Genomic DNA, 576,716 nt, shown 5'->3' with positions numbered 1-576,716 from the left:
TGCACAAACCAAAGTAGTCATGCCCCCCAAATACACAAAACACAAACACATGAAAAGGAAAAATGCCTACAATTCCCAGGACAACCCCCACAACATACCTGACAGCACAATCCCATGTGGATACACCCACACAGCTGTGTATAAAACCAGCCCCTTCACTGACCTCAATCCTTTCCAACACTCCAGAAGAGAAGGGCATACATCAGATCTGACAGGAGAGGAAAGAGAACACAGCACACTCACCACCACCACCATCACACCAGCACCAAAAATCCCCCAGCACATAACACACCTCACACAAAAACACCACACAAACCACCCACACCCCTGCACCCACAAACACGTCAAACACCACACACCATGGCATCACAGAAAATGCCCAAATTCACAGAGAGTGAGTTGACAGTTATGGTAAATGAGATAGTCAGAGTGGAACCACAACTGTTTGGTAGCCTAGTCCAACAGACACCATTAGCCACAATGACTCAAATGTGGGAAAGGATAGTACAAAGGGCCAATGCAGTAGGATCCAAGAAGGAGATCATGAAGCAGTGGCATGATCTCAAGAGGGTTGTCAAGAGAGGAGGAGCAAGAACTGGGAGCTGGCTAACCGTTACTGGCAGTGGCCCTCCCATCCCACAGAAAACATTCACAGCATGGGAGGAGAAGGTGCTTGCCATACTGCATCCTGAGAGTCTCACAGGAGTATCCGGGGGAGTGGAGGCTGGTAAGTCCAAACAAATGTCAACCAACACACTGATATGTACTGTTTTGCACATCCAAAAACACACACCACACCAGACAAATCACATCCATCTGCACCACACACCCACAAAAACATGTCTCACAGATCTATCAGACACCCACTCCCATGTACCCTAAGCGTAGCTAGCAATATACCCAAGGGGGCAAGAGCAGAGTCATCCTGCACTCCTACTCCCACCATGCCCCCTGTCCCACACCTCAGCAGCATGGAGCACTCCCTCCCTCCCACAAGCATTGTGAAGCCATTTCAGTACACCAAACAAACTTACAGGTAGGTAGCCATCTTCCCTGGGAGACATGTATGTGGGAGGGAGGCCTGTACACCTACTCCCACCATGCCCCCTGTCCCACACCTCAGCAAGATGGAACCCTCTCCCCACACCACCCAGGAGCACATGGAAGCCATTGCGTTCTTTACCCTCACCTTACAGGTAGGTAGCCATCTTGTGTGTGAGTTCTGTATGTGGGAGGGAGGCCAGCATCACTACACATACCACCAATTGCATTCAATGCATCGATACCTGAGATGTACGAGTAATTTATGTACCTCTGCATCATGTAATAAGGCAGAGTTTGCACTTACTAACAGTTTTGATGAGCTGTCAATTGTGTAGTGTACAGACAGTGGATGACACACAGCTAACAGAGTACTTGCACAGTGCACAACACTGACCATTCCCCATGTAATCCACAGGTGACCAAGAACTCACTGCTGAGGATGACAACAGCGACTAGCAGAGCCAGTCTCCACCCCCGGTCCATGGACTCTCTGATGTAGACTCCCAGGATTCTTCTGACGATGAGCTCCAGGCCGGCCCATCTGGTGTGCCAGGGAGCACCAGATCCCAGGCCCCCATCCTCCCCACCACCATGTCTGCTGCAATAACAACTGCACAGCAGACCCCTACAGTTACGGCCTGTGCCTCCACCACCGCCACCACCACCACAACCACCAGTGTCACCTGCAGCACCCTCTCTGTCCTAGTGGCTGACCAGCCCACACCAACTACTGTGGATGACAGCGAGAGTGTGCGTGGATCCACAGTGGTGAGGCAACAGGTCTGTGGCAGCAGGGCAGGTGGGAGGGCCAGGGTTACCCCCAGACCTCAGGAGGTTGGCGCACCATCCCTGGAACACTTCACCTGAGTCATCGGTGCCTACAAACAGGGCCAGGGACAAAGTGGTCGGTCTGAAGAACTATTACGAGAGCTCATCCTGCTGATGAGGTCCATCGACACACGCATGGGACAAATGGTGGACCTCATGGGCCAACAAGTGGTGTTACTGAGGGACAGGCCTGCGTCCCAAACAACACCTCCACCCCCCTCTGTTGTGCTGCAGGATGACAGTGCACCATCCTCCCCTGTGGCCACAGAGAGGGGTGAGTCCTCTGACGCCGCTGGCCATGCAGCACCCTCCACCCAATCGATCAAGGGGGCATCCAAAGAAGAGCCTGGGAGTCTCTGAAGGCAAAGCACCAGCCAAACGCCAGTCACGGAGCCAGCCCTGATAGCAACCCTCTTCCCCACTGCATTGCCTGTTTGGACAGTCCTTCCCCAAATTGCCTTGTGAATGGCACCTGTCTGTTGGACTGGGTCACCACATCGATGTGGTGTCTACTCTTACATCTTATTTACCATGACTGTCAACTCACTACTACATCACCACCTTCATGTAAATCTACCCACACCCCTCACATGTCAACTATGTAAAAAAAATACCTTACACAATTCAATTGGTTCAGCTTCGTCTTTAGTTCAATATTTACAGTGTTCAAAATGTCCATTATGTATCCAAAAGATGTACAGTATGTAGGCATGGATAATTTCAAGGCACCTAGGGAGACACAACAGAACAACAGTCACAGGTGTGATTGTGGCATCACAGACAGTACACTACACCAACCATCTACATGAGTCAACAGGCAGGCAACACAATGTGCAACAAGTGTAAAAAAAGAGGCCCGTATATGTTCACAGATGACACGCCACAGCCACATTTCCACACCCAGGTGACTTTACATGTGCCTGTCTGTACCATCCGCACATAGCCCTTCACGACCACAGCAATCACACTATACATAGTACAAGTTGTACCTCGTCACCCACCTTCAAGTGAAGTAGCGGGTGATGAGCTGTTGACTCATGTCAACTCCATCCTCCTCTCCACTGTCCTCATCACTGGGCTCAGGTCTTTGGGAAGGTGGGGGCCTTGGGTTCTCATCATCATCAAGGAGCAGGGAAATCCCCTTGTGATTGGCCATGTTGTGGAGCATATAGCATGCCACAACAATCTTACAGACCTTCCCAGGTGAGTATGACAGTGCACCTCCAGTCCTGTCAAGGCAGCGGAATCTTGACTTGAGCAGGCCAAAAGTCCGCTCATTGTACCTCCTATCAGCCGGGGTCCTGGGATTACGTAGTGGGCTCAGAAGCCATGGATGGCTGGGATATGCAGAGTCACCTAGGAATGACAAACACACATTGCAATGTTGCACAGGCAGAGGGCAGCAGGTCACACACACAGCACGCCATATTATTAGGCATACTCGCCCACAATCCAAGCACGCTCTGGAAGCAGATTTGCCATCATACGGGGCTCAATGCTGTTCCTCAGGATGTACGAGTCATGGGCCCAGTCGGGGAATCTGGCACACAAATGCAAAATGGTCATGTCTGCAAGGCACACCACCTTCACATTGATCGAGTGATAATGTTTTCGATTGCGAAACATTTGCTCACTCGCCTGTGGTGGCACCAGAACAACACGTGTGCAATCAATGGCACCAACAACATGGGGGATGTTCCCAAGCGGAAGTCTCCCTTCACAATGGCCAATTCTGCTCCCCATGGGAAATGTATGTATCTGTACTTATAGATCATCATGGCTGCAAGTACATCCCTCAGCACTAGGCTGAAAATGGATTGAGACATCCCTGCAGCACTGGCCACGGCCTCCTGGAAGGAACCAGTTGCAAAACAATGGAGGGCTGCCATCACTTTGTGTGTTGGTGTGAAAGCTGTTGGGTAGTGGCGACGAGGCTGCAGGTGGGGCTCCATCAGATCACTAAGGGTCTTCAGGTTGTGAATGATCGCAGCATCCTCCATATCCTCCAGCAGTGTCAAGTGACGTAGGAGATTAGGCCTCCTCCTAGTTGAGATGAAAATGGACACATGTCAATGACAACCGTCATGAGTTGGCCATAGCACATCCCATTAAGGATGTCAGGGAAAAACAAACACTGCCCTGCGAAATGCGTAACACTCCAGGTTACATGGGTGGACGTTTGAGCCACACAGAGGGCACACCTCTCCATTTACCTTACACAAGTGTCTCAAACAACACATAGGTCAATGTGAATGCACACATACTAAACCCCACATTTCACGTATGCACGCCTTGCAGTGTACCATCCAGCCAATGTGTGTAAAATGAACATGACTGTCTCATACTCATCTGCTGTACCTGTCACATCTCAATGCATCATGTAAACTGGGCACACATCCACAACACAATGAATGCAGTAGCCTGCAAACTATCAATTGTGTGTATGAGCAGATAATAAGCACAAGTAAGTAACAACATCATACAGTGAGACATGCCTTGTCACGGTCAGCACTGACCCACAACACATTGATTAGTGCACACATTGTTGAGTCCACTTCAACACTGTCATGCACCATCAACCATCAAATGCACAATTGACATAGCAGGGACTAATGACCAATGTACGTCACACATATCCAACCATGACACGTGCGGGCACCTGTGGAATCAATGGAATAATGGCATTGTGTGGACGATGATGTGTCCTTCACCATGTTGCCACTGTGTACGTTTTCAAAAGTTCCTGATGGGCATTCCCATTGCATGCCACTTTATTCACAGTAGCTACCTCCTGGCCACGGCGGTGTGTCATCAGCACCACCCCATACACAACTGCGGTAGTTATTGGCATGTAGACATGCCCAAATGGTGGTGGGCATGCTTTGCCACCCTACTTGCGGTAGCTATCACCTGGCCCCGGCGGAGTGTCACCAGCATCACCCCATACACAACTGCGGTGGTTTTTGGCATGAGACATGGGAGGATGGCGGTGGGCATGCTCCGCCACTCTATTCGCGGTAGCCAGCGCCTGGCCCCGGCGGTGTGTCACCACCATGGAGCATTGCCTACAGCCAATGGGAGTGATGATTGCGGTGGCATGATGCAGTTTTGAAAATCACGGAAGGCGTGCTCCGCCACAGTGGAAGCGCTCATTGGATGCTTTTGAATGATGCACCATCCCTGCAGCGCACCTCGGGCCCCTGCAGTGCATCACCACCATGGAGCATTGCCTACAGCCAATGGGAGCGATGATTGCGGTGGTATGATGCAGTTTTGAAAATCAGGTAGGCGTGCGGAGGCGGTCATTGGATGCTTTTGAAAGAGGCAAAGCTGGACAACCAATTGTTGCAGCTTGGCACCTAAGAAATGACCCCAGGGGGCTATAAACCTGTGGGAGTGAGCCTCACATTTTGACTGCTCACAGAGCCTGCTGCCAGAGACCCTCTCCTGCTGCTGCCTCCAGAGCCTGCTGCCAGAGACCCTCATCTACTGCTGCCTCCAGAGTCTGCTGCCAGAGTCCCTCTCCTACTGCTGCCTACAGAACCTGCTGCCTGGGACCCTCATCTGCTGCTGCCTTCAGAGCCTGCTGCCTGGGACCCCTCACCACCCATTTCCACCACAGGTGTTCCATGTCCACAGGGATGGCAAGAACAGGGAAGATCCGTGCCAGTCCATTCACAAGTGAGGAGCTGGAGGTCCTGGTGGATGAGGTGCTCACACAGTACCCAAGGCTGTATGGTGCCCCCAATGTTGTGGTAATTCATCGTAAAGGGAGGTGTAGGGCGGTGGGGGGCAGACATGTGGTTGTACTGCTGCAGTATATGCCTGAGGGTGTGGGGTTGTGTCATACACTGACAAACATGCTGTCTCCAGGGCGAAGGAGTGTGTGTGTCCCAATATCACGGGTTTCCCTGTCTGCAGTTGTATGTCTGAGTGGAGTGTGTTACATTGTCTGCCATACAGAGTCACAGGATGTTGAACATGCAGGTGCCAGGACAATAATTGCTCGGCTGATTGTGTCTGTGTGCCCCTGTTGTCCAACTCAGTGTGAACCCAGAGACTATGCCCAGTGCCCGTACACCAAGATGAGATCACATCACTGCACTCACTATGCCCTTACTCTTGTTCATTCACACTGAAATAGGATTATGCACCATCTCAGCCCTGTATGATTGCACACGACCACACTTGTGTAGATGGATATTTTGTTGGTGAGTCCATGTACCCAGATGCCACACACATAACATGCACATATGTACACAGGACATGCTCATTGAATGCTGCCCAGTCATACACACAGTCATTCTACGCACAGACACAGCTCGATATGTGATGTATGTAGTGGCCAGACATGCATGGGACTGGGGGATGTGTGCAAGCCACAGAGGGGGTTCAGTACAGTCATCCTGCATGTGTGTGAGATTATCTGGGACCCTGTACACCCTCATAAATGCATGCAATCACATCTGCTTGGCCCATGCAGAGTGCCCTTGTGAAGTGTAGCCCAGTTTGGGATGAAGGGAGACTACATTTGGTAATGAACCTGTGTCTTGCAACTGTACTGATAGATGTTGGTACATGACACTGTGTCACTGATCATTTACCCTTGTTTTCTCCCATGCCTGTAGCTCAAGGTACACCAGTGTAAGGCCCTGTGGCAGGCCATTGTAGCTAAGGTGCGAGCCCTGGGGGTATCTAACCGACGATGCACCCACTGTCACAAGAGGTGGGACGACATCAGCCGGCTGGCAAAGAACGTGGCAGAGATGACCTTGGGGCTTCTACCACGCACTGAGCGTTTGGCACGGCGCAGCATGACACCACTGATAGGCCGCATCTTGGCTGTGACTCATCCTGAGCTGGAGGCACGTCTGAAGGAGCATCGGCAGCAAGGCAGGGGTGAGTATTTGGGGAGGGTGACTTTGGCTGGGAGCAGATGCATGTGTACAGGGCCTGTGGCTGTGGTGGCCCATGTGATGTTCGTGGGGTGGAGCAGTGCTGTGTCATGTGTGTGGCTGCTGGGATGGGTGCCAGTGTCATGCATTGGCCCAAACTGGCCTTACAAAGCTGATCCTACCTGCTGTGCATTCCCATAGCCAGATGTGTTAGTATCTACATGGTCATTCAGCATTGGGATAGTGTGGGCAATGTATCAGGGGGTGAACAGCAGTGTCCACTATCTGAGTGTGACTTCATGTATGCCTACTTTGCATGCACCATGATCGTTGAGGCCCACACTTCTGACAACAATGTGCCCCAGAGTACCACATGGTGTTTGTTATTGGCTACTTGCCATTGTGGACTGTCAGGTCCTAATAGGTGTGTGTGTTGTCCCCTCCTGTTCCTTCAAGGTCTGTCAGTGGTAATAAGTGGTGTCCTCACATCATGTCCCTAGGTATGGGCAGAGCAAGCTGTGTGTCTGGTAGACTTCATCCACACGCAGGGTGTTGTGCTGTGTGGCCTTAACATGGCTCAGTCATGGCAGATATTCAGGGTTACAGGCACAGTTGTGATCTATGTATTGTGTTGCTGCAATGTGATTGCAGGGTGTGGTGGTCACCATGTCGATTTGGGCATCTCCTGTACTGCATTGATTGAATTGCTTTGTCCTGCTGATGACACTAACACAACCGTGCATCTCTCTCTCATGCAGAATCGCCAGTGTACAGGGTGGAACATGAGTCGGTAATCAGTGGTGGCGAGAGTAGCACTACAGCTACACTGGAGCCCAGTGACACAGAGCTCACCAGCGCATCTGAGGGGGACCGTAGTATGCAGCTGGAATCGGTGCTTGAAACACGGAGTACAACATCATTTGATGTCAGCGGGGATGCATCCATGTTGGAAGGCACAGGGAATGTGGATTCTGCATCATCTACTACCACACAGCGGCCAGTGCCCACTCTCCCATCCAGTTCCTCTGGTGCTGCCCGTGTTCATGTCAGTAAGAGGGGATGAGTTAGATTCACACCTGGTACCGCTGAGCCTACACCTGTTATGTTATGTTATGTTAATGTTTTTTATTAGGCACACAGCTGCTCCAGCTAAGGAGCGTCCTGGCGCCCGACAAGGAGAAACATAACACTACCAACAGAAAGCAGGGAAAAAACACCTACAGGCGAATTAGAATAAAAAAGTTTTAATGGCTTTCCGAAAGTGTAGGAGATCCTCCATCATACGGATCTCAGCCGGAAGAGAATTCCAAATGGCCCCAGCCTTCACACGGAAGGATCGACCGCCGGCACGACACAACTTAAAACGGGGGACCACGGCAAAGGCCTGGCCCAAAGATCGAAGAGAGCGTGCCGGGACATACAGAGACAAGAGATCGGACAGGATCTGAGGGGCAGTACCTTTCAGAATTTTAAAAGCCAGACACAACACCTTGAAGTGGATCCTCATCTTCACCGGCAACCAGTGCAGGGAACGAAGAACATTGGAGACAGAGCACCATCTTGGCAGACCTACAATAGCTCTAGCAGCAGCGTTTTGCACCCGCTGCAAACGGGTAATTTCTGCCTGGTTAGCCCCAACCAGGAGAGAGCTGGCGTAATCAAGCCGGGAAATTACCGTTGCCTGAATCACCAGCTGCTTGGTCGGGGCATCGAAAAATTTAAGGACTGGTCTTAGGCCCCGGAGCACGCCAAAACAGCAGGCCGCGTTTTTTTTGGTGTGGGCCACAAAGTTAAGGCTACTATCCAGCCAGACTCCCAGGTTTTTTAATTCTGAGACCGGGGTAGGAGATGGTCCCAGTTCCGAGGGCCACCAGCTGTCCCCCCAGAGCTCCTTTCTCTTTCCGACGATCATAACCTCGGTCTTAGATGCGTTGAGCTGGAGACAGTGCACCGTCATCCAGCTGGCCACCGCCTTCAGTCCATTCTGAAACCTGGGGGCATCAACCTCCGCATCCCCGCTGAGAGTAACCGCCAGCTGAGTATCATCGGCATACGAGACCATAGTAAGGCCCCACTGCCTTACGACATCAGCCAGCGGTCTCACGTATAGATTAAATAACGTGGGGCTCAGCGAGGATCCCTGCGGAACCCCCATGACCAGAGGATGGAATTTGGACTGAAAGGGAGGGATGGCCACGCAAAAGGAACGATCGTCGAGAAAGGAGCGGAACCACTGCAGGGCCTGTCCCCCAACACCAATCTCCTCCAACCGGCGCAACAGAATACTGTGAGACACCGTGTCAAAGGCGGCGCTGAGGTCTAATAATACCAGCGCCGCCGTCTGACCAGCATCCAGCACCGTCCGCAGATGTTCCACCATCGCAAGAAGAGCCGTTTCCGTGCTGTGCCCAGCACGGAAGCCATTCTGCGTGGGCTCGAGGGCATCGGCCCGGGCGAGATGATCTGTCAGGGCCAAGTTAACATGAGCCTCTGCCACCTTCGCCGCCCAAGGGAGTAATGAAATCGGCCGGTAGCTCTCGGGTTTCACGGGATCCAGCGAAGGCTCCTTCAAAATTGGAGAAACCACCGCCTGCTTCCATTTAACCGGCACCACTCCCGAGGTCAACGACAGGTTAATCAAGGAACACACTGCGGATCGCCCCAGAAAAGACTGGTCTCTAAAAAGAGCTGATCTTACTGGATCCGAGGGTGAACCTGACTTGATCTGCACGGCAAGTTTGTTAAATCCCTCCGAAAGTAGCGGAGGAAAGGAGTGCAATGTAGTGTCTCCTTGAGTACCATCTCGTGTACCCTGGTCGAGCCCACTGGCTGGGAAAGCCTGATAAATAGCTCGAACCTTCTCCAAAAAGAAGGAAGCCAGTGCCTCACAATGAAAAATGGAGCCAACTGCCGGGGAGGTAGTTCTTTTTGCCAAAAGATCTTTAACGGCTTTAAAAATAGTCTTGGACGGGTTCGAGCTATTGCGGAATTCCAATGCATAAAACGCCGCACGAGTTTTACAAATAGCTCGATGATAGATCCTGACGGAGGCAACGTACGCGGCTTTCATATCAGCATCATACGTCTTCCGCCAGGCTCTCTCCGCCCGCCTACAGCTCCCCTTCAGGGCCCGCAGTGCCCCGTCATACCAGGGGCTCGGATCTCTAGTGCTCAGTTTACAAGAGACGATGGGTATCAGAGAATCCAGCGCCCCAGTGATCCAACTACAAAACTGGTCGTAACCAGCTTCCACCTCAACCAGCGGGCTCAACGGTACTTCCTGCAGAAGCCGATGCAGATCGTCCATCTTGAGTCTATTCCAATGACGCTTGGCAGCCCGCCTAAGCGATGGAATAGAAGGGGTCTCCGGCAAGGGACACTGGATAGACACCAGAAAATGATCCGACCACCCTAATGGAGAGATGGATGCAATGCTGGCCTCAGTCAGGTTAGTGAAAAAGGGGTCCAAAATATGGCCTGCTACATGGGTGGGTTGTGATACCTGTTGGAAGAGCTGTAAGGCCTCTAAATCAGCTAAGATACTTTTCACCCCCGGGGTAGTGTGAGTGTCGAAATGAAGCTTCAGGTCGCCCATGATGGAGAAATTAGCACAGCCCAAAGCTAATGTGCTAACAGCGTCTGAAAAGGAGCCTCTGAACACTGCATCACTCCCCGGGGGGCGGTAAACCACCATCCCAGAAAAGGTGAACTGGGGGCTGATTTGGATCTTAAAAGAGGCACTTTCACAGCCAGCGATGTTAAGGCCATTCCAATTGCAGGTAAAGCAGGACCTAACCACAATAGCAATACCACCGCCTCTAGTTGGCCTGTTCAGAGTGTAGATAGAATACTCAGGGGGGCAGGCTAAGTTGATAATAGCCACATCCGCATCCTGAAGCCAAGTTTCAGTGATGGCAAATATGTCCGGAGACTCATCCTTAATAAGATCATGAATGGCCAGAAAATGTTTTACCATGGATCTGGCGTTAATATTCAACACCCTAAGGGTACGTGGCGGGCCCTTACTCCTGGGGACAGATGGAATGACCCTTTTGCCAATAGACTGAGGAGGGTCAAGCGCCCACCTCTTACAGGCACATTGGTAGGGGCCAAGAAGAGGGTGAATTGGCGCTAACGTACACCTCGGGGTGGCAAGGCCGATGATCCGGAGACTCTCGCCAGAGTAGCTAAGCATCACAGTACAAGAGGGAGAACTTACCTCATGTGGCTTACTAGCCCATAGCGCCCCGCGCGACCTTAGCGCGGACGGGCGCAGACGGGCAGGACTCTGGCACGACTCCGGCCACGCGAAGGCACGCCCGCTGCGAGATCCCGCTGCGCTAAGCAGGGAGCTTTAAATAGGCGTCACACCCAGGATTCTGCGCAGTCAGGCGCTCGCTGGAGATGGCGGTCAGCACCTACCCCACTCCAAGATGGCGACCAGTGAGGGAGCCTACCCCAGGACCCGGACCCGCTCGAGCAGCGGTGGTCTACAATTATAGTGCAGGTGAGGGAGCTACTAAAAGCAGGGGAACCTCTAAAGTAAAAATTAAATAAATACCCAACGGCTGCTGCCCCTGCTGCCCTCAGTGCTGAGTCTGTAGAGCTCCTGCGCCAGCTTTGTGTGGGCCAGCCAGCCCTGCTCAATGCCTTCAGTGACCATGATAAAAAATTAGGCCAGGTGGTTGCCTACATGGAGGGCATACACTCTGACATTGGTGGGCTACACCGTACAGTCCAGGCTTTGTCGTCCACAGTGACGTCTTCCCTTCAACCGGCTCATACTTCCATTCCTGCTCCAGTGCCATTGTCCACCCCCCAGTCAGTGACCACATCGGATGATAGTGACCACGGTTCCCATGCGTCACAGTCACGATACAGCACAAGAAGCACCCAGCAGAAACAACCCAAGCGGGCCCGCCCACAGACACCATCCCCACAGAAGAGCAGAGTCACCCCAGAATGCAAAGACAAGAGCCTGTCAGGGAAGAGCAAGGCCGAAAAAGCAATGAAGCAGACATCAGGCTCACATGCCTCAGAGGCATCATCAGCAAAGGACTCTCCTGTCCCTGAGACTTCACGCAGAGCTAGGTGTGCAGTGCCTGTGCCTACTGAGGAGGTGTTGTATGGCAAGGGTACACCTAGGAAGGGCTCAGGACCACATTCCCCCGCAACATCAACTCCAATTCCAAGCCCAGTGAAGCAGGTGAAGAGGGCCCTGTACGGGGGTACACCTGGCAAACAGGGGAAGGTGTTGCAGAGGCGTAGCCAGACCAAGCGTTATGCAGGACCCAGCACGTCACCAGAGGGAGTGCCAGTGTCTGCACCTGAAGCAGCTCTGTTGGTGTGTGTGCCTGTTGTGTCCACACCAGTTTCCATTAACCCCAGTACAGGAAAGCCATTTCGAATTCCCAAGAAGTGGAAAGGCATCCCTCAAACCTCTCCCATCCACACTGTGTCACAGGTCTGCATGACTCCACCTCCACGTGCCACTACACCACCTGGCCCAAACAGCCCTCCAGCTTGCCAAGCCACTGATATCCCTACATCACCTGGGCCACTGTCTCCCCAGTCAAGTGGTCTTGCTGTCTCTGACACACAGCCAGCTCCAAGTCCACCTCACAGCCAAGAGTGAGTGGTAGTCCCCCTCATACACCTGTCTCTCATACAGGTGTGCTAGTCCTGCCCATTGTTTACCACCTTGGTGTGTTGCTGGCCATGGTAGGATACAGTCAAACACACTCACTGTGCAGCTTCTCATGTCCTGACTCTGCACTTTGCCATGCCCACTGTCCCTGTTGCTCTGCTGTGTTGTTCTCTCACCTGTGCCCTGGACACTGGCCCTGTTGCTCTGCTGTGTTGGAGCCTCCCTGTGCCCTGGACACTGGCCCTGTTGCTCTGCTGTGTTGTACTCTCACCTGTGCCCTGGACACTGGCCCTGTTGCTCAGCTGTGTTGTACTCTCACCTGTGCCATGGACACTGGCCCTGTTGCTCTGCCGTGTTGGAGTCTCCCCTGTGCAGCCTCTCATGGACTTGCTGTGCTACCTGGCATGGACACTGGCCCTGTTGCTCTGCTGTGTTGTTCTCTCACCTGTGCCCTGGGCACTGGCCCTGTTGCTCTGCTGTGTTGTACTCACACCTGTGCCATGGACCCTGGCGTTCCTGTTGGGAGTTTGCCTGTGCAGATTATCTTGCATATGATCAGCAGTTTGTGCCTTGCTCTTGTCTACTGTTGTTTTACTGTCACATCTATGCATTACTGTCACATCTATGCAATTTGTGAATAAAGACAGTTACTCCTGTTGTCTGTTTTGTCAGTGTCCTTGCTGATTAAAGTTCTTTTGGAGTGTGTATTTGGTTGCCTGTGCCCCATGCTCTATGTGAAAGGGTAAGAGTGCCTTCAAGGGAATTCGTTTAAACAGATTTTTACACTTTCAATGTGACTTACAAGGATCAGTTAATAATCCCCATCAGAATTCAATTCAACTGAATAAAATTTAGATCAAACAAACGTAACTACATAAATGACAAACATAAACACAAGCCAGGTGTATAGAGAAAGAAATTTATCAAAAGTTTAAAACAAATCATCTGATATACAGAAAATGAAATAGAACTGCAGGTTGACACTCAGTATATTCACAAACAACTCAACAGAACCTATTAACGCCTATCCCAAAAGCATAATGAAAAAACAAAAAGGATGAGGCGGAGGTCGACGTTTCGGTCTCCTACAGGATGCTTAGCGAGACCATCTTCAGGACTGATAACAATTTGAATCTGTATATTAAAAAGAGTGTAATCTGAAACAGAAATGTTTACAGTTACCAATCTTATCTAATTAGTCTTTTTCATAACACCTTAGCATGCAAAGCTACATTTATAACAAAACAACACACAAAAAAACAATTTACAAAAAACATATTCGACGTCCAAAAGGAGAATTGATATTTCAATTGTAGACATTATTTTAATCACATTCTTGATAGCAGTCTCAATTTGTATAGCGTGCAAGAACCTGTCTATACACTCATCACTTTAACACAAATAACTACTGTGTTGAATTATAACATCAACTCAAATGCATTGTATAAGTAGATATAATGCTGTTATGTACAAAGTTAGTCAACATTATGCCTCATAATTTGAAATTTATGGCAGCAATATACAATCGTTATCAATGCATTTGAGTTGATGTTATAATTCAACACAGTAGTTATTTGTGTTAAAGTGATGAGTGTATAGACAGGTTCTTGCACGCTATACAAATTGAGACTGCTATCAAGAATGTGATTAAAATAATGTCTACAATTGAAATATCAATTCTCCTTTTGGACGTCGAATATGTTTTTTGTAAATTGTTTTTTTGTGTGTTGTTTTGTTATAAATGTAGCTTTGCATGCTAAGGTGTTATGAAAAAGACTAATTAGATAAGATTGGTAACTGTAAACATTTCTGTTTCAGATTACACTCTTTTTAATATACAGATTCAAATTGTTATCAGTCCTGAAGATGGTCTCGCTAAGCATCCTGTAGGAGACCGAAACGTCGACCTCCGCCTCATCCTTTTGTTTTTTCATTATGCTTTTGGGATAGGCGTTAATAGGTTCTGTTGAGTTGTTTGTGAATATACTGAGTGTCAACCTGCAGTCTTATTTCATTTTCTGTATATCAGATGATTTGTTTTAAACTTTTGATAAATTTCTTTCTCTATACACCTGGCTTGTGTTTATGTTTGTCATTTATGTAGTTACGTTTGTTTGATCTAAATTTTATTCAGTTGAATTGAATTCTGATGGGGATTATTAACTGATCCTTGTAAGTCACATTGAAAGTGTAAAAATCTGTTTAAACGAATTCCCTTGAAGGCACTCTTACCCTTTCACTTAATTACCCAAGCCCTCAAGGGTAATCTGGGTCGCTCACTTTTTGTATACCATGCTCTATGTGTCACTTAAACATTGGCAAGTTCTTTGGCCGCATCACATTTTTATACAGGGGTGACAGGGTCTTCAGTACATTCAGACACTGATACTGGTGTAATCTGTGATGGCTATTTTACCTGTCATGCAGTTCTCTTTTTAGTAGTTTGCTATTGTTGGCTACATTGTTCAGATGTCAGGTTGGGGTACACTGCCAGCACAGGGTGTGGTCCTGTGCACAGGTTTGCATGCAGGCTGGGCAATGTCATGATGTATGTGTGTTATTCCTTTATGTGTGCCCAGCTATGTATGTTGTTGGTCATCTTGTGTTGGCCCCTAGGCCTGGCCCCATGGCCTACATGAGCTGTGTGCTCTTGGGTAGTCAGGAGGTGTGCAGTGTGAAGGGTGTGACTTTGTAGGGGGTGTGGATGTGTGTGTGCCCCTGGATAGTGAAAGACACACATGTGTCACCCAGGAGTTGTGTGCCTGTTGTTTGGATTGTTCTGCCCTGTGGATATGGTAGTATGCACATGTGTGAGTTGTCTGTTGTGCACTGTGCAGTGTGTTGGTGTGTCCGTGCTGTTCTGTATGACTCCTCCTTGTAGTTTTAGTCGCATATGTGTGTGCAAAGTGTGTGACTTGCACATCAGTGTTGTGTTTGTTTGGTCATCCATGTGTCTTGAGTGTGTTTATGTAGACTGTGTAGCCCTGCTGCTCCACACTGCCATTGTGGTTGTGCTTCTCATGCATTGCCGGCACATGGTGCCTTTATGCCTTTATCCTCCTATATGGCATGGTATGTGTGGTGTAATGCCATCCCCTATGTGTGCCACTTATGCCTACCCATTGTGGGTCTGCACTCTCTCTATTTGTGTATGGTGCACCCCTTCCATGTCTACTACTGACAAGCAAGTCAGTTAACTTTGATGTCAGCTGTCCCCTTGGTTTACATGTGTGTTTGTGTCACCCCATCACTTCATTTGTGACACTGTGCTTTGTGGTGCAGTTCTTGGGCCAGGGCAAATGTTCAACTCTGGTCATTGCCCCAATGGTTTATGTGTGGTGTTCTTGTGCTATTAATTAGTGAGGATTGCTCATGTGCACTTCAGCTGTGTGTGCTGCCCAGTGCTCTGGTCAAGAGGGTTCTGCTCTTGTGTCCCAGAGTGGTGTATCTGTTGTTGTTGTGTTGGATGTATTTGTGTTGACTGTGGTATTGCTTCACTTCCTGGGTGTGCTGTGCTGATTTGTGTTGTGTGTGTTGATGTTGTGTCAGTCATGTCTGTGTGTGACTTCTGCTTGGTGTGCACACACTGCTTGTTGTGCATACAGTGCTGTGTGTATGTGGCCTTGGCATTGCCTGAGGTGCATCCCCTGATGTCCTGTAGTGTTTGTTCATTTTTGGTTTCATGTGCATCTGTGGTTGGTTTCATGTGGCAGTGTAGTTCTGAGATGGTGCGCTTCTTGTGTGATTTGTGGTATATTGTGCGTGTTTTGTTCCTGAGTGATTGGGTTGTACACTCCTGTCGTGTCTGTGCTCCCATTGCCTTTCCACAGTTTGGCTGACAGGGTATGTCTGTTTCTGATGGGGTTCTGTGTGTGTTTCTGTAGTGTTTGTGTGTTGCTTTTGGGCAGGCATCTGTTCAGGCATCCCTGTGTGTGTGTTATTTTTGTGGCTAGACCCAGGGTGTGTGTTTGTTTGTGTGTGTATGTACTGGCAAGTATTTGCAGTCTTCAGTGTGTGTGGCACTGGTGTTGTGAGTTCCTGTGCAGCCACTCCTGCAGTGGCTGTCTCCCTGGTTGTTTGTTGTGTGGTGCAGGGTGTGGATTGTGCTTGCTTGTTGCTGCGCTTGTTGCTTGTTGCTGTGCATGGGGGTGCACAGGATGGGCACCTGGCCTGTGACTTGATGGGGTGTGTTGATGTGTGGTTGGGGAAGGTGCGTCCCTGTGATCTTTGTGCCCTACCCATGCCTTGGACTGGCCCTGCCTTCTGCATTGTGCGCATATGTTGACCTCTGCGGTGACGTGACCGGGACCGGGACATTGCTGCAAGTTCGCGGTCGATGTGTGTCCAGGATGCAGTGGGGTGACTTGGTGGCAGGTGGGTCATGTGTGGGTGCCCTTGTGGATGTGTTGTTGCCCCCAGCATGGTGTCTGTTGTGGAATTGGACCCTGTGTCAGCTAGTGTGTTGTGTGTTGTATTTGTGTAGTTGCGTACCTGCGGCGGCGTCCGCGGCAGCCCATTTATTGATAGTGGTGTGGCAGGAACAGCACCGGATACAAATGTAGAGCTGGGTCCATGGTGGTCGTTTCCGCCGTCTCTGGTTGGGCGGTTTCTCTGCTGCGGTGTGTCGGCCTGTTTGGGCCATCCTAATTTGTGGAGAGGGGCACACGTCATTCCGCACGGCGGTGAGTCTCCATTGGCTCCCACCGCTGCGGTGGCGGGCGCACTATGATGGCGGTCCGCGTCACTCCGCGGCTGACGGGATTTGACCTATGTTTTACTATACTAATATGGTGGACGTGTTTCCCACTGCTCGTGTGCGGGAAAAGGCGTTTTTCCGCCCTGCCAGCACCGCGGTGGTGCCACCGCCCGACATCCTAATGGACCCCTTAGTGTGGCATCAGGTCCTTACATGGTTATGTGAAGGTAAAGTCTGATGATAAGTAGACATACCTATTTGATCGTTGTGTGCTGGTACTTCCTCTGCCTGCATAGAGAGAAGCTTTGCAGAAACACAAACAGCAGAACAACCCATACCATTCCCAGCACTGTTCCAGATCACCCAAAATCATGCAGCGTGGCACGCAGGATTTTAAGTTTCTGAGCACTCTGAAAGATACAGCAGCATTTTTTCCATCTCCTTGGCAAGGTTAGCCTACCTTTAGTTTCAACAATCTTTATTAGGAACAACTAGATGAACAGTTACTGGACACATCAGGTGAGCCATCCTAGGGGGCTACCCAAATAAGGGGTCAGTTGATGACCCCGTCGTTTGTTCTTAAGATATGTTCAATATTATGCTCCGCTGGTTCGGGCAAGGAACTTCATATCACTTGAAACAGACTATGCAGGGCTACAACTATATCTTCGCTATGTGCAAGTGAAATCGTCAACTTTGATTTCCTGTTGTCCAACTCTTATAAACGTGTTCCGTTTCTGGTCTAAAATGTTCTTTTGAAAGCCCTATGTAATGTTCCGAGTAAAGCAGCCGGAAGATGTTTTGTCTGAAACTGTGACACTCACTATAGCTGCAGTTAAGACACATTTTTTCTATTTATCATCTTCAGAGTTTCTCATTAAACTAAGTGAGGTGTTTATTTTGCCCTTTTCTGCTACAGAAATCATAATATTTTTTTAAGATAATCGACAGGTTCACATTGACCGTGACTGGGAGATTCCTGTACAGGGCATTTTCTTAACAATACAACACAGACTGGTAATCGGTTTGGTTTCACATGAGCATATACATTTTTAAATTGATATAAACTTCACATTTTATTTTGAACTATAACCTTCGCAGTGCAGGTCTGTCTCATTTTCCAGTTCCATGCAGTAGTAGCGTATATAATCCAGGGTTTTGCTCTGCACCTGCATCTGTAGCTTCTACTCCTGCTTTTATAATTGGGTACAGAGGACTATATGTCCTATTATGCAAAGTATAAGCCTGACCTAGATGCGCTGCTCACATACAGATGTGGAAAACTTTATAGCCGCATTTGGCTGTTTCTGTGTTACAATTGAAAGATACTCCTTTGCAGACATTTCTATATTTTTTTTACCGACGTCTAGCATTTTTTCTTCAACGTTTAGCTCTCAACTCATCTGTCAAGGCACCTGAAAGGTGTCTGTCCCCTCTCTCACTCCAAGCCCATTCCCTTTTACCAAACACAGTGACAACTGTAGGAAGAGCTTCCATTTATGCCTGGGCAACAGGCACCCGAGACACATAGCTTACACCATTTATCTCCCCAGATAAGCAATTCTCTAACTTTCTGCACACAGTGGTGACCCCAGCATTCTCCACTGCCGGTGCCTCAATCCACCAACACCCCGAGTCTGCTCCCAATAACTAGCTCAAGTATAACAGCATTAGTCTGTACCTCTCTCATACTACCTTCTAAAGACGGCTCTGGAAACACTTTCCCACCTTCCCTAAAGGGATCTTGCCTCCTGTCCAACCAAGACACAATGCCTTCCACCACGTCAGCCCACACCATCCCCTCTTCTGTGAACCACTTAAAGCCCATGGCCCGGACTCCTTCTCGATCAGTTTCCCGCCTAACCTCTCACCCAAAGCGAAAAAAAAAGTTTCAGCAAAAACTGATCAGAAAACATCCTGAATCACAATTCACAGATATCTACCACTGTTCCTCCAGAGGATAGTCTAAAAATGGATCTCATTTTCCACACTGAAAAACCTGAAATATGGAACTTCATCCTCAAATCGCAGCTAAATATCTCCAAAACAACCAACACCTCACATAGCTGCAAACTGACACTATCAGCTTCAAACCGTAAAGGCGTACTGGTAATACCACTGTGACCATCTACTCCAACAGCACAGTTCTAATACAAGCCACCAACGACAATCTAGAGTCCTTTTACGCCCTCTTCAAATCTCTATGGACTGCTCCCTCTCACGCCTTCCACCCCTCCCTAACCCCTAATCCTCCCTCTGAAGAACCGGACCCGCCATCAGAAAACCCCGACCTTTCCGATGATTACTAGTAACCACAACTGCTCTTCGCCACGTGACATCACCCTTACAATCCCAAAAGAGAACAAGACCCCCTTACTTCCTCCTTCTGGTCTTCACCCCCACCCACCTCCTGCCCTCCATCCTCCCCAATCCACCTCTAACAACTTTAACACTCAATCTCTGACTCCCAACCACCACCCCAAACCCACATGCATTAAATCACCTACACCCCAAAACGACCCCCACCACTTTGCACTCACAATGGGAGACAGCGTTAGCAACACTGTCAGTGCCACGCACATTGGTAACAACGCGGACATTACATCGTCCATGTTTTTACCACACCTGGCATTACATCGCAAGTCGTTTCAACAACTTGTGCTAGATGGCGTACAACACCAGGAAATGTGTTGGATTTTAAGTCGAACACATTCCCTGCTGTTGCGCTAACTGGAGTACAAATAGTAATTTATACTATTCCTAGGTCCTACGCGCCATCTAGGACAAGTCGTAGAAATGACTTGCATTGTAATGCCATGCGTGGTAACAACGGGGACGATGTAACGTCCGCGTTGTTACCTACAGCGATGCAATATGTGGCGTTGTAATGTCACGCATTTCTCACAATCACACCTTGTACCCGCACAGACAACACAATCGCAACAAGGCAACCTGACAATGTGAGACTCTCCCCACCCCAGGTCTAACATACCCGCCCGTTCCCGCCCCGGTACCTCACTGACTTAGAGACTGAACAGCGACTCTCCCTGCTGGAAACCCAGATAGCAACTATAATCCAGGGTTTTAGCGAAATCTTATCTAACCTCGCTGTGCCTCATCAGCCTCTGCGTACCCGCTCCTTCGCCACCCATACACCACAAAGGCCTTCCAAAGCTCCCCATCAGCGACAGATCTCTACCCCCTCTCAAATCATACACAGAGACCAAAAGGAACTAGAGATGCATTGTCTGAGAGTGAAACAGCAGACCTCGCCTCCTCGTACGACAATCCTATAACTGTCACCCTCCAATCCAAAATCCAGGTGATCACCGGACTAGGAAGAGACCAGGCCCTTCCAAAATCCCCCAGACCCCCAGCCACCCGCACTATCATCCCCATGGCCCCCCATATGAAGAAATCCAAAACAGAGACAACCCGCACCAACCACATGCTCATAAACTACAGATCAGCCACCAAGCATGCCTCAGAGCTAGCAGAATCCATCCTCACTCACGACATAGCATTCATCACCGAAACTTGGCTAAATGATTCCTCCCTACCACTCCTGGACACTCCTGGACACTCTCGTCCCCCCAGGCTTTGCAATCAAAGAGGAGGAGGCATATCAATCATCCACAGGGACAATATTTCTGTGATGGAAACAGACTCCTTCAACTGTAACACCTCTGAATGTCTTACTGTCAACATCAATGCTAGCAATAACAAAACACTAATCTGCCACCTTATCTACCTAGGGGTGGGCGTAGTACGCGTAATCGCAGTACGCGAAGCTACGCGAAGACGTTCTCGCACTATGCGAGCTTCGCGTAGTTTCGCAAGCATGCGTAGTTGCTTGTTGGACCCGTTCGCGAGGCGTTTTTCTTGCTTGGGAGCATGTTGTGCGTGTTCGGGGCGCTGTCTGCGTGCTCGGGGGATCGTAGCTTGCAAACTTATCCATGCAGTGGGCTAAGGGCGCCGCCATCTTGTTTTTTCAATTGTCCCGCCTGCTTGCGTTGCCTTATTTCCTGTTCCGGGTCGCGTATAACGTGTTCGCGTTGTGCATGTCATGTTCAGGAGCCCTATCTACTTGTTCGCGACGACAAGTGCGTGTTCGCTAGAAATATCGCGCAAACTTACCCACGTGGTCCCGACGGGCGTGGCCATCTTGTGTTTCACTCTATGCTATGGTTCTGGGCCTAGTTTTCCATCTACCTTTAATCTTTGCAATCCTTACTTATTTTCACTGTTCTTCTCACTTTTTTTTATTTATCATCTCTGTCTCTCTGTCCCTAAGTTTATATTTTGTGATTTTATTTCTACTTTCACTGTGTTTTTGTTACTTTTCTACAGTTTTTTTTACTTCTTTCTTAAAGCTCCTACTTCTTCCCCCTAACTTTATTTTTTCCTTCTTTTCTTTTCTGCCTCCACCCCAGAACCATGGCCAAGGGCAGCAGTACCGGCTCGAAGGGCAAGGTGCCTGCGCCCAAGAGCCGGCAGCCTTGCGGCAGAATGCGCCCTGCAGGGGTGCAGGCCCGCCAACTTTTTGGAGGCGGAGGTGGCCGCCCTGGTTTTCTTCATCCAGCGCCACCTCCACTTGACCTTGGCAGTAGGCGGCAGGCCAGGCTCCGATTACCTTACAGAGGAGCTTCACCGCCGGTGGTCGAAGGTGCGCCGGGCAGTCTTTCGCTGCTCGGGTATCTGGCGCACCCACCAGCAGCTAACCCACCGGTGGGCAGACATTCTGGACCGGGAGCAGGACCTGTTGGACCTGCTAGGTGTCGAGGTCGTGGGGCTTGGTGAGTAGCTAGTAATATATATATATATATAGTAGTATAAGTATTGTGTATAATTCTTGGACGAATAAGTAACACAATTACTGGTGCGCTTAGTTACATTGGAGATCAATTCTGTTTCAAAATCTTCTGAGATTGTATGACACAGGTGCTGCTTGGCACTCCTATTACTTGTTTGTAACTTTGCACTTGCTTGGGCTGATTATTGATGTTAGAGTTTACTTTAGAGGACTGAAGTTAGTTAATGCTATTTCTAGAGACTAGTCCTTCCATTGTCCTTCAGTGAAATAGTGGCGGATGGATATAGGTTTACTTAGTATTAGTTCATATTTTTTTTACGGTCTGCCTGACGCCTCCTCTGTCACTGAATGCTATTGCTTAGTTCTTACCCCAGTCCTCCATAGAACCTTTTTGTAGTTTGTTTAGTGAGTGGTAGGCTTAGCAGCAATAGCATTGTCAGTCAGTAGCAGAACAACATATGAACAACATAAGACGCAACCAACCAACAATTTGGAGTATGCACAAATTTATGCATGTGTCCTCCATCTCATGGATTTGATTAGTGTTCATATAAGTAGATGGTCCGTGAATCCTGCATGCCAGTAGTAGTTTAGATAGGTCCATTTTATTGCAATTGTTGTTTCCTAAAATGTTTGAGTGGGTTTTTTTGTTGTTTTTTTTTTCACAGCACTCAATGTTTCTCTCTTTCTTCATTTTTTCTTACATGATCAGCACCCAGGGGCAAGCAGACGTGGTCCCAGTCGGCGGGACAACAACCACCAGAGAAGCGCTCCCCCACCGAGGATCCTGCTGCTGGCCCCAGTAAGTCCTACAGTGCTTATATTTATTAACAATTATATTTCCCTAACTTTTAACACACCTTATTTTTTCCAAACTATTAACTAAGCTTTCTCCTAATTCCATTTTTAACAAAAGCTTCTTTGATCTTCATTATCTGGTTTCCAACTTTTGGGTATCCCTGCCTTTCAGATCCTTCCAACTGCCTCTGCTCTGACTCTCTGTACTACTACTATTAGACTGTCTGTAGCTAAGCTTGCCCTGTTGGCCACTCTTTAGTTAAGGTATTATTTTGAATAAAGCTGTGATAGAATAGCTGTAGCCACTGGGTCCACTCCTGTCCTTTGCGTTGTCCTCTTTAAACTCTAGGCTTTGACAATTCCCACCAACAAAATGCACAACCAGATGTTTGTCTAGTATTTTTTGTTAGGGTACATACTACTACTGCTGTTGTGGGTATTCTGCACAGCCACATACAGAACTATGCACAAGAAGATAGGATGTTGGTGATGGGAGGTTGGACCTTACTTACACCTCAGTCACAGAACTCAGAACCCACAATTCACTGACCGACTAGCTTTAGTGTCTCAGTCATTAGTCATTTGTCCCGACCCCCCACAGGAAGAAACCCAATGATTTTATCACACAACCCAGAACATAACACCCTTTCGTTCACTCACTCGTGTAAGTCCACAACACCACAGACACTCCAAATATACCACAGAGTATATGTGCAAGTTCAAAAGCTTTATTTTTTTCAAACAATAACAAGCTTTGTAAGTTGTTCCATGAAATACATCCAGCTCCACCATGCAAAATAAAGAAGATTAAAACTAAACATTTACAACTAGTGCACGATAGAGAACTGTGCGAATTGTGGGAGATCTCACCGTTGAACGTATACTGGTTACACATGCATCTTTCGTAAGCTCTGCAAATCTCTGGTTCACAGAAGGCAATCTTCTCATCTCCCTATTATGAGAAAAATGGGGCACGTTAGACAGTATAAAATACAATTATGCAAGCTTTTTGCAGTCATGCCAAAAAAATGTAACATTATTGCTAGGCAATAGGGACTAACCAAACTCCATAAAAAAAAGTGCGATGTTTTTCAACCTCTTCACTTGTATGCAACACTCATGTGGCCTCAAAGGCATCTTACTTCGCAACAAGCTGCGAGGTAACATGCGCAAAACAGTAGACATGAATCTAAAATGGTTACATGTCTCAGACTAACTTTGCAAAGACTAGAGTAGGAGTAGAGATGAGATGACCCTAGGGACCATATAATAAATTAATACTACTAATGTCTGTCTACTGACTCTACTGTAGTACACAATTTGGACTAGTGATGATTTACGTTGTACTTTAACTGTTTTTTCAATCTTCCTTCCTGCTGAAAAAACGAGTAAAATAGGGGTAGGTATGCAGGCATCTAAAAAGGTGTACTTGTTTTTATAGGTGCACAACCACTACCAACCACCAGTGCCGACGCGGCCAGCGGCGATGCTAATGCTGCCATCCAGGAGGGGGCAGGAGATGCGACACCTGCAGGAGCACCAGTGGGGGAGGAAACAGCAGCGGTGGGCGGTGGTAAGTTATATTCATTACTTATTGGCATTACTAGCTGGAAGGGGAACATTTCCCTCACTGTATTATGAGGCTTATTAAGTAAGTATGAACTTGAAGTTGTACTGGACACAATACAACGGTTGAAGAAGACACACTTTACTTAGCATTACCAATGCATTAGTAATAGCATTACCAGCGTGAGTTGAGTAAACAAAGGCCTCTTCTATCAGACTCCAATTCAGCTGTGAAAGTTATGGAGAAGACTATAATTCAGATCAGATGACCTTGATGGATGTGTTGAACAAAAAGGGAAAGAATTGAACTAGGGTGGAAGGAGGAAAGAGATGTAATACGACTAGCATTGAAGGATATTTTGCAGCATGCAGGTGGCCGATAGGAATCAGATGCATGAGTTATTGAAGGATGGGTGGAAGTTGAAAGAAGATGCCTGCCTGGGTGGGCAAACACAATATGGGTGGATAGTGGATAGCAAGAATCATCAGCGGTGTTTGTGTCAAACACAAAGCCAAGGCAAGGAAAGAAGGAGTGGACGCATGGGTTGTTGTTGGTGAAAGTGAAACCAGCTAAGGTTTGTTAAGCGATACCTAATAAATAATGATAGACATTTACTTTTAATGGATGGATGCTCCCTGGATGGATTGTATTCATCATAGGTGGAGAGAGTCTTACTTTTAAGATAATATAAAAGACACTGTGCCAGAGTAGCAAAGCAGAGGGTCATCATATATTATATAAAAGTAGGATTTCATTTCAGAATACAGTTGATGACTCAGTAGTTTGCAAGCACATCATATATATTATCAAGCGCCTTCCTCTGAATCCCAGGACCACTTCCTACCTATGTTATATTGTTTTCGATTTTTATATGTTTGCTTACCAGTAATTGTCCACAATCCATAGTTTGCTCCCACCCACCCTGCCCCTCTCCACATCACCACCTGGCAGCACTCCCACCTCTGACCGCTACTGGACAGATATGTCGTTCCATATAAGTAATGATCATTGGATCAATTCATAAGTATATTAATTCTGCCTTTTTGTAGTCACCAGACGCCAGGGCCCAGTGAAAGTGAAATTGAGCAATTGCCCTTCATGTAACAGAGAGAGTATGACCAGTGCCACGCGTAATCGAAAAATATAAGAGCTTCCACACCTGCAGCTTAGTTAAAAAAGTAACAGGCGTCTGCGTATCCTGTATGTTGCTGTTGGATGCAAGCTTAGCTGACTTGCCGGCTACAGCCTACAACAAGGTTATTTAATTTATGTAACCTAGAAATACGAAAAAGACTGGTGTTCTTCTGTGTACTGGAGTCCATCCATAGTACTACTAGGGCAAGTATAATGCCGGAAAAAAACTCCAACAAATGTTAGAGGCCGGGAAGCAGGAGGATAGATACTTAAAGTTACCACAAATGTTATGTACTGCGCTAGTGGCACTGTGCCACTATGTGTTGAATTAATTTTGTGTTACTGTTTTGCTAAGAGTTTTGGTTACAATTCTGTTTCTTTCTTTATAGATACTCCTTCCAAAAAACCGTCACGGAAGGAGTTGCCAGCCAGGTCCTGGCAAAAGAAACTGCAGGCCATCGTGGAGGAATACCGCCGGCTGGTGGCTCAGGCCGAGGAGGAGGAGGCGGCGGCAGCAGCTGCTGCCTCTTCCAATGCCCCGGGCCCCAGCCAGGCCCCGCCTGCAGGAGTACAGCGCCGTGGTCAGGCAGCCGCCCACCGCCGCCATTTGTCAACATCTGCCGCCCCCCACATGGATGCAAATGTAGGTGCCGTGCATTTTGGCAACAACTTCTCCTCCGGATGGCAAAGCTGGAGGGTCAATTAGATGAGCGTGTGAAAATCCTGGTTTATAAACATCTTAAAGCCTGCGGATTATGAATGGACCCTGTTTATATTTGCCCCTTTTTAATACTTTTGTTGGTGGGTCGGAATTGGGTTTTGGGGTTTCTCTTGGACATTCGTTGGACTTGGACATTAGTTGGGGTTAGGGAGAGGGGTGGGTGAGGTGTGAGATAGGCTATTTTTTTATGAGAATAAATGTTATTTATTTAAAATTACACATATGATGTTAATGTTTTGTGGTGGGGTTACTGTTTCACAAATTAATGTACGTAACACAAGGTTTACTTGCAGATGCAGGGCTACTAGTACTACCAGTCGCTCTTCCTACTCCATTATACCTCCCAGCAAACTTATCTTACCTGTGATTGTTGATGATTAAGTTCAGCACAGCAATGGCTGCATGGTTTCCCAAGACAATGGAGAATATGCTGTGGTTGTGGTGGTAGTAGTAGACACTGGCACTAACATTTGCAAACAAAAACAAAGAGACAGTCACTTGCCTGAGAGAGACTGTGGGAGTGGTAGAAAAGTACAGTACATAAGAAGACTGACAAACAAACAATATTGCAACTGCTAAACTAAAAGAAAACAATGGTGTTGGGGACAAGAAGATAAGAAGTTAAACTGTAGTTGTGTTGAAGGAGTCACTTAAACACAATCCTAATTCGTAAACTTTAATGCTGTAAAATGACATCCAAACAATGGCGGCAATTAATTAGATGTATTCGTGGGTCCCTTTGGAAAATTAATTGGCTTGTACATACACTGAGCATGTGTGGGCAAGCAGAAGAAGCTCATCGCCCTGCCTCGTTGACATTTAATTAGTGTTGCTTTCACCACATCTGCCCCAGCAAGCGTGTGATCAATTGTTGGTGTAGATTTAATGTAGTCACATCACACCTCAATATATAACCACACAGCCCGGGGAAAGAGGGTTAGGGTTTGATGAATGGATGGGAAGGGGGGGTTTGGGGAAAGGTTTGACAAAGAAAAACAGTACGCATGGAGATAACAAATGCAAAACAATGAAGACGATGATTGGTGATCCACTACCCAATAAATCTATAAACTAAAGGTAGAAAAAGGATGCATGCATGATGAAGATAACTTGATGGTTAATAATGAGTAGTACTTAACTACTACTACACAATTCGACAGTACAGGGAAGTATTTATTATATATGACATTTGCCTTGGCTGTATGCCCTCAGAGAAACCCTAATTAAATGCTGTACCGGCTTAAAAGCTAGCAAAGAAATGTATACAATAGTTTTAGGGAGCAATTACCAAACAAAGTCACACAGTTGTAAAAGGAATGAAGATAAAAAAGGAATCCAATTATTAAAAATACGAAAATGATACTAAAGTTACTGTATTATCCAGGTCCAAATGTGTAGTTGTACCTTCTCATCATATATCTTGGTCCTCCCTTCCATGGACACTCTGAACATCATTCTTGGGTGCCACTGGCTGGCTGATGAGGGTAAGGTAAGTGTGAGTTGTTGCTCCAAGTATAATAGCACTGGGTTAAGGCCGGCCTGTAAGTTATGATGGAAAAACAAAAGGGGTATTGAAAAATAAATGAACGAAAAAATAAAAATCAATTACGGTGTAGTGCAAAAAGACAAGACTCGTGAGCGAGAAGACTTTCAGACTGAGGCGGTTTGGATACATTGTGTCTACTCTACTAGTTACAAAGCATTAACCTAGAAGAACAACAAGATCGGAGCCAGCACAAAACAGGCCCACGGCACCGGGCTGCCGGTGAGTCTGTGACCCAAACTCCATTTACCTTAATTTTTGACAGAGCCAGACAAAAGGCATATACATACAGCAACCTAGCATTTTCCAAATCAAGTGACTAAATCAATGCGCCACTGTCAGTCATCATACCACTATTCGACTCCACCACTGCACAGACATGTAGCCTAAGTCTGCTGTGGTTCTTGTTGATTGGTTGTGTTTACCTTTTATTCCACTTCCTGAAACGTATTCCATCAATCATCTCAGATCCTACTGACTGACTGCGTGCAAAGATAGGATGGTCATCATCATCATCATCAGGTGTGGTATGTGTACGTGTTGTCCAACAGACCAACAGCAACTCAGTCTGTGAGTGACTCCGATTAAGTAAGTCCAGACTGCACCTGTAGTAGTAGGAGTACAATTGGCTAATGTAATATTATTAAACAACATGGAAACATGGACTATCACTTGAGTCACAAGTAGTTTGTTATTATTTAAACTACTAGTATAGTTCTACTTCATGCACATTTGCTCAGAGTCAGCAAGCATCCAATGCAATGCATGGCATCATTCATTTCATATACCTGTCTTGCTCTTCTCTTTGGCTGTCGGATCAGCGATGCCGAGCCTTCTGAATGTGATGACGAGTTTACTTTAGTTTTGGATGCCTGCTCAAGTTCGGCCAGTGAAGAGTTGTGTATGCCTGAAGACAGAGGTGGTAGCGTTAAGACAGTGATGAGTTTCAGATTGGAAACAAAACAGAAGATGGCTATAGTCACGTATGTTGCACTTGTTATGGAGGGACTGTTAGAGGCTACATTATTGTACTATTCTCCATCCCCATCCAATGTCTGGCAAGTTGGAAATGTATCTAGGGCAAGTCAGGAAGATGGAGCAGGACTCTGAGGAGTGGAGTGGACAGTTAAATGCACAGACGTGCAACTCCAATAGGTAAATAAAAATAAGAGACGGTGGTGATGGATTTCAACAAGAAAGACAGATATACACACAAATAAAGGAAGGGAGAAAGTAACAATTTGAAAGCCTAGTTGTCAGGTAAGAGGAGCTCGTCATCAAACCCTGGTGGTTCGGACAGAAGTAGATCATGTAACCCTCTACTTATGTCTTCGGAGTTGCTCTCCTCTTCCTGCTGTGTTACTGGTATTTTGTAATCCGGTGGTATGAAGTGCTGATTCATTTCGATCATGGTTAACCTCTCCATGCTTTTGGGCAAGAGACTGGTCCTTTTTATAGTGACAATGGCACCAGCAGCACTGAAAACACGCTCAGAAGAGACACTTGCCACAGGGCAAGCCAGATACTTTATCGCAAGCCTGCTGAGCACTGGCCATTGGCTTCTTTTTCCATACCAATACACCAATGGGCTTTGCTCCATGAACACCTCTGTTGTGTCATCCAGATAGGCCTGGACCATTCGCTCAATAGTCAATGGTGCTCCGATTTGCTTGGCCTCTTTTGACTTAGCACCAGCAACGGACTTACCCATCCATTTCTGTGGAAACCAAGCATCTATTTTTTTTGCTGTGTCTGATGAATCAGATCCTGTTGGTGCTGTTGTTGATGTTATTGGTAGTGTCGGTGACTTGCGGGAAGCAAACACACTGCTCTGTTGCTCTGAAGAAGAACTTGATTCTGGGAACTGCCCTGTAGTACTTGCACTGTCCTGGCCTGGCACTGGCAGGCCTCTAATTGAGAGCCATTCATTTTCTAAATCAGTGGCTTCCTCAGCTATTAAAGTTTTGTACTTGGCAACATCCCCTTTGGAAAAAGGAATTACTGCATTACTGTTCAGAAATAATTTGTACCGTGTATCCAAAATTGTGGCAGTAATGTAATGTGACACAATGTTATTTTGAATCCTTGTATTGTCAGATAAGCGGACAGCTAAGGCGTTTGCCAAATAACATGCGTCTACTTTGTCTCCCACACCTTCGTATGCTTCAGACACCTCCTTCAGCTCTTGCTCTAGCATGTACAACAATGGGATAGCTTGGCCCATAGTACAGTCCTCCCTGCTGACTGCACGTGTGAAAACCTCAAAAGGAAGTAGCATCTCTGTCAGGCATTTAATGAGGTCCCATTGCCACATCTCAACGGTCATTGCTTTCACAGTAGGATCCCCTAATCTTCTTGTCATGACATAAGCATTAAGTGGTATGTACTGCTCAAACAGACGATCAAGCATGTAATAAGTTGAGTTCCAACGTGTTGGCACCTCCTGGATGAGTGCTTTGACTGGCATTTTATGCTCACGTTGAATAACCCTTAGCTGCTTCCGGGCTTTAAAAGAATGGTTGAAATGTGTGCATATTCTTCTGTAGGTGGTCAGTAAGTTGCTGACTTTGCTTTCATGTTTCAGAAAGTCTTGAACAACAATGTTAATACATTGTGCCAAACATGGGACCCTGAAATAGCCACCATCTTTCATTGCCTTAACTACATTACTGCCATTGTCCGTGGCAACAAAACCATTGTTAAGCCCTCTTGGTCGCAGCCATTCAAGGACCTTGCTGTTAAGCTCAGTTAAAATGTTTGCAGCAGTATGAGATTTCCCCATAGCAAACATGGCTACAGTTGCATGTCTGCGAGTCTCATTAAAAATCTCAACAGTGTCAACGCCTGCAGATAGCTTGTCTCTAACACCTGAAAAAGAGATCCAGTGTGCAGTGATGCACATGTAATCAGTGGCTTGGCAACTGGTCCACACGTCTTTTGTCAGGTGGATACTATGAACAGCACTCTGATGTAAGGCTTTTCCAAGCAATTCCAGCACGTCGTGATGTAGTGCTTCAACAGCAACTCTGGCAAAATAGTAGCGGCTGGGAACCTTCCATTTTGGGCAGATGGTTGACACAAATTCCAGAAAACCCACCCCTTTAACAAAAGAAAAAGGGAGAAGGTCCGGTGCTAACATTTTAGCAAGCTTAGCGTGCTATTGGGTGGTTGCGTTTGTACTTTCCCTCCTGCCTAGTAAACATGCTAAGAATGGTACGCTGCGTGGTAATTCTTTCGGGTCGGCTCGATGCAGCACTTTGCATCACAGACTTTGCAGTACTCCTTGGTGTCTCCGGCTGATTCTTACTCTTTTGCCACTGAGATGTTGCTGATGCGGAGGATGTGGGCTGTACCACTGCAGTGCTGGGGACAGGGCTACTTTGTGTGCCACTACCAGATAGAATGTTTCCCTCTTCTTCTTCTTCCTGTTCGACCGTGAGAGGACCTTGTACTAGTTTATCCCCACCAACATCAATGGTTCCAGTTTTTATGCTACGAAGGTGGTCCTCCCACTTGATTGCGTGGTGCTTTTTCAAATGGGTCATTTGGCCTCCGGTACCATAGTTTGTACCAAGCTTACCACGACTAACAGAGGAATGACAAATGGAGCATATAGCAATGTTCTCCTCCTTTATGTTAAGTGTAAAGAAGTCCCACACTGGGGAACAACTTTTATCTCCTGCTAGAGGTGCCACTTCCAATGCCGGATGAACTGGAGGGTGTGTGTTGAATTTGACTATGTGGCTGCGCAGTAGTACCTCTACCTACTTCTGCTGAGGTGGTGCTTGTGCTGGGTGAAGGACGCTGCCGGCCCTTTGCTAATGTAAATATGGAAGCTGGACGTCATGTTGGTGTTGCCTGTGTTGGAGGTATGCGTGCTACATCTCTTCTAGTCGCAGCCATTTTGGATAGGGTAAAACTGTTAGTCTCCATGTCCTCGGGGCCAGGAGTGATGCTTGTGATGACTGGGTCAGATTCATCATCATCATCATTATCCTGCTATTCTACATCGACCTCCATAAGTGTAAGGCTTTCTGGAACCTTCCTTTTCCCTAGCCTGTCTTGGGATGTGTCTGCCTCTCATGCTCAGGTTGTTGTGGCTCCCAAGTGAGATCTAGATCATCAGAAGGGATGCTTGGCGAAGACCTCGATGGACTAACCCTCCTTTTCTTTGGTGGGGACTTGGAAGACAATAGATCTGCATGAGTGGCTTCTTCTTCTTCTTGCTCTGCATGAGGCTCAATTTCCTGAACTGCCCCTACTTCGGGAGGAACAACAACTACTAGTGCGGGCGGTGGTTGCGGTTGTTGTTGTTGTTCACCACTTATCTGCTGTGTTCCCTCATGCGTTGATTGTGTACTACTTTTAGATAGCGATATGTTTAGGTCAGGCTCAGTATCACTGCATTCCACCATTAGGTTGGCTACCTCTTCCACACTCATCTGCTTGGGCTTGGTTTGGTGGGTTAGGCGCACTGATGCGGAGGTGCTGGCCCCAGCTTGCACCCCGGACACTGCTGCTGCAGGCGTACTTTTTGGTTTCCCAAAAAAGGTTTTGGGGTCAACACCAGACTTAAGTGTCACTTCCTTCTTCTGTTCTTCCTTCTTCTTCTCAGCAACTTTCTTAGTCTTGGAGGACCTGGTACCTGCTTTCTTTGGGCCCATCTTCTTCTGATGTCAGCAGCTCTCAGTTGCACAAGTTGCAGAGATGTCTGGTCAGGTCACACCACACGTCACGTACAAAAGAAGGACGCCCGTCTGGCAGTACAACGGGCGATGAATGATGACAGACACCTCCTCCTCAGTTTTTTGTCCACCTACAAGCAAAGAAGGCAGAAGAACATCAGTCAAATAATGTGGAATTTGTTGAGCTTTAATTTTAATTACTACTGTTAGTACACTCAGTAAGAGTAAGAATAGCAAAGAACTAAAATACAAATGTAGTGTTAATGTTAATGTTAATTGGTTCTTATATAGCGCTGGTTCACCATCAGGTCTCTTCGCGCTTCTAGAGGAAAAGAAATTACAACAGACAGTGCGTGTGGGCCGGTGTGGGCAGGCTTATTTTGTGGTCAATGCCTCCAGAAACAAGATAGTCTTAAGTTTTTTCCTGAACCGAAGGAGGCCCGGTTCTTTGCGCAGATTTCCGGGGAGATTGTTCCAGAGCTGTGGAATCAAAGTGGAAAAAGCTATCCCACCTTTGCGAGCCGAATGAAACCGTGGGATGACCAGATGGCAGGCTGCAGAGGAACGAAGAGTCCGGGCAGGAGTATAACTCATCAGGCGATCCCTGATGTATGCTGGGGTCTGACCATAGATGGCCTTGTGGGCAATGCGGAGGCCCTTAAAAAATGCTCGCTGCCTGATAGGTAGCCAGTGTAGTTTGGAAAGCAATGGGGAGGCATGAGACCGTCTAGGTAGATCGAAAATGAGGCACGCCGCATCGTTCTGCACAACCTGTAGTCTTCTTATTAATTTCCAGGGGAGGCCGATGTAGAGGGCGTTCCCGTAGTCCAACCTGGACAATATTGTGGCAGAAACAATGACCTGGAGGGAGATAGTAGTGAGAAGAGGGACAAGCTTCCACAAACACCTCAGTATCCCTGTACAGGTACAAACCACTGCCGACACTTGGTTGTTCATAGAGAGGTCGGCGTCGATTTTGATGCCCAAACTTCTAACCACTGGGACTGGGGTGGGAATAACTCCTAGTTTCCGCGGCCAAAACAGGTCACACCAGGGGCTGTTAATGTATGGAACAGCCAAGATTTCCGTCTTGTCTGGATTTATTTTATGTGACTTGTCAGTCATCCAGCTTGCTGTAAAACGCAGTGGAAAGTGGAAGTGGAACTTTGTTATCCTTAATTTGTGCAACATGTCGGATAGATGCAGCATCAGTGACCTGCAGCAGATAGCAATGGGGATGGAAACAGTAAGCCAACAGGAACAATGGAAAGACACACAGGCCTATGTGGCAAAAACAAAGCGGCACACTACTAATACCACCACCAAGGCTCCCATCCACATGGTCACTCATGACAGGCACATGGGTAAAGCCCAGAAAACAATAAACTCAAGCAGGCTTATATCCCTGTATGTCCAGACAAAGGAGGATGCCTGTTACACATTACAGCTTAATGCAAAAAAGGAAATCCCCATTGCTAAAAAGGTTGGAAAGTCACACAACAACAACACATACAACAAAGGCATTTATTAACACACATCCAAAAAGTTAACTACACCCCAAGCACCACATTTGGAAATTCAATCCAATGCCAGCCATGCCCTAAATGATGTTAAATTCAACAGAAAACATAGAAATAGCTACATAAAGCACCCCCGATAACTACCTCTGGGACTCTAGGCGTACTGGCAGAATAGGCCACAAGTTTGGAGGCCTATGGCAAAAGCACAGTGGAAGGTCACACAAAATGGCCGCCACCACATGGCCTGGCCACCCACAACAACATGAAAAGAAAGAGAAGACAGACAATGCATGCCTATGGCAAAAGCACAATGCTTGGCTTCACAAAATGTCCGCCACCCACATGGTCAGCCAGCCCACCCTGAAACAACCAAGTACATACAAAGGACAGGAACAGGAAGTTGCGGTCTCTGTGGAACTTCCTTCCTCTTTTAAAAAAAAATAATAAATGAACAGAAAAATGACTCCATCCTCCAAAAACTACAACCAAATGACAACCTGAGGAGTTTTTTTTAGCAAAATGAACAAAATCATCATTTTTGAGAAGGTTTTATGCAACTCGAGACATATTGCTCGCGAGATTGTAAATTCCTGTTCGGAGGTGCGAACTGTAAAAAAAGTCGTTATCACGTGTGCGAGCACACCGATTGAACGCGCGAACAAGACAAAAAATGTAAGGTCGCGTTGTCGCACTGTGCAAAGTTACCAAAACTACGCAAGCTGAAGTCCTAGGGTTACCTACTGGCAGAAAAAGCCCTATCATTTAACACACATCCAAAAACTGAAATTGCACCCTAAAACCCACATTTTGCAAATCAATCCAAAGCCATCCATGCCATACATGATGTTACAAATTAAACAAATACTACAAAAACAGTTGATTAACTTTCATGCACCCATGATGATGACTCGAGTAGTACCTCTGGCTCTACTGGCATAGTGGGGCACAAGCTTGGAGGCCTATGGCAAAAGCACAGTGGCTGGTCCCACAAAATGACCGCCACCACATGGTCAGGCCACCCACAGAAAGTATATACAATGAACTCAAGCAGGCCTACACTAACTATATGAATTCCTAGGGCTGAAAAGTCAATATTTAATTAACACACACACAAAAACTGAAATTCCACTCCAAAAAACACAGTTTGCAATTGAATTCAATGCCATCCATGATGTTTAAAAACTTGAAATTCAACAGACACCACAGAAACATGGTTGGACCCATGGGCACCTCTGGGCCTGCTGGATGAAATTTCAGAGAAATACAACTTGACCCCTCATGAAAGTACAGGCCACCCTCAACAATAATTTTTAACAAGGATTGAAAAGCCCAGAAAACTGTAGGTAAAAAAAAGCCTAAATCAAACACACATGTACACCAATTCTCCAACTTACTTGCAAATAAAATTTCAAATCCAAAAGTCCTCAATAAATCCAATCCAATGATGATATGATGCAGCAGACATACGCAAAAAGTGATCCTTCCAGCTCCAAATCCAAATGAAAGTGAACAGCACATGGACAAAGCACTGGAAGGAGCCAGCTGGACAAGAACAGGAAGTTGGAGACTCAGGGGCACTTCCTTACTCTTGAGCAGAAAAAAAAGAGGACTCCTTGCACAAAAGACTACAGCCAAATCACAATCTGAGGGGTTTTTCTGAGCAAAATGATCATTTTCGAGAAGGTTTCATAATGCTCGAGAGATATTCTGTGCCAGATTGTAGTTTCTGCGTGTTCGGAAACGCGATCTTACCAACACTGCACCGGAAGGAAGATCGCGCGTCATAATGACGTGATCGCGCGTGCAAATGACGCGATTGCGTTTGCACAGTCTCGCGGGGTTGTGTGGCCGGATTCCAAACCTCATGGCACACGTGACCGGGAGAGAAAAGCGAGAAGGCGAACGCAGAACCACTGTAAGTCGTTAACGCACATGCAAGAACGCTATCGAGCGTGCGAGGAAGAAAGCAACTACGCTACGCTGTAGATTGCGAAGTATTCGACAACTATGCGTTCACTGCAAAGCGTGAAGTTGCCGTTACTTGGCAAACTCCGTAAACAGAGCGTAGTTCACTGCCAGGGGTATCTACCACCCCCCAGGCAACTCAACCACATTCACTGAACACCTGTCAGACCTGACTGCCCACTGCACTGCTCTCTCAGAGATGCGAATAACTTAATTCTGGGCAACCTCAACCTACACTGGAATGAAGAAAACAACCTGCTAATCCAGAACCTGAATGAGCTGCTACACAATAACAACCTTATCCAACACTGCACAGAGGAAACTCACGACAAAGGAGCAAGCCCAGATGCCATTATCGCCAAACGCGATACAGTCACGATAAACCGCACCCTGCTCGTTGATTGGTCAGATCATCACTTAATCCTCTTCCACTTCACTCAACCGATCACACTCCAACCCCCCACCCCAAACCATCCCAAATGGACCAGAAACTTCACTCAGATCAACTTGTCTGACTTGGAGGAAAGGGTTAACTCCCTCTTCACTACTTCGGGGGATGATCTATCCACTACAGAACTCACTGCCCACTACAACACCACCTTGACATCCATTCTAGACCAAGTATCCCCCCTTAAACAAAAAAACAAAAAAACAGGAACATCCCATCAAGATCCTGGTTCAACAGGACATTAACAACGAAAGGAGACAACTTAGAGCTACAGAAAGGCTATGGAAAAAGACCCCCCCACAAGCCTACTCGCACAACTTAAAGTAGCTTGAAGGAAGTACAAAAAACAAATCTGTAATGAAAAAACCACCGTTTTCTGCTCCGCCCTGGACAACGCAAATAAAACAGACCCAACAAACTGTTTAAAATCATCAAGCAACAAACCTACAAGCACTCCGAATCCTTTATGGAGGCCTCTAAGTAATTGTGCGAAAAAGTTGCCAACTTCTTCGAAGAAAAAGTCATCAAGATTGAGCTCTCACTAGACATCAACATCAACCCACCTGCAAAAACCTGCCTGTAGTGACAATAGAAAGCACGTGCTTGCACCCCACGAAAACATGGAAGTCCTTCAATCCCATTCCGGAAGCCGAGATCCTCAAGCTAATATCCAACAAAGAAGAGAACCCTCAAATTGCAGAATGGCTTAAAGCGTTGGATGCTCTCAATGGTAATCTTACTCTGGCAAACTCCGTAAAATTACTAGGAATCACCCTAGACCCAAAACACGACATGGCCAATCACATAAAAAAACTCCACAAAGAGTGCCTTCCTCAATTTGAAGCTACTGCACAAAATTAAACCATTCATCCCTGCCAAAGATCTCAAACAAGCCACCCAATATCTGGTGCTATCCAGACTTGACTATGGGAACACAACCGTCACTGGTACATCAAAATATCCAGCTAGCTCCCCTCAAAACAACCCTCAATGCAGCAGCCAGAATTGTTACTGGAATCTGGAAATACAATCACATTTCACCAACACTTAAAGAACTAAAATGGCTCCCAGTCAAACAGCGTGCTAGCTTCAGAACTGCCTGCCTCACGCACAAAGCCATACCCACAGGAAAACTGGACTATCTGGCCGCCAAACTCAAGGGGGCTAGTCAGACAAGAAACCTCAGGAGCTCCAACACCCTATAAAAACACGCAAACAAAAAACGGCTGCATGGTCCTTCGCCGGAAACGTGCCGAAAATCTGGTACTCCATCCCAGCAGATATCAGAACTATCTTGTCCTTCACAAAATTCAAAAAACGCCTAAAAGTTCTCATCCTCAACCGCTCCCTCCCAAATGGATAGCCGCCGCCTTAATGCAAGCCCTGACTCTGTTGCTCTATGACTCTGTATCACAAAGACTGCCTAAGTTCAACCAATGACAATGTGCAATCAACGAGGCTACCTCAGGACTCAGTTCTACCTCAATACTGCACAACACACTTGGACTTCCGAACCATGATGTAACACTGCTCTATTATATAACTCTGGCGGAAAACTGTTGTAAAGCGCTCCCATACCCCTGGTCTGGCCAGCGCTATATAAAACTCCGTAAATAAATAATTAAAAAAAAACTCTCTGGTAGTGTGGCACTGATCACTCGGGTTTAACTTAGAGGCAATGTGTAAAGTATATGTGCAACACTTCAAACAGCAATAACGTGAAAAACATCACCCAAAAAGAATCCCACACCAAGTTCTGGAAATAGAGTGATTTTTAATAAAGAAAACAGGAACAAAATGACAAAAAATCAGTAGATACGCATTTTTAAAGATTTTAGTTTAAATAGCACCAAAAAACACAACTGTGGATATAGGGTAGTGCCGGATCAAGATAAAACCACAAGTTCAGACCGACTGTGATGGAGCGCAGGCCTGCTACAGGGACTTAGTTAGGCCCGCTGAACAAAGTACCCTAAATCTTGGTTTGTGGAAAATTGCGAGGGTCCATGTCAAAGATGTGTTGCACAGCAGAGGTGATGTGTCAGTTCAAAGATGCTGCAAGGCTGCAGTGCAAGGTCCTGCGTCATCGTCGAAGATCCAGACGATGAGGCCTTGCAATGGCTGCATTGCAGTGTCGGGTGTCTTCTTAGATGCTGTTGTCGACTAGAAATATGAGGGTCTGTGTCAAGGATGCGTTGCATATCAACGGTTCTGCTGGATCTATAGAACCTGGCAGAGCACCTTAGGCCCACTAGTGTCCAGGACTGTTGCGGCACCACTTGGCAGGGTGGGCTCACAAATGGCAGAGTCCAGTTGCTGGGGTCGAGGTCGTTGAAGCCTGCTGTCCCTGTGGCCAAATTAAGATGGCCAGCCAACTAGCCCTTGATGTCTCTTTTGGGTCCTGGATCCAGCAGATGCAGGTCAATTCCTCTCAATCAGGCAGGAGGGCAGCAGGTCATCACAAGAGAGCAGCAGTCCTTTGGAGGAGTAGTCCAGCAGAATGGCAGTCTTTCCAGCAGCACAACAGTCCTTCTTCTTGAGAGAGTATCCACAGGTCTAAAAGTGTACTAGAGAGTTGGTGTCCGAGGTCCAGTATTCATTCCTAGTTGTGCCTTTGAAGTGAGGAGAAGCTTCTAGAGGTATGTATTTGACGTGTACATGTGCCCTGCCTTCCCTGCCCTGGCTCCAGACTAACTATAGGGGTATTCAGCCCTTTGTGTGGAGGCAGGGCACAACATATTCAAGTGTATGGGGGGATCTACCCAGCTCCTCCCTCCCATCCTGCCATTGATGGTCCATTCAGGCACTCCCTATTGTGTTTGGTCGGAGGAATACACAATGCCCAAATGTCAAATATACCCACTCCTCTGACCCAGAGACTGTATGCAGGCACCAAATGGCTAAGGCAGAAAAATGACAACTTTCCTAAAAGTGGCATATTCAGAAGTTTTGTTTTTCATTACAATCCCAAGGACACCAAAGATTAACAGATGATCTCCTTCTATTTGAAAATTACAACTTATTGAATGTAATAAGATTACTCCAATGTTGTCCTATAGGAGAGATAGTTCTTGCAGTAGATAAAAAGAACATTTTAGTTTTTCACTATCAGGATATGTAAAACTAGAAAATGGATGTCCACATTTTTTTAACACACTGCAACCAACCGTTGGGCTGTCCAGGGCCTACCTTAGGTATATGTATTGAAAGGAAGGTTTAGTCCTGGCAAAAGGTTTATTTCACTAGGTCGAAACTGCCAATCCAATCTGCAATGGTAGGCCTGCAACATGTTTAAAGTGCTACTTCAGTGGGTGGTACAGTCAGTAACATTTAATTTACATGCCATGGCCACAGGTAGTGCTAACTTAGTAGGGACTTACAAGTAAATTAAATATGCCAATTGGTTATAAGCCAATCATACCAGGTGTTAAGAAGAGAGCGCAAACAATTTATAGCACTGGTTAGCAGTGGTAAATTGTGCAGGGTCCTAAAGCCAGGTAAAACGAAGTCAGCAATACAGGATGTTTGGAGGCAAAAAGGTATGGATGATAGGTGTAACATGTTCCTATGAACATAAATGTCATTGTTTCCACCGATGCAGACCAGAATACAAGCAACCCAGCACTGGTTTCCAGATGTATGTCTCATGCTCTCTGTGTCACTGGAACCAAACTGTAACTGGCTGATGACCCCATAACTAGGGTAAAGCCAGTCCAGGGTTCCTTGGCAGTTCAGGCTGGACTGTTCCCATTGGAGCAGGTCAAGACTTATTTCCATAAGGTTGGTTCCAAACTGAGGTGGTATGGTGAGCAAAAGAATGAGGGGTTGCAGTGCTACCCTGAGATATTTCTGGTGTTTAGACTTATTGCAAGCAGTTTTACATTATATTTTGTGTGTGAGTTGTATACCTTCTACAAACAGAAGTATAAAAGTGACTAAAGGTATGTATGTGTGACTATTAGACATGGGATTCCTAGGTGGTTGAGGTGGGTAACCAGGCCAGGCAAGGACAAACACTCTTGTCAGGGTAAGCTAGAGTTACACTAAAAGATAACCTGTGCTAACCCTCTGGTAGCTTGGAACAGAGCTGCCAGACTAATCTAGACAGACAATGTGTAAAGTATTTATGCAACACAAACACACAGTAACACAATGAATATACCACAAAAGACTCCACATATGTTTAGAAACATAGAGTATTATATTCTGAACAAAACAAGACCAAAACAACAGAAATTCAATGTTTAGAAGTTGAGATATTGAATTTTAGAAGAATGAATGCAGTCAAGTGCTTAGAAGCAAGCAGAGCTAAAAACTATTTTTAGTTTGCTCTGTCCTGGAACAAAATCAATGTTCAAGCTGACTGTAATGGAGCACCGGCAGGATCAGGACCCATGCAGGCCCTGGTGAATAAAGATACCTTTCCTGGTTCCAAACAGCGATACACATTGATGTCAAAGCCCATAAGTGCAGGATGTGTCGATCATCTCAAAGCAATGAAGGCAATGGGCTCGATTCCGATCCGTTAAAATCACCGTCCGTACGACTCGCATCCGGAGCCATTTCCGTACGACTCGTACGGACGCCGTACGACTGGACGATTCCGATCCCGATCGGGCGACCCGGACGCGATTCGTACGGTCCACGTCGATTCGTACGGAAAAGCGTACGATCACCTACACACCGTACGGCGCGTACCCCCCATGATCGCAGGGGTACGTGCCGTACCCCTGCGATCATGGGGGTACGTGTCGTACACTCAGCGTACATGGGGGGTACGTGCCGTACACCCAGCGTACATGGGATACCCCATGTACGCTGGGTGTACGGCACATACCCCCATGATCGCAGGGGTATGGCGCGTACCCCTGCGATCATGTGGGGTAGGCGCCGTACCTGGGGGGGGCCATTCTGTACCTGTTTCGGGGCGAACTCTTACTGTACGACAGTTTCCAGCTCCCGTAGAAAAAGGGTCGTACGGAGCATACACAACACGGATCGTACTTGCCGGGTCGTAAAAAGCAGCCACGAAACGTATGAACGTCGTGTACAGCGGCTTCCGAGGGCGATTCGTACGGTCCCTGGTACGATTCAGACGGATAGCTGCATCGGGTGTGGATCGTACTATGTCGTTCGTACGGGGACGGTTACGGGTACGATTTGTACGGACAAAAATGCTCCGTACAACGAGTCGGAGCGCTTTTTACGGGATCGGAATCGACCCCAATGTGTCAATGCTACGCAGTTAAGGGGATACATCAATCTCACAAAGCTGCAGTGGCGGCGATCTGTGTCCACTGCATCGATCTCTAACGGCAAAGAGCCGTTTCTATTGCGATGCACCAATTTTTTTTTCGCAACCGGGTTGATGCACCGGTTCTGCTACACGCAAACAGGAAATGTATCGAAATCCAAGTTGCAAGTATCTGGCCACTTCCAGTGAGCCACACACAGACGCAAGGGTAAAGACTTTGATATCCCTGAGTCTCAAGCAACAGGAGGCAAGCCAACAAGCCCTTGGAGATCACTTGGAGTGAAGGCAGCATTCAACTCTCCTTCAGAAAAGCCAGAGAGCAGCAGGCAACAAACAGAAAACCAGGCCTTCCAGATCAGCAGTCCAGTTGAGTCCTTTAAGCAGCACAGTTCTTCTGGCTGATATTAGTTACAAGTCCAGTCGTTTGCGGTTTTATGGGTCAGAGACTCTGGGGCAGATTTACAACTTCTGGCGCATCTCTGCTAATCAGCAGGCATGCGCCAGAACAGTTGCAACACGCCAAACCACCCGTGTGCCACCACTGATGCGCTGCATTTACAATGTATCTGTGTGTGCAGTTTTAAACTGCCATTTTTAAAATGCAAGTGCGCCCATTTGCCAGGCCCTAACCTTCCCTTTTAGACCATGTAAGTCACCCCTAAGGTAGGCCTGAGGTATCCCTATCAGCAGGGTGCAGGGTATTTAAAATATTGTTTATGTTCTGTTGTGTTTACATGTCCTGGTAGTGAAATACTGCTAAATTAGTTTTTCGCTGCCGCAAGGTCTATTTATCCCTGAGGTTAGCATTGGGGCTGCCTTGTAACATCTTACAAGTGTATCTTCCAATTGGGAGCTGATAGAAAATTGCAGTTTGGGGTCTCTGACTCACAATTTAAAAATACATCAAAATACATACAAGTTAGGTTTTAAATTGCATAACTAAAACGAATTTCATTGCGTGCACTGCATTGCATTTGGAGATGCAGCGCACGCAACGAAATTTGTTTTATTTATTTATATATTTACTTACCTGTAATCCTCCTTAAACCATAGAATACTACTCCTCACCCTGTACCTCCCCCTACCCACGTCACCGCCCAGCTGCTGCTCTCACCACCGAACGCTACTGCTTTGCGCCAACATGCAGAAAAAGAACAGCAACTTTTCAACCAAAACACTGTGCAGAACCAGTCAAAGTGAAGATCATGTTTTTTTTAATTTCCTTCCACAAAAAACAGAGATTACCCTGAAATCACATTAATTTATGGTAATAATGACTGAGAAAGAACAGTAAAGAAATGAAAACGTACTTGCTCACATAAAATGTCTAGTATCTGACAGTCAAGCTCTAAATAAGAACAATCCTTTGTGTGGAATGTTCATTCTTACTTGAGTCCACAAGATGGTTACAGACTTGATATGGAAATAAAGGCCTCCTGGAAATGGTTTAATCACATCCCCTTATAGTGGAAGAGATTGTAGTGAATGAGCCTGACCTTCCGCATTGTGGCTTGAGGAACTCGGGCTCCAATAACGTTTTTAAAAATGAGGTAAATTGATCACCAAGGCTTGCCACATATAATGCCTAAATAGCCTCGGGTTTCACATGTAATACCATAGGGTTAGTTCTGAAATATTTCAATAAACACCTCATAGACTGGTACAGTACCCAGGAGTGATATCTCTCCACAGCAGCAAATAATAGACACACCTTTAACTACATTTTGTGAAACTCAACGAGGGCTACTTTTGAAGTTTGTGGACTGAGGATCCCTCAGCCCCGTCATACCTGCAAGAAGTCCCAGTGTTTCAGCCGTCCAGTGGTATTCTCTTTGATATTTGTGGTGAGACGAGCGCTGATAGGCTACAAGTATAAATAGCAATCAGTGTCTTTTTCTTCTTGTTTATAGACTTGTTGTGTGCTTTTCTGTAATTTGCAGGTAGAATTGGAATTAATGTAATGCTTGTTCCTTTACTATTCTGGCACTCCCCTCCGATTGCGTCTCAAAGCAGCCGGACTTAATTATTGTAAAAGCAGTAAAATTGTTCCTTAACTAACCCAACAGTTACATAAATGTCCCTTTTACCAATGTACTAACTCAGCAAAACAAAACTGAAAGTTGCACTTCTTGGACAGTAGTAAAACAATGTGCATGTCCTGGGAATATGACTACATGTTGCTATGAAATGAAACAACCACTAAAGCCAGGTATCTTTATGAATGTGCTCTGCAGAAACACTGACATGCGAAACACGAAGAGATGCATCTCCTTTAAAGTGATGATGGAGGTGGCGTCCTGCTTTACTCTCCGCCGTTTTAGCATGAAGTCCTGGTGCTCTTCATTTTTCTCACAAGTCTTTCTCTCCAGGCTTCTGTCCAGGCACGGGCAGGCCACGCACAGGGGAAGTGCACTTCACCACCCCTACATCATGTGCTCTATGAAACCCTTCTCTGTGGGCTCCTTTTTTTTTATCACATCTCCTGCTGGCAAGAGTGACAGAACCTGCCATCCAATTAGTGCCAGGTCGCATGTGAAGTTCTGGGAGGATCTCGCCACAACTGAGTAGCCCACAGGGCCACACTGGCTGGGCCATCTAGTCTTGCTCTTTTCCATTGTCCTATTTTTTGTGGACATTGTGCTTTTCCTTTCAGTCCCATCTCTCACCTAACTTCCCAGGAGACTCACTAGACTGCTTCAATGGAGGGCTATCCAAATACTGGCTACACCACAATATTACTTTCAGAGATTATAAAGTTATGTGACAGCATACTGGAGAATCCCTTTTATAGTGCATGCACTGTGCACTTCTGCAATACTTTTGCACTGCCTTATGCTGGCATTTGGTTGATGTAAGTGACCCATGAGTGCATTCATGTATCTTTTTAAGTTTAGAAAGCTTTATTAAATCAGATAAACCATGTAAAACATCATTACAATACAACGAGCGATGAAAATAGGTCAAAAAGGTTACACAATATAATGGTAGAACCAAAAATCAAAAAAGGGAGTAATAGGAATTTTACTACGGGAAAATGCTTTTTAAAGGTATTTTGTGATGAGGAAAAGAGGGGGGAGAGAAAGAAAAAGAGAGAGAGAGGGAAGGGAAGGAAACAGAAAGTGAAAATGCAAACAATTTATAAACTTTAAATGAGAATTAGGGAACATGTCAAGAAAGGAAATCAGTTAAAGGTAGCCATAACATATCTTTTTTGATCAGAAGGGGAGTAGAAGTACCAAAAGCACGATCAAGTCTATGGCGATGACACAATAGATTCCACCAAGTGCTGTAAGAAATGTTTGAGGTATCTTTCCGGCTATTTGTGATTACCTGCAAAGAAATAGCTATGAACAAGTCTATAAATTTACGCACATTGCATGGAACATTCCAAATGGGGGAAGAACCACCCAGAAAAATATGAACAATATCAAAGGGGTGATTAGAACGTAGAATATCATTTAGCTTAAACCATATTTGAGACCAGAGGGATTTGACCAATGGACATTGAAAAAACATATGAAAAAGATCACTGTCAGCACAAGAACAGAACCAACATTTCTTAGACTCTGATGTTTTAAATTTAAATAGATCAGAAGGGATGAGAAAGAGCCGATTGTAAAAAAAAATTAAAGTCTGTGTGGTACTAGCTGAGCGAGAGACAGTGTGAATTTTAGACCAAATGGAGTCCCAAATTGGAAAGGAGAATTCCTCCAATAAATCCCTTTCCCAAATAAGCTCAAGGTTAGATTTGAACCGGTCTAGAGCGGAACATGAAAATAATTTATAAATAACAGCAGCTTTGAGAGGGATAGTGAAATCTGGTGGGGGGGAATCTGATGGGTCAATAGTGGATAGGGAGCTATGTTGAGATAGGAAGGTGGTTAGGGCAAGTTTAAGCAAGTGATATTGGAGGCGCTAGGGGGTGCACAGTGGAATGGCTGGGTGAGACCGCAGCTCCGCCGGATGACCGAAGCAAACGCGGACTGTGCTCGCCCCGAGGCCTTCAAAGTCACCGACGGAATATGGCCCCGACATGTGAATACATCAGGAGGGTGAAAAAGCGAGTTTGAACGTCAATATCACGAGCGGAGGAGAGAAAACTGCGGGCAACAGAGAGCGGGACTGCATGGCGATTCAAGATGGCGGTCGCCACGTCTGCCGACTCGTACAAGCCCAGAACTCTGAAGTGAGCAGCGCGGAGACCAGCGACACCATCAGCGCTGTACGTGTGGGCTGTGACATGCGGACTGAGACGAGCACCGGAAGTATGAATTCAGCGCCGGACTATGATGGCTGGGGTGCGGCTCCTTTAAGCGCCCGGGACGGCACTGAGGCAAAATGGCGGCTTCCGTGTAACTTGTGATCGGCAGGCGAGCATTGCGCTTAATATACGACCAACGTGATATGTGGGACTGGGGGAAGGCTGCTCACTGTAACCAACCCTTGGATGTGTAGGCGGCTGTGGCGTCCAGAGCACGTGCAGTGCTTCATGACCCAGGAGGCGATTCTTCGCCAGGCGCTATGGCAATGAAAGGGCGCGAAAACGCACGGACTGGTCAACCCTGTATGCAAGCGAAGCCTACGAATTAGGACGATTCGCTGTGGAGCCATTGAGAGGATACGGACTTGCAGTGGCTACTGTGTCGCTCCATTCGTGCACCTGATAAAGCCAACACTGTACTCAGCGTCCAATAAATCATCGGGGCTGAAGGCTGCTCGCCCTTAAACAAACATCGTGGGGATCAACCATCCTGTTGGGTACCGCAGTGGTGCCCCCCTCGGCCCCATTACAAGATAACGCTTGGCACGCCACCAGACAGCTCAAATCACGCCTCGGTTGGACATCGGGAGCGGCAGCGCTGGGGACCCTGCTTTGCACGCGGCGCACATAGTTAAATATCGCTTGGCAGCAATGACGGCGGCATCAACCAGGGTCACCAGGTCCTCGCTTCAGGCTGTGGAACCAAGACCGCCACTGCCAGTGAAGATGGTTAAGCAAGACAAACAGCAGCAAAAGATTTCATTTGAAAGCAAAAAAGCACCTAAACCCACAGAGCAGATGGCGGACGGCGAGGTGTCGACCGACCTGGCGCCGAGTAACAATATGGAGAAGATACTGCTTTCCATTCAGGCGAACTTACAAGACAATAACGGCAAATTGGACAACTTGACATGTAGGATGGAGGTGATAAAGGCGAAGGAGGACGAATTGGAAGCGCGTTCTAGACGCAATAATGTGCGTATCACGGGCCTTCCGGAAACAACAAACACCGGTCGCATGGAGGTATACGTAGAACAGTTGTGCAAAGATCTCTTCGGTGCAGACGCGCTATCTCCGATCTTCATAGTTGAGAGGGCTCACAGATCCCTAGCATCTCGTCCACCGCCGGGAGCTCCACCACGGCCCATAGTGGCGAGAATTCTTAATTATCGTGACAGGGACACCATCTTAAGGCTCGCACGTGAGAAGGGAAAGATCACCCATCAAGGTAACACTTTAGAATTCTACCCGGACCACACTGTAGTGGTACAGCAAGCAAGAAAAGAATTTGCGTCTGTGAAGGCCAAGCTATGAGATCTCAACATCAGTTACTCCATGTTATACCCGGCCAGATTACGTGTGTCTTGGGAAGGTAAAGGTGTACTGTTGTTGACTCCTAAGGCCGCGCAAGAATTTGTGAAAAAGGTGATGAAACAGAATAAACTTAATGTACGAACAGCAACCGGATTCGGATTGAGGGTGATGGTACAGATGGGCAGTACTCCCTCGATAACTGTGGTAAGGCGATCTCTGATAATTTGTGGTTTGATGTTCTCAATAACTGGCACGAACATGTTCATGGCGTGCGGACCCCGGGTTGCATCGACTGCCAATTTCCGCGGCCCGCACTAACTGTTTCAAAGGGCTGTCAGATATGCAAACTGTTGCTTTGGGTGTAAACGTTGATGGCCACTGGGTGTGACAGGACTAGAGACTGGCCCACTGTGTGACCATGAGAACTGTATCATTGCTACGCTCATGAAAACGGCGTTGTTATGCATTAATCCTAGCCTCCAGAGGGCCCTTTATTGCTATGGGTTGCACATAACTGGCATATCTGCATTACGTCCCTAACTTACTTCTGTTGTAATGAGGAAATGCCTTGCTGGCTGATGGTTAGTGATGGCCAATGGGTCTGCACACGCCCTCTATACTGTCACGTTCCACTTGGGACTCTGTCACTTTGCATGCTGATGTTTCACGCTACTATGCGTCCTGTAGACCACTGCCCGTTTGACAAAAGGACCAGGGTGAACAATGGCAAAGGAGCACATGACCTGTGATTTGTGGTGCGGCCATTAAGGCCTCACGCAGTGTCATAATACGGAAGGTCCGATTTGACCAGGTGAGATATATGTGCACACTGTATACCTTGATATCAGCCTTACACAAAGCCCGCTAAAATGCTGACATCTTCATGCTGGACTGTCATGCTCTACGAGGTTACTGATGTTACTACTCACAGAATGTATCCGGGTTCCTGTTGGCGGTGGGAGGGGTAGGGGCAGCCAGCCATACCACACATGTGTAAATCGATCGATAAGTGAGTCGTCCGCATCCATTAAGTTGGGTGTCGAGTTGTGCCCCAAGCGGACCTCCACAAGGGTATCCCCCACGTCAGTTCAGTTAAAATGGGAATTGTTCTGAAGTTCTCTAGGTTGAAGGATATGTTTCAGAAGGACACATGGCTTCGGCAGATTTGGGTTGCTGGAGTGGGTGGGGGGAGGAGGGGTAGGGGTACTGTTCATGTTGAGAGACCAAGAAATCTGGAAAAGGTCAAGTTCCTGTGTTTTGTATGGAAGGGGGCTAATAGGTCACACGTGACCGCACACATTGCAGTGTGTATGGATTCTGATCATGATTGTAAGTTGTTGCTAGCTTGGACTCAATGGCCTTATCGATGACTCAGGAAGGTAGAGGTACAGGTAGAACACATTTAAATTTCCTCACGTGGAATATCAGAGGCTTTACACAACCAAAGAAAATAAGACAGGTGTTTGCCTACCTAAATAGATGGGACATAGATGTGGCTGTGCTGCAAGAGACACACATCGCACCTAACACACATCAGCACATAGGCAAACGCTGGGCGGAGTCGGCTTACACTGCTACTTACTCCTCTTATTCAAGAGGGGTGATCACACTGATCCGGAGGGGCGTGAACTTCACAGTACACCGGGTGATACAGGATACCAATGGGAGATATGTTATTGTGTCCGGCACATTACGTGGGCAATGACTAACGCTCCTTAATGTGTACGGCCCGAATGTGGATGCACCCAAATTCTTCCAAGAAGTGTGGGGGCATTTACAGACACTCACAAACACACACATCATATGCGGGGGTGACTGGAATGGGGCTATGGTGGATGGTGTAAACCGTTCCTTGCACTCCTCGGAACAGCACAAGCAGGCAAGGACGAAACTCGTTCATATGCTGACGGACCTGTCGTTAACAGATCTTTGGAGACACAGACACCCTGACACACCGGGGGCCACACACATTTCTGCGATCCACAATAGTTGGTCACGTTTGGACTACTGGCTGGGCACGGATAGCATTACTTTGTGGGCACAGGACTTGCGCGTCCTACCTAGAACACTGTCAGACCATAACCCTGTATTGTTAAAAATCACGATACCGAATTACGCACCACCCCCGTTTCACTGGAGGTTCAACTCACGTGCTCTAGCTGACAATGTTTACGCTGACACCATCAATAAAGCGATTAAGGAATATTTTCAGATAAATGCACCAGTGGTGGAGGATCCAGGGCTGTTATGGGAGGCATTTAAGGCCACAATACGGGGCGTGTGCATGAGCACCACAATAGGCATATTAAAGGACATTAGGCAACAGATAAAGCGCTGCGAGACACGCATGAAGGAGCTAGAAATGGCCTTTGAGACCACTGACAATGTCACCCTACTGGGGGAACTGCGTCTAATACACACAGAACATCAAACATTTGTTGACGATGAAATAAAGTATATAGATCGGAAACACACGGCTAGATCTTTCGGTGAAGGCGGTAGACCTGGCGGCGTACTGGCAACCAAAATATGTGAGGGCAAGGGACACACGGCAATACTGCGCATCAAGTCTGGGGATGGTACATTACAGACACAAGCCATGGACATTCTGAATAGCTTTGTTGACACTTATGGGGCACTATACAAATCACAACCGACAGCGTCGGCGGAGGAGATTTTTACCTATTTGGTGGATGTGGCAATAGGTTGGCTATAGGACGGCCATAGGGAATATTTGGCGTTATCCATTACGGTAGAGGAAGTGACTGACGTGATCAAATCACTTCCGAACGGGAAGGCACCTGGCCCCGACGGGTACACAAATGAATTTTATAAACAATACGTGGATGTGCTTGCGCCTTATATGGTAGAAATGTACGGTGCAGCTTTCGACCAGGGAGATTACCCCGCACACCTCGAGAAGCTGTGATAATCGCCCTTTTAAAACCCTCCAAAGACCCAGAATTGTGCGACTCTTACAGACCGCTATCGCTTATCAATGCTGATTCCAAAATACTCGCGAAATTACTGGCGGTTCGGTTGACTCCACTGATGTCGAAATTGGTCCTCCCGGACCAGACAGGGTTTATCCCTACGTGGGCAACATCCCATAACACTAGGTCACTGTTTGCCCTCTCGCACTATCTTCAGCCTTCCACGAAGGCAGTGGCAGTCATGCTCGATGCCGCCAAGGCTTTCGATTCTATTGAATGGAGCTATCTGATTGCTATTCTGCAGAGAATGGGCTTCCCCAAACGTTTCGTACAATGGGTATCGTTGATATACACCAATCCGTGCACCCGTGTTCGAGTGAATGGTTACGTCTCTGACATCTTAAAATAGAGCGAGGTACCAGGCAAGGGTGCCCGCTTTCACCCTTGCTCTTCGCGCTAGCACTTGAGCCATTGGCCTGCCTGATCAGACAAAAATACAAATCGTCGGCCCTGCAGTTCCCTTCCAGACCACTTCATATCTCGCTGTACGCAGACGATATGTTGTTATACGTTCGCGATCCCAACACACATTTAAATCGGCTGCTGCGAGAGTAAATCAAATTCGGGGGACACTCGTGATTGGCCATAAACTGGTCCAAATCCTCCATTATCCCGCTAACAGATACGATGACTCCCTTTGACACTGAATATCCACTAGAATGGCAGAAGGATCCCATACGGTATCTGGGTGTGATGTATCATAGAGACCCTGAGGTGGTTATCAGGTCGAACTATGGGTCAGCAATCTCCAAATTGGAAGACGAGGTACAGCGCTGGATACAATTGCCACTATCTTTGGCGGATCGCATAGCGATCGTGAAAATGAATGTGTTACCTAAACTATTATACCTTTTTAATAACATCCCTATCACACCCCCTAGAGAGGTTTTCCGCCGCAAAAAATCACTCATATTAAAGCTCATATGGGCAGGCAAACAGGATCGCCTGGATATTCAAACGCTAACTCTTCCATATATCCGGGGAGGTTTCGGGGTGCCGGACTTTCTATTGTATTACTTATGTGCCCAGGCACAATATGCTGCTTATTGGTACCATGAGTTACCCTACGTCACTCATACTGCCATCGAGGAAGGGGACGCGAAACCAATCCCATTGGCAGCAATCCTGTCTCATGTCAGACGACCCCTTCATGCTCAAGACATCAACACTATCGACACCACAGTCAAGGCCTGGTGGAAACTGGGGCAACTGGCACATAAGATCCCGCTATATGCACCTGCAATGCCATTACATCACCATCAGGCGTTGTCGGTCACAGGTGAAAAAGTGGGCATGTTACTATTGCAACGAGCGGGCATAGAAAGAATGGGCGACCTGTTTCATGAGGGCACATTTCTAGACATTGAGGACCTAACATATATTCAAAACAAGTCGCCCATGTTCCACTTCACGCACTACAGATTGAAACGCGCACTGAAAGAACTGTATCCTACATTCCCCAACGATCCAGATAGTCTAGACACGCTACAGCTGCTCATTGAAACCCAAGACTTATCGCACCTAGTATCGAGACTATACTCCACAGCACAGGCTGAGATACAACACACCACTGAGAAGGCTAAAGCGCAATGGGACATGGTATTAGAGGATTCACTGACAGACCAAGAATGGCAGCAAACTTGCGCATTAACACAAATTCTCACTCCAAATGGCAACCTCAGAATTATCCATTACAAGTGTGTACATAAGGCATACTACACACCTGCGCGTATGTGTAAATTTGGCCTACAAGAAGAAGACAGGTGTAAGAGATGTGGGGTGGAGGGCGCAGATTTCGCACACTTGGCTTGGTCCTGCCTAAAGGTCCAAGACTACTGGGCGGAGGTAACCACAACACTCTCTACTATGATAGGGGTAGAGGTAGAATGCACAATACAGTCCTGCCTGCTAGGGATCGTACCACATCTTAAAGCCACCAAACGCAAATTTTGTGTGATTTCCCTACTGTTGGCCAAAAGACAGATTGCACAATGCTGGCACAGTAGGAAAGTGCCAAAAGCATCCAGATGGCTACACAACATGTCCAGCTGTAGAGATAAGCTGTTAACATACGAGGAAGAGCTACCGGCAAAATCTAGGCCCAAGAACTTTTGGGACTACTTCACGGAATATATGGGTACACTGGATGTGGACGCGGGTGAGTGAGCCATATACACAAGCTACAATGTAAGGGTCGATGTTGTGATGGTTGTGTACCGTACTGCCCCGTGGGATTGAACACGTCATGTATCATACAGATTACACTGTTGTGACAGCTGGATTGTAATGGTCTCATTTTCAGGTTTCTAAGTTATTGTTTTCCGTTTGTCGTTGGACAACTACATGAAAGACCATAAAACTGTAAGACTTCATGTAATGCATTACGCCGCCAGACCTAGAGTTGTCGGCTGAAGGGCTGTGTAACTCCTTCATTTGCCTGTCCTATTTTTTACCTCGCAGCCGGCCCCAGGGTTGTAGGCTCCTGACTGTGTACGATTATCAAATGACAATAAAGGTCTTGCAAAAAAAAAAAATGATTCAGAAAAGGGGGTGGCGATGAACAGAGTGCCTGAATTAAGCAGACCACTCTTACCCAGTCCAAAGATCAGGGCTTGATCCATCACCGTTTTTTAGCTCACTGCACCATCCCAGCTCAGAACTTGGCTATATGCAAATTAGTCTGTTCCTGTCCCAGTGCATGATGGGAACAGGGCAAACCAAACTACCAAGCCAATTCTTGTACTGGGAAGGAAACAAGCTTTCGGGGACCGGTTTCTGCCATTTCAGGCGTCTTCGACCCGGCTTGCTTGAATCCTGATGGTGCAATGAGCTAAATAACGGTGATGGATCAAGCCCTGATCTTTGGACTGGGTAAGAGTGGTCTGCTTAATTCAGACACTCTGTTCATCACCACCCCCTTTTCTGAATCGTTTTTGGCCACTATAGGTGTGGCAGGGTATACTCAGACATGAGTCCCTTGCTCACTGCTCCATCAGGATTCAAGCAAGCCGGGCCGACGAGGCTGAAATGCCAGAAACCGGTCCCCGGAAGCTTGTATCCTTTCTGGTGAAGAATTGGCTTGGTAGTTTGGTCTGCCCTGTTCCCATGACGCACTGGGCCAGGGACAGACTAATTTGCATATAGCCAGGTTCTGAGCTGGGATGGGGCAGTGAGCTAAATAACGGTGATGGATCAAGCCCTGATCTTTGGACTGGGTAAGAGTGGTCTGCTTAATTCAGACACTCTGTTCATCACCACCCCCTTTTCTGAATCGAAAAAAAAAAAAAAGCAAGGGATATTGAGAAGAGTATGTGTTGGACAGGTTAAAGGAGGTACGAATATCAGAAAAGTCCCTCAAGGAATTGTCAATGAGAAGACTATCAGGAAGGATAATTCCTTTATCTATCCATTCTTTCCAAAAGAGTACTTTATTATTAATCTTTAAAGATTGATTATACTAAATCGTAGTAAGAGAATGGGATCGCGCTTGTGAGACAAAAGAGCGAAATATTGATAGGGCAAGTGCTTTTGAATGTTTGAAAATGTGTGTGAGATATCGTTTGGGGGGTTGAGATAAGCGGGTGGCTGTGAGAAAGCAGAAAGGTGAAAGTTGAGCCAGTTCAATTGTACTCCAGGCTGTCACAGGAAGAGAGGAAGAGTCTGCTAAGAAAGCCCAAATTTGTTTTAATGTAAATGCAGAGTGAAAGCGAGTAAGATTGGGAAAGTTAACCCCACCCAATTCCTTTGGTTGCTCGAGGCGAGAAAGAGAAATCCTGGATTTGCGATTGTTCCATAAGAACTTAATAAGAATGCGATTTATAAGTGTGAACAAGTAAATGGGAAGAGGAATGGGAAGCATTGAAAATAAAAATTAACAATAGGGAGATCCATCATTTTAATAGTTGCCAATCTTCCTCACCAAGATAAAAATAATGAAGACAAATGATCTATAAGTGAAGAGAGCTTTGTAAGAATATCTTTGTGGTTAATTTGAATAGTCTCTTTGATATTATTAGTATAAAGAATACCCAAACATTTGATACTTTTAGGATTCTATTCAAAACCGGAACCATAAAACATATGAGGGAGACAATATTTATTGAGGGGTAATACTTCAGATTTGTCTATATTCAATTTATATCCGGAGACTAAGGAATATTCTTTTAATAAAGAGAAGAGAGCAGGTAGGGAAGTGACTGGATCAGAGATATAGAGCAAGATGTCATCTGCGTATGCAGTGAATTTGATATCATTTTTCTTGTATAAAAAACAGTATAAGACGTTGAGTATCGAATTTTTTCAAGAAAAGGTTCTAAAGCTAAAATAAAAAAAAGGGGAGATAGGGGACAACCTTGTCTGGTGCCTCTATGCAAGGGAAAGTAAGAACATTGAACTCCATTAACCCAAATAGAGGTAGAGGGGGCTGAGTATAACAAGTGAATACATTTAATAATAGGGGGACTGAAGCCATGTCACCTAAGTGCACCGAAAATCCCAACTAACTCTATCAAATGCATTTTCAGCATCGAGGGTGATAGCAGCAAGTGGGGAATCCATCTTTGAAGCAAGTTGAATAATATTAAGGAGAGTCCTCGAATTATCTGTTATAGATCTGCCTTTGACAAATCCAGATTGATAGATATTAATGAGGTCAGGAATAACAATATTTATTCAATAGCTACAATTTTTGCATATATTTTACAATCTGTGTTAATTAATGAAATGGGCCGATAATTTGTACAAAGAAATGGATCCTTATCTTTCTTAGGGAGTAAACATAACATTGCTTGTGTAAAAGAACCCTTAGACTCCCCCATGGCAAGAAAATTAGTAATCAATGAGAATGAGTGTGGTAATAAAATAGTCTTAAAATGAAGGTAGAAGCGAACGGTAAAGCCATCTGGACCGGGTGATTTAGCTTTAGGTAAGAGAGTAATGGCATGGAGTATCTCTTTTTAGGAGATAGGTGCATCAAGGAAGGAGAGATCTATATGAGTATCTGGAGATTTTGGAATAGATTTAAAAAAAGAATCAATTTGAGCAGAAGAAGGTGTTGATTCCGGGGTATATAAAGAGGAGAAATATTGGACAAAACAGTCAAGAATCGTGTCATTAGTAGAATACCGATTCCCATGGACATCAGTAATAACAGTGATTTTTTATTTTAGTTTTTTGATTTTGAGATAATTCACAAGAGATTTACCAGCTTTATTACGCCCACCATACATGTTTGCATTGAATTTAAGGAGAATATTACATGCAGCATCCCATGAGTGCTTATTGTATTGCATATTTGCTTTAATAAGGCAAGAAAGTGCATCCGCAGAGTTAGTGGTGAAAAAAAGATGTTCAAGCTCCTTTATTTGTTTGAGAATAAGTGAAGATTGTGAGAGAGCTTTTTTATTATTAAGAGAGACGAATTTGATAATATAACCTCTGGCAGCTGTTGGAAAGCATCCCAAATGAAGTGAAATTGAGATGTGGAATGAAGATTATTGTGAAAAAATTCCTCCATGAAAAGAGTAAATTGCTCATTAAATTGGGGATCAAGAAGAAGGAGTTACTGAAGTGCCAACATTGAGTGGTGGCAATGGATGAGGGGTATTCGATGTCAAGGGCAACAGGAGCATGATCTGAAATAAGGATAGAGACAATTTCAGAGTTAGTCATGAATTGGAAAGTGTGTTGAGTGAGAAAAATATAGTCTATGCGAGAGTGTGATGCATGTACAGGAGAAAAAAAGGAGAATTCTAATGTATCAGGATGGGAGATCCTCCAAGAATCAATTAGGCCTCTGGAAGATATAGCTTTATATAAAGATTTTTGCATCTTATTGGGGACATATCTGGTTTGAGGTTTGCGGTCCAAAAAGGGATCCATGAGTTGATTACAGTCGCCACCAACAATTAAATCATCAGTTGCATGTGAGGAGAGAAGCATAGAGAAATCATTCCAAAAGGTTAAGTCTACAACAGTGGAACCATAAACATTGCAAAAGGATACATTTGTATTATTAACCACTACATCCAAAAACAACCACCTACCATTAGTATCATACAACTCATTTTTTAACTGGATAGATAGCGATTTATTAAACAAAATAATAACACAATTATTGTTGTTCACTGACGGGGAACAAAAGGCTTCACCCACCCATTGTTTGCGCAGTGAAGGCAAATCCTTGAGCGTAAGGTGGGTTTCTTGCAATAAAGCAGCTTGACATTTTAATCTTGCTAAGTGAGATAAAACCTGCTGTTTCTTAACAGGATTGCGGAGACCTTTAATATTCCAAGAAATGACGCAGAGACCATTCATCTCTGGAAGTCACAGGAAAGTAGGCGAACAGGTAGGAGAGAGGAATTGAAGAATGGTAGAGTTATACAAAGAATAGATAAAAGTAGGAAAGGTAAGAAAACAATTAGAAAAAAGCTAGCTAATGAGACATTGAACCCCATAACCACCATAGAAAAAGGAATAAAAGTGAATGGAATAAAGGTGAATTGAGAAAACAATAGAGAATCAGGAAATGAATTGAAAAAGGAAAAAAGTGTGGAGTAAACTGGATAGGAAGAAGATTGCCTGAAAGAAAGAGAAGAGAATGATAAGAAGAAGGACATCCCGGGAGAATAAAGAAAAGGAAAAGAAGGGGAAAAAGAGGAGATGAAGTATAGAAGAGAGGAGAGGATAGGGAGACAAAATCCCCCAATTGGTAAAATCAAAAGAAAGATGACAGAAAGCCAAGTGGCTCTAGTCATAAAGGACACTTGACCAGAAGGCATTAGAGTGGGAGGGGGGGGGCAGCGAAGAACCAGACAACTGCACAAGCAGGAGACAAAGACAAAGATTAGGTCACATATACAATAATTATGACAAAAGAAATGAAGTAGAAAGAAGTCCGAAGACTAACTGTAACAAAGTAAGACAAATAAAGGGGGCTTACCAAACAGTTAGGAAGGGATAGCAGCAAAATGGGTTGCACATTACAGACATCAGGGCGACACGAAAAGAGGTATATACAACAAAACTGCAAGGAGGGGACCTGTGAAACAAGAAGAGAAGAACAGAGAGATTGTTACATCGATACACAAAATATGGAGGAAATAATGTCAACAATACAAAACATCAAAGAAGAAACAGAAGAACTAAGGTTTGCTGAGTTCCATGAGTTCTCCCTTGTAGGCATGGATGAACTTCCGAAGGTCAGCAGGATCGTCGAAGCTAAAAGTTCTTTCTTTATAAGTCACTTTGAAAAAACAAGGGTGAATTAGGCCATATCGAGCATTCTTCGATTGAAGCGCAGGTCTCAGGTCTAGGAATTCTTTCCGTCGAGCAGCAGTTGGTTTGGAAACATCTTGAGTAAGAAATACTTTATGACCAGACCAGAGCATCTGCTTATGTTGTTTGACGGAATGGAGAATCATCATAAGGTCTGAATAGAGGAGGAACTAGGCAATAATACCTCTGGGTTTAGAAGTAGAAAATGAATTCTTTGGTCCAAGGTGATGTGCTCTTTGAATATTAACATCCATGTGTTTAGGGAGACCAGTAATTGGAAGGACTTGAGTCTTCAGAAATTGGATAAAGTCAGACCCTTCAGAGCCCTCCGGAATACCATAAATGCGCAGGTTATTGCGCCTATTGCGGTTTTCCAAATCTTCTGAAGTTTTCTTGAGCTGATCGACCTCTTTGGTAAGACTTGCAACCTTAGCTACAACATCCTGAGCATCACTAACCTGTCTGTCAGTCTCATATCCAAACTAGACAATTTGTCATCCAGCCTCTGAAGAGTTGTGGTTGTATCTGTGATGAATGGACGAATGAGACGCAGTTCCTCCATAATATCCTCCAACGTAACAGGAAGTGGAGAATTTGATGGAGATGGGGGATCTTTTTTAAGACACTTACCAGTTGCTGCAGGGTCTTTACGAGTGCCAGAAGTGGTGCCATAACCTTAGTGGTGTGTGAGGATTCCATTATGACGGTGTGAACCAGAGGAGCAAAAATAAAGACAAAATGGGGGCCAATTGCCAGCAGCACCAAACAGTATTGACAGAGAAAGAGTTAATGCAGAACAGCAGACGGCTGGACCATATCTTGACAGAAAATGGAAGCAAAAGATGTTGAGTTGAGGAGCCAAAAGAAGCAGATTAAATTGACGATATAAGTTCAATGGAATGGAGTGCCAAACAAGGAATAATGAAAGTCAGCTGCCAAACTATCAAATGAGTATGCAAAAATATTTAAAATACAGCACAGATGGAGTTTGAACCCCTGTAGCAAAGGCGTACCTGAGGTAATTTAAGAGCATCAAAACAGAGGTACATTTAGCGCTTCACTGTCCAATATAACAAGTCCAAAGAAGAAACATGAGATCCACTCTGAATTGTAGCAAAAAAAGGAGCCATGAAATTGGAGCGGATACAGCAGCGAGGAAAAAGGAAGAAAAACGCTGCGTAGGAAAAAAAATGGCGGTCACTAGTCAGGGGGAGACAGTTTAGCTTATAAATCACTCAAAAAACCGCATTTTGAGTAGTAAGCGTGCCCATAGGTGGTGGGATGCTTCGAACGGCAAAATCAGCCTTATTTGCCGGCGCGGAATCTGCCCTTCCTTCACGAGCGCTGCTCGTCGATACGGAGCTTCTCAAGGTGCGGCCATGTTGGATCGCTGCGCCGCGCGCCTGCCATTCATGTATCTTTTAGATGGCAATGACTGATCCTGCCCCACCACTGCCAGTTTGTCACTTCAATAACATATGGGATAAAGTACCCTGTACCGTACATTATAAGGATATTGCAAGTCACCAAAGGCCTTGTTCCTTAATATGGTTATGGGACTCTAAGGTGCCTAGCAATACCCTTATCACGTATGGCAGGGGATACTTTAGTACTTATAACACATAGTCACACAATCACATTTCCCACAAACCACTTAAATACTTGGGGCATAGCGCTTTCCAAAGAACAAGAGTGCATGTTTGCAAACAATAGAATCTCTAGTGCAAAATGAAACACAAAATTAATATTAGATATGTGTTGCAAAAAGATATGAGAATCAGTTTGATACATGTCATTTCCCTAAAAAGTAGCAGTAGCTCAGAATGTGTAAACACATGCAGAAAGATTGAACTTTTCTATAATTACCTAAGGGAAGCAAAAAATAAACATTTTGTCATAAACGTCTCCTTTCAGTTTGTCTCTGTTTCTGCATGATCTTGTACTGCTAGCAAAACAGAGCAGAAAAAAAGAAAAGTAGCGAGTCGTAACACAGGCTGGAATCTAAGCAAGGGGGGCTAAATACTGGTATTTGCAATGGCACTCTGCTGATGGGGCTGTCAGCCCTTTGCCAATTCTTATTTTGTTTTGTCATGGTTTTTGTAAAACTTTATTTTTGGGGGATATGCCAGGCCATTACCAACATAAACAAGCATTGGCATAGCCAATAGGTCTCGCCTTTGGGACCTTACAAGTGTTTAGTTATCCAGGACAATATCCTTGGTGCAACAACATCAACTGTTGCATGGCTGAACACTTATAAGGTCCCAAAGGCAAGAACTATTGGCTATGCCAATGCTTTTTTTTTACATATTTATATAGCACAAACTCGACCCGAAGGTATTGGAGCGCTTTACACCAGTAACGTTGCACAAGAACACTTTCTTTTTTTTTTTTAAATCCAGAGCCAAGATAAGAGAGGCTCTGTTCAGTAAAACTTTTGTATTGAATATGTCTCTATTAGTGCATGCTGTAGAGGCCTAGCAGTTTAGGAATCCTGTCAAGTTTATGTAAAAGATCCACAGTATAATGACGAAGACAACACGTTTGGTGGAACCGGGCTGATGTAATTCGCTGTAGTAGAGTCTTTTACCTTGCTTTTGTTTGGTTGCTTAAAGCGAGGCTGGGACGGGCATGTCAGAGTTTACTTTGAGCCCTGGGCCCGTATAACGTGATCTATAATTATTAGTTATTAAATGCAGAGAATTGTAATACTTTTTTGATATGCATCCCTACTTGGGTCTGATTGATACAGCGCTCCATGAGTGCAAGTCATCATCGCGCCCCTTTTGGATCATCAAATAATGAACCTCTCTGCACTGGGAGATATTAGTTGGGGCCACAGTTCTAAATTGTCCTCTGCAAATGGCCTATATGATTTAAAGTGCAAACTCGAGTTCAAGAGTCTAAAGTCAGTATGATGGCTTTACCTGTTCAAGCCATGTGCCAGTTAATTTTGTGGTAGTTCCAAACAAATATGATTGACTGAAACTAAGTCAGTCATGTCTGAACACACTACTGTGGCATGTCTAGTTGATTGTATGACGTCCATTACATGACACACACTTAAAATTTAGTTTATTAATAACCATAAACATACACCATACAATCAATCATTATCATGTCAATGTAAAGGTAATAACAAACACAAACTTTAGTACACATACAATCAAGTTCACCGTGACCCGGTTGGGGAGCCTAGAACAGCACCATACTGAAATCGTTCTATAAAGCGCCTAATGCAAGGAGCCACAAAGGATGATAGATGCATGGATGTAAGCAAATATAAAATCAATATAGCCATAGCATCAAAAGAGCAGCATATTTTTAAAACTTCACATAGTGACTCCAAACGAACATTTTTACAAGCGCCTATAGGTTTTATCCTTCACAGTAGCAGCAAGTTTTAAAGTCTAGAAGATAGCCAAAAATATATCATACTGTAACGCGCGAAGAGCCACAAAACTTGATATAGGGACAGGCATCGGCATATATAAATCAGTGTGTCAATAACAACCTGTGGAAAGCGCAGCGCACTGGGCTCACCAGGTTCGAGAGATTCTATAATGGCATAGACACTGCACATAAGATTGAACAAATCTCATGCGGATGCCTCCCCCCAGAATACAACACGTTCTAATGTGAAATACAGCCACATCGACTCCTAGTGAATAGAAAAGTGTGAAGTGCAACCGTGTCCCCGCCTGACTCTGATCTACTTATGTCAGACGAAATAGTGCTCTGTCGGGGTGAATACTCATTTCCATAACACTGCCTTTACGATCTGATACGTGAAGGGTACGTGAGATGCCATTATCAGGAATGATTTCTTTTTATTTACAAAAAAGCACAACACCCAAGTATAGTTGAATATATTGTCGAAATACATATTATTTCAGGCTTCTGGGCAGGAACATCATTAAGCACTTAAAAGTGCATTACCAATAGAAAGTTACAATGTTTGTGTGTTAAAGTGACGTCTGCTTTGAAAAACATCTCGCCTCGGTATGAGGTAATCTACTTTGGCTAGTGGTTCATCTTGTGTTCTGATCCAAATGAAGCCATCTATCTGGCTCGCACAGCAAGCAAAAATTTTTTAAAACTGCAGAAAAAATAACAGAAAATTAAACGAACTGAATGTAAGGTCTAACGTGATTTCCACAAGTTATCTTGTCAGGAGCGGGGGGAAATGACACCGCCTCCAGTATGCAAAAGTGAAAGCGTTTCACTTGCGAGAGCGAGCAGCGCTAGGAGAGATAATTGCTACCAAATGGCGCTGCACGCTCCCACAAGTGACTCGTCAAATGTGCACGTGTTGTCATTGAAGACAATGAAACGCGTGCACGTTTTTGGCTGAAAAGCCAAAGCGATGGCTAAAGGTCTTTTTGCCATGCAACGTGCATGGCGAGACCTAAAAACGGCTAAAATAAAAAAATATTTTTGGTCTAAAAAAGTCACACTTTGTCGTTATAGTTCATTGCAGGGAAGAGAATTAATTTGTGTGAGGTTATTCTTCTTGTAAAGAGCAGAATGCCAACCCTCACAGTAATGTTAGCCATTGACTGAAGTCAGCTGAGCCACTGCCACATTCTATATGCTGCAGTGGGCAAAGAAAAATGTGAATGACACAACTAAAGGACGAATGAAGAGAGCTGGCTGCAAGCCACTATAAGTAAATACAGTTTATATCATGTTAGTAAAAATCAAATGTTCTTGGCTAACACCGGGCCGAAAAATGAGACAGCACCTTTTGTGTCACATTTAATATTTGTACACCTTTTACTTATATCCTTATTGAAGTCAATATATGTGTGCGGATGATCAGTTCATAATAACAGGAGAAGCTTTTTAGGGTCGGGCATTATTAGACCTTAATGCCTTACCTTATGGTTTCATTGTTTATATTGAAACGTTATTTTAGAATTATAGAAAATCCATGCAGAGCAGTACAGCTTTAAGGAAGTGGCACTCCTGAGCCAAAATGTTCAATGCTCCAACAATTATTAAAGGTTTTAAATCAACTCAACTTCAATTTGTTTTTACTTCTCTTGGTGAATTTTACCTTTTGTAGCTCAATGCTTCAACAATTTTGCTTCTTGACTTTTAGAACTGCGTGGCTCTGTACCTTTTTGGTTCCCTCCAAATGTCTTGATCTTCTATTTATGGGAGCATTCGAAAACAAAATCTAGCATATATTCTGTGACCCACAGCTTAAATCTGGTCAGAAGTCATGGCGTTAACACGTGAAAACACATCTCAGTAGACTATCTTGTCACAGAAAATATAAACGACACCCTGTGATAAAATACCAATCCTAACAAGCATTGGTAAAGACAGAAAGTTTCACCTATGCAGGATCTATTGGCTTTGTCAATATTTTTTAGACATGCTGCACAGCAACACATACCTGCTGTGCAACATAGCTGAAAGTAAAGAAAATAATAGCCCTATACTGCAGCCAGGTGATCCATTAGACGATAACACCCAAGCAAGGTAAGGTTATATAATAAAGCTCCTCTGAACTATGACCTGTTTTCTGCCAACCTGCATCATATTCTCTTGTGTCAGAAGCACATTACCCAAAAGAAATGACTGCACAGCAGAAGGGCAATGTGATGTGTCTGCCTGGCAAACGACCTCGCCTCTTCTCCAACAGATTTAACCCATGCTACAGAAAAACTTGTAAAGATCCACCAGTGCCACCCAGAAAACTGCTCAGTTTTAGACCAGCAAGGAAATGGTCTTATATTGGGTGGTGTTCTCCTTTCCCTGGTCCACGAAATAATAAATGTGTAATAAATGCACACATAGCACACAAATCCTAATTTAATGATTTGTGTCAAGATCTGGTGAAATGTTCTAGAGCGGGCCTATCAAAAATTAAAATATAGTTACTGGCGTGAGGAAGGCATTGGAGGATGTGACGGAGACTATTCCAAACAGGCACTGGCAAAGTCAATAGATCTAACCTTTGGGACCTATTGACTTTGTCAGTGGTTTCAGCCATGCTGCATTGTAATGTTAATGCTGTGCAGCATGGTTAATAAAGAGGAAGAAAAAACATATGCAGCTGGCTAGGTCATTTTGTAGGCACATGCAAAAAGCATGCACGCGCCTACAGAATGACACAACAGTTTTTTGTTTTTGTTTACCTATCTGAGTTGGATCAGTAAGCAAAATAAAGTAACACATGTAGAATGAAGGAGCGCTAGTGGGAAAACCAAAACAGAGGGTGTAATCGCGGATGGTGGGGAAACAACAGGAAAGCGGGGGAATCAATGGTATACAACGGTAACCATGCATTTTTTACAACGCGGTACCGTTACCACGCTACTTTCACCACGCAAGTCGTTACCACGACTTGCGCTGGGGGGCGCTCCAGGATAGTAAATAGTTTAATTTACTATCCAACTCCTTTCCCTAGAGTCCACGGGGACTGGAGTTGGAATAGTAAATTAAAAAATTTACTATCCAGCGCCCCTCCACGCAAGTCGTTGTAACGACTTGCGTGGTAAAAGTAGCGTTGTAACGGTACGCGTTGTAAAAGTACGCGTGGTACGTCATACATCCGGAATCAATACCGAGGGTAGGAAGAAAAACCACAGCGGTCTGCGGGTGGAACAACACTGAGGCCAAAGTTTGAGGGAAGCAACAATAAAAGCAAATAGAGGGAAGCAAGCAGAGACAGAGTAGCAGGGGGCGGAAGTGAACTTGCAAGAAAAAATGCAACATGGAGTTACACGCACAGGAAAACAGCTCAAAGGGCTAATCTGCATAAAAGTGGAAGGATACGAAAAAATGGCTCGAAGGGCACAGTTGTGGAGATGAAATGTGTATGATATTAAGAGAAGAAATGTGCTGAGCAAAATATAGAGAACGGAGGAAGGCCATGCACTTTCATGGAATGCCTTCAGAAAAAATAAGTTCTGAAAATCATACACTTGTGAAAGGATAAAAGGAGCCAATCAGAGAGATGGTAAACAGGCTCTACTCCACAGGATGCATAAAGGCTATATGGATGGGCTAAAATGAAAAAAATATCAACTACAAGGCAAGAAAATAAGAGTGAAAAAACATAAAGCCAATGGATGGCAATAGGCAGAATTGCTTTCCAGGTCTGCTAACAAAAGGTCTTCATTAAGGGGGTCCTTACGATGGTTGTCGAACTTTTGTCCGGCCACCATCGTTGCGTTAGTGGGACCGGCCGCCTACTGCATTACTATGCGACCACCAACGCTGCAGTCGCAGGCCCTATCCCTAACATTGTGGCGGGGATGCAGTCAGCAACCCCCGCCTCAATGCCCAGAGAAAAAGGCACTTGCATATCCCGGCACTACGTGGTAGGCACTAGGCCATGCCTGCCACATGGTGCTGGGATATGTAGGGGGGCACCATATGAGCCCCCCAGTGCCCTTGCCCCACGCCCAGACATGAAGGGGGGCCAATACGGGCCCCCACATCCTTTTCCGCCATTCGTTTTGTTGCGGATTGTCCGCCGCAAAACGAATGGTGGAAAGGTATATCATAATCTCTACGGGGTGCCTGAAAGGCATCACCGCAATGTTGAGCAATGTTTTGGTGCCGACAGGTGGTCGGAAAAAGACTACCTGTCGGAACCGTGGTGGGCGGTCTTTGCGACCGCTGCGCTGAACCAACGATTCCCGCGCCATCATAATTTGGCGGGGAAAACAGCAGCACGAAGGCGGAGGGCCGACCACCGACAGGCTGTCAGTGTAGGGCCTTCCGCCATCGTAATCAGGACCTAAGTCTTTCACAACAAGACAGATGTGCTCTCTGGAAGACTTTGACCTAAAAAGAATGAACAACGAGTCAGATTTGGCTTTTAACTGGAGGATACCCACAGAACCAGAGGCCACTATAAGAAATTGAAAAGGGTTGTCAATAGCAACATTAGAAATGTCTTAAATGCGCTTCCCTATTTAATAAAAACAAATTGTCACTTATTGTAAAGTGGACTACTGTCCATCATGGGTGGAAAGTGCTGCATAAGCACGTTATTATGGTAGGACACTAGAAAGTTGCATAGCATTAGATGCCACTTGTGAAAGCTCCATAAGGCACTTTTTGTGTGCATGGGGCTCACAAGATCAACAATCAGGTTTGGGTTTTTTTTGCAAATAGAGAACCTCATTTGAAATGATGACCGCACAGTGTGTTTCCTTCAGATTTCTTGTTGAACTGGATTCGTGAACGTCTACCGCTGATGCCCGAGCTAAAAAAGAGAATAGCCCGGCAGGGGAAAAATTCTTCTTGGGGAAAGCATTCTTTTCGGGTGAGACCTTTTGGACACTCTTGCTGCTTTTTATGGAACGTTTGTCTGGATGTCTATAAGCTCCTCATGTCCTTCTGCAATACATCTCAGAATCACTTGGCAAAACTGGCCACTTGGTGCAAAGAGCCCATCCAGTCCCCTCTTGCAAACACAGGGCTCAGGTGGACATTACTTTGCCTACTAAAATCATGTAACATATCATGCACTACACAGTCACAGTTCTTAAAGTCACACAACACTTCGACCCCAGAGCACTTCTTCCGACCATCTATAACTGCTTCTGGATGTGTGCAACATCACTGTTACAGTGACAAATACTGGCCCACAAAAGTCAACAGAGATTAGGGAGCTTGGTTTCCTTTGGGTGTCATGAAAGCAAATGGCAACACATTCATTGAGTACAGCAGCACTATCTGCACCTCTAGTGGCATATTTACAAACAAATGTTGGAGCGCGAAGCTACGCCAATTTTGGCAGTGCCACGCTGACATTTTTAAAACGCAAGGATGCATTGTATTTACAAGAATACACATCTGTGTTTCCCCTAGCGTTGACGCAACAAAAAGCTGCCTAGCACCAGTGCAGGCACCTTGCTGCCATGTTGCACGGCTGTCTGTGCTGCAGGGACAAATCTTTACATAAGGGAGGGCCACTTCCGGCACATAAACAATCAATAATGGTGATTTGCTCTTTCTATGTGTGCTGCACACATAGAAAGAAAAGAGCAAAGAACAAGGAGAAATTAATAATTTCTCCTTTTATCGCCTTTCTAATGCCTGGTAGTCCATGGGTGCTGCTTCAGCTTTGTAATTCTGGAGCAGCATCAAAAAGCAATGTGTGTTTTGCGTTGGAACACCCACAGCTACACCCATTGCCCGCCCCTTTGCCGCAGAGGACTGCAACGGAAAGGGGCATATTTACAAGGCGGTGTTAAGCCACACTAAGTGGCTTAGTGCCACCTAAATGGGAAATGGCGCTACGCCACCGGAGTGTCAAAAAAGTGACGCTCTGGTGGCTATAGGGGCTGGTGCATATGCTCCTTAGTGTCGGCCAACCGCTTCTGTTTGCAAGCCCATGTCCGCCTGGAAGTTATTTGCAACTAATATATGTCCATTAAGGAAGAGGCAATCCGTTCATGTGCAAATAGCAAAATCCCCAGGGTCTGGCTATTGACAGCACCTTGTCAATACCCAATGCAATCCCATTCAGCCAAACAAGAAATTAAAGACTCGCCACAATCATTACCTTCTTAAGTCCCCGAGGCCTGCTCTAGGTGCCAGTGGCGGGAGACAACTTGTGGCAGTCTGTTAATTCTGCTATTGATTCAATAACAAAGAACATTAAGAACAGTGTCTCGGAGAAAGACCCCATTTGTTAGCTGTTATTAAAATTGTGTTTTTTTTATAGAATTAAGAACACTATTAATTGGTTTTTCCGTGTTTTTGCTTATTAACTCTGAAAACCGTGAAACTAGAAATGATTAACAAGAATATTTTATTAGCTTGATGTTAATTAATATTTCAGATCTGTGCGTTCCTTCTGTTTAACCAAAACTTTGGAATTATTTCATGTTTGCTTCATTTGCAGTCAAGCGGCCGCGCTTCAATATTAACCAATATTTCCATACCTATTTCATTTAAAAGTTCAACGGTTGAATCCGTAATTAAGATTGCAAATCGGTTTTCCGCTTTGCAGTGTAATCAGGGAAAAGTCACACAATTTGAAATTGGAGCCGCTGCTGTCCTTTTGAAATGAGCAAATGCTTGAATCACAGGCCGCGCCGCTGTAACATAACATGGCATCAAAGGCACGCGACCCCTTGCTACTATAATTCATTGAACAAATATGCCAGGGCTTTGTCTGCATAAAAATATGTCTTGGCCTGACACGGCCACCGCGTGTAAACAGAGTTTGCAAGAACCTGCGCTCCTCATTATCAGGATGCAGAACAGGGGGTGGAATGCGTGAGGAGGGAGGGTTTTTTTAATATGGAGAAAAGTAGTGATCTAAAAAAAATCTTACTTCTTGGTTCAACTTTCTTAGTCAACAAAGTAATACATGAATTCACACTAAAAGGGTACATGTTATTATAGGAGTTATCCCGTAAAGAAAAAAGACAGTTATTTTTGCCTAGTTCTGATTTGCTAACTATCGCAAACAATATGCAATCTAGAAAGTGTCATTGTTTGATGACATCAGCTTGGATTTTGAGACATATTGTGATATAATTCATATGATTGCCCTGTGGAAAAGTAAATTTTGCCATGTTCTGTGTCCCTACGCCCCATCCATCATATGTTATGTATGCATGACCAATATGCATATGTTATTCCCCATTTCTGATTAAAGACGCAATTACAGTTGTGTCCACCTCTAGTACGTTAGTTTCCAGTCCTCGTGAATACTACGAATATCAGGCCTATGTAAGTAATGTTGCCACGTTTCCCAGTGTGCACGTTATTCAATTATAAAGTCCCCGTTTCCAGGCCTCAAAAGGGCCCGGACCACAGATTCAGCTCCTGTCTCCTGAAAGCCTCGCTGAGGAGCGATACAGCCCCCACCTGTATCCTCGACCCTTCACTTACTTCCTGCCTCGCAGTGCCCGGTGCACCCCGGCTCTGCCTCTGAGTCTGCCAACAGTATGTTATAGTTCCAGCTATCAGTTCAGTCCTCCTCCTCTGCATTCCTAAGCTACTGAACTGCATCAATAGTTTCCGTCATTGTCTAGCCTTCTCGGCTCCACGTTAGAGAAATACTGTATTTAATGGTCATTTAATATTCTTCTTCACGCACTACATGTAGAATAATGCATGGTCCAGTCTTAGAGTCAAGTTAGCCTCTCCCCTCATAACTTCTAGTTTATATCAACATGTTCCCTAAACATTAGATACCAGATAGGGTTTAGGTACATGTCGCTCCGACCTTCCAGACTCTAGTCTCTGCTCCTAGCACAGAGTTCGTAGCCCCAGCTTCTCCTAGTAACACGTCATTGCCAGTTTTTGCGCACCATTAGGTTAGAGGTCCCGGCTCCTTAGGTAGCCCCCTCCTATGTGTCCGCCCATCCATGACATATTCTGTTACGTTTTACATCACATGTCTATGTATACTCCCAGTTACACCTCTTTTTTCTGTTATCTCTCGCGACTGCTACACGTCACGCCTTCTGCTCCACCCACTGTTACGCCTACTGCAATGTAATGCTATGTGTTTGCGCTATGTATATAAATCAATGTTATGTTATTAAATGTTAGCGCGCTCATCCCAGACCTAGCCCCAGCAGCTGCTGGGTCACCCTATGCAGGTTGTCCTGATCCTGTCCTTATGCTGTAATAAATCTGCAGAAACTCCTACTACCTCGAATCTTGACTCTTATTTATTGAGCTATCTGTTATTCATTTATTCATCCAAAAATAGGGTATTATTTATTTATTTACCACATAATGGCGCCCGAATAGGGACTTGCCCTTTCCCCACGCGTCGGTGAAGCCACGCCGACCCCCTGACCCTCTGCAGTCGTGACGGAACCATACTGGCCAAGTGCAGATATTTCTGCTTCAAGTATCCCTCAGGCCCACGGAGGAGACGGAGGAGGCGGTCCAGCATCCGAACGAGACGGTGGAGGAACGCGGCGAGTCCCGACCAGAGCCCAAGCCGAGAGTCCAAGGTCCGAGGTATCCGGAGGTCCACCCGTAACTGAAGTCCGAAGTCCGAAGTTCGTCGTCGTAGTCCAGTCCCGTCCGAGGCCTTCCGTTCCGTGCTGCCCGGTGAGTACCATTGCTGGGGTAGTGTCTAGACAGGGTCAGTCTAAATTGACTCCTGGTCCGTGGGTTGGTGGTACCCAAGCCCACAAACGAAGTATTCACCTAGGTGGATACGGGTCTTGATGTGTTCCTTTATGGGACCGGTATGTTCCGTACTGTTATAGCAGTGCATCCAGTAATTCTAGTCTGTTCCGTTCTCGAGAATTCTGTTCTGTTTCTGTTTTCAGTATTTTCAGGTAGTATTCTGTTCGAACTGTTATTTATAATGTTGTTTAATGTATTTCCAATGTCGTGGTATGCCTGAATTGTTTTCCCAATTGTTATTATTTTTCGTGTATTGTATTGTGTTCCGATTCAAGTTTAGAATGCCGCTCTTTTCCAAGCTACGTCAGTTAAAAACTAGAAAGGGTCTGCTGGAAGCAGCAGTTCCTGTTCCGCCTAGGGACAGTCCAGGTCACTTTATGTATCAGAAACATGGCATAAGCGCCATATTGTATCTAGATTTATGGGTAGAGTATACCAAACAGTTAGAAGAAAAGTATAGATGGCCCGTATCGGGTACATGGGATGCCGAATGTATCATGCGAGTAGAAGAAGCATTATGGAAAAAGAAAGCCAGACAGTCACAGAAAGATGCCATCGAGTTATGGCGTAAGGAAGCGCATAGAAGAACGGAAAAGGAAGTCAGAAAGTCAGAGTTAAGTAGAGAATCCCAAGAACGAGCCCAAGAAAGAGAATTAATCGAGATAGGCGAACAAGTCAAAGCCGAACAGTCAGACAGACAGAGGCATGCCCTTATTAAGGGTATGTATCCTCTCCTTGCCGAAGGCTTGCCAAAAGCGACCCCAGAGGCACCCAGTAATTTCCCGCCGCCATTAGTTCCGACCAAGCTGCGTCACAAACCGACCGCAGCTGATATTTTTATTTCGTCCTATTTGGACGACACAGTTCCAGAATATGCAAATCCAGTTCGCGCTCCACCTGTCCCTGTAAATCAGGCACTTCCAGTTTCTCCAGACACCGGAGTACCTGTTACGGTACCCCCGGGTCAGCCTGCCATACAAATTCAGCCCACGTTACAATTACCGACCCTGCAAGCACGAAGAATGTCAGTCGACGATTCTAGTCTAGGGGCCGCAGGAGGGGGTCCTCCTCAAACCCCACCGCCACACAAGCGTTTATCAGCACTCGAATTACATGCTCAAGCATCACAGCGTACTCCTAAAAGTAATAAGTCTGTTACAGAAATCAGACAAGCCCTTGCCGAATGTGTTTATGATCCAGTTCCAGGCGAATATAATATGGTTTTATATTCCGTACGCGTAAGAAGGGTGACCGAGTATCTAGTCACCTTACCAAATATGAAAGAAGATCTAGACAGAATATATCGTTTCATCCGTACAGGGGATGATCCAGAAAGTATTGGTGAGATTATGTCTCAAAGGAAAGCCGAGATTCAGCTGATGATATTAAAGTTCCTGATCAATTGTCTAATAAGAGAACAAGATTACCCGTCTAAAGATCCCGCCGAAATGAGAATCCTGACAAGGTGGAGTGATAATATAGCCGAGGGTAAGCACAAGACCATTAGTGCCATGGAAAGTATGTACAAGAAAATTCGTAAAGAAATAGTAAGGTTACACGAACAGCGTAAAGCAGCACAAGTAAGCGAGAAAGAAAGTATCTCTGATCCTGAAGAGGAAGACGAGAATCCGGCCAGAATAGCATATGTAGGAAAATCCAGATTTCCAGATCGCCATTTACGTCCAGAACCTAAGTCTATTTTTCATCATCCAGCACCAGAACGGGAGCCTTGTTCCCTAGAACAAGTATTTCAAGCTACCGATCACTTTCTGAAATCACGAGTCGGTTATAACGAGTTAAGCACCATGCATGAACAAGAACTAGCCCGATCAGCAGTCCGATGGATTACTGATTCTACCACTTTTCCAGACGAACTAGTGGCACAAATGTTTCTGAAACTGCCCCCAGCCGAGCAACGACTGGTGGGTATGTATATGATCCAGCACCTCATTACTCTGTATGAGGGTCAACACTCTGATCCAGGCCCGTTACACGATATCCTGAACGAGTTACTCCAGTACAGATGGAGAGGTCTAGGTACCGATTTAATTAGTGTCATTCTAGAACAGCGCCACAAGTATAGAACGTTCCTGAACCCGCATTTTGTTCATGTCTCACCCCCAGAAAATAAACCATTCTACATAGACAGACAGAATCCGTTACGAGAAGTCCACCCAGTCCAAGGGGCGGGTGGCGTAATGCAACGAGTGTTTGTATACACTCCAATTTCAAAGATGGAACTTCTCGAAATGAAAAAATTAATTCCCTGTCATGACAAAGATCCAGCAGGGTTCCATAGAGAATTAAAAGACATGCTCCGTATGGGAGAATACACTTATCCAGATATCATTAAAATGTTAAAGGTTCTGCTACCCGCAGGGGTGTATGAAAAGTTAAAGGAAAAAGAATGGGAGGTGGGAGAGAAAAAGATCGATTGGGCAGCTCTAGAAGCTGAAGACAAGGCACGAGTACCAGGTACCGGTCTTGGAGATAAATGTAAAGAATTACCAGAATTATTGATTCAAGTTTTACCCAGATTATTGACAACTAGGAAAGAAGACTGGGATGCAATCTCAGCCTGTAAACAGAAACAAGATGAAGACATTAGTGATTTTTATTCTAGATTCGAGAAATGTTTCAGTATTAACAGTGGTCTCAGGACAAGTAGTGAGTCATACCCTCATCTTTTCGTTACCAAATTAGTCGAGAATTCAAGCCCACAAATTAAAAATCGAGTTTTGAAAGTCGAAAGCACCTGGCAAGCAAATACTCCATCCCAGATGCTCCAGATGCTCCAGTATCACCAGAATAGAATCAGAGAAGAGCAAGAACACGAAAGAAAACGTATGAAAGACACGAAAATGAAAGTGCTAGTTGCACAATCTATTCCTCAAGATAGTCAGAAGAGGGGTCCGAATCAAGCCAGTCATCTTGCGGCTCCCGTTAAAGGGAACTGCAATTATTGTAAACAGCCAGGTCATTTTATAAACGAGTGTGCAGTCCTGAAACACAACATAGCTACCGGTAAGACTAAAGAAAGACCACGTCCGCCTAGACAAGAACAAGTTTCACAGACTCCTCAGTCACAGAATGCACCACAGACAGTTACCGTACCGCAGCCTATTGCTGCAACACAGCACGTTACTTCACAGATGTACCAGTATGCACAGTCCGAGTATCCAGAGTACCAGTCATATTCATGAAACAGCCTAGAGAGGGAGGTAGGCTTGCCTCTCATCGAGATACCTGTAGACCAAGAAGGTCCCTATGTTCACAGCCAAGTATTAGGGAAAGACAGAAAATTTTTGATCGATACAGGGGCAAGTAGGACCACAATTAGTCACGCCGAAGTTCCAGGGGCTCCGCTCTCAGGCTCAAGAAATGTTTCCCTTGGATTTTCAGGAAAACCCATAGTTAATGAGATTTCAAAGCCAGTTACTCTAGAAGTAGGTCCATTGTCCCGTACTACTGATCTGTTACTTACTAAGTCATGTCCAGAAAATCTATTAGGCATTAAGACACTGAAGGAATTAGGTGCAGTTATTTGCTGTTCCCCAGAGGGAATACGTCTGTTCCTACGTGACTTTAAGGGTCACTATGTATTGCGAGATTTTGATTCAAGATTGTCTAATGTTCCGCAGCATTTATGGGCGCAAGGTCCAACTGATGTAGGTTACATGCAAATCACACCCTATCGTGTGACTCTCAAGCCAGGTGTAGTGTTACCACGAATCAGACAGTACAGATTGCCACCTGAGGCTGTAGCAGCCTTATCCAAAATTATTGACGAGCTCATGGCTCAGGGAGTAGTTGTAGAAACTGACTCCAATGTATGCAATTCTCCAATCATTCCAGTCATGAAACGTACTGATCCAAATGCACCCCCAGTATATCGATTAGTGATTGATTTACGAGAGCTTAATAAATGTATTATTCCTCAGTACCCAGTTGTCCCAGACATTTCTTCCCTGTTAACAGCCATTGATTCCGAAGCCATGTTTTTCACTGTTATTGACCTTAAAAATGCATTTTTTAGTGTTCCAATTCATCCAGACAGCCAGTTTCTTTTCGGATTTTGTTTAAATGGAAGGAGCTATATGTTTACACGCGCTCCTCAAGGTTTCACAGAAAGCCCTAGTATTTACAGTCAAGCACTCAAGAGACAACTAGACAATATTCACATGCCAACTGACACTGCCCTACTCCAGTATGTCGATGATCTACTGATCACAGCCCGTTCTGAACGTGCTTGCGAGCGAGCATCACTTACAGTTCTGTATTTTCTAGCCGAGATGGGGCACAAGGTGTCACCTTCGAAGCTTCAATTCTGTGTCCAGCAAGTGGTATACTTAGGACACTTGCTGTCCAAGAGGGGTAGGCAGTTGACACCCGACCGTATCCAGTTAATAGCGAGTCTTCCCCAGCCCAGAACCCAGAAGGAGGTACGTGCCTTTATCGGCCTTACTTCTTATTGTAGACAATGGATTCCCCAGTATGCATTTCTAGCCAAGCCATTGATACAGTTAACGACACAGGAGGCAGCCGTATCGACTGTCCTCCCTTGGACATCTGACCATACACTTAGTTTCAACGAGTTAAAGAAAGCCCTATGTCAAGCTCCAGTTCTAGCTACACCGAACTACAGTAAGCCTTTTACACTTTTCGTTACTGAACGCGAAGGTACAGCATTATCTGTCCTCACACAAGATCAAGCAGGTCAATACAAGCCCTGTGCTTATTTTTCGAGCACATTAGATCCAGTCGCCCAGGCGTTGCCTGCGTGCCTCAAGTCAGTTGCAGCCACAGCACTAGCTATCAGACAAAGTGATTCTATAGTTTTAGGACATTCCCTGACAGTACAAGTTCCACATTCAGTAGAAGTTCTTTTAAACCGAACACAAACTCAGCACTTGACAATTGCACGTTTAACAGGTTATGAATTGACACTGTTCCAGCCACACATAGAAATTAGACGCTGCAACGTCCTGAATCCTGCTACACTGTTACCATCAGTTAGTTCAAATCCAGACCCACATGATTGTGTGGAATTAGTTAATATTACGACTAAGCCAAGACAAGACCTGACAGATATTCCGTTATCAGATCCTGACCTGACACTTTATGTGGACGGTTCATGTATGAGAACTAGTACAGGAGAACTAGTCGCCGCGTATGCAGTGACTACTGACATTGAAGTTATTGAAACACACCGTATTGATACCCTGTCCGCTCAAGCAGCAGAGCTAGTTGCTCTGACACAAGCCTGTGTACACGCCAAGAACCTGAAAGTTAATGTTTACACAGATTCACGTTACGCATTCGGAGTTGTACACGACTTCGGAGTGCTCTGGCAGGAGAGAGGTTTCATGACTTCTCATGGAACCAAGATTCAGCATGGTCTCCTTATTCAAGCCCTGTTAGATGCCATACATTTACCGACATCTATTGCTATCATGAAGTGCAAAGCACATACGAAAGTTACTGACATTATTTCCCAAGGTAATGATTTAGCAGACCGCACAGCCAAGCTTACAGCACAGACTCCAGACATTCCAGTTAATCAGACACAGACACATATTCCAGATCCGATTACATGCATGACAGTTAAGGACCCTACTCAAGATGTCATAGATATCCAGTTACATGCTACTCCCGATGAGATCAAGAAATGGTCTGTACAAGGAGGGGTCCAGACAGATCAAGGATGGTTAACGAAGGGTAGAGCCACATGGTTTCTCCCCGATTCTATGGTTCAAGTCATTATCAATACCGCACATAGTCCAGCACATTTAGGAGAAAAGGCTATGTTAGACAGTATCCAGAACATTTGGTTCAACAAACATTTACGAGCTGCAGCCAAGCAGAAAGTCCGTACCTGTATGATATGTTGTCAGTTTAATCCAGGTAAAAGTGTCCCGGTGGAACAAGGTGGTTTCCAGCCCCCTGACCACCCTTTTGAGGTCCTCCAGATGGATTATATTCAGATGGAGCGATGTCGAGGTTTCAAGTATGTCCTTGTAGTTGTATGCGCTTTGTCCAGGTGGACAGAAGCATATCCAGTCCCAGATTACACAGCCGCGACCACTGCCAAGCAGTTGGTTCGTGAATTCTTCCCTAGATATGGACTCCCTAGAGTCGTATATTCTGATAACGGCCAGCCATTCTCATCCGAACTCATGAGACACGTTTCCCTGTTGTTAGGGTACCAGTGGAAGTTCCATTGTGTACGCCATCCAGAAGCAGCTGGACTAGTCGAAAGACATAATCAGACTCTGAAAATCCGTATAGCAAAAGTCTGTAAAGACAAGGGTGTAGACTGGTTAGTAGCTTTGCCAGTCGCTCTGTTTTACATGCGTATGGTCGCACATTCCAGATCAGGTCTGTCCCCGTATGAGGTCGTTTTCGGCCGCCCCCCTAACATGTGGGGTACTCCTAGACCCCGAAGTATTACCGATGTTTCATGTAATATGCTGACAGATTACCTAGCTTCCTTGATGTCTGCCCTCAACTCATGTCGTTCACAGGTTGCCGCCGCATTTCCAGACAATACCGAGGTGGCACCGCACGAGATCGTTCCAGGATCCCTTGTGATGATCAGAAATTTTGACAGATCAAGTCCGCTGGAACCACGTTGGAAGGAGCCACGTCAGGTCCTCTTGACCACCCGAACTGCCGTCAAGTTGGAAGGCAGGAAGGGGTGGGTCCACCTTTCTCATGTAAAACTTTTCAAAGGACCAAAGCCAGACTTCAAAGACATTGCCAAGAACATTTCCCAGGATTCGAAGGATTGCCAGAACATTGTTTTAAAGGACTGTCCCACACCAGACTTTATTACAACCCCTCCCTTGTTAGAGAAAACTCCGCAACAGGAGTATAAGTTAAAGCTCAGGTCTAATAAGTCAGCCAGTTTGATTGTATAAGTCCTCCCCTAGGTGAAACGGTTAGATTGTTTCTGACATGTATAAAATAGACCCCCATAGTGAGAGAGTCAGTCGAAGTTCACTTCAATGCATCGTTTTTCTAAGTTTCATATTATTTCTTAGCATAATGATTTCCTGCACCAGTTATGCTTTCTATCTGTGTTTTTCAGTTCCTCATGTAAATATGTCTGCTCATACTACAGTAGAGCACACGTTTAGTGATCTGCCTCCTCACGAATATTCATACCGCCTCGCCATGCGTAATAACACATTTATCCGTATGTTACATTATTCACACCAGACCAGCAATGCCACTAATTGTTGGGTGTGTGGTCGACTCCCCCCTTTCCAGACACCGAAGGGAGTTCTGCCACTTTTTCCTTATCAGTTCTCACACAATGGTTCGTGTGGAGCATGGTCCACGTTAACGTCATCCTCAACAGATATGTCTTTTCTTAATAGTACATGTTTCCCAGACAAGCAAGGTTTCCCCCATAGAACAGGTTTAGATCTAGAAAATGAAGTATATAATTTAGGTAATTATTCGTCGAATTTCATGGTTCTGAATGTTCAGTCTGATACTACTCCAGACTCACCCGCTATTTCAGTACTACCAGTCAAAGGCGAATTATGTGTCCGTAGTTATGGTTCTGTACATATAGGACATAGTGAATGTACTACTGTTATCCAGTATAGTGACAGTGGGAAATCTATTTTTATAGCTTCACGTCATTCTTATTTTGTTTGTGGTCAAACTGCATATGTCCGTCTGCCCCTCGATTGGGAGGGAACCTGTTACATTGCCTTCCTACTGCCACCTGTTTTTCTAGCCCCACCTGATTATCATAGGAATTCTTTCTTAGTACACACTAGACACAAGAGAAATCTCCCGATTGTCGATTATACTGAAACCGCCGCAGAGCAATTCATTGATATAGATAAAGGTGTTTTCCCTTATTTAGGTACAGTTGTAAATAGTAAGCTAATTCGTAGGTTAACAAGAACCCTTGAAGCTGTAGTAGATGAGACTGCCTCTGCTCTAGGTAACTTAACTGAAGAGCAATCCTTTATGAGAATTGTCGTTTTACAGAATCGTCTCGTCCTTGACGTCATACTGGCCGATAGGGGCGGGGCCTGTAGAATTCTCGGATCCAGTTGTTGCATTTTCATTCCAAATAACGCGCCGTCTGTTTATTCAGCTATAACCAGACTCCATAAAATTGCCCATCTGTTACACCAAGATCCAGGCACCTGGACATGGTCCGGTTGGTTCTGGAATGTAATTTCCGCCTGGGGATGGAAAGTCCTGTCCTTTCTAGGTATTGCAGTAGCGATCATATTTAGCTGCTGCCTCTGTATACAATGTGGCCCTGCGATTTGCAGCATGTGTGCTACCTCTTGTATTCCCCGTCCCAAGCCCCGTTCTAAATCCCGTTCCAAGACAATTCGAGACGAGCAAATGGTACTGTATGAAATAATAGACGGTATCATGAATATTGATGTTTCCTGATGGAAACGTAGTGACAAGGAGGGAATGTGGAAAAGTAAATTTTGCCATGTTCTGTGTCCCTACGCCCCATCCATCATATGTTATGTATGCATGACCAATATGCATATGTTATTCCCCATTTCTGATTAAAGACGCAATTACAGTTGTGTCCACCTCTAGTACGTTAGTTTCCAGTCCTCGTGAATACTACGAATATCAGGCCTATGTAAGTAATGTTGCCACGTTTCCCAGTGTGCACGTTATTCAATTATAAAGTCCCCGTTTCCAGGCCTCAAAAGGGCCCGGACCACAGATTCAGCTCCTGTCTCCTGAAAGCCTCGCTGAGGAGCGATACAGCCCCCACCTGTATCCTCGACCCTTCACTTACTTCCTGCCTCGCAGTGCCCGGTGCACCCCGGCTCTGCCTCTGAGTCTGCCAACAGTATGTTATAGTTCCAGCTATCAGTTCAGTCCTCCTCCTCTGCATTCCTAAGCTACTGAACTGCATCAATAGTTTCCGTCATTGTCTAGCCTTCTCGGCTCCACGTTAGAGAAATACTGTATTTAATGGTCATTTAATATTCTTCTTCACGCACTACATGTAGAATAATGCATGGTCCAGTCTTAGAGTCAAGTTAGCCTCTCCCCTCATAACTTCTAGTTTATATCAACATGTTCCCTAAACATTAGATACCAGATAGGGTTTAGGTACATGTCGCTCCGACCTTCCAGACTCTAGTCTCTGCTCCTAGCACAGAGTTCGTAGCCCCAGCTTCTCCTAGTAACACGTCATTGCCAGTTTTTGCGCACCATTAGGTTAGAGGTCCCGGCTCCTTAGGTAGCCCCCTCCTATGTGTCCGCCCATCCATGACATATTCTGTTACGTTTTACATCACATGTCTATGTATACTCCCAGTTACACCTCTTTTTTCTGTTATCTCTCGCGACTGCTACACGTCACGCCTTCTGCTCCACCCACTGTTACGCCTACTGCAATGTAATGCTATGTGTTTGCGCTATGTATATAAATCAATGTTATGTTATTAAATGTTAGCGCGCTCATCCCAGACCTAGCCCCAGCAGCTGCTGGGTCACCCTATGCAGGTTGTCCTGATCCTGTCCTTATGCTGTAATAAATCTGCAGAAACTCCTACTACCTCGAATCTTGACTCTTATTTATTGAGCTATCTGTTATTCATTTATTCATCCAAAAATAGGGTATTATTTATTTATTTACCACAGCCCATACCTCTTTTTGTAATGTGTTGATTATTTTGGCCACTGCTAGAAATGGGGATCTTTTAGTTGGCAGTGGCTTGCACCCTGTCCAAGTAGGGACCCTTCCTTCTAGTCAAGATAAGGGAGTTACATTCCCAAGATAATCCATGCTCACACTTTTGGCAGCTTGGCACCAGCAGTCAGGCTTATCTGAGAGGCAATGTGAAAAGCATTTATATATAACACACAGAGTAACAAATGAAAACACTACATATGGACATCACACCAGTTGAGAAAAATAAACAATCTTTACCTAAACCAAACAAGACCAAAACGACAAAAATCCAACACACATAACTCAAGATATCACTTTTAAAATGTTTAAGCAATTCTGTCCATAGAACTCTATAGATGCATTGATTTTAGCACAAAGTACCTTTGATGCATCAAAATGAAAGACGAAAAACAGCCGCAGAGGAGGAAAGCATAAGAAAAGACAGCGATTTGTCGATTCTTGAGTCCCAGGGTAACGGAGGCGTTAGTTCTGCTGCACGCAGGAGAAGTGTTGATTCCTTACTGCAAGGAGAAGTGATGCGTCGATTTCCAGTTGCAACTCGCTTCAGTGAGGCAATATATTGGAAGCTTGGCACACAGGCGTGATGCCTGAGAAAATCCGGGCGCTGCGGCCCGATGCAGCGTCAAAACAGGTGCTGCGTTGATTTCCACAGCCGCAGACAGGTGATGTGTCAATTCCCTCTGCCGCAAACCAGGACCTGTGTCGAAGTCTGAGCAGGGGTCTTGGATGTCAGAGACTTGGTGCTCTGGGTGGTTCTTCAGGCCTCGAACAGGTGCTGCATCGAATTTTCAGCCGCTCCACTGCGATGCGTAAGATTTCCAACTACACAGCAAGCTTGCGAAAGTAAAAATGGTGCTGCAAGGACAATGCATGGATTGAAGCAGCAGAATCACCCCCAAGGGCCCAGAACTGGAATTGCCACCACTTGGCAGGTCAGAATTCCCAGCAGTGGAGTTCGGGGATGCTGCAGAAGAAGTCTTTGATGGAGCTTAATATTCCAACAGGAGGCAAGCACATTCAAGCCCTTGGAGAGCCTTAGAAAAGCAGGATACAAGAAAGCAAAGTCCGTTTTTTTCACTGTCTCAGACAGAAGCAGCAACTGCAGGCCAACCTAGCAAAGCAACTCACAGCAAAGAGGCAGTACTCCTCCTGACAGCTCTTCAACTCTTCTTATTGGCAGGATCCCCGGTCCAGAAGTGTTCTAAAAGTCTGGGGTTATAGTTGCAATACCTATACCCCTTTTGGCCTTTGAAGTATGCATACTTCAGAGGATAGTCTTCGTAGTGCACAGATCCTGCCTTGCCCTGTCTTTGCTCCAGATAGACAACAAGGGGGTGGAGACTGCATTGTGGGAGGCCAGGCACATCCTCACTAAGGTGTCAGTGACACCTTCTCCCACCACTCTAGCTCAGGAAGGCTCATCAGCCTGGTGATGGGCCTTCAGGATATACAGGGCACACCTCAGATCCCTTTGTGTGACTGTCTAGAGAGGATGCCCAAACAGCCTAACTGTTATTCTAAACCAGACGATAATTCCAAAGGCAGGCATAGGCACAGAATGGTAAAGCAAGAAAATGTTCACTTATTAAAAGTGGCATTTTCAAACACACAATTTTAAAAATCACCTTCACCAAAAGATGTATTTTCAAATTTTGAGTTCAGGGAGCCTACACTCCAAATCTCTATCTCTTCCCAATTGAAAGCTCTTACAAGGCAGCTCCAATGATAACCCTGGGAGAGATAATCCTTGCAATAGTGAAAAACTAAGTTGGCTGTATTTCACTATCAGGACATGTATTACACACCAACACTTGTCCTACCTTTCACATACATGGCACCCTACCCATGAGGCTGTCTTGGGCCTACCTTAGGGGTGCCTTACATGTAGGAAATTGGGAAGGTTTGGGCCTGGCGTGTGGGTGCATGTGCCAGGTCGACATGGCAGTTTAAAACTGCACTTGCAGACACTGCAGTGTGGCAAGCCCCTGATAAATGTTAGCAGGGCTACTCATGTCGGTGGCACAATCAGTGCTGTAGGTCCACTAGTAGCATTAGATTTACATTCCCTGGCACACACAGTGCACTTTACTAGGAACTTACCAGTAAATCAAATATGTCAATTATGAATAACCAATTACCAATACATTTTTAGACAGAGAGCATATGCACTTTAGCACTGATCAGCAGTGGTAAAGTGTCCAGAGTCCTAGAGCCAACAAAAGCAGGTCAGGAAAAATGGAAGAAGGCAAAATGTTTGGGGATAACCCTTCAAAAAGGGACCGGTCCGACAGCCACATAAAGAGGGAGGTTTGATACTTGAAACAACATCATACTGATGACATTGTAAAGCTGTTTTACATGTGATTTAATAGAATGAGATACAAGTGTACCCGTCTTCTTTTATTATGATAATCATATCTAGACTGGACTCTCCTGCAAGGACACAGGGGCATTACATTAAAATGGTGCTTTCATGGCAGGGTGGTCCTAGCTCTTTTTTCCTTGAAACCAATCCTAAGGGTTTAGCCTCCCTCTACCTTGGCCCGAAACCTGCACAGCCCCATGCTACTGGCAAGGTGAAGGGTGAATAATCTTCTAGGGCAGTCTACTACAGCAGGCTGCCAACGGTGCTCAGGGCTGAAATCTAGCTAGAGGAGTGGAGCAGGAAGCAACATCATCGGTTCTTGGGTGGTTTGGACATAAAAAAGGTACCTGTAAAAGATTGCTGTTTCCTGTACAGTACCTTTGTAGGTATAGTCCGTACGTCTATTGTTGAAGGGAACTAGGGTGAATACCTTCCCATTTCACAGCCTCCTGCTCGCTCTCCTCGAGGCTCTGTGCTGCAACACTGCTGCAGCAATAGCAGGAGAAGCCCAAGCTTTGCCACCAATGCCCCCAACAAAGAGCAATAAACAAGGCAGCAGGCCTTTTCCACCTATACACCCTGGATCTGAAACAACACCCCCGTATCCATTAGGAAAACCCAAAATGTGGTCCAATTCAAGAAAGAGTTGTAGACACGCTTCTTTAAAGAGCAGTATATCAGGATACAGTAGCGCGCCAAAATCAGCTACCTCTCAGACCACTTAAATGTATCATTGTCTTTGACTCTGTACGGTGCTCGCTGCCTTAGTCCAGGTGTGCATATACAAAAAAACATCCATACGAACAAAGATGCATACATGCATAACATGCTTGTAGGAGGAGTAATAGAAATAGTGCCTTACTTACTGGGATAAAAAAGGGATTTCCAGCATGGAAATTGGACTTTACATACCAGAGCAATAAAGATCACTGGTATGGTGATGAATCTTTACATAGGTGGAGGGGAAATAAGATTCATCAATAGCAATGGTGTCTTATAAAGTGTTACTTTTGAGCATTACTGGCGGAGTCATACGATTTACGTACTTTAGTGTATTCAGCATTAGAGTCATTGCAGTGGGAATTATAAACACTGGAATGTTAATTGTGCCTGACGTACACAGGAGATTAATAAACATTACCAGCATAGTAATGTTGCTGTTCATTCTATGGGGCATTCGTGCTAATTGGCAGAACTATGATACTTGATAAGGTGAAGACAGTGGGGCCAGCTATCTTGATTAAAAGCAGAGTAATTGTGTTATAGTGCTGTGGACAAGGGTAGATATTGGCATGGCATTGGTTCTTTGCACACTGAGGCAATATGTCTACCAAAATGACAATGTGTTTTATATGCAGGACAACATAGGCAGTGTTATCACAGGAGTGGCTTCAACATGATTAATATTATCTGAGGACTGAGCCTATAGGATCTGTAACCTAAAGGTGAAATAGAATCAGTTCTATTTCTAGTATCATAAGCAACTTCCATGGCTGCCGCTGGAGCACCAGTGCACAGGGAGTGGTCTTTTTGGGCTTTTTAATCATTAGCATCTTCCCATAACAAGGCTGGCAGATTAAGCAGAACTCAAATACTGTTAAGAACTGGCACAGTCAGTATCATGTAATAATTGTCTGCTGCCCATCCAGTGTATTAAGTAATTTTCTAATAAATGCAGACATAATTTGCTGTGGCAGAGATGTTTTTCTCTTTGTCTTGGTAACACGGCCTGAAGCGTTGGAATATTTCATTGATTGGCATTTATAACTGACTGTATAACCTATGACTTGCTATGTATTGTATTTGGTAACTGGAACGTAAAAAACCTCATTTGACCACAGTTTTACCAATGTGTTCCATCTACTAGGAATAGACCTTGCTCGCTCGCTACACTGACTAGCTCATTGCACGAGCCCTGCTAAAAACATTTCTATCAGGGCGTTTTTCTGATTCCCAATCCGGATGACAATAAATATGTATGAAGTTATCTATGTGTTTTTGATTGTGATACCTGAAAATTGCGGGATTTTTTTATTTGGATATTTCTTAAGTAGCAATGCCTGTCTCCAGCCTTCATGCCAGGGCCCCTCTCTGGAGGTCTAGTTGTGGTGAATACTCTTGGTTTGAAGGTGGGTTCAGCCAATGTGGCAAAGTGCCGTTGTTTGGTGCATGTTGTCCCTCGGTTTCAAGCAAATGCAGCCCCCCTACAGCTGAGCCCAGACAGTGCATATGTAACGTGATTCTGCAGCACGAGATCTCACAGAACTATGGAAAATATAGAGGAATGTAAGAAATTATGTGCGGTACCTTTCTTGGCCGAGTAGTTGCTGATGCGAGTAGCTGGGAGAAGCAGCCCTAAAGATGAGGGGGCTCCCCCTGGCTCCTTGAAAACTAATGAAATATTCAAGGTTAAGCCAAAGTGAGCATAGAGTGCATAGTCGAACGTCTAACTCCTCGAGGTCAATCTTCTCATGAAAGGCACTGAGGGGCTTATTTACGAGCTTCTTGCACCTGTTTTAAGTCACTTTTTACCATGTAAACAGTCACAGCCGGCATGTCTCGCGGGTGGGGGGCAGGGAGGATCGCACAGGAAGTGAGGGTCACTTGGGGAGGGGGGGGGGTTAATTTAATTAAAAAAATATACTTACCTTCCCGCTGGACGGGTCCTGCATCTTCTTGGCTCCTGCACCTGCTCGCCAGCCTCCAGCAGGAACAAGAAGCAGACAGCCAGGCTCCCTCTGGACCATCCCCATAGCCAATCACAATGCTGCAAGCAGCATTTTGATTGGTGGGGACGCCACCCAGCCAGGGGCTTACAGGGAGACCATGTTCTCCATGCAGGGGGAAGATCAGAGTGCGCATGACTGGTTTGGGCAGCCCCAGAGGGCTTGACAAACAGTCATTGCGCCCTCAGGAGTGGGCACACCACTCCTCCCCTGCCCTTACTGCTCACAGAGCAGCCCCGTGCCCGCCCGCGAGCGCACCGGCAACCAAACATGAAATAGTAATAACTAAAATTGATGACCATTTTATGTTTCTGCTTCTCGCACTGTGAGAAAGCAGTGGGGCTGAAGGAGCCGGGTTCCCTTTCTTGATTGTACTCCAGAATCCTCGTTGATGGACGTTTTTGTCTGCTTTAGAAGTGTAGAGGGGAAAAATAACTCATTTAGTGGGAACCACCAGATCAGAGAATCAGGACTCTGAAGAATCACAGACTCCCGGTTGTAAAGTTTAGGAATTTATTACAAAGCCAAGAATAGCTGGACATACAAACACCTCAAAACGAGGTTGTAGAAATACATTAGAACTAATACAAAGCTAAATCTACAACCAAAATTTAGTTTCTTGAACATGAAAAGAATGACAAATTCTAAAACCAGAGCACCGGCAATAAGTACCCCCACGTCTACTTCGGTCTTCATTGGAGGTCCCTAAGTAAAAAGCAATAGTCTGTCCCTACTCTATCACTAACGTGACATCCCTACTCAGCATTTCCCAGGCAAATCAGGAAAAAGGTGTCAGCGCGTAAAGACTTCCGAAGAATTACATTCACGATGTATGGGTCAAGTAGCCAGAGGCTACAGAGCTCACTCTAAGATGCTCCTACTCTCCCTCTTCCCCTCTCCTCTCTTGACTCATTGTCCAGAGCACTGTCCCTAATTGAAACACCAAAATCTCTTAGCCCGCCCACAACTCGTCTTCAGATCACCTCATCCAGCTGGGCACTCCTCATAGGTGATTTTACATTTTATTGCAATACTCCCAGCACCTGGCTTGATGACCTTGATTCCCAGGCCTTCTCCATTGAGGAAAAACTCAGTCTCACGTTATCAGTGCTTTCTTGTGTAACTGTATTCTTTCCTTCCCTGAGCCTAGCTCCTAAAACAAAAGCGTTATATTAACTAACAAAGATGGTTTCTCCACTCACAATGGAAACGTCAGAAAAGAACAAATCAAACATACACATGAAATTCAAATATTAACTCTATGACTATAGAGCACCAGGGAGACAACATTTCAGGCCTACAAACATCGGCCAACATAGAGATTAATACATAGGCCTTATGAATTTACATATAAATGTACTCTTGCACTGAGCGTCTCTGAAACAACATGTTACATAGTCACATCAAATGCATGAATAAGTGCAAGCATCTAGCACCAGTCTACACGTTAATGTTTTTAGCTGAACTTGCATATATTGCAAAATTTATTTGTTCACGTTTATATAATAATAATAATCTTTATTGCGTGATTAATTAAAATCTTTGCAATTACTCAATAAAAACAGGAAGGAAGCAGGTGTATAAATGTAACAATTTTGCAAAGCAATTAAAAACACATTTAAAAAAGTTAAAAAAGAAGCCGTGCAGCTAGTACAGTACTGTGCATTAGTAGAAAAGGTCCTTCGCGATCAGTAGTGTCTTTAGTTATCAGAAGAAAATGGTCTTAGGATGCAAAAACAAATCACAATAATTCAAGTTTAGTTACTGGCCTCTAGGTTTAGGGCCGTGTTGACTATTTTCATGAAGCGCACTAGCCTGCAGGCTAGTTGAATGTCTTCTCCCTTGAAGCTCATCAGCAGAGCTTGTCTGCAAGTGCGCACACGTCTTTGATTCTAGAGCTGTGTTAGTAGGTTTTTTCGGGCACTATCTAGAGCTTTACAGCTACACAGCAGGTGCAGGACGTCCTCCTTTGCGTTACCACAGAGCCTACACTTAGGATTACAGTCCAGTCGCATCCAAGGGGTGAGATGTACTTTGGATGGTATTACCCCCATCCTCAACCGTAAAAAGTCTTCCTTCGCCTTCCTTGAAAAGCCGGTGCTGAGATATGGCTGTGGTGAGGCGCTGGTGTAGCCTTGGATCACAAACCACCCATGGGACCTCTTGGTTAGTGCTGCTTTGTCCTCTTCCAATGAGATTGTTTTCACAGATTTGTTGACAAAGCGCTTGAAGCAATTGTGTGCACAACTTTTTCTGTTGTGCAGAACTGTGCACAACTATTTTCTGTTGGCGCCAGGATACCCGTAGGGTGACAGTTGCGCGTTATAAATAATAAAGACAATACAATTCAACTCGAGACCCAAAGATCTTTTAGCACAAGGGAGTTAATGGCTGCTTGGAGGTACACCATTGCGGGGGAGTCATTGTTTGTTTCCATCTCTTTCCAGAGATGTGCATTCAGGGAGTCTGTTTCAGCGTTCTCTACTTTGTACCAGCATTTTACGTAAGCGCCTTTATGTGCAATTTGCTGCTTCTGTAGGCCAAACTCGAGCCTTAGCTGTGCTGGGGAGGTGTATGGAGGGAGCGTGAATAGTATTCGCAATGTTTTGCTGACCACGTTGTCTAAGATGATCTCATCCTTCCCTCTCATACATTCACTGCCATATGTTATCGACGGCAGCAATTTCGCACGAAATAAGTCTAGCAAGGGGGTTAAGTTTGGGCCCGTTATTTTGTTTTTGATGCTTTTTAATGCTATGGCCAGTAAAATCCCTCTGTTCCTTATTGCTATTTCTTGTCGCTTGAAGGAGCCGTTTGAATAAAAAATTATGCCCAAATACTTGTATTCTTGAACTATTTCCATTTTTTTGTCCTGAAGAGACCATTGGAATACTTGTTTTTTTGATTTTTGATTTAGTGCCATCACCTTCGATTTTTCTGTGTTTACACATAACCCGTTCTTTCCGGCAAATTTGCTTGTGGTGTTGATGAGGTGTTGCAGGCCTACTGGTGTTTGACTGATTAGTATCAAGTCGTCTGCGTATAGCAGGTTGGACAGCGTAAAACCCCCTAGCTTTGGGGCATGATGGTTGCAGTTATCCAGATCTTTGGAGAGGTCAGACATAAAAAGGTTGAACAGGGTCGGTGCGAGAACGCACCCTTGTTTCAACCCTTTTGTAGTTGGTATTTCTTTGGACAGACGGTTGCCGGCCCCCAGTTTTACTTGGATCCAGGTATCTGTATGTAGTAACATCAGTAGTTTCAGCAATTTGGGATCCACTCCCCACCTTGAGAGTTTTGCCCATAGTTTTCCTCTGTCAACGCTGTCAAATGCAGCTGAAAAATCGATGTAACACACATATAGTGGCTTTTTCTGTTTGATAGTGGCATCTGTCAGCAGGGAAAGGGCTAAGATGTTTGTCGTGGTCCCTAGATTTTTTTGAAATCCGGTCTGATTGATGGGGATCCATTTTTTGCGTGACGCCCATGCTGTTAGTTCTTCCAAGAGAAGCCCCGAGAAGTATTTAGCGTCTATATCTATAAGGGCTATGAGCCTGTAATTCTTTGCCTCGTTCTTGTTGCCCTTTTTGTAGATTGGGGCAATTATTGTACCCCTCCAGGAGGATGGGAGTTGTTCGGTCCTCCAGGTTTCCACAAAAAGGGGGAGCAATTGTTCGGCCCAGTAAGTTGGATCTAGCTTATAGAGGATGGGAGGAATTCCATTTGGGCCTGGAGCTCCCTCCTTCCGACCTTTCGCGATTCGACCCTTCAACTGGGCAGTTGAGCCTGGGAAGTTGGGCTCTTCGACTAGAGGCTTTGGAGCCATCAGGTTCGCTTGGCAAAATTTAGGACTTTGTTGATTTTTGCATTGGCCTTCGTCGTTGAAGTGTTTAAACAGAAAATCTGCCCATGTGTCCTCAGTGATGTAGGAGTACACGCTGTGGGCGTTCGGATTCTCTATTTTGTTGATAGTTTTCCAGAATCTTGCGCTGTTATTTTTTTAATCATACAGCAGTTTGGCCGAAGTTTGTTCAGTGGACTTCTGCTTGATTCGCTACAGGATTTTGTTCTTTTGACACTTTAATGATCTCAGTTTGGTCACTAGGTTGGTATCACTCGTAGCTTTCCGCAGCTCGCGGAGTGTTCTGTTTATGGCCATTTTTATTACCCTTAAATTGGAGGATAGAAGAGTCTGAGGTTGTATTTTTGAGTCGCTACTGGTACGGGTGGATGTTTTTTGGCCTGTCCGTACGTCATTTTCTCGAGAGAAGTTGGGCTTGGCATTCAAAAGGCCGAAGGTTTTCAAGAAGGACTCCCAGGCATTAATGTTACCAACATTCAAACCTGCAATACTTTCCCAGCACAGCTTCGCTTCTTTAGCTAGTCGCTCCGGGTCATTGGTATTGCACTTGATTCTTTTACATTTTGTTGTGGTCAATAGCTTTGGGCCATTGGTGGGACATGTTAGAGCTGTCCCTTGTGCCCTCAGTGTCAGTTCTTGTGGGAGATGGTCGCTGCAGTCGAGTGTGCCTATTTTAAAGGCTTGAATTAATGTGAACATTGAAAAAGATAGGAAGGTGTAGTCGATCGCCGAGCTGGCGGAAGTGTTGTGAAAAGTTGCCGCTTGTGGTCTATTCCCCGGCGATCGGCCGTTTATCGAAATCAGGCCCAGGTTTGATAAGTCTTCCATTAATCTTTTTGATAGGTTTGTCAAACTGCCCCATGGACACACTTCCAGTGTGGGAATCCCCCTGGTCAGCAGATGGTCTTCAATTGGCGGATTCTTACCGGATGACTTCGTAAGGAACATATTAAAGTCTCCTGAGACAATAAGGTTAGAGTTTTCCGCTTCTGTTATTAATTTAGTCAATTCTGTCACCAGGTGTTTAGCCCCACTTTTTTTGCCTTTTGGGTGCAGGTAGATGTTAACCAGGGTTAGTTCCTGCCTAATGGTTCCCGGTATTTTTATTTCCAGCTGGACTGCAATAATCCCGTTTTCAATCCCCGAAGTGTTTTTATTGAGAAGTTCTTTCGCATTATTTATTGTTTGTATCGAGGTGAATATCATTAAGCCATCTTTCTCGTGGCCAAATTTTGAAGTTCTCCTTGCTGGGAGGTGAAATGTTTTATAGCCTTGAAGATGAAATGGTTCTGCTAACCAGGTTTCCTGTTACAAAATTAGATCATTTTTGATCCTAATCCGTTTATGTTCCAGGAACACCGTTTTAGTAACGGCTTTGTGTTTGGGATACTACTGTTTCTCTCGTCAAATTGTCATTGGCCGGACGGTCTGATGTTGATAGTTTTTGCAATCCAGCCCCATTCTTGATACGGGATCCTGTTTTTTTCCGGAGGGGTTGCTCCGGTTTTTCGTTCAGCTGAGCTTCCGCGCGCTCCTCTCAATATAGATTTTTTGAGTATGTCTGGCTGGCGTTTGCTCGTGGTTGAATTAACCTTTTCTTGGAGATTGCCGAGTAGTGGAACCGGATATCCCGGGTTGAGGTATGGTTTAATTCGAATCCCCCATACTTTTAGTTGGTTTTCTTCCTATAGGATTTTCTTCCCCAGTTCTCCTGTGTTCCAGATTGATTTTGTCATTTCCTGCTCAGGTAGATGTTTGAGAGTGGTAAAATCAACAGTTTCCAAGTTTTGGGTAGTTAGCGTGCTTAAGGATGCAATCGAGTTCAACACTCGAAGGATGTTGCTTCGGTTTAGAACATCCTCACGGCCTTTAGATCTATAGTCAGGAATGAAGAGTATTGTTTTATACTCATCGTCGGTGATAGCCTCCTGTCGTTGTTCATGGTTTATTGCACCTTCCATACTTTGATGTCTATCATAGGCTTGTGAACCCTGCTTTCCCTGGGCTTGTAAACCCTGCTCTCTCTCAGTTGATGGGCCCAAATTAGCTGTTAAATCGCAGGGATCATATTTGTTGTTCTCCGGCGATGGTCCAGGTTTTATCGTGAGGGCTATGTTTTTGACTGGTCCAGAGACTTGTGCTCTCTGGATCAGTGATTCCGGGTCAAACTTTACATTGGGTTCTTTTTTACTGACTGTTATAAAGATACAGGTAGCAGGATTCCAGGGGTTAGTGCCTCCAATTGGTTGGACGACCAAATTGTGAGCTGATAGTGGACCCACTATGTGGGGAAGTAAGGGGAATTTTGCCCTTTTATTAATCGCCCCCAAGTCATCGCATTTTCGACCTTCTTCATCTGACCCCTTTATGGTCTGTGCTTCTATATACATGGTCTTTGGAGAGGTTGCCTCTGGACCTATGAGAGCGGGAGCGGGCAGGGTATTCTCCCCAGCCCTGGGGCTTATATTGTCCTTCATGCTTCCTTGATCCTTCTCTAGTTCTGTTAACGATTTGTTTACTTCTAGGAAATAAGTTTTAATGGAGCCTATCTTGTTTCTCCCTTTTCTCTTCATTTTCCTTCTTTGTTTAGCCGTCAGTTGTCTGTTACCCGGTTGATCCTTGCTTTCGACGATTGTTGGTGGCTCTCTAGTCTTGACCTGCTGGTGTTCTTCATGCCGATGGGTGGGTGGGCATCCTGCTTGTTGAAGTCTCAGTTCATTCGAGTCCTTGGGTTGGCCATTTGATTTATTTAGGACCATACTTGAGTTGAGAGTGGTCACGACCTCTGTTTTTTACCTTGCTTCAAAGTCTGGATTTTTCCTCTCGTCGCTTGCTGTTACCCACGCTTCTCTTTGTAAGTTGTTTACGGACTTGAAGTCTGTTAAAAGTTCACTCATTACGTCTGGTAAAGTAGATACTTTATCGATAATAGAATAACATGTGCAGCTGGGTGGACTGATTGTGGTTTGTGATTGAACTCTTTTGATCAGCTCATTCAAATCTAATAACTTAGTGTCAATATTAATGACATGAGTGGTTAAGCGGGAGAGCAGGTTTAGTTGGATGTCCATTTTGTCCGAATGGTATTCCATTGCTTTTGTCACGAGATTCATGGTATTTAGAAGTGACGCCCAGAGACAGCTCTCTTCTGTCTTTTGAGCCTTTGGTAAGTAATCGGGATTGCTTTCTATGTTTTGAGGCGGTATAGCCCCTTTTCCCTGAGAGTATGTGTCCACCATTTTCTCCCATTCTTCAGTTGACAGGGAGAATGAGTTGGTTCCAAGTGTCCCCGGCGACCGAGCCTGCGGTTTGTTGACGGCATTGTTATCTGGAGAAACAATTTTGGTTTGTTGCCAATTTACATTTGTATTTGCAATTAAAGTTTGCTCTGTGTATTGATGGTGGTTCCAGCCCCCACCATTTTCTTGCTCACTGGTTGTGTTGACGCTCTCTTGTCTATTTGATAGGGGATGGCGTGTTGAGATTGGCTTGTTTGTAGCTGCTGGACCCAAGTGCAGGATTGTGATTGAGTCTGAGAGCCTAGCTTGCGTTAGGGTATTTGGTTTCAAAACATCGCTGGTTGCACTAATTAGTGGGGCCTGCTCAGTCCGGCTTGTGCCACGGAGGCTGGGTCGAGGTGAGGTCATTTGCTCCAGGGCTAACTCAAAGGGCACCAACTCCGATTTTTTGACTGGTGTGGAGTGGTGTGATTGATTTTGTGGTGAAAGTTGTTTTAAGTGCTCATAGTGCTCATAGAGAGATATCTCTTTGCCTTGGGCGTCGTGCTCGCCAGCTCCAAGGCCTCTTTTTACACTCGCATCCCTGTCGGCCTATGGTGAATTGATTTGCCGCGTGGGTTTTGCTCCGTCATTCTCAGTGCATTCGATGATGTTTGCTGCTGCAGTTGGTTTAAACGTAGAGTCCCGGTGGGACTGTGCTGGGCTTTCATTGTCCAGGAGAGTTGCCAATGTCGATACCGATGGAGAGTTACTTCCTGGTTCTATGCCATCATGTTTTGTCAAGACAATTATCTCCGGGTGCAGAGGGGAAGGAAGGCCCTTCTGCGTGGTGCTCATGTGGTTTAGCACTGCCCCAGCGTCTTTTACAAAGGCAAATTTGGAGTAGATTTTCGGTTGGAAGAAAGGTTTTTTGCGTTTTTGTATGATGTGAGTTTGTGGGTCGGTCTGATCTGGCACCGGACCCTCTACTTCGGTGTCCCTGGCCAAAGTGACTAGTATATCATCCTCAGGAGTTTTGCCAGGCCTCGAATGGCTTGTTAATTTCTCCAGGCTATCAGAGGGTACTTGAGTATCTTGTTTTTTTTTCTTTCGGTTGGTCACTACTGATGAAACGCTCCTTCTTTCTTTGCCCGATCTCATGGTGCCTGCTGGGCCTGCTGTAAGGGGGTTAGATTAGGCCTGCTGTGAGGGGGTTAGGTTAGGCTATGTTAGACTAGGTTAGTGACCCATGCACAGTCCTTTCAGTCTTTTTAGTCCTTTCAGCCTTTCAGGCCTTACAGTTATCGCCCGCAGCACCCCCTGTACCCCTCCTTTTCGCTTCTTGCCTCTCGCTAAGTGCTTCTCACTAATGGTTAATGGAGGGCATCGCGGGATGCTCACAAAATCATAGGGGAGTTAGCAAATCGCAGGCTCCTTGATGGTGCTGTAGTGCTATAGTGCTGAGATGCTAAGATGCAGACGCAGGCGCAGGCGCTTGTCTCCTTGTGGGGGTGTTCGTGCGAATTAATGGCTCCTTAACTTATATTGTATTACATTGAGTTGCATTGAGTTGCAATGTTGGCACTTAGCTGATTAAGCTGGTAGCTCATTGGTGCTAAGAAAGAGTTCAGAGTTCAGAGTGCTACACTGTAGGTCAGAGGCTCAGGTGACCTCGCAACTCTGAAAGAGGAGACTTTCCCTAGTTTCGGCTGCTTCAAACACCATGCAGCGCCAGTCGTCCGCCGAAACTCTGGGGCTCTGAGGCTCTCACAGCGCTCTCAAGGGTACCGCTGGAGCGCTTTCCGGCACTTTTTTAAAGGCGTAACGTTTTTCTCGGTGCGGTTGGAGTCACTCCCCCCCTCCCGCGCAATGTTCGCCAAACTCAGCAGTCCGGCCGCAACCGCAGCTCTCTCACCACGTTAGGTCAGCTCCCAGCTCCTTCGCTCCTCCAGCCCCTTCGCCGCGACCCCGCTTGACCGTTTCCGGCCCCACGGCCTCTCCTCACGGCTCCAGGCACTGTGTGGTGCGGTGTGTGGCTCTGCAACTCTTCAACTCTCAGAATACCGTCACCTCCGTCACCTCCGTGACCGAAGCTGCTGACGCTTCGCGGCCGCCTGTAGTTAGAAGCTAGAAGCTAGAAGCTCGGTGCTCCTCGCGGCTCGAGAGTTGTGGCGTTGTGGCGTCTTAGCTCTCTGCTGCACTCCAGTGGCCACACCAGGCAAAACACTACACGTTTATATGAAAAGTATACCTAGCACATAACATTTCACATTATTACATTACACATTCTACTGTGACAGGTGAACACGACAAAGAAATAAATGTAGGTGCGAACTACTCATATTTATTATTCACCCCGTGTGACGGGGCGGGTCATCCCTGTGGCGATGACATGGACACGGGAAGGACTACGCATGACTGGTGGTCTGCAGTACCCATGTTGCCCTTTTCTCACCCCCTCCAGCCTCCCGCCACGGTGCCTGAAGAGGAGTGGGCAAGCCCGGAGTTTGCATACCCCTGGGGTGAAGAGACAGTGCCGGGACTCTGTGCCTTTAAAGCCGACAGCTACGCAGCCGAAACTCCGCCCAGGGAAGAGCTCGTCACAACAAAAGAAGGAGGAACCCGGAAGACGCCGAAGATCGCTTCCCCGGAGATCGAGTGTGGTGAGGAGAGGAAACCGGAGACGGGTTGGAGAAGAGACGAGCCTACAGAAAACGACAAGCCAGGAGGCCACCGTTTCCACGTATCGCCCTGCCACGCACCCACGGGAGGGGCGTGGCTGACAAAGGTACGGGGCAAGGTAGCGGGCTGGGCGGGTTGGAGCGGGTGAACCGCTCACTGTATGCCGCCTTACGTTTCCCTGCACCCCTTCCTCACGGGCACTCCGTCACCACGAACTGTATATAGCACTGTTGCACGGAATCCCTCACTCCCTCTCCCTCTACGAGTGTGAGTCAAACACTCCTCCTGACTATTCTTTTCTCCTTTATTTTCCGGTGGTGCCTTCCTGACTCCCGGACTACGGCTGGAGGTCGACGGCGACCCCGACGTTCTGGCGGCAACAACACCTGCCCGTCACAGAGCCATCCTGGACATATCTGTATTCCCGAAAGGTGTCAGGACGGAGACTGATGAGTTTGCCCGTATAAGACAATTCAGCAGGAGAAAGAAAGCATACCTAAAAATAAAGCCTTCGTTAAAAGCACTTTTCCAGCATTCCGACTCACTTCCTTCCCCGGTGTCACCCACCCCGCAACAAGTGGTGTCAGAAGTGGGATCTCCACTGAAGTCCGTCTGTGATCCCAAGATGGACGCCGTTATCCAACACCTGATAAAGGGGCAGGAGAAATTAGAGTGGGCTGTGGAAAGGCAATGGAACGCAGCACAGGCCGACAGAGACTTGTTCAAAAACACTGTCACGGCCCAACTAGACAGCATCCAGAGAGCGGGACCGCCAACGACTGGGGTCGTGCAGGTGGAAACCCGAGGACATACGCCTCACCCTTCAGGTATAGCCCTCCAAAAATATGTTCCAGGGGACGACCCAGACGCCTTCCTGATGAACTTTGAAAGGGCGGCGAGAGCCCTAGGGTGGCCCGAAGAGAAGTGGCCTTGTTTCCTCGCTCCCCTGTTGACCGGTGAGGCTCAGTTCGCGTACCAGGTGGCCAATCCTGCAGGGAACGCCCCCTACCATCATGTCAAGGCTATCATCCTGGACCATTTGGGGTTGGACCCCGAAGCCTACAGGGTTCACTTCCGAAGGGAGAAGGGGACACCAGGGGAGAACCCAAAGACCCTGTTCTTCCGGCTCAAAATGATGGCGGACAAGTGGCTGAAATCGGAGTCCAGTACTAAGGAAGAGATACTTGCACGAATTTATCTGGAACAGTTTATGGAGGCCCTCCCCTACGGGTCCCAGCGGTGGTTAAGACAGCATTCGGGACTGACCATTGAACAAGCCATAGAGATGGCTGCCAACTATGCTAGAGCCCAACCCCGTGGGCTGTGTTGGGAACATGAGAGGCCACACAAACAGTCAACACCCATTAAGACTGAGAAGTCCGTCCTACCAAGCAAACCAGACAAGAAATCCTTCGTCCCGGTGGAGCACCACAAACCCAAACCATGGAGAACAGAAACGCCGATGACCCGAGGACCGCAATGTTTCGAGTGCGGTGAATGGGGCCACATCGCCCGACTGTGTCCCAGGAAGCACCAAACTGAGGAACCGATGGAAGTGGGCTATCTCCCGAGAACCGTTTTGTACTCCGCAGAGATGGGGCCCTCCTTCTATGTGAGTATACAACTGAATAACTTCATGGTAAGAGCGTTGCTGGACTCCGGGTGTCGGCAATCTGTGGTCCAAACCCGCCTGGTAAACCCTACTCAATACGTCCCTAAGACAAAGGTGCACATACGTTGCGTCCATGGAGACGTGAAGCCATACCCCCTTGCCCAGGTCACGATCCGCCCGAAAGACAAAACCGCCTGTGTAGTGAGAGTAGGGGTAGTCGACTCTCTTCCTGAGGACGTCATTTTGGGGGTCGACAACCCAGAGTTTCTCGCTTTGTTCCGAAAGGAGTTGTCCGTCAGGTCAGGGTCCGCTGATACCCCACAGCATGCTCTGATAACCTCAGACCCATGGATCATGGACCGCAACTTCAAATACGCCCAGACAGAAGACAGGTCGTTGTACAACGCCTGGGAGGCGGCTCACTCCGCTCACGAGAACGAGGACTCTCCGTATCCTAGGTTCGTGATTCACAAGGATCTACTGTTTCGAGAACCGAAGGCGGGAAGCGAGCCCCAACTTCTAGTCCCTATATCCTTCAGAGAACAGGTCATGTTCTTTGCCCATGCACACTTAACGGCAGGACACTCCGGTAAGGAAAAGACCACGGACTCCATCATTCGCCATTTTTATTGGCCTGGTATATATAGGGACGTGCAGGAGTACTGCAAGAAGTGTGATGTCTGCCAGAGAAAGAACACACACTGCCCTCCCGCGGCCCCGCTACAGCCCTTGCCCATCGTCGGGGTGCCCTTTTCGAGGATGGGTATGGACTTAATAGGACCCCTACCAAAAACCCCTAGGGGTCACCTGTATGCGCTGGTCCTCGTTGATTACGCCACCCGCTTCATCGAAGCGTTTCCCCTTCGATCCCCAACAACAGCCAACATCTCTGAAAGACTGATCAAACTGTTTTCACGGGTCGGATTCCCAAAGGAAATCCTTACAGACCAAGGGACCCCGTTCACTTCTCGCCTGATGAAGGAGGTTTGCAAAACTCTCGACATACAACACCTAAAGACATCGGTGTACCACCCACAGACCGACGATTTGGTGGAGCGCTACAACCAATCCCTGAAAGCAGCCCTGAAGAAAATGTTGACCACCGAAGGCCCCGCGTGGGACCGGTTGCTTCCCCTAGCGCTCTAAGTGTTGAGAGCGCAAAAACAGAGCAGTCTCGGGTGTTCCGCGTTCGAACTGGTGTACGGAAGGATACCCAGATCCCTGTTAGATATCACAAAAGAAGCATGGGAATCACAGGAGGCAGACGACCAGAGATCCCTCCTGGACTACACAACACAGCTAAAGGCCAGACTAGGGAAGCTGAGAGACTTGGCGGAAACAAACCTGGAAAAACAGCAAGGAAAACAAAAACAGGCGTACGATCGTGGTACCAAATTGAGGACTCTCAAGATCGGAGAGTGGGCCCTGGTTCTTCTGCCCACCCTGGCTCAAAAGAAAGAGTGGATGGGGCCCTATGAGGTAGTGGACACCATCGGTGCCACCACTTACAGACTGAAACTCTCCCCGTCAAAAAGACAGAGCTATCACATCAACCTATTAAAAAAATGGATCGGACCCTTACCTAGGACCGACTCTTTGACTCTCCCAGAAAGACCCAGGAGCCTTTCCTCCCTGCAGGACCTGGTGGTCAACCCGGAGCTGACTGAGGAACAAAAAGCGGACCTCAATAGGGTACTACTTCCTTTGTCGTTCGTCTTCTCAGACCTACCCGGAAAAACCGACTTGGTGGAACATTGTATAGACACCCCACCCGACAAGACGGTGAAAAAACGGCCCTATCGAATCCCCGCAGCCCGACGAAATGACGTTAGAAAAGAAGTCCAAGACATGCTGGACTTAGGGGTTATACGACCGTCGAGAAGCGAATGGTCTTCCCCGATCGTAATGGTCCCGAAGCCAGACGGGTCGAAACGATTTTGTATGGACTTCCGTGCCCTGAACTCCATCTCTACCTTCGATGCCTACCCCATACCGAGGGTCGACGAGTTGGTCGAAAAACTGGGCGATGCTACATACATCACCAACTTGGATCTCACTAAGGGCTACTGGCAGGTACCCTTGCGTGAAGCCGATCGGAAGAAGACGGCCTTCAGCACTGAGGAGGGCTTGTTTGAGTTCACGGTCCTACCGTTTGGATTGCACGGAGCCCCTGCCACTTTTCAGCGTCTTATGAACCGGGTTCTGAAACCGTATGGGTCGTTTAGCTCTGCTTATTTAGACGATATCGTGATCTATAGTACAACCTGGGAGGAACACTTGCAACATGTACACACCATCCTGTCCGCATTGCAGAAGGCGGGTTTACACGTCAACTCGAAGAAGTCACGAGTCGCTTTCACCAGGGTCAACTACCTGGGATACGTCCTGGGAAAAGGGACCATAGCCCCTCAATCCGAAAAGATCAAGGCCATAAAGCTAACCAACTTCCCAAGGGACAAAAGAGAGGTACGGGCCTTCCTCGGCCTAATCGGTTATTACCGACGTTTTATCCCCAACTTTGCTGCCGTCGCTGCGCCACTCACGGACCTGTTGAGGAAAAACGTGAGACCGAGGGAAATCCTATCCCCGTCCCAAGAGGCACAAGAGGCGTTTGTACGGCTGAAGCAAATCATAACCGGGGCCCCGGTTTTGGAATCTCCTGACTTCAACAAAACCTTCATCCTGGCTACAGACGCCTCGAACATAGGCATAGGAGCGGTGCTCTCCCAGAAAGGGGTAGACGGTGTTGAACATCCCATTCTCTATGTCAGCAGAAAGTTATTCCCTAGGGAGTGCCGCTATTCCACGGTCGAACGTGAGTGTTTGGCCATAAAGTGGGCCATTGAAAAGCTACACTACTATTTGGAGGGGAAACCTTTTTTCTTACTGACTGATCATGCTCCTTTGAAATGGATGCATCGCAACAGGGCCACGAACGCCAAGGTGTTACGCTGGTTCCTATCCCTTCAGCCCTATTCCTTTGAGGTCCTGCACAAGAGGGGCACTGAGCACGGCAAGGCGGACTACCTCTCCCGTGCTTTTCCTCTCCCCGAACGGGAGATGGCAGGGGGGGAGGCGTGTGACGGGGCGGGTCGTCCCTGTGGCGATGACATGGACACGGGAAGGACTACGCATGACTGGTGGTCTGCAGTACCCATGTTGCCCTTTTCTCACCCCCTCCAGCCTCCCGCCACGGTGCCTGAAGAGGAGTGGGCAAGCCCGGAGTTTGCATACCCATGGGGTGAAGAGACAGTGCCGGGACTCTGTGCCTTTAAAGCCGACAGCTACGCAGCCGAAACTCCGCCCAGGGAAGAGCTCGTCACAACAAAAGAAGGAGGAACCCGGAAGACGCCGAAGATCGCTTCCCCGGAGATCGAGTGTGGTGAGGAGAGGAAACTGGAGACGGGTTGGAGAAGAGACGAGCCTACAGAAAACGACAAGCCAGGAGGCCACCGTTTCCACGTATCGCCCTGCCACGCACCCACGGGAGGGGCATGGCTGACAAAGGTACGGGGCAAGGTAGCGGGCTGGGCGGGTTGGAGCGGGTGAACCGCTCACTGTATGCCGCCTTACGTTTCCCTGCACCCCTTCCTCACGGGCACTCCGTCACCACGAACTGTATATAGCACTGTTGCACGGAATCCCTCACTCCCTCTCCCTCTACGAGTGTGAGTCAAACACTCCTCCTGAATATTCTTTTCTCCTTTATTTTCCGGTGGTGCCTTCCTGACTCCCGGACTACGGCTGGAGGTCGACGGCGACCCCGACGTTCTGGCGGCAACAACACCTGCCCGTCACAGAGCCATCCTGGACATATCTGTATTCCCGAAAGGTGTCAGGACGGAGACTGATGAGTTTGCCCGTATAAGACAATTCAGCAGGAGAAAGAAAGCATACCTAAAAATAAAGCCTTCGTTAAAAGCACTTTTCCAGCATTCCGACTCACTTCCTTCCCCGGTGTCACCCACCCCGCAACACCCCTAAAAATGAAAGACCACCATCGCGCTCCACCAGTCCCCCCTCTGATGGCAAGTGTCATCACAACCATCTATAATCTATAACTCCCTGGAGAGAGAACTGACCTAAACAGAAGTTGTAGCCAGCTTTCCTTGCCAGAGCTTTTCTAGACTCTTGAGATTATCGTAGTGATTGTCCCGCAGTCTCTCAATCCTACTCTCTTGCTCTCTAAGAGACCTCTCAGCCTGTCCTGCCTTATGCTACTTATAGGCCTGTATCATTCTAACCAGAAGAATCACGCAAACCTCTACTAGGATGATTGCCTTCAAGATATAACCAGGAATTCCCTCACCAAGATTTGCAAACTAACTTCCAACCTTTCCAAGTCCTTTTCCAACCTTGACCTCATGATGAATCTCAGTGATGTTACTGATATGTTTCCTCAGATCCTTACTATGGTTTGGGATATAAGTACAGGACTGTTGGACCCTCGACATTCTACTGACTCCTCCCTCTTTTGCCAATAATAACCTAGAGCAAAGTGGAACTGCAACACCATAGCTCTTATTGACACCATCTCTCCATCTACAAGCAACAAGGACTGGGCTGTGTTTGCTGACAGCTTATTCACAATAGTTGACAACCTTCTAATCTTGATATCATTCAAAACCAGTCCCAAACTCAGTATCATTGCTCCACATACATTTCCAACAATCTCTCATGCACTTGCACTTCACTTCTCCCTATGATGTAATCCACCTTCTAACTGACCCAAATCCTCAACATGATAGATCTTGGGAAACACAAAAGCCACATAACATGTGCCATACCAAGTCAATGGCAACCGAACATATGCATTCTTTCCACACACAAAATGTACATTGGGTATCACTTGAACTGCGTCTTGCAAGAACTTCTTCGCAGGGCTTCAATCGTGAAGATGTGATCACACACACTTTGTCCAACAAAGATCTTATCATAGTAGGTTTGCACCTGTCTAATGCAAAGTTTCCCTCGCTGTTCAAAATCTAGAGCAATTGGACAGTAACTCCCCTTCACCTTATGGGCCAACTCCTCCTGGGTCCATGCAAACGTCCCTTCTCTACTATTCAGTTTGACAGCTAATTGTCTATGTCTATCTTCTACTTGATCTATGAATTTCTTTTCTATATCCGTTAGTGAGCATGTCAAATTATGACAAGGAGCATAAGCTGCAACTAGGGTAACAGTAGGTATGAAATACTTCACTACTTTCTCTTCATGCTTGTAATAATCATACTAATGCAGGTGCTTGTTAGCTGGAACTTTAGAAAGCACTGCATCATAGTTGGAAATGTAATATTCATAGTGACCCTTACCGTAAAACATTCTAAGCAATAAACTACATGAAATTCCATAAGTCAGGGGTAGGTGGTGATAACCAATACCCTCCTCCACTGACACAGGCAACTGCATACACACATAACAATCTTTCACATCCATTGTATTCAGGGATTCATATAGCAGCTTCGCATAAGCATTAAGAGTGTAATCACCTTTAGACAAATCTATGTGTAAAGAGCGACTAATTTGACCTAGTATAGCCTTTTCAGCTCCTACGATTGCCTCTTTTGCACTAGAAGTAACAGGTGTGGATGTTCCTTGTACACCCACCCACTCAACTCCTGCATCATGTGAAATTTTTACAGAAACTATAATGACTACTGCTATTACAAATATCACTCCCAATATGAGTGTGCTGATTACACACTTTGCTCTACGATCTGGATTTCCAGACTCCATTTTTAACTGAGTTTGTTTCAGCACAGCAAGAGGATTCAACGCAAAGTCTTTTTCTCTGTCTTTGATTGCTGCTCAACAAAGTTCATGCACAATTCATAGGAGTCCTGGAAACCAATTACCAGTTTGTTGGGCAGTTATTTACACAGTTCAAAAGACTTCCCTAGCCCTCTGTCTTCTTCTACTGGAAGTCCCTAATTTGATTCTTTTTCCACTCAGGCCTCGGTTATCTTCTTTAAAGCAAACATTATTCACAGTACACAATTGAATTAACAGTCTCTCACTAGCTCACAGCAAATTGCAGCAATGACACACTGCAGAATTTCAAAAGGAACTGCTGCAACCTCTTGAGCCGGCGGCTGATATCCAAAGGTGGGAAAAGACAGATCTCGCAAAACCAAAGCTCTCACACCACTCAGTATCAGAGGCCTTGGTATTTCCACCATCAACACTCCACGGCCTCTATTCCATGGACCAAGAGTTCGATTTCAATGATTAGTTTCGGAACCCTGCTGACCACTCATGATGACCCCTAGTCTCCCGGTCTCCACTGCTTCTTGCATCTGTAACAAGATAGGTGCACTCTGGGGCAGCGTACCTCTGGCAAGGTACCCTCACTCTTCATGATCTCCTCAGACCCTCTTGCTCTTGCCCTGTGTCACTAAGCTCTGATTCAGATTTTTCAGACACAGGCGCAAGATCTCTCTCTGATGCCAATCTCAGATTCTGCCTAATTTGTCTCACAGACCATGATTCTCTTGCAAACTCTGCTCTTTTTCTCTGCACCTGATCACCTTCCACACCAGCTCTTCCAGCTGAGTCTGACTCTGTACCACTTGCAAAGTTACCTTCTCCCTCAGAGTCAATATCTGGGCCTTGTGTAGCATGACCCCCCTGAGCTCGTTCGGTTGTGTGACCAGCCTAATCAGCAACCCCCACAGCTTGGCATGTCCTCTCCAGTGGCCCCGCAATCACGGCTGGATTTCCTTCAGGGTGAAGATCTGTTTCTTCCAGGGGTCCTGAAACTCTGCGGGTGTGTGAAGCATGAATCCAGTCTGCAAACCTCCACATTTCACAGCTGTGTTTGTCACCAGAATCAATTGATAGGGCCCTCTACAACGAGCATCAAGGCTGCTCTTTCACACATGCTTCAGAATTAGTATCCAGTCACCTGGCCACAAGTCATGGGAGAGATCTTTCAAGGTTGTATAGTTGGAGCTTCAACCTGGTGAGGCACATAATGGACCACGTCAGCCAATCCTTTTCAATATTCAAGGGACAAATTATCTGTGATGTTTATCAGTGCTGTAGCTGGCACTGCTAGCAAGCGCATCACCCTCCCCATTAGCATCTCATGGGGCAAGAGTCATGTGCTCCTATCGGGGGATGCTATGCACACTCATCAACACCAAAGGCAATGCATCAGGCCGTTTCAGGGACGTGGATGAACAGACCTTTGCCATTCACATCTTGAGAGTCCCGTTAATCTGTTCCACCAGGCCAGATGCTTCGGGCCTGTAGCTACAATGCAATCTCTGGTCAACTTGTAAGGCAGCACAAAGCAGCTTCATTATTTCACTATGGAAATGTGTTCCTCTATCTGACTCCAATGAGGTTGGAAACCTGAAGTGTGGTATAAGCTCTATAAGTAGCACTGTGAGACTATCACACCTTCTCATTGGATATGCTTCTACCCACCGTGAGAAAGCACGCTCCTCCACTAGAACGTACCTCAGTCCATTGCACCTGGGCATCTCTATGAAGTCAAGCTGGATCTTATTGAAGGGACCACTAGATCTCCCAATGTGACACAGTGCAACCCCAGTCTTCTTCCCAACATTGATTTGCTGACATGTAACACATCTATGACACACAGCCTCAGCAAACCCACGAAACCGTGGATTGAACCACGTCTGCCTTAACACTCGCATCATGGCATCCCTTCCAATATGATCTGCTCCATGAATCTGCCTCGTCATAGGGCTCAATTAATCATCTGGCAACACTGCTGGACCATCAGTTGAAACCCAAATGCCATCATCTCTCTTCTCACAACCTGCTTTAATCCAACCAGCTTCCTCCTGTTCTGACAGTGATCCCTGCAGACAGTTGACCTCATCCAAAGTGTCCTATGGCTAGCATCATGCTGAGCTTGGTTCTCTCTGTGCTCTCTCCAGTATACTCCCCGCAAAAATGCATCCTTGTTTGGCACAGAAACATGCAACCTCATAGGCGTACCTGTTGCCGAGAGTCACAAAGTCATTCCCCTTCTCATGAGCCCCACACTTTGCCACAGCTATTTCCTTTGGATACTGAAAAGCTTCCAACAGTATCTTACATATTCCCCATTTCTGATGGGAGATTCTGCTGACGTTAACAACCTTCTGTGAGACCATAGCTGTCCAAAGTCATGAATCACACCAAACCCATACTATCTGTCGGTATAGATGGTGGCTCGAATCTGATCAGAAACTAGGCATGCACATGTCAAAGCAATGATTTCAGCTACATGTGCGGAGTGTACTCCCTGTAAACAACCAGCTTCCACAACTCCAGAGATTGTACAGACAGCAAACACTGCTCTCAAATAACCCTCATTGTCTCTTAGGCATGAACCGTCTACAAAAAGGATTTCATCTGATTCAGGCAGAGGTTCATCAACAATGTTGGGTCTCGGTTTGGTGCATAGTTTAGTCACATAGAGACAGTCATGGTCTTCACAATCATCATCATCAACATTTGGAATAGGCATCAAAGTAGCAGGATTTAGTACAGAACATCTCTTCAGAGTCACATTCTCTGAGGCAAGTGTGACTTGCTCCCACGTTTGAGTCTGTTATTTGTCAAATGCTGTGTTTTGATTCTCATCATCAGAAGCTCAACTGAATGTGGAACATATACAGTAAGGGGATGACCCACCACAATGCTTTCACATCTTTCAATGCTGACACCCGTTGCAGCAACAGACTTGAGACATCCGGGCAACACTGAAGCCACTGGTCTAAGTTAGCTAAGAAATAGGTAACTGGTCGATAGACACCTTCATAAGTCTGTGTGAGTACTGACAGCGCACAGCCCTTATTCTCACAGCAAAATAATGAGAATGATTTGTTGCAATCAGGCATTCCTAGAGCCGGAGCACAACACAAGCTCTCTCTCAGCTCCAGGAAGGGAACCAAACAATCATTATCCCATGGTACCAGATCACTGATATCCTTGGGTGTCAACCGCTGCAGAGGTTTTGCTTTCAATGAGAATTTGGGGATCCACTGATGGCAGTCCCTAACCATTCCCCAAAACTTCCTGACTTCTTTTTGTGTGGTAGACCCATTCATAGTCATGAACGCCTCAATGCGGTCTGGTGACACCTACCTCTTGCCTTTCTCAATGCTATGACCTAAATACTGGACTTCAGGCACACAATACTGAGGTTTGCTTGGGGATACCTCATGTCCACTCTCTGCCAAATGATTCAACAATGCAACAGTATCTATCCTACAAGAGTCCTCTGTCTTTGATGCGATCAGGAGGTCATCAATTTACTTCACAAGAACAAAATTCTGCAGCAGCAGTACCAGACTCTCTAGATTATTTTTCAAGATCTGGTTGAAAATCTCTGGTCTCTCTGTCTACCCTTGTGGGATATGACACCACAAGGGATCTGAATCAAAATTACTGATGGATTCAGTACCACAGGATAACATGGAACTGCAATCGTGCTGACCTTTCAATGTTCTTGCACTATCCTGAACTTCCCACTTGGCTTCTGCAAATCTGCAGTCCCATTATATGGGAATTACATGGACTCCTCATTTTTTCCTTCAGAATGCCCTGTTCGATCATGGACTCAATTACAGGCTTGATTCCCTCCACCGTTTCTTGTACTGGGGAATTCTTGAGAATTCAGTATTCTGTTTGATCTGTATCTTAACAGGTTCAACCCCTCGGATCAGTCCTATGTCTTCCCCCATGAAATCCTACACTTCCAGAGGAACTGAGTCCCTCAGGTCATCTGGCAAGTCTTCAATCGTCAAGAGGGGAAACATCTCTATGCAGAGGTTCTGATACGCCAGTTTGAATACAATGTCATCATCATCATTCGTCTGCAACTCCACTCCCTTGGGTGTGCAATAAAGGGTACAGTTCAATTTTCACGGAAAGTCAAGACCCAACAAACAAACTGAACTTGAGTGGCACACCACAAATTGGTGTTGATCCTGAAAGGTTCATATTCTCACCAGTATCTCATCTGTCAAAGGATTAGTCATTCTCCTGTTAGCAACTGCTACAACTTGGATCGATTGTCCCGAGAGGGGTAGGTTAATTGGAACCACTGTGGATCTAGAATGTAATTGGATGACTGTCTACATCCGCCTCCACATATGGTCCTCTCTGTTCTACCTCCAAGACTACTCCAAGGGTACAGTCTTCCTCCCCCTCAGGCACCGTCATTGTAATGGGTCTACGTCAAATTCATCTAATGTTTCGATAAAGGGCATCTGCTGGTACACTCGATTTCCCTGTCGGATTCTCAGAGGCTGAGGAACTTGCACTTGTGGACTCAAGCCCCCTCCTTGCATGGACCTGGGCCTTGTCACAGTGTACTTGCACTACCTCCTCATCTTGGATCTGATGAGCTGGATTCTATCTACACTCGCACTTCCATGCCTGATTTTGTGACAATAATGACATGCAGTAGTTTTCTTTAGGGTACCAATGTCTATCCCTGTCTTGGGATCTATGGGCTTCCCTCTTCCCTGACCTGCATGAGCCGGCACATTCTGGGTCCCTTCATGATTGTTTCGCTGCCTTCGGCCCGGTGTTCCTCCACTCGACTGTACTTGGTCTACCCTATCTGTATTTCTCATCTGGATCAGCATTAGCTTGTACTTCAATTTCCTATGCTTCGAGTCCACCTCATCACTACAATATCTGGCATACGGTAGATTTGCGTCGATGGATTTGTTTTTTCCCAACAAATAAGATGCTGCTGGATCATAAAACTAATTTTGGATCTCAATCCTAACACAAATTTGGAAACAAACTGTCCCATATCCTTTGAATCTAATGTGTCCAGCCCACTGTACTGCTTAAATGCTTGCAAAAAGCTGTTCATAATAAGAGTGAACCAATTCCATGGGCACTTGGGTCGTTCGTTCGATTTTAACCCAATCAATATCTTGTGGCAAAATCTTGGACTTTAGCCATTTGATTGCCTGCTCAAACCTTTTCATAACTATGGGCGAAGGAACATGTATTATGGGGTATCAATTGGGATGAGAAGTTGGCCATTCAACAGCAATTTTGCACACAGACCACAAATCACTGGGTACTACAATATATTCAAATCGACCCACAGTACTTTTGAGATCTTGACAAAGTGATCAACCTGCTGGTACCACTCAACAGGCTTTTCCCTCAGCCAAGGAAAATTGTTTGTAAATGCTGCCAAATAACCTCTGCCCCAAGGCACATGCACATACCCTCCACTCTGTACCTTTTGCAATGGGTACGTCTCTACTCCTGTTTTGCGGCCATATAATGTGCTGGGGTATCCTCGGGTGGTGCTTCCTCCCATACTTGAGTCACTACTCCTCTATCTCTCCTACAAAGATCTCATAACACTCTAAAGCACTGCATGATGTTTTCATTTCCCCTTCCTGATGACAATCCACCAATCCCAGCGCAGCTTTACACCAACCGACCTATCGCAGCCCGGCACACTCCAGTGTCACTTCTCCTCCTTGCACAGCAGTTCACCCTCCTTCACAATCTCACTTTACACATTCACGCACTTCACTCATAGAATCTGGCAACTGTCTGTCCACCAAACGACCGGATAGTTACACCTCTGACTATCTCTCCACGAAATGGCTGGACAGTCTCAAGTAATTGTCTGCCTCACCTTTGGCAACTGTCTGTCCGCGAAACGACCAGACAGCTGCACCTCAGACTGTCTGCCCATGAAATGGCTGGACGGTCATAAATAAATCAATAGGATCCAATCGCACAAACTCATTCAGAGGACCGACCAGTCACTGCGCCCTCAGGAGTGAGCACACCACTCCTTCCCTGTCCTTGCTGCTTGCAAAGCAGTCCCGTGCCCGCCCACCAGCGCACCCGCAACCAAAAATGAAATGGTAATAACTGAAATTTATGACCATTTTATGTTTCTGCTTCTCGCACTGTGAGAAAGCAGTGGGGCTGAAGGAGCCGGATTCCGTTTCTTGATTGTACGTTCTTGTCAGTGTGCAGAGGGGAAAAAATAACTCATTCAGTTGGAACCACCAGATCTCAAAATCAGGACTCTGAAGAATCACAGACTCCAGGTTGTCAAGTTTAGCGGATTTATTACAAAGCCAAGAATAGCTGAACATACAAACACCTCAAGACGAGGTTGTAGAAATATATTGGAACTGATACAAAGCCAAACCTATGATCAAAATTTAGTTTCTGGAACATGAAGAGAATGACAAATTCTAAAACCAGAACGCAAGTAATAAAAAATCACCTCATCCAGCTGGGCACTCCTCATAGGTGATTTTACATTTTGTTGCGATACTCCCAGCTCCTGGCTTGATGACCTTGATTCCCAGGCCTTCTCCATTGAGGAAGAACTCAGTCTCACGTTATCAGTGCTTTCTTGTGTAACTGTATTCTTTCCTTCCCTGAGCTTAGCTCCTAAAACAAAAGCGTTATATTAACTAACAAAGATGGTTTCTCCACCTTCAACAGAAACGTGAAAAAGAACAAACCTAACATGCACATAAAATTCAAATATTAACTCCATGACTATAGAGCACCAGGGAGACCACATTTCAGGCCTATAAACATCGGCCAACATAAGAGAAAAATGCCTTATGAATTTACATCTAAATGTGCTCTTACACTGAGCATCTCTAAAACGACATGTTACATAGGCACATCAAATGCATGAGTAAGTGCAAGCGTCTAGCACAAGTCTAAACGTTAATATTTTCAGCTAAAAATGCATGTATTGCAAAATTAATTATTCCACGTTTAAATGAAAAGTATACCTAGCACATAACCTTTCACATTATTACAGTACACATTCTACTGTCACAGGTTAACAAGAAATAATGTAGTTGCAAACTACTCATGATTATAATGCTCCCCTACAAATGTTAGAGCACCATTGCGCTCCATCAGGGCAACACTTCTCTGCCCTAGTGGAGGAGCCGCCCCTGCTTGTAAAACGCCCCTGAGTTCTCAGGTGTTGGAATGTTAACAAGTTAGCATGATGCTTGGGAGAAGTGATAGAAGGGGACGGCTTTTAGTTGGGATGTTCCAAGACAGCTTAGACCTAATTTATTGCTTGAAAAGGGAGTGTGATCACAAAAAGCACTGGAGTTTTGTGGTTTCAATCGCGGTCAACAGTATTAACAGGCTGCTCTTTTAGTGACGCTGGCTTCCATGCTGGCTCATGAGGAGGACAACAGCTTTGGGTGTTCGAGTGTTCGCTTTATGATGATTCCAGAACCAGGATTACTCGTGTGTCAAGGAGCACCGCACCACCGAAGACCCCATTGAATCAGTTCTTGAGTTTGAGTGATGAGCATGGCCACCATTTCAGCAGGGTTGGATGTAAAATAGATTGTCTTGTGCCATTTACAGCCTCTCAACTACACAGCATTCTGGGTAAGGAGATGAATTCCCTATAGGAATACTCCTAGAAGGAGAAAAGGTGTAGATTAGCAAACCATGCGACATTCACAAAATGATTTTTATTAATTTTTAGATTCAATTTGTATAAATTTACAATTTCATGATAAATATGTTATCAGAGCGAAGTGGTGCAAGGAATGCGCCCTCAACTATTTAGTATATTGCAAGTGAGGGCCTTGGGGGGTGTCAGGACAGTCAGGAGTTGCTGGACAGCGTCCTACATGGAAACTATCTTTTACCACTGGTGTGCCAGGGCTCCCAATATGTTGCACTTCAATTGAATAACCAAGTTACTCCGTTTTGAATCTGACTTTCTTAGGTACCCGAGGCGAGCAGTGAAGGGTTCACCTTGAAAGCAGTAGGGGTTAGACCTCGGATAATAGAGTCAGCCCCAAAAGTTTTTTCATGGCTCCTATGCCCTAGTTAGATTTCAAGTGACTTTCATCGTATGTCTAATGTTATCCTATGTGGTTCTCTTCAGGTCCACTCCAACATTCGAAAATGATTTATTTCCATTAGAGAATGAAACTTGTATTAGAGGAAAAGGGTTCTCTATCGGAACCACGATTTCCCTAACCACACCTGCCTTAACAACTCGGTCTTAATAACGGCCACATCTTAACCACGCATACCTTTACCACACATGCTTTTACAATGAATTTAGTTGTATTGGCATAATTGGTAAAATCATATGCTTGGTTAAGATTATGCCCTAAAAAACCACCATGAGTCCTAAAACCCAGTCACCTGCCCCAAGTTCTACCCCGACCCCAGCACTAAAAATAGCCCAACACCCTGCCCTAACTCCTAAAAGCAGACCACAGCCCTAAAAACAAATCCCACACTAGCACTAAAATCACCCCAGCTCCCCTGTGCCCTGAGCCCTAAAGCCCCACCCTGAACCCTAAACCCACCCTGCACTGAGCCCTAAATCCTTGACCCATATTTTAAAACATCCCAGCCCTCCCGCCATGAGCCCTAAACTACCCCGACTCACCCACCAGACCAGAAAACTACCCCGACTCACCCCATCTGAGAAAACTACCCCTCCAGCCCAACCCCAACCCTAAAAGCAAAACACAGAAAACTATCCCGACCCACCCACCAGCCCACAAGACTACCATGACCCACCCTCCAGCCCACAAGACTACCACGACCCACCCTTCAGCCTGCAAAACTACCCACAAGCCCACCAGCCTCCCACCCTAAAAACAAAGCTCACTTCTGACCCTCCGCCCAACTCACTTCCAACTCGCAGACCGCAGACTAGAGCGCTAACTACCACGGAAGACTGAACCACACATATGCGTGGTAAAGTCATATGCATGGTTTAGACGTCTGTAGTTACGCCTGCGGTTTTCAGCCACGGGTAGTACAGACCGTGGTTTAGGGTGTTTCCCGGGGAAAAGAGGCCTAATCCTCAGACTGGCCCAACTTGAGGTATCAGGCTGGTCAACTAAGTGGACTGAATCCTTGGCATCCGTGTTCCCTGCACCATGAAATAGTATAAAAAAACTGTGAGTTCAAAAGGCTGACTCCCAAACAACAAACACTATCCCCCACCCCCAACAGTCTCAGTGGCGTATAAGGGCCTTCCTGAATTCTGGTGTTGTAGTCACTGCTGGCCAGGTGTTCAGTCATTGGTGTTTCATCTAAACAGTTAAGGAGACAACTAGTTGCCATGTTTTCACTGGCAGCTGATATAGTAGTGGGCCAGCACTCACTATGATGTTCCTTGGTGCACCTAAACATAAGGGCCGGTATCCTGAAATCAAGTTTGGGTTGAAATCTATTTCACGGGCCCCCATATGACTGGTGGTAGCGGCCAAACCCAATTGTTTCACTGGTTTTCATTTGGAACTGGTCGTAATGGTAGGATAGTGTATATTATTTTGCACTATTAATAGGTAATGAAGGATGGGTAGGCCTGTGTGGTGTGTCCTAGTTATTACCAATGATACTTTAGGCATATCATTTGGTAGAGAGAGGAAGGTTTGCCTCAGTAAATAACCATCTTGTGATCAGCTATAGAAGATGGAAGAAAGAATAGAAGCAGATTACTGTCATGGTAGTGGGCTGTCAGTATGAAGCCCCGAAATACTATACAGGTATAAGTATGTTCCTCTGATATGTTTTGGAAAGAGAAACATGACATCATATGACTTTGCTGTGTGAATGCCATCGGTGTGATGTCAGCAGGATGTTGTGGTTGGGAATACAAACACTGGACTGCTGTGCAGTACTACACAATTTACCCATTACAATTATTCTGACACAAAGTACGCTCATTCAAATGATTGTGTTTGAGATTGTATATTATTCATTTAGGAGGGGATACCCTACCAAATCAACAATGCAGATCAGGACTTAATCATTGGAACCTATGGCCAAAAGCAATACCCTTTTCCCAGAGATCTGACTGTTAAGTACTTAATCAGCATCAGAGCCTATTCATGTCAAAAAACTAGGTGCTACAGTTTCCAATCAAATAATACTAAAAGCTCTAGAGGTGTCACTTTAGGACAAATGTGATGGAGATGGATTTTTAGCTTGGGACTTCGCCATTTCTCAGGAAGGCAAACTCCTCCTGAGGTGTAAAACAGCATGCCGCAGAAGTGAGGATCCCTAAGAGCTGGCTCTGTTGAGTCAGGGTTCCCACTGAAGCTTTCAGTTTTTGCACTAAACGCTCAAAGCAGGACCATGATTCATTCTTTAGCTGCCAAGGTCGCTTCACTGCTGGGATGGTTTTCCTAACTTGTCGCAGTCTCAGTAATGTACCTTTAAACTCAGTCACTTTTTTGATTCTACGAATCTTCCAGCACAGCAAGGCTGGATGCAGTAACAGACGAAGGCTCCAGAAGGCCATATATTTATTTATTATTTCCTTCTGAAGCCTCTAACTTTGCTTAAAAAAGCTTTGAGCAAAACACACTGATAATTCATAGACAATGCTGTCTTTCTAGGGGAGCCGTGTCAATTTGTTTCACAAACCTCGAGGTCAATGACTAAGGCCCATTTTCTGTAGGTAGTAAACCTGGGAGTATGATCAAACTCACAGTGGTCCTTTCTGATCCCATCTGTGTTCCTGATCTTTCTGAAATCCCACATTCTAGGCCAGATGGCCCATGAGTACTGCTTCTAGACTTCATGTTTCATGAAGCATATACATACATACATACATACATACATACATACATACAAACATACATAAATGAATGTATGTATTTTATTTGACATGCTTGCAAATGCATAGTTGGGGAAGTATATTTACAATAATGTAACTCAACTGATTTTTTGGGAATTTCATATCCATAAAAAATCCCATCAACAGCTAATGACATCTTTTTTCTACGTTGCAGTGAAGCTAAAGTAGGAACTTTTTATCTAGGATTTTAAACAAACAGATAAAATATTAGGGTTCTCAATATATGACCTGTTTAGAGAGTTCCAGGAGTCCATCTTGCGGGAGGGGCTAACGCTGATTAACAATTCTCTTCAGTCAGCAGCCGTCCCCAAATCCTGGAAACATGCTGTGGCATCGTGGTTCACAGCTGCGCTGATGTCATGGAGCACTAGAACCTCATATGGAATGTTATGCTTTGACCTAGAAGCAGTTACTGTCATACCCTGATGCTGGCTGGATGCTCACCTGTGGCTGGGATCTTTCTTCTAATAAACCACTACTGTTTCATCTTCAAATTGTTGGTTCCTATTTTACACATGCTAAGGTAGTTCCCCTCCTAAAGAAGCCAACGTTAGACCCCGCTAGGCCGGATAGTTACCGACCGATTTCCCTACTCCCATACCTTGCTAAGATCACGGAAGCTCATGTGAATTCCATTCTGACCACTCACCTGGAATCCAATGGAATTCTGGATGAGTCTCAGAATGGTTTCCGTGCCAAACACAGTACGGAATCGGCCCTACTGTCGGTCACGGAACATCTAAGGGAGGTGCAGGACCAGGGCGAGACCTCGTTTGTGATTCTGCTGGACTTGAGTGCGGCCTTTGACACGGTCTCCCACAGGATCTTGTTAGAGCGACTGTGGGAGATCGGAGTCAGAGGGAGTGCCTTGGATTGGTTGGCGTCTTTTCTATCAGACCGTTCCTTCCAGGTGTATGCCCCGCCGTACTCGTCCAGTAGGCACTCTGTGGAGTGTGGGGTCCCGCAGGGCTCTGCGCTTAGCCCCACATTGTTTAATGTGTATGTCCGCCCCCTGGCAGTGCTGGCACAAGATCGTGGAATTAGGCTGGTATCGTATGCTGACGATACTCAGCTTATTTTCACTATCTCTAAGGACATTGAGTTAGACCAAATCAAATTCCAGGAAGACATCTTGGCCATCTCTAACTGGCTGTCCCAGAACTGTCTTCAGTTAAACTCCTTCAAAACAGATTTACTTGTCATAGGCAAGGAAACCCAGAGTTGGAACCATCATTGGTGGCCCTCCATATTAGGACCTCCACCTATTCCTAAGGAGGTAGTAAAAAATCTGGGTGTGATGTTGTACAACTCACTCTCTTTAGAGTCACATGCCACAAAAAGTGGCGGGCACCTGCTATGGCCGCTTGCGTGCTCTTAAATCCATTCTTGGCTTCTTTGAGCCTCCCACTCGTCAGGTCATAGTCCAGGCGGTAGTCTTATCACATCTAGACTACTGCAATGCTCTCATGCTGGGCTATAACCTGACAGTGATTAACAGACTACAGAGAGCTCAGAATGCGGCTGCCCGTACTTTGCCTTGCCTAAAACCTGCCACATCTCCCCGATTCTTAGACGCTTGCACTGGTTGCCTATAAAACAACGCATTCAATTTAAAACTCTATGTATTACTCATAGAATCTTGTATGGCTCCGGTCCACGAATTCTGCAGGGACTTTGTACCTTCTATGTCCCAACGCGCACCCTCCGCTCAGCGGATCTATCCCTTGCTGGCACAATCAAAATTCGGAGAAGTAGAGCTGGTGGCCGCTCTTTCAGGTACCTAGCCCCGAAGGTATGGAATTCGATCCCCCTAAAGGCTCGGGCCACCACGAATCACATGCTCTTCAGAAAACAGATTAAAACTTGGCTGTTCTCCTCTATCTAAGCTTTTCTCACTGGCCGTGTTTCTGCATCTCCTGCTATGTCCATAAGCGCTGAGACGCCCCGTTGCTGGGGTAGCCATGCGCTATACAAGCAAATTAACATAACATATATAAAGACTAGTCAGTACCAAAAACAATGCCAGGGTTTTCATTATGTGAAGAGTTGTAAGCACCACTAGAAATAAATCATGTTTTTATTTACAAATATACCGCCTACTACAGTACACCGCGATACAAAAGGGGATGATGGACGGAGCGTTTGTGCAAATCAAACACTCACCCCCAGTCAACTGATCTGGGTTTAATCCATCACCATTCTTTAGCCCACTCAGCCACCCCAGTTCAGACATGGCTATATGCAAATCAGTCTGACCCTGTGCCTCATGGGAACAGTTCAGCCGAACTGCCAAGCCATGTCTTCCCTGGACCGCAAACAAGCATCCTGGGACCGGTTTCGGATTCATAATCCTCATCAGCCAGGCTATCTTGAATCCAGTGGCCAAGTGAGCAAGGGACTCACGTCTGAGCATACCCTGCCAAACTTAGGACGAACAAAGCGATACAAAAGGGGATGATGGACGGAGCGTTTGAGCAAATCAAACACTCACCCCCAGTCAACTGATCTGGGTTTAATCCATCACCATTCTTTAGCCCACTCAGCCACCCCAGTTCAGACATGGCTATATGCAAATCAGTCTGACCCTGTGCCTCATGGGAACAGTTCAGAACGAACTGCCAAGCCATGTCTTCCCTGGACCGGAAACAAGCATCCTGGGACCGGTTTCGGATTCATAATCCTCATCAGCCAGGCTATCTTGAATCCAGTGGCCAAGTGAGCAAGGGACTCACGTCTGAGCATACCCTGCCAAACTTAGGGCGAAAAAAGCAATACAAAAGGGGATGATGGACGGAGCGTTTGAGCAAATCAAACACTCACCCCCAGTCAACTGATCTGAGTTTAATCCATCACCATTCTTTAGCCCACTCAGCCACCCCAGTTCAGACATGGCTATATGCAAATCAGTCTGACCCTGTGCCTCATGGGAACAGTTCAGCCCGAACTGCCAAGCCATGTCTTCCCTGGACCGGAAACAAGCATCCTGGGACCGGTTTCGGATTCATAATCCTCATCAGCCAGGCTATCTTGAATCCAGTGGCCAAGTGAGCAAGGGACTCACGTCTGAGCATACCCTGCCAAACTTAGGGCGAACAAAGCGATACAAAAGGGGATGATGGACGGAGCGTTTGAGCAAATCAAACACTCACCCCCAGTCAACTGATCTGGGTTTAATCCATCACCATTCTTTAGCCCACTCAGCCACCCCAGTTCAGACATGGCTATATGCAAATCAGTCTGACCCTGTGCCTCATGGGAACAGTTCAGCCCGAACTGCCAAGCCATGTCTTCCCTGGCCCGGAAACAAGCATCCTGGGACCGGTTTCGGATTCATAATCCTCATCAGCCAGGCTATCTTGAATCCAGTGGCCAAGTGAGCAAGGGACTCACGTCTGAGCATACCCTGCCAAACTTAGGGCGAACAAAGCGATACAAAAGGGGATGATGGACGGAGCGTTTGAGCAAATCAAACAGTCACCCCCAGTCAACTGATCTGGGTTTAATCCATCACCATTCTTTAGCCCACTCAGCCACCCCAGTTCAGACATGGCTATATGCAAATCAGTCTGACCCTGTGCCTCATGGGAACAGTTCAGCCCGAACTGCCAAGCCATGTCTTCCCTGGACCGGAAACAAGCATCCTGGGACCGGTTTCGGATTCATAATCCTCATCAGCCAGGCTATCTTGAATCCAGTGGCCAAGTGAGCAAGGGACTCACGTCTGAGCATACCCTGCCAAACTTAGGGCCAACAAAGCGATACAAACGGGGATGATGGACGGAGCGTTTGAGCAAATCAAACACTCACCACCAGTCAACTGATCTGGGTTTAATCCATCACCATTCTTTAGCCCACTCAGCCACCCAAGTTCAGACATGGCTATATGCAAATCAGTCTGACCCTGTGCCTCATGGGAACAGTTCTGCCCGAACTGCCAAGCCATGTCTTCCCTGGACCGGAAACAAGCATCCTGGGACCGGTTTCGGATTCATAATCCTCATCAGCCAGGCCATCTTGAATCCAGTGGCCAAGTGAGCAAGGGACTCACGTCTGAGCATACCCTGCCAAACTTAGGGCGAACAAAGCGATACAAAAGGGGATGATGGACGGAGCGTTTGAGAAAATCAAACACTCACCCCCAGTCAACTGATCTGGGTTTAATCCATCACCATTCTTTAGCCCACTCAGCCTCCCCACTTCAGACATGGCTATATGCAAATCAGTCTGACCCTGTGCCTCATGGGAACAGTTAAGCCCGAACTGCCAAGCCATGTCTTCCCTGGACCGGAAACAAGCATCCTGGGACCGGTTTCGGATTCATAATCCTCATCAGCCAGGCTATCTTGAATCCAGTGACCAAGTGAGTAAGAGACTCACGTCTGAGCATACCCTGCCAAACTTAGGGCGAACAAAGCGATACAAAAGGGGAAGATGGATGGAGCGTTTGAGCAAATCAAACACTCACCCCCAGTCAACTGATCTGGGTTTAATCCATCACCATTCTTTAGCCCACTCAGGCACCCCAGTTCAGACATGGCTATATGCAAATCAGTCTGACCCTATGCCTCATGGGAACAGTTCAGCCCGAACTGCCAAGCCATGTCTTCCCTGGACCGGAAACAAGCATCCTGGGACCGGTTTCGGATTCATAATCCTCATCAGCCAGGCTATCTTGAATCCAGTGGCCAAGTGAGCAAGGGACTCACGTCTGAGCATACCCTGCCAAACTTAGGGCGAACAAAGCGATACAAAAGGGGATGATGGACGGAGCGTTTGAGCAAATCAAACACTCACCCCCAGTCAACTGATCTGGGTTTAATTCATCACCATTCTTTAGCCCACTCAGCCACCCAAGTTCAGACATGGCTATATGCAAATCCATCTGACCCTGTGCCTCATGGGAACAGTTCTGCCCGAACTGCCAAGCCATGTCTTCCCTGGACCGGAAACAAGCATCCTGGGACCGGTTTCGGATTCATAATCCTCATCAGCCAGGCTATCTTAAATCCAGTGGCCAAGTGAGCAAGGGACTCACGTCTGAGCATACCCTGCCAAACTTAGGGCGAACAAAGCGATACAAAAGGGAATGATGGACGGAGCGTTTGAGCAAATCAAACACTCACCCCCAGTCAACTGATCTGGGTTTAATCCATCACCATTCTTTAGCCCACTCAGCAACCCCAGTTCAGACATGGCTACATGCAAATCAGTCTCACCCTGTGCCTCATGGGAACAGTTCAGCCTGAACTGCCAAGGCATGTCTTCCCTGGACCAGAAACAAGCATCCTGGGACCGGTTTCGGATTCATAATCCTCATCAGCCAGGCTATCTTGAATCCAGTGGCCAAGTGAGCAAGGGACTCACGTCTGAGCATACCCTGCCAAACTTAGGGCGAAAAAAGCGATACAAAAGGGGATGATGGACGGAGCGTTTGAGCAAATCAAACACTCACCCCCAGTCAACTGATCTGGGTTTAATCCATCACCATTCTTTAGCCCACTCAGCCACCCCAGGTCAGACATGGCTATATGCAAATCAGTCTGACCCTGTGCCTCATGGGAACAGTTCAGCCCGAACTGCCAATCCATGTCTTCCCTGGACTGGAAACAAGCATCCTGGGACCGGTTTCGGATTCATAATCCTCATCAGCCTGGCTATCTTGAATCCAGTGGCCAAGTGAGCAAGGGACTCACGTCTGAGCATACCCTGCCAAACTTAGGGCGAACAAAGCGATACAAAAGGGGATGATGGACGGAGCATTTGGGCAAATCAAACACTCACCCCCAGTCAACTGATCTGGGTTTAATCCATCACCATTCTTTAGCCCACTCAGCCACCCCAGTTCAGACATGGCTATATGCAAATCAGTCTGACCCTGTGCCTCATGGGAACAGATCAGCCCGAACTGCCAAGCCATGTCTTCCCTGGACCGGAAACAAGCATCCTGGGACCGGTTTCGGATTCATAATCCTCATCAGCCAGGCTATCTTGAATCCAGTGGCCAAGTGAGCAAGGGACTCATGTCTGAGCATACCCTGCCAAACTTAGGGCGAACAAAGCGATACAAAAGGGGATGATGGACGGAGCGTTTGAGCAAATCAAACACTCACCCCCAGTCAACTGATCTGGGTTTAATCCATCACCATTCTTTAGCCCACTCAGCCACCCCAGTTCAGACATGGCTATATGCAAATCAGTCTGACCCTGTGCCTCATGGGAACAGTTCAGCCCAAACTGCCAAGCCATGTCTTCCCTGGACCGGAAACAAGCATCCTGGGACCGGTTTCGGATTCATAATCCTCATCAGCCAGGCTATCTTGAATCCAGTGGTCGAGTGAGCAAGGGACTCACGTCTGAGCATACCCTGCCAAACTTAGGGCGAACAAAGCGATACAAAAGGGGATGATGGACGGAGCGTTTGAGCAAATCAAACACTCACCCCCAGTCAACTGATCTGGGTTTAATCCATCACCATTCTTTAGCCCACTCAGCCACCCCAGCTCAGACATGGCTATATGCAAATCAGTCTGACCCTGTGCCTCATGGGAACAGTTCAGCCCGAACTGCCAAGCCATGTCTTCCCTGGACTGGTTTCGGATTCATAATCCTTATCAGCCAGGCTATTTGAATCCAGTGACCAAGTGAGCAAGGGACTCACTTCTGAGCATACCCTGCCAAACGTAGGGCGAACAAAGCGATACAAAAGGGGATGATGGACGGAGGGTTTGAGCAAATCAAACACTCACCCCCAGTCAACTGATCTGGGTTTAATCCATCACCATTCTTTAGCCCACTCAGCCACCCCAGTTCAGACATGGCTATATGCAAATCAGTCTGACCCTGTGCCTCATGGGAACAGTTCAGCCCGAACTGCCAAGCCATGTCTTCCCTGGACAGGAAACAAGCATCCTGGGACCGGTTTCGGATTCATAATCCTCATCAGCCAGGCTATCTTGAATCCAGTGGCCAAGTGAGCAAGGGACTCACGTCTGAGCATACCCTGCCAAACTTAGGGCGAACAAAGCGATACAAAAGGGGATGATGGACGGAGCGTTTGAGCAAATCAAACACTCACCCCCAGTCAACTGATCTGGGTTTAATCCATCACCATTCTTTAGCCCACTCAGCCAGCCCAGTTCAGACATGGCTATATGCAAATCAGTCTGACCCTGTGCCTCATGGGAACAGTTCAGACCGAACTGCCAAGCCATGTCTTCCCTGGACTGGAAACAAGCATCCTGGGACCGGTTTCGGATTCATAATCCTCATCAGCCAGGCTATCTTGAATCCAGTGGCCAAGTGAGCAAGGGACTCACGTCTGAGCATACCCTGCCAAACTTAGGGCGAACAAAGCGATACAAAATGGGATGATGGACGGAGCGTTTGAGCAAATCAAACACTCACCCCCAGTCAACTGATCTGGGTTTAATCCATCACCATTCTTTAGCCCACTCAGCCACCCCAGTTCAGACATGGCTATATGCAAATCAGTCTGACCCTGTGCCTCATGGGAACAGTTCAGCCCGAACTGCCAATCCATGTCTTCCCTGGACTGAAAACAAGCATCCTGGGACCGGTTTCGGATTCATAATCCTCATCAGCCAGGCTGTCTTGAATCCAGTGGCCAAGTGAGCAAGGGACTCACGTCTGAGCATACCCTGCCAAACTTAGGGCGAACAAAGCGATACAAAAGGGGGTGATGGACGGAGCGTTTGGGCAAATCAAACACTCACCCCCAGTCAACTGATCTGGGTTTAATCCATCACCATTCTTTAGCCCACTCAGCCACCCCAGTTCAGACATGGCTATATGCAAATCAGTCTGACCCTGTGCCTCATGGGAACAGTTCAGCCCGAACTGCCAAGCCATGTCTTCCCTGGACCGGAAACAAGCATCCTGGGACCGGTTTCGGATTCATAATCCTCATCAGCCAGGCTATCTTGAATCCAGTGGTCGAGTGAGCAAGGGACTCACGTCTGAGCATACCCTGCCAAACTTAGGGCGAACAAAGCGATACAAAAGGGGATGATGGACGGAGCGTTTGAGCAAATCAAACACTCACCCCCAGTCAACTGATCTGGGTTTAATCCATCACCATTCTTTAGCCCACTCAGCCACCCCAGCTCAGACATGGCTATATGCAAATCAGTCTGACCCTGTGCCTCATGGGAACAGTTCAGCCCGAACTGCCAGGCCATGTCTTCCCTGGACCGGTTTCGGATTCATAATCCTCATCAGCCAGGCTATTTGAATCCAGTGGCCAAGTGAGCAAGGGACTCACGTCTGAGCATACCCTGCCAAACTTAGGGCGAACAAAGCGATACAAAAGGGGATGATGGACGGAGCGTTTGAGCAAATCAAACACTCACCCCCAGTCAACTGATCTGGGTTTAATCCATCACCATTCTTTAGCCCACTCAGCCACCCCAGTTCAGACATGGCTATATGCAAATCAGTCTGACCCTGTGCCTCATGGGAACAGTTCAGCCCGAACTGCCAAGCCATGTCTTCCCTGGACCGGAAACAAGCACCCTGGGACCGGTTTCGGATTCATAATCCTCATCAGCCAGGCTATCTTGAATCCAGTGGCCAAGTGAGCAAGGGACTCATGTCTGAGCATACCCTGCCAAACTTAGGGCGAACAAAGCGATACAAAAGGGGATGATGGACGGAGCGTTTGAGCAAATCAAACACTCACCCCCAGTCAACTGATCTGGGTTTAATCCATCACCATTCTTTAGCCCACTCAGCCACCCCAGTTCAGACATGGCCATATGCAAATCAGTCTGACCCTGTGCCTCATGGGAACAGTTCAGCCCGTACTGCCAAGCCATGTCTTCCCTGGACCGGAAGCAAGCATCCTGGGACCGGTTTCGGATTCATAATCCTCATCAGCCAGGCTATCTTGAATCCAGTGGTCGAGTGAGCAAGGGACTCACGTCTGAGCATACCCTGCCAAACTTAGGGCGAACAAAGCGATACAAAAGGGGATGATGGACGGAGCGTTTGAGCAAATCAAACACTCACCCCAGTCAACTGATCTGGGTTTAATCCATCACCATTCTTTAGCCCACTCAGCCACCCCAGCTCAGACATGGCTATATGCAAATCAGTCTGACCCTGTGCCTCATGGGAACAGTTCAGCCCGAACTGCCAAGCCATGTCTTCCCTGGACCGGTTTCGGATTCATAATCCTCATCAGCCAGGCTATTTGAATCCAGTGGCCAAGTGAGCAAGGGACTCACGTCTGAGCATACCCTGCCAAACTTAGGGCAAACAAAGCGATACAAAAGGGGATGATGGACGGAGCGTTTGAGCAAATCAAACACTCACCCCAGGTCAACTGATCTGGGTTTAATCCATCACCATTCTTTAGCCCACTCAGCCACCCCAGTTCAGACATGGCTATATGCAAATCAGTCTGACCCTGTGCCTCATGGGAGCAGTTCAGCCCGAACTGCCAAGCCATGTCTTCCCTGGACAGGAAACAAGCATCCTGGGACCGGTTTCGGATTCATAATCCTCATCAACCAGGCTATCTTGAATCCAGTGGCCAAATGAGCAAGGGACTCACGTCTGAGCATACCCTGCCAAACTTAGGGCGAACAAAGCGATACAAAAGGGGATGATGGACGGAGCGTTTGAGCAAATCAAACACTCACCCCCAGTCAACTGATCTGGGTTTAATCCATCACCATTCTTTAGCCCACTCAGCCACCCCAGTTGAGACATGGCTATATGCAAATCAGTCTAACCCTGTGCCTCATGGGAACAGTTCAGCCTGAACTGCCAAGCCATGTCTTCCCTGGACCGGAAACAAGCATCCTGGGACCGGTTTCGGATTCATAATCCTTATCAGCCAGGCTATCTTGAATCCAGTGGCCAAGTGAGCAAGGGACTCACGTCTGAGCATACCCTGCCAAACTTAGGGCGAACAAAGCGATACAAAAGGGGATGATGGACGGAGCGTTTGAGCAAATCAAACACTCACCCCCAGTCAACTGATCTGGGTTTAATCCATCACCATTCTTTAGCCCACTCAGCCACCCCAGTTCAGACATGGCTATATGCAAATCAGCCTGACCCTGTGCCTCATGGGAACAGTTCAGCCCGAACTGCCAAGCCATGTCTTCCCTGGACCGGAAACAAGCATCCTTGGACCGGTTTCGGATTCATAATCCTCATCAGCCAGGCTATCTTGAATCCAGTGGCCAAGTGAGCAAGGGACTCACGTCTGAGCATACCCTGCCAAACTTAGGGCGAACAAAGCGATACAAAAGGGGATGATGGACGGAGCGTTTGAGCAAATCAAACACTCACCCCCAGTCAACTGATCTGGGTTTATTCCATCACCATTCTTTAGCCCACTCAGCCACCCCAGTTCAGACATGGCTATATGCAAATCAGTCTGACCCTGTGCCTCATGGGAACAGTTCAGCCCGAACTGCCAAACCATGTCTTCTCTGGACCGGAAACAAGCAGTGGCAGGTGGTGTGTTTGGTGGGTAACAGTTTTTAAACTGGCAGAACACATCACCCATCACTGCCAGTGCACTAAGGTGGTGAAAAGATTAACCTGGGTGTTAAAGTCCGCTCCGCTCGTGTAGTTTATGGATTGTTTGCAACTCCGCGTTCCGTAGAACGCAGAGTTACTGAAAAACTCTTTTTTTCCTTATTTGCGATTTCAAAATGCATTTTTGCGCACGCTGTAGCGACTTACCGGGACCCCTGCATTCGCCGATGAGATTACCTGTCCATTTGTGTGCGTCACAAGATTTTGGTAGCCGGATACGCGATCTCGCGAGAGTGTGCAATCGCGAACATGTCATTCGGACGCACCATGGGACATCCGGCGGAAGTTCGGGGAAGCTCGCGCTGCCGAACATGCAGAAATTGCAATCTGGAGAAGAATATCTCTCGAGCAGCATAAACCCTTCTCGAAAATGATGATTTGAATGAAAAAGACTCCTCAGATTGACATTTGTCTGTACTTTTTTGTGCAAGGAGTCCTTTTTCTTTTTTTTAGTTATTTTTTTAAGGAGAAGGAAGTGCCCTAGAGTACTCCAACTTCCTGTTCTTGTCAAGCAGGCTACTCCCAGTGCTTTGTCCATGTCCTGTTCACTTTTCATTTGGATTTAGAGCTGGAAGGATCACTCTTTGTGTCTGCTGCATCATAACATTGGATTTGAGGACTTTTGGATTTGAGATTTTACAAGTAAGTTGGAGAATTGGTGTTGTTTCTTTGATTAGGGCATTGCAAGTTGCAACTACAATTTTTTGTACTTTTCATCCGTTTTTAAAAATGTATAGTCTGTAGCCAGTAGGCCCAGAGCAACTCATGGTGGGTGTATGAAACAACTGTCTCTGTGGTGTCTGTTGAATTTAAACATCATTTAGGGCATGGATGGCATTGGATTGAATTGCAAAATATGTTTTTGGGGGGTATTTAACTTTTTTTGTTGTGTGTTCAATAAATGCCTTTGTTGGATGTGTGTGTGTGATGTGGCTGCTGCTGTGTGACTTGCAAACCTTGTTTAGCCCTGTGGATTTTCGTTTTTGCATTTCTGCATTAAAGCTTTGTTGTTTAGCATGCCTCCTTTGCCTGGCCATTATATTGTTCTTCAGGCAGCCTGCTTGTTGTGACTGTGAGTGACCATATGACTGGTGGCCATTTTGTGGTGGTAGTTGAGTAGTGTGCTGCTTTTGCCATATATAGGTCTGCATGTCTTTCCTTGTTCCTCTTGGCCTATGCTTCTTGTTGTTGTGGCCTGGCCATGTGGCTAGTTTCCATGTGGTTAAGCCAGGCAGTGTGCATTTGCCATAGGACTGCATTGTCTGTCTTCCCTTTCTTGTTGTGGGTGGCCTGGCCATGTGGCTGGCGGGCATTTTGTTGAGGCAGCCAGTGTGCTTTTGCCATAGGCCTGCAAGCTTGTGACCTAGTCTGCCAATATAGGCCATTCTTTCAGCCAGTAGGCCCAGAGCTACTCATAGTGGGTGCATGAAACAACTGTCTCTGTGGTGTCTGTTGAATTTAAACATCATTTAGGTCATGGATGGCATTGGATTGAATTGAAAAATGTGTTTTTGTGGGGTATTTCACTTTTCTGTTGTGTGTTAAATAAATGCCTTTGTTGGATGCGCGTGTGTGTGGTGTGGATGTTGTTGTGTAACTTGTAAACCTTGCTTAGCCCTGTGGATTTTCATTTTTGCATTTCTGCATTAAAGCTGTGTTGTTTAGCATGCCTCCTTTGCCTGGCCATTATAGAACTGCTTGAGTTCATTGTTTTCCAGGCCTTCTTGTTGTGATTGTGAGTGACCATGTGGCTGGTGGCCATTTTGTGATGGTTGTTTAGTAGTGTGGTGCTTTGCCATATATAGGCCTGCATGTCTTTCCTTTGTTCCTCTTGGCCTATGCTTCTTGTTGTTGTGGCCTGGCCATGTGGCTAGTGGCCATGTTATGAAGCCAGGCAGTGTGCTTTTTCCATAGGCCTGCATTGTCTGTCTTCCCTTTCTTGTTGTTGTGGGTGGACTGGCCATGTGGCTGGATTGCCATTTTATGGAGCCAGCAGTGTGTGTTTACCATAGGCCTGCAAGCTTGTGGCCTAGTCTCTTAATATAGGCCTTTCTTTCAGCAGTAGGCCCAGAGCTACTCATGGTGGGTGCATGTAACAACTGTCTCTGTGGTGTCTGTTGAATTTAAACATCATTTAGGGCATGGATGGCATTGAATTGAATTGCAAAATGTGTTTTTGTGCGGGTATTTCACTTTTTTTGTTATGTGTTAAATAAATGCCTTTGTTGGATGTGGGTATGTGTGGTGTGGTGTGGTTGTTGTTGTGTAACATGCAGACCTTGTTTAGCCCTGTGGGTTTTCGATTTTGCATTTTTGCGTTAAAGCTGTGTTGTTTAGCATGCCCCCTTTGCCTGGCATTATAGGCCTGCTTGAGTTCATTTTTTTCCAGACCTCCTGCTTGTGAGTCTGTCAGAGCATGTGGCTGGTGACCACTTTGTGGTGATAGTTAGTGGTGTGCTGCTTTTGCCATATACAGGCCTGCATGTCTTTCCTTTGTTCCTCTTGGCTTACTGCTTCCACCCCCTTTGCCAACTGCAGCTCCCTGAATGACATGATGTAGAAATTAATGCCAAACAGGTTCCACTTTCATTACATTTGTATTTTTGTTTTTGTTCTTCTTCTTTCCTATCCTTCCTGAGTGTACACAGTAACATTATACCATGAAAGCCCGTGTTGTCAAAGTCTCACAAATGGATACAATGTTTTTTTTTTAATAACTGAGTTAATAAAATGTAATAATATAACACTAACAAGTGTGACCACCACACACTAAGTTAAATACTATATGTGTTTGTTTGTACTAGTAGTAATTGAACCACAACAACAAATGCAACATTTTACTGTTGTTCTTCTGGCTTTTTTGCTTTTAGGTGCACAAAAGACTGAGGAGGAGGTGTCATCATCACCTGCTGTGCTGCCAGACAGAAGTGTTGCTGAGCACGGGGTCACGTGACGTTTGACCACAAACATCTCTGCAACTTGTGCAACTGCGTCCAGCTGACATCTGAAGAAGATGGCCCCAAAGAAAGGTACCAGGTCCTCCAGTACCAAGAAAGTTGCCAGTGAGAAAAAGGAACAGAAGAAGGAAGTGGCACTTACCACGACTGGTGTGCCGGCCAAGATGTTTTTTGGGAAATAAAAAAATAACGCTTGCAGCAGCGGTGTCCAGGGACCAAGCTGGGAGCAGCACCTCCGCATCAGTGGGCCCACCCCACCAACCTAGGCCCAAGTCAATGAGTGTCGCAGAGGCAGCCAGTCTAAGTGCGCAAACGCCAACGAGCAGTGATGTTGAAATTGACTTATCATTATCGCAAAGTAGTACCCAATCAATGCAGGTGGAAACTCAGCAGATAAGTGGGCAACAACAGCCACAACAACAGCCGCAACCACTGTCCACAATAGTAGTTATTCCTCCCGAAGTAGGGGAAGTTCAGGAAATCGAGCTTCCTGCAGAGGAAGAAGAACAGCAAGCCACTCTTTCAGAATATCCATTGTCTTCCAGATCCCCAGCAAGGAAAAGGAGGGTTAGTCCAACTTCTTCTCCAAGCCCCCTTCTGATGATCTAGATGCCACTTGGAGGCCACCAGCACAGTCTGAGAGTGATGTACGCCACGCAACAAGGCTAGGAAAAATAAAGGTTCCAGAAAACCTTAAAGTTATGGAGGTAGATGTAGAAGAGGAGGATGATGACGAGCCAGTCATCATCCTCCTCCTGCAGAAGAATATGCACTCAATTCAGCCATTCTTTTAAAGCCCGGAAGCAGCTGAGGATCATTCAACATGAACATACAATGCCAGTCAAATCACTCATTCAGGAGGCGACACATTGGAACTCAGTTTATTACATGCTTGATCATTTGTTTGATTAGTACAGACCAATCACTGACTATGTCATGCAAAGACTAGGGGATGCTACTGTGAAAGGCATGACCATTGAGATGGACCAATGGGTCCTAGTTACATGCCTGACAGAGAGGCTACTACCTTTTGAGCTCTTTACTTGTGAAGTCAGCAAGGAGGCCTGTATTATGGGCCAAGCTATCCCATTTTTGCACATGCTAGAGCAACAGATGAAGGCGGTGTCTGAATCGTACAAAGGTGTGGAGGAAAAAAAAAGCATATGAGTTGGTGGAGAGTTTAGCCCTTCGCTTAGCTGAAAATAAAAGGGTGCAAACTACTAGTATTGTGTCAGACAAACTTTACATTTGTGCAACAAATTTGGATCCACAATACAAATCAGCAGTGAACACTAAGACATTAATTCCTTTTTCAGAAGTGGATGTTGTCCAGTACAAAACTTGGATAGCTAAGGCAGCCGGTAACTTGGAAAATGAACGGCTGTTAGTTAAAGGCCCGCTACTCCAACCCACAACAAGTACTGCAGCAGGGCATCCAGCGTCAAGTTCAACTACAGAGCCAGAGGGCAGTGCGATTGACTCACAGCTGTCACCAACAACAGCAAGAACAGGATCATCAGCCCCAGTATAATCGGCACAGGATTGGTATCTACACCAAGGGCTTGTTAGGTCCAGTGCTGATGCAAAGGCAAAAGAGGCCCAGCACAGCGGAGCACCCCTGAGCATTGAGCGGATGGTCCAGGCCTATCTGCATGACCCTACAGAGGTCTTCATTGATCAAAACCCATTGGTATATTAGTATGGGAAAATGCACCGCTGGCCAGTGCTCAGCAGACTGGCGATAAATTATCTGGCTTGCCCTGTCGCAAGTGTCTCTTCTAAGCGAGTTTTCAGTGCTGCTGGTGCCATTGTAACAGTGAAAAGGACCAGTCTCTCACCCAGAACGTGGAGAGGTTAACCATGATCAAAATGAATCAGCACTTTATACCACTGAATTACAAAATTCGTGAATCACAGCAGGAAGATGAGACCAGTGACTTAGGTGACAGAAGTAGTGTGTTAGATGATTACCTACTTCTGGTTGAACCACCAGAGTTTGAGGACGAGCTATAGTTCCCTGACAACTAGGCTTTCAATGTGTTACTTTCTTACTTCCTTATTTACTTTTATTATTTGTGTGTGTCTCTGTCTTTCTGTTTCTAATCACAACAAATCCATATCAACCGTCTTCTCTTTTTATTGCCATATTGGAGTTGCAGCTGTGTGCATTTAAGTCCACTCCTCCGAGTCCTGCTCCATCCTCCTCCTAACTCGCCCTAAATCCATTTCCCTCAAGCCTAATGATTGGATGGAGAATAGTACAAGAAATGTTGACTCGTCAAGTCCCTCCAAAAGAAGTGGAACATGATGACTATAGCTATCCTCCTTTCCAAGCCGAGAGAGACTTCCCCTTAACTCTAGATGAGAAGGAACAGGTAATGAATGGCATGCATTGGATGCTGGCTCTGAGTGATTGGTGTTTGTGTTGTTGTTTGTTGTGTATGAAGTAAAGTCAAATTGTACTAGTATTTAATCTACACACTAAAAGTGACTCAAGTCAATGTTTCCCTTCTTATTGTTTAATAACAAAATTGTACTTCTACTGCAAGCCGATCCATTGCATTTTTGAATATGGAATCTGGACTCACTCGGTACACTGTAGACTGAGTTGGACAACACCATCACGAAGACCACAGTGACATAGTATCTTCGCAGTCAGTCAGTAGGATCAGAGATGATTAATGGACTAACTCAGGGTGTTTTTCATGAGTGACATAAAAGTTAAACAAGTCAAGAACAACCACAGCAGACCTACATGTCTGTGTAGTCGAGTCACAAGTCTCACAACTGTAGTAGTGGTATGACTGACAGCTGTGCATTGATTTAGTTATTGCCTTTGGAAAATGCTATCTTGCTGTATATGTGTGCTCTGTCTGGCTCACTCAAAATCTAAGCTAAGTGGAGGTTGGGTGGGCACCGTGGACCTACTCTGTCCTGTTGCTGTTGTAGGTTAATGCTGGAAACAGACAACATAGTAGACATTATTTAGCCATGCCACCTCTGAAAGTGTTTGCACTCCTCCGTAATTTATGCTTTTTTTTCCTCCTTGATTTTTCAATATCCCTTTTGTTTTTCCATCTACACTTACAGGCCGGCCTTTACCCTGTGCTAAACAGAGAAAAACAACTCACACTCACCTACCAATCTGTATCCACCAGGCAGGCAGTGGCACCCATGATTGACGGACGCACCGTCCATGGAAGGGAAGACCAATAGAAATGCCGACATGCAACTCACCAATTTGACCAGGATCATACAGTAACTTTAGTATCATCATCTTTAAAATAATTTGATTCTTTTCTTCTCTTAAATCATTAAGACTGTATGTTGTTGTTATTGTTGCTCTTCGCTAATTGATCCCTACTGCTATTTTTCGATTTTCTTTGCTAGGTTTAAAAGAAAGTCTGGTACAACAGAATATAAAATATATGTGATTTGGGTCTCTCTCTATGAGGGCAGACAGTCAAAGCAACTAGCATTATGATAATTAATAATATACTGCTGCCATGAACTGTCTACTAGTCTAGTTAGTAAATACTCCTTATCATTACTCATCAAGTCATCATCATGCATGCATTTCCTTTTTCTCCCTTAACAGATTTATGAATATCATGGTCGTCTGCCATGATTGTGTGTGTGTGTTGTTGTCAACTTGTTGTCCATGTGTACAGTTTGTCTTTGTCAAACCTTTCCCTCCAAACCCCTTCCCAACCATTCATCAAATCCTAACCCTCTTTGCCCGGGCTGTGTGATTTATATTGAGGTGTGACTAAATTAAATGTACACCAATAATTGATCACACACTTGCTGGGGAGGATGTGGTGAAAGTAATACTAATTCAATTTGAAGGCAGGGCAAGGATCTTCTTCTTCTGCTTGCCGACCCATGCTCAGTATATTTGCAAGTCATTTTTTTTCTCCAAAGGAACATAATCCATCATAATTAATTCCGGCATTGATTGGATTCATCATCCTCCTTTTACAGCACTAAAAGTTACGCTTGTGACAAGTGACTCGACACAACTACAGTTTGTAACTTATTGTTGTACTAGGCTATCCCCACCACCATTATGTTTTATTTTACTTTAGCATTCCTAATCAACATTGTTAGGGTTTATTGTTTGGCAGTATTCTTGTTTACTGTACTGTACTTCGCTCTACTACTCCTTCCAGAGTTTCTTTCAGGCAACTGACTGTCTCATTTTCTTTTTTGCAAATGCTACTGCCAGTGTCTACTACTACCACCACAACCATGGCATCGTGGGAAACCATTCAGCCATGGCTGTGCCTAAGTTTAAACATCATCACAGTTAAGAGAAGAAATTTGGGGGAGGCATAATTAATAATGGGAATAAATTCATTAATTCATTAATTCACACACCCACACCCTTGAGTCCAGTTGCAGAATGCATAGACTAGGAGGAGAGACTGACAGTACTAGTAGGACAAGTCACTCAGTGAGGGTACCACATCTATCTGTTCGTGTGTTACAAAAAATCGGTAGATTATTTTAAATCAAACACTGGCTGTGGTCTTGCAGCAGCAAAGGAAATGTGTGACGTAAAAGAGTAACCCCCTCACAAAACATTTACATCATATGTGAAGTTTAAGTATACATATAATTTAGGGCCCGATGTAGGTCGGTCGGTAACGGCCGAAAATCGGTATTTTCGGCCGTTACCGATCGGAATAGAGACAACGGGATGTAGGAGGCCGAAATCCGGCGAAATCGGCGATTTTACCGATTCGGAAAGTCACCGAGTCGGTAGGATTCCGAATCGGAAAAAAGTAGGAATCGGAAAAAATCTCCGATTCGGTAGAATACCTAATCGGAGATTTTTCCGATTCCTACTTTTTTCCGAATCGGAATCCTACCGACTCGGTGACTTTCCGAATCGGTAAAATCGCCGAATTGGTATAAATTCCGAATCGGTGAAAATCCGATTCGATGCGAAAAGCTTAAGATTGAGATGTAGGTAAGCACTGAAATACCGATTTTGCTTCAAATTCGGTATTTCAGAGTCGGAAATTACCATGGATTGGAATCAGGTGGTAACCAGGTGCAACCTATAAAAAAGGACCCAAAATGCAGTTCTACTTGCAACATGGCAGCTTTCTATGTCATAGCAAGACGGCTACGGCTACAGCAGGAAGGAGAGAGGGAATGGCTGAGACAGGAGCAGGTCTACAGGCAGAGGGTGACCCTGTGCATGCTGACAGATCCAGAGATCCTACAGAGGTACAGGCTGGAGGCAGACACCATCAGAGACCTCATCAGGGACCTCCAACCCCTGTTGCAGCACCCCACCCCAAGGGCACACGCAATCCCTGTGCAGGTGCAGGTGCTATGCTGCCTACACCTGCTGGCGTCTGGCAGCTATCAAAGTGGCAGGAGGGGTGACCCAGAGCAGCCTGTCAAGGTTCTTCCACAAGTTCCTTGATGCCATGATCCAGAGGATGGACCACTACATTTCCTTCCCTTCCACCCATGCAGAACTGGCACAGACACAAGCTGAATTCTATCAGATGGCAAGATTCCCCCACATCATTGGCTGCATAGATGGCACACACATACCGATTTGCCCCCCTGCTGACACGGAATACGTATACCGCAATCGCAAGTCACGGCACACCATAAATGTGCAAGTGATATGCAATGCCAAGTGTGTGATCACTGACCTGGTTGCAAAGTTTCCGGGGAGTACCCACGACTCCTATATCTTCCAGAGTAGCGGAATTTATGCACGGCTGATGGCAGGGGAATTTGGCGAAGGATACCTCCTAGGTAAGACACAGTGTCAGACCCCCATAACCAAAATTGCAGTGTGAAGTACATGTATGCATGTGAGTAATGTTACCCCTTCTCCTTCTAGGCGACAGTGCATATGCCCTACGCTCGTTCATTCTCACCCCTTACCTCAACCCCTCAACACCCAGCCAAAGGAGGTACAACCGTGCCCACAAAAGCACGAGGAACGTAGTGGAAAGGACCTTTGGCATCTGGAAGAGCAGGTTCAGATGTCTGCACAAGAGCGGAGGTGCAAGGCAATATACCCCAATCACCTGCTGCAAGATTATTGCTGTCTGTGCAATGTTGCACAACCTTGCAGTCAGGAAAGGCACTGAGGTAGAGTTATCCGACTACGAGGACCCTGACGATGACAATGCTGTGCCACTACCACTACCTGCTGGAGTCTCTGCACCAACTGACGGCAGATACAGGCGTCAGGAGATCACAGACAACTATTTCTGAGTGAGTACAGATGCACAAACAGGTCAATGTATGTTTTCAGAAATTAAATTTAATAATGTTTCATCAACGTTACTGCACTGATGTGCAACAAAAGAAAAGTTAAACAAGAAGGGGTAGGAATGTCCAATGTCCGGGTTGCCTCACCCGCAGTGGCAGTCTTATTTTCTGCTGCGCTTAGCAGGCCCACTAGGATGAGCCTCACCCCCTTCTGAATGCCCTGCAGCCTCAGCTGAGCGCCTGCTGCTCCGGCGCGGCTCTGACGCAGCGCTGGCCGGGCTGCTGCGGCTGCTGCTGTCCCCAGCCTCGCCCAGGACGGGATTCACTATGGTGTTGGAGATCAGTAGTGTCTCCATGGCGGTGGTAATACGGCCCATGCCCCTAGTGACCTCGGACATGTTCTGTGTGAGGCTGACCTCCATGTTTGCCCCACGTTGGCATAGCTGGGCAGTCGCAGCTGCAAGGCGGTTGAGTGACCTGTTCTGAATTCGTGCATCCCTGCGACGACTCAGCTCATGGTCATCCAACCTGTTGCAGAGCTGGGTGATGGCAGTGGTCATTCGGCCAATAGATGTCGCTATTTCCTTGTTGCTGTCAATGAAGGTCTTGAAGCCCTGTGTCATTTCACCCATCTGCAGGTTGTGCAGGCGCAACTGGCGATGGCAGGCCAGGATGGATTTCGCCTGCATCCTCTGTATCGTGACCATGCTGGTCTCCAGCCCTGCGAAGACGCTGCCTCCCGGTGCTGGTATTGGGCTGCTGGTTGCACGTGGCCTACGTGGATTTCTGCTGCCCTGCTGTGTGTGCTCTGGTGACGCTGGTGTCACGGGGTCTTGTGCAGGAGCCTGACCCGCTGCCCCCTCCATGATGACTAATGGAGCTACTATTCTCCTCCGGGCCGGGGAAGTGGCAGGTGCAGGGTGGCTCTGTGGGGGGGTGTTCTCCGGGGAGAATAGCAATGAGGGCGACTGAGACTGAGACAGTCGGGGGGAGTGTGGAGTTGTGAGGGAATGTCCAGTGTCCTCCTCATTTGCCAGGGCACAGCTGTTGTCCTCCTCCTCCTGTGCTGCTGCACTGGTGCTTGCCACCGCCGCACTGGCTGTTGGTGCTGGAGCTGGTGCTGGAGCTGATGCTGCTCCCCCGCCTGATGGTGCCCCTAGGTATAAAGAAGCATTTGTCAAGCGGGTGCTAATGTGTTCCAGTCACTACTATTAAAGCATTGCACATCTCATTACAAACACGTTGATGCTGTATTACTGTTATTTATCTTATGCTTCTGCTGTGGCATTTTTGGTAACTTTTGCAGAGTACATTTAGCAAGATGCATTGCTCATGTCTGTTGCTAGCAGTACTGGCCTGGGGTTTGGCTGTGCATTGGGTCTGTAGGGGAGGTGTCTGGTATGGTGTGTCAAGTTGCGCATGCTTCTTACCTGTAGCTGTAGCTCGGAATGAGCTATCCAGGTCCCCAATTCCCACGACACTGGCCCTCTCGATGGTGGTCGCCACTAGTTCCTCCAGCTGAGTGAGGGGTGGCGCACGGTTTGTTCTTCCTCCAGTGAGTCCAGCCTGCTTGTGCAGGTCGGCCAGTTTGCGCTTGGTCACGCCACGGATGTCATAAAACCTCTTCTTGAGGTCGTCTAGGCTCCTGTGGGTGACACCAACTGCATTCACTTTCTCCCCGATGTCGATCCACAGCCTCCTCTTGGTGCTCTCCGGTGAGGGACTGCCTTCCATATAGCTGGGTGTGCACCCTCACCACCTCCTCCACCAAAGTTTGCAGCTCCATGGTGCTGAATTTAGGATTGCGCTTACGCGCTGCCTTCTGGCTCTCTGTGCTGGTATCCATGTCTCACAGGGATCCTGCTCACAATGCTGCTCTCTCTGTGTTTGCTCAGCTCATGCAGCTTTCCAGAAAGTTCTGATGAGTTGCACCTGCCTGGGTTGCCACTCCCTGTGGGGGAGGGTGCTTACAGCTCATTGGCTGATGTCTTCAGTGTCACTCAACCTGCTCGGCAAAACGGCATTCTCCGATTCGGTATTTTCCGATTCGGTATTTTCCGAACATGTTCGGTAAATACCGAATCGGAATGTATAATGCCTTCCTATTGGCCTTTCGGCCCATGGGGCGTATTTATATTTCCGAATCGGCGTTTACCGATTCGGTTGGTTCCGAATTTTTAATTACCGATTCGGACGTGTCCGACCCGGCCTATACCGAATCGGTACTTGGCGATTCGGTACGTACCGACTCTCGATACCGAATGCTACCGATTCGGTATTTTTCCGATGATTTTTTCCTCCATATCATTTTCCGATTTTGAAATACCGATTCGGTACGGATCGGTATTTTAAAATCGGTAAATGCGTTTTACCTACATCGGGCCCTTAATCCCGTAGCAAAAATAAACTATGTAAAAATAGTCCCATAGCACCTGACCCACCCCTCTCCCTAACCCCAACCAAAGTTCAAAAAGAATAGTTCAACCAAAAATAAAATTTTCCATATAACCCCAACTTTTCCCAAATGTGCGCCAAATGCCCACCCACCACAAAAGAGGAATACTAATCAGGCAATCCAACGGAATCTCTCTATCGGCGGGCTTGGGGTTGCTGGTTAACTGCCAGGAACTTCTGCTTTAGTTTCTTTACCTGCACCTCTAGGCGCGCCATTTGGAGGAGCATGTGGTGCTTAAAAGATCAACAATTGCATTCACAGGGGGCAGCAGTTTATGATGAAGTGCGGCGGGCAGCTGCCAGACCGCAGCACCGTACCACTTGAGGGGCCTGGCTGGGGCCCGGGGCACTGGAGGAGACTGCAGCTGCTGCCGTCTCCTCCTCCGCCAGAACCACCAGCTGCCGGTATTCTGTACGGATGGCCTCCTGCTTCCAGCACCGGGCCATGGCTGCCGACTCCTTCCTGTCTGGTTTAGAGGATTTTGGTTCAGAAGAAGTAGCTATATCAAGAATAAAAAAGAATATTGTAACCAATATGCTCTTAGCAAAACAGTAGGACAAATTCATTCTTTAAACATAGTGGCACAGTAATACTAGCAAGCACAGTACATAACATTTGTGGTATCTATCCTCCCACTTCCTCTAACATTTGTGGGAGTTTCAGGCATTATACTAGCACTATGGACTCACTCGAGTACACCAGTCTTCTTCTTCCCTCTTGTTTAGCTAATTTGAGTAACCTTGTTGTAGCCGGCATACCAGCTCGGTCAGCTTGCGCCCAAGACACATACTCGTCGTGACGCAGACTCAAGTTAGTTTTATTTACTAAAGTCTGCATGTGGGGAAGCTGACTACTACACAATCATCTTATTTTTCTATTATGGGTGGTACTGGCCATACTCTGTTACATCAAGGGCCACTTCTCAATTTCACTTTCACCCTGCCCTGACTACTATACTACAACAAGGCAGATGATATCTGATCCAAATGATCATTGCTTATATGTGGGACGACATGAGGTACTTTGTTTTGATTGATTGTGTAACCATGTAGCCTATAGGCCACCCATGGCAGGCTGACACATTCAAAAATAAATTTACATAGGTAGGGAGTGGGCCTCAGAGTCGGAGGGAGGCGCTTGATAACAACATACACATATACAATATATATGCTGTGCTTGTAAACTACTGTGAGTCAAGGGAGTATTCTGAAAATACAACGTCTATTCTCCTTGGCTTTGTTACTCTGGCGTGGTTTCTTTTTCTTTTACATTCTCTTCAAAGACTCTTCCATCCAGCCACAGTCTCCACTTATGCTATCTATGATTAATACCACCCAGGCATCCATTCATTCAAAGTAAACATGTCTATCATTCTTCTTAATCTCTCAACAAACCTTAGTTTGTTTCACCAACAACAAACATTTCTTTTTAACCCACCACCCATGCATCCTTCCTTCCATTTACACCTCCCCCTATTTTTCACTAGCAAGATTGAAAAAAAAGTTGAAATACATACATATACCACATACATCACTACAAATCGGGTACTAGAGTACAGTAGACACTACTAATAGTATTATGTCCTATCCTATCAAAAATAGTAAAATATCTGGTTGGGAATTTTGTTGGTGGGAATTGTCGAAAAGCCTCTCAAGATTAAGAAGTCTAGAAGAGGCCAACCAAAAGGACTAGACTCAGTGGCTAGAGCTATTCGTGTATCTGAGTTTTAATAAAACCTTTTAAATAAAGAGTGGCCAACTGGGCAAGCTTGGCTACAGACAGACTAATAATAGTAGTTTTACAGAGAATCATAGCAGAGGCAGTCTGAGGCAGGGATAGCAAGAATTTAGATACAGATAGTCTAGATCGAAGAAGATTTGGTAAACAATAGAATTAGGAAACGGAAATTATAGTTCAAAAAAAGTAAGGTGCAGTAAAAGTTAGGGAAATATAATTATTAATATTAACAACAGGAAGACTTACTTGGGCCAGCAGCAGAGGCCTCAGTAGAGGAGCAGTCCTGGTCCTGGCGTTCTCTAGCTGCTCCCGCCGACCCCGTCTTCTTGCCCCTGGGTGCTGATCATGTAAGAAATAATAAAGAAAGAGAAAAACATTGATGATTGGTGTGAAACAAATACAATATTTTTTAAAAAGCTCCCCCAAAAATGTTGGGAAACAACAATTGCAATAAAATTGACCTATCTAATCTGATTGACTGGTAGACTTGTCGTGGGATTCGCGGACCATCTAGTTATTATTTATGAACACTAATCCAGTGTTCCATTCTGATTCCAGAATACTACATCTAAGACGGGCCAATTGTTTACTAAGTCAGCATTTCCATTTATTTAGTGCTCAAAAATGCATAGATGGAGGAAGCATGCATACATTTTTGCATACACCAAATTGTTGGTTGGTTGCTTGCTGCTGATGTTCTGCTGAGCCTATGACTCCCTCACTAAACAAACTACAAAAGGTTCCACTAAGGACTGGAGTAAGCAGCACTCAACAGCACATGGCGTGACAGAGGATGCTTAAAAATTACCAACTAATACTAAGTAACTAAACTACCTATCCACCACTATCTTAGTGACAGGAGGACAAAGGAAGGACTACAGTCTCTCTAGTATTACCTAACTTAAGTTCTGTAAAGTAAACGGTTACATAATCAGCCCAAGCGAGCGCAAAGTTGCAAACAAGTAAGATTAGTAGCGCCAAGCACCTGTGTCTACAAGAATAACAATCAGGGAAGATTTTTAAACTTAATTTACCTGTAATGTAAGCAGCAGCATTCTTGCTATTCAGAAAAAAATGATATTCACAATAACAGTAACACAGCCCAGAGAACACACATTACTACTAGTATTAGCTATTCACCAAGCCCCACGACCTCGACACCTAGCAGGTCCAGCAGGTCCTGTCCCGGTCCAAGACGTCTGACCACCGGTGGGTCAGCTGGTTATGGGTGCGCCGGACCCTAGAGCAGCAAAACACTGCCCGGCGCACCCTCGCCCACCTGTGGTGACGCTCCTGGTTAGCATACCCGGAGCCAGGCCTGCCACCTGCTGCCAAGGTCAAGTCGAGGTGGCGCTGCACAAAAAAACAAGGGCCGCCGCCTCGCCGAAAAGGAACCGGGACTACACCCCTGGCAGGCACAGTCTGCCGCAAGGCAGGTGGCTCTTTGGCGCACGCGCCTTGCCCTTGGAGCCGGTCCCCTTTCCCTTAGCCATGGTTCTGGGGTGGGGGAGCGGAAAAGAAAATTTTGCAGGAACAAATAAAGTTGGGGAAGAAGTAGGAAGTAATATAACACAGTAGAAAAGTAAAAAAAATGCAGTTAAAGTAGAAATAATACTCAAAATATAGACTTAGGGACAGAGAGGGATAGATAATAAATAAAAAAGTGTAAAAAACAAAGGATTGAAAAGATTGGAGAGGGATTGAAAAACAGGTCCCAGAACCATGCAAAAGATAGGAAAACAAGATGGATGCGCGATATTTCCCCCAAGCACGTCATCCGCTTTGCCGAATTAAAAAAACATCTAGCGAGCATACACGAGCATGCGGAATCGAGCAACTCCACATGCCCGCGTAGCATAATTTTTGTGCAACTTCGCGTAGCCTCGCATTGCGCGGCTACGCGAACTTTGCGCAGGGTTAGAAAAGAGGTGTATGCACCATGTAAGGGGGTCGAGACCCTTATCTGAAGGGGTTGATTTATGAATTAGCATTATGTAGCCAACACTGATAAAGAGGACACCACCCAAAATTAAATCTGCATACAGGAGGTCTCATTATTAGAGGTCTGTGTGGGTCCATGGCTTTCAGGTTTTGCATTGGAAGTAGGGGTAAGTCCATGAATTTGGACACATTTCATACGTCACAAATTTGCTTAAGCTAAACTTATGTATTAGAAATTGAGGTTTCTGGTTGGCAGAGTATGCACCCTGTCCAAGCAGGAGCTGCAATCCTTTTCAGGGTAAGTAAGATACATCACCTAAATTAACCTGTGCTCACCCTCTGGTAGCTTGCACAGAACAGTCAGGCTTAACTTAAGAGGCAATGTGCACAGTATTTGTGCAACACTCAAGTTACAGCAACACAGTGAAAACACCAAAAAAGGATTCCAAACCAGTTTACAAAAATAGAATATTTATCTGAGTAAAAGAAGACCAAAACATAAAAAATCCAATAAGTAGAATTCGAGATGTGAATTAAATCCAAAACAGTGCTTGAAAGTATATAGCGCTAAAAGGTTACTTAAGGGCAAGCGGAACCGGAGTAAATTCAAAGTTGCAGGCCGACTGCGATGGAGGCCAGGCCGGCTCCATTGCACCCTGTCCTCTGTGCTGGCCAGGGTCTACCAAAAGGGTGAATAATATGAATTAAAAAGGAAGGTTTGGGCCCAGCAAAAAAATTATTTTGACATGCCGAAATGACAGTCTAAAACTGCTCACACAGGCTGCAGTGGCAGGCCTGAGGAATGGCTGCAGTGGCAGGCCTGAGGAATGTTTAAAATGCTACTTAAGTTGGTGGCAAAAAAAATACTACAGACCCACTAGTAGCATTCAATTTACAGGCCCCGGGTAGTGCCACTTTACTTGGGCCCTGCAAGTAAATTGAATATGCCAATTGGGTATAAGCCAATCACTGTAGCACTAGTTAGCAGTGGAAAAAAGCAGAGTCCTAATGCCAGCAGCAAAAATAGCAGTGGAAGGCAATAAGTTTGGCGGAAGACCACCCTAAGGCTGACAGTTCTGACACACAGCATTACCATATATTAAAGAGGTGTTAAGGCTGTGTAGTGTATTACTATAGAGTGGCAGAGAAGCATGGCAGTATGTCAATCGCCATAGTGGCTCTCTATTTTCACCTGGTAGACTAGAAGAGCTGTCTGGTAGACAAAGAGGCATCAGTGTTGGTCAACACTCCAGGTTCCCTCCACCCCTGAAAAACCAATCATGTCCTGTTCTACCATGCATGCACGAGAGTGCAGGTGGGATCAAGGGATTTCTTGAAGATCCTCGATGATTTCTCACATTCATTTTTACACATTATTCTCAGCAATACAGGAAGCCTGGGATCCTGATATTCCATCACCAGAACCACACTTGAATTAACATGTCCTGTTCTCATGAGAGATTCCATTGGACTCCACTTTTTCTTGGAGATCCTTGCATACTTCAGGGAAATGACTGAAATTTAATCTTTTGGATTACTGAGATGTGATTAGGTTGTGAGGGAGATGGAACACTTGTCTCACTTTGCAGTTTCCTCCTCAACCTGCCTCACATGCATGACATTACAAAGGAACCTATTTGGGGCATTTTGACCCTTTGGGACACCACGAGTCCATGACTGGAGAAATGAGGACCTTCGAATGTCAGAGGTGGTGCACTTCATTGCCATTTAGCTTAGGGATAAGAGCTCAGAGCAGGGGCAGGAGTATGGCTACCAACCCATCCTAGTCCAACCCACTACGCTTGGCGAGTCATCATAGCAGTAACACTGCTGTGAAGAAGAGTAGGATATATTTGCAAACTTTAAGATTTCCTGTATTGGGGGGCGTGGCCGGCCCGGCGACCATGATGGCCACCTGACTCAGGAGCTCTGGAGCCACTGGATAGCGATGTTCGCCACACCATGCGGTGCACTCCTGATGTGCCAGTGAACCTACTGGATTACGGATGGTGCCCCTGGACTGCTGGGAATGCCGGGATCGGAGACACAATGCGCCCAGGCATTATGCGGCCCTCGGAGGCCCCTTGTTGACAGGGGACTTGGGTGAGCCTGAGGGCGGGGCCCGGAGTGCGTGTGCTGGGCTCAATTCCTGCGACTGCCAGGATCGTATGAGAGACACATGAGAGACTGCCGGGAGCCCAGAAGATAAAAGCTCCCAAGGTATCAGCGTACCGGCTGAGGATCACTGAGCACTCCTGTTTGCTGTGGGGGTAGGCAGCGGCTCCCCTGTCTGGCGTTGGTTGTGCTGCGGCGCCTCGCTGTGCTGCACGTGGCTGCTCCTGCTCACTCTTTGCCACCAGCTGCGGTGTAGCTACATTGCCCATATACTCTTCACAATAGTGTGTTTTTTCAGCTGCCTGGACACTTGCTGGGTTCCAGCCACCCGTACTGTTGGCTGCCATTTTATTTACACTATGCAGTACTGCTAAAATAGCCTGCATTACTTGGGCAGCGTGGTGACTGGCAGCCCCTGACCTGGTGCCTCTGACCTGATAGTGCCCATACCCTGCTGAGGACCTGTGGCCCCCACATATTACCACTTGGCTGCCCTGGCTGTGATAACAGTTTGTCTTGACAACAGCTCGCTAATCTGGAGGTCCCCTCCTTGCGCTGGAAGCCATAAATGGGCTGTAATGACCCATAACAACGTCAGTTTAACTTCGAGAGGGGAAAGACACCTAGAAGGAAAGAGGCTGAAAGTGCCACCACTAACTGGATCATTGCTGATCTCCTGGCGGGCTTCTAATCCATGGAAACTCGCTCAGACACCTTAGCTACTTGATTGGATGATATCCATGGCCAGCTGGGAAACTCAAGACACACGGATCAGGGGTACGGAACAACGCATTTCCAATTTGGAAGATGCACAGCCCTTGCTCCAGAAGCGTTTGGAACAAACAGAAGTCCTTCTGTAACAGCTAGCTACTAAAGCCGAAGATTTGGAAGCGCGCTCTTGCAGAATTAATATTCGCATTGCCCGGAATCAATGAGTCCACGAATACCTGTCCCATGGCTAAATTTGTGGAGTCTGTTGTTGTGGACTTGTTCAGCAGAGATGTCTTTTCCACATTGGTTGCTGTTGAATGGGCCCACCGGTCTCTGGGCTCCCCCCCGCCCCCAATGGCTGGGACCCCTGCGAAGAAAATAATCGATAAAATCCTCAACTACAATGACCGCGATTAAGCCCTTCGGTTACCCAGAGAGCGAGTCACACTTAACTTCTAGGGCTCTAACACCTCCCTCTTACCCGACTTCACGTCGTTCTTACAAGAGGCGCAAAGCAAGTACGTGAACGTGAAGCGAACCTTTCAAAAGGCAAATGTTAAGTATGCTATGCTTTATCCAGCCAGACCCTGCATCCTACTTGGAAGTAAAGCCCATAAAGTATAGGCATATCTGGCTAGGCACTCTATACAAATTGCCTTTTTACAGGAAACTCACTATGCCCCCTTCCTACCCATCGCTTTGCATCCACTTGGGGTGAGAACCGCTTTTTCTCTTGCTACAGCTCATATTCACACAGAGTTGTGCATCTTAGTACACCGTTCCCTCCTCCTCCGATCTGTAGAGGTGATAGTGGATTCGGAGGGAAGGTGTGTCATGGTGAAGGGATTACTGGGGGGGGTGAATCAATACTGCTCATTAATATATATGCCCCTAAAATTGACTCCATAGACTTCTTTCCCACAATAACTGCGAGTGTTGATAGATTGGGCTCCGATATTATATTGATGGGAGGAGACTTTAACCTCACGGTTGATCCACTCGGGGTCTTTTAAATCTTTTACAGGCTTCACTTTTAGTCGACCCCTGGCGCATGCACAATCCAGGAAACCCGTACATATTCCTTCTATTCTGCCCCGCACAGTTCTTGGTCCCATGTAGACCACTGATATCTTACACCACAGTTACTGCTGAATGTCCGCAACATTGAAGATTTACCCCACCGATATCGGATCACCCTCCAGTTCCCCTCGTATTAGACTTGTCCTGGCTCCTCAAACTGTAACCATTATGGAGGTTTCCATCGTCTGCTCTCTTCGATCCGGTATTTCATAATGAGGATGGAGATGCTATTACAGAATTTTTTAACTCAATGAGGGCACGGTGGATTCACAGCTGACACTCTGGGATGCCTTCAAGGCTGTTGTTCGTGGGGTCAGCCTCTCCAAACACTCTGGTGTACTCCGATCTATTCTTGGTGAGCTTGGTAAAATAGAATATAAACTAAGCATGGGTGAATTTTGCGAATTCGCAATCCGTGAATTTGCAGATTTGCGAATTCGCAATCCGCAAAATTCGTGAATTCGTGCGAATTTGCGGATTTTTTATTTTTGCGTGTTCGTGGGGCGCTTTGCGTGTTCGCGGGGCAATTTGCGTGTTCGCGGGGCGCTTTGCGTGTTTGCGTGTTTTTTTGTGCAAGACCGCTCGTTGTTGTGCCCTTCTGCCCTCTTCCCCACTCATTTTTGTGCCATTCTGCCCTCTGCCCCACTCGTTTTTGTGCCCTTCTGCCCTCTGCCCCACTCGTTTTTGTGCCACTCTGCCCCACTTGTTGTTGTGCCCTTCTGCCCTCTGCCCCACTCCTGTTTTATTTTAGAATGGCGCCGGCAAGCTGCCAGCGCCATTCTAAAATAGTTACTAACTTAGCTTCATCAGGAAGCACTAATAGATAAAATAAAGCAGGTGCTCGAATTTAGTTAAACTCGAGCACCTGCTTCTATTAGTGCTTCCTGTTGAAGCTAACTTAGTAACTATTTTAGAATGGCGCTGGCAGCTTGCCGGCGCCATTCTAAAATAAATACAAGCTTGGAGCTTAAACTTTTGCCCCCCAGATCCGTTCCGCTCGTGGATTTGCGGATTTTCGGCAAATTCGCGGGAATTCGCGGATTGCGAATTTGCCAAAAATCCGCAAAATCCGCAAGCGGAACGGATTTTGCGCCCATGCTTAATATAAACTAAAGGATGCTGACACTGCGTCACTTACGGATCCCTCACCGGAGTCTTTCCGTGCCCGCTTGGCATTGATGGTGGAATTCACTGGTGCAGCCGTCGGGAGGTCAAGCATCTTAGTAAATATGCTATAGCCCGAGTGTATGGAGAAGGTGAGAGGCCCGGTAGGACACTCACCTGACTCCTCCATCCACAATATCAATCGACGTATATTACGCACTTAGACACAGACACAGGTTAATCTTTGACCACTAACGCTGATATTTATGAGGCTTTATTAGCCTACTATACGAGACTGTATAAAACTCGAGATCCTCCTGGTGGGTAAGCTGTAATGGAGTATTTGCAGGAAATAGCCATGGTTTGGCTTGAGGATGGGCAGCGTGAATTCCTAGCTTCTCTGATTGATGCCGATGAGGTTAAGCAGGCAACAAAAGATCTAGCCAGCAGTCGGGCCCCTGGCTCCGACGGTCTTACCGGTGATTTCTATAAAGTCTACCAAGATATACTCACTTCAGGGTTAGTTGAGGTTTATGCTGAAGCCCTAGAGTGTGGTTCCCTCTCCCCAACTATGCGGGAAGCCATAGTAACACTACTACTTAAACCAGGCAAAACACCCACTCAATGTCAGTCGTAGAGACCATTGTCATTGTTAAACCATGACTACAAAATTCTTGGTAAAATATTAGCCACCGCCTTTCGTTATTAGTTGATACATGCCCCTTCCAAGCTGGTTTTGTCCCTGGTAGGTCCACAATGCTCAATCTATGTGAGGTATTCTCAGTGATGAATCAGATGGAACAACCGCTCCCGGCGGCAGTCATGCTGTTTGATGCCGAGAAGGCATTTGATTCATTAGAATGGTCCTTTTTCTACACAGTAATGCAAAATCTAGGTATACCCATTGGTTATTTAAATTTGGTCTGGCTTTTGTACTCCAATCCACTTGCCCAGCTAAGGGTGAATGGGATAGTTATGACGCAGTTCTTTCTGTCTCGAGGCACTAGGCAGGGGTGCCCATTGTCCCCCCTATTATTCATTGTTGCTATGGATCCCCTTGCCCATCACATACAAGAGTGCCATCTTCACAGGGGCTTGCAACTACATACGGGCCCACTCACCGCTTCCTTTTATGCAGATGATGTAATGCTATTCGTTCGGCAACCGGCGGAGAACCTTCCCCCACTACTGAGGGAAGTGGTTCGCTTTGGGATACATTCAGGATTGGTTATCAACTGGACGAAGTCGGAGATTTTTCCGTTAACCCCTGCAACTACCCAGGTAGATATAGAATTCCCCTTGTGATGGTGTACCGATCCCACCATGTATCTTGGCATCTATCTGCATTGTAACGCTGCAGAAGTTATCCGCCTTAATTATGGGCCGGCGTTACATCAGCTTACAACACAGATTGATAGATGGACTAAGCTCCCTCTATCTGTAGCCGGCTGGATTGCCATAATTAAAAGGTTAGTTTTACCACAACTGTTATATTTATTTCTAAAAATACCCATTCATTTGACTGCGTCGTTTTTTGATACTTTACGACTCACGTGGGTGGGCAAGCAACCACGCATTGGCTGGACTACGCTTACGCTAACAATGCCATACGAACAGGGGGTTTCGGAGTTCCTGATTTTTACTTATATTACCTGGTAGCGCAGGTTCACTTCACATACTATTGGTACCATCCAGACGCTCGCATACAATATCTCATACCTGAGAGATCCCAGGTACATCTGAGTTCACTTCTGACGATTCTGCTGCAAGGTCTCCCACGCTGCTGCACTGAATTACAGATGATGTCTACAACTTCCTGGGTGTGGACCAAATTACGACGCTATTTACAGTATGACGCGCTATACTCCTCCCATACCCCATTGATGGACAATCTGTGGATACCCCCTGCCACCGAACTCTTACAAAAAAAACACTGGACAAATTAAGCCTCCACATATTAGGGGACGTGTTTAAAGACTCTCGTCCATGCACTGCCACTGACTTGGCATCACTTGGGGCTGCTACATACATGGACAGGTTTCTCCTTCACAGAGTGCGTGGCTCTTTGATGAGTGCTTTACCCAATGCAGCTGTAGAGCTGAAAGACTTTCCTCCTCTCACATTAGTAATTAGCTCCACAGATTACACTCATCTCATCTCCCGCCTATATCATTTATCTCAATCACTGCACCCTCCAGTGAGCCTTAAAGCAAGGGTGGCCTGGGAGCGAGATCTAGGTAAATCATTAACTGATGCAATTTGGTTATATTGTTGTGCACAGACACTGTACGTATCAAACAATTATAAGCATATCTTATTGCATTTTAAGTACATCCATAGAGCGTATGTTACACCAAAATTATTATCCAATATTAGTCCAACTATCACTAGTGCATGTGCCAGGTGTAAGGCGCTGGAGGCAGATTGTTTGCATCTCACTTGGAACTGCACGCCCATTAGGGCATATTCGGAGGAGGTATTTCGCCACCTGTCCCTTATGGTCGAGCACAATCTGCAGCCTTCACCACTGACAGCATTACTGGAGTATGTCAACCAGTTAAGAGGTGCATTAGGAGATTCTCAGCGATTGCTCTCCTCCTGGCAAAACGCCAAGTCTCGTTGCATTGGGGTAGAGCGCAATTACCAACACTAAAAGACTGGCTTCATGGCCTTCTTTAATTTAACGTAAATAACACAAAAGGGCAGAGAGAGTTTTGAGATGGATTTGTTCTCCCTAATGATATATGTATAAACAAGTAGAATCCACTAATATAATGGAGGGGTTTCCCTACAATGGTTGGGAGCACCCAGTGGTGGTAAAATACCCCTCACACACCAAAAGGACCCTTGGTGTCATGCTTCATCATTGGGGTCTTCGCACCCCTCTACGGGATGAGGCGTGCTGCGACCTATGATTACGCGGGAGCACTTTATAAAAGACTACGGGCCAGATGTAGGTAATCTCGATTTACCTACTCTTAAATACCAAATCATACCGATTCGGTATTTAAGAGTAGGTAAATGGGATGTAGGTAATTTCACTTTTGAAATTACCGAATCGGAATGATTCGGTAATTACCGAATCGGTATTTACCGATTCGGTAATTGCCATTGATTCGGAAACAATGCTAATTACTGAATCGGTAAATACCGATTCGATAAAATTACCGAATTTGCAAGGGGGACAGGGTGTCACTTTGACACTCTGTTGCACCCCTCAGTTGTGCATGGGTGCACATGTTGCTGACATACATGCCCTTAGGGCATGTATGTCTGCAACATGGCACATTTTTTAAAGCAAAAAAAATGCTTTTTGAAGGGTTTTAATTATTTACCACCAACTTCTAGTTGGTGGTAAATAACGAATTCTTAAACCCTTGTAGCACTGATTACAGTGCTACCTACATGTTAAATTACAGAATCGGTAATTTTACCGATTCTCTATTTTAACATGCCCCTACATCTCACTATCCAAATACCGGTCGGAAACGGCCGAAAATTGGTATTTTTGGCCGTTTCCGACCGGTATTTGCCTACCTACATCGGGCGCTATGTGTGGTGTGAGTGAGGGTTTATGTTTGTATGTGTGTGAGTGGTGAGGTTATCGACGGGTGATGTTTAAAAAGGGCCTGGCTCGTGGGGTAGACGCAAAAATAATTTTAATGGGCTCCCGGGCGGGCGCTGTTAAAAAGGTGAAAGAAGCGGAGGTGTGTTATGCAGGTCAATGTGCATCACCTCCTGTGTGTGTGTGTCAACATGTTTCGGAGTCCGAACTCCTTCTTCAGGACGGGGTACACAAATCCCCACCTTACTCACGTTTCTCTACTCTTTAAAAAATGTTTTATTTACAAAAGTGAGATATGGTGCAGGTTATGCAATGTACCTACAGATTCTGATTTCTTGTCGCTATTCAGCTGACCTGCAAAGGAAGGGGACAAAAAATATTTTGGGGTGGTCCACTCCTTAGCAACCCTAGGCACAGTGACCTGTGGGAAAAATGAGATCAATATGTGCGGGCTCCGATCTTTAGACATTGAATGTCATACTATTCGTGAAATCGTGCTTGGCGTGAAAAAAGAAAAGTACAGACAAGACACACAAACACTCAACATAAAGCACACACTCTAAATACTAGCACACTCCAAGGTTGGGTTGGTTGCTCATATGTTTGCCTTGTGGTGTCGTCATAAGGATCAAAGGTATAAGTTACTGCAGTGAAAAATACCAGAAAAAAGCATACTTTTATGAATCAATATCAGTGCCTCATGAGCCTCAGGTAACGTAGGGGTCCTCGTGCTGGTTCGCTACCTGTAAATGATGCATGGTTTTAGCATTTTCAAGTACTTACATTATCGCAGGATTCACAGTCTAGGTTCCGTTGTGTGTATACTCACAAAACCTGGGAGAGAATGCCTCCTGACTACCCCGTACGTGGCTCCGTTGAGAGTGCGTGGCCTTGAGGTCAGGTCCCATGTTATATACTCTGTGTAATTGCCAATTAGCCGTGCAATTGGTAGTTAGATAGTCGGAAATGTCCATACTTGGGTTTTACCGGTCTCCGTGGCCGCGCTGCATCTGTGTAGAGCAGCCCTGTTGTCTGCGCATTTTTGGAATACAGTAGAAATACGGTGTCCTGGGTGATTTTTGCATTAGGAACTCTGCTCCAGACTGCTGTATGACAAATGCAATTATAAAATCCTATCAGAGGACCCCACAGAATCACTGAGAATCACGATAGGCGGTATGGTGGAGGAAGCACTTGCCCATGATTGGCTGTCGAAAAAAGAAGCAGAGTTCCTAATGAAAAAATCACCCAGGACACCGTATTTCTACTGTATTCCAAAAATACACAAGAACCTGGAGAACCCTCCAGGGAGACAGATTGTCTCAGGTATTGGGTCCATCCTTGAACCACTGTCAAAATTTGCCTATGCCTTCCTCCGCCCTTTACTACAAGCAACATACACCTACCTTAGAGACACAAAGGCAGTCTTACAATTGCTAAAAGACCTTCCATTTGACCCCGATACCCAGCTACTACTAAGTCTCGACGTGGAGAGCCTCTATACCAGCCTCCCCCACGACGAAACACTAGCAATCATAGAGGAAGTCCTATACACCACGAATTGGAAATACCAGACACCTAGAGGAGTAGTGCTGGAGTGCATCGCACTAGCCCTCACAAAGAACTTCTTTGAATTCAATACTACCATCTATCGCCAGAGCCATGGGACCAGCATGGGGAGCACCTTTGCTCCAAGCCTGGCTGGGCTGTATGTCCACCATATGGAGACCAACAAGATTCTCCACACCCTCAACCCCTACAGACAGCGCATAATCAGTTGGAAAAGATACATCGATGATGTGCTTGTCATCTGGCAGGGGGATCTATTATCAGTCACGCAATTTATGGAGTGGTTGAATGCCCAAAATCGCTATCTGAAGTTTACACACTCAGTGTCCAACGAATCACTGGTTTTCCTAGACCTTGACATTTACCACGAGGACGGAATCTTAAAAACAAGGACCCATTTTAAGCCCACAGCGTGAACTTGCCTACTCAGGTATGATAGCTTCCACCCCGACACCTTCAGGCAAACTTACCTTATGGCCTGTTCCTTCGCCTGAGAAGAAACTGCACAGATGTGGCCGCTTATAAGTCCCAAGCATCTGACCTCAAAACAAAACTACAAAAGAGACAGTACCCAGACAGAATCATAAATGCAGCCATGAAAAGGGCCAGGAGTAACAACAGAGAAGCACTACTGGAAGACAAAGTACAACCCAGCACAGAGCAAAGAAGACCGGTTTGTGTAACTACATATAGTACACGCTCCAATGAGGTGTCCAAGACCGTTAACAGACATTGGTGCATCCTTACGTGTGGAACATTACATCTGGAGAAACCCATGTTCGCACACAGGAGAGGAAAAAATCTCAAGGACATACTTGTCCATGCCCGTCCTAAACAGGACCTGCAAGCGCCACTCGCCCAACACAGAATACAAGGCCACTACCCCTGTGGCAACTGTGGCAGCTGCCACCTGACTAAAAAGAGCAAACAACTGACGTTCAGCAATGGTACGAAATGGGGCCAACGCAAATTGACAAACTGCAATAGCAAAAATGTAGTTTACATGATTACCTGCCCCTGTGGCCTAGAATACATAGGCATGACCACCAGAGCAGTGAAAGTACGACTAAACGAACATAAAAGTAACATACGGTGCAAGAAAAGCACCACCAAAATGGCCTCCCATTTTCTCGAAACGCAACACTGTGTCAACGACATTGCATGGACAGTAATTGAGCAACTGCCGTCAGAGGCAGGGTTATTTGAGAAGGAACAACGGTGGGTGTTCCGACTGGGCGCCCACACCAGAGGCCTCAACGATGAAATACCTTGGGGCCAGCTCACATAAACCTTTTCTGAGGAGTTTAATTTCATGTACCCCCTCTGAAACGCGAGGATCCTGTCCCACCAATGTCTTAACGTATGAAACTACCTACCCTGGCACACTTAGCATTCAGAAAGCTGGTTTGAACGTTTCTCGTTTAGAGATGTGCTACCTGCAGATTCCTTTATCAGCCCAGTGAATAACGCGGCACTCCTGTCTTTATGAATATCTATCGATACACTGCAAGGTTGTATACATCCAACATCCCCTTTTCTTATATAGCCCAATCCATAACGTGACTCCTACCACCTATATAATCATAAATCACACTTTGTAGACATCGTATTTGACCAACGTGTGAAATACAATGACTTAGTCATCGCGCAAACTCCAGTACTGGCACACTGCAAATCCGCGAGACCTTCAAGACGTGCATGCGCGCAGACGCGTCCCGTCGATACACATGCGCTGACAACAGGGCTGCTCTACACAGATGCAGCGCGGCCACGGAGATCGGTAAAACCCAAGTATGGGAATTTCCGACTATCTAACTACCAATTGTGTGGCTAATTGGCAATTACACAGAGTATATAACATGGGACCCGACCTCAAGGCCACGCACTCTCAACGGAGCCATGTACGGGGTAGTCAGGAGGCATTCTCTCCCAGGCTTCGTGAGTATACAAACAACGGAACCTAGACTGTGAATCCTGCGATAATGTAAGTACTTGAAAATGCTAAAACCATGCATCATTTACAGGTAGCGAACCAGCACGAGGACCCCTACATTACCTGAGGCTGATGAGGCACTGATATTGATTCATAAAAGTATGCTTTTTTCTGGTATTTTTCACTGCAGTAACTTATACCTTTGATCCTTATGACGACACCACAAGGCAAACATATGAGCAACCTCCCAACCTTGGAGTGTGCTAGTATTTAGAGTGTGTGCTTTATGTTGAGTGTTTGTGTGTCTTGTCTGTACTTTTCTTTTTTCACGCCAGGCACGATTTCACGAATAGTATGACATTCAATGTCTAAAGATTGGAGCCCGCACATATTGATCTCATTTTTCCCACAGGTCACTGTGCCTAGGGTTGCTAAGGAGTGGACCACCCCAAAATAGATTTTGGCACCTTCCTTTGCAGGTCAGCTGAATAGCGACAAGAAATCAGAATCTGTAGGTACATTGCATAACCTGCACCATATCTCACTTTTGTAAATAAAACAATTTTTAAAGAGTAGAGAAACGTGAGTAAGGTGGGGATTTGTGTACACCGTCCTGAAGAAGGAGTTACGACTCCGAAACATGTTGACACACACACACAGGAGGTGGTGCACATTGACCTGCATAACACACCTCCGCTTCTTTCACCTTTTTAACAGCGCCAACCCGGGGGCCCATTAAAATTATTTTTGCGTCTACCCCACGAGCCAGGCCTTTTTTAAACATCACCCTTCGATAACCTCACCACTCACGCACATAAAAACATAAACCCTCACACACACCACAGTCTTTTATAAAGTGCTCCCGCGTAATCGTAGGTCACAGCACGCCGCATCCCGTAGAGGGGTGCTAAGACCCCAATGAAGAAGCATGACACCAAGGGTCCTTTTGGTGTGTGAGGGGTATTTTACCAACACTGGTTGCTCCCAACCATTGTAGGGAAACCCCTCCATTATATTAGTGGATTCTACTTGTTTATACTTATTTAATGTAATACAGCTAGTGACGTTTATGCAACACTACTGCCTATACCCTCACGTCCCTGTGACATTTGGCAACCACTCAAGGATTACCTGCAACTTCACCCTGTAGATGAGACACCAGGGGGAACTATGTAAAGTATGTTGTGATATTCAGGCCTGATGTGATTGACTCAGCAGATAATTAGAGACCTGATATGTGGCTACTACATACATTGAAATGAACCTTACAACTTCATTGATATCTTTTAGTCTGATGTGATTCAACAAATGTATTGTGATTCCTATTGTACAATTATTCTAAAAAGGCTCTTGTGTTAATGTTGTTTTGTTTTATAACATGAGAGTTACATACACTCAAAATGTATCACGACTGTACTATCTGCCCTTCCTTTGTGCACTCTCTTCATGTCTGTTTTGTTTAAAATGCAATGAAAATTTTTTTTTAAAAGACATTTCCTATAAATTGGTATATTTAGCGGCTAATGTATATGTTTTTGTACAGCAATGTACAAGACCCAGGGAGGATACCACAGAGCCCTGAGTAATATCAGGAGTCAAGAGTGGCTAAGACGGAGCTAAAGTCCAATCAAATAAGAAGTGAAGCAACCCAATTCAGTATTCATTTTTTGTTGCTCTTGTTGATATCTCTCACCAAGGACCCCCACACCGCCAAAACCAACCTTCACGAAGGAATGAAGGCCGTTGCTGAATGGATGAGGAACAGCCGACTAAAGCTGAACTCGGACAAGACGGAGGTCCTCATCCTCGGATCCAACCCTTGGGCCTGGGACGACTCCTGGTGGCCGACCGCACTGGGAACCGCTCCAACACCCACCGACCACGCACGCAACCTAGGGTTCATCCTCGACTCCACCCTCTCCATGACCAAACAGGTTAACGCCGTCTCCTCCTTTTACAAAGTGGAATCACAGGAACAAGTAGGTTTTTAAAGTAGTTTATTCGTAGGAAAACCCCCGAGATACTGCTGCATGTAACAGCTGCATGTAACAGCAAATTCCAACTGCTCACCGCAATTCCCACCTTCCAGCCCAGATAGAAATACAAACATTCCATAAGAATTAAAGGAACATCTTCTTAATAACATACATGGATGTAACACATCTCCCTGTCTAAAAATAAAAAAAACAATATAATTTAAAAAATGACAAAATTCATGCTATGTACATTTATGAATATAAAATATAGTCATTAAGCTTATTAGGTTTCTCTACAATCCGCCCAGATAATCTTCTCGTATTAGGAACAATTTTCTGTTGCAAGCTTCATTCACCGTAGCTACTGACCAATCTTCATCCTGATCCATTACAATGTCATCTTCACATACTGGAAGGCGAGATAAACAATCAGCATTGACATTCCTAATACCAGTTTTTTTTAATTTAAAAAATTTTTTTTTTAGGTTTTTAAAGTAGTTTATTCGTAGGAAAACCCCCGAGATACTGCTGCATGTAACAGCTGCATGTAACAGCAAATTCCAACTGCACTCCACAACACCGGAACAACGTACCTCAACAGACGACTCAGCTTCTACACCCCCACCCGCCAGCTCCGCTCCGCCGACCTCGCCCTCGCTACAGTCCCCCGCTTCCAAAGAGCGACCTCAGGCGGCATATCGTTCTCCCACCTCCCCGCCAAGACCTGGAACACCCTCCCCATCCATCTACAGCAGACCCAAGACCTGCTGACCTTCAGAAAACTCCTCAAGACCTGGCTTTTCGAGCAGTAGCAGCAATCCCCACCCCAGCACCTTGAGACCTTCACGGGTGAGTAGTGCGCTTTACAAATGATATGATTGATTGATTGATTGATTGATATCTGAGATCAGGAGAATGCTGTCTAAGGAGTTCGCTCTGCAGACAATTTCTGAAGAGGAGGGGGTTCAGCCCCACTCAGGCTGAAAGGTAGGCAATTGCATAACTTATGACCAGGGTCGCCCATGAATCTGTCTCCAAATTTGTATTATATGATTGTGTTGAATGAGATACAGATTAGTTGGCCAAAGCTTCCTTGTTGGAATGTAATGTTGGCTAGGTATTGATGATAACTATGGGGTTTGTTGCAGTGGGTGCTGTGAGTGTTGCTTACAAGGGCAGTTATAAATGGTCCAATTTTCAGTGGCTGAGTAGAATTTGGCAGTGTGGTTTTGTAGTCTACATAACACGTCCAGATGATTTCTCAGGAACCCAGTGTAAATAATGTTACAGTAGTACAGACAATCCATCACTAGGGCTAGGCCTTGTGTTAGTGCATCTTAATAGTCTATTGACATAATCTTCATGAGCAAAATCAGCTGTAAGTTATGACCAGTAACTTCAGCTTTAACTTGGGGGTCAAATAATCAATCTTCATGATTAATCCCAGATGTTTATACTTTGTGACATGCGTAAAAGAGAGGGCCAGGCTCTTGGACCAATTAAAGGCCAGCATGCCATTGTTTGGACTACTTAGTACCACACTCTCTACTTTGATATTTTTGAGCAAAGTTAATGTCCTTTAATCTTTATTTTATCTTATGTTTTATCTCAAAGAGCCAGTGATCTAGTCATTCCTTGATGTTATTTGGCTACCTAAGTAGATGTTAAGTTGGAATTGGATTTTAGTATCATCATTGTACATTTGGAAACGTATCTCATGATAATCTTAAATATATCACATGAGGCACTGCAGGCAATCTTTCCTTTCCTATTCACAATTGTTGACTTTTGTTTTGAAGGAAAGAAAAAATCATTGCAAAGCTATACCAGATACATTGACCCATTAATTGTAAAATAATGCAGTCAGAAAACTGGAGGACATTACAAGCACCTCTACTGTTAACCTCATGTAAATGATCAATTTGCTAAATTTTTCGCTGCAGATTATGTAATGAAATTGTTCTAACCTTTATGCTTTACTGTAAAGGAAATAACTGTTCTCATGAATATAGCTCATATTAAATTGTTGAACTTTACTCCCAGAATAGTGATAATGAAGCAGGACACAAATTGAGGTAGATGTTGAGGATTTGGAGGGGGTCCGAAAGCACAGCATTATGATATTTCTGTCTAGTCTCCCACTTTTCAGGAATTCTATAAATACACCAACAATCTGCCAAGACTAAGAAGTGGGATACATTGCAGTCTTTGGTACAGAAAACCCGAGTAGAGATCTTCCCTCTCATGTGATTGACAAAGGACCCCTGCTGACTACCTCAAAAGGTTACATGGAACTGACCAAGAGAGCAGTAGTCAAAAGTTATGAAACTTGTTGACATGATTGCACTCAATTTATAATATGAGAATGTTATGCAGCTGGCTAAGCAATATGGATCTTCTCAATCATTGGCCAATATTAAAGTTTATCTCAAATGATGGATTTCCATATGAATCATTCTCTTTAAGAATATGGCTGCATCTGGGATTGTACCACAGACATGTCATAGTTACTCAAGAGGGAGAGATGGAAAACCCAGTAATTATTTGGCCTGACCTGTAAAACTATTGCTAAAATACTGTGAGAGCAACTTGTAGCATGGGTTGAGGCACACCATATTGAGTGAATATATGGGCAGGTTTTCGCTTCGTTATGTCTAACATGTACAAAAAACACAATAAGATGATGGGCAGAGTGCTGAAACGTTTCAAACAATCACCCCCAGTCAAGAGATCTGGGTTAAATTAATTGTTCTGTTGCTCACCATGCCACTCCAGTTTGGACCTAGCCATATGCAAATCAGTCTTGACCCTGCTCCCCATGGGAACAGTCCAGACCGAATAGCCACGCCCGGTCCTCCACAGACTAGAAACAAGCATCCTGGGACAAGTTTCAGGGTTTCAACCCTCATCAGCCAGGCAAGCTTGAATACAGAGGCACAGCAAGCAAGTGACCCACATTTGGGCATACCCATCCCATCTAGGGTGAAAAATGCTGTGCAAACAAATGATGGATGGAATGCTGAGCAAATCAAACACTCACCCCCAGTCAAGAGATCAGAGGTGCCACCAGAATCATGAAGACCATTCAGAGGATTCCACTGGCCCCTGCCCTCACCACATCTTCAACTTGGGAAGGACACTAATCAGTGACAACCTCACAACCATAATCAACAACCCATCCTTAGTAGAAACTTCCCTGATAATTGGAAACATGCAGAGGTCACAGCTCTCCCGAAAAAAACCCTCAGCAGACCTGTAGGAACTCAACAACTAAAGACACATTTTGTCACGCCAGCCACTCACCTGTACTCCTTTTGCTCTTGTTGACGACGACTGAACCCCAGTCTCTCTAGGAGCTGACAAATAGGCAGAGGAAGTTCAACACTCTGTCCATCTGAAAGGCCCCAGAAGGAAAGGGGGTGCGTATTAGTGAAGAAAGAAAAACAATCCTGGTTCAGACATCTGGTTTACCTCGATTACACGTTATTTTGCACGTGCGGATTATATTTAACAAAGGAAAGCTTTTCTGACTCACTGATAGTCTTCTGACAACTTGTAAGGTCTTTAAAATGTTTAACTTATCTCTATCCTTTTTTGACAGGATCTGGAGGGCTGAACCGGAAGCAGAAAGGGAAGACCACGGAAGAAGAAGGAGTTCCGAGGAAGCCAATGATCCACGGAGAAATGCAGAAGATTTCAGCAGCTGGGATGCCGCGGTCACCCAATGGAGCAAGCACCGCAGGAATTTCGCGAATCGAAGGAGCAGGAAACAGGTAAGTGCTGGAGAAATGTGAGACTAAGCAATTTGTAGCCACACGCGAGCTGTTTAAATACCCTTCTGCCACTCGCGTAGATAATTAACAACTCGTGTTTCACATGTTGACTGTTAATATGTGAAATGCAAATCTCTCTTAGTTTGTTTAGCTTCTCTCCCTGATGTTACAGTTATTCCATGTGCGGGCCCCTCGTGTCAATATGACTCATCATTTTTCTGGAATACACTCTTCAGAGTTTTACATGTTAAATACAGAAGTAATAAAAGTATATATTTATATTTGTACACATACCTGTAGTAAATAAGCTAAATGATACCAGGTAAGACTACGATGGGCATGCATGAGTGAGAGCCCTAATACTCATAGCAGTTCTCCCCCCCCAAAGGTCTCTGTCCAGGGCAAGGTTTGTTGGGATGGAGAGCATGAAAACACATAATCAACCTAGGGGCATTTACATTCGAAGCTGGTTCCCAGGATCATTCAGAGGCATCATAACACTTCCAATCAATTAAGTAATACAGTTTTCCATTCATTCTTTTAGTATCAATAATTTGCTGAACTTCATACTCTAAATGATCATTCACAATAATTGGAGGAGGAGTATTATCTTTTCTGTTTGAGGGATGGTATTTTTTTTATCAAGGATACATGAAAACTGGATGTATTGCATAGTCATCTGGTAATTGCAATTGTAATGAGACTGGGTTCAAAATTCTTTTAATGGGAAATGGGCCAATATAACACAGTTGTACATTTTTTGGACCAACCAAACAAATATTTCGAGTGGACAACCAAACTAGATCTCCCACTTTATATGGGGGTTCTGGTGTTCGATGTTTATCAGCATGTAACTTGATTGCAATATTATTTTTTGCTAAATAATTTCTTGTCTTTTCTTGTATGGTTTGCGATTCTTTTAACCTTTTGGATTCAGAGGGCATTAAACTACTGTTGGTTGGTGTTTGTATCGGGATGGTGCGTGGATGAAACCCAGTAAGGAAATAAAACTGGGAACATCCTAGAGCAGTATGGACACTGTTGTTATAAGTGAACTCCGTTAAAGGGGGTGCTTGATGCCATTGAGAAGTCAAAGTGGACATTAAACAGCGCAGGGACTGTCCTAAATATTGATTAACCTTCTCTGTTTTCCCGTCCGTCTGTGGGTGGAAGGCAGATGATAATGTCACTTCTATTCCTGATTAAGTAAACAAAGGTTTCCAAAACTTGGAGATGAATTGCGGGTCTCGATCGGAAATAATTTTACTTGATAATCCATGAAGTTTAACAATATGTTAAAAAAGACGTCACGGAACTCAATTGCAGTTGGTACTTTTTGAATGGAATAAAATTACCCATTTTTGATAATAAATCTACAACAACTAGAATAGTAGTAAGGTTGTTGGATTTGGACAGATCTGTAACAAAGTCAATACTAATGGTGTACCATGGTAACGATGGAATTGGTAATGGATGTAACAACCCTGTAGCTTTGTGTTGAGATTTATTACAAGCACAAATGGGACATTTATTCACATATTCCTGGACATCTTTTCTGATATTATTCCACCAGAAATTTTGTGAACATAACTCTAAAGTTTTTTGTGTGCCTGGATGTCCTGCAATACTGGAATCATGATGCCAAGCTAAAACTTGTTGCCTTTATGACCGTTGTGGAATAAACAACATGCTTCTATGAAACAAATATCCATCATTTATGGAATTATACGCTTTTTGTAGCCATTCTTTTTTATTTATAGCTTGGGACGCTACTTTAACATCAATAGGAAAGGTATCTGTTTGAGTTAAGGCTACTATCCTGTTAACTATTATTATATTCTGAGTTAACATGTTTTTGTCTTTTAATTCTTTTTCATTTAGTCGGGATATGGTGTCTGATAACAATTGTTTCTGTCAAGGACATTATGTAATAATGAAGTGGAATCACTAAAGAAAGGCAACCACCTCATCTGTCTGGGGGTTAGAGCTTTTATTGAAGTGAAAAATTGTTAATTCTTGTGGTCCATAAATATAGTATGTTTAGATCCTAATAGATGATGTCTCCATTCAGAGAACACATCTTCTATGGCCAGAAGTTCACGTTCTGCAATTGTGCAATTTTGCTCTGCGTGTCTTAACTTTAGGCGAATAGTTTACTAAAGGATGTAAATGTCTTGTGTTTGGATCTTTCTGCATTAGAACTCCTCCCAAGGCAGTTTGGGGGGCATCTGCCCCCACAAAGAATGGTTGATCCGGATTTGGATGGGAAAGCAACAGGGCCGTAGTGAAGGCAGTTTTTAATTCCTGAAACGCCTCTTCTGTCTTTTTATTCCACTGGAATATTTATCCTTTTTTTAATAATTGTGTGATAGGTGTCACAATTCTGGAAAAAATTGCAATACTCTTTGAACCTCTTTTACTGAATTTGGCGATGGCCAATTCATTATTGCTTCTACCTTTTTGGGTCCATGGTGATGCCATTTGGAGAGAGAAAGTATCCTGAGAATGCCACAGAATGGGTATGGAAGACACATTTTTCAATTTTAGCATATAGGGAATGTTCTCTCAGTCTCTACAACATGGCTCCTACATGTAATACATGTTCTTGTTCGTTTTGGGAAAATATGAGTATATTGTCAATATAGACAATAACACAGATGTCAAGGAAGTCATGAACCACCTCATTTATGAAATACTGAAATCCCGCTGGTGCAATGCATAAACCAAACGACATAACAGTATATTAAAAAAAAAAAATGGTATGGAAGGCAGTTTTTCATTGGTCGCATTCCTTAACATGTATTAGGTGATATGCGCCTGAAGATCTAACTTGTTATAGATGGCAGAACCTTTTACCTGATCTAACAGAATGGAGATCAGCGGTAAAGGATAGCGATTTCTGATAGTAGCTTTGTTAACCCCTTCGATGCTCATGACGAGCTCAGCTCGTCATGAGGTATACCGCTAGGGTGCTCATGACGAGCTGAGCTCGTCATGACCACACCCATTATCATTATGGCCCAGCACAGCAGGAAAATATCTCAAGCAGCCAAGGTGTTAACTGCACGATAATTAATACATGCTCTGAGATCGCCTGACTTCTTGGCCACAAAGAAGAGTGGAGAGGAGATAGGTGAGGTAGAATGAAGTATGAATGCTATTTCTAACAACTCATCTAGATATTTTTTCAGGTACTGAGTTTCCGGGTCTGTAAGCACATGTATTCGACTACATGGCAATGTACCCACAGGTATTACATCGATTCTACAATCATTCACCCTATGGGGTGGAAGTTGTGTGGCTTGAACAGGGTCAGAAACATCAGCATAATCACTAGGGGCCCGATGTAGGTAAATCCCATTTACCGATTTTGAAATACCGAATCCTACCGAATCGGTATTCAAAAATCGGTAAATGGGATGTAGGTCCCAACATCTGGATTCGTTACCGAATCCTTAACAATTCTTTAATTACCGATTCGGTAAATACCGAATCGGTAATGCCCATTCATTCCTATGGGCTTTGAAGCCCATAGGAATGATTAGGCATTACCGATTCGGTATTTACCGAATCGGTAATTAAAGAATTCACAAGGGTGCAGGGGGTGTCACTTTGACACCCTCTAGCACCCCCAAAACGGGCATGTGTGCAATGTGGCACACAGACATGCCCTAAGGGCACGTCTGTCTGTCACATGGCACATGTGTACATGCACAGATGTGCATGTACACAGGAATCGGTTTTTTACCATGGATTTGTATTCCATGGTAAAATACCGATTCTGTAGGCCATGTGCTGATGGAACATTGGCTACCTACATTGCATTTTCGGTAGTTCTACCGAATCGTCATCATTACCGAATCAGTAAATATTACCGATTGGGTAACTTTACCGATTCGGAAATGATAACGATTCGGTAAAATTACCGAAAATGTGCCCCTACATCTCGATAGCCCTTTACCGATCGGAAACGGCCGAAAATCGGTATTTTCGGCCGATTCCGATCGGTAAAGGGCTACCTACATCGGGCCTTAGATTCTTTGGGCAACAATGAGGTTTGGTCTACATGTGTGCTGGCAAAGTGTAAGGGGTATATGTGATCTTGCGCTTCTTGATAGCAATGAGATAGCAATGAGATCTACAGAAGGCTGAATCTAAATTGATGGTTCTTTGACGGTTCTTTGAACCCATTCAATCTTTGGATTATTTTTTTCTAACCAGGGCATACCTAGTATTTCTCCAAAAGTTGGAGTATCAATAAGATCAAAGGTTATTTGCTCAGTATGACCATTTTCGCTTACTAAGGTCAATGGTACTGTGTGAAAGCGAATAAGGCCTGAGAACAAGGCAGAACCATTCACTGCTCTTACTGGTTCAGGTTCTGCTTTGGTTATTTGGGAAATTCCACATTTTATGGCCAGATTTAGATAAAAAAATTACTTGTTGGACCTGACTCCAAGAGAATAGATGACCTATGTCTTTGTTGAACTGACACAATAACTGTTATTCGAATCATCATGTGTCTAGGGATATTATTACTAATGTTTGGTATAGTTTTTGAGATCTCTGATCCGACTTTTCTCACAGAGACGATCTCTACTTTCCTTGAAATAATTAGTTTCTGATTCACATTAATCAATGTTTATGTTAGCAACTACTTTTTTCTTCTTGGGTTTAACAGTGCACTCTTTTGCAAAGTGTCCTGCTTTACCACAATATAAACACAAGTTCTCTTTGCGACGCCACTCTTTTTCCTCAAAAGATAGTGGTCCTTTTATTCCACCTATCTGCATGGGTTCAGATTCATTTGATTTTTCCTCTTTATCTTACTTTTCTGGTTTTACAAGACTAGGTCTATATTCTTCTTGAGGTCTTTCATTTTTTCTTTCACCTAAACAGCGATCTAGTTTTACTACTAAATCAACAAACTCTCCATAATCCTCGGGGAAATGCACAATATGTGCTAATAAATCCTTTAAATCCTCTGAGACCTCTGTAAAAAATGATGTAAATTCTCTTCTGGCCAATGTGTTTCAGATAAGAGACGATTAAATGTAGTAATGTATGTCAGTAAATGCATGGTTCCCTGACGCAAATTTAAAAGCTCATTGTCACTAGATTGTACGAAATTGTAATGCAAAAAGATGTGCCATGGACTCTTTGAATGCATCAAAATTAAATAGGAGAGGATCATTATTGTCAGTAGGAGGTATTGCTCAATTAGCAGTTACCCCACTTAGGTAAGAGATAATAAAAACCATTTTAGCTGAATCAGTGTTAAATACTTGAGGTTTACAAAGAAAGTGCAATTGGCACTGGATCATGAATGAGGCAAAACGGGAACTATCTCCTGTAAAGCTTTCGGGATTAGCTAAGGGGACAGGAGTAGGAGTAATTACTGTAACCTGGACGTTTTGATTAGGATGTTGAGCAACTGGGCTTTGTGTAGAAAAAGTGATAGGACCAAACTTGGGTGGTGTCAAAACTGGAGGATTCTCAGAAACTTTAGGGTCCCTCCAATGGGTAAAAAACGATCTGCTTTTAAGTAATTCTTCTCCCGGAATTTGATTTTCTTGTATTAATTGTTACATTTCCAATTGCAAATTCCTAATCACTTCAGGCAGTTGTTAGGATTACTCAGGAAAATCCATGTTCACTCCTTGTCAAGGAGAGCAAAAAATGCGTGGCTTAGTCTTCTGTCACGCCAGCCACTCATCTGTACTGCTTTTGCTCTTGTTGACGACGACTGCACCCCAGTATCTCTAGGAACTGACAAATAGGCAGAGGAAGTACAATACTCTGTCCATCTGAAAGGTCCCAGGGGGAAAGGGGGATGGGAAGAAAGAAAAAACAAACCTAGTTCGGACGTCTGGTTAATCTAGTCTTTTCTGGGGCAACGTTTCTGGATTTTTTTCTGTTTAGACCTGGAAGAGTCTCTCTGTCAGAGCTGGGGTGTTGAAGGAATAACACTCTAGTGAAGGCACTTAGGAATTATTCTATTAAGAAAAGCATAAACAGTATTACCTAACTGAATTATCAGCAACTAGACATATAATGACATGTTTATATTGGTTTCCCAAGTCATTTCTTGTTGAATCCACACAATTGCCATTAATATTTAACATGCACCTGATATGTCTGTTGACTTTTCCTATACCACTTTGTCACAAATGAATTGAGCCAAAATATATGTTTACACAAATGACATTAAAGAATATAAACATAAGTCTTATGTTTTCGAATAAAAAATTAACTTGTTCAAAGCTGTTCGATTATTCTTTTGAAGATTTTGCAGTCTGAGTTCTCTTTTCTGTCTTATATTCTGTCTTATATTCCTTCTCCGTCTATTTAAAAGAAAGTTACACGTTATTTTGTGTGTGCAGATTATAATTAACAAAGGAACGTTTTTTCTGACTGACCAATAGTCTTCTAACAACTTGTAAGGCCTTTAAAATGTTTAACTTATCTCTTTTCTTTTTTGACAGGATATGGAGCACCGAACCGGAAGCGGAAAGGGAAGGTCACGGAAGAAGAAGGAGTTCCGGGGAACCCAAGGAGTCACAGAGGGCTGCCAAAGATTTCAGCAGTGGGAATGCGAGATCACCGAATAGAGCAAGTACGGCAGGAATCTCACGAACCGAGGGAGCAGGAGACAGGTGAGTGCTGGAGAAATGTGAGACTAAGCGATTTGTCGCCACACGTGAGCGGTTTAAATATTTTCCTGCCAATCGCGTAGATAATTAACAATTTGTGTTTCACTTGTTGACTGTTAACACGTGAAATGCAAATCTCTGTTAGTTCATTTAGCTTCTATCCCTGATTTTACCATTATTCCACGTGCGGGCGCCTCGTGTCAATATGACTCATCATTTTTCTGGAATACACTCTTCAGAGTTTTACATGTTGAATACAGAAGTAATAAAATTATACATTTATAATGTACGCATACCTATACTATATTTCAAGATAAATTATACCAATTAAGACTACAAGGGGCATGCACGAGTGAGTGAGAGCCTTAACACCCATAACACATCTCGCTCTTACCATTATCATCCAAAATTATGAGGAAAGAGATCATTAGGCAACTATCCTCCCACCTCGAACAGTACCACCTCCTGGACATCACTCAGTCAGGATTCCTCAGGAACCACAGCAGGGAAACCGCTCTCTTGGCAGCAACATATGACATCTGGATCATCATGGACAGAGAGGATACCGCAGCCCTTGTCCTTATCAACCTCTCTGCAGCCTTCAACACAACATTCCACAGCACCTTTATCCCTACACTTCATAAATCAGGAATTCAAGGACTCGTCCTGAGATGGACTGCCTCCTACCGCTCCGACAGAAGGGTCAGAGTCTGCCCTTACACTTCCAAACCCAAAAAGCTTTTCTGTGGAGTCCCCCAAGAATCCTCACTCAGCCCAAACATGGCACCCCTCACCCACATCATAAGAGCCCACAACATCAACATTGTCTCCTGTGCCGAGATACACAGCTGATCCTCTGCCTCACTGATGAGAACAGCACCACCTTCACCTCCTACATAACCGACATGGCCAACTGGATAAGGGAGAATTGCCTGAAACTCAACCATGGCCAAAACAGAGATTCTGATCTTCAGAAACAGGAGCTCCCCATGGGACTCCTCCTGGTGGCCAGCAGAACTGAGACCCACTCCCACCCCTACAGACTATTCCAGAAACCTCAGTATCACCCTAAACGACAAACTCACAATTAATGAACAGGTGAATTCAGTGAACTCATCATCATAAAAGTTTCAAATGACTCCTCACGCACCCAAGATGCACTGTCACATAGGGCCTCATAACTAGCAGACTTGGGGGCGGAGCTAGCGCGCAACCAAGATGGCTGCTTGAGCTGAGAGCTCCACTGTCTCACTTACTATCCGGTCAGAATCCTGCGTGTTGCACGGTGCTTCACAGCCTTGCACCTAAGAAAAGTGCACCGAGACTTGTGGCCCGCAAACTGGCAAAGTGCGGCACTCTAGCCCCCCGTTAACTTGGGTCGCGACATCTGGGCCTGCTTGCTGGTGGCGGTGTGTGCTGCGGGACTGTGCAGACTGTTGGAGGCGGGGGCAGGGACCGGATATCTGCCCTAGCGCCTCGCCGACATCGGTAGCTGCACGAGTGATCTGCGGGGAGCAGCGAGCTGCGAGATCCCTGGACGCTGCCGGTACCCGGGAGAGGAGCAGACTGAAGGGCTGCCCGGGGGACCACGGAGCAGGGTGGTGAGGTGAGCGGGGCCCGGCTGGGCCTGAAGTGCGGCCGCTGACTGGGACTGGGCCCTGTGGCACGGGCCCCCCTCGCATCGTCTGCGGAGGGCGATGCGCGAGGTCGGGAGAGCCTGCCCCTGTTGCTGTGCTCTGGTGGCGGGCTGAATTGAACGCGGCTCGGGGGGAGCTCCCCGGGCCACCCCCTTCCCACAGCATCGGAAGAGTCCTGAGGTGGGGAGGCTCAGTGGTGGAAGTGGGCCTGGCCTGCCTTAGGGGAGGAGGAGGTCGGGGTTGCTGCGCCTGGAGGCCTGTCTGTTTTTGAGGCGCAGGGACTTCTACGGGCCCCCAGGGACCCCCCCCCACTGCCAGAGAGAATATTTGAAACGCGGCCAATAACGGTGAGGTGCGCAAGTGCTCTGCTGCTGGGGGCCACACGGGCTGTGACACCGGTCAATTGGCACCACGAGTTCGTAGGTCGCCAAGTGCACAGCAATACCACTACTGGGGCACACAAAGGGGCTCATCTGGATTCAGAGTGAGGAGGCTGGCTGGGGACAGGCTTGGAAGCCTGAAGGTCATATTGGGGTGATTGAAGACGAAGGAGACTTGCTGGCAGCCTTAGCGCCACGTTAATCATCAAGTGCCTTTCAGGGACACAGTCTGATATATGCGCGGGTTGTCTGCCGCTTGCAGTATTTGCCCCCCTTTAGCGGAGGGTTTGACCTCGAGACGGGATCCGCCACGACCACCGCAATTAGACACTGCCATCTTGCTCACATTCACTGAGATAGGGGAACTCACAGCGACAACACGATGGGTCGGACGGACAGGAGCCAGCCCAAGCTCTCGTTTGAGCCGAATAGGCCCAAACCTGGCTAATCCGCACCAGAAGGAGGTCCCGGGGAAACGGAGCCAACCATAGAACACCCGCAGCAAGATATACGCAGCATGTTACTCGCCATGGAGAAGAGCTTGCAGGCTGGGATTGCCTCCTTTGGGTCCAAGGTGGATGCGCTCACCTACCTTATGGACCGCATGGCTAAGAGGCTCGATAAGCAGGCAGAACACATCGATATGTCTGAACGCCGCCTCACCGAGGTGAAAGAGGCACATACATCCCTGGACTCGGAACACAAGCCGGTGGGCAAGGTGATGCAGACATTACAGGACAAAATGGATGATGTGGAGGCCCGCTCCCGAAGATGCAACCTACGTATTACGGGCCTTCCGGAAACCACACAAACCGGGAATATGGAGCTGTTTGTAGAACACCTACTAAAAAAACTGCTAGGGGACACAGCCTTCTCCGGAATGACGTGGTCGAGAGAGCGCACCGATCCCTAGGCCCGAGGCCGAAACCTGGGCCGCCTCTGCGGCCTATAATAGCGAAGCCCAGAGACCGGGATGTGGCACTCAAACTGGCCATGGAGAAGCAGCCGCTACAATACGAGGGGTCGGAGATCTCATTATTTCCGGATTTCACGGCTAAAGTGCAGGAAGCGAGGCGAAAATTCGTACCAATGAAGAGGCAGCTCTGTGAAATGGGAACTATGCGATGCTGTACCCCGCAAAACTGCGGGTCAACAGGCAAGGGAAGTCCATGATTTTCACTGACCCTAAGGTCCTGCAGAAGGCCCTTAGGGAATGGCGCAAGGACTTGCGCACCTCCCCGAACAGAGCTCTTCTGGATGAGGCGGCGGGAGGCAGCCTTGATGAACAGGATTAACCACAACGCATGGCTACGGATGGCTGAGTATATGTTTTGGCTGTTGTGTGCCACGGGCGGTTATATTGAAGTTTAATTATGTGCCGGGGCTATCCGCCCTGCTGTCCACAAAAGATTCAGTTCTTTCGGAGGGAGGGATGTAACCCGATTGGATTTGATTTTCCGTGACCTCCGGATCTAATGTTCATGTTGTTTTGAAATTATGGTATGCCACCGGCAGCAGGGTGCCACTATATGCGGTTATATCACTTGCAGTCCGGGGGGTGGGGCACCGGTTGAAGGGGCAGAAACGACAGTAGAATCAGAGACTATGTCGGGCGATGCTTCATATAGACTTAGGTTTGAGGTACACACAGGCACGGCACTGTTGCACACGATCTATAACTGTTGTGAGATGGGGGGGTGGGTGACCACGTGGAATAGGAACGTATTGAGTTTTTTGTGTCAGCTACTTCTGCCCCCACGTGAATCACGCCTTTCTTTCTTTTATGTTTGATGTTCTTGGAGAATGGGGAGGGGAGAGTTCAGGATGTTGCGGGGGAGAGGGGATTTCCGTGGCCGAGTTGGGGTTAGGCAGGCGTGGGAGGGAGTTGGGAGGGCGGGGTTGTGACCATTTCAAGAGGCAATTGAATTTTGATGGGAAAAACAAACTTTTGTTCTATGGGGGAATGTTTCTTTATTTATTTTGGTTGCATTAGTTGGCATTGTGGCACTACTATGGCAAGGCATGTAATGACCACCTATAACTACACTGCCACACTGTGACGCAGGTACACACTTCTGACCCTTCGGGGACCCCACACGGGAACACCTGGACTCGCTGGTTTTGTTAACATGGAATGTGCGGGGTCTCAACGATCATCGTAAGGCCAGGAAGGTTCTCCACTACCTTAACAGGCATAACGTTGACATTGCCCTCCTGCAGGAGACCCACCTTTGCCCGGGCAGTCCTATTCTACGCATTAGGGGTTTGTTGGGTAACGTTCACTTGGCAGGATTTACATCACATGCTAAGGGGGTAGTGACGTGGGTGAACCAGAGAGCCTCCTTGAAACTGACGCCTCTAGAGACGGATAGGGAGGGGCATTTCACGGTTTCTAAATGCTGCGGTAAAGGACTGTAGATCTGTATATAGAACATCTACGGCCCTAACTTTGATCACCCTGCTTTCTATACATCACTGGTGACTAAAACCCAGTTGTACTCACAGGGTTCTGTCCTTTGGGGGGGATTCTAATTTAACTAGACCACCAGAGATTGACAGATCGGATGGTCCCGACAGACGCCCCTCTGCCTTGGCCAGAGTGCTTGAGACGTCAAAGATGAGACTTGACTTGTGTGACGTGTGGAGACACAGACACCCAACTCAGGGAGACTATACACATTATTCTGCTCCACATGACATCCATACTAGAATTGACTATTGGCTGGCCTCTAGTCATTTAATGCACCATGTTCGTGCTTGCACGATATTGCCCCGAACTTACTCGGACCACTCCCCGATTTTACTACAGACTCGCCCAAGAAGCGTATCCCCCCGTTTCAGTGGCCCTTTCCACCTTATTCCCTGCTTGATAGTGCTTTTAGGGAGGAATTGGCCATGTCAATAGAATAGTTCTTTGAAACAAACGTGAGTTCCGTTGACTCATACCAGACCGTATGGGAAGTCTTCAAGGAGTATATTAGAGGGATCACCATTTCAAAACATGCTGGGGTGCTAAATCGATCCGAGGTTGGCTAGAGTCGCTGGAGGTAAAGCTTAAAGAGTTAGAGGTCCGGCGATTGACCGACCGGAGTGAAGCGACAACACAAGAGCTGGTGCAGACGCTGCGAGATTACCACGAGGAAGCGGATGCGGAAATAAAACATCTTGGTAAATACGCCACAGCCCGATCTTATGGGGAGGGGGAGCATCCGGGAACTATATTGGCTCAGTTGGTTCGGCAATGACGGAGCAGAATGACAAACCCGGACATGAGAGTCGTGCCGTCGGACCCACCGCTTACTGAGGCGCAGGTAGCTGAGAGGTTCCAGGAGTATTATGCTGCCTTGTACGCATCCCGTGGTCCAGCTCCTGAGGAACGCATCCTGGATTATCTGACCCATATTGAGTTACCATGGCTAACGAACCTGCATCGTGAATTCTTGGCTCGACCGTTTGAACGTGAGGAGATTGTTTTAGCCTTATCGGCTATGAAGGCTGGCAGCGCGCAGGGTAGTGATTGCCTTACTGTTGCCTTTCATAAGGCCTTTTTAGACCTGTTGATCTCGCAGTTACTTGCATTATTTGAGGACATCTGTTCTTCTGGGGTGATGCCGCCTACCAGGCACGAGGCAATATTGGTAGCGATTCTTAAACCTGGGGAACCCCCAGAGGACTGCACCTCATACAGGCCGCTATCGCTGATGATTGTCGACGCAAAGATACTGGCAAAACTTATTGCCAACCGCCTTAGCCCCTTGGTTACCACGCTGGCCGCTCCGGAACAGGCTGGCTTCGTGCCCAGTCGCAATCTCACCTACAACCTTAGGACGGTGTTTGCAGCCATGCAGCACACACCGCCGGAGGTTCCCGCGGTGGCTATATTCCTGGACATGGAAAGGCCTTCGACTCCGTTGAGTGGCCTTTCCTGCAGCAGGTTCTTGACTGTATGGGGGTTGAGCAGCTCTTTCTCCAACTCTTGGCAATGGATTGGAACTTTGGTTACAACCCTATTTCGATCTGTAGGGGTACGAGACAGGGCTGTCCTCTTTACCCCATGCTTTATGCATTGGCGGCGGAGCCCCTTGCTTGCGCCTTGTGTGAATACCATGGACATAGGGGCATACGGTTCCCGAACTACCGCCTCATTGTATCCACATATGCAGACTACACCCTCCTATATGTTCGGGACCCGGAGGTCCATCTCTCCCCAGTGCTACGTGAGGTGGTGCTGTTCAGCTCCCCCTCTGGCATTAATGTTAATTGGAATAAAGCCACCATGTTTCCACTCACGCCGGCTACGACACGGGTGGAACCGGAGTATCCATTACAATGGACTACAGATGCGGTCCGATACCTAGGGATCCGGTTACATACAGACTCAGAGGTAGTGCTGAAGGAGAACTACGGGGTTGCCATCTCCAGGATAGAGGACTACATTGAACGGTGGATTGCCCTACCATTGTCCTTGAAGGGGAGGGTTTCCCTTATGAAGATGATAGTACTGCCACGTCTCCTTTTTCTTTTTACAAATATACCCATGGTTCTATCCAAAACTTTCTTCCAGCAGTTACACTCGCTGATGATCCGATTAGCTTGGGCGGGCAAGCAGCTTAGGGTGGCATGCAAAACACTCACTCGTCTGTACGTGGCAGGAGGCCTGGGCGCTCCTGACCTGGATCTTTGTTATAGGGCGGCACAAAGTTCACTCGCCTATCATTGGATACATGGACCAGCGGAGGTTCCACATCTTCGTATCGAAACTATTGTTGCAGATCCGGTTCCTCGACCGGCACTTCCCCGAGATCAACGCACCCGCATAATAGACTCTTTAAATGCGGTCACGCACGCATGGCATTGTATGCTGGACGTACAAGTCGGTAGTTTACTATATGCTCCGTCACCTCCTATCCATGCAGGGACGGGGGGGTAATAACAGCGCTGAGAACGCTGGGAATACACAATACTGGGGATCTGTTTTCTGACGGCACTGCTCGCACCTGGGATCAGGTGGCGGTGGAGGGAGTGCCGCCATCGCTAATGTCGCAATTCCAGTTCCATAGGGTGCGACACGCAATTAGGGGCCTCTTGGGTGAGGACATGATGGAGCCACCGGAGGTTGAGACGTTAACCTACATCATTCAGGCTAAGTCGCTCGCTAAACTGGTTTCCCGGCTGTACCGTTTGGCCCTCTCTGAGAGACACGCTCATATACCATCATGGGGGGTGGTGCTCTGGAGACTCAGAGGGATGTGCCACTGGATGGGACACACCTTATACCTGGGTGCGGGTGGCTGTGGGGTGGAAGGATGTCACATAGTGGATTATTTTTTGAAGTATTGCTGCAGTGTTGTAGTGACCTATTCTTTTGAATGTAGCAATGAAACTGTGAAGCTGTATGTTACTTGCCTATGAACACATACTTTGTATGCATATGCCACTGCCTTGATTTGTTGATTCTTGTTTTTCTTTTGTCTTTTTTGTTTTTGTCCTATTTTCTGAAATGCCAATAAACAAATTAATTTTTTAAAAACTAGCAGACTTGACTAGGTCATTGTGCTCTACATCGGTATCTCCAACCAGCTCACTCTGGGAGTCCAGATCATCCAAAACACCTTGACCGGACTTATCCTACACATCCCCAGAAGTGATCACATAACTCCCTACCTCACTGAGATACACTGGCTTCCCATCCAGAAACTATGCCAAAGACCGCCCCTTCGCTACTCAAGTTCTGCAAGAAACTGAAGATCTGACTGTTCAACTAGGAGCTCTACCTGGCCTACATTCCTGCTCCAGCTCCTGGATATTCTCAAGGGTGATAAGTGAAGTCATAATAAGCGACCTAACATAATGTAACATATTAGTACCAGCTTAACAGCCAAATAAAGCAATATGCAACTTAAAGGTTAACACTCAACATTTGCGAAGTGCCTTCCTCTGCACAGCAACATGCATAGCCACTTTTTTAGTAACTTTTGATCCGTTTAAACTAGAAACAATTTTTTTTGTTAAAATCTGCAAACTATGCAGCACATGGCAGATTATGTAGCAAATCTATAACTATGTGAAAAGTGCTGTGGCAGCAGAAAAATTATTCTAGTGGCCTTGCTTATGGTATGGATTAATGTTTTACCACCAACTCAAAGGAGGTGGTAATGCATTTGTAAACTCATCTGCCCCTTAATGAATGTGGAATAAAAGTTTTTAGGAGCAGGCAGTGGTCAACCACTGCCTACTCCTAAAAACATTGTGTGTATCTTTTCATTTTTTAACGTGTTACAAAAAGGATTGTTTTATTAAAATCTGTCACAGATATGGAGGTCTGCTACCCCTGTGACTGTGGATAAACGTAGTTTGCGACCTACCTCATAACTATTGATTCTGCATTTAATGAACTGACCCATTAGAACATAAGTTGGTTCACTAAGTCAAAAACGATTTCGGTAGAATTTGGTGCAGAATTTGTGACCACTTTTACAGAGTATGGGCCATATGTAGGTAGGTCATTTGTGATCGCAAACCCCGAAATTCACAGAATTCTGGGTGTTTGCGATCGCTAAAGTGTGTGATGCGATGTAGGTAAGTAATGTGCAATGCAAAATTGCTAATCGCAAAATTTGCGATTACCAATTTTGCGTGTAATTGATTCTGCGAATAAAATTGCTAATTCACAAGCTGCGTCTCAATATTTGCAAAATTCGCAAATACCGTCACGCAAAATGAGAATTCGCAATTTGCTATGTAGGTAAAAATCGCGAAAAGCGATTTTACGAAATTCACAATTTTGCACTTCTCAAATACCACCAACTCAGACCAGGTGGTAATCAGGTGCAACCGATTTAAACTGGCCCATAATGCAACAGTGGCTTCTCACAATGGCTGGGCTTTATGTTATAGCCAGGAGGCTGCATATCCGAGAAGCTGAAGAGAGAAGGACACGCCAGGAGAGGATCTACAGGACATGCATCACCCTCTTCCAACGCACTGAGGAGGACATCCATGTACACTACAGGCTGCATCCAGAAAGTATCCTGGAGCTGATAGAGGAGCTGACACCCATGCTGGAGCACCCCGCATACAGGGCCCACACCATTCCTACACACATACAGGTGTTGTGCTCACTGCACCTCCTAGTGTCAGGGAGTTTTCAGTGGGTAATAGCCACAGTAGGAGGGGTGTCCCAGAGCGCACTTTCGCGATTTTTCCATGCTTTCCTCAATGCTATGATGCAGAGGATGCATCACCACATCAAATTCCCAGACACACAGCAGGAGCTGGACCAAACAAAACAGGATTATTACCAAATTGCTCAATTCCCCCATGTGATTGGCTGCGTAGACGGAACACATGTCGCACTGTCCCCCCCATCACACAATGAGTATGTTTTTAGAAACAGAAAATCATATCATTCATTAAACATCCAGGTTGTCTGCAATGCCAAACATGTAATCACAGACATAGTAGCAAAATTTCCAGGAAGCGCACATGATTCCTTCATTTTTAAACACTGTGGTTTACATCGCAGACTTACAAATGGCGAGTTCAGAGAGGAATACCTGCTAGGTAATTGTATGGCACACACAAACAGTAGTATGAAATGTCTGAACTTGCAGTATCTCACTAAACATCAACATACTTTATCCCAGCAGGAGACAGTGCGTATGCTGTGCGGGACTACATCCTCACACCCTACCTCAATCCAACCGCAGCTGCTGAGCGGAACTACAACACTTCCCACAGAGCCACAAAAGCCACCATTGAGAGGACCTTTGGAATCCTCAAAAGCCGTTTCCGGTGCCTCCATAAGAGTGGAGGTACCCTACAGTACAGCCCGGAGACGTGTTGCAAGATTGTGGTGGCCTGCACAATGCTACACAACATCGCTACCAAGAAGGGCACCCCAGTGAATCTGACAGATTCAGACACATCAGATGAGGAGGATCCAGCTACCCAATGCAGACGTGCAGGTGGAGCCGGGGCAGCTGCCATGCGCGTGAGACGTGATGACATCACACAGAACTACATCTAGGTGAGAAAATAGACCACAATGACCACTGTTGATGAAAAGAAAATAGGTTTAATCCCTTAAATGCAGGATGTGAAAAGTCAGACAGTGTGGCTGTAACTTTGTTGTTAGCACATGTTATTGTCCTCACAGTGCCATAATGTCAGTGAGTTAGGTAGTCCTCATGTCATGTGTTGCCTCACGGCATGCCATTTTGCATGCCGCCCCTTCACCTCCGGCGTGCACGCCCTGATGCACCTCCTTCAGTTTGTGCACTTGCCTTGCTGTTGTCATCCACAGCTCTGCCCTTACGGCCACTCCTACGCCTTTCAGCAGGAATAGGTGGAGTCTGTGTGCTCCTGCTGGATTGCCCATCTCTGTCTAGGCTCCCTGGTGTTACAATTCCCCCAGTGACAACAGCCTGCAGTTGGTCTAGTGCATGGGTCACCAGCACCAGGCCCTTGGCAACGTCCTGACAGCAGTGTGCCATCTCATGTTGCATGCTTACTGTTCTCCGTACTAGCATGGATATTGCTGTGGATTGCCGGCTGACAGCTCTTGTGAACTGGTCCAGGCGGGTGTGTAGCCGATGAGGTTCCCTGCTCCGGGCCTGCCTATCCCTTCTGTTTTCCCTCAGATTTGCCTCTGAAGCTTGTGCAATTGCTGTCACCCCAAGTCTCAGCTCCGACATGTGCCGGTTGTGTTGTGCTAGCTGGCGCTAAATTGATGTGATCCCTTTACTTGGCAGGCGCTGCACACGCAACATGTTGCCCTCCAGCCCTGAGAAGACTGAGTCTGTACCTGAGGAGGCATTGCTGGTGTTGGCCCGTGCCCTCTGTCTTGCACCACTGGGTGTTTTTTTTGATGCGCTGGATTGTGATCTGCCCAGCCTTGGGTTTTGAGTTGCTGCAGCCTGTGTGTCCTCTTCGGCATCCGTAGACTTGGATGCCATTGGTATCAGTGCAGGGACAATTCTGCGCCGTTTTGTTTGCGCTGATGGTGTGTCCCATGTGGAACCCTGGCTCTCCTGCCCTGCCTGGTCCTCTTCTGTTGCTGTCTCCCCCACTGCAGCCACAGTGTCCTGTGTTGTAGGTCCAGCTGCAAAAAAATAGAACACATGAGTTGTGTGTCATTTTATTTATTTTTTTCATTACAATAAAGCTCTTGATACTACAAATGACATGCCTAGTTGTCTATTTTGTCTATTTTACACATTGCTAGTGTGACTATTCCCTATGTTCCCTTTATATGTGTCACAGGGCCTACTTTCAGTGCATGGGACTACATCTCCCATAATGCAATACTGGGTGACCCTCAAAACATGGACCGGATTCCTATTCATGTATGGGTATTTTGGGGTATGAGTAGGATGGGGTTGTTTTGGGGATTTAGGCATGCATCTTACCTTCTGTGGTGTCTCAGACTTGACCCCACTCCTGAGGCGGAAGCCGGAAGAGCACATTTTGCACATTTTGATTTTAAAATTGTTATCTGTTTACTGCTACTTGATATATCTTTTAAAAACAACTCACCACTTACAGGGTACCTTTAGCAGAACACCAGGCACGGGGAGCGGACTCTAACGCTACCGCGTTGCCTGACATTGTTCACTCCCCTCCACGAGCACCGCGAGGACGCAGGCCACGCCCCCATTTTAAGCCACGCCCCCAACAAACCGGATAAAACGCTGATTAAGAGCGCCTGGCACTAGACTTGACCCCACTCCTGAGGCGGAAGCCGGGAGAGCACATTTTGCACATTTTGATTTTAAAATTGTTATCTGTTTACTGCTACTTGATTTATCTTTTAAAAACAACTCACCACTTACAGGGCACCTTGAGCAGAACACCAGGCACGGGGAGCGGACTCTAACGCTACCGCGTTGCCTGACATTGTTCACTCCCCTCCACGAGCACCGCGAGGACGCAGGCCACGCCCCCATTTTAAGCCACGCCCCCAACAAACCGGATAAAACGCTGATTACGAGCGCCTGGCACTAGACTTGACCCCACTCCTGAGGCGGAAGCCGGGAGAGCACATTTTGCACATTTTGATTTTAAAATTGTTATCTGTTTACTGCTACTTGATATATCTTTTAAAAACAACTCACCACTTACAGGGCACCTTGAGCAGAACACCAGGCACGGGGAGCGGACTCTAACGCTACCGCGTTGCCTGACATTGTTCACTCCCCTCCACGAGCACCGCGAGGACGCAGGCCACGCCCCCATTTTAGGCCACGCCCCCAACAAACCGGATAAAACGCTGATTACGAGCGCCTGGCACTAGACTTGACCCCACTCCTGAGGCGGAAGCCGGGAGAGCACATTTTGCACATTTTGATTTTAAAATTGTTATCTGTTTACTGCTACTTGATATATCTTTTAAAAACAACTCACCACTTACAGGGCACCTTGAGCAGAACACCAGGCACGGGGAGCGGACTCTAACGCTACCGCGTTGCCTGACATTGTTCACTCCCCTCCACGAGCACCGCGAGGATGCAGGCCATGCCCCCATTTTAGGCCACACCCCTTTCACCGTCAGCAAGCACCTATAAAATGTGCCTAGGACGGAAGCGCAGCGGACGAGCGCCGTTTGCGCGCCGAAGGCGCGCCTAAGGCAAGCCCGTCTGCGCCCGTCCCGCCAGACCAAGCCCAGAGCCCATATCCCCTGCCTCTCCCATTCAAACAAACATCAAATACTCTAATAATACCCTGCATAGACTAAGAGACCTACCAGCTACCCTATGTAACGGTTCTATTTCCCCAGAGGAAGGACCCTCTCGATGCTTAAATTGCCCCTACAAGCTCAGTCCCTACCCCCCCTCAAAACCTATCTGCCTCGACATGGCCCTGCTGAACTGCAGATCCCTCTCGAGGCACCACACTGAAATCAATCTACTCTTGAAGGACTCGGACATAGAAGCACTCTTCCTTACGGAAACCTGGCTCACGTCAGGTTCAGAACCAGACATTATCCAAACACTCCCACCGGGCTACCTCATAAAATATCAGAACAGACCTGTTGGTATTGGTGGGGGAATAGCGATCATATATCGAGACTACCTGCCCTGCCAATTCAAAGAAAGCCCTATTTTAGACTGCGAAAATGTTCTCTTCTCCATCCATCGGCCGCCCTCGACCACCCTTTCAGGGCTACTAGTGTATCGCCCCCCGGGGCCGGTACGACGTTTTAACGACTCCCTAATTGAATCCATATCCTCCCTCGCTTGCGTATCCCCTAACTTCACGGTACTGGGAGACTTAAATCTCCACTTTGACGACCCCTCTAGCAAACCAGCTGCGGATCTTAAAGCAGACTTGGGCTCCATTAGGCTTGAACTACTAAGCAACCTTCCTACTCATGTCAAAGGACATCTGCTGGACCCTGTATTCTCCAATCTCACGAGACTTACAATTCAACCCCCCATCCATCTTCCCTGGTCTGACCACTTCTTAGTCCCTTTCAAATTACAACTCGTGGTTAAGGCGATCGAAAGACATCCACCCCAACCTCCTTCTCGCCCATGGAAAAACCTGGACATAAACTCCTGGGCCCAAGTCTTATCCTCCACTATACCTATACTGGATCCAGATCCCTCCAGAGCTGATGTCCAACTACACAAGTGGATCAACCAATCCCTAGACTCCACTCTGCCACTCAAACCCCTCTCCAGTATCAAAAAAATGGCTAAATCACAATGGTTCACCCAGGAACTACGAAATCTAAAAAAAAGATGCAAAAAAATTGAGCGAGTATGGAGAAAAAACTGGACGACCGAATGCAAAAAAGAGTACAGAGCCGCCATCAAGCTCTATAAAAACTCCATAAAAAGTACACAGGCTACCTTCTTTGAAGGAAAGATAGCAGCAGCAGCCAACTCTGCAAAGGAAACGTACCGCATTGTTCGTCTCCTCACAAAAATTCAAGACCCCTTACCCCCGCCGGACCCAGAGGGCGCCAGATGCAACCAGATGGCCGAATTTTTCTCTTTAAAAATCGAGAAAATTCTGACCTCACTTCCAGCCCCCACTCCCCACCAACTGCTACTCCCTCACCCCCCTCACAGAGGGTACATGTCTACGATCCTTCCCCCAGATCACCACTGAGACTTTCCTATCCACCTTACAAACTGTAAAAAGTGGCTCCCCTTCAGACCCAGCTCCCATCAGCAAGTTAAAACTGGTCGCCCCCACGGTAGCCCCACTCATTACCAACCTCATTAATGCCTCCTTTAAAAATAGCACTGTCCCGGCCAACTGGGAGAAAGCCACTGTCAAAGCTCTCCTAAAAAAAAAACACCTAGATCCCTCGGATCCTACCAACTTTAGACCCATATCGCTCCTCCCCGGGATCAGCAAAGTGGCCGAACGTATCGCAAACCATCAATTGTCCAACTTCTTGGAGGCTAACCACCTACTACGTCACTCCCAGACCGGGTTCAGACCGGGACAGGGTACCGACACCGCCCTGCTTGCCGTGGTCGAAGAGGCTAGAAGCATCATAGACGCAGGAGGATCAGTGGCAGTGATCCTCCTTGACCTGAGTGCCGCCTTCGACACGGTGGACCACGCTATCCTTGTCCACCGGCTTAGTCAGATTGGAGTCGCCGACTCCGCCCTGGCCTGGATCAAATCCTTCCTCGAGGAAAGATCCTTCCAAGTGTCAGATGGCATCACCACGTCCAAGGCCCTCCCCCTACAGTGTGGGGTTCCTCAAGGCTCCTCCCTGAGCCCCACACTTTTTAACGTCTACATGTCCCCTCTTGAGGACATTGTTACCCCCTTCGGCATCAAAACAGTAACGTACGCTGACGACACCCAGCTGGTGGTCTCCATCAACCAGTCGAGTAACAGCTTAGACAACCTGGCCATGTGCCTAGATAGGGTCTTCCAATGGATGTGTGAATCTCGACTAAAACTTAATGGAGATAAATCGGAGATTCTCCTCCTGGGTAACCCTAACAAGCTTCCCACCAACCTCTCCTGGCCATCTTGTATGGGAACTCCCCTAACCCCCAAAACAGAGGTCAAAAGTCTTGGCATTTGGTTAGACCAGGACCTGAACTTTAAAACCCAGGCCAGAAAAACCTCAGGCACCTGTTTTGGCCTTATCCGCATGTTCCGAAAGATTCTCCACCTGATCCCCTTCCAGTCGAGGAAGCTACTGATGCAGGGGCTGGTCAACTCCAGATTGGACTATGGCAACATCTTGTACCTGGGGGCCCCCGCTTCAGTTGTTTATAGACTACAGGTGGCTCAGAACGCGGCGGCCAGAATCCTAACGGGAACCAAAGCAAGATGCTCGGCGAAACCAGCTCTCAAAAGCCTTCACTGGCTCCCAGTGAAGGAGCGAATTACCTTCAAGACCCTGTGCATCTCCCACAAGATAATGCACGATAAAGGCCCCCCAATTCTCAGACCTCTGATGAAACCCCATCAGTCCCATAGACAATTAAGATCTGACTCCCTCGCCCTTGCCAGCATCCCAAGGATAAGAAAGTCCAGATCCGGAGGCCGCTTGTTTTCCTACAATGCCCCAAGACTCTGGAACACCCTCCCACTGGCCATGAGGAGAGAACATAACCTCCTCACCTTTCGGAAACTAATGAAAACCTGGCTCTTCCCTTAAACATTCCATTTTACTTCTCTCTTCTTCTCTGGATATAAGGTCTTGTCAGCGCTGGGATGCCCGAGGGTAGCTACGCGCTTTACAAATCCCAACTCAAACTCAAACTCAAACTCAAACTCTGGTGTCGGAGCTGTCAAGATCAGCCACGCCCGTCACTGCCTCAGGAATGAGTGTGCCCTCCACCAACTCCTCCAGGGGCGTCGGATCTGGTGCAGTGGAGCTGCCACCTCCAGTTGCCTTTGCCTCTGCCAATCTGATGGTCACCCTCTCCTTCGATCTCTGCCTCATGTCGTACCACCTCTTCCTTAGTTCCTCGGTGGTACGATGGGTTACGCCTATGGCATTTACCTTTTCTTCGATATCAGTCCATATTTTTCTTTTCCTGGCCTCAGGAACACGAAGAGAGGCTTTCCCAAACAGGAGGTCATGTTGCCTCACTACCTCCTCAGGCAATACCTCAAGCTCCCTCTCTGAGAATTTTTGTTTTCTCTTCCTGCTGTGTTCCTCAGCCTGCTTATCCCCACCCTGCTTTTCCCCACCCTGGGATTCCTTTTCAGCTACTTTGGTTTCAGAGGCAAATCCACACTCCCTCCTCACTGTCTCTCAGGCGGCAACTAACTCAGGAACAGGTGCAGGCAATCAGGTGCAGCATGGGCAGTCACACTACCTGGTTGTGATGTCATCATTCTGCACCTGAATAGTTTTTTCCCGGTTTTGCGATTCTTTATTAGCGAATTCGCTATTAAAGAATAGCTATTTGGGTAATGTCACAATAATTCTGCAATTTTTTGGTAATCGCTATTTAATTGCGATTTTTTTACCTACATCCCGTTTTGCGATTCCGAAAGTGCGATTCACAGAAAATCGCTTTTTCAAAATCGCAAAATTGGATTTACCTACATATGCCCCTTTGTTCTTTATTCATGAGTCCCTTGGTCCTGTGTGGCCAAAGATGTATTCAAGTTGCAGAAGCCTTTGCCTACTCTGATTAATTATGTCAAAGAACATCTTGCAGTAAACATAAGCAAGACTCAGATGTCTGTGTTTGGTTGGAGCAGATATTGAAGCAGAGGATACGGTGGCACCACTTGATTATCAGTGTTACTGACTGTTGGTATTTGGCAATTGTTTTGATTATCATTTGTCCTTGAAATCAACGTACAGCGCAAAAGAAAAGTGGAATAAACCTTTTATTGAAAGTGCTGAAAAGAGTTAACGGAAAATCTTGTACTTAAAAGATGTTGATGGTAATGTTTATTTCTGTTCTTACTTATGTTAATTGAGGGGAATTCATTAATGCAGGACCTGTCTATGTCCCAAAATTTGGTCCAGCACCACTTGCAAAACCTATATGATCAGGTCATTTCATACAGAGTCCTTTATAGAACTTCTTCAGGGCATGTCTGTGTTATTCCAAAAATAATTTTTGGGAATAACACAGATATGCCCTGAAGAAGTTATGTTGCACAGAACGAAAGGCGTCGGCTGTGGTACAAAATTCTAAGAAAATATAAGAAATTTAAGTATGAAATGACCTGATCACATAAGTTTTGCAAGTTGTGCTGGACGAAATTTTGGGACATTCATAATTTACTCTGTTAACAAGGGTGGTGCCCTTGGGCAGGGGGAACCTTTGGAGCTGGCACACGGAACTAATGTTTGAATCACGATATAAATTGGTCTATACATTCCTTACGGTTGGTGTTGACTTTAGGTTAATTGGTCCACTGTCCGGTGTATGTGTATTAATGCAGGACCTGGCATTAGGACCCTCCAAAAATGACACTAATTTCTTCACAGCTCTCGGTCCCTCCCTCGGGTCCGATCTCTTGCACAATTTTCAACTGACACATACCTCATTGGATGCGCTGATGTATGTACTTTAATTGGCCTTAGAAAATTGAACCAAAGTTCACTTACCACAGATTTCCTATATTTTGTAATAGTTGACTAAGGTGTTTGAGCTTATTTTCTCGTGTTCTTGAATCATCTCATAACTATGAGTAGGAGAAGAGTTCGATACCACCCAGTAAAAAAACAGAATGGGAGAACCCCCTCTCATGGCAGGTCAAGGAAGCAAAAAGAATGAAGAGAGGGTAGAAGCCCAAGTAGAAGTACAGCCAGTGATAGGACTGCCGCAAGCTTCATGTCCATATGTTTACCCTCGCAGGTGTTCCTAGCCTAAGGAGGGGTCAAAAGGAGTCATATGAGCAGTTTTTTAATGAGATTGTGAACTGGTTGGGCCGCTGTAGAGGTTTTCTGCCTAGACTCGCTAATAAAATCTTGATGCTAAGGCAAGTGGGATCGATCGGGCATGGGAGGCCGAACAAACAAGGAGATTGCATCATTGTCAACTTCAATGCTCCTGATTTGGTCAAAAGTCTCTTACATGGGCATTTGAGTCCTCAGGTGGAATTCAGTAAGATTGGTTTATTGCCTTTGGGTTATTTTTATAGATCAAGAGATCAACAGAGCTGGCTATCTCTTAAGGCACCTAATGCAGTTAGGGAGGATACACATACAGATGCAACCTTGAAAGTAGGGGGCATGGTGAACTTGTCCAGTTTTTCTGGTATGCCTATATACAACTATTTTGATGCCCTAGCGGAGGGAGATTGACTTTCCAGAGAAGAGAACAGTCCCTGTCAGTCTGATCCCAGAGAGAATATGAATTTGTGTGCTAAAGATATAATAGGGAGGGAGATTGGGGAAGGAGCACCCTTAAACAATTCTAAAAGTAATTTGTCCATAATAATCTGGAATATTGCAGGGCTAAGTACACTTTTAGCTGATAAATGGGGGGTGGATCTATGTAAAACATTTGGGATAGTGGGCTTTCAAGAAACCTGGGGCATAGAGGGGAATCTATTTATGAATGGGTTTATTGCTTTTCAAGTTAAAGTCGAGGCCTCACAGTTTGGTAGAGCAAAAAGGGGCCTGGCAACATTTATACGTTTAAGATTAGATTTCAACAACAGAACTAATAACATTTGACTCTGGAATTATCTTGGGAGTAGTACTATAGTTTGCCCATTATATCAAGGTGTTGATAATCAATATTTATAATTCACCATCTACCAAGATAGCACTGGATATAGAGCTTAGAAGATTCTGCAAAAATACATTGTCTTAGTGGTCCTTCTCGCCAATAGTCCTGCTAGTTGGAGGTTCCAACCTACATCCTTGTGAGACATGTGCTGAGGAAAGGAGGGATCAGGGACATTTAGAGGGATTGGAGCAGATTCATTTTAAGCACTCAGGCCAGGGTGTTAATCTTAATCTTTTGGTCTCAGAGTTAAACCTTACTAATCTTTTATCTAAAGAAGAGTATGACTCACCCATGGCCGTCCCGGCTCTTAAGGGAAGAAGTAATAATACAACTATTGATTATATTTTGGTATTTGCATGCCTGTTTCAGTTTTTGGTAGATTTAAAAAAAGTACAGAGTAGTTTTAGTGATCACAACCCGATTATGGCAGAATTTGGTTGGTGTGATCCTGTGGCCAAGACTGTCATCATCTATAAAGACTAGCTAACACTTACATTTCAAGGGAGGCGTATTAGATGAGGGACAGTCATTCCGGAGAACTTTCTAAGGAACTTGGTCCAGAGGTGTAGACGTTAATTTCTAGGTGTGTCTAAATATTGATCATGCCATTTTAGATTATTTTTTTATTATCTGCATTGAGACCCTGGGAGCCCTGATTAGACATAACATCAAGACAATTAGCTCAGAACCTAAATGGTTTAATAAGACCTGCTCAGGGGCCTACAAAGATCTAAGGTTATCCCTGAAGTAAAAACCAAGGCAAATATGTAATGTAATGTATGTATACTTGTAAAGCGCACTGTTACCTCGTTACGTGGCGTTCTGGCGCTGTATACTACTGGGGAACCCGTCCTGGCTTTCCCTGTGAGAGGGCACCCCCAAGGTGAAGCCAGGCATCCCCGGCACTGCTAGGGCCGTTGTGGAGATTAAGCAAGCTATTGCCCAGAGTTGCAGAGTGGGACCCATGGTTAGCGTAGGCACCTAGGCGAGAATTATCGAGTCCGCGGACATTGACCCAAGACCCTGCCGCGTCGGGAATTGAACCTTGGTCCCGGGCCGACCTCTGTTTCAGGGTCTGCCGCTTCTAACCAGTGAGCCACACTTCTCCACAAATATGCACTGTTAAAGTGGCCAGTAGGGCGTATGCGTTAGCTTTCAGGAATAGATTAAGAGCCCTGAAAAGGGAAGCCTGGGACACGTTTAATGAGGTCTGTAAACACAAGGAATAGTGCAGACTTCTGGAGAGTAGTTACCCACCCATTATTCAATGAGGGCATACTACCAGACTTAAGTGTTACCATTTTGGTTGCATGTATGCAGGTGACAGTGATTTCATTAATATTGCCTGTCCTGCTAAAGGAGCCATTGTCTATTTTGAAATGGAAGAGGCAAAGTAAAGCATAATGGAACTGTCATGGGGAAGGAGTCGGGCCAAGATGGGTTCCAGGTGACTTTTTTAAATCGTGTATAGATCTGTGGGCCCCATTGATCACCCAACATCTGACTGTGGCAGCACAAGGTCACATCCCCTTTTCATAGAAGCAATCAGTCATATTACCCATTTTCAAAAAAGGAAATTGACCTGATCCAGCATGCTACCATACGATTTAGTTGATAGATGTGGAAGTAAAAGTGCTGGGTAGGGTCTTGTTGAAGCGCCTAACAGACTGGGCTAATAATAAAAATACCTTGTCAGAAATTCAATATGGGTTCAGGTTGGGACGAGGCACTATAGAACAGATTCAGAATTTATATCTTTTAGTTAATAAATACACTGTGGTTAAAAAAGAAATTATACATCAAGCCTTCATGGATCATCGCACAGCCTTTGACACAGTGGTGAGGTCTAAGCTATGGGCTGTGCTGAGGGACATGGGGGTGGATGAGGCCTTAGTGGCGTTTTTGCATTATTTGCACTCAGGACTTGAAGCCTGGGTAAGATATGGTCCATCAGGGGAATGCACTAAGCACTTTCAGTTAGGTCCGTCAGGGTTGTATTGTGGCTCCTTTCATTTTTATTTTATATGTAAGTCAATTAGATCTGTTTTTAAGGTAACATTGTAAAGCTCTCTCGAGAATAGTACATAAAACGGTCCTGCTTTGTTGTACGCTGATGATTCCGTTATTATCTCCAGCACAGCTAATGGCCTGCAACTTTTATTATGCCGATATTATGGAAAACCTGGGAATGAAAATCAATTATACAAAATCGTATACCATGACCACAGAACTCAGAGGTACCAAGACTAAAACCTATGTAATAAAGGACAACATCATAGGTAAGGTGGACAATTTCAGCTATTTAGGTGCCCCATTATTGAAATCACGTACTCAATCGTTTAATATGGTTGCCTTTATTATTGATGCCTTTTCCAGGCATTTTGGCTACAGTCATATAAAGTCTATATCACTCCTCTATAATGCTAAGGGTGTTCGAACTGTGGCCTTTGGAGCAGAGATTTGGGGTTACACATCTTCTACTTCTATTTAAATGGCAGGAAATAAATATTTAAGGAAATTGTTTCGAATCATGCAGAATGTCCCTGCAGAAATAGTACACGATGAGATAGGGGCAGGTTTTATCGCTGATTACACATGTTTGCACCCTATACTTTTATGATGTTCGATAGGGATCAAAAAAGAATTTGAATTTACCAAAATAATATTAAGAGACTGTTTGAACATGGACCATAGCATGCGTATACTATGGTTGAGTTACATCAAAAGTACCCTTACAAATTTGGGCTTACCACATCTCTTTAATTCTCCAGAGTTAATCTTCAAATCAGATATTGTAGGAGTTAAGAGAGCCTTCGAGGTGTATACCCAAGTAGCTAGAACTCTAGACTCACAGCACAAACATTGCTATACATGTCTTGCTGTGGTGAAATCTATAGAGAAAATAGAATTTTATATAACATTGGATATGCCGGTTACTCACAGAAGACTTTTAACATATTTTCATTTGAATATGTTCCCTCAACTGGTAGCAGGTTGGAATAAGCCACTTGACCCTCCTATCCGCACTTGTGTTTCGTTCTCTGTATTAGACACTTTACATATTGTTTTAATTTACCCCATATGGGCTAATCTGTGACATAAGTATATTCACCCACTACTTATACCTTTACATTTTAACCAAGCAAGACCAGCTCTCTTACAGCTTCAATTTTTAGACAATTTACTCTTTGCTGGTATTTATCCAGATTTTTATCAAGTGTTCATTATGCTTATTTTTTCTACTGAACCTTGATTGGATTTTATATTATGGAATGATACTTATTGATGTTTTTATTGTACTTTTATGAATGATGATGCTAATCAAATAAAGTAAATATTGATTTATTGAGTAAACCTTCTACCTTAAAGTAGTGAATATTCAAGAAGCGTTGCCCTGAGTTTGCCAAGGGCTACTTTCCCTTTACTAAACCTATTTCATGCAGCCAGATATTCCACCCAAGATGCAAGTTGGGTACGCCCACTTTTGAGGTGCTCAGAGCACTATTAAATGCCTCTTTACAGGAAGCTGAACTACCTAAAGAATGGAAACACGCTATGGTGGTCCCTTTACTAAAAAAGGTTAATAGTGACCCCGAGGTGTTTTCCAACATTCGCCCAGTGTCTCTATTGCCGATCCTGTCTAAAATCCTAGAGAAACATGTTAATAGGCAGCTCTCAGACTTCATCAATGATAATGATCTTTTGCACTTCTCTCAATCTGGCTTCAGGGTAGGTCACTCCATGGAGTCCACCCTACTTGGGGTCACAGAAATCATTCGCCAAGAACTCGATGGGGGAGGCACGGCGGCAATCATCCTTTTGGATTTGAGTGCAGCATTTGACACCATCTGCCACGTTACCCTCATCGAGCGCATGGAAGATATTGGAATCAAGGGGAAGGCACTGAAGTGGCTGGAGCAATTCCTCCAGCAACGAACCTACCAGGTCTTCTCCAACAGTAATCGATCAGAGATACACACATCTCCGCATGGAGTGCCCCAGGGCTCCATATTGAGTCCCCTTCTATTTAACGTATATGTCACACCCCTAGCCGAAATTGCCGAAGAAATGGGTCTCACCATTTATTCCTATGCGGACGACACGCAACTTGTGTTCTCCCTCTCGTCCCCAGATAAATCTGATGTCTCTCCTCTCCGTGCCGGTCTACTTAAAATGGCCACCTGGCTCCAGACAAATAAATTAAAAATGAACGGAGACAAAACAGAATTATTAATCTTTGGCACTCAAAAGAATCTCTGGGGCCCAGTCCATTGGCCCGAGGAGATGGGCGCGGTCCCAATTGCGGTACACTCGGCACGTAATCTGGGGATAATTATCGACGATAAAATGTCTATGCAGACACACATAGCTAAAACGGCTTCCACATGCCTCCTCATCCTTAAATGGCTGAGAAAAATCTTGTGGCAACTACCAGACAGGGCACAAAGGACCGTTATACAGGCCTTAATTATGTCACGATTAGACTACGGTAATGTCCTATTTTTGGGAGCTACGAATAGCACACTTAACCAACTGCAAGTTGTGCGGAATTCTGCAGCGAGAATGCTCCTCAATCTTCCAGGAAGAACAAGGATGACAGAACATCTTAAAAACTTACACTGGCTGAGGGTGACCAGCAGAGTAAAGTTTAAAGCACTGTGCTATATGTACAGGATCAATGCAGGAATAGCCCCGAAGTATTTATGTAAAATGGTTAAAAAATACTTGCCCACGCGGAATTTACGCTCAGCAAGTCAAGCAAAATTTATCGTGCCCAGGGTAAAGAGAGCTCGATTAGGAGGGCGCTCTTTCTCCTGTATAGCGCCGGCATTGTGGAACTCACTCCCTCTTCAACTAAGATTAGAACCTTGTTATCTACGCTTCCGCAAGGGAGGGAAAGCATGGCTGTTTGACCAATAACTGCTTCCTGTTCGCTTACAAGTAATGCTGATCCAGGGCGCCGGGAAACCCTCAGGGTAGCTGTAGCGCCATACAAATGCAATAAATAAAAATAAATAAATAAATAAGTAGGTTCTGGTTGTGGGAATTGTGTTTCCCTGCTTTCACTCATTTCTTCCTGATTGCTGAAAGGGAAAGAGAAACACAATAGATGCCACTTGACAACCTCGGTGTAAATGGAACCAAGATAGATGATCAGTGGCCAGGAGGAAAAGTGACGAGAGATATGGTTGATTACTTTGTTGGTTTAGAGTAATCGGGTGATCTTTTGGTAAGGGGCTTTAGATTTTTGTGCATCACCGGGAAAGCACATTGGCCCACTGCAATACTTGTGAGTTTATAGTGTCCAACAAAAAATCAGATCACAAAGGTGTGTGCACAATAGCTTTAAGTACTATGATTAAGTTAATTGTTCCAATGGATTAGCAAAAATAGAGAGTTTCACCAGTGGAAAAGAGAGGTCCTTTTTTGGAGATCTGCAGTCACCGCTCACCTCCTTGGTCTGGGGCAAGAACCACCGTCCAGTAGTGCTAAAGAAATTATATGCGCCTCCTGAGAGGGCTGTACTAAGTGTCCCTGATAATGAACTATATTATGTGGCTTTACAGCTACAATGGCCCAATGGCCCATGAGATGATTGGCAGAGATGGTTGGCAGTGACACACAACATAGAGACAATAGACAAAGCAGCGCAATTGGAGGGGTGTTCTGTATTGGACCGGTTGATGAGCATTTATGGACGGAAATAGGTGACCATGTTTTACTGAGTAGGAAAAGGGTGCTGGAGATCTTATTTAACGCCATCCCCCACTCCCACTGTATTAAATGAGGCTGGCATATGGTTCTGAGATGATGACTTGTTTATCTTTCGTTGACCTTCAAGAGGTGTATAATTTGGGCATAGGCCAATTTCTGATTTATAATTCCATAATACAACAGGCAATAGCCACCTGGGCTACCGAGCAAAACGTTCTGGATACCTTGCTAATTCTTCAGCCTATACTAACACATGGCACCGCGAGTGGGTGGTCACCTGTCTATAAGCCATTTAGATACAACCACTTGGGAACTAGTTGGAGGGCCTGAAGGTGTGGTAAAAGGTGGATATAGGCCACAAGCAGTTTTCCAGCAGTTGAACGCTGGGCCTCCAGATTGAGCTAAACACAATTTAACTATTTGTATCACGCACCCTCAGAATGTTCTGTAAGATTTCAGATGGATCCCAACAGACACCAGAAGAACCGTCACACAAGTCTCCATGACTAATCGACTTCAGTACGGAAACGTCCTCTACGCCAGTACCACCACCCCCCTCCTCCAGCACCTCCAAACCATACAGAACACAGCAGCAAGAACCATCCTAGACCTGCCCAGTCAATCCCACATCACCCCCACCTCCATAGCCTGCACTAGCACCCCATCAAGAAGAGATGCCACTTCAAACTGCTTACACGTGCCTACAAAGTCCTCCACAACAAGGGAGCAGCATACCTGAACAACCGCCTGACCTTCCACTGGCCAACTGAACATCTGCGGTCTGCCTCCCTGGCCCTCACCACTGTCCCTCGCATCCATTATACTCGATACAAAAGGGGGTGGTGATGGACGGAGCATCTGAATCAATCAAACACTCACACCCAGTCAAAAGATCTGGGTTTAATCCATCACCGTTCTTTAGCCCACTCTGCCACCCCAGTTCAGACATGGCTATATGCAAATCAGTCTGACCCTCTGCCTCATAGGAACAGTCCAGCCCGAACTGCCAAGCCATGTCTTCCCTGGACCGGAAACAAGCTTCCGAGGACCGGTTTCTGGCATTCCAGCCGTCTTCAGCCCGGCTTGCTTGAATCCAGTGGCAAAGTGAGCAAGGGACTCACGTCTGAGCATACCCTGACACACTCATGGCGGCAAAAAGCGGTACAAAAGGGGGTGGTGATGGACGGAGCATCTGAATTAATCAAACACTCACACCCAGTCAAAAGATCTGGGTTTAATCCATCACCGTTCTTTAGCCCACTCTGCCACCCCAGTTCAGACAGGCTATATGCAAATCAGTCTGACCCCGTGCCTCATGGGAACAGTCCAGCCCGAACTGCCAATCCATGTCTTCCCTGGACCGGAAGCAAGCTTCCGAGGACCGGTTTCTGGCATTCCAGCCGTCTTCAGCTAAGCTTGCTTGAATCCAGTGGCAAAGTGAGCAAGGGACTCACGTCTGAGCATACCCTGCCACACTCATGGCGGCCAAAACCGGTCCTCAGAAGCTTGTTTCCGGTCCAGGGAAGACATGGCTTGGCAGTTCAGGCTGGACTGTTCCCATGAGGCACAGGGTCAGACTGATTTGCATATAGCCATGTCTGAACTGGGGTGGCAGAGTGGGCTAAAGAACGGTGATGGATCAAACCCAGATCTTTTGACTGGGTGTGAGTGTTTGATTGGTTCAGATGATTTTGAGGCTGCCCCCTATTTACAAGTGTGGCGTAAATCGGAGGCAGTGCCAAATTTAAGAACAGAGAAAACATGTTATTAGAATGGCGAAAAGAGATTTAGTGCTGAATTTTTCCTGTGTTTGCAGTTTCTATGTGTGGTGCATTGTGCAGCACACATAGAAAGAACAAAGCACCATGCAAGTGCAGGAAGGTGTCCCTTCCTGCACATAAACGTTCATTTAAAAAAATGATGATTTACAACTTCTCTGTGTGCAAATTACAATTCGCAGTTCTGGATTGTTTATATGCAGGAGGGGACACCTTTCTGCACATAAACAATCATACCCCCAACGCAGACACGCTTGCACTATGGTGCAAGGGTGGCTGCGTTTGTGCTAGGCAGCTAGATTTAGGGCCAGCGCTAGCGGAAAAACAGGGGTGCACCACCTTCTTGTGAATACTGCTAATCCCTGCATTTTCAGAATGGCAGAGCATGGCGTCCCTTGTAAATATGCCCAGGTGAGACCAAAGAATACACACACTTCTGCCCCACTGTAGATTTATTCAGTAAAGCAATTAGTTTATACCCTTTAAGCAGGGAAAGGGGATGCTATTACGGTGTTGAGAGAGTGACAGTGCCAATAATTTGTCAACTCAATCACCAGTTCAGCCGCTGAGCATACCAACGTTGTGTGCCCTTCTTTGCACTGTGGCACTGCACCAGCAAGATAAGTTGTAGATTGGACAGATACTGAATCCCATGAAATACCAGAAGACTGAGTCAGGGAAGTGCTGAGGAGGGGAGTAAGAAGTTAGTGGAAAAAATCAGACTTTTACCTCGTAATTATACACCACCCCAGTTACCTCAAAAGTACTGAGCAGAGAGTACAATCTGCTGAAAGGTGCCTAAGCCACATGGTTCCTGATATGCATAGATTTTTTCCAGGTCCTTAATTGCAGTAGAGCGTGACTGTACCAAGTGTCAATAGATTTCCCTGCCCAGGAAATGCAAAACAACAAGGGGAGGTGCTAGGAAGAGAAATCAAATAATGATCCCGACTCACAGAGACAAAACTCCTTTATATCAAAGCCATTGCTTTTTTATGGTTTGGAAGGTTTTTTTTCAAAAACAAAAACTAAAATCTTAGCTAAGTGGGTGCATCAAACATGGCATCCACTTGAGAAAGGGCTCTATCTTCAGAGCAACTGCTACAGAGGCAGTTATTCTAGAGGCAGTGAGATCCCCTCAAACAGAAGACGGTCTCTTAACCCTTTCTGTGCTGGTGACGGAACCATTCCGTCACCAGCCACGGACGCGCTGTGCTGGTGACGGAGTGGTTTCGTCATGGCGCGGCCGCCCCGCCTACACGGCGTCAATTCCGTGCCTGCGTGGCCATTTTATTGAGCGGGCGGGACTGTGACGGAACCACTCCGTCACAAGCACAGCGCGCCCGTAGCTCGTGACGGAGTGGTTCCGTCATGAGCATGACGGCGCCGCGCGGCCCCCCCTCACTCCAGCCCCACGGCGGAATCACCACCGCGGCCAAGGGGTTAATATGGGGGCGGTTTTCAATCACGGGAGTAGAGATTAAAGCCTTAACTGCAGACTTGGCAGACTGGAGGACTGCTTCCAGGTTCTGAAGGACCCGGTATGTATATATATATATTTACTTTCTCTAAAAAATGTTATTCGATTAAAAAGCAACATCGAAACAAGATGACCAAATCAGAGCTCAAAAGCTCAGAGTACTAACACTGCGTCAACCTCTGACCTAAGTTCAGCCTTGGGGAGTAAAACCAAATCAGAAGATGGCAGAATAGAATCAAGCGCTTTGACAGGATTTACCGAATTATCTCTTGCGGAAGAATTAGATTTTTTATGGCAAGCTCAACGTCAAACCCCTGCGTCCATTTGGTCCAAACTTCAAAATAAACAAATACTGAATCAAAGCGGGGGACAAAGGCGAAAAGTCAGCAAGAGCAAACTCCAAAGAACAGCAAGGAGTGAAATGGAGATGCAAATACATTTTTCTACTAATACAGTGATCGATCTAGCAAATATCGTACTTAAAGAGGCTGAAATGTAGTTACTTTCTTTAGGCTTAACCTTCTGTCCGGAAAGTTATTTAAAATACAGCCAGACAATTTAGTTTATTTTACTTATTTTATTTATTTATAAAGTTTTGTATAGAACGAACATGACATAGGTGGGTGTCAGAGCGCTTTACAATTTGGAAGGGTAGGAAATAATAAAGGGGCGGACCAGCGTAATTTAAGTATGCAAGCAAGAACAATGACAGAGTGGGTATTAAAGAACATCACATTTAGCTGATACAATAGCGTACTGGGAGAAGAACAAACATTACTTATATTAGCATAGCAGACAACTCAAGGCTTCACATGGTGTTAGTCCAACACCATATGTGATCAAGGGGCAGTGAGTAAAGCAGACGAGCCATGGCCATTTGAGGCAAGAACTTGTTCATTAGGAATATTTTTGCTTCCTTTTTAGGGCTCGACCTACGTCACCACGAATTGGGGCGGAGCTCCGAGCTCCTATTGTTAAAGAAAAAAAAAAAGGTTTCTTTAGGGCTCGGGAAAGAAACATTCCTTAGTGCGCAAGCTTTTTTTATGGCATCTGCATAGTGATTCGTCTTCGCTGTGCTGTCTTTTTAGTAGCCTTGACACGATAGGCTATATGTAATTTTCGCTCGCCATTTTGGCATTTTCTGTGCGGTTACGCGCACAGCAGTCCATTAATTTCAATTAGGAGCTGTCAGGGTGCCGCGATAATGTAATGCAGATGTTGTGGGCGCGTTCACCAGTCTGCTGTGAATGGCGGCGTTCGTGCTTTTCCTGTGTTTTCTTTCCGTGTAGGGCAGACGTGAAAGGCATGGTCTTAAGAGCAGAAGGCCATATATCTTCAATTATCTCGCCATCACGGCGGAGATAATTGAAAACATATGCCTGCAGTGGTGCGCGCGTGAGGCCGAGAGCTGAGCAGGATGACTCCATGCCACAGTGTAAGAAAGCGTCCGCATCAAAGCAAAGTGTAAAACCTTTAAAAAAAAAAGTGAAAAAGCGAGAAGTTCCCTGTAGCTTCAAGGCCAGTCACTGCATAAGGCTGTTTGCAGCCCTCCGTCTCCTGGCAAAGTACCCTGAGACTTCAATAAAGCCTTGTTCCCCCCTGTTTCTAGTTTTGCTGGGCGGTGACTACATTCACGTCAGGCTTAAGAGGCAAAAAACGAGGCGCTGTAGTCCGTAGAACACACCGCCACGAGCGTTGGTCTTAATGTTTCCCATATAATTAAAGCAGAATAAATCTTACTGTCCAGGGGGTGTAAGCAGGTAAATGTTTTACCATCACTGTTCCAATAAATCGCCCCCAACTTTAGACTTTGAAGTGCTGAATGTTTTAGCACCCGCAGGCATGGAATGTCCCTGCGCGCCCACCGTCGAGCGGGCTGGTGTGACTAATATATTTGCACTCGAGCCGAGGGAAGGGGCAATGCTGAAATTACAGCCCCACGAAGAGGGAATTGATGAGTATTTTCCTTGTAACCGCTCCTTGAAAGTTAAGTGGCACAGCAGGTAAATACTGTTTGCAGTAAAGAATCGCGCACTGAAGGCAGGCGAGGGCTGGGCTCACATGGAGGGAGCCTGGGAAGAGCCGGCGGGCTTCGATGCGCTTCACGAGGGGCATAACGAACGGATTTTTGGGAGCCGTTTTCAGGGGGATAGCGTTACTCATTAGGCGGAATAATGAAGCCCTCGTTCTAACAGCTGCGCAGTGTTGGTTACCGCGTCGGCATTCCTTTGATAGGCCCGCATTTGTGTACATGCTTTTTGAAGCACAACATTTAATGATAGCAGGTGTGACTTTTCACCCCTCTTAACTGGAGAACCTTATTGTCAGAAAGCCCTTTTCCAAATATGTAAGCAGAACACAACAATTATTTGCTGTTATGTCTCGGAGCAGAGTGCAGCTTATGCAGGGGTGGGTGGGGGCAGGGGGCGCACACGTATGATTTTGCTGCCTTTGCTACGGTGGAGATAAGAGTTTAGCGTTATAGATTGACAGACGTGAATAACCGCACTATTATAATAGACCGTCAAGGAATTGGGACAGGGAATGTTAGAGTGATTTCTGGCGACACCAGAGCTTAAAGACGACCCAACAGCACTGCGTTAAATGTTAGCACTATTGCAAATACATCTTTTGTAACAGATAAAACGCCTAAAGTGCAGGACTGGGCCCCAGATTACCAGCGAGGGGTTAGTTCCCCGTTTGCACTGGTATGCTAGTTTGGGTCTGTGTGCCACATTACTGAACAAGATTCAACAAACAATGCCAGAGCAAAAGGGACCCCGAGGCACAGATATAGGCAGGGACTCTCGGGACAAACAGAAAAGAAGCACCACCCTCGCGTAACCACGTCTTCAAGATTCAGAGTGCAGATTCAGAGTGCAGTTTGATAGTGCAGTTTGATAGTGCAGTTTGAGAGTGCAGTTTGAGAGTGCAGTTTGAGAGTGCAGATTGAGCAGTTTGAGAGTGCAGTTTGAGAGTGCAGTTTGAGAGTGCAGTTTGAGAGTGCAGATTGAGAGTGCAGTTTGAGAGTGCAGATTGAGAGTGCAGTTTGAGAGTGCAGAGTGCAGTTTGAGAGTGCAGAGTGCAGATTGAGAGTGCAGAGTGCAGATTGAGAGTGCAGAGTGCAGATTGAGAGTGCAGAGTGCAGATTGAGAGTGCAGTTTGAGAATGCAGTTTGAGAGTGCAGATTGATCAGTTTCAGAGTGCAGTTTGAGAGTGCAGTTTGAGAGTGCAGTTTGAGAGTGCAGTTTGAGAGTGCAGATTGAGAGTGCAGTTTGAGAGTGCAGTTTGAGAGTGCAGAGTGCAGATTGAGAGTGCAGAGTGCAGATTGAGAGTGCAGAGTGCAGATTGAGAGTGCAGAGTGCACAGTGCAGATTGAGAGTGCAGATTGAGAGTGCAGAGTGCAGATTGAGAGTGCAGAGTGCAGAGTGCAGTTTGAGAGTGCAGAGTGCAGATTGAGAGTGCAGAGTGCAGATTGAGAGTGCAGAGTGCAGAGTGCAGTTTGAGAGTGCAGAGTGCAGATTGAGAGTGCAGAGTGCAGAGTGCAGATTGAGAGTGCAGAGTGCAGATTGAGAGTGCAGAGTGCAGAGTGCAGATTGAGAGTGCAGAGTGCAGAGTGCAGATTGAGAGTGCAGGGTGCAGAGTGCAGATTGAGAGTGCAGAGTGCAGATTGAGAGTGCAGAGTGCAGATTGAGAGTGCAGAGTGCAGAGTGCAGATTGAGAGTGCAGAGTGCAGATTGAGAGTGCAGAGTGCAGATTGAGAGTGCAGAGTGCAGATTGAGAGTGCAGAGTGCAGATTGAGAGTGCAGAGTGCAGATTGAGAGTGCAGAGTGCAGATTCAGAGTGCAGTTTGAGAGTGCAGATTCAGAGTGCAGAGTGCAGTTTCAGAGTGCAGTTTCAGAGTGCAGATTGAGAGTGCAGATTGCAGATTGAGAGTGCAGATTGCAGATTGAGAATGCAGATTGAGAGTGCAGATTGCAAATTGAGAGTGCAGAGTGCAGATTGAGAGTGCAGATTGCAGATTGAGAGTGCAGATTGCAGATTGAGAGTGCAGATTGCAGATTGAGAGTGCAGATTGCAGATTGAGAGTGCAGAGTGCAGATTGAGAGTGCAGATTGCAGATTAAGAGTGCAGATTGAGAGTGCAGAGTGCAGATTGAGAGTGCAGATTGAGAGTGCGGAGTGCAGATTGAGAGTGCAGAGTGCAGATTGAGAGTGCAGAGTGCAGATTGAGAGTGCAGAGTGCAGATTGAGAGTGCAGATTGAGAGTGCAGTTTCAGAGTGCTGTTTCAGAGTGCAGTTTGAGAGTGGAGTTTGAGAGTGCAGATTGAGAGTGCAGTTTCAGAGTGCAGTTTCAGAGTGCTGTTTGAGAGTGCAGTTTGAGAGTGCAGATTGAGAGTGCAGCTTGAGAGTGCAGTTTGAGAGTGCAGATTGAGCAGTTTGAGAGTGCAGTTTGAGAGTGCAGTTTGAGAGTGCAGATTGAGAGTGCAGATTGAGAGTGCAGATTGAGAGTGCAGATTGAGAGTGCAGTTTGAGAGTGCAGATTGAGAGTGCAGAGTGCAGATTGAGAGTGCAGAGTGCAGATTGAGAGTGCAGAGTGCAGATTGAGAGTGCAGAGTGCAGAGTGCAGTTTGAGAGTGCAGATTGAGAGTGCAGAGTGCAGATTGAGAGTGCAGATGCAGAGTGCAGATTCAGAGTGCAGATTGAGAGTGCAGAGTGCAGATTGAGAGTGCAGATTGAGAGTGCAGAGTGCAGATTGAGAGTGCAGATTGAGAGTGCAGATTGAGAGTGCAGATTGAGAGTGCAGAGTGCAGATTCAGAGTGCAGATTCAGAGTGCAGATTCAGAGTGCAGATTCAGAGTGCAGATTCAGAGTGCAGATTCAGAGTGCAAATTCAGAGTGCAGATTCAGAGTGCAGATTCAGAGTGCAGATTCAGAGTGCAGATTCAGAGTGCAGTTTCAGAGTGCAGATTCAGAGTGCAGATTCAGATTGCAGATTCAGAGTGCAGATTGGGAGTGCAGATTGAGAGTGCAGTTTGAGAGTGCAGTTTGAGAGTGCAGATTGAGCAGTTTGAGAGTGCAGTTTGAGAGTGCAGTTTGAGAGTGCAGTTTGAGAGTGCAGATTGAGAGTGCAGTTTGAGAGTGCAGATTGAGAGTGCAGTTTGAGAGTGCAGAGTGCAGTTTGAGAGTGCAGATTGAGAGCGCAGAGTGCAGATTGAGAGTGCAGAGTGCAGATTGAGAGTGCAGGGTGCAGATTGAGAGTGCAGTTTGAGAGTGCAGTTTGAGAGTGCAGATTGAGCAGTTTGAGAGTGCAGTTTGAGAGTGCAGATTGAGAGTGCAGTTTGAGAGTGCAGTTTGAGAGTACAGAGTGCAGATTGAGAGTGCAGAGTGCAGATTGAGAGTGCAGAGTGCAGATTGAGAGTGCAGAGTGCAGATTGAGAGTGCAGTTTGAGAGTGCAGATTGAGAGTGCAGATTGAGAGTGCAGATCGAGAGTGCAGAGTGCAGATTCAGAGTGCAGATTCAGAGTGCAGTTTCAGAGTGCAAATTCAGAGTGCAGATTCAGAGTGCAGAATCAGAGTGCAGATTCAGAGTGCAGTTTCAGAGTGCAGTTTCAGAGTGCAGTTTCAGAGTGCAGATTCAGAGTGCAGTTTCAGAGTGCAGTTTCAGAATGCAGATTGAGAGAGCAGATTGAGAGTGCAGATTGAGAGTGCAGTTTGAGAGTGCAGATTGAGAGTGCAGATTGAGAGTGCAGATTGAGAGTGCAGATTGAGAGTGCAGTTTGAGAGTGCAGATTGAGAGTGCAGATTGAGAGTGCAGATTGAGAGTGCAGTTTGAGAGTGCAGTTTGAGAGTGCAGATTGAGAGTGCAGAAAACTACACAGAAAAGAACACACACAACAACACCCCCCCAGCCGTCAATGATTGCTTTCACCAGGCACAAACACCAACAACCATCAATGTACGCTTTCACCAAAAACAAACACGACCATGCATCAGTGCCGCTAAACACCCACGCACACAACAAACAATGTCAGTGCAACTTTCACTAAACACACACACACAACAACAGCTGACAGTGCACCAGCCACTCTTTCAATTGGCACAATCATCAACAGCTGTCAGTGCACTCCAAAAAACACGGCTAAAACACATTACCATTTACAATGCCATTATATGAAACTCAAACAAACCCGAGCCCTAATGCATTCCTAATGCTTGTTGAAAGAAGCTGTGGAGAAGATCCTGCGGACTTCCGGTGGGAGAGAGTTCCAAATCTTTGGGGCAGAGCCTAAGAAAGCTCTGTAACTTGGGGCCATATGTATCAAGCTAATTAGCATTCGCAAAGGCCAAAATTCTGTGAATTTTGGCCTTTGCGAATGCTAATTTGACAAATGGTATGTATCAAACATGTTTGATGCAAAATAAGGAATAGCAAAATTTGCAATTCTTTATTTTGCGATTGCACTTAAGGAATCGCAAATTTTGCGATTCCTTAAATGCAATGTATCAAACAAAAAATATTCAAAAAAATGCCATTAAGGATTCGCAAATTACCACCAACTTCTAGTTGGTGGTAATTTGCTAATTCTTTTCAAAAATCTTTTCTCCAAAAACAAAAGGTGCCATACGACGCGCATACATGCCCTTAGGGCATGTATGTGCGCCATATGCCCCCAAATGTCTTTTTCAGGGGTGCAGCAGGGTGTTCTTGAGACACCCCTGCACCCTTGAAAAAATTCCTAATTTGCGATTAGCTAATTGCTAATCGCAAATTGCCCCTTCATTCCTATGGGCCTCCTGGCCCATAGAAATGAATGGGTAATTTGCGATTAGCAATTTGCTAATCGCAAATTAGGAATGGTAAGGAATCGCTATTAAATAGCGATTTTGTACATACATACCGTTTTGCGAATTCCAAATAGCGATTCCTTAAAATTCGCTATTTGGAATTTGCAAAACGGAAGTATGCTACATATGGCCCTAGTTCTCTTTTTGTGAAAAATCTTTGGTTTCAAGAGGAGTTTGCACTTCTTGATGGTCTACCCCCTCCAGGTAACAGGGGTTAGTGAAATAGAGGGCGTTGGGAGTCATGCAGGTGACCTTTAGATGAATTCTTGCTTCGTGGGGCAACCAGTTTAGGGATTTTAGGGCTGGGGATATGTGAGCATTTCTTTTTGTACCAGTAATCAATCTGGCAGCAGCATTCAAGAAGGCCTTAGTAGGGCCAAGGTATATGTGGTGAGGCTACAGAGCGTAGCAGTGCCATAGTCTAACCTCAGCAAGACAAGCGCTTGAACCACCTGCTTGAAGTCATCTTGTGGAAGGAATAGTTTGAGATTCCTTAGTATCCTGATCTGGTGATTAGCACCCTTGCTCACCTTACTAATATGATTGTTCATGTGCAAGTGCATGTCCAGGGTGATTCCAAGAGATTTAGCTGAATTTATAATGTGAGGAGAGCAGTTGAAGGCTATTAGGTCTTTCATTCAGAGGTCAATCTTGTGGCTGTGATTAGGTGGTGATATGAGAAGGAATTCCGTTTAGAGGTATTAAGCAGGAAGTTCTCGGTTAGCCCGTTTTGAGTATTCATGGTAGAGTTGGGTGATGTGAAGACTTCAGGGGAGGTGATTTTCAGGTAAAGTTAGGTGTCATCCGAATACATATGAAAAAGAATGTTTGAGGAGTTTAGTGCATTTGCTAACGGTTCCAAGAATATGTTGAAGAGTATGAGAGTTAAGGCTGGTCCTTGTGGGACCCCCATGGAGACTGTAGAGGGCTGGGAAAGAGATAGATTCACACTGACTCATTGGGATCTGGTATGAAGGAAGGACGAAAACCATTGCAATACCAGTCCGGAAAGGCCCATCCTGTGCTCAAGAATGGATAAGAGGTTGTCATGACAACAGTGTCAAACGCAGAGGAAATATCTAGGAGGATTAGGAGGCAAGATTCGTTTTGGTCTACAATTTTTATAATGTCATCCATAATGTGAGTGAACGCCAACCCCTTCCTGTGACCACTCTGAAAACCAGATTAATGTTGATCCAGGAGTTGGAAATTCTCTATGTGAGCGCAGAGTTGCGGTTGCCCACATTTTTCTAGAAGTTTAGCCAGAGTGGAGATGTTGGAGATAGGATGGAAGTTGTTAAGATCATTTATGTCTGCATTAGTTTTTTTCAGAATGGGTGAAACCTGAGCTGCCTTTAGGCATTCAGGGATTGTGCCTCGTGACAATGAAGTGTTGACAATCTTTGCCCAAAGGGGATGAATGAATTCCAAATTTCTGTGAAGATGGGCAGTGGCAGCGGGTCGCTGAAGTGATTAGATGGGTTGATACTACGAAGAGTGTTGTATATGTCTCTTTTCACTGAGGGGAGTAAAAATAAACCATTCCTTGCGCTAATGATCATGTACTGAAAATGCCAGATATTACCTCACTGTGTATGAGTATCAATCATCAGGATGGACTGAATGCAGTCAGACATTTTTTGAGAAGTAGGTCCATGGAATTCTACAATCATAGTACTATGATGCTTTCCATGATTAATTGGTGCCTGAATGATAATTTCTTCCATTTTAATAATGAGATATTCCAGCAGATAAGGGAAGCACCCAGCGGGCCTGCTTCTCCTCCAGCTATACGTCTTTACACATGGGCTGGTGGAAGGAGCAGGTCCTCAGGGTTTTGAAGCTTGGGATAACAATGTTGTTATTTACCCTGATACATCGATGACTTGTTTGCCATTTGGCAAGAGTCACTCACTAGTGCTCTAGCCTTTGTCGATATAATCAATGTTAGCAGTGTCAGCCTAGAATCATTCCTAATATTAGCATCTGTGAAATTGACTTTCTTAATGTACATATATTTGTGGAAAACAATAGAGTTGAATCCAAGTTATTCAGAAAAACAATGGCCGGCAACTCAATTTTGCATGCTAACAGCTTTCATCTTTACATTTGAAGGATAGTAACCCCTACAGTGAAATTCTTAGGCCACTGGATTCAAGCTAGCCTGGCTGATGAAGGGTGTTACCCAGAAACCTTTCCCAGGATGGTTGTTTCCGATTCAGAGAAGACCTGGCTTGGCAGTTCGGGCTGGACTGTTCCCATGAGGCACAGGATCAAGACTGATTTGCATATAGCTGGGTCTGAACTGAGGTGGCAAATTGAGTTAAAGAATGATGATGGCTTAAACCCAGATCTGTGACTGGGGGTGTCTGAAAAGTTTCAGCGCTCCATCCATCATCTCCTCATGTTTACGAAGAATCTGCGGCCAGACAAGTTCTCTTACCTCATGTCAAGATGAAGCCATAGTTATATTTTTAAAACTTGATTATTCAATGGCCACCATTACTCGTGCAATTGAGCGAGCCAATAACAACAGTAGGGAAACAATCCTTTTTAAGAACCACAATGGCAGTAAAACGCAAAATAACATACTTTTAAATAAACAATGGTTCATAATTGCAATAGATCCTATTTTAGGATCATCCCTACCTTCAAAGCCTGCATTTTCTTTCAGAAGAGCCCCTTATACGAGCAGTGGACTAGTGACCAACAGCCCTAAATTAATTAAAAGAAGCAGTTGGTTGTCTTGTCACATAGAAAAGGATTTTTCAAAGCAGGTTATGCAAAGCTTGTCAGTTTGGTATGAATATGACACATTACACTACAGCTTTTAGCAATAAACCTATTAAGTTCACAGGTTTCACACATGTAAAACCGACTACGCAGTATATGTTTTAGAGTGCACCTCCAAAATTAAATATGTTGGTAGCATCAAGCTGCAGGTACATGTTCGTATTTTACAACATTTACCAGCTATAAGCAATTCTTATCCCACCTATCTTGAAGCCTGCAATTTGAAACAAACCCACAGCAACGATTAGAGTTGCTTAAGATACTATGTTATTGACTTGATACCAAAGTAAGGACGGGGAAGTAATTGTGAGGCACTAGAAAGTTGTTATATACTTAATCTCGATATTAAGGTACAAAAACAAAATGAGTTAAACCTTGGGGAGGAGCTGCATATCTTTTTGTGAGTCAAAACGTGATTAACATAAGTTCAGTTATTGCATTAGCGATATTTAGACCTGTGCTTCTAAAATGCTGCCTTTTACTGTATCATATATATTTTTGCATGTGCTGCTATTTATTATTCCTTTTGGTAAATTCTGCTCCCTAGTTTGTGCTGCACTCTAACCCAAAAAGGCACTTTATAGATTTAATGTCAGATTTGCACAAACTATCTTGAAGTACTATACGGTAACATATGTTGGAAAGTATTGTGGTTAGGTACATTTCTTGTTAAGTAATTATTATAAATTGGTATATTAGATAGTATATGCAATTAGGATTGAGGAATAAGAGTGGACATTTCCCTCTTAATTTGTGACAGTCAGGGAATATTTGATGAGTTTTCTTTCTCTTTGGTTTAGAGTCTACATATTATTAGTATTAAAATTTGGACACTGCCGATTTAACAAGGAATTTATAGAGTATGTGCACCATATTGATCTTTTTATTCTACGTATATAGTTTTATTCATAAACATGTATATGTAGACAATGCTTTTATTGCCTTAGACATTTACAGTTTATTTATTTTATTTTAAAGGTTTTATATAGCGCTGGCTGGACCCTAGGGTATCAGAGTAAGGCGAGGTCAGGTCAGAGAGAAGACTTAGTGAAATAGGAGGGAAAGGAAGTTGGATAAGGGAGATTGTGAGGGGGAGGCTTGCCTTAGCTGTGTCCATATTAATGTATACTTATTTGTATTAGTATTTATTTCATTATCTATACATGGAAAAATTGTGAATTAACCACATTGAAATATGACAACTCACAGTATGCATTCTTGACAGTATGATCTATTCGATAGTCTGTCGTTCTGCTTTCAATCTATTCACCCTTGTATTGTCTGTTTTCAATGATGCTCTTTGTAGAGTATCACATGAGCATTTGACACAAAAAACGTATATAAAAAAGAAGCTTTGAGATTAACGATGTATGTGAACAAGGGCAGTATTGGCTGAAACGCATCATATCGTACGGACATGCTGTGATTCAAATAAACTATATATGAATATATCCCACTGAACATCACTCGTTATTTAGCATACCATTACTTTGCAACTTTTTACTACGAAGTTTTTACTTAGCAATTACCGTTACTACGCAAGTTTTTAGTTCGCATACCTTTACATTGCAAGTGTTAATGTATGCGAACTAAAAACTTGCCTAGTAATCAAAACAGACATTTACCCCAACACTACACTAAATACTAAATACAAATACACAATCCTACACATAACACATTCTGAAACACTACCCATACACTACACTACCCTACACTATACTACACAAACACCACAACACTACCCTAAACCACTACCCCCTGCATGACCTTCCCCCTTCCCCAGCCCGCACCCTACACTCAAACACTACCTTGCACGACCCCCCCAACACTACCCTAAACCCTAAAACACTACCCTACACTATACAACACCACAACACTACCCTAAACGATAAAACACTACCCCCTGCACAACCCTCTCACGACCCCCAGTCCTGTCCCTATACCCAAACATTACCTTGCACGACACCTCAACACCTCCCTAAACCCTAAAACACTATCATACACGACACAAACACAACTACACTACCCTAAAACCTAAAACACTACCCCCAGCACAACCCTGCCCCTACCCCCAATCCTGTCCCTACTCCCAAACTCTACCCTGCACGACCCCTCCGACACTACCCTAAACCCAAATACACTACTCTACACTACACAAACACAACTACACTACCCAAAAACCTAAAACACTACCCCCAGCACAATCAAGCCCCTACCCCCAGTCCTGTCCCTACTCCCTAACACTACCCTTCCCAACCCCGACACTACCCTAAACCCAAATACACTACTCTCCACTACTCAAACACAACTACACTACCTTAAAACCTAAAACACTACCCCCAGCACGACCAAGCCACTACCCCCAGTCCTGTCCCTGCTCCCAAACACTACCCTGCACGACCCCCCGACACTACCCTAATCCCAAGTACACTATTCTACACTATACAAAGTCAACTACACTACCCTAAAACCTAAAATACAACCCCAGCACGACCCTGCCCCTATCCCCATTCCTGTCCCTACTCCCAAACACTACCCTTCATGACCCCGACACTACACTCAACCCAAATACACTTCTCTAGACTACACAAACACAACCACACTACCCCAAAACCTAAAAAACTTCCCCCTGCACGACCCTCCCCCTAGGACAAGGCCCCCAGCTTACCTCTCCTGACATCCTCCTCGTAGGTGCGGAAACTTATGCATGTCTCCGTGGCCGTGGTGAGTCTACACAGCACCTCTTTCACTAGTGCCCTCACTTCTGGTGGTTGGCATGTCACGTGCTCTAGCAAACAGCAAGGGATGGCAGGACTGATATTGTGAAATGCGCCAAGCTCTCTTAAGAGGTTCTGTTATTCTGTGCACCATCCTCTCTTGCACAAGCAGGAGCTGTGCTGGTGACGGGACACATCTTGAACAAGATTGCACCAGTAGTTAGAGAAACGGGTGTTGCGGGAACACTGCAGCTGTCTGTCACCTCCCCCTGCCTGGGACGCTGCTCGCTACTCACACCTTCAGCGTCGCTTCCTGGGAGGAGTAAGTTGTCTGCAGTCATCACGCACCTTCCTGTGTCAGTGTCGCATCCTGATCCGCCATTGTTTACCCATGACGACGCATGCGTAATTACAATGCATTCGATGTAACAACTTTGCGTAGTAAAGGCTACGCGTTGTTACATCGCATGCGTTGTAACGCTTGCGAAGTAATGGTATGGGGAGTAAAGCCTCCGTAGTAATGGGTAATTACTTATCCCACTGGGTTGTTATAGTTAGGATGGTGTTTCCTTAGGAAATGCATTTCTTGTGTTGCTGGTAACTTTTCCGGTGTCTATTGAATCTCCTCGAAACTTTCCAAAAAAGTGCTCTTCTTCTGCAGGTTTGCAGGTGCAAGGTTTTGGGGTGATCTATCAAGTGAGAGCTGGGAAAAAGGGGTGTCCCAAAATGCACTTTCCACATTCATTCTCCTGTAGGAAATTTAGACACAGCTACAGCTTTAACCGCAGATCAAAATCACACCACATTTGGCAGAAAGCTAGATCTAGATCCAGAAAGAGTGCTTTTTGGCAAAAAGGTAGCTCTAGGTCCAGAAAGAGTGCTTTTTGTGTTTTGGTGTAAATCTGTTCAGTAGTTTTTGAGTAATTACTGAAAAATTAACTTTGTATATATAGGGACGCGGGGGTCCACTGATCCCGACAGATCTCAATCAATGAAGTGGTGGCAGCCATCTTAGGAATACCCTGACTCCCTAGGCCTGGTGGTGGGGACCCCCCTGGGCCCAAAATCGTTTTGCCATGAATTTGGGGGATCTGCAGCAAAATGTTTGAAAAAACAAGCGAAGTCTTGGTTTTTAAAGCACTTTGCATGGGGCAGAGCCCGGGGAATAAATATTTATGGTTTGGGAGAGGGGGGATGTGTGGTCCCTCTCCTCAGGCTATTTTGACGCGGGTGACCCCATCCCTCAGGGCCAGGCTGCAAAGTAAAGGGGGAAGGGGCACACAGCTCACCTCCAAGAGCAGTTTTCAGCCCCGGGGAATCCATCCCCCGGGGCCCGGCTGTTCAGTGAAAGGGAAGGATGGCACGCCCCCCCAGGACGATTTGAGGGCCTGGCATGGCCATGCAGTAAAGGGGGAGGTGACACTCTGCTTCCCTCCCCAAGTGTATTTTGCTCCCCAGAACCCATTCCCTGAGGCCCAGTCATATATGCAATTGGGAGTAGGGCCACATGCCCCCCCTTCCTGCCCAGATTTCAGCACCAGGGACCTCATTACCCGGGCCCGGCCGCATCTACAAATGGAAGGAATCAACCCCATCCCCCAGGGCATGCTCGTGCTATGTCCCCAGCTGCCAAATCCTGGGACATAGTGGGTTCCCTTGCCTACAACCTGTATTTGCTCCAGCTTGACAGGAGCCATTTCAAAACTCCTGCCAATTGGGAGCAAAAACCAGATCCGCTCACTGCGGGCAGCAGAATAAAAAATGCTCCTGCCTGCCAGGAGCAGACTTTTCATTTGTTTCCCTGCCTGCTGTGAAGCTGGCAGGGTAACAGGTGAAAAGATTGCATCCGCCCACTGGGAGCTGCATTTTTAGCTGCACCCAGTGGGCAAGATTAATTCCGGCACCCGCTGGATGCAGAGAGCTGGCTCAGGTGCTGGGTGCTTGGGGCCCCTGTGGCCTCAACCATAGTAAGGGCGGTCCCATGGGAGGGCACCAGGGCATCCACCCTTTGTTGGTCAGACTCTGGAGAATGGGGCCCCAGAGGTAAAAATCAGCCCAGGGAGCTATAGTCGAAATTTGCTGTAGGGAAAAAGGAAAGCCCTTAGGATAGAACTTCGATCATCTGGATGGGAGAGAGAGTTAGGACCCAATATGGCAAGTACTGTCACACTTTTTCTGTCTATTTCACTATTTATCTGCCATGCCGACAGCCGACAGCTTTTCGTAAATTACGATTTCCATGCGACACAGCTCTGGGTGCATATATTCTTGACATCCATTTGCAAAAACCATATATACTCAAGTTGTCTGTTTATCAATCTTGGGACATCGTTTTTCACCCCCTGCAACCTTTTATTACCTTTCCCTATCTCCTTTAACATGGCTGATATGCTTCTGTGGATTATATCACAGTCCACTTTCCATGTCGACAGCCTTTTACACAAACGGCATTTAGTCGACCGGAAAGGCCGGGCCACGGCAGCTTAATTTAAATCTTATATGCATAATAAGCTAGTGCATTCCGCGCTGCTGGGGCCATGGGTTAAGTCTTGCTGGCGGAGCCCGAATTCTGCACTTGTGGAATTTCTCCACATTGTCCGCATCGGTACCTGCATCTTGGGTCGGCTTTCAATTCTTTGGGACCTAGGCATCATGCACTGGGGACTCCTCCATGTGGTGCGCTGTGTATCCACCCGACACCGTTGGGACGACACGTAAATATCGCTTGCATCGCAGAACAACAACATATTCACTTGAGATTCCATCGGCCCGATACATGCGTGCGCAGTGCTTCAATAGCACAAAGGTAAGCGCTACCAATAATTGTGGCATTCCAGGGATGTAGCTACCCTGAATGGCAGTTTCTAATATATGTGTTTTATATTTCTCTGTAGTTTTTTTGTCCATTACAACAACACATCTTGCTCTGAATATTTATTGCCCACAATCTCAACATGTAAGTATATATTGAGGTCATGCTCTCATCGCTTTTCCAGAGTAGGGGAGGTTTCATTCCATTTTGTCTCCTTACCTTTCTTTATTTTTCATTTTCCTTTTTGTTCACTCCAGAACGCGTTCAGAGGAAGAGAGTGTTGGCATCTCCTGCCCACCCTGCTTAACTATATTGTGCTTAAATCACGGTAACTACTGTCTCTTCTGTGTACCACCTAGGGAGTTTCTAGGCAGCCACTGATAGCTATTTCTGCTTCCTCTTTATGCTGATTTCACCAAAAAGCTGTTTTTATGGTCTGTACGTTTTTCCTCTTCTTTCATTTGAGATATCCTTATCTCTCACACTTGAGATGCCCTCATTATTGGTTTTGGATGGGATTTCTTTCCATTTGTCTCCTCACTTTCTTGGTGAGGCCCCTTGGAATGTTTAGAATTATTTTGAGGATATTGTGCATGTGAGCACACTATCGCAATTGTTGGGCGGCCTTCAACCATGCACCCCTTTTTTCATGCACTAGGGGGCCGATTATGATAGAGGATTTTCCGCCTCCTCCGGGCCGGCGGAAGCCACCGCCGGCCTGGAGGAGGCGGAAAATCCTCTGCGGAGTCACCAAAGACCCACCGCCGCATTACGATGGCTGGTGGGTCTTGGATTCTGTCCGCTGCTTTTCTGCCGCGGTTGGATTACAACCGCGGCGGAAAAGCTCTCCTTTGGCTGGCAGTGTCTATCAGACACCGCCAGCCAAATTAGGAAGCATTAGTAAACATGCTTTTCCGCGGCGGTTTTTCCGCCGTGGAAAAGCATGTGTACTTTTGCTTTTGGGGGCCCGTTGCGGGCCCCCAGGGCATAGGCGGGTGGGGGGTTCACATGGGGGGTACCTATGGTACCCCCCAGCATTTACATGCACAAAGCGGCAGGCACCGCGCGGTGCCTGCCGCTTTGTGCATGTAAATGTTACACATGCACTTTTAACATTGCGGCGGGTGCTGCTTGAAGCAGCACCCGCCGCAATGTTAAATATCCAGGATGTGACCGCCAGGGTGGCGGTCACATCCTGATTTGCACGGAGGGACCTCCGCAGTCCATGCGGACGGTCCCTCCACCTCTGGGATGGCGGACGGATGCAAGTCCGTCCGCCATCCTAATCGGCCCCATGGTTTGGTCTATCTTTCTGTGTGTCACTCATATTTTCAGTTTCTAGGATACTTTTCCTAGCTCACAAGTCGTAACTTCCTAGTTCCACTTGTGTCACATTGACTAATTTACCTATTTTATTTTTACTTCACTACATAAGGCATTGTTACCCTAACCCAGATCTTTTTTTATAATTATTTTGTAGATGTCATTCATCATGGCTTCCTGATGAAGGCTGTAGAACCGAGACGCGTGTAGGTCACTATCGGTCAAATGTATTAGCCATGTTGTATTTGTACAAGGTTCAACCCAACTTGGCAAGCTGATTTGAATCTACTCCATCTCATTGTTGCAAGTCATGAAGAACTAGAATGTTTGGTCAGTGATATATAATGAAGTAAATGTGATCTCAACTGGGCCACTAAAATATAATCTATTAGAAAATGATTTGGCACATATCACTGTTTATTAAAAAATTTTGATGTATATGCACACTCCATAGGTTTGTTTTCTATACAAACTAACACACCCATTGTATCCATTTTTGAAGAATGAATGTGGAAGTGTGACAGAATACTAAGGCGAGTTCTATAATTTTTCAAATGGAAGAATACATTGCTCTCTTAAAATATTTATAACCATATAATCATTTTGGATTATGTAAATATCTAAGATACATTGATCATTTTTTTTTGTATAACTTGTCTTTTTGATACTAATAAATTGTTTTTTATATAGATCTTGATCTGGGTTTTTGTCTTTCTATTTGTTTTCCCATATTTTTATCTGTTGCCTAAGTAGTTATATTTATATTTATTGTTTAATCCCTGCTTTAATAACACATCCAGTTACTGGGGTACTCTCTTTTTTGTACTATTAAGTACTGTCAGGGAAGCCACACTTAGGGCCGTTACACACCGTTCGAGTGTCTTACCGTATAGCGAAATTGAACTTTACTTTGCTGCAGCACAAGATGCCTCACAAAATTAAATGCGGCAGATTGAGAATGGGGTTTGTTGGCCCACTTGGGCATGTTAGCTGCCTATTAAAATGTTGAGGGACACAACACAATGCATTGACACCAATGATGTTAGATAAGAGGAGGAAGTAAATCTCCAGTTGTTTGGGCCTTCTCTCTGAGATGTATTATGAGCCATAATGATGTTTATTTAATTTAATTGTATTTTATTTAACTCATTCTATCTTATTTTATATGGTTCAGGGTGGCCCAGTCCACTATTGTTTCTTTGAGATATTTAAAAGTGGCAATATTCCATATATTTCTTATGTATGAATGCCCCTTTCAAGATGGTGCCCGCACTTCTGCTTATTATTATACTGATTGTGGTCCCTCCTTTGTTTTTATTAACACTGGTAAATCTATATGTATGGTTTTTTCACACAACGAGGATTACACATAACCATGAGAACGTGTGTTGTCGAAACACATTGAGTGGTTCACTGCCTAGAAATTAAAATGTATAAAGATCACTATGTCTGGAGAGTACGTGTGTTTCTTTGGATATCTACAAAGTTCTGGATTTTGATGTTTGGAGTCTCTACACACCCAAACACCAGCGAGAAACAAAAGGGACGGAGGCACAGCTGGGATGTGATACCTTAAACAAATAAATAAATATAGACAGACAGACAGACAGACAGACAGACAGACAGACAGACAGACAGACAGACAGACAGACAGACAGACAGACAGACAGACAGACAGACAGACAGACAGATAACTTACTGCCAGTAGGTAGTCATAGTTAGGACTAGAGTTTTTTGTTTTGCCAATAACTTTGGCACCACTTGAGGAATCTCCACGAAATTTTCACAAAGCTTCCCCTTTCTGATTCTGATGCAACGTTGAACGTTTAGGGCTGACCTGTCAAGTGGGGGCCAAGGAAAAAAGGGTCCCAAACGCATATTCCACATGTCATGTCTATGAGGATTTTTCATGTTTGAACACAACTTCAGCCCGAACTGCTGAATGGTATGACACCAAATTTGGCATAAAGATAGATATTCGTCCAGAAAGCATGGTGTAAATCTGTTCCGTACTTTTAGAAAAATTAAAGTAAAAAAAAATGATATATTGAAGCCGAGTCCCAGAAAAAAAGTTTTTAAAAAAGAAAAGGAGGCAGTAGTAATACCCTGACCCCCACGATATGGTAGAGGGTCCCACAGGGACCCCGCAGGGGGGTTAAAAGCATTAATAAAAAAATTTGCTGTGGGCTTACGGGTGAATCGATGCACTGCTGGTGGGGGATGAGGTTCTCTTGCATCCTGGAGGCCTCAGGACTAAAGTGGACTTCTTCTCCCAAGCAACAGCGCACCAGGAGGCGCGGTTGAAGATTGGTGGAGAAAGAGGGCGTGGGCTCTGACCGCCTCTCAGCAATCCAGCTGTGTGGGTCCTACTGGAAGTAACAGGAGGGCTAGTTGAGCCCCCAATGACCCTCAAGAGCCAAGGGGACTTTTTCTCCTATCTAGTAGTGCACCAGGAGGAGCATTTGCAGAGTGGTGGAGAAAGGGGGCGTGGCCACCAAAAACTTCACAGCAAACACACTGTGTGGGACTTGCTGGATATAGCAGGAGGGGTAGTTGGCCCCCCAGGGACCATCAATAGCCAAGGGGACTTCACCCCCCTACTAGTAGCGCACCAGGAGGTGCATCTGTATCTAATATCAAAGTTGAGTGGTAGATAATTGTATGCTGATTGTGAGTAAATAGGTTTATTTTATGGTGTGGTTGTGTGACCTCACCATGTATTAAAATCTAAATTCCATTTAAGTTCCAGTCAGGTTTGTTTGTACAGCCTTAGCTCAGTCATGGGTAGCTGTGGCTCAGAGCAATCAGGCGTTATTAAAGGAACAAGTGTAAATCCTTTAGTTGTATCAGCACAATTGCATAAAAAGGCATTTTATCACAATAAAAATGTGACACCAATTTATAAAAACACTTAGCATTTTTCCTTTTAAATAGAAACATCCACAATAAAAATCCACTGAGGGTTCTGGAGTTATGAATTTTTAAATAAATAATAAATCACACTGTTTCACATAAATCATTGTAATCTACTCCAGCTTGCATTTTTGGGTTAGCCACGAAAAGTAACTCGAAAATGTCTATAGATTCACTCATGTGGCGACCAACACCAGAAAGGAGCCAGTCACTGGGAGCAACAAGGTCCAGTTGAACGGTTATCTTGCAGTCAAAGCAATCTCCAGTCTAGTTCCAGGCTCTACATGTGAACCACCATAGACATCAATGGAGTGGTCCTGAAGCAAGAGATGCAGGAATTTGAAGATGCTCTAGGTAGCTGAGGATGCTGGGCCGCCGGTGTCAGGAGCCATCTCTGTCTTTGAACACAATGGGGCATCTTTAAGCACAGGAGTCAATGTCCTTCAAAGTCAGGGTGAAGTCCAACCAAAAAACAGTTGTCACTGGTCTATTGGTCTCTGGTTACATTGAAACCAGTTGTTTCCTTTAACTGGCAGTCATTTGTTTGCTGGAAGACCACACTGCACTCTGACAACTCTCTCGGGTCCAGCATACTCAAGTGCAACTTTTGAGGGTTCCGACTCAATCTTTCAAACTGCACTTCGGCAGTCAGTGGCGAGCATGCATTCTTGGCTACCAACTCGTCAAGGCAGTTTTTTTCTGATTTTATGGCCCTGTGGCTGTACAGGGAGACAGTCAACTGACTTTTGAAGTCATCTTCTCTGCCTAGGCTCTGGAGTGACTTTTTCTCGAGCTGAACACTACAAACACAGTCCTTTCTTTGCTAGTCCAAGGGGCTGGAGGTGTAATCTAATCTTGGGTGCCGTCTCTCTCTGCTAGGTCCAGGGAACATCATGGCAGTCTGTATTTGGCTCTCTCCCCAGTACAGATGTGATCTGAGTTCTGGGTGCCAAGGGTGCCATTTTAATGCCTATGCTGCCCACTACCCACATGGGTGGCAGAACCCTTCTCTTTGTGTCTTCAGCTCCCTGGACCATCCTAGACGTGTTTCTAGTTGAGGCTACACACTGAGGGATAAAATTTATCTTTTACATTCATATTAATCTTTTGTGTTAGCATGCTGTATCTATATTCACATGACTATTATAAAATATGTTAATTAGTTATGTCAATGCAGGAATTTCCTTTCCGCTTTTGCTTTATATTTCTTTCGTACGCAGACAGAGAACCAAACAGACTCCATTTTGTCCATACCTGTATTAGACTCGTACGGTGGTCAGAGGTGATAATCACATTCCTGGAGGCGCCGTACTCGTGCTCCCAGGCACCGAGACGAAAGGGAGTCACCCCTCCTGACCCTCCCCAATAATAGCAGAAGCAGACTTCTAAATGAGCTTTGTGTGCCATATATGGTCTTTCCTTTCAACTACTGTGCCTACCAGTAATTTTCCATGTACGGTGATCTCATGTAACTCAATGAAAGTATATATGCCATGTATTGAGTGTGAATCGGCAGTCTTCTCCACGCACTGGCTGGGTGACGTTGGAGGGGCTCCTCTATAGAGTATTGGTTGTCTAATAAACAATTGACTTTTCTTCACTGCCAACTGATTGATTATTTGGTAAGACGATACGTGGGGGCTATTGGTAGGTACAGCTCAATTGATTATTTTTGTAATACGTCAGTTGCGACTCTGGTGGGACTCCTCGTTTGGGGTCGTCCTCCCGTAACACGGGGTGAGAAAGGACAAATGAAGGGTTATTCTAGTCGAGGGGGTGGACTGACTAACGATTCTGGCTGAACTCCGCTCTCACGATCAGAGAGCCCCAGCTGCTAGAGACCCCTCGCCGGAGTCCTACGGGCATAACCCAGGAGCTGACCGTGTTGGTCCTCAGGAGTGGACAGTGGAGAACACGCAATCATACCTGTGTGCACCAGGTGAGTGTATTAATTTGGTGTCTTCGGATCACGCTATTGAGCGGCGTTTTGGAAACAGTTAACTGTATTTGGCAGGTGGTCGGTGTACCACGGAGAACTTTGGAGGTCTGACGGGCTGGCATTGAGGCTGCACGGGCAGATGCTCCACGGACTTGTTTGGTGAATAATAGAGGTTTTCGATGCCTTGGTGTGGAGCGCATCCGGCCGGACTGTTCTCGGAAAGGCCCGTGGTTGCAACTGGGTAGCCTTTTGGACACATCTGAAGCGGCGCTAAGGCAGCGGCATCATTTAGAATAGTCCTGAAGGTGAACCAAGGAGACTACGGGATGGTCTGTAGGCCGGTCTGTGGTTAATTCCTGTCTGACGGCCTCTTGGTAGTCTCCGGACTGCCTGTTTCTGGTATCTGTTGGTCTGGTAATTAGAAATATGCGAGTTCTCCACGAACGGGAGTCGACGGTCTCTGTTCTTTGGTTGTATGGTTCTGAAAAAGACATGTCAATGTAACATATTGTATGTTTTGTTCATCTTTCTATGTGACAAATCCTGTTTGAGGAGAGATTGAACATGAGTGAACATGACCATGTTTGAGAGCTTGTGAGAGGGTGTATTGTTGATAAACAAAATGTCGTGCTTTAGTAAAATGTGTTTTGGATGTTGTTGCCGCCGTAAGAGCGGACAGTTGGATGAGAGCCAGCCTGCCCGGCCCGAGGGCAGCCCAAATTTGTATGTGAAACATGGCCTTACGCCTATTTTGTTTAATAATTTATGGCGCAAGTACACAAAGGATAATGTGGAATTACAATGGCCTTTAACCGGATCATTTGATGAGAAAAAGATACAGTATTTACAGGATCGATTGTTCGCCAAAAGAAGCCGGCAGGCAATGTTCGATTCTTTAAAGCTGTGGCAGAAAGAGGCGAAACGCCGTCGTATAAGGGAAGAGAAATTACTTAAAGTGAAAAATGGTCAGACTATAACCCAGAAGGCTGTAGCATATGATAGGGAACAAACTGAGAAAAATGTTGAATGTATACATAGGCAGTTTAGGTTACAGGTGGATAAAAGTTACACAGCTCGAACTGAGCCAGAGGATGAAATTGAGGACCTATTGGATGTGCGTCCCCCACCTCCTTATGCTCTGCAACGAGTTTACCCTGCGATACCACTTGTAAATGCCCCTGCCTCGTCCGTCCCACAAGCCACGGCCCCGGCCGTTGCGGTGGCCTCTACGCCTATGGAGCCAACGTTCACTCCAGCTTCCCTAGTCCCAGCCACGGCTACATTATTGACTAGTGGCCCGTCTACTCCCATTATGCCCTCTGTAACATTAGCTTCACCTGCCTCGGCCTGGCTTTCCTTGTCGGCCACGTCGACCCCCGCAATGATTGATTCGACCCCCTGCCATGCCTCTGGGACTTTGGGCGCCCGACGGCTGTATACCCGCAATACGGTGGGCTTAAGGGAAATCTTAAAAATAAGAGAGTTTCCCAGAAACCAGAAAGGACCGGGTATCAACAGATTAAACAAGAAAAGATTCCTTTCTGTGCTATTAGGCTTTCAAAGAGTGACTGAAGGGCCTACATAGAAATCATGGTTAACTTGTTATACCATAATTGTGACACAAATATTTAATATTCCACAACACAAGTAATTACTGTTTGTTTCTCAGATTTTTTATTTTCTTTACTTTAAAAACGTTTTCATTTTCAAAATTTAAAATTAAAAACATAAACTCATAACACATTCAATCTATATTGTGGTAAAGACCCAGTGCTCTGGTACATTAGAAAAAAACCTATCTAACAATTCCACTTTACTGTAACTTTCTCAGAGACACTGGTCCAGATGTTTTACACAAAACTTTACTCGAATCACAATTTAGCAGACAATCCCAAAATTACAATTAAAAAACATGGTACATAAACAGTCCTTAGTCGACGCGTTTCGGTGTTTGTGTGGTAATATTACACCTTCTTCAGGACAAACGGAGTTAAAAACAGGTATAGTCTTCTTTCTAAAAATGAATGCACATAATTAGTTTGAGTTTATTACTGAGAGCGTACAGTATTACAGGTTGCGTACTACTTGTGTCAGGGTTTTTTATAAAGAAAAAAGTGAAATTATTAGGCCATCTAACTTGCTTACTTTAGTTAGTTGGCTATTGGTCCTTCTTATGATTTAGGGCCAGATGAGATTCAATTTAAAACGGGAGCCACTCTATTGGATGCTCTCAGGGTTTCTGTAATTCAAAAAACCATGACATTTACACTGTGTTTTACTTTGCTCATAAGATGAAATGTAAAGTCAAATTAACTACCAACTTACTTAAAAGCAGGGATAATCGTATTTACGGTGTCTATATTATTGATGCGTCTTTCAATCTGCGCAGAACAGCTGATCCTTTTAATACACCTGTCACCTGTATGAGTTGATCAGACATTATTATCCAAAAATTTCTTTTAGTTTGATTCTAGCTATAATCCACCCGTAGCTTCTAATTATATCACTACATACCTATTGGTTGAAGGTATATCGCCTTCTCCAGTTGATTTTCTTCTCACTTGGAGTCGCTTTTTTTGTTTGGAGTATCACTTGTTTACTGTGCGTCCTAGACAGTAAAATGTATTTATTAGGCGTATTTGTGAATAGCTACTAGAACACATCGCGTTATTCCGTGCAATTCTATAGCTTAAGTTTCTAAAGTTTGTAATTACGCCACAAGTATAATTACACTGAATAATCAAGTTTAATTTCAATTGTATTCTTCGATGTTATTTAAAACCCTATTCTGACGCTCTGAAATTAAATGACTTCCCACAAATTAATTTCTTTGTGTAATTTTATAACTACCACTTAGGGCATGTGCTGTTCAACAAGGGTTAAGCTATACATCCTGTGGTGACAATTCTACACTGAACCCCAGGGGAAAATGACACTTTTATCCCGAGTTCGCAAAATCATTCCATAGAAGTCTATACTAGTGGGAATCATAGTGAGCCATTCAAAATCAAAAAATTCGATTTTAATTATGGCCCTACAGTCCCCCTCGTTTCTTCTGTATTATTACACAGATAGAACGTTGATACTGTTAAAAGCATGGGAGGGGCAGTCCCCAGCTTCTCGTGCCTAGATTCATTCTCTCTCCCCTCCTTACCGTGTTTACTCGGACAGCCGTATATTCGCACCTTCCTTCTCCCTGAATTTGGAACACAAAAGTGCTCCGCCGAGGCTGTATATATATCGCCCTCGTGTTCAATCAATTCCTTGATTAGAGTGCCCGCGAAAAAAGGAATGGATCGCACCTGTGCGTTTTTGTGATCGCCATGTTTGTAGTTTTCACATTGAGAATACGTCATATCCGCCTTCCATCTATCGGAACCTTCACGGCATTTTTGTAGTTTTTACCACGAAAATACTGAAAAACGACATATGTATTATCGAATCCGATGTATTAATTACAGTCCTCTTGTGCTGACTTGTAATGTTTTTATAATGCGTTCTATTGACGCATGGAATTTTATCTACAAGATTATTTAATCGTTCGGCATAAGATATGTTTTTTTATATATTATTATTCTCGTTATTTGATAAGGGTCTTGGGAAGGATATTATGTCCCAATTCTATCGCCCCAGTTATTTTTTATACTCTATAATCTCCCCGTGCAACAATCCTGCTGTCTATCAAGGTTAATATTAGAATATGTGGATTGCTGGAGTTACTGAGAGTACAAAGTCCTTCTTTATTTTCTCGTGTTCCCTTGAACTGTATACACCCCTTAGATGCCGATGCCTCCATCCAAGATAATGTCTTCCCGTATCTAACCAAGTTATAACAGGGCACAGAAAAGGCGGGGGAGGTTTTTTAGGGGGGTGTGAGTTCACACGATTTATACTTATTGCACTGGCATCAATACCAACAAAATTCTTTCTTTTACCCCCACTTTCATGTTCATCCTGTAATACAAGTGATCCAGATACAATTATATAAACATTACTACTCGTTTGTTCAAGAGACTATTGTTGCTACATGACATCGTGTTTAATCATTTTGTACAATTTTCTCATTGTTAAAGACCATATATAGAGACACAATTTATTCATTAATATATATGCATACACTGGATTAGCTTTGTGCCTTATGGGCGTGGAGAATACAGTCTATCATCGCCCGATCATTTTATTCATGGAAAAGTTTTATAGTTTGTATTGGTCTCTACACTCATCTATACATCAAATACACATAGGTACATCATTGTTTCTACAATTAATTTCACCTCTGGCTTACATGTGCTTTAGAGCCTCACCATCTATTAGTAGATGTGGCCCTGGATCTAAGAAGGCGATTACTTAATCATCCTGTCCCATTCTTCACATCCATTAAGTCCTAAATAATAAGACTTAAACTTCCACATAAAGAATTGTTCCCTCTGCTTGCGTTTTTTATTCAGATCACCTCCTCTGACAGAAACCCTAATTTTTTCTAAGATAAACCACTTTGTATCATCCAGACCATGTTTTTCCGATAACCAATGCTCTACCAAAGGTGCATTTCTTTTCTGGTTTTTTATAGCTGATCGGTGTTCGGTCAGGCGGAGGCGCATTTCGCGTCCAGTCTCGCCAATATAACACTTTTGGCATGGGCAAATGATAATATAAACTACATTGGAAGTACGACAGTTGACGTGGTCATTCATCCAATGCGAGATTCCATTTACTTCAAGCTTGTCTGTTTTTCAAATATTTTTGCAATGTGTACATGTCCCACATGGCAGATTTCCTCTGATCGGGATGTTGTTAAGGACATTTCTTTGTGCCCCTACTTTTGGTTCTCGGAATGTCTGCACAAGGTGATTTCTGATGGTTTTATTTCTCCTATATGCATAAATCGGTTTAGCCAAAGGTGCAGCTTCTGTTTTGTTAAGAGTAGACCAATTTTTATTGATCAAGTTTTTGACTTTATTGCTAAAGCCATTGAAATCAGATACCATGATGATCCCATCATTTGGTTCCCTGGCTCTCGTTTGATTTTCAAAAAGGCTGTCCCGGTTATAGTACTTTGCCCGTTTATAGGCTTCCTTTATTAAGCGCTTCGGGTAGCCTCGTTGAGTGAGTTTGAGTTTAAGTTTGTCTGCGTGTATTTCAAAACTCTTTCTGTCACTGCAGTTACGCCTAATGCGTAAGAACTGACTAAATGGTATCCCATCTTTTTGGCACTTGGGATGGTAGCTAGTGTGGTGTAGTAGGGTATTCCTATCTGATGGTTTTACATATAATTCCACATTAAGAGTGCCTCCATTATCATAAATCCGAATATCTAAGAAGTCTACTGTACATTGACTCTTGCTAGAAGTGAATCTTAGGTTTGAGTCGCCACTGTTCAACCACTCCAAGAATTTATTGAGATCATCTTCTGGTCCGTCCCAAATAAAAAAAGATGTCATCTATGAATCTAGACCAATTTTTCACATTGTCAAAAAACGGGCTCATCTCATTATATATGTGTTTAGTCTCAAATTTTCCAACGTAAAGGCATGCAAGGCTGGGAGCACATGTTGCTCCCATGCTTGTCCCTTTAATTTGACAATAATAGTCCTTTTGAGAGATCTCTTTAGAAAAATTTGTATAAAATTTTTTGGGGAGGGAAAGGAAAGGAAAGAAACTGAAAACAAGACAGGATTTAAACCACCATCAATATGGACACCAAACATAGGGATGGTGGGGCAAGAAGTAGACGTGGGACGGACCAGAAGATGATCTCAATAAATTCTTGGAGTGGTTGAACTGTGGCGACTCAAACCTAAGATTCACTTCTAGCAAGAGTCAATGTACAGTAGACTTCTTAGATATTCGGATTTATGATAATGGAGGCACTCTTAATGTGGAATTATATGTAAAACCATCAGATAGGAATACCCTACTACACCACACTAGCTACCATCCCAAGTGCCAAAAAGATGGGATACCATTTAGTCAGTTCTTATGCATTAGGCGTAACTGCAGTGACAGAAAGAGTTTTGAAATACACGCAGACAAACTTAAACTCAAACTCACTCAACGAGGCTACCCGAAGCGCTTAATAAAGGAAGCCTATAAACGGGCAAAGTACTATAACCGGGACAGCCTTTTTGAAAATCAAACGAGAGCCAGGGAACCAAATGATGGGATCATCATGGTATCTGATTTCAATGGCTTTAGCAATAAAGTCAAAAACTTGATCAATAAAAATTGGTCTACTCTTAACAAAACAGGAGCTGCACCTTTGGCTAAACCGATTTATGCATATAGGAGAAATAAAACCATCAGAAATCACCTTGTGCAGACATTCCGAGAACCAAAAGTAGGGGCACAAAGAAATGTCCTTAACAACATCCCGATCAGAGGAAATCTGCCATGTGGGACATGTACACATTGCAAAAATATTTTAAAAACAGACAAGCTTGAAGTAAATGGAATCTCGCTTTGGATGAATGACCACGTCAACTGTCGTACTTCCAATGTAGTTTATATTATCATTTTCCCATGCCAAAAGTGTTATATTGGCGAGACTGGACGCGAAATGCGCCTCCGCCTGACCGAACACCGATCAGCTATAAAAACCAGAAAAGAAATGCACCTTTGGTAGAGCATTGGTTATCGGAAAAACATGGTCTGGATGATACAAAGTGGTTTATCTTAGAAAAAATTAGGGTTTCTGTCAGAGGAGGTGATCTGAATAAAAAACGCAAGCAGAGGGAACAATTCTTTATGTCGAAGTTTAAGTCTTATTATTTAGGACTTAATGGATGTGAAGAATGGGACAGGATGATTAAGTAATCGCCTTCTTAGATCCAGGGCCACATCTACTAATAGATGGTGAGGCTCTAAAGCACATGTAAGCCAGAGGTGAAACTAATTGTAGAAACAATGATGTACCTATGTGTATTTGATGTATAGATGAGTGTAGAGACCAATACAAACTATAAAACTTATCCATGAATAAAATGATCGGGCGATGATAGACTGTATTCTCCACGCCCATAAGGAACAAAGCTATTCCAGTGTATGCATATATATTAATGAATAAATTGTGTCTCTATATATGGTCTTTAACAATGAGAAAATTGTACAAAATGATTAGACACGATGTCATGTAGCAACAATAGTCTCTTGAACAAACGAGTAGTAATGTTTATATAATTGTATCTAGATCACTTGTATTACAGGATGAACATGAAAGTGGGGGTAAAAGAAAGAATTTTGTTGGTATTGATGCCAGTGCAATAAGTATGAATCGTGTGAACTCACACCCCCCTAAAAAACCTCTCCCGCCTTTTTTGTGCCCTGTTATAACTTGGTTAGATACGGGAAGACATTATCTTGGATGGAGGCATAGGCATCTAAGGGGTGTATACAGTTCAAGGGAACACGAGAAAATAAAGAAGGACTTTGTACTCTCAGTAACTCCAGCAATCCACATATTCTAATATTAACCTTGATAGACAGCAGGATTGTTGCACGGGGAGATTATAGAGTATAAAAAATAACTGGGGCGATAGAATTGGGACATAATATCCTTCCCAAGACCCTTATCAAATAACAAGAATAATAATATATAAAAAAACATATCTTATGCCGAACGATTAAATAATCTTGTAGATAAAATTCCATGCGTCAATAGAACGCATTATAAAAACATTACAAGTCAGCACAAGAGGACTGTAATTAATACATCGGATTCGATAATACATATGTCGTTTTTCAGTATTTTCGTGGTAAAAATTACAAAAATGCCGTGAAGGTTCGATAGATGGAAGGCGGATATGACGTATTCTCAATGTGAAAACTACAAACATGGCGATCACAAAAACGCACAGGTGCGATCCATTCCTTTTTCCGCGAGCACTCTAATCAAGGAATTGATTGAACACGAGGGCGATATATATACAGCCTCGGCGGAGCACTTTTGTGTTCCAAATGCAGGGAGAAGGAAGGTGCGAATATATGGCTGTCCGAGTAAACACGGTAAGGAGGGGAGAGAGAATGAATCTAGGCACGAGAAGCTGGGGACTGCCCCTCCCATGCTTTTAACAGTATCAACGTTCTATCTGTGTAATAATACAGAAGAAACGAGGGGGACTGTAGGGCCATAATTAAAATCGAATTTTTTGATTTTGAATGGCTCACTATGATTCCCACTAGTATAGACTTCTATGGAATGATTTTGCGAACTCGGGATAAAAGTGTCATTTTCCCCTGGGGTTCAGTGTAGAATTGTCAACACAGGATGTATAGCTTAACCCTTGTTGAACAGCACATGCCCTAAGTGGTAGTTATAAAATTACACAAAGAAATGAATTTGTGGGAAGTCATTTAATTTCAGAGCGTCAGAATAGGGTTTTAAATAACATCGAAGAATACAATTGAAATTAAACGTGATTATTCAGTGTAATTATACTTGTGGCGTAATTACAAACTTTAGAAACTTAAGCTATAGAATTGCACGGAATAACGCGATGTGTTCTAGTAGCTATTCACAAATACGCCTAATAAATAAATTTTACTGTCTAGGACGCACAGTAAACAAGTGATACTCCAAACAAAGAAAGCGACTCCAAGTGAGAAGAAAATCAACTGGAGAAGGCGATATACCTTCAACCAATAGGTATGTAGTGATATAATTAGAAGCTACGGGTGGATTATAGCTAGAATCAAACTAAAAGAAATTTTTGGATAATAATGTCTGATCAACTCATACAGGTGACAGGTGTATTAAAAGGATCAGCTGTTCTGCGCAGATTGAAAGACGCATCAATAATATAGACACCGTAAATACGATTATCCCTGCTTTTAAGTAAGTTGGTAGTTAATTTGACTTTACATTTCATCTTATGAGCAAAGTAAAACACAGTGTAAATGTCATGGTTTTTTGAATTACAGAAACCCTGAGAGCATCCAATAGAGTGGCTCCCGTTTTAAATTGAATCTCATCTGGCCCTAAATCATAAGAAGGACCAATAGCCAACTAACTAAAGTAAGCAAGTTAGATGGCCTAATAATTTCACTTTTTTTCTTTATAAAAAACCCTGACACAAGTAGTACGCAACCTGTAATACTGTACGCTCTCAGTAATAAACTCAAACTAATTATGTGCATTCATTTTTAGAAAGAAGACTATACCTGTTTTTAACTCCGTTTGTCCTGAGGAAGGTGTAATATTACCACACAAACACCGAAACGCGTCTACTAAGGACTGTTTAGGTACCATGTTTTTTAATTGTAATTTTGGGATTGTCTGCTAAATTGTGATTCGAGTAAAGTTTTGTGTAAAACATCTGGACCAGTGTCTCTGAGAAAGTTACCGTAAAGTGGAATTGTTAGGTTTTTTCTAATGTACCAGAGCACTGGGTCTTTACCACAATATAGATTGAATGTGTTATGAGTTTATGTTTTTAATTTTTAATTTTGAAAATGAAAACGTTTTTAAAGTAAAGAAAATAAAAAATCTGAGAAACAAACAGTAATTACTTGTGTTGTGGAATATTAAATATTTGTGTCACAATTATGGTATAACAAGTTAACCATGATTTCTATGTAGGCCCTTCGGTCACTCTTTGAAAGCCTAATAGCACAGAAAGGAATCTTTTCTTGTTTAATCGGGCTTAAGGGAAAGACAGATGGTGATAGATCAAGCATCCCAAGAGGGGCGGAATGCCATTTACACGATCACAGATATATGGGGGAACATTAAGGATTATGAACCAGTTATGCAGCAATATGCTTTAGAACCTAAGGCCAATCGTTTAATTTCCCTATGGGAGCAATGTTTCGCAGATGGAAGAGCCCCACAGGTCCTATATGACATTGTGGATCGGGCACACACATTTGAATTAGGATTAGAAGATGTATATGGGAATCTGGTGACCATAATGAAGTATCGGAAAAGGTTGTTCACTAAATGCCCGAGTTGGGATACTCAACATCCCATGCGGGAAGTGCATACGATCTATCACCCCAAAATCCCCGAGGTCAGAGACAATGGTAATCAAATTATTCAAGCTCGCGTTGAAGCCCGATTCCAAGAACAATGGGTTTATACCCCGTGGAAAAGAAGTGAGGTTCTCGCCCTGAAGTCCCAGTTGCCTGACCCTCGGAAAAGTCCCACTGCTTATTATAAGGAACTCACTGAGGCCGCTTTGTCAGCTGTGATGACCTTAGCTGATATTGAATTATTTTTCGGGTAACTGGTCCCTGTCGACAGGTGCATGATCACCCTCATGTTAACGATTTGGGAGGAACTTGGGACCAAATTAAAGACTGGGACAGGGATCGGAAACCTGGAGATAAAACAAAACTGGAAATTTGAGCTTTGCCGGGTCGGATTATCACATATATGCATTCTTTAATTCCACCCCGAAAGGTGGATTGGGATAAACTAACCGCTTGCAAACAGAAGAAGGATGAGAGTGTATCAGATTTCTTTCCTCAATTCGAAGGGGTGTTTATCGATTTCATTGGGCAAGATTTGTCAGTGGAAGGTGGGGTACAATTATTTGTAAATCGGTTTGTGACTAATCTGTTGCCCAAAATATCTGCCCGGCTCCAGGCAGCCAAAAGCACTTGGACCACCTCTACTCCTTCTGTTATTTTGAGTATGGCCCAATATTACGAACATAGGGAAAACGAGAGTAAAGATAAGTCTGACAAGAAGACGAAGGACCTTAAGACTCGAGTGTTATTGTAAGTAGCCAGAGGACGGGGTAGAGATGCAGTAGAAAGAGGATTTGTTCCGAAAGGGGTGGGAGTAGGACGGGGAGGAGGCCTAGCTGTTACATTGGGAGCAAACCAATGTGCTTACTGTAAACAGGAAGGGCATTGGCGAGCTCAGTGTCCTTTCCTCTTAGCACAAAATGGATTTGTGAGAGGTAGAGGGAGAGGACAAGGAGGAGTTGATCGGGTGACATGAGAAGAGAAGAAGTGACACGAGGTGAGGCAGGGGGAAATTGTTTTGATAAGACAAAAGGGAGGCTGTACTATAATGAAGATTGTGGAACAGGAGGCCAGATGGGTATTACTATGCACAGGACAGCCACGGACAGAGCAGGGGCTGAGTGGCAGTACCCGTCGATCAGAGAGGGCCTTATGTTAAAGGGCAATTGATGGGAACTGTTAAGGATTTTCTAGTAGACACGGGTACAATGAATAGTTTGATTGCTCGTTCACTGGTCCCAGGGGCTGCTCTGTCAGGGCAAAATAATATTTCAGTCGGGTTTTCTGGAATCCCGGTAGTAAGCCCCATTTCTAAGCCTCTCCCGCTTACCATAGGTCCAGTCACGGTGGATTCCCCATTTTTGTTGACGTCACATTGTGAGGAGAATTTATTGGGATTGGACCTGCTGAAGAAATTGCAGGCAAAGATTTATTGTTCTCCTGATGGAGTTTATTTAACTATTCAATCGCCTGGTCAGCACACTCGGCAGAGTTTTGCCAAAAATGAACCCCTTCCTCCTGAGTTGGCTGTCATTCCATCTACATTGTGGGCGACTGGTGATACGGATGTCGGCCTTTTAAATATCACGCCAGCCTCTATTACTTTAAAACTGAATGTTTGTTTGCCCCTTATTCCACAGAACAAGATCTCACCGGCTGGTGAGAAGGCATTGTTGACGATCATACAGGACCTCATCGACAAAGGTGTAGTAGAAGAAACGGTTTACAATACTTGTAATAGCCCTATATTACCAATTTTGAAAAAGGGCACTACAAGAAGTGGCCCTGATTATGCTGATACTTATCGTTTTGTAATTGACCTGCACAAAATTAATAAGGTAGTAGTGCCTCAATATCCTGTAGTTTTAGATATTACAACTATTCTTACCATGATTCCACCAACAGCTAAGTTTTTCTCCGTTATAGACCTGAAAAATTATTTCTTTAGCATTCCAATACACCCTGATAGCCGTCATATTTTTGGCTTCTCATTATCTGGGCGCAGCTTTAGATTTTGTCGCGCCCCTCAGGGCTATACAGAGAGTCCTAGTATTTACAGTCAAGCTTTGAAAGTACTTTTAGACAAATTGATTTTGCCCCCAGGGAACGTCCTCCTCCAATATGTGGACGATTTATTGGTGGCATCACACACGGAGGAAGGTTGTAAGGAAACTACGGTTAAATTATTGTTGCACTTAGCAGCTAATGGTAATAAAGTGTCTCTTTCGAAGTTTCAATATTGTCGATAGGAGGTGACCTATCTCGGTCATCTACTGTCGAAAGAGGGGAGGAAACTAACTCCTGAACGTGTGTATACTATTTTTAACATGCCTGTTCCTCGTACTCAGCGTGATGTTCGTGCATTTCTGGGCATAACCTCTTACTGTCGCCAGTGGATTCCTAACTTTTCTCTTCTTACTAAACCTCTTTTGTATCTAACCACTAAGGATGTGCATGAACCACTAAGGATGTGCATGAACCCTTACCTTGGACCGATGAGTGTCAGGAGGCTTTCGATTCTTTGAAAACTGCTCTCTGTTCTGCTCCTGTCTTAGGGACTCCTCACTACCGAAAGCCTTTTGTGCTTTACGTACACGAGGTGGACGGTTGTTCGCTTTCCGTGTTAACACAAGGATTTGGTGGTAAGCAAAGGCCTTGTGCTTATTTTTCGGCAGTATTGGATTATGTTGCGAGAGCACTTTCTAGCTGTTTGAGGGCTACTGCCGCAGTGGCAGTGGCCATCCGACAGTCGGAAGGACTCGTCTTAAATTCCGACCTCACAGTGAGGGTACCGCATGCTGTGGACACACTCTTGAATAAGACTAAGACTCAGCACCTTACGAGTGCACGACTTACTGGATACGAATTAACTTTATTCGCTCCCCATATCACTATCAAAAGGTGTGCCACTCTGAATCCAGCCACGTTACTACCCCTCCCTTCGGATGAGCCAAACAATGACATACATTATTGTATATTTCGGACTGAGGAAGAAACGAAGGGATGGGTGGACATCACAGACCTGCCCCTATCTGAACCCCAAGGGGAATTGTATGTGGATGGCTCCTGTTTCAAGTTACCAGATGGCACAACAACAGCTGCTTATGCAATCACCACTCTTCGCACCATAGTTGAGGCTTCTCGAGTTCCCTATCATTCTGCGCAAGCAGCTGAGTTAATAGCACTGCTGTGAGCCTGTGAGTTACGTGAGGGATTGAAGGTAAACATTTATACTGACATCCAATACGCCTCTGGCGTGGCTCATAGTTTTGGAAAATTGCGGGCAGAAAGGGGATTTCTCACCTCACATGGCCAACGAATACAACATGGCCCTTTGATCTTAAGGTTGCTAACTGCTTTGACACTGCCCCGAAAGGTAGCAATTGTGAAGTGTAGTGCACACAAGGCAATAGTGGATACTGTAGGAGAAGGGAATGCTTTTGCTGATCAAATAGCGAAGGAGACAGCTAGATCTAAAGTGTGTCCCATGTATGTAAGTTCGGCTAGATGGGTCGAGGAGTCTGATATGTTTGATAACACCATGGAAAGTGTCTGAGAAATACAGAAAGAAGCTACCCATGCTGAACTGTTTCGTTGGGAAAATGAGGTGGGAAGGTTGGATGATAATGGTTGTTGGATTGACTTAGGTGAGAAACAAAGATGGATGCTTCCCATTTGTTAATGCTGTAGTAATTATGGCTCATGGAATGGCGCATGTTGGAACAAAGGGTATTTGCGCTTTGTTAGACCCAGTTTGGAAAAACCCTAATATTGCCAAGACTGCAATTGATTTAGTTCAACATTGCATGGTTTGCTTACGACATAACCCAGGAGGGCCGGAATCTGTCCTTGGTGGAAATTTTGCACCCCCGTCCTTACCTTTTGAAGTACTTCAGATGGACGACATACAGCTCGAAAGAGTGAATAATTTGAAATACGTTTTGGTGATGGTCCGTGCTTTTAATAAATGGGTGGAAGCTTACCCCACTAAGGAAAACACTGCCCTGGCGACAGCCAAAGCCTTGATTAAGGAGTATTTTTCTAGATACGGATTACCTAGAGTGATCTGGTCAGATAACGGGAGCACTTTAATGCAGATCTTATCAAACATATCTGTAATGGATTACACATCAAACAGAAATTTCATGCTGCTCGGCACCCCCAGTCTGCAGGGTTGGTTGAGAAATACAATGGAAGTTTGAAATTGAAAATGGAAAAAATTCAGGAAAGCACCGGGTTAAAGTGGCCTGACGCTTTGCCTTTAGCTTTAATGTAATTGCGGGTCACCCCCCATTCCCGGTCAGGATTGTCACCATACGAGGTCATTTTTGAGCAGCCAGCTAATGTTTGGAGCGTTCCACGACCAAGGAACTTTCGGGAAATTGATTACTTAATGATGATTATTTGTACACTTTGACTCGTTTGGAGCCTGGCCAATGAGAAATTATCAGCGGAAATCTAGTCTGGAGCCCAGGTGGAACGAACCAGTCCAAATTCTACTGGCTACTCGGACAGCGGTGAAGGTGAATGGTCGGAAACATTGGATCCATGTTTCCCATTTGAAGAAAGTACCTTTCCCGCTTCCTTTTGATCAACCAAATCCAGAAGGAATTTTGACCAAGGAGAGTGAGAGGACTCCTTGTGTTGTTCCTTTTTCTGATGCCCAAGAAATGGAGAAAAGGCAAGAGGAAGGAGCATCAGGCACGAAAGGGGTCTCATCGTCAACAGTGAAATTGGCCCCTGAATCGGTTGTCACTGTTGTTGCATAAGGTGTTCAGGATAAATCAGGCATCACGAATGCCACTTCATCTGCTTTGTTGAGTTACCTGGTCATGTTCGCTACAACCTGCGGCCAAGAAAACAACGCGGTACCCCGATGAATACGGCAGGAGTTAGGGAGAGACTTGAGTACTAGGGTATTGCTAGATTAGTTCGGGGGTACTGAGCGAGACACTGGACTGAACAAGTTGAGAGCTGAAACATTGTATTGCTCTGCTCAGAAAGAAAGACTAAGAAGCCAAAGAAAGGGCCCAGGTTGCAACTGTATATACAACGTTATGCACGGATCTGTTTTCTCTTTGATGAACAATAGGAGCCTGTCTGTGAGGCTCTAGACGGACACAGGAAAGAAGCACCCTCTGGCAGGTTGGACTGCGTCCCTTAGGGTAGTTTGGACTTTTAGTTAGAATGTATCCCTTTGGTCATTTTATTCCCGATAAGGAACGCCCCCTCGCTCCTCGATATATGCCTACTTATGCACCAATGTTTTCTTCTTGGACAACACGTGTGAAAGTTGCTTTTGTAATCACCATTGCAGCATTTTTTGTTATTATAATGAGTGTGTTTTTATATTTAGAATTTCACCATCCTATGCATACTGTGTTGGGAACTTCTACTCCACCGACTGAGCATTATTTTCTTACGTTAGCCCCTCATAAGGAAAGGCATTGCCAGACTTATGTTAAGAATGTATTTGTAGAGATGTTGCATCAAACGCATAGTGCTACCACTACGACAAATTGTTGGTTTGTGGTCTGCTGCCCTCAGGGATGCATAGACATGATCTCTTTATTTCATTGCCTTTATCTTATTTGGGAAGTTGTGAGGCCTGGTTTAAATTGCTGACCATGATGTATCTCCATTACACGGTAGATTCTTCTCGATACTCTGAGCGTGATTATGAAATTATCCTGGCCTATATAGAGGTACACCAGGGTTTTGATGCACAGGGGAATGATGGAGAAGGATCGCTAGACCCAAATGCCTGCATGAATCTATATACAGAATATGAGAATGCTACATGGTTGAAATCCTTGACTTTGCAGACTTGAATTTTACTCAGTACTTTCAGCAATTTCAGGATTGGAACGTTACTGATGATAAAGCTATCCCAGTGCCTATATTGAATAGCACCTCCGCCTTTTGTGTACAGGGAACCGGACACATTTCAGTAGGAGACAGCAGTTGTAATTATACATATCGACTAGGCACCTTTAGTAGCCCTCCGCTGTTAACACCTCCAAATGTTTATTTTGTGTGTGGCGAGAATGCCTACACATGGATACCCCGGGGATGGACGGGTCGTTGTTATTTGTCCTTTCTGTATCCACCTGTCTATATAGCACCCTCCAATTATCATAAAGATCATAGGTTAGATGGACAAAGTTTGCCTGTAATACGAGATAAACGGGAATTGGATACATCTGAGATAGATCAGACTGATACTCCTGAACATTTGGGGGCCCATCATCACTAGTAAAGAAGTAAGGCGCCTATCCAGGGTAGTTGAGAGAGTTATAAATACCACAGCTGGTATATTAACTCATCTGACGGTGGAGCGTAGCTACATCATGCTAAAAGGGTGGTTCTGAGGGATAAAATCGATCTTTTACATTCATATTAATCTTTTTTGTTAGCATGATGTATCTATCTTCACATGCTTATTATAAAATATGTTAATTAGTTATGTCAATGCAGGAATTTCCTTTCCGCTTTTGCTTTATATTTCTTTCGTACGCAGACTGAGAACCAAACAGACTCCATTTTGTCCGTACATGTATTAGACTTGAACAGTGGTAATGTGCCACCCCCCAGCAGCCGAGTGAGCCCTGTTAGTTGAGTTATACAGACAGCTGAATTCATACTATTCTTTCTTGTTCTGAGACCCAAGGTCGCATCTGGTTTCAGAGGTGATAAGCGCATTCCTGAAGGCGCCGTACTCGTGCTCCCAGGCACCGAGAAGAAAGGGAGTCACCCCTCCTGACCCTCCCCAATAATAGCAGAAGCAGACTTCTAAATGAGCTTTGTGTGCCATATATGGTCTTTCCTTTCAACTACTGTGCCTACCAGTAATTTTCCATGTACGGTGATCTCATGTAACTTAAGGAAAGTATATATGCCATGTATTGAGTGTGAATCAGTAGTCTTCTCCACGCACTGGCTGGGTGACGTTGGAGGGGCTCCTCCATAGAGTATTGGTTGTCTAATAAACGATTGACTTTTCTTCACTGCCAACTGATTGATTATTTGGTAAGACAATACGTGGGGGCTATTGGTAGGTATAGCTCCATTGATTATTTTTGTAATACGTCAACGCCTCCACTGAAAAAAGGGTTTAGCAACAGCTTCTCTCTCTCTGTCTGAGATGCCATCCTGTCTGCTGCTGTAAACAAAAAAAAGCCTCTCTTGTCTGTGACTACAATTTGCTTTGAAGCTCACCTTTTGGGCTCACACCCTGTTTGACCATCTTGCCAGCGGAGGTCACACCTCTTCCAACTGCAGACCCTTTCTGTTCAGTCCTGAGAGTTGTTCAGACCTCTCTGCAGGAGGGCAGATGGCTGTCTCAAGGACAACAGCTGGTGTGCAACTGTAAACAGTCAATTGGAAACTTAGGTAACAAAGTGGCAACTTTCTAAGGTTGACATTTGTGTAAAAGTTACATTAAATTCGATATGAGAGAAAGGTCGAGATTAATGCAACAATTCCTTTGATACATAGGAGTACCATACTTAGTAGCCCCATTCAGAAATAAACACTGCTGAGTTGTCCACATGCAGCCGCAGCCCGTGGCGGGAGTTCCGGTGGGGCAGAAAGGTGGGGCGGGGCGCGCTACGAAATTCGTTTTATTTATTAAATTGTTTACTTACCTCCAATTATCCATATTCCGTTTTTTAGGACACTGGCACTGAGGCCTGTTTGGCAGGACTAAGTGCACTTACAGGGTTGAAAAACTAGGGAAGCAAAAAGTGGTATTTCTTTGCACTTATAATATTAGCCACTGCAGTATTACAGCACATGATAGCTAGGCAATGGAAACCAGATATCCTTCTTAACTTTGTGAGCTGGTTAAATCAAGCTAAAAAGGTATGATACATGGAAATGATACTGGCTAGAGCCCATAGGAATGGTACACGAATTCTTCTCAGGCATGAGATTTGGGACATGTTAGAACTGGCTATTTCTGGTAGGCTAAGGCTGACGCCAAAGCCAGGCAGAAACCACCATTCTAGTCAGGGCAAGGGAGTCACACGCCAAGATAACCCCTGCTCACCCCCTTGGTAGCTTGGCATGAGCAGTGAGGCTAAACTCGGAGGCAATGTGTAAAGCATTTGCGCCAGCGCACAACAGCAACAACATACTAGGCACACCACAAAAGGAACTCCACACAAGGTTATATTAAAATAACTTTTGTATTGTCAAAACACATCAGATAAAAATCACACATAGAACATTGTGCCAACTGGCACGGGCAACATTCATAAGGGATTATGTACAGGACAGGGCCACATGGGCCACTGTCAGAATCAACACTTTGTAGATATAGAAATAGCACTTATAGAACTTAGAATAAGTATAGCAAAAAGAATAACAGTTGTAAATCACATCCAGTAACTACTGGGGACAGGTAAGTACCACCTACGCAACCCTAAACACCTTAGGAGGATGTCACGCCGGGGACCAGGACCTCACTAGGACCACATGTACTAAAAAAGAACAACCACCTAAGTATCACACAGCATTTAGGGGTCTAAGAAAGAACACATTACCCATGATGCATAAAACACATTCAGAGGAGTAGTAAAGGAAAACCACCTGATGCATAAACCTACACATTCAGAGGTGTTAAGAACAAAGCACATGATGCAATAAAAATACATTCAGAGGTACCATAACAATACAATAGCGCAAAAGTCACATGATGTCTAAAACATTCAGAGGTGCAGGAATAAAAACCATACAATTGCGCACAACTCACATAAGCCACCACCTGTGGCAGTCCCTAGGCCAACTGGCCTTGTTGGGGCTAGGACACCCTGTGTCTCAATGTCAGGGGCCTAAACGGTGCAGGTGCCCACTACTTGCTGGGCACCTGTGAACATCCCAGACCTAAACGGTGCAGCTGCCCACTAATTGCTGGGCAGCTGGGGAACTTCAAAACTGCGCCAGGGCCCTCACTGACCCTTAGGCGCAAACTGCGCCCACTGCTGGAGCCACACAGGCTCTGGAAACAAATTCCTCGCAGGCAGGAGGGGGCGGGCACCGGCAATGTGCCCCGGCACCCCCTCTAACTAAAAATGACCAAACGCTGGAGCCACACAGGCTCTGGGCATCACATGCCCCAAACGTTGGAGCCACACAGGCTCTTAAACTAGATATGGCCGTTGGAGCCCTCAGGCTCTACACACAATGGCCCCTCGAGCCTCGCTGGGCTCGTAAGTACAACTGCCCTCAAGAGCCTCACTGGGCTCTAAATAACGATGTGCCCCCCTAGGGCCTCTGTGGCTCTAAACACCATCTGGGCCCTGAGCCTCTCAGGGCTCTACACACGTTGGGGCGACCCACTGCCAACCGGGGCCGCCCTTGAAGCCCTCGTAGCTTCCCACTGACAAGGAGCGCGAGCTCGCGCTACTGGGGGGGGACGGACACCGACAATGTGTCCTGGCGCCCCTCCCTTTCGTCTGCCCCACTCCCCGGTTGCTTCCTGTGCTCTCGCCGGTCTTCGGTGCGGCGGGGGCGGCATCTGAGGAGCTCCTGCTCCTCACAGACTCTCCTTGCTTTGCCCGGTCCCCGTCTTGGGACCGGGACTCAGAGTTGAGCCAGCAAGGCTCCCGGCGGCAGTCTCCTCTTCTGGGTGAGTGCACCGGGGCGCAGAGTAGACTCCTGCCTGCCCCGGTGCCCAATGCAGCCGCGACTCTTCTTTCTCGGGGCTCCCTCCGCACACGGGAGCCCCGTCACCGGCCACAGCTCCACTTCTCCTCCCGGGGCACCAGCCAATCCCAACGCGGCAATGGGGCGGGACTTCCTCTGCAAACCGGAAGTCCCGCCTACGGTCAGGCGCAACGCTGCCTGACTTCCTGGGCGGCCATTACACACAGCTCGGGCCGCGGCGGTGAATAAAGGGGCACAACGAGGGGTGGGCACCCTCGCTATTAAAATAAAACACAGAAGCGAGGTGGGCACTCGCAAATAAGCAAATAAACGGGCAAAGTCGCAGGGTAGGCACCTGCCAAACCTCACGCAAAATGCGTGAGGGCGCCACACTCGCAATGGGTTCAAATAAAGCGCTCTCCCAGCGCTATAAGTAATATACAGCGCTCCCAGGCGCTATAAATACCAGTCAAACGCTCCCAAACGCTTAGGCTGCAACAAGCCTGGGTAAAGGCAAGAAAAAAGGTCTCTTGAAGGAAAATGCAGCTTCTCCATGCTGCCAAAGGTCCCAGAGAGTTCAAGGGGGCAAAGCAATGTCCCCCCCCATCAGCCCAAGCAAGGCAGAGGGGTCCCCCAGGAGTCCAGGAAAGTCCATCAGGAGTCCTGGGGCTGGGCAGGGCTCAGGGATTCCCCTGAGCCCCAGCAGCAGCACGCCCCTGGCAGATTCAAGTTAGAAACAAGAACATTTTGTAAGGGGACACAGCCCCTTCTTATACACAGAAAAGTCTTTGAAGTCTTTGTGCAGGCAGTGTGAGAACCAGCTAGAACTGGTTATAGGGAAGTCCTGTCAGTATCGGGGACAGAGGTGACAGTCGCCCAGCGGGGGGGGGGGGTTTAGCCAGCATTGTGGCAGGCAGGCACAGCCTCACTCACTATCAGGTGCGATCTCCACCCACTTCCCTGGCAGCAGATGCTGCCTTTCATCCACGGGCTGACTCAGACAACCTCCTGGGGGCTCTGCAGCCCCTGTCACACTCAAACCAGACAGTCAATCCACAAGCAGGCCCAGGCACTCTGGGCCAGGCTCACCAGCCAATCACACGCCAGGCACAAATTACACAAATATGCCAACTTCTCAAAGTGGCACTTCTAGACTAGACACAATCATGCCGCATACACCATTTCGCAGCATTCAATCTCACGAGTTCACACATATCAAACTCGACCCTGCACTCCCCACACATCAGGAACTACCAAGGGCATACACATTCCCCATTCATTCCTATGGGAGGGCAGGTCACTCACCACACATACACAGAGAGCACACGCACTTTACACTGTACCACAGTGAAAAAGTGCGCAGAGGCCTAAAATCACCAACCCAGGTTCCAGAAACAGGCTAGGAAAAAGCAAAAAGTTTAGGGGTGAACCTGCCAAAAGGGCCAGGTCCAACAGGACATCAGAAGTTATCATGTCGAGCAGGCGTGCCTCTTGCAGGTAAGAGCAGTGGGGGGGTGGTGGGGTGAGGGGAAGCCTAAAACGATGAGAGGCAAACTTAAATAAAAAAAACACTTACCTTGTACTCGCCACATTGTCGACATGGCAATGCTGCAAGCGCATGGTGTTTTTTTTAGTTTTTTAAATTAAGTTTACCTCGTCGTCTGTCGTCTCCCCTTCACTCACCCCCAAGCCCCACTGCTCTTACCTGCATGAGCCGCGTCTGATTTGGACCAACATGTGGATTCTGCAATATTGAATTACATCCGGAGCCTTTCCTCACAATATCGTAATCGTCCCCTAGGACTTCAAAGTTGAATCCTCTCTTTCTTTACAGCAGAGTGTCGCCACAGGATGAGAAGTGCATGTCTTTGCAAGAACTGGGAAAATAAATGTACTTAAGGGACATTGCATTGATAAGTCACCTCCACCTATCAGCAACCTGTTTGGATGAGTAATCAATTGTTTGATAGACTGACTTAAAGGGTGTCCAGTGAGACAGGTTTACATTTTTTTCCAGAAGAAAAACAGGGTATACAAGACGGGTGAATTGTAAGGCTACCTTAGTAGTTATGGTGGTGCCTTCCCAAAGTGAAGGTTGTTACCACGAGTAATTTATGAAGATTTTAAATAATAAAAAGTAAAATAAATACGGGGTTAGAATAGTACATGCACACTCTCCTAAGTGTGGTTACCTTTTGGATATTTTGGAGTATTTTTGCAAGTAGCTACTTTTGTGCTCAATATTTTGACATCTAGCAATTTTTTCTGGTGCTGGGATAATGTGGTCAAAAGTCTTCAGATTCTTGAAAGGGTGGCAATATAGATCACAGCAAGACTTTCAGTAGAGAATTGCCTCCATCTAGGTGTGGGAGGATTGTGTTTGCAATTTTGTTCTCTAATCAGCTTCTGAAAGAAAGGGCTTCACCTTTTTCATGAGGGAAAGCTGATGGTATGTCTTGGTGAATACAGCATGTCTGAGAAATGGGGGAGGGGAAGGGGGGAGAAGACATCTAAGTTCATGTAAGATCCATGCCAGATTTTGTGTTTTAGTCAGTCCTGGTAAAGGAAAATTCAGTCTCTTCAGATTGACTTTCACATAGGCTCTTGACTTTCCGACAAGACTTTTAAGGCAGAATTTGATTCACTGTATATCAGTGCTTGAAGAGATGTTTGTGTTAAGTTGTCTTGATGTTTCTGTCATTAAGTATGGTTGCATGTAGAGATTGAAGATGATGAGAGAGAAGATAAAACCATTTGGTACTACACAAAAAATATTGAATTTCTGGGTTCCTTGGTGAACGATGTGTTGCCAGCTGGTGACGTAGCAGATGAACCACTGCAGGACTTTGTTCGAAAAAAGGTGCGTTTCTCTGGTGTGGATCAGTGATGATGTTGGTCATCTGTATCAAAAACTTCCAAGAAATCAGGCACGACCAGAAGGCAGGGCTCATTTCTATAGTTAAGGAGGAGGGTGTTCTCAATTATTCAAGAAAGTGTATGCCTCCCTGGTGCAGCCCTTTATGAAGTCGATTTGCTAATTTTGTGGATTGTTTTTGTGCACCTGTATTTGGGCAGAAATTGCTTACTTTGTGTTTTTCCCTATAAAAGGTAGATGAGTGACAGGACCGTATTAGGTGAGATCATCTAATTCTAGCTCTTTGCTTCTTGAGCAGGAGGAGGAGCTATCTTGTTTTTAAAGTGTCTAGGAAAATTTCTTGACTGAGGGAGGCATTGACGATTTTGAGGAAAGATGTGAGAACATATTTACTTCAAATATGTTAAATTAAACTGGTAGAAACAGGAAAACAGAAAACAAACACTTTAATGTTGGAAGAGAAGGCCTATACCTACTACCATCATTGGTGCTCTGTTGCTCTATTTTCTTTAATGAAACACTTAACCCTTCATTTACAGATGAATCCATATTTATCGCTGCTCAGAACACTAACAGTAGTTAACATACTTTGTAGAAGGCTTAACTGCTTTTACTTGCCTGCCCCACACTTATGAGTCCGAGCCGAAAACACGAATTAATAATGAGGTGAGGGCAAACGACAGATGTTAATACCCAGCACCATGTAGGCAGTACCTCTATCCGCATCAGTCCCCCAGTCTCACAAAGCCAAGTCAGCACTCCATACTGGGTGCCGCTGTAAATTATGTTGCTGAGAGGAATAATATTGGCAGATTCAAGCAGAAATTAAATCCAATGACGTAATGAATTTTGATGAGGATTTTCTTCTGTATTCACTTCGTTCTGTTTTTCTTTTAATGGAAATATATCGTGATGATGAGAATGAATAGGAGTATCTTTATCTGTGTGGTTTTATTGTATGTATATTTATAGAGGTTCTAAAAATATATGATTAAATACAACTAGCTGCTCGTTCTGTTTGCCCCACACAATCAGCATACGAGCTGAAGGCCATATTTGACATGTGGTTGCTATCTGGTTTTGTTTTGTACCTGTAGTCATCCACGATGTGATCCACTCACGCCTGCAGATGTAAGCAGGAGTCCTTATTTACGAAATGTATTAGGTACATACAGTACATGGTCCATGGCCATTTATTGTGTGTTGTTGAAGCTGAAATCTGTGTGCAATGCTTGGAGTGTCCGTTAGGTATGCACTATGTGTACCGTGCACTTCATCTGCAGAACACGTTTTCAGGCTGGGTTCTAGATATTTGAGTCGTAGAGGTCATACACAGCCACTGGTCAAGAACTTTGTACTCCATTTCTGCACTTAAAATAGTCTTTAGGTGCCACAAACCCAAACCTGAGAATATAAGTAATGCATGCAGTGGGTGTGCACTTTTTGCATTATGATCATTTCAGAGTACTTAGAAATAAACTGTAACTTAGTAGCTGCAGACAGAGGTGGTTAGTATAAATATTCAGACTTTGAGCCTAATCATGATGCAGGTCGGACCGCATCTGTGTCGTTAGTTGAAGTCCGACCGGCATCTACTGCTGCGGTCCGACTGACACATTACGATGCTTGGCGCTTTCCGACGGGCTCGGTTGGCCAGAAACTCACCATAATCCCCTAATGACGGCGTTTCATCCGTCGGGATTAATATGTAGGTTTCAGACAGCCATTCCATGTCGGCCTTTCCAACATGGAAAGGCTGTCGGAAAGTGACATAGGGGACACCTAGCGGGCGCCCTTCCCTCTGGTGGCCCCTGAACATCACTGCACTGTGTGGCAGGCACCATGATGTGCCTGCCACAAGGTCCAGGAGTGTTCACAAACTTCCATTTCTCAATGAGAGCTTGTCTTGCAGGTGGTTTACGCCCACCAAACAAGCTCCCATAGAGAAATGGAAGTTTCCAACTGCACTATGGGGCTCATTATGATGGTGGGCGGACATCAGTCCGCCCACCATCATCGCGGTGATAGGACTGACCCCCAGACATGCAGGGGTCCCACTGGCCCAATTAGGATGTGCCCACCAAACTGGCGGGCGCATCCTGGCCTATTACCATTGCAGACGGCGTTCTGCTGGCTGCAGCACCTTCTCCAATGGTAAAAAGGCATGCACAGCATTTGCCTGCACCATGTGGCAGGCGCCACGCAGTGCCTGCCACTTGGTGCAGGGAACTGCAGGGGGTACCATGGGTATCCTCCCAGGGGACCCGCATAGGTCCCCGCCACCCTTTCCATGGGGGCATAGCCGCAATGGAAAGGCCCATCACTCACCCACATTCTAATATGGCGGGCGGTGCTAGGCACCGCCACCATATTAGTGGCCCAACTCCGCCAGCCCAGCAATCATAACGATTGCTGACCAGCTGAAAATTGCCGGAAGGACTTTGTGTCCACCGCAAAACCCACCCCCATCATAATATGGCGGGGATATTTTAAAATGCAATGGGGTAACGATCGCCACCGCGGCCCCGGCGGTGGCGATTGTTACACCATCGTAATGAGCCCCTATGTGCAGTTGCATCGTAATTAGGTGTTCCGAACTGCTGACCGATTGTTGGGCGGTTCCCTCACCAAAACGGTGTCGGTCAGAGAAAACTCTGACCATCATCGTAATGAGGGCCTTTATGTTTTTATTTATTTTTTCAAGTTTTTAGCGCTTAGAAAGCCCACAAGCATCGGAGCACTGTATATGAGATACTATACAATAGAACATTTAGTATAAATAAATGAGATATTAAATGAATGATTTAGAACATAGCTAATATCACCTAATTTTTTTAATTTCAAGCTTTGCAATGATCACGATGTGTTCTCTGGCGGTTCACTAGCAGAATATCAAGGAAAACATATAGAAGAAAAAATATTGAGATACAAACAGAAAACGAAATATTGACTGCCTATAATTAAAAAGGTAAATACAAAAATATCCCGAAAAACAAATATTGTTTACTACAATATAGTTATATTAAATATCATACAAATATAAATAAACTAATATTTTAGATGATAATATAATTTAAAAAGTCGTAAATAAAATAATATTATAAAAATATATGTCAACATATTTAAATATACCAAAAACATACAATGTTTTTTTTAAACCAATTTCATTTAAAAAGAAAAAGAAAAATATATTTGTTTTCATTTAATTATAAATAATTTACACACAAAAAATATTGACATTTTAAATTATTATTATTATAATAAATCAAACACATAATTATCTAAATACAATAACATCAAATACATTATTAAATATTTAAATAAATACATATACATTTCCCACTACATTAAATAAAAAACATGTTTATACTAAATAAATATAAAAATAAGTACTGCCACTTACACAATACAGCAAAAAAAAATTCTTTCCATCACACAAAAATAAGATTTACTACTCCTAACTACAATAAACATAACATAAATAAATAACAAATATTAAAAGATAACATGGGAAAATACTGCAATTTACTATTCCCAGTACAATTAACACAACAATAAATATTATAATTAACAAAAATAATGATCATATTCGCACTCCAGTCAGTGCAACTGTAGGGAAAGTGTTGGATTGCAGAGGGGAAAATGTATATTAGCACTCCAATTAGTGCAACTGTAGGGAAACTGTTGGATTGCAGAGAGGAAATATTTAATATTTCTACTCCAGTCAGTGCAGCTGTAAGTAAAGAGTTGAATTGCCGAGGGAAAACTTTTGTATTCCTACTCCAGTCAATGTAACAGTAGGGAAAGTGTTGGATTGCGGAGGGGTAGAATTTTATATACCCACTCCAGTCAGTGCAACAATAGGGAAAGTGTTGGATTGCAGAGGGCTAATATTTACTATTCCCACTCCAGTCAGTTCAACAGTAGGTAAAGTGTTGGATTGCGGAGGGATAAAATGTACTATTCACACTCCAGGCAGTGCAACAGTAGGGAAAGTGTTGGATTTTGGAGGGGTAAAATGTACTACTACCACTCCAGTCAGTGCAACATTAAAAAGAAGTAAAATACCTTAAATAATTTAAAACTAGTAAATTAATAAAAAATATGTTGAATACACAATAGAAATATATTAAAACTATAACATTAATTTACTTCCCAATGCATATTACTTCAAAACCCACAACCAACATCTAAATTTAACAAAATTTACTTGCACAATTAACATAATTATTTATCAATTAAACAAATATTATTCATGAAAATCTAAATCAAAATTCATTAAAAATAAATTACTTCCCACCCTTTACCTCTTTTACCTCTCTAACCCCACTACCCACACCTAAAAAAACATAATTACACAAGTAACATAATTTATTATCAATTAATTAATTATTAATAATTAACGACTTATTATTAATTAAACATATTTTTCCACCATTCACCCCTATATCCTCACACCTAAAAATATTGATTACACAATTAACATAATTAAATATCAATTAATTAATTATTGTTAGTTAACTAATTCATAATAAATTAAAATTAAATTATTTCCCACCCTTTAACCCTATAAGTGCCACAACCCACAAAAAATATTTAGATAAACAAAATTATTCAAACACTTAACAAAATTAAATATAAATTAAATCAATAATATTAATTAAAAGATAATCATTAATTTATTATATTTCAATTATTTCCCACCCTATACCCCTATAAACCTACAACCCACTACAGGACTAAAATACTACAAAGTAATATTAATTAAAACATTATAATTAATTAATTATTTTTGAATTAATTCCCACCCTCTACCCCCGTAAACCTAAAACCCTCTACAGAACTGAAAAATACAACATTTTATGTATTTAAATTTTATAACTACTAAAAATGTATCTAATATAGTAAGACACATAAACAATAATTAAACAAAATAATATGTCATATACATTTAAAATATATACTAAAACATAATAATTAAAAGACAATATGTTAAACAACTATATTTTTACAAACGATATAAATGACTTCTATATTTTAAAAATTGATATTACTTACCTTCAAATCGATATTCTTGTCAACGATATTCTTAAACTCGATATTTCCATTCCACGATATTTGTCACTCAATATTATTGTAGTTCAAATTCTTTTCCTCAATCTTTTGTCTCATTACCTTCTCTTGCATATGTTGATTCTGGATTGACAGTGTAGCATGTTAGAAAGGAGTCAAGGCAATCACAAACGGTATATGAATTAATATTCATTGTAACAGCTGAGTAGGAGAGGATTGTGTGTACCAAAGCACTTCCGGTGGAATTGACCACCTAAACACTGGAGGCTCTCATCTGATGACAGGAATAGTGAGGATGTGACCATAAAAAGTGCTGGTTGCAGTGGTGGTCTTTTGATTGCCTTTTGATGCCAGATAGTATGGCATTCCCATAGCCAACTCTTGATAGGAACAAAACTTGGGTAACTTTTTTTAGGTCTCATTTAGGTTGAAATGTTTTGATACCACTGATGAGTTTAAGTTAGTAATTCACATGTTTTGCGAAGAATGTATCTGCTTATGCAAATTGAGCTTGCTGTCCAAAGATATGATGTTTTCATTATTGTCAGTAACTTAAGCAGCCTAGTACATTAGTGGCGTCGAGCCATCCCTGTATTGCTTTAAAGGAAATCTATGACAAAATAAAAGGAATTGTTTTTTGCATGTTGAATTCAAGGTGGTGTCTTGTCAACCCGGACTGAATACTAACAAGACTTGAGACCAGAAGAGAGGCATCAGCGGGAGATGACACTTTTAGGTAAAGATGGGGGTCATCTGCAAATTGATGATGGTATAGACCAGAGTCATCTATGATATAATTTACAACTCCCAAATATAGTTTGAGTATGTAGGCTTGTATAGAGTCTTTGGAGTTGCCTTGAGGTATAGCAAACCTCTTGGAAAAAGGAGTGGTCCAGGTTGTGGAAGATTAGCAAGATAATATTTGAATTGGTTAAATACTTTTCCATTGATGCCCATGTGGTTTTCAATTTGTGGATGGGATATCATGGTTAGCAGTATCAATTGCTGCTTAGAGATCTAAGAAAACCACACACAAAAATATCCACCATTGTCCAAAACGTCATCATTGTTGAGTTGCAGAGTAACTGTCTCTGTATTGCAACAAACTCTAAACTACTGAAAGTATTCAAGTAGTTTATTGACACAGCTTTCAGGATCTTTACAAAAAAGGGAAAACCTGAGACCTGGCAAAACCAAAGGGGATGATGGACAGAGTGTTGAACATTGCAAGCACTCCCCCCCCCCAGTCAACTGATCTGGGTTTAATGCACCATCATTCTTTAGCTCACTCCGCCACCCCAGTTCAGACATGGCCATATGCAAATCAGTCTGACCCTGTGCCTCATTCGAACAGTCCAGCCTGAACTGCCAAGCCATGTCTTCGCTCGACTGGAAACAAGCATCCTGGGACCGGTTTCTGGCTAATGAGCCGTCATCAGCCAGACTAGCTTGAACCCAGTGGCAAAGTGAGCAAGGGACCCACTTCTGGGCATACCCTTCCAACTTAGGGAGAACAAAGCAAAACCAAAGGAGATGATGGACGGAGTGTTGAACATTGGAAGAACTCAGCCCCAATCAGCTGATCTGGGTTTAATCCATCATCATTCTTTAGTTCACTCCGCCACCCTAGTTCAGACATGGCCATATGCAAATCAGTCTGACCCAGTGCCTCATGGGAATAGTCCAGCCCGAACTGCCAAGCCATGTCTTCCCTGGACCGGAAACAAGCATCCTGGGACTGGTTTCTGGCTAATCAGCTGTCATCAGCCAGTGGCAAAGTGATCAAAGGACCCACGTCTGGGCATACCCTGCAACTTTAGCTAAGAAAATCACACACAAAAATATCCACCATTGTCCAAAACGCCAAGAGCATCATTGTTTTTTTTATATTTATTTTTATTGAAAAATTGTATATAAACAGCAAGGCAGAAAAATATATTACATACAGTACCGATTCCAAGACGGTGAAGGAAAAGCAATACCAAGAAATCAGTAATCAATGTAGGAGAGGGGGAGGGCAAGGAAAAGTTAAAGCATATACAGCACAGAAAGTGGAATGCGGGGTTATGGGGAGATAGGGACATCTGGGACATCTACAACAGGTGGCATACATATATCTCCATGATAGCCATTCCAGGGTCCCCACACTCTACACCATTTCCGGGGTCGGCCCCGGGCCAAGTACACAGTCTTTTCCCTGAACATGCACCAGTCCATGTTTTCCTTCCATGCCGCGACCGTAGGCGGTCTCGGAGACCCCCACAATTGAGCAATATCCCTCTTAGCAATCATGGCCCCCAGGGTCACCCACTGTGTTTGTGCTGCGTTGTGGTCCGTCGGCTCCCAAACATTCAGTATACTGCGTCTAGCCTCCGGCAGGAGGGGAATCCCAGTCACCTCACTCATCACCTCATGTACCTCGCTCCAGAAGGTCGCGACCTCATGACATTCCCAGATAATATGAAGGAATGTCCCCACCTGCCCACATCCTCGCTTACACAGACCCATGTGGACCAAACGAGGGCCCGTGACATAAATCCTATGCAGAATCTTAATTTGAACCAACCGGAGTCGAGCTGGGATTGCGACCTCCTTCGGAGAGGAGATCACAGATTGCCAATCCTCATCATCCAGTTCAAGACCGTCACGTGTCCACAACTCTCGAAGATGCAATAGGAGGTCTGATCTATCATTGATTCGTTTTTTATAGACCTTACTAATACCAATCAGGTCCCATTTATCGAACCCCTTGGTATTCCACAGTTTGCCAAGTTTATCAGAACCAAATAGCGGGGTCGCCCGAGTCAAATGATCCGTCCATCCTGTCGCGCTAGTCGCATCCTGCCACAGTCGCACCGCTATCTTCGTAGGTGCCGACAAAGTCTTGATCACCGATTTAGAATATAGTGCTCTATAGTAGTTGCCACAAGGCAGAAGCCATCTATCCATATCGAAGGCGGGGTTCAAGTCGGGACCAAACATACCATGATTGATCGCTCCCAATTGGGACGCCCAATAGTATCGCTTTATATCCGGGAGAGCGATACCCCCGTCGTACCACGGGAGTGTCAATTTAGCGAGCGAAATACGAGGCCTGCCGTCCCATATCAATTTCCTTTGAAGATCCTCTATTACCCGAAAAATAACTGGCGGGAACGATATCGAAAGAATTTTGAAGAGCGTAGAGAAAACGAGAAAGAGACATCATTTTGAAAAGGGCAGCACGACCAAGCGGTGAAAATGGAAGCCCACGCCAACCTGCAACATCTTGCTTCAATCTAGACAAGGGCGGAAGGAGATTACGATCGTACCGAACTGCAGGATCCAATGAAATATAAATACCGAGGTATTTAAACCCCGTGCTTGCAATTTGGATGGGACAGTTGCGTGGGAGAAGAGGGACGTCTCCCGAAAGGACATATAAATAGGCTTTCGTCCAATTAATAATGAGGCCTGAGTTACGACCAAATGAATTCAAGACATCGCATAACACTATTAAAGATTTTCGGGGCGAAGTCAGATACAGTAAAATATCGTCCGCATAGAGCGAGATACGATCTTCGAATTCAGAGGACCACCGAATACCTTTCATCGAAGGCTCCTACCGGATCCACGCAGCGAGGGGCTCAAGGGCCAAGGCAAACAGGAGAGGCGACAAAGGGCAGCCCTGACGCGTCCCCCTCTCGAGACCAAACGGAGTTGAGACGCGGCCATTAACAACAATTTGCGCAAGGGGGTCCTCGTAGAGCAACCTAACCCAACCAATAAAACCTGGTCCGAACCCAAACTTAGCCAACACGGCCCATAAATATGACCATTCCACGGTATCAAAGGCCATCGTAGCATCCAAAGACGCCAAGATGGCCGGTTCACGCAGCGTCGATGCTCTCGCGAGAACCCCATGTAGGCGCCGGAGATTCAGGGCGGTGTTCCTATGCGGGATGAAACCGGATTGATCCGGGTGTATCAGCTCACCAATGATAGGGATCAATCTATTAGCCAGGACCTTTGCAAGAATCTTAGGCTCAGCGTTTAATAGGGAAATAGGCCGATACGACGCACACCTATCTCTGGGCTTCCCCTCCTTGTGAATCACCACAATGGTCGCCAACCGCTGATCACGGGGGAGTGCCACACTCCCGAAACTCCAAAAACATATCTCGCAGATAGGGAGCAATCTTATCAGGTTTCAGTTTGTAGAGTTCAATAGGTAGGCCGTTAGGACCCATTGCTTTCCCCGACCGCAAGGAGCGAATCGCTAAAGCTACCTCATCTGCTGTTATTGGAGCGTCCATTTGTTCCCTATCAATATCGGAGAGTCGCGGCAAGGATATATCCCGTAACAAGAGATGTGAGTCCTCCTCCGATCTAACATAGACAGAGGAGTACACCGTCCGGAAATGATCCGCGAACTGCTGAACGATCTCTTTAGGGTCAGAAACCCAATCACCACTTGCCGACTCAATCACAGGCACAACCCGACTAGCTCTATCCTTCTTATCCAACCACGCAATTAATTTACCAGCCTTATACCCCACATCATAAAGGTGCCCCTGCTGTTCTCTACTCATGGCCTTAGCTGCGTCGGTGACCAAAGCCCTGTAGTCAAGTTGCTTCAGTCGTAATACATGCATCGCAGCGTGGGTCACCCCCCCTCAAGGTCCATCTCCAAGTCCGCTATCTCCGCCTCTCTCTTGACCACTTCCTCTTCCTTCTGTTTCTTAACATTCGCTATCAATGACTGGGCCTGACCCCTGAGGACGGTCTTGAAAGCCTCCCAGAGAGATACGGCCGAGGAAACCGAACCCTCGTTCTCCGAGAAATACTGGTCAAGGGATTTTACCAAGGCCGTCCGAGTTTTGGAGTTTCGGAGGTACCAGGGATTGATCGGGGCCACCCGGCCCTCAGTCTCAGAGCCCAGCTCCATCCGGAACCACAAAGGAGAGTGGTCAGAAATACCACGGGCCAAATGTTTAACCTCAGTAACGGAGAGGGCCTGCGCCGCCGGTACCAGCACATAGTCAATTCTGGAAAGGCTACCGTGCGCACCAGAATGGAAAGTGTACTGCTGCTGTGCTGGGTGCAGCATTCTCCAACAATCAACCAGACCCAGAGTATCAAGGAAATCAGATAGCCAGTTTTGTGCACTTCTCAAATCCCTGGGCGGGTGCCGATCCAAGATACCAGAGACCACCGCATTAAAGTCACCACCCATGAGCAGTGATCCCTCGGGGAGAGCCAGGAGAACCTGCCCCAAGTCTGCAAAAGTAGTCGACTGCAGGCCAGGGGGAACATACACAGAAACCAAAGAGATGGTCCGGCCCTCCCACCTACCTGTAAGAGCAACATAACGCCCTCTATCGTCGAGGACCGTGGAATCAATTTCAAGTTGGAGAGAATTCTTGATCAGGATACCCACCCCTCTGGAGCCAGAGGAGAACCCGGCATGTGCAGCCAAACGGTATCCCCTCCTGTGCATAGCACGACAAGTATTGCCAATCAAGTGCGTCTCTTGAAGGAGGACCACATCAGGGGAAAGACGCTTCAAGAGTTGCAACACGACACTACGTTTTATCCGATCCCCCAGACCATTCACATTCCAACTCATCAGTTTCAGCCCTCTACCCCCCATCCCGAAAAAGAAAGAGGATCCAACCCCGGGTAGAATACAGCACCACAGTCAAACTAGACATGGATACATTGCCTTGCAAAGAAACATACACATTCCCCAACAAAACCCCCCAATCCCCCACCCTTGCGGAATTGTAGAAAACCACCCAAACTTGCAGTGTGCCTGTCGCCCCCCCATCTAACTGGCTACAAAAAGAAACACAGAGGAGGAAATAGAACCGCCACTGACCCCACAACCCCCAAAAATGTAGATCAAGTCAATTGTCAGGATTATTGAACCACAGTTCGAGGCCAGCAAGAGACCCCAGGATACCACCTGCCGGCACCTATTCTTGTTCTGTCGGGCCCCCCTCCGCTCCGCCAGACTGTTTCTCCGATGCAGGCTGATTTGAGAGAGTGTCAAGCCAGTCCGCCACCACCTCCGGACGAGCGGAAAAATAAGTCCGCTCCGCATGTTCAATTCGTAACTTGGCCGCAAAAAGCATGGCATATTTGAGGCCCATGTCTCGCAATCTTCTCTTCACACCCATGAAGCCGAGTCTTTGCCTCTGGACCGAATGAGTGAAATCCGGGTAGAAGCTAACAGTGGTGTTTTCAAATTTTGTAAGGCCACTCGTCCGTGAGGCCTGCAGGATAGCGTCCCTGTCTCGAAAATTGAGGATTCTGGCTATTATAGGCCGCGGCGGGGCTCCCAACTTTGGCTGGCCACCCGGAACTCTGTGGGCACGTTTGATCGTAAAGAACTTGCTCAGTCCCTTAGGTGCAAGATGGCGAACTATTAAGTCCTCAACAAAGAGGTCAGCTGCCAGATCCTCCGCCTTTTCCGGAACCCCAATGATACGGACGTTGTTCCGGCGAGCCCTCCCTTCATAATCCTCGAGACGACGTAGAATGAGATCGCTGTTGGTCTTCAAGCGACGGACATCGGTCTGCAGATCAGTGACATCACCCGTCAGACTGGATGTCTTAATGTCCAACGATTTAACTTTCTCATTAGTTTTGCCCAGATCTGCACGGATCAGATTGACATCAATCGCCACAGTGTCAAGTTTATGTGTGAGAGCCTAAATTTGGTGCCCTAATAAGGACTTGATTCCATCGATCGCGGCCATGACATCTTGTAGAGTAGGCTTGAGCGCTGAAGTAGGCGGGTCCCTCGTGCCAGCTCCACCGGGAGCACCCTTAGGCTGGGTATAGTGATCCATACTGTTAGATTGAGGGGAGCCACCTCGCCGAGTGTTCTTAGGTTTCAGCCTGTCACCCTCCGATTTCCCCACCATTAGGGGAGATGGGCCAGCGTGATTCGATGAAGCCAGGCAGGAAAATGGCGACCCCTGGCAACCGTGGGCGAAAACAGCCCCCGCGAGAGGGCCCAAGTCGAAAGATCTCCAAATCCGGCCAAAACAGTCAAAGTCACATTCATGGGGGACCAGGCAGCTGTCTGTAGGCACAGGGGTAGGCTCGTTCCCAGTCACAGGTCACCTTGAAGGCAAACCGAAAGTGAAACCAATCGGACCGGTCATGCCAATCCCCTGAGGCCGATGTTGTTCAAATACAGCTCGGGTAGCATGACCACTCCACAGCCGGGCATCACGGAGGCATAGGCCGCTATCTTCAAGGCACCGTAACTTCGGCTCCCGGGGTCGTATTAAAAACCGGAATGCAGATTTCGCCTCACGCGTGGTTCGTCTTCACGAGAACATCGATGAAGAACAGGATAGAGGACAGGATATATGCGGGAGGTTGCAAGGGTCTCGGGAGCCCTAAGCTCACGTGGCCATCTTGGTTGCGCGCAAAGCTCCTCCTCAAGAGCATCATTGTGGATTGCAGAGTAACTGTCTCTGTATTGCAACAAACTAAAAGATTGAAAGTATTCAAGTAGTTTATTGACACAGCTTTCAGGAGCTATACAAAAAGAGAAAACCTGAGACTTGACAGCAATTGTTTAGGTCTTTAGAGTCTGCTGGGTGTTTTTTTTTTTATGAGAGGGGAACTTTGTCTTATTTTTATGCAGTTTTGGAGTTTTCTTTAAATACAAAAATATGTGGGTAATAGCATGCTTATTAACAATGAAGTGAAAAAGCTATGATTTGCAGACCTATGTTTAAGGCCTAATTTTAACTAGGTATCAACTCCATTTTGTAAAACATGGGTGTAGTTTCATAATATACGTTGTGTTTACGTTTCCCAATGGCATTGCATGCAGCATAGCGTGCACAGTTTATTTTGTAATGATATGTTGTTCTCGAAGACTCTAGAAAAAGCCTTTAGATACTTTCCAAGATTCTTTCTGATAACACACTGTATTGCATTCATTCAATAGACTTTATTATTTATGTAACCAGTTTGTTCAGACACCTGTCGATGACATTGTGTCAGAGGGGCGAATCAATATTCAGGTAGTGGGGCAGTTGTAGAATGGTAAGGTTACATCACATTTTATAATGCTGAAATGTGGTTTGTCAATATGCTGATACTTCTGCTTGCACCATGCAGATATTACAGTTCCTGTCATTTTCTATGGTAAAATTAGCTGGATAAAGCATCAAATTTGGGATTGAGCCAGACTCTTTGGGGTTTCTACCAAGGATGCTGTCTGCTTCTCTATTGATTTGCTGCACTTTAGGACTTAGCCTATTTTAACATTTTGCTTATTGCTGCATTTATTTAAACTCTGAGTACCTTAACAGCATTTCATTTCCATGTCCTTTGACTGATTTATTGAGAATGCTGCGGTGTAGTTATCTTTCCTGAATTGCACATACGAATGCTGTATTTTTCATGCAGATTATCTAAGAGATAGCTTCAACAAAGTCTAGAAAACCTCCTTGTTTGAGTGAGAGATTGACAAGACTAGACATGAAGAGAACTAAGATGTATCTTATCTCATTAGTAAAAATATCAAACATTGTAGAAGTGGTTCGATTGAGTGAGGTCAGGAATGGCAATTCTGACATTTCTTTGAATGTAGGCCAATTGTTTGACGATTGTCTGCTTAGAGTTGAGATAGGGGAGTTGAAAGGGCATCTTCAATCGTTTTGAACTTGGTGTCTTAACACCTTCGAATCTCATGATGAGCTCAGCTCGTCATGAGCCACAGTGCTCGTGTGCTCATGACGAGCTGAGCTCGTCATGACCTTTAGAACGCTCGCACGCTGGGCTAATTCCCCTGCTGTGCGGACGTTCTAAAGAAACGGGTGTGGTCAAGACAAGCTCAGCTCGTCATGAGCATACGACCACCGTGGCTCATGATGAGCTGACCTCGTCATGAGCACAGGGGCGCTGTGCGTGCTCCCCGCACCCCAGCACAGCATGGGAATTTGCCCAGCTGCGCAGGGTTTAAAAGTGTTCTTCTTGCATTACAGAGGATTTTCAAAATTTCTCATTGAGGGTTTTAACATCATGATCATTCAGTGAGTCAGAGGAACTTTTTTAGTTACAGAATGAATGAGTGAAGTATTCATATAGGAGCAGATTAACAAGAAATGGATGCATATGTATAGATGAGTTTGTTTCCCTGCGCCAGCCTAAGATACCCTTGCTCCACCATGGATGTGCTGTATTTACATTACAGCGCACCATGGCACAAGGATTGACAGATGCTTCAGAAATTCTGACGCATTTCTTGGCCCAAAAGTCACGCATTGCTGTAGTTGTGTCGCAAGCATGACGCAACCCCAGCAATGCTTGGGTGAGGCCAATACTCAATACATTGCGTCACTCCTTACGCCTGCTTTAAGCAGCGTAAGATTTTGATGCAGTGGCTTCCTAGCAGTGGCGCAGTGAAGTCTTGTAGATTTCACTCCATCACATCTACGAGGCCTTCCTGCATGGGAATGCCCACCCTGCATACATTATACCTGACGCAGGTATAATGTAGCGCATGGCTTTACAATGTGGCGCACCCACCTTGATGTATTACGTTGTTAATTGGCCGCATTGTTTACGTCGCTCCTGCATCACAAAAGTGATGCAATGGTGGTGCAAAAGTGTCGCAAGGGGCTTGTGAATCTGCCCCATAGAGCCGATTTGGATTCAGATCTAATGGGGGAGTGAACGCTCATTCCAGAGCTTGGAGGAGCAAAAGTAGAAAAATCACAATCCTAATCATGTTATTTTATCTTCAAAATAGAAATCAAAATTTCAGATGCCAATCGTAATGTGCGAGAGGAACGATGGGGAGTGATGTGGACCCTTATGCCAAGTGCTCTTTTTCTGAATAGGCCATGTGGCAGGCACACAGGAACCTCAGGGCAGCATGCTTCTGCATCGGTAGCCAGTGTTGCTCTCAGAGGAGCTCGGCGAGGGAGATTCACAAAGGAATAACTAGTAACAGTCTGGCAAGACTGAATTAGCTGGAGCATGTTGGGCAAGGTGACTGGAAGGCCAAGTTAAAGTGAGTTGCAGCAGTCCAGGTGGGAAAGAATCACTTCCTGGGCAACATATTTTCAGTATTCAATGTGGAATAGGGGATAACACTTTAAGTAATAAACATAGGAAATAGAAACAAGTAGAGATAACATTATTGACTTTATTGCTAATGTAACCAGGTGGATAGTTGGCGCAGTGGAAGTCTGGGAAGCACCACAGTTTCAAGAGTTTCTTGTACATGATGGCGACTCCGCCTTCCACCTCATCAGGATGCATAATGGTATAGCCAGAAACAATCAATAAACCGAGTCAAGGTTGGTGGCATTCATTGAGCCAGTTTCAGTCAGTATCATGAGTTTCATATCCCCAATTGGACCTGCAATGCTGATCTCGAGCTTGACTTGATAACTACATTTAAGAAATAAGCCACTTAGTGGGACGGTGGAAATGGATTCATAGGTGTTGAATTTAGTAGGCTCTCAATAAGATTTTCATAGTCTATTCTTTTGAAAGAGGTACCAATTCAAGGCAGTCACATCAAAACTGAGATATTATATGTTCTCAAGATGGTTTGGAACTTTAGGGGTACATTATCAATCGATTCAGAATCATAGTCAGCTTATTAGACATGTATTTCATCAGGAAAGAGAGGACAGGTCGTTCTGCATGGGAGTAATAGGTATCGAGGTGTAGGAGAGAAGAAAAAAGTTCATCTTATGGATGATTCAGGAATAGGCTGAAGATGGGAATTCGGGGTACTGCAGGAGATTTTCATAGGTAAGCAGTCTTCCTCACTTGATAGGTTCTTATATTTATCAGATAAGGTGCTTAGAGAAAAGGGGAGGAATAACAGGAGGGTGCTAAAACAATCTAAATGGCATGGTTATAGGAAGGTTGGGTTGAGTCAGGAGACCCTCTCATTGACTTTAATAGTCTCTGCAGATCTGTTGTGATCTCTAAGATGCATAGAGGTGAATTAAGCCCGTTCAAACAGCTTGATATACCAGTGTATTTTCTGGCCTAAACATTTGATATTCACCGAACATGTTTTTACACTCGCAAATGAATTAACTCACCTATAAAATGACAAATGAATTTTGTAATTTTATACAATAAAAAATCTCTAATAAGGCCAGGTAGTGTGCGTTAAAGTGGGGGTGTACTTTTTAAAGTAGGCGAACATGCAAAAACACGCACGTGTGTGAGAAATTATAAATGTTTGCACATCACATTCTCACACTATATATAGTTGAAAGACAACTTGTACAGTGGAAGTAAATCCTATTTTACGGTAAGATTTAGGAACCAATGCCCCCATAATTCCTAATTGAGAATGGAGAAAATATTTTCTATGGGGAAAGTGCATATTTAAACGTCCCACTGTTGCATTTAATAAATGTAAATGTTGCTTACTGTAAATAGTTAACCATGTTTAAAAGTGAATTCTAAATGTAAATAATGTAATATGTGACAACTGCTGGACAGTGGCTACTCGTACAGTTTCTCTGAAGAATGCCTGTACTTGGAAATTCCAAAATAGCAGGACCTTTACTCAACAAGCATGTGCAATGCAATAGGTCTCGCTGTCAGAGTTAGAACTATTGGCGTTGTAAATGACAATGTCTTAATAATGTGTTTTGGTTATGAGTATTGTGGATGTATGAACAGAGACACAGCTGCAGCACTGCCTAGAGGATTTTGAATCAGGAACTCCCAATGCGACCAGAGAAGCAGCTGCTGCACTGTCTAGAGGACTTAGAATGAAGAATTACAGATGAGACCAGAGAAGCAGGTAGCAGCACTGTCTAAAAGACTGAGAATGAGGGCTTACTGATGGGACTAGAGAAGCAGCTAGCAGCACTACCCAGAGGACTAATAGTTAGGAATTACGACAGAGCCACAGCTGCAGCACTGCCTAGAGGATTTAAAATGGAGAAGTTACTATAACGGGACCAGAGAAGCAGCTAGCAGTACTGTCTAGAGAACTAAGAATGGGGAATAACTAACAGGAACAGAGAAGCAGCTAACAGTACTACCTAAAGGACTAAAAATAAGGAATTACCACTGGGAACAGAGACATAGGTGTAGCACCGCCTAGAGCAATTAAAATGTGGGAATTTCCGATGGTAGCAGCTAGCAGAACTGTCTGAAAGACTTAGAAGGAGATATTACGGATGGGACCAGAGTAGCAGCTAGAAGCACTGTCTAGAGGACTTAGAATGAGGAATCACCACTGAGACCAGAGAAGCAGCTAGCACCACTGCATAGAGGACTTAGAGTGAGAAATTACCCACGGGACCAGAGAAGCAGCTAGCAGCACTGCCTAAAGTACTAAGAATGAGGAATTACCACTGGGATCAGAGACACAGCTGCAGCACTGCATAGAGGACCTAGAATGTAGAATTAGCAATGGTACTAGATAGCAGCTAGCAGCACTGGCTAGAGGAATTAGAATAAGGAATTACCACTGTGATCATAGACACAGCTCCACCACTGGAAAGGGCCAACGGCAGACCAAGGTCAAGCACCTCTAGTCCATATGTACAATAAGTTCAGAAGTTGGTGCAATCACTTCCCACACCCGCAGTCCAGAGGTGTCAGTAGTGGTCAGATTCACAAGACAGAAGGTGCACTCATTGCGAAGTCAGAACACATGTGTTGAGATCTGTTCCAAGATTATTTCTTTTTATTCAATCAATCTTTTAAAACTGGCACACAGCAATGCGTTTCGTTCCCGATTTTGCAGAGGGAACTTTGTCAGGGCTCTTATCTGATCAGCTGGTCAGTAGAAGAAAGAATATGGATATATGACGGGATTTGGACCCCGCAAAGCAAGGGGTCAGCCTTAATATCAGTATGATCGATAAAATCTCACGATTCAGGGTTGTAGGCTTAAGGGTTTCCTATGTAGTACAATCGAAATAAGAGTAAGGTCCAAGAGTCCCTTTATCTGTCAAAGAACTTTGGGCCAGATGTAGGTCGGTCGGTAACGGCCGAAAATCAGTATTTTCGGCCGTTACCGACCGGTCTTTCAGAAATGGTATGTAGGGCCCTTAATTTTACAGAATCGGTAAATTTACCGATCGGTAAATTTACCGATTCTGTAAAATACCGAATCGGTATTTTTACCGATTCGGTAAATTTGAGATGTAGGTGGGACTCTTCTGAGTCCCACAAGCCTTACAAAAGCGGTATTTTACCATCAAATCCAATTTGATGGTAAAATACCGATTCCGGTGTGCATGCACATGTGTGCATGCACACCTCTGCCATATGACAGGCAGACCTGCCCTTGGGGCATGTATGCCTGCCACATGGCACCCAAGCCTGTTTTGGGGGGGCCAGAGGGTGTCAAAGTGACACCCCCTGCACCCTTGAGAAATTCGGTATTTACCGATTCTGTAATTACAGAATCGGTATTGCCCATTGATTCCTATGGGCTTCACAGCCCATAGGAATCCATAGGAAATACCGATTCGGTATTTCCAGATTCGGTAAATACCGAATCTTAAAGATTCGGTATTTACACATCTGGAAATACCTACAACTCCCCCCTTCATATTTACCACTTCTTAAATACCGAATCGGTAAAATTCGGTATTTAAGAAGTGGTAAATAAGAATTACCTACATCGGGCCCCAATGCATATAAAATAATGCTGTATAAGCTAATACGGTTATTATGCCGCTTTATGATAATACGTCTCCGTATTATACAGCATTATTTTATATGCATAAAGTTCTTTGACGGATAAAGTGACCCTTGGACCTTACTCTTATTTCAATCGTACCACATAGGAAACCTTTAAGGCTACAACCCTGAATCATGAGATTTTATCGATCATACTGATAATGAGGCTGACCCCTTGCCTTGTGGGGTCCAAATCCCGTCATATATCCATATTCTTTCTTCTACTGACCAGCTGATCAGATAAGAGCCCTGACGAAGTTCCCTCTGGCAAAATCGGGAATGAAACGCGTTGGCTGTGTGCCAGTTTTAAAAGATTGATTGAATTAAAAAAAATAATCTTGGAACAGATCTCGACGCACATGTTCTGACTTAGCAATGAGCGCACCTTCCGTTTTCTCTTGTGACTACAGCTCCAGCACTGCCTAGAGGACTTAGAATGAGGAATTGCCACTGAGGACAGAGACGCAGCTGTAGCACACTGACTGAAGGACTAAGGATGAGGGTTTACCACTGGGACCAGAGAAGCAGCTGCAGCACTGCCTAGCGGACTAAGAATGAGGAATTAACACTGGGACCAGTGAAACAGCAAGCAGCACTGCCTAGAGGACTTGGAATGAGGAATGACCACTGTGACCAGAGATACAGCTGCAGTAGAATTACTGACGGAACCAAAGTAGCATTTAGCAGCATTGACTGGAGGAATTAGAATGAGGAATTACAAAGTGGACCATAGAAGCAGCAAGCAACACTGCCTAAAAATGAGGAACTACCACTAGGACCAGAGAAGCAGCTGCAGCACTGCCTAGCGGACTAAGAATGAGGAATGACCACTGTGACCAGAGATACAGCTGCAGTAGAATTACTGACGGAACCAAAGTAGCATTTAGCAGCATTGACTGGAGAACTTAGAAGGAGGAATTACCAAGTGGACCACAGAAGCAGCAAGCAACACTGCAGAAAAATGAGGAATTACCAAGTGGACCAGAGAAGCAGCTGCAGCACTGCCTAGCGGACTAAGAATGAGGAATTAACACTGGGACCAGTGAAAAAGCTAGCAGCACTGCCTAGAGGACTTGGAATGAGGACTGACCACTGTGACCAGAGATACAACTGCAGCAGAATTACTGACGGGACCAAAGTAGCAGCTAGCAGCACTGCCTGGAGGACCTAGAAGGAGGAATTACCAAGTGGACCACAGAAGCAGGTAGCAGCACTACCTAGATCACTAAAAATGAGGAACTACCACTGAGACCAGAGAAACAGCTGCAGCGCTTTCTAGAGGTCTTAGAATGAGGAATTACCACTGTGACCGGAAAAGCAGCAGCAGCACTGTCTAGAGGACCAACAATGAGGAATTACCACTAGGACCAGAAAAGCAGTTATCAGCACTGGCTAGATTGCTAAGAATGAAGAATTACCACTGGAACAGAGACACAGCTGCATCACTGTCTAGAGGACTTAGAATGAGGAATTACAGACTGGACCAGAGAAGCAGCGAGCAGTACTATCTATGAGGAATTACCAACTGGACAAGAGAAGCAGCTAGCAGCACTGTCTATAGGACTGAGGATGAGGAATTAGAACTGGGAACAGAGATGCAGCTCCAGCACTGCCTACAGGACTTAGAATGAGGAACTGCCGCAGGGAACAGAGATGAGCAGTAGAACTGCCTGGAGGACTAAGGATGAGGAATTACCACTGGGCCCACAGAAACTGCTGCACCACTGTCTAGAGGACTAAGAATGAGGAATTACCACTGGGACCAGAGAAGCAGCAAGCAGAAGTGGCTAGAAGACTAAGAATGAAGAATTACCACTGGGAACAGAGACACAACTGCAGCACTGTCTAGAGGGCTTATAATGGAGGGATTACTGACAGGACCAAAGAAGCTGCTGCAGCACTGTGTAGAAAACTTAGAATGAGGAATTACCGATGAGACCAGAGAAGCAGCTAGCAGCACTGTCTAGAGGGCTTAGAACGAGGAATTACCACTGGGAACAGAGACACAGCTGCAGCACTGTCTAAAGGACTTAGTATGAGGAATTCCCGACGGGACCAGAGTAGCAGCTAGCAGCACTGCCTAGAGGACTTAGAATGAGTGATTTCCCCTTGGACCAGAGGCACAGCTGCAGCACTGTCTAGACGACTAAGAATGAGTGATTGCCCCTTGGACCAGAGGCACAGCTGCAGCACTGTCTAGAGGACTAAGAATGAGTGATTGCCCCTAGGACCAGAGGCACAGCTGCAGCACTGTCTAGAGGACTAAGAATGAGTGATTGCCCCTTGGACCAGAGGCACAGCTGCAGCACTGTCTAGAGGACTAAGAATGAGTGATTTCCCCTTGGACCAGAGGCACAGCTGCAGCACTGTCTAGAGGACTAAGAATGAGTGATTGCCCCTTGGACCAGAGGCACAGCTGCAGCACTGTCTAGAGGACTAAGAATGAGTGATTGCCCCTTGGACCAGAGGCACAGCTGCAGCACTGTCTAGAGGGCTAAGAATCTGGAATTTCCCCTTGGACCACAGAAGCAGGTAGCACACTGGCTAGCAGACTAAGAAAAGGGAATTGCCACTGGGAACAGAGACACAGGTGCCACAGTTGTAACCAGAAGATAAGGAAAAAGATTTACAAATCTGTTTACAGAAATGGAGCAACGGAGCTCTGAGGAGTGAAACATACTTAATCCTATAAACGAACGTTTGGATGAAAGGGAGCTAGTGAGTAAAGTCAAACTAAAAAAAAAAGGCAATTCACAAATGTACTTGCAGAACTCTCCTCCTGCACTGGTCCTGTCTCTTATGTGTGGAGTTCCGTCGTGCTAGCGATGAAATACCCACAAGTAAACATTTTAGGTGTAAATATGCAGCTCACAATGGTCGGTGGCTGGAAACATACGAAATATCCGCTACAAAGTGGAAGAGCTATGGGAAATCATAGAAAGTACTTGTAACAAGATTCGTCTTTATTAGCGATGTACTTGTTGTCTCCTCGACAGAACCATTGTAGCTCAGGAAAGCATACTGGCAAGATACGCTACCCTACAGGTAAGGCAAGGCTGTGCATGGCCTCATCTGTGTATGATTGGCTTGTTCTCGGTGTTGAAGATCCCCTTGCCCGGACCACACCCATCTGAAGCTAAAATGCAGCACACCACCAACCATTCAGCGTGCCTCCTTATGAAGACAAGCTACAGTCAAATCATTTCCCCCCATATCAATGATTGTGCTTGTTGTACTGCCCCTCATTTTGAGAAACAACATGAGGACCGAGAGGATATATAATCGAAGGATCAATCTCTTTGGTATCTGTAGGAAAGCTTAATGGCAAGACACCTCTTCCCTCCAGATGTGGTCCTAAACATGGTTGCAGAGTGGGCCCAGAAGCGTAGGTCCCTTATAGCCTGCTCATATGCCATCCTCTCTCATGTAATACTTTTGGTTGCACTCCAGTTCTTGACACTGGATCTTTCAAGGGTGGCAGACGGAACACAGTTGGCATCTCATAGGCAAGACAACTTGGTGATTGCAGCATCACTAAGTTGCATCACCAGGCAAGCGTACAGGTATATCACCATGCCACATTCAACACTGAATAGATTAACAGGTGGCATGCTGATTCTGTGTCCTTACCACTTCCTTCAGGTATTAAGTGACATCAAGTATGTGCAGGTAGCACATCAGCCACCCAGCCAGAGGAAACCACATTCTCACAACAGGCACCCCTGGTTCTCCATCAATGTGAAAGTTGTCTGTGATGCTACTTCGCTAATGTGTACAATGCTTTTCCAGGGTGCACGCATGACAGCTTCCTAATTCACTAGTTGACTATTGCACATCAGCTGTTGGCTGTTGATTATGGTGACGTGTGTCTACTAGTTAAGCAAATGTACATCTTATTGGGACTGCATGTTTATCTTAGTATGACACTACAAAGACAATCACACAAAACATCCCCCTTTTACAATAGGCCCATATTAGTAACACTTATTATATTCATGTAAGGAATGTCTGGGACATTGTCATGATACAAACTGTTACCTAATGTTACATGTTTGTGTCGCAAGTGATGCTAGTTATTGCCTCCCTCCCCATCTCTTTTCCCATTTCCGATCTCTAACCAGTCAGCCTCAGAAAAGGCACAACAGAAAACTCACATGCAACCAAGCCATCTTTGAAGACACTACTGGCACCCTAAAGTCACACTTGAGATTGCTTGAGGAAACGGGGGGCTGCTCCTGTACATCCAGTGCTGTGCTTAGAATTATATTAGCATAATGCAAAGCATTGCCTTGCAACGGGGCGTACAATACACCTGAATCCTGCGCTATTGCCCATCCTGTGTCTGCATGTGTATGACCAACTTCGTTTCACCTGAGCTTTTAGTTTATTTGTTGCATCACAGTGGTTAGACAGTGTCAAGTCAGTGATAAAAAGTGCCCCGGGGAACGTGCAATACATCTGCACACTTTCAATCATTTAGGCATGTACATATCTTATATTGCACCAACCTTGGACACTCTCTCGTACGTGCTCTCTTCCGCCTAAATCTTACCAACCCACCTGCTATGTGCAGACATTTATGCTTATCACTTGTAACTTTACACCTATATTTTTTTGGTTTAATTTTGTTTTATACATGTTCTTGCTAATGTGTGATTTCATTGGAAAGTAATATGAGATGCCTCAAAGGTGCTACCAAACCTCCAGCCATAATTATCCCTTCACCCTTTTTTCTTTTCCTATTTTCTATGCCTACACTGTGTATAGAACTAGTAGTGGAAGCAATGTTTTATGCCAATCACGACAAACATAAGCTTTCCTTGTGTAATTGCACTTACTGCCTTTCTTGAGCCATCCTTCCACCTTGACAAACCCCACCACTTTTTTTTCTGCTACAGTTGTCAATAGGGTTCTCAAAATTACTCAGAATTATAGTGAGAGGCAACCAACTCTGCCCATGAAGAGATATAGATCATTGGAGGAGAGTGAGGGTAGGGGTTTCTAAAGCACTACCCTCAACATGGGATCAGGCGCCCAGCTTAGCAACAATGCATACCTCCAAATCAGAAAAAAGATGGTCATGGTGGGAGTTTTTATCAGTAGTGTCAGGGATTGCCACAAGCACTGGGAAGACCTGCAACTCTGGCCCAGGATAACTTTGGAAGGTTCACCAATCTCACAGCAGCCCCCCCATCTTCGTCCCATCACAGATCAGAGTCCAGGAGGAGACTTGGCCCAACCTCCATCCTCAGCTGGAAGCATGTGAGCAACAGCACAATAATAGTACGCTGTACCTTCATACTTGAGTACCAATATATGTCCAGTGTTATTATGTCATTGGTTCTGATACAAGAGAAATTGTCCATGTAGTATTTGGGTCTAGATGAACTGAAACTTGGAGCCTGTTAGACCTGTCATCCTTAGGATGGTCTTCCCCAAACGTGTTGTCTTCTACCTTCATTTTTGATGATCTAGTTTTTGCTGGCCTTATGAATCTGCACACTTTACCACTCCTATCCAGTGCTAAGGTGCATGTGCTCATTCCTTAAAACATGATAACCTTGGTTTTCCCCACCGGAATCTTTAATTTACTTATCAGTCCTTAGCAAAGTGACATTCCATGTACCCAGGGCCTGTATTTGAATACTACTAGTGGGCTTGCAGCACTTATTGTGCAACCCACTTAAGCAGCCTTTAAACATGTCACAGGCCTGCCAATGTAGCCCGTGTATGTAGCTTTAAACTGCCATTTCGACTTGGCAAAGTAAACCTTTTGTCACGCTCAAACCTTCCTTTTTAATTCATGTAAGTCACCCGTAGGGTAGGCTCTGGACAAGCCAGAAGGCATGGTGCAATGTACTTACAAAGTGGGACATGTACTTTTTAGGTTTACATGACTTGGTAGAGAAAAACTCTTAAATTCACTTTTACCCAGTGCAAGAACTACTTCTCCCATTGGATAACATTGGAGTTGCCTTATTGTTATGTTATGTTATGTTATTCAAATTTTTTAGCGCACAGCTGCCCCAGCTAAGGGGCGTCCCGGCGCTATATTGAAACAGATAACACAACTAATGACACACAAAGGGAAAAAGAAGGTTAATAAGGCAGAGGAAAGAGATGAGTTTTAACAGCCTTTCTAAAGACAAAAAGGTCCTCCAGGGAGCGAATATGGACAGGGAGCGCGTTCCATAATTTAGCGGCCAAGATCGCAAACGACCGGCCACCCAGTCGGCATTTTTTAAAACGGGGAACTAGTGCCAGATTTTTTCCGGCAGAATGAAGGCTGCGCGAAGGAATGTACAAGAACAGAAAGGTGCTGAAGTATGGTGGGTGTGCCAAATTTAAGAATCTTAAATGCAAAGCAGAGGGCCTTGAACTCTATACGTCTGATTACTGGCAACCAGTGCAAGGTGGAAATAGTACTACGGGCTGAACAGAAACGCGGTAGGCCCACTAGGGCCCGGGCTGCCGCGTTCTGCACCCGTTGGAGTCGTGAAACTTCCGCCTGATTGGTGCCCAGAAACAGAGAGCTCGCATAGTCGAGCCTGGATAACACGCTGGCTTGGATCACCATCTGGCGGGTAGGGGCATAAAAAAATTTGAGGATAGGCCTCAAACCACGTAGGATGCCAAAGCACGTGGACGCCACCTTCTTAGTATGGAGCGAGAAGGTTAATTTGGAGTCCAGCCAGACGCCCAGATTTTTGAGTTCGGTGACAGGTTTTGGAGGGGGTCCCAACTCCTTAGGCCACCAACTAGCACCCCACAAATCAGGGTGCTTCCCTAATACCATCACCTCAGTTTTGAGGGCGTTGAGTTGTAAACAGTTGGTAGTAAGCCAGCTAGCAACAGCCCTCAAACCATCCGCAAAGTTTGATGCCAGTTGGTCAGATTCCCCATTAAGAGCCACTGCCAGCTGGGTATCATCGGCGTAAGATACCATAGTGAGACCCCAACTCTTCGCCACCTCCGCCAGAGGTTGGACGTACAGGTTGAAAAGAGTGGGGCTCAACGCCGAACCTTGCGGGACTCCTTTGGTGATAGCATGGGACTTAGATCTAAACGGTGGCACCACAACATGAAAAGATCGCTCCGAAAGGAACGATTGAAACCACTCCAATGCCGTGCCTGAGATGCCTGCCTCACTGAGCCTACGAATCAGAATGGTGTCGGATACAGTGTCAAAGGCGGCACTTAAATCCAAGAGGATCAGTGCCGCCGTTTGACCTGTATCTAGTACAGAGCGGAGATGTTCGACCATAAATAAAAGTGCCGTCTCTGTACTATGTCCAGATCTAAAACCATTCTGTGTTGGATCCAGTAGATGTGCAGAGGCCAGATGATTTGTTAAGATGTTATTTACATGGGCCTCTGTGATCTTTGCCACCCAGGGGAGAAGGGAGATAGGTCGATAACTCTCCGACTTCAACGGATCCAATCCCGGCTTCTTTATGATAGGCATAACACAGGCAGCCTTCCAACTAGGAGGGACAGTACCGATGGTAAGGGACTGCTCCACCAGATGGCGAATAGGAGGAAGGCAAAGGGGTGCCGAGTCCAAAAACTGGGCAGGTCTCAACGGGTCATCCGGAGAGCCAGACTTGACCTTGGCCGCTAGGAGATTAAACTCCTGCTCCGATGGTATGGGGAGAGAGGCCAAACACTGAGGCGTACGCAATGTCATAGGCGTACTGTCAGGGTCAACTTTAGGAAAAGAGCAATAGATGACATTGACTTTTTCCACAAAGAAGCTGGCTAACGCCTCACAGTGAGCTAGGGAACAGACCTCCGTAATAGGAAGTCTGTTCACTGTGAGCTCCTTCAAGACTTTAAAAACCAGTTTGGACGGGTTAGAACTCGCCTGGAACTCTCGTGCATAGTAATCAGCGCGGGCCCGGCAGACAGCTCTATGGTACAATTTTACCTTGGCCAGATAGCAGACTTTCAGGTCTTTGTCATAATTCTTCCTCCATGCTCTTTCAGCTTGTCGGCAGGTCGCTTTAATACATCTGAGTGCCTCCGTGTACCAGGGGTTAGGCTGAGCATGTCGGTTCCTGCTCCAGCTAGCTGGGATTAATTCGTCAAGGACTTTAACAATCCAAGCGCAAAAGATGGTATAACTTGATGCAACGTTATCTGTATAGACCCGGGGTGTAGTGGTCAAAAGACGATGGAAGTCCTCCAATTTGAGATTTTTCCAGGGCCGCCTGAAAGATGTTTTACCAGGCTTCCCGGTAAATTGTGTCGCCATTTTGACAGACAGCTCAATGAGGTAGTGGTCACTCCAGCCCATGGGTCTAGGGGGGGAAACCTCGACCAGTTCAAGGTTTGTAAAGACCGGATCGAGGATGTGACCTCCATCATGGGTCGGATGGCGGACCAGTTGAAGTAGTTGTACTGCTTCTAGATCATCCAGCAGGCCTCTAACCGCAGGTATCTCTGTGGCATCAAAGTGTATATTGAGATCGCCGATGATGGTTATATTAGAAGAGAGCAGAGAAAGAGAGCTTATAAGCTCAGGAAGGGCTGTCCTGAAAGCACTATCACTACCTGGAGGGCGGTAAATCAAAAGACCCGACAGTGTTTGATGTTGACTGAAGCTGATAGAAAAATGGGCACACTCAGCACCAGCCAAGTTCATGGGCTTCCAGGTGCAAATAAAGCAGGTTTTGAAAAGAACGGCTATACCTCCACCTCTCCCCTTGCGATTCAATGTATGAATAGCATAGCCCGGAGGAAGGGCCAAATTAATAGTGGCCATGTCCTCATCACCTAGCCAGGTCTCCGTCATAAAGAAGACATCAGGGCTTTCTAAGGAGATAAGTTCATAAATATCTCGATGATGTTTCGACAGGGATCTGATGTTCATATGCCACAGTTTACCGGCAGTAGGGGGAGGAGGTTCCCTCTTACGAGGCGATGGTAACTGGCTAGGAGCCAGAGTCGGAGCCGATAGTTCCCACCATCCACATGAGCAGGTATGAGGGCCACACAGAGGATGCTGAGCTGAGTGCGAACACAAGGGCAGACATCGTCTGATCGAATGAAGCGCTTGACTGGAATATTGTCGGATCATACTTACAGCATGATAGAGCCCTGCCACGTCCTGCGTCCTCCTTGCACGGACGAGCGCAGACGGGCAGGACTCAGGCACGACTCAGGCACAGCGAAGGCGTCACAACTGCGCGTCCCGCTGCGCGGAAGAGGGGAGCTTTAAATAGGCCTTGATAAGCTGCCATTTCCAAATGGGAGCTTGTTACTACTTCTTGTTTGGTGTCTTTGTAATTGTGATGAAAAATCTTAACTTATGCTGAAGTCGGTTTTTAAATTATAATTCTGTAAAATGCCACTTTTAGGCATTTTCCTGCATTTGCCATTTAGTGTGTTTAAGCTGTCCCTGAGTCACATGACTGGGTGTAGCTGACAGAGGAGCTTTGTGCATTCCTCCTAGGCAGCCACACTCAATAGAGAGAGTAGTTGTGCCTGGATGGAACATCACTGGCAGGATGGAAGGGCAGAGCTGAGCACAGCTCTACTGACGATTGAATAGGCTGTGTCTTACCTCCACACCAAGGGCTGCATAGCCCCTGTAGTTAGTCTGGAACCAGGACAGGGAAGGCAGAATGCCTCTAGACTTCAAACGGAATTCTAGTAGCTTCTCTCACCTTCCACAGTAAGCATACTAGGTATACATATTGGACCTCAGACACCACCTCTGCAGTACACTTCTGGACCTCTGGGTACTCTGCCAGGACGAAGGACTGTTGTGCTGCTTAAAGGACTGCCACTCTGCTGGATTGATGCATTGCTGGACTGCTGCCTTGCAGGATTGATGTCCTGCTGCCCTTCTGTCTTAAAGGGATTGGGCCTGCACCTGAACCCAGGACTCCCAGAGTGACTCCAAGGGCTACTCTTCTGGCCTCCTCTTCAGAGCTACAGGGACATAACAGACTTACAACCACCTGATTGAGCACCCAGATCCAGCTAGAGCATGACCCTGACCCCCAAGTAATGTCCCTCAGGTCCTTGGCCCTTGGTGTGGCCTCAGAGAGGCTGAATTGAAGTTTTTGGGCTCCTTGCAACCACGAGCAGGCCCATTGGTTCCAAAACATTGTCCCTCACAACGCCTGCCAGTGCAAGGTCTTTCAGCCCAACCCTTCGGGCTACAGCATCGACCAATCGCCGAGAGTGCCCTCACAAAGCACCGGCCTGACCATTTGCAACAACAGCATTTTCACGCTGTAGCAAAGCCCATCCACGATGCCCAGCCTGCTCTTTGTGCTACATCGATGACTGTCCCCAAAGTTCCCTGCTCCTCACAGCCCTCTCCACCATGAAGGGACTCTTTTTTTCTGGACTGAGATGGAAACTTTCAGCAGGACTAACATAGTTCCTGCATCTGACACAAACTCTATCACAGTCGACTTGAACTTGTGACTTTCTCCCGGTCTTGCATGACCAGTTAGCCGTGATAGTGGCGCTTTGGGCTTTTTGGCACTATTTTCTCTGAAATGTTTAAAATTGCATGTCTCTGGATCTACTGTTTGGACTTTTGGCATTTTAGTCTTGTTTTATTCATTAAAATCTACTCTGTTGCTCTAATTTGGTGTGAGACCCTTTTTTGTAGTGGTTTAATTTTATTAGGGTTTGAAGTGTTACACAAATACTTTACACATTGCCTCTAAGTTAAGCCTGACTGCTGTGTGCCAAGCTAGAGGGTGAGCACAGGTTAATTTGGGGTTTGTTTGTGACTTCACCCTGACAAGGTTTGTGGTTGTTGCTTGAGTAGGGTATCACCCCTCCCTCAACCAGTAAACCAATTTCTAACAGCGTCTTATTCCTATTGAAGAAACAAAGGTCCTGTGATTCCAGTGCTGTAAACATTTTGTGTAACTTCCAAGTTCTCATGTATGCGTATACACAGGATTTATGTTTAGGGAGTAAAATGCAAAGCATGAACAATGTAATTATGGCAAAGAGAGGAGTATTCTATAATTTGTCTTCTTATATGACCTTGTGCATGTGGTTATGCAAAATGTGCTCTTACATGAACACATCATATACTGTATAGTGAAAATTATTATGGCCTCTCAAATGTGTTTTCAGTACCAGGAGCGGCTTGTTTCAAGGAAAATCGGTGAGGCGGGGCAGGGCTAAGAGGGTGGGGACAGGGGATGATGGAGACAAACAGAAAAAGAATGCAACACAAATTACCTGCTGTCCTGCTGCGCCCCAGCATTGCGTCGCACTCTTGTGCTCCTCTTCACTGCTGGCTGTCACATGCTCCCAGCCTGCCCTGCGGGCAATCTTGAAGCAGCTCTCGTGCGAGATCAGCTTCAGGATTGACCTGAGCGCCGATGATTTGCACTCCAGGGCAGACTGGAAGTTTGTGCCTGCTCTCTCTCCAACCCAGCAATGCAGGTGGGTTGGAGAGAGCTTCACAGCGCATGTGGGTTTGGCCGGCCTGGGACAGCCAGCCAAACCCACATGCCCAGTGAAGGCAGCACCCAGCACTCCCCACCCAGCTTGTCACCACCCTGGCCCCGCCCCCAAACCTCGACAGAAGGAAAAAAAACATATTATAAAATGGGTTTTAAACCCGTTTTATTTTTCACATTTTTTGAAGTGCTGGCCGGGAGGGCGATGCTCCTACGCCATAGCGGAGGAGCAACCACTGTTCAATACAAGATGCATGTATTTTGTGCATTAACCCGTTCCATGCACTCCCTCCCTGGTGCTGCAAACGACCGTTGGCCGACGCAGCCCTGCCCACCCTTTAGAACGCCCGCACCGCGGCAGAATTGCTGCCGCGGTAAATGGGTTAATGGCATTGTAGGATGCCATGACACCTACCCCAGGTTCTCCCCTGCAACAAGTATTGCTATAAATCGGGAATACTTGAGACACCTTTAATTCCTCATGTGCCTTCTTGCCACATCCCATTAATATGTGTCTCTGGCAGATCTCCTGGAGGTCATGAAACAGGTGTTTACTCACCAGCACTTGTTAATATGTTATAATTGTGTTGAGGATGCCTGCTGATGGATATTGTGTGATGGCATGAGCGTACTTAGTCCATAGCCAATGCTGGCCCACACATTCCATTCCAGTTGTAAGATACTACTAACTCTAAATGCAAACACAAACAATATGACACACAGTAGAAAAGTACAAAATGTGTTTCTCAAGTGAGTGCAGAGGAGGTATCAAAACATATATACAGTGGTGAGCTTGGTTGATACACATGTAGGGGACAGACAGGTGAAGATGGCCCATGAATTTTTCATAAGAGTAGTAATTGCTGACCATGACCTGGGGCAGTCATTTGCATCCCTGGCTAGGCGACATTGGGCACTATAATGGGATCAGGAGATGTTTGTGCACCGGGGACAGGCGTGTTAGTAAAGTTGGTGAACCATGCAGGTGGTTGTTGACAACGAGTTGCTTGAGGAGCATGGCTTAGCCCTCCAGCTTCAGACTGGCCCCTATGAGAGAGTGCCTGTATACAAGGCATAACCTTGGTTGCCTCTTTGCATACTCCTCCCTGCGCACAGCATTTACACTGTTGCTGACATTCTACCACTTTGCCTTCTTCTCCTGTCCACTGAGGGTGTTTGAAGGGAAACCATGCAGTTTCCTATAGTGCCCACGACACAGTTCACCACCATGTCAGTCTCCTTTTCACTGATGTTCCTTTTTCTCTTGTGTGGAATGGATGCACCATGGTGACTGCAGTGGTTCATTTGTAAAAAAAAAATAAGTGCTGGGCTGTTGTCAGGAGGCAGCTTGTACCAGCCCATTTCTCATGTTAGCGATGCCTAAAACAGAACCAACTGCTAACCACAAATGTGGGGAGAGGATGTGGTGTAATGGCCAGACCTGCTGACTTCAGAGCTAGGGAGCCAGGTTCAAGTCTCGTTGTTGGCTCAACATCCTGTGATTCTGGGCAAATCAGTTAATCTCCCCATAAATTAATGTGTCCTTAACTGGTGCTCATGAAAAGCACTGGTGTTGATGAGTAAGTTCTGGTGCTGAGCACTGGAAACCACCAACTCAAATTAAGCACTGCCCTTAACTCATTTTCCTCTGAATCCTATTCATCTCCCCCTCCTCATACCTAGTGTTTTGACCCACCTTATCTTTGTTTCTTTGTCCCCTCTTGACCGCTGGTGTTTTGTGCCCTCCTGACCCCAGGTGTCCTCACCCTCTCCTGATCACAAGAGTTATGTAGGTTCCTGATCACTGATGTATTCTCCAGTTTTGATACCTGGAGTCTTGTTCCGTTCAGACCCTTGATCTCATGCCCCATCCTGATCCCTGGTTCCTTTGCCCCTCTTGATCCCTCCAGGTCCCTGATTCCTTGTCCCTTCCAGATCCCTGGCTCCTTGTCCCCTTCTGATCTCTGGTTCCTTGTCCCCTTTTGATCTCTGGTTCCTTGTCCCCTCCTGATCTATGGTCCCTTGTCCCCTTTTGATCTCTGGTACCTTGTCCTATCCTGACCTCTGGTTCCTTGTCCCCTTCTGATCTCTGGTTCATTGTCCCCTTCTGATCTCTGGTTCCTTGTCCCATTCTAATCTCTGATTCCTTGCCCCTTCTTGATCTCTGGTTCTTTGTCCCCTCCTGATCTCTGGTTCGTTGTCCCCTTCTGATCTTTGGATCCTTGTCCTAGCCTTATCTCTGGTTCCTTTCCCTCTTCTGATCCCAGGTTCCTTGTCCCCTCCCGGCCCTTGCTACATTCTCCCCTCCTGATTCTTGGTCCTTTTCTAATCCTTGGTACATTGTCTCCTCCTGATGCCTGGGTCCTTGTCGCCTCATGATGCCTGGTTCCTTGTCACATCCTGATTTCTGGTTCCTTGTCCCTCCTAATCTCTGGTTCCTTGCCCCCTTCTGATCTCTGGTTCTTTGTCCCCTCCTGATCCCTGCTCCCTTGCCCCTCTCCTGATCCTTGCTCTCTTGTCCCCTCTTGATCACTGGCTCCTTGTCCCCTCCTGATCCCTGATTCCTTGTCCCTTCCTGGTGCCTGTTTCCTCTCCCCCTCCTGATGCCTGGTTTCTTGTCCCCCCCTGATCCCTGGTTCCTTGTCCCCTCCTGGTCCTTGTTGTCTTACGTCTCATGATCCCCGGTGTTTTGTGCCATTATGATCCCTGGTGTCCTCACCCCCTCCTTATCATGAGTGTTAGTACTTTTCTGATCACTGGTCTATTGTCCCTTCTTGGTCCCTGGAGTCTTGTTCCCTTCTGAACTTTGATGTCTTGCCCCATCCTGATCCCTAGTTCCTTGTCCCCTCTTGATCCCACGTGATCCCTGATTCCTTGTCCATTCCTGATCCCTGGCTCCTTGCCCCCTCCTGATCTCTGGTTCCATGTCCCCTTCTGATCCCTGGTTCCTTGTTCCCTTTTGATCTCTGGTTCCTTGTCCTCTCCTGATCTCTGGTTCCTTGCCCCCTCCTGATCTCTGGCTCATTGTCCCCTCGTGATTTCTGGTCTCATGTCCCCTTCTGATCTCTGGTCTCATGTCCCCTCCTGATCTCTGGTTCCATGTCCTCTCCTGCTCTCTGGTTCCTGTTCCCCTCCTGATTTCTGGTTCCATGTCCCCTTTTGATCTCTGATTCCTTGTCCCCTCCTGATCCTTGCAGTTCTGTCCCCTCCTGACCCCTGGTTCCTTGTCCCCTCCTGATCCTTGGTTCCTCATCTCCTGCTGATGCCTGTTTTTAGTCCCCTCCTAATCCCGGGTTCCTTGTCCTCCCCGGATGCCTGGTTCTTTGTCCCCTCTTGTTATGTTATGTTATGTTATGTGAATTTATTAAGCGCACAGATGCTCCAGCGAAGGAGCGTCCTGGCGCCCGACAAGGAAGCAGCATAACACAACAAACAACACAAATAAAAGAAGGGCACTAGGGAAACAGGAATGTTTTAACCGCACGGCGGAAAGAAAACAGATCCCCAAGAGCACGGATCGCCGGGGGTAGAGAGTTCCAGAGCAGAGCAGCACGGACTTGAAAAGATCGTCCGCCAGCCCTGCACAGCCTAAAACGGGGGACAATCGCGAGTTCAAGGTCAGCAGATCTTAAAGCCCGAGTGGGGACGTAGTGCGACATGAGTTTGGACAAAATTGCGGCCGGGGATCCCTTAAGAATTTTATAAGCGACACAGAGAACTTTAAAACGAATTCTCTGTGCCATCGGGAGCCAATGCAACGAACGGAGAACATTGGTGGTGGGACAGAATCTTGGTAATCCCACCACCGCTCGTGCTGCCGCGTTCTGAACCCGCTGAAGACGATTAATTTCCGCTTGGTTCAGGCCCACTAAGAGGGAACTAGCTTAATCCAGCCTAGAGATCACAGTGGCTTGGATCACGAGTTGTCTCGTGGAGGCATCGAAGAACTTAAGCACGGGACGAAGTTCCCGCAAGATGCCAAAACAGCAGGCCGCCGTCCGTTTGGTATGACAAACGAAGGAAAGAGTGGGATCCAACCAAACCCCAAGATTTTTGAGCTCGACAACCGGGGTTGGTGTAGGGCAGAGATCTGATGGCCACCACCTGTCCCCCCAGAGTTCCGCTCGCTTGCCAAAAATCATCACCTCAGTTTTACTGGCGTTTAACTGGAGGCAGTTATCCGTCATCCAGCCGGCGACCACCCGAAGTCCTTGTTGGAATCTGGGGGCATCCACTTCTGCATCCCCGCTGATCGTAACCGCTAGCTGGGTGTCATCGGCGTATGACACCATGGTCATACCCCACTGCCTGAATACCTCCGCCAGCGGTCTCACGTAAAGATTGAATAACGTGGGACTCAGCGAGGAGCCTTGAGGAACCCCCAGATCCAAAGGATGGAATTTGGACTGGTAGGGCGGTACAGCTACACTAAAGGAGCGATTAGCAAGAAACGACCGGAACCACTGGAGGGCAGGGCCAGCAATACCCACTTCCTCTAGACGACGCAGAAGGATAGGGTGGGACACGGTGTCAAAGGCGGCGCTTAGATCTAACAGCACCAGCGCCGCCGTTTGACCCGTGTCCAGCACGGAACGCAGGTGTTCTACCATATACAGTAGTGCCGTTTCCGTGCTGTGCCCAGCTCGAAAACCATTCTGCGTCATGTCTAGGACGTTGGCCTGAAGTAGATGACCCGAGAGGACAGAGTTGACATGCGCCTCTGCTACTTTAGCAGGCCCTCCTGATCCCTGCTTCCTTGTCCATTCCTGATCCCTAGTTTCTTGTCCCCTTCTGATCTCTGGATCCTTGTTCCCTCCTGATCTCTGGTTCCTTGTTCCCTTTTGATCTCTGGTTCCTTGTCCCCTCCTGATCTATGGTCCCTTGTCCCCTTTTGATCTCTGGTACCTTGTCCTATCCTGACCTCTGGTTCCTTGTCCCCTTCTGATCTCTGGTTCATTGTCCCCTTCTGATCTCTGGTTCCTTGTCCCCTTCTAATCTCTGATTCCTTGCTCCTTCTTGATCTCTGGTTCTTTGTCCCCTCCTGATCTCTGGTTCATTGTCCCCTTCTGATCTTTGGTTCCTTGTCCTAGCCTTATCTCTGGTTCCTTTCCCTCTTCTGATCCCTCCTTGTCCCCTCCCGGCCCTTGCTACATTCTCCCCTCCTGATTCTTGGTCCTTTTCTAATCCTTGGTACATTGTCTCCTCCTGATGCCTGGTTCCTTGTCGCCTCATGATGCCTGGTTCCTTGTCACATCCTGATTTCTGGTTCCTTGTCCTTCCTAATCTCTGGTTCCTTGCCCCCTTCTGATCTCTGGTTCTTTGTCCCCTCCTGATCCCTGCTCCCTTGCCCCTCTCCGGATCCTTGCTCTCTTGTCCCCTCTTGATCACTGGCTCCTTGTCCCCTCCTGATCCCTGATTCCTTGTCCCTTCCTGGTGCCTGTTTCCTCTCCCCCTCCTGATGCCTGGTTTCTTGTCCCCCCCTGATCCCTGGTTCCCTGTCCCCTCCTGGTCCTTGTTGTCTTACGTCTCATGATCCCCGGTGTTTTGTGCCATTATGATCCCTGGTGTCCTCACCCCCTCCTTATCATGAGTGTTTGTACTTTTCTGATCACTGGTCTATTGTCCCTCCTGATCCTTGCAGTTTTGTCCCCTCCTGACCCCTGGTTCCTTGTCGCCTCCTGATCCTTGGTTCCTCATCTCCTGCTGATGCCTGTTTTTAGTCCCTTCCTAATCCCTTGTTCCTCGTCCTCCCCGGATGTCTGGTTCTTTGTCCCCTCTTGATCCCTCTTAATCCCTGCTTCCTTGTCCATTCCTGATCCCTAGTTCCTTGTCCCCTTATGATTCCTGGTCCTTCGCCCCCTCCTGGTCCTTGCTGTCTTCCCCCTCTTGATCCTTGGTTCTTTGTGCCCTCCTGATCCCTGGTTCCTCGCCCCCTCCAGGTCCTTGCTGTCTTCTCCCCTCCTGATCCCTGGCTCCTTATCCCCTTCTGATCTCTGGTTCCATGTCCCCTTCTGATCCCTGGTTCCTTGTCCCCTACTGATCCTTGCAGTCTTGTCCCCTCCTGATCCCTGGTTCCTTGTCCCCTCCTGATCGTTGGTTCCTTATCCCCTCCTGAGGCCCAGTTCAACATCCCCTCCTGATCCCTGGCTCATCTCCTCATGATGCCTTGTTTCTAGTCATCTCCTAATCCCTGGTTCCTTGCCCCTTCTGGTCCTTGCTGTCTTCTCCCCTGCTGATACTTTGTTCCCTTCTGATGCCTTGTTCCCTCCTGGTCCTTGCTGTCTTCTCTCCTCCTCGTCCTTTTTTCGTTGTCCCCTCCTGATACCTGGCTCCTTGTCCCCTCCAGATAATTGGTTCCTTGTGCCCTCCGGATCCCTGGTTCCTCACCACCTCCTGGTCCTTGCTGTCTTCTCCCCTCCTGATCCCTGGCTCCTTGTCCCCTCCTGATCCTTCGTTCCTTGTTCCTTCCTGATTCCTGGTTCCTCTCCCCCCTCCTGATCCTTGGTTCCTTGTCCCCTCCTGATTCCTGGTTCCTCGTCCCCGAATGGTCATTGCTGTCTTCTCCCCTGCTGATCCTTTGTCCCCTCCTGATCCCTCGTTCCCTCCTGGTCCTTGCTGTCTTTTCTCCTCCTGGTCCTTTTTTCGTTGTCCCCTCCTGGTCCCTGGCTCTTTGTCCCCTCCTGATCCCTGATTCTTTGTCCATTCCTGATGCCTGGTTCCTCTCCCCCTCATGATCCTTGGTTCCTTGTCCCCTCCTGGTCCCTGGTTCCTTGTCCCCTCCTGGTCCCTGGTTCCTTGTCCCCTCCTGATCTCTGGTTCCTTGTCCCCTTTTGATATCTGATTCCTTGTCCTCTCTTGATCTCTCGTTCCTTGTCTCCTTCTGATCTCTGGTTCATTGTCCCCTTCGGGATCTCTGGTTCCTTGTCCCCTTCTAATCTCTGATTCCTTGTCCCTTCATGATCTCTGGTTCTTTGACCCTCCTGATCTCTGATTCATTGTCCCCTTCTGATCTCTGGTTCCTTATCCTATCCTTATCTCTGGTTCCTTGTCTTATCCTTATCTCTGGTTCCTTGCCCTCTTCTGGTCCCTGGTTCCTTGTCCCCTCCCGGCCATTGCTGCATTCTCCCCTCCTGATTCTTTGTCCTTTTCTAATTCTTGGTACATTGTCTACTCCTGATGCCTGGTTCCTTGTCGCCTCATGATGCCTGGTTCCTTGTCCCCTCTGGATCTCTATTTCCTTGTCCCCTCCTGATTTCCGGTTCCATGTCCCCTTCTGATCTCTGGTCTCATATCCCCTCCTGATCTCCGGTTCCTTGTCCTCTCCTGATCTCTGGTTCATTGTCCCCTCCTGATCTCTGGTTCCTGGTCCCCTCCTGAATTCTTGTTCCATGTCCCCTTCTGATCCCTGGTCCCTCGCCCCCTCCTGGTCCTTGCTGTCTTCCCCATCCTGATCCTTGCAGTTTTGTCCCCTCCTGATCCCTGGTTCCTTGTCCCCTCCTGATCCTTGGTTCCTCATCTCCTGCAGCAGTCTGGTTTCTAGTCCCCTCCTAATCCCTGGTTCCTTGTCCTCCCCTGATCCCTGGTTCTTTGTCCCCTCTTGATCCCTCCTAATCCCTAATTCCTTGTCCATTCCTGATTCCTGGTTCCTTGTCCCCTCTGGATCTCTGGTTCCTTGTGCCCTTCTGATCTCTGGATCCTTGTTCCCTTCTGATCTCTGGTTCCTTGTTCCTTCCTGGTCTCTGGTTCCTTATCCACTCCTGATCTCTGGTTCCATGTCCCCTTCTAATCTCTGGTTCCTTGTCCCCTCCTGATCCTTGTAGGCTTGTCCCCTCCTGATCCCTGGTTCCTTGTCCCCTCCTGATCATTGGTTCCTTGTCCCCTCCTGATGCCCAGTTCATCGTCCCCTCCTGATCCCTGGTTCCTCATCTCCTCGTGATGCCTGGTCCTTTGTTCCCTACTGATCCCTCGTTCCCTCCGGGTCCTTGCTGTCTTCTCTCCTCTTGGTGCTTTTTTTGTTATCCCCTCCTGATCCCTGGCTCCTTCTCCCCTCCTTATCCCTGGTCCCTCGCCCCCTCCTGGTCCTTGCTGTCTTCCCCCTCCTGATCCTTGATTCCTTGTGCCCTCCTGATCCCTGGTTCCTCGCCCTCTCCTGGTTCTTGCTGTCTTCTCCCCTTCTGATCCGTGGCTCCTTATCCCCTCATGATCTCTGGTTCCATGTCCCCTTCTGATCTCTGGTCCCTTGTCCACTCCTGATCCTTGCAGTCTTGTCCCCTCCTGATACCTGGTTCCTTGTCCCCTCCTGATCCTTGGTTCCTTGTCCCGTCCAGATCCTTGGTTCTTTGTCCCCTCCTAATCATTGCAGTCTTGTCCCCTCCTGATACCTGGTTCCTTGTCCCCTCCTGATCCTTGCAGTCTTGTCCCCTCTTGATCCCTGGTTCCTTGTCCCCTCCTGATCGTTGGTTCCTTGTCCCCTCCTGATGCCCAGTTCATCGTCCCCTCCTGATCCCTCGTTTCTCATCTCCTCGTGATGCCTGCTTTCTAGTCACTTCCTAATCCCTGGTTCCTCTCCCCCTCCTGATCCTTGGATCCTTCTCCCCTCCTGATCCCTGGTTCCTCGTCCCCCCCTGGTCCTTGCTGTCTTCTCCCTTGCTGATCCTTTGTCCCTTCCCAATCCCTCGTTCCCTCCTGGTCCTTGCTGTCTTCTCTCCTCCTGGTGCTTTTTTCGTTATCCCCTCCTGATCCTTGGTTCCTTGTACCCTCCTGATCCCTGGTTCCTCGCCCCCACCTGGTCCTTGCTGTCTTCCCCCTCCTGATCCTTGGTTCTTTGTGCCCTCCTGATCCCTGGTTCCTTGCCCCCTCCAGGTCCTTGCTGTCTTCTCCCCTCCTGATCCCTGGCTCCTTATCCCCTCCTGATCTGTGGTTCCATGTCCCCTTCTGATCTCTGGTTCCTTGTCCCCTCCAGATCCTTGCAGTCTTGTCCCTTCCTGATACCTGGTTCCTTGTCCCCTCCTGATCCTTGGTTCCTTGCCCCTCCTGGCCCTTGCTGTCTTCTCCCCCACCTGATCCCTTGTCCCCTCCTGATACCTGGTTCCTTGTCCCCTCCTGATCCTTGGTTCCTTGCCCCTCCTGGTTCTTGCTGTCTTCTCTCCTCCGGGTCCTTTTTTCGTTATCCCCTCCTGATCCCTGGCTCCTTGTCCCCTCCTAATCCTTGGTTCCTTGTCCCTTCCTGATCCTTGGTTCCTTGTCCCTTCCTGATGCCTGGTTCCTCTCCCCCTCTTGATCCCTGGTTCCTCGTCCCCTCCTGGTCCTTGCTGTCTTCTCCCCTGCTGATCCTTTGTCCCCTCCTGATCCCTGGCTCCTTGTCCCCTACCCCTCCTGATCCCTGCTGTCTTGGCACCGTCCGATCCTCGCTATCATTCGCCCGTCTGATCAAGGACGCCATGGTCTCTGCTAACCATGTCCTCCTCCTCCCATCCCAGGTTCTTGCTCTGGCCCCTCTTCCTATCCCTGAAGTAAGACGCCCTCTCCCACTAGTACCTCTGCTAGCCTCTCCATGTGCACCTGGATCACCGCAATAATAGTTCTAGTTTACAAAATGTAAATGTAAAATCACCAAAGATGATGGCGAGAACCTTACCTTCCAATGTCCAGCTGAACATATGAGGCAGAACTGATTCACACAGTCACCTCGACGACTGTCCAATCAGACCCTAATAGAGGTAGCTCGACGGATCTCTTGGCTGTAGCTTCTGTCTGGAAACAGCGGTCTCTCAGCACAAGGGGAAGAGGGCAGAGGTCAGGGTGTGGTTTGCACTTTTGTGCTTTGATTTGTAACGTTTTTCAGGTGTGTTATTTTTCTCTAGTGATATTTGGGTCGTATTTATCTCCACCGACTTACCACAAGATGTAAATCTCTGCCTGGTGTTTGTGAATTGTATCTGGGTGGAAATGTATGTCAAGGCGCAGACGTAAATCTACGTACACTACGTTCGACGCGCAAAGACTTGTATTTGCGAATTGCCCCTTCTAAGAGCAAGGGATGTGTACACTGCAGAGATCTGTGTGTGGCACGCAAAGATCCTAAGGGGCATATTTACAAGCCCCTTGTGCCGCTTTTGCGCCGCCGTTGCGTCACTTTTGTGATGCAGCGGTAGCGCAAAAGATGCGTCAAGGTGCGGGGTTTTTACAACGTGACGCATCTGGGAGATGCGTCACGTTGTAAAGCTCTGCGCCAGAAGGAGGCGTTCCTGCGCAGGGGGGGGGCGTTTCTTCGCAGGAACGCCTCCTGAAAGTGGCTGAGTGATTTCACTCAGTCATTTTGATGCCCATGCTGCGTCAAAACCCTGCGCCTGCTTGAAGCAGGCGTAAGGATTGACGCAGCATTGGAATAATAGGGCCCCCGAGCAGTGCTGGAGCTGCGTCGTGCTTGCGACGCAACTCCAGCAATGCGACACTTTTATGGCACTTGACGCATCTGTGCCGTTTTTGCCCCATGGTGCGCCGCATTGTAAATGCAGCGCAACCATGTTGGCGTAGGCATGGCGCACAATAAGTGGTGCATCCCAGCTGATATGCATGGATGCGCCACTTATTGTAAATATGCCCCTAAGTTTAAATCCAGACTGGTCCTTTTAGATTTACAGCTTTCCATGTTCGGTTAGCTAAGATCGATTCATTTAGTGTTGAGCGTTTTGTCAATGCACTAATTACATTCCTGGTATTCATTTTTTGAAGAAGGACAAAGAGGAAGCAAAAATATGCAGCTTTGGAGCCCTGGCCAAAGGATGACATGGAATTCATGGCATTTCAGACCAGGGTCGGTGCCCTGCGGCAGAGTCTGTTTCGTGTTAGGCAGCCCCGACCTATAAGTGACCACCTGTCAGTGTACCGGCCTTTCAGTTACCCTCCCAATTTACCTGCACTGCACAGAGCCTTCCCGTCTGTGTTCGTTTCATGTCATGGTTTCTGACCTAAATACACGGGTATGAGAAAAAAAACCTGTGAAAAGGAAATTAAAAAAAAAATAGAAATGTCGCTGTGTAAGAAATCCTTCTAAGCATGACAATATTTTCCCAATTTCTTAAACTACGGGTCCAACCTTCTTTAGCAAGAGTTTTTCGATTCCCCTTTGAAATAATTAGTGGGATATCAAAGTCTCAGACGCTCTACTAAGCGGGTTCATGCAGGAGCCACCCGGCGTTCCAGCTCTTTAAGTGGTACCTTAGTGCCATCTACTGTCAAATGTTGGTACATCGCTTTATGAAATGTTTAATTGTACTATCTATATACATACAGTATTCTCTACTTTATATTTTGAGATTATGTTATGTCTTTATACCAACGAAGTAAGTTGAGGAGACGATCCTTTTTAGTATAGCTTCTTTATCGTGATAGAAGGAAGAGTCTTAAAATACAAAGGGGCAGATTTATGAGGCAATTGCGTCACTTAATTTGACGCAACGGCGGCGCAAACAATGCACCCTATTTACAACGTGACGCATCTAGGAGATGCGTCACGTTGGAAAGCCCTGCGCCTTAAGGAGGCGTTCCTGCGCAGGGGGGTGTTCCTGCGCAGGAACGCCTCCTCAAAGTGGCTGAGTGAAATCTATGAAGCAGGCGTAAGGGTGACACACCATGCATTGTAGGGGTGGCCCCTGTGCATTGCAGGAGTCATGTTGCACTTGCGACATGACTCCTGCAATGCGCCGCCCGTACGCCGAAAGATGCGTGACGCATCTTGCCTGCCTTGCACCATGGTGCGCCGCATTGTAAATGCGGCGCACCATGGGTGGCGGAGCAGTGGCGCACTGTGGCGCACATTAACTGGCGCATCCCTGGGGATGCGCCAGTTAACATAAATCTGCCCCAAAGTATCAGGACCCACAGCTAAGGCGCTTGTAACAGTCGGAGCTAAAGGGAGGAATGAATCCGAGGATGGATTCTAGAATAGAGAATCAGACAGGAGTAAGGGAAAGAGAGGAAGGGCAAGAAAGAACAAAGAGTGGAAATAGAAAGATAAGAGCGTTACACATCTTCCCACTTTAAGGAGAAATATTGACATGACAACATCTTTAAAATATATATATTTTTTATGTTTACACATTATCCCCCTTTATGGAGAAATTATGACATGACAAAATCTTTAAAGTGTGTAGGTAATCTACAAATCCTTCTTGCAGGTAATGCAGGAGAAGTAACAATAGGAACATTATTACGAGAAGAGGATACAGGTGTCTTCGAAGATACAATACATCTATTAACATTGATGTGAGGAGTTTCAAATAAAATAGAATCATCAGAATAAAGAGTTATAGCAGTATTCATGTGAATGTTAGCTTGTTCATTGGAGATGGGAACAAGTATACTCTTGTTCCACCATCTTCCATCATGTAACAAACAAGCATGTAGACCAACTTTAACAATTTTGTAAGGAGAAGTAAAAGAAGACTCTCCTTTTTTTAACACAAAAAAGGTTTCCTGGTAAGTACCTAAGAACCAGCAACAAAGTCTTTATTCTGAACGTGTTTTCGATGATCAAAATAAAACTTCTGCTTGTTTTGTCAAAAGAGACAGATTGACGTAGACAGACCTCTTCACACAAGTCTGATTTGTTGGAAAGCACAGAATGTCGCTCCAACCAAAATATCCACATTTGTAAAGCGCACAATCACCCGTTAGGGTCTCTAGGCGCTGGGGGCCGTCGGGAAGATTAAGCAAGCTATTGCCCAGAGTCACATGGTGCTGGGCTAATCTGCCGCCGGTGCCGGGGATCGAACCGTGATCCCCAGATTCCGGAGTCAGTCGCCCTGGCCGCGGCGCCACACCTCTTCCTCAAGAGTTTAGTGCGACACTTCCTGCCCCTCAACAACTCAAAAGGAGTGAAACCAGTAATAGAGTGAGGAGAATTATGATAAGCATTTACCTTGTCTTTAAGAAAAAGACTGAAATCTAATCCAGAAGAAAGCACAGTTTGAATCCCTTCTTTAAGAAAGCGGCTAGCTCTTTCAACAAGACCATTTGCAAAAGGGGTAAATAGAGCTACTTGAAGATGTTTAATATCCATAGTTTTCAAAACATCTTGCATGATATTCAACACAAAATGAGTCCCATTGTCAGTGACTAATTCTCTTGGAGGACCTTCAAGAGAAAACACATTCTTAAGAAATAGTAAAACTGACTGAGTGGAGGCTGACTCAACAAAAGAAAAATATATCCATTTTGAGAAGTAGTCAATCAATACTAGTAAAAATGTTGATGAACTAGGTAAAAGATTGAAAGGTCCAGCGAAATCCAATGCAACTTTGGTCCAGGGATTGTCTGGCAAAGAAACAGGATGAAGTGGATTTTGCGTGGTCTTCCAATGTTTATCTGAAACAATGCACTGAGGGCATAGACCAACAAAAGAGGACACTTGAGAATGCTATGAGGGTCACCAGTAGTTTTCTCTGAGCTTTTTACATGAGGCAGTAATACATAAATGTCCATCATGAGCAATGGAAATGAGTCTATTCCTAAGAGAGGACGGAGGAATAAAACTACTATTTCTAGTGCAAATATCATTTTCCAAAGACAGTTCTGAAGAAACTTGAGCATATGGCTTTAAATCACGAGAGATATTACGAATGGGAGGCCAACCTTTAACAATATAGTCCAAAATATTCCTTAAGGTATGGTCAGCCAAGGTAGCTTCAAGCCACTCCTTTTCAGATATAATACCTTTGGAGGAAGAAGCATTAATAGAAGCTACAACACAATCAAATTCATCAACAGTATCATTAGATGAAGGCAACGATAGACGGAAAAGACAATCCACCCTGAAATATTTTCCACCTTGAATATATTTAACAGTGAAATTATATTCTTTTAACTTAGAAGGAATGTGTACAAGACGAGCAGATGCTTTACCCAAACCATCACCTTGTAGTAGATAAACAAGAGGCTTGTGATCAGTGTAAATAATAAAGGAATTGCCCCAAAGATAGGTTTCAAATCTGGAAACAGCCCAAACAGCGTCCAATGCTTCTTTTTTGATTGTGCTATATTTGGATTCAGCATCAGACAAGGATCAAGAAGCAAAAGAAATCGTATGATCCTTATCAAAAATTTGTTGTCCAAAAACAGCACCAAGACTAGTTAAACTGGCATCAACAGTGACAGTGCATTGATGACCATGAACAAAAGGACTGAGGGCAGGAGCATTAACAACTACATTTCTGATGTTACTAAAGGCCGTATTAATGTCATTGGTCCAAACAAAAGAAGTGTCTTTTTTTAAAAGTGACCTCAAAGGTTGAACAAAGGAGGCATAATCAGGTACAAAGCGAGCATAATATTCGCAAAGACCTAAAAAAAGATCTGATAGCATCTTTGTCAGAAAGAGGTGGAGCTTTTACAATGGCTTCCACGTTGCACAATTTGGGTTTTAATGCTTTCTGGAGAGTTAGTATGACCTAAATAGTCAATAGTCAAACTGGGAAATACAAAAGCCGGATTTACTAATGCAAGAGATTTCTCAATGCCAACAATTACACTAAGCAAAATGCTAGGTGCACTCACCTCACAATTCTAATTTTAGTGGACGTGAGGAAATCCTAAGATGCAATAGGTGTCTCAGTAGTTATTAGATTCCTTCGTACAAAATTCAGTGGCAAATAGTTGTCAGAGCTGTATAGGAAAGTACCTGATATTAGTATAGCGAGACATAATGTGTCATTTATGTAAATGGTAGGAGATCTGATAACTATAACAGGGAAAGTAAGAGGCATCCGAAATAAGGGAAAAGCAACGGATGTAACTTTCATTTGCACCATAATTTAAGGACCTAATACATTCCTCATACCAAAAGCTCATACATAATACATTAAAATGAGAAGAAAAGGTGTGGTGTAGTTTACAAAAACCTCTAAAAGTCAGTCCAATTGAGGTTAGTATAATGAAATGAACAGGGTGCTTCATAAGTAGCCTATCTTGAGCCAAGAAAGCAAATTTAACATACTTGCTTGCTTGGCTTTCTTGGCTTAAGATAGGCTACTTATGAAGCGCTCATTTTATTTCATTATACTAACCTCAATTGACTTGACATTTAGGGGCCTATTCTGATGTCGGACGGACCTAACTCTGTCCGACATTGGGCAGGAGCCATAACCGACCGACCTGCTGTCGTCTGTTACAGCCTTGCTAGTATGATGCTCGTATACCTTACAATGCAAGCATGCTTTCCGACCGGAAAGCATGCTTGCAATGTAGAAAGCAGGGGTGCAGTTCATCCCGGCACCCCAAGGTGCCTGCCACCGGGTGCAGGGATCAACGGAGGGGCACCTATGGTTCCCCTCCGCGATTTGGCGGCCTCACACCCACGGGGGCCCTCCTGGCGGCCCCAAGAGACAGCTTCTGACTGCCTTTTTGTGCCGGACAGACCAGCACGAAAAGGCAGTGAAAACCTGCCATCGTACTCCCTCGGTCGCACAGAGGCGACCGGGGGAGTACTAGAGGATTTCCGGACGGCGGACAGGCCTGTCGTCCACAATCTGGAAATCCGTGTCGGATTCCTTCCCGACCAAGCCCATCGGAATGGCTCGTTCGGGCAGGAATCCGGCCGGCACTGACCGATTCGATCGGAAGGGCTCCGAACATGGTTCGGAGCCCTTCCGGCCGAAATCGGAATCGGCCCCTATGTGTAATTGTTGGCATTGAGAAATCTCTCGCATTAGTAAATCCAACTTTTGTATTTCCCATATCTCATCTCCCCTCCCAGATCATTCACCCACTAGACAAAATGATGGAGTTTTACTGCAGTGCTAAATAAAACATAAGACGAATGAAAGTGCCTTAGAGGTGAGTTCATTGAGCCATCGACCTTGTAAGATGCTCTTTGAAGGAGTTTTAATTTACATACCCAATTCCCTTATCAGATTAAGTTCCCTATGGTGCCTATTTTCTCTCTCTCTTCCGTTCCATCTCTTTTAGAAAGTTTTACTGTACATACCACTCCTTGAGGCCTAATAATCGCCATTTGTTATTGAATACTAGAAGGTGAGAGACATATTAATATTAAGGCATCATTTAAACAGATATAGGTTTGATAATATATATGTGACTCAATTCCCATCCCCCCTCTTTTTGATATAAGCACTGTTGCTTCAAAATGGAATTGTCCCCGATGGTAAAGCTTTAGAGATTAATAGATTCTAGATATTATGCTAATCAATACACAATGCAATTGAGCGTCAAATATCTATTCACCAAATTGTGAGCTGATCTATATGTTGGTGCATACCTTTTATATGTTCTTAAATGTTTTTATGTGTTTTTTATATGTTTATTTTGTGAGTCATGCAATATGTTCCCCTCTTGAGTAATATACATTTCTGACTTTGAGGACTGTCATGTGCATTATTCGTATTTTTTGGAATAACATTTTTTACTATTGTAAGAGGATTTTCAAGTGAATTGTCTGTACCTTTTTATATAATTTGGTCTATATGATTTCAAAGTCATTTGTTATTTATTGTTATAATTTTTGGCAATGGTAGAGTTTTGGGCCGTCCAATGCTTATTGTGTGATATATATGTGTTCATATTTTCATTATATCAACTTTAAGTTATGTCTTATTGATGTTGTGTCTTGTCTATAATGTTACAGCCCTGACAAAGTTTCCACTGGCAAAGTTTCAGGAACGAAACGCGTTGGCTGTGTGCCAGTTTTAAGAAAATTACTGAATAAAAGGACTAAATTATGGAATATTTCTTTACACTGCTTCATTGACTCCAAGAAAGAGTGCACCATCCAATTTCTGTTTTCAATTTGGCATCCATTTTGACACCCGTAGACGGCGGGTGTTGGGAAGAGATTGCACCATCATCTAAATTGGTAGTACTCATGGACTGGATGTACTTGGCCTTCGTCTGCCATTTGTTCTTTCTCTATAAAGAGTCAATTTGTTAAACCAAAATATTTTCCGGTTGCATGGTAACACTCTGGAATTCAAAATGGAAAAAACTTTATGTAAAGTGTCTAAATGTGCTTCTTTGGTCTCAGTAAAAACAAGAATATCATCCTGAAAAGCCTGAACGTTAGCAACATCCTTAAAAAAAAACGCTATGCCAAACGGTAATCTCAAGTACTTGTACGCTCCAAAAGGAGTGACAAAAGTGGCAAGTTCTTGAGAATCAACATTTAAAGGTATTTGAAGATATACAGAATGCAGATCAATGGTTGAAAAATATTTAGAACGACCAATATTTGAAAGCATTTCTTGGATATGGGGAAGGGGATGACAGTCAACAATGATGTTGCGATTTAAGGACCTGAGATCAACGAGATCAACACAGAGGCGTAGATCCCGATTTTTTTCTGCAAGAACAATGGGAGAAACCCATTCCGCAGAATCAGTAGTGGTAATAATGCCATCCTAGGTACATTTTCCCATTGTTTTTTAAGATCAGGTTTGACACTGATGGGAACAGGTCTGACTTTATGGGTAACAGGTCTAGCATTGACTTTGAGTCTAAAGACATGTTCAAAACCTTTGATAGTACCAATGTTGTTACTGAATACGGAGGGAAATTATTTTTGGAGCACATCAATGGGAGAACATTTATCAAGATCAATATTGTCTATAGCAAGAATGGGAGGGTCTCCTAGAACAATAGGATTTTTATGATCAGGGTTTAAATTAATAGCTAATCTAGCTAGATATCTCCAACCTACTAAATCTATGCCTCTGACAACAACTTGAATCTTTGTTTAAGTGGACCTTCCTGGAATTTTTAAAGAGCCAATAAAGAAACCCAGAAGATCAATATCTTTCTCACCAAAAGCTTTGGGAGAAATATCAGGAACTTTTCAGGGAAATGAAGTAACCCCAAATATTATAAAAAATGGTGTCAGCTAATACAGTAATGGGAACTCTGGAATCGGCCATGACTTGTAAGGATTTGTCATTAATGAAAGCTTGGCAGAGGGGACATTCATATTCACCAGAATTAGAAGGTTCATCTATTGAGAGAAGATTAGAAAATGTGTTGTTGCAGTCAGATACAGAAGCAATAGATGTTGATGTGGAAGGAGATTCTAGTTCTACATTATGAATTCTAACATTTGGAAAAGAACACTGAGATCTACAAAATTCCTGAAAATGAACTATTTTTTTACATTTACCACATTTCTTTCCCAAAGCAGGGCAAGATGGAAAATTCGCAATATGGTTTTTGGAACCACAGCGAAAACAAAAACTGCGTTTAACATCTTTGTTAACTTTGATAGCAGAAGTAGAAGGAGTAAATTCAGAATTATCTGAAACATAAGAAATAGGAGAATGACCCTCTTGACAGGATAATGCTTGGGAAGAAATAATGGAACGTTCAATTCTTTTACCAATATCAATAACCTCTGAAAGAGAAGGGTTACGACAAGTTAAAAGGCGTTCTTGCGTCTTCTTTGAGAAACAATTGAAAACAAATTGGTCTCTGATGGAAATGTCTGTATAGTTTTCAAAATCACAGGTAGAAGCAAGAACACGAAGAGCAGCCACATATTCTTCTACTGATTAATCGCTGGCTTGTTTTCTTTTAAAGAAACTGTACCTTTCCAAAAGTACGTTGGGTTCATCTGAAAACTGCTTTTTAAGCCTTTCTTTGGATTCAATGTAAACATTTCATGCACCATCACCAGAAGGACGAGGAAAAGGAGGTAAATTATAAAAAACAATTGTGCAGCAACACTCAAATGGTTGTAGAGAAGAGCATTTTTCCTTGCTGGTGAATATTCTGTTCCATCAATGACGTTAAGATAATACTAAAAAATATGAATCCATTGTTTCCATACAATTTCTGTTTGCCTGGTTTTTGTAGATATGGTGAAGGGTGTAAAGCGCTGTCCGAAGATGACATAGTCTCTTGGAGATATTTTCAAAAATGAAATAAATAACTTTCTGTAGTTTGTTTAAAATAGGAATGACAAGCAAAATGTTAAAAAGTTGCAGCAATAATGGCAAAAATTTAACCTGCAAACAGGATTCCAATGTATTAGAATGTTGAAATAATAAAGAAGCGCTAAAGTAATAAAGTTTAGTTCTGTAAAGTGGTAGAATGTTGAAATAATAGGTTTGTATGCGTCACAATAGAGGCGCTGAGGTACTCAAGCTTGAGCGTCATAAAACAAGTCTGTGCAGAATGCTGCAGAAACGGTGACACTGGAAAAGCAGAGCGTAACAAAGCAGCATGCAAATAAGCTGATGATGCTGGTTCGAGTAAACAGGCAACGTTGAAAACTGAAAGAACGCTTCAGTTGCTAGGGAACAATGACGCTGGAGAAACGGTGATGCTGGAAAAGCAGAGCATAACAAAGCAGCATGCAAATAAGCTGATGACGTGTTGGCTCAAGTAAACAGGCAACGCTGGAAACTGAAAGAACACTTCAGTTGCTAGGGAACAATGACGCTTAAAGTACAAAGTGTAACAAAGCAACTCACGCTCAGATAACTCGCGCTGGATCGAGCAGATGAAAGGGGGTTAAGAAGTATGAACGCCGTTGAACAAAAATAAAATGTAACAGACTTAACAACTTGTGGGTCCTTAAACAGAAAACAAAAGAATTCAATCCAGGAAACGGACGTAGATTTACCACAACCAAGTGGCAAGTATCCGATCTGCAAGAAAGTAACATTAATCCGTAGAAGCCTATGTCCGTTGAACAAGTTTCCGTTGGTGGGAAGGGAGAAATGTGACAATTTTTCTTACCCCACTCCTGGTACCAATTATATACCAACAAAGGAAGTTGAGTAGACGATCCTTTTAAGTATAGCTTCTTTATTGTGATAGAAGGAAGAGTCTTAAGATACAAAGTATCAGGACCCACAGCTAAGGCACTCGTAACAGTTGGAGCTCTAGGGAGGAATGAATCCGAGGATGGATTCTAGAATAGAGAATCAGACAGGAGTAAGGGAAAGAGCGGAAGGGCAAGAAAGAACAAAGAGGGGAAATAGAAAGATAAGAACGTACCAGTCTTCATTCATTTGACACCTAATTTGACACCTAATCACTACTTAAGAAACCAGAGTTCTTTCTAAGTTTGGGAGGTCTGACTCAATTTCGATGTTGGGATTTACTACGATGGATTGCTCGTAGGGCTCTTCCGGTATTCAGTTGCATATGTCGAGGACAGAAGACAACATGGTTAGCTTTTTTCTGTATAGAAGTTGAGTAGGTGTATTAGCAACATGTAAATATCTATGTATGGCACTACTTGAGCATGGCGGTAGCTAGCTATGAAGAAATGGTGATCAGTTCCAACGGGAAGGATACAGGTTGACGCACTGGGCAAGTAAAAAGGTATGGGGCCCGGAACGTGGGGGTGAAAGTCAAGGGTTTGGCAGAGAGTGGTGAGAGGGGGTACAGGAGTTATATAGTAGACGTGGGTTGGTCCCCGGAAACATCAGCGCTGGGAGGTTTATCATGCAAGGAAGAATTGCTTTAAAAAAAAAAACATTGGTAAGCCCAATAGGACTCGCCTTTGGGTCGGGACCTAATGGCTTTGCCAATTGCTTTTAGCCACGCTGTAGTATGGCTTATGTCGTGCTACATGGCTAGAATAACAATGGTGCTACATGGCTAGAATAACAATGTATGACAAGCATTTACAATGCAATGGTCTCAGCATTATTAAAGGTAGAGCTATTGGCATTGCTCATGACTTTTTTTTTCTTTTAAATCTTAAATAAATGGCATTGTCATTTGGTATACAACCTTTACAACTTTTACCAGGCAGTGCCTTTACAACGCAACTTTTACAACGCAAACCATTACAATGCATTGCACTGGGGGGCGCTCTAGGATAGGGAATAGGTTTAATGTACTATCCAACACCTTCCCTACTATCCATGGGGACTGGAGTTGGAATAGTAAATTAAACAATTCACTATCCAGCGCCTAAAAGCACTATGCATTGTAATGGTATGCGTTGTAAAAACCGCGTTGTATAAGCATGAGATGTAAAAGCATGCGTTGTAATGTCATACATCCTTGTCATTTACATTGCCAATAGCTTAATCGATAAATATATGGCATTGTCATGTACAATACCAATAGGTTAATCGCTCTCAAATGCATGACCTATTGCATTTACACCCACACAGAGCCACACACACAAAGCCACCCACACACACACACAAAGCTACCCACACACACACACACAGAGCCCCCCCCCACACACACACACAGAGAGCCCCACACACATACACACAGATCCCCCCACACACACAGAGCCCCACACACACACACACAGAGCCCCACACACACACAGAGCCCCCCACACACACCCAGAGCCCCCCCACACACACAGAGCCCCCACACACACACAGAGCCCCCGACACACACACACAGAGCCCCCCCCACACACAGAGCCCCACACACACACACACACAGAGCCCCCCCACACACACACACACAGAGCCCCCCCACACACACACACAGAGCCCCCCACACACACACACAGAGCCACACATACACACAGAGCCACACACACACCCAGAGCTACACACACACCCAGAGCCACACACACACCCAAAGCCACACACACACACACAGGAGAGCAAGCACAGCGAGGGGGGCAGGGAAGCAAGCACAGCCAGGGGGCAGGGGAGCAAGCACAGCCAGGGGGCAGGGGAGCAAGCACAGCCAGGGGAGCAAGCACGGCCAGGGGGCAGGGAAGCAAGCACAGCTAGGGTGCAGGGAAGCAAGCACAGCCAGGGGGCAGGGGAGCAAGCACAGCCAGGGGGCAGGGAAGGGGGCAGGGAAGAAAGCACAGCCAGGGGCCAGGGAAGCAAGCACAGCCAGGGGGCAGGGGAGCAAGCACAGCCAGGGGGCAGGGGAGCAATCACAGCCAGATGGCAGGGGAGCAAGCACAGCCAGGAGGCAGGGGAGCAAGCACAGCCAGGGGGCAGGGAAGCAAGCATAGCCAGGGGGCAGGGAAGCAAGCACAGCCAGGGTGCAGGGAAGCAAGCACAGCCAGGGTGCAGGGAAGCAAGCACAGCCAGGGGGCAGGGAAGCAAGCACAGCGAGGGGGCAGGGGAACTAGGGGGCAGGGGAGCAAGCACAGCCAGGGGGCAGGGGAGCAAGGACAGCCAGGGGGCAGGGGAGCAAGCACAGAGAGGGAAAACAAATCTGTGTGGAAAAACATCTAAACACTGCCATGAAAGTCAAATTGTGAAAAATGCCCAAATAATGTGTAATAAACAATAAAGACATGACAAAAATAAATCAATGATGAGTAAAACACAGATTTGTAGCAAGAACGAATGATTTAGTGGCAAAAACAACCTTTTGCTCCCTGACTCACTCAAATGAGAGGTGCACTTTTCCAGCACATTCCTCAGCCATTAAAACAACATACTAGCTTAATAATTACTTACTTTGCCTTATGTTTTAAAGAGAGGCCTGGAGTAGGGAGAGTACGGTAAGAGCGGGTCACAGCAATGTGTTTCTCTGCAGTGTTTTCATTCATGCAGGTGGACCCAGATCTGAAGAGGAGGAGGAGGGAGGGGCAGCAGATCACACAGCTCAGACCCCAGCAGCAAACAAACAGGAAAACACACACACACACAAACAGGATTACCACCCAGAGCATATCCCTGCATGAAGGGGACAGAGAGAGGGACGACTCCCTGCCAGTGCCTTGGACTGCAGAGGTGGACAGGGGCGCCTGACCCTGGACCACTGCAGGCTCGTTCAGCTGACTCTCTCAGCCATGAGGGGAAGTCAGCTTATTGGCAGTCCTCCATTCCCTTCTGCACGGGCCCCGACTTTGCAGAAATCTACCCTGGTCCTTCCAAGTGAGAGACTGCTGGGAGATGGGCGGCCCAACTAGCAGGCAATCATAGACACAGGTATCAGTGAGAAGGAGGTGTGAAGATGGGCAGGTGGGGCAAGAGAAAGCTGAAGTGCAGAAAAACGAGGTGGAGCAAATGAAGGGAAAGAAGTAGAATTTTGAAAAAAGAGTTAATGGTGCACTTCCCATAATCGGGCTGGTTATAGCACTTGAAAGGTCGTGTGCCTGGGAACGGGACCAAAGGGCAAAGGGGTGGTTGTTCACGGGGGCTAAAGCAGGTGTGCCACGCGGCGATGGACCAGAAGTCGGATACGTGGGAAGGAGTTGGGCCATAAAGGCAGGTTAGTGTTGTCGACAGAGGCGGGGTTTGATGGGAGGGAAGAGAGAAAGGTGAACGGGGAGGGAGTGGTGAACAGATGGGAAAGGAGATGGAAATGGGAGACAAACGAATGGCGAGGGATGTGGGTCACATGAGGGGTTCATGTCGATGATATCCCTGGGGTTGGAGATTGAGCAGAAAGCTGGGGAGCCAATGTGAGGCGAGATACACGTTGGGACTTGCAGAGAGCAATGCCTCGTGAGAGATGTTGGGGTGAGCGAGAGGTAGCCAAGGGGAGTACGGGACAGGATAGATGTAATGGGGGATTGATTACCTGCACTTCAAGCAGGGGTGCATTCTCCCAGGTATTGCCACGTGTGGCGGCACGGGTTGGCCTGGGCCGCTGCATGCTGTTACGGGGCTCGCCAGGGCCCGACTTTGTCTCTTCTAGCGGCCGCACCTCCATGCCTGAATCCCTGAGAGTTGATCCCTGGCATAGGAAGGCTCGGCATCCTGAGGAAGTGCGCAGGGTGGGACCGGCAGCCACTCTCAGAACACCGGCAGGAAAGGGCGCTCCTCCGCCTGGGGCCCGGAGACGGGCGTCCAGCCAGCGCTCCCCGCAGCACTCGCAGAAGAGAACGAGCCCTGTCTCTGGACAGTCTGTTCTGGGAAAATACCCCCCCCTTCTCTTTGACTTGTGTGCCTAGTCCTTGGGAATCAGCAGGGGCGCTGGGACACTGAGGCTAAGAGGAAAGGGGGTAACTAACCTGGAGTGGCAGCGAGGCTGTTCCTGCCAAAAAAAAAAAAAAAAGGCAGCCGCAAACGTCCGAAACTTTCGGAATCGGGGGTGTGTTTTTTGCTGAGTGACGGATGACGTCACAGGTAGAAAGAACGCAAAAAACTCGCCCCCGAATCCGAAAAAAGATAGGGCTTCAACCGAGTGACGCCCCTCTCCTCCAATGGCTGGCCTCCATTTAGGAAGCCAGCCAATGGAGAAGAGGGGCGGGTTGAAGCCCCCTAACTAAAAAAAAAAAATCTTCGGACTCCACCCACTGCTACGCAGTGCGACGGTCCTCGACCTAAAAAGGCACCATGACGCAGCTGTGGTGTCACTTTGTAGGAGTGCAGCCCACACATGCACAAGCCTTCAAAATGACACATGTTTGTTTTATTTACCAATTTGGGTCAGTAAATTAAAAGAAATAAGTAGCAGAAAAATGGATGGGTGGTTCCACACAGGGTCTGGATGGTGGGAAGCAACATGGAGGGCACAGGTGGGGGAAACAACACATGGGAGATGAATGCAACAAAGAGGGCTGGGATGGTGAGCAGAAACAAAGGGTGAGCGAACAGAAGGGCGCAGTTAGGGAGAACCTAGACAGAGGGCAAGGAGGAGAAGCAACAGGTGAGAGAAAAGGCAGGCGCAGTTAGGAGAAACCTAGACAGAGGGTAAGGAGGAGAAGCAACAGGTGAGAGAAAAAGAAGGCGCAGGTAGGAGAAACCAAGACAGAGTGCAAAGAGGAGAAGCAACTGGTGAGAGAAAAGGAAGGCAGAGTTAGGAGAAACCTAGACAGAGGGCAAGGAGGAGAAGCAATAGATGAGTGAAAAGGAAGGCCCAGGTAGGAGAAACCTAAACAGAGGGCAAGGAGGAGAAGCAACAGGTGAGAGAAAACGGTAGGCGCAGGTAGGAGAAACGTAAACAGAAGGCAAGGTTGAGAAGCAACGGATAAGAGAAATGGAGGGCGCAGGTGAGTGACGCTGTTATATTCCCGGGTTAGGCCCATGTAGGGAAGCAGCTAATTTCGTACATTGTCCTCACAAATAACATTTCCAAACTGTGACCTTTTGCGTACCTTTGCACGTGCGACAATGTTGGATTTGTTTCTCTGAAACTAAACTTGTTTCACATCTCGCTTCACACAACATTATCACAACGCTCTTAACATCATTTACAAGGTCTCGTTCCCTACTAATTACAAATGTCATCACTATCTTCATCCATGGGGCGACAGGGCTATCTACATATCCACAACATCACTAATCTATACACACAACTCAGGGCTGCTTTCTAATATAAAAGACAAGCATCCCGATAAATCAGTAGAGGAGGTAATTCCGCTGACACCAAGGGTCCTTGCATGCTGAAAAATCACCACGTAGTGCCCTGACATCTCGTGAGGGGTGTCCTGTTCATGACTAAGACAGGGTCCTTCACTCTAACCCATCAGGTAATAGGGTTGGATCATATCTTGGGGGGATTCTAGGCTCTACACCTACACACACTCTAGGTACACTTAGAGTAGGGTTTGCCTTGTAGGAGTACCTTAGACTACTGCCTTGTTTATATGCGTGCATATATGCAATTGTTTAGGGCCATGGTAGAACTATATGTACTATTTACGCTTTTGTTGCTTGTAATCACGTTTATCTACTTCTGTCTTCTAATCATTGCAGCACACATATTTTATGCAAGAATAATGTTGGTTCAATAAATATTATTGAAAACGTACCACTGTGTATTCTCTGTATATTTCTCTGGGAATAAGTGAACATGAGTGACTGAGCAAAAGGTTCTGTACTGTTTCCACGATCCGTAAGGAGCCAGGGTTGCCATGTTCAGTGGTTGCCAGAGAGCAATAGCTCCCTGGTAAAATTAGGCAGGCTTACAGTAGCACTGTGAGCTAGCTGGTCTATAGGCCAACATATCCTGCGGGGGATGTCTGGAATAAGTCGACACCAAGACTTTAGTTTATGTTGTCCAATCAATGTGCAGATCCTACAGATTAGTAGTAACTACACATCAAAGCAACATGGAGGGCGGTATAGGGAGAAGCAACAGGCAACAGAGGAGGAGGGAACATGTGGAGTTAACATCTTGGAGGTTGGGGAGGAGAAGCAATGGGAGAGAGGAGAGAGCAAGTGAGCAAGTGAGCGACAGCAACACAGAGGGCATGGAAGAGAAGCAACAGGCAAGAGAGCAGCATGGAGCTGGTGGGGAGAAGCACACAGACAAGAAAGCAATTTGGAGAAGTACAGAGGGCAAATGACATACCCCTGGCATGGGAGAAGTACACGGACAACCAAGAGCAACACGGAGTGCTAAGTGATGTACATGAGGGAGAGAGCTAGAAAAGCACATGCACTCACATGGAGTACTTTACCCTACAGAAAAAGTAGTCTTTGAAAAATGAGCAATGAAAGTACTGAAGCCAGCCCATCAAAAGAGATGGTAAATGGGAGGGACAAATACCTGACTGAAAAGCCAGATGAATAAGTAGCAGGCAAATGACAGTGACAGGTAAGCAAACCTGTGGTAAGCAATGCATGGTCTCTACGTCCCTATATGTTCTCGGGAAGCCCACAATATGTCCTAGGTCTTGCAACAAACAGCTCATGCACTAATTAGCAGGCCTGATGTAATGAGTTTTCTAATCTTTTAACAAATGAAGACAAGATGTGAGTTCTTCCTAATTGTGAGTACGTGTGTAATAGGAGAAGGCTTGGCATTCGTTTTTGCATTGTCCTATTTATAACCAGGTAAGACTACGGCACATTGTGTGTGTTTCGCTGGTTCCTTTGACCTTGAATAGAGTGAGAACAATGTGAGGCAGGCATTCAGAAGAACGTGGCCTCATCAAAGGAAAATTACAGCGAAAGCTTCAATGGTAATAGGATTTTTACATGACCTTTCTAAATTCCGATAAGGGATTCACCAGATGGTGTAAGAAAGGTGGATGCTCGAACCAGGCAGTGGCTGCCACATCTTCCTCATGTATTTATTGTCCTATTTCAATACAGCACTGAAAAAAGGTACTTACAAGGTTATCCTTAACATGAACATTAATATCATAAATGTACCTATAAAATTGCCATTGTAATATGATGTGAAAAAATAAAATTGAATAGTAAGAGAAGTGGAATAAATACATATTCTAATAAATACAAATATTATTTGCTAGAGCTACTTACTTAACCTTAAATTCTTTATATAACATATTAGAAATACTTATTCATAAATATAGTGCTATATAATTATCAATCAGTTTCCAAAGAGATGTTATGTACTACACCTGATAAACACAGATTAGCACCTCTTCGAGCAAAAATGACCCATAACCACCAAGTGTGGATTGATAGTAATGAAGCATTTTTCCAATTTGTAGTAATACATTTTAAAGTTGCAGAGATTAGCAAATCTAGAAGTTTATAGTTTAAATCAGACATGTTTGTGGAAAGAGCTATAGATTTACAATGAGCATATTATACAAAAGGCTATTAGAGAAATTCAATATTTTTTTTAGGACATCCCAAACCTTCCTCCAAAACGTAGAAACAATATTACATTTGTAATGCATACGTATTTACAAACTTGGATTCAAGTTAAAATCCCAACATTTAGAAGAATGTTTTTTTTTGCATGAAAAAACTTTAAAGGAGGCCATAGGCAATTGAATAATATGAAAGAGTTTGTTTGGTACAAATACACAGGTAACCATCCAGATATAATATTCATTCAAATTTCCTTTCATATATATCTTGAGATAATGATAAAGATAGTCCATTATTCCAAAATGTAGATGAAAAATATTATACCCTTGAGATACAGATGAGATAAAGTAGCTACAATTTGAATATACATTTCTAAATCAGAGGTTACATTTGAAGGAAAATTGTTTGGAAAGGAATCTAGCATAGAGTAACATAAAAGTTCATATTTGGAGATATCAGAAGATTGCAGAAGACGTTTTTGCTGCAATTCATCAAACGTTAAAAAGGTGTTAATATGATATACATCTTTAAAATAAAAAATACAAGTTTGAATTCAGGACGGACAAAATTTTGCATTTTGAGTACGTTTTAGCAATGGATTATGCCATAATGACATATTTAAGGTATGAGATATAGGAGATTTAAAAAACGTGTCTAGAGCCTATAATCTTAAATTCATAGATTTAAAAATAATGAATTTACTTATTAAAGTTGTAGCATTAGACATAGTCAATAAAACAATTAAAAGAAATGACGGTATCAAACCTTTTTTCACAAGCAGTCACACAGGTGTATTATTAAGGTGAGTATGATTAAATCAAAGGGCACTTTGCTTATATGTTACAGCTTTATAATAATTAATGTTAGAACTGGGGGTATCTAGTTGGCAGAGGTAGGTACCACTGTCCAAATAGGGACCCTTGCTTCTAGTCAGGGTAAGGAGGAAACCCTCTGAGATAACCCCTGCTTACCCCCTTGGTAGATTGGCACGAGCAGTCAAGGCTTATCAAAGGCAATGTGTAAAGTATTTGTACCAAAACTCACAGTAACACAGTAAAAACAACACAAACTGACTCCACAACAGTTTAGAAAAATAAAGGTATTTAATCTAAACTCCACAAGACCAAAACGACAAAAATCCAACATATACAGTTCAAGAATATGGTTGCAAAAGAGGTCTTAAGGTTCTTAAGGTTAGCGATAAAATTATCCACAGTTGCAACACGTTTTAGCCACAGTACCTTTGTTAGCGATAAAAAAGTTCCAAGCACAGAAGCTGTAGCGGTGAAAAACAAGCGATGCGTTGCTCCTGAGACCCTGGGGAGGCGTTAGCGACAGCCCCGCTGCAGCAGCGGGTGAATCCGGTCTGTATGGGGAGGAAGGCCACTTGTATGGATTCCGGTGCATAAGTTCTGTAGGAAGTTTTCTCCCGCAAAGGCACGATGCGAAGATTGTCGGGTGTTGCGACAATCTCCAGGGCGACGATGCGCGGTCCAGCGGCGATCGTTCTCTCGCAGCTCCTCGATGCGATGGCTCTGCGACGATTCTCGCAGCGACGTGATGCGATGATTTCACCCAGTGATGACAGGCTCTGCGACGATGTTCGCAGCGGCAGAAATCTTACCGGTAACGAAGGGTGCGACATCTTTAGGCAGCGGCGACAGGCGCTGCGACGATCTCGGTCTTCGTAGCGGCGGGTATTTTCTCGCTCGCCCGGGATTGCAATACATTTTCTGTAGCAAAGTCTTTAAAAGCTTGATTTCCAGCTCCCCAACACAGGTACAACTTCCAGAGGCACCACACAGGGCCAAACACTCCAGGAAGGACAGAGCTCTCTCAGCAGAGCTCATGGAAGTGGGGGGTGAAGTCCTTTTGTTCCTGGGACTTCAAAAACAGGGAGCCAGCTCTTCTCAGGCCCTTGGTGATTCCTTCAGGCAAGGGGACACAGCACAAAGCAAAGTCCTTCCCCTCTCCTTGGCAACAAAGCAACAGCAGGGCAATCCAGCATCACATAGCAGGGCAGTATTTCTTCCTCAGTTTCAGCTTTCTCCTTCCTTCTTGATTCCAGGATGATCTAATTTCCTGTACTTATACCCCTAAAAGTCTTTGTTCTCTTTGTGCAAGTGGGCCCTGAGCCCGGTCTGAACCAGTTCTGGCGGTTCCTTGAGCACTTTGTTTTCCTGGCTTCTCCTTTCATTTCAGAGTGAGGTGTAGGGTCGTCAGCCGCCCAGCAGGAGGTGGAGCCAGCATTGTGGAAGGCAGGCACAGCCCTATTCAGGCCCAGTGCTATCTCCTCCCACCACTCAAGTTACAAATGCAGTCATTCAGCCCAGGGCTGACTCAGCCAGCCTCCTGGGGGCTCCCCACCCCCTGTCACTTTCAAACCAGACAGTCAATTCACAAACAGGCCAAGGCACACAGAAAGGTCAGACAAGAGAACAGCTACTTTCTAAAAGTGCTGTTCTCAAACACAGGATTTAAAAACAACCTTTCCTAAAAGATGTGTTATTAAATTCTGAGTTCAGGGATACCAGACTTTTATGTCCTATCTTGTTCCTATGAGAAGATATGCTGGTAGCCACTGTAGCCAGCATCCCCCATGATAGCCTATGGAGAAAGATAGCCTCGCAGCAGTGAAAAACGAAAATGGTTGTAATTCACTGCCAGAGCATATCACCTGCACAAGTACATGCTCTACCTTTCACATACACTGCACCCTGCCCAAGGGGTTACCTTGGGCCTTCCATAGGGGTGACCAATGTGCACATAAAGGGAAGGGTTAGGCCTGGTCAGTGGGGACACTGACCAGGAGGACATGGCAGTTTACAGACTGCACACAGGCACTGCGGTGGCAGGCCTGAGACACCATTTTAGGGCTACTCATGTGGGTGGCTCAATCAGTGCTGCAGGCCCACTAGTAGCATTTGTCATCACCAGCCCTGCACACCCAGTTCACTTTACTAGGGACTTCTACAAATATGCCAATCATGTATATCAATCACAATAACAATTTACACAGGGGGCACTTACACTCTGACACTGATCAGCAGTGGCAGAGTGCGAAAGCATCTAAACCAGCAAAAACGAAATCCAGCATAGCATCAAAAAATACAGGAGGTAGAGGCGAAAAGGTAGGGGGAAACAACGCCAGGTCTAACAATTAAGAAAATCTGGTAAATCTGGAAAATCTGGTAAACCAAAACCCCATTGCATTTAGCAATTTCATTTTTTAATAACATATACGAGTAGTTTTGTTATTCCAGATGAATTTGGATACAAGTTTATCAACTTTTGATAAAACTGAAGAGGAAATTGAATAGGAATTATAGCATGGAGGAAAAATATTTTTGGGGCAATAACCATTTTTATAGAATCAATTTCCCCCCACCATTATAGATGCAAGGCGGACCATTTATGAAATTTGTCTATGATATACATTTATAATGCTTTCACAATTTAATGTGATACATTTTTTTATGGTGTCGGAAAATAAAATACCAAGATATTTAAGTCTTTTATTTTGCCATATTATTTCATTTATTGGTAGCATACCACGGGTGCAATAAACATTTAAAGGAAAGAAAATCTGTTTTATTAGTATTCAAAGTATAACCTAAAATCTGTGAGTATGAGTAAATAAGATCTACTAAAAGAAGGAAGGGAAGATTCTGGACAACTGATATACAATAACACATTTTGCTCATACAATAAAGTTTTTTAATAGTAACATCATTAACACTAATGCCTTCAATACCGGTACAGTTTCTGGTAGCTGTGAGTAAAGTTTCAATCACATAAAGAAAAAGTAAGGGAGACAAGGGAGAACCTTGTCTAGTACCAATAAAAAGAAAAATGTACTAGAGATGTGACCATTAATGAAAAGTTGAGCAAATGGGCTGGCATAAAGTGCTGATATCATACGAATAAATGAATTGACAATATCAAATGCAAATAAGATACAAAATAAATATTGTCAATTAACTTGTCAAATGTTTTTTTCAGCATCTAATGCCAACACTCCAGATGGTAGGTAAGGGCAAGCATAGACCATCTTCAATAGCATGTAATAACATCTAGTATTATTTTTAGAATGTTTATGTTTTATGAAGCCAGTTCAAGCAGTATGAATGAGGGAATCAAGCACAGAGGTCATCCCGGTTGGAAGAAGATTAGCAATATGTTTACAATCTTGATAAAATAGTGTGCTTATTCAAAACAATTGTGGGATCTTTGTTAGGTAGAACTATATTCAATGCTTTAGTAAATGACCCAGATATTGACACTTTGGTACTAAAATGAGTAAAAAGCCTGAATAATTGAGGCATACGTGCAGAGATAATTCATTATAAAATTCAGGTGGAACAGCATCTGAACCAGGAGATTTACACAATTTAAGGGACTTAATAGCCAATTCAACTTCTTCCACACAAATCAGCTAATCAAATTCATCTTTTATAGATTCAATATTTTTGGTAATCCACAACTGTTCAAGAAACTATCAATATGCTAAGAATCACCCTATGAAAGATTATTGTATAAGGTTGAGTATTAACTAAAAAATTCATTGACTATGTCTTTGTGAGATAATGCAGTCTTTCCATTCACACCACGGATTGCATAATTTGAGTTTCATCTTTTTTTATGCGCAGATAATTTGTCAAAATTACATCCGATCAATTCGACCTAATTCAAAATATAGACTTATTATAAGAAATTTGTCTGCCAGGCAGTTTGCTTAACATTGAATTTAATTAATAACTACGTTTTTGCAATTGTATTTCATATTTGAGATCATTTGGATGCATATCCAAATCTTCAATTTTAGAATTAAATGATTTGTTTTCATGTGACATAAGAGAAATGGTTACACTTCTAATATATGCCTTAAATGCACTCCAACAAGTTACAATAAAGTAGAGCCATCTGGATTAAAAAAGAATAATCATAAACTGCAGACAAAAGTTTCGGTTTTTCCTTTTTCACTCACGATAATATGAGTATTCATATGCCATCTATATTGAGTTGTGCTAAGTTGTAGAACACATGAAATGAGTGCATGTTCAAAAATGTTATATTATGAAAAGCAGAGCAGAAATTGAATGAATTAATTGAGGGGAAACTAATAAATAATGTATTCATGAATATGAATTGTGAGGATTAGAGAAAAATGTAAAATATTTCTTTGTTGGGTGCTGTAAATGCCAAATATCTACCAACTTAAGGGCCAATTCCGATGGCGTTCAGAAACTATTCAGAACGAATCTATCTTGGAATCATTTCCATATGAATCGGGTCCTGCAAGTCCGACTGACCGATTACAAAGCTTCCCTACATCATTCGGTCTGACTCGCATTTACTTCAGTGGGAGGCTGTGTCTAGAATGAGAAAGAAAGGGGTGGTTGGGGAAATCTTTGCACCCTGTGGTAGGCACCCCATGGTGCCTGCCACACTGTGCCTGGTTGGTAAGAGGGCCCCTTAGGTATCCCCACAGGCCCCATATGGATGCCTTCAGGTGAAGGGGGGTCCAATATAGGGCCCCCAAAGACGGATTCCGACAGACATTTCGTTCACTCGGAAACCGTGTCCATAGAGCTGTACGATTAAGCTCTGAAAGACTCGGGCTGTCCAAATGTCTTTTGGAACCGATTCGGACTGCCCAAACGGTTTCCAGTCATCGTAATCGGTCATTGGGAAAGGTTTACGATTCGTTCTGAAACAAGGGTCCTGAATTGGATTCTGCAATACAGAATCCCATTAGGAGCCTTTCCATCATAATCGGGCCCTTAGTAGTTAACATTTTTTTTTACAAGAAAAAAGCTTTGGGTGGACGAAATTTAGTTTGTTATGTTCTATCCAATAAAGATTCAAGCCAGTTTCTCTGCACCGGGGCCATCGGGGGAGACCACAATCCCCAGAAACAAATGCAGCCGGCATGCCGCCACCGACGCTGCTTGTCTGTGCCTGGAGGCGCTTTTAGCACCCGCAGGTCTCCCGCAGAACGAGAGCCCAATTCTCTGCATTGGGTACCCTTGGGGGAGACCACAATCCCCAGAAACCAATGCAGCTGGCATGCCGTCACTGACGCTGCTTGTCTCGCCAGGAGGCGCTTTTAACATCAACGGGTCTCCCCCAGAGTGGGATGCATTTGAGTGTGCCCGGGCACGCCCGGGCAAACCTGGGCCAAGGGAGGGCCCGTCTGCACCCATCAGAGCCTGGAAGAGGCTGGCCTGGGTCTACTCTCTTGGTCTTGCTGTCTCCGTGTGAGCTCCCTGACGATGTAATCTGACCCTAAGAAGACTAACAGAGTTTCTTGAATATTGTAAGTCTTTTCCTTACTTGTGGCCGTGACTCTTTACTTGCAAAAAACTGTGTCCTGTAAAATGGCTAAAGAGAATCCACTGGGAGAAAGGGAGGGGACACCTAAGATCCTCCAAAATTCCACCCTGGATTTGTTCCTGACAAAGGCTGCCACAGCTATAGACATGGATATTTTGGCAGTCGAACAACGGTAATCCCTAGGGGGTAGCTCCCTTACCATTCTGAATCAAGATCTAGTACACAGTGGGGTGTTTGTGGACCCTGATCCCGGTAATTCTAAAAGCATACAAATACCAGTTGAACCACCAGGTGAACCACCTCAATCCCGGTGAAGTTCTTCCCCCCCATATCAAGTCTCTCCGTCATCTGGCCCTTCTGTCAAAAGGAAAAAAAAGCTGAAACATTTAGAGCCCTCAGTGGGTGCAAAGACTAGGTCTAAGAAAAAGCTGCAGGAACCATCACAAGGGACTATTAGTACTCATACTGCACCAGCTACCCTGCAAGAATCCCAACCTGCTTCAGCAGTCACTATAGCTACACCTATGCAAGACCTAGACTCTTTATTAAATTGGTTTGGAAAATTATTATCTAATCATTTTTCGCCAATACTGTATAGACTTGACAAGCTTGAGGCCAATGTGAAAAATATAATGAAATCTGTTACATTTCTCCATGATGGGGTAGGAAAAGACAGAGCATCACTTTTGGTCTGCCCCACCCTTAGGGGAACACATGGTCTTGTAGGTCTTCACAATAGGATGGGAAACCATAATAATAAAAGCCCACAATCAGCTCCTTTAGACACTCTAAGGGACGCTGGGCCTGGTTTGGGGAAAGATCAATCCAAAAATGGAGCACTGAAGCAAACTAATTGTACAGTTAGGAGCAAGCATGTTGGTGTAGATCAAGGTCTAAAAGTCAGAGCTCTAAAATTAATGTAAATGGTAATGAACCATCGAGACAGACTCTTTGTCAGACAAAAGATGTTACTGCGCCATTCAATCCATTAAAAGAGAGAGGTAAGGCTGGATCTTCCACCCGAATGCTGTCCATATGTCGCAATGCTAACTAATGTCCCCGCGCTACAGTGCAGATCACAAGAAACTAAACGCCAAATGGAAAATAAGGTATGTTTTGGCTATCCCAAAACACACAGTATGAAAATGTCAGTTATTATGACATTCAGTTTGTCAGAAGAGTAATCTGAGTTGGCCCCCTCGTAAGTCCACTCAAGGAGATTGTATAGTGATAAATTTGCGAAACCAAGACCTTGCAGTGACTTTAATCATGACAGTGAAAAAGCAATCTAGATGGGTACAGAGTATGGGATAGGTATAATGCCCCTGGGTTTTTTGTACAGACACCTCAAACCCTGCAGCCCAGTCAATTCACAAAATGCCAGATTAGCAGGGAATGTGCATATGAGAAAGGAGCAACTCCCCCTCGTAACCAGCAATAGATATGAAGTACTTACAGAATTGGATAAAACAGATCGACTAAAGGCAGAAATGTTGTTTCTATGGTGGCCCGTGTTATACCTCAGGCCGGCAATTCTGTGGAGGATCAAATATATCTCAGCCCCAAAAAGGAATAGTGAATTACATCCCGGCTAGCCCACTTGAGAATAAGGTCTCCATCATAGACCCACAAGAGATAGCTTCCAAACAAGACACCCACCGCAGGGAAGACCTATAGCTGATTCACAGTTGAATATCATATCCTGGAATATTGCAGAGATACAGTCTAAGCTTATTGACCCGGACTGGGATAAACTAGTGAATAACTCCCAAATCTGTCTGTTCCAAGAAACATGGTCAACAGAACAGATTCACAGGTGGAGTTTTTCCATGTTTAGTTTAGAAGCCAGAAAGTCATCATCCGGCGGACCCGCGGGTAGGATGTTGATCTGGGTCAAGACGACACTCGCTTGTAAAATTAAGCACCTAGACATAGACTTGCAGGAGATCCTTGGCATTGACTTGGTCTCGTTTAAAGGGGATATTCATTTCAGGATAATTAATATATATATAATCGATTCGAAAGCCCCCATAAGCCCTCTGACACTATGACAACGCTTACAAACTTCCTTGAAACTGCTAAAAATGAGTATCATCTTATTATTGCTGGTGACTTTAACACAACATACAAGCCTGTAGAGTATGTACAAGAAATAATTCAGGAAGAAGAAGAAGTTAGAGGTATCAGAAGGCTTCAGATTCCAACCCTTAAAAGATGTTCTAGCGTTGGACAGCAAGTTCTGTCGTTTACTCTTGCTTATGGGGTGTGTGCATGTAATGGAAGGACACACTCAGACCTTAAGATACCTTTAAGAGAGGGAACGTTAAAAGCAGGATTGGTTTTATTATGGTAGACCTTGATCTTTGGCCACATGTTCATTATATGATCATCCTCAATCGTTACGACAGTGACCATAATGCATTGCTCTTAAGTCTTTCAGGGCTCCCTGTTTTACAGTCCCAGTTACTGATGGCAAGCTCCTCCCTAAAATCTACTTTAGTGGCCCTGAGTAATGCTAACATCAATGATGATACTATTCTAGCCAGCTACCAAGATTTGTCGAAAACATCTCACCCTACTTTAGCAGTCAGGGGAGGTCACTTTTGATCAAACGTAATAATGCCCCATCGTATAACGAGGAATGCAGGCAAGCAAGAATAGACCTAATGGTGGCAGTAAAAGCAGGGATATGGGCCAACATAATTAACAAAAGAAGGCCAGATAAGAGCACTCAAGTGGAGGCCAAACGGAGTTGGAAAATAGAAAACTGGCGCATCTAAGTCGAGGCATCTAGTCAGAAGGATTGTCAGTTACTCTGGCATCTTTTTTCTAAAGGGGTAACCCACCAGGTCAGTGAAGAAGATTATTATATTCAGCCACATATTTGGGAAGTGTACTTCCAGGCCTTATACTCTGAGAAAAATTGTAAGCTTGTAGATGACATAGTGGATCCAGCCGGGATTAGCAATAAAGTGCTTGACGCAAAAGAGGTAGTTAGTTTTTCCTTAATGGCGACTATGAACACAATTAGCTCATTACAAACTGGGAAAGCCCTTGGGCTCGATAGGCTACCTGGAGATTTATATAAATCTGAACCTAAAATATGGGGCCTTCTGCTCCACTCAGTTTTTAATGCCATTACACGTGGAGGAGATAATCCGGCACCCTGGAAGGGTGCCAAAATAATCCCAATATTAAAAAAAGGGGGGAAAAGGGACCCTGCAAACTATAGGCCCATCAGCCTTACAGATGTGTCCCAGAAAGATTTTTGCAAAATGATCCTATTACATCTCCATAATTAGATAGTGGACAATAGCATAGTATCACATTTGCAGGCAGGGTTTAGAGCCTCCACAAGCACCCTAGATCAGGTGTTTCTCTTAAGCTTAAGAGGTGCCATCTTTATGTAGAGTTTGTCGACCTCAAAACAGCATTTGACTCCATACATCGCACTAGGCTCTGGGCTGTTCTTAGGGATTTGGGACTCCCCCCTCGCCTACTCTAACTTTTAACTCCTTTACATCACAATAATTATGCTAACGTCAGGTGGAATCCCAACGGCAGTTTGACTGACAATATACTGATTATGAAAGGAGTGTGCCAGGGTTGTATATTGGCCCCAACTGTGTTTACCTTGTACATGAATGAGCTTATAAGAGTTGTATGACTGTGGAGGTGACCTGCCCAAATTGGGAGGTAAGCTAATACCGTCCCTTTAATTTGTCGACAAAACATTGCTCATATCAAAACCCCCAATGGGCATTCAAAATGTGTTAACCAAATTTGCAACAGCTTGTAAAGTTCGGGGCCTTAACCCGTTGAACGTGCGTATAATGCCCCCGCGGTGCGGGCGAATTCCACACATGAGCAATTCGGTAGGCACCCGCCGTCCGATGCACAAGCCCACCATGACGTCGGGCCGTCCGACGCATGGAAAGAGTTAAAATCAGTTGCTCGAAAACAAGGTTAATGGTTTTTAATCCATCCAAATCCACTTAGGGGAATGTGAGGCTTGACGATCAATTATTAGGACAGGTCAAGGACTTTGACTATTTGGGCGTCAGAATTATTGACAACCTGGCATGGACTCCCCAAATTCAGAAACGTGTTTAGGCTCTTCAGCATGTGGATTGCGCAATTGTAAAGAGAGTCAAATGTTTGGCTTTTCGCCCAATTTCTCCTACATTAGATATACATAGGGCCAAAGGCTTGGACGCATCGGCTGATTTGTGGAGATTGGAGCATATTAACCAACTAGAAGTTACTGAAAACAAATTTTTAAGAGCTCTTTCAAATGTCCCAAAAATACACCCCTATTACCTCTTCGTCTCAATCTTGGTTTAAAGTCCATTTCCCATTTTGCTTCTTTGAAGTTGCTCATGTTCTGGATAAGACTTTGGACTTTTAATACCCAAGTACCAGTAAAGGAGGCTGTGAAGGAATTATTAACCCTCCAAAGGAAATCAGGACTTTTGCCATGGTTTAAAAAAGTCAAAGAGAGTTTTTTTTAATTGGGGCTGGGGAATATGTGGGACGACCCGCAGTCTGTTACAAAAAAATTATGCTACAGCTAAAAATAATCTACTGGAATTTTATTGATTCTTCTGGCACTGAGTCCAGGACACTCGGCACTTTAACCACAAGTTTTTGTATATGTTAAAAGCTGGTTTAACTTTGATACTTACATAGATGATGTTGAACCACCCCAAGCACGAGCACTTTACATACAAATCAGATTTGGCACTTTACCTCTGAATGCTATCAAAAGTAAGTAGGCAAACACTATCGTAATCCCTATGTGTCCATCCTGTAACTCCACTACAGAAACTATTGAACACTATGTTTTTTTCTGTCCTGCATATGCTAATCTGAGGAAAACATGGATCATTCCTGTATGTGGGTTGTTTTCATTCTCTTGCCCTTCAGACGCTCTTCATGTGATTAGCTCTGACACGACCAAGTGGCTTATTTTTACTTTATCTAGATATCTTCTCTATGCCTGGTGGCAGAGGTCTAAAGTGGCCACATAAAGCTCCATTGCAGGTGTTTGGGCATTTCTACAGTGAGGCCTAAGATTAGAAGGCTGGTGCAAATAACGATGTAGGATCAATAATTTAGATCTCTCTTTTTTTTTTAATTGACTTTTATTTATTCTATATTTTTAAAATATTTATTTTTTTACTCCTGATCGTGTGATAACCAAATTCAGGGCCCCCCACTACTGGACTGCAGTTTGGGACACTGCCCTGGGAAACAAGACTGCCTCCTGGAATCTTTTACCCCAATCTCCCTTCTGGAAACACAAAGAGCTTTGGAGGTGGCGAAATCAGGCTCACCTGCAGATCTCTGCCCCCCTAAGGTTATGTCTCTGCTTTCTAACATTGTGGCCCCTGCCATTCAAAGTATTTTCAATCTCTTAATCCAGGAAGGTGTGGTCCCACTACCCTGGAAGGAAGCCTTTGTGCGCCCCATACTTAAAAAGCCCGCGGCAAACCCTCAAGACTTAGGTAACTATCGCCCCATCTCCATGCTACCATTATTGGGGAAAATATTGGAGAGCTTTATAAACCAACAATTAAATAGCTACCTAGAGTCAAACACCATCTTGCACCACTCTCAATATGGGTTTCGGTGGTGTTTCAGCACCGAAACAGCTCTACTGACGGTAACTGACTCCCTAAGGATGACCATTGACGCGGGAGGCTCGGCAATCCTGGTCCTGCTCGACCTCTCCGCGGCGTTTGATACCATCTCCCATGTGAAGCTCGCAGAGAGGTTGAGAGCGGCAGGCATACAGGGCCTAGCCCTCAAGTGGCTACATAGTTTTCTGCAGCACAGATACCAAACGGTCACCATGGGCCCGTATAGCTCCAAAAAAACTCCGCTGGACAAGGGTGTCCCCCAGGGCTCCTGTCTCAGCCCCACCCTTTTTTATATTTATCTGGCGCCATTGGTGAGTGTGGTGGAAGCCCTGGGGTTTGAGACGGTGTCCTACGCTGATGACACCCAACTGGTGTTCAACTGCGGGCCAGACGCGGCAGCCGATAGACTCAGTTTTCATTCCGGAATGATGGAGATCGCAAATTGGATGGCCAACAATTGCCTCCAATTGAACCCAAGCAAGACAGAGGTAATGCTGTTGGGAAAAGCTGAGGAATCCTGGTCCCCGGATTGGTGGCCAGCACAACTGGGCCCGCCCCCTCGCCATCTCAGAGTGTGAAAAATGTGGGTATCAAATTAAACCACACCCTTACAATGCAAGATCACATTTCCTCGGTTGCTGGGGCATGCTTCTATAGATTGAAATTATTACGGAAGATCCTTCCTTTTATTCCTATGACACATTGCAGAACTCTGACCCAGGCAACTATTATTAGCCGGTTGCATTATGTAAACTCTCTGCTTGCTGGAGTAGGTGCAACACATATAAGGAAACTGCAGGTAATTCAGAATACGGCCGCTAGGCTTGTTCTGAACCAACCGGCGGGCACCCCATCTCTGCCTCTACTGAGAACCCTACACTGGCTTCCAGTGAAGCAAAGATCCTTTTTTAAAGTTTGCTGCCTTACCTTTACTGCTCTTCAGGGCCGCGGTCCATTGTATCTCCAATCAAAACTGGAAAAATACTCGCCCAACCGCCAACTGAGATCTAGTTCGCGGCATCTTTTGCATATCCCTCGCATTAAACGAAGTAGGACTGGGGGTAGGGCCTTCTCTTACTTGGCCCCGAAGTACTGGAATAGTCTCTCTATGACTCTTCGAGACATCTCCTCCTACCAATCCTTCAGGAAACTCCTTAAAGCCCACCTGTACTAGTCCTATCGGCCTGTTATGCCTTCTTGTATTTGCGACTAAGAAAAAAGCGCCAAGATACCCCCGGTGATTTGTGCGCTATAAAAAAAAAAAATAAAAAAAAATGAACTCGCACTCCTACTTTTGGATATCACTTATGATTGTCTGAATGGCGCCTAATTTTTAACATATAGGGGTCGATTCCGATTCGGGAAAAACCACTCCGAATAGCCGTACGGAGCGTTTTTCCCGTATGAATCGTACCCTGCAACGTCCCCCGTACGTACGACGAAGTACGATTCGTACCAGGAGCTGGACTCCGTACGAATTGTACAGAGACCGTACGAATCAAATCCCCGTACGAATCTCCCTCGGAACCCGCTGTACGCGACATCTGTACATCTGTACGGATCCCGGCTGGTTTTTCCGACCCAGCAAGTTTGATTTGTGTCGGGTATGCACCGTACGTCGCTTTTTCTACGGGAGCCAAAAACATCCGGAGAAGCAGAGTTCGCCTCGAAACAGGTACGGAACGGCCCCCCTGGGTACGGTGCGTACCCCTGCGATCACGGGGTATATGCACCGTACCCCACAATCATGGGGTGTACGCACCGTACCCCATGTTCGCTGGGTGTATGGTGCGTACTCCCTGCGATCGCAGAGTACGGTGCGTACACCCCATGATCGCAGGGGTAGCCACCGTACCCCTGCGATCATAGGGTGTACGGACCGTACGGTGTGTATGTGATTGTGTGCTTTTCCATACGAATCGCCCTTACCTGACGTGGACCGGTCCGGATCGTACTCGTCGGGTCGTACGGTATGTTTACGATTAGTACGGAGAGGGCTCCGGATACGAATCGTACAGACGTTTTTTTTCCCAAGATCGGAATCGACCCCTTTGTATGTATTTTTATTGATGAAATTTTGTATGTATTGTGATTTTTAGTCTTGTGTATGATCATGTCATTGATCGAATAAATAAAATAAAATAAAATAAATAGATTCACATACGAGGTTAAATACACCTCCAATGATAAGTAGAACATTGCCTAATTTGAGCACCTTTGATGTAACGAGAGACCATCGGTTGTCGGGCTATATACATTAATCAAGTGAAGAACAGTATTATCAATTTTAATTTTGACTATAATTTAACAACCATCTGCATCAAAACATATATTTATTATTAGGAGATGTAATGTTTTTGCAAAAAGAACTGCAACACCATTTTTTTTAGTTAACTGCAGGAGAAGAAATAACAACACCAACCCACTTTTTCTTCATATAAGTTAAAACTGTATCATCAATATATTTCTCCTGGAGTGAACAAATGTCTGCTTTATATGTAGCTATATAATCTAAAACTTGAATGCACTTATCGGGATGTCTTAAACCTTTAACATTCAAAGATAGAAGGGAGGAAAGAAAAAGAATGAAAATGACAGTGTAGAAGAAAAAAAGTAGCCCTAAATATAAATGATAAGAGTAAAAGGTAAGACAAGGACAAACATAAATAAGACAACATAGAAACATACATATCACTGCTGAATCACACACACCCATAAGCAAGAATGACCTGCCTAGACAACTAGACAATGCCCTTATAGAGAAGAATAAAAAAGAAAGTCAAGTATAAAGGAAAAAATGATGGCAGAGGAATCAAATATTAGGTACATTTGTTTCCATGGAAAGTGGAGATTGTTGATCTAAAAAAACACAGAGATCTTCCGGTCGTTGAAATGACTTGGAGATGTTGTCTTTCTAGATTATCATAGTAGACAGGTCATAAAGTCCATATTTAACCCATTTGCTGCCAAGCATTTCCCCCCTTTGCTAAGCCTTATTTTTGGCTATTTAGGGTAGTTTGCACTTAGGCCCATGTAATTCCTTGTCCACATAAGGTATCCACACCAAATTTGCGTCCTCTTCTTCCAACATCATGGGAATTTTATGGGTACCAAGTGTTTGTGGAATCACCTGGAGGGGACACAGAAATTATTTTGAAAATGGGGAAAAAGTGCAGTAGAAGAAAGTGTCTGTTTCTTTCCCTGCAAATGGTATTAACAAAGGGTTTGTGGTGATGAAAGCACCATCTGCACAGCTTTCCGGGACAGGCAGACTTTTTCCAGAAAACCACAATTTTTTCAAAATGTTAACATTTTATTTTGACATAGCCTATTTTTTGCAACGTTTTGTGCTTTCAACCTCCTTCCAGTTTGTGGTAGAAATGGGCGTAAAAGCAATAAGGGATCCCAGATTGCTATACATTTGTGAACAGTAGGCAACATTCTGAATACAGCAAGGGGTCATTTCTGTAGATCCTTCAAGGTTTTTTTTTTTCTAGAAGCTAATAGTTGAAAATAAGAAAAATTGAAAATGAGTTGGAAAAAAACAGCCATTTGTGCAAACGTTTTCACCTGTAACTTCTTCTAAGTTTGAAAGCAATATACTGTTACACTCTTCTGGTTGTGGGGATATATAGGACTTGTAGGTTCACCAAGAACCCGAGGAATCCAGAACCAATAACTGAGCAGCGTCTTGCAATGGTTTTTCATTTTGTACCGGGTATATAGCAATTCATTTTGTAAAAGAGTGAAAAATGGGTATCAAAGACACCTATGTATTTCCAAAATGGGAACAAAATATAGAGTTTAGAAACAGTAGCTATTTGCACATCTCCGAAATTGTAGGTACCCATGCTAGCATGTGAATTATAGGACATTTATCAAAGTGACTTCTTTTTACACGTTGTCTTACATTTGGAAGGCAGAAATACATAGAAAGTCAATAGGTAATAACAGTTGCTGTACAATTCTGTATTCCCCTAAGTCTCCCACTAAAAATGGTACCTAACTTGTTTGGGTAGGCCTAGTGCCCGTGACAGGAAACGGGCCAAAACTCAATGTGGACACACCACATTTTTACAGTGAAAATTGACCCTTTTTTCAAAGTGCCTAGCTGTAGATTTTGAGCTTTAACTCTGCCGGCACCTAGGGAAATGTTAGATTTGGGGTCTCTAGTTGGCACAGGTAGGTACGTGTGACAAATAGGGACCCTTGCCTCTAGTCAGGGTAAGGGGTAGACTCCTAAATTAACCCCTGCTCCCCCGTTGGTAGTTTGGCACGAGCAGACAGGCTTATCTCAGAGGCAGTGTGTACAGCATTTCTGAACACATACAGTAATCAAGTGACAACACTACAGATGGACACCACACAGGTTTTATATCAAAAATAAGTATTCTTTATATAGACTTATCACAAGACCACAAACGGCAAAAATCTACAATATTGTACTTAAAATGGTAGTTTTAGCTTAGTTCTCTTTAGTTTTTAAAATGCGACACTTTGAGTCAATGTACCTGTAGATGCGACACGCAGGGCAACGAAAGGGTTGCAACAATGGAAATGCGGCAACATCCGCAAGGGACACTAAAAGGGGCAGTCTCAGTGTGGGCTAGGTCAGAGAGGGAAGAACTGGCCAATTTAGAACTGCAGATAGGGAGGGCTGAAGCTGAGCTTAGTCCTCCTGAAGACCCGGGGAAAGAGCACTGGGTAAAGAAAGTGGAGGACTGTCAATTTAAATTCAAACCTACATTTTGCGTCAAAAGTGGGAGTTAAGCAAAATGAGGGAGTTTGATCAAGGGGAGAACTGCGGTAAGCTTCTTGCCATGAAGTCAAGGTTTGATAGAGCCAACACGTACATAAGTAAGATTAAGATGGGTACACAACTGATGGAGGAAAAAGATGAAATAGCTCAGGTTTTCACAGGGTTCTTTCAAGATCTATATCATGAAGATCTCAAAGGGGTTGACGAGCTCACAGATAGCAGCCTTAAGGAGAAACTATTGCCACGGTTAACAGAGGCTAGTCAAGAATTTCTCTCCTGAGACATATCAGGGAGCGAGATATTGGAAGTGATAAATTTGGCTAAAAAGGGGAAAGCTGCTGGCCCAGATTCAATCCCGATCGAGGTGCATAATATGCTGCAAGATGAAATTATCCCGGTCTGGTTGAATTTGTTTAATGAAATATTAAAGGGTACCTTTAAAGAGTTTGAAAATAAGATGGCCGCTAAGAGGGAGCCCTAGTGAGGAGCTCCGGGGCTAGGGATCTCCAAACTGGATTAAATCCCCGAACAACCCCAAAATGCGACCCAGGACCAAGCGGAACCAATTCTAGCTGATAGGCACATACAGAAAGCGTAAAGAACACAAGAGACGCAGGACGCTGAAGGAGAATACTGTACCTGGTCGGATGACAAGGCTGCCTACGCTCTTCGGACCCCTTGGACGGCGGACCCCTCGTGATGCTGACAACTGGATGTGGAGCAATCGTGAAGGACCCACAGCTGACGTCTATTTGCCATAGATAAGCCAGCGGACCTGGGGACTCGGAGGACTTAGCGGCGGGAAATCCGGTGTATGTGGACACAGGCGGGACGTCCTGGAAAGGCGGAGCTGAGGGACCTCGGCGACCGACAGGAGAGGTACGTCCATCCTCACCCCCGACGCGGCCCCACCAGCATGCAAAGGAAAAAAACAAGCAACAGCAGAGACGAGGGGAATGGAAAGCGGCGCGCCTGACCTTAAAATGGCGGCCGCGTTAGACACACGCAGCCACTAGATGCTGCCACTCTCTAACCCAGGGGCATAGACAGCGAAGGAGGACTGGCGACCCGGAAAAGGAAGGAAGACACACTAGACCCCCCTCCCCTCCGAACTGACGAGTAAAAGCGAAAAGGGACAAACAAGTCCAGGATTGGAAAGTGAGATGAAATGATGAACAGCGAAAAGGGACCAAACAACTAATTTTGAAGGGGAATAAGAGAAAGCCTGTTCAGGAGATCATCAGGGACAAAGCCGGCTGACATCTTGAACTGTTTAACTCTTCACTGACATTACACTGGTTACTTATCTCCAGACAACTCGCTTTCACATTTAGGGATAGTCAATTAATTAATTAAATACTATTGAGGCCACCATAATTACTAAGGACTGATGAGAATAAGATAACATAACTAATAAGGATCAATTAATCAGAGGATCCAATATGAAACAGTAGTTTGGAAGTCACTTTCAACTTCTATATCTGCCACGACTACAAAGGTATAGACCCTCCGCAGACCCTCAACGTGAAGCGGAAATGGACGGAAGAAACCTAGGATCGACAGAGTCCAATGCAAAAAGCATAGAATACCCTTCAACCCTATCCAAAAATGCTGCCAAAAAATTCAAACACAATACCTTGAGAAAAAACCCGGACATGCTGTTCTCTGACCCATACTTTGATAGAGTTAAAGGCATCAAGATGAATGACCTTATATTCTACACAGACAAAACAGCTAAATGGCGCAACGCCCTTACAAAAATGCTGTTCACTAAAACTATAAAAAACATACCATATGGCACAAAAATAACGACTTCATTAACTAAAAGAAGTAAGACAGAATTATGCATTACCATGTATAAAACGGGAATAGTGCTGATACAAGCAACCAACAGAGAACTCGAGAAATTTGAGACAACTTTCCAAAACTTAAAGAAATACATAGAAGGAACAAACTACCAACAAAACATGATACCACTAGTTGTCACACTTGAAAACAACGACTCCAACACTAGAGACACCAGTCAAACGGACGGCCAGAACAACCAAACCTCTAACACTGGAGATTTAACCGAAAACACGATGGTATCGCCAGATAATGAGATAGAAAGGATAGCGATATCTAATAACCTTGGAATCAAAGAGAATAACCAGGCACCAAGGAAAGTGCAGTTGCCACTAACGCACAACTCCACCGCGCCTGAAGAGTGCACCCCAGCTCCAAACGAGTCCCTTCATGAAGTTAACGGAATAAACAAGGTAGATGATATCGACCTTCCCCATCCTCCCCCGAATGCAAGACTTGAGTCCCATAGAGCCCTATTCACAAAAACACCCCTTACATCCCATAACATAGGAAATAATGGGGACACCTCTAATAGAGCCAGAAATCTCAACCAAACTAAGGATACCAAGAAAAGATTTGTGGCAATGAGAACAGATCATTCACGGAGTAGAGCAAATTGCAGTACCCATCCAGCCAGATCTATCTCACATAAGAAATCACCCCGAACACAGAAAGAAGTCAAGGAGCTCCAGAAACTCGTAGGAAACCTGGCACAAAACTCGATGAAAATATCACAGACAATTGGAAAAATCTGGGAGATGGGGATAAGTACGCACACCAAGGTCTCACACATCCAGAATTTGGTACTCAGACCCAACAGACCTAACAGGACCAAGCCCTTGTCAAATGAAGAAGCTCTGGCCTTACTCCGATCTTATGAACAAACTGCCCTTGGTAGGGAGGAGAATATCAAAACAGTACCTATTGACTCTAATAGAACGTCCAGAAAGAATGACAGGAAAGCAATTCACCAAAACCTACAACATATTCAGCTAACAGCAGCCGAATCTGATAATGGAAAACTCGTTAAATCACAGAAACCCCTGAAGTGCCTACTACTTAACTGTCGTTCAGCAACTAAACATGCATCAGACATAGCTGCCCTCATCATTAACAAGGAAATTGACCTGGCCATCCTCACCGAAACATGGCTCAATGAATCATCATCGCCTACCATGGATCTCTTAATACCACCACAATATAACATCGTCAGGTTAGACAGACCTAGGAATGTGGGAGGAGGCATAGCTTGCATTCACCGTTCAGAGATTGAGGTCTGCCAATTCCAATCTGACCCCCTAGAATCCTGTGAATACCTTGGTATTAATGTGAGAACACCAAATAATCAAAGTTGCAACTTGCATGCATTCTACCACCCACCAGGAGAGAATGCAAAGTTCACAGAGCAACTGATAGAGATCATAACGACCAACTCTAACTCGGATGCCAATAACATATTCCTAGGCGACTTTAACCTCCACTGGGACGACGGCAATGACAAACTGGTTAACTCGCTTAAAGACTTCCTCAGGGAGCTACAACTTACACAAGCATGCAACCAACCCACTCACACACAAGGAGCGACCTTAGACTGGATTATTTCAAGAAATACAGAGACATCAATCATCGCTATAGACCCATGTGATTGGTCTGACCATCACATCATAACATTCGCGATACCTACAATGAAAAAGGGAAAGACCGTGCAACTACGCAAGCTCAAGAAACTGACCCGAGACACAAAAGAGGCTAATATTGAACTACTGGTTGAAAGGTGTGAGAAAGACCTGAAGCCACCCAACAATAAGCAAAATGTCAATGAGCTGACGGATCACTACATAACCTCGATCGGTAATATCGTCAATGACACCATGCCCCAAAAGCTGAAAAAAGTCTCAGAGAAGCCAAAAAATCCTTGGTTTAATGAGTCACTGAACGAGGACAGGCGCAAACTGAGAATGGCCGAAAGGAAATGGAGACAACATCCCTCCTCCCCTGAGCTGAAAGCCCTCAGAAAAACAAGAAAAGAATACAACAAAAAGATAATCAACTCCAAAAAAGAATTTATCAGAGCTGAACTGGACAATGCCAGAAACAGACCACGAAAACTATTCGAGATCTTAAAACAACAGTCAAATAAACTAGCCAAAACGGTTCAAGAGAACACAAAAACTCCCATAAGCAGCGAGGAATTCTCCTCATTTTTCACGGAAAAATCAAAAATGCTAGAAGTTGAACTCACAAATGCAGCAGCTAACCTTATGACCCTTCCTCCACCTATAAATGAGGCCAACGCGTCAACAGAGGGTCTCCAAACAACAAAAAACAAGGCAAACTGGGACACATTTGAATTATACGACCAGGAAAAGATCGCCAAAACGCTGGCGGAACTTAGACCAAACAACCACTATCAAGACCCTCTACCGGGAAAGTGTGTAAGAGAAATCAGCCACACTCTAGTTCCAATCTGGACTGAGATAATAAATGCCTCACTTGCACAAGGGATCCTCCCTGACTGCCTAAAAACAGGGCAGGTAGTGCCCATCATCAAAAAACCGACAGCTGATGCAACAGACCCAAATAACTATCGACCAGTGACTAACATCCCTCTACTGGCCAAACTCATTGAGAAATGCGTGCAGGGCCAACTAAGCCAACACATCGCTAAGTTCTCGCTATTAGATGATTGCCAATCAGGTTTCAGAACAGGGCACAGTACTGAAACTGCGATTCTGCATATTGTCGATGACGCCCTACAAGCCCTAGACCGAAATCAAACATGCCTACTGATCCTTCTAGACCTGTCATCAGCATTCGACACGGTAAAGCACGAAGTACTAATGACCAGGCTACAAGACAGGATGGGCTTGTCCGGAAACGTGCTGAAATGGTTCAATTCTTTCCTACAGAACAGGACTCAGCGATTCCAGGTTAACCAAGCAATCTCTTCCCCGAGCCCCAATACAATCGGGGTCCCACAAGGCTCAACGTTATCCCCTGATCTATTCAACTTGTATGTAGAACCTCTCACAGAGATCCTTCAAAAATCACAGATATCCTATCATATGTATGCAGATGACACGCAAATATACATGAAGATCGCCTCCCTTGAGGACATTGACCGAATAAACAAGACACTAAAGAGAGCCTTGCAATGGTTAACAATGAACCATCTGAAACTAAACGCCCAGAAAACAGAATTCCTGCTAATCTCACCGACAAGGAGCCAATCTGAAGTTAAGGAATGGACTAAACTGGTGACGGCGCTAAATTGCACCCCGACCCTAGTTAACTCAGCTAAATCACTAGGAATCACACTAGATGAAAACCTCGACATGAAAGAACATATTAACTCAATGGCCAAGAGCGCCCGCTTCCACTTGAATTATTTAAGAAAACTGAAACCCTTTATCTCAGTGATGGATCTAAAACTGGCTATCCAATCACTAGTTATCTCGAGGATCGAATACGGCTGCACCACATTAGCTGGCCTACCGAAAACATCCACAGCACCACTAAAAGCCTGCCTCAACGCAGCGGCTAGACTCATTACGGGAACGAAGAAATTCGATCACATATCTCCTCACCTGAAAGCACTAAACTGGCTACCTTACGAGGCCAGAATTCAAATGAAGATGGCCTGTATTACACATAAAGCGGTTCACTACAACATGCCTAGATACCTAACCAAGAAACTTAAGCTATCAGGAGGTAACAGACCAACTAGAAGCGCAAAAGAGTTACTATTGCGACCAGCCTTTTTCCACAAGATAAAGACCTACAATAGAGCATTCTCCGGAGCTGCCCCCAGAATCTGGAACTCACTCCCTCCAAACATCAGGAAGATTCAAAATACAGTAACATTCAAACGAGAACTGAAGACTCACTTGATGAGTAAATACCCTACATAGAGAATCCGACGGATTACTGTGATGATCATCTACGCTACCAGAGGGTTGTCCTATTCATAAAATTGGAAGATCTATATCTGATAACTGACTGTTTTCCACACGTTACTGCTACCTCATATACTTGTGAACTTATAACTCTATCTCACAGACATAATCTATATAACCGCTACCTCACCCTATTTATTTATCCTTATTATCCTTGATATGCACTGAAATGCCTTATAACCCTACCTCACCGAGCTTGGATTGTTACCATGACACAAGCTAAGCCTTGTTCGTCACCTAATGCTAATTGCACAGACATTAGGAATTATATATCTAATCACGTCCATACAGTATATTGCCTTCTACCGCATAACTATGTTTTTGTTATTACTGCTACTATAATGTCTACCTGTAATTCTTTCCTTGTTAAGCGCTCTGATACCCACGGGTCTTGTCCGCGCTATACAAAACTCTATAAATAAATTAAAAAAAAAAAAAAATACCTCTCCATTACCTGAGTCATGGGCAGAAGCAGTTATCACCCTGATTTTGAAGCCTGATAAGGACCCTTTGGAGTGTCAATCGTATCGTCCAATTTCATTATTAAACGTGGGCTATAGAGTATTTGCAGGGATCTTGAACAAACGGCTCTGCAAAATTATACCTCGGATAATCCATGAAGACCAGAAGGGTTTTCTACCAGGTAGGCAAATGTCAGAGCTGGTGTATACCCTGATTGGCTCAGTCGACCTGGCCTCAGATTCGGGTTGCCCTTTGTCAATCATTACGGTCGACGCGGCCAAAGCTTTTGACTGGGTCAACTGGCATTTTTTAGCCAAAACCTTGAATGTTATGGGCTTTACCGTAGGCTTTAGAGAGGTAATCAAAAAAAATCTAAAGTTCACCCTGTGCTCGCCTTTTAGTTAATGGTAGTCTATCCCCGATGGTGAACATAGAACGCAAAACAAGGCAGGGATGCCCGTTGTGTCCTATTCTATTTGATATCTATCTGGAGCCTTTTGTTCAGAGTTTAAGGCTAAATGAAAAGATCATCCCATTTAAAGTGGGTGGGTTTGTTAGCAAACTGGCTATTTACGCAGATGATTTAGTCCTGTTCTCCTCCTGTGTAGATACTACCCTGTATGAGCTTATACATGAATCTGATATCTTCAGGAAGTTCTCAGGTTAAGAGATAAATAAAGATAAAATGAAAGTCATGGCTTGGAATATGGCTAATCAGGGGAAAGTTTATGAGACAGAATTATGATACCTTGGGATTACAATAACTCAAGACCCTAGGAAAATTCCAACGGTGAATCTAGATAGAATTTCAAGGGAAGTTGAGATTCTCTTAAAAATATGGCAGAACATACCATTATCACTATATGGTCGTGTTAATTTAATTAAGATGTGTGTTCTCCCAAAGTATACTTATCTTTATAATAACATACCTTTGGAGTTTTCGAAAACCGAGATCCAGAAAATCCAGGGTAGGATCTCTTCTTTTATTTGGGCAGGAAAGGGGATTAGACTGTCCTGGAAAAAACTTAGACGCAAATGCTCACAGGGTGGTATGGGCTTACCTGACTTTCAACTTTACTGTTGGGCTTATCAACTAAAAAACGCTCAGATGTAACTGCACTCCCCGGATGATTCCTTGACTGATATTATGTCCAAAGCCATGTTGGAGGGGGTAGGGGAATCTGGTTTTATGTATAAATTTGGTTCCCCCAAATTCCACAAAATGGTTCGGTTGAAAACACTGGGGATGGCGGCCAAACTTTGGTCGGACTGTTCACTCTGTCTGGGGCTTTCTTATTACAGCGAGTGGGCCCCGGTGTGGGGCTCTCCTGGAACGCCGGACTGCCTCTTAGATGCCCTAGCTTACCCACTAAAAGCAACATGAGTTTTAGTATGGGGGGATCTGGTACAGGACAGCAAATGTCTTCCTTGGGAGTTTTGGCATCAAACCACTGCTGGAACTTTATCCAGATTTAAGCACTACCAGCTTTTGTCATGGTGTAATTCTCAAAGTTGGCATTGTAGTGTGGATGATGATATGGAGGATGACTTGCAAAATTAAGCCCCGAGGAAGAAAGAAGTTGCCCTATGGTACACCTATCTTCTGGCGGCAGCAGAAAGAAGAATGAATAAGCCACACCGGGTCTGGGAGAATTACTTGCCAGGCGAAGATTGGAAGGAGTTATGACAAGTATCTATTGACATGCTTTATTTAGGGATTAAATCTGCTGCTCTCAGAAGAAATCATTTCTTCAGACTCCATAGGATATACTGGACTCCACTAAATTGAAGGGTGGAGGTGCAGCAAGCTGCTGGAGCTGTGGCTTCCAGAGTGCGGATGATGTCCATATATTCATGCCCTGCACCAGAATACACAAATTTTGGTTGGATGTCGGTAAGACCATCTCCAGGGTTCTGGGTCTAGAAATGGAGGTAAGCCCAATTCTCATTTTCTTTGGTGTGGCGGACATGCTGGGTGGGATACGACCTCAGTCTTGGTCCCAATGCAAATCGCTGTTGATATTGTTGGCAAGGAGAGAGATCTGCCTGTTGTGGCGACAGGAAACGCCCCCTAGTTGGAATGATTGGTGTAAGTTTGTTAAATATTATCGAGCCATAGACCAGAGGGTTAATCTTTCAAGGGGCAGGTCTGGTTCCCGGTTGTTCTGGAATTGGTTGGATGACCCCCCCTTTCCCCGAGTAGAGTCTAGATTATAGATCATGGATTCAAACTGGTTAGACCTGGATTTAGGACATTTCCAATGAATAACACCTCTGGGTCAGCTCAAGTTGAGTATAAACGGGTATTTCCCGTTTAGAATATATCAGCTGAGACTAAGTATCCACCAAAAGCTATCTGAACCAGTGGCGGGACAGGCCGAGAGGTGGCAATAGCTACGGAGGTCATATGAAGAAAAAAAAAGAAAATTTATTCTCATAGTAACATAAATATTAAGAAGGTCTCCGAAACCTTGGTAATCTCTCCTGTCCTTGAGTTTCCTGTGAACAATCCTGCATTTGTATCACTTCCCCACTGTTGTCTCCAGCAACACCTCCTCTCTCACCACATCTTTGAACCAATTCAGAACCCATTCTTCTACCCAAAAACTCATCATTGTTCATTAGCAATAAACTGCTAGATTTGGTGCTTTCATTTTCACATACCCGACCAGCTCTATCATAAAAGGCCACCCTTCGCCGATTCTATTTCTCACCATTCTCTAGCACAACAAACTTCTTATGCACCTTGTAAGGTCCACAAAACCTCAAGAGGCCACCTTCCACACGTCCAGATCTCACCTTCACCAAATCTTCAATTTTAATATTACTTTTCCACTATTGCCTTGAACAGAAACTACCCCTTTACACCCGATCAAAGACGGCATCCAAGCTAGAAATGCCTTCATACCAGCTTTCCTTCCCCTTGTCAGGTCAAAAGGTATCATTCATGTAACTCCATTTTTTGTGGTGCAATGAGCTCGAATTGGATCCTTCTCCTGATCAAACTCATCTGAACAGCACTGTTCACTTTGTGATGATTAATCATTTCCACAATACCATTTGGTTGTGGGGTATATAAGAAAGGGCAAGAATGATAAATACCACACGATTTCAGGAAAGGTTTCATTTCTTCTGACGTCAACTGTGTGCTGTTATCTGTTGTAAGTCGAGAAGGTACTCTGTTTTCTCTGAAAATGCCCTACAAAGTTTTTGTGGTAGTTCTGGTAGTAATTTCTCTGAGATATTTTACGACCAATCACATAGGATGAGCATCTACCATTTGTCTCTCTTTAACATCAATCCTGCTTCAGTATGCCTATCTAATGTATGTTTGGGAGCAATCGTGTGATTCTCAACCATTTCTCTGAATACCAGAATGTCATCTTGAAAATGAATAACATTATCTATACCTTTAAAGACTTCTCCCATCGTTCTTTGAAAAAACCTGAGTCTCTTCCACTGAAATATCCTCAGCTACCATGACCTCGTTAGAAGCGCTCCGATTAACATGTATGTTGAGATCATATTGGTGATGCATACTTAAAGTGAGAGGACCACTCGCTTCCACACATACCTTCCCTTCCGCTTGGCTGATCTGAAATTCAATTTTTGTCAGCATGCAACTAATTATATCAGTTTTCTCCACCTGGTAATCACCTGGGATAATGTATTTTGGTAACAAGCTTACTTGTGGACATTTACATGAAAACATTTCTTTAGGTGTAATAGTATAAAGTGAACCTGAATCCTCCATTATCTGTTTATGTTTTTCTTTGACTTATATTAGCTGCACAATGCCCTTGATTTCACTACCCGTGGAGGAGACCATTGTTCTTTGCGAGGAGGCTGTACTATAGACTTGAGGCTAACCATGCACTGAGAGGCTGTACTGTCACGTCATGATAAAAACATACCTGCACTGACCGTATGAGTCAGAGCACCAAGTTAACACATGGGTGTCAACTAAATAGAATTTTGCCTTTTTCAGAAACCTTTTTATTATATTAATCTTACATTTATTGTATCTTTTTGCTAGATTCAGTTCCATTACTTATATTAGGAGCAAGGGCAAAGATTGACTAATATTACATCGTGTGACATTCAAAAGCTCAAAGGTGATATGATGTTAATTTCTGATAAGTCTGTCAATGTGATGTATGTTAGCCCCAGCATTTTCATACAACAACGCCCATATAGTATGGAAGAAAAAAGAGGCAATGTAGATTGGATTTTACAGCCTATGTGCAACAGCACCGATTCACAAGTACTTTGTTAGATCAGCACTTAATATTAAATGTTAAAATATTGTCTATGGCTCAGAACCTCGGAATTTGGTTCCTTAATGTAAAAAAGGTAAAGTCATTTTGAGAGTAACATAATTAAAAAATAAGACCTTGCTCAGTCAGTTTCTACAAAATCTATGAATTATATTTTTATTTTGAGCGCTATTTCACCCCTTTCTGAAATCATGATTTCTGCTCCAAGTGCTGCAACTTGCAGAAGTGTATTACTGCTCAGTTCATTGTATTAGGGCAGTGTCTAACTCCATTTCCACTCCAGTTTCAGTGTAAGTTAAAAACTATGGGGCATATTCTCAAGGACTTATCGCCGAGTTATCGTCACTTTATCACAGCCAAAGTGGGGATACATTTATCGCCCTATTCACAAGTTGGTGCTAACAACCAATATGACCAGTTTTCACGCGACAGCACCCGCAAAAAACATCGCCACAGGTGACCCCGGCAACTAACGCTAATGAGATGCAGAGTAGGCGTTCCCATGCAAAAATCCACGACAACACCACTTCACAACATTCTCAACGACCAGCCAGATCAATGATAAGATCACAAAACAGGCAATAAGGCACGTTAGCAGCAGGGATTTAACACCTGCTCTTACCTGGTGTAAAGTCGGACAACAACCTGCACCAAATAAGGGATCCAGCCCAGAGCCTCACCTGAAGAACAACAGATGCCATGGAGCTACTGGTCATGTAGCTCAGACACCCAAGAGGGCCGCAACCAACCCCATGCCCGCCCCCCACGGACAAGGATATGAAATCATGAACAAAACAATTTGCCTGATGTCGCACAATTACAACACTTAACATTCATGTGTGGTCAAAAAAAGGAGAATCATTCATTAATCTATGAATTTCCAAACAAATCATTTTATTCAAATCAAACTCAAAACAACTATTTGGAAGAGTCATTGGCTGTCTTCGCAGGACAATCTGTAAGTCACAGCCTGCAAGACAAAATTCAAGATAAGAAGGTGTGTCATGCATACATCAAAGGGTGGCGAGAGAGAGAGAAAGAGAGGGAGAGAGAGACAGTGAAAGGAAGTGAGGGAGAGAGAGAGAGAGAGATCAAGAGTAAGAAAGAGAGAGAAAGAGAGAGAGAGAGAAAGAGAGGGAGAGAGAGAGAAAGAGAGAAAGAGAGAGAAAGAGAGAGAGAGAAAGAGAGAGAGAGAGTGAAAGATAGGGAGAAAGAGAGACAGTGAAAGGAAGAGAGGGAGAGAGAGAGGGGGGAGAGGGAGAGGGAGAGAGACCTAGGCCTCACTGCTCACTTGCTGCCACCGGTGTGTCTCCATCCACGTGACAGGTCCCTTATTTGAAACAGAATCCAGATTCATGAATGGCAGAGTCCATACAATTGCACACACCATCATCGCATGCCCGCCCCTGCGCACACAGGCTACTGCACCCCAGCCCTTCCCACTGTCCAGCAGTGATTTCCGCCCCAGCGCACCCAGGCCTCACTGCTCACCTTCCGCCACTGGTGTGCCTCCAAGAGGGCTCACCACGTGCCGGTGCAAGCTCCAAGCCCAGGGTCCACGACCTTGGCAGCCTCCACATCATGCAGTCCCACACCGCGGGCCACCAGGTCACACACCTGATTCTGGGTCTTGATTTCGCAATGGCAGAGATCATATCAGTGCACATGGCATCATCACAGACTGCACACCCGCTCAGCTCTTTAGGTGCCACTAACCCTATGAACTGCAAGGCAAAGCCACGTGGCGTTAGGCCTGTGCCGCCCGCTGGCTCAGGCCTACACTGCGGTCCAGCAGGGCTCACACACATCCTTACCAGTCCGGCCCACCAGGACGGGGCATCATCGCAGGCTGCACACCCTCTCAGCACTTAAGGTGCCCCTACCTCAGAGCACCGAAAGTCACAGTCCCATGGCGGTAGGCCCATGCTGGCCGCAGTGTATCCGGTACCACCAAGTCTGTGCAAGTCATAAACCCTTTATGATTGAGTCTCGTGGTGTGGACGCCATCATGCCACCTCCAGCAGTGGGGAATGTGATGTGGTAGGGCCCTCGGCCCTCATGCATAAATAATAACCACACAGATGCGCCCAGATAGAGAGTGGAAATGGCGTCCAGCACGTGCGACCAGCCATTTTTATTGGCAGGGTCACATGTCCTGTGACGCCTGTGCTGGATGGGTGTGGTGTGGGTGTAAACCAGCCATGAGGGAGTGGCTGTGGCATGCAGACAACTAGATCTATGATCAGCAGATCACTACAGGGAAGACATGGGACATGTAGCATTGTCTTCCCCCCACAAGCTGAAGCGCAGTGGTCTGGTCTGGCGTGTGCCAGTCCAGCGCAGAGGTGTGAACAATGACCCCGGGGATCTAGGCGTGGTTCCGTCCTGGGCTGAACTAGGAAGTAACTAATGCATGTGTCTCTGTTGTAGTGTCCAAACAATAGTTCAGGAAAAAAAAGATTACGTAATTGAACACATTAATAAAGGGAATAAAATTTCAGCCCAAAATTATGTGGTTTTTCAAAGAAAAAGAAGGAAAAAGGGAAAAGAAAGAAACAAGAAAATAAACAGTGACAAAAGAAAGAAAAGAGGTAAAGAAGAAAAAGGAGAAGGAACCAAGGAATACCTACTGTGATTCAAATAACACAAAATCAAGAATGACAAATCCAAAGTATATTTAGAAAAGTATCAAAAAGACTTTTTTATTGTTATTATTTGTTATTAGTCAAGCTAATACGCTCATGAGTAAAATGTTGGTTTAAAAATACAGTACTTCCAAATAAAAAACCAAACATGTGGCGAACACAATTCCAGTTCAAAAATAGTAGGGTATCAATATATATATCAAATCATGAACCCTCTATTATTTTGGAGCCACCAATATGTCGACTGCGTTTCAACCGCAGTGGGAACTTGCGGTCATCATCAGGACAAGATAATGAAGGAGCATAAAATGGTCTGTAAACATAAATACATAATGTTATTTATTGAACTTCCTTGGAGATGTGAACAAGAAGAAAGAAGGAAGAAGGGATGCACACAAGAGAGCAAGAAGAAAAAGGAGAGAAGAAAAAGTGCTTATTTATGGAAAGAAAGTCCCATTTGTGGACATGCGATCGTTTCAGAATTTAGACGATCTACCAGAGAAAACCTTAATTCATGGTGAGAACGTGACTTCATGCATACCATCACCATCGTGAAAAATTATGAAACAACAAGGCTTGTGTTTTCACCTATTCAAATTGCATAAGGGTGTGGTCAAAAGTCCACATCCTGTGTTGGTAATTTCATCCGCAATTTGCGAGAAGGGGGTGATCACTCTAAAAGTAAAAGGGGTAGGTTTAATACCGAATAGTTATTTGCAGCTGTTGCTAAAGAGGGTATTTCCCGGAGGAACTTACTTGCAAGAGTATGTTCATGCACGATCTTGCTATTAGTTGTCAGGAGTTTGACAATAAAACATACAACGAACTTTGGGGGCAGACGCGTTATATCTGTCTGCAGAAAATCTAAAACAAAAATGGGAATAAAAGGAAGAGTCACGTGTGCTTCCTCATAGTGAACTCCTCATGTGAATGGCTGAAAGTTATTTCATGGATGGACCGTTTGTTAGATGTAAAACGGATGGCACTGTTGAAACTAACAACCCGAGAAACAGGAAAGAAGCCAATTTCCATTTTTGTGACATACATATGTGCTTATTGTTCCAGAAAACGCTGATGTATATCGTAAAAGATTATGTAATTGCAAATATACTATATCAATATCAGGTTTAGAAATGGGCAGGGTAATGTGCATATACCAGTTAAAAAGGGAAGGGCTGTTACCACGCCTACCTCACTCCCCATCCCGCATTTAGATAGAGCGGTACGGTGGGGGTCTTTTTAATTAATAAAATACAAAGACAACGACCTACTCAAAGATGTCAAAACATGCAGCAACGTAAACGAAAAGCCGGTGGGAGGACCTCTCTCTTACCTTAATACGATATCGTGTCCCGTTCAGCTTTAGGAATCTATGGTGCCGAAGCCGCAGCACGCCGAATTTAAAGGACATGCTCAAAGAAATGGAAAAGGGGCAACCGGTATATGCCCCACACCATCCGTCGGAAATGGAAAAAGTAAAAATAAAAAGAGGACTACTCGGTGTGTAAGTCGGCCACTCTGAAGCCATAGTTTAGAGTCGTTGCAATTGGCCATAAGGTTTGCAAATGACTGGAACCTCCAATCAAGGGTCAATTGACGGCCCTCGCAGGAAATATAGCAAACCATGCAGATATTGAGACTGCAGGCAATACGGGCTAAAATCGCGGCCTTTTTGAAGAGGTAATTTGGTCATCGATCGAAAACAGAAATTCAAAAAAGTGTGCAGAAATGATACATATGAAGAGTGACAGACACTTATCAACCAAGGAAACTCAATATTACAATTACAGCGAGGGTGTTCAAATCGGTTAAGAATTATTACAGTTTATGAAACAACGCTGAAGTAAAAAATGTTTAGGAAACAGATGTCAGCAATTGAGTTCAACTCGTAAATCAAAATCATTACAATAGAACACACAAACAGATAAACTAAGAATTTTTTTTTTTTTTGCTGAGGAAAATACATTTTCATATATATCGGAAATTCTATAACAGCAAAACTACAGTTACAGACAAATAAACTGTCAGTTCAGGCAACATTGGGCAGCAAATTGTTCCAATAGCCAAATTGTGACAAACAGTTATCGTCCAAAGCGACTCCGTATTGCAATTGTACAAAGGGTATTGATATCATTTCAAAAATTATTCCTATTTACAGACAGTGCTACAATCAAAATTAAACAACAAATATCAACAATTAAATTGGAAAGTGCCAATCATAATCGTTACAATAAACACAGAGAAAAATCAAACTAGGACAAATATAGAACTGAGAGAAAATGATAATAGATATACATGTGCATACATTCCAAAGCATTGTCTGACAGCAAAAGTCTTGTTCCCAATAAACGAACCCTGTAAGTTCGAACATCATTGAACAGCGAGTTGTATAGACCCAAAAAGGCCTTTACTGATAGCTAATTTGTAGAGAACCACATTTAGTGTGTACCCTGTACAGAAAATAGTCAACCGTAAGTCAAAGAATGACATTCTTCCATAGAATTCAGACCATGGTTTATACTGTCACAGCGTAACATCCAGCGGCATTCAGCTTTGTTAAGAATGCCTGTGATACTGCCACCTCTATCTGGGACATGTACAACCTCAATGACCTGCCAACGTAGGTCAGAGGGAGCATGTTTATGCTCCAAATAGTGTGAGACCAATGGGGCATTTTCAGTTTGACACCTAATGCGGCTCTTGTGTTGGGTTAAACACACCTTGATTTTCTGTGTCGTTTGCCCAATATAGATTAGGTCACAAGGACACCAGATCGCATACACCACATTTTGGGTGTTGCAATTTGAGTGATCCTTTAGGTTAATTGTCAAATTGCCGTGGGTAAATTGTTTTGTATTCAGACTCGAGTCGCACATTTGGCACCCCCCACATTTATAGTGTCCAAGCAACTTGTTCAAACCCCACATAGATGTCAAACTGGGAGTTTCAGGTCTGGGAAGAGCCGCTCGAACGAGGTGATCTCGCAAGTTTTTTCCTCTCTTGTACGAAAACAGGGGTAGTTCTTGTGTGATGCCCGTGGCAACCACCAGTGGCCAGTGTTTTTTAACAATTGCTGCAAGTTTGTTACTTTGTGTGCCAAAAGTGGTCACACATGGAATCCGATTGTTCTGCTTTTTGGATTTTGGTATTAAAAGGAACTCGCGATGGTTATACCACGCTCTTTTCATCGAGCGCTTAACCAATTTACGCGGGTAACCTCGTTGCCTTAACTTTTTACAAAGAATCTCAGCTTCTTGAAAGTAATCATTTTTAAAAAAACAATTCCGGCGGATGCGCAAAAATTGTCCAAAGGGCATTCCGTCCCGCAATCCCATGGGATGGTTGCTGGTGTACTGCAACAAAGTGTTGCGGGCAGTTGGTTTAGTGAATAGTTTGGTAGTCAATTTGCCATCATGTGGCATAATAGTCAAGTCCAGAAAATCGACCTGTGAGTTACTACTGTTAAATGTAAATTTCAAATCAGGAGAACACAAATTTAACCAATCCAAAAATTGAGATAAATCATATTCAGTCCCTGTCCAAATGAAAAAAATGTCATCTATGTATCTACGCCAGTGGCGGATACAATCAAAGTGGGGATTGACCAGAGGGTCATAGATGAACCTTTTCTCAAAATCATCAACAAAAAGTATAGCAAAATTAGGTGCATAAGAAGCCCCCATAGAGGTACCCTTCACCTGTAAATAATAATGTCCATCAAATTCAAAATAATTCTGAGTCAAAGAAATAGTAAGTAACTCAACAATAAAGTCAGTAGGGACAGCCATAGGTGCAGGACGGGTATTCAGAACGGAACGAATTACCTCAATCCCTGCTGATTGTGGAATATTGGTATACAGGGATTCCAGATCCATGCATACCAACAATTCGACCTCTGGATTAAACTGCATAGTTTCGAGTTGGACAATGATGTTAATTAACAAGACCCCCACCGTACCGCTCTATCTAAATGCGGGATGGGGAGTGAGGTAGGCGTGGTAACAGCCCTTCCCTTTTTAACTCGTATATGCACATTACCCTGCCCATTTCTAAACCTGATATTGATATAGTATATTTGCAATTACATAATCTTTTACGATATACATCAGCGTTTTCTGGAACAATAAGCACATATGTATGTCACAAAAATGGAAATTGGCTTCTTTCCTGTTTCTCGGGTTGTTAGTTTCAACAGTGCCATCCGTTTTACATCTAACAAACGGTCCATCCATGAAATAACTTTCAGCCATTCACATGAGGAGTTCACTATGAGGAAGCACACGTGACTCTTCCTTTTATTCCCATTTTTGTTTTAGATTTTCTGCAGACAGATATAACGCGTCTGCCCCCAAAGTTCGTTGTATGTTTTATTGTCAAACTCCTGACAACTAATAGCAAGATCGTGCATGAACATACTCTTGCAAGTAAGTTCCTCCGGGAAATACCCTCTTTAGCAACAGCTGCAAATAACTATTCGGTATTAAACCTACCCCTTTTACTTTTAGAGTGATCACCCCCTTCTCGCAAATTGCGGATGAAATTACCAACACAGGATGTGGACTTTTGACCACACCCTTATGCAATTTGAATAGGTGAAAACTCAAGCCTTGTTGTTTCATAATTTTTCACGATGGTGATGGTATGCATGAAGTCACGTTCTCACCATGAATTAAGGTTTTCTCTGGTAGATCGTCTAAATTCTGAAACGATCGCATGTCCACAAATGGGACTTTCTTTCCATAAATAAGCACTTTTTCTTCTCTCCTTTTTCTTCTTGCTCTCTTGTGTGCATACCTTCTTCCTTCTTTCTTCTTGTTCACATCTCCAAGGAAGTTCAATAAATAACATTATGTATTTATGTTTACAGACCATTTTACGCTCCTTCATTCTCTTGTCCTAATGATGACCTCAAGTTCCCACTGCGGTTGAAACGCCGTCGACATATTGGTGGCTCCAAAATAATAGAGGGTTCATGATTTGATGTATATATTGATACCCTACTATTTTTTAACTGGAATTGTGTTCGCCACATGTTTGGTTTTTTATTTGGAAGAACTGTATTTTTAAACCAACATTTTACTCATGAGCGTATTAGCTTGACTAATAACAAATAATAACAATAAAAAAGTCTTTTTGATACTTTTCTAAATATACTTTGGATTTGTCATTCTTGATTTTGTGTTATTTGAATCACAGTAGGTATTCCTTGATTCCTTCTCCTTTTTCTTCTTTACCTCTTTTCTTTCTTTTGTCACTGTTTATTTTCTTGTTTCTTTCTTTTCCCTTTTTTCCTTCTTTTTCTTTGAAAAACCACATAATTTTGGGCTGAAATTGTATTCCCTTTATTAATGTGTTCAATTACGTAATCTTTTTTTCCTGAACTATTGTTTGGAATAACTATTCTCTACCCCTGGTTCAGGTTGGTGGGTTGCCTCTGTGGTTATACATCTGTTGTAGTGTCAGCACCACCCGGACCACAATTGGTAATGTTGCACCCTGTGACTCAAGTTCCACAACATGAGCAACATGGGCGTAAGGGGGAATTACTGACCCTACATTTATCCATACTACCACACTTGAATGATCATAGACATGACAAATCTGGGTGAATATTAATGTTTAATGCACATTCAGTGGAGTGTTGTAGCTGGAGCAGTATAGGGCCATGAAAACCCCACTTTACATTGTTGCCCCTTGGAGGACCAGCCAGAGCCCTTTAGGGAAAGACAAGTTCATCGGAAGAGGAAGAGTTGAGTCCGCAATCTGATTGCTGTGTCATCGTTAACCAAACAGAATATGGCAGTCCATATCGAGGTCCAAGGTGAGTGTCACAGAGTGCATCGGGGACAGTGGAAGGTGATGATGCGGAGGGCAGAACCAAGGGGAAACAGGCCATATGGCGGAGATGAATGCTACAGCTTTCTTCTTACCACTAAGGCAGTTTCATACTCATCTTTGTCCTCTGCTGTTTCATGTGCTTCACATGTGTGTTGTGGTGTTCTGTCTCCAGCACTCTGTGGAAGTGACACCTCAGAGGCAGGAGGTGGAATGTCTGCTGCACTCTGTGGCACTGACACTTTAGGGGGCGGAGATGTGGATGGAGTGGTAGCAGCAGCATTCATCTGCTCCAGGCTTTGTGTCAACAATGACATGAGGAGGGTCTGCAGGGCACGGAAGAACCCAGCTACCTCTCGCTGGTGTACAGCCGTGGCAGCTGCTCTTTCCGCCTGCGTCCACTCCATGTTCTCCATGTTCCTCCGCCTGTGTCCCAACTCCCGGGTGACATCGCTGGTGCCACTCTGAATAGACAGTTGTCCTTGTCTCAAAGTCAGGAATCCAGCAATGTCAGCCATGGATCGTTGGAGAACATGTAGCAGACTGTGGATGTTTGTTAGGAACTGTAATGGTCCCTGATGGGACTTAGACACCCACATATAGCATCTAGTTTGGCTGCCATGCAGTCAAACCCCACCCACACCTATTCAGCCATCTGCTCCTGACACCCCAACACATGGCATTGGACGGCCATGTGTTGTTCATGGGGGTCCTGGGAGGCAGCAGTCATGGTGGGTGCGACTTCCTGTGTGGTCTGTGCAGGGGGTGGGGTCTCATTGCTGCCCTGATCCTGGAACTGGGTTGACATAGCTGTCAATTAACTCTTGGAGGGCATCGGTGTCGAAGGTGTGGTGGTCCTCTTTGTCATCAGAGAAGAAAGGTTTGGTCTGCGCTGCAGGAGGTGTTGGTTTTCCCTCTGCAATGTGAAGGGGAGATGCAGTTTAAGATTGTGTTCACATGCAAGTTGACGCATTGTACATGTTTACATACAGACTGCTTGACAGTGTACATTGTGACTGCTTGGCAGGAGCTGCCTATTTGATGCGGGACAGTGGACATTTCGACAGCATCACAGATGTGTGATTGTACTTGTACATTATCAACTCACATTTCCCTGCAATGCCAAGTGTGATTGGCCAGTTTCTACAGGCAAGCGGCACCAGTTGTGTCCTCTGTTCTGTTGTGGCCATGCTGCGGTTTGTATCACATTGTTGTCAATGTTGATGTGCTCTGCATGTTATGTGTGTGTGCTGCATTTTGGGAGAGTTGCCCATTCAGCTCTGATTTTGCTGCCCCTTATCCTTTCATGTGGTGTGCATTTGACTTCTGTGCTTATATAGTGCTGAGATGTTGCATACTTGGGTACATTGGTCTCTTGGTGGGAGTTGGGGGTCTGGGGCATCGTTTGTCCACAGATGTGCTCTACTTTATTGTGAATGTGTGTCATTGTGCCCATCTCCCCCTGTCCCCCCAGTCCCTGGTCATTACTCCCCCTGGTGCTGTTGTGTCAGGTCATGTTGAGCAGTGTCCAGTCCCCCAATTCCTGCCACCGTCTCCCCACTGATGACTGTGGACACCATTTCCTCCATCTCGTCCAGCTCCTCCTGTGGTGCTGAACTCCCACTTCCAGTCTGCATTGCTGCCTTCCAGTTGTTGGCGAGTTTCTGCTTGGTTTTGCCCTTCACATCATTCCAGCACCTCTTGACCTCTTCCATTGTTCTCTTCAGCTCTCCGACTGCATTCGCCTTGTCCACGATGGACTGTCATATTCCATTTTTTGTTGCCAATGACACAGTGGAGGTGACGAACAATATTTCATGGTGTTTTAACACCTTCTTTATCAGGATCCTGTTTTCCTGCTGGCTGAACCGCGTCTTCCTCTTCTTCTTGTCCTTGCCCTTCCCTGACCCCGAGGTACCATGCTGGTCCTCTGTGAGGCTTGGAGGTTCTGGTTGTCCTCTGTACTTGCTCCGGCTACCTCCATTGTGCTTCGCAATTGTTTTGCTTTTGTTTGTATTTTTTTCTACTTTTATAGTGATTTTTCCGTAGGATGTGTGTGAAATGCAGGCCTCGTGAAGATTATTGCTGATTTTTTTATCGCGGTTGGGCCATCGCAAGTTTTTTCGCATTGGGGTTTCCATTTTTATCGCCGTCCCAGTGACTTTATCGCATTATCAGGTACATATCACAGGTTATCGCCGTGTTGTGAATAGGACGTTAAAACTGTGTTATTTTCCCACGATAGACGGTAATCTGAAACATTGCGTTAACCATTTTTGGTGATGATTATCGCACGTTCTTGAGAATATCCCCTTATATCTTTAACCATATCTCTTGGAGAAGAGGGTTGCATCCCACTTAGTCCTCCATTTTGGCTGGTGGCAGGGTGCCTTCTTTCTATCAGCAACTGATAGTTAAACAATAACACCTCATCTGGCAAGAGCATGAGGATATGTTTTAACTAGGGCTCCCGGTTATATGGTATTTATTTTTTTCAACATTTCCGTCTGTATTTATCCACATTTATTTTTCTCTCATTTTTTTTGCATTTATCCATTTTTATTTTGTGTTTTCTGTATGAATGAAGCTACAATGTGCATTTTTCCACATGTATTTAACTCATAAATGTATACTCGCATTTAAATGGCCAAAAGGTTTTTGCAGTATACAGCGCAATAGTGTTACCTGAAAACACTTACATTGCAGAATAGCATAAATAACTGTTGACCTGCAAGTAATAAAGCTTAATTAAGAAATCTATTATCTTTTTTCATCTCTCCTACCTCTCAGTCTGTACATCTAGTGACCTGGCACTCATGACTTACTGTAGAAAAAATAATTCAAAGAAGGCCTATTTTGCGTTTTTTTCTGTATTTAAAAATAAATACAGACAGGACAATAAATAGTTTTCTGTCTGTATTAATCTGTAAACATCAGTAAAAACGGCAAACTCGGAGCCCTAGTTATAACCCACCTGAATGTAACCATGGATGACTGTGCATGGGGGTTCAACAAGCCTCTTCTTGGGCCCCTCGATCACTCCAGGTTAAATCTTGCCATGGTTTAGGTGGCAACTGATCAAACTTTTTTATTTTTCAAAAACAAACTCTCAAACAGAGTGTTTGTTTTGAAAACCAAATTAAGATCCTTTATACTTTGGTAGCTTTCTGCCAGAGTGTGGGGGATCATTTTCACATTTTTTTTAGTTTAGGACCTGAACTGAAAAAAAGTATATCAAATAGGATCGATGGTCTGATGTGCCAACATCGACGGCTTCAACTCCAGTGCGCTCTCAGTGTAGAGTTTCCATTGTGACACTGCTGAAACAGAACTCAAAATAGAGTGGGTGGACTGTCAGTTTGGATTACTAGGTTGCCCTATCAGCAAGCTCAAATCAGGCCGTCTATACAAACAGTATTTCTTAGTTCTTGTACTTCCTTAGCCTTTTATCTTCTTCAATCTGCCATTGCTCCTATCCAAAATCCTATGTAAGAGTCCACAGTTAGCCAGTGCCTAAACTGCCTCTAGAAATTCTCATCACTATATTTTGTTTCAAGAACAAAGGATCATTGATTGCATTTGGAAAGTGAAGCTGGAAGATACCCTATTTAGAGGTTCCCTTGGTGGAAATGCTGCTTCTGCTGAATGTATCACTACTGCCAAGTCGGTAGTAAGATAGCTACCCAATTGAAAGTTCATCACCACTATGCAATAGCAGTGATAAATCCAGCAGAATATGCTCTGAAAAATGTATATATTTTTAAAATAGAATTTCAATCTGTGGAATACCACCTCTGGGTTATCCTGCAATGTAAAATTTCTAACCATGTATGGAATCACTGAGAATGCACCTCTAACAAGGTGATGCATTTAGAGTAAGTACATTACCCATCCCAAGGACATTTTTTGGAGTTCCCCTGCATAAGCTCCTCATTCTGCTATTTCCTACATCTTTTCAACTCTATGATTTTCAGAAGTGAATATGTCAGTATTGAGTTTGATTTTCTACTCTAGGACCCAATGCATCAGTCCCCTTTGCAAACCAGGGATGTGAAATTTGAACAGAGACTCGTTTGCAAATGGGAATGGAATTTGTGATGCAATCTATGTACTCAGAGGTCCCATTCCAAATTGTCTTTTCACAGGGGGTTGTAAAGTGACCTCCCTCATTAATACTAATGAGACAGGTCGCAATTTGGGATGCCCTGTGAATGGCTCTTAATGAAGGGTTGGAGGCCTTCAAGAGGCGGCAGACCTCCTATCCTGCATTTCCTCTCCCATACACAAAACATTTTTAGTAGCTGTATCCATTAAAGGCACAGGTGCATCTTTTAAAATAATGCTTTGTTGTATTATAATGATGTCCAGTATTCCAGGGCAGAATGTTTATTTAAGCAGATAACACGAAGAACCCCACCAGGAGCAGCCTTCCTGCTGCTCATCCCATTCTCTAAGTGACTCTCTTACTCACCCAACATTCCACATCCTCACCACACACTAACAGTAAACAACTCCAGTCGAACTGGCTGAACACCAAGTATAACACATCTCCCTTCTTTACAGAAGCCAGAATATCATTAGAAACTTCACCATGCAAATAGCAAAACAATCGGAAAGGAAAATGCATACAAAAGCTAGAAAAACATCAAAGACTCTTGCATGCATGGTTACACAATAGCACAACAGAAGGCAATAAAAGTGCATAGAAATATAAGGTGGAAAACATCACACACAAGATGCATAACTGAGTAAGCAACATATCACCAAATTACTTATAAGAATGGTACACATCTCAAAATCAAATGTGATAAAACATGCATGTAACATAACAAATGTAAAACACCATGCATGCTGACCACGGAAGATACAGGACATAAAGATGTACTTGTACAATGGAATACATGCAAGTAAGCTGTTGAGTGCAAACATATTACCTATTTTATATATCGGTAAACTAGACACTGTTAACAAGCACTCCACCATATGCATGCCCATAAGGTTAAAGAAAACTTTAAAAAAGCACTCCTCACTCATCATCCCCCTTTCAATCAACAAAACATACACCCTACCACACCACAGCTCCTCTACCAAACCCCCAATTCCAGAAACATGCCAGATGGCCAGACTGACATACAAGACAGCAGACAGGGAACCAACCACCGGAGGTGCAGTAGGGAACCACCCATAGCTAATAAAAAAAAACATCAGGAAGGGTGGCATAAATAATGCCCTTCACCCCATAGGCAGGGTGGAATACCTTGGCTTAAACACTACCCTTCACCGCTAACCATAGTAAGGATGAAACGAAATCAAATCTCCAATCACACATCATTTGGCTTAATCATTGCACCTCACCCTAACCCATAGTAAGGGTGGAACAAGACTTCAAACATAAGTCATTTGGCTTAAACACTGCCCTTCACCTTAACCCAAAGTAAGGGTGGAACAACACTACAATCACAAGTCATTTGGCATAAACACTGCCCTTCACCCTTAGCCATACTAAGGGTGGAACAACAGCACAAACACAAGTCTCTTGGATTAAACACTGCCATTCACGCTAACCCAAAGAAAGGGTGGAACAACACTACAATCACAAGTCATTTGGCTTACAACCTGCCCTTCACCCTAACCCATAGTAAGGGTGGAACAACACTATCCTCCTAAGTCATTGTGTTTAAACACTTTCCTTCACCCTTACCCTGTAGGGAGGGTGGAACATAACTCCAAACACTCTTAATGAACAAAAACACCCATGTAGAATATATCTATGACACCAGTCCCCAGTAACACTCAAGATCAACTCTAGATCCCATACCTCTGATACACTCAACTTATTCTACGCATAGTCAGTGCTCTTAGTCTCCTATACTCTCTAAATCTAACAATAATAAGAAAGAAACACATCCACTGCCACAACCCCAGCCATAACACTGAGAACAGTCAATCACCCACTACACAGAATCCTAAACAGGAAGGCAGAGCTCAAAACCTCAATGTCAATACGAACACAATTTGAACACAAAATCCAATCCTTTCACATGCCACATAAGCTTAACTAAAACACAACATCCATGATGTTTCCATTTTTTTGTTTGTTTCCTTTACCCATAACCCAATAAACCTGAAGTGGAAGTCTGTTGCATTAACAGTGGGTGTGATAGTCAAAGTCTAGAGGGTTGCCAGGATTCCCAGGGTGAGCTAAGACACCAACACTGTAGTCGAGTGATTACTCCTCCAACAAAGATAGCAGTGATTTACCCAAAGCGAGGATGTTGCTCCGCCCACATACCACCAAATCAAGCCAATACTTCACTTTACATTAATCATCCAAGGTGGAAAAATAACCCATCGACATGACACATGGAAACGCAGCCTCACCAGATTTCAATGGCTACGCTTAGTCCACATTCCAACACAGTGATCTTGTTTGTTCCTCTGCTTCACCCGGAGTAGGAGGAACAAAAGTTTCTGAGCTAACCATGCATCCGGAACCATCATCAGGTGAAAAGATGGCAGCACGATTACCAGGAGCATCCAGGATGGCTCCAGGCACTTCCATGAAGCACAGAGTCAGGACTCCTCACCACTCCACGAGCTCTCTATGTCTGGGCTCGCGCCAGCCTCTAAGAAGACCTGACACACAAGCAAAAACAGCTGAGGTGAGTGGAGTCTTCTAATTCATATATTTTTGTAATGAACCTGGCGCAACGGTCAATAGCGGAAACTGCTTAGGACATTTGCATCAATTAAAACGTCACCTGAGCGGGTGTCAACGTCCCATTCCTTTTTGCTCTCCTCAACACCAACTCTGAGCATGTAACTGACCACAACTGCACTTTTGGTTCCTCACATTGCTTCAGCACTGCTGATCTGCTTCTTGTGTTCCACCAACAATGCCAGCACGCGTGTAATGACCCAGCAGCTCATATCCTCACACACTGCTCGCAGGGAAACGCACGTAGGTGTAATTTGGGCATAAAAACTGCTGATATCTTCTGCCACCTTGTCATGTTATGACATCAGACCTATGAAAGTGTATTGAGTTCCAGCATGCCCTGGATCTTAGGCTGTCCGGTGAAAGAGGACACTGGTGGGCCTAGAGGGCATAGTGTCTTTCTCTGCAGTTCTAAGTTGAGTAAGTATCCTTTAAACTTCTTCTTGCTGTAGTTTCCTCAGGTTTGTTTCATTTAAATTTAGTTTCAATAGTTTCTTCTCTCTCTCCGTTGACACACGCAGGTTCCTCTCTATAATCGTCACCAATAAATGTTGTATTATAATGAAGTCCAGTAGTCCATGATAGATTAAGTTAGATGTTAATGTAAGCTAGATGTTAAGTTAGATGTTTATTTAAGTAGATAACATGAAGAGCCCTACCAGGAACAGCCTTCCTGCTGCTCAGCCCATTCTCTAACTGACTCTCTCACTCACTCAACATTCCACAGCATCACTACACACCAACATTCGACAACCCCAGTCACACTGGCTGAGCAGCAGGTATAGCATGCTTCCTTTTTGTACTTCTTGGAAAAAACATTGTTGAAGGAGGCAGGTGTGCCCTGTGCTCTGGACCACTCCCTGCTCCTCCAGAGGATGCTGACATGATTCATACAGGAGAAGGTGCCTCAAGGGCACATCTTTCCCTTTGCGAATCCGTTACAACCCCAACTTTAGGGTTTGTAAGTCATCAATGATTTGCGACTACAGTTGCACTCACAAACGATTTTTATTTATTTATTTATTTTAAGAGTTTTATAAAGCATGGACATGACCCATCCGGGTATCAGAGCACTGAACAAATCACAGACAAGTTATATAAACAAAGTAAATGGCAAACAGTTATAAGAAAGTAGGGCAAGAACTGCACAGCATCCCTCTAGCTGGTTGATATTATCAACATTAGAGTAATCCTGAATCATTCATCAGGGTTGTCAATAGAGATATTTGTTCATCAGAAATCTTTTAATTTCTATTTTAAAGGAGGTAGTTGAGGGGTTGGCTCTGATTGTGGGTGGCAGAGAGTACCATATTCTAGGGGCTAGGCCAGAGAATGGACGGTTGTTTGTTGTTTTTTGTTGAGCTTTTGCGGTTAGGGAATTGGCACTTCTCAAGGAGTGACTGCCTCCTGACTACTCTAGTTTATTGGCCAAATACTTGGGAGTGTTGTGGTGTAGAGTCTTATGAGTCATGCAAGCTATTTTCAGCTGGATCTGTTCTTCAAGCTTCAGCACAACTCTTAGTGGTGCTAACCTTGTTTATGGGAAGGCCAGCGAGAGTAGCAGTCCCATAGCCTAATTGGGAAATTACAAGGGATTGTACTGCCTGCCATATGAAGGTCATCGGGGCACGAAAGGTTTGATTTTCTATAGGATGCTCAGTTGGTAGTTGGCTCCCCTGGTTGTTGCACTGATATAATCTTCCATATTCAGATATTTTTCCAAATTTATACCAAATGATATTGTGGAGTCAATGATAGTTGTGACACAATTGAGAACTGAAAGTTGTTTGAGCCATTCCTGTATAGGGACCGAGCAGTTGTGGGGGTGGTCAAACAGAATTCTGTTTTTGAGGGCAGTAAGCATGAGGTGGTTGTGGTTTAGCCATTGCTGGGTTTTCAGCAGGGTGCGGTTGAGGGTCTTAACTTCCTCGAGGGCTGAGATTTTCAAATATAAATGAGTGTCAAAAGAATACATGTGATAAAGAATATTTGAGTACTTTAGAATTTAATTGAGGGGTTCCATAAACAAATCGAACAGCGTTGGAGAGAGTGTGGATCCTTGAGGTACTCCAATATAGACCGGATTGGAGTTGTAAAGGGTATGATTGACTTTTATTCTTTGAGATCTGTTATGTAGGAATGACGCAAACCAGCTTGCAATGGGTTCTAATAGGCCCATCATTGCCTCCAGAAGGCCGATCAAGCTGTCACATTTGACTGTGTTGAATGCAGTGGATAGATACAGAAGCATAAGTAGGCATGATTTATTCTGATCAAGCAGTCTCAGGGCATCATAAACAATATGTGTTAGCACTGTTTCAGATGAAACTTTATAATCTGGTCACAGACTTGCAAGTACACACATTTTTTTAGGACCTTTGTTAGTATGGGGAGGTTGGTAATAGGACGGAAGTTGTTGAGGTCAGACTGATCTACATCAAGCGTTTTGAGTATAGGAAAGACCTGTCCTATATTTAGACAGTCTGGAATCATGCTCTGAGATAGGGATGCATTAATAATCCCAGTCCAGAGCAGTAAAATGGAGGATTTTAGCTCCTTAATTAGTTTAGCGGGCACAGGATCAAAGAAATGGTTGGAGGAATTTAGTGATATTATTATGTTGGGTATGTCGGCTTTGCCTGGAAATTCTAAGGCATTCCAGGTAGCATTGTTTTTTGTAAAGTGGCTGGATTGGGGGGCACTCCCCAGTTCTTGAATGAGGAGGAGACTAAGGGAATGGTTTAGTAGTTGTTGGGAGGCAAGATGTAGTTCTGATTCAATCCTCTTGGTCTTTTCCAGGAAATGGGCGGAGAAGTTGTTTACACAAGGTGACGTTCCCTTATCTCCCGAATAGGAGTTAGAGTTGTGGGTGGCTTGTTGCTTGATAAATTCAAATTTTTGGGTCTATTTTTGGGTTCATCTATTTGTGTCTTAAAGTATTCTGCTTTAGAACTTCAAATGTGTTTATTGTAAGCACTTCTAGTTGACCTCAAATGCTCGAGGTGAGAGAGGGAGGGAAAAATTCACCAAGTTCTCTCAGGAAATCCTAAATTCCACCAGTCTTCATTGAGGTTGCAGTTGAACCAGGGTTTGGATTGTTTGCAAGGGAGTCTTCTTAGCTGTTTCAGAGCAACTGTATCAAGAATGTCTGACATAGATTGGAAATAGTGATCTGTGAAATCGTTAGCATTCGCCATTTATTTATAAAGTTTTATATAGCGCGAACATCACCCGTGAGGGTATCAGAGTGCTTTACAGATGATCGGAACGAAGAACCAAAAAGCAAACTACAACATATTCAAGAGTAAGCTCACAAATTTGGGAGAGTGCCCTCCAAAGGACCAAGCGGACATGATAATAGAGATGATCCAACATTCGAATAATACTCATGAGTGTAGATACTGAATCAAATTGGGAGACCTAGAGCAGAAATTTGTTCATAAGTAATATAAGGCCTTTTTTTCACCACTAAAGTTTATTGTCGATATCCAATTCAGCCCTGGAGTATCCAATGTTTACAGTATTACAATATACATAGTAGTGGTAATGCTGTCAACATTTACTGTATCAAAATAGAGCAGTTTAGGATTTAAGAAAATCTGAAAAAGAACTCAAACAACAAACCAGTGGCATATATCTAATATAAAGTCTGAAACATGTAGTTCCCAGTTAACCTCTTTTTTGAATGATGCACTTGAGGGGGACAGACTGATTTTAGGTGGTAGGGAGTTCCAAATTCTTAGGGCAATACCCGAGAAGACTCTGTTGCAAGTTTTCTTTTTATGGGATTTCTGTGGTTTCAGCAACAAGGTGCTGGTGCTAATCTAGAGGATTTCCATCCACCAGATGATTATAGTTTTTGTACCAAGCATCTTGGGGTGTTGTAATGTAATGCCTTTTGGGCCATGCAGGCAATTTTTAGCAATATCCTTGACTCATATGGGAGCCAGTTTAGAGATTTTAGATCTGGAGTGATGTTTTTTTTTCTTTTTGTTCCTGTGATGAGACATCAAGTTCCATGTTTTAGAGGGTTGCAAGATTTTGTTGCTGGTAGAAGATTGCTCGGTTAGGTTATATTTCTCAGGTCTCTGGTCCATTGTTTGGTTTAATGTGGTTGGCCCTGTCGAAATAATGTGTTTCCCAAGATAAGGAAGGAAACTGGATACTGATTACACCAGTTGCAAGGGGATATGGATTCTGTTAGACCTGGCATCTTTAGCGTGGTTTCCCCTATCTTTTTGCCTCTACCTCCTGTATTTTTGATGCTGTGCTGGATTTCGTTTTTGCTGGTTTAGATGCTTTGGACACTCTGCCACTGCTGATCAGTGCCAGAGTGTAAGTGCTCCCTGTGTAAATTATTATTCTGATTGAATATACATGTTTGGCATATTTGTATCACTATGAAGTCCCTAGTAAAGTGCACTGGGTGTGCCAGGGCTGGTGATGACAAATGCTACTGGTGGGCCTGCAGCACTGATTGTGCCACCCACAGGAGTAGCTCTAAAATGGTGTCTCAGGCCTGCCACTGCAGTGCCTATGGGCAGTTTAGAACTGCCACGTCCTCCTGGTCAGTGTCCCCACTGACCAGGCCTAACCCTTCCCTTTTTGTGCACATCAGTCACCCCTATGGAAGGCCCAAGGTACCCCCCTGGGCAGGGTGCAGTGTATGTAAAAGGTAGAGCATGTACTAGTGCAGGTGACATGCTCTGGTAGTGAATGGCAGCCATTTTCGTTTTTCACTACTGTAAGGCTATCTTGCTCCATAGGTTAACATGGGGGATGCTGGCTACAGTGGTTAACAGCATTTCTTCCCATAGGAACAAGATAGGACATAAGTATCTAGTATCCCTGAACTCAGAATTTAATAACACATCTTTTAGGAAAGGTTGTTTTTAAATCCTGTGTTTGAGAACAGCACTTTTAGAAAGTTGCTGTTCTCTTGTCTGACCCTTCTGTGTGCCTGGGCCTGTTTGTGTATTGACTGTCTGGTTTGAGAGTGACAGGGGCTGGGGGATTCCCCAGGAGGCTGGATGAGTCAGCAGTAGGCTGAATGACTGCAATTGCAACTGGAGTGGTGGGAGGAGTTAGCACCTGGGCTGAATAGGGCTGTGCCTGCCTTCCACAATGCTGGCTCCACCCCCCTGCTGGGCGGCTGAGGACCCTGCCCCTCACTCTGAAAGGAAAGATGCAGCCAGCAAAACAAAGTGCTCAGGTTCCACCCAGAACTGGTTCAGACCGGGCTCAGGGCCCACATGCACCAAGACAACAAAGACTTTAGGGGTATAAGTACAGGACCCCTGACAACAGAAAATTAGATCATCCTGGAAATCAAGAAGGAACCTCTGCCAAGGAGAAAGCTGGAACTGAAGAAGGAAGATTGTCCTGCTGTTGCTCTGCTGGACTGACCTGTTGCTTTGCTGCCAAGGAGAGGGGAAGGACTTTGCTGCTGAGCTGTGTCCCCTGTCTTGACGGAATCTCCAAGGGCCTGAGAAGAGCTGGCTCCCTGTTTTGAAGTCCCAGGAACAAAAGGACTTCACCCCCAGCTTCCCTGAACTCTGCTGAGAGAGTTCTGTCCTTCCTAGATTGCTTGATCCAGTTGTGGGGCCTCTGGAAGTTGTACCTGAGCTGGGAAGCTTGAAACTAAGCTTGAGTGACTTTTGAATTTGAAAAGTGTTGCATCGCTCGCTTGCGGAGCGCATCCCCGACAGTGCAAGAAGTTTCCCGCCGCTACGGAGGTCGAGATCGTCGCAGCGCCTGACGCCGCTGCCAGAGACGTCGCATCCTTCGTTTGCGGGACGCACCAGACCGGTGCGGGAGAATCTACCATCGCTGCGAGTATCGTCGCTGAGCCTGTCGTCGCTGGGTGAGAACGCCGCACCGTTTGCTTGCGGACTGCACCACGTCGCTGCGAGCATCGTCGCAGAATCAACGCATCGAGGAGCTGTGAGAGAGAGGATCCCCGCTGGACCGCGCATCGTCGCCCCGGAGATCGTCGCAGCCCCTACGAGATCGTCGCAACGTGCCTTTGCGAGAACAGACTTCCTACGGAACCTACGCATCGGAATCCATACAAGTGGCCTTCCTCCCCATACAGACCGGATTCGTCGCAACACGCCCGCTGCTGCAGCGGGGCTGTCGCATCACCTCCCCAGGGTCTCAGGAGCAACGCATCGCTTGTTTTCCACCGCACCAGCTTCTGCTTTTGGAACTTTGTTGCAACTAAAAGGTACTGTGAGTAAACGTGACGCAACTGTGAACTTTTCACGCATCAGTAGAGAATTCTATCGCAACGTAGAGAATTCTAACGCAACCTTAAGAACTCTTTTTGAAACCATATTCTTGAACTGTGTATGTTGGATTTTTGTCGTTTTGGTCTTGTGTAGTTTAGATTAAAAATACCTTTATTTTTCTAAACTGTTGTGGAGTCAGTTTGTGGTGTTTTCACTGTGTTACTGTGAGTGTTGGTACAAATACTTTACGCATTGCCTCTGGTTAGCCTAGACTGCTCGTGCCAAGCTACCTAGAGGGTGAGCAGGGGTTATCTCAGAGGGTTATCTCCTTGCCCTGACTAGAAGCAAGGGTCCCTATTTGGACAGTGGTACCTACCTCTGCCAACTAGAGACCCCCAGATCTAACATTGGTGGTCAGGCAGTGGGATTTGAACTTGTATTTGTACTTGACCCACAGTAATTGGTGTACATCACTAGTGAGTGCAGACCACTACGCCACCGCATACTACTGGTTTTTGGTTTTGATTTTTCTATTTTTGAGTAACTCTTCAATACAGCATGTCTTTGCATGGGAAGGCACCCAGTAAGGAGGCAGAAGTAGAGATGGAGTTTGCCATTGGAGATTTGTATTCATACAAAGTTGAGCAACTTAGGAAATTCTGCCTGGAGTTTGAGTGCCCCATAAAAAGCGCCTACAGAAAGGAGGAGCTGCAGAAAATCTTGAAGGCCCATTGGGAGGCACAAGAGGGAGAGGATGATGTGGATGTAGAAAACAGTTTTCAAGTCACAGATTTGCCAGTGGGCAAAGTAGGTGCAGGAGCTGGCAGCAACCATTCCAGCAGGGGCCTCTCCCCAGAAGAGTTACAAGAAAATCAGGGAGTAAGAGAGTATGAGTTGGAAGTCATGAAAATGAAAATGAAGCAATTGGAAGTAGAAAAGGCGGCGGAGGAGAGCAAAAATGCCCGTGCCTTAGAAGAGAAGAAACTGCTTTTGGCTCATGAGTTGAGCATGAGAGAACTGGATCTTAAAGCCAAGGAGGTGGATGCCAGTTCTAATGGTGGCAGCGCGCAGCCAGTGCATGGGGGTAAAGTATATATTCCCAAGGACCTGGTACAGAATTACCATAGGGGTGAAGATATTTATGCCTGGTTCACTTCGTATGAAATTGCATTGAAGATGAATGGTGTGCCTGATCAGCATTGGGGGGCGGGCCTGTGGAAACATTTTGAGGCTTCTGGGAGGAGTGCTCTAGAGCCCTTAGAATTAGCAGGTGCCATGACCTACCCCAATATGAAGGAGGCCTTATGTCTCAGGTATGGCCTTACTCCAGAGCAGTACAGACTGCAGTTTAGGAACTCCAAGAAGAGAGAGTCTGAGACTTGGATGGAGTGTGTGAATTCGTACTCGCGTGCACTGGAAGGTTGGATGAAGGGCAGTAAAGTAACTGATTTTAAGGGGTTGTTACATTTAATCAGTTGGGAGCACTTGAGTAGTCTTTGTGTTCCAGAGCTGCGCCAGCATCTTTTAGACAGCAAGCTGACAGACCCCATTGAGCTTGCTAAGGAGGCGGACCGCTGGACCAGTACCAGGGTCCACAGAGGAATTGTGGGTACCACAGCCAAAGGTGGGCAAGGTCCCCAGCAGAAGAGTGAGGGGGACAAGGGTAACCAAAAGGAGTTCTCAGAAGGGCCCCAAAATAGTTCCCAGGGAAAGGAATCCCAACCCCCCAAACCTAAACAGCCATGGCCCTCTAAGGGCAGGCGGGACAATAAAGACAACAGGGGCCCACCTACCTGCTATCACTGCAATGAGGTGGGCCACATAGCTCCAAAATGTCCCAAGAAGAAGCAAGCACCCACTGGTGCCCCCGCCCCAGCGTTAGCTAGTGTAGCTTTGGGAGGGGATTTGGTTTCTAGTGATTGGGGGGAGCTAGCAGTTATGACCCTTGTCTCTCTAGGAGACTAAGAGGTGGTCCAAGAAACCTTACTGCCCTCTAACACTAAGAAATATGGGCAGAAGGTGACCATCAATGGGAGGGAGATTGAGGCTCTGAGAGACACAGGAGCCAGCGTGACATCCGTGAGGTGTCAGTGGGTGTCTGAAGAGCAAATCATTCCTGGGGTACTCCGCCCTGTAGTGGCAGCTGACAGTTCAGTGCGCTTCAGCAAGCTGGCGGGTGTTCCCTTTGAATGGGGGGGAGTCTCTGGTCTTTTGGAGGTAGTTGTCAGTGATGCCTTGCCTGTAGACTGTCTGTTAGGTAACGACCTGGAGAGTTCTCCATGGAAGGATGTAGAACACAGAACTCACTTGGAGATGTTGGGTTTGCCTGCGTGGATCTGTGTGTCCACACGTGCTATGACAGCCAGTAGGGGGGAGTCAGCAGAACTGGAGCCTGAAACAGTGGCCCAGAGACCTGACAGGAGAGGAAGAGGCAGAGGGCGCGGGAAACCAGCCCCAGCCGTTCCCACGGTCCAGGAAGAAGCAGGACCTGAGGGGGATGCCCTGGAACCTGCAGGGGAACAGGTAGCCAAACTGGGAGACTTGCCTGAGCTGACCCATTGGCAGCAGGAAGGTGGTCCCTCCAGGGAGGAATTCTGCAAGGCGCAGAAGGAGTGCCCTTCCCTCATTGGTCTCGGCAACAGGCTGTAGATCAGGCAGCAGGTGGAGCAGCCAGAGATCACTTCATCTACTGGGAAGATGACTTGTTATATAGCGAGCCTAAGTTTGCTGAGCCCGGTGCAGCCCGTGTGCTGGTGGTACCCGAGCGCTTCAGAAACTTCCTAAAGGGTCTGGCTCATGACGTGCCTCTTGCAGGACATCTGGGGCAAGACAAGACCCTAAACAGGCTTGTCACCCACTTCCACTGGCCCCAGATGAGAAAGCACGTTGGTTCCTTTTGCAGATCTTGCCAAACCTGTCAAGCCAGTGGCAAGACTGGAACAAAGTTGAAGGCACCCCTTCAACCCTTCCCAGTAGTGAGCACCCCTTTCGAGCGGGTGGGTATGGACATCGTAGGGCCCGTGGACCCCAAGACAGCCTTAGGCAACAGGTTAATCCTGGTCTTGGTGGACCATGCCATCCGGTACCCGGAAGCAGTCCCACTCAGGACAATCACAGCACCCGTGGTGGGCCGTGCATTGCTGGGGATCTTTTCCCGTGTGGGGTTCCCCAGAGAGGTGGTCTCCGACCGGGGTACCAACTTCATCTCTAAGTACATGAAGTCTCTGTGGGAGGAGTGTGGGGTAACTTATAAGTTCACCACTCCTTACCACCCTCAAGGAAATGGGTTGGTTGAAAGGTTCAACCGGACCCTGAAAGGTATGATTATGGGCCTAGCGGAGCCCATGAGACGCAAGTGGGACGTCTTGTTACCATGCCTGTTGTTTGCCTACAGGGAGGTGCCTCAGAAGTCCTTAGGGTTCAGTCCCTTTGAACTCCTGTATGGCCACCCAGTTAGAGGACCTCTCTCACTGGTGAAGGAGGGTTGGGAAAAGTCCCGTGGGAAAACCCCCCAGGATGTGTTCAGCTATGTGCTGGCCATCCGCAACCAGACACAACGCTTCAGGAAGCTCGCTCAGGCGAACCTGGAAGCAAGCCCTACGCAGTATTCCCAGCCTGCTCCTGTTCAGGAAAAGCCTTAAGACTTGGCTTTTTAATCTTTAGGTTCTTTCTGTTTTTCTTGCTCTTTCTTTGTTGTTATCATTGTTATGTTTTTTAATTGCTGAGTCGCCCTCATAAAGCGCCGGGACACTCTCGTTGAGTAGCCGTGCGCTATATAAATAAACGCTTAACATAACATAACATAACATAACAGATGAAAAGATGGTATGACCAGAATACCACTTTGGTCGAATTTCAACCTGGGCAGAGAGTGTGGGTAATGGCGCCAGTGGAGCCTTGTGCGCTCCAAGACAAGTGGACTGGGCCATATGAGGTGGTGGAAAGGAAGAGTGAGGTAACCTACCTGGTTAACCTGAGGACTCCCAGGCAGCCCCTGAGAGTCTTGCATGTGAACCGCCTCAAACCACACTTTGAGAGGTCTGAAGTAACCATGCTCATGGCTACAGATGCAGGAATGGAAGAGGATAGTGATCCTCTCCCTGACCTCCTGGCAGTTAAGGAGCAAGATGGGTCAGTGGATGGTGTGGTCCTCTCGCCCACCCTGACCCCAGAACAGCAGAGTGTCTGTCGCCAAGTGTTGGGTCAGTTCTCCTCCCTGTTCTCCCTGACCCCAGGAGTCACCAACTGGTGCATCCATGATGTGGACACTGGAGACAGTCCGCCTGTGAAACAAAAATTTTACAGAGTGGCTGACAAAGTCAGGGCCAGCATCAAGGAAGAAGTTTCCAAGATGTTGGCGCTAGGGGTGATTGAGCCCTCCATCAGCCCCTGGGCTAGCCCAGTGGTCTTGGTGCCCAAGAAAGCTGCTACACCCGGTGGCCCTCCAGAACTCCATTTTTGCGTGGACTACTGTGGGCTCAATGCGGTCACGAAGACTGACGCACACCCCATCCCAAGAGCTGATGAGCTCGTGGATCGGTTGGGAGCTGCCCAGTACCTCAGTACCTTTGATTTGACTTCGGGGTACTGGCAGATTGCCCTAACTGATGGGGCCAAAGAGAGGTCAGCATTTTCAACGCCAGAGGGGCACTTCCAGTTCCGAGTCATGCCCTTTGGGTTGAAAAATGCCCCTGCCACATTCCAGAGACTGGTTAACCAGGTACTGACCGGGCTGGAGGAATTCAGCGCCGCATACCTGGATGACATTGCTGTGTTCAGCTCCACGTGGGAGGAACATTTGCAACACCTCTGTGAAGTGTTGAAGCCTCTGCAAAGGGCAGGCCTCACTATCAAGGCCAGCAAGTGCCAGATAGGGCAGGGATCTGTGGTGTATTTGGGACACCAAGTGGGGAGCGGCCAGGTGGCGCCCCTACAGGCAAAGATTGATACCATTCTGGCTTGGGAGCCCCCCAAGACCCAGACAGAGGTGAGGGCCTTTTTAGGACTCACCGGGTATTACCGACGGTTTGTCAAGGGATATGGCACCATTGTCGCCCCCTTGACAGAACTCACTTCCAAGAAGTTGCCCAAAAGAGTTGACTGGACTGACGCCTGCCAAACTGCTTTTGAAACCCTGAAAACTGCTATGCGCACAGCGCCGGTGCTCAAGGCACCTGACTTTTCCAGTGAGTTCATAGTTCAGACAGACGCTTCAGAGCATGGCGTGGGAGCAGTACTTTCACAAATCACTGAGGAGGGAGGAGACCAGCCGGTAGCCTTCATTAGCAGGAGACTACTCCCCAGGGAACAGAGGTGGAGTGCGATTGAGAGAGAGGCATTTGCTGTGGTCTGGGCTCTGAAAAAGTTGAGGCCCTACCTGTTTGGGACTCACTTCCGTGTTCAGACCGACCACAGGCCCCTCAGATGGTTAATGCAAATGAGGGGTGAGAACCCAAAACTGTTGAGGTGGTCCATCTCCCTACAGGGAATGGACTTCACGGTGGAACACCGCCCTGGCACAGAACACGCCAATGCTGATGGTCTGTCCAGGTTTTTCCGCCTTAGTGAAGAGAACTCCCAAGAGGGTGGGCAGTTCTCCCTACTTTCAGCTGGAGGGGACACGTGTTAGACCTGGCATCTTTGGCGTGGTTTCCCCTATCTTTTTGCCTCTACCTCCTGTATTTTTGATGCTGTGCTGGATTTCGTTTTTGCTGGTTTAGATGCTTTGGACACTCTGCCACTGCTGATCAGTGCCAGAGTGTAAGTGCTCCCTGTGTAAATTATTATTCTGATTGAATATACATGTTTGGCATATTTGTATCACTATGAAGTCCCTAGTAAAGTGCACTGGGTGTGCCAGGGCTGGTGATGACAAATGCTACTGGTGGGCCTGCAGCACTGATTGTGCACCCACAGGAGTAGCTCTAAAATGGTGTCTCAGGCCTGCCACTGCAGTGCCTATGGGCAGTTTAGAACTGCCACGTCCTCCTGGTCAGTGTCCCCACTGACCAGGCCTAACCCTTCCCTTTTTGTGCACATCAGTCACCCCTATGGAAGGCCCAAGGTACCCCCCTGGGCAGGGTGCAGTGTATGTAAAAGGTAGAGCATGTACTAGTGCAGGTGACATGCTCTGGTAGTGAATGGCAGCCATTTTCGTTTTTCACTACTGTAAGGCTATCTTGCTCCATAGGTTAACATGGGGGATGCTGGCTACAGTGGTTAACAGCATTTCTTCCCATAGGAACAAGATAGCCGCACGCAGAACGCTGGTGCACGCTCTGGTCACCTCACGCCTGGACTTTGGCAACCTACTCTATCTGGGAGCTACCTGTAAGGCAATAAATCGACTACAGGTGCTACAGAATGCGGCAGCTCGCCTCATACTAAAACTACCTAAAAGATCAGACTCCAAAGCTGCCCTCCAGTCCCTTCATTGGTTGCCTATAAAGAGCAGAGTTGAATTCAAAGCTCTCTGCACCTGCCACCGTATCCTTGCTAATAAGGCACCAGCACCACTCCAGAACCTAGTCACCAGGTATGTTCCATCTCGCGCTCTGCGCTCCTCGCAGGGAGGCCTACTTAAGGTCCCGAGGGTAAAGCGAGCTCGCATGGGAGGAAGATCCTTTCGATACCTGGGGGCTAAGAGCTGGAATGCTCTACCTCTCAATCTACGTCTGGACCCTTCTGAATCTAGTTTCCGGAGGAAATTGAAAACCCATCTCTTTTCAAAATAGTTGGCCCCTTCCCCTTTGTGTCCTATGAGTGCTTCAGTTAGCGCGGGGACACGCTTTTAGCGTAACCAAGCGCTTTACAAAATTCCCTTAATAATAATAATAATAGGACATAAGTATCTAGTATCCCTGAACTCAGAATTTAATAACACATCTTTTAGGAAAGGTTGTTTTTAAATCCTGTGTTTGAGAACAGCACTTTTAGAAAGTTGCTGTTCTCTTGTCTGACCCTTCTGTGTGCCTGGGCCTGTTTGTGTATTGACTGTCTGGTTTGAGAGTGACAGGGGCTGGGGGATTCCCCAGGAGGCTGGATGAGTCAGCAGTAGGCTGAATGACTGCAATTGCAACTGGAGTGGTGGGAGGAGTTAGCACCTGGGCTGAATAGGGCTGTGCCTGCCTTCCACAATGCTGGCTCCACCCCCCTGCTGGGCGGCTGAGGACCCTGCCCCTCACTCTGAAAGGAAAGATGCAGCCAGCAAAACAAAGTGCTCAGGATCCACCCAGAACTGGTTCAGACCGGGCTCAGGGCCCACATGCACCAAGAGAACAAAGACTTTAGGGGTATAAGTACAGGACCCCTGACAACAGAAAATTAGATCATCCTGGAAATCAAGAAGGAACCTCCGCCAAGGAGAAAGCTGAAACTGAAGAAGGAAGATTGTCCTGCTGTTGCTCTGCTGGACTGACCTGTTGCTTTGCTGCCAAGGAGAGGGGAAGGACTTTGCTGCTGAGCTGTGTCCCCTGTCTTGAAGGAATCTCCAAGGGCCTGAGAAGAGCTGGCTCCCTGTTTTGAAGTCCCAGGAACAAAAGGACTTCACCCCCAGCTTCCCTGAACTCTGCTGAGAGAGTTCTGTCCTTCCTAGAGTGCTTGATCCAGTTGTGGGGCCTCTGGAAGTTGTACCTGAGCTGGGAAGCTTGAAACTAAGCTTGAGTGACTTTTGAACTTGAAAAGTGTCGCATCGCTCGCTTGCGGAGCGCATCCCCGACAGTGCGAGAAGTTTCCCGCCGCTACGGAGGTCGAGATCGTCGCAGCGCCTTACGCCGCTGCCAGAGACGTTGCATCCTTCGTTTGCGGGACGTACCAGACCGGTGCGGGAGAATCTACCATCGCTGCGAGTATCGTCGCTGAGCCTGTCGTCGCTGGGTGAGAACGCCGCACCTCTTGCTTGCGGACCGCACCACGTCGCTGCGAGCATCGTCGCAGAATCAACGCATCGAGGAGCTGCGAGAGAGACGATCCCCGCTGGACCGCGCATCGTCGCCCCGGAGATCATCGCAGCCCCTACGAGATCGTCGCAACGTGCCTTTGCGAGAACAGACTTCCTACGGAACCTACGCATCGGAATCCATACAAGTGGCCTTCCTCCCCATACAGACCGGATTCGTCGCAACACGCCCGCTGCTGCAGCGGGGCTGTCGCATCACCTCCCCAGGGTCTCAGGAGCAACGCATCGCTTGTTTTCCACCGCACCAGCTTCTGCTTTTGGAACTTTGTTGCAACTAAAAGGTACTGTGAGTAAACGTGACGCAACTGTGAACTTTTCACGCATCAGTAGAGAATTCTATCGCAACGTAGAGAATTCTAATGCAACCTTAAGAACTCTTTTTTAAACCATATTCTTGAACTGTGTATGTTGGATTTTTGTCGTTTTGGTCTTGTGTAGTTTAAATAAAAAATACCTTTATTTTTCTAAACTGTTGTGGAGTCAGTTTGTGGTGTTTTCACTGTGTTACTGTGAGTGTTGGTACAAATACTTTACGCATTGCCTCTGGTTAGCCTAGACTGCTCGTGCCAAGCTACCTAGAGGGTGAGCAGGGGTTATCTCAGAGGGTTATCTCCTTGCCCTGACTAGAAGCAAGGGTCCCTATTTGGACAGTGGTACCTACCTCTGCCAACTAGAGACCCCCATATCTAACAGATTCCAATTATATGACATTGTCGTAAGAGAGATGATAAGGTTGAGGGTGGTGCCTCTCTTACGTGTAGGGTCATTACATAATTGGATGAGGTTGAGGTCCAAGAGGAAGGCTTTGAGGGTGTTCAGTAAATGATCATTAGTGTTGTTCAAGTGAATGTTGAATTCACTAAGGAAGATCTAGTTGAGATCTTGGTCTGAGTTAGATATGATGGTTTCCATTAGTTGTTCAATGAAAAAAAGATTGTTGCCTGGGGATGCTACAGGGCGTGTTGAGTGTGTACTACCTTATTGTTGTAGGTATTCAGAAGAGGGCATTGGAGAAGTATGTGCCTGTTTGAAGGTGTGCAAGGAGAGGAAAATGCATATTAAGCCGCCTCCTGTTTTTCTTGATCTTTCTAATCTGATGATGTCCAAGTTGGGTGGAACTAGAATGTCTATAATGGATGAGGACGTATCATTGAGCCAGGTTTCCATTAAGATTAGGAGGTCATGGTCTTGTGCAGGGATGAGATCAGCGATATCTGCAGCTTGTTTAACCACGGACCTTCAGTTGAGAAGCATGTACTTGATATGAGATTTGGCTGTTAGCGTCTCTTGATGATGGTGGGATAACCCGGGGCGACCTGGTAGGAAATGGGAGAAGTGGGGAAGTGGGAGGGGAGTGTGGGCAAGAGTGTTGGGAGTTGTGAGGGATGATAGGTAAAGGAGATGGGAGGGGCCTCCGTGGCTCTTCAGTTGTAGGATTTTGGTGTTGCTGGGTGATAAGTATGATCAGGCTAGAGGAAGAGGTCAGGTATGGGGTTGATTGGTTATTCGAAAGATCAGGAGGGCAGTTGTATCTGGGGAGAAAAATAGAGGTCCTGGGTCCATCCACATGGAGTCTGTTGACAGAACCACAGCCCCCTATATTAGTTTCACTCCTACTGTGAGAGACAAGAGGGGCATGTGAAATAAGAGGATAGGGAGCAAGAGGCAATACCATGCCAAGATTGTCTGGATTTAATAAAGTCAGTTCTATTGTTGTAGGATAGGGAGTGGTCGCAAGTTGATGTAGGTAATAAGGTGGGGGAGGAAAAGGGAGGCGGCTGTAATTCGTAAGGAAGGTGGTAGGCAGGACTACTGTGCGTAGAGGGAGTGTTCTTGGACACCATGTTTTATTGCATTCCTTTCAAAACTGCAACATATAGGTACTCAGGCAACCAATCACTCAACCATATAGCCACATACGTACCCACTCACCCACCCACACAGCCACTTAGACACCAACTGACACACTAATACAGACATTCACACAATCAGTACCTACTCGTAGAGGGAGTACTGGCAATTAACTCCAATGCTAGACCATATTAAATATGTGGCTGTTTGTGTCATTATAAACATAAGATGGAGTCTATGCTGTATATAAATGGTAAGTGCATAAGCACCTATTCTGCCACACTCTACACAACACTTAATGCATATGCACATAGACATTCCTCACCATGGGACTGATTACAATGGTGGGCGGATCGATCCACCCACCATTGTAACCTGATTTACCCCCGCCATATTATAATGGCGGGGGTATCGCGACGGACGCAAAGTTGGCAGTTGCATCCTAATTCACAAAGCAGGACCGCCGCATGTCTGGTGGCCGATCCCAACACTGCGGAGATGGCGGACGGACTTAAGTCTGCCCGCCATCCTAATCACCCCCCATGTATGGGGCATGTCTTTGAAATCTATACACCAAAACCCACATCTTCCACATAGGCCGTCTCACATCCAAGAACCTCACAGCTGTATTTCCCTGAAAGGACATACAGGGGTCTATGCAATTCTAAGTGCTTGGTGGCTTCCTCTGGGGTATATAGCACAATTGACATGCTCCAATACAATGCAAGATAATTAACTTCCCACCCATAAGGAACCCTCCCAGAAGTATGACTTCTGTTTTTATGCACTTGATACTAAAATACACTTTCTTGCTTTGCTACATTTTAAGGGGTCTTTTGCCTCCTTCCAATAGGAAGAGAAGAGGCATTTTGAATCTCAATGCCTACAAAACCATTAACTCTTATCACTTGCTGAAGATCTCTCGCTGTTCTCCCTCCATTCATCAACGTTTTGACCCAAATCTATCAAAAAGATTGCATCTACCTTGGTGGAGATCTAAGTGTCTGCTTGCAGGTGAAAGCACTTGCAAAATGTCCTTTCTCACCAACCTACCAAGAATGAATTTCATAATTTACAGCTTTTACCTAATTGTTTTAGGATTGGTAGTTAATTCTAAGTTGGAGTCTAACACCATCTGTGCATACCCTCTTCACACACCAGCTCAGTAAATAACAAAGCTAAAAAATGCAGCAGATTCTGGACTCATCCTCCTACATCAGAGCTCTTACCGGATCCTTGTAGGGGTTTGAATCATATTAAAGATCATTTGCCTTATTTATAGGTAGATGTACACGACAGTTTCTCTTCCCAATAACAACAACATTGTCTGACTTTCCGGATAATTTCAGCCCACCAGCATTCAGTCCCTGTACCCACAATATGCCATTCGCTGTACTACCGTTGCTAAATAACTGTAGTGTGCATGCTAGTTAGTCTTTTGTAATGGCTCATATAACCGTTAATCCACAGTGGTACGGCGTTACTTTAGGTGTTGTACTTTGCACTACCGAGGGACATAAAACAAAGGCACCCAACATGGACTATTGGACATCTCTTGCCCTGCCCTAAGAAAAACACACATTGACAGCATGTGGCCATCTGTCAAGTAGCTCTTTCATGGGCATCGCCAGAGGGTGTGGTGTGTGTGTCTCTGGTCAGATTCAGTGATCTGGAGCACAGGATTAAGTGCGAAGCTTGAGCACTGTCAATGACGACGAAAGAAATTGTATTGTAGGGGTCTCTACATATGTTGTATACTTCACAGAAATGTTGGGAATGTAATTGGTATTTTTTCTTCGTCATTAGAATAATGCCTAACTTGGCACAAGGCGAAGGGAAAGTGGAAGAGAGCTAGCTTACAGCTAGGTGTGAAAGGGAGCAGGATATGGACAGTCTGTGGCTGTCACCGAAGGAACAGTGAAGGACAGAGTGTGGGGACGCAGAACTGAAGTACCACGTGCAAACTATGTGGATTTGAATTTGGGGGGTGCTATGGATTGCCCTTCTAGCAGATGGCCATAGACGTTGTACTGCATTGGCTTCATCTTGATGTAGCTGACGGCTGACGTGAGTTTCATATGGTGACATACATAGGGTGTACAAAGTAGCCATAGAGCTGTTATCTTGAACGGTTGCTGCCTCGGATTCAGCCTGTCTCTTTTAAGAGGCAGGCCTAGACAGGCCCTAACAGGCTCCGGGCATTTTCCCGGTTGGCTGAGAAGGAGGGTGCTAGTTTATCTGCTGGCGGGCGCCGCTTTTTTGGGTTTCGCCTGCCGAAAGGCTGCGCTCTGCGCAGCCTTTCAGCGCAGGTGAAATCCTATGTCGACACTAAGCAGTTCGGGAACGTCCCCCGGCTCTCATTGGCTAGCTCCATAAATGGAGGCTAGCCATTGAGTGCCGGATCTGTCCGTCAAGGCCGGACCAGATTCGGGGGCGTTCCCGAGATTTTTTCCCAGGGCGGAGTTACGCTTTTCCCCGTTCCCTCCCCTTTCACTGAAAGTGAATTCAGATGCGCTGTCCATTCCCGCCCCCTCCGTGTGCCTCCCCGCCCCTCCCTCGCTGTCCTGTGCACGTTTCCCGCCGTCCGTGTCCTCTCCCGCCCCCTCCCGCCGTCCGTGTCCTCTCCCGCCCCCCTCCCGCCGTTCGTGTCCTCTCCCGCCCCCCTCCCGCCGTTCGTGTCCTCTCCCGCCCCCCTCCCGCCGTTCGTGTCCTCTCCCGTTAAGTTCACCATCTCCCAGACCGCTGTTTACAGTAGAGTTCGAAATATCACAGTGAAAAGCTGCCTCAGCTGCTGACAGTATTGCTTTGTAAAACGTCATATCTAACCGAAAAAACTTTGTTGGTAATTGTGGAAATGTAAAGAAAATAATAGAATCACACACGTTGGTACAGCTATTCCCTTATATATAGGTTATTAGTAACCAATGTAAGATTGGGAAATATTTTAACGCATCAAATAAACTTCGCGATAAGTCGAAAATATAATTTAGAAAACCGTCATTGTTCTAGCGAAATTCACTTGACTCTTGTCCTAATGTTCAGGATAAGACGCGTTTTCATCAGTCTATTCCAATATGGCCGCCAACATGCATACTAAACGCAGTGTTTATGCACGCCTACTCTTATTCACTGTTTGGCTTTGGGAATACTTACACCACAGCCAGCAAGGGTCCTGTAACAGTTGGCAGCGGGGGCTGCTCGTTACTAAACGTACGCCCTGGGCTTCTGCATTTGTTTGTTGCTTGCTGGCTGAAGATGGAAGCTACACTGTTTCTCCCTATGCTACTGCTTCTGTGGCGTGTTTTCAGCGCCTCTGCAACAACGGCCCCACCGCCTGCGGACCTTAAGGTATCAGAGAGTGGGGCAGGAAAGAGGGGCAGCGGCAGGTGCAGTGAGTGGGGTATTGTGGAAGGAATCCCCGTAGATTCACAGAGGAGTGGGGTATTGTGGAAGGAATCACCGTATATTCACAGAGGAGTGGCTGCTCGCAGTGGGTTAAAGCAAAATACACCCCCGCCCCAGAATGTGATGCTGGTCCCGAGTCTTTCACGTCTCGCAGATATTCATTGGCTTATGCTGACCTTTGAAGGTTTGAGAGGCTACGTTAGACCCTTGCCTGCTCGTAATTTAGAGGATGGGGTTCTGTAATGAGGGAATAAGAAAGTGCTCAAGGAAAAGATAATTTCCCCAATACCTCCTTCAAAATTTGTAATTGCTAAGCATTGATCTGGGCATAAAACGAACTGAGCTTTCTATTTACAGGGAGTTTATTTTGTGTCTATGTTGGAGAGTGATCAACACTTGTGCGCCTAGGAGGCTGGTTCACCAGGCTATTGGTGGGACCAGCTCATGGCTATGTCCTCTCCCTCCCGCCCGCCCCCCCCCCCGCCGTTCGTGTCCTCTCCCGCCCTCCTCCCGCCGTCCGTGTCCTCTCCCGCCCCCTGTGTCTTCGTAGGTGCTTGTTTTTTTTTAATACATTTCCTAGAGGCTGGCTTTTCTCTAGACTAACCAATTACAGACGTTGTGGGCCAGGACAGCCACCCAATCCCTGTCAGACACTCTTCGTCCCCTATGGGTGATTTTAAATTTCTATTCCGATTGGTTCGAGCGGTTTAAGAGGCGGAGGCTGCCTCTGGAAGCGGGAGCTGTGCGGGTGTTTGGGTTAGAGCATTTTCCGGTGTTGTTTTGCCTTGGCATCCAGTGGGCGATCGCACAAGATAGTGCATACTCTTCGCACAGGGCGTCTGCATGCAACAAAGCACGTAAACTCAGGTGAAGCATGAAAGAAGCTAACAGTTTTTTTTAAATTTATTTATTTTATTGTATGCGTTTTTATATAGCGCGGACTTTACCCAAGGTGTCAGAGCGCTTCACAATAGGAACGAACAGTAATGATACATGAGGAGAAAATTACAAGTGAACAAAATACAAAAGCAAACGTTAAGTTACAAGATGGTCCCGTGAGCCCCCTTCTTCGCCGATCTTTACACCCCCCCCCCCCGCTCCTGCTTGCCCCTGAGGCTCCCCCTGCACCCCCCTCTTCTTTCTGTTCCTCGTCTCTCTTGATTACTCGCAGCCCGGGGTCTCTTCATTTCACCTGGGATGCCCTCTTTCCCGGTGAGCTGCGACCCCTCGTTCCCTTCCCATCTCATCCCAGCACATACCCTCATCCCTCCTCCCCAGGGATGCTGCCTCTGTTGGCCATCCTGCTCTCCTTTTCTGCCGTTCAGGAGATTCCAGCCCTCTCGCCCCTCCCTTCCCACCCCCGTACACCCCGTGCACACTCACGGAGGCAGGCACACCCCTAGCAGGGAGACCCCCGGCGCCGGACCCCCGATCCCCTGCCGAGCCTGGCCGGGGGGCAGCCGGCTGATGTTGCTCTGCTGCACCTGGAGGGAAGAGCTGATGGGCGAGGAGGAAGGTGGGTGTCCGCCTGGGGGGAGCGGCTGCACGGGAGGGTCCCAGGGTCCGACGGGGGGTGAAAGTCAATTAGAGAGGCGAGGAAGTGTGGGTGAGAAGAGGAATGCAGGGCAGAGGGAAGATGGGCACCGAAGGGCAACGCGGGTGTGCCCTGGGGTGGCGCATCGCAGGATGGGGTATGCGTAGGGCTTTGAATTTATTTATGCATTTTTATATAGCGCGGACTTTACCCGAAGGTGTCAGAGCGCTTCACAATAGGAACAGAACTGATACATGAGAACATTACAAGTGAGCAAATTACAAAAGCAAACGTTACATTACATGAGGCAAAAGTGACAATCGTGAGCAAACAAATACAAGAGATAGCAAACGGTGCATTACAGGAGGAAAAAAGTGACATGTGTGCAGGTTACAAAAGCGTTAATATATGGAGGACACAAAAACAAACATTACGTAGGCAATGGTGGCACTTGTGCAAGAATTGAAGGCAAACAAAATGTAAGAGGTAGCTGTGCCTTCACAGTGCAGTTTGTTTTTTGACTCCCAGTTTCTTTGCGCAGTCTCCTTTGTGGTTGGTACATGTTGCGAGTAGCCCCCTCTTCGCAAGTTAGGGGATACAGTGACTTCTGGGGTGCAGGTCCAGTAGCGGATAAGCTTTACCCATAGGGAATGAGAATTTACTTAACCAAGTTATGTCTCTGGTGCATGCCCAACCTCTGATGCATGTGTGAGGAAGCAGATTGTACTTAACTTGTACCTGTGGCCTCAAGAATGTGTTCATCCATGAGCTTCTGTATAGCCGCCTTTGGGGTTCTGGATCAGTCCGTCGGGGCACCCATGTTTTTCAAAAGGCTGTGCCTGCATTAACCCTGGTAATGGGTCAGTCTCTTGTATCGGCGTGATGATTTCTCCCTAGCAAGTCTTTCTTCATCCATCTTCTGAGTGCCTACACACATTTATAGACCTCTTCCATACGTGTCCATACAGTCAAGTTTCAATTGAGGACGTAGTTTCGGGTACACCCCATGTTGTATGCTCTGTGCCTCACAGGGCACAAGTCCTAAACAAGCATTTACAATGCAACGGTTTCGCCTTTGGAAAAGTTAGAGCTATTGGCAATGTAAAGGACAATGCCATTTATTTATCTGTTTTCAAAACCAACACATAAATACAAATGTTGTCATTTACAATGCCAATAGCTCAAACTTTTCCAAAGGCGAAACCGTTGCATTGTAAATGCTTGTTTACTAAAGGCCAGCCCCACCGCATTTTCGGCCTGCATTGCTTCGGCACTCTAACAGCAAACAAGACATCACAATGGGTTTTAAAGCATCCCTTGGTTCCTATCTCCTGCAGGGTCGAATGAGCAGCGTGACCTTCAGGGCTTTAGTAGAACGAGGGTGAGTCATCTGCAGTTACATATTATAAATAAAGACTCTTACAATTCTAATCAGCGCATTTTTTTTTATAAGGCAGCTATTGCAACGCATTCAAGTTTAGTATATTAAATTATACCATTTTATTGAGTGGCAAAAGTTAGAAGTGGTGGATTCTAACATTGAACTTAAAAACATTCATGTCCCACACCACTGCCCTGATGAAAGTCAGTTGTCTTTTGACCTTTGTACCTAGCCTACATTATTACTTTCTAGTTTGTTGCTTTTGTGCAGGGCACACCTCGAACTGATGTATTTCAAGGTGCTCTCTTCATCTGATGATGAAGGAACAGGAGGTACTTTGAAAAAAGGTGATTGACTAGGATTATACAAAGTGGTCAAGTGGAAGCTGGGATTGATCCACGGTTTCATGGTTTCACGTTGTCTAATTAAGCCTCTCCATGGTTATCTCCTTCTTTCTCCAGTTTTAGATTAAAGCTTAATGCTTTATTCTTTGAGGTGATAAATCAGTGCGCTGTGTTAAATACACCAGGGCTAGGCGTGTTTCGGAAGGTATGGTCGAGTTAGTGTTTGAGAAGGGTGATGTTTCAATCCAATAGCTAAAATAAAAACCATAGCTCCCACCCTTACGGATTGCATTGAGACTATTTGCTTCACATAACTAAAAGTCTTTATTTATTGTCATCCTTTCTGGAAGGAATTTTTCCAGCCACTCCTCATTGATCCAACTGTTCATGCATTTATTGATCCATTCATCCTATAGGTGTAAAGCACACAGCTACCCGTAGGTTCCCCGGCGCTGGGGGCCGTCGGGATGATTAAGCAAGCTATTGCAGCCATGTTTCCAATTTCCATCCATCTATTCAATCATGTGATAAGCCTGTATAAATAAAAATGCATTGTGAATTGCACAATTTTTCAATTTCTTTTCAAAATGTCTTGGGGTAACTCCCACATTCCCCAAGACCCTCTGCAGTTGTCAGTTTCGCTCTCTGCTCTGGCTCACTATATATAGAGTATGAGGGCTGGCCTAACAACATTTCCAAAAAACTACTTTGGATTCCCAGTCTGCCTCTTGTTGAGAGAAAATGTCCTTGTTCTTTTCTGTGGTTTTCAAACTCCAAGAGCACTATGCCTGGCACTTCTAGCTATATGCTGGCTTCATCTTAATCAAGGAGCAAATCCGTGAGGTGTTGATCGTATACATGCTTGCTAGTTGCTCTCGGTAAAATTTCTGTGCCATAATTCTACCCGACCAAAATGAACTCTGCGTCCACTAACCAAAAAGGTAAATTGGTTAAGAAATACATATCTGGCTAAGGCTGTAAGTTGCAAGTTGGTCCTGTATGATATTTAGAGCATGGTGGTGAGTGTGTGGTATCAGAGTCTAACACAAGAGGGACTAAGAGAAACAAGCAAATCTAGTGCCCCCCTATCCAGATCAATCATATACATATTTCTGTCAAAGGGTACTGTGAGAAATAGAATTAAATATTGTGCTGAGTGACTACCCACTTCAAGGAATAATCACAGCGCTTGTCAAGGTAAATCCTTATAGTCACTAAATTAACCTGTGATCAACCCCCAGGTAGCATGCAAGCTTAACATAATTGTGTAAAGTATGTATGCCGCTTCAAAAGAGTGATCAAATCAGAACACAACACAAACCTCAAACCGAATTTTAAAAAATAGAGTTCATGTGAATAAATGCAATAACAAATACATTAGCAAATTACAATAAATGGAACTGGAGATATGATCTTTTAAGGTTTTAGATAAAAATAGTACCAAAAAGCACTGAGCATCAATACAGATCAACGAGGCACTATTTGAGGCAGACAGCAAAGGAGCGCGAGTTGGAAACTGGAACCAGGTTCAACACAGTTGGAGGTTTTTACTTCAGATGTACCTTAGGACTTTGTCTCAAAAATGGAAGTCAAAGATCTTCAGTCGTGGCAAGACAGCAAGCTGTCGTTGAAGAGACCTCCAAGAGGTCAGATAGCCATTGGATGTAGTCCCAGTGAAGTTGTTGGTTTTGTTGGGAACAACTCCAAGTGGGAGAAATTTGAGTTTCCCTCCCAGGGAAGTTCTTTCATGATCGAATACTGTTGCCACCTTCACCTACTCAAGATTTCTACCTCCACACTTAGTCTATTTTTCAGAGCTTAGAATCCTCCAGTGTGCAGGGCTGTGGGCTTATTCAGGGGCTCCACAAGGCTGGATAATGTATCGGCAAGCTGCCATTTAATCAAATTTACGTCTGCGGAGAAACCTGATTCTTCAGCAGGTGGCAATGATTATTGGACAGATTGGCTTTGAAGGGTTATTTCAGTCCTCCAAAGTTCTTTATATTGAAAAAAAGTTCCAGGTTTTTAAGGGTAGTAGGATGAGTCCAGCCAAGGATTTCAGAACCTCAGGAGCAGCACTTGGCCATTAGGACTATCTCCAGCTGAGAACATCATCAGGGTGCAGGCCAGGTCCAGTTGAAACTGGTCAGCTTGGAATATCCAGGAAAGGTCTTTTATACATTGTTGTGTCCCTGTTGCTTGAACTGGAGGTCAGCCTTCTGACACATGGAATCCACTTTTTTGTCCTGGGCATAATAGGGAGCAGAGCCAGTACTTCAGGGTTCCTCGCAGGCCACAGACTGCCAGTCAAATCCTCTTCTGTTCTTCCTCAGCTCCAGTAGTGTACTCAAGAGTGTTCAGAGGATGCCACATGTATGCCTGCCACTAGCTTGTGGGTGGGTGCGACTCCTGGCCCCTTCCTAACCGAGCCTGTCAATGTTCCCAAGGATAACCCATTAACTTTTGCAGCAGTTCTTGTCTACCCAGCTGCAAACAATTCCACTGTACCCTTCGCTCCTAAAATCAAAATAGGTAAAACCCTTCTCCCCTTGTGCAGAGCCCGTGTGCCCATCTAGATGCCTTACCAAGGTAATAGGTAGATCCTCCTCTGTGGTTACTCCATACCAGTAATGAGGGCAGCTCTCCCTTACTGGGTTTTGTGCCTGCCTTACTCTGAGGATAAAAGAAGTGTATCTGTCCAGGTTAATCCTCTTGTGATAGGAAAAGCCATTGCGAGATAAATAAAGTTACTGGGCACAGCCTAAATTCTCATCATGCAACAGGAGCATAAACAGCTCCCCACACTCAGACCTTTATTTCTTCTCTGGGAGCAGTTTTCAAACCTTATTAAGGACCATTTACCAGATGGGAGGCAGTGGGAAATCTCATTCAAATTAGCCTTCAGGAGTTTCAGGCAGGGAAAAGGTAACTTTATAAAATTAACTTTTCCTTAATATTCATCAAATTCAATTGGAATAGAACTTTTAATAAATATACCAGTTATGAGTGTGCCAATTCGACTATGTTTAAAGGGGGAGCACAGGCAGTAATCACACAATTTCCTAAAGAGACCACGCACATATTGAAAAGGCATAAAAGTTGTAGTTTGTATTTACTAAAAAACACAAACAGAAATGTAAAATGTATAGCTGTAGTAGAGACATTTTGAGTTTTGCAGTTCAGAAAGTCTTGTAAGGGTTAACTATAAAAATTAAGGACTAGCATATAAGAGAGTGGTGCCATTCGACATTAAGGTAGTTCCCATCTTCTTTAGGAAATGTCTGGGATTAGAGGAGAATTTGTACCATTAACAGGAGCATAGAATAAAGAGATAATTCAGGCACCTTAATCAACATGTTTCTGATGACAATGTACTTCACTTATCCATGCCAGAAAAAAGTTTAAACATACAGTGCCAGATATACTAAGACAGGATTCGCAAATTGTGGTCACAATTGTGCACCCACTTTTTCACAAAATACTAAACTCAATGGGCCGCAATTTAATCTACATCATGAATATTAATGAGGTAAGTCACAAATTGCCACCAACTACGATATGCTGCCATCAGAGTGATGGTGGCAGATCACCATGTCTGTGGTTTCTATTAAATAAAGTATTTTTTTATTCATCTCATTTTTAATAAATGGAAAACCTGAGATGCATTAGAAAAAAAAAGGTTTTTTTCCCATTTACAAAAGGGAAGGGGTGCCTAGGGGACCATGCATCTTGTTTGCAAATGGGTTACCACTGCCTTTCAGTAGTCAGTAAAATATTTATGTTTTGTGACTGGATTTGGGTTGCAAAACATTACCATATCACAAGGAATCACTGTTTCGAAATGACTCCCTAACCATGCTCCATCCAAATTGCGATGGCTTCCTAAACCCATTAAGCAATTTGGCGACATGTTATACAGGGCCATATGCATACATACAAAATTGCGATCGCAAACGCCGAAATTTGCAGAATTTCGGCTTTTGCCATCGCAATTTAGGTAAGTGGGATGTATGAATGGAAAACAGCCTCGCAAAATAAGGAATTGCTAATTTGTGATTCCCTATTTTGCGATTGCATTTAAGGAATCTCAAATTGTGTTTTCTTAAATGCAATGTATGAGGCCCAGAAAAAGTGCAATTTGGCCATAAGGAATCACAAATTACCACCAACTCCAAGTTGGTGGTAATTTGCGATTTCTTTGAAAAATTCACTTTTTTGCATTTTTCAAAGTGTCATGTGGTGGGCATGTATGTGTGCCACATGTGCACACATGCACATTTCAGGGATGCAACAGGGTGTCCTTTTGACACCCTGGCACCCTTGAAATTGCATTTTCAATTTGTGATTCACTAATTGAGAATCGCAAATTGAGAATATCTTCCCATTCATTCCTATTCATTCATTCAGGCCCATAGGAATAAATTGGGAGGGATTCCTTAATTGCGAATCGCAATTCGCAATTCGCAATTAAGGAATATGTAGGATTCGCAAAATTATTTGCAAATCCTACATACATAGAGTTTTGCGATTCTCAAATAGCGATTTGCAAAAAATCGCTATTTGAGAATCGTAAAACCAAAGTTTCATACATATGGCCCTAAAGCACTAAATGGGTTTATGCATTCGAAAACCACAGTTTTTAGACTGCATTTCTGTATCTGGCTCATAGTGCGAATAATGTAAGGCACACCTGTAGCACTCATAGTATGTTTAGAATTATATTAGATTATTTTATATGAATGCAACTTTTATGCTGAGGTTAGGGTAATTCCCAGGAAATTAACCGCATTTAATTTTCTGGAACATCTAAGCTCAGTTCTTTATGTACACGTGGGTTTACACCTGGATTTCACGTGAGCAACTATTCTTTAAAATACTGGACGACTTTTGCTGACACACAAAACATCCAAAACAAAATATTTTAAATTGAGGTACTCGAAAGCAAAAGTTATGTCAGGTACAGAAACAATATGGGACCGTATTCCACTCCATCAGTTCAAAGTTGAGACCTGTTCAGATTGACCATAGAATAGTGATGAAAAGTGCCACTTCATGTGTAGTTTGAATTTTATTTTGTAAGTACTACTGCACCACAAATAAAAATGTGTGTGCATCACAAATAAAAAAAAAGAAATAGAAGGGGGCCCTATTTATTAGGCCTACCTGTATAGCTATACAAAACTTATTTTAACATTTTTCTGTGAAATCGACAAAATTTTGCTCTGTGTTTTTCTGTTGGCAACAGATTGCCACTTAAAATGTGGACAAGGTATTTTTATACCTGGCATACGCTGGCGCAGCAAGCGTGACATTTTGCAAACTGCTGGGAGAGAAGAGATCCCGGCAGGTGCGCGAAGAATAGCCCGTGGCATGTCTGCCCACAAACTATGTTTAAAACATTTGCAAAGCCAGATTTCACCTGATCGAATGCAAAGCAAGAGGAACATAAAGCTGCTTTACAGCCTGGCTTGTCGGATGGGCAGCAGGAGAGTAATATGAGCTGGAAAAATCTTTTGCTTCAAAACTAAAATACACTCAGTGGTCGCCTTTACTTCATCTCCTTTCTTGCGTGGACCACGCCTAAGTAGGTGTGAGTTATCAACATAAATTGCTTTAGGAAAGGGTAATGCTTAACATTTTCCAAAGCAAGAAACAAAGACATAGAAATGACAGAATCAACGCATAAAACCTCAGGAGCAAGTTACAATTTAGCAAATGGGAATAATGTGGGTGATAAAATACAGGCGGTGCAAAGGAAATTTCACTTAACAATGTCAACAATCCTCATAGCATTAACTAGTACACCGGGGAACAAAATACTAACAGTGGTATGTGAACAAGAAATCCCTTATGCCGTTACATATTACAGCCCTATTTAAATAAGGCTGAGTTTTTCGTGTACAGTAGTTAAAAAGTGTTGAATCAAGGAACACATACTGGCTACATTAGAATAGTGTGAAAAAGACACCACTCTGAGTCAATCTATGGAACATCCGGTAAAAAGAGGAACTGATGGAATGGTAGCCCAAACTGTTACATTAAAGATGCTGTGAACTGAAATAAAGTTCTGCTTCTGTGCCAAATGTTCATCAATTCTGTGCCTTCTCTCCTCCTTTCTCCCTTCTTTTTATTTTATTCCTTTCTCCCCTCCTCTCACTTTATTCCATTTCCTTTCAATTATTTGCCGTACAAACTTAACTATAGAAAATGGAACTAAAGTTCGTAAAAAAGTTAGAGGTGATTGGTTAGATGGCAATAGGGATTGCCTGGCTAATTATAGGCCCATATGTTTAATAGATGTACTCCAAAAAGTGTTTTGCAGGGAGATCTTTTACGAAATTGAGGAGTGGATAGAGGGCAAAGAAATGTTGTCACACCTCTAGGCCATGTTCAGAAGACAAACAAGTACTTTAGACAGGTATTTAGGCTTCTAGCACTATATTGGGAAACAGGTATACTGGAGGAGGGCTATTTATACCTGGTCTTTATTGACTTGAAAACCGCTTTTGATCTTGTTTCACACATTAAATTGTGGGATATCTTAAGAGATATTGGGCTGTCTTATGAACTATTGGAAATTGAGAAGCTTTTGCACTATGAAATCTACGCCTAGGTGCAGTGGGGTCCAGGGGTGATCTTACTGACCAAATACCAAATCAAAAGGGTGTACGAGAAGTGTGCATGTTGGCACCTACCCTGTTTTCTCTGTATCTGAAGGGGGTGGTGCCTTACCTGTAAAATTGTATAAATGGTGCACCTAAGTTGTAGGGCAGAACAATTCTGTTTCTTCTGTTTGCCAACAATACCCTTTTCATTTCTAAAACCCCCAGTGGGCTTCAGAAAATGGTTTGATGATAATCCTCAAAAAAACGAAGCACATGACGATAAATCCTCACATGTCATTGACTGGATCAATTTTTTTAAACGGTGCTCCCTTGGAAGTGAGTTCATTTATCTTGGTATCACAATAACAAATAAAATAACCGGAATGCATCAGATTTAGAAAAGCATGTTGAGCTTAACTCATCATGCTTTGGCTATTTATAGACCTTTTTCAAATCAGCAAAGGCAAACAGATATCTCCTGTTTTATGGGTTTACAGAGCCAAGGCAAAGGGTAGTGCTCTGTATGGAGCAGAGATTTGGGGCTATGCCAGTGTTACCGACCTTAACAGAGCAGAATACCAATTTCTGCGCTCACTGGTAAACTTACCTGAACTGAAAGTCCCCCCCTAGTTTCTCTATTTCATGATCTAGGGCTACACCTGGTGGAGGGAAAGACCAAATTACGGTCCCTCCTTTTTTAGTGGAGACTAAAACATAGCCATGCTCTTTCTGAATATTACTCAGCTTTTAAACAAATTGTCAATCTTCATAAGCTCCATGTCATTAAGTGAGTGGCCTCGATAAAGGAAATATTGACAAAGGTTGGGTTGGCCGAATATTAGCCAGAGGATTTTCCACACTATTGCGAGTATTGCAAAAAGTGTCATACTGGAAGTGGGTTCATACAACAAGAAAATCAGAAGAGGGGACCTCGGCCCCTTAACTGATGCTTTCCTATGTATTAAGCTGCAGAGTGCCTTTGAGCCATTTCTGGATGTTTTTATTGTCACCTGAGACAGAGCTCTGTTCCTAAAGTTAGGGTATGGAACACTACCCATTCTGTCCTTCACTGAAAAATGGCAGCCTATGACTGCTGGCAGGGACACTTGTCCAGTGTACTCCAGTACATAGGAGACCATAGCCCATCTTTTCTTCTTTTGCACAGGATACACACAAACAAGGAAAACATAGATGTTGGCAATATATGTGGGCTGATGGGATGTCAGCAGTACTCTATTGCACTTAGGCTACTGTGCTTAGAAATTAGAGAAAATGTAGTGATTGCAGTGGCCACATTTCTGAAGTGTTGATGCATCATTCGGGCCAGTGCCCTAGGAACTTGATTCTCATGCTTCAATAGTGCTATGATCTGTAATCCCGGTTCCTTTTATCCCATTTTAATTCTTTCTAATTCACCCCAATACAGAGTATGTGAGTAATCAACTTTATTGTATATATTTTAATAAAATTGTATAATGTTTTACGATTGTACCTTTTTATACAATGCCTGTATGTATTTGGTTTTCTCTTTTTTTATATAAACATTTTATTGTAAATCTTAATATTCTAAAATCGACTTTTATCTTGATGTTCACCGAACAAAGTTATATGATGATGATAAACTTAATGCCTGAAGAGAAATATAATGAATTATCATTATTGCCCTAACCTATGCCATTGAAAACCAAAATGTACACCTGGGCTGCATCGACATCCATAGAAAGCCAGGGTTAATTTGTAGCAACACTGAAACACAAGAAAATGAAGGAGGAAGCACCCATGCATGTGCTTCAAGTTACAGCGTCAAGTGCCTGTCTGCTCAGTTTCAGTGCGACTGCTTATAAGGGGTTGATTTCTGGTAATTACAGCATGAATACTCACCACAAAATAGTACAAAATGTTTCATTCATGTGGTTCCAAGAATGTGAGAGAAACTCCAAGAAAATCAAACAAGCTATTGAAACTGCTGTTGAAATGGCCTCCTTCGATTCAAAGCTTCATACTGAGGTATTTGATACTAGCCCAGTCGGGTTGGGTGCTTTCCTTGCACAGAACACTGGGCACCCACTTGCTCGAAGGCATATTGCTGCATATAACAAATCAGAATGGGTTTGGGTCTCAGGGATAAATTTTAATGACCACTCAGCACTACACTCCCCGAAAGTAACTAGACACAATACAAATAATAGTGGAGGGTCAAAAGATATGGAGTTCACAAGAGACGACTATGTGATGGAACTAGTAACAATAGTTCACTAGACAGGGTACATCATTCATGGTTTTTGAAAAATACCCATCAGTAGCTCTTCCTAGGCGCCCTTTTCATCATGTGGGTTCCTTCTAACCATGAAGGATAGGAAAAGAGTTTGGTCATGAATGACAACATGGGAACCAGTGATGGTATATCTGGGTCGCAGGGGGCTACTGAAAATCAGTGCGAGGGAATGTGAAATAGTGCAAAGGTGCAAGGTAGTGATATTTAAAATTAGATGGCTCTGAGGGAAGTAATTATTTATTGGAGACCTCAGAGTCTCTAAAACTTAAAAAGAGCGAAATTGGTAGTTTCAACTAATAGCTACCAACAGGTTGGTCGACATGTTTCAGCAGGAATTACGGATCACACTGGTATCCACTGCATTCTTCAGGACTCTGTGAGATGCACTCCTTTAGTACATTGGTGCGCTCTCTAGTCATCTAAACATTTACATGGGGTTTGGCACTGATTCTGACCAGTCAATAGGCTACGGTTGCTTTTCAATAAATAATTACTTCCCTCAGAGCCATCTAATTTTAAATATCACTACCTTGCACCTTTGCACTATTTCACATTCCCTCGCACTGCTTTTCAGTAGCCCCCTGCGACCCAGATATACCATCACTGGTTCCCATGTTGTCATTCATGACCAAACTCTTTTCCTATCCTTCATGGTTAGAAGGAACCCACATGATGAAAAGGGCGCCTAGGAAGAGCTACTGATGGGTATTTTTCAAAAACCATGAATGATGTACCCTGTCTAGTGAACTATTGTTACTAGTTCCATCACATAGTCGTCTCTTGTGAACTCCATATCTTTTGACCCTCCACTATTATTTGTATTGTGTCATATTGCTGCATATGCCAGTAGAAGTTTGTCCCGAACAGAAAGTGCTTACTTACAATCTGAGAAAGAAAGTTTGCCCGTGGTGTGAGCTTGTGAACATTTCCTTATATTCCTGTAAGGAGAGTCTTTTACACTGATAACTGATCATCAAGCGTCAATGACTATCGCCAAGAAGCCTCCTCACTTTGAACAGTGTGAGACTACTATTACAAGAGTATGTTTATGCCATTGTGCATCGTCCAGGGAAGGATTAAAACCCTGTTGATTACTTTTCCAGAGTGTCTATACAAGGTCTCCATCTAAGATGGGTGAAGCCTACATTAATTTCATTGTAAAATCAAATACACCTGCTGCCATATTGTTAGCTCAGATCCTCACTTTCCCGAGCAATGATAGTGAGATGCTAAAGTTGAAAGATATAATTGCACATCAGTCATGGAACCTACACACTCACCCTCTCACCAGTGATAGTGAATACCAAAAGTACAAAACATTAAATATGAACTGCCCATAACTCAGAACGGAGTTATACTGCGAGGGGGTAAGAATCCTAATTGCGGAGAGTTGAGACAGAATATAATTTAAGTGGCTCACGAAAGACATAGAGGTATTGTTGCCACCAATATAGCTCTCCAAGACCGGGTTTAGTTTCCATATTTAAATGAGTGGGTTGAAAAGGAACTCAAGGCTTTTCATCTATGTGACTGCCTTTCTACAAACATTATTCACCATAAACTTACCATGTCAGAACTCCCTAAGCATGCATGGGAGAGGATAGACATTGATTTCTTTGGTCCACTCGATAATGGACATCATCTGATGGTAATTGTGGACGAGTACACACATTTTCCATTATTAGAGGATCTTTCATCCACAACTCACTAGTGAGTCATTGAGAGACTAGATGGCAGCTTTGCAACATGGGGCGTTCCAGCCATTTTAAAAGTCTGATAATCGCCTGCCGTTTAACAGTCGAGAATTCAAGGATTTCCAGGAACATCTGAACACAGAGCATTAGAAGAGTACATCTTTGTGGCTGCAAACTAACTGACTCATTGAGTGTTTAATGAGAATTCTAAAGAAAGCAGTATAGCATGCAACTCTTGAAAGGTTTAGTTTAAAACCGGTACTGAATTCCTACTAGCCTATCATTCAACATCTCATTCGACCACAAGTGAAAGTCCTGCGACTTTGATGTTCATGAGAGCTATGACAACCAATTTACCTCAATGGAGCAACAAAAGAGAAGAAAATGAAAATACAACTCCTACAAAGGACTTGGTTAACAAGGACAAAGTGAAAACCTATGCAGACAAGAAGCGACATGCAAAGAACATTGAGTTTAAGACAGGAGATCTAGTGATTGCCCAACATTTGTGAAGGAGGAAATCTGATGCTCCATATGAAGCTGAACCTTTCCACGGGATGCATGATGTAACAACGCAATCATTTAGATCGCGGTACATTACATCGCTGTTTTTACAACGTAAGTCGTTACAATGACTTGCGCTGTAGGGTGCTGGACTTAGGAATAGTAGGATTTACTATTCCAACTCCAGCCTACGTACAGTAGGGAAGGTGTTGGAATAGTAAATCACACTATTCCTAAGTCTAGAGCGCCCTCCAGTGCAAGTCGTGGTAATGACTTTCGTTGTAAAAGCAGCGATCTAAATGTACTGCGGTGTTATGACCGCGTTGTTAAGGTTGTTTCCCTTTCCACGAAGGTTCCACCAATGGACATGCGTTGACTGCCCAGTATTCCGGCAAGTCTGTTACCAGAGATTCTACTCACTTTCAGCATGTGATTCATCGGTCTTCTGATTGAGATGATGAAGAAAAAACTGACCCCGAAAACTCAGTGACTAATGTTACTTTTTCACTGTCTTAGAAAATCACTGCGAGTGAAGAGATGTAATTGTGTATATGCATATATATGATCAAAAAGGGAGGGAGAGAGAGGCTAAGGCTAGGTTCGGCCTCTTGAATCCTAAAGTATAACAATATAACCCATAATCAATGGTTTGTGAGAACCTAGCCTATGGAAAAGTAATAGCTGTTTTTCCCAAATTGGGTACGCATTCATTGGAAAAGAAAATCATTTTCTTTAGTCCCCTCACTCACCAGAGGTTGGCCATAGGTGACATGCTTCATCAATGGGGCCATCCCAAGTATCTACTGCTTGGGGCATGCTGCGACTTGCGAAGGATACGTAGGAGCACTTTATGGTGAGGCTATGTGTGGTGCGGTGTATGGTGGTGGAGTGGTGATTAGTGTGTGTTAAAAATACCTAGCTAGTAAGCCAACACATTTATTTTTGCCTCTAGTTGGTATATTAAAAAGGGGTTAGATATAGGAATTAGATCAATAATGTGGTCAAAGTCCTAGCTATCTTGTCGATATGTTTCAACGTGTCCCCTACACCTTTTCTTCAGGACAACATGGGGGCCAGCCCCATGTATGCCGCTCCGGTGATACACCTAGAATAAGGAGCAAGGCCCACAAACTGATAAGAAACAGTACAACAAGATTCTGGAACTTATTCAAAGTGGTATCACAGAAGGAGCAAAACTAGAATGTGGTGGCAAGGGGCTGGGAAGAAAAGGATTGTTTGTTGAACCAACAGTATTTTCCAATGTAACAGATGATATGAGGATTGCAAAGAAAGAGGTAAGGAACTGTCCTGTGAGGCCACAACTAGGGAGAGGGGTTGGCCTTACAGCTAAGGCGCTCGACCTCGGACCTGGGGATCTGGGTTCGAGTCTCGGTAACGACGCCAAAAAACCCCCTGTGATTCTGGGCAAATCACTTAATCTCCCCGTGCCTAAAATGAAAGTGTGTCCTCATGTAACGTAACTGGTGCTATGTAAAGCGCTCTGATAACTGATTCGGTTCGGTTCTAGTTCGCGCTATATAAAACTCTAAAAAAAAAAAAAAAAAAAGGTTAAGAAATAAATGGATAGACACACCTAATGTGTGTATCTATCAGGTATACTTACGGTTAATGTTGTATCCGTAGTATCTGTATTTAGGAAGAAAAATAGATATGAAAATTAGTAGATGGTGCCTGCCCATGTGGGCAGGCCAAGTTAAAATACATTGGTTGATCCTCGTGGTTTGTGCCTATGGAGTGAAACCTAACGTTAGGTGCTTAGTCTGGTGCCCCTAAAAACAGAAGAACAAAACAAACGGTGGGTGTTGCTCCATCTACGTCTGTGCATGGTGTTCCTGTTCAAAGGATTTAAAATTAAAATATACACTTATATGTACACATAGAACACACTCGTTTGTCAAAAAGACAAACACAACATATAACATCGTCCCTGTCTTGGTTTGGACAGTGAATAAAAAACATACTTAGTCATTAGCAGTAATAAGCCCCATGGTCTGCCTGGGTGGAGGGGCCTGTAGACTCTGTGGGGTCAGAAAACAGTAGTATGCAAGACTTGTAATTAGAATTCATTTGGGATACATTAGAATTTGTTTGACTTTTTAAGGCTTTTTGTGGTCGTCTAGAGAAAAGGTTTTATATACAGAAAGCAATCCTCCTCGTAATACCTCTCCCTGAATGCGTGGTGTTTCTAATATCGAAGAAACAGGGTTGTGATATGCTCAGAGGTCAAAAATACGATATTTCTTTGTCAACCTTAGATGTTCCGACTGATTTCAGAAAGCGGTAGTTCTGTGATTATTAGCAAGAGTATTAAACATGGAATGCTGCGTTGTTTCTAATAGTGGTGATATGTATCCATTTAATAAGGCATTTCCTTACGTTTTTACCTGTGCAAAAGCTCGTTTTGCGCTAAGTTATATCTAATGGCGATTAGCTTTAGGCATTCTTTTCTCGCTCGTTTCTACTTTACATGTGAAAAAGGAGTTACATGTGCAAAACGGGGATCGCTGGTGTGTTTCTCGTCCGTCATATGCCCAAAGGAAAAGGTGGTCAGCATATATATGTTCACATTCCCCGTACTCCCCTTATATCATTTGGAAGGGCTAAGTCGATGCATAGGGAATTGGTACAGACTTCTCCCCAGGCCAGAAGTGGATCTGATTGGTTGAGAGGAAGCAGGGGCTTCCAAAAATGTTCGAGGTGCAAGGCATGTTATCATTGTTGTCCCACCAAGACCATACAGTTACCCTTAAGAGAAACAAACATTGTGATTCAAGGATTGTATAACTGCAAAAGTGAATTCACAGTCTACGTACTAGAATGTACTTGTCAGAAACGCTATGTGGGAAGTCCTATCCACATGGTGCATGTTAGGATCCTGCAACACCTCAGGGCTATAGCTAACATTCATAAAAGCTATCCAGTGGCCAGACACATTCATGAACACCACCAGGGCAATGCAAAAGATCTAGTGTATTTTGTCATTGATGCCATCCCCAAAAACCCGAGGGGGAGCAACAGAGAGCTCCAGCTTAGGAGACTTCAATCGCGGTACATACTCATGCTCAACAGTAAAATCCCATTTGGATTAAATTCTGATGAAGAGTTATTATTATATCTCTAGCTTGTTAAACTCGCTTCAGCAGTCTTAGATGTATGGTACATATTTTATTAAGTTTATTTAATTTGGTGTCATGGTAATCGCCAATGTTAAACAGATCAGATAAGTAATCTGGACGTGAAGGTTAGCAATGTAAAGTTAGATGGACTCACTATGTGTAGTAATTAATGGTCTTTTGATTTGGATAAAACATTGCAATTTCATGTTAGAATAGACCAATGATTAGGAGTGTGGATGGGGTACTTACCTGAGTGCTCACCATCAGTGCATTCAACAACGCGGTTATAGTTGACATTTTTATGATCTGCCAGTTATGTATAACAATGTTGCTGATTAAAAGTTTCTTAATTCACATGTATTAATTTATACGTTTTTTATTTTATTTTATCAAATTTTGACTAATATGTGTCATTAACATGCTTTCTTCAATTTGTTTTACATGTCTTCTACGTCCATGCCATTGACATGGTTGCCATGACAACCCTGTATATAATTACCTGTTTCAAAGGCGCTGGGCTATGTGACCAAGGTGGTTTGTCCACTGAAAAGCATCAGGAGTCTTCTGTTGAATTAAATTGGTGAACCAAATCTCAAGAGTGTCGGTGCCTGCTTCTGATATTGGGGAGCGCAACTGATATATATATATATGTGTAGTGAGCAAGGCGGATTCGTCCGTCGAAACGCGTCTTGATCTGTATTGCATGGAATAAATCATTCTCTTTGATTCATATCCCACGGAGTCGGTGCCTGTTTCTTTGATCAATGGAATAGGATTGGAAAGAATATATAGTAACTTTCTTTCATAAAAGACAGGACGGACATGCTAAAACAGCTGAATGGAATTCCCTGGAAATCTTCGTATGGATTGATATCGATGGATGTCATATCCTTATATACGAATATCGATCATGAGGTGGGAATTTCAGCCTGTAAATTCTTTCTCCAGGATAGGAATATGCACTATTCACTTCAAAACATCATGCTGGAAGAAATGATGAGACTATGCCTGAACCAAAACATTTTTTACTTTGGAGAGGAAATCTACGCCCAAACAAAAGGCACAGCTATAGGTTTTTCTTTTAGCCCAAGCTTTGCCTGTCTCACCATGGGATGGTGGGAACAGAAATGGGCGTGGCAAGCAGAAAATGACACTATGTTGAATAAAGTGATACTGTGGTTACGCTTTATCGACGATCTTCTCATTGTATGGGATGGTTCAGAAGATGAATTTAATGAATATTTCCAAGTCCTCAACTCATCACCTGCGAACTTCAAATTTACATATGAAATAAGTGACAACAAAATAATCTTCTTGGACACCGAAATTTATATCAAAGACAATGAAGTACACACCACATTGCATAGGAAGAAAACCGCAACCAATGCAACATTGCACGCTAGTAGTTTTCATCAACAGTGTTTATTTGAAAACATCCCATATGGAGAATTTTTAAGACTGAGATATGTTCGGAAGAATCAGAATGGGACAAACAAAGCACATCCATGAGCAAAAGATTTGAGAAGAAAGGATACTCAAAAAGTCACATAACGAAAGGCTGGGAAAGAGCAAGCCAAAAGGATAGAAATACCTTATTGCAAACAAGGAAGAAAGAAGAGAGTGACAAAGAAGTAATAAGATTCATAACAACCTTCTCTAATGAATCAAAACAAATCAGGAATATCCTAAAGAAAAATTGGAAGATTTTAAAAATGGATACCACCATCGGTCCGATTGTGGGTGATATACCACAAATAACATATCGTCGAGCACCAAACCTAAAAGACCGATTGACAAAGAGTAATTTCTTCAAAGAGGAAAAGAAAGCATGGTTGAAAGGAAAAGGTTTTAACAAAATGCTATAACTGCAAGGTTTGTCAAATAGGTAAACCTATCCAAGAAGTCATGTTATTAAATGGAAAAATCTGGAAGATTGATGAACTAATCACATGAACAACACCATATGTAATTTATGTAATTGAATGCCTGTGCGAACTAAAGTATGTTGGCAGTACAAAGAATGAATTGAAAAAGAGGATTTGGAACACGTTAGGGCAACTATACATCAAGATAGAAGCAATGCAGTTGCCAAACATATGGAGTCTCACCACAACAGCGAGTGGAAAAGTTTAAAATTCTATGGCATTGACACAGCAAAAAAGCCACTGAGAGGAGGAAATAGAGAACTCATGCTGAGAAAGAAAGAATCAAGATATATTGTCAGTCTGCGAACCATGACTCCGTATGGTCTGAATCAGAGCGAGGAAATGTACATGCATTTGTAAAAAGACTTTGGGACAGAAAATATTATGAATTCATGTAATAATGGCAGAGCGGAAACAGATATGTTTGTTTGCATCATATTATATTTGTGTTTAACTTTAATTTCATTAATCATTTGAGTATAGTGCACAAAGTTTTTGTGATGAGAAAGGAAATTGGTAAGTTGTACATATTGCATATAAAAAAGACATCAGTAATATGGCTACAAAAGGTAGTGAATAAGTTACAATTTGATGGACATTTTCTTTTGGAACAATGGAGACAGTGATTCTAAGGCCACTGGAGGCATTAATTGAATAGAAAGAAAAAATCAAACAAAATAATCAATTTAATGAAGAGCAAAAGAATGAACTTGAGGGCTCTCTACAGAACAAATGTTGATATTGGTCACAACTTACAAAATCATCACATTTGGTTAATTTTATTTAATTTTATATAATTTGCAACATTTAATATAATTTTTTTTTATTGCACGCAATTTTCACTGTTTTGTAAATAGCATTACAACAACCACAATGTCTTCCAAGTAGGAGGAGGTTATCAAGGTAACACATGAGCTTTAAAAACGAATGGAAAAATGAGGGCGGCACCGTGAACAAGATCTCAGTAAGAGATTGAAGGTGTTTGGAATGTTTGGAGTTTGTTTGAAAAATAAATATCTTGGATTTACTTTAAAGGACTATTGGTGTGCGGCCCAACTTCTTTTCTTTTTGAAGAGAGATTATTGTATATATATATATATATATATATATATATATATATATATATATATATATATATATATATATACATATATATATATATATGTATATATATATATATATATATATATATATATATATATATATATATATATATATATATATATGGTACGATTCGCTCAGAACAGCCACAGCTAACCGGCGATTACAAGGTGCCAACATCAAGGATACAAATCAGCAGTGCACAGAGTCAGTGTCTATGTCAGATGTAAGCTCAGCACCTGATAGCGAGTCGGAAACGGAAACTGCAATGAGAAGGCAAGATCAAAGCACCATAAAACCAACGTTGGAGGAAGAGCTGGACATTTTAAAAAGAAGCCGAAGAGAAACACTGCGACCCCAAAACCAGGGTCCTGCGGCAGCAGGGATACCCAGAGGAGAAGGGGGAGAAGGCAGGCCCAGAAACAGGAGAAAACAAGAAGAGGGGGCGAGGTCGAGGGAATCGCAGATAAGAAATATCCATCAGCAAAGTATCGCTGATACTGACCACAATAGTACCACAGAAAATACTATTATTGATTTGGATTTCATCATTTATCAAAAGCAGAGCAGCAATTACTGTCATTAGGCCTTTCTTACTGCCCGGAATCTAATTTTGATTATGTTCAAACCAGGGCTGACATTTATCAATTTATCCGAAAATAGAAACTAGCCAAATCCCACTTACTGAAAACAACCAAGGATAAATTAGATGCCAATGAAATATCTAGCATGGGAACAGAGCCAACAGGTCTAATGGTCTCGGATTTGGGATTACTGCGAGACATGCACGAATTACAATTGGAGCGGCCCCATTCATTTAGTAGTACAGATTTAGTAACACCACAGGATGAATAGAAACTGGAAAATCTGCCAGAAAATATTGCTAAACGCAGCACCCTCTTCAAGGGAAGTCTAAATTTGTACATATCATGCCACGAGATTCTCTCGACATCTTTAGTGAACAACTGGTGGCTCAGATGAAAAGGTTAAACTACTCAATGAACAGATCCAAAACAAAATATACACATCAAGAAAGGAGTTATTATTCATTGATAGATAAATTAAGCAAAAACATGAAAATGGTCATAAGAAATGCGGACAAGGGTGGTAACATAGTACTCTGGCCCTTAGACCAATACTTGGAAGAAGCTAACAATCAACAACATGACCCAGAATGTTAACAGAAAAGTTCTATGTCTGAATACAAACAAATGCAGGAACAATTTTTTATCTCAGCTCCTCGCGTGGAAAAGTCTAGGTCTGATCAATTGGGACAAATACAAATTTCTGAAAAAGGAACCATTTCGGTCATGTATTTTGTTCCCAAAATACACAAAAACATAGTCAGGCCCCCGGCGATACCAATCATAGCTGCATGCAATGGACCATTAGAAAATATGTCCAGGTACATAGATTATTTCTTACAGGAGCACATGGTGAATCTAAAATCGTATGTACAAGACACAAGTGACTTTTTGAGAAAAATTAAAGACATAGAATGGAATGTGGATTACCTGCTCATATCCCTTGATGTTTCATCCCTTTATACATGCATCAGAAATAGGGATGGAGTCAGGGCTGTGGAATGTTTTCTGTCTAACAGACCTATACGATTTGCACAACATAACAAAATGCTTTTAAATATGTTGTTATTCTGTTTAGAAAATAACCTTTTTTCCTTTAACAACCAAATGTATCATCAAACACAAGGAGTTGCCATTGGGGCCAGCTTCTTCCCCAGCTGTGCCTGCCTATTCATGGGCTGGTGGGAGGAGCTGGTCCTCATGAGGTGACATGAACATACATTTTTAACACAGATTCTTAGCTGGTTAAGATTTATTGAGGATTTATTTATCATATGGAAAGAAACTGAACAAAGTGCTATGGATTTTATCGAACAATTGAATGTGAATGATGTCAATCTTAAATTTATGTATGCCATAAGTAAAACTGAAGTAAAATTTTTAGATGTGCAAATCAAAATATTGAACAAGTGTCTTATGACCACATTATTTAGGAAACCCACGTCAGGGAACACACTACTACATGCCTCTAGTGCTCATCTCACTCACCTCATTAATAGCATTCCATACGGTGAAATGCTACGGATACGCTGTATATGTAGTAATGAGGTTGATGCAGACAACATGCAAATAGAATGCCGCAATCGCTTTCTAGCAAGGGGTTATAAAAGCAAGGTTATCGAGACAGCTATAACCAAATCTAAGCAAAAGGCGAGACTAGACCTGCTAAAACATAAGAAAACGTCAAATGACAGAAGTAACAAAGTGGAATCAAATAGACTTATATTGGGTTTCTCTAAACAAGAAAAACAACTTCGAAGTATGATTAAACGTAATTCTCCAATCATACTTAACGAGCCCATCATGGGCAAATCATTACCCAGTAATCCTTCCATTACCTTTAGAGAAACTACCAGTATGGGTAATGCACTGGTAAGAAGTCGACCGGAAGATCAGAGTAGAACTACTTTGCTGACAGCAAGAAAGAGATTCTTTGAATGCACTACTTGCAAAGCTTGCCAGCAGGGAATTAACACTAGCACCTATCGCACTGCATTTGAGGCCAAAAGACAGAATATTACACAGCACCTCACATATAAGACTGAATTTTCAGTGTATGTGCTAGATTGCAGCTGCAATTTATACAATATATAGGCAGCACCAAGCTGGCCGTACACAAAAGAGTTTTGCAACACATGAGGGCCATTACTAGTAATGATGCCAGTTACCCGGTGTCAAGACATTTTAAAGATTTCCATAATAGTGACCTCAAACATCTCAAGTATTATGCTATAGAGTCAGTACCACCCCACAAGAGAGGTGGGGCTCGAGAGGGCAAATTAAGATGCCTAGAAACTAGATACATTTTAGAATTAGACTCTAAGCACCCTAGAGGTCTTAATACCACAGAGGATTTGCACACATACCTATGAATTCATGATTTTATAATAATTTTAAGACTGTTACACTGATATTTTAGAAACTCGTTTATCAATTTTCTGGGGTTATTTATGTGATTTTGTAATTATATGAATTTCTATGATAAAATTGATAGATTAGGTGTTCTATTTCTTATCATGTTTTAGGATTGACGCATGGATTTGCAAATTTTTCAGCACTTTAACATGTATCTAGATTGGTTAGGTTAAGATCTACGTATGTATCTAGGGTTTGTCTGTTTTGAGGTATTAATTAACGTCAGTTGTGATTATGTGGTCTGATTTCACAAATGTTTATATTTATATTTATTTATATTTACATTGAGTATTTTATGAATGTATTTATTGTAGATATTTATAGGAATTATTTTATAATTAATTACAATTTTAAATATTTCACCAGCAGAAAGTTGGATCAGTACCACAACAGGAAATTATAGAGAAACGTATTACCTTAGCAGGGTACCCCAAGCTATTGGACCTCAATTAATCAAAATGTTTACATCTTTTATACCTAGTCCCAACACCTTTTGTATTAGATTAGAGTATTCTAATTTAAGAAATAATATTAGGCCTATATGCAATGGGAACACATGGATATGCTTATGAGTCAGTTATTTGCAATATGTGCACTAGTATCTCACATCGATATCAATAGATTATTGTATCAGAAATAACAGCATATGATGTAAATAATATAGAGCACATAGCACTTTATAATATGAATTTTTTAGACACATTTTTTTTGCACTTTTTAAACTTTTTGATGTTCAATTTTGGGGGCATCCCGACACTCATTGATTATATTATAGTATGTGCTCTTCTGTAGACATTTTTTCTGGACTCATTAGGATTGGGAGTTCTATTAGCATTTAAGCATGTATTAAATGAATACCCTGTCCTAGTAGAGCCAGGGCAACTATGACATAATTGAGCTATACAGGGATCTGTATGGAGAAGAAGGTTAATTATGTATTAAACTTAAATAAAGGCTTTTTTAGCATTGTAAATAACGATGTACATATATTTATATATTTATTTAAATATGTGCAACACAGAGAGCATTGTTTACAATACAACAATAGTATGTTGTCCCTGTCTATTTTATGCATATTGAGCACAAGCACTTTAAAAACGATTATCACAGTTTGAGCCGTGTCATGTGATCAAGGCTGTGGGATGGCCGAAACGTGTCATGGCAGACGAGCTTGGTGGCAATAAAGAACTTTGAAGCACGAATTGGGTCCACGCTCGTTTTTTTCTGTGAAGGAACGTATAATGAGGAATTTGCAATATATGTATATATTTATATATATACACCTCTTTACTGTCACATATATATTTGCTGATTTATAAAAAAAGTAAAAGTTTTTTATTTGACAGAGGTGTTTTACAGTACTTTATTATGGAAACCTTTTGGCTCCTAACAGACTATGTAGAGCTGTGACATGGGTGTCAGAGCACAATGCCATGACAGCTTTCTTTAGAATGTTGTGCTCGCAGTTACATGCAGCAGAATAAAGACATGTAATACTAAGCTCCATGCTTTGTGTAGTCCCAAGCTTCGGAAGACACAACAGACATCTGAATATATGAGTTTTAAATGATCTAACAGGAAACAAATTCAGGTTGGAGCCAGTCTTACCTCTCTATACTTTCTTTGATTTAGGTTTTACAGAGTTTGTTTCACTTGAGCTTTTATATCACAGTCTCGCCTCTTTTTCTTTCTTTTAGGGGTTCTTCACGACCCACCAGAAATCTTATGGGGGTACCTTGAAAGAGCACAGGTAATTATTATTAAATAAATAACTAATGAAAAAAATATTATTGTAGGTATATGTGTTCTACTTTATATTCATAACTCATTCTCCTTTCCTTATTGTGATAGTTCTACTTTTATCTGTTATACAACAAAAGTGTTTCTCATAATTCTTTCTTCTCTATTTACACCATTTCTCTTTTTTTTATTCTTATTTATTGAGCATGCTCATTACAAATAGCAGAGTGAACAATACATAGCAGTTGCAGAGATGGTCACAATGAAATGGCATCAGAGGATTGACTCTCGTCGTCACAAAGCAACACAGACGGAACATTTGGAGTCGAGATTTACATGTAAACAGAAGGTGTACTCACCATTTACACTTCGATACTTTTAGTGAGAGAATTGACCCACATCTTGAAGCTGCCCTCCACCCAAGTTTATTCCCCGATTCGCCTGCCATGTGTTCCATACTTTTCCCCATTATTTGACGCATCCCCTACTGCGATATATCACTTCTTCTGCCCTTTGACACCTGTCCAAATCTTTCTTCCACTCAGCCACTGACGGCAGAAGCCGTGCCCCCTATTTCCGTGCAATATTTCTCTTGTCAACCCCCCGCTGCCACTGCCAACCATATCCGAGCTTATCTGGGCCAGTCTTCCTCCCATTGTATCATGAGCAGTAACCCTTTCACTGCAAGTGGGACCTCAACTGAAAGTACGTGTGACATGATAGCAGCTATTTCTCCCCAATATTGATCTATCAATGGGGGAAACAACCGTTTCAACGCAACTATTACCACAAACTACCTTTACAACGCAATTTTTACAATGCAGGATCCTTTACAACGAATGCCTTTACAACGCATGACATTACATCGTAGATGCTTTTACAACGCATGCCATTACAACGTAAGTATAGGTAAGTATATAATTATTAATAAAACTTTTATTTAATTAAAATTATTATTATTTTAAATAATTAAATATTAATTATTTAATATATATTATAAATAAAATTATTATTATTTAAAAAAGTACTTTAAATAAAATTTTAAATTAATTAATTTAAGTAATTTTAATATTAGTTAAAAAAGTTTTTTTTTAAAAAGTAATTTTTACCCCTACACTATCCAGCACTTACCCTACTATTACACCCCCTGGAGTGAGAATAGTAATTTTTACCCCTACACTATCCAGCACGTACCCTACTATTACACCCCCCTGGAGTTAGAATAGTAATTTTTACCACTACATTATCCAGCACTTACCCTACTATTACACCCCCCTGGAGTTAGAATAGTAATTTTTACCACTACATTATCCAGCACTTACCCTACTATTACACCCCCCTGGAGTTAGAATAGTAATTTTTACCCCTACATTATCCAGCACTTACCCTACTATTACACCCCCCTGGAGTTAGAATAGTAATTTTTACCCCTACATTATCCAGCACTTACCCTACTATTACACCGCCCTGGAGTTAGAATAGTAATATTTACCCCTACATTATCCAGCACTTACCCTACTATTACTCCCCCCTGTAGTTTGAATTTTATTTTTAAACACTTACATTATTTTTAAATTAAATATATATATATTTAAAAATAATAGGAAAAAAATAAAATTAATTACATTAATTACATTTTTATAAATTATTTTTTTTAATAAAATTATATACTTACCTATACTTACGTTGTAATGGCATGCATTGTAAAAGCATCTACGATGTAATGTAATGCATTGTAAAGGCATTCGTTGTAAAGGATCCTGCGTTGTAAAAATTGTGTTGTAAAGGTAGGCGTTGTTAAAGTATGCGTCGTAACGTCATACATCCATCAATGGGTGCTCCCATAGGATGTGGTCAAAAGAGCCTATTTGTCCACATTCTCTCCTGCACATGGGATCTCTCGCTGTTCCTATTTTATGAAGTAGGATGCAAGGGTAATATGTCTTAATGATAATTTTGAGTTGTATTAGCCTAATCTGTGCCCGAACTGCTCTTTCTCAAGGACCTTGTAGGGACTCCATCCATTCCTCATCAGTGATATCGCCCAGGTCATCTATCCACAATGCCCTCATGGGCACCAGCAGGTCAGGGGAGTTATTGATTAATTTTTTGTAGATCACTAATACACCCTTTTGTAAGATTGGGTCTGCCAGCACACGGTCTTCCAGGGGAGAGGAATCAGGGGGAATCGTTCCTTCCTGAATGTGTGTTTTGAGTGCGTGTCCTAGTCTATAATAATGAAGTGTCCGAGAGACTGTTAAATCAAATTCTTGTTGCAGGGACTTAAAGAGGTAAAGGCTACCTTCCACTACACATCTCCCAAATGCTCAATGCCTTTTTTCCCACTTGGAGAAATCAGTCAGGTTGGAGACTCCTACCATCCCGTCACAATGCCGAAAAGGAGTCATGGCTGTCTACGCTTTCTCGATCACCCAAACTGGACCTTGGCCTCAGTCCAACATCTGACCACAGTGGCCATGTGAATAGGGAGGGCCTCTCCCTTCCTATGAGTATATAGAATGGCTTTGCAATTACTGTTTGGCATTGCATCTCTGTCAACCCTATAGGCCAGTTCATCACAGTCAGAGTTGTGGATCACCAACAGCTGTGAGGCCCAATAGAACATTTGGATATTTGGATTGCAGGGCTGCCATCATAGATTCCTCTATGGAGTTTCTTAATGGCAATTCGAGGGGCTCCTCCTTGCCATAATAACGTGCAGAGCTCCTGATCTATTAGTTTGAAGTAGGTCGGGAAACAGGGTAAGGCAAGTTTTGCAGTACGCAGAGAAATCTTGGAAGGGACATCATCTTATACAAGTGCCGCACTGCCCATTAGGGTTATTTTGCCATGAACATATTGGCATGGAGTTTCCTGCACTAGACACACAGCCTACAATGACAGAGTGCATGGCTTTGGTGAGGGGGCCCTGGGGTGGCACAACCAGTGATGCAGCCCCAGAGGACCCTCTTCAGTACCCATTACCCTAGGTACCAGGGGTACCACTTACTAGGTACTTACAGGAGTAACTGAAGTTGTCCCAAATGTGGCATATATATTTCTGGAGTTAATACGGATGTCGCACTCCTTGGGAATATCAAACAATGTTTCCGGAATCTTAAATTATTTTTATTGGAAAGACTTTTAATGTCCTGGTTTTTAACAACATATTCTTGGGTAGGCCCTTATTAAAGTACGTTCCTGGTGGGATTTATGTTGGTTGCCTGCCTCCTTTGTCAGGAAAAACAAACTGAGGAAATATAGGTGAGAAAGCAAAAAACTTAATAACTTAAATCACACCTTCACCTGCCTATGCATGACCCTGTTCTGGATCGTGTCTCCGTGTACATAGATTTCCTATTTTAAGTTTGGGTAAATGTCTAACCTTGATCTTCATCATTGTCTCTGGGCTGTGGTTCCCTCTCCTTCGGGGAAGAGCCCCATTCTCTTGGTGTTACCTTGCCGCCAGTGCCCTTGATACCTGGGGTCTACCCAATCCTTTCAGTAGGTGTGCCTCTTCCAATGTGTCCTCTGTTCAATCAATCTTTCACTTCTCTCCCTGCGTCCTGCCCTCTTTGTTCTATTTCTAAGTCTCCTGCCTTCTCTCTCCTTTCTGTAGTTTTCCCCCTTTATCCCTGTGCTCCTCGTTCCCTTTTCCTAGTCTTCAATCCTGTTTATAACTTCCTCTTTTCCTCCTTTCAGGCCCCGCATCACTCTAGTCAGCAAGGCTATCTAGAGTTTTTCATTTTCTTGAAGTTGACAAGGTAAGTATTCAAATCCATCTCAGAGACATTTTTTAAAATTGGAACTTGGAACTTGAATTCAAATATCAGAGACACTCATCTAATTAAGTTTATATGCTTTAACAGTACTTGGACCCCAGGAGTTCTTAATAAAGGAGACAGGGTCTGTTGAAAGTTATGGGAAATTACAGACATAGTAGAAATTGTCCATGCCATTAGCTCTACAACTAGGTTGTGGGATAGACCATGCGGATTTGTGAGAAGGTTGGGAAACAGAGTAATACAGGAAAATCCAATGACAACCCAAAGGGATCTGGTAACCACACATACGATATCTAGAAAGTAATTATTAGAATGACCATGATGTTTTGGAATCAAATATGCAAAAATTATCTGAAAATGATCACCAAAGGAAGAAATGCATCTGTACCTTGTGCTGATGGATCTGGTGTTGATGTGTGGTGAGAAAGCAGTAATTCTCATAAACGTTTGTCCAGTTCTGCTAAGAAGTTTGATTTGGTGTCCCAAAATGGTTTCATAGAGCACTGCAGTGGTGCTGTTCATTTGAAGATGAATTGAACAATTTACCTTGTGCTAATGCCTGTAATGCAAAGGAATTGACAAGCAATTTTAAATAGTTTATGCCGATATATTTTCCCTCTGTGAGTATAAATTACCAATTAAATATTTTCTGCTGCATGCCTGCCAAGCTAACAAACTTGCATTGAACTCTCACAGTAGATATGTGAATGCATTCAATATTGCTTTGAAGTGAGCTGCCCACTAATGTGGGTTTGCTTGTTTTCTGATCTAATAAAATCTTGTCTGAGTAACAAAGATCTTTTCTGAGATGATTAATCATAGTCTCTAAAAGGTTTCGTAGTGAAGAAGAGCGTAGAAGAGAAGAGGCCAGAAAATCCCCAATTTCGTAACACATCTCAGTGAATTGTGTCATTTCAGGAAGAGAGGTTGGACTTCTTTATTATATTTATTTTCATTTCATGATCTGGAAAATGTAGACTTCAGAGTTTACTAAGTAACCCAGGAACTCCGTGCAAGTGGAGGGAGGGAAAGCTGATTTCTCATGGGTAATGATAAAACCCTTATTGTGCAAGAGCAAGACTGCATATGGTGAATATAGTGTTTGTTTTTGGCCATGAGGAGCATGTTTGCAAAATGGTTTCAAGGGCTTTGTGCAACAACATGAGGCTCAAGAGAGCTGAAGTTAAAGGTATGTAAAATCTGAACTTCCATTAACTGGAGAAATTTCTAGCGTTTTGTACAGATAAAAGTAGAACGTTACTAACTTTTGGTGCTATCTGATCATCCAATACTTGGGTTGGCTGAATACCCGGGATAGAGAATCCGCTCCATTTTGAAGTATGTGATAAAGACACACACATTCATATTGCAGAGATGTATGATTAAATGCAATTATTTGTTTATTTTATTCTCTGTACGAAAATACTGTGTAAAAATCTTGTTAGGTGTAATGTAGTTTGTTCTATGTCCCCTTTAAACCTCTGAATTTACTGGCTATGTCCTAAAATGTACTAAATAAGTATGAGAAGATCAGAAAGAGTTTTCTTGAAAAAAAATTGTTTTTTACCCCCTGCATGATTTTAAATGTCAAGAATCTGCTGAAGATTTTTACAGTGTCTAGGAATACTGAAATTATTCTTCCTGGTTGGGAATAGAATTGAGTGGAGTAGGAAGATTAACCATTGTTGTAGTCCATTTGGATTTAACTCTATCATATTGATAGTAGGAAAATGTTCTTCTTTGAGGAAAGAAAATAAGTATTTGTTTGGAGGAAGATTGGAATTAGCCTCTGGAATTATTGTGCAATCAACTAGTTAAGGCATATCAGTTAGTAAGGCACCCCAACTCCTATACTTGAGGATTTTCCAGCACAGGCACAGTAGTCTCAAACTAGATGATTGCCCTTCGAGGCCTGCAAGTCCACAGCCTTTGGGGCCACATGTGTGTGGGAGTTACTAGCAGGGCTTGTGTTAGGATTGTTATTGCGTCGCGGCTGCAGTTAAGGGTGCCGGTGGCCTTGTACCCTCTACCACACTTATCTGGGTTCCTAACACGGCAAGGCTGCTCTCACCTGGCTATTCTGTTTTCTACCACCTAAGTGGAAGGCACATTCCTACTTTTAAACTCCCTCAAATTTTGCATAGAAGTAGCAGCCATTTTGATCTCCAGATCTTAAGTTCAATTTATTTTTATCCAGTTATCCAGTAGAGGATTCGCAGTTTTTGTAGGATCTGCACTGTTCTATTCACAGATTTATAACCTGAATATACCCACTGACCTTGGCCTATAGAGCAATGAATCACACTGGCCCGCAGTATTTGAGGAAGGGACTTCAAAAATACTGTAAAAATAGAGTACTTAGATCGAATGACCAGAAACTTCTGGTTATTGCGCGGTTTGCGAAGGCCAGGATTGGTGGCCCGGGCCTTTTCGGTCAAAGCCGCGACCCTCTGGAACTCCATGCCTGAGCATCTGAGGAAGACCAGATCAAAATCCATGTTTAAGAAAGCTTTAAAAACATGGCTCTTCGGTCTTCCCTAGAGCACCCTGTCTCCATGATTTCTCTCCATATTTTAAATGCACTACCAGTGCCAGGACACTTCCATTGAAGGTAGCTGTGCACACTACCAGCTGTAATAATAATAATAATAACCAGACACATGTCTCTAAAGCTACTTCTTCTCTGACTGGTAGCCAGTAAAGCTCCCTCAAGGTACTTCAGTGCTAGTTTGGCAGCCATCACTTGCATCCTGTGTAGCCTTTTAAGTATATAATCTAGGGCACCAAGCAGAAGTGCATTGCAATAGTTGATTCTGCTTAGAACTGTACATTGCACTGCCAGTTTTGTCGCTGGCTGTGGAAAATATAGGAGCAATGTTTCTTACATTTCTCATCAGTCCATGGCAAGTAGCTGCCATTTTCTTAATCTGGGTTCCATAGATAGTTGTGGACTGGCTGAGCTGTTAAAAGATCCTCAGCACAGGTCCAAGGCCCAGAGTTATTCAGAAGAAAATATAGCACTTTGTAAGGGGAGCAGCAAAAAAACTCAATTTGTTTCCATAAAATGTTAATGTATTCCTCCTGAGCAAATTTGCCATTTCGATTAGGCAGGAGTGTAGTTTGTCTATCGGGCCATGCTGTTATTGTCTAGGGACAGTATTAACTGGGTATCATCTTCATAATTTATTAATGACATCCCAAATGATTTATTCAGAGTTAGCAGTGGGCTTAGATAAACATTAAAACGGGTAGGGCTCAAAGCTGATCTCTGGGTACCCCTTGTGCAATTTTCTTAAACTCTGACCGGAAGGGAGGAGGGTGATTGCTTGATATCTACCTGACAAGTACGACTTGACCCAATTCAGAAAGGTGCCTTCAACCCCCTATCTCTTTCAGTCTGCTAAGTAGTATTTGGTGGTTGATGGTATCAAATGCAGCTGAGAGATCTAGTGATATCAGAACTGCAACGTGACTTCTGTCAACCATCTTCTTCAGCTCATCCATTTTCAGTATTAACACAGTTTCCGTACCATGGGCTGGTCTTAAGCCCATTTGATCCAATTGTAGCTGAAATTTTTTTTCAAATATAGTTAGCTAATATTTGACTGGCACAACCTTTACTGGTTAAGGGAGCTGAGAAATTGGGCGGTAGTTACTAAGGTCATTAACATCCGCAAGTGGCCTTTTCAGTAAAGGGGTGACAAAAGCTTTTTTCCAAGCAGACTGTACCTTGCCATTAGACAGGTGCTGATTACAAACCTTTAAGAGATCTGGGTAAAGTGCAGCCACTCTATCTTTCCATAGCATGGGAGGAAATGGATCTAACAGGAAGCCTGATGAGATTTACATAGCCAATGTTCTGAACTCTTCTTTGTTTAGAATTTCCGTATTATCTAGTTTACAGTAGATTCCCCCCAATTTTGCAATTCCACTGGAGGGTCATTTCCAAACGGAGGATTACTGTCCTTTTTTATATCATTTATGATTAAGGCTCACTGTTTTCCATTTGGACTGATTTTTACAGATAAATACAGACAGAAAACCATGTATTTTCCTGTCTGTATTTATGTTTTGATGTGGATAAAAACGGAATTTGGATTCTTCTTAGAGTGATTCTAAATGCTGTCAACCATGACTGCCAGGTCAATAGCTGTGCAGTGTAACAGGTAAGGGGTTACAAAAAAAGGAATTTTCTTAAAGGAGTAGATATGTACAACCTTGATAATAAAACGTTCATGTTTTCATATTACTGCATTGATTTGTCAACTATGGGAGTTCATATCATTGAAACAATCAAGCATGCATATCGGTTACATAAATGTCGAAATATACTAGTTTCAACGTCTTTTTTTCACAAAACCCAAAATAAATATGGATAAATACAGATAACATTTGCAAAAAATAAATATGGATAAATACAGATAGAAATGTACAAATCAATACCAGAAAACCAGGAGCCCTATTTATGATCAAATACATTTTATTATTAAAATAGGTAAATTTGTATTCTCATTGTAACTTTGTTAATGTATTGAATATTGATTTGCAGTGGCCCCGCCACCGATGTATTTCTTTACTTGCTTTCTGATCTAATGAAATTTTGTCTGAGTGAGAAAGATCTTTTCTGAGATTACGTGTTTGGTGCATTGCAATTTCACTGGTTGGCTCTCCAGTTTCACATATTCTGTGCTCTGTTGGTTTGCTGATCTTGGAAGACTTTTTTCTGGTCTCCAGTTTTACCCTTTGAAGAATATTTTAGTTTCTGCTTCTACTATTAGCTTTACTCTTATTCAAGTCTTGATCACAGGTTGGTTTCCAACACAGAGACCATGCTTTTGAATAGTGTGTGACTTAGAAATCATCTATGATATCAGTATACAAAGTGCTCAAATTGTGCAAGAAACTCTGCTGTCTTAAATTGGTGCCTAATGCATATTCGTTATATGCAATTTAAATCACATCCATTGTTCCCTCATTGTATCCATTCGAAAGGGTGAACCTCATTTGAATAATGAGTTATCATAGATCAAATAAAAATGAATTTTAAAGTAAATATCTGAAAATACAAATGTTAAGCCATTGTTAAAATAAACATTATTCTGAAAATTTGACATGGATCCAGTCCTTCGTGACAGGTTGAAATGTTACTGGCTTTGAAACTTTAAATATTGATGGTCAAAATATAGCCACAGCGGGCACAGAACACAACCTTAATTCATGAAAAGAGGCACAAATCAATACTGTTGATTAGCATTGATTAATAAAGAAGGCATACAAAACTCTCATTGTGCATGTGAACATCAAAAATACAACAGACAGAAGGTGGATCCATATATAAATTAAAATATTATGAACTAGATCCATCTCAGAGCTCATGTCAATTCTTTAAGTTGTTTACTTATCTCACTAGATTACAAGCAAATTGAAAGTAACATCTGTGACTCCCCATACATACAAATTATAATATCCAGTTAATATAACTGAAATAAGCATCACATAATAAAGGAATAATCATAAGGGCAAAGATTCTGATAAAATCGTGGCATTTTCTTCATGTTCCCTACCACTACCTAAACAAAGAATAATATGTGTCTGTTCAAAATAATAAAACAGAAAACAGAGAAACCACTAAACCCAATCTATACAACCACGCCAAACAGTCTTACTAACTACTGCTCCCAAGGGTAATAAAAAAGATAAATTATCTGGTGCCCAGATGCACCCTAAGCTCTTCCTCTGTGTTAAACACCAGTGGTGTCTTTGTTTCTAATTCCACAATCATTCTAGATTCCAGCCTCACGGTCCCTGCTGGCTCCCCACCTCCTGCGGGAGCAGGCATTGCTTTTGGACAGAGGAAGCTGCTGAACTTGCAGTTCCCTCTGTCCAAAAGCAATTCTGCTCCGCGTCTAGTAAGCATTTTTTCTTCTCTCGCTTACTAGATGCAGAGCAGAGTTTGTTCTGGCTTGGCGGGACGGTAATGCCGAGTGACCTCGCCTGCATACATATTAAAAAGTGCCCCAGGGAGGTGGCAGTTCCCGGGGTTTTGTTAAGCACTAGGAGGCGGGCCCTGTGCGCCCACCTCCCATATTTATGATATGCCCCAGGGGAATGAATGATGATACAACATTTACATTGCATGCCTTTTCAATGCAGTTTTTACATCCATTGCAACGCGCGATTATACATCGCATGCTATCACAACATATTTTTTTAACGAAATTTACAACGCATTCCATTACAACGCATACCATTAGGACGCATACAATTACAACGCATATTACTTTTAGGGAAACAGTAGGGTAAGTGTTGGATAGTGTAGGGGTAAAATTTACTATTCCCACTCTAGTGAGTGCAACAGTAGGGTAAGTTTTGGATAGTGGAGGGGTAAAAATTACTATTCCAACTCCAGTGAGTGCAACACTATGATAAGTGTTGGATAGTGTAGGGGTAAAAATTACTATTCTCACTCCAGTGAGTGCAACAGTAGGGTAATTGTTGGATAGGGGAGTGGTAAAAATAACTATTCCCTATTACTTACCTTATATTGCGTTGTAATGGCATGCGTTGTACTGACATGCATTGTAATGACATACGTTGTAGTGACATGCAATGTAATGGCTGTGTTGTAATGGCATGCGATGTAAAGGCTGTTGCGTTGTAATGACTGCATTGTAAAGGTAGTGCAATGTAATGACTGCATTCTAAAGGTTGTTTCCAGCCCGAGGGACCAGGCCCACCTGGGGGTTATTTAAAAGCAAGTGAGAATTCATGAATATCGTGATTTTGCAGCTACTTTTGTCTTTTTATGCTTTTATGCCATGGCAGGGTTGCAGGGGTCCTGGAGACCATGGCAAGGGGTATCAAATAGAAGGCACACACAACCCTGCCAAAATTACTTTTTATGGTCCCCTAGGAGATCCATATATTTACAAAAGGGGTGGCATTAACAATATATCAGAGCCAGAGACATCATTGGTATTTTAGTCCATTATGTCTTTATTTTTTATACATTTTTTAGGGCATTTCATGGATTAAATAAATTCAATGATTAGATAATCGGGGTTTATTGAATAAAACAGGCAAGTAATGAAAGATATTTGGCCTGATGTTTCGAGGAAAAGGATAAGTTAAATATACATGTTCCACACACTCCCACACACACAGGATCCTTATACACACATGCAAATATTCAAGGGTTTAATTATATATACATTCACTCACACTACACATTCAGATTGGTACAACAAAGCCTATGGTGACATGGGCAAGGGTGCAGTTAAAGGGGGCAGCGTTGATGGAAGAAACGTGGTCTTCAAGGACTGAATAGCTGCCGTCCTCATAGGTCACGCCATGGCAAGGGGGTCAGGGTGTTCCTACCCTGCCCCCATTTCTTTATTTTCACTTTTTGGGGGTATTCAGTGAAGCACAATCCCAAATTGGCTGCCAACACTTCCTGGTTGAAGTGTTGGCAGCCAATCAGAGGTGTGCATTTCCCTGCTCGGGCTCTTCTTTTTTTCACAAAGTTTTCGCAACAAGAGATATCGCTATAATTTTCAACTTACATTTCTGGAAAACTAATGAACAGATTTGCGGATTGCAGTGGGGCAGATTGGAGTGGAGCAAATTGGAATGGGGCAGATATTTGGGATTGGAGTGGGACAGATTGAGGAGGGGTGGATTAGAGTGGGGTAGATTGTTTTGTATTGGAGTGGGGTGGATGTAAGTGGGGCATTTTGAATTAGGGCAGATTAGAGGAGGGCCGATTGGAGTGGGACAAATAGGAACAGATGGATTCATCCTTGGAGCGATAGTAGCGCTATATAAATGTGTGCTTACATTCAAGTGGAGCAGATTATTTTGGATTGGAGTGAGGCAGATTGTTTTGGATTGAAGTGGGGCAGATTGTATTGGTTTGGAGTGGAGCAGATTGTTTTGGATTGGAGTGGGGCAGATTGGAATGCAGAAGATCGGAGTGGGGCACATTGTTTTGGATTGGATTGGACAGATTGTTTTGGATTGGAGTGTGGCAGACTGGAGTGAGGCTTTTTGGAGAGGGGTGTGTTTGGAGGATTGGAGTGCGGTGAATTGGAGTGGATTGATTTGGAGTGAGTGGTTTGTATTGGTTTCAGTGGAATGGATTGTTCTGGGGTGGACTGGATTGAGTGGGGGTCAGTGTGGGATGAGATGAGGTGGATTGGCATGGGCTGGAGTTGGGTGGATTGAGGTGTACTGCACAATTATTTCTTAAAGCATAATTTTAAAAATTACACATAAGAAAGAAACAATGTTGCTTTGGAATAACATAATCCTGATCTTTTGAGAACTGCGCCCATGATCAAAAACAAAAGAAAACATGAGTGCAAAGTGAGAAAGAAGCCTTAGCAAAATAAAAGAAAGTTCAGTAAATAAACCTAATCTTTGACATTTTGTATGTACTGCTGGACTCATTTTTGCCAGTCACACATCTTCTGTTTGCATTGCACTAAAAGTTAAAAAGAACAAGATAGTACCTCAATCACGTCAGGAGCAGTGGACGGGCACTGATTAAGTTGAATCAATCGGTTCTTGGTCCCTGGTCCACAGACAGTAACGGAGATGATGTTGGACCTGTCTTGACAACTTACTAAGCTGTAAAGAAGAGTGTCACACAAGCCAACAAATGAGTAAGAAACGGGTGAGCTCCAAACCCTTTTCTGTGTAAAAGAGTTTCTCGCAAATGAGAGGCATGCGCAAGTGCATGCTCTCACAGGATTAACCCTAAAAACAACCCCCTCCTAAACACATTGCTCTTGCCAAATCATAACCTGCAGATGGCAGTCTGTACAAGTCTCCCAATGATGCCAAGAGATCAAGGGACTGATAAATGCTGTGCATACAAAAAGGAAGAAAGATGACATTATGTACAGAAAGCAAAAAAGACAACAATTCCATCCATCCCTCCATTAAAAAGATGCTATGTCGAGCAATCTGAATATTCAAAGACAGGTTAGTTAAATGCTATTATAAAGCAATTTGCAAGTCCTAGGAAAATGACAGATCAGAGCTGAAAACACACCAACTAAGCAAGACAAGTGGCTTTGTGTATGCACAATCATAATTCACTTTCATACTTAAGGGAGGTATTTATCCTGCTGTCACCATTTGCATTCATAGCCTAGGTTGCTGCCTGTGCATGTAGTAAAATACCCTAGCGGCTTGTCTCTCTGCTCCAACAGCTCTCACATAAATCCTCCGCTCTAGCCTTGGTCTGCAGATGAAGCAGCCTGAAGCTGGATAGATATCTATCGCTCTGCTCCATCCACTAACTACCATCTCCTCTTGCACACTTAACAACCTAAGCCTAGTTGCTACTATTCATTAATCCTTGAGAAAAAATTACAGCACCCATCCATCCTCTCAGTGGAAGTCTCTGTACACCACCCATTATTATTCTCTCAAAGTCTCATGGACTAGAACATCTGAACATGTATCTTTGTGAGATAAATATTAGACAACAATGGTGTACTTCCTAAATCAGGCAAAGAATGAGCAAGTATAGATGCCACTTTCTAAAAGACATCAGAGTACTTTTTGGAGAACCCTTTTACCAGGCCTCTGCTATGGTATTCTCAGTTATACGGTTAGTTTACCACAACAAGATGCAAGATGCAAGATAAATGGATAACTGATCTTGATCCTAACCTGTTGGCCTTTTCCTTATCCCATAAGATCCTTCCCTACCTAGACTGGAGCTTAGAAAATATGGGTTGTATACAAAGGACCCCGTTCACAAACATAGTCCGAAACATCAATGGGAGCAGAATTCGTGAATTTATGAAATTCACAACTGTTTCCGAGAGAACTCCTGGAAACCTCTGTCTGTGGCATAAAGACAGGTATACGTCTACAAACCTTTAATGAATTCTGAATTACAGATATGCAAAGGGATTTCAATGCCTTTAACTGCACATGGTGTACAACTCTGCTTGGTAAATGTCTTTCCAGTTGTGTAATGTCAATTTTCTTCTATTAGTCTCCAAGGGAAACCACTCTTCCCCTACACCCAAACCAATCTGGAGGTGTCCTGTTCAGCAGGAAAAAGCTATGGTAATAACAGGTGTTTCCAAACTTGTTGGTGCCACCCGCCATGAGATGCCCATCCTCATCATTTGAATATGGTTTACAAATCCACAGTATTACACAAAATTGGAATGACATTGCACAATATTAACTGAATTGATAAGAGAAAATTATATTTTCATGAATCCCTTGCATTTAGAATTCAAAACTATTTCAAGCTATTTGACCATGGACAATAGCTTGTTTCCTCTCTGCCATGGTTTTCATGGCATTGGAACCGCTATGAAAACCATGGCAGAGAGGAAACTTGTAATATTCATGGCGGGATCACGGCAGTCCCACCAAGCATATTGCTGTTTCAGGACAGCCTGTCACCTCCAGAGAACGGCTGCTTCCTGGAGGCGGTCCCTTGGTGATTCAGCCGCCCAAGTCGTAATGGGGCGGTCGGACTGCCAGTGCAGCTATGGCTGGATTGCTGTGCCACCACGGGGCTGGCGGTCCTTGGGCCCTTAGCGTATTGCCATTTCACTGGTATATCCATTTTTATGGTACATGTGCATCACCGTTCTTGATTGGGAGGCAGTGACGCAGAGAGGCGTGCTGAGGTCTTCTAATAAAGGTCCTTCGCACAAATAAGAGGAGCACGAGGTTATTCAATCTTGTTCATGTTTTCTGGTGTGAAGCTTGAGGGTTTTCAATCACATTGAGCTACAAAATGAGCTCTTCCTATTGCAGTGCTTGATTCGTGCGGCGAAAGGGCCAATTAAATCACTTGGTTCAGATGCTTAATTCTGCCGCAGTAGCTCCAGAGCTTTGGAGCACGGAATGAGAAATGTAAAAACTTCCATTGAGATGAAAAACAAGATGCAAAATTATGCAAAATGTGCAACTTTTGCAAGCAGTCACGCCAGAAAGTCAGCTTTCCTGATGAGCTTTCATTACTCAGTAATCCTTTGTTTCCTCTATTTTGCAACAGACACGAACGAGAATCCTCATTAGCTATATTTAGACGCGAGCACAATATATCATACCAGCTGTATCTGATTTATCGGCCTGATTTAGAGATTTCTTTTTATATTCTTCCCATCTGATGACTTCCTTGTATAATATTCTGCCTTTCGCTAAATCCACCTGCTCCAACAAATGCATGAATTTCAGAGATGGTGTAAAAAGAGCTGAAACCAATAATCTTCCGCGCATTTCAGACTCAGTGTCCACAAGTAATATGCTACGGCTTGCTTTTTCTTTCATTTCCAATGACCGGCTATATGTTCTTTATCAAAATGATTTAAAATGTGCCCATCACGAGGAAACCATATTTCAGCGGTATATTTATTGTAGTTTTCGAAAGTGTGATTTTAATGCACATTCTGACTTTTTGCCAAAACTTTCCACGGAAACATGGATCCTGAAATAACCTGTTTCAAGAAATATATTTATTGGACTTTTTCTATCACATGGATGTCGTGTGATAGATCAAAATAAATCATCCCCGGACTTACTACATAAATCGTGAAATCCTCAACCATTCTGCAAATGAGTTTTCCTCCGTGCTCTATTCGTGTGTGTGCAAGTAAGCTTCTCTAAGCCGTGGAAACACAAGAGTGAAAACCTATGCTGTTCAATACAGTGAGATTTGACAGTCTCCACTTTTGAATAAGCATGCACATATTTTGTAAAATATGAAGTGCAGGTGCTCAAATGTTTGTCGGAGGCCACACCTACTTTTCTCTGGCTCCACCCACTTCGTCCGCTGGCTCCACCCACTTACTATATTAGCTCCACCCACCTTTTCAACTGGTACTGCTAAAAGTCAGAGGTAATATATATCTGCCACTACCCGGGGTGATCTGCACAAGGCCCGTTTTTACCACCACCTGCTTTGTCAAGCATGAGGGGAGACTGAGGCGCTTGGCATCCTATGCCGGACCCTCCACTGACCACACTACTATCAGCGGACACATGTGACCATCTACATGCTTATATTTCCCGCACCGGACTCTACCATGCCTCTGGGGCCGCTAAGCTCTTGCTGGCCCCCTGCTCACCTAATCCTCTTTGCTCCCACCTGTAACAACCCCCAATGCTCTCTCCACCTTTCGGCTTTAGTTTGTGAATGAGAGCCAGCCCAACTGCAGCCACACCACCCTCTGCAGGGGCCGAACAATCCCAGGTACCGAGGCATGGCCAAGACCCCAGTTCCAAGAGGTCCTCCCTCTTAGCATCCTTCAGTGCCAACAACACTTCCACCACAGCCTTGTTCCCTCTCCTACCCATACCACCTACCTCCTGCCAAAGACCTAACCACCAAAAAACTCACCATGGACACCTTGGTACCCAACATGCTGCCATTTACCAGCAAGGCGTTTGTCGCTGAGATAATCCCCTCTTAAGCCAATCTACTCCTGCCCTTTTATTTATTAACCAGTTATGACCAGGGCAACTGGAATTATGCGATTGTTGCATAATTGTAGGATTGACACATCCATCTTCTGTCGCATAAGCTGCAGATTTAAAGAAAAAAGATTGTTTCTAGCTCAAACGGTTAAAAAGTTAGTAAAGAGAAAAACACAGTCACACGTTGCAGCATATTGGAAGGCCCTTTGCAAAGGTTGACTGATCACCTATCTGTAGCTTATTGATATATATGTGTGCTAAACTGGGGCTGAGGTACATGATCAATACATTGAGTCCCATTAAACTTAGTTATAGCAGCACCTGGTACTGCGTCTAGAGATGGCTAAACAGTAGTGTGAATTACAAACATCAAAAAAATGGCTGCAAATGCAATTGAGAAGCATGACTCAACTGAAATAATGTGCGCATGCTGCTTGCCGCGCACAGCCCCAGGCCCGGGCCCCCAACCCAACAGATTTTATGAGCGTGTATCATATATACTCAGAGAAAGAGCAGTCATGTATCATGCTCTGCAGGTCACACCCCCTGACTGGATTGTGTGTCACGTTCCCCTGTTGCCCTCAGTGGTTGCCATATGTCCTTTGGGCGAGATGTCGGGGCTGGAGCTCTGTGTACAGCTGACTTGTGGTATCACATTATTTCATACTCTCGATCCAGCTTTTAACTGTGGGTTTCTGTCTGTCGCCCCAACGCATAAGTATTTTGCATTTTGCCAGGAGGAGCATTGCCATTGCTACAAATCTGTGACTGCTCTTAGGGAGTTCATGTACATAGCCCAGCAGGGCTAGCAATGGGAGAGGTTCAATTGCAATCCGGTCATCTGTTTCCCTTCCCAAAATAAGTCTTGCCAATAGGAAGCTATTATATTGCATATCCATGTCATGTGCACAAAGGGGGGCGCATTGCATTTGGGTCATCGTGCAGAATTTAACTTAACACCGGGACCAAGACAGGGTTGCCCCCTTTTCCTACTGTTACTTGTTCTAGCTCCCTAACCATTGGCACAAGCCATCATACAAAATACCAAAATTCAAGGAATTTAGACACATGCAAGAGAACACAATTCTTTCCTTTATTCTCACATTTTAGTAACACTCTCTTATCGTCGAACCTCATTTGATAGATGAAGTCTCGTTTCTCCCAGTTCTCTTGGTACAAAATTAACTGGGGCAAATGCAAGGCACTCCTCACATACCACACACATATAGCTGCAACTGCCGATCATCCTTTTAAGTGGCAAGTATCCCGCCTCAAATATCTAGAATATACATAAACACTGGACTCGCAAAACTGGTGAAAACTAATGGTGACCCACTTCTGGTCAAACTTAAGATTGACTTTGCAAGATGGTCCTCACTTAATCGCTCCATGTGTGGTAGGATGCAGGTATAGAAAATGAACGTTTTGCCTCGCCTTTATATTGTCTGTTTTTCAATGTTACCCCTAACTATCCCAGCACAAACAATGCATGATCTTACTAAATTGCTGGAAGCATTCATATAGGCTTGAAGGAAACCATCTTGTGAACGTCGAAAAAATGTGCTGGAAAATACCTGCACAAATTAAGCTCTGAATAGCACAAGGGGAGAGGAGTACGCACAAAAGAGGGCATACACAAGCCAAGGCACATCCAATAGGAATATGAATACCCTTAAGATAATGCAAAGAGCCTAGCCATGCTTTCAACATTACAAGATTCCAAAAATTATATCTGTCCAATACAGAAAACTCACTTAATCGAAAAGAGTAGTTTAGACTGAAAATCTAAATGGTTTCGACAGCAATAATTGTCATGGGCCTTCCCAAAAGAGGTAGTATGGCAAATAGCATGTCCAAAGAGCGGTACTTTGGAAGACAAAGGAAGAAAAAGGTCACGCATCAGGGACTGCAATTGGGATTTGCACAATCAAACAAGTGACTGAAAACATTTCGAATGCTGCGTGCCGCGGTCCTGCGTGCCCTCACTGCCCTGCCCTGAAAAAACGAAACTGAATCTCCCCTGCCCTGAAAAAACGAAAACAACCGAATCTCCTGATCTGTCCAGCCGGCCTACTACTACACCGCCTATCCTAACCACAGTCAGTCACCACCTGCTCACCACCAGAGTCAACAATTACAATTATGACCGTGATCCAGTGATCCTGCGGCCCCCAGGCCCTGCCCTGCCTCTCACCTGCGCAGCTTGATGATTAGTACAGATCATCATGATAATTGATTGATTCATTCGGCCGCCCGACTACACATCTTGTTTTAAAAACCTGCCCGGCTGCCCTACACATCTTTTCTTAAAACCCTGAGTGACCACCTGCACCACAGTAATCTATCTAATCCAGTAGTAATGGCTGCGGCCTACCAGCCAGGGCCCCGGCCAGGCCCTGTCTGCCTCGCTCGCCTCGCCTTCGCCAGCTCGCCTCACCTGCTGAGCTCCCAGTCCCAACTCCTGCTGACCTGCTGCCTACTGTTGAGTTGAAAGGCGGGCGGCGTGCGTGTCCCTGGCACTGGACTCACTGCTGGGATGGCACTGCTGGGATGGCTGCCCTCACGCTGCTGGTGAGGAGGTGCGGGTATGCTGGGGCGGGCAGCGAAAATGTGCATATGCAATTTCTGGCATCTGCGCATGCGTGGCTGCCTCTGCCGCGCACAGCTTCAACCCCCGCAGCAAAGCCCTGCCCTGGCCTCGGCCTCCAACAAGAACAACAGACTCCCGCCCACACTGGGGCCCTGGCGTGGCGACTCGGGTCGAAGTCTTGAAGAAAGAAGACAACAAGGTAGGACTAATACTCTACTACTCACTCGACTCGTGATGATGCTGCTCAGCTCAGGATGGAAAATGAGAATCGAAAGTGGGACTGGAGTCAACTGAGTGACGTCAAGTCACCCCCCCACCCTCCCCCCTCCCCCAGGAAATACTGCTGTGCTAAACAACGAGCGCGGAATGAAACAACCCTTATGGCACCACACAGCAGTGCACGCAGGACGACTTAAGGCATGAGACAGTGGAGACTTTGATTTCTACACACAGGTGCACTTAATGCCGCGGCCGCCGTGACATAGACCCGGGCCTCATAATTAGGTGCCGGTGCTAAGCACCGGCAAGCCCCGGCTCAAATTAAGCCCTGATCTAAAGGCGGTTTGGCTCAAAATGATTTTGAAAGACTTCTGCTAAGCCCCTAAGTGGAATTTTGGTGTGACATGTTTTTCTGGATTTGCTTGGGAGCCATTTAAAGATCGTCCTCTGCATCCTCAGGGTGTGGAAGCAGGATGCAGTGACAGAGTTGACTTGTGTGGTAATGTACATTCTGCTGTCAATGTTGATTCTAAGGTTCCTGGTGTGGGTACTGGGTGTTTCTGCCTTTTCATTGTAGCGTTTGAAACTGTCAACTATCATACAGAAGGTGACTTCAGTCATGCAAGAGGCAAACTTTTGGTTCAGTTTAGTGGGTCTTGTCTGAGAGGGAGATTATGAGTTGTGTGTTGTCTGCGTAAGAGTGGATGTTGAAGTAATGTGTTCCAATGACATTGGCCACAGGGATCATGCATGCGATGAAGAGGGTGGAGCTGAGTGATGAATCTTGAGACACTTTATAGATGAGTTTGTGGCCTTCTGGGAAGTAAAGTGCCAGGCTGACAGCTTGTGTTCTATCCATGAACGAAAATATCAAGCGAAGAGCTGGCCGTTGGAAGCAAATCTAGTACAGGCGTTTAATGAAGAAGGGGTGTGAGACTGTGTCAAATGCTGGAGGGAGATCCGGGTGAATGAGAGCTATCATGTCTTCTCTGTCAAGGATTTTCGGGATGTAGTCTGTGCTGTTTTCGTACTATGGTTGGGCCTGAATCCAGACTGCATTCTTCTGAAGAGATGGTGGATGCTTAGGTGGTCGTGGAGACGTAATTTGCTGTGTTTCTCTCAGACTTTGGCAGAGTATGGTAGGTGGGAGATGGGTCTGTAGTTGGAGAGCGTGGCTGGGTCAACGATAGTTTCTTGAGGAGGAGCATGGTGGTGGTGTGTTTTCAGGTATCTGGTAATGTGGCTGTGTTGATGGAGGCATTGAGGATGGGTGTTACTGCTTCAGTGATCTGTAGAAGTCCTCACCAGAAGACTATAAACCATCCAGAATCCAGCAACCAGACTCATCCTCAATCTCCCACACAGAATTTGCATCACCACACACCTATGGGAGCTCCACTGGCTCCAGATACACAAATGGACTCATTTCAAACTCCACACACACACACACACACACACACACACACATGGAAGGCACTACACAATTTAGGCCACACTTACCTGAACACTTGCATCTCCTTCCACCAACCACCTAGACACCTCTACTCTGCCGGCTCATACTCAAACTCATCCCAGGCGTACAGAGAATCAGATCAGGAGGAAGTGCATTCTCTTATATCGCTCCTAAAGTATGAAATGACCACCCACTCCCCACCCGAGCCTCCTTCTTGGATTCCACCTGAAGCAGAAGACTTGGTTTTTCAATTAACCAACTTACCCTAGGCAGGGCTAAGCATGCACACCTGCTTGCGCCAAGATTCCCTCACAGTTAACAGTGTGCTTTACAAATACACATAGAATGGCTGATATTATGAGCGTAGAATCCCATTTTAAATTTGCAATACTGAATTTGCACCGGATAAGTTATTTACTCCCATTTAAACTTCTTACAACAGTGTAGTATAATTTTACATGCAACAAATGTATTCACATGGGCAAAAATGAAGGTTTTCTAGTATGTGGATACTTTGAAAAGTAGGTGAACGAGCACAAATATATACGTTTGTTGGTAGATTTTGTTGGTATTCATAACTGTTAATAAGTCATATTCTCCCTATAGTTACTGCCCTGTGCGTAGATGCTGTCAAATATATGACTAAGTCAGTATAGTGAGCGGAAATTGTTGCATATTTGAAGGAATGAGCTTCTACATGAAAAAAAATAACACTTTCCCATGGACATTTAAATATGCACTTTGCAAATTGTTTATGTACGTTATTACTAGCTGTTGGTCTTTTCACTGGTCTTGTTATGGGGTAGAATCTAGGAATGTTGCTATTGGTTACACAGAGTGTATCATTTATCTTGTTTGAGTTACATGGCTTTTATATTATCCATTATATATTTTTAAGTATATTCCAAACCTTCGAAGCATGGCTCTCCTGATGAAGGAATCTGTGCCAAAACGTGCATAAAGAGATTTTGAGTACATCTTGCACTCCAGTCATTGGATATTTGTCAACTGCAATTGAATTCTGGTCATTGGAGTTTATGTGTTGTGCCACACCTCGCTTAGTAATTAATTGTGAAGTGATATCAATAAGAAACTATATGTCTTCGGGGTTAAACTTTGTATCTATCATGCTCTTTATATTACGAAGACAAAAAACAGGAAATTAAATGGAATTTAAATGTTTCTGTATGTTGGAATATTTAGTGAATTAGTGTATGAGTATGGGTTATGAGAGGTGTGTAAGTATATTGTGATTGGATTGTTTTAGAGCCTTATTCTATTTATATTTATGTACATGTTATGGTCTGCTTGATTTAAGTATTGCTAATAAAATAATTTTGATATGTTAACATTTGTAGATGGTCATGAGTTCTATTTAGTAGGAATCATTTTGTTAGATAGTAAAGTCAATAGTTGCCTGAGGGTTTACACAACAGTTTTTCCGCTTCTAGGGATAAGCATTTTTTCTGAGTTTTCAATGGATTGACCCTCAGCCAGTGGTAGGGCCTTGCCCTGTACTCAATATGTTCTTACTCAAATCTTTCAGGAGGAGGGTTGAAAGAATTTACTCTTGCAGTTCATGTATCACCTTTACTGATGAGTGACTTACCATTGCTCCTAGAATAGTCCATTTTTTGCACCACTTCGATGCCCTGCTTTCAATTCTAATTCGCGCCTCATAAGGTTTACCAATTCTATTAGAAGCAACTTATTCATTTAGTAATATCATCCAACCTAGAAAAGGAGTTGTGTGTCTTAAATAATTTTAAGAATTTATGCTTCCGATTCACGAGTCACAGTTTAGTGTGTGCTATAGTTGGTCGACATGTTTCTCGCTCTAGTGCAATGGCTAGCGATTCTTCAGGCTCTATAAGTAGAAAGTGTATCTAAGGTATCAACTGTCTACGTCAGTATAGTTAAATGTCTAATATTTAGAAAACATTTAATTGTCAGAAGCTCACAGAAAACTATGGTGTCTCCTGCGAGGTACCTGTGTTGGGCTGCATCAACCTGGATTGGGAGAAAAAGGAGCAAATCACAACAGGTACGGAAATAAAGCTAAGGGTGATCGTGTACATTCCTAGTGCCATGCTAGATCAGGTGCTGCTAGCATGTGGGTTCGACATTAATGAACGAGTGTTCGTGAAAATCCTTAGTGAGCAATATGTGGGCATGCTCGTGTGGAAAACTATAAAAACTGTAAAGCCGTATGGTTAAAAATACATAGTGTGACATACATATATTGCATCAACAATTAGGGTGGTATAGCTTCTCACTCACCTAATTGGTTATGTAAACAGACAACAACAGTATCCGGCAGGTTATACAGCGTGTTGTACCATCAAGTATCTGGCGGGTCATGGGAGGAAAATCGTTGTTTAGGGCCTGTAACTGGTAGTGTATGCCACAGGCTACTATTATCACAACAAACAACGAGTGGTTACAAGCTAGTGGTCGTTCCAAGACCCTGATGAGGCCTCTGCATTCCAACAATGGATTTGAACCCCCCTGGGCCCTCCCTACCTGGTAAATAGTGGTCCCATTCATGCCGGGGAATTCTAACCTCTGTTTGCCCTTATTGTTGAGGGTACTCGTGGCCAGAAACTGGGTGGTGCTGTCCTATGTGCCCCGGGTTTCTGTTTAATGGCTCGACCAGCAACCCACCATCTCTGTACGGTGTGGTGGTGGTCGCGGTGCTGCCAGATGGCGTATTGTTGTAAAGTGTGGCCTGCACTACAAGTGTAACATCCCTCTTGGTAGCCTGCCCGGTGTCGTGTGGCTGTCTACCATTACGTTAATGGCCCTGTGGTGTAGGTGGCGCCAGCAATTGCCAAATTACTGTCACCCATGCTCAGGTGCCTGCCTATGTTCTAAGATTGTCAAAGACTGTGCCCAGATGTGTTTGTCAAGGCTCCATTCAGTGCCCCGGTGCCGGCGGTCTCAATAGCTATACCCGGTGGAGAAGGAGTACTACCTCCTCGTGGATACCCCCTGCCTCGTTAAAAGGTGCAATGTAGCCAGAGTTCGGACGAAGAGTCCATGGTGCCTATTACCTCGGTACATCGTTGGGAAGGTCTATTGTCACTTACTTGGTGATTCCTGTATCGTCGTTTCTCACACCTACCCCTCGCTGCCGGATCCGTGTGGTGGTTTGTGGACCGGCGGCTTTGCTTAAAGTACAGATTGCCGCGGTCACGTGGTAACGTGACTCGGCAGTCCGGTGTGTCTGTCATTCAACCGGGGAATCGTGGAGGTTATCTTAGAGTGGGGCACTGTCCCTGTGGATGCGACGTGACAGCCTATCTCGGGCGAATACCTATGTCCCTTGCCGCTCGGGTGTGTTTTAAAATATATGGTAAATATATGGTAAGTTGGTGTTAGAGGACATTACTGGACCACTGGTCTGGAATCCTGGTGTGTGAGTCATCTCCCTATTAATGGCGACGTCCATGTAAGTAGTACAACAGAGTAGCACAATTGCTCTCAAATATAATACCTTATCCATTTGTGGCAATCCGCATATTAACATATATTAACATATAGCGAACAGGTGCAAAGAAGTGAGAGTTTTCTAGTCAGTTTAAAAGGTCACGTGACTAGCAGTGTTAGGCAGTCGGCCATGACACAGTGGTGCTGGTATCCCTAAAGGATCCCCCCAGGGGGTTTGATGGGGGCCGGAGTGTCCCAGAAGTATCAGTCAGAAGTTCAGGTTTGTCTTAGTGATTTAGTGTATATCTCACATGACGCATGTGAAGCAAAGGGGCGGTGTACTTAAAAGGGTTCTGTGCGGAGTCATATGGAGCAGCCAGATTACAGGGCACTCCATGGTATATCCTCGTTGAGGCCTCTACTGTTTCGGAAGATAGTCTATGTATACAGCGCTGTTCTTTAAAGAACAAGCTCTGTTTTGATGATTTGGGGTTGGCTTCCAGGACCAGCCATTGTAGTGAGTCAGGTGTGTGGTTCAGCTCAAGGTAGTGTCTACACATCTTGGTATTGCTCTTTTTACAGCGGATGTTGCTCCGGTGCTCAGAAATGCGTGTCTTAATTGGGCGGGTCGTCATCCCAATGTAGTAAAGGTCACATGGGCATATTAAGAGGTAAATGCAATTGATGCTGTTGCAATTCGTGTGACCCCCTCATCTCCCAAGTGAAGGTATTAGACAGAGTAATAGTCTTGTGTGTTCTAGTAAATGGGCACGCACTGCAGCTACTGCATGGGTAATGTCCCTGGACTGAGGGTAGTTGCCACAGGGTGGTTTGTACTCTAGTCATCTGTTGCTGCTTAGGTCTATTGTGCACCAGTATGTCCTTGATGTTCTTTGACCTTTTGAATGCGAACCTGGGTGATTCTAGTTCTAGGGTACCTGTGTTAAGGATCTGCCAGTGCCATTTCACAATCTTTCTCACTTCGTTGGAGGTAGGTGTGTAAGTTGTGACGCATGTCATTGGTTGGTTTTCTGAGGGTTCCTTTGCTCTGTGTTCGAGCAGACTCTCCCTGTGGTTATTTTGTGCCCTTTTCCTAGCTCTGGTGATTTCCCTGGTGGGGTATCCCCTCTTCGCTAGGTTCCTAGATAGAAGTGAGGATTCTGTTTTGTAGTTCTCAAGGCTGCTGCAGTTGCGCCTGACCCTTAAGAACTGCCCGAAGGGTAGATTGACTCTGAGTGCCCTAGGGTGGTGGCTCGTGAAATGTAGGAGGCTGTTGCGATCAGTACTCTTCCTGAATATGGTGGTGCTCAGTCTCCCACCTGCCCCCCTCTGTATTGTGAGTTCTAGGAACGCAATCTGTGAAGCTGATACTGTCATGGTAAACTTCAAGTATGGATCTAGTGTATTAAGCCAGCTGAAGAACTCAGTGTAGGAATCTCTGCTACTTGCCCAGAAGACCAGAATGTCAACTATAAAGCGTTTCCAAAGTTTTATATTGGTCTTATAGGGGTTTGATGATGGTGAGATGTGCTTGCCCTCAAAATCTGCCACGTATAAACAAGTCACACTCGGGGCAAAGGTGCTACCCATTAAGGTACCCTGTGTCTGGTGGTAGTACTGGCCCTTGAACTCAAAATAGTTTTCAGTTAAGGCTTTTTCTGCGCATTCCATGATGAATGTTGTGGGTGTGGGTGACATCCACTCGCCTGTATTCAGTCCCTCCTCAATTACGTCGAGGGTGGCCCTCTGTGGGATGTTGGTGTAGAGGGCCTCCACATCGGGCGTAATGAGGAAGTCAATTTGAGTGCAGTCTTCAAAGTCATGCAGTAGGCGCAACATGTCCGTGGTATCCAGTATGTAGAACGGGATGTGTTTTACCAGCGGCTGGAGGAAGTGGTCGCAAAATTGCGACAGGGGTTCCAGTACTGAGTTGATCCGGGATACTATCGGACGACCAGGGACTGGGGTGGTCTCCTTATGTAATTTCAGGAGGATATAAAAATAAGTGACCTTGGGATCTTTCTTGACCAAAAATTCTGCCTCCTTTTTGCTGATCCACCATTGGCATTCAGTTGACTCTACCATACCTGAGATGGTGTCTTTGAGGTGTTCAGTAGGATTCTGGGGAATGGGTGTGTAGTGGCGTACATTGCTCAATTGTCTATGACACTCAGCGTCATAGTCTGTTGTATTCATCAAAACTGTGGCTCCCCCCTTATCTGCCTGTTTGATCATGATTTTGGGGTCATTTGCCAGAGATTCAAGTATTTCTAGTTCTTTCTTAGAAATGTTGGTGTGGTTGCTGTGTTCAGTGAGGGTTTTTATGTCTTTCAATACTGCCTGTTCATAGGTCAGTATTTCGTTAGGGACCATCCTGCTGTGTGGTGTGAAAGTGGAGGCATTCCGGAGGCCCGAATCTTCAATGGGTTCCTTAGGTTTCCCCTCAAAGAAGGCTTTGAGCCTGATTTTGCGAAAGAACTGTTGTATTTCAACTGTTTGTTGGAAGTTGTCTACTTTGGGGGTTGGAACAAATCCAAGACCCTTCTGTAGGACTTTTTCTTCATCTACGGTGAGTTGGCGTGTAGAGAGGTTTACTACCAAACTCACTTCCTGTTGATTTTGCTCCTGGTGTCCATTCCCTGTGTTTTGGCATCTTCCCATTGCACTCTCTTGTCTGGCCCGTTGCCTCTCTTTCGCCCTCGCCCTCTGCCCCAGCTTCTGTCTAAAAAATATTGGTTGTTACCTTGGGGGGCGAACTGTGACGGGTATTGGGGGCCAAACTGCGGCATCCTTTGTGGGAATGTGGGGTATTGCCAAAAGGGGGGTCCCTGGTAGGGTGGTTGTGGGTAGTTGTATTGTGCTCGCCTACCTCCTCTAGTCCCTCTACGTTGGCTGGGTTGCCACTCATCCCCGCTTGAGTTACTATCGCTGTTGGAGCCTTTCCTCGAGGAATTGGAGCTGGAGTCCGAGAGGTAGCCTGTACCTGGGGGGACATAATCCGCTTTCAGGTAAGGGTAGACCTTCTCCTTCTCAAAGCGTTGGCTGTCCTTCTGAAGTTTAGTGATTTTCTGTTTCATAAGGTATTCCTTGTGTTCGGTCAGATCCTTGTTTATTTCAGCTAGCTTCGTTTTGAAGCCATGATTGGGGACTGAGCTCTTGAGTGTGCTCTCCAAAGTCTGGATACGCACTAGTAGCTCATCCGCTAGGCGTTTGGCTGTGTTCACTATCAAGATCAACAGATCATGAGTGCACTTCAAGGAGATTTGCGACCATTCTATTTTGAACTGGACATCTTCCCAAAAGATCCTAGGGACGTTCATCATCTGGGCTTTGCTCCTCGTTGGGTCGGCGGTGGAACCCCCCTTCTTAAAAAAAAAAAACACCGGGATCGGGGAGGAGGCCATGCCCCCTCCCAGCACCACTCTGCAAACTCACCCCCTGGTCCCGCCCCCCTTCTTTTTCAATTCTTTGGGCCCTGGGTGCCCCATCCCCAGGGCCTGCCCCCTATTTTTTTATTTATTTACCCCTTGCTTGACAAGATGCCAAGCAGTAGGCAGCAAGCATTGTCAAAGTCTAGAGCTTTCCTTCTTAACTGTATGAGTCAATATGGATACATAGATATTTGGAGGGCAAGAGCAGGGCTGGAATCTGGATTTTTGTTCCGTAATTACAAATATCGGCACCAATCCAGAATTGACTTTATTCTAATTAGTCGCAATTTGGTTGACTCTGTAAAGAACGTTAGTTATTTGCCTTCGCATTTGTCTGATCACTCTTCAGTATTCTTGGATCTCGCTGGAGTAATTACACCTTCCTCTAGATCTTAGTCTTTTGACCGATCCCTTCTCTCGTCTCCGGATGATGTTTTATTCATTAAATCTGAAACTCGGGAGTTTATGCAAGCAAATATCGGCTCTGCGGAACCTGGCATAGTATGGGATGCCTTCAAGTGCTTTCTTCGAGGTGTAATTAAGAATAAGGTAGTGTTCCGAAGGAGGCAACACACTCAAGAAATAGCATCCATTGAAACTGACTTACTTGCAGCACAAGCTGAATTAGATACCAGCAACAATGTTCCTAATTATGATCTACCACTGTTACATAGGATTTGGTTTGCTCTAAAAGAGAAACTGGCTTCCGTCCTAAATCAACGTATCCTACAGAAATTGGAGGCGAGCAAGTTATCCCATTTCGAATATGGGGAGGGGGCTGGCAAACTATTGGCCTGGAAGTCCAAAACCGACCAGGCACTTAACATCATAGACTCTGTTATAACGAGTCAAGGCACCCTTTCTTCAGATTCAGACATTAGAACAGCCTTTAAGGATTTCTTCCAAAACATATATCAGGAGGATAGAAACATCACCTCTGATAGTATAGATGGATGGCTGGAAGGTGTCTCTTTACCCTCATTTTCTTCTGAACAATGTGATTTCTTGGATAGAGAGATTACTGAGGAAGAGGTTGTGTTGGCTGTCCAGGGCAGCAAGGGAGGTAAGGCTGCAGGCCCAGATGTCTTGCCAGCTGAGATCTATAAAAAATCTGGTGGTAGAAATATCTCCCTTCCTTGCTGTCCTGTTTAATCAAATACTGCAGAAGGGGGCGCTTCCACCAACATCTTGGAATAGCGCATCTATTACGCTTATTTTGAAACCTGGTAAACCCGCTACTAACTGTGGTTCGTACCGCCCTATATCAATCTTGAATGCAGATTATAAAATCTTTGCATCCCTTTTAGCAAGCAGGCTGGGCCAGGTTGCCCCTGATATTTTACATCCCAACCAGAAGGGTTTTGTTAGGGGTCGCCAACTGTATGAACTTACTTACGACCTAATAGGCGCCATAGATAGTGCGACCAAGGACTCCATTCCATTGGCTGTCCTCATGCCACCAAGGTCTTCAACAGGGTCAATTGGACATTCCTGTCGGGGGCCTTGACCAAATTCAACGTGGGTGAGGGCTTTCGCAGATCGATGGAACTGCTGTACCATAGTCCAACTGCTTCTGTATTGGTGAATGGGGGCCTATCTGAACCCTTTGCAGTTACAAGACGAACACGACAGGGCTGCCCTCTATCCCCTCTGCTATTCGATCTCTATATCGAGCCTTTTGCGCAGAAATTAAGAGAGGACGATACCATCAAGCCCTTTATCTATAGAGAGTGGGAAAAGAGGGTGGTCCTCTACGCGGACGATGTCATGATAATGACATCAGAGATTAGCACCGCGTTTCCTGCAGTCATTAAGTTAGCCTTGGAATTCAGGGAAGTCTCAGGTTACGAGGTGAATGCCTCAAAGACCGAGATTATGGTGTGGAACGATGTTGCGAGCGGATTCAATGAGCAATTAAGTGCAAGTTTGCGTTATTTAGGGCTAAACATCATTAAAGATATTAGTCAGATTCCCCCCTTGAATCTTGCAGTAGTTGCAAAAGAATGTCGAAAGCTAATGAGATCTTGGCAGCACCTCCCCCTGTCTTTGTTGGGTAGAGTAAACCTGGTAAAAATGTCTATCCTACCGAAGGTTTCTTTTTTATTTACCATAATCCCACTTTTTTTGTTCCCTCTTTGTTGGCTAAGTTACAGGGTGAAATTTCTTCATTTCTTTGGAAAAATAAAAGCCCAAGGATAGCCTGGAAAAAAATCAGGCGCCGCAGGGAGAAGGGGGGGCTGGCGGGCCCAGATTTACAGATCTATGCGTGGGCGTTTCAATTATCACACGCACGTATGCTTCTTAAAATGCCAACAGATGAGGGCATTGGTAGTATGTTTCTGGCTTTATTGAGGTGTGAAGGAGTTGGGCAATCTTGTTACTTGTTTAAGTTTGGGACCCCACATTCTTTAAAAAGGTAAAATTGAAGGTGATGCATGGCCTGGCAAGAACCTGGGCAAAGAGGAGATCTGCAATTAACTTGGGGTACTATTCTAGCAGATCTCCAATATGGGAGTTACCCTTGGCTCCAGGTTGGGCGGGCGACACACTAGCACTCCCGTTAAGAGAGGCTGGAATAACAGTCTGGGGAGACCTGTTTTTTTAAGGGACCCTGCTTCCTTGGGAATATCTACTAAGCAAGGTGGGGCCCAACTTGTCTAGATTTAAGTACTTGCAAATATCGAGTTGGGCTCAAGCAGCTACCATCCAAACTACACGCTGGAGCAACTTGCCATTAGAGGGAGGTTGTGAACTCGAATCTCTTTTGTTAGATAAACCACCAGCAAAAAAAGAGACCTCTTTGTGGTACAATATAATACTGGAAGAGATTGATGGCAATTTTCACCTTCCTGAGTTATTGTGGGGAGAATTGATGCCAGACCTGAATGTGAAAGATCTGTGGTTAATGTCCTGCAAAGTACTGTGGGACCTAGTTAAACCAGCCTGGCTTTGTAGAAACCATCTTTTTACCATACATAGGGCATACTACTACCCGCAGAGGTTGTCCAAGTTTTCCCTGGGGGGTCCTGTGGCTTGTGCAAGGTGTGGCTTAAAAGAGGCCCCGGACACGCATATGTTCTTTGATTGCCCTCACCTGGTGCCTTTTTGGGACTCAATCAGCAGCAAACTTTTATCTTCTCTGGGTTTTACAGTAGTGATGGACCTTCGCATTGTCATCTTTGGAGTCGGGGACCAGACTCATAGTCCAGCCAAGGACCTTTTGTTCTATTTTATCCTGGCGGCTCGTAGAGAAATCTGTAAGCATTGAAAGGATGCTTCCATCCCCTCATTTCATGACTGGTGCACTTCAATCCTTCAAATCTCGAAATTAGACCTCGCCAGGGCTGGGAAACAAGACAAAAGAGCTTTTTGGCACTTCTTAGATTGGTCCCATTAAATCTGGGTTTTGTTTTTTTCCCCCAGGTCCGATGATTACGTAGCCATGGTTCATTCTCCCTGCAATGCCCGGTACTTTGACAGGCATTAGTAATGGTGGTAACTGGCTCAATGGGTATCATCTGCCATTTGGGTAACAAGGTTTTTTGATTGGTGTGAGCCAGTCGTTGCTGTTGGGAACCTGTTGCCACCTCCTGCCCGCCATCCCTGCCATCTTTGACTGAGGCAGCACGACTGTACTCTTTTATACCTCTCTACCCTGCTTGGTTGCCTGGCAGCTAGAAACCATAAACGGAATGAGGACAAAAAATAAAATAAAAAAAATTAAAAATGAGGAAGGGGGCCACGTGGCCACCCTCCCGATGCCTTAATCGCCCCGGGGCATGGCATTTAAATTTTTTTTTAAAATAAACTATTGTGGGGGGCCTCGTGGCCCCCCTCCCGGGCCACTTATGGCCCCGGGGACCCCATCCCACGGGGCCGGCCTTTCTATTTTTTTCTTTTCATTTTTGGGGGGTGGGCCGCATGGCCCCCCTCCCGGTCCACTTCTGGACCCAGGGGCCCCATCCCCCGGGGCCTGGCCCTCTCCGTTGGGGACCGTGGGGGGGTCCCCAAGCCCCCCACGGTTCCTGTAAGCTCCCCGCCTCCTGGGGGAGCCGGCATTGCCTTTCTACATGGGGAGCAGCTAACATGCTGTTCCCCATGTAGAAAAGCAATCGGCTTTAGTTTTTGGAATAGAGAGCAGGTTTCCTGCTCTCTCTTCTAAAAACCAAAGCAGTTTGCTATGGTAGGGCAGGAGCCGCGAGGCTCCCGCCCTACCATAGCAAACTACAGTGTCCCGGGGTAGGCCCCCCCTGAACACTGCAGGTGGTGGTCCCCGGGGCTGGGGCGTCCATCACGGACCACCCAATTTAAAAATGTAGTGCCCCGGGGAGGTGGCATTACCCGGGGCGTGTGGGGGAGCTTGAGCCCCCCACCCAGCTTTAAAAAAAAAGAAGCCCCTGGGGGTTGCAGTACCCGGGGCTGCGGTGGGGCCGTGAGCCCCCCCGCATACGTAATGTAAAAGTCCCAGTGGCTGGCGTTCCCCGGGGCTGGGGGCCCCTTTAGGCCCCCCATTATTATAATAAAAAAGAAGCCCCGGGGGGTGGCGGTCCAAGGGGCTACGAGGGGGCCGTGCTCCCTAGCATTTATAACATTAAAACCACGAGGGGTGGTGATCCCCGGGGCTGGGGGGCCCATCTGGGCCCCCCATTGTAATTATCCACATTGCCCCTGGGATTTGGCCCCCTGGGGGCTAATTACAAATTTATCAGGCTTTGTTTTTTTTTCTTCCGGGATACGCATACCCTACATGCATCCAGCGATTTAAAAAAAAAAAAATTGGGCCTTTTGCACACTTGTTTTTCAGTTTTCTTGTGCCTCGGTTGTACTGAGACACAAATTGGCTGCAAACACTTCCTGGTTTGGAGTGTTGACACACAGTTGACAGCCAATTAGCATGCAGCTCGTGCTCGTAATGGTACGCGTATAGTCCTTGGAAGGTATGCGTACCGTACTTCGTCCATAGATATATCTATTGTAATCTGCGAACCAAACTCTACCTTTTTGCCAAATTTGGTGTAATTCCGTTCAGCAGTTCAGGTTGTAGCCTCACTTAAAGGTCCCTATGGAAAATTGCATGGGGAAAACACGTTTTGGGACCCCCCTTTTTTCTCGGCCCCCGCTTGACAAATCACCCCGAAACTTTCAGGATAGGAGCCGAGCGGAGCGCCCCATCTTCTGGAGAATTTCGCAAAGATTCGTCAACCGCCGCCAAAGTTATTCCAAATAGAATGTCGCAGCCGACTCCCCCTTTTTTGTATGTAAAAAAAAATTAGGGGGCAAGCCCTGGGGGATGGGGTCCCGAGGGCAGAAAAAAATAGAAAAATAAGGGGGGCCACACAGCCCCCCTTCTTAAAAAAAAAAAGAAAAACACCAGCATCGCGCAGGAGGCCACGCCCCCTTCATGCAGCACTCTGCAAACGCGCCCCCTGCAGAGGGGGAACAAATTCCCCTTTAATACTGGGGGTCCCTGGGGGCCAACTAGCCCACCAGGAACCTCCAGTACGCACCAGGGGGCTGCGTTGCAGAGTGGTGTGCTGAGACCACGCCCCTTTTTACACGTCTCTGCAACACAGCTATGTGGCGCTTACTAGAGGTAGCTGGTGGGCTAGTTGTGCCCCAGGCTCCCTCAGGATTCAAGGGGAGTTAATCCCCCAACTTAAAATGCGCCACAGGCGTGTTTGCACAGTGGTGAAGGGAGGGGGTGTGGCCTGAGTTCACATGTGTGCAAACACACCCTGTGGCGTGGTTTAAGTTGGGGAATTAATTCCTTGTCAATCCTGAGGGTCCCTAGGGGCCAACTAGCCCACCAGGTACCTTCAGTAAGTGCCACGGAGCTGCATTGCAGAGTGTTGTAAAAAGGGGCGTGGCCTCTGAACATCTCTCTGCAACGCAGCCCCCTGGCACATACTGGAGGTATCTGGTGGGCTAGTTGGCCCCCAGGGACACACAGGATTGAGGAGGAATTAATTCTCTAACTTAAAACGTGCCATAACGTGCTGAACTAACTATAACGGGGGAATTTCAATGGTTTTGTATGAGTGAAATGTCCAGGTAACTATAACATGGCTTGAATACATATATATATATAATATTTTTTTACCCCTAAAACACTAAAACACTAAAATTACCCTTACTACCCCGATACCCATATCCCCCTAAAACCCTAAAATTACCCTTACTACCCCATTACCCATATCCCCCTGAAATCCTGAACTTACACTTACCACCCCAATACCCATACCCCTAAACCGTAAAATAATCCTTTCCACCCCAAAACCCATACCCACCCTAAACCCTAAAATTACCCTAGCCACCCCAATACCCAATCTCACCCTGAACCCTAAAATGACCCCTGGCACCCCAAACCCCATACTCACCCTGAACCCTAAATTATGAACCCTAAAATGACCATTGGGACCCCAAAACCCAATCCCACCATGAACCCTAATATTACCCCAGGCACCCCAATACCCAAACCTACCATGAACCCTAAAATTACCCATGGCACCCCAAAACACATACCCACCCTGAACCTCAACATTACCCTTTCTACCTCAAAATTCATACCCACCCTAACACTTAAAATTACCCTTGGCACTCCAAAACCAAAATCCAACCTGAACCCTAAAATTAACATTTTCCCCCCAAAAACTATATCCCTACACCCCAAAATACAAACCCACGCTAAACACTATGTTTATCTTATACTTCCATGTAAAACACATATGCCTTTAACATTCATGCCTTTACAACGAAATTCGTTGTAAAGGCATGCGTGGTAAAAGCATTTGCATTTAAATGGCATCGTTGCAATGGCATTTCGATGTGATGGTAGTTGCGTTGTAACAACCGCGTTGTAATGGCAACGCATTGTAACATCCGCCTTGTAATGGTTGTTTCCCTATCAGAGCACCAGATGTGTTACAGACTGACACGTTCATTCTTTTTTTGTTAAGCACGGGGAGATTCAGTGATTTGCCCAGAATCACAGGATGTTTTGCGTCCCTGCAGAGACTCGAACCCGTCTCCCTGCTTCGAGGTCGAACGCTCCAGCCATTAGGCCACATCCTCTCCCCAGAATTTCGAGTTTACTGCTACAGATCAACTCATACTGCTCTGAACAAACAATTGCACTTTTTATAGGTTATTATTTCATTGCATTTTTTGTCTCTTTTTAGTGTTGATCGGATTATTTTGATGCATTAACATTTTTCGAGCTCATGACCAGGTAAATTGGTTTTCAGTACAACCCTGTTTACACAGATCCCCAAAGTTACAGTGGAATTTGTGATTATTCAAAAAATCCTGAGGCAATCACAATTTAGCAAATACCTTGAAACAAACAAGTTTCCCAATCCATCATGGAGACTTCCCTAGACCACATGTAAGCAAGGTTCCCCACCCAAGCCAAAGCTCACGCATTTCCTTGGCCTGAGGTGGGCACGTTCAACATCAAAACCATGGAGCACACAACGACTCACATACAGACCAGGTATACATGACACAAGAAGGCTCAGCAGGATGTCCTACTAGAACTATGGGCCATCTTTGAGGTGGCCCCAGCCTACAGGACAATACCTGAACGAATGAGTAAGGCATTTGCACCTCCCCCACTGTGCACCGGCAGGGATGTGCTCTCACTGATGCTGGCCATCCCTATTGTTGCCGCGCTGGGTTACACCAATTCACTGGCGAGGAAGCTGCTAGACCCCTCTCTGAGGCAGCAATCCACCGGGCAGAGAAAAGATCCCAGGTTCCACCAGCCCAGGCACCATGGGCCTTTGGTCAGACTGGTACCATGCCCCCTCGGGATTCAACCCCTCCCCCATCGGCCATGATCTAGTGGGTCCAAACCGAACAAGAAACACATATTCCTGAATGCCCCACTGGGTGTCATAAGTTATTAGGGATGTTTGTGCCCCCCCCCCCCCCCCCAAGAAGGTAAATCAAGGTATCAGGGAGTGAGCTTGAGGCCAAGACATTGCCTTGAAGAACAGCACATAGCACTGAGAGAAGGAGGCAACCCAGGTGAGAATTAGAGGAAAGGCGACAGTTAAGGATGGAGAGAGAGAAAGCCCGTGCCTGGAAATTCTAGAAAAGAGGGGGAACAGCTTCCCTAGAGGGAACAGGAACTCGACCTCAGGCCACATATAGAGATGAGCCACGGGATGAGTCGGGTGGAAGGCTCTTGACTGCGACAGGAAAGCTTTGCTGTTACACAATTTAGATATAGAAGGATCAGCTTGGTACCTTTACACGCATACAAGGAGAGAGACAATGAGGACATCCGCTGTGCCCACCGAACACTCTGGTCAGACAGGCCAACCCATGGAGAGATAATATCCCTAGAAGAGGGTGAGGCCTTCGCGCAGCCTTTTTGTCATCTACTGGCCTGCTGGACTGAAAGGTACGGCCACCAGTATGATCATCCTTGGTCAGGTGAGAGATCCTTCAAACCCGAGGATCTGGTCCTTGCGTAAGACTGCATTCAGCGCAGAGGGGAAGATCCAAAATGGAACTACCCCTACATGCAAGAGTGCCTGAGATAATGGGAGCGCTACATCGGGGAGAAACCAACAGAGCTGTCCAGAGCCAGGATTTGTCTGCTACTCCAAAAAGGCACAGCAGGAGCCATCTATGTGCCTTGGGCACAGAAAGACAAAGGGCTCAGGAATAAATTGCCCCCATTGACAGAGGGGGAAGTAAAATTAATGTCCTGCTTCGAAAAGAACCCCACAGGTATAAACTTAGCTATAGGTGACATCAAAACTCTGTTCAGCAGCCTCATTGGTGAGCAGATGTACATTGTGTTTTCCCAAGCCCACATCCCCGCAGTCACACTCATCAACACTGAGCATGACGGGCCACATTAGATTTATTCATACACCCGATCTGGAGGGCCCTAATGGAGTTGTTCCCTGACTGCCCAGACATAGGAGGATTAATGGCAAAGAGCATGAAGCCTGGGGAGACCATAACTCAATTCCCAAACAGAATGAGAGAACGTGGGGGCAGGAGATAGGACAGCCCTAGACTGGCATGGGTCCCCAGGTTGCATTCTTCTATAAAGCACAAAAGGAGGGCCAGAGGGGGTGTAAAGACCAGCACAGGTTGTGTCCCCAAAAAAGAATCAAAACACAACAGAAGCCTCTTTGGACTATGAGCCTAGTCATAGAGCGGGCTACAACCCCCACACTGAGAGGGAGGAGCTCAGGAATTATTTATGTATGTGGGAGTGCATACCTCTGAACTAGTTTTAATCTGTTTCATTTTTTTGCCCCCTTCACCACACCAATTTCACATACAGTAGTTATTACACCTCTTCCAAACAAATATAACATCCCATAGCTCCTCCTTCTCAGTAAGGGGGTTGTAGCCCGCACTATGGCCAGGCTCATATTGCGTGGAGGTTACCCTTATGATGAAGCATGCCACCTTCAGGTGGGTGAGGGAAACCGTCTTATTATTGGGACACCCCACTAGTACAAACATTCTTCCTTTTATATTAGACCAGGGTTCCTGTTGTGCTTTGATTGCATTCTTCTACAACATCCTCAAGAGGGGGCTACCCACAGAGATCCAGACCAGGCTAGATAGTGTACTAGGGCTAGACACTAAACCCTGGGAGAAATACAGGCCCGCCCAAAGAGACACATCAAAACTGGTCCAACAGAAGTTGAAAAGACCGCCCTCGAGGGATCTGCGTTAGCCCTGAATGTCCAGTTGGCACCCGTCTCTTGGGTAGCTCAGCATATGGACTCCAGAGGGCATCCGCCAAGTCCTAGTGGCTGAGGTTTTGTGGAGTGCCACTACTGTCACAGAATAGTGGCCAACCGGTGTCACCGAAAAATTTACCATGACTAGAACAGAATAGTAGAGGGACAGCCCCCACAAAGCATTCACCCCCAAAGGCAAGCTCAGAACATCACACTTGCATCACCCAATCAACTTCAAGAAAATCAGACTGCACCCAACCTACTGGGTGAGTGGCCAAGCACATTGCAAATGCTGCAACAAACAAGGAGATCAGTCAAGCAGGGGCCAAACTTCCAGTTACGACAAGATGGGGTGACTGGCTGGGACAGCAATGCCCTTACACAACCACAGGATACAAACAAGCCATAAGTCCAAACTATTGCCTGAAATGACTTACCCCTTCATATCACTCCCAGTCACACTTCCTTACCTGCTCCACGTTCAGTCTTCAGGACAGCCATGCTATGTCGATTGGGAGTCTTTGCTAGATTCGGCCATTCAGGTGCCCGCAAGGGGCCCAGGGCCCACCTTTGCTGATGGTCCCCTGGGGAAGGGTAGTCTGACCACACCCCCGGGTGAGGCCAGTCTGACAAGGGAGGAAGGCGGGCCCCCACTGGTGCATAAAAAAGGCATCTAGGACCACTCATCCAAGTCTAGCTTTGGGCGGGCAATGTAAGCCTCACCACCTCAGTGTTTCCAAACAGAGGCTCTCCTATAGTTCCAAAGCGAGGCACCTCCTCGAGAGGTGGAAGCCAGCCTTCCTGGATGTTTGGGGGAAGGATTTTTAGAGAAAGCCTGAGAACTCCATCAGCCATGCATAAATCAGGCAGCAAGTCAGTGGGAAAAAATCAACTCAGGCGAGTAGCCGGTTCAGTTCCCTTACTCACAACACGTCGAGCTCTGGCTGCCCACCTGACTCCCATCGTGGGCAGAACATTCACCCTCCTCCCCTCTAAAAACATCCCAAAAACATCCAAGGTCTGCCCATTGGATAGGCTGGGTAGAAAGCCTCTGTTTGCCGCCAAGTGTGACAAAACCAGAACATCCTGGACCCGAGGGAGAGTGGAGCGACAGGAGAGAAAGGGTCTCCACAAATTACTTTCACTGCCCACATCCGGGCTGCAAGGATAGGCTCACGGACCATACCCAGATGGTCAAAATGACATTCACAAGACTACATGATTGTCCGACCCCATTCATGGCAACATTCAAGTCATAGAACCATAGCCCAGCAATGGCCATAACAGTAGCAGTTTCCCATAGGTAAAATCCATTAAATTCAGTAGCACCACCTCCATCAGGCCGAGGACATAAAAGTCTCAATGGAATCCCTGACTTTTGCAGGGAAAACACTTAAAACCAACATAGTCCCAGCTCTTTTCCCCTTCAAGTTCCAAGTGGGGTCCACACACAGCCTCCAGTATCCCTTGTTGAAGTTAGCAACACCCGAAAACACAGGTAACAGCCCCCTGGGATCCGAACAAAACAGCCTGACAACAGCCCAAAGATTTTTGACTCTTCCAGGAGAAGGGCGTAACCCAGTAAATTTGCCCAATTAGAATGAAACATAATTTCACGCCACGTTCAGGGACACAAGGGACATACGCGTGTCAATGTAAACATTAGCCTTAAATAAAACATCCGCCTCTCCTCACAATTACACTCTGCCCATGCAGGTCAAAAAGACACCCCTACACTGGTTAAAACATCACAACTTTAAGTGGAGCAGTCCGCAGGGATTATTACTGTCCCAGCTGTGGTAAGGAGAGGTGGGAAGCCCAAAAGACAAAGAGCCTTAAAAAAGTTTCAAAGTCAACATTTCCCCCAAAATTCTAGCATCTACTATTCAATTCAATTCACAATATCTTTATTTGATTCAAACAAGTGAATCATAAAGGAATACATATGTTTAAACATACTTAAAACAGATATATACATATAAAATTCATTGGTATAAAAAAAGAATGAAAAAGTGCAGTTCACATTGCAGCCAGAAATCATGAATCAACACATTACTACAAGACAAATTACATACCAGCCTGGTTACAGCTAGAAAGGGCAACACTCAAAAACCTTAACCCAGTTGCCCTCCTCACTGCGACCACACACCCACTCGCGAGCGACCCAATTATGAAAAACACTAAGATTGCACTGCTAAAACTAGACGGTGAACTGGAGGTGAGCATCAAAGGCTCTAAGGCTGAATCCATATGGTCAAACAACGCTATAAAATACAGGGGCAAAAAACTCCATTTTGAGAACTGGATAATAAAGGGCATCTCACACCCATACCAACTCGAAGCGAACGCCGCATCACTAATTTTTGCCAACCTAAAATTATCCCTGCAACTAGATGACTCAGACCTATACAAGTTCCTAAAGATCAAAACAACCTTGACAAAGTCCAAAATATCAAACTTGTAACCCTCTATATTCCAATATGTTACAAACATGAATAGAGTAGGACACCAGGTCTCACGCATCTACAAAACCCTCACCGGGCAAAAAAAAAAATAACACCAACGAAAAGACAGAGAAATACTGGAACACTCATTTACACCCAACACTAGTTGAGCGGGAATGGAACAATCTATGGTCATCAGCTACACAAGCCAAGATCACCCCAGCACTGGCGCAGACAAAACTGTGGCTCTTACACAAAACATTTTGGACACCAGAGCGTCTACACAAGCTAGGACTTAGGGATAATAACACATGCTGGAAATGCAACAGCGCTAAGGGCAACCTAGAACACCTGATCTTTCTGTGCCCGACTCTCAAGGGATTTTAGGGGAGGGTGTTTGATTTTATAGAAAAGGTGCTGACACAGGCCCCTTCACATGAGGCTTGCCCCATGTGAAAAGGACACATTGCTGGAGTTGCGTAACTTTTGTGACACTCTCCAGCAATGCGTCACTTTTACACCTACAGATACATCAGAAATACGGACGTATCTGTAACTTCTTGTGACATGATGCGTCATACAGTAAATATGGCGCATCCATCACGTCACAAGGAGGGTGCACTGAGAAGTGATGCATCGCTGCTTTCACGCAGCGATGCTGTAGTGTAGTTCCTATATTCCCAATAGGCTCTGCGCATTGGAATAACATAAACGATAGTTTAGACGTAGGACTGAGGTTGACTAGGTCTCTACTGAATATGTTAGACTTAATTATGAATGCCAGCTAGCTCAGAAGTCCCTAGAAACTTTCTTGAGTGAACAGGAAGGAGTTAACTTTCCTGAATAGACAATAAGGGATTAGTTTCTGACAACCGCATAAACATGACAACTTTGCTCCCTCCAGAATAAGGAGTATATCTCCAGAGTCGTGTGAAAACAATAGACAGCTATTTCACTCAGTCAATCGTGCATGCTTAGTTTCACCAGAGTGCAGAGAAATAGAGAGACGGGTGTTTTCAATAAAGTTGTTATTTATTGAGTTATTTATTGAGCAGTTCTCTTTCTCATGCAAGAGAAGTGAATTGCCACAATTGCAATACTTGTCATAAAGTAAAGTGCGTACAGTAAAAGGAGTATTATGAAATAATACTGTAAAAGCATTGATATGGTTTCTGAGCCATATGTTACTTAAAACGGATAAAATACATAAAATACATACAACGATAAAAGGTTGACTAAACGTGCTCAACTGGTGTTTCTAAAATACGCCTGTGCCTGACCTAAGCCTAATACGTGGGAAGGAGTAAGTGAGCTAAGATAGTTTTGCCAAGACTCTGCATCAAGAATTCTCTTAAGGATCTAATCAGCTCCGTACCTTGTTTATAGAATGAAGGAGGTCTTGTATCTCTTTCTCAGGACTCGATCTCCCAGCAACCCGCAAGGGTGACTGGAAACACTCGAGCTGGATTTCTCGGCGGGAGAAAAGACAGTGTCTCTCTCAGTGCGTCAAATGGGAGGGTCGGCTTCCTTCAGCACTCGCATCAGCTGGGCGTTGGGCAAGTAGATAGCCGCTCTGCTCCAAACCACCGTGTGTTTACTTAAGGCAAATGTTGGTATATTTATACCTGAAAGGTGCCGGGTTTGACGTAAGGTTGGACATAAAACGTCACTAAGAACTTACAGTTCTTTCTGGACTCCAGGAGTTCTTGCACAAATCAAAACAAAAGCAGGGGGAATTCCCGGGCTGCTGGAGGCTTGGTTTGTTTAAAGAACGCGTTGTACTTTCTAGGAGTCTATGGGAGTAGCCTTGCCGTATTTGGACTGGATTGGCTATGACTAAATATGGATATGATTCTTATGCCTATATAAGGATATTATTTGTTATAACCACATAAGGGCATGAATCTGGAATATTTAAATAGGGTCCTAGATACGTTTACAACACCCACTCCACGTATTATGTCAATCATTACTAAAATACTAAGCAATACTAAACATATAACGATGCATGTGTTTTCCAACCCTCCCCAAAATACATAAAATGCATTTGAAATGGTATATGGTATATACACGAAAAATGAGTATTAATACTGTACATTTCTCAAGCAGAGGTATCATTCAGATAATGCATATATAAATAACGGCTGAATGAAGTGCGAAAATTACATTCATGAAATGGCTCTTAATACAGAAGAGAAAGTTGAGACCATTTCATCACATATTTATACAATACTGTACATGTGCTAGAGGCTAAGTCAAAATATTGTCGCTAGAGTCTCTAAAAATAGAAGTACTGTTCTCTAAGAATAGTTCTACTTTAAGCAGAGTACCATGTGCCAAAAAAAAAGGTAAATATTTTGGAAATGGAAAAATAATTTCGTTTTCAGGGGAAAACTAAGTTCCAAATATTTTCAGTAGTGTTGTTTATAAAAAACTGAAGGCCGAATTCAGAGTTCAGGGAACGCTGTGTGCTCGTTGTTTCAAAATGTATTCTCGTTGTTAGGAGAGAACATGAAATCAGACAGGCTTGCAAAAAATTGGTCTACAACGCTAGGTGAAAGTTCGACCAAGTTCGAAAAAGCAGAAATAGTGCATATGTGAGAATCTTTGCTATCATCGATGTCTGGATCAGCTATGCTCACAGAAGGTTGTACCTGTGTGGTGCTGCTTTCATCTCATACTTCACTGCCACCTAATCGTAATGGTGAAGCCTCAAAGAATGCCGTCATCAGAATAGGTAGCCGCTGGGGACAACACGTTGCATGAGCTGTTACCGAACCAAGCAAAGTATCGCTATCCATAGGTACTGCTGATGGCAGTGTAAGACAGACGTCCAACACGCATTCTTCTTCGCATAGCAGGCATCGAAGCACAGGTAAGATGCAATCTTGCCAGATTGGTCTGAATGAAAGAAACCAGGTAGTATTCAGATCTCTCAGCTTTGCCAATCCGAGGACTTTAGTGATCCGTTCTCAGTATCGTATATCCAGGATCGTTTCTTCCATTGTCGCCTGAGTTTTGTCTGTGGCTTGGCTTGCCATATCGAAGCAGAAGGAACAAAAATAAAATTCCTGCTACGAGTCCCAAAAGAAGAGGCAGGCCGCCGAATACAGAATGCACGAAATTCGGGAAGATGCTCAGGACTGCTTCAAAGGGTGTTAATAGTCCCGAAAAAATTGTCTTAAATACATATGCGATGCCACTGGTATCAGACATGTTCAAAATTTGACCTAACATTTCTATGAAATGTACGGGGCAATTGCTTGATAATAATGTATGTATCTCTGCCGCTGTCCTTGCAACTTGCAGATCATACATCTCTTTGGACGAGGTTAAAGGCACAGTTGTCTATAAATGAATAGACTTCATTCTGCTTAAAGTATTAATTCGAATAGAAGAGATATTCAGAGAAGGCCATATTGCTGCCTCCTTGTCTGGTTTGCTGTTTGGATACAATACTTGCATACAGCAAATGACCCTGGAAGTAACGCTCACGAGATAGGCAATTCCTGGCACCATGCCACAACAGCTGTAACATAGCTGCCGTCGGAAAGCTGTCTGAAAAAAAGCTCTATCTGTGTTGCAGGGGTGCCATGCAGGTGACATGAAAGGTTGTATGATGTACCTTCGCAGGCTCCATGCAAGTTAATACCTTGACACAGAAGTGTACCGCTTAGTGAATTTTTACAGTTGTTGCCACTAAGAAATACTTCTTTTTTCCCTTCACTATAACATTAATGTGTATAAGGTAAATTCCAGGTTGACTTGATGTATCCTTTTCCCAACCTTTCATACAGGCCTGCTAGTATGTACTCTTGGCAATATTGAAACTGAAAAGTTGTTATCGGAATTGTAATTGTACCATGTATTATCCATTCAATGACAGGTCTCTCTGACATTGTCAATGGTAATCTCTCAAGTTTTTCAGTGCTCAGAATCGTATAGTCTGCTCCTTTTTGTGCCAAACTGATTTGTTTATCTGTAAGGTTAAAGATAGAAAATAATGACGTTGTGTTGATTAGACGCCATGGCACGTAGCCTGAACGGAGGTTTTGTAACGTCCAGCCTAGCTGTACAATAGAACGCAATTGGGACTGGCGATGTTGTAACATTAGCAAATCCTGCTCTATTATATCAATAGCAGATGATACAATGCTGTCCAGTGAATAAATTCTGGAGGACAGAGTCGTTAACCCATTGTCCACTACAGACAGTGATTTTTCCAAATTGATACGATCAATTTCTCGTATTTTTTCAGCAGTTTCAATTTGCATTACTTTCCAAGCTTCGTTGTAAGCAGCGTATATACCGGCGTATATGAAATGTTTTTGACGCTGTTTGCGAGGTCTCAGTATGAAATCTCGCAAGTCAGCACCTTCTTTAAGTAAAGTTAAGTGTTGCTTAATTTCAGGCAGTGTGGATTTCTGTAGCAACTCAAGGCAAAGTTTTCCTTCACTGTATGTTGTTACTATCCCTGGATGTTGTCTCTGGGAGTATCTTGGGTCTGGCCTGTTCTGTTTGAACCCCTGTGTTTTGTTCAGGAATCTATCTTGACAGTTATTTGTGTCTGTGGGCCAGATCAACCATTTTTTCCAATCAGGATTTGTTCTGTATTGGTGTAAAATATGGGATACGTCTATCTCCACATCTGTAGTGCTATTACTATCAGGTATGGGCTTTGGAATAGACGGTTTGTTTAAATCTTTAATCTTGGCTAGGCCAAGACAGGTTGTTTGTTGAATGGTGTAATTCAGGAATATTATTTGTTCTGGGATCATGCAGGCTCTAAATAGTGATTCTAAACCTTGTACATGCCAGTCTTTTGAACCCCAGATGGTTTTTGTCTCAATGTTGTTTTTCCAAAATTCAAAACCAAATGTAGACATTTTTTCATAATATTTTTCAGAATAAATCAATTTAGTATTTGTCAACATGTTTTTCATTCCTGTCTTATTTAACATTTTAAAATAAAATGTTTCTGGATCTGTGTTGTTAAACCCTGAGAAATATGGGAATTTCTCAAAAAAAATTCGAACTGCCTTTTGGCGGTGTTGGACAATGTTACCATTGATTAAAAGTAAAAACATTTCTAGGATTAGCAGATTTATGCAAATAGTGATGACCATAGTGGTTAAAACAGTACATTTCTTCATAGTTCGATGAACCCTGCAAATAGTCATGTTCTTTGAATTTTGCTGACATTTCTAAATCTGACATCATATTATTAATATTTTCAAAGTCCCAATCATCAGAGAAACCTTGAACTGGTGTGGATATTTCAAGAGCTCTATTGGACCATAGATTTCGTAATCAGTTTTGTCCCATGCTACACCACCAGGTATTGGAATGGTTGTGATGTTCACTGATGAAAGTTCTCTTTTTTCAATGTGAGAAGATCTATGGGGCTTTAGGACCAAGTTGATGTTCTGACTTGCTGTGTCCATTGTACTATATTTTCCATCAATAAATCTACCCAAACTTAAAACCAATATGAACCACAGAAGGAGGAAAAGTACACCTAACACAATCCATAATTCAGTCCATGGTGAAATCAGATATGTTTCTTTGAGTTGATAAAAGAGTTCAGTCATTTTTTCTTTGAAAGTTTTTGTTGTTGGCGTTTCTTCATGTTCACTTGGATCATCAGAAAAGTCATCGAAATTGATGAAGTAGCCAGATGCAGTTCTGTCAATTGTTGGAATTGCTTCGGATTGTTTTTAATCTTTGATTCTGTATGTTCAGAGGCTACATCATTGTAGACAGGTGTTTCTTGACGAACTGTTGCAATTTGGGTTTCAAGAGGCACAAGTTCCATGGCTTTGTTGCATAGTCCTTTTTTATTCACTGCAGGTTTATCAAAAGTGATTAGTCTCTCAATTTGAACCTCTTGGATTGAAGCAAGGTTTGGTCTTCTGCTACTTCTTGGGAGTCCACTGGGCCTACTACTTTTTATTGGCCACATGATTGTGGTTTTACCAGGTCGATTGATACAAATCTGTTCTCCTTTTTACCAGCAAGGGGCGGTAGTACTACTGATCTTGTTCCGCTGACAGCTAAGACAGGTACTGCTTTTCTGTAAGAAGGCCCATATTCCTTCTTCACCGCGATCTTTTCTTTGACCAGATCCCCAATCTTTCCAATCCAGACAGGTCTTGCTGGGATAGATGGTTTTTCTTCAGTGGTCGTTGGCTTTAGCTTTATGTTACTTAGACTTCTTCTTGTTTCATTTAAGTCCTGTAAAACAGCCAAACGATCTTTGATATCAAAGGTTTTTTGTTTCACCACGGAAGTGTGACAATCTAGGTCCTGGATGATCATTCTAGTACCAAACAAAAGTTCGTATGGAGTGATAACTCCTAGAGAATTTCTTGGCAGATTATTAAGACTACGTTGGACACTTGTTAGATGTTTGACCCACTCGTCACCCGAACCTAATACCCTCGCTGTTGTAGATTGCTTTATGTCATGGTTTTTTCTCTCCACTACCGCATTTCCCTTGGGATGGAATGGACTAGAGTACCGCAATGCAATGCCCACGCTGGCCATGGCCTCCTTGTAAGCTCGAGAGCTAAACGCAGGACCCTGGTCAGAATGTAGCATGCCAATTGCGTATGTGCCGATAAAGACTCTCAAATCTTTTATAACAGTTCTGGCGTCAGCCGAGCGCTGGGGCCACATCCAAATGAATCTCGTGCAGGAATCCACTGCGACCATGATATATTTATAGTTGCCATCCCTTTGTAAGGTCCAAGTAAACACATGCTAATGATTTATCTGAGATTAGAAGGGGCGTCTGTGCTGGTCGTTTCATGTATCCATCTCGGATGTAAAGCTTTAGCATTTGGAATGCTTGCTCTTGTTACTGCTTCTAGGGCAAGGACCGGTGTAACGATTATTATGCGCTTACCTTGTGCGAGGGCTCTTTCTTTTGCTACAGCAGTTTGAACCGCAGTTAGAATTTTTTCAGTTAAACTAAATTTCATTTCAGCTTGTGTGTACAAGTGTGATTTGTAAGCTTTTGCTACCGTTTCTCCCTCATTAGATGTCAGGTATGTGAATTTGCATCCTCCTGGGATGACTCGGATTACAAGGTTGCGTTCGTTTGCGCGTGTTTGCAGTTTTGTTTTAGTTAACATGTCTGTTTGTAATGAACGTAAAATTTCTGTGTGTTTCTGAGTCCAATTAATTGGTTTGAAATCAGGTTTTATTAATTTGTAGAGAGGTTTAACCCTCTCTGCATAATTTAGAATGTATGTTCTTCCGAAATTCAGGAAACCTAGAATTGATTGTAAGTTCTTCAGCGTTTTTGGAGCTTGGAGTACTGCACACCTCTCTAAGAAGTTGTCTGCTAGGCTTTTGCCTTCATTTGATAATTCATATCCTAAAAATAGGACTGTTAGGTGGGCAATTCGTGACTTTTTAAAGTTGAATTTATACCCTTCAGGTTTTTTTTATTATTATTATTATTTTTTTTTTTAAACTTATAGAGCGCAGCTGTCACCCAAAGGGTATCCTGGCGCTTCGACCATAAACATTACCTACAGATGTTAAACTACGCTGCTCTCGGGAAGAGGTAGCTTTTGAGATCCTTTTTAAAAGACAAGAGATCCTGCTTGCACCTTAGAGACATCGGTAAGGAATTCCATAGTTTGGCGGCCGTAAAGCTGAAAGAGCGGCCGCCCATCCTCACCCTTTTTATCCTGGGGACCGTGACCAGGAATGTCAAAGAGGAGCTCAAAGGTCTGGTGGTAGAGTACCAGGAGAATAGATCTTGCAACATCACTGGACCCAGCCCGTGCAGAGCTCTGAAAACCAGACAGGAAGATTTAAAGCAGATGCGAACCCAAGTATGATGGTGTTAACTCTTTTCAAGTGTGTCTCCAGGTCGTCGTCTGTAAGATAGATGTCATCGACATAAGATAATGCCTCATCATCATACATTTGTAGTAACTCTTGTACCCTTGCTGAGAATAATCCTGGGCTATTCTTGAATCCCTGTGGGAGACGACAAAATTGATTTTGTGCCCCCATACAGGAGAAAGCGGTCAAATACCTGCTTTCTGGTGCTATGTTTTGACAAAAGAAACCATTTGAGATATCTAATGTTGTTTTGTATTTTTTGCGCACGATGTTATTCATTAGTGCTGCACTGTGTGAGTTTTGTACTGCAAATGTTTTGCAACAAGAGTTTAGCTGTCTGTAGTCCAAAACTAGATGATATGAATCGTCTGGCTTGGAGACAGGAAACAAAGGATTGTTCATTTGTGAGGTGCATGTTTCAATTACCCCTGATATTCAAGTTGATCTAAGATCTCCCTGAGTTGTTTTTTAGCTTCTTGCTTAACAGGATACTGCCTCTGCGCAGTAGGTTGATTTTTTAACTGAATTTTATGGTGAGGAGAATCCTCATCCCATCCTACGTGATTTTTATATAATGCAGTGGCTTGGGCCACTGCCCATTTTCTAGCAAATGTGTATTTTTTATGTATTGGAATTTGATTTGAGAAGGCAGGCATAATCATTTCTTCTCAATCAAGGAAAGAGAGAAGACCCCACTTGTTCCAGGGAACAGGGTACTGTAGACAATATAAGTCAAAGGGAAATCCCTGGAGAGACTACTCTTTTATTATCTCTATTTTGTTTTATTTATCACACTCAACCAGACAACCTTGTTTGTAAATAAAATGTATAAATTCCATACTAAAATGTAACGTTTACAGTCTTTTTATTTTTTATAAAAAAACGGAAGAAGACACTGTCCTCCACACAATCGTTAAAATTTCAGAAAAACTTCCTGAAAGTGTACATAGTTAAAACATTCTGGGTTTACAATACATAACAATAATACCAAAAATTCATAGTATTTCATCAATTACATACAAGTTAAATTAAACACATGAAGTAAGCCTATTCGTCGCCAGGGGGAATTCCCGGGCTGCTGGAGGCTTGGTTTGTTTAAAGAACGCGTTGTACTTTCTAGGAGTCTATGGGAGTAGCCTTGCCGTATTTGGACTGCATTGGCTATGACTAAATATGGGTATGATTCTTATGCCTATATAAGGATATTATTTTTTATAACCACATAAGGGCATGAATCGGGAATATTTAAATAGGGTCCTAGATACGTTTACAACAATACGCCACTCCTCATAAATGAGGCCTTCTGTTTTTAATCCTTTCCTCGAGATGTTTAACAAGGATTCTGGATGCTCAAAGAATTCCAAACTGCCCATATCTGTCAAGAAATTCTTAATAAACTGTAGCCAGGGGATCTTTTGGGCCATTTCAGAGTCATAGCAGTCCTTGATTATAGCCCGATTTAAGTCCATATGTTCCGAGGTCCATATTTCGTGCCATAGCAAGAGTGGTTGAGTCCTCACCAGATCTATCAGGCAATTACTCCCCAGCTCCGAGTGACATACAAAATTTGAGCACCTCAAGGGAAGTGCCAAAAGGTTTTAAAAAAATGCATATTCTATTTTTCTACAATGATTCGCAGTATTGCTAAAAATTCTGCGATCCGCGGATTAATGGAACTTGTTTGCTTGTTCGCGCTTGCAAAATGCGTGTTCGCAAGAGATTTCTCCTCAAGCACGCAAACAGCGATCGCTAACAGGAAAAAAGCACCGCGAATGGGCGGAACAAGCAAATCTGCATGCTCGCTGAACTTTTGCGCGCTCGCAGAGATTTTGTACCATTTCGCGGAGCTTTGCGTTGTGCGACTATGCAAATTCCGTCCACCCCTAGGTCATAGATCCTATTATTACTGTCAGCCCAGCTTTGTAACCTGGCTAAAATTATCCGACCCATCACCTTTATTAAAGAGTCAAGTAAGAAAAGCAGTCTGTAATGCGAAGGGCAGTCACGGTCACCTTTTTTTTTTTAAATATAGGAACAATTTGAGACTCTGCCAAAGCCAAGGGTAGCCCTGTATGTTGGAAAGATATAAGGACATTAGTAAGGAGAGGAGCCCATAGATCAATATTGGTTTTAAATAGATCGATTGGGATGCCATGTGGCCCAGGAGCCTTGTTTCCCCTACTAGATCTAATAGCGAGGGAAACTTCTTCCAGACTAAAGTTTAGAGCAGCCCAGTCAGGTGCAGAGGCAGACACTTGTAGGGCATCCTCATCATTTTGAATGGGGTGGTAAGGTGCACTAGTTATACTAGACAAATAAAGGGCAGAGAAGTGTGTTACCCACTCTTCCTCGGTTACAACAATCTCAATTTTCATGAGGAATGGGGACTTAACCACTCGCTGAAATGGTGTGCTATTTTTATAACTACTCGCCTTGTGCAATTTCTCCCACAAATCCTCTTTTAATGTTTTCTTACGTTTTTTTAAAATGAGCCTGTATTCCCGTCTCCAATACTGAATCTCCTCCGTGTTTCTAGGGAGTATCTTCAATGCTCCTATAAGTTTTTTATGAGTCTTACTACATGAGTGATCGAACCATCCCTTCCTGTGTTCTGGACCCGTCTTCTGTCATGATAATAACCCTGCCTTAATGGCGCCAGTTATTTGTTTGAAGGATTTTGTAATATTGGTAACCTCCTTTGTGTTGTCCAAACAGACATTAAAGGCGCTTTTATGTTTCTGAATTAAATTCTCTAAAAAGTCAGTTGGATTGACCATCGACCAGCGTAGTGCAAATCCGTTGTTATGAATGAGCTCTAAATTCTCTGCAGCGTAGGAACAGCAAGAGTCCCTCCGCTCATTTACTAAATCTAGATTTAATGAAAGGCTCGGTGGTCATGATCACTTAGGGCACAATCATGTAGGGTGAAATTGTTTATGTAAGATGAGTAGCGGGTTGGGAAGAGCAAAAAGTCAATAACACTTTTGCCCATAGTGCCGTCAAAGGTACAGTGCACCTCTGTTGGAATTTTACCAAGCTCATTACAGTAACCTTGGTCATATTTAAAAATTAGCTTGTTGAGTTTCTTACCATACTCAGAGTGTGCAAATTGGGTGATATCTCCGTTTGTTGACGAAGCCGACCCACAAAAAGATTTTGAGGGCAGTTTACATAGTTGGATATTAAAATCCCCCACCCAGAGTATTATTTTCTCCCCATCCCCCCGTAGGAGAATGGCATCCAGGTCACTTTCAAGGGAGGACAAAGTAGCCAAAATATCAGAGCGCATGGCGTTATTATAAAAATGTACTAAGCAAATCATGAGCTGTCCTGAAGGAACAATGCTAACAATTTGATAAAAGAAAGTAGTAGCCCTAAGTTTTACGGAAAAAGAGGAATATTTATTTGATACATACATGCAGATACCACTCCTATTTCTACTGTGCCTAGATGGAATAACCGGCAAGTTATAGGTTTCAAATCCATTTAGATGTCAAGGATCTATAACCCACATTTCTTATAAGCATACTATATAAAATGTATCTATGAATATTTGCCACTCTGGTAGATTAAGCTTACTAGGCAACCCCGCTACATTCCAGGAGATTACCTTAATATTAGTAGGGTCTAGAAGCATGGGGCTACTCGAGAACTCTTAAGTTAGCGCAGGAGATGACAGGGTCGTTATATCTCCTGGACTAGGACATAGCTGCAAATTTATATCAAGAGATGGAGTGCCAGGTCTTTGCGTTGGAGTGGTCATACATAGGTTATCTTTTAGTCAGTCTAACCCAGAGAGATTAGAAAGGGTGTCAAATCTATTCGAAGTGGGTATAGAAAATAGAGAAACATTTGCATAGTTTGCTCCAGCAATCAGAGGTGAATGGTACTGTGTGCCTAGTGTTGGTGGACAAAGTGGGGTCAATACATTAGGTTGACTGTTGCATTGTATCGGGGGTTTGTAGAAAAATCCAAGCGGGAAAACCACCATTTGCTCTACATTTACACAACGGGATTTAAACCTGCACAGTATGTCATTGACTAGTCTAGGAGATTTAAATAATCGACGTTTCGACCCTGGGGAGCGATGCGCTGATTTGTGTGCATCAGGGGCGGGTCTTCATCAGGACTGAATCAACATGGGACAGCCTATTGAGATGCATGATTCATCTGTGCTGTATGTTTCGTCTGATTCTTAATTGAGGATGGTGCTAGTCAGCCGACTAGTACAAGTAGCTCTGTGTTGCTGTCTTGTTCTCTGTATATAAGATAATAGCTGTGCAGACCTGGGGCTTTATTCCAAACAGGGGTGCCGCATTGATTTAGGAGCGAAGGCAGCCACCGTCTCTCTCCGTCGGTTCCTGATCTTACCCCTGACCTATGGCATTTCCTGTAACATATTAACTAGCCTGTTTTATAAAACTGGAAAATTACAGTATTACTATTCTAACATAGATGTCATTTTCCCTGAAATTCCTATGCGTAGAAAAATGAATCCTGTCCTTAGTGCTAAAGATGCACAGTTCTTTGGTGAATTTTTCCTAACAATGAAAAAAAATAGATATAGCTAATGCACACAAAGACAATTTAACATGCAATTTACATGAAGAAGAAAATATATTTTTTAATTTAGTAGAAAAAAGGAGGCAGGATTTCCATCGGAAAGCCACTGAAACGAAACCCCAGATACCCAAATGGGCTGAAAGGGAGGTATTTATGGCAACTGGCAAACCTCATGCTGCTATGTCTTTGAACTTTGAAAAGAAGGGGAAAATTTGTCTCCATAGAAAGAGAACTGAGTATAACAGTGAATGTGAACACAATTTCCTCCTAATTGGGGATTGGGTACTAAAATGGGGAACTGATCCAGTATTTCCTGGAGTTTATTATATTTGTGGGAACAAAGCTTAGTTTAAGCTGCCTGATCATTGGTATGGGAGTTGCTATTTCGGAATAGTATTCCCAAAGGTATACCATGTAAAAAGAATCACTGGAAGCAATGAACACGAAAATGAACTAACACAATATAAAAGAGCTGGTTTTGCAGAAATTGTAGGTGATATATTTAGTGCATTGATACCTTCAGTGGGAGTAGTTCTGAATACTCAAAGAATATGTAAATTATCTACAGTGGTGGATCGCTTATCGACTGACACTGCTGGAGGATTCTTATTGATCAATACCGAATTGGTTGCGATCAGATCAATGATTTTAAAATATCGACTTGCTCTTGACATCCTATTAGCAAAAGAGGGCGGAGTCTGTAGAATGTTGAAAACGCAACATTGTTGCACTTACATATCTGATAAAAGTGTTGAAATTGGAAGGTAAGTAAGAAATATTACTCATTTGGAAGAAGAACTGAAAATACTGGAGGTTGAATGGCAGAGACTAACTGATGGTCTCTCCTCTGTTGGTAATTGGATTTCTAATATAGGTAGAAGTATTGTAGGTAAAGTACTGATGCCAATAATGGGAATATCACTAATGATATTGGTGATAATGATTTGGTGCAAATGCTGTAGAAATAGAAAAAGATATACAATAAGTGAGAAAAAGATGAAAAGAAAATTAGATGAAATTCAAATGGAAGAACTAAAAGGGAACATATATAAGAGAATGAAAGTGTTCCAGAATGAGAGTGGAAAAAGAACTCCCAAAGTAATTGACAAATTGAACTGGGAGAGTGTTGAAGTTGGCATCTGGTTCCTTAATTTGTGATGATATAAAATATAATCAAAGAGGGGATTGATGGAGCAAAGTCTCACATATGCAGAGACTTGCTTGGATTCAGCCATCTCGCCATAGCCTCTAACTAATTAATCAACATGTTTTGTTTACTAATATTTGCATTTCACAACATTTTTAGTATCTAGGGGAAGCTTACCGATGTGCTTTTACTAACATTAACCAGAGTGTCTTAATATGGCCGCCGAAACCGCGGGAACTTTACTGCGCATGCATCCGCCACATCTACGTGGTGTGACGTCTCTCTGCCTTTGGTGGGAAATCTTTGCTTCTGCGCACTAGTGCAAGAAATTGCCGCTTTAAACCTCACATGCTAATGCTTATGCTGCTGCTTGTACTAAGCTTGTTTGTTCTGCTTAACTATTAATGCAAAAGGTAAAATAAAGTAATGGGGTTAGAGTAGAGATAGGTGGTATACAGTGCATTCATTTATTTTTGTATTCTAATGTGTCTTTCTTTGACTTTGTTACTAGCTCGTATTTTAGGCCTTAAATGAGATGAAAACTCCATATTGAATAAGCCGCGCCTGCTCAAAAAAAAAAATGAAAGTCATGCAGTCACTGGCATTTAATAGCTGCCAACACCCTTCTTACCCACGATGTTCCTGGGAACCTACTCTACTGACCTCTATGGAGGAAGCAAGAAGACTCAAATAAATATAATGTATATAATTTGTATACCGATATTGTTGGATGGAATAAAGTCATGGAAAAATAAATTGTGGATGGAGACTTGATCAATACAAGTCAATTGAAATGATCTAATCTTAGAATGGTGTGATGACCTCTCCTCGTCTTTCCAACCAATCACTGAAGGGGGACACATAGATTTGCAACATTTAGGGGTGGTACATTGCCCTTGACATGGTATAACTAAGGTAGGTTCAGATGAAGAAATTGTCCGACTTGTCCGAATAGCTCACCTGTCACTGACCCAATGCATGCTATAGGAGATCGAGGGCAGAGGTGCTGGACGAGCACTCTGCCAGAAAATTTGAGGTGTTGGGGGAAATTATCGATTACCCAGTCGGGGTACTAATTGGCTTGCTGAGAGAGAGAGGGTTGTGACGCTGGCGTTGCACTTAGAGGAGGTCACCTGCCTTGCCCCGTGGGCACCTGATTAGTCAGAAGCCAGGCCCTGGTCTTTTGCCCCAGCCCGTGACCAGGATTTGTCATTCACCATTCTAGGTAAATATACTCCATGTGGCATGTCCTTGTGCTATTTCCGTTTCTCACCCTTCCCAGGTACCGATGTTTAAAGGTGTTACTGTGATTTCTTATTAACTTTATGTCCTATTGATTACATTCCTGCTAGTAAAATTTATGGTCACGGTATTGTGGCCTTTTTCATTTTGACTCAGACAATCTTTCATAAATAAAGCTGTTAAAACTTTCCCTGAGTCTGTGGCTATTACAGGAAAAGTAAATGTGTTTAAATATTACCTGTTTATGCTAACTTCCTCTTCGATCCCTAGGACTTGTAGTAAAGGTGACAAGGATTGGTAAGTCATGGTTTACATATATAAGTCCTAAAAGGACTCAAAGTACTGATAGATGAATAGTTAGTAATCGCAGGCAGGACTGCTCGTTCAAAGTGTGAATGTTTATGGACCCAGGTGAGTATGGCAAACTGAACTAGTTGTCCCGCGTGCTCGATCACACGGAGTCATATTTTTAAACCTGCTTGCTGTTCTCTCTTTAAACATAATATTGATTACACAAATACATATTCCTATAATATTTTCATGCATAAAGTATTTGTTTAGAGATTGTGAGGATGTTAAATTTCAAAGTTATGTCAATCTGTGAAATTTGATGCTTGATGACAAGGCATCTCTCTTCCATTGGAAACAGCGTTGTTGTTCTATCCTCGCCTTTAAGGTAAAATCAGCACAACATACATTTGGGTGGGGAAGAGGCTTCAAAGTTCTATCGTACATGTCCCTTCTATTATCCAGGACACGAATGTGGACTGCAGGAGCCAGTTGGCTGGTGTCCTGTGTGACTGCAGGGATCCAACAAGATTACATTCCTGCAACTGCCGATCTGATCAGTGGACCTGGACTGGACCCTCCTGTTGGCCTCTGTTTTAACACCGTGGTAGTCTCTATGTGCATCCCCTGAGGTCCTGGGGCTTTAGGAGTGTACTCCTGGGGTGGATAGGTCAAACTTCAGAAGGTAACATTTTTATCGAGGACTAACCAAGTTGGTGCATTCGACCTGAGATCCATTGCAGTCAGCATCAAACTCCTCCTAGGTCTCAGTCTACCACGACTATTGACTATTGCTGTCATATTGTGTTTCTTAGTGCTAATCCAACTTAAAACAAAAAAATCATATCTATTGTTCTTATGGATTTTATCATTTTGCATATTACATTTAATTTTATTTTTCTAATCCAGTTTGTGAGCTTTATTCTTTACTTTTCAACTTTATTAGTATTGTGGCACAGCATAAATTTCTATAAATGAACCCTGTCTACTCTGTGCCAAAACTACTGGGTGAGGATAGAGCTCAGGTTAAATTAGAGGCTTTGATGGTTCACCCTGAAAAAAGCTGCGAGTATTCCTTGAGCTGGGTAGTCACCCACCCTAAATAATAATCCAATGTCCTACAGTGTGCAAAATTCTGAATCTTGAATGTCTCTCTGGGGATTCAAGTAGAGGGAGTATTGGAGCCCAAAATTTCAAGGGCTCATCTGAAGGGACCGACAGATTTTTTAATAACATTTTTATTAGAGCAGTAAAAAAAAACATAAACAATAATACATATCGCGTTGAGATAATCATAGGCCTATGATGCCAATATGATAGAAAATGTGCATATCATAAATTTTGCACATGCATTACCATATATTCAGTGATTAGACAAATGGATTATTGATTACAGTCAATGACACAAAATCTAAGCAGGTGTATTTCAAGCTATCATTGGTATCTCCTCACAAGTGTATAATTACAAACTGTGTAGTGGCATTGTCATGAGAGGCTTGCTTAGTTCAATTCTCTGGACCACTATGTGATGACTCATGTGGAGTGGAGCATTTCTCCTCCACAGGTTATCGGTGCTCCAAGTAGTATCTCAGTGGACCCCATATGTCCCTTGGCATAACCCATGGAATCTGCAATGCAACGAAGTCTGATGCCATTTCCCCACTAACTGCAGCATCATTCAAACAGTCCTTCAGTCCGGGGGGGTGTGGGGGGGCTTCATCCAGGTCCTCCTTACCCGGCGTTTAGCCAAGAGAGGCATGATTGTAGCCTACGCGTAGATTTTGGGAAGTCTTTGACACATCCTAGTAGCACTATTCTGGACAAGCATTGAACTGGTTTAACTACAATTTGCCCGGTTGTCTGGGTGATCTCATGCCAGTAAACAGCTTTCTGAGGCATTCCCATGCCAAGTGAAAGAAACTGTCTGGGTCACAGATGCAGCATGCACAATGGGAGGGTCTGTCATAGTCTATTTTATGAAGGAAACTAGTAGAGCAGTACTGCTTATTCTGGAACTTGAAGTGAATCAGTTTGAGGCAGTAGTTGATGGATAACTTATTTTTCTGTCTACAGCCAAACTTGCCATGCTGATGTCCTCCACTATGTCATGTTCACATCTTCCTAGTATCCTTTTATCAGTAAGTTGTAATGAATAGGTGTATAACCCATACAGTCTGGAGATCCAGCATCTTCCACAAGGATTTTAAAGCAGTTGCATGAAGTGGGTGCAAACTCCCTAGGTTCCTGATGGAACCATGGCCATTTAGAAGACAACGCATATTGTATTCTGAGATAGTCGAACATGCCAATGGGTGCTGCCTCTTTACCCTCAATAAACAGCACATGGGATAAAAACATACTATCGCTGTATAGCCGGGCCTGGTGGCTCAGTCAACTAATGCAACCACTGCAGGGGCCTGTGTGTGACCTCATGGTCACAGATTCAAATCACGGCAGGTCTACTCAGCCTTTCATCCATCTGAGGTTGATAAACTGAGTACCATTGAGGTGGGTAACAATAAACATCTGTTATTCAGCGGCACGATACCCAAGGGTGAACGTGCATTTTACAAATACACATGTTATGTTATAACTGTCCCAGCCTCAGGAGGACCATTTTCAATCACTCGACGTAGCAACCCAACCCATTGTTCTTTTGCTCCCCATGCCACCTGAGCTTGGATCCAGCCATATGCAAATAAGCCTTGACCCTGCTCTGAATGCGAACAGTCCAGCCCGAACTGCCAGGTCAGGCCAATGGTTGGACAAATTGCAAACATTCCTCCCATCACCTTTTGTGTGTTTCATGTACCACCCTAGGTGGCAAGTGCATTCCCAGATGTGGGTCCTGTGCTCACTGTGCCACTAGAACCAATCTAAACTCAGCTGATGAGCCCTTATCAGGATGAAACCAGTTCTAGGTTGCATGATTTTCTGGTTTGCTGAGGACCTGGCCTGGCAGTTCAGGTGAGACTGTTCCCACGGGGAGCAGGGACAGGGCTGATTTGCATATGGTTGGATCCAAACTGAGTTGGCATTGTTAGCAAAAGAACAACGGGTTGTAAGGCTACCCAGAGTGATTGCAATTCACACTTAAGTATGCCTGGTCTTGTGATGCAAAAAGGGCTGTCGGCTAGTCCACAACCCGAAACTGTAACCTACAAACGTAAGCGTGTGTGATTTGATGAATTTGCTTACATGAAGAAGATCCATTTTTAGGACGAGAAACCTCACTCACCTGAGGGTGACATGCTTCATCATTGGGTCCCCTGATCACACCCAGACTGTGAAGTCCATGGTGTGGGCTCCAACTCCCTGAGTGGGAGGAGCAGAGGGCGTTTTAATGAGAGATGGAAAAGGGGTCAGTTAGGGACAGAGTGCTAGTAAAAATACAGTGTGTAATGTTAGTTAAAACCACCTCCAGGTGGCCAAAATAACTTTATTCTGTAGGTCCAATGGAGTATGATTAAAAAGAGGACTGGGGTTGTGAACCAAATATACCCCTCTCAATGGTCAACATGTTTCTGGCCACAAGTGGTCCCCTAAAGGGGTTCCAGGGCCTTCATCAGGACCTTAGTTGTTACTCACTCTGTTCACAGTGTTTCTATAATTTAAAAAGTTATTTACACTGGCCTGTCAAGGATCAAGATGGCCACAGTGATGGTGGCCCATATGGGTGGTGGGTCCACCGTCGTTCTTCTCAGTCCCGGCGGGACTCCATAAAGGAAGAAAGCACTACACTACGGTGGGACGCTTCTGAATGTACGTAGTGGCTTGAGGGTGTATATCACTTACTCTTTGAGAAGATATATGTTACATAATACATTCACATTTTACAAATGCCGTACAGCAATGTGAATCTCCTAATATAGACTAGCATATCATGCAATTTAGAGATCTGTATCTGAAGCGTGTTGAGTCTCCTATTTGCAGTCCCTGTGAGTCAGGCTAGGTATGACCTCAGCGGTGCCCCCATATGCCTGTGTCTGAACCTAAGAGGCTGCTTTTCAGTGTAAATGTCTGTTTGAGCATAGCACAGTGTCAGATCTTTCACCTATTTCTCCCTGTCAGGAGGTGGGCCAATGGATCCAGTGTGTAGCAATGTGTCTGAGCACCAACTGTGCAGGCACCTGAAGAAGGAGTCATACACCACTTCCTACGCAATTCTCCGACAGACTCACTCTGCTCTTTTCCTGAAACCTATACCTAAACCTCTGTGTAGCAAAATAGCATCCTACTAATGTATTCTTTACCTGATGCATATGTGATTATGGTGTTGATTTCTTTTAATGCTAGAACTGTTGTTTTCGTAATACTTTTAAAAATATATCATATTTACTTATAGGGGCTTTTAGCCAGTCTTCTTCATCCATTAGCATTTTGTTGTGTCATTCTAATGTGTCTTTCTCCCCACTGCAGCCAGTGGTTAACTTCATTGTGAGTGACAGCATTCTGCTCTTTCACAAGGAGGATATCTGCACACTAAGTAGTTCTGTTTTGTACTTTTGTACCTGTTGGTACAATGGCAATATGTTGTCTTTGAGACCAAAAATATTTTTTGGTGTAAGCCATATTTGTTTTACATATTACCAACAAAAACCTTTTTACAAAAACCATGACAACATTAGGACTGACAAAACCAAAAGGCTGGCAATCAATGGCAGATATATTGGCTTTGCCAATGCTTGTTTAGCATTGTAGCTAACCAGTCGAAGATAATATATGGCATGGAGTACAAGGATGTCTCCTGCATATGCCTAGCACTGAGTACTGTTGAAAGGTGAGAACTGTGGTATACTTTTTAGAAAGTAAATAAAGGCATGAGTGTGCTCTAGCACATGATCCTAGTTGGTTTACATGTGAAAAAGCTGAAAGGTGGCTCACTTCCAATGACATGGTTTCAGCACATACCCCTAGAATACACTTTAGAAATGATACATGAGAATTAAATTGTACTTATCGATAATAATAATGTCTCAAAACACAACTAATTAATAGATGTTTCGCTGAGGGATCTAAGAATAAACGTGTGTAAGGATGGATAAAATAGGTTATTGCTGTAATTCACAGATTCCACATGCCCGACCAAGAGTGATGTAGCCACATATATCAAAGATGGTTGACCTGTTTATTGAGTGTTTTAGTAATCCTATCATGGCTGATTGCTAAACAGATCAGAGAGGGTGTTAATTCTGTAAGAAAAATTGATAAGACTGAAAGCCAATAGGAAGAAGCTTGTCTCAGGGACAAAGTGAATCAATTAATAACCGAGATCCTTAATGGTGATGACAACTACTCTGCTGTTCATTTTTAGATTACCTTTGATAGTCCATTAAGCCCATTACCATTGAAGCTAATTTCACTATGGGTCCTGCTCAGTTGATTGATGGTAAAACAATATATATGCATTAATCTGTCAAGTGTTGCTTTGTTCATGTGAAGATGGTGGGATGTACAAGAATGAGAAAGATTACCCCAGTTAAACAGACATGTCCTCAACACTGCAGGTGAATGTAGCCAACAAGCACCAAATGTGAAGGGAAATACATGATTAGCATAAGGAAATACCACATTAGGCAATTAAATATTTGGAATTACTTAAAGTTCTATTTATCACCCCAATGCATTGGATATTTTTATATAATAAAAACAAAAAATATGTATAACTTGGACCATTGATGGAAAACATTAGGACTATCCTTTCTATGTAAATACAACTTAATGGATACAAATAATGATTTGGACATTAGGTGCTTGGTGCCTGAAATGTAATTCGGCAAACAGGGCTGACTTTGATCCAAAGAGGAGCATGTGTATATATCATCCCTAAGTACCATACAAGCAGCACAACCTAATGGATATATAAAATGATACCAAACACCTCTTTGTAACAAAACCCCCTCAAATGCAACAGTATTTTGTATTAAAGTGATCTATGCGGAAACTTGTATTAAAGGCTGTGGAAAATCTCATATCATCCACCTTTAGGAAAATTAGCCAAGATATCAAGACCTGAAAGTGACAATTTTGAAAATGTTTTGTTGTGTCCTTCCTGCTTTCTCTATCTGCTAGGTTCTGTGATGGAATGCAATGGCTCCCTCAGTAAGATAGTGCTATCAGAGTACAGGCGGACAGGAGAGTGACTGGATGGTTTGCTGTTATGGCATTCTAATGCCATGACTTCCTCATACATTGCTACTAAAGTCATAAAACAAATATATTCATTAAATAAATATTTTATTCCTCCACATAACACTCTTGAGGAGGATGGGATTTCAGTTCCAGGCTGACAGGAAGAAATTGTTATTAGAACACCTGTTAGGGGTATAATGGCGTGACCTTTTTAAATATCTACCACCTTCCATGCCAGATGATGAGGATGAACTACTCAATGATGCTATTAAAAGACTAACAAAACATTTCCTAACCTCCTAACCTTGTTGTAAGCAAGTACAAATTATTCTCCAGAGACAAATCTGCTAATGAAACAGTTGAAGAGTGCATGTCATCATGTAATAGCAAGATGCTATGACAAAACAATCTAGGAAAGATTAGTGTAGTGTACAAAAAAACACGCCTGAAGGAGACTTTGGAATTGGCAAAAAGTAAACAGGAATCAAAAGAATCTGTGAAAGAGCTCAACAAAGGAGCTCAAGAGGCAGTATATGCTGTTCCATGAAATAAGCAGAATGCTGAGAAAAAGAGATACGTTGGGGGATGCAGCTTTTGTTATCTCTGTGGATTCAAGTTTCATGTTGCATCATTCTCAAAACTGCCTACCTCATGGGAAAGAATGTTCTAAATATGTCTTTCTCTGTCATTTTGGTAGAGTATCAAATTTCAAAACAGCTTGCGGAGTAAATGTTGTGAATGAGGATCGTAGACAAGTGTAGCCACAGGTGACTCACTGCTCCACCCCCAGCAATGGCAGTCTGTACCTGGCTGACGGCGTTTGTGTGATTCGGGTGGTCTCGGCCAGATGAAATCCTCGCGGCTCCTAGAAAAGGAGGAAAGCCCGGGATATCCACGGTGCTTGTGAGGGTGAAGTGAGGAGGGCAGAATCCCTTCCTCCACTCTGTGCCTGGGCCGAGGTAGAGCGACGTCCATGGGAGCGGAGCGCCTTTAGAGGAGGCGGGCTCCCTTTCCTTAGCGGCTGGAATTTACTGCTCCACTTAAGGATGCTAGGTGGAGGCAGGTGACCGTTTTTTGAAAACAGCAAGGCAATTTTCCGCCTGCTGCGCTATCGACTCTGTGGGGCATTGTGTGTATGGTAAAAATTGTCAGCTCGTCTATTCCCGAGCTCATCTGACTGCAGCATCTGCATCCAGGAGCAAGACGCCACTAGTTGATGAGGTGGAGGTGGAGGAGGTGAGCCGGAGGCTGGGGCGAGCTGGAGGTAAGCTGGAGGCGGGCAATTCAGTTTTTGTATAGCGGCAAAGGCTATTGTTTATGATCTTGGTGGTTATATTTGTAAATTTATTGGGCATTTATCTTGGGCCGAAAGGTAGAAAACGGAGAGATCAGGAGAATAAAGAAAGGAATAATGGGTAAGCCATTGCAGAATATTAATGCTGTTAAGATAGACTTGCCAGCCCATCTCAAAGGAAAGATATGCCTAGCTCAAGCAAAGGAAGCCCCACGCCGGGCCAATAAGGAGAACACCTCTAATTCCAACTCCTGTGGCCTTGTTAGTACGCTTGAGAGCTCGGAAGAGGACCTGTCCACATCAACGAGATTTTTAGATACGAGCCCCAGGCCAGTTTATTTTTGGAGGGGATTTTAACTATATACAAGACTTCTAAAAAAAACAAAAAGCAACTGAAATCAAATACCAAAAATGAGTGGGAGCCATTAGACAAGAATGTCAGCTGGTAGATCCGTGGCGGGAGATTAACATTGATAAAGAATTTGGGTGTGGAGATTATACCGATTTTTAAAAAGGGGGATCGTTCAGATCCTGGCAATTATAGGCCTATTCGTTTAATTGATTCTATCCAGAAGGTGACAGCTCGGCTCGTGTTGAGCAGAATCCAGGGTTGGATCGATGAGTTTGATATCCTTTCACCTTTAAAGGCTGGGTTCCGCTCACACCAGAGCACAATAGACCAGGTTTTTAGATTTGTTTTAATTTACTGGCGCGTGGTGATCCTTAAAGGTGGTAGAATATAAGCCGCATTCGTAGATCTCAAGTGGCATTTGACTTAGTACCACGTGCTAAGCTGTGGAGTGTCCTTGCGGAACAGGCTATGCCTTTGGACTTGCTGGCCTTTTTAATCAAACTCCATGATGCGAATTTTGCTCAAGTTCGCTGGGGGCAGCAAGGGCAAGTGACAGACAGATTCCGATTGCCAGAGGGGTCCAACAGGGGTGCGTACTGGCACCAACACTATTTTCCCTGTACATTAATAAGGTGACCCAGTACTTTCAGATCATCCTACTGATGCCCCTACTCTTGATGGAAGGAAGATCCCTCTGTTAATGTTTGCAGATGATACTCTGTTAATTTCCAAAACACATCAAGGTCTGCAGACGGCAATTGTGAGATTTGAAGTGTTCTGCCAGGATTACGGCCTTAAAATTAATGTAGACAAGACTAAGTTCATGGTGTTACATAAACAAAAGATTGTAAGTGGGAGAGTCACCATGAACAATGCCATACTTGAGCAGACTCAATTTTTTACGTACCTGGGTATTACACTAGGTTGTAAATTAAATTGGAACTCGCATATAGACCAGCTGGTACTCAAATACGCCCCGGAAGCTTGTTTCCTTTCCAGTAAAGAATTGGCTTGGTAGTTTGGTCTGCCCTGTTCCCATGATGCACTGGGCCAGGGACAGACTATTTGCATGTAGCCAGGTTCTGAACTGGGATGGTGCAGTGAGCTAAAAAACGGTGATGGATCAAGCCCTGATCTTTTGACTGGGTAGGAGTGTTCTGCTTAACTCAGATGCTCTGTCCATCACCACCCCCCTTTTCTGAATCGTTTTGGCCACTATAGCAGTGGCAGGGTATGCTCAGACATGAGTCCCTTGCTCACTGCACCATCAGGATTCAAGCAAGCCGGGCCGAAGACGGCTGTAATGCCAGAAACCGGTCCCCGGAAGCTTGTTTCCTTTCCAGTAAAGAATTGGCTTGGTAGTTTGGTCTGCCCTGTTCCCATGATGCACTGGGCCAGGCACAGACTAATTTGCATGTAGCCAGGTTCTGAACTGGGATGGTGCAGTGAGCTAAAAAACGGTGATGGATCAAGCCCTGATCTTTTGATTGGGTAGGAGTGTTCTGCTTAACTCAGATGCTCTGTCCATCACCACCCCCCTTTTCTGAATCGTTTTGGCCACTATAGCAGTGGCAGGGTATGCTCAGACATGAGTCCCTTGCTCACTGCACCATCAGGATTCAAGCAAGCCGGGCCGAAGACGGCTGTAATGCCAGAAACCGGTCCCCGGAAGCTTGTTTCCTTTCCAGTAAAGGATTGGCTTAGTAGTTTGGTCTGCCCTGTTCCCATGATGCACTGGGCCAGGGACAGACTAATTTGCATGTAGCCAGGTTCTGAACTGGGATGGTGCAGTGAGCTACAAAAACGGTGATGGATCAAGCCCTGATCTTTTGACTGGGTAGGAGTGTTCTGCTTAACTCAGATGCTCTGTCCATCACCACCCCCCTTTTCTGAATCGTTTTATCCACTATAGCAGTGGCAGGGTATGCCCAGACATGAGTCCCTTGCTCACTGCATCATCAGGATTCAAGCAAGCCGGGCCGAAGACGGCTGTAATGCCAGAAACCGGTCCGCGGAAGCTTGTTTCCTTTCAAGTAAAGAATTGTCTTGGTAGTTTGGTCTGCCCTGTTCCCATGATGCACTGGGCCGGGGACAGACTAATTTGCATGTAGCCAGGTTCTGAACTGGGATGGTGCAGTGAGCTAAAAAACGGTGATGGATCAAAGCCCTGATCTTTTGACTGGGTAGGAGTGTTCTGCTTAACTCAGATGCTCTGTCCTTCACCACCCCCCTTTTCTGAATCGTTTTGGCCACTATAGCAGTGGCAGGGTATGCTCAGACATGAGTCCCTTGCTCACTGCACCATCAGGATTCAAGCAAGCCGGGCCGAAGACGGCTGTAATGCCAGAAACCGGTCCCCGGAAGCTTGTTTCCTTTCCAGTAAAGAATTGGCTTGGTAGTTTGGTCTGCCCTGTTCCCATGATGCACTGGGCCAGGGACAGACTAATTCGCATGTAGCCAGGTTCTGAACTGGGATGGTGCAGTGAGCTAAAAAACGGTGATGGATCAAGCCCTGATCTTTTGACTGGGTAGGAGTGTTCTGCTTAACTCAGATGCTCTGTCCATCACCACCCCCCTTTTCTGACTCCTGTTGAAAGAACAGCGCCTTTCTCATTCCAAGCCGATTGCCCCAGAGTTGAAAATCTATAACTATAAATCAAAAATCACAGCCTCGGTCCTGTATGGGGCCGAATTATGGGGCTTTAGTAACTTAGCGGCATTAACAACTTCCCAAAATACATTTATGAGGGGTGTAATAGGTCTTCCTCAATCCACTCCATGATTACCCCTCTATTATGATTTGGGATGCCAGTTTCTACAGGATGTGGCACGCTAGAGACCTGTGGCCTACTGGAGGAGGCTCTGGGTTACCCCCGAGCTCGTCCAGTACGCACAGGCTTTACTTGAGATCAGGGATGCCGATAGTGCGGGCAACATTTTATGGTTAAGGCAGGTAAAAGCCATTTACAATGATATGGGCCTTAACTCTTTGTGGCAAAATCCTGCAGATAATGTGTTCCCATCTCGAAAGGATCTCAAGGAGTTATATTGGAATATACTCACCATGAAACGTTTTATGTCTTTAACCAGGCCCTTTTTGTCAAGAGATTTCATGGATACCAAATACACTTCTGCTTACGAAGGGTACTAGGATTTTATTACGGTACCTATTGACAGGAAATGGCACCATCAATTTAAGGTGGGCACCCTCCCTATTAACTCATTTTCTGGTAAATAGGGTTCAGGTACTCGTATGGAATGCCCATTTTGCCCGACTCAGTCAGAAACAATATCTCACATCCTACTTGTTTGTCCGGCTTACATAAAATTGAAGCACACATGGGTAAAGCCCATCTGTTTGATGATGGGGATCAATACTGGCACTGAAGCATTAAGGATATTAAAAACGGATAGTAAGGAATCAACTGTAATTGCGGTTGCCAAATTTTTACATGGAATGTGGATGACCCGTGCCCTTAGGCTGAGTAAGACATAACTGCTTTTGGTTAAACTTGGTCTTTAAAAAGAAACTATATTTTTTAATCTGTTCTTAAGCAAATTCTGATTTTTATAGTACTATGGCCTGGGATTTTCGGTACTTTTATTGTGTTTTAGATTAATTTATTGTATTTTATGATGGAGTATTTATGGACTGATTATATATAAGGTCATTTTTCTACTAATGAGAATGGAATGTTATGTTATTATTGTTTTAATGGTAAATGTCTTTTTATGATCATGTATAGAAATAAAGACTTTTGAATCGATAAAGAATTTTATACCTGCTATTCGCATCGCTTCGAAACGGCGTCTCGTATTGATTTTTTCTCACATCCAGATCACCCCAGGTCCTAAAGACTGATATAGGGTGTAATCCTTTTTCTGACCACGCCTATGTCGGGCTTGAGATGGTGCTGGGGGAGGGAGTAAGGAGTGGCCCTGGTGGCAGCTGGATTGTCTCCTCTTGCAGAATCAGGACTGGGTGAAAGGCTTTAGAGAATGGATCCCTGAATATTTTAAGATTAATGACAACACCGCTGGACCCTTTTCAGTGTAGGGTGGGTTTAAGGCGGCTGCCCGTGGTCAAATAATAGCCTTTATGGCTGTCCAGTCATACACCCGGAGGCTTAAAATAGCTGAACTACAAACAGAGGTGGAAAAAGAGTATGCCCTCCAACTCCAGATACTTCCTAATCAACTTGAGCAGAAAAGAACAGCGTTGAGGATTTTTTTTGTTTTAGAGGAAGATTTGTAGTTCACAAATATTTCAACAAAGGGTTTATGAAAAAAGTCAACTAATTGGTAAGTTCCTGGCTAATTCTACCAGAATAAAACAAGAAGCAGCTGTAGTATCTAAAGTGCTTGCCCCCCAGACCGGTCGAGAAGTTGTTAACAGCAGCGAGATCCACCAGATTTTTTAGGAACATTTCCACCAACTCTACTCTACGATCTTGTGGAGGAGGAGCTGATCCAGGAATATTTCAGCAACATAGACATTCCTAAACATTCAGTTAATCGGATCAGTCTATTGGGATCTAATGTAGAATCCTCTGAGATCTCGGCAGCCATTAAAAGGCAACACCAGGGGACAAAGCTTGTGGGCAGGATGGCTTCCCTATTGAATTTTATAAAGTTTTTTTAAAGGAACTAATTACTCCCCTGAAAAAATTATTTAACAATATTAAAGAGGGTGGCCTTGTCCCAGTATGTTTTAAACAATCGATAATCGTATCCTTTATTAAAAAAGATAAAAACCCGGTGGATGTTAACTCATATAGGCCCATTAGTCTTTTGAACTCAGACTATAAGATTTTAATGAAGGTGTCGGCAGATCATTTTCTATTAGCCGCCCAAGAAACAATTCATAGTGATCACACCAGTTTTATATCAGGTAGATCAATGGTGACCAATGCTCAGTTTTTAATACATGCCTTGGATTATTTTAATACAAACCTTATCCCGGCAAGTATTGTAATGGTCGATGCTGAGAAAGCTTTGGATTTAGTGAACTGGGGAACCCTGTTTTTTGCCCTTGGGCGGTTCGGTTTTCTAGCTCAGGTTGTTGACATGATGCGCAATATCTATCAGGGGGGCATGGCTCAGGTAGTTATAAATTCGAAACAAGCAGGGACTTTAAAAATAAACCATGGGACCAGGCAGGGTTGCCCACTTTCGCCTTTGCTTTTTACCTTTTTTATAGAGCCACTGGTAATTAAAATATGAAATAACACTGCTATTCAACCACCTATCTCCGACATGGCAAATTTGAAACTTTTTGCAGATGACATAGTTATATATGTAACCCCCGATAAAGATAATCTCGAAATGGTTTTAAGGGAATTTAAGAAGTTTGGCGGCTATAAAATAAATGCCAATAAAACCGAAGTTCTCGCCCTCAATACAGACCTAAATTCTTTTCCATCTTGTTTGAGGACACAAGCAACCAAGCCAGATCCAATTAGATATCTCGGGATATTTGTGTCTAGTCAGTACCATCAGTTATTTAAACTGAACTATTTAAGAATGAAGGAGAAAATGAAGAAACTTTTGGAACAATGACTTTTATTCCCCCTATCAATAGTGGGTAGAGTTTCGTTAATTAAAATGTCTATACTTCCGTTGCTTATATTTCTTTTTACTAATGTCCCAATTAAGATAAACTTGTTTTTTTTTAGAGAATTAGAAACCTCATTCTGAGGATTTGTCTGGGGAAAGAAAGTACCAAGGGTTAAATTGACAGTGGTCCAATTACCTATTGCACAAGGGGGCTTTGCTTTGCCTCATTTAAGAACTTATTACAAGGCAGCCTTTTTAGCACGAAAGATAGCTTCTTTTTAGATAAAATGATCCATGAACGTGATTTAAAAACTCGAGTGTTTTTAAAAACTTCAAAACTCCCTAAAAAAACAAGGTATAAGACTGTGAAGTATTTTTTTCTAAAACATTGATTCTGATGTTATAGTAGTAGCAGCTATTCTTGATAAAAAGGCATTTGCACTTTAATTGGCATTGCACTTTAGAAGCACTTGCAACCGTATTGGTTGCTGCACTTTTGTTTAGATAATTTGCACATTGCTAATCCCCGATGATGATGCTATTTGCTGCTACAGCTTTACTTGTTTTAAAAGGGAAAGAGGGAAGAAGAAAAAAAAAAAGGAAAGAAGAAAAGATTTTTTTTTTTTCCATGAAATTAGAAGTTATCGTATCTGTGTTGTACAAATGGCTTCTATTAATGATTTTAAGTAGATTATGTATCTCATGTACCTAATGCTCTGCTCAATAAAAAATTTAAATAAAAAAAAAAAAAAAAAAATTACATATTTCAGTGGGGTCAGGAGCACAAGTTTTGCGCTTGATGAGATAAAAAGGGAGCTATGCAATGTTCCATTTCTCAGCTCATTCACACCTGGTAAACCTTTGTGTGTCACAGTTGATGCAAGTAATGTGGATATTGTTGCTGTGTTGTCCTAGGGTAAAGGTGAGTTCGAACACACTATTGCATTGACTTCCCACACCCTCAAACTTCAAAAACAACTGTATTCTGTGATTAAATGTGAGATGCTTTTGTCTGCCTAGGCAGTTGAATGGTTCAAAGCATATGCGTAGGATGCTACATTTCTTTTGCGTACTGACTACAAACATCTTGCACCTAATTTGAATGCGTCAAATGTACAATCTACCAAAGCTACTGCTAGGTTGGTGAGATTGAGTGTTAGGCCCTGGAACGTCACTTCTCTGTGTACTATTTGCCGAGAGGAAGGAACAAGGTGGCAAACTGTCTTTCACATCTTCCACAACCTAGTGAAGATCGGGATGCACTATTGGATGAACATCAAGATAGTTGTCTTGTGGTGAATGTGTTTTGGACTAGGAACAAGTGTGTCACTGAGGATGTCTGGAGGATGGCATTTGTTGGAGCCGGTGTGTTACAAAATAATAAAGTACACCAGAAGGTGTGGGCCCAGAGAGGGGAGTCTTACCACAGAGTTCAGTCTCAAAGCAAAGTACAAACAAAGTTGTCTGTTGCAAATTAATTTTTGTTTAGGGGTGTCCAGTTAGCTCCTGTTGGTGTTCTCGGAATCAAGTTATTGAACATTAATCATTAATTTAATTTAGGGATAACTCTCAATAAGAAAAATTGAGGGAAACATAATGGTGGCTGGAAATGCATAGAGATGTGGAGAATAGGGATGGAAAATGTGTGGCGTGTTTGCCAAATGATAAAGGACAGAAATGTATTTAGCCACCCACGAGTAAGGCTGCAAATCAAGAAAAAGTGTGGGAGAAAGTAATTTTTTATTTTCTTGTACCATTTAGTATACTCCCTGTCAAACAAAGCTTTGCTATTATTCTACAGGGCAACTTATCTAATTGGTTGGCAGTGAGGTTTGTATGCGAACCTACTACTAATAGAGTAATTACATTTCTTACTGATGTTTTCACCAGAGAACGATTTCCATCAGAACTCATATCTGACAATGGTGTGCAGTTTATCTCAAATGTCATGAAGAAATTTCTTGTAGGTGCACAAATAAAGCACAAGGAAATAGTCAAGTAGAAAAAGTGAAGAACCTTGTGAATGAATGTATTAAAGGTGCAGTTATTGAGTTGTGTTGATGTAAAGAAATCAGTCCGTACTATGTTGTGGGCATATCACAACACTCTTCTTAGCATTACAGGAGTTTCAATGACCTAAAGTGTAGAGTTTCTCAAGACTGCTGCACCATGCACCTTTTGAGGAAAGTTTTATCATTTGAGAAAGATTTGAGGGATTCTCACTGGGTCTAAATAGCACGTATCAAGATTGGTTAGAGTCAGAAAAGAAGTAAACCCCAGGCTGATGTGACTAAAAGACTGAACCATGCTCCATTATGAAGGATGATTGGGTGTGGATTAGGTTGCTTAATTTGACCACAATGGTGAAAAGAAGAGTGACATTTGGTCCTCCGTACAAGGTAGAAAAGGTTAGTGAAGGCTGCTGGGCTGTTAAACTGTCTAATGCTGGAACAGGGCACGTCACAGATTTGCAAACACACCTAGTGTTGATGACACAAATCAAATTATTCCTCACAGAATAACTGAACGGAGTGGGTTAAATGCCTCTTGTGGTAAAAGGGGCCTTGGGTACCATCTAAATACCTAGACTATATTGTGGCTCATTGGTCTTATCACTTTCAAGCATTGGGTACACATTGTGTGTTACTTTGACATGCTTATATTGTTCTTTTCCATTAGTTCTATTTATGTTTTTTTATTTTGTTTTGTTCTTCTCATTAATGGTCAGAGTAGAGATGTGTTATGTCCTGTCATGCTTTCCTTCTCTGCCAGATTCTGTGATGAAATAGGACAGCTCTGCGAGCGAGGTGATTCCATCAGAGAATGGGCAGACAGGAAAGCAACAGGACGGTTTCCTGTTAGAGTAGTTAACACGAGGAATGCCCCGTATATTGCTATATAATTCATTAAATAAAGTTACCTTCAAAGGACACTCCTGATGGTTTATTCCTCCACGTAACAGCTCTCCTCTGTGTCACCCTTAAAAATTAATTCTTCCTAATGCATGCTAATAGGGAACTTTAACATGTTTCCAAAATCCGCTGTTGTCACTTAGGTGAGGAATAAGCTAGGAGTTGTACATTTGGAAGCTATACTTATTCCATCAAAAAGTAAGAGGACTTTTCTACATGAGTTACTCAGCGTGACGTGAGGGATACATTAATTAAACTGGTGTTTCACAGGATGTGGGTTTAGTATGCAACATCACATGGCCAACAACCACAATGTTGTACCTTTTTGGTTGACCACAGAAGTTTTCCAAAATGTTACCTACCCTGAATATGCACACAACTTACTTTTGCTAATGTCAGGATTGAGTGTTTGAAGGGTGAGTACAGAATGGGGAAACATACATATCAATGGGTGTTTAAGGAAGGTCTTTCAGCACACCTCTTGTAAGGAATTTTAACAATGCCTTTACTTGATGTCACCATTATTTAACAAGTCACAGCACTTGAAACAATTGATACATGGTGAAGGTGCTGAAGTGTGGCTGAGAACAAAGCAACATTTTGATCATAACTAAAGGAGTGAGAAGAAGAAGTATGCAGTTCCTGTGGAGAAGGGAGGAGGAGGCTGGGTCGGTCAACACCCTTACCCTAAGGTGGAGACATGGTGTCTCTCCGTTTGGGAAGTGGGACCCTCACACACCCGGTTGGGTGTCATGCTTCATCATAGGGCTTGCTCCTCATCAAGCCGGCGCTGCAATGCCTGACGAGCACCCTACGAGAGGCGTAAGATGTGGTGCGGGTGTGGGGCCTTGTGGTGTAGATGTGGACAAGGTGTGTGCTAAAATGGTGTGTGGAGGGATAAAATGAAGCGCAGTGGTGCTCCAAAATTAATGTAATCTGCGAGCCAACTGGTCCCAATTAGAAACATCAATGGTGTCACCACTGAAATAATGGTCAGAGGTGGCTCCAAGTGGGTCGTCAACATGTTTCTCGGCTAGTGTGTAAGAAATCACGTGGTGATTCATCAGGACCAGAAACAATACAGAATCTACACAGTGGTTGGTTCAGTGAGGCTTCCCAAGGTGAACCAAGCACTCTGCTTCACCAGAGAGGCGCTGACCTCAGTGCATGGGCAGGAAACAGCCGTTGGGATCTGGGAGAAATTAGAAGCCCCAGTAAAAGGGGAGAGGCCACGTCGAAATAATATGAAGGGGTGGCTCTCAAAAGCAGGAAACTGGCCAGTTCTAAGAACACTCCTGATAATTATATGTGGGAAGGAGCCTATAAAGTAGAGGCAGAAAGACTCCATCACATAAGTCGTTCAAGAAGAAGAGTGGGTTGGAGTAGGGGTGCTTGGGCTGACCTAAATGACCACAAATCAAAGGGGGGCTCAGAGGAGGGTAGGGCAGAAGTGTGGTGCTCTGTCTGACCTAAACTCCTACATATCGAAAGGAACACTCAGTGGTTGGTTGCGTGGAAGAAGGGCTGTCATTGGAACTGTGCCGAGGCTGTTTCTGCCACTCATGCTGAGTTCAGCGCCTCTTTGGATACTTAAACCTGACCTGCACATACCCTCTCTCTTCCAAGCAGGCAGAATGAGGGGTAGGTTCCCAGCACCAGATCTTTATTGTTTTACTTAACCTTGGTATTATTTTAATTTGATTCTGAACCGGCAGGACGTTAACTTTTGTAAAGTGCATCCTCTGCCTGTCACTCAATGGAGCCTGACCATAACGCAAATCAGGCAAGACCCTGGCTGCAAATTATTTGACGGTGGTTGGCTCCCACCACTAAAATCACACAAAAAATGAGGGGTGAGTGGATAAGCGTCCCTCTTCGACCTCCCACTTAATATCTTAATCACACAAATAGAAGAGGGATAATAAATCTAAGTGGTGGTGAGTGAATGTAGGGGGAATACTCCAGATTAATAAAACTGCCCTCACACACAGCAAGCTGTGTCATGCTTCATCATAGGGCTGCGCAGACCAACGCTGAAGGTGGAGCAATAGGGAGGGGGGATACAATACAACGGAGAGTGTATGATCCCACTACTCCTGGATTTGAAGGAGGTCCGGTAAGCACCGAAGGGATCACAGGGTTGGGAGTCCTGAAGAAAGCCGGGGTAGTATTTTTGCCGGCTGAAACATGTTGACGGTTTTGCAGAGTGGAGGGGTTGGCGTCTCATTATAAACTCCCCAACCCAGCATCCACAATTCTTTTGTGTTAAATCCGGACAGGGTGGCCAATATTAAAATTGTTAAAGGGACTCCCTGACACCAGTTTTACATCACTTTTTCTGCATATTTTCTCACTTGTGATCATACACTTTATGTTGTATTGTCTTCCCCCCTCTCTATTGCTCCACCTACAGTGTTGGTCTGCGTGGAGGTGTGTTAGAAGCCCTATGATGAAGCATGACACAGCTTGCTGTGTGTGAGGGAAGTTTTATTAACCTGGCATATTCCCCCTACCTTCACTCACCACCACGTAGATGTATTATCCCTCTTTTATTTGTGTGATTATGGTTACCACCACCCTCACCTCAGTACCATGATGTGTGTCACATGTGTCACGTTTTGTTTCTATGACTTTATACGGCTAAACACCTTTTAGTTGCACTAACGACTCATGCATGTGATTTGGCATGTTTACTTTGAAGGCTGCTGTGTCCATTGTCTATTTGATTAATTATGATTTCTGTTATTGTGTTTCCTTGTCCTTTTATTTGCGCATGTCGGTCCATTCTATATATAATAAAAGGGTACCTCAATGTTAGGAAGCAGAGTGCTTGGTTCACCTTGGAGACCCTCACCGAACCAACCACTGTGTAAATAGTGTATTGTTTCTGGTCCTGATGAATTGCCTAGTGATTTCTTACACACTAGGCGAGAAACATGTTGACCACCCAATTGTAGCCACCTCTGAACATTTTATCAGCAGTGACACCATTGATGTTTCTAATTGGGACAAGTGGGCTTGCAGATTAAATTCACTTTGGAGCACCACTGAGCCTCATTTTATCCTTCGCACACCATTTTACCACACACCTTGTCGACATTTACACCACAAGGCCCAACACCCACACCACACCTTACGGCTTGGGAAAAAGATCTCTGACAAAGAGCCCCTCAAAGGGTGACCATCAGGCATTGCAGCGCCGGCCTGACGAGGAGCAAGTCCTTTGATGAAGAATGACACCCATTCTCTCAAAAAAGGAGCTTAGAGGGAAACACCGGACCCAGGTACCCTCCACTCATCTCATCATATCCACAACAACCTGGTCCTGATCTGAATAGGCAATGTGTTCCATACCATCCTGTGTTGACTAGTTAGTGTGGTTACACTTAACTTTACACCTGCTTTAGGAGTTACAACAAGGTGTGCCTATCTTTAAAATATCCTCGTGTGGTCTATCTGTGTCGCCCCATATGTGTCTAAAATCCCTGCTCTCAATCAAAGCTTGTGCGCATGTGTGCAAGGGCACGGAGAGAGATAAGTCAGAGAATCAGAAGAAATCAGAAAAAATGTGTGGATGGTGGGAAAGAACCTCACGGGAGCAACCACCAGGGGAACTGCTGACAGGTTCTCGTCAGTATGTTCCACTTCTCATCATTGGCTCTTTCCCACCGAAAATAAACAAACTTGAAAAGTAGGAAAAAATTGTTAAAGTATATCCTAATCAACTCAAAGGTGTGTATCCCTATAGCACTCATGTGCTGCTACCCCCCAGGTATCAACACTGCTACTCAGTGTATTCCTGTGTTTAAAACTGGAGTTAGATATCCCTAGCCATGCGGACTACTTTATTCTGTGCTGGGTATCTACTCCCATTAAAACCAAAACTCTGCCGTTGTGCTTCGTTTTGTATTATATGAATCCAACATGTTTCGTTGCCTATCTAAATTGGTCGGCAACTTCTTCAGGGCTGGGGGTAATTTCTTCACCACACACAGCTGGACACTGCCAGCACTTGAATCTGTAGACACATAGGTACATCCACATAGACAAAGACATAAAAAACATAGAGTGACACGCATTAGTTTGGTGCCCACCTCCTCTGATTATACTTAAAAACCAAATGTTCCAGGGACATTTTTTCAGTATTACCTTCACAGCGGTGTCAACCCGCATACCTGGGGTTCTTCGTACCCTCATGTGCTGTTGTGGTCCACTGTATATTTACATGAAGTGGTCGCTTCTCGTCGACCTATAATCATGCGTGCAATTAGTACATGGCTTTCACATCCTAAGTGTACCCAATCTCCCCGCATGTTTGTAAGTCTACAGCATGACTGGTGCACGATTGTTATCATGTCCAACCGGGACTGCTGCCGCTCTTGCCCCTCCAGTATCTATCCCATGTGTTAATACCCATTTATCCTGCGTGGGTCAAGATGCTGGCGCCACTCCCTACAGCTCCCGTGTTCCACCCCTCGGAGTTGAGCGTCACAGATATGGTCATACTGCTAGCGCAAGTCACTACCATTTCCTATCTGTTCTCCCTCGAGATGCGGATACTTAAAGTGGAGTACTTTTCCGGGCCCCACTCCTTACCGTCTGTAACTTCAGACTGTTTGCACTCCGGGCTCCCGTTCCCGCTCCCGCTATCCATCTTCTTGCCGGCTTACTAAGATTCGGCATGTGATGTAGCGCGTCACATGACCCGGTGTACCGCGGCAGCCATCTTGAAATGGGCTACTCTCCCTCTATTTCCTTACGGCGAAGCACTGTCCCTTACTCGTAATGCGTGTAGTCTCCTGGTATTTCGACCACTATAACGCAATTTCGTATTGAGGTGAAGGACCCGAGCACTAATCAGTATAGTGTATAGTAAAGAGGGGATGGACTATATTTAGCGTTCTCCAGGGAACTTCCCCAATGTACTCCCTTGATCTGTTGTACAGGTTATACCACTGCCTTGTTCTCTATTAATCTCAGTGGGTGCATGTTTATGTGGTTATGTCACATGGAGGATTCTCAGCTCATTATGCTCACATAAGACATATTAGTTAGTCTCAATGTATTACTAACTCATATGGACAGTATTGCTCACAGACACCCTCCTGGCAGTGTTCATTCATCTCACCGATATTTTGCTCCATTCAATAAGGTCGTTGAGGCCCCCTTTATCCGCCCTCTCCTGGTAGATCCAACGAGCTTCTTTTGACATCAGCCTTGTCTCTATTGTTCTTGGGTCCCCCTTGATTTTTTCAAGGATCACCCATCGTATCTCCTTCGGTGGATGTTGTGCCATTTGGTTTTTAAGTATAATCAGAGGAGGTGGGCACCAAACTAATGCGTGTCACTCTATGTTTTTTATGTCTTTGTCTATGTGGATGTACCTATGTGTCTACAGATTCAAGTGCTGGCAGTGTCCAGCTGTGTGTGGTGAAGAAATTACCCCCAGCCCTGAAGAAGTTGCCGACCAATTTAGATAGGCAACGAAACATGTTGGATTCATATAATACAAAACGAAGCACAACGGCAGAGTTTTGGTTTTAATGGGAGTAGATACCCAGCACAGAATAAAGTAGTCCGCATGGCTAGGGATATCTAACTCCAGTTTTAAACACAGGAATACACTGAGTAGTGGTGTTGATACCTGGGGGGTAGCAGCACATGAGTGCTATAGGGATACACACCTTTGAGTTGATTATGATATACTTTAACAATTTTTTCCTACTTTTCAAGTTTGTTTATTTTCGGTGGGAAAGAGCCAATGATGAGAAGTGGAACATACTGACGAGAACCTGTCAGCAGTTCCCCTGGTGGTTGCTCCCGTGAGGTTCTTTCCCACCATCCACACATTTTTTCTGATTTCTTCTGATTCTCTGACTTATCTCTCTCCGTGCCCTTGCACACATGCGCACGAGCTTTGATTGAGAGCAGGGATTTTAGACACATATGGGGCGACACACATAGACCACACGAGGATATTTTAAAGATAGGCACACCTTGTTGTAACTCCTAGAGCAGGTGTAAGGTTAAGTGTAACCACACTAACTAGTCAACACAGGATGGTATGGAACACATTGCCTGTTCAGATCAGGACCAGGTTGTTGTGGATATGAAGAATGACACCCAACCAGGTGTGTGAGGGTCCAACTTCCCAAATTGGGAGACACCCCGTCTCCACCTTAGGGTAAGGGTGTTGACAGACCCAACCCCCTCCTCCCACCTCCACAGGAACTGCATACCTCTTCTTCTCATTTGTGTTATTTGGGGCCTCATATGCTGGACCTACAAGCATCCCTGATCCATCTTTTTGTTATAGCATGACTAAAGGGAATCATATCTACTTGTGATCTGGCAATACAGATTATATAGTGACATGTTTAATGTAGATATGGGAAGGAACTGTTTTGATGGAAAGAGTATTTATTTTTGGTTCACAGCAACTTATTTTCTTTAAACCAGATATCTAGACATTCACATCAAATCCAGTCTCAGTATTACTACCACATTAGTCATTAACATTCAATTTCCGATTAAATCTATATTTATATATAGCATTATTTTGCACCATCCCCTCAATTCACAAAAGGATGAAGATTTCTGATGCATCTTCTTTTTATTTAGCTTTTTCCCCCAAAAACTGTCCATACAGATTAAAGGCCTTATTACGAGTTACGCTGTGCAACGGCCGTAAGACCGCAACCGTAGCCTCTAGAAGATTGCAGTGCTGGTGGTCTTCCGAATGCCATTTTACAAGTTGACCGTGGAGTTCGCAGTGTTGTTGCAGCAGTCTGGCAGAGGTGGTGGATACTTTTTCCATATGTATCAATGTATTTTGACTGCATATGTGTCAAATGCACACATTGGATGACACGTGAAAAAATAGCCTGATACTGAATTGGAACTCAATGTCTACCATCCTTTTTCTACCTTCCCACTCTGCCATCATCTTGCATGTTATATCATTCCAGGTTATTTAATAAATCATACAATATACTTTAATCACTTTATGTTTCTCTATAATGAAAATGAGTAGATTATTTAGAGTGAAACAAAAAAATCGGTGTCTATGTCAGTGTAGTTGATTTTGTCCATAACTAAGCCATCACTCTTATGTTCATGTGCAACAAATAGTGTAACATTCCATTCGAGATGCAAGGGAGGGTGGTCGAAGTACAGATTATTTGCTATATTGAGGTCAAAACACAGTATTTCAGCTTTTTGCTATGCCACCCTAATGTAGAACTTCATAGCAAGGTGAGCCCCTCAGAAGGATGCAGTGAACATTCTCTGCTGTGGAAGTGTTTTATAAGATCAGTGACTTTCTTGCTATTCCTCCTATCTTTCAATATATTTTTTCAAATGTTGATGCCTTTCTATGAGAATGTTTTTATTTAAATTATAAAATATTTGTGGAATTATTCTTCCAGTAAGTTTGTGATCATTTTGTCTGGGTTCCCTATTTATATGTTTCTCATATCATTGAAAAGTAACATATCCTTTCTTCAGTGTACGAAGAATAGTTGCAAGTTTTTTAACACAGAACAGGTGTATTCATAGTTCAACACTTTCCTCCAGGTTTTGCTTTACTGTATTGTGTCTATCAGGTGAACTCCTGGTAAGCTAAACATAATTCATAATTATTTTTTCATGATGGAACTAGATATGGTTGAATTGGTTGTTGCAGCCCAAAGATTTCATTCCATGGAATCCCTCTTAGCTTGACAGTTTCTTCATGCTAATCAGCAGCAGCCAGAACATTGTATCTCTTGCTAATGATATTTTTGGCTCACTGGAAGATTTTTTTATTTTATTTTTATTCAAAACAATGTATTATCATTAACCCAGCTCTACTGCTTTTTACAAACCTTTTGATGGATGCAATATTTATTTGTGGTTCACAACAACTTATTTTCTTTAAACCTAGCTCAACTGATTATTACAAAACGTTGGTAAATCAGATAAGCCTTCAAGTCTAGGAGATATCCAGGCATTCACATTAAATCCACTCTCAGTATTACTACCACACTAGTCATTAACATTCAATTTCTGATTAAATCTCTATTTTTTATATACCATTAATTTGCACCATCCCCTCAATTAACAAAAGGGTGAGGATTTCTGATGCATCTTCTTTTTAATTCGCTTTTTTCCCCAAAAACTGTCCATACAGATTAAAGGCCTTATTACGAGTTTCGCTGTCCAACCACCGAAAGACTGCAGCCGTGGCCTCTAGAAGATCGTAGTGCCAGTGGGCTTCCAACTACCATTTTACAAGTTGACCGTGAATTCGCAGTGTTGCTGCATCAGTCTGGCAGCGGTGGTGGATACTTGCCATATGTATTGAGGCAGGTGGGCGTATTTGGACTGCAAATGTGTTCAAATGCACACATTGCATGATACATGTGAAAAAATACTGCCTACCCAATGCTGGAGTCCGCCCCAAATGTGGCCAGTCCAGGGAATGGGTAGATGGTACAAAAAGGACTTACCTGTAGGTCGCTGCAAACAGAGTCCTACTCCTCAGGATGAAGTTACTGCTCTGAATAGGGGTCCTGAAGAAATGGATCCACTTTGACTGCTGCTGGAAAGAACAAGAAAGGGGTGAGTATGCATTCCAAATCCTTCGTTTACGACAACCTTTAGACGATAGCCCCACCACCATGGTCAACGCGTAGAAAGGCCAACTCATAATACAGACGGTGGTGTAGCTCCTCTCTACTGGCCTATGGCAGCTGCTTTCCCTTGACTGCGAGGCCGGCGGTTGGCGGTGTGCTGGCGGTGTCAGCGGTTCAGTCGTGGTCTTTGCAAAGTCAATCAGGCCAACTCATAATACGACGGTCAGACCGCCAAGCGTGCAGCAGTTGGTCCACAAATGAGGGTACGGCGGTCCACTGACTGCCTAACACATCACAAGCCCACAAATCTTGATACATTTTACAGTGCTTCGAAATGATTCACAATTTTATTTTCATCTCCCTTTTCTGTCAGATATCACATATGCATGTCACATCTATAAGAATATTATGTAATGGTTAAAAACGCACACTTTCTCAGATATTCTGTCACATTCAAAGTTTTAGACAAAACAAATATTTAAATCCTGGTGAGGTTAGAGCTCACCAAAGTGTTTGCAGAGGTTAGGGGTATAGCTTGATAGAATCCAGAAGAAGAATTAACAGAAATTATACAGTCACATTGTTTTAAGATGTTTCTGTGTCTCTGCCTTCACCAGGATTTAATTGATAGATTTGTGGGAAAGTGAAAGAATGTCTCTTCACCCTTACTGTGGAGTCTCCCTAAGTTAAAGTACATGTAAAAGTTAAAACATTTATGTAACTGAAAATATAGTAAACTATGTTTATGTAAATTATTAAAGTCAATTATTTTTATATATTTATTTTAAATATAGAATAAAATCAAAATGATGCACAGCACTATTAACTTCATTTTAAATTAAATCTTTAATTCATTTAAATATATTGTATTAAGTAAAACGTATGTGTCTTTATCCCCATGCATTCATCCCCTCTTTCTCCTTCTGTTCTCAGTCTATATACTCTCTCTGGTCACTTTCTCTGTCCCTCACTCCTGCCTTTCTCTCTTACTGCCGCACTCGAAGCCTCCACATGCCTGCTTTCAAAACCGGTCTCTAAGGACACCAGCCGATCATGTAAATGCCCGGTGAAATAAAAGGCCTGTCCAGCCCTGCAATATATTAAACCTCGAAGTTCCATAGACTTATAGAGGAACGGAACTTCTTCGTGACTTGCAATATCCCAATAATATACTGAAGGGGTACTTTATCCCATGTATAATAACACACAAGCATCCATTCTTTTGAAAGTGAATACTATTATGGGTTATTTGAAGGCTTGATGCATTGCTTGTACATAATAAGAGCGCTTTCTTTTACAGCCTACTGACATAAACAGGCCGCCTATTTTCAAACCAATATCATTGGCCTGTAGATGTACTTAACAGAAAAAAGTATATTGGAAAACATATTCTGTATGTCTTGCAGGATGGAATTATAATAAATCACTGCAGTTAATCAGCGGGGTACGTTATCAACGTGTAGTGGCAGAAATTGTGTCAGCAGAGAAGCAAAAGCATAGAAAATCAATAAAGTGTTATTTATTCGGCTCTCCTGGCTGATGGCATTACAGTGCTGCCACTTTGCCAATTTATCTTTTAAAATAATAGCATATCATTACATGGATTTGTATTGAGGATGTGTCTTTGTTTGCATACATCTAAGAATGCCGCACAATGCAACTTTTAAGTACATGTATTGAGAAGAAAGGCAAGAAAAATGTGTTTACCCCAATCTGTTGATTTCTAATTGTAACAGCTTAAAGTCACAGTACTAAAACGTATTTATTCTGTGGAAAGCGGCATTGCCTCTTTATGTGATATATTACAAAAGTTACAAAGCGGCCCATCATTGCACCAAACAGTGCTAAACAGACACATTTATTTGTGGCTGTTTTTAATAGCTCTGACTAAGCCCTTTCAGGCAACAAGGAGATGTACCTGTTGGATCAATGTACGCGTTCTTTGCATGCTGTGTAAAGGTTAGCCCAGGCCGTGGGTCCATGTAACCCTCGCAGAGTGCACCAGCCAGTCCAGAACAATCCTTCCATTTTAGAAATGTGACGTATACGAAAGCTTCTAATTCCTATGCCAGAGGTGCCTGATCCCTAGTCTTGGAGGTGCGGCTGGAGGACTCATGTAAGGACGCAATGCAATCAGAAATTAGATCAATCTTGCTTGGTACCCAAATCCTACATGAAAACACAGAAACACCCATGAAGGACATAAAAAAAACCTGAGAGATCTTTTAAGTGGAGCTGTATACGGGCTTTTTCTTTCAAAATCTCTCCTGATGTGGCCTCAAGGCCAGAGCTGCCGACTTTACATCGGGAGAACGGAGAACCAGTTTCGAGTCTCAGCTCAACTGAGCAGCCTTTGATTCTGGGCAAATCACTTAATTTCCCCGTGCCTTCAAAAAAATGAATGTGTCTTAGACTAACCTAACTCGTGCTCATGTAGAAGGGCTCCAATACCTTCGGGTCGAGTTTGCACAATATAAATCTGCAACAAAAAATGGTCTGGGACCCGACCTAGGTGTACTTTTTAAAGAATTGTTTTTTTTGCATTTCCTTTGAGGCGAGGCTCCTGCTTTTGGACTGTGATCATCAATGGCTCTCAATCGCATATCAATCAATGCTATATCCATCCACTTCCCACTTGGGTTTGCCCAGGAAGCTGCTTAATAGCCAGTGATTGTGGAACAATGTGTGAGAATTGAGAGGAGTACCCCTGGTTGTTGATGCCCCTCTTTACCCTCCCTGCAAACCTCTTGTAGATTGTAAATAAGTGGTTGAACCATAAATACTACAAAGATTCGGTGACTTCAATTACTTCATCCGGATTTGGATTAAATACATTTGCTCAAACATGGATGCAACCTCTTCACTGAAATCATACCAAGCTATTGTCATAGAAACGTGTTCTCATTCTCCAAAAAAGCGAATTTTGCTACAATTGTCATACATTTTTGCAATTTATTGTTACAGTGTGTAAAGTTAATTTTGTGCTCAGGATCTATGTATTTGTGATTCATACACCTGCCAAACCTCTTTCTGTTGCTGCGTTTGGTATTCACATTTCAGCACACACTTCTGATTCTATGGCAGGACCGGAGGCTCAGATTATGCTTCTCTATTTCTTTACTACTCCAAACAGCAGCCAATTAAAACACAGTAAAATAGAAAAAACACATAAACATACTACATGTCCCATGAGGCTTTGAATCACGCCACCAATAAGAACAAATTAACAGTGTCCAAAGTATACAAATTAACAAGGCACCAACTTGACTGCCGTTCTTTCTTTGCTGCTCCGCAGTCAAGATAAGTGCCTTGTTAATTAGCAATTTTGTTTTCTTATGCTTTCGTGTATTATATTACATATGATGGAATATACTTAATTTGTACTGAATTGTTGTTGGTAATAGCTCTTTTCAATGCTTAATTGTTTTTGCGTAATCTGTACCGAATTTTGGTTGGTCTTATCGCGCTCGCACTGTGCGGCTTGCGCGCTTCATACTGGTATCTCCAACTTCGGCAGTGTGTCTTGTGCTGTCCGATAGTCGCTAGGCAGATATTTTCAATTCTTTGTCGATTATTTTTGATTTATCACCTGTTTGCTGCAAGCGCCCTTTCGCTCGCTTCGCGAGCCGATTACTGTGCCGGCGCGCTGCGCGCACATCCCTAGGGGAGTGGCCCCTCCCGCACTCAGGGAGCAAGGCGCATGACGGAAGCCTGCTCAGGCTCCTACGTGCATCTCGGGAACCTGCATGTGACTGTGCTCGTGCTCCGGGTTCCCTAGACACACTGGTTAAGCCTTCCCCAGCCTGAGTAATTGTGGGGGCTGAGCAATGAGTTTGAGCTGGTACCGGGCCTGAAACATGAGCATTTTTGATAGCGCTTGGCACTTTATACCTATTTGAGCCTTTCTTAAAGGTCTGCTTTGCAGATATTGCATTTTTGGATACCCTGCCTTAGTCTGATAGGGTTTCTTACCCTCCATTAGTCCTAGCTACAGGGATTTTTTGAGGTACTCTTGGCCCTCACTGCCCCAGCTAAATTGCTCCAGACCGACACCCTTTCTCAGAGAGCGTTAGGGTTACAAAATAATTGGAGTATATGCAGAATAATCTGCATAAGAGTTTGGACAAGGAGGTTAGAGCCCGCCTCCGTTCAGAATGCCCTCGCCCGGATCTCGCCAACAAGACGGCGCTTACACCTGAAATAGATTCTTCAATGTAGACTTTCCTCAAAAAATACAGAAAGGCATTGGTCGTGCCCTTAAGGCGTGCCAAGATAAGCTCCTGGATGTGTCCGGCCCCTTGGCCAAGATTTTGGAGTTAGCGCTGGATGCACAAGAGACCGGAGCTGCGATCCACCCAGAGGTCCTGGCAAGGTGGACGCAGCACGCAAACTGTCTATTAGGTAATGCTAATTGCGCTTTGTCTTCGGAGAAATGGAAATCTGTCCTCCTCCGAATTGACCCTCTATTGGTGGAGCTAATTCGGCGGAACCGGGCCCTTTGGCTGAAGGGCAACTGTTTAGTGACAGATTTGTAAAGGACATTGCCAAGTTCGTGAATACCTTTACTTCTCTTGAGAAATCACAATCTTCCTTAAAAAGGGTGCTACATCCCCTCTCTGGCAAGACCGGTCGTGGAAGAGGACGCTAGGCTGGCCGCTTCACCTTATAAGGTCCTCGACATGGCTACGCCTCCAGGCACAGAGGTTACACGCAGGAGCCGGAGCAAGCAGGGTTCTATCCCTCCAGATCCTGTGGCTTCCGAGACAGATATAATAGTGGAATCATCAGGGGCTTTAGAAATAACGATGCGCCGCCTTTTCCTACAATTCCTATGGGGGGCAGATAGGTGCATTTTCTGAACAATTGGCGCAGGCTCACGTCAGATGTGTGGGTTTAACACACGGTGCAAGGTTATCAGATAGAGTTGGTTGATCTCCCCTCTGCCCCCTCTCCATTTTTCCAAATGAGAGCAAACTTTTATAGACTCAGAGCTTCAAGAACTCTTGTCTAAGCAGGCCATTGCTGCGGAGCCCTTCGAGGCAGAAGGTTTTTGCAGCAACGTCTTTTTGGTGGAAAAGACAGGAGCAGGGCAGAAGTTAGTGTTAAACCTCAGACAATTTCATCCCTTTTTGGTCTACCAACATTTCAAAATGGAAGGGATTCACCTGCTGAGGGACCTGTTGTTGGAGAACGATTGGATGGTCCGGTTGGACTTAAAAGATGCTCATCTCACAGTTCCCATTTGCCACTCCCATCGGAAATTTCTTCAATTCCAATGGAAAGGGCAATGGTTCCAGTATCTATCTCTTCCCTTCGGCCATTCCTCAGCTCCCTGTGTCTTCACCAAACTCATGAAGCCTGTGGTTAATCGGCTCAGAGAAATGGGGGTTCGTATGATCATCTATCTAGATGACATGCTCCTTCTCACCCATTTAAACTGGACGATGTCTCTCCTAGAGGGCCTTGGCTTTGTTATCAATCTAAAAAAAGCCCATGACATCCCCGTCTCAACTCATGGACTTTCTGGCCTTTCAGATAAACTCGGTGTCGGTGCAATTGCTTCTTCCACCTTCCAAAATAAAATCAATCAAGAGAGAAATTCGCTTGACATTGTCCAAGCAGATGATCTCCTTACGGTCCCTAGCAAGGATTGTGGGGGGTCTTCTGCTATTGTCAATTCAGGCCATCTTTCCAGGCCCTCTGCATTACAGAGCATTACAACACCTGATGATTCATTATCTACAGAAGAGGTTCTCTTACGATCATCTCATTGCTCTATCACCAGACACTCAAGATGAGCTCCATTGGTGGCTGGACCATATGGAAGCCTGGAATGGCAAGGCCATTTTTGGAGATTCTCCCGATATTATCATAGAATCGGACGCCAGTCCTTGGGGCTAGGGTGCAAGATGTGGAGAATTCGCCACTGGCGGCAGATGGTTAGCAGAAGAGTTACAACTACACTTAAATTGTCTAGAGTTGTTAGCCGGCTTGTTTGCCATAAGATCGATCTCACCTCAGAAGAGCAATTGATGCATCTATCTCAGGATGAACAATGTGTCAGCAGTGAAGTATATAAATCACCTGGGTGGAACAAAGCCTCTCCTCCTCGCCAACATTGTGAGAGAGTTCTGGCACTTCTGCCTCTCCCAGAAGATCAGAGAAGAGGCGGAATATATCCCTTGCAAGAGCAATCTGGTGGCGGATTGGAACTCTAGGTTCCCCAGGGACTACAACGACTGGAGGTTGCATCCTTCAGTGTTCTCGCAGATCATGACTTTTCAAGGCTTGTGTCGGCTCTTCAACATCGTGAAGGAACTCTCCTACCCCAGCTCCAACACCAACAACATCCTAACTTCACAAGACCTGTGGGACTCGCTGGCCACCTTCTTCCATCGCAAGATCACAGACATCCACGACATCTTCAACGCCACCACCACCCCAGCAACCAGTGAGACCCCCGCTCACACGACCACCACCCGCACCAACCGCCTGATCTCCTGGACCAACATCAACGACGACGACATCATCAAGATCATGAACACCGTCCACTCCGGATCCCCGGAAGACCCCTGCTCACACCAAATCTTCAACAAAGCCAGCAGCACCATCACACCCCATCTCCGGAAAACCGTCAACATCTCCTTCGAGACAGCGACCTTCCCGGAGAGCTGGAAGCACGCAGAGATCAACGCCTTACTCAAGAAACCCAAGGCGGACCCCAATGGACCTCAAGAATTTCCGAACCATCTCCCTGCTCCCGTTCCCAGCAAAGATCATCGAAAAGGTCGTCAACAAAAAAGTGACCAGCTTCATCGAGGAGAACAGCATACTGGACCCAACCCAGTCCGGGTTTTGCAGCAACCACAGCACCAAAACTGCCCACATCGCCGCCACCAATGACATCAGGTCCCTGCTAGACAATGGAGAAACCGCGGCCCTCATCCTCCTGGACCTGTCAACCGCCTTCAACACGGTCTGCCTCTACAAACATGCCTCTATGACGCTGGAATGTAAGAGAAGGCCCTGGACTGGACCACCTCCTTCCTCTCCGACAGAACACAGAGCGTCCGCCTCCCCCCTTCCGCTCCGAAGCCACTGAGATCATCATATGTGGCGTACCCCATGGCTCATCCCTCAGGCCAACGTTGATCAATATCTACATGGCACCACTTGCCCATGTCGCACGACGGCATGACCTCAACATCATCGCCTAAGCCGACGACAGCCAGCTGATACTGTCCCTCACCAAGGACCCCCACACTGACAAAACCAACCTCCACGAAGGAATGAAGGCGGTCGCCGACTGGATGAGGAACAGCTGACTGAAGCTGAACCCGGACAAGACGGAGGTCCTCATCCTCGGATTCACCCCCTTGGCCTGGGACGACTCCTGGTGGTCGACTGCACTAGGCACACCCCAACACCCACTGACCACGCACGCAACCTAGGGGTCATCCTCGTCTCTACCCTCTCCATGACGAAGAAGGTCAACGCCGTCTTCTCCTCCTGCTTCAACACCCTCTGCATGCTTCGCAGGATCTTCAAGTGGCTCCCCACCGAAACAAGAAGGACGGTCACCCAGGCCCTCGTCAGCCGTAGACTGGACTACGGAAACGCACTCTAAGCAGGAACCCCGGCCAAACTCCTGTAACGGCTTCAACGCATCCAGAACCCCTCCGCACGCATGATCCTTGACATCCCTCACCGCAACCACATCACACCCCACCTGAGAGACCTACACTGGCTCCCTATCAACAAGAGGATAACCTTCAAACTCCTCACCCACGCACACAAGGCACTCCACAAGACCGGACCAACGTACCTCAACAGCCGACTCAGCCTTTACACCCCCACCCGCCAGCTCCATTCCGCAGACCGCACCCTCGCCACTGTGCCCCGCATCCGATGAGTGACCGCCGGAGGCAGATCATTCTCCCACCTCGACGCCAAGACATGGAACACCCTCCTCATCCACCTGTGGCAGACCGAAGACCTTTTGACCTTCAAAAGACTTCTCAACACCTGGCTCTTCGAACAGTAGCAGCTTCCCCCCTACCTCCCCTGTGCCTTGGGAAGGAGTGGCCACCACAGCAGCTTCAACGGATGTGGGGGGGTGTGCCAAGATGAGGGAGGAGGATTGGAGCTCACTTGTTGGTTTGTGGAATGTCAGGCAGTTGTTGATGTAGGTGGGTCCAGAATTATTAAAGGCTTTGTAGGAATGTGTGAGGAGTTTGAAGAGGAATTTTTCCTGGACGGGCAGCCAGTGGAGGGCTCTCAGGTGGGGGTGATGCTGGTTCTTCTGGGGAGGTCAAGGATGAGTCTGGTTGGTGGTTCTGGCGTGGAGTGAGTTGCCTTAGTTGTGTCGGCTGGTGATAAGGGCCTGGGTGACCAACTTCCTGGTTGAGACGGGAATCCATTGGAGGCTCTTGCGGAGCATACAGAGAGTGTGGAAACAAGCGGAGGAGACAGTGTTGATTTGTTGCCTCAGGGTTAGCTGGGTGTCCAGGATGATTGTGTGCGTGGCTGGAGGGGGTGGGTGCAGAGCCGAGTATGGCAGGCCACCAAGTGTCATTCCACTGGAGGGCTTGTTCCTGAAGATGACGACCTCTGTCTTGTCCAAGTTGAGCTTGAGGAAGTTGGTCCTCATACAGGAGGCAATACTAGTCATGGTGATTTGGAAAATGGATTGTATGGTGCCAGCATTTTCTGAGAGGGATAGGACGAGCTGGGTGTCATTGGCATATTAGATGATGTTGAGTCCGTGGGTGTGGAGCCAATTATGTGTTAAAGAGGGTGGGTCTGAGGGAGCACTGGTGGATGCCACACATGATGCCGCATATGATTGGGTGCGGAGCAGAAGGGTGGAAGGTGGATCCTCTGTGTTCGGCGGGATAGGAAGGAGGAGATCCAGTTGAATTCATTGCCTAGAATTCCAGTGAGGTAGAGCCTGGCCATGAGGGTGTAATGGAAGACAGTGCTGCAATCTGCTGATAAGTCGATAAGGATGAGAGAGGCCATTCCACCTTGGTCGAGGAGGTGGCTGATGTTGTCGGTTGCTGCAATAAGGGTGTTCTCGGTACTGTGGTTGGGTCGGAAGCCGGATTGGGAAGGGTCGAGCACGTTGTTTACTTCGAGGAAGTTCATGAGTTGGTGGTTGATGTCTTTCTCCAGGTCAGCCGTGGGCCGTGGAGGGAGTTACGGTGGGGCTTACCTGCAATTATCCATATGCCAGTTTTTAGGTCCCTCCACCCTGCCCCTCCCCCTCCCCACCTCCCTGCCCCACCGTAACTCCCTTCACGGCCCACGGCTGGTGGGGGTCGTAGACTTGAATGCAGAGATGGCTGAGGTCTGTGGCTTGGCGGTCGAACTTTCAGTAGATGTCGGAGATCTTGTGGTGATAGTAGTCAGCCTGGGAGTCGAAGAGATTTTGGGAGGGGTGGATTGTGTTCTCTGTAGCAGAGAATTCACTAACAATGCTGAAAAGTTCCTTGGTGCAGTTGGCGCTAGTCTTAATGTGGGTGTTGAGGGCTTCTTTCTTGGTCTCTGAGACGGTGGTGATCGTTCATGAGGGTGGCTTTTTAGGTGTCGAGGTTGGTTGGGGTCTTGTTGGATCACCAGGATCTCTCTCATTTCTTGGAGTTTCACTTGAGTGTCTGTAGTTCTGTAGAATAGGACCTCATCTAATAGTAGATTTGTCAATCATTCAATATTTGATTAGAGTAATGTCCTTAAAAGTGTAAAAATCATTTGGGACTCTATTCACTTTAACTTTTTGGATGTTTACTTTGAGCATTCTTGCTTCAACCAAATATAGATTTTTTTAGACATCAGACTACAGGAGACTAATCCCTCATCAGATGACTCACTAATACTTCTTGTGAACCTAAGAAATAGCCACCTGAACATTTGAAGGCATAACTTAGAAATAAATATTCTAATAGCTGGTAACAACATGATTGACTAGCTATCCTAACTGCTGCCTTACTTACAAAATATACTTCTTATTTTGTCACACATGATGCTTTTTTCAAACTAAAGCAATACAAGGTCCTTGTCTCTTTCCATAAACCTTACACTAAGCTCAATAATCGATATATATCCATACAATATTTTTAGAACGCTGGCATCAACACAAGATAATAGATTAAAAGCAAAGTACAAAGAGCCGTATTTACAGATGGAAGTATTTCTATTATGTCTAATATTCTTTCATGACAGAATAATTCGATTAATCACCTTTTTTTACTCAAAATCATACACTCATAACAAATCAGCATGGGTTTGCACGTAATGAAGATCTGACTAGCCCACATTTTATCAAGGCCAGTTGCCTACTTCTCAAAATTACTTGACATTACTTTTTAGCATTTTTTGGCAACATTGCAATAACAGTGACCGTGCATGCAATAGCCCTGCACATTATGAGAACCACTCATAAACCTCACACTAAGTATAATAATAATGTTTTCAGAACGCTAACATTAATATAATGTTATAGATTGTCGCAAAAGTACAATGAGCCACATTTGCAGGAGGAAGTATTTCTACCATGTCCATTACTCTTGCATGATAGTAATAATTAGATTTATCACAATCTTTACACAAATTCAAGCATGCATAACAAATCAGTTAGGATGTCTATAAAACTGGATATCTGACTAGTCGACTTGTAATTACAGTACGTTGCCTGCAACCGCTCTTCATCATTTTAAGCACTTTCAGGATGAATCACATTAGATGCGACCATGCATGCAATATCCCTGTGCATTATGGAAATCAGTAATCACCCGACAGAAGCCTCACACAGATTTTCCCAGTTGAGACCATCTGGCGCCCTACTTAAGCTCCACCATATATGCCTATCATCGACATTTGGGAGACAGCTCGCAGGACAACCTCCTAGGATGGTGAGTAGAACGGCAGCTTTTCAATAATGCAACAATCCCTTACTGTTGATTAGGGATTTTAATGCTCTCTTTTGTCTTCACTTTAGAGTTCTAACCATGGTGTACGTTGCGCTCTCCAACCACAAGGGTTGAATTATGCTCCTTTAAAAGGTACACATTTTCGACTTCAATTTTTGTAACTGTACCTTCTCCCCTTGATTGACCAAAAACTACAAGGATGTAGCATTGTAGCATTGTCGTGTCTCATTTTTGCTCCCACATATTTCCTAACAATTTAGAGTTATACCAACCTTGATGTTTATAATTACTCATGCCTTAATAAACATTGTTTAAGCATTAGTTCACCGAAACAGTCATCCTTTTTTATTTAATTAACTATAAATGTACTTTGTCCATATGGCTTACACCATCATCCAAAGTAAGAATTATATTTTGTTTTATTTTATGATTCTGAGCAGCATGGAGTATTGCCATAACAGTAGTTTATAATAACTCACATGTTGATTAAATGCCGCTAGAAATTCTCTAGGTGGACAATCATGAGCATCACATAGGGTGTAATTTATACTATAAGAAGATTCATTGCATTACGTTATTATGTTTTCTTTTCCTTTTTGATTTCTTCCTAGTTATGGGCCGAAAGCAGCACCTATAACCCCATCTCGTCTCAAGCAGAGGGTGCTCCACGATGAAGACTGGTAAGTAAATATATTCATCCACATTACCAGTGAAGTATCCTATAATTCTAGGTCTTCTAAAATACGGTCCTGAGGAAGGCTAATAGATCTGTTAGGGCACAAACTGGCCGAAATATGTTGACCTGATACAAAGGTGTAATGGACCAGTAACTTACCCATATATACACCGACCCGGTTTTAACCTTATCCCTATCCAGTTTCTTCAAAATAAAAATTCCCTTACTGAATATGAGATCATTTGAAGCAATATACCACTGTCAAAACCTAGACAGTCTCTATTCTGATTGAAGTTGATGAATCACTAGGAGAACAGGACACTCTAGTGATACGCCCAATGATGAAGCTATCCACCAAACTACACAAGCAGAGATAAAATATACTGCAACCAGTGAAAATGTGGTTCAGGGTCACCAGAACTGTCTTCCTTGAGACTCTAGTACCCAGACTAATGTGGTTCATTCCCCCACTTTTGGATTATTGACATTGCATTAATGCCCATGAAGGCACAATTCTTTACATTTCTTTCTCTACGCTTCAGTGCTCTTTTCAAACTTAGCCTAGACTCATGTTTGCACTCCCATCCCTAACGTCCATAAATCTGTGATCTCAGCTTTACAAAAGGAGCAGATTCCTTGGAATACATGAACTGCAGAAATCTGGGAATGTGGGAAAAGCAATGAACGACAAAGGCAGAACGCACAGGTCCATTAGAATGCACAAATATCAGCGTTTTCCTTCGGTTTCTCTGTGACCCTTCTATACTTAACAATTGTCTGCCTCCCTTTTAGACCTACATCCCCCCTGTGAGCACACTTTAGCACATTATTTGGTTAGATATGCTTCTTCTTCTCCGTCATGAAAGTCTTTTTGGTGTCCTGGGATTACTCCTTTTTGTGGATTCTACATGAGCTACACATACGACTAGACACATTCCTCTGTATTCCCGATGTGCATAGCCGGGTTAATGACACAGAGTACCTAGCTCGCATGATTTCAGACCATAATCCTGTCCTCCTGCATCTGAACTGGGTACGTCTCAGACCATGTATCCCTACATGACGATTGAAACCCAAAGCGCTGGAAGATCAGGTGTTTCGAGAGGAAATCAGAGCTAAAATAGGGCAGCACTTTACAGACAACGACAGCTCAGCTTCCACTCTCCAGAGTTTTCTTTATTTTGTCTTTTTTTATTTTTGGGATATATGCTTGCAGTAAGAAATTGGAAAATTAACCATCACACCAGATGACCAAGGCCAAACCTTCTGGTGTCATCTTCGGATGTATGACGTTACAACGCATACTTTTACAACGCCTACCTTTACCACGCAATTTTTACAACGCAGGATCCATTACAACGAAGTACCATTACAACGCATGTATTTACAACGCAGATACCTTTACAACGCATACCATTACAACGTAAATATTGGTAAGTTTATAATATTTTTTTTATGTAAATTAATTAAAATTAATATAATTTAATTTAATTTAATTTGATTTAATTAGTTTTATTTAATTTAATTTAATTAATTTTATTTTATTTAATTTAATTAATGTAATTAAATTTAATTTAATCAATTTAATTTAATGTAATTTAAATTTTATTGTACTTAATTTTTACCCTGTACCCCTTTACCCAAAAACCCAAAACTGACCCTGAACCCTAAAAATACCCCTTTACCCAAAAAACCCAAAACTGACCCTGAACCCTAAAAATACCCCTTTACCCAAAAACCCAAAACTGTCCCTGAACCCTAAAAATACCCCTTTACCCAAAAACCCAAAACTGACCCTGAACCCTAAAAATACCCCTTTACCCAAAAAACCAAAACTGACCCTGAACCCTAAAAATACCCCTTTACCCAAAAACCCAAAACTGACCCTGAACCCTAAAAATACCCCTTTACCCAAAAACCCAAAACTGACCCTGAACCCTAAAAATACCCCTTTACCCAAAAACCCAAAACCCAAAACTGACCCTGAACCCTAAAAATACCCCTTTACCCAAAAACCCAAAACTGACCCTGAACCCTAAAAATATCCCTTTACCCAAAAACCCAAAACTGACCCTGAACCCTAAAAATATCCCTTTACCCAAAAACCCAAACTTATAATATTTTTGATAAAATTATATACTTACCAATACTTACGTTGTAATGGTATGCGTTGTAAAGGTACCTGCGTTGTAAATACATGCGTTGTAATGGTACTTCGTTGTAATGGATCCTGGGTTGTAAAAATTGCGTGGTAAAGGTAGGTCGTTGTAAAAGTTGCGTGGTAAAGGTTGTATACCGTCATCTTCATATCTGGGGAGTTTAAGAGTTATGACACCCATCTGTTAGAGTGCTTTACACTAGTTCCCTGTAAGCAGGAGTTTGGACAAATTCCTATAGGCATGGAAATGCAAACTTCAATATCCCTGAATGGTGTCCCTTATCACCACATGTGGCTACTATGTAACCATGCCAACTGTCAAGTGCCATGTTACAGTATGATTGTCTATTTATTTACCGTTCTATATGGCTTCCAGAATGGACAAAGATTTTGTAAGAGCCTTAATTGATTTGACCTGTGATTTGGTTGATTGTCTACCTAACACTTGATGGTTTGTTTTGTATGGGTGTTGAGTGCATGAAGAGGCACATTTGGTCTTTGGTTACAGTCTCTGCATAGAGCAGCTGTGTGAATGGGAGAGTGAGTTTTGAATTTTGACTTGGAGAGAGGAAGGTTGTGTTTCTCAATGTTTCTGGTATTTGATCTAGAATCTCTGAAGACCCTGAGAAAATCTCTGTTTTCCGTTTACTTTGCCAAGGTTTAGGCTTTCCTTTGATCACAGCTGAACGAAACGAAGGCGGAGCTCCTTCTCAAGAACAAATGACAATGACTGTGCTGCCCCAACGATAAGTGTGCTTAGAATACTACTGCCACAAAAGTATGTATTTTCTATCTGTAGGTTAGATTTGAGGATGGGTTTCTCTTGTTTAGTAGGTGAATCAAGGCTCTGCTCAGGACATTAGTGTTGCTTCTACCAAAGTCTGGGTCTGTTTGTTTATTTTATAAAGTAAAAGGATCCAAGACATGGAGAATGTATTTCCCTGTCTTTCTTAAACGTGGTTAATTCCGTACTGTCTCACAAACTTCCTTAAAGTAAAGAATGTACATCAACAGCATTTTGCTGCTTAGTTTGGGTTCTAACAAAAAAGGATCCTTCTCTCGCTTTGTCAGAGCACATCTTTCAATCTGTCTAAAGGACTTTAGTAAATCTCTCTTTGTTCTGGTTAGGACTCTCCTTCTTTCTTTTCCATCCATCAGTTTAAGAAGAATTGCTGGGGAAGGTAGACACATATCCTTAAAATCTCGAAATCAATGATAGATACTGCCTAGGAGATGCATAAAGGAGACAGGAATGACAAAATACAGCTTCCAGAGAGGCGCTGCTGAAGGAGTGTAGATTTTGTTGGCTCCTGCCCTGCCTGCTAGCGTCCTGCCTCAGGTTCCAACCTCATCTGGTCCTGTTACAGTATGGTGTGTTGGACTAGGGTCCATCGCTAATGCTAGGCCCTTCTGCCAGATCATGGAGGATTGTGTTCTTTCTTGGTTATGGAGGCAGCATATGATGCCTGGGCTTTCTGTAACACCACTATATTGATCTTCCCCGTACCCATGAGGAACTTGCGATCCGTCGACCTCGCCCTGGCAGAGGTCCCCTGCATCCGCAGAAACAGAACAAGCTGGAGAGCCTTCTCCCACATCGCAGTTAAGACCTGGAACGAGCTCCCTGTGAACATCGTACGCTCCCTGACCCTGCACACGTTTAGGAAAGACCTCAAGACATGGCTCTTCAACTGATCCGGAGCTGCCCTCCCCCCCCAGCGCCTTGAGACCCTCACGGTTGAGTAGCGCCACTCTAGAAAACCCCTGATTGATTGATGGCAGGATGGGTGAAATCTCTGATCTGCTTGGGAAACTTGGATGTTATTTTCAGTGGATGCGGGTGACATTCTTGAATTTCTGAGACTATACTGCAACTGGTTCAGATTCTCCTTGCTGTCGATTGGACTCTGTGCAAGTCATTAGCCAGAAAGTTTAGATTCTGGGCCATTCAGTCTCAGTTTTCAGGGACTTCCTCTTTTTATCTGGAGATACTCGACTGTGGAAGCAGGAGTTAGAGGTGAGGGTTTCCATCACCCGGGGTGTTTTTTCTGCACCCATTAACAGGAGAGAGGGATATTTGGATTTGACAATGTATTCATTAGTTCCTCTATTTAATGTTTTTAACATGACGCTGGATTTCTACTCTTTTTTTCACATGTGTTCTCTATTTGTTTTCTGTTACTGTCGTAAATTTATTTGCGGTTTTAACATTTCCTTAATTGTTTGTGAAGTGTTTTAGATAAACCACTATAATAAATACAATAAATAATATATATGCCTGACAGCATGAGCACCAGCACGCAAAAGACACCCTAAAGAAAAATAAGAACACGTGCACCCTTTTTTATATTGTGAATATAGCTTAGTGGGTGAATCTGTCGCCTGAGGAGATATATCTGTGCCCTGAGCCTCACAAGTTTGAATCCTAGCACATTGACTCAGTATTTTAGGAGCTTCGTGAGCTGGGTGTTATTAAAATCAGTTCTTTACAATCTAAAATGCAATGTTTTGGCAGCCATTGGTACATAAATGTTGAAAATCCTTGTTTCCCCTCTTTTCCATTTCAAATCGATTTTTTTCGAAATGGACATATTCGCATTATTGGAATTCATTGAAAAGGGAACTCGAGCACAAAGGGTTACTCGCGCCCAAGCCCTCGCGGGATACTTTCACACATCGAACACTCCCCAAAGCACGAGCGAAGAATTACCTCCAAAAGTCCGACGCACACAAGCGAGAGCACTTCAAGTGTGACTTTTTCTAGAGCAACGACCGCACGTTTTCCTCTGAATAATGATATACATGCATGGCAGCGCAGACAGTTCAAGTAACCTTGCTTTAGGAATGATCAGAGAAATGTAACACAATTTAATTGTTTCGTTTTTGTAGGTATTATTGTAACTGCTTAAATTATCACAAATCTCGCAAAGACCTCCGGAACGCTTCCCAATCGAATATGTGTATTTTTCCGAGTCAAAAAGGCACATTCCCAGGACGTCGAGGGTACCCACACACACCTCGGTGCAGGTGCACAAAACCTTACCAGAGGCGCGAGGACTAGCTTTCTTTTACAGGCTCGTGGCATTAATTGCGATGTTTTAAAAGTAATTATTCCTCCCTTTTAATGAGAGCGAGCACCGTGTTTCCCCAGCACGGATCCCTGTCCTCCAGCGAGCACCACCCAATAAATGCCGTTTAACGGTTCTTTTCTTCAATTAAAATGCGGCACGGAACGGTTTGGGAGCGTTTATGAGGTGCTTTCCGACTGAAAGACAGGCTCCCACGCTCGCGCGCCATTCAGGGCTGTGAACTTGAATTGCTGAAGGGGACTTTATGAACTTCAACGTCAACAAAATCTCCAGCTGAAGCCTGACTAATTGACCCAGAACTGTGCCTCCAATGGAAACAATAAAATGAATTTTAATTTTAGGGCTCCATACAGGCCAGAAGAAACGTCTTCCCCGACCCCACTCTTAGACGCCCAAGTGGTCCCAGTTGACACAACATCGTTTGCAACCTGTGCGGAGAGAAATGCAGCCAAACAGCCAGTTAAATGTGTACACTCATATCACACACCCATTGCCAAAAGTCTATAATTTTAGACCAGTCAATCAATCAATCAATACATTCTTTATTCGACCTAAATAGGCCATATAAGCACATAAAAATAAAACATCCACAATTAATCTCCTATCAAAACTACAGTCACAAACATCTAAATTATAATACAGCACATTTTTAAAGTGCAACCTTTGTAAAGATAAAAGTGCATTACTAAAAATACATAAATACAGCAAAAGCATCTAAAAAAATACTGTATATAAGGGCATCCAGGCTCATCCAAGTAAAACCTAATAAACAAAAGCCTCCATATAAGGGTCTGCTATGTAAGTAGGGAATAATAGGGGCCACCTAAAACCATTAATCTAATCATATTTTAACCAATTTACAAGAACAGTACATTTATAATATAGCTCACTGTCACAGTTAATTTCACATGTTTGCAAAATACACCCTTGGATCATCTCATTTGCCCTTTTAAAGACTGGTATGATGATTGATTGTTTCCAGGTTGTGGGGATATGACTGCGGGCTACAGAATTCAAATGTTGAGTGAGTATTAGGGTCTAGAGTTCCACACGTGATTTAAAAAAAATCCCCAAGTACCCATCAGGCCCTGGCGCTTTTCCAAAGGAGGCTCCCAGTATGCCAGCCCTTACCTCCTCAGATTCAAATACCAACGGTGGCCTCCCTTCCATCAGTGTAAATAGTCATGTGCGCAATTACTGGAGTAAATATGCACCACCCAATTTTTAGCTTGGATCATTTGCCTCATGACTGGTGGGGTTAGTTCATTGAAAACAGGGCGGCTCACAATCCTCCAGAAGGCAAAATTATTTCTCTCTTCGCATGCTTCCTTTAGTTCCTCCCATGCCATTTTTACAAGTTGGCTCTTCTTATCCTTTTGTGTTTGCGCATAATTCCTTCTGGCAGCTTTAATTGCCGTCCTATTCCTAGGTTTTAATTTGAGGGCCGACTTTAGATCTTTATGGGCCTTCGAACAAAGCCTATCAAACCATTTGGGTCCTGCCTCCTTTGCTTTCAATTTGGGGGTAAAGAGCGCTTTTTGCGCCACTCATCATATGTTGACATTCGCAACAAAAATAGCCTGATCTGGGGAGATGGGATTTAGGCAGACATCTCAAAGTCACAATTACAACCTATGATCAGCTTCCTTAAAAAATCCACAGGGATTATCCTGTCCCAATTTATTTGCCAAGCCTGCTCTTTTAGTATAAGATAGTTGTTGTTCTTGTTTGAATCTTCTCCCCTAAGCCTCTCCAGCTGAATTCGGCCAGAAGGGGATTATGGTCACTAAAAATACTCCAAAAAGTCTTAAACCCCACTACTAGCTTTATTATTACACCTACACTCAGCCGGACGGCTGCTAAACTTTTTATCTTGTACTTTTAATATTGTATCACTGCTTTTCTCTTGTGTCCGACCCCTTCCCCGTTTTTAGACCGGAGCCAGCACAGCGCACCTACACTATTTAGGGCTGACACACGATATTTCTCTCGTCATTTGGGGCAGTTTATTTCCTCTGGGTGACTTAGAAACTGGTGGCCGATTCTAGGGCCATTCATTCAGGTCGGCCGAATTGACGGCGGACATCTTGGGTAGGGCTACCTTTATTCGGCGCTCTAGTCTCGGCTATAAAAACGTTCAGGCATGACTCCGCGCAGCGGACGCGTTCAGCGGGCGCGCCGGATTCGCGCCGGAGTCAAGCCTGAGTCCTGCCCGTCTGCACCCGTCCGCACACGAACGGGCCTAGGGCCAGAACCTATGCCGGGCGCGGACACCGATAGGGTGAGTTACTCGCGTCGTGCCTTATTAAGTCTTAGACCTACAAAGAACACACAGTGTAATTATGTACACGAATCAGATGGACATTTTATAAATTGCGTACTTTGCCACCCGGTCCATTTACAACTGATTCAGGCACCAATTTCAAACTCTGGCCTGAAATTAGCAGAATTGAACTGTAGGTCGCTCCCTAAGCACGCCCTGTTTATTAACCACCTGCTCGTGGACCATCAGCTAGACATCCTGTTTCTTACAGAAACTTGGCTCACAACACACTCGGACTCGGATATGGTCTTGGCTCTGGCCCCGGGTTTTCTTATCCAGTCCCAAGTACGTCCCTCTGGTAGAGGGGGCGGACTGGCCATTTTGCACAGAGATCATTTCTCATGCAGAATTAGCGATGCTCATATCACGGACTCAGAGAGCTGCCATTTTACCATCCATCCGGTCCCGACAATCTCTCTGGCAGGTCTTTTGGTGTATCGCCCCCCCCCCCGGCCATTTTGGTCCCTTTGCTAGCGCTCTACTAGAATCTATTTCAGCACTTGCCCACTCTACACCTAACTTTACTGTGCTAGGGGACCTCAATATTCACTTTGATGATCCCCTAGACACAGGGGCTGCTGACTTGATACTAGACTTGGCTGCTTATGGCCTCCAACTGGCCAATACCGGAGCTACCCATATCAAGGGCCACCTGCTAGACCCAGTTTTTACAAATGTCCGTACCCTCCAGGCCAAATCTTCTTGCCCCCTCCCCTGGACTGACCATTTTTTGGTTCCTCTTTTCTGGCCAGGAGAATTCAGGAAGCCCCACAAGCCCGTCACGTACACCCAGGACAGGGCATGGTCCAGACTCTCAACTGAGGACTGGGCTAGAGCTCTGGAATCAACGACCCCTGCCCCCTCTGGGGACCTGGTCGTAGATGACAGCAATTTCAGGAAGTGGATTTCCGACTCACTCGACCCTATCATACCTATAAAAACCCGTGAAGACAAGAGCGGAAAGACAGGCTCGGCCCCCTGGTTTAGCCTGGAACTCAGAGCTCTCCGCAAGGAATGTAAAAAAGCGGAGCGACTGTGGAGGAAGGATTGGCTCCACTCTAGTAAAGATTCCTACCAGAGGACTGTGAGAGCATATAAATCTGCTCTGAAACTTTCTAAGGCCTCTCTTTCTATGACGATAGGATAAAAAATGCCACAAACTCCGCGAGAGAATCCTACCTCATCGTCAAAGAACTCCTAAAGGTACCACAACCCCCTTCATTGACCAGGGTCCTACCGGACAGGAGTAATGAACTTGCAAAATACTTTGACTCTAAAATCTCCCACATTTTAACTTCACTTCCGCAGCCTAGCCAGCTACCTTGCTGGGACAACGTGACGCCTGACACTTGTTCAGTAGGCGACCCTCGCCCGCAGCTTAATGCTTTTAGGGCGGTCTCATCGGACGAAGTTGAAAAGACTCTGGCCAAGATGAAAAGTGGCTCTCCTTGTGACCCTGCTCCCATGAGGTTTTTGAAAGCAGTTGCCTCTGCGATTGTTCCTCCAGTTCTGGAGTTGATCAATGCCTCACTGTCCCAAGGCTCCGTCCCGCCCAGTTGGAAGGGGGCGGTAGTTAAAGCCCTTCTCAAAAAACCCCAATTGGACCCCGCTGATCTGGCCAACTACAGGCCGATCTCGCTCCTTTCGGGCATCAGCAAAATTGCTGAAAAACTGGTTAACGTCCAGTTGTCCCAGTTTCTGGAATCTAACAATCTGTTGCGACGTCCCCAAACGGGGTTTCGCCCTGGCCAAGGTACGGACACTGCCCTCCTCGCCGTCATCGAGGAGGCAAGGTGCATTTTGGATTCGGGGGGGTCAGTGGCAGTGATCCTCCTGGACCTTAGTGCAGCCTTTGACACGGTGAATCACCGTGTCTTGGTCCATCGGCTGGCCAGGGCAGGACTCGGGGGCACTGCGTTGGCCTGGATAGAGTCATTCCTGTCTGGCCGCTCGTTCCAGGTCTGGGATGGCAACTCCCGTTCTGACTCTCTTCCTTTGACAAGTGGGGTTCCCCAGGGTTCCTCACTTAGTCCCACTCTTTTTAACACCTATATGGCCCCTCTGGAAGATGTAGTTGCCCCCTTCGGCATCAAGATTGTGAGTTATGCGGACGACACGCAATTGGTCGTCTCTCTCTCACATCTTGATCAATGCCCAGATAACCTCTTGCACTGCCTCCAGAAAATCCATCTCTGGATGTACGAGTCCTCACTCAAACTTAATGAGTCCAAAACAGAAATTATGCTGATGGGCAAGAAGTGGTCTGCGATTCCATCATCTGTTTGGCCCGATACTATGGGTGAGGTGCCCGCCCCCAAGAAAGAAATTAAGAGTCTTGGGGTCTGGCTCGAACCGGACCTATCAATGAAAACCCAGGCAACTAAAACAGCTGGAACCTGCTTTGGACTTATGCGGTCAGTACGCAAGATCCTTCGTCTGCTTCCCCATCAATCTAGGAAGCTCCTGGTTCAAGGACTGGTACTTGCACGATTGGACTACAGCAATGCTGTCTATTTAGGAGCCCCCGAAGCTCCTCTGGGCAAGCTACAAGGAACCCAAAATGCGGCTACCCGGATGCTGATGGGTCTTCCTTCCAAAACCTCTGCCAGACCAGCGCTTAAGGCTCTCCACTGGTTGCCAGTGCGAGAGAGGATCGAATTTAAGGCAATGTGCATCGCTCACAAGCTCCTCAACGGACAAGGCCCTTCGATCCTAGGAGATATGGTTACCCCGTACAAAGCCTCGAGATCTTTGCGCTCGGACAATGAGCGACTGGCAAATGTCCCCAAGTTTAGGAGGGTACGTACTGGAGGCCGTCGCTTCTCCGTAAAGGCAGCCACATGCTGGAATTCGCTTCCCCGCAGGGTGCGGTTGGAACCCTGCTACTTGCGTTTTCGCAAGCAGCTCAAAACTCTGCTTTTCCCTAAATAAGTTTTTTTTTCCTCTCCTCTTGGCCAATTTCAAGCTCTCATAGCGCGGGGACGCCTCCGGGTCACCAGGCGCTTTACAAATCTTTAAATAAATAAATAAATAAATACTAATAAGTACAAATCTGCCGAGACAAATATAAAATCTAAAGTGGAAGTCGCACCCGTGCCCTTAAAAGTGGGAACAGTTTTATGTGACCTATATTCCTCCGTACTTAATAAATTAATAAGATTAAGTTCTGGGAGGAGGAGATTCCTCAAATTGCCCTGATGTGAGCGACTAAAATTAACTTGGCCGCAGTCCATGTCAAACTCTGCGTCCTTATAGTTAGAAAAACAGGTCATACAACGATGTTAGTTAAAATCGCCCAGTAACACCATTAAATGAGGAATCTGCGAGACACTCGAGGCATTTTCCCAAAATCGCCATAACTCACTTTCTAGAGCAGCCTCTGAGAAGACAGAATTATAAACATTAATGAGCAAAACCTTCACCGTAAGAGGACATTTTAGCATGACTCCCAATATGATTTCAGAGTCGAAAGTTATCTGCTCTGCATCACAAGCCAACCTCAGTCTTACAAAGTTGCTAAGCCTCCCTTAGCCCGTCCATGAGCTGAGGCATTCACATTCACTCTAAAGGTCACATAACCATCTAGAAATAAGTAACCTCCCGTATCCTAGGTCTCCTGGAAGCATAGAATATCAAACTGTGTACACATGTCTTGCCCCTTCTCATCTGCCAAAAAAGAGCTTCAACCAGCTATATTCCAGCTAATTACCCTCAATGAATCCTCCTGGGATTTCTGGAGTGTCACACCTTCTCTTAACCTATCTGTAGTTCTTTTTACTTCCGGGCGCTCTCCTCCCCCACGGGTGACCTGATGCTACTTTAATTCAGCCCTGGTAAGTCAGTCAATATCTGGTACTGCATTAAAGCGGTTGGAGGTAGGCAGCCGTGGCCCATGCAGGTAAGAGTGGTAGGGCGGTGGGGCCGTGTGGGGGATGTATTTCGACAGACGACGAGGGAAAATTATTTATTTATTTAACTTTCCCTCATGGTCGTCTGTCGAATCCCTCCCCCAACCCGGCCCCACCACCCCACCACTCTTACCTGCATGGGACGCAGCTGGAGGTATGGGTGGTAAAAGTGCTAGCCCCGACAAGTAATCTCTAATTAGAGCTCCACCGTGCATAGCTATCAAGTCTAAAGGGAGTCCTTAGTGTATGATAATTAGGTTTATAAAAGTACCCAAAGGGCAACAAGTTAATTTCACTGGAATCTGAGTGGGAGCTCATACTTTCCAATAAAAGGCTTTTGGCCAAAATAGAGGAGTTGAAATGAACAGTAATGCAATCCCCTTGACAATCTGTGACCTCAGAGCCAATCCATCCCACCCTCCTAACCATCAAGCTATTATTATCCTGTGAGGGCGGGAAGCCATGTAATGGGCCAGCCAGTTAAAGGTTTTATGAATAACTCTTCATGCGATTCCTTGTGACCCTTTCTTAATCTGGGGGCCATGCAAGGAAAACTACATATGGACATGCTGGAGGGGGAAGAACTAATACAGGTTGTCTTTCTTCTAGTATGTCTTCTCTTGGCTTATTCTGGCTCCTTCCGTTTCCCTGTCTGCTTGTTGCGCCCATCCTCACTGGGGTATCTTTGCAATTATCTTCCCTGACCCCGCCCACCAGATGAGGCCTATCTTGATCTCTTGGTAGATGAGTTGAAGGATTCGAGGAAAGATTAGTAACACCCCCGATGGACTTGTTCCTATGGGTATACTCTAACAAACCTGAACTACCTGTGACCCAGTTGTCTTTCGAATCTGGGCAAAAAAGGCAGGTCTTCAGAGTGCCCTTTCACATTCTTTATGTCCTTTAAAACACAATCTATTGTTTCCAAGCTTGCCCTAATCAGATGCAATTCCTCCCAAATAAGTATTGCAATTTGTTCAATAAGTCCAGCATACAAGAGCTCAGACACTCCCATGTGAATATTGTCATGCTCTTTCCCCACCACTGAAGTGTCCTGCTCCAATGGAGTTAAGGAAATTCCTAATTCTTTTCCGGTATTTTGCGCTTGATGGACTTTGTTGTCTGGAGGGCTTTCTTTCCATTCTTTGGTAATGTTGGCTGCTTCGATGGTTTAGGGGTCTTTTCTGGTTTTCGACTCACCGAGGAGAGGGGATTTGATGCCAGTAAAGCAACCTCACAAACCTCGATGACCTCAGAAACTCGGGTCTGAGGCAGCAGCATTGGGCTTGAAGGGTTCAGGTCATTTGCAGAAGCAGGAGTATTTATTTTACTGCTTAGTTTGCCCGCTGTAGTGAGAGATAGTCTTCTTTCTGTATGACGAATTTCTGTGTTGTTAACTGTCATGGCTAACTGCAATATCTTGCCGAGCATTGTAGAAACCGGGGATCTGGGGCTAAGTGATTATGCATTATTTAAACCCCCTCCCGCTTTAATCTTATCCATCTCGGCACTTGCTTATATTATAAATCAGAAAGTTTGTGGGGTTCAAGGGCAGAACGGCTAAGTCTGTTCCTACTTGTATCTGCTGGGGATCACAATCCCTCCCCAACAAGCAGAGACAAATGTTGCAGGCTTAAACTGTCCATGCAACTCACCCTCAATCAGACAAATGAATGATCCGGACGTTAGGGGCAAGAGAGTAGGCCCAGCCCAGCATTGGTCGGCCGCTGACTGGAGTAGCAGGCCGGCTCTTGGCATAGTCTTCGCCCAGGCATGTCCAGTGCTGTAGGAGCCCTTGTGGGAGTAAATAGGCACCTCCAGGAGCTTGCAGCGACGTCAGCGGCTTCTTCCAGCTGTAGGCTGTAGTCTTACCCCCAACAGCAACAAACTTTCATGTCCCAAGTGACCAGTCATTCATCTCCACTTTTTTTTTAAGCTGGGTCCTGTGAAATGGAACTTTGAATCCCACATCATAATGCTGAGCTACCCCATAACTGAGGATGCTAGGCAGACATTCCCTGCTCCCTGGAGTGTTGAATTTTTGGTTTCTATCTCTTTGGAATGCAATGGCCTACACCATGGGTCAGTTAATCAGTTCATATTAACACCATACTGTTCTGTGTTTATTTTAAACATGAAACATCCAGATGAATATTAATATGGTTTGGATTGGAATTGTTAGTTGTGGAATTGTGTTGTGTGGATTGGATCTGTGTAGTGAAATAATGTGGCATGGTGTGCAGTGTAATTATGTGGATAGAAATTGTGTGGTATTGCGTGTACTGGAATTATGTGGAGTGGGATTGTGTGTCATGGAGTGGGATTGTGTGGCTTGGAGAGAGATTTTCTGGAATGGTATTTTGTGTTCTGGAATGGTATGTATAGGAGTTTACTTATGAGGTGTGCTGTTAAATATTGTAGCATGATGTGGAATATTGTGGTGTAGATTGGATATATGTGGTGTGTTGTGTAATTGTGTTATTGGTTTGAATTATGTAGTTTGTTATTGAATTATGTGGTGTGGAATGGAAATGTGTAGAGTTGAATTTGTGTGACGTGGAAGTGTGCGCTGTTGAGTGAAAATTATGTTGAGTGGTATTATAAGGCATGGTGTGAAGTGTAGTTATGTGGAGTGTTGCTACATGGCATAGACTGGATTTATGTTGAGTGTTTTAATGCAAATGGAGTAGAGCTTCATTATCTGGAGGTAAATTATTTGGTGCTGAGTGGTATTATGTGGAGTGGAGTTATGTTGTTTGATGAATTGTGTGGGGATGAATTGTGGAATTGTGTGACATGTGGAATTATGTGGCATGGTGTGGTGTATAATTGTGTGGAGTGGAATTGTGCAGCATGTTGCTAAGTTGTATTTTGTGGAGGGTAATTATGTGTTTTGGAGTGGAATGTAAATATGTTGTGTGAAGTGTAATTATATAGGTTGAAGTGGAATTATGTGTAGTTGAATTGTGTTGTGTCGAGTGCAATTATGTGGTTTGGAGTGGTATTAAGTTGTGTGGAATGTTATTATGTGATGTGGAGCTATGTGGTATGAAGTGAAGTGGAAATATGTGTTTTTTTAATTTTTAGGATCGTAATTATGTGGTATTGAATGTTGTAGGGTTAGATTATTTATAGTTCAACTGTGTGGCATGGAATTATGAGATGTTCAAATGTGCTGTGTGTGGTAGACGTAGCATAGCTGCCAAGGTTTCAGATTGCAATGTGGGACATTTTCATAATTTCAGTGTAATTATGAGTGACATTTCAACGACTATGAGTGACACTTTCTCGTGAGCAAAATCAAGCAAGAGGAGGGAAACATATAAATATCAGAAATGAGGCCCATTTCAGTAACTACTAAAAACTCTAAGAAAGTCACTGAACTAAAGTGCGTTAACAGCAGGCTACTGAAAACTGAGCAGAGTCAGACTGCGTGAATGTCCCCCATTATTACAGTTAAATTATGAAAACGTCACACTTACCAATCTGAAACCTTGGCATCTATGAGTGAATCAGTGTGAAAATGTGCTCTAATTGAGGTGTATTTCTCTGCACCCTCATGGTGACCAACCTGCCAGGTATTTTTGCAAACCTGCAAGCACCAGGCAGTTTTCCATCAGCTACATGTTAATGTAACTCGACAAAATAAATACATAGGATGGTCTCTGCAGAAATAAGAGGTTTGACTGAGCAGGTTACACTTACTCCAGCACTTTAAAAGTGGCAGTTCATTCAAAGTCCAATCAGGCCTTCCATATTGTCTGGTTATTCTGCGTAGAAATGCTGCAAAGTGTTTTTTAAATGATAATCTGTGGTCAGATTAAACCTTCCAAAAAGAGCTGCTTGCATCTATGAGTAATCAGTCCGTTTCTGGGATGCTAAAATCACAGTAAGATCCAGTGACTTACCCACTAGCGCCTCTTAAGTGATCTTCTGTCTGAAGTAGGTTGCAACTGGGATCTAACATGTTTTAGGACTATGTGGTCTAGACTACCCTGGGCTGAAGTGTTTTGTCCATTTAGCCAGGAGTGTGAGTGGAGGGGAGATCCAAGCCTGAAGCAGTATGTGCAGTGGTGCCTCTGATGCTCCCAGACTAGAGTTAGGCCACAGCTCCCTGCGCCCCTGTAGGCACCTAGACCCTCAACACAATCAACTCGTCTGCGGAGCAAGGTCTGTAGGTGCATTAATACAACACCTGCTGGACAGAGGGGGGCCTGTGGCCTCTTCTGTGTGTATGTAAATTGGGGCTCACTGGTCTGCGTACAGAAGGCAGAGGCCCGAACATGAGTGGCTGGATGAGGCAATATAGTAGACTGATAGAGCATGCCTCTCGATAGACTCTAGTCAAAAGAGGAACATTGAGGACCGCGGGGGGGTCAACAGGTGTTGGATGGCTGCGAGGTGACTGACCACAGTAACAGGTGGAACTGTGAGAGATGATTGGAGGTGCTAACCCTCGGAGGAGCAATAATTCACGGCAGTAAGGAGAGGAGAAGTTATGTCTATGCACTCCGAGAGTGTATTGTGGGGTATCAATACAATGTCACCTGGGTACAGTAACGCTTTCGGAAACCGTTGTCACTCATTTAGAAATTACTCAATGTAACACCCCTAATCAGTGCAGCTATATATCTATCTTGCATCTGAAGAAATCAATGCTCTGACACAGGTAAGAGTTACCAATACAATTAGGTCACAGGAGTTACGGGACCTTCACAATTAATGTTTTTGTTTTTCATTCCGGTATGTCTGCTGCTGAAAGTAGCTATTACAGCCATGTGAAAGTTTCGAAGAAAACAAGTAGAAATCAGCCTGAAAACAGACTCCTGCATGTTATTCCTTTAATACTTACTCATCATTATTTCCGGTACCCCAACAACACAACAGCAATAAAATTGGGCACTTCAGCACTGTGGTGTCATCGTGTTGGAATCTTAGATCCCGGCTCCTCCATGCAGAGCGGACGTTTTTGCACAGCACTCCCCGCAGGGAGGGGGAGGTTATCCCGGGTCAGATCACCCACTCCAGAGCTCCGGTGCCCGGCTCAAGCCCCTAGCTCCCGTCAGGAACCAGTCCTTGCATAGGTTGCACTCAAAACGGCTGACATCGTAGGGCTGCCGGTGCATGGCGCGCGCCTGCAACAAATCCTCACGATACCTAACTTTATGGACATACTACGAAAATACGGCAAAATGTTGTCGGCATAGAAAAGGGACATTCATTATAGGACTGCCACACAGGCAGCTGTACTGCATAACAACATTTACTGCATCGTGTTTAGGAGACAGGGAAAGTACCAGACGGCGGCCACTTGGAAATAATACTACACCTCATTGATTAGCAGCACTGGTACCGGATGAGGTGCGATGCCTGTTATGCGGGATTTTGCATTTCAGTACGGTTATGCGGATACCCACACTGAAATGCGTTAGTCTAACACCCGATGCGTGGTACTTGGCAGGGTTGAATTCGGTGGCATGGATTTGGACTAGCTGTGCACGCTAAGGCTTTTATGTCATGGGGTATAAAGTGGACGTTTGTCTATTTTTCTTTGTAACAATAATATGGACTGTTTCTTTACCTTCCGGTACATTTCTGAACAATTTCTTAAGCTAAATTGTATTGTTGCATTGTGTGCGCATGCAGGGAAGAACAAGTGTCTGGCAGACATGCCAAAAATCATCTTACGTCTCAGTATTAACTTCCATACTTCTAAGCAGTAATTCCATTCCTGGAATGAGTTTCCTGTTTTCTTTGCAATGACTGTTAGTAAAACAAGTAAGTGCTTTGTGGGCCTGTATAAGTAGCAAAGGTTTCAAAGGGACTTGTTTTCATGCAAGGTATTACTTTTCCCAGTACACAGAAGGGATAAAAAACATCTCCAGATAATAATAGGGTTGACAGGAAGGTGCAATAGCAGAATATTGATACGTGTGGATCTGGTGAGGACTGCGGACAGCAAGTACTTGATACGCTATTTGCATAAAAAACTACTATATATTTTTTCCATTATCCTCCATTAGTTATTAGTAAGAAAGGGGGAATAGAAGCGTTCACTGACAGCATTCAGTTAGTCTTAGGGAGACAAAGAATGCTGTGGTCTGTGGTACATGCCGCCCAGAAGTCATAGGTATATGTATCAGGAGCTGCCATTGAAAGGAAGTGGAAATGTGCTTTAGATGTTGGCGGTATTGATGGCTACTGTGCGGTTGCAGACTTCGCTGGGTTAACAGTGGGTGGGGATATGCTACGTTGTCACTATAGGTTTAATTACATAAATCACGCATTCTCTCTGGTGTTTGCCCTTGGGGTACTTGCTGACTGGTGCTACACATGGGATCAGGTTTGCCTTTGACAGGAGGTATGGTTTAGCGGGGTACCTAGTGTAAGTTAATGTTGGCATGAGGAAACAAAAATCGTACCCTTTGTACATTTAATATTATTGTGTGCATCATGCAGAGGATGAAAAGTAGCAGGAACAGCTTTGATGCCGTAGAGGCTAGCAGCAAGAACTGTTTTGCGGTGGTCAGTTGAAGGGATTGTTTAACTGACATGTTTTAATCTACTACAGAGGCATTGAGGAGGGCAGCAGCTAAAAAAGCTCTGTCTTTACTGGTAGGCAGTGGTTAGATGGGGACTGGCCATCAGTTTTTCTGTCGGTGGTGGACAGGGGAGCAGTGGGCGGCAGTCACAAGTTTGTAGTGACATCTGAGGGGTGATTTTAAAGGTGGGCGGAAAAACATAACTGCCGGTTTCGTAGGGGTGAGAGTAGAGTTAATGGCTGTGTTAGTAGCAGGCATGAAGGCTGTGGTCTTTGTTTGGAGGGGGTTTCCTGATCGGACTTCGCTTGAAGGTGGGTCATCATGTAGGAGGATGTGTTTTGTGGGCCGGCTGGAGGCGGTGTTATGTAACTTTGCTGGAGGGCGCAGCAGAAGTATTTACTGATATATTAAATCGCCCAATGAAAGGGAGGATGTGACCAATGGAGGAATCAGAATCCTTTTTTTATGGCTGGGGGGAGTCCCTGCAGTATGGCGGGTTGCTGGCCTGAGAGCTCTTGACTAACACGGATAATGGGGGGGCCCTCCATGTACTTTGCAGGGGGGCCCCCTCAAGTTTTGTTAAACCACTGGTGGGGGGGGGTCGGCTCCCTGTCATGGTCGCACCCCTCAGGGGACATATATTATACATTTATGCTTTTTCCTTCTCTGGGGGGGGGCATTCAGCCCAAGGAGGAGGGGCGCAATCGCCCTCCCCCAGGGAAAGGAAACGTTTCCAGCCATATTTGTTGTTTAGTTTTGTGCTATCTAGGGCCTTTCCAGTTTTTCCAGGCAGCACAAAAAGTAGAAAGGCATTTCTGGAAAGGGTTTAGTCTCCCCTTTCCAGCGATACCTTTTTCAAATTGATCTCTGCTCATGGATTGCGGAAACACCACACTCCATTAACAGGGACCACCAGACACTGGGGAGAATATTTTAGAAGTTTATGGGGGTCGCCTCCCGGCCGTGGTTGATACACTCCTCAAGGGCCATACATTTAGATATTTTTATTTTCCTTTCCTAGAAGGTGAGAGGGGTGGTTGATCAGCTCTGAGGGAGTGGGGCTTGAACCGCCCCCCAGAGAAGAGAGAATTTAGCAGCCATTTTGGTTTGCCCTATACGTTTCCTGCTTTCCCGGGTAGCACAGAAGGTGTAAAGGCATCGTTGGGAAGGGGAGAGTTTCCTCCTTCCAGCAATGCCTTGGTGAAACAGATCCCTGCTAATGGATCAAGACTACACTGCAAACCACGAGCAGGGCTTCCATTAAAAACCAGAGATATGTTACTTTATGTAGGGGTGGTTGCTATTGGCATGGTTGACCCTTCCTTGTATATTTATGTTTTCCCTTCTTTGGAGGGGGTATATTGGCCACCTAGGTGGTGGCTAAATGGGCCCCTTGACAAGCGGAAATTATGCAACCAAAGTTTTTTATGTACCATGGGCTTTTCTGATCTTTCCCCACTCATGGATGAATCGCCCCCGTTGTCAATATATTACATTTGATTACTTTTCTTTTCTTAGCGGGCTGATTAGGCCCTCACAGCAGTTCAGTCACCGATTAGTGTGACATTCACATTTTATGTACATCTAGCAAAGCTTAGATCACAACGCAATGTTGGGTTCACTTCAGACAGTGATCAGTTATTCAGTCTTTATTTTAGTATGGCCACTGTATTTTAGGAGGCCATGTAGGGTGGGCAGGCGCATTGCCCTATGCTGTTGCAGGAGGAACAAAAGGGGGTGGTGATGGACAGAGCATCTGAACCAATCAAACACTCACACCCAGTCAAAAGATCTGGGTTTGATCCATCACCATTCTTTAACCCACTCTGCCACCCCAGTTCAGACATGGCTATATGCAAATCAGTCTGACCCTGTGCCTCATGGGAACAGTCCAGCCTGAACTGCCAAGCCATGCCTTCCCTGTACCGGAAACAAGCTTCCGAGGACCGGTTTCTGGCATTCCAGCCGTCTTCAGCCCGGCTTGCTTGAATCCAGTGCAAAGTGAGCAAGGGACTGACGTCTGAGCATACCCTGCCACACTTATGGCGGCAAAGCGGTACAAAAGGGGGTGGTGATGGACTGAGAATCTGAACCAATCAAACACTCACACCCAGTCAAAAGATCTGGGTTTGATCCATCACCGTTCTTTAGCCCACTCTGCCACCCCAGTTCAGACATGGCTATATGCAAATCAGTCTGACCCTGTGCCTCATGGGAACAGTCCAGCCCGAACTGCCAAGCCATGCCTTCCCTGGTCCGGAAACAAGCTTCCGAGGACCGGTTTCTGGCATTCCAGCAGTCTTCAGCACGGCTTGCTTGAATCCAGTGGCAAAGTGAGCAAGGGACTCACGTCTGAGCATACCCCTTGCTCACTTTGCCACTGGATTCAAGCAAGCCGGGCTGAATTCGGCTGTAATGCCAGAAACCGGTCCTCGGAAGCTTCTTTCCGGTCCAGGGAAGGCATGGCTTGGCAGTTCAGGCTGGACTGTTCCCATGAGGCACAGGGTCAGACTGATTTGCATATGGCCATTTCTGAACTGGGGTGGCAGAGTGGGCTAAAAAACGGTGATGGATTAAACCCAGATCTTTTGACTGGATTTGAGTGTTTGATTGGTTCAGATGCTCCGTCTATCCCCACCCCCTTTTGTACCGCCTTGGCAGCCATAAGTGTGGCAGGGTATGCTCACACATGAGTCCCTTGCTCAGTTTGCCACTGGATTCAAGCAAGCCGGCATCTTGCACAGTGAGAGCTGTAGTTTTCTGCCGCTCTAGTACATTTTTACGCGAGTGGCAGCTTTCTCAACGTGGACTGGTAGTTTCTCATTGCGAGCGGTTGCTAGCATACGCAACCACTCGCAATGAGAAACCTGACCTCCCCGCGTTGAGAATCTCGCCGTGTGGTTTATTTTTCACGCTCGCGACCGGCAACTTGATGTTGCTGATCGCGAACGAGGGAAAAAGTCTCGCCGGGATGTCATTTTGCTTGCTCGCGGTCGCCAACTTGACATTGAGGACCGCGAGCAAGCAAAAAATGACCGCTGCGCTATGCTACGCGTGTTTGCACTGTGCTACGTGCAGTTCACATAGTGCGAAGTAGCGCAAACTTCGCAAACTACGCGAGCATAGCGTAGTGCTTTGCCCAGGGTTAGTCCCTATGCAGGGTGTGTGGAGCGGCCCCCTGCAGAATCAATCTGGAGCTCTCCGGCAGAAGTGCTATGCTGAGGGGGTCCCCTGGAGGTTAGGGGCCGCCCGCATCGCTGGGGCTGCGGGGGCCTGTGTTACGCCCCTGCCCCCCACTTCTAAAACAATATCACTGCTCCCGGATTCGAGTGCATCCATGATCCACAAACAGGGATCAATTTGAAGAATGCGTCAATGGAAAGGGGAGACCCTCCCCTTTCCAGCGATGCCTCTCTCTAATTTAAAGAGGCAGTCTGGAGCGCCAAAAACCCACTAGACGCGCAGGGAGCTTCCTTAACTGCTCCTCTTCGAACTGCACAGTGAATCAGTGACTTCAGCATGCCGTGCTGCGCACTAAAGTCACTGATGGGTGTGTGGGGGCCAGGGGCTGACACAGAAGCAATTCTGCATCAACCCCCCTGAAGCCATCATGCAGGGAAGTCTCCGGTCAGAGAACCGGAGCTTCCCCGGCAACCCCCAGGAGGACGACTTGTTGACGCCCTCCGCACTGCGGAGGTAGTACGGAGTACGTCAAAGAGATTTCCTCCACATAAAAGTGGTTAAAGTCCAGCATAATAAAATCAGACTTTCATCCCTATAATGTTGGTAAATTGTAGGGGTGTGTGAAATTTAATTAATTTCCCTTTGACTATATTATTGCAAAATTTTGGAAAACTATGTAAAAATGACAAAACATTTTGTGTAATTATGTAAAATGCTAAATCAGTATTTGCCGCTATATTTTTGTGTAAAATATATCCTGCAATTCTTGTGAGCTGCACGTAGTTACATGGCATGGCATAAAAGCATCATTTTGGAAATTTCACGTAATAAGTGTACAGTGAAATTACCAAAATTACGCCTGCGCAGAGAAACTTTGCCTGTGCCAAGGAAATGACTCAAATTGAGAAGGGGGTAATATTAAAGTTTACCTAAGCAAATATGAAAAGAAAATCTAGCATGAGTTGTGGGACATATGAATAGCTAATTCGAACACAAGATAAAACGAGGCAGGTTAATAATAAAATGAATATTGCAAACATATTCAAAAGAAAACTGAGTATACATCAGAGAAAGTTGGAAATGCAGCTGTTATAAATAAGTTCACTCCAAGCTACTGTTACAGTTTTCCAGTCTTTCGGGATCACATATAAACAAAGCCTGCGAGCATTTTGGTTGCTCTTTGCAACAAAGCAGGGATCCAGGTTGTTTTCTGTTGGAGGTTCTGAGACACCTTCAGGCAAGTGAGAAGCAACCAGATGATAACAGTCCAAAAACAACTGCCAGCCTCACTGTCCCTCCAGCCCCTGAATTATGGATTCCGTGGGTATATGTTGGAGGTTTCACGAGGGGGTTTGTATCAGAGAAATCAGTTGTTGATCTTCGAATGCCCGGAGGCCAGCAATCTGTGCTACAACTCACTTCTCCCTCCCCATAACATATAAAAAAAGACAAGATAGAATTGATATCAGCATCTGTAGCCGGCTAATTAGGCCCTTGTGGGCAACATTGCAGATACAAAATTAAAACAAACATAACATTTCATTGTACAACTGTGCTAAAAGGGCTCAATAACAGGGATCGAGACCATATTAAAAGTCTAATTACGGCCAGCTTTGGTGTATTATAGGATTTCTTTTTCCATTTCATCTAAAAAGAAAGTGTATTTTGCTTCTGAACCAGGGAAAACTGTTAGAAGTTTCTAATTAGCATGAATTGTTAACGGAGTTTGGCTGTGATGGAGTGTGTGTTTGGCCTTGTCTCAGAACATGCCCGAGAGGCAGAGAAAAAACGGATCTATCTGTAACTTAGAAACATTGCGTGGGCACTGATTATTGAAACTGCCTGGAATTTGTCGGCATTGATGCAAAATGCTGCAGTGTATACAGTCGTACTCCGCTGTGTCAGGGGACATTACAAAAATAAACTCATCACCGGTTTATAAGACAGACTGGGATACATTATTCTGTGTGTGGGAGGGGCAAGAGGAAGTGTGGCCTACTGTTAGGATGAACAGAGGCGGGCCATCATGTTTTCTGCTCATATGCATACCATACGCTGTTGGCCTGCTCCAATAGGAAGAGACAGGGAGCAACCATATGTAAATCAGCCATGACCCTTTTCAAATAAGAATAGTCTAGTCCAAACTGACACTTTATGCCCCGTGTGAGGAACACAAGCAGCTCTACACCTGTTTTAGCCTTATTTGAGCTCATCAGTGAGGTGTCACTTGAGTCCAGTGGCACAGCGAGCATGGGATCCATGTCTGGGCATATTAGTTGCACTTACCACAACACTGAGGACAACACAGTGATATGTGAAATGACTGAATTAATCTGAGACATTGGTAACATTGGTAATTACTCTATGTCGTATTATGTAATAGCTGAACATCTCCAGACAGAGAGCAATCATATGCAAATTAGCCATGGTCGGATTTGGACAAAAAATGACCAGGGAACCAAAAGAATAAAAACACAAAAGTGGCCCCCATAGTGAGTAAGGTAGCTAAGGCTACGGTAGGTAAGGTAGTAAGGTTGCATGATACAACCACGCATGCCTTAACCACCCATGCCTAAACAATGCATTCTGAACCACCAGTGGGGTTTTAATATATGTAAGTACTGCTGTCACTGGTATGCATCCTGGATGAATTATAGTTGACTATACAAAATTCAAACATTAACCAACGCGTTCTGAACCACAACCTCGTCTTTACCGTGCATGGCTTTACAGTGAATTTCATTGTAAAAGCAAACCCCAGCCCCCCGCCCTGCTTCCTAAAACCTGATACCCCTGCCCTGCAATACACCCCACACCAGCCCTATAAACAACTCCGACTCTCCATCCTGAGCCTTAAACCCTGGCACCCTGCACAAAAAATGACCCGACCTCAGACCCCCCCCCATATTGAGCCCTAAAGCAGACCTTCAGCCCGGAAAATTGTCCCTTCCCCCCCGCCCTGAGCACTAAAACCCAGCCCTTAGACCTAAAAACTACCCCGATGCCTCCCCGCACTGAGCCCTAAAACCCGGTCTCTGCTCAAAAAACTACCACGACCCCAGCCACCCCGGTCCTGAGCCCTAAACTGAGTTCCAGCCCTGATAACTGCCCCACACCCCACCCTGAGCCCTAAAACCTGCCCCCAGCGCTAAAACCTACCCTGGCCTTGAGCCCTGAGCCCTGAAACCGGCCCAAAGAAACAGGATGCATCTTCTCCCAATCCTTCCTGTTCCTCTCCCTGCCCACCCGCACATCTAGACCGCTGAGTGCCTTAACTACACATACGCGTGGTTAAGGCATATGTGCGGTTCAGGCAAGCATTGTTCTTCTTGTGTTGAAACTTTACTCATGGCTCAGCCCGCGTTGTAAATGCCATTTCCCCTAAAACATTGACCCACATCTGCAAGTCAGGGCAGTTTTGAACTTGTAAAGACACACTGTATAGGTGCTTTAAAAAGAATGGGGTATAGGAGGGCCACAAACAGCCAAAAAGAGGGCCCACACTCTAACCTGTCAGACCAGCCTTCCTAGCACTGCTAGACTGCTCTGTAAGCCAGCTCGACCATGAACATGGCCTTTCTTCAATAGGAACAACCCAACCTAAGAGCCGGATGTGTCCACTCTAAACAGGAACAGAAGCAACACCAGACCAGCATGAAATATTTTTGATCTCCTTAGTGTCCCTGTGGACTACAGGACTTGCATCTGGGCACACCCACTGCTCTTAAGGTATGACTTAGAAAACTAAAAAAAGAGATGGATGGAATGCTTGAATTGAGTATAGCCAATTGTAATTCCTCCACGATGCATACCAGTGACAGCAGCACTTACATATATTAAATCGCCACAGGCGATTTCTGCACTGAAAAAATAGGTACAGTGCCACCATGTGGTGGATAAATAGGCCCCTAGCCCTAAAAACTGCCCGAACTGAGCCCCAAAGCATAGCCCCATCCCTAAAAACTACCCCATCCCACCCCTAAATACACCCCAGCCACCTTCCCCGAGCCCTAAACCGACCCCAGCCCTAAAAACTACCCTGCACCCCTTCCCTGAACCCTAAAACCCACCCGACCTTAAAAATACCCCGCCCCCAGTCCACCCTAAAAAAACGAAAACTTACTCACCAAGTCGTTTCTTCCATTGTCTCCAGGAAGTCCCCAGCACCTCCCACCCTCCCACCCACTGGCTCCAAATCTACAGCACTGACTGCCTTTACATCGCATATGCTTTTACGGCCTTTACAACGGAAATGGTTGCAAAGGAATATGGTTGGTAAAGGCAATTCTGGTAATGCTTACGTTGATAAGGCATGCGTGGTTTACACTGCGTTGTTAATACCATTCCCCATAAATAACAGGTGACTGCACAGTATGGTCCTATAAATCCATTACAAGGTTTTCGCAGAACTATAGCAAACTACAAGGTCAATTAATATATAAATAAATGTAACCTGAAACCTGTAAAAAAAAATCGAAGTGCTACTAATGAATACAGTCATATATTGTAGAAAGCTGTGGAAATGACTAGGCTAACTACTGGATGATATCTGTAATTGATAGTGATAATGTAATTTCCATGATCTACAGAATAAATACTTTCTATGTATGGCGTTACTCTTATAAATTGCTGGTTTCGAAACCTTAGCCATTCGTAAGTTACATTAGTGAAGCACGTATGATCCAAAACTAAAAAAAACTGTTTCACAAAGTATTTCCAGCTGAACTGCTATAGCTCAGTCCGTTCCCAAATTCACTACTCATGCACTTAAAATATGCTCTTACCAGTACCATTACCTGGGGTATCTGCTAAACACATGGCACGGTCAAGCCCATGCCCAGTTCCCCTGTCCACAGGTTTACGCAGATCAGTAGTGACCCTTCTCCTCATGTGACCAGTCTTTCCGTTGAAGCTCAGGTATGTCAGCTTGTTTTCTCTGAAAGAGGTTTTGTGTCTGTCTTTTTTTTAAAAATGTCTTTAATTATTTTTCCTAGTGCTTCTATGCCTCAATATGTATTGCAAGTAATGAATGATAATAATAGTAATAACAATAATAATAATAATAACAATATTAATAATAATAATAATAAGAAGAAGAATACGATATTACTAATAATAATAATAATGTCCATTTGCCATAATAAAGTACAATCTGACCTAATCGCACCCATAAATGCACCTTTAGTCTCATAAAAAATGTTTTTTTTTTAAAGGACCATTCATACAGTATGCTCATGACATCACATCCACAGGATTCAGCTAAACACACAGGAACAGAAATGATCTGTTCAGGGAAAATACAATAATGGATGTATAAGCACCTCACGGTACAGAAACGGCCTTGGTTTCATCCTCGGATTACATCAGGCGCAGGGTGGACGAATGGCAGGTAGTAGTGCTAATTCTCTTGGATCTGTCAGCAGCATTTGATACCATCTCCTACGTTGCTGCTAGAGCTGCTAGACAGACTCCGGAGCCTTGGTATTTCTCATCAAGCACTTGCCCTTCTGACCTCATTCCTGACAGGGAGATCTCAAATGGTGAATTTAAAATCTTTTAACTCAGACTCCTACTCACTGCCTTGTAGAGACCTGCAGGGGTCTTCCTTGAGTTCCACCCTTTTTAATCTGTATGTGGTAACCCTCGCTACAGTAATCCACTCTTTTGGATTAGATGTGCTGTCATATGCAGATGATACACAAATTATGGTTACCATCCCTAAGGGGCTGGGCTCATGGTCAGAGAATGTCCGTGGATGCAAGTCCGGAGTAGCAGACTGGATGTCGGCTAACTTCCTTAAACTTAACGGGGAAAAACAGAGGCGATGATATTCGGATCAGGGGCAGTCAAATGGAACAGCAACTGCTGTCCTCAATTTTTAGGATGCTGTCCTGTCCCGAGCGAAAAGGCTGAGTATATGGGAGTCCTGATGGACACGGAACTAAGCTTCAAGGCCCAAGTGAACCGTACCATTTCCACATGCTCCTGGATTATAAGGATGCTAAAAAATATCTTCCCTTTTATCCAGCGTTCAGCTAGGATACAGGTAGCACTGGCTCTGATAATCTCCAGACTTGATAATGGCTATGCCCTGTACCTGGTCGCTAGTAAGTGCTTAAAACGTAAACTCCAGGTACTGCAGAATGCATTGGCAAGACTTATTCTGGACATTTCCAAAAGACAATCAGCCAAAAAGGGACTAGAACTCATACACTGGCTTCCCATTGAACAACATATCAGTTTTAATGCACTGTGTATGGTCCATAAGCTATTGCAAGCCTCCTATCCTCTGAAGCTGAAGACCATGTTTAAATGGTATTCCCCAGGACGACTACTTTGCTTCTCACCTCAAATGCAACTTCTGGTACCAAGAACCAAGAAGAGGAAGTGGGGGGATAAGGCTTTTTCAATGGCAGCGTGTAAGCTCTGGAATTCCCTACCCTTGGCCCTCAAAACCTGGCTGTTCTCAGGTAAACGGTGAGCTGAAGTTCTCTTATTTTGCTTCTAGACTCCGTGGTATGTGCGGTCTTTCTCTAGTGACTTGATGCCCTTGGGTGACTACTGCGCTATATAAATATCAAAATGAAAATCAAATCAAATCACTGAACAATATGTAAACAATTTACAGATTACTCAGTAATGTGTGCTATCTAACGCTACGCATCTTGTAACTATCATTTATTAAAAGCGGTTTTCCAATGGGAGCTATGGATAAAATGGAGGCAGACCTCAGCACTTAAAAAAATATAACTCAAAAGAACTAGAGTAAATCATTTAAAATGGTTTTGGTTTAGTGGATTATTGTATGTGTGTAGCATGGTGATGTGTAAACACTTGTAATTCTGTATTTTAGTATATTGGAATAATGTTGTGCTTCCACAAATATAATGGGATACTGGATGCCTAACTAAAAACAAGTATTGGCAAAGCCAATAGGTCTCGCCTATACAAGAGTTATAGGCTTTGGCAATGTGTTTTGCCATATTGTACACCAGTGTGGCTGCTGTTCAACATGGCTAAAAGTTAGTGGCATGAAGTGTCCTAGAGTGGAGTGGGGGGCAGTAGACTGTTGTAGACTGGTTTTGTTGGAGTAGAGTGCCATAGAGTGGAGTAGTGGGAGTAGCGTGTCGTAGAGTTCAGTGGAGTGGAGTGGAGTAGAATTCAGTGGTTCAGTGGCAGAGAGTGTTGTAGAGTGCAGTGTCGTAGAGTGTAGTGCTGTATAGTGGCGTGGCAAAGAGTGGAGTGCAGTGGAGGACCGTGGTGGAACAGGGTGATCTGTGTTGGAGTAGAATGAGGAAGTGGGATGGATTGGAGTAGATTGGAGTGGATTGAATTGGGGATAGTAAGTTGGATTGAGTGGAGTGGGATGGATTCGAGTGGAGAGGGTGGACTGGATTTAGTGGGTTGGAATGGAGTGGGCTGGATTGAAATGGGGTGGATTAGATTGTTTTTGGTGGGATGGGGTGGGGTGGGGTGTATTGGATTAGAGTAAAGTGGATTGGAGTGGGGCGAATTAGAGTGGACTGGAGGGGGTGGATTGGATTGGACTGGAATGGGGTGGATTTGAGTGTGGTGGGTTGGATGGATTGAATTAAGTGGGGTGGATTTGAGTGTGGTACATTTGGATTACATTGGGGTAGGGTGGGGTGGATTGGAGTAGAGTGGGGTGGATTAGAGTAGAGAGGGGTGGAGTGGCCTGCAGGGGAGTGGGGTGAATTGGAGTGGGGTGGACTGGAGTTGAGTGGAGTGGGGTGGACTGGTGTGGCGTGAATTGGAGTGAAGTGGGGTGGACTGATGTGGCGTGGAATGGAGTGAGGTAAAATGGAGTGGGGTGAATTGGATTAGCGTGGGGTGGGGTGGATTGTAGTGGAGTAGATTGGATTGCCGCGGGGTAGATTGGATTGGATTGAGTTGGATTGGTTTGAGTTGGTGGATTGGACTGGGGTGGATTAAATTGAGGTGACCTTGACTGGGGAAGGGCAAACTGGATTGGGGTGGGGTGAACTGGATTGGGGTGGATTGGATTGATGTGGTTTGGATTGGGGCAGGGTAGGGTGGGCTGAAGTGGGTTTGAGTGGGGTAGATTGGATTTGGTTGGATTGGTGGGGATTGGATTGGGGTGGATTGGATTGGAGTGCGGTGGATTGGATTGGGGTGAGGTGAGGTGAGGTGGATTTAAATGAGCCTAGCTGGATTGGATAGGATTGGGGCAGATTGTTTTGGATTGGAGAGGGGCAGATTGTTTTGGATTGGAGTGAGGCAGATTGGAGTGATGCAGATTAATTTGGATTGGTGTGGGGCAGACTGGAGTGGTGCAGATTGGAGTGGGACACATTGTTTTGGATTGGAGCTGTTTGGAGTGCGGCAGATTGGAGTGGAGTAAATTGTTTTGAATTGGAGTGGTGCAGATTGTTTTTTATTGAGTGGTGCAGATTGTTTTGGATGAAGAGGGGCAGATTGTTGTGGGGCAGATTAGAGTAAGGAAAAATAATTTGGATTGGAGTGGGGTGGATTTGGGAGGGAGCAGTGGGGTGGATTGAGGTGGGGTGGATTGCGGTGAGGTAGATTGGATTGCAGTGGGATAGATTGGATTGGGGTGGATTGGATTTGTGTGGGGTAGATTGGATTGAGTGAGGTGGATTGTGGTGGATTGGAGTTGGGTGAATTGGGATATAGTGGGTGACTTGGAGTGAGGTGGATCGGATTGAAGCGAAGTGGGGAAGATTAGAGTGGGACAGATTGTTTTGGAATGGAGATGGACAGATGGGAGTGAGGCAGATTGCTTTGGATTTAGTGGGGCAGTTTGTTTTAGATTGGAGTTGGGCAGATTAGAGTGGGACAAATTATTGTGGATTGGAGTAGGGCAGATTGGAGTGGGGCAGATTGCTTTGGATTGGAGTGGGGCAGATTAGAGTGGTGCAGGCTGTTTTTGATTGAAGTGTGGCTGATTGGAGCGGGGCAGATCGAAGTGGGGCAAAATATTTTAGATTGGAATGGGGCAGATTGTTTTGAATTGGAGTGGGACAGACTGTTTTCGACTAGAATGGGGCAGATTGTTTTGGACTGGAGTTGGGCAGATTATTTTAGACTGGAGTGAGCAGATTGGAGTGGAGCAAGTTGCTTTGGATTTGAGTGGGGCAGATTGTTTTGGATTGCAGTGGGACAAATTACAGTGCAGCGAATTGGAGTGGGGCACATTGGAGTGGGACAAATTGTAGTGGGTGGGATGGGTTGGAGTGTAGTGGATTCGATTGGGGTGAGTGGTTTGTAAGCATGGGCGTAAAATCCGTTACGCTCGCGGATTTTGCGAATTTTTGGCAAATTCGCGATCCGCGAACTCCCGCGAATTTGCCGTGAATTCGCAAATCCGCGAGTGGCGGATTCCGGGGGCAAAAGTTCAAGCCTGTTGTAACTATTTTACGATGGCGCCGGCAAGGCAAGCACCTGCTTTATTTTATCTATTAGAGCTTCCTGTTGAAGCTAATTTAGTAACTATTTTAGGATGGCGCTGGCAGCTTGCCGGCTCAAGCACCTGCTTTATTTTATCTATTAGAGCTTCCTGTTGAAGCTAATTTAGTAACTATTTTAGGATGGCGCTGGCAGCTTGCCGGCGCCATCGTAAAATAGTTACAACAGGCCAGGAAGGTGTGCCTTCTTCCCAAATCTACCGTCGAAAATCAGCTGTGATGCTGGATAGAGAGGCCTTTGCATCCTTGACTTTCACGAGCGCAATCCTCGTGCTGTTCCTGTGGCCAGGAGCTTCTGTATCTTCATCTGCTGCTCTGATCGGTCTCTGACCTTTTATACACACAAGAGGCATGTGCACTCGCATGGAAGCCCCGTCCGTTTGGCCCCGCCCACACACTCGCGGTGTGCACCGTCTTCCCGCCATTTACCCACTATGATGGACAGCTCACTCAAGGGACCCCTGTGCCCTTCGGCGCGATTGCATAGTAACACACACCTGGTCGCTGTAGACAACTCTCTGGCACTTTAGGCAGCTGTAGTGTAGTAAAAGCACTATACATCTACCCAACGAGGTAGCACTTACTGATTATCCAGTAGAAAGTACTCCAGTTGAGTAGAGGTATGGCACAAAACGGTGGCGTCTTCTTGAATAAATATGAAGGGCAGGGTTCATTCTGGCACGATGGTCCTGGCACAAAAATTAAACCTCAACCGGAGGCACTTACAGATATCAATGAAGCATGTGCCCTAGTTGAAGCTTAAATTCAGTGACTCATTCATCAGCCCAAAAACAATCGTGAGCGTTGTCAAGGCTGGGCAGATGTGCCTTCTTCCCAAATATACCATCGAAAATCAGCTGTGATGCTGGACAGAGGCCTTTGCATCCTTGACTTTCACAAGCGCAATCCTCGTGCTGTTCCTGTGGCCAGGAGCTTCTGTATCTCATCTGCTGCTCTGAACGGTCTCTGACCTTTTATACACACAAGAGGCATGTGCACTCGCATGGAAGCCCCGCCCCAAATCCGGCGATCCGCAAATCCGCAAAATCCGCGGATTTTGCGGATCCACGATCCGTAAATCCGCAAATCCGCGAATCGTGGATCCGCAAAATCCGCCCATGCTTAGTGGTTTGGATAGCAGTGGGCTGGATTTTATTGGTCTGGGGTGGATTGGATTGAATCAGGGGGATTGGTGTGGGTGAGGTGAGGTGGATTGGCATAGATTGGAGTGGGGAAGATTGGAGGGGGGTGAATTGGGGTGTACTCCATTATTATGTGTTAAAGCATCATTTCAGAAATTACACATAAGAAACAAACAATGTCGCTTTCCAATAAAATAATCCTCATCTTTTGAGAACAGCGCCTAAGAGTAAATGCAAAAGAAAACATAAGTGCTAAGTGAGAAAAGAACACTTGGCAAAATTAAAAAAAATCTTAACTTTAGAAAATAACACTTAGAAATGTTGCTTGTCCAGCTGGGCACATTTTTGCCAGTCTGTTTGCAGGGCACTAAAAGTTAAGCAGAACAAAATAGTACCGCAATTATGTCGGGAGTAGTGTACAGACACTGATTAAGTTGAATCAATCAGGGCGTGGTCCCCGCTCCACAGAGCGGAACGGAAATGATGTCAGGCCTGCATTGACGAATAACAAGGCTATAAAGAAGACTACCACAAAAGCCGTCAAATGGGTAAGGTAAGCAACAGTTGGGCTCCAAGTCCTTTGTTAACAACAGTGTCTTGCAAGTGAGATGCATGCACTAGCGCAGGCTCAACCCTAAAAAAATATTTTCGATTATAGGGTTCAAGCGAAGGGTAGTCTGTTACATGGCCATTTCAGTCGTTTTTAGACTTTTCTTATTTTAGAGGCTGCAGCCTTCACTAACTGTATTCTACTGTAAAATGAACTTCCATAGAACACTTTGTTTCCATTGGCATTAAACAAATAATAATAGTTTTCAGACACAGCTTTGAAGTGGTGGACTGGAGGCTAGAGTGGCTGTTACAGCCTTCTTATATGCAGAGATTTGTTACTGCAGTGTAAAGCAGAAGCCATTTTATGTTGGGCCTAGTCCTTTGCAGAGTTATCCCCAAACTTTTTTACCTTCTTCCTCCTATTTTTCGGACCTGTTTTTGTTAGTTTTAGGACGCTGGGCAATTTATCACTTGTAACCAGTGATAAAGTGCACATGCTCTCAGTCTAAATTGTATTGGTGATTGATTTAACCATGATTGGCATATTTGATTTACTAGTAAATCTCTAGTAAAGTGAACCAGGTCTGCCCAGGGACTGTAAATCAATTGCTACTAATCGGCCTGCTGCACTTATTATGCCACCCACATGAGTAGCCCTGTAACCATGCATCAGACCTGCCACAGCAGTGTCTGGGAGTGCAGTTTTAAACTGCCCTTCCGACCTGGCAAGTTCACCCACTTGCGAGGCCCAAATCTTCCCTTTTACTACATGTAAATCACCCCTAAGGTAGGCCCAAGGGACCCCATATTCAGGGTTCTGAGTATTTAAAAGGTACGACATGTACTAGTGTTATTTACATGTCCTAATTGTGAAATATTGCCAATTTAGTTTTTCACTATTGCAAGGACTATATCTCCCATAGGTAACATGGGGATTGCCTTGAAATATCTTTTAAGTGTAATTTCCGATTGGGAGCAAATGTAAATTTGGAGTTTTTAAACCCACAATTTAAAAATATATTTTTACGTTAAGTTGGTTTTAAAATTGTCTGGTTAAAAATGCCACTTTTAGAAAGTGGACATTTTCTTCCTTAACAATTCGGTGCCTTTGCCTGTTGGCTGAAAGTTAGGCTCTTTTGCATTTACTCTAGACAGTCACACAGAGGGAGCTAAGGTGTTCCATGCTTATCCGTGGGCCATCACAAGACTGATGGGCCTTCCTCAGCTGGAGAGGTGGGGGAAGTTGTCATTGACACCGCAATAGGTCTGTGCCTAATTGCTGTATTATGAATCATTACAATGTGAACCAATACTTTCTAAACCAAATGTTGAGCTTAGTTGCTTGATCAATGACAAACAACAGAACATGTGTGGCAATGAGCAATACCACAATATTTAAATAATACTGAATGAAAAATTACAATGAAACGTTAAAGGGCCTTGATCATCTTCATTTACACCTCTTATGCATGTCACAACCATTGCCTCAATGTTTGCATATGTGTGCAAATAGTACATCTGTTTAATGAAATGTGCTCAGATTTTATGATTTGACACTCAGAGTGTCATTCGTTGGGACCAATCACTCAGTAGTGGTGCCCTAGAAGTGTAGCAGTGAAATCTCATAGATTTCACTGTGTCACTTCTATGTGGATTTCCTGCGTCGGAACGCCCACCCTGCATACATTATACCTGTCGCAGGTACAATGTAGCACAGGGGTTCACAAAGTGACGTATCTGCGTTGATGCATTACTTTGTAAATATGGCGCAGCGTGGTGCATTTTTTACACCGTTGTAGCATCACAAATAGTGACACAACAGCGACATAAGGGCATTATAAATAAGACTTCAGGTATCTAACTGGGAGGGCACCTAGCATTGGGCAGTATTCGCCAGTGAATCCCCAAAACCTAGAATTGTGTCCAATGCAAGATAAAAGGATTATGCAATATTCAGACCAGAGAGTGAAGAGAAGCATCAGGTTTTGTAGTGTAGTTCCCACTAATTCATAGGATCTGTGTGTTTGTGGACAACATGAACTTTGGGTGAGGTGCCTAGACTGATTTCATGCACCCCTGTAGTATATGTCGACGTAGATACCGGCTAGCTCACAGTGCCACCGTAAGCCCCCCACCCCAAAGAGGGAGTGAATGGCAACCATTGAACATGCAACCCTGTCTCCTAAGGGATCGTGGTGACAGATCTACAATTTGCCCAATCACTCTTGACACTTGTTCACAGAGAGGCATACAGAGAATACACACTGGGACATTTTCAATATAATTTTCATACCAATATTATTCTTGCATAGAATACATGAGCTGCGATAATCAGTAGACAGAAGCATATGAAAGTGATTACAAGCACCAAAATAGCAAATAGCAGGTATAGTTCCACCACAATGCTCGAAACAGTGTAGATATGCAGGCATATGAAACAAAGCAGTAATCAGGCGTACTTCTACTATGCAATCCCAACTCTATTCGCGTCTAGTGTATGGGTTGGTTTGTGTGTATCTAGAGCCAAGAATCCCCACACGGGATGATCCAACCCCATTACCTGGCGGGACTGAATGTAGGACCCCGTTCTGGTCACGAACTGGACACCCCTCACTGAGATATTAGGCAGCTGCTTGGCGAGCCTCAACATGCAGGGATCCCTCAATGCCAGCTAAAGTATCTGGATAACTCATAGAAAAGCTTATTAATAATAAAAAGCATCCTTACAATGTATATGCAGATCAGCATTGTTATGGATATGTGGATAGCCCTGTCGCCCCATGGATGAAGATAGAACGACATTTGTACAGTGTGCGTGAAGACCACGTACTCAGTGTTTGAGGCTTCATGATGATGTTGTGTGAAGCAAAATGTGTAAGCAAAGCAGTTTCAGAGAAACGAATCCAACATTGTCGCAGACGTGAAGATGGGCAACAGGTTATTGCAAAATGTTATTGTGCAGAAAGAAGGTAATGTAAGAAAATGTGCAGCTTTGCTACATGGGCCTAACTCTGGCACATAACACCCATACAAAGGGTCAATCTAAAAGCTATCTAAAAACAGCAGGGCATATAACATTCTACAAATTTATAACATCTAAAACCACTCTGAAATTTCAAAAAAGCAATCTCTGAAATAGACTTCTTAAAAACATACAGTTTGAAATACCAAACACACAGCAAGCCAAGGTGCCTAGAAGTAAAGTGATAGAGAGAGAGGAAACAAAATCATCATTTTGTTTCATTTTGTTGAAAAAGGGGTCAAATGGTTCACAGCAAGTGGAATAGACAATTGTTGATGTGTTCCGAGTGGTAGTCGCAACAACGATGTTGCCAGCAACCACAGACAATGTTCCCCGAGGTGCACCTCGAAGCAGGTTTATAGTACAAAGGTGGTTCCATCCCGTCCCCATAGAAGCCACAGAGGGAGGAACTATATCCTGTGAGCATTCTGCAGAGCCGGTATCCAGTTCACTAGGAGGCAAAGCATCCCAGGGTGGCTCAAAGAATACACTGGGGTCAACTATACCCATGAGCCAGCAGTCCCTCAATGTCCAATGGCGCAACCAATCGCAATCTGAGGCAGAAATCAAGTATGCATTCATGACTGCAAAACAGGCAGCAGAATCAGGTTGCATGCAGTGAAGCCACACAGACCTGAACTATAAGAACCAATGCTCATTCAGTGCTCAAAGCAGAGAAGTGCCAAAGTAGTGTATCAGGTGCTCATGGCATTGCAGCACAGGCAGTGCTGTCCACATTCCATTTCAAACTGGGACATCCATTGCGGAGCTGAATCTTTTAAATAGGAATCCCCGCTACAAGTAGCAGGACAAGTGAAAGAGCTCGACAAATGCTTCCTTGAATGGAGTATATAAATGAGGGTACAACTCCTAAAACTGTCTGAAATCTGCTCACCAATCCAGAGCCATTGCATTTAAAAAAGTGCACTACTCCCTTAGTATCACACATGTTAAAAATATGGTGGACCAGCTCCCCAAAATGCTGCCGGAAGTTAGTATGATTTACAACAAGGGGTGGTGATGGACAGAGTCTCTGAATTAAGCAGAGTACTCTCACCCAGTCAAGAGATCAGGGCTAGATCCAACACCGTTTTTTAGCTCATTGCACCATCCCAGTTTCAGAACCTGGCTGTATGCAAATTAGTCTGTCCCTGGCCCAGTGCATCATGGGAACAGGGCAGACCAGACTACAAAAGCCAATTCTTACACTGGGAAGGAAACAAGCTTCCGGGGACCGGTTTCTGGCATTACAGCCGTCTTCGGCCCGGCTTGCTTGAATCCTGATGGTGCAATGAGCAAGGGACTCACATCTGAGTATACCCTTCCACGCTTAGGGTGGACAAAATTATTTACAACAAGGGGTGGTGATGGACAGAGTCTCTGAATTAAGCAGAGTACTCTCACCCAGTCCAGAGATCAGGGCTAGATCCAACACCGTTTTTTAGCTCATTGCACCATCCCAGTTTCAGAACCTGGCTGTATGCAAATTAGTCTGTCCCTGGCCCAGTGCATCATGGGAACAGGGCAGACCAGACTACAAAAGCCAATTCTTACACTGGGAAGGAAACAAGCTTCCGGGGACCGGTTTCTGGCATTACAGCCGTCTTCGGCCCGGCTTGCTTGAATCCTGATGGTGCAATGAGCAAGGGACTCACATCTGAGTATACCCTTCCACGCTTAGGGTGGACAAAATTATTTACAACAAGGGGTGGTGATGGACAGAGTCTCTGAATTAAGCAGAGTACTCTCACCCAGTCAAGAGATCAGGGCTAGATCCAACACCGTTTTTTAGCTCATTGCACCATCCCAGTTTCAGAACCTGGCTGTATGCAAATTAGTCTGTCCCTGGCCCAGTGCATCATGGGAACAGGGCAGACCAGACTACAAAAGCCAATTCTTACACTGGGAAGGAAACAAGCTTCCGGGGACCGGTTTCTGGCATTATAGCCGTCTTCGGCCCGGCTTGCTTGAATCCTGATGGTGCAATGAGCAAGGGACTCACATCTGAGTATACCCTTCCACGCTTAGGGTGGACAAAATTATTTACAACAAGGGGTGGTGATGGACAGAGTCTCTGAATTAAGCAGAGTACTCTCACCCAGTCAAGAGATCAGGGCTAGATCCAACACCGTTTTTTAGCTCATTGCACCATCCCAGTTTCAGAACCTGGCTGTATGCAAATTAGTCTGTCCCTGGCCCAGTGCATCATGGGAACAGGGCAGACCAGACTACAAAAGCCAATTCTTACACTGGGAAGGAAACAAGCTTCCGGGGACCGGTTTCTGGCATTACAGCCGTCTTCGGCCCGGCTTGCTTGAATCCTGATGGTGCAATGAGCAAGGGACTCACATCTGAGTATACCCTTCCACGCTTAGGGTGGACAAAATTATTTACAACAAGGGGTGGTGATGGACAGAGTCTCTGAATTAAGCAGAGTACTCTCACCCAGTCAAGAGATCAGGGCTAGATCCAACACCGTTTTTTAGCTCATTGCACCATCCCAGTTTCAGAACCTGGCTGTATGCAAATTAGTCTGTCCCTGGCCCAGTGCATCATGGGAACAGGGCAGACCAGACTACAAAAGCCAATTCTTACACTGGGAAGGAAACAAGCTTCCGGGGACTGGTTTCTGGCATTACAGCCGTCTTCGGCCCGGCTTGCTTGAATCCTGATGGTGCAATGAGCAAGGGACTCACATCTGAGTATACCCTTCCACGCTTAGGGTGGACAAAATTATTTACAACAAGGGGTGGTGATGGAGGTTGGTGGAAACAATACTTGTGTGCAACAAGTAACAAAGTATTAACTGTCACAAGATAAGCGATACCTGGTACCATTCCACAGCAGGCTTGATTGTACAGCATCAAATAACTCCCATTAGAGAGTAGCTTGAAAACCAGATGAATCACAGCTTGAGAGTCCTTCAGATAACAAGACAAATTTGTCACTGACGCATTACAAGCCCTGTGAAGTGAAATGTATTTGCATACTAAAGCATGCTCACAGCTAGAACCACTGAGAAAAACATCTGTGTCCCCATTTCTGCATCACAACTTGAAAGGTAACTGCCAGTATTCATGCTCAAACCATTCCTCTAATGCGTCATATCTGCCTACCTGGTGATGTTGTAGACAATATTGGAATGTTGTGACTGGTAGGGTAATAGATCCATGGATTATCCAATCCGTGGATGATGTCCTGGCAACGATGAAAGGTAATTGGTCTGAGTTTTTCATTGTGCAATATGGTGTACTTTGCATCTCTTTGTGCCATTAATATCTGTTGTTCAGTTAGATCGTATGAAGAAAACAGATTAGAATGTTAATGTAACACTACGGCACGTGGCCAGAACATAAGGTCCAAATTGTCCGGCATGATAACACAATTCACTGTGGTTGTGACCGTCCAATGCGGTAAAATAGACACTTCTTGCTGCATTATATCAATTGCAGATGATACTATGTTGCCCAATGAATATATCTTAAATGATAACGTGGTCATGCCATTGTCAACCACTGTCAAAGCCTTTTCCAGATTTATCCTGTCAATCTTGCACAGCCTCTCATCAGCTTCCTGTTGAGAAACTTTTCATAACTAATTGTATATGGTATACAAGAAGCGTTTTTGAGGTGGGTTCTGGGGACCTAACAAGAAATCCCTGCGATCCAGGTCATCTTACAGAAGGGACAAATGTTGTTTCACCTGAGACAGTGTTGAGGTATTTTAGCCAATCGTGGCATAACGTCTCAGCACTGTATGATGTCACCACCCCAGAGTGTTCAGTTTGTACATATCGTTGTACAGTTCGATTGATCTTAAACCCTTTAGCGTTACCCAGAAATCTGCATTGACACTCATTAGTGTCTAAAGGCCAAAGCAACTATCCCTTCCAATTGGGGTCTAATAAATTGTAAGAGCCATGGCTTATCCTGGCATCTAGTGTATCCTTGCTTCAGTGTTGTACTGCTGCCAATTGTTAAAACGTGCACCTGCGGGGAATTCGTGGTGTGTTCAGGTCTTTTATCTTCGCTGTTTCAAGACATGATGTTTGTTGCACAGTTCTGGTCAGGAAAATCATTTGCTGTGGTATTAGGCATGCTGTAAACAAGGCCTCAGTTCCCTGAACCTGCCAATCTTTTGTCCCGCAAACAGACTTTGTATCTATTGTGCCTTTCTAAAAGTCAAACCCCTGTACTGACACCTGGGAGAGAAAATAAGCAGAATATATCAGCCTAGTGTCTGTAAGCATATTTTTCTTAGCGGATGTAGGTGTAAGCTTGTAAAAATATGAGGAAGCATCTGATATGTCAAAAGCAGAAGAATAAGAAAACGTCTATGCAAATGTTTTGAACTACCTCTTGGTGGTGTGGGCAGAGTTTCCATTGGGTGTAATTATAAATGGCAAGTGAGATACTTGCTTTATGTAAAACATGGTGACCATAATGTTGATAACAGAGCCTATCACTGTAATTAGATGTGCCACCATACAATTCATCATAAGAAAATGCAGCTGATTGCTCTAAGTCTTCTAGAAAATTATGCACTGAATCAATGTCCCAATCATCAGAAATAGTACTAGCGGTGATGATATCATTTAAATTAATTTTAGACAAATGTGCAAACGTTCAGTAGGACCATGCACATCATATGATACCCTGCCCCACACTATTCCTATGGTATTTGGACCTGCTGAAATGTTCTCCAGGGACAGATCTCTTTGTTCACCGTGCGATGATTCATGTGGTTTCAATACCAAGTTCACAAGTTGGATTGCAGAGCATTCTGGGAGATAATGTATTTTCAGAAGCAGGAAAAAGACAGTCAAGAAACAATTTCAGAGGACCAGAAATAGTAATCCAAATGTAATCCAAAGGTGCCAAGGAATAACAAAGTATATATTTTTCAGCCAAAGATAGAGAACACGCACCTGTATCTTGAAAGGAAGAGGCGGTGACTGTGGTGTCTCAGGTCCAGTTGAGTCCGATGAGTAGTCATCATAGTACACGAAAAAGCCGGACGCCGTTCGGTCTATTTTTGGCAGCTTATCCGTTTTTTAGAACCAGGAGATGACTCAATCTGAGCCATATTCACATCTAATTGTCATTAAGTTTTCGAATTGAAACTTGCGTTTCTGTACTAGTTGATTGTGCAATTGTAGTTGTTGAAACAGGAAGAAAAAAGATTACATTGTTGTTTATGGTTTCTTGTTGGAGAGGGGAATCTTCTTTAGTTATCAAAGCTTCCATCTGAATCTCCTAAGTGGTTGTGAAAGGTGAGCGGTGGCTTCCCAGGAGTCCACGTGGCTTGCTGATGAGAATGGGCCACATAATGTGGTTTGATCATATCAATAGAGTTAAACTTTTGTATCGTCGACCGGCAAGGGGTGAAGGAAGTACCGTTTTAGTACCTTCAACAACCAGGACAGGTACAGGCACTCTGTAGGACAGCCCAAATTCGTTTTCGTGCACAATTTTCTCACCTACCAGATCTCCAATCTTAAGGATCCAGCCGGGTCTTGCTGGGACTATCTCCACTTCCCCAATGGCGGTGCATTTTACTTGGACATTGCTTTGTTCGTCCTGAAAGTCATTGTGTTCCTGTAAAACAGCCAAACTTTCATTGATATCAAAAGGTGTGTCTGCCACCACTGTGCCAACATGGTCATGGTCTGATACCCATATTCTTACCCCAAACAGGATTTTATATGGAGTCCGACCACCCAGGGACATTCTTGGCATGTTGTTAAGTGCATTCTGGAGCTCATATAGGCGATGGATCCAACTGAGGCCTGAGTCTAGTACCCTTGCTGTCAAGGACTGCTTTAAGCCATGGTTTTTCCTATCGACTACCAAATTTCCCTCAGGAAGATAGGGGAGGAGTATCGCAAGGCCACACCCAGGCTTCTCAGGGCTTCTTTGTAAGCCTGAGAGCTAAATGCTGGACCGTGGTACGAATGTAGCGTGCCAAGTGCATATGTCCCAATGAAGACTCGAACATCCTTGATAAGTGTTTGGTCATCAGCCAACCGCTGTGGCCATACCCACAGGAATCTAGAGCATGAATGCACTGCCAAGAGGTACTTGTAAGCCCCGTCAGATTGTAGAGGGCCACAGTGGTCTAAATAGACAAAAGCAAGAGGTTTGCTTGAAATCAATAGAGCTGTATGGGGTTGACGTGCTATGGCGGAGCCCGTCATCTGCTGGCAGATGTCCCATTTAAGGACAAAGTTCTTGGTCTGTTTAGTAAGGCCCGGCCACCAATAGCCCAGCTGTAGTATCGAAACTTTAGTAGTAATCCCTGTGTGTGCTGAACCCAGACTCTCATGTGCAGCTAGTATCAACCCCACTCTGCGATCAGTGTTTGGTATGACTCTATCCCCCACTCCTGGAATGTGAGCATATGGTATGTTCTGTGCATCTAATTTATAGGAGTATTTGAGTGGAAAACTTTTCGGCAGGTGGGTGTTGTTGCACGCAGCATTGACAGCTACCATGATGTCTCTGTCTATTCTTATACTAGCATGAGTTATTGCGGCAATGGTAGCAGTACGAACTGTTGTCTTAGGGGCTTCATCAGCCATGGAATTCCCTGTAACGTGAACACTAACATGTTGATGACTCAATGTGTGTATTACATGAGCCCGTGGCTAGTAGTCTTTCAGCTTTGCCACCTGTTCCCAAAGCATCTTGTGCTTGATTTTTCAACCTTTAGAGTCTTGAAATGCAATTTGGCCCCAACAGTGAAGATATTCATTATATGACTAGACACAATCATTTGAACCACACACTGTAAGTGTGGGGAATCCATGATCCATATTTTTCAGTGCCTGTATCAGGGCCTTGAACTCTTCCAGCTGCGTTGTGCATTCACCTACGGTCTGTGTGTGAGTTTTCTAAGGATGGAGTCTACTATCATGCATGCGCCCCTTTACTATTGCGCATGCAATCGAATATTGGCCTTTTTTCCCAACAGCCGGCTAGGCAGATCCATCAGTATAGATGAGGTATTCATATTGATCTAGAGGCATTATTTCATTTGGCAGAGGATATTCTTGTTCATACTGCAAAAAGGCTTGTGTTTGTAATGTAGAGTTAGATCTGTAGTCTACATCTGTTGCAGCGAGAGAGTTAGTCCATTGTATCCATTGTGTATGTAAAGCTTTGGCATTTGAAACACTTACTTTGGTGATGGCCTCTAAGGTTGGAACCGGGGTTACAAATTGTATGCACTTACCCTGAGGCAGTGCTCTCTCTCTCTCTCACTAAAGCAGTCTGTACTGCTGTGAGGATATTCTCAGTATGTGCAAAACGTATTTCAGCGTATGTGTATAAATGTGATTTGTATGCTCTAGGTACTGTATCACATTCGTTGAGTGTACCCTGTTGATCCGGTGACTACGTGGATTACCACATTTCTGGTGTTTAAATGTGTGTGTAAATGTTTGGAAACTATCATATCAGCTTGTACGGAATGCAAAATGTTGTGTATTCCTGTGTGTTTGGAAAGCCTCATCTTATTAAGTCCTAATAGTGTTTTAAATGTTCTGCTTAATCCAAAATGTATGTTCTGCCAACAAATTTTAATCCTAAAATGGATTGTAGTCTTTTCAGAGTGATTGTAGGTTGGAGCAACGCACATTTGTCTAAAATCTTCACTTGACAATTCATTATCAAAAAATAGGATATTAAGAAGGGCAATATTCACATTTTTAAAATAAATTTGTAGCCCATGTGAGCAAACCCCAGAACTATGTGGTATACTGTGTCCAAGTGTTTCATTAATTCATTGTCTGTTAGATAGATATCATCCACATAGGACAATTCCTCTTCATCAACTTTTGAAGTAACTCTGTTTGAAAATAGCCCAGGGCTATTCTTATACCTCTGGGCCTTTGTGAGCCAAGCGCTGAAAATGCTGTCAAATATCTCCTTCTAGGTGCTATATTTTGGCAGAAAAATAAATTTGATATATCTAGTGTTCTTTTGTATTTTTTCTGCACTATGTTATTCATCAATGTAGCACTGTGTGCATTTTCTACTGCAAATTTGCAAGTAGATGTGTTCAAATGTCTGTAGTCCAATACTTGACTGTATGAATTGTTCGATTTCCTTACTGGAAACAAGGGATTATTCACTGATGAGATGCAATTTTCTATTCCACCATGGTATTCAACTTGTTCTAGGATTTCCCTAACTTATTTCTTAGCTTCATGTTTAATGGGATTTTGTCTCTGGGGTTGAGAAGTAGATTGTAAGTCCGGCTAACTTTTTTCTTTTTGAATTGAGGTTTAGCATACTTTGATTTTTCTTCTTTATTAACAATGTAGTCAGACAAGTGTTGTGATTCCTTCTTTGGTTCCATGCAGGGGCAGCTTCTGCCTGAGGGGGTCTGGGGCATTGTCCCAGTAATATTCTGGACCCCCTATTACATGTATAATTAAGCAACACTATTGCTAGTAATATATAATTATAACATTTGTTTCCGTGCAGTGCCATTCAGCGGCTCTGAAGGGGGTGGGTGGGGCAATGGCTTCAGTCATCATGACTGTTATCGATAGGGGTGGTGGGTGGCAGTGAGCGCACAGCAGAAGTGTGCATGCTGGTTTGGATGGAGAATTTCTCCTGCCAGCCCGACCTGCGCTCTAGAGGCTTTGCTCTGGCTGCAAGCCTGCACATTAGGAGAGCAGAGTTGATCAAAGCCGCAACCCCCGGTCTCTTAATGAGCAGCGAGTTCCCCTGCTCAAGACAATCCTGGCACTGCTGGAGCAGCAACTGGATTGGCTGAGATGCGGTTGTCACACCTCTGGTGCAGCTTCGAGCACATGAGAGGCACTACTGGTGGTAGGCTCCATCAACAGAGTATGACCAATCACTGTAATGGCTTACTGTAAAGTCAAGCAGTCTGTCGCTGTGCTGTTCAGCCTGCCAGGCAATCCCTCCCCCCTTTAGGGAGCATGAAGAAGGGAGACTACACATTGCATCGTCTTACTGTCGCCAGGCTTGGTTCACATTTGTCCTGACCCCGCTGTGAGCCTTGATCTTATTCTCAATACAAAGACCCTGTGGTGGACATCTTGCATTGCATCTGCAGTATTTGGTCATGACAATGATACTGGCCCCAGACACTTTAACCTGAGTGAGCCAACTCAGTCGAGGCAAAATTAGGTCGGTGGCGGTGCCACAAAACCGGTTGAGCTACTACTGTCCTGCGATTTATTTACAAAACTTTAACCCTCCGGCCTCTTAGCTTCTCTCCCTCCCTCCATTTGCTCGTTCCTGCCTGTTTGTTTTACCCTCTGTGTCACTCTTTCTCCGAGCTTCAAGGCCTGGCATTAAGCTATCCCATCTCGCCACCAGCGCTCGACTCGGCCCTTGAATGGAGTAAGGGGGCGGGAGAGGGGAGACGCGAGGAATGAAGGAATCCTCTCTTTAGTTGTTTTCAGCCACGGCCCGTGGAGGGAGTTACGGTTGGGCAGGAAGGTGGTGCGGGGGAGGAACAGGGTGGAGGGTGCTAAAAACCGGAGTATGGATAATTGGAGGTAAGTAAACAATTTAATTAAGAAAACGAATTTCGTAGCGTGCACTGCCTCGCATTTTGCGATGCAGGGCCTTCCTGCCCCACCGTAACTCCCTACACGGGCCGCGGCTGGTTGTTTTTAGAATCATAAGAGAAACTAGAACTCACAGCTGAAACTCAAGTGAACTCGCTGTTTCTGCTCCTGAGTTGCCCGGCTGGTCAGAAGGAGTGCTGGTGCGGAGTGAGTCCAAGAAGGCCCCGGCAGTAGCAGCATGTTGCAGTAGGTGGGTGAGGGAGGAGCTGTGGCTGGGAGGTGCTGGCAGGATGAACAAAGATGGCGTGACTAGTAGCGCTGCCGCCCTGAGGCCTCGAATGGGAATTGGAAAACACCCTCATAGTAAAAAAGGTTGGGGCCACAGTAGGGGGTAGCTTAACAAACTTAATTAAATAATATTTGATGTGGCCTCTATCTTGGAGTGCCTACAACTGCACATGGCCCGGACTTACGCATCCTCACTCAAGAACGGGCCAGGAACTGATGTGGCCACTAAAACACAGTCCGTATTGAACTTTCAATACCTTGACAATGACAGTAAAGTTGTGGAGAGGTTCTATGGCTTCTCGCATTTAAGAGACTCTAGTGCAGAAACCATTACTTCAGCTATACTACATGAACTAAGCTTGATTTTTCCAGAAGAGCCTCAAAAACAAAAACTTCTTGCACAAAGCTATGATGGTGCTTCAGTAATGAGTGGAATCTTTGATGAAGTACAAAAAATAATTGTAGATGTGTACTCTAAAGCCCACTATGTGCACTGTTATGCCCACCAACTTACTCTTATTATGCAACAAGTAGTAGCAATGATCTCCAAGGCACAAATTTACATTTTGAATATAGGAGGCATGGCAGCATTCTTCTCACGATCCCCCAAAAGAACTAAAGTACTTCATGAAATTGTGGCCAAAAGCTTTCCAAGGGGATCCCCAATTCCTTGAAACTTTCACATATGGACCATCAACCTAATATTCAAATATAGAAGCCAATGCTGACTTTGAATCCAAAAGTCGGAATGAAGCCTGTGGCTTTGTTCGAACACTACAAAACAGAGTTTCAGTGATTTCTGTTTTTATTTCATGAAATATTGTCTTATGTTGACATATTGTACAACCAGTTACAAACATGAGAAATAGATACTGTCTTTGCGCAAAGTGCTATCAGTCTGTTTGTCACTAGTGTGATCAAAGTCCGAGATGGGATTGACAATTTAGACAGCAGAATACCAATTGATTCTAGTTTCTCAAACCACAGGAAAAACATCAGCAGTCTGCTCCGAATTACAAAGAAGATTTGTAACAATATAATTGTGCGTGCACCGGAACGCTTTTCTTTTACTAAGCATTTGGTGAGTACCACATTACTGCAAAGTGATCAGTTTAAGAAAATATGATACTTCCTTCCCTGAGCAAGAACTGAAAGGCTGTGGAAGCTTATCCTATGTTCAGCATAGAGGATCTGAGAACTGAGTTAACTGTACTGCACTCAATGCATGTCTATCGGGAGGCCACTGGTGCCATTTCTTTTCTTGCTTGAATTCAGAAACTAAAAATGGAAAAGTCACTTACAGAGACAGTGGCTTTACTAAAAATAGTCATTACCACTCCTATGACAACAGCAGAGTCGGAACAATGTTTTTCCACTTTAAACAGAATCAAGACATCCCTAAGGTAGACCATGATTGAGGAATGACTAAGGGCCAGATGTAGGTAATTCCGATTTACCTACTCTTAAATACCGAATCATACCGAATCGGTATTTAAGAGTAGGTAAATTTGAAGTGGGCAGATGTAGGTAATTTTAATTTCACAATTACCGATTCTGTAAGATTCGGTATTTACCGATTCTGTAAATATCGAATCGGTACTTCCCATTGATTCCTATGGGCCTTGAAGCCCATAGGAATCAATGGGAAATACCGATTCTGTATTTACAGAATCGGTAAATACCGAATCCTGGCAGGGAGAACGGGGTGTCACTTTGACACCCTGTAGCACCCCAATTGCAGGCTTGTGTGCCATGTGGCACACAGACATGCCCCAAGGGCATGTCTGTGTGTCACATGGCATAGGTGTACATGCACAGATGTGCATGTACACTGGAATTCGGTATTTTACCATCCAATAGGATTGGGTGGTAAATACCGACTCCTAAAGGGCCTGTGGCACTCTTGGATGTGACAGCTACATCTGGATTTACCGAATCGGTACATGTACCGATTCGGTATTTTACCAAATCGGTAAATTTACCGATTCGGTAAAATTCGGGCCCCCTACATCTGAAAAACTAATTACCGGTCGGTAACGGCCGAAATCGGCCGTTACCGACCGGTAATTGGCGACCTACATCTGGCCCCAAATGCTTTAGCAATGCTCTCTATAGAGAGAGACCTTGTCAAATGAATCCCAGTTTTTATTGTGCAACTCATTGAGATGTTTGCAGCTACTAAAGACAGACGTTCTGATTTTGTCTACAAGAAGTGAAAAATATGTTAATCCTAACATTTCTTGAATGCTGCTATTGTATTTGTTTGTGAGCTGCTCAGGTGTTCCTCATCTGCTGTACAGATATTGAAGACACTGAAATCACTGGTGTGTACCTGACTTCAATCTGTCTAATGTTTACTTTCTGTTTGCTGTGTTATTGATTATTTATTGAGTGCACGATGACCGAAAAGGTCTCTGGGCGCTAGGTAATGAAGAATCAAGATTCTCTTCTAATGATAAGCATGCGTGAATAACCATGTCTTCAAGAGTTACCTAAATATGGACAGAGGACTGCCTAATTTCCAGGGGGAGTGTGTTCCACATCCGTGGCACCGCGATAAAGAGCCAACGGCCTCCAATCCTGAGTTTCTTGTAGGTTGTGGTGACCAAGTAGTGAAGGAAATTTGAGCGCAGTACTCTAGTTGGATGATATTTTACAATTCAAACTTTCACAAAGCCCGGCACCACAAATGCAGTGACTTAAACACATTGCAGCATGCCTTAAAACTGCATCTTTGTGCCACTGGAACCCAATGGAGGGCCTTAGTCATCCGTGTGATCCAGCCCCCTCTTGGTAGCTGAACTATTAACCTAGCAGCTTGGTTTTGAAATAACTGAAGCCTGTGCAAGAGGGATTTCAGGAGCTCCAGATAGAGAGAGTTCACGTAGACCACTCTGGTCATAACCAGTGCCAGAATAACTTGGATCAAGGCCTCTCTTGTCAGGAATTTCCTAATCTTTTTTGTCCGGCAAAGTTGCAGGAAACAGGCCGAGGTCACTGCACTGACCTGCTGTTTACATGATAGATCCTCGTCTATCATCACCCCCAAACTTTTTACTGCCCTTTTTGGAGTGGGAGGGTAACCCATCTCACTAGGCCACCACCCCGGATTCTAACAAACCATTCTATTCTTAGTGAGGACAATCTTAGTTTTATCTGAGTTAAGTTTTGGTTGGTTTTCGTTCATCCACCCCCTGATGAATAGCATGGTGTTTTGAAAGTGCAGTCTGGTTGCAACGCTGGTATCCATCGCAAACAGCAGTTGCATATCATCAGCATAATTGAAGATGTTCACTCCCATCATCTTGGGGGATCTGACCCAAAGTTGAATGTAGATGTTGAATAGGTGGGGGGAAAGAGACGACCCCTGAGGCACACCCCAGTTCACCTTAACCTCTTTAGATGAATAAGGAGAAATACGAACTGATTGGCATCTAGTGTCATCCAGTTCAACGCTGCGCCCCGTAACCCCGCAGCCAGATACGGTCAGCCAATAAAGTGTGGTCCACTGTGTAAAAGGCCGCCGATAGGTCAAGTAGCACCAGAGCTTGAGTGTTCCCCTTATCCACTTCTCTCCGCAATTCGTCCAATACCGACGAGGCCACTGCTTCAGTGGAGTGTGCTGGACAAAACACCGCCTGACATGGGTCCAGAAACTCTGATTTCTCTATGAAAGCGCAGAGATATTTTAGCTAAATGCAGGAGTAGGGACAGTAGACGAAAGTTCTTCATGTCTGAAGGGTCAGCCCCCACTTTCTTCAGAAGGGGTACAATTACTGCTTCTTTTTAAGGATTTAGGTACCAGGCCAGAGCTGATAGAGTAGTTAAGAAATTGTAGGAGACAAGAGGTTGCTACCTCCCTAAGTTCCCTCAGGGGGCACATATTGCTAGGCGAACCTGATTTGACTTTCATCCTACGCTCCATCAGATCGTCTATAATGGGGAACTACGAAAGTGTGAGGCTATTCATGTCCCAAGACGGTGAGTCGTAGCCGACAAGCCCGAGGGGATACTCTTTTTTATTGTTGCTATCTTGTTCACAAAGAAGGCATTTAGAATGTTACACATACTCTGTGACGGTGTGATAGGGAGGGTCACCCTGTCTAAATTAGAAAGTTTTTAACAATTCTAAAAATTGCGTTAGATTTTTTGGGTTCCTCAAAGATTTCATTCGTGAAATGGCTGATTTTAGTTTGCCTCACGAGAGACTTATACATTTTAAGTTGTTGGATATAACTGGATCTCAGAGCTGGCGAATATTCCGATAGCTATTTCCTTTCAGCGTGGTGGAGATTAAGTTTTGCCATTCTCAGATCTACAGAGAACCATTTACCGGCCTCGTGGCTTCTCGTCTTTTTAGGGCTATGACTGAGGGCATGAATGTTGCTTGCCGCCTTCAGCCAGTAGAACACATTTTCCTCATATCCGTCAATATCCTCCATAGGGGCTGGAGGGGAATTCCATAGGTCCTCACAGAACTCCATGAGCTCAGCCTGGGCCCAGTTGCTGAATGAGACCACCGGTCCCCTTGGGGGGCTTATCTCCACAGGCCTGGACACCGAGAAGGAGATCAGATGATGGTCTGACCACCCACATGGGACAATGTTCAAATTCTGCACTGGACGTTTTGAGGTCCAAACTTGATCCAGAATGTGGCCTTTAATGTGAGTTGGAGAAATCACTACCTGTTCCAGGTTCAATTCATGTAAGGTGGCTGTCAGGTTCAATGCTTGAGTCCCCCCATCTTCATCATTAACCCAATAATTTAGGTGTCCGATCAGGAGAACATTGGCATGGTCAACTACTATCGGGCTATGCCCTCAATGAGACATACAATGCCTTGTAGGATGCTCGACTGCCTTTTAATGTTTGTCCCATGCTGTCTCACTGCGGCCAGTCTGACAAATCACAATAGCTTGTATTTCCTCACTACGTTTAATTTCTAATGGTATAGCCATAAATAAACAAATCTGTGAGGTACTCAGCATTGTTATTTCAAAGTCTGTTATGAAGTTCTGTGGTTATAAATTATCTCTACCTCGGGTAGCATAGGTTTCTTGGATACTTTTTGGTAATTCCTGCTTCTGCTGTACAGGAGTGAGATATTCAGGCGTTGGCATACATAGCCAATGCAGCTGTCTCCCCTTTTATGTTGCTCAACATATTATCGGACACTGCTGCAAAATTGCCCATCAGTTTCATCCCAAAGTCCAGGGCAGGTGCTGCCCGGTACTCATTCTGTAGCAGCTTCAACAGACAGGTAAAATAGCCAGCCTAGGGGTTCCATGTGTTCTGGCAACAAATACTTTATCCCAAGTGGCGCAGTCTTCCACTGGCAAGCATATAGTTAGTATTATGTATTTTTCCTGCAGACCCGTATGTGGAAATGCTGCTTCAAACTGGCTTGTTTTTTTAGCTATCCAGAGCGCATTTGCTCCCGACTGGTGGGAATATTTCCCATAACAGCATTGAGTGTTTGTGGGCTGATACCAGTAGTAGCCAATTGTGGTTGTGCGAATTGAGCTGTCCACGCAGTGTTTACTGTAATTTTTCGTATTTTGAATTGTGTGAGATTTCTGTAAATGTTCACAAAATCTCCATATAGCGTATTTATTTCTGCTGCATTTAAATTAGGAGGTTAGGATGAGGTGTGTATGCAGCTTAAGATCGGCCATCTTGCTCCCTCTTTACTGAGCAGACCGAGTTTCACATTTTCTGTTGTGTGTGGGAGGGCGCCTTTAAACCAATTAATATGTTCTTGGTAAGAAAGAGGAATCTCAATATCCTCATATGAAGTGTATTAATCTGGGGCTTCACCCTCAATATAGGTATAAAACAATTATGCACAAGCATTTGCAGCTGGAAATTTAACCTAGGAATAGAATACCTGTGTCCTGAATGCTTCCTGTGCCTCAACCACGAAGGTAATGTTTCCACCCGTAGCTCGGAGACCAAAATGTAACAATTTGAGAGTAACTGCATGTCAAAAGTTCTCCGTAATGTTTAATGCGTAAGCAGCTTTGTCCCTGACATAATAAAATTAATAAATTTCCTTCGCGCTTGAACAACCTACAGCCAATACATAGGGTTTACCTATTCAGCTGAGGCGGATTTCCCTATCACCAAAGGAGTCTCTGAAAAGGCGCAATTTAACTACCCAGGTGATCCATAAAATAAGAACCTAACCAACATTGGTGGTGCAATGTTGTGTAGTTCCCACTAATCCATAGGATTCTCACATTTGTGGAAAACATAAACTTTGGGTGTGGTGCCTTGGCTGATTCCATGCACCCCTGTAGTATATGTTGGCCTAGAGACCAGCTAGCTCCCCATGCCACCTAAGCCCTAAACCAAAAGGAGCAAAAGGTTTCTGTCAGCCATTGAAAATGACAACCATGTCCCCTCAAGGATCATGGTGACAGATCTACAATCCTTTTGCACAGTCACTCGTGCACTCATGTTCTCAGAGTAGTATACAGAGAATACACACTGGGACATTTTCAATATATTTGTTAAACCAACATTATTCCCGATAATCAGTTGACAGAAGCATATAAAAGTGATTACGAGCACCAAAATAGTAACTAGCTGGTACAATTCCACCATGGTGTTAGAAACAGTGTAAATATGCATGCATATAAAACAAGGAAGTAATCAGGCGTACTACTACTATGCAATCCCTACTCTATGTTCATCCAGTCTATGGGTAGGTGTGTGTATCTAGAGCCAAGAATCCCCCCACGAGATGATCTAACCCCAATACCGGCAGGACAGAATGTAGGACCCCGTCTTGGTCACGAACTGAACACCCCTCACAGAGATGTTGGGCAGCTGCTCGGTGAAGCTTCGGCATACAGGGAGCCCTCGATGTCAGCTGAAGTGTCTTTTCTGGCTAACCCCCGGAAATGCTTATGTATTTATAATAAAGAACATCCTTGCAATGTATATGCAGATTAGCATTGTTATGGATTTGTAGATAGCCCTGTCGTCCCATGGATGAAGAATGAACGACATTTGTACAGCGTGCATGAAGGCCTTGTACTCAGTGTTTTCGAGGTATCATGTTGCACAAAGAGAAATTTGTAAGCAAAGCAGTTTCAGAGACACTAATCCAACATTGTAGCACACATGAATATGTGCAAAAGGTTATTGTAAAATGGTATTGTTCAAAACCAGGGTAATATAAGAAAATGTGCAGCGCTGCTACATGGATCTAACTCTGGCACATAACAGTTTATGATTCCGAAAAGAGGGACATCGGGGAATGTTTTAAGAGGTCCAACATATGTGCCCTAACAGTACTGTACACAAGAAGGGTATGGAGTTCCTCTGAGTCTAAGTAAAAGAACAGGGAGATACTAAAGGTGGGGGTAAAACAGGAATAGCCCCACACTGAAGATAAGAGAGGTTCCCCTTTTCGGAACTAAGGTTCTCACACACCTATCAAGCTAAGTGTCATGCTTTATCATATGAGCCAGCCCCTCGTCAGGTCGGTGCTGCAATACCTGACAGGTACCCAGTACGGGGCTCTTTGGTGGGGATCTTTTGGTCCTGCCGCAGGTTGCAGTGGGGGTGGGGGGCCTAGTGTGTGTAGATGTGAGAAGGAAGTGTGTTAAAACAGATCAGTTAGTCCTAGCAATTATTTACTCAAGAAGGTAAACTGCTTGATTAAAAATATAGAGAGTGGTGGTGAACTAGAGGCAATGTATCTAGCTACATACGCCCTACTCTCGTCGGTCAACATGTTTCGTGCCCTGAGTGTCAGGAGGATCTAGGCACTTCTTCAGGACCAGAGCAAACGCTATCTACACAACGTAAGTGAAAAACTACATACCACGTTCTCAGGTCAATAACCTGCAAACAAAAGAAATATCATAATGTATTTAAAGAGAGATGTAAATACTGTATATGACATGTATCTCATAGAACTATTCGTAAGGTACCAAAATGTTACATGTGCTAAGTGAATTGTATAGTCACACTCACATGCTCAACACCGTGTGAGGAGTGAGGCTAAGATTAAAAAGGGGAAGGCAAGGACTCGCATGCACAGGAGGTGTAATATTACAACCAAAGGCTCAGGATGAAGTCATCCATCTTGAGCAATAAAATAGCATAACTGATAAGACAGAATCAATGCTCACCTACACTGTTGTCTAATGTGGACTGCAACAGTATCCGGCGGTCGTAAAGGACACCAATTTGGGTCCTGTGCATGTGGAAGAAAAAGAAGTTGAATACAGTATCAAACTCCATATTGCACAAACCAGTAACGCCCAGGCAACTGGAGCCTTCAATGTGTAGTAAACAAATGCGAGGTGCCAAGGTCCAGATGGCATTGGCCACTCCCATGAGACCAACCATGCTCCCGTGTAGACCAAGTGTACATGGGCGCTAACAGTATGTAGCACAAGCGGTGGCGGCAAAAAAATTTGTCATAAGTATACATCATAGAGTAAAAACAACGGCCGTGTGGGCCGGTACACCAAGAGAGAATAGCACGGGAGTTATGCAGATTGGCATTCTTATGGATTTGTAGATAGCCCTGTGGTCCCATGGATGAAGATTGAACGACATTTGTACAGCGTGTATGAAGGCCTTGTACTCGGTGTTCGAGGTATCATGTTGCACGAAGCAAAATGTGTTAGCAAAGCAGTTTCAGAGAAATTAATCCAACAATGTAGCACACACGAATATGTGCAAAAGGTTATCGTAAAATGTTATTCAAAAACAGGGTAATGTAAGAAAATGTGCAGCGCTGCTACATGGATCCAACTCTGGCACATAACAGTTTATTCCATACACCTCAGCCACAGCATACCAACTGCCAGTTCAGTAGCGTGCAGGCTCTTCACTCAACCTTCTAGAACTTCATGGGCGCAAGGTTCCACTGTTCTGGTCTCTTCTCCAATGTTCTGGTATCTTCTACAGTGCAAATGATGTAGGTGACGGGTAGATACCACAGGTTGACTGTTTTACTCTTCCTCTGTGTGAATGAAGGAGAAGTAGGGTGACTAAATGAATTAATTTCATCACAATTAAAAATCTTTACATTGGTTTTGAGGAATATGGTCCTAGACTACAGCAAATAACTATACACTGTACTTGCTTTTTGCTTTTTTGTCGATTCAGTGTAAAGACCGCCAACTTGTCAGCGAAACTCCGAAAGTCCCTGTAGCCCACCTTCTCCACTGGTCCAATTTTACAGCAAGGTGCAGGTCAACTGGGAGTTTTTAGGTACGCCTAAGCATCATAATATTACAACTCTGTTCTAAGTAAGACAAAAATTAAAATGGACCTAAAAGTAGACGGCGAATCTGTTTCACCAAAAGTGGGGAAAGCTAGGGCCACCCTGACTTCAGCTGTCAGCACGATGTCGCGGCGATGGCTTAGCGAGTGTCGCACCTTTAACAATGACACCAACGTTTTGTTAAAAGGTGATAACATGCATTCAAACCGCTCGAGGATCTGTCACGAGATAATGGGCAGAGAGTGCGACTCTTAGAGAAAGTACTTCTCAAGGAACACGGACAGGCACACAAAAGATTGTCCGAAATAATTGAAAGGCTCATTATTCCAATATTAATGTTCACCAAGTTCTGTTCTTCTAATGCCCACGCTATTGAAAATGAAACAGGCAAAAAAAATCCACACAGTTAATATGTGTGTTTATCAGTTCTGCAAGGAGCAGGAGGCTGAAACGAACAGGCTTCTCTCACGTTGCACGATCCTTTTCAGAGTTTTACTAGCTATTAACATCATTAGTCTAAACAGCTGTCCAAAAGGAAGTAATGGCTTGACAGCCTGACACAGGATGCCAGCACCCTTCTCCTTTTATATTATTGCGCACGCATATGAACAATTTGTCATGAGTGCCGGTCTTGGGCTGTCTGGAGCTTCGCAGCATGGATGTCACTAAAGGGCAGTCAGGGGTAGCAACTACTGCTCCTGGGGCCGTATGTACAAGCCCAGTGCGCCACCCGTACCACATTTTTAATATGGGGAAAAGTGACAAACCAGCGGCGCAAGGGTCTTGTAAATAAGCACCCTGGTGTGTTCTTTGGTTCCCATGGGCCCGCCCTTTCTAACTTTGGTCTGAGTACTCACGAAGGTCGTGAAGTGATAGGAGCAGGTTGTGAAAAGTGTTTTTAAAAACGGCCCTGAGTAGGGTAAGACTGGGACAGAAATTAGTTCAGGCCACCAAAATAAACTCGGCCACTATCAGTGAATTATATAACTAAAAAAGTGGCCCATGTTTGCACATTGGGGCAGTCTTGAACTCGTAAAGACATAAGACATAAGAGTTTTACAAGGTATGGAAGACTGCATGGATTGATTTTGTAGCTGCTCATTTTTGTTTTCATATCAGAGAAACTGTAGGAAATGGTTTGTTGGTTGACTGGGGTGTGAACCCTGGTCAAGTAGCAACACAATTCTTGTCATGGTGAGGCACAAGTAGACCCTAAATTAACCTGCGCTTAAATGCCTGGTGTCTTGGCACAGAGCAAACAGGCATAATTTAGAGGCAATGTATAAAGTATTTGTACAACATTTCAAACAATAATAACATGAAAACACCACGCAAACAGGATCCCACACCAGATTAGGAAAATAGGGTTCTTTTCATTAAATAAAACAAGACCAAAATTACAAATATACAATCAGTAGAACCTGAGATGTATAATTTTAAATATTTCAGTGAAAATAGTGCCATAAGGCACAAAGCGCCAACTGTGGATATCTGGCCGCACCAGATTGGGACAAGGTCACAAGTTCACACCAGCTGTGATGGAGCAAGGCCTGGCTATAGGGACCTGGTTAGAGCCTGTTAGTCAAAGTACCTTAAATCCGGATTTGCAAAGTGTTGAGAGGGTCCATGTCAAAGATGTGGTAGGCAGCCAAAGTAATGTGTAAGTTCTGAGATACCGCGAGGCTGCAATGCAAGATCCTGCCTTTTGTGAGATAACATACTGCATTTTCTGCAGAGATAATGTCCCTGTACTGGTAGAAGTCCTCACAAGGTATTTGCCTGTGTAAGGGCGAAGGATGGATCCTGGCCCTCCCTTGTATGCACTTGTACATCCCTTATGGCCGTGGCGATGGGACAATAGAGGTCTGTCCCAATAATTATCTCCCATGTTCAGCATATGACAAATTGTTTGTGATCATGTTTTTCACCTGGTTAGTCTTTGAGTTATAAGTAGTTACATGCACGATATCCAGGGCCTGTGATTCCCGTCGCAAAGCCTCCAACAAGGCATACCTGTTTTTGTTCATTGCTGTTTTTTTACACTTCTCAATTAAATTGAGCTAGAAGCTTTTATCCAGTTCTTCCTTTGAATTGGGAGAACCTCCTAGAGGCATGCCTTTGAAGTGCACAGATGCCCTGACTTCTGTGCACGGGCCCCAGACTAGCTACAGGGGTTATGCAGCCCTTTTCAAGGAGGCAGGACACAGACTATTCAAGCGTTAGTGGAGCTGTGCATAGCTCCTCTCTTGAATACGGCCAGTGATGGCCCATCCAGCCACACCAAGCCCCTTATCGTATGTGGCTGTTTAGGAGGAATACACAAAGGCCAACTGTCAACTGCTCTCAGTCATGTGACCTAGAGACAGGCTGCAGGCCCCATACTGCTAAAGCAGGACAATGTAAGTTTTGTAAAAGGGGGTTTTCAAAATTGGAATCTAAACTCCAACTTCAATGTAAGTTAGCATTTTTCGTTATAATTCCAAAGACACAAAAAATGATTAAGTTACCTGCTCCCATTTAGGAGTTTCAGCTAATTATTAATCGTAGTAAGGTAACTCCAATGTTGACCTATGGACGTGGTGGGCATTGCATTAGTGAAAAAGATTTTTTTTTTTTTTTTTGGGGTAAAAACTTTTATTGAGCAATCAAATAAAGGTTACAAGGATGGGCCTACAACCACACGGGCTGGCCGCTAAAATCAAGGCACAATGTAAAGATCATACGATCACTCCCGTGGTCAGGCACAGATCAGATACCAAATGTTACTCGAAGTATAGAACAGGACACAACAATTTTCTGTTATATACATACAAAAAACAACAAACCACAAAAAGGCGAATGCATACTAATCAAAGTCAGCCCAGAAGGCGGAGGGGAAAGTCACTAATCAGGAAGACGGAATCACAATCGATAGGACTCAGCAAGGCGGGGGGGGGGACAGCGGGGAGGAAAGGCAAATCATAAAACAGCATAAGAAATCTCGGGAACACCAGCCTAGGGAGACAGGGTGACATTGGGTGCGTCAACCAAGGGAGGAGTACAAATATTTCCACGATATTCGTTCCACTGACGCCAAATCTTCGTCCACGCCCTGGGTCTGCCCCTAGCTACATAGACGGTCTTCTCGCGGAACATGGACCAGTCCATGTTGTCCTCCCACACCGAGACGTCGGGAGGTCTAGATGCACCCCAGAGTTGCGCAACGTCTCGCTTTGCAACCATGTATCCCAAGGTCGCCCATCTGGTCTGGGCCACAGAATAGTCGGTGGGTTCCCACACATTCAACAGGCATCGTCGGGCCTCAGGCCGTAAGGCAATCCCAGTCACAACTGTCATCACCGCAAGTACTTCAGTCCAGTAGGCCGCCACCCCCGGGCACTCCCAAATAATATGTAGAAACGTCGCACTCATTCCACATCCACGTTTGCATAGACCATCTGGGGAAAAACCCATCACAACCAGACGCGGACCAGTAACATACACCCGGTGGAGGATCTTAAGCTGAACCAAACGGAGACGGGCAGGGATGGCGACCTCTTTCGGAGAAGAGAGTGCCGATTGCCAATCTTCGTCATCTAAGTCCAGCCCGTCGCCGACCCAAACCTCCCTAAGTCGGACAAGTAAGTCAGTGCGATTATTGATCAGCTTCTTGTAAATCAGGGAGATAGTGCTATCGGGAAGGTGGCCATCCAGAATGCGATCCTCGAGGGGAGAGGACTCGGGGAGGGCCACATCAGGAGTCAAAACAGAGGCCAGGGCATGTCGGACCTGCAAATAACGAAAAAATTCCCTATCACTCAAGTCATATTCGGCCCGAAGGGCCTCAAAGGACTTCATTCTACCATTCACACAGACATCACCCACTCTACATATCCCAATCATATCCCAGCGGTCAAAGCCCTTAGTAGACCAGAGACATCCCAAACGCTCGGAAGCATAAAGCGGCGTCGCCAGTGTCAGACGATTCTCCCATCCCAGACTCACATTCGCGGCGCGCCACACACTGACTGCAATCTTGGACGGGCCCATAAGATGGCGCCCAGCCGACCTGGAATAAAGCTCTCTATTAAAATCCCCTCCCGGCAGCTGGAGTCTGTCCATCTCAAAGGCCGGATCCCGACCCGGGGAATACGTTGCATGGTGAATGGCCGACAGCTGGGTAGCCCAGTAATATCTCTTGATATCAGGGAGCGCCATGCCCCCGTCAAACCAAGGGATGGTAAGTTTCGCAAGGGCGATACGTGGACGCCCGTCCCAAATCAGCTGCCTTTGGAGACTCTCAATCTCTCGGAAATAGGCAGTGGGAACGTCATCATAGGAATTCTGAAGTGCGTACAGGAATCGTGGCAAAGACATAATTTTGAAAAGGGCAGCCCTGCCCAGAGGGGACAAGGGCAACTTACGCCAGCGAGCCACATCCAGTCGCAGTCTAAGAAGCGGGGGGAGGAGATTACGTTCAAACCGGAGTGAGGAGTCCAGCGTAATAAAGATCCCCAGATATTTGAAGCCAGACTGGACAACCTGGATAGGGAATCTATCCGGCAGCGGGGGCAGAACACCCGAAAGAACATACACACAGGACTTAGCCCAATTAATAACCAGACCAGAGTTAGCGCCAAACGAAGTAAGAACGTCAAATAGAACATTTAAAGATTTGCGCGGGGAAGTAAGGTAAAGAAGAATGTCATCCGCGTAAAGCGAGACGCGGTCCTCAAAATCTGGTGACCAACGGATCCCTTTGAGTGAAGGTTCCCATCGAAGCCACGCAGCTAGTGGCTCCAAAGCAAGAGCAAAAAGTAGCGGAGACAAGGGGCACCCCTGTCTGGTCCCCCTACCAAGGCAAAAGGGAACAGAAACTCGACCGTTGACCACAACCTGCGCCAGGGGTTCGGCGTATAGTAACTTCACACAACCAATAAATCCAGGGCCGAAACCAAATTTCTCAAGAGCTGCCCAAAGATAGGGCCACTCTATCGTATCAAAGGCCATCGAGGCATCAAGCGAAGCCAAAATGGCCGGCTCCGTCAGAAGCCCCGCCCTCGCAATGGCTCCATGGAGACGACGCAGATTAAGAGCCGTGTTACGATGCGGGATAAAACCGGACTGGTCCGGATGAATCAAACCGCTAATAACCGTCAGGAGGCGGGTAGCCAGGAGCTTAGCCAGAACCTTGGGCTCAACATTCAACAGGGAAATGGGCCTATAAGACGAACAAAGGTCCCGGGGTTTACCTTCCTTAGGAATAACAACGATCGTAACCAGCCGCTGATCATATGGGAGAATACCCCGTTCCCGGGACTCCAAAAACATGGTACGAAGATAGGGCGCCACCCTATCAGGACGTAGCTTGTACAACTCAATTGGCAATCCATTCGGGCCCAAAGCCTTGCCCGAACGGAGTGAGCGAATGGCAGTCGCTATCTCGTCCGTGGAGAAAGGAGACTCCAAAGAGACTCGGTCTAAATCGGAGACACAGGGCAGAGCTATATCACGCAACAAGAGGCGAGAGTCATCCACATCCCGTTCAGACACAGGGGAATAAACCACACGAAAATAGCCTGCAAAACATTCCACTATTTCAACTGGGTCAGTCACTCTCACACCATTCAAAGTCTGAATCACCGGTACCACACGATTTGCCCTCTCCTTCTTGTCCAACCACGCCAGCAATTTACCCGCTTTGTCCCCCACATCATACAAACGACCCTGTTGTTCCCGAAACATCATTTTAGCCGCATCCGTAACCAAAGACCTATAAGCAAATTGTTTCAGACCCAGGGCGTGAAGTCTATCAGGAGTAACAGTCAATTCCAAGTCAGCCTCTATCCCAACAATCTCCCTCTCGAGTTCCACCACCTCCCGATTCCTCGCCTTTTTGGATTCAGCAATAAGGGAAAGGGCCTGCCCGCGGATCACTGTCTTAAAGGCCTCCCATAGGGACACCGCAGAGGAGACGGACCCCTCGTTGTCTAGAAAATAATTGTCCAACGACTTAATCAAGAGACCACGGGTCTCGGGGGAGGTTAGATACCATGGATTGATAGGAGCCACCCGGCCCGCCGCCGCCACCCCCATCTCAAAACAAAGCCAAAGCGGAGAATGGTCAGAGATGCCCCGGGGGAGGTGTCTAATCTCCCGAACAGCCGACGACTGCACCGCAGGCATCAGGAAATAATCTAGTCTAGACAGACTCCCATGGGCCCCGGAATGGAAAGTGTATTGAAGCTGAGTAGGGTGCATGAGTCTCCAACAATCCACCAACCCAAAAGTATCCAGAAACCCACCCAGCCATTGTTGGGCCGAAGGAGTGTCCCTAGGTGGGTGACGATCATGTAGACCGGAGAACACAGAGTTAAAGTCACCCGCCATGAAAAGAGTACTATCTGGGAGGCTCAACAACACTCGGCCCAAATCGGAAAAGGTAGAGGTCTGTAGACCGGGGGGCACATAAACGGCGAACAGGGAAAGGGTCCGACCCTCGTAGCGCCCCACGAGGACGGCGTAACGCCCCCGATCATCAAGGATCACATCATCAATCGCCAGGGGGAGGGAAGCCCGGACAAGGATGCCCACCCCCCTGGAACCCATGGTAAACCCCGAATGTGCGACGAGGCGATAGCCCCACCTGTTCATTGCACGACAAGTATTGCCCACTAGATGAGTCTCCTGCAGAAAGACAATATCAGGAGACAAACGTCGTAGACATTGCAACACCACACCCCGCTTTATACGATCCCCCAGACCATTGACATTCCACGAAATAAACCTCAACCCGCTACCCCCCATCCCACACAGTGATGCCGGACCCCTCCCCCAGTGAGCATGACATTGAAAATACCATTAGCAAAATAGAATCGCCTTGAAAAAACAAAACACAAACATCAAACTTCCCATCAACCCACCCCCCAATGACCAAGAAAACACCCCCCACCCTGCACCCCTGCAAGAAGCTAAAAAGCCACCCCAACATGCAGTGTGCCTGTCGCCCAGAAACCCCCATTCTACAAAAAGACCCCGGAGGAGGAAAGGCCCTGTCCCACCCGCCACCCCGAACAAAATAAAGAAAGAGGAGAACACACAGAAAATAGAGGCACTTAGGCATAGAATCACAGAAGAAGTGACATGGCACGGTGACCGAGTCATAGACCACACGTTCAGCTCTCTACACCACCCTCGGCACCACCCAGGTGTTCGGGGGGCTCAGTCCCAGGAGGTCGGTCCGGCAGAGAGTCCAGCCAGTCATTCACGGAATCAGGCCGATCAAAGAAAAAGGTCCGGTCATTGTATTCAACTCGCAGCCTGGTTGGAAAAAGCATAGCGTAGCGCAGTCCCAAGTCCCGGAGACGCTTCTTGACTCCACGGAAGCCCATACGCTGTTTCTGCACCAATTGAGAAAAGTCCGGGTAGAAGTTCACCGTGGCATTCTCAAAGGCCACCGGGCCCTTCACTCGCGATGCCTGCAGGATAGCGTCCCGGTCCCTATAATGAAAGAGTTTCGCAACAATAGGCCTCGGCGGGGCGCCAGGCTTGCCCTGGCCTCCCGGAACACGATGGGCACGTTCCACTGCGAAGAATTTACTCAACCCAGACGGAGAGAGGTAGTTCTGTATCAGGTCCTCAACCAGGAGATCAACAGAATGCGGGTACGGATTTTCCAGAACGCCAACCACACGCACGTTACAACGACGTGCTCTGTTTTCAAAGTCCTCCAAGCGCCGGGTCATGAAATCGTTCCCCCTTCGGAGGTTGCCAATCTCCTTCTGTATCTCCGAGACGTCGGCCGTAAGGCTGGATGACTTGAGATCCAATGACTTCACCTTCTCGTTGGTTTTAGATAGGTCGGCCCGAATCAAGTTCACGTCAATGGCCACGGTGTCGATTTTGTGGGCCAAAGCTTCATACTGTAGGCCTAATGTTTCCTTCATGCCAGAAATGGCGCCCATGATGTCCTGCAAGGAAGGCTCCGTCGACTCTTCCACAGTGTGGCCAACTGCACTCGGGCCAGGCAAGGCGGCTCCAGGGGACCCCTTCGAATGGGTGTACCGGTCCATGACATTAGACTGGACCGGGCCCCCGCGAAGGGGCGTTTTGGTCTTCCGTGTCTCTCGGTCCCCTCTGCCCGCCATGTTGGAGACCGCGTCCCAGGGGACTCACTCGACCCGATGAAAACGGCCACAGGAGAGCAGGGCGTTGCAGCCGAAAGGCAGCGGCGAGGGTACCTCTAGGTGTGAGCCAGCCTGGAAGGACAATAAGCTAGCCAAAGGCACAACTGCAGTCTCGTGCCGCCGGACCCAGCAAGGGCCAGACTCCTTCGCCAGATGCACAGTCTGAGGCAGAATCGAAACCGAAACTTAAGAGGGGGACCCACCAGTCGAATCCCCCTGCCGTTGTTGTTCAACTCAGACACGGCCACTGTGCCTCACCCAGACCCGGGCGCACCTCCAGGGCGGACCCCGAAAGTTCGAGTCGTCGTATCTTCGGTGTCCCTGGTCCAAATCAAAATTCAAAAACCACAGGAAGATCAGCCCAGTGTCCTCTACACAAATCCTCGGGAAAAATCAGGATATGTTCAGGATATTATGCCGGGAGTGGCGGGGGTCCGGAGAGCGCTGTGCTCACGCGGCCATCACGGATGCCCGCCAAGCTCCTCCTCCTGAAAAATAAATTTAAGAGTTTTTCACTACCAGGACTTGTGAAGCTGGACCCACTTTACCTTCCAGGGTATTTAAATGATCGTGTCCCTGCAATTCACGGCAGAAAGGGTCCCCATCGGGGGGAGTTAAAAATCTGGGTTCACCAGGATATTGGACTCAAGGTACAGGAACTTCCGACCCAGAGCCTGAATATCCTTACCATTCGGCTGTTGATCGGTCCTTATGGCAATATTGATATCTATAACGTATATGCAAGAGGACATAGAGGTGGGAAGAGGTCTGAAACTGTAACGGCTCTAGATGAGTTCCTAGACAACCTTTCAGGGGCTGCATCAGTCATCATACCGGGGGATTTTAACTCGTGTTTTGAGCCACAAGATAATAAGGAAAATTACATGTCGGGGGAGGAAGACGCTCAGTGGGGTATCCTAAGCCTAGAAACAACACCAATCAAAAAATAGACAGAAGCCGCTATCCAACCTAAAGCTATCTGCTTAGGGAAAGGCATGAGGGCAGCCATGGCAGAACCATCTCTGACAGTCAAGGGGCCAATACGTTTAATAACTGCCATGATTCAAGCCGCACTGATTATCTTTTAATCAATTTAAAACTATGGCATGCCCTTGAGGAGATGGTCATCTTAGACCGTGTGGAGAGTGATCACAACCCACTGTGTTCTGTATTCGAATTCAGGAAGCTATACGAACTAACACACCCTCCCAACCTATCAACCACCAGAGATTTACTAACCTCTAATGACATGCGGCGGCTTAAATGGTCCAAGATTTTGGAAAAACTGGACACATTGTGCATGATTGCCAGGGATGCCAAGAACGCAGAAGCAGAGATGGAGGCCTCTCTTCTTAATTCTCAGCCAATTAACTTCCTTACAACAATCCATAATTCATGATTTGATAAAATGCGATTACACTCTCAAAGACCTCCTAGTGCATTGGAGAACTGCGTAAAGCCCCAGCACCACTGGTTCAACAAAGAATGCAAGTGAGCCCACAGACTTTTAGGGGAGGCCATCGAATCGAGTGATTCATGTAGAATACAGAATGCCAGGAAAAGTACAAGAGGGCGCAGGAAAATGCCAAAGAAATATGGGATGAAAACAGATAGCAGGACCTTAAATTAGCATGCAGTAGGAACAATCTCCAACATTTCTGGAGCCTGGTAAAATGGAGTAGGGGTGGACACTCTCTTCCCCACAAAACAATGTAGCACCAGACTCCTGGGTAAACCACTTTGCTATACAATATGCCAACAACGATGCAGAGGAATGTGAATCCTTCACCGCCCACCCTTATTTAACTGACCAAGTTATTGACCTAGCTGATGTAAGAGCTGCTCCTGGTCCCATCACAGGATGAAGAACCCGGGCATCAACAGTTTCCCTGCCGATGTTTTTTTATACGACAAGGTCAAATACGGCAGGTATATAATGTTATTGTCAAATGCCATTGCCTATGGTGCCCCCATCCGGGATACCTGAAGGGGGGCTGCGATCATACCAGTATACAAAAAGGGTGACAAGTCTTTGCTAGGAAACTATAAGCCAATAAGCCTAATTGAATCCATCCAAAAGGTGGTAGCCCGCCTTGTCATGGCAAAGGTCCAAGAGTGTATAGATGCTAATGATATCTTTACCCCCGTCCAGGTGGGCTTCTGTGCACACCTTAGCACAATAGATTAAGTCTTCCAATTCATCTTAATATACTGGTGGACCATAGTCCTTGGCAAGGGCAGGCTGTATGCTGCCTTTGTCGACCTTAAATCAGCTTTTGACCTGGTTTCACGCTTTAAACTATGGGTGGTACTACAGGGGCGGGGAATGCCAACGGACTTGCTCTCCTTCATTGTCCGTCTTCATGAAGATAATTTTGCACAAATTTGCTGGGGTTCCCAGGGGACCGTAACAGGCTCCTTCCCAGTGGAAAAGGGAGTGCACCAAGGGTGTCTAATGGAACCCACCCTATTCTCCCTCTTTATCAATGGAGTTGCTAAATCTTTAGTCACAGTTCCCGCTGATGCCCCGGTTTTATCAGGTATGAAGATCCCAATGTTAATGTTTGTTGACAACACGCTAATTATCTCAAAAACCCCTAGTGGCCTGCAGTGTGCGTTGTTACGCTTTGAAGACTTTTGCTCTCTACAAAGGCTAAAAATCAATGCAGCGGAAATTTAATTTATGACTTTTAAACAGCACAGATCATTCAAGGGCAGAATCATTTTTGATGGGGTACCCCTAGAACAGGTAGATGCATTCACCTACTTAGGAATCACGCTGGAGAAAAATATGAGATGGAGGCCCCACATTAATACTATCTAAATAACAATATGTTTGAAGCACAGAATCCAGCCCAGAGGTTTTGCAAAATAAGACAAAACTACTACTGACAAAGGCAGTTAACACGGAAATGAAGTCACGGACTTACACAAGCGTGGATATAAAATTAGCATAAGGCGCAACTGGGGCTATATTTTGGCAAACCTCCCGAGTGATCAATAGGGATTTAAAGACAACTTCATCACATAAGCAAAAAAGGTCTGCTGAGAAGACTTGAGTCTTTTTGGGTCCTGATGAGAACCCTACCAGTTTGAGGGTTCGAAACCCGTCGTCACACGAACTAAGGAGTCATCATTGTTTCTTTATTTTAATTCAAAGTCACAAATCTTAAAATTACTAGAAATGTTTTTACAATCAATTTCATTCCTGAAGTGTAATTTTTGATTTCATTAGAGTGTGACTACGGACTATTGTACAGTTTGTGTGTGTAGTTTGAGAGAAGTATGTATGTGGTGTAAGTGAAACTCTTTCAATTGTAAATGTATTGTTTATTGTGTATATATTTGTATATATAATAAGTCTTTTGTCGTATAAGGTTTGTTGCACAAAGAATATTTTTCAAAAAATTAATTTCAAAAAAAGAAAAAATGCAAGCCACATCATTAAATGATTCAAATTAATAATCAGACGTTTATGTTTCATTCATAAAGGTCAGTATCAAGTATTTGTTTCAAATCACTATCAGTCCTGGCACACATATTGTTATTTTGATTGTTTTGACTTAGCCTGACTGAATTGGAGTCAAGGCCCATTTCTGTTTTTTGCCACATTGATACTATGGCATTGAGACATTGCCAGTTAGCCGGTGCCCTAAACAACAAAGTTAAAACATCTCTGATGAAGCCAATTAGCCGCGTGATGCAGATCTATAATGAACTAAGTTGTGAGCTTGGTCCTATATGGGGCAGAACTATGGGGCTTTTAGATACCAATGCAGCTTGCCGCAGCAGAAAACAGGTTCCTCCGAATGATCACCAGCCTACCACAAAGCACCCCTGTGCTACCTTTGCTGAATTACTTAGGTAGGAAAGCACTGGTAGACACAGTCAGGCTACACCCGATCTTATATTGGCATATAATCTGGTGTACCCCGAAATTGCCCACTTTTGCTAATGGTCTCGGGGATGTTATTGAAGCGGATCATTTTCACAAAATCAGTTGGTTACGTAACATCAAAGAGGTTCTGGTCAGCATGGATTGCCGAACCTGTGGAAAATTCCACCTAGCACCCAGTTCCCATTAAGAGAATTAATCAAGGAAAGATACTGGGAAATGGTCGGACAAAACTCCTCCAGCTTTATTTCGACAATACATGTCATAAAAGCAGTCTTTACATAGAATGTAGTATAAAAATAAAACACTAAGTTAAAATATCTTAGAAGACAAATTCATGACATAGAGACAGCAACAAAGATGGTTAAAGATTAATGAAAACGTTAAAATCATTGGGCAAGGCCGAATCTTGACGGTAGGGTACTGGTATCACATCTGAGAGGGGGCGTAATTCTAGGTTCAATGATTTTCAGTCAAGAGTTGTGATCTTATAGACCACATACATATCAAGAACTTGGCTACCAGAATTGCATAGTGGGGTAAATGATCAGGATGCAGAATTCAAGAACAAGTGATTGCGCAACACTGACCGGGAGATTTTTAACATATAAACCCTGGCCAAGCTTTGAGCACTACTGGGACGCAATCTCAAAACCTTTTGATCGCACATTGTATTTTCAATTTAGAGTGGGCTCCCTTTCATTAAAATCCTTTACCGTTAAATGGGCCATATTGGGTGACAACAAATGCTCCACTTGCACAGAACAGGTAGAAACCTATCCCCATGTGCTGTTTGTCTGCCCCTCCTATGCAGGCCCACACAATGTATGGCTTGCGCAGACCTGTAAGAATCTGGGCGCCAGACAAAGTAGTGTCGCCCCGAGAATTCTGCATACTGATCATTTACCCCGCTATGCAATTCTGGTAGCCAAGTTCTTGATATGTATGTGGTCTATAAGATCACAACTCTTGACTGAAAATCATTGAACCTAGAATTACGCCCCCTCTCAGATGTGATACCAGTACCCTACCCTCAAGATCCGGCCTTGCCCAATGATTTTAACGTTTTCATTAATCTTTAACCATCTTTGTTGCTGTCTCTATGTCATGAATTTGTCTTCTAAGATATTTTAACTTAGTGTTTTATTTTTATACTACATTTTATGTAAAGACTGCTTTTATGACATGTATTGTCGAAATAAAGCTTCTAAAGGGCAAAGGGTAAAGCTTAAAAGTACGTCCTACTTTTTAAATGCACTTCTTCCTGCCCTATGGGTGTCCAGGGCCTACCCTCTGGATTACTTAGATGTATGAAAAAAGGAAGGTTTGGACCAAGCAAACAGTTTATTTTGACAAGATGAAATGGCAGTTTAAAACTCCACATCCAGGCTGCAACGGCATTCCTGAGCCACGTTTAAAGTGCTACTTAAGTGGGTGGCACAATCAGTGCTGCAGCTCTACCCGTATCATTTAATTTACTGGCCCTGGGCACAAGAACTGCCACTTTACTAGAGACTTACAAGTAAATCAAGTATGCCATTTGGGTATAAACCAATTCTGCATAAACACTAGAAGGAGTATTACCCCGAAGAAATCAGTGTTGAAATCCATGAGAAACGACAAGAGTGAAGAAAAGGAAAAAAATCTTCCTTTTTAAAAAAGACCCCGTACTCACCAACCTAGTTGGTGACATGCTTCATCATAGGGGACCCACCCGAGTAACCGAATGTTACCCGGGTGTGCTTCAACACCTGATTTACAGTGGAGCTGGTTATTCGCAGTGGTAGTGCAGGTGAGTGAAAAAGTGAGTTAAAAAATTTCTTTATTGTACTCCCTAAGATGTAATGCGGAGCAATAAGACAAGATTAAGACCAGTGTGTGATACCTAAGAAGGCTTTAATGACCTGCGGTATCTACAAAGAAAAGTGATCGTGATGGTCTACATGTTTCAACCTGTAGTTGGTAATACTAGGTTTTCTTCAGGACCTATGCAGTGACCCGAGCCGTATGCACACACTAAAGTGCACCACGTCTCTGAGTCACTCGTGAACCATGCCATGTACTCATAGTATGGTAACCTCTCATCCTTCTGTGAAAGGATAATAATTAAAAGGTCCCCTCCCAGCCTTCTGTGAAAGGGAAACAATCTGAAAAATAAATAAACAGTCACACATAGTTCAAGTTAATACTGTTTAATGATCAGGACAACTCTTTCCTATCATACTGGTGAACTTCTCCAACGTGGTACGTGCAGTGTCGCACACACGTCATGCACAACATACAGTTGGTGCATTTACAAGTCCACATGCTATTGGTGAGTGGTATACCATTATAGAACAGGAGTGAGAACACCCCTATTAGTGCAAACATACCCACAGTGAACATTCTTAAGTGGGTGTCTTAATACTCAACATGAAGTGAGCATATTTTAAATGTCGGAGCTATTCGAAAACTTTTATGCATCACTAGTGCAAAACATGAATCGACTATTGTGACACGTTGGGAAAGATGGAGAATCAAGGTTGAGGCTTACTGAGGACTAGTTCCTGCCTCGCCTCATGGAGAGCATGGGGGGCACTGGCTCTAGTCACACTATGTGGATATAAAATCAGGAAGCATTGCGGATATTTAAAAAAGAAAATATGTAATATAAAGTTGTGAGTAAGTCAAGTGGAGCCCACCTGCGTCTGTCATTTGTACTCACTGCGTCAAACCATGCCGCCCGATTTTCCACCTATTTTGAAGCCCTGCACGGAGTCCCGAGGATCCAGCAGTCGATTTTTCAGTGGCTTATGACCCGGAAGTTGGCAGTGTGTTCCGTGTCACGTGACGCGTGACGTAGTCGCTTGATCGGGTGAGTACGCCAAGAAAGGGGCATGTTCGAGGGCGGGTTTACTACATTATAATATGTAGTCGTAGGGTCTCCAAAACAGATGGGAGTCTCTTGAAAAGTGGTAAGTCTATTAAATATGAATGCACAAGCAAAACAAGCATTTACAATGCAATGGTCTCGGCATTTTTAAAGTTAGAGCTATTGGCAATGCTCATGACATTATTTTTATTTATGTTTTTTTTTAAAACATAAATAAATGGCATTGTCATTTACAATGCCAATAGCAGGGCAAGAGAGCAAGCACAAGCAACGAGGGGGCAGGACAGCAAGCACAAGCAACGGGGGGGGGGACAGCAAGCACAAGCAACGAGGGGGGAGGACAGCAAGCACGAGCAACGAGGGGGGGCAGGACAGCAAGCACAAGCAACGAGGGGGGGCAGGGGAGCAAGCACAAGCAACGAGGGGGCAGGACAGCAAGCACAAGCAACAAGGGGGGCAGGACAGCAAGCACAAGCAACGGGGGGCAGGGGAGCAAGCACAAGCAACGAGGGGGGGAGGACAGCAAGCACGAGCAACGAGGGGAGGCAGGACAGCAAGCACGAGCAACGGGGGGCAGGACAGCAAGCACGAGCAACGAGGGGGCAGGACAGCAAGCACAAGCAACGAGGGGGGAGGACAGCAAGCACAAGCAACGAGGGGGGACAGCAAGCACGAGCAATGAGGGGGGCAGGGCAGCAAGCACAAGCAACGAGGGGGGCAGGGGAGCAAGCACAAGCAACAAGGGGGGCAGCACAGCAAGCACGAGCAACGGGGGCAGGACAGCAAGCACAAGCAACGAGGGGGGGAGGACAGCAAGCACGAGCAACGAGGGGGGCAGGACAGCAAGCACCAGCAACGGGGGGCAGGGGAGCAAGCACCAGCAATGAGGGGGGGGCAGGACAGCAAGCACAAGCAACGAGGGGGGGGCAGGACAGCAAGCACGAGCAACGAGGGGGCAGGACAGCAAGGGGGGCAGGACAGCGAGCACAAGCAACTGATATGAATTACCTGAACATGTTAATTGTTCCGAAATCAGAAATCAGCAGTGTTTTTCCTGTAAGGTTAGAGGCGTGAATATGGGGCCCATTTCAATGTCCGCACTAAAATGCTACCGGATCTGAGACCCAGAGGGAACCGGCCCACTTAAAACCCGTTGGCTAATGTTATTTGATGACTTGTAGCCAAGCATTACAAAGAAAAAAACAGGACTAAAAGTACCAGAGAGTAACGTTTGCAATCAGGCCTGGTAGGTATCAGTAAGCGTCTGCTAGGAGGGGAGGGGTATACGGCTGCCCATGAGTCCATACAATAATTGTTTTACTTTCATGATTATGAAACACCCTGCGCAGGGTCGCATTTTCAAACTTCATATAGCAACGGAAGTCTGCCAATCTGTACTGCACGTCATACAAAAATAGTACAGACTCCTCTTTTCATTAATGGACCCCTCTCTCTCATACATGCAATGCAGCTGAGAGAGTAAACCCACGAGCCTGGGGGATCATGTGAGGGACGGTCTCATAAGATGCCGAGTGGCCCCTCTCTGCATCCTGACCTGCTGGGAGACGGGAATGATTTTACAACACAACCGGGTGTCGCGAAGCATTTACCACGTGGCCCTGCTGTCCTGTAGCGCTGAGCAGCGGAAATGAGAACCTGCCTACACTACAATTTCGTATTTTAATGTGCACGCTCACCCCCTCCCCTTTCCAAAACGGCACATGTGTTTTAATCAGAATGTAATGCCGGGAAGGCCAGACAGGCAACAGAAATCCAGGACCCTCCCGGAAAATCCAGCGTGTTTGACCACCATGATTGTAGCAGGGAATGCTACTTCACGACGAAATATGATTTTGTGTGGAGAAACAACATATTCTAGTCTGAAAATTAATGTTTGTACCATATTTATGCATGTCTCTACACGTACATTTACATGTGTGTAACAGTGTACCCATGTGATTACTCCTGGAAAGCTATGGTGTCTGTAGCATCACAAGCAGAAGACCTGGAAGTCTGGGAATTTCACAGCAATAACAAAAAAAATTAAATGTAGTCCAAATGTATACAAAAGCCCACGGAAGTGTATTTTTGTGTGAATCTGCCCCTGGACTCACACCCAGCACGCTTCTAAAGGTAGTGTATAATGTGCAGTTGGGTACTTTTCGTCATTTAATACATACTTTCACTTGTATCCCTGCACTGCAAGCACTGTAGCTCTGTCTGTCCAGTGTGTGCTCCATGGTGCTGCCAAACTTTTTGCTGTAGGAAGTGCATTTCTGGTGATGTGATTTTGCAGCGCAGAGGTGGTTGATGTCCATAGTTAGGTACACAGTTGAGTAGTTTTTAGTGGCTTCAAGTTGTTCACAGACCCACTCCACGTGTACGCACGTCTCTGGTCCTGACGTGATGAACTTGGCAAACGCTGCGTGGCCTGCACAAATATTGTCCAAGGCCATGTTTTCAGAGTCGGGTTCCCTTTCCGAGGAAGTGCGGCTCCTACACACAGCTGCTCGCCAGCCACCCCCAGGCGTGCACAGTCAAGGCCGCCGGAGACGCCCCGAGAGAGAGCTCGTAAAGCCAGTTTACTAGGAGTGTGCCTTACTCTTCAAAAGAGCGCAAAACTTGAGTTGAGGCTATAAAATACAGGAGGGAGGCCGAGACAGGGGACGACTAGACATAAACTTCGGGGGAGAAGGGGTACACTTACTTTTGGGGGACAGTCTTCCCTATACTGCTGCACTGCATAACACGGGGAATGTATTGTACTTGACAACGTGCATTTTAAAGCACTGGGTTCGTAACGCTCTCAGGTTAACAGGATTCCTCGGTTGCAGGTGTGAAATCCTGTGGCTGAGAGGCGGGCGGGAAATCAAGCAGCACGACCATGTTTCTCGAGGCGAGGAAGAAATGCCTCGGAGAAAGCACCGTCATTTTGGGATTCGGGGGCGTTGTTTTCTTTCTCTACTCTTCCCATTAGCTGGAAGGTAAAATTCCAGCCAATGGGAAGAGGAGAGAACGAAAACAAGAAAGAAGCGAAAAAACACGCCCCCGAATCTGAAAAAGACGGGGCTTGAACGGAGTGACGCCCCTCTCCTCCAATGGATGGCCTCCGTTTAGGAAGCCAGCCAATGGAGAAGACGGGCGGGTTCAAGGCCCCTACTAAGAAACATTAATTCTCTGACCGAGACTGAGCAAGCGCAGCCTACGGTCCTCGACCTAAAAAGGGGTCATTATTGATGCGTTTTAGCCCGAATCTGTTGTGTCGGATTGATAATCGTCTCAATTCATAAAGATACGAGATGCCTTGTAAACTGTATATATGGCATTAAGGACTAGCAGCCCAAAGTTTTTTTACTATGTCATAGTCTCAAAATAAAAAATTGGCTGATAACAGGTTCTCAATCGATTTAACCCATTCCAAGGTTGGCACAGTTTGTTTAAATTAGCAATTATGCAGAATAAATGCTCATAATATGCATGGGAAGAGAGGATTAGAAGGAATTTCATCTCTGCTTGACAGAGTTCCACGGTATGTTATCATTCAGCCCATTTTTGTTTGAAGACAATCTATAAATCCAACGTTGCTCTTTTTCAAAGAAACGTTGTTGAGTCAGTTCACTGGTATTGACTTGTTCAATAATTGTACATTTCATGTCGTTAGTGGTGTGGTTGACCTGGAGGAAATGCTCAGTTAGTTTAGTTGTTCCTTTTTTACACCTGACTGTGCTGCAATGTTCACAAATTCTTTGTTTGATCTTTCTTCCAGTCATACCATCGTATCATAGTCCACAAGGGCACGTTATAAGGTATATAACATTTGTGCTGTTACAGTTAGTGTGCACCCGTAATGTCCACACCCTCCGAGGTTCAAGGTTCAGTGTTTTTGTTGCAGTGGTGAGATGGCACATGCTGCAATTGCCGCAGGGATAGTGGCCTGTAATGTTAGGTAGGCCCCACGCTTTCAGGACTGTGGACGTCTTGTCCTGTTCTTTCTTACGTGGACGAGTGGTTACCAGTATGTCTTTAAAACTCCTAGACTTCGTGAAAGAATATAGTGGTTTTCCCAATGGTGTGCAGCTGTCAGGAGGATACCCCAATGTTTGTTTATGGAACAGGTCACTTGGTTGGAAATTGTGCTATACATGGTAACACACGTTAATGGGGGATCACTGACATAATATAGAATGACAAAATATAGACTTGCCAAGATATAGTCACCAAAATATAGAATGCCAAAATATCGAATTCCTATCTACAAACAGGTAAGTACAAAAATATCGAATCCAAAATATAGTCTGTAAAAAATAGTCAGTCAAAATATCGAATTTTTTTAAATGTCTTAAAAGTAATTTATAATTAATGAAATAATAAATATAATTAACTAAAACATACTTAAAAATACTCAAATAACCTTAAAATTAAGATATAATTATTTTAAGTTATTAATAAAAAATTTACAATATTTTACCGTAGGATAGCAGGAGGGTAACATTTAATATCACCTCTCCATTGAGTGCAACAGTAGGGAAAGCGTTGGATAGCGTAAGGGTAAAAATGACTATTCCCACTCCAGAGAGTGCAACAGTAGGGGAAGCGTTGGATAGCGGGAGGGTAAAAAATACTATTCCCACTCCAGTGAGTACAACAGTAGGGAAAGCGTTGGATAGCATAGGGGTAAAAAATACTATTCCCACTCCAGAGAGTGCAACAGTAGGGAAAGCGTTGGATAGCGTAAGGGTAAAAATTACTATTCCCACTCCAGTGAGTACAACAGTAGGGAAAGCGTTGGATAGCATAGGGGTAAAAAATACTATTCCCACTCCAGAGAGTGCAACAGTAGGGAAAGCGTTGGATAGCGTAAGGGTAAAAATTACTATTCCCACTCCACAGAGTGCAACAGTAGGGAAAGTGTTGGATAGCGTAGGGGTAAAAAATACTATTCCCACTCCAGTGAGTGCAACAGTAGGGAAAGCGTTGGATAGCATAAGGGTAAAAATTACTATTCCCAATCCAGATAGTGCAACAGTAGGGAAAGCGTTGGATAGCGGGAGGGTAAAAATTACTATTCCAACTCCAGAGCGTGCAACAGTAGGGAAAGCGTTGGATAGCGTAGGGGTAAAAAATACTATTCCCACTCCAGAGAGTGCAACAGTAGGGAAAGCGTTGGATAGCGTAGGGGTAAAAAATACTATTCCCACTCCAGAGAGTGCAACAGTAGGGAAAGCGTTGGATAGCGGGAGGGTGAAAATTACTATTCCCACTCCAGTGAGTTTAACAGTAGGGAAAGTAATGATTTAATATATTATTAAAAATAAATTAAATATCAATACCAATAAAACATTAGTTGAAATTAATAACCAATTTAATATTATGTAATAATTAATTAGAAATACAACTACATATTAGTTATTAAAGATTAATAACCTATTCATAATTATTTAACAACTAATTAATTTACAAAAACGAATTAATAATAGAAATTAATACCAATTACAAATTAACAGTAAATTAATTATCAATACATAAAAAGTATTTTTAATATGTAATTAATTACAATTACATTACTTCCCACCCTATTCCCCTCTAAACCCACATCCCACTACAGAAAATACATTAATACAATTATCATAATTATCAAATATTTAATTAATACAAAATAATTCCCAATTAATAAAATTAATTGCCAATTAATAGAAATTAATTACCAATTAAAAATTAATTAACAATAAATTTAAAATGAATACCAATAAATGAGAAAAATTATTTACTTAATTTACTTCCCACCCTTTTCCCCTATATATCCACAACCCGCTACAGAAAATAAATTTAGAAAATTAACATAATTAACAATTAATCAATTAATACAAATTAATTGGCAATTCATAAAAATTAATTACCAATTCAAAAATAACAATAAATTCAAAATGAATACCAATAAATAAAAATATTTAATTAATTACAATTAAATTACTTCCCACCCTATTTCCCTATAAACCCAGAACCCGCTACAGAACTAGAAAGCAAAATTTAATTACAAATTATTAATAATTGCTAAAAATTTATATTTAATTTAATATAATTAAATTACTTCCCACCCTATTCCCCTATAAACACACAACCCGCTACAGAATTAAATTACGCGAAAATTAAATAACATAAAATTCATTACTTAAAATACATTAAACATACATTACAAAAATTAATATACACTTTTCACACATATACTAACATACAAAACACTTTAAAAAAATTAATATTATTAAAAAATCAATATATTTAATGCCTATATTGTATACTTCGATATTTTGACTTCTATATTTTGAAAATCGTTATTACTTACCTTAAATTCGATATGTTTAACCACTATATTGTGTCCATTCGATATTTTGTCCATTTTATATTTTTACTTCGATATTATGTCCATTCTATATTTTGGAATCGATATTATGACTGTTTACCGTTAATGGGATGTCTCTTATTGTGGTTCCTTTTTCTTCCAAAAGGACATCCCGATGTTGATTCCTTGCATGTTTTTGGCAGCTGTTTAGTATTCTCCTAGGATATCCCCTCTCCTTTAGTTTTTTAGAGAGGTCAGCTTCTTGGGTTTTATAGTCACTGATTTTGCTACAATTACGTCTCATTCTAAGGTACTGTCCATAGGGTAGATTTTCCCTCAGTACCCTGAGGTGAAATCTCTAGAACCTAGGCAAGTTGTTTTATTTATTTATTTATTTCAATTTTATGTAGCGCTGGCTAGACCCAAAGGTATCAGAGCGCTTTACATAAGGTTCCATAGAATTACAAAATGTCATCAGTTACAAGTTACATCAGTTACTAGAAAAATATTTCAAGAGCATAGAAGATGAAATAAATGGAGCTTAGAAGGGTAAAGGGGTGGGGTAAAGAGGTAGGAGGGAGATAGGATGGAGAGATGAAGGAGAGTCTGCCCAAAGTCCGGCTGGGTAGGTGACGGCTGAGGGGAAAGTCCACAGCCCATCTCCTCTATAGCTATCAGAAAGCTCAAACTGGCATCAGCCAAACAGCTATGTCTCAACTGGAAAACAATTAAAGAGCAAAGAGGAGGAATAAATGGATCGTAAAGGAGAAAGTGGGTGGAGTAAAGGGGTAGAAGGGAGAAGACGACGAGAATACAACGGAGAGATGGAGTAAGGTCTGCCCAAAGTCCGGCTGGGTAGGTGACGGTCGAAGGGGTAGTCCACAGCCCATCTCCTCTTTAGCTATCAAGTAGCTCCACCGGGCATTAGCCAAAAAACTAGGTCTTCACGGTCAGGGGCCTCCCTTAGGGTGATTCAAATGGGTATTTTAAAAGAGTCAATTAAAAAGGACCGACTTTTCAACAATAGATGCAGAAATTCCACTAGCTGGCTGTACAGGACTATTGTCTGTTTTGGCATAAACAATCAGAACATCGACATCCGGCCCATTAGTAATGCAGAATTTGTTACCATTCAAAACATAATGATCACCTTTCTTTCTGCCTTCAATCTCATGGAAACAACGTCTGAGCCAGCATTTGCTTCGCTCATTGCAAGAGCACCAACATGTTCTCCATTGATCAGCTTGGGCAAGTATTTCTTGGGCTTCATTGCCATTATGGACTAACTGTTTGACACAAAGGTTTGAGTGAGCACCATAGCTGAGGGCAATAGCTGCGGAGGCGCAAGACATTTCCTCCACTACTATGCAGTGCTCCAAGTATCCCATGCCGGCTTCTCCATACTCGAAGGGAGGAGTTATTCCGAGCACCCCCAAATCGCCAAGCTTCATCCAAAATTCCCTCAGTTCATTGAACTTATTCTTTTGGTCAATCTCTTGCGCTTTTCGGTATAGGTGCTCTTGACAGAACCGGTACATTGTTAGTCTGAGCTACCTATGCTCTTCGTTCATCCCATTTACTGTGTCATCCACTGAGACTCTGGCGCAGGCCCGCACCGGAGTCCCCCGGTTCCAATGGGACAGAGGCCCACCAGAGGCCCCCGGTTCCAGTGCCAAAGAATGTCCAGGGCTGTAGGTGGAGGCCATCAAAGACGGCGCAGGTGGATGCTCCGTGATCAACATTTAAAACAGGGCCACCAAAGATATGGAGGGGTGATTTTTGCGCAGTTGAGTGGCGCACACCAAGCGGCAGTGTCCGCTGATCCCTCAGCCAAGAGCAAGATCCCCATAAAGGGTTCTGCAGCAGGGAAGGCCGCTAGTCTGACTCGCGGACTCCTCCCACACTGGCCACATTCGTACCTCATCGATAGTACAGGCAGGCAGTTTCTTCGTCTAGGCAGTCTTCTCTCCCAAAGGGGCCAGCCGACAGGACTGCGCTTCGGGGGAGGGCAGGTCCGCTACCTGGTGTTCGAGCGGATAACTAGTGGCATCACGGTACCCAGCACCCTGCCTCCGAGTGCGGTCTCGTAGTCCTCAACGCACCATCTTAGCTCGCTCTCGTACAGGGACTCCACAGCTTATATCTCAGCTGATCATGATCGCAGAAAGATGGCTTTGTGTTCCGTGTGACCTGCCAGCATTCCAATTGCGGGATTGGTCATTACGGTGTTATTTTAACGCAGTGAAGCGCCGCTCCGGATACTGGAGTGCAGGTTCACCACGGAGCTTCAGCTCCGAGCAGCCATCATGGTCGCTGGCTCCTTCCTATTGGATATTGGAAGTTGTTCTTCGCAGTCGGCTTGTGGTATGTACGTATATCTAGTATGCCATTTTCCTTCGTAATTACGATGTCCAGGAACAGCATGGTAATATAATCCACCGAATGGGTGAACCTCAAGTTCCTGTCACAGGAATTGATCCATGATATGAAATCCATTAAGAGGTTATTGGGTCCTTGCCTAATGGCAAAGACATCATCAATGTATCTCTTCCAAAACAAAAAGGAAGATTTTTTCCTTTTCTTAACTCTTGTTGTATCTCATGGATTTCATCGCTGATTTCTTCGGGGTAATACTGCTTCTAGTGTTTATGCAGTCTTTCTCAAGGGGAATGGGAGTATCCCTTGTTGTCATAACTCTTTCTCTCTTTTTGTTAAACATAGTTTAGGCAGGGCACATATGTGGAGGTTATTCTGTTTGGAGCATTCCCTTGACTAAAAGACATGGGGGAGAATCAAGGTTTAACGTTTTCTGACAAAGAAGTTGATGCTATCTTGGGAGATCCCTCCCTATTTGCAGATGCAAACATATCACACACAACAGCACAAACATCAGATTGGGATAAGCTAATAGAAATGTAAAAGAACAGAATCAGAACAATATTACATGGCACCATATTAACTGAATAACTTAGGAACAACGCTGCACCTGAGGGTTTACTGGTCACAAACACTCCACACATCTTTTTGGAGGATGCTGTGTTTAGAAAAGACAGGGCCCAGATTGTGTGGCACTGCACACGTGACTGGATTGTCCTAATTATAAAGACAGCTGTAAGGTTATTTGAATATATGGACATAGGTTCCCATTGCGGTGCCTTTTTAAAATACACCAGTGCCTTTTAAAGGGCAATGCTGCCATGTAGTTCCTAAAAAACTATATAGGATCTGTGCGTTTAGACAACATAAACTGTGGGATTGGTGTCCAGACTGATTGCAGTCACTCCCACCGGATATGTTCACCTGCATACCAGCTAGCTCATAGTACCAGTATAACCTTCTCTTACCAAGGAGAGAATAGCTCTTGGTAGCTATTGAACATGACAACCCTGTCCCGTCAGGGATCGTGGAAACAGTACAGTACTTTTCACTATGTCACTCATGCTCACTTTGTCTCAGAGAGATACACAGAATAAACGGTGGGGATGTTTTCAATAAGCATTTATTGAACCATCCTCATTCTAGTGTAAAATAGGTGTGCTGAAACAACAATAACACAGAAACAGATATAAATGATTATAAGCACCAACAGAGTAAATGGATGGTAGATTTCTACCATAGTGCTAAAACAAGGAATATATGCAAACATATAAATACATTACGTTAATAATGCGTACTCCTATGATGCAACCCTAACTAGACATTTCTAAGTGTAACTAGCATGCATGTAGGTGTAGAGCCAAGAATCTCCCTAGGATGAGGTGCAAGAGAATGAAGGACCTCATCTTGGTCTCGAGATGGACACCCCACGAGAGATGTCAGACCACTGTGTGCTGGAGTCTCTGCATGCAGAAACCTCAACGTCTTGCGTCAGTGTGTCAGCATGGACGTTTTTGTCCTTTGCCTGCCCCGGAAAAAATATGGTGCGGTGCCATGTCGGCTGAGGATGACGGAAGGGATGACCCTAATATATAGTTCTTATGCACAAGATGGAAATCCTGCAGTGATTCTGAGAATCCTCACGCAAGCGGCATTTATGCAGCGCTTAACTAGGTAAATGCTCCATACCAAAAACAGTCATGTAGTACAATGGTACGGTAAATGTAGGTGAAGCATCAGTCAAGCCTATATTTGTGTACCCTACGAAACATAACACCCACTCTTCATCTGACCGGATGACATACTAAAAAGGGAATGTCCTTCTAATCAAGCATTAAACATTGTTAGTAGACATTTAAAAATTTCTAAAAATTCATATAAGGAGCTCTAAAAAATTGACTCTAAAAGTCCCTTAAAATACGTTCATATATATAGTCTGAGCAACTGAGTACATCCGAAAGCCATGGTGCCCATTAAGAGTAAATAAGAGAATAAAAAAACAATTGGTTTAAAATTCCAATTTCTGTTGTTTTGGAAAAAGGCCAAATTCTTCCCAGCACATGGAGTGCCAAATGTTTATGAGTCCTATGTGGGTGACGCAACATCACTGCTGCTTGCCTTTGCAGACGACAGTCCCTGTAACACCTCACATATCAGGTCAATCGAACAAAGATGATCTTCCTCAGTTCCCACAGCCAATGCTGAGGATGCATTTCAAACATCCAAAGCCTGTGTGCCTGTAGTGGAGCCGATATCCAAGCCAACACGAGCTAAGGCATCCCGTGGTGGATCTAAGAATGCCGACATCAACATGGAAATACGCTGAGGACACAGCACTAAGTGGGCCTTTAACGGGTCCAGCAATGCATCCACGTCCGGTGGGGCAACCAATGGTAGTGTTAGACAGAGGTCCAACACACATTCATATCCACAGAACAAGCAGCGGGGAACACACAAAACGCAGTCAAACCAGACTGGTTGTAATGATAGGAATCAAGACTCGCTTAGCTCCTGAAGTCGAGGTGTGCCAAGATGCGATCACAGTAACGTCGCTACAAGAGCACTTTTTCCATTTCCTTGATGACTGGGACGTCCATTGCGTAGCAGAAAATAAAATTCAGGATATCCACTATCAGTAGCAGGATCAGTGGAAGCCCTCCAAAAATGCTTCCAAATACAGATTGTATAAAAGCTGGAATCACTCCAAAGACTGTCTGAAAGGTGCTGCACAGTCCAGAACCTATGGTCTTAAATAGGTGTACTATAACCTTTGTACCAGACATGTTAAAGATACGTTGTACCATTTCTCTGAAATGGAAAGGGGAATTTGTTTGTACCAATGCCTGTATCTCAGCTGAAGACCTTGCAACCTGAAGATCGAAAGTCTCGCCGGCCAAGGTTGAGGGCACATCCTTCTGTAAAAGCATGGCTTACATTCGGCTTAGTGTATCAAACCGTATAAAGGAAATATTCAATGAAGGCCATAACGGTGCCTCCCTGACTGTGTTGGTCAGTGGAAATAATACTTGCATATAACAGTAACCCTGGAGCTTATAGTGAAAAGATATGCGATGCCTGAAGCATCCCACAAGAAGCTTGATCATTCAGTAATAAGTAACTCTCATTTGAGAGCAGCTTGAACACTGAATTAATCACGACAGCTGGGGAAACCTTCAAATGACAGGATAAGTTAGCTACTGTACTGTTAGAGTTCCCAGGAAGCATAATATCCTGGCAAATGAGAGATCCACTGAAAGAATTCTCACAGTCTGTACCGTTGAGAAACACTTCAGTGTCTCCATTCCTGCATCTAAATATATACAGTAATTCCCAAGATTCAAGGATGAATTCCCTACCCATTGCTTGATACCTGCCTACCTTGCGGTGTTCTAGGCAATATTGAAACTGGAAAGTTGTTACTGGCACTGTTATATGGCCATGAATTAACCATTCTGTGCATGATGCCTCTGCCACAGTGAAAGGTAATTGGTCTAATTTTTCAGTGCCCGGCATTGTATATTTTGCATCCCTTTGTGCAATTGTTGTCTGCTTTTCAGTCAAATTATATGCTGAGAATAGAGATGAATTGTTGATAAATCGCCTGGGCACATAACCAGAGCGCAATGATTGTAGAGTCCAGCTTAATGACACAATAGAATGTAACTGTGATTGTCCGTGTTGAAAGATGGACAGATCCTGTTCTATTATATTTATAACAGAAGATACAACGTTGCCCATGAATAAATCCTGGATGTTAGTGTGGTCAAGTCATTGACAACCACAGCAAAAGTCTTTTCTAAGTTAATTCTGTCAATATCACGTAATCTCTCAGCAGCTTCTTGTTTAGAGATTTTCCAAATTTCATTATAAAGAGCGTATAAGAAGTGTTTCTGACATGGCTTACGGGGCCTAGTAAAGAATCCCTAAGATCCATGTCATCTGAGAGTGAAGTCAAGTGTCGTTTCACTTGTGACAGTGTTGAAGTCCATAGCCAATTTGGCCATAACTTCCCAACACTGTATTATGTCACCACCCCCGGATGTTCTCTTTGCACAAAGCGCAAGTCGGTCCTATGGATAGTAAACCCTTCGGTGGTACCCTTGAATCTTGACTGACACCTATTTGTGTTGATAGGCCAAACTAACCATCCCTTCCAATTGGGGTCTGTTGAATTATATAAAACGTCATGCTCGATGTCATTGGGTGTACCTTCACCATTTTTTATATAGTTCTGTCATCCCTCCAAGTGTGAAATTGAGGGAATACGAGGTGTTTTCAAGTCCTTAATCTTGGCTAACTCAAGATAGGAAGTCTGTTGCACAGTGTTGTTCAGAAAAATCATCTGTTGTGGTGTGAGGTATGCTCTAAATAGTGCCTCAATTCCCTGAACCTGTCATTCCTTATTACCCCAGACTGATTTTATGTCTATCAAGTTTTTTCCATAAGTCGAAACCCTGTTCAGACAGTTGGGCAATAAAGGATGCAGAGTATATCTGTTTTGTGTTAGTGAGCATAATTTTATTAACAGATGTAGGTGCAGGCTTATAATAATATGAGCCTGGATCTGATGTATTAAACACAGAAAAATAAGCAAACTTCTATACAAACATATGTGAACTATCTTTCTGTGGTGTTGGGCAATGTACCCATTGGTGATATGTGAAAACATTATGTGGTGCACTTATTTATGCAGAAAGTGATGACCATAATGTTGGTAACAGTACATGGTATCAAAATCAGATGAGTCATCAAACATTTCATTTTTCCTAAATGCTGCGCATAGTTCTAAATCAGACAAGATGCTATTAACAGTTTCAAAATCCCAATCGTCAGAGTATGTACTGGAGGTGATGATATCATTCACAGAAATTTTGAATACATGTAGTATTTTTAAAAGTTCAGTGGGACCAAGTACATCATATGAAACTCTGTCCCAAACTATTCCGTCAGAAACTGGAACTGCTGTTATGTTCACATAGGACAGGTCTTTCTGTTGACGATGAGATGCTCTATGAGGTTTCAGTACCAAGTTCACTTTTGATACTGCAGAGCGTTCTGGGAGATAGTGTCCATTCACTAACAAGAAAAAGACAGTCTCTAAACCAATCCAGATTAGTAGGAACAATATTGCAGTTATGATCCAGAGCTGTAGCCACGGTGAGACTAGGAATGTCTTTTTCAGAAAAATTTAGAATTCATGAGGTTGTTTTTTGCGGGAAACTGGAGCTGGTGGTGACTCAGGTTCACTTAGATCCAGAGAAAAGGTATCGAAATCAATGAGGTAGCCAGATGCGGTTCGATCTATCTTTGGTAGCTCAGTAGGTTTTGTTGAACTTGCAGAAGTCTCCTGTAGAGGCATATTGATGTAGATGTCGGTGGTAGGCCAAATTGATATCTGTGTTTTATTTGTGTTTTGAGGTTCAATTTCAAAAGGAACAAGTTCTATTTTATTGTTGGCAACTTCATTACTACGTATAGAAGGCTCTTCAAATGTAATCAGTCTTTCAGTCTGAACCTCCTGTATGGTAGCAATAAGAGAGCGGCGGCTACCCAGGAGCTCACACGGCCTGCTATTCAGTATCGGCCACATAGTGTGGTTTGATCAGATCAATTGAGACAAATCTTTTTTCTTTCTTTCCAGAAAGGGCCAGAAGAAGTACTGTTCTTGTTCCTTCAACAGCCAGGACAGGTAGAGGCTTTCTGTATGATGGCCCAAATTCTTTCTTGCCCACAACCTTTTCTATGACCAGATCCACAACTATTGGGATCCAGGCAGGTCTTGCCGTTACTGTTTTTACTTCCCCAGTGGCATTGCGTTTTACTTGGATATTGATTTGTAGTGCCTGGAATTCATTGAGTGCTGTAAAACAGCCAAACGTTTATTGATGTCAATTGGTTTTTCATCCGCCACTGTTCTGCCACAATCGAGATCAGGTACACACATTCTCAACCTAAATTAGACTTCGTAAGGGGTTATGCCTCCTAGGGAACTTCTTGACATGTTATTAAGGGCCCTCTGGACCCCATATAGGTGATTGACCCAACTACCACCGAGCCTAATACCCTTGCTGTTAAGGATTGCTTTAAGTCTCAGTTTTTCCTTTCCAAAACAGAATTTCCCTCTGGATGATACGGAGAGGAGTACCGCAATGCAACACCCAAACTTCCCATGACTGCTTTGTAAACCTGAGAGCTAAACGCGGGGCCACGGTCAGAATGTAATGTGCCAACTGCGAATGTCCCTATGAAGACTTCCAAATCCTTTATAACAGTTCAGGCATCAGCCGAGCACTGAGGCCAAACCCACAGGAATATAAAGCATGAATCCACTGCCACTAAAATGCACTTGTAAGCCCGTTCAGATTATAAGGGGCCACAGTGGTACAAATAGACACAAGCAAGAGGTATGTCTGAATTAATTGTGGTGTTTGTGCTGGACGTGCTACGGTGGAACCATTCTGCTGTCAGATGTCTCACTTAAGAACAAATGCTTTTGTCCTGGCCACCAATAATGTTCTTTCAGTAGAAAAACCGTCACAGTAATCTCTGTGTGTGCAGAACCCAGACCATCGTGTGCAGCTAGAATTAAACCTAATCTGCGATCCATATTTAGTATTACTCTATCCCCCACTCCTCGAATTTGAGCATACGGAATATTATTTGCAGCTAACTTGTTGGAGTACTTGAGTGAAAAGCCTTTTGGCAAGGCTTAGATGTTTTTGCATGAAGCAATGACGACTACCATTGTGCTGCTGTCTATTTTTGTACTGGAACAAGTGATTGCAACTACGGCAGCAATTCACACTGTTGCCTTGGCGGCTTCATCAGCCAATGAATTCCCTTGAATGCCATCACGTTGATGACTCAGCGTGTGTATCATGTGAGCTCTTTGCAAGTCTTTATTCAGCTCTTCCAATTGTTCATGGAGCAATTTGTATGCTATGGGTACTGTTTCGCCTTCATTGAAGGTTAAGTAAGTGTACCCAGATTAACCCGCGAGTACAACGATCACCAGATTTGTGGTGTTTACACGTTTGTGTAGGTGTTTGGAAGCTATCATGTCAGCTTGTAAAGAACAAAGGATATCCATGTGTTCCAGTGTCTAATGTCTGATTGAAAAGTCAGTTTATATTAAATTGTAGAAAGATTTTACTTTTTCTGCATAATCCAAAATGTATGTGCTGCCAAAATTTAGGAATCCCAATATCGATTGTAAGTTTTTCAGAGTTTTTGGAGGTTGGAACAGGGCGCATTTGTCTAAAAAATGAGCTGCTAGGCTTTTCCCTTCACTTTATATCTTATATCCCAAAAATAGGACATTAAGGTGGGCTATTTTTGATTTCTTAAAGTTGAATTTGTAGCCCTCAGAGGCGAACTCCAAAATGATGCTTCTCACCCTGGTCAAATGATCCAATAAATCATCATCTGTCAGATAAATATCATCTACATAGGCAATGCCTCCTCATAAACATTTTGAAGCAACTCTGTTGCCATAGCTGATAACAACCCAGAGCTATTCTAATACCCTTCAGGCAGTCGACAGAGTTGACCTAGAGAGCATAGGGCTAAAAATACTGTCATATATCTGCTTTCAGGCACTATATTTTGGCAGGAAAATCCATTTGAGATATCGAGTTTTTTTGTATATTTTCCGCTCAATTCTATTCATTAATGTGGCACTGTGTGCATTCTGTAGCAAATGTCTTTGTGCATGTGTTCAGATGTCTGTAGTCTAAAACTAGACTGCATGAATTGTCAGGCTTTATTACGGGAAACAAAGGATTATTAATTGAAGAGGTGCAATTCTCTATTACACCTTGGTATTCAACTTAATCTAAGATCTCCCCAAGATGTTTTTTTTGCTTCTTGTTTTATTGGGTACTGTCTCCGTGGAGTTGGAGTCGTTTTTGCTGGTATTACAAGGTGTTGTGACTCAGTATCCCACCCTACATGATTGCAATAAAATGCTGCAGCAATTGCTACCGCCCACTGCTGCGTGCATGAATATTTTAGTGATACTGGAAAGAGGTCGGAAAAAGCCGGTAAAATTACTGTTTCTCACTTTAGGCACTCCATAACAATCTCAGGTAGCCAATCTTTTTCAGCCGAAACAATGTAATAGCCATAAGTCAGGTTTTCCCAAAAGAGACCTTTGATTTTTCTGGGTTTGTCCACATCCATTTGGAGTGTTATTTCATACAGTGGGTGAGGGACACTTACCCGGTGTCTCCACGTGATATGTTCATTCAACGCCACTGTCACCAGAAATTCCATCAGGTTTTGGTGAGCTATTGTTACTCCTGCTGTGCTGTCTAGCATCGTCAGAGCTCATTCCCCGTTCAGAAGTTTAGTCCAAAAGTATCCTTGGCATATCTTACTTTAAGACCTGCCACTCTCTTCTTTTTGAATTATAGTTTTGATTTTGGTTTATCTTCTTTTTTAATATTATAGCCTGAAGTGCGTTGTGTGTCTCTGGACTTTGTACGCCTTTCTTGTCTTTGTTCTGACCGTCCTTCCCTCTCTGAGTTTTTTGATCAACCCTGAAAGGAACAAGAGAAACGTGTATCAGTATCCTGATACATGTCAGGTTTTTTAATGGTATCACGTTTCCTACGGTTGTACATCCTTTCGGATGGCTCCTGTTGAGGAGAACTACCCCTTGATTGTGATCTATTATCTCTAATATTTTACTTTTTATTGTCCCATTTCTTCTTAGAAGAATCAGGTGCTTGTGTTATCCTGATCAGGTCCGCCCATGAGTTGAGGTTTTGTTGCTCCAGCTCCCAAATTATCTCTACCTAATTTGTCGTATGTGTCCTCGATAATTTTAGTTAATACACACTCCTGTTGTATAGAAATGAAATCCCTCAGGCGTTGGCGTATTGCCACTGTTGCTGCCTCCCCTTTTCTGTTTGTCTATATCATAGTTGATACATGGGCAAAATGTCCTTACAATTTCATTCCCTAAGTTCAGGGCATGTTCTGCTCCATACTCATTCTGTATCTGTCTCAATATGTCTGGTATTACTGTTATTGAAGGGATACCATGATTCTGGTATAGATGGTAGCGAAAACTGTACCCCAAGAGGTACAATCCTCTATTGAAGGTGCTATCCTCATTGGCAAACATATTGTTAGCACTCTGTGGTTTTCTTGAGGGCCTGTGTGTGGAAACACTGCCTCTAACTGTGTGATTTTCTGAGCTATCCAGAATGGCATATGCTCACGCTTAGTGGGCATTTTTCCCGTAACTGAGTTCAGTGTTTGTGGAGTTATTTTAGTTGCAGTTCTTGTATTTGTCCTGCTGGTGTAACCCTTGTAGGTTGAAGTGTAAGTGTTCTCATAACGAACTGTATCATATTTCTGTAAAGTTTTATTATTTCTTTGCATAGTGGGCGTCAGTCTGCTACCGGCATTGTGTCAATGTCTGGATGCGGTGTGTATGTAGCTAGAACCACCTCAGTGGCTCCATCTCTGCCGAGCGGACCTAGTCTCCCTTTATCTGTTGTGTGTGGGAGGGCACCTATAACCTAGTTTATGTGCTCCTGGCAAGTGAGCGGAACTTTAATGTCCTCTTATGGACAATATTCCTCTGGTATTTCATTTTCAGTGTAAGAATAAAATGTATTTGTGCGTGCATCTGCTGCTGGGAATTTAACCCATGAATAGAATAACTCTGTCTATTATGACTTGTGTGCCTCAAACATGAAGGTTACTGTCCCACCTCTTGCTGGGACTCCAAATTCTGCTAGTTTTAAAGTGAGTGCATTTCTCAAATTTGCTGAAATGTTTATCGCACCTTCCTGCTCTTCTTCCCTCGCTGCATTTGCATGTGATGCTGGCTCTGTTTTCGACAGACATTGTTAAAAGAGTTTCAAGGAAACTGAGATAAGGTTTTATGCACAAAAGGGAACTATTATCCTTCAAGCTAGATTAAGCCTAGGATATGCCTACTCAGCTGTGGCAAATTTTTCCCTCCCACTCCAGATGTCTCATGAATAATGTGAGTAGGGGTTTCTGAGAAAGCATGACTGAATATAATTCACCCATTCTTCTCAACCCATCTAGTCACTGGTGCCCAGATTTCCCAACCTTTTATTCAAGAGCGTTGCCCCCTTTTTGCATATATAGCTTTTTTTAAATTGTAATTTGATAGTAGCCGAGAGAGACATTGCTGGAACCCAGGGGGATTAGGGTCCAGCCAGGCTGATGCAAGACATAGAAGTAGAATCGCCATGCCAATAAACACTAGTTCTTGTCTGGATTTCCCCTGCATATCCTGGACAACCCCAAGTCCAATCTGTGTCAGAGACAGAAAACACACAATACCAAACGCCTCCTTAAAAAAGATGGTTATTTCTTGTTTTAGTTTGCTCAGTGCATCAAAGGAGGCAAAGATATGGCTGAGGTCTGCCTGATATAAAGGGCACCGAGGACAAAAAGTTCCTCTCTCCGACCCCCATTTAGCAATCCTTTTAGGGTTGTAATAACGTGAAAAGCATGATTTATAAAATTGAGCCTGGAGCTGGGCCGGAATTAAAATATTCTGTGCTAGTTTTACTGAACTAAAAAATCGACTTTCTGGGGTTCCCAACTCTGCTTTCCACTTCAGCACCCGACTTTCCATGTCATCTAACATTAGTGAATAAAAAAGGTTATAGACAAGTCCGATAGATAAGTCTCTATTCTTTTTTAATTTATCAATAACATCATTATTGGCGAACCCTACTGGGCCCCCCCTTTCTTATTCAAAAAAGCCCGGATTTGTAGGTATTTGAAAAAAGTCTCTCCCATCTAACCTACACCATTCTCTGAGGTTTACAAAGGAGGCAAGGCAGGTAGGAGAAAATAAAGCTCCAAGCTTAGTCAAACCCGCCTCCCCCCATCTTTTCATAATTGAGCCTTTAAAAATCGATGGCAAAATTCAAACGACCAATATCAATTAGTTTCCGGACAGATTTTATAATTCTGAATCCCCCTTGTAGCGTTTTAAAGCGAACTTTCTTATAATGGTTGTCATTTAAATATCTCCAGACCCATCCCCATGCTTCTACACCCATTACGAGTTCCAGTGGGGTCGGAATGTCATCTGCCTCGCTATCTTTCGGCTTTTCCTATATAAGCACTAGATTGCATAGTAGTGTAGTAGCCCAATATTACATTCTAATATTTGGTAGGGCCAGTCCTTCCCTTTCCCCTGGCAAAGAGAGATATTTATATGCCCTTTTAGGTTTAGCATATCCCCAAATGAATCGGGATAATAGGTCTTCGATTTTTTTTTAGACATTTAATGTCAAATACAAGCAGGATCGCCCTCAACAGGTGCAAAAATTTGGGGAAAAAACAGCTTTTTGACAATATTACACCTACCAATAATGGATAAGTGTAGATTATGTAATCTCGCTGGGTCTGGTTTTGTTTTAGCTATTAGTGCCTCGATATTATCTTTTACTATGCTATCGATGTTTGCAGAGATATCAACACCAAGATATATTGCATTTTTTACTACTCGAGAATCATTACTCATTATATTCTCATTACTGATGATTTGTGTCTTGCTTCTATTGAGGGAGTACCCAGAGAGTGACCCAAATCTCGCCGCCTCTACTTCGATTTCTTCTATCGCCACCTCTGGATTAGGAGTCACTAGAGCGATATCGTCGGCGTATGCCAATACTTTGGTTTCCCAGCCACAGGATACAATAGGCATAATAGTCCTGTTGTGCTTTAGTTGGCGTAGATAGTGATCTATGTATATTGCGAATAGTAGCGGTGAGCTTGGGCAACCCTCCCGGGTGCCCCTCGTTATTTTAAAAATGCCTGTGAGTTCTCCATTTACAAAGAGTGTGGCAGTGGGGTGAAAGTAAAGCATTTTAAAAGCTTCTAGCAGCCCCTTTACGATTTCGACCCTTGACAGAGTTTCCCATAAAAAAGGCCTGGTGACCCTGTGAAAGGCCTTTTCTGCATCTAGCAAAATTAGTGCAATTGAGTCCCTGGAGATGCTTGCCGCATCCAACAGATAGATGACCCCTCTGATATGATCTGTCCTCCCCGTCCGGGTATGAATCCATGTTTTTGAGTGGAGCTAACCTTAAGGATTACAGAGGCCAAACGTGTAGCCAGGATTTTTGAGTAAATTTTGCCATCACTATTAATTAATGTTATGGGGTGGTATGACCCGGGCTCTGACTGTGTTTTGTGTTTTTTAAGAAAGACTACGATTTTGGCCTATGACCAAGATTCTGGCAGTTTGCCACCAATAAATACATGTGTATATAGCTGCGTCATACATCCATTTAATTGTGTTGCCAAAGTTTTGTAGAACTCGAGGGGTATGCTGTCTAGGCCAGTGGCTTTACCACCTGGGAAACTGTTGATACACAATAGTATCTTTATCCATTGCGAGAGCTCCTCCAGCTGTAGTTGGTCCCCCTGTGAGAATTGTTTTGTAGGGATCTGGTTAAGATATGCAGCCACATCTTCTAAATTACCTGAAGTGTCATCTTGGTAAAGCTTTTGGTAGTATGAGTGGAATACTTTTCGAATTCCTGCTGTGTCTGAAATCATCCCCTTCTCTGGGTCTTTAATTTCATCAATTATGTTCCGAGTTGCTTTTTGTCTGGCACTAATAGCCAGATGAAGACCCACTTGCTCACTACACTCATACGCTTCCTCTCGCCAAGCAGCAAGTTTGTCCGCAGCCCCTTTAGCTATTATCTCCATTGTTGCTACCTTAGTAACTATAACGTTTGCCTGTGCTTCGGCATAATCACCCCCAGTTTGCAATGCTGTGATCAATTCTACTTCTGAAGCAGCTAATCTGCCTTGAGCGTCATTTATCGCAGCACACTTTTTTCTATTCAGGGATAGTGAAAATCTAAGTGTATGTCTGCTTTAAGTGTATCCAAAACGACTTTGACTCCAGCGCTCCCCATATTCTCCTTGAGAAATTGAGGTATCCACTCCCACATATTATCAAAATATTCTTCATTAAAAAGAAGGGCACGTTCAAAACTCCATGTAAAAGGATTCCCCCGCCTTAGATACTCTCCCCTTATTCTCTACGATTAGGGGGTTATGATCAGCAATATCCGGGGGGTTTTCTCAATAGAGCAGTCTTGTAATAAAGAATGAGACACATAAAAAATCTATTCATGCATGTTTGTTGTGTGGGTGTGAAAAGTAAATAAATCCGGGATCTGTAGGATTAAGCCAGGTCCAGAGGTTGATAAGGGCATGCTCCAGGCAAAGGGGCCTCTTATGATGGTGGGCGGACTTTGTCCGCCCCCAAAACAGCAACGGAGCATGAGACCGAACACTGAAGTTGGCGGCGGTCCCGCCAGGCAAATTAGGATGCGCCTGCCACACAGGCCGATGCATCCTCGATTTTAACAATGCGGCGGGCAGTGCTGTAAGCAGCACCCGCCGCAATGTTAAAGCCCATGTTGTGCATTGCCATGCACAACGTAACAGGCACCGGTGCCTGCCACCTTGGGCATAGCAATGATGGGGGGTACCCTGGGTACCCCCCAGTGCAGCCACTCACACCTCCCACCACTCTGGGGCCCGCAATGGGCCCCCACGGTAATTTCCCGATGCCTTTCCATGGCGGAGTCTACGCCATGGAAAGGCATGCATCCTAGTATGGATGGCTCTGCCAGCAAGGCACAGCCACCATTACCAGTGCCTTTTCCGCCCAGCCAGCAATCCGACCGGCGGATAAGCGCCGGACGGTCTTTCCATCCGTTGCTGTGTTCCTCACCATACTAATATGACGGGGTGAAAATGGGTCATTTGGCGGGCGGATCGCCACCGCTGGCCCAGCGGGGAGCACCACCGGCTGGCTGTGTTGATCCGCCCGTGATCATAATGGGCCCCATAGTATCCTTAGTGCCCGGAACACTTTTTGTTTGCGGCCACTATATACTAAGCCCGATTCTACACCGATATTCTTGTCGGCAGGCAAATTTATGATAAAGTCCCAACAGAATATTATTGGGAGGGGCCAGGCAGCTAATTAATTATTGATATAATGAAACACTGTTGGGTTGTCTAAGATGCTGCAATAAATGGTACATATCATGATTGGATCTCCAATAATCCTGCGGCATTCAGTTATTACCCACCTCCCGAACGAATCCACTAATGTACGTCAGAATTGTAAAGACCGATTAGATGTTGGAATTGCCACCCCACTTGTCCGAAAGGTTTGCGTCGTAGTCCCCACCAGTGTATACCCGAGCGTTCCTAGTAGGTGTTTCTGTGCATTTTCAATATGCCTTTCTTGCATGCAAATCACATCAGCTTTTAATAGACGCAGCCCCATTGCCGTTCTGTCTTTTTTTTAAGTCATTGAGACCGCAAATATTGATTGTGGCTATATTAACCGTACTCATCTATATTTAGATAAAAGACTATATCTGAAGAAAAACGAGGAACTACAAGTCTTCCTCCCCTTAAGCCAACCCCTTTTGCCCCACGTGCATCCCACACCCCTTCCCCTCCCCCTCCAACCACCTATTGCCGAGGTTACCTGCCAGGGTGATGGCATCTGAGCAGACAAAGCCCCACATCTCCTGTCGGTCTCCCCCCCCCCCATATTTGTTTTTTTAATAACACCCTTAGTGAATATAGTAAAGCACACATGTAGCAATCAACAAGAAGCAGTAAAGAATATCAAGAATCAGTGAAGAAATTCTACAAGTGCTACCTACAAGATAATTAGTTAAGTCTGGGATTGGCACTAATGCTGGCATATATCTTAAAGGAAATGGAAGAAGAGTGCAAGAAAGTGAAAGGAAAGGGTATATATGTTAATAGCATTAAGAAACTTTGTAGAAGCATAAGTCATACATTTATGACATCCTGGACCACTATGATTTGCCTGCCGTTTTGAACAGTGATCTCTTGTAAAGAGGCTTGGGCCTGTATTTCGGAGATAAAGCTGCGCGTGGTCCCCTTGTATATAATCTTCAAGCAAGCAGGGTTCTGTAAATACACATTGGCCCAGAGTTGTTCAAAGGGGGTAAAAAGCTGTTTCAACCTCCATCTACGGCGTCTATGCTTAACTGTGGCATGAGCGAAGTCGGGTCTCCTGAAGAAAGAGATTCCGTGAAATTCCCTCTTGGCTGTTGGTCTGGCCATGTCATATAGTGCCTGTCACAGGAGAAAGTTGCCGAAGTATAGGAGTATAGCATGAGGATGCTGAGAAGTAGATGGAGGACGTTTTGAAGGTGTTAGAGGAAATCTGTGTGCCTGCAGGATCTCCTTGTCCCAGTCCCAGGTGTATAATTCCGAGAAGGCCCCCTTGAGGAGCGTGATTATAAAGTTCCTGGGATCGTTCCCTTCCGCACCTTCTGGAATGCCTGGAAAGCGGAGGTTGTTGCGCTGTTGCCTATTCTCCTGTTCATCCATTTTCCATATTAAATCCTTGACTATACCCACATGTTCTCCTTGTGCCTTCAGAGTAACTAGGTCCTTCTCCAAATTTTCTGTTCGTACCTCTACGGAGGTCATAGTTCCGCAATTGCAGCACAGGTTCTGCCCACCTTCCACATGGCCCCTTGCAGTTTTTTGGCAGCCTTTGACCTCCTCTTGAAAGCTCTTAATTGACTGCAACACAATTGCCAATGAGGATTCATTCTTCACCCAATACTCTTCTTCCGTGATATTGCCAGTAAATGTTCAATTGCCTCCTGAGGCACCTGTTAAGTCTGACACATTTGAAAGTTGTGAGGCTATATAATCTCATCTGAAGTCTCCAGTGCTTCCTTTGTCAGGGGTCACGCAACTTTTCCTCTGATCCCGCTTTTTCCTTTGGAGTTTTTTATTCCCATGCCTTTTTGTAGGTAGATTTAAGTTTGAGCTGCTGTTCTATTTATGCCCGTCTTCCTCACTAGAAGTAGATACGCTCAGATCGGACAATTCTGTGTCATCAGTTAAAGAGTAGAACTTCTCCAAGTTGTCCGGAGTCTTCCCTACGGGACCTCGTTCCTTCAGCCGAGGTCATAATGTCGGTAAAAGGTTTGCTGCTAGTAGCCTCTGCTTTTTCCCCTATGTTGCCTTTATTTATTTGTAGGTCCTGAGGGGGGCTCAAGCTGTGAGTTATCCTAGTACTCGCTACATGATTGGCTTCCAGGTTGGTAATTGGGGTAGATTGGAGTCCAGAGTATACTATGTCCTCCCGCGTTGCAGTGCAGGGAGCTACTAGATCTACTTCTTCAGGTTGATTATTCAATGTCAATTCCCCTTTTTCCCCCTCCTCCTGAGCAGCCTCCTGAGCTTTGTGTCCCACTTCCCCACTTGGACCAAAGCTGCTGATCCCTGAGAGCTTTTATCTGTCCTTTTTTAGAATTGTCAGACTTATCCGTTTTACACGCACTTTCATTTTTTTCTGCTTACTCCCCTCTCTCATCTCTTCCCCCCCCCCCCCTTGTTCCTGGCTCCACGTGTGTCTGGCTGTTTTTGGCGATTTTCAGCAGTCGGCATCACTGAGGTGGGCGGTGGCACTGTGGCCAATGCAGGATTAGGCAGCTGTAAAGTTTTACATTTCCATGTTTTAGCCCCCTGTCCAGCCATTCTTACGTGAGTATCCAGAGGAGCCTGTTTCCAAGCCGGCAGGAATGTGTAGATCCCCCATGATGTCTTCCTACATGACAGTGCGGCCGGGGAATCTCGCCGCAGGGCTGGAATTAGCAGGTATGCCAGATCTGAGGAGACGTCATTGGAGATCGCTGGCCAGAGAGTTTGCCTCCACCCTTGCTGGGTCTCTGTTCGGTCATGTGGATCGTGGAAGTAGATGAAGGTGAAACTGATTTGTAGATAGAGGGGCCGCTTCATTTGTGAAACTTTTCGCAGGCATTTATTTCTTGCTTTACGAGTGTTGGGCGGATAATAATGCCATTCTTAGGGGTCCGTCTGACGGAGCATCACGGGTGAGTCGTTATTCAGATGTCATCTTACCTCTGTCTCATTGCCCGCATGTAGCGCTTTAAAGGCAATACAGAGGGACTTGAATATGATTAGTCTTTTAACTAGTAGCCAGTGCAGAGATGGAAGGGCATTGGTCACTGACTGATGTTTTGGAATAGCAAGCAGCAGACCAGCTGCTGCCTTTTGGAGGACCTTCAGCTTGTTAAGATACAGTGAATGTATATTGAGAAAAAGCCCATTACAGTCATCAATTTTAGAAAGGATGAGTGACGCGACCACAGCTTTCTGGAGCTCCGATGGAATGAAAGATAACATTTTCCTGAGGGTTTTAATCATAAAGAAGCAGGGGGAGGTGATCGCATTGATTTGTCCTTTAGAGGACAGATTGGTGTCAAAGTAGACTCCTAGGTTTTTCACCTCTGTGACTGGGTTAGGGATTTATCCCAATTCCTGTCCAGAAGGAGTTATCTCGTTCAAGGAAAAGCACTTCAGTTTTACCTGAATTCAACTTCAGGCAGTTTTGGGACATCCAATAATCTACTTCAGGCATACAATCTTGGAATCTTGATGCAGTGTTCGTTGGATACCCTGCAAAGGATGCCACGATTTGAGTGTCATCGGCGTATGATACTCTATTAATGCCAAAGGACTTGATAAGTGAGCAAAGTAGAGTGACATCAAGGTTAAAAAGGGTCAGACTCAGCGAGGTACCCTGTGGCACCCCACAAGGAAAAGAGAACAACGGGGACTTGTAACCCCCAAGCTCCACCAGTTGCTCTCTATCACTGAGAAAAGACTTCAGTAGTTGCAACGACCCTACGTGATGAGAGGTCCAGCGGGATCACAGCCGACTTCCTGCCTTTATCCATGACCTCTCTTATTTCCTACAACATATTGAGCAGGGCCAACTCCGTGCTATGTAGGCTCCTAAAGCCATATTGAGAGCTACCCAGAAGTTTATTCTCATTAATAAACTGGGTAAGCTCTATAATCATGGCCTTTTCCACGATCTTGGCCGGCAAAGGCAAACAGGAGATTGGCCTATAGCTGTTCAGATGTTTAGTGTACAGATTTGCTTTTTTCAGCTATTGTAGAGGAAAGAATCCCTCGGAGAACATAGCTTTGAAGATATCTTTGAGATAGTTAGCTGTAAACTCAGAGAATGAGTGGAGGACTTTTGGGGGGCACTAGTCGCAGGGGGATCCAGTTTTGGTCTGACTAAGAATGGTCATGAGCTGTAAATCCAAAATGGAATTGAAGGTATTAAAGCTGGGGATAGTCACTGCTGGAAAACCTGAACCCCTTAGTCCCTCCGAAGAAGTAGAGAAAGGTTCCTTTGTGTGAGCATCTGTCATCCGAAAGGTACAAGTAAAAGAATCTGCTACTGCTTTAACTTTTTCCTGAAAGGAGTCTGCTAGTAAATTGCAGAATTCTTGATCTACATCTGTGTTTGCTTGATTGGGGAGTTTACTCAGCATCTGAACTGTCAAGAAGAGTTCTTTGGAGGAATTTAGGGAAGGCCTAATTTGAAAGGAAAGATGATGCGGCCGCCAGCAGCGTCCAGGTCACCATGCCTTTTTTCCCTTTTAATTTGCTGATTCTTCATACCAAAGACAAAGAAAATTGGCCCTTGTTCATAACACTTCCTATCATGTAGATTCAGCTGTAGGTACAGTAGTAGATAGGGTAAGATTTTCTGGTAAGTAAAGAAGAGAAAGGATGGATGGTCTCAATCCACATGCCAAATATGTGCAAACGTTGATGTCAGTGCCATGTAAGTTGGAAGTCGTAATAGAGTGGGAAAATGGCGATTGAGTGGGAGAATCCGTGCCTTTGAATGGGAATAAATTTGAATGGAGACCACAATAGGATGGGGTTGCCTTGGTGGAGACAGTTTCAAGGCTTGAATAAGTTATTCTTTCAAATGGGTGGACAATTAAAACCATTACCGCCTAGTTTTGGATGTTTAGAATACAGTTGGCTGTAGGCATGGGGCAACGCGGGAAAGGGGGGCAAGGGGCAATGGCAACAGGGCCATTGCCGTCCATATGTCAGCCTGGTCCCCCTAAATATGAAGCACCCACGAGCTTTCCAAAGTTTACATCTTTCATTTACTTTAGGTTAACATTCATTCATGCGTTGTACAAGATTTACATAACCTTGATCTGAGGTTTTTCTTTTTGCCTGTGAAAACAGCTGTGTTGGAGACTTGGCATTGCACATTTAATTTCCTGTTGCCGTGCCTTTAGCACTCAATGCACTTTTGGGGGTGTTTTATTGGTAGTGTTGTTGTGGTTGATGGTCATCATGCCTGTGGTTCATTCTCTTCCCAGATAACTGTTAATTGGCTCTACGAGCATCTCAGTCTTTGGTAAAATATAGATATTCAATCAATCAATCAATCATTTGTAAAGCACACTACATACCCACGAGGGTCTCAAGATGCTGGGGAGGGGGGGCCACTACTGATCGAACAGCCAGGTCTTGAGTATCCTCCTGAAGGTCAGCAGGTCTTGGGTCTGTCGTAGGCTCAGTGGGAGGGTGTTCCATGCCTTAGCGGCAAGGTGGGAGAAGGATGGTGGTTGTTCTTCAGATGTGGGGGACGGTGGCGAGTGAGAGGTTGGCGGAGTGTAGCTGGCAGTTGGAGATGTAGAAGGAAAGCCGTCTGTTGAGGTAGGCTGGGCCGGTCTTGTGGAGTGCTTTGTGTGCGTGGATGAGGAGCTTGAAGGATATCCTCTAGTTGACGGGGAGCCAGTGCAGGTTTCTCACGTGGGGGTGATGTGGCCGTGTCGTGGTACGTCGAGAATCAGTCGTGCTGAGGCGTTTTGGATGCGTTGTAGTCGTTTGATGAGCTTGGTCGGAGCTCCCGCGTAGAGGGCGATTCTGTATTCGAGTCTGCTGCTGACGAGGGCCTCAGTGACTGTCTTTCTTGTATCTGTCAGGATCCATCTGTAGATCTTGAGGAGCATGCGTAGGGTGTTGAAGCAGGTGGAGGAGACGGCGTTGACTTGCTTGGTCATTGAGAGCGTTGAGTCGAGGATGATTCCCAGGTTGCGTGCGTGGTTGGTGGGTGTCGGGGCTGCCCCCAGTGCCATCGGCCACCAGGAGTCGTCCCAGGCTGAAGGGTTGGAGCCAAGGATGAGGACCTCCGTCTTGTCCAAGTTCAGCTTCAGACGGCTGATCTTCATCCAGTCGGCGACGGCCTTCATTCCTTCTTGGAGGTTGGCTTTGGCGGTGATGGGGTTCTTGGTGAGGGAGAAGATCAGTTGAGTGTTGTCAGCGTAGGAGATTATGTTGAGGTTGTGCTGTCGGGCGACGTGTGCGAGCGGGACCATGTAAATGTTGAATAGTGTCGGGCTGAGGGAGGATCCCTGGGGTATGCTGCAGATGATCTCGGAGGCTTTGGAATGGAATGGGGGGAGGCGGACGCTCTGGGTTCTGCCGGAGAGGAAGGATGTGGTCCATTCCAGAGCCTTGTCTTGGATCCCTGTGGCGTGGAGGCGTGCGCGTAGAGTGTGGTGACAGATGGTGTCGAAGATGGGAGGAAGGTCTAGGAGGTTGAATGCTGCGGTCTCACCGTTGTCCAGCAGGGTCCTGATGTTGTCGGTGGCAGCGATGATGGCAGTCTCTGTGCTGTGGTTGCTGCAGAACCCTGACTGGGAAGGGCCCAGGATTCTGTTTTCTTCGAGGTATCGGGTTAGCTGTCTGTTGACGATTTTCTCGATGACCTTGGCCGGGAAGGGGAGCAGAGAGATGGCCTCAAAGTTCTTGAGGTCTCTTGGGTCTGCCTTAGGTTTTTTGAGTAGGGCGTTGATCTCGGCGTGTTTCCAGCTCTCTGAGAAGGTCGCGGTCTCGAGGGAGAGATTGATGACGTTGTGCAGGTGGGGTGCGAAGGAGCTGCTTGCTTTGTTGAAGACGTGGTGCGGGAACGGGTCTGACGGAGAGCCGGAGAGGATTGTGCTCATGGTCTTGATGGTGTCATCGACGCTCACGCTGGCCCAGGCTAGCAGGGGGTCATGGTCGATGGTGTGCGGAGGGTCTGTTGTGTTGCTGTCTGTTGGGGCTGTCTGGGTATTGAAGCTTTCGTGGATGTCTGCTATCTTGCGGTGGAAGAAGGTGGTGAGGGAGTCGCACAGGGCTTGCGACGGCGGGATGTCTTTAGTGTTGGAGCTGGGGTTGGAGAGTTCCTTCACAATGTTGAAGAGCTCCTTGCTATTGTGTGCATTGTTATCGAGGCGGTCTTTGAAGGAGGTCCTCTTGGCCGCCCTGATGAGGTGGTGGTGGTTGTGGATGGTGTCCTTGTGTGCTGCCTGACTGTCCGGAGTTTGTTCAGTGTGCCATTCATTCTCTAGTTTCCGGCAGGCTTGCTTGGAATCAAGGAGTTCTGGGGTGAACCAGATGGCCCTCTTGCTGGTGTCTCTGTGGCCGGCATATATGGGGAGGTTGGAGGGAGGAGCAGCAGGGAGGCGGGAGGCGGGGTAGCGAGTGGGCAGTCAGGGGGGCGGGGCTGCAGGGGATGCAGTGGCGGGGGCGGTGGGGGATGATGAAGGGAACAGAAGGCAAAAAGGGCACAAACAAAAAGGGAAAACGAGTGTCACAGAAGGAAAGAGGGCACAGAATACAGGAAAGACGAGTGTCACAGAAGGCAAGAGGTCACAGAAATACAGGGAAAAAACAAGTGGCACAGAAGGCAAAAAGGGCACAGAAATACAGGAAAAACGAGTGTCACAGAAGGCAAGAGGGCACAGAATTACAGGAAAAACGAGTGTCACAGAAGGCAAGAGGGCACAGAAAATTAGGAAACAAACGAGTGGCACAGAAGGCAAAAAGGGCACAAGAATACAGGGGCAGCTGAGAAACAGAAGGCAAAAATGGGCAGAGAGGCAAGGGGGCAGCGTGGGGAAGAGAAGGGAAAGCGGGGCTGAGAGACACAGGGGCAGCGAGGGGTACAGAAGGAAAAACCGGGCAGAGACACGGGGGAAGCGAGGGATAGAGAAGGAAAAACCGGGTAGAGACACAGGGGCAGCGAGGGATATAGGAGGAAAAACTGGGCTGAGAGATATGAGGACAGCGAGGGGGACAGAGGTAGGAAAATGGGCACAGACCACAAACAGGCAGCGGGTGAAGACAGAACAACAGCAGTCACAGAGACAACAATGAAATACAGGCAAAAAAATAAAACAATAAAGCGGAAGATGAACAAACCTACGGCCTACCACTAGCCACCAGGGATGAGGCGCAGGTGATAGCCTGCGGGTGGTGGAGGGCCTCGAATTTCCTCAGCAGCGGCAGCTGAGGCAGGGACACACAGGTGGTGCTGTGCGGAGGGGGAGCGACCTACCGGGTGGGGTCAAGGGTCACTCTCCACACCGCGCAGTGGCCGGCCTATATGGGGAGGTGGGAGGGAGAAGAGCTGGGAGGCGGGAGGCAGGGGCAGCGAATGGGCAGTGGGCAGTCAGGGGGGCGGGCCGCAGTGGACGCAGCGGCGGGGGCGGTCAGGAACGATGAAGGGAACAGAAGGCAAAAGGGCACAAATAACGAGGGAAAACGAGTGGCACAGAGGCAGAACGGGCACAGAAATACAGGAAAAACTAGTGTCACAGAAGGCAAGAGGGACCAAAAATACAGGGAAAAAACGAGTGGCACAGAAGGCAAAAAGGGCACAGAATACAGGAAAGACGAGTGTCACAGAAGGCAAGAGGTCACAGAAATACAGGGAAAAAACAAGTGGCACAGAAGGCGAAAAGGGCACAGAAATACAGAAAAAACGAGTGTCACAGAAGGCAAGAGGGCACAGAATTACAGGAAAAATGAGTGTCACAGAAGGCAAGAGGGCACAGAAAATTAGGGAACAAACGAGTGGCACAGAAGGCAAAAAGGGCACAAGAATACAGGGGCAGCTGAGAAACAGAAGGCAAAAATGGGCAGAGAGGCACGGGGGCAGCGTGGGGAAGAGAAGGGAAAATGGGGCTGAGAGACACAGGGGCAGCAAGGGATACAGAAGGAAAAACCGGGCAGAGACACGGGGGAAGCAAGGGATAGAGAAGGAAAAACCGGGTAGAGACACGGGGCAGCGAGGGATATAGGAGGAAAAACTGGGCTGAGAGATGTGAGGACAGCGAGGGGGACAGAGGTAGGAAAACGGGCACAGACCACAAACAGGCAGCGGGTGAAGACAGAACAACAGCAGTCACAGAGACAACAATGAAATACAGGCAATAAAATAAAACAATAAAGCGGAAGATGAACAAACCTACGGCCTACCACTAGCCACCAGGGATGAGGCGCAGGTGGTAGCCTGCGGGTGGTGGAGGGCCTCGAATTTCCTCAGCAGCGGCAGCTGAGGCAGGGACACACAGGTGGTGCTGTGCGAAGGGGGAGCGACCTACCAGGTGGGGTCAAGGGTCACTCTCCACACAGCGCAGTGGCCGGCCTATATGGGGAGGTGGGAGGGAGAAGAGCTGGGAGGCGGGAGGCAGGGGCAGCGAATGGGCAGTGGGCAGTCAGGGGGGCAGGCCGCAGGGGACGCAGCGGCGGGGGCGGTCAGGAACGATGAAGGGAACAGAAGGCAAAAGGGCACAAATAACAAGGGAAAACGAGTTGCACAGAGGCAGAAAGGGCACAGAAATACAGGAAAAACTAGTGTCACAGAAAGCAAGAGGGCACAAAAATACAGGGAAAAAACGAGTGGCACAGAAGGCAAAAAGGACACAGAATACAGGAAAGACGAATGTCACAGAAGGCAAGAGGTCACAGAAATACAGGGCAAAAACAAGTGGCACAGAAGGCAAAAAGGGAACATCAATACAGGAAAAACGAGTGTCACATAAGGCAAGAGGGCACAGAAATACAGGAAAAAAACGAGTGGCACAGAAGGCAAAAGGGGCACAGAAATACAGGAAAAACGAGTGTCACAGAAGGCAAGAGGGCACAGAATTACAGGAAAAACGAGTGTCACAGAAGGCAAGAGGGCACAGAAAATTAGGGAACAAACGAGTGGCACAGAAGGCAAAAAGGGCACAAGAATACAGGGGCAGCTGAGAAACAGAAGGCAAAAATGGGCAGAGAGGCACGGGGGCAGCATGGGGAAGAGAAGGGAAAACGGGGCTGAGAGACACAGGGGCAGCGAGGGGTACAGAAGGAAAAACCGGGCAGAGACACGGGGGCAGAGAGGGGTATAGAAGGAAAAACCGGGCAGAGACACGGGGGCAGCGAGAGGTACAGAATGAAAAACCGGGCTGAGAGACATGGGGACAGAGAGGGGAACAGAGGGAGGAAAATGGGAAAACGGGCACGGACCACCAACAGGCAGCGGGGGAAGACAGAACAACAGCAGACACAACAATGAAATACAGGCAATACAATAAAACAATAAAGCGGAAGATGAACAAACCTACAGCCTACCACTTGCCACCAGGGATGAGGCGCAAGTGGTAGCCTGCGGGTGGTGGAGGGCCTCGAACTTCCTCAGCAATGGCAGCTGGGGCAGTGACACAGAGGCGGTGCTGTGCTGAGGGGGAGCGACCTACCTGGTGGCTATGAACACCCATGAATAGAATGCAGCGGATCGAGAAGCATCAGAAATAAAAGTGCTAAAAAATATCTAAATACTCCTTTGCTCCTTCACACATCCTTGGGAACACAGTGGGTGGTTGCTACATGATGCTTCTACTCTCCTGCCCCCTGTGAATGCCCAACATTGACAGCTATTTTCTGATGTACCAGGTCTCTGTGGCAAGTGAGACGAGTAAACGGAAAATGGTGACACTTGAGATTGATACAATTATTTCAAATGCTGACTTATTTGTACTGCGTTCTACTATAAATGACCTGTGCTTGCTCATCTCCCGTCATTTGTCTGTGTTGAAAAGCCTAGAAACCAGAATTAATACTTGTTAATACTGGTAAATGCTGCTGGCGGTGTTCAGACAGTAAGTGAAACTATTGTCTTGGCAACTTAAGAAGGTATTTGATTCCTATCACAGAGACATGGGTCATATTAGATTATATAAAGGCCCAAACCGCTCGTTAATCATTGCATTACCTCTATTTTTCTCGCTCTTTTTTTTATATCTGGTAAGCTTCTCGCACCTCCATTTACTTTCTTAACACATTGTATTCTGCAAAGATCTTGTGAAAACTGTAAACTGATCAAATGGGCTTTGTGTGGGTAAAAGTTAGGTTGCATAATTTGTTTATTTTCCAAGAAGGTTGCTTTCAAATAAATCTACTCTTAACATAGAAAATAAAATCTGGTGTCCTCCAAACACAGATAAATATACAATGCAAGGCCCACAACACAATGCAAGACCAGATTATTGAAGCGCTGGTGCAGACATGAGCGCAATTGATGATGAATTGTTGGATTGTGGCCACAGTTTCCTATAACGATGTCATTGGCCATTTCACTGGAGTGTTTCAATCTTAATAAGTGTGTTTCGGGGTTCGGAGTCAGTGCCCAAGTTATACCATGCACACATCAGCCAGTCCAAGTTGTTGCCAACAGTCTGTTTTTGTGGTATTTGGAGTTCAACTCTGGGAGATGATTAATAATCTGAGTTTACAGTTAATAAAACTGCAGAGTTTTGATTTTTGATTTGATGATCTATGGCTCGTTTGTGACTTTTTGTAAAATACAAAGCTTTATAAAGTTTCCCTCTTTCATATAACGTCTGCCTGTTGGGCTGTAAGTGGTGTAAAAATCTCATGTTGGGAAGAACAATTTTCGTCTCTTTTTTAGTGTTGATAAGCCCAGAGAATATTACATGAAAAAGTCCAGAACATATTTTTTTAAAGATTTTACATTTGAAATTCAGTTTAAAAAACGCTTAGTTTGAATGCATAGTTTTTAAAAAAAATGAGTCTGAGGAACTTTAGTAGAATGTTAAAATTGCATTGATAATGTGACATTATGTTACGGTGAGCTAAAATAAAACAAATATGGTGAATATGTTTTAACAATTAAAGGTAAAGTAGTACTTTTTAGTGGCGTTGCATTACGTTTGAGAAGTGCTTTTGTTATGTTTGGTTTTCCTAAAAATTTGTTTTAGAACAGATGAGCATAAGAGGTGAGGAGAAACAAACCACGGGCTTCAGGGGGATAAGACCCCCACTCCTTTTGCAGTGGTAATTCTGGGAATGGTTTAAAGGTTACATAATTTGTGAGTATGCATAGCAAAGTAATTCGCCTATTTAAAAAAAGAAAAATATTCTATATATCCATGCTTTCACGCCATGAATGTCTTAGAAACTCACACTATTCAAGAATCATTCTACTCATACTTACACTCGAAATCGTTCTGGAACAGCACTGCAAGTAAGAGCTCTGAGTAAAGTCTCAACATCAGGAACTTCTTCGACTATATCCCAACACTGGGCATAAGGGGTAAGAAAGTAAACTAAAGGGTCTATTAGCAATTAGAACTTGCAACCATGTTCTGCTACCAAGATTTGTGGAAGCAAAACTGCATCCTCAAATGTAAACACCCTAACATTTACCTAATTCAGGTCTCCCACAGGATACTGGACCAGAGACAGTGCTAAACCTCAATTTCATGAGGCAATGTATCCCACGATAAGGCACCTCCCAAATCATCAATTTTGCAGAGTAAAACAGTTTAAGCTTAATGGACCCCATTCAATAACTGAGTTCTAAATCAAAAAAATGTAGAGGGTTTTATTACAAATTTCAGAATGTAGGCAATATAGAATAATGGTCATAAAGGCTTCAGAAGCAGAGTTATACAGAGTATGCAAAAATCTGAAACTATTCGAAGTCCCAAATGAGCAGCAAAAGCAATAAAAAGTCAGGCAGCATCCCTAGCTGAATAGGAAAGTCTTCTGACTCACTCCCATATCAAAGGGTTTTTGTTAGAAATGGGGATCTCTGGTTGGCTAAGGCTTGCGCCAAAGCCAGGCAGAGACCACCACTCTAGTCAGGGAAAGGGAGTTACACGCCTAAGATAACCCCTGCTCACCCCTTTGGTAGCTTGGCACGAGTAGTTAGGCTTATCGCGGTGGCGATGTGTAAAGCATTTGCACAACACATACAGTAACAAAATGTAAACTGGGCACACCACAAAAGGAACTCCACACAAGGTTATATAAAAATAGCCTTTGTATTATAATAAAAACACATCAGATAGTAAGCACACAATATACACTGTGCCAACTGGCACGGGCAATATTTACAAGGGACTATTTACACATAACAGGGCCACGTGGGCCACTGTCGGATTTAGCACTTGGTAAAGAAATAGTAAAAAGTAAGAATACATATGAATTTAGAACACAGCCAGTAATCACTGGCAGACACTATACTCAGCATCAACCTGTAATATAAATCAGAACAGGCATAGTAACACATAAGGCGAGAACTCTATTCTGCGCCAACCTCATAAGCAAAAATAGGATAAACCATGATCTCCTAAACATCAGGAAATACACTTAATCACATAACCTGCAGTAGGGAATAAATCAAACCTAGACCACAGTAGAAATAAAACAGTAGGTAAAACCTAACAAGCATAAAAGCAAATAACCTGTAGTAGGGAATAAATCAAACCTAGACCACAGTAGAAGTAAAACCGTAGGTAAAACCTATTAAGTATAAAAGCACATCTATAGCATAAATCAAGGTGCATAACTCATACTAAATACATTACATTTCCTAGCACCTATATAGATGACATTAGGGCCTGGCGCCCTACAAAATCTAAAAGTCCCCAGGGCCAACTGGCCATCTATAAGGGGCTCAAATGCCCTCTGTCCATAGAGTCAGGGCTGCTGTCTAAACAGCGACAGTCACGGGGGCGCACTTGGCGCAAACCTAAACGTGGCAGCTGCCTACTACTTGCTGGGCAGCTGGGAGTTTGAATGAAGGCCTAAACGTTGCAGCTGGCACTAAGTGATGCGCAGCTGTGCAGGCCAGGGTAGGGAGAAAGGAGTGCATCTTACTCCTGGATTAACAGCACAGGTCCCACTAAAATGAAGATGAACCTAAAAGGTGCAGCTGCCCACTAATTGCTGGGCAGCTGGGAATCAGTAAAATGTGGCATGGGCTCTCTGTAGCCCTCTAAACAAATATGCGTGGGCCATTGGAGCCATCTGGGCTCTGCAAATCAATCAGCAACTGTTTGGAACCATCTAGGCTCAGTAAATAAATCATGTACCCCTTGGGAGCCATCTGGCTCCGCAACTACTTGGGCCACAACGTTGGAGCTCTCAGGCTCTAAAAATAACGGGTGTCTTGGAGCGCTCTGGCTCCTAAAATAATGATGCCCAATATCTGAGCCACACGAGGGCTCTAAACAAATGATCAGAGTGACCTATGGGGGGAGGGGCCCGCTCTCTGGCGAGGCAGCTCAAGAGAAACAACAATGAGGGCCGGTGCGGCCAGCACGGGTCCCTCTGTGCCCTTTAACCAGAATCAGAGGACCCTCTGTGGAGCGCCCGCAGCGCGCTCCGCAAGGCAGCAAAGGAGACACCCTCGAGCCCTCTCCTACCGGCTCAATCTGTGGCGTCTCTACTGCGGTCTCTAGCTTCGCAGGTCCTTCTGCCCAAAAGGAG

The sequence above is a fragment of the Lissotriton helveticus genome, chromosome 3_1, assembly GCF_964261635.1.
Source record: "Lissotriton helveticus chromosome 3_1, aLisHel1.1, whole genome shotgun sequence".
Classification (NCBI taxonomy): domain Eukaryota; kingdom Metazoa; phylum Chordata; class Amphibia; order Caudata; family Salamandridae; genus Lissotriton; species Lissotriton helveticus.
Note: the sequence above shows the minus strand (reverse complement) of the source record.